The sequence below is a fragment of the Athene noctua genome, chromosome 29, assembly GCF_965140245.1.
Source record: "Athene noctua chromosome 29, bAthNoc1.hap1.1, whole genome shotgun sequence".
In the NCBI taxonomy this organism is placed as follows: Eukaryota; Metazoa; Chordata; class Aves; order Strigiformes; family Strigidae; genus Athene; species Athene noctua.
This window is the reverse complement of record NC_134065.1, coordinates 1,617,177-2,037,786: the sequence shown is the minus strand read 5'-3', so window position 1 is coordinate 2,037,786 and position 420,610 is coordinate 1,617,177. Positions and strand designations below refer to the sequence as shown.

Genomic DNA, 420,610 nt, shown 5'->3' with positions numbered 1-420,610 from the left:
AGGGATGCGGGCACTGCCGTGGCCGTCCTGGGAGAGCCTGTGCCCACCAACCCAGTGCTGGGAGCGTGTCCCCCGTCACAGAGTGGGTTTGGAGGGGGGGGGGTGTGTCTCTGTCTCACCATAGCTGCTCCCCGTCACCCCATTTCACTTGGCTGTGCCGGCAGGATCTGCGCCAGGGTCTTGCCTTGAGGCGTGCTTTATCAATAAAACAGGAATTTAGGCAAAATCCCCAAATAAAGTCACTGCTGGAGGTTCTTTCTCTCTCTGCCAGGGTCTTTCCTTGAGGGCAGGAGCTCTGCCAGCTCCGGCCCCACATCTCTGGGCACAGGGCACCATCCCCAAGCGATGAAGGGGGTGAGAGGTGAGGAGGAAGGTGTGACCCGGGCAAGGGGGGGTCTTGCTGGGGAAGCTGGAGGGGAGAGCTTGAAACTCAGGCTCAGAGGGGCAGGTCGGATCCTGCTGCCGTGGCACGGGGTGGGGGGAGCGTGGGGACACGGGAACCGGGCGCAGAAGTGGCTGCGCTGGGTGGGTGCCAGCCCCGTTTGGGTTGAAGTTGCCCCTTTTTTTTTTTTTCCACCTGACCGCGCAGCCACCCCGGCCCTGGCTCGAGCCACCCCGGTGCAGCGTGTCCCTGCACCTCATCCCCGCTCTGCCCCAGAGGCAGCCTCATCCCCCAGCTGCCCAGACCCATGCTTGGCCACCTCCTGTCCGTGTCTGACCACGGCTGGAGGCTGTCCCCAGGTGAGTGACAACTTCCACCCCCCCGGCCAGCCTCTGCCCCGCGCCCACACCAGCTGGGAGAGGCACGGCTCCATCAGACCAGCCCGAGAGCTGCCAAGTGCCACCCCCCTCCCGCACCACCATCTGCACGCACCGAAACCGGGTGCCAAGAGGTGATGTCAGCCCCGCCGGCGGGACGGGCGGGGGTGCGGGGGAAGATGCTGCCCCCGGCTCCCCAGAGGGACAGGGGTTGAGCCAAGCGTCCCTTCGGGCTCGCTGCCGTCAGACGCGCCATCCAGCCAGGCACCAGCACGGACACGCGGAACGATGAGCTCATTTAGGCCCATGGAGATGCTTTCAGGCTCAACACCTCAGTTTTGTTCCAGGTTTTCCAGTTTTCGGGCGATTTCTGCTGGAATGAAGCAGTGGGAAGGGTGAAATAAGACACAGGTTTGCACTCAGGATGCGGGACCTTGCTGCCTTCAGGCTGGGGAGCCGTGGCTGGTGCAGGGGAGCTGCCAGTCACAGAATCCAGAATCATTCCGGTTGGAAAAGCCCCTCGGGATCAGCGAGTCCAACCCTCAGCCCGACTCTACAAAGCTCTCCCCTACCCCACATCCCCCACAGCTCATCCCAACGGCCCTGAAACCCCCCCAGGGATGGGGACTCCCCCCTCCCTGGGCAGCCTGTTCCACTCTTTGATCACTCTTTCTGTCAAAATTTTTTTCCTACTGTCCAGTCTGACCCTCCCCTGTCGCAGTTTAAAGCTCTAATTAACCCTGAGAAGTGTTGCTAAAGGCAGGACAGACCTGCGAGGGGTGGGCGAAGGAGGTGACAGTCCCACCGCCCTCAGAGCTCAGCCCAGCTGGGGGCCCCGTTCCCAACCACCACTCCTGGGCCCCCTCCTAAAGCGTGAACAGACAGAAACCAAGAGCAGACACCAAGTTTCTTAAGTAATAATACTTTAATAAAATTAAGTTCTTAATGTAATTTAGCACATTTAATACATTAACCCTTTCCCTTCTTTGTTTTCTACAAGTTGTGCAACATCATTATTTTAATTTTTTATTTTATTTTAATTTTTTTCCTTCTCCCCTTATACTATATGCCTCAAAACTCAGACAACGAGCCTAACTCTACTTCTATGTTCGGTTATATCTCTCTCTCAGGCCTTTATTTTTGCGTAACGCCGGAGAGATGAAAATACCTGGATGGAACATGTGATCGGTTTCCAATAGTAACAATCCCGACTACAGGTTTCCTATGACGTTAAAAGAAAAGAGAAAAAAAAAAAAAAAAAAAAAAGCAAACACAACATAATAGGGAATGGACTTTAACTGGAAGGGCCACACAGTCAGGACGGCCAGGCTAACACCGGCAACTCTGTGGCTGGCTGGCTCAGCGCGAGGTTGGTAGTACCGTGGAGTAGGACCGTGTGATAGCACCCGGATCCGGAGGAAAGCGGATACACACAAACTTGTACAGCGGTTCTGAGCGAGGACGAGAGAAAGCGAACGTGGTACTGGTCAAACAAAAGCCATGAAGGGCTGGCGGGAGGGCTGGGCTCCCCTAGAAGCCGCTGCCGCCGCGTGGCTATCGCCGAGATCGGCGGCTGATGGGCCCCGGAGGCTTGGGGTTCGTTTTAGCTCACGTCTGACGTGGGAAATCCCACGGGAGCTGCGCTGCTGGAGTCCCAACGGCAGCAAGCGGGAGCCTGGGTCTCTTTGATACTGGGGCAGAGCTGGAGGAAATACTCCACAGCCCCAAAGGCTCCCGACCGTGCCCAGGGGCTGCTCTGGGCAGCCCTGGGGATTTCCCTGCCTCGCCTGGGGCTGGCATCAGCCTCAGCTCGGGGCTCTGCAGCGGCCACGGCTCCAACAGACCTGCTAGTCTGGGATTCACCAGCGCTCCTGCCCACGGCCTTTCATGTTTGCTTAACACTGCTTTTAACCCAGGAGCAAATCCTCAATTGCAAAACAGGATCTGGCTCCTGATTTTTTTTTTTTTCCTTTTTTTTTTTTTTACGATTATCTTGAACTGAATTTGTGAGGAAAAAGGAAAAAAAAAAAAAAAAAAAGCTGATCATTTCACAGACGAGCAAAGCAGCCTGTGACCGTGTCACTCTCTGTCCCAGCCCCTGGGAGCTGAGAGATCTCCACGGCCACGAAGTGCTGCTCTGCCTCGCCGCTGCAAGTTGTTTCAAAAGCATCATCGCAAGACCAGAAAACACATTCTGCCATCAGCTGCCTGGTAAACTGGTGCCACCGTCGGAGGGTGACTTCATTTTTTAATCCCTGCACAGACACCAGTGGAACAACTCCAGATTTTACATTAGTGTCACTTTACTGGGGGTGACTTTCAATTTGCTCCATTAGCAGCCCTGAAGCGATGCTGGAGCGGATCCAGCGGTAACGCCACAGCCTGCCAGGGCTGAAGAGACTTCAGATTCCAGTAGAGTAACCCCATTGTAACGGGTGAGTTACACGGGAGTAAAGGCAGGAGCTGCCTGACCTCCACCATCTCCAGCTGTCACAGCACAGGCAAAACTGACATCAGCCCAGCGCAGTTATGGCTGAATTTTCCACCGGGTCAACTGACAGCAGAATGTGACTTCGAGTTTCTACAGTATGTGAAAAGCCACAATAAAATACAGAGATTGCTCCCTAACATCCTAGAAAGGTTTTTGGAAGAACCAGCCCATCCCGGCTCTGCTCCTGCCGGCGCTGACACCAAGGAAACCTTGCTGCGGGCTCGGCAGAGGCAGGATGGGACTCCACTATCAGTATACAAGTTACTATAAAGTGCATCCACTCTCCAGTCCAGGGCATCACTGTACAATGTCAACCACTGACTCTTCTTCAAGTATCAAAACCAAAAAATGAGGTAAAACAAAAAATGAAAGAGCAAACAGGCCGCCTTGCCGCCCCTGCAGAGAAGGACCAGGCGCTTGATTCCACCAAGCACGAAGCCCTCCGAAAGCGCCGGAGACATCGTGCCCTGCTTTCCGAAACCTCCCCGGCGCGCCGGGCAGGCTCCCGTGGAGTGATCTCTGATTCACAGTGCTATACGCAGAAACCGAAATGAGAACTGTCATCGCTTCCTGTCCTAACCTATTGCATGGCTTTGCTGAGTGAATGCTGGTAAGCGGCTGCCTCGTCCCAGCCCAGAAGCAGGCGCCGGCCGCGGGCGAGGGAGCGAGGGGCAGCCGCTGTGTTTCTCGAAGGCTTTGGGATCCTTGTGGATGCTCCTGAACTGCAGGAGATCCCTGGGTTTGCTACGGCTGAGCCACGACACAGAGGATAGGAGCGAAAGCTAAACCCAGAAGTAACCACCTTTTCACAAGGGCTTTCTTTTGCAACACTCTGCTTCTCTAATAATAACAGAGTCATTTATTTTCGAGTTATATCGTGTAAACGGTGATTTCGGTGCAGCGAAAAGCAGTCGCCGACGCTCCGCAGAAAAGTGCTGGCCTGACTCTGAAACGTTAAGGACCAGGGTTTAACCAGCTGGCCGGGTGCACGGGGCACGTCCTGCCCCCCCGCCGGTGCCAGGGCTGCGCTCCCCTGCCAACACTCCCCCCCCCCGACCTGCCACAAGCAGATTTGTCATCAGCAGAAAAACTTCTCCCTGTGCCACCGGACCCGCCGCACCCGCACGCCGGTCCGCCAGCGCCGGGAGCTGTTTGCCGCAGAGCCCGACGCGTGGCACCGGCCAAGAACAGCCTCTGGCCTCCTCCCTTGTGTTCGCAGCCAAAAACCAGGCACTGGCCACCAACGTCACCCTCCCGAGGGCAGGACGGCGTGGGGCCGGCTGTCGGGGAGCAAAGCTGTGGGGTCAGGGGCGCCGTGGGCTGGCACGGCCGCGGGAAGGACTCCCAGGCCAGCAGTTTTTTTGCAAACGTTTCACCCGCAGCTCCAAGCACTCGAGGCCGATGATTTGAGGCTGAGCGACACCTCCCTGAAGGGAGCATCTGGCACAGAAAAAAACACCCAACAAGCCAAATCTGGCGTCCTGAAAGACGCCAGCTGCTAAACAAGCGAGCTCATCCCGAGGCGCGCATCGTCTCCCTGGCGCAACGCTTCCTCACTGGGTCGAGATATAACCAAAAAAAAACCAAAAACCAAAAACAAAAACGGGGGAACAAACCAACCCTAATGTCTTATGTCTACTGCCCGGCTCCAAGGGCAGAAAGCCTAATTCACGGCCCTGCAGCGGCCACCCAGAGGAGCCCCGCGCCTTCGCACCAGCACCTCGCTGCCTTCGAGCTCTGTCCGTCACGTTACAGAGGGGAGTTCATCCAATTTTTCTTTCCTTCGCCTTCCCACCCAGGAACGGTCCCACCCAGCCATCACGGGGACCTTCCAACACCTTCAGTGCTTGGAGAAGTTCAAAAAGCAAGAACAGCACAAGAAAAAGCAACTTTTAACATTTCTTTTTCTGAAATTTCATGCTCCAAGCCCAAGGCTGGAGGTCAGAATAAGGCAAAAATAATGGCCTAAAACTTTATTATTTTGCTCAGTGACTAGCCAAATCTTTATATTTTTATTAAAAAAGCAACATAAAAACCCAAACGTATCTTTTTAAAAAAATACATATTATTAGATCCCTTTTTTTTTTTTTTTTTTCCCCTCTATAAAAATAACTTCAGGACTTTGATTGACAGAAGGTACCAGTCGGTGGTCTGTTATTTTGTTAGGCTTTCGTTCGTTTATTTGTTTGCTTCAGAAAAATAGTACCAAAAAAAGATGGAATTTCTGGGGAAGTTAAAATGATAGCTGATCTTGTTTACAAGTTTATTTTACATTCTGCTCTGTCTGGGATCACTTGGATCTACTATAGATTAAACAATATGGATAGCATCTACTATTTGAACTAGTTAATTTTATTTTAATCTTTACTCTAGGATTATATGAAATAAATTTGAATGTTTATTATTATTAACTTTTTCTTAATACCCATCAACTCAAACTTTTTTTTTTTTTCTTCTCCTTTTTGGTTAAAAACAAACAAACAAACAAAAATCTTATTTTTAAAATGCTTCTTTGAAAGGCAACAGAGCAGAAGCATCCCTCACCTTCCTGCTGCTTTGGGAAGGGGAGCGGGCCAAGGGCTGGCTTGGCGGTGGAGGTACGGGACCCCCCCCGTGCTCCCCAGCCCACGGGGAGGTCGGGGCCGCTCAGCCCGTCAGCAAAGCAGCTCCTTGGGCCAAGATCCTGCAAAACACTCGGGGATGTGGCTGAAGCTAAGCGCATGCCTAAGTGCTTTTTCCTGGATTAAAGCGCGTGCTTCGCAAGCTCAAGAGCCTCACTGGCTAAAACGGGGGCAACTCCACTGGCTCCGGGCTGGCCTCCCCTGGGCTGTCTTGCACAAGACATGCCCACGCTGGCTTGGGGGGAGCACAAACGCTAACATTTACCTATCTAGGACGGGTCGAAGCTGGCCAAGGCTCTGCACAAGCTGTCTCAGAGCACCCGGTACAAGCCCGAAGCCGCTGCGCCAGGGCCCCGCTCCTGCACAAGCCCTTCGATCCGAAAGGACGACGGTGGATCTGTGCAAGATCAGGCCCGGCCTGAAGGCTGGGACAGAATAATCCTGTCCTTGCAACTCAGCTGCAGGAAGAAACGGGGCCAAAGCCTGAAGGGAGGCAAGGGATGGCAACCCCCAGTTCGCAGAGCAGCCCTGCGAGCACGCTCCTGTCCCGGGGAGGTCCGAGCCGGCACTGCCTGGCGGTCCCTCCCGTCACGACTGCGGGAAGGACCATAAATCCTCTCGCCTCTGACAAGAAGCAGTTTTAGACGGGGCTCTCCGAACCCCTGGTGCGAACCGAATCAGTGGCAGAACTCTCCCCCCGGCTCCCCGGGACGGGACAGGGCTCGTTGTAGCACAGGTAGGAAAAGGAGGGCGGAGGAGGTGAGAACACAAAACTTTGTTTTCCAAGAGCGCCCAGGCTCCCCCCAAGCCCCTGCCCTCCCGAAACCACGGCGAGAGCAAACCTCCACGCGCTGGGCGGCGGGTCGGAGCCGGGCCCCCGGGGAGCCCGCGGGTGCCAGTTGCTTCGTGGCGGCGGGGTCGGGGCGCGCCGGGGGCCAGCGCTGGGCGACGCGGCCAAAAGACCCCCCAAAAGCCAGCCCCGAGGGTCTCCACAGTCAAGGCCTGAACCCACAAAGACGTTTCAGCGCGCTCAGACCTCGACCCCCCGCAAAGGGATTCGCAAGACAGAGCAACCACAGGACGGGGGCTTCGAAACGACCGCACGGGCTTTGATTCATAGTGGTTTTTTTCTCCTCTACGTCTCTGGTTTTTAATTACCTTTTTTCCTCTTTTTTTTTTTTTTTTTTTTTTAAATACATCCAACTGTGTTAATTTCTTATTTCTGGAAAGGGCTATCTGCACCATAACTATCACCTTTTACATACACACACGCACACACAAAAAAGGAAACATATATTAAAAACACTTTTTAAGCAATACTCTGGATACAAATGTATTTTTTAACCTACATATATTCTAAACCTTCTAAACTTTTAAGGATCACTTTATCATAAAATAAAATATCCTTTTTTCTTATAATAAATTACCTAATAAAAAGTATTTTTATTAGCCCAGTTCCTTGCTACATTTACATGTAATAAATGCATTTATTAAAATAGAATATTAAATTATAAAGAAATGTTCTAATTTTAAAATCTTAGTCTTTTTTTCCCTCCTCTCTCTCTCTTTAAAAAACACCAGTAAATGCATCAAAATAAACCCTTCAAATACCAAATAAACAGGTTGGATCATTTTGATTTAAGAGGTTCACAATATTAACAGTCTGAGCCTTTGTATGTATGGAGATTATTTTTTTTTTAAGAAAGAAAGAAAAGAGAAAAAAATAATAGATATCCCTCCAGCTGAAAAATACTTTTGCAAATGGGAGCTAGGACAAGATATTTTTATAGTATCTCCTCATTAAATATAAATCCAATTTTGGTTCTTTTTTTTTCTTTTGTCATGTATTATAATACATACTATTCTCTATATAATTTATGTCGATGAGGATGACATCACAGCATATTACTTTATCCCGCCGTTTCCCTTTGTTACGTTTTGTCACCCTCTCCCCCGCACCGTCCCTTCTCCAGGAGTCCCTGTCCCCGACGGCCACCAGCCACAGGCGCAGCAGGTTTCGGGGGACACGGCATCACCCCGAATCTCCGCTGCCGAGCACCCCGCTGCCACCCGTCCACTTCCCGGTCAAGTCCGCCCGCTCTGCCAGGACCGGGGAGCCCTGCCACCGCCTCGGCCCTGCCCGCAAGGTCCCGTCCACAAGGAAAGTTGCAGGATGAGTCCCGCATGGAGCAAAGCACCGGAGCTCCCGCTCCTTGGTTTCAGCAAGCGCCGACCTGGCTGCGGTTTGGCAAAGCCCACGTGTAAACCCCAGCGGCGCGGTGAACCGGCGCGTGCGGCACCAAGTCGGTCCCATTTGCTTGGTCCAATCCGTCCCCCCACGGGCCTGGAAGACACAGCTCAGCACCTTCCAAGGCAGCTACGCTCCGAGTCCCCTGGGTTTTTGGGGACCTGCCCTCCGTCCCGCCACTCGCGCCTCACAAAAAGTGCCCCGCCGCAGCTCAGCCCCGCGGCAGGATGAGCGCCCAGAGGGGACACAGCCACCGGCACCCAGCCGGGCACGGCAAGTCCCATCTGGGTGCCCCCACCCTGGCTCCGCCATCCCCACGGGCAGATGGAAACGCTCGGGGCCACCCCGCTCCCCTGCCTGGCCAGCAGCGCCGAGGGGAAAGCGGCGGCGGCTGCGGGGCCACCCGCAAGGTCCCATCCTGCAAGCACACGCGTCGCCGCACCGCTGCGAGGAGCCGGCCCGCTTTTGCTGGGCCACCTGCTTCATTAACCCCCCCCGATTTTGCAAGATGGGGCGGTCTTGAGGACCAGGCTCCCCCCACAAAGGTTTTGCTGCTGTTAAACCAGAGGGAGAGGCGGGCGGCTGGGCGAGCCCTGGCTTCGGGTGCCAGGTCCCAGTGCCACGTGCCTCCCTCCTCCCCACCCGCGGTGCAAGTAGGGTGCCCCGTCTCAATTTAACACCCAAAATGGGTTATTTCAGACTCCTGGGAGGGATGTTTAGGGCAGGTGAAGCTAGTGAGGTTTAGCTTAGCTGGTTTAGGCCGCCGCTGCTCCTATTGCAAGGGGAGGGGGGGGGTCACCAAAGGTGGCCCCGCGGGGCGGGAGGGAAGGGGGACCCATGCGCAGCGAACCCCGCTTGGCCCTTGCTGCAGAGAAGGGCAGGGTGCAGGGAGGAGGGGTCTGTCTTTAGTTAACGTTATTGCTGGTGAATTAGACCAACAAGCCATTTTTAGTCACCTATCAAGGAAGATACAAGTCAGAGCAAATAGTTAAGGTCATGGGCATTTTTCTTGTTTTTTGTTTTTATTTTATTTTTTTTTTTAAGATTTTTATATATATACATATATTTAAAAAGAGAGAAAAAAAAAAAAAAAAAAGTTACGCAAATTTGTTGTTTAAGCCCCGCAACCGGGCTCCCCTAGGATGCTAACAGGCAGGGCCCGGGACTGCCCCTCTCGGGGTGCCCCCGACGGGCTGGGGAGCGGCAGGGGGGGGGCCGCAGCTCTCCCGCACTGCCCGAGCCCCCCGTGTAGCCCCCCCCTCGGGCCAGAGGTAGCTCTCGGTGCGTTTACAGCGCCTGTTTTTCTTTCTTCCAAAGTTGCTACATCAAAATATGGAGTTGATGGGAGGTACGGGGGAAAGCAGGGGAAAAGGAGAAATCAAAATAAAACAGGGGCCGAAATACTTCTATTCATTTTAAACTAGAACTGCTACATCAAGCTTTCTTTTAATATATATGTATATGTATATATATATGTATATATATATATATATAAAGGTTATTGGAACTGAAGATTTTATTAAAGGCCAACTTGGAGATTTGAGTAGGAACCTCGTCTGCAGAGAGGGGCAGACGTGCCGCTGCCAGGACAGACGGACAGCCCCCCCCCCTCCGGTTCCGATCAGCAAGCATGGACGTTTGTTTGGGTCATTATTCCTTTTTTTTTTTTTTTTTTTTCCTTTTTTTTTTAAAAAAAAGAAAGGTTTTTTTTTTTTCTCTAACATTTTTTCAGCATGCAGGAGGCTTTTACATCGTTTTCGCTTGTTAAGGTAAGGGAGGAGATAAAAGGAGCAGACAAGAGCCCCCCTTACCTTCCCCCCTCCCCACTCCCTAGGGTCAGTGCTAGAATAGGTCCCCCCCACCCCAGGTCCCCGACACGGGTGTCTCCTTCCCCCCTCCCCGCTCCCACCCACCTCTTCACAACCTGGCATCAAATAAAGACATTGATCAAAAACTTGCTCACATTACCACGAACAGACTTCACTCAGCCAAGAACGACTAGTCACTCAACTAACATATCGGCCCCGGGGGACTCAGCCAGGGAAGCATTTGCCGTTGCAGTTTCCACCTAAATCCCCTCCGTTACCAACACGAACATTTCCGAACGCCCCTTTGAAGGGTGGTTGGATTCCCCCCCCCCTCCCCAAACCCACCCCCCCTCCCCATCCCCACAACCCAGCTCTTGCCCCAACCACTCTCTCGACATCAGCGGGAGAATTTTGCACAATGAACGGTTAAAATACAACCCTGGGGTGGGGGGGGGGGGAACGGGACATGACGGAGGAGGTGGTACGCATGGGGAGGGGAGAGGCTACTGCCCGGAGAACAGAAATGTTCCCCCTCTCCCTCCCCTTCTCTTACTGGGACCGACCGAAGCCAGATTTTGAACAAGAACTGGGCCAGTTTTAGAAAGGACGTGGCCAGAGCTGGCTGGGGCTCTGAAGCCTTTGCCGAGGCCACGCTTCCACGGGGGGGGGGATGGCTCATACATCCGTGCCCTGGGACAGCACCGGGCCGTGGAGGTTTTGGGACATGGGCCGGAGCAGGGCTGGCCGGCACCCCCGGCCCTCCGTCGCCCCACGGCTCCCACCCCGGCGGGTCCAAAACGCGGCCCCTTCCCCCGGGAAGCGCTCCCACCCCGACCCAGTGCACACCGCAGGGCCGGGACAACCGAGCGGCCGGAGATTTCTTAAAGCTTTGGGGAGGAGGTGAGTACAAATTCGACCTGACAATGTCCCTTTAGCACAGCATTTCTTTTCTTTTTCCAAAACATCAGCATCCGCTATAGAGCCTAGGAACGTCGTCCACCCCTCCATCCACCTCTTGCCCCTACGTTATATTTTACCGTTGATGCAAAACGGTGGAGGTACATCATTTCACGCCCCTCCACCCGATATCTGAAGATCAAAAGTGGATCTTTATCGACGCAGAGCACCAGAGCAGCCTGCCCCGAGAGTGGCAAGCTCAGCCTCTCCTCCGGTGACCAAGGATGGCTCGAGCAGCCCATACCGGGGCGGAGGCAGCAACCGGGAGCAAGCGGCAGCAAACTGAGCAGAAGAGGGGATGTTCCCAGGAACATTATTACGATGAAAATAAAGTCTCCTGTAACTGAAGGGAAAAAAAAAATCTCAGGCGATTTTTTTTTTTTTTTTTTTTTTTTTTTCTGCTGTAGAACTGTCTCTGCCAAGTTGTGAAACTTGTTGGTTCAGTTCTAAATCAGGGTCCAGGATCTGTGAGCAGAAGTTGAGGGGTAGGAAACAGGGAAGCGGTGGTGGTGGGAGAAAAATTATATATATATGATTTTATATACACATATATATATATATAGGTGCTTGATGAGTGAAGTGCCTATATATATATATACACATATATTTATAGATAGGTATACTGGTACTTGATAGGTTAATCCAACACACATCTTTACCATCACAGCATTTTGGCATCCAGAGACTGGTTGAACAAACCTGATGATGTTAAGATGCTGGCTTGCATCTTGTGTGCATTGGCACAGAAGCCAGATTCGAAGCCCATCCTCTCCCACTTCCCAATGGTTTAAAAAGTATCTGATTTAACAAAACCAGGAGTCTTGAAATGATTAAAGGATGTTCAACAAGGCAATTTTTTTTTTGTTTTGTTTCGTTCTGAAAAAAATATAATATATAAAAGTGGCCAACCTCAGGAAGATCCAGGTAAAGGACAGCTGAAGAGGTTTTGGTCCATAAAGAAATACTTTTTCTTCTTTTTTTTTTTTTTTTTTTTCCCCCCACTCGGTTTTGGGTAACAAAAGTTTTGGTCCAGTTTAAAAACGACGACAACAAAATTATATATATAAACTCGGGGTTTTTTTTTTGCTTTCTGTTGGGATGCATGTTGGTTTTGTATGGGCTCATTGCCTGTATTGCATGATCGTCTTTCTTAGGTTTTGGTGTGATATATATATTTTTTAAGAAAAGAAAAGCACAATGTTGTGTTTGTGTGTGTGTGTGTGTGTGCGCGCGTGTGTGTTGTGTGTAGCTGCAGCTGGCATCACTTGGAAAAAAAGGATGAAGAGTGAACTACGGAAACACGGAAGTCGATACACTCCCCCCATGGATGGGAACTCAGGACTGCTTTTGAAATACCCTGTTAGTGACTCCTGATTCGTCTGATGAACAAATCCCTGCTCGGATAAGGAAAAAAGAACAAAGTTCCAGACTCCACGGTGGCTCAGAATAATAAAATAAATGCTAATCGCCCAGTGTGATTCCAATAGGTTCTTCCAAACCTTCTTCAGTTTCACCGGCGTCATTTTTATTTCTTCATCATCTTTTTTTGATTTTTTTTTTGTGTTTTTTTTTTGTTTGTTTTTTTTTAGAAAAAAAGGAAAACAATAAAAGTTCTTTAGCTGCTGTGGTTTTTTTTTTTGTTTATATCTTTGAGGTAATACAGTTGTGCCCTCGTTCTAACAGGTTCCCAGAGGTTGATGGTTTCTTTCTTGTTTTTCTAAATCCCCGTCATCCGTTTTCCTTTCTTTCTATTTGTTTCTTTCTGAGCTCCCAGTTGGGCTGACATCCCTGGGGGGGAGGAGAGTAGGGGCTTCAGACCAAGATGAAGATTGAACGTGGCTGGAGAAGAAAGGCTGGCAGGGCCCTCCCCGCGTCCCTGCTCCCTTCTCCGTCCGATCGAGATGGCCTGGCTTGGTCAATGCAGAGAAGTCCCAATCTCACCACCAAAAAAAACTGAACTAAACCGCTTTGCTTGCGAGATCCGAGTGTGCGTTCAGAGTACTTGTTTTAAAAAAGACATTGCAGGCTGGAGCATCGTTCGCCCTTCAAAATTTCTGGCTTTGCTATTCATTTTAATTTTATTATTCACTTTTTTTTTTTTAAAAAATAACATACATTGCTTGTAAAATAATTTCTTTTTTTTTTCTTCTTCCTCTTCTTTAAATTAATTTATTCTTTCATTCATTTGTTTGTTCTTCAGATGTCATTATTATTATTATTATTATTATCATTATTATTATTATTATTATTATCATCATTTTGCTTTCCTGGAACCCCCACCCCCCACGCTCCCTTCCTACCCCCACCCCCCACCCCCACCCCAAAGCCCTGCTCTGTCTCTTTAGGAAAATATTCTAATGGCCTGAGTGGCTGCAGCGTGGCAAACCGGGCACTCTGGATCAGTCCTCTCACAGATCCTCACGGCACACTCCATGCAGAAGAGGTTGTGGCCGCACGGCACCAGAGCTGCCGTAACTTCGCTTTCGAAACACACCATGCACTCGCGGCTGCTGGAGACAGACGTCCGGGCAGCGGCAGTCGTCCCCAGCTTGGAAAACCCTTGGAGTGGTTCCCCCTGGGACCGCCTGGGGAGACCGGAGAGATTGGGCTCTTGGATGGAGGAGGACGGGGAGCGATGTGAATTCGGGTGGATGGCGCCGGTGCTGCTGGACCGCTGCTGTTTCGAGAAGAGCACCGAGACGGGGTTGGTGTTCTCCTGCCCAGCCCACATCGGGGCACCCGACTCCGGCACCCCGTAATACAGATCTTGCTTGTTCACGCCATAGTTGGGGAAGAGGTAACCGTAATTGAAATCGTTTTGGTCATTCAGCCGGGGGGTCTCGTAGACCGGGTCGACAGAGCAGTCGCCGATGCACCCCAGGCTGTTCTGCCGGAAGGTGGAGAGGGGCTTGCAGCCCGGCGCCGGCGTATGGACTCGCCAGGCCTCCGAGTAGCGGTTCTCCATGCCGGAGTCGGGGCTGCTGGAGAGGAAGTCGTTCTCGTTGTTGTACTCCAGGATCTTGCCCGTCCTCACCGCGATGTGGGTCTCGATCTCCTCCCGGGCGCGTTCAACGTTGCCCGGCGCACCGGTGATTTCGAAGACGGGGTCCCGGTCCCGGCTGGGTGTGATGATGTAGGTGTTGGTCTGCTGCTGGATCCGCTTGATGGTGGCTCCTTTGGGTCCCACCACCAAGCCCACCACACGGTAGGGCACGCGCACCCGGATGGTCACTTGCCCCGGCAAGGTGGGTGCGCTGCCAAAAGTGGTGCCAGCCTTGTTGCGGGAGGCCCTGATCATGGAGAAGTGCTCGGCGGCGGAGATGATCTCCCGCCGGGCCATTGCCACGTCCTCCCGCCGTCCCGTCACCATGAAGACCGGCTCCTCGCCCCGCACTGGTGTCTTGATGTAGGTGTTGGTCTTTGCCCGAAGGGCTTTGATCTTGCAGCCTTGGGGAAGAGAGAGAAAACAAGGCAGGGAGGTTAGAGAGGCTGTCCCGCCGCCCTCCCCTCTTCCTCACGAAGCCAGGCTGAGCCGCCATGTTCTCAGCAGGCTCCGCACCACGCAGCAGCCACTGCCTGGGGACCTAAAATGAGGGAGAGGCCCTTTCCCCCCTAACCCTGACAGAAGAAATGCCAGGGGAAGGTTTCCCCCTCACCATCCCCAGAGATCTTCTCCCTCAGGAGCTCCCCACTCCCTCACCCTCAGGTGGGTGTCGCCATTTTGTGTGCTGCCCCCCACCACAATCCCCCTCAGCCACCTCCCCTCCAAAATCAGCAGTCACCCCTCAGACATCATCCCCCTTTCACATCCCCCCAAGCATCAGGGAGCTGGGGGCAGGATTCAAGGCCCCACCACGGACCAAGCGGTCCCTGTGCGGAAGCCCGTCCCTGCTGAGGCCCAGGCCCCGCCATGTTGCCCCTCAGAGAAGATGGCTGTCCTGGCTCCCCCTCCCGTCAGAGTGGCTCTCGGGACAGGAAGGATTTGGCTGACACACGGGGCCGTGAGAGAGGCTGGAGATGACAGAGAAAGTAAGGAGATGCTCAGTCCACAGCCAGGCCTCGTCGCCATCCCGCGCCAGCTCACAGGGAGCGCGAGGGGAGAGACGTCTGCCATAACTCAAGAGAGCAGAGCCCTCCGCAGGCACTTCTGTCCTACTGTGGAGATTTTGGGATGAATCCAGTGTGGCCCAGGTCACTTTTCAGGGGGCAAGCTTCGGGGGGAGTAGCAGAGACAGAGCAATTTGGTCTCTCCACCTCAGATATGGTAGGACCCCAAACATCAGCACTGCTAGAAGGCTGGGGGGTAGCAGGAAGCCAGCATTTGCTTTGGGGTGAAAACGGCACGAAACGGAGCAGAGCTGCCCTCCCGTGTCCACACAGAGCCCCGCCACAAGCTGTGTGTGACCCCTGCTCCTGGTGCTCCCCAGGAGCTGCAGCGAAGGCAGCGTGGTGGCCGCCCATCCAGCCAGGGGCTGCGTTTTGCCCTTGACTCTCCATCTGGTTTATCAAACGCTGATGGCCACAAGATTCCCCACCACAGCGGTCCGGGCGCTCGGAGCCTTTCCTGAGGTCACTTGCCATGCCAGTGCTTTTACATATCAGCATCCACCTCCCTGGAGCCCACCAGGCCTATTCCCCCTGCTTCTTACAGCTCAGAAAACATCCTCCTGCTTTTCCAAAAAAGGCAAGAGACTTCTCAGTGTGTTTTGGCTTCCAAATGTTTTTTTTAGAGGGCTTTAGAGCCAGCTGTGTGACTCCAGGTTCCTAGATGACACTAGGATGCCCATCAAGCAACTAAATATTTTTACAGATGTGGCACAGTTTTCTAAACTACTTCTGGAACCCCTCCCTGCTGCTGTCCCCTCCCACCCCTCTCTCCTACAGCCTTACTCAGTGCCTGAAGGCATTTTCAAAGCCTGGCACCAAGTTCCCATGCAGACTGGGGCTTCCTCTGCGGGGAGGTCTGCTCTTAGCTCAGGTCTCTAAGAAAAACTAAATGATGTGATTCTCCAGGCCACCACATTTCTACCGGTGCAAATGGAGCAAGGTGAGCATTTTGCCCTGGTTTCCCAAGGATTCAGCCGTCTGACTCTGGATGTGACACTGAAATCTCTGTGAGATGTCCCACCTCCTCCCCACCCCATCTTATCTACCTAAAAGGAGCCTCTTGTCCTCTCCTCTGACCACCTGACACCAAGTCTTCCTCAACATCCTATACCGACATCATACACGAGATGACCTGCAAACGATGCTTCTGCAACCAAGAAATTAAGATTCCTCAGCTCATGGGCTGGAACTTTATTATTTATCCAGATCCTAATAAATAACAACATCTCCCAGCTGGGAGTTCAGGGCTGCCACTCAGTGCTGCCACTTATCTGCAGCTTGTCTCGTGAGACACAGACTTGTGACATCGGGGTATTTACAGGAACGTAACGATCCCACCACCACGTATCATTAGCCAGAATTGAACCCCACACCTTTAGTGATAAAAACAGAGCCTCGTGCCACTACGGCTGACAAGAATAATTCCCCGCGCTCGCAGCGGTGGCAGGCGCCGCGCGCAGTACAACCAATAGTTTCAGCTGCACAAAGCATGCTCAGCCTGACAGGTCACACTCGCATCTCGCAACATCGCATGGGCACCGGGGTGCAGCCTCGTCAAACTGCAGGAGACTGCGCGAACACGAAACCTCCCGGCATAGCTTCGGAACCCCAGCGCCCGTCAGAGGGTCTTGGCATTGGCGTAGGACACGCGTCGGTAAATCCTGACTTCGCTGTCGACTCCCGATGCAGCTTCTAACTCCTCAGAGCTACTTGAGCTCTCCGAGCTTCAGTCCCCCCCCATTTGTGGAATGGGAATAGCTGTCTCTTGCCTTGTGTTACTGCAAAACTTCCTGTAATACTTAGCATTGCGATGCTGCTGCATTAAACCCATCTCTAAGCCACTAATTTCACATTCCTGGGGAATGGAAATGCTAGATCTGACCCACAGAAGGAGCTGGGCAAATCCCCAAAATCCAAACCAAATCCACCCCCTGCCAAGTCCAACGTAGCTCACATGTTACTCCCAACCGAGTTTGCACCCTGAAGTCTATTTGCAATGCTTTGTTCGGTAAAGTTTCTAAACAGCTGATGTGGACTGATGGTCATCTACAGTGCTGTGTAACTAGCACTCAGGAAACTCAAAGAACAGGACTTTACTGTGCCAGGCGCAACATAACTGTAGAATAAAACCAGGCAGACAAAATCGCAGAATAAAGGTTCACCCCAAGGAGCCTGTGGAAGGTGGGATAAGACCGTAAGGAGTCACCTACGTCCTCCCGCATCCCCAGGGCAGGGTCAGCTCTCCCTGCCCCATCCCTGGCAGACATTTCCCTGCCCCGCTCCTACGCCGCTCACTCCAAAGATGGAGATTCCATCTTAGGAAGATTAACCGAGATGCCACCATTTCCCCAGGGATATCACCGGAGCGTTGCATGGAAAGAAAGGGGGTGTTAGCTGCAAGCATCCGCGCTGAAAATGACTCCCATGCGTCACCCCAGACTGAAGGAGCGTTTGCTGAATTCCTCAGTGACCCACGTTCTGCCTCCCAGGAGCGCAAGGCTCTCGCTCTCGTTTGCAAAAGGACCTCAGGTAGGCGTTTGTCAGGGCTGGGCTTGGGTTCGGCGTTTTTCTAAGCCATGGGACAATGACTGCATGTGGGGGGAGAGGGATCTGAGCCCAGCACGACAGGAAACAATCAAGGAGACGACACGAAGGGTCATGCAAGCAGAGCGGTGACAAAGGACGGGGGCTCCATGCTGGGGACAGATGGAAGGAAACAGTGGCAAGGAATACACATGAATGAGGGCAAATGCAAGCGAGTTACACACGAGCTGGAGAGGGTGGGAGGGAGTTAGGGATGGAGGAAAGGTGATGGAAATTGAGGGAGAGGCACACCGAGATTCCTCCGAGGGAGGAGGAGAACGAGGGGTGTGGAGGGAAAGGAGAGACACCCCAAAACGGCAAAAGGGAGACGGGCAAGGAGAGAGCATGGCGAGAGGGGGAGGGAGGATCTAGAAACGGACAAAAGGACGCATGGTGCAGTCGATGGTGTGAGAAGCAGGGGGAGGAGGAGGGAGGGTCTCCGTGCAGGCCTGCAGACAGGAAAGCCAGCTTTGCAGAGACAGACAGATGGGGGATCCTGTGCTTAAAAACTGGAGAAAATAACCCCACAGGAAATTAGATCAACTCCATCAAGACCAGCAGCCCAGCAGGTTCAGTGGCCCAGATCTTTAGCAGCTCTAAATTGGTGCAGACAACAGGCCAAGCCATCAGCAGTATAAATCCAGATAACTCCACCAACTTTCAAGAGAGCTGCGCTGATTTACATCAGCTAAAATCAGGCTGGGCTTAAACCTGATTTACCCACTTAGTACCGAGGCTGCCAGCCCAGCTCAACCCTAACCCTGACCTTGCTTTGCGCAACTAAACGGGGGCTGAGCCTCCTCTGACATCGCTCCGTTTCTGACAGGGCACAGCCAGACCAGGTTGTGGCCCTTTACATCCTGGCCAGATGAGCAGCATGGTCCTATGTGGGTTTGTTTTTTTTTTTTTTCCAAATGAAATTTGTCCTGTATGGGATTTTTGGGGTGGGGTTTTTTTCGGTTTTTCTTTTTTTTTTTTAATGAAAGGTTTTCTTCGTGCGTAACTGAAATTTGAAAACAACATGCAACAAACTGCTTTACTCGGTGGATTATTAAAAGGGGAGAAAACTGCTTAGTAGGTGGTGTTAAAAATGTAAAACTATGAGGAGAACAGGACCTGTAGAAACTATAATAATATATAACTTTGCTGTAGTGTTCTACTCTTGAAGGCAGTGTGCAGACATCAGCTAATTGATCCCTGGCAGACTCCTGCCAGTTAGATTTTTATATTAGAGAGAGAATTAAGCCCTTTCTTGTTGTCTTTCCACTACCTAGCTTCTATTATTCTTTTTTTTTTTTTTTTTTTTTCCAATAACACAGATTCCAAAGCCTTTTGCAAAGGAGGCTTGTATGGTTATTTCCTCTCCCACCCCTTTTTCTTTTTAACTTCAGTTAACTGATTGCCAATTGACTCAAAGTAAATGTGTTTGCAAATTACCCTAGTAAGCCACAAATGTTAACATACAGGAACAAACCCTTGAGGACTGTCAAGCCTCGGGCACCCAGACCAGTTATCTAACTGGAATTAATCCGCAGAGCAGCTAGCTCTGGCTAAAAAACAAATGAATAAATCGAGTCTAGACATTGCCAAACCGGGGAGGGGTGGGGTGGGGAATCAGGGGGAGATTTGGATGCACAACCACATTCTCCTCTCTGTTTCCCCCTGCATCAGGGGTAAACAAATCCATCAAAACTAACAGAGAAGGCTTCAAGATCTTGGTCCACCTGCCCAGCTAAGGCCATCGCTCCCAAGGGCAACAAGAGGGGTAGGATGCATCTGCTCTGACCGCCAGTTACTTCGCAGGAACCCATCCCGAACCTTTGCTCACTCAGAGCGGCGTAAACCCAACGTGTTTCCGTGGGACTTCCCTGTGGGTTTACACCCAGGCTCCCGGGCATCGCTCTGGCAGCAGGAAAAGGCTCAGCGTGGATGTGCCCGCTGCACCACGGACGGTGTAAATGCCCCCGATGGAAAGGCACCCACACCTGAGGAGCAGTTCCATCGGGTATTTTACTTGGGTGTAAATTCAGAGTTAAACCCGCTGACAACCTTCTCCTTCCTGCTGCCAGAAGGCCAGATCCTGCACAGGCACATACTGCTACGGGTGCAGCCTAGAGGGTCTTGTCTGGCACAAACTGGCACACCTCCAGCACATCCCAGTTTGTGCCCACAAGTCAGGGCTTCACCTGAAAGCATCAGAGGTGCTGTACCAGTTTGCAGCAAACAGCCAAGGATCCAGCGCCGAGGTGGGGTGGTGGGTTTTTTTTGGTTGGTTGGGGGTTTTGTTTTGTTTTGTTTTAAAAAACACCACATAAATCACTCCAGGTCCTTGTATTCCTTGTGTTCATCAGATACAAAATTATCTCTACAGACAAAAGATTTTTAGCTCGCTTCTCATTTATACTCAGGCACCTTTACACTGCACCAGTATAAATTACACCTGTAAATACCCCACTTAGGACATTTTGACATTGCCGGTGTGGTATAAGAGAGCCTAAGGGCAAATTAGGATTTGGGTCTTTTTTCTGTTATAGTCATAAAATTAAAGAGGACCATAAAATAAACAACCCTCAAATATCTCTGGTAAGGTGGGGCATTCTTTTCCCATTTAAGATGAAAGCCATGTTAAAAGACAAGCACACAAAGAACATCACAAATAAACCCTCCTGAATATCTGTGGGGTAAGATTTTGCTGCATTGAAAATCTGATGAAAGTGGTGTCAAAAAAAACACAAACGCACACAAAAGGACCACAAACAAACAACTAAATCCCTTTGCATTGAGGTTTTATTGTACTGATGATGCAAGTTGTGTTTACAAGAAGGGGAAAAAAAAAAATAAAACACCACCACACCACGAAAATCAGCAACCACCTCGTTTCAGTGCAGCGATTTTAAGCTTTTTCACATAGCGATGAAAGTTGTTTATGAAAAAAAAAAAAAAAAAAAAAAAAAGGGGGGGGGGGAAGCAACACGACCCAGAAGCAACAACCCAGATGCCACAGACAATCGCTGCCTTGTTGTGTGGAAAGTTGGGAAGTGGGGCTGGAAGCCCCCGGCCCTGAGCAGCCGCTCTCCGCCAGCAATGCATCACCTCGGGGTGGGTGTGCCCGCAGCCCCCCGCACAGCACAATCCTGCGTGGCCCCGGCACACGCGCCGGACGGTGCGCGGGGGGACAGCGGGGGCAAGGCGAGGTGGCGGGGAAGGGGACACGCACACACAGACACGCACAGACACACACACACACACACGGACGCGGGAGGATGGGGCCGCCAGACAAAGGCAGGAACGGGGGGCGGGGGCCCCCACCCAACGCCAGCACGCTTTCCCACTGCCCTAGATTCCGGCCGGCTGCGCTGCGGCGCGGTTCACTCGGTCAGCACGGCATCCAGCAGCCCGATCCGATGCGCGGAGCGTGCGTGTCTCCCTAGAAAATTCCCTTTGTCTCTCTCCCAGACCCATTTTCTCCTCCCACCTCTAGTTCAAACCGCACAAAGTCGATCCCGTTCTGCACTTTTCCCTGGTGTAAATTCAAACGGATTCTCATTAACACTTTATAACAATCCGACACCGACTGCAATTTCTCTCTCCCTTTAAGGCCCATCTCAAGCTCCTCGAGCGGCGTAAGGAGGTTGGTTTTCGGGCCCCACCAGAGCGGGTGGCTTTAGCTCCAAGATTTACGTGAAGCAAGCAAACAGGATCTGACCCCCCTCGCTGCTTCTCGGATGCTGTACATCCACCTCCACATGGTGGGTGGGGGAGCTGCAATCATCAGACTTCCTCAATGAAAAAGGCTTCCTTGGACTATTTTTAAATGCTGAAAGCGTTAGAGCATGTTTGGAGCTACACAAAGAGCCCAATCACCTGGGGTTAGTGGGGCCTCTTGTTATTTGACTTCACCTTGCCAAGAAAGAGCAATTTATGTTAAGCTCCTCTCTCACATAATCTCATTCCTGTTGACAACAGGCTAGTTAGAGCAGGCTGGGAGATGCTTCATCAAAGGGTGTCTCTGGGTACCGGTGACAGTAGATGCTACTATTGATGATGAGAGCAGAAATACTCTTATAGGGAAGGTACCTGCTGGGAGCGGGCAGCTCGCGCTGTTGTGCTCCGCGCAGCTGGAAGCCAAACTGCCCCACCACCTTCTCCCCACGCCTGCACACACCAGGCACACAAAGAACCACAACCACGTCTCCGTTAACTACAAGATCCAGCCCTAAACGTGCCCCGCTTAGGAGTCCAGCAGCCTCTTCCCCACTGACAGCAGCCCGGGTTTTGTCAGCGGGAGCAGATTTAGCGCCGGCAGCAAAGTCAGATCCGCATCTTCATCAAGGCTGATCTACACCCACCTCAGGTGACTTTTAGGGAAGAACCTGGATGTCTGGGTGACTGAGGATTTCTGCCCCTTCCCAAGTTCACAGTCTGCACAGCCGAAGCACGACACCTCTTACACACTCTCTGCTCTTCCCAGCATCTCTCCCATCTCAACCCACACCCTTGGGTTGCAAGAACCTTCTCCTCTGCAACTCCCTTGGTGCCCCACCGTCTCCTCAAAACTCACCTGCAAACCACTTCGGTGCTTTGTCTTCACACCCTGGCAAATTTATCTGCTCTGAGAACACGCGCAGTCCCGGAAAGGGTGTAGCAGGGAAGATGCCCCCAACAAGAGCTGGCAGGTGAAATCCAAGAGCCACCAAGCACCCCAATGTGCCACGCAGGCCGCGATCAGCTCCAGAACCAGGGAGCACCGTGCTTGCCACGGCACGTGCCAGGAGGGTCAGCCACTCACACGCAGCACGGCCGGAGTTCACACTCTTGTCACACACCCAGGGAAGGGGGGAATGATCTGCGGGAGCCACGACACGGGCAGAGACATCCCCGCTCCTCACCCTAGCAGCAACGGGAGGGCACGCATGGAGGTCATGGCTCCACTTCCAGCCAGGGAGGGAAGTCATTGCCAACCATGGCCAGGGGCAGAGCGGAAGAGGTCATAAACGTCAGTCAAGGGGACGTTATGACTTTATCCCCTCATCCTTCCTTTTCTAGTTTCCTCTCCTTCAATTTGCAAAGCAGTCCTTGGCCACCCAGCTCTCCACCGCGGACCGTGGGGCATGGCAGTGGAGGGACAGCTCTCGGCACCCACCCGGCCCATTCCCCCAAAGTGCCCCTTTCAGCAGCCCACGACCTCATCCCAGTCAGTCCCAGCGAGCTGAAGAAGAGCTGCTCAAATTCAGCGCACAAACCGCCACCACCGCAAACTCGACCGAGGTTTCCAGCTCGCGATTGGCTCCGCGAGGGCACGTTAACAGTTCCCGGGGAAAGCAGGGAGCCACCAAACACAGGTTTAGCTCCTGCAGCATCTCTCATTCGAAGCGGAGCCACCCTCTCCGTCACAATTAAACCTCTTCGCAAATCACACTTACAAACAGTCCGATAAAAATATATGGGGCTTGAACCTTATTTATACGCAGGTGCCTTTACACTCCTCTGGCACAGTAAAGGGCAGTTGTACGGCAGGTGGAAATCCCATCGCCAGATGCACGTAAAAGGGCCCCCGCGCCCAGATCCAGGCCTCTCACATACACACGTCAGTTAAGGTACACTTTCAAAGATGGTAGATGTTATTTTAAAATACTATGAACAGCGTGGTTCGTCAGATCAGAAAATACTATGTCAAAGCTCAACCCTGTTCCTAATTAAAGCCCTGAAATCATTTTTATTTCACTATTACTTTTTTCCCCCCCCTCTCTTTTCCAAGATGCTCATCGCCCTATTCACAAGTACCCATAAACCACTCATTTCCTTAGAAAACCATCAGCCCCGTGAGCAGTATTACCCAGGGGGTGACAACCTGCAATTTCTGGGTTCCCTCAAGGATTCCTGGTCAGGTGCAGGATTTGGCCCCCCAGGGTGCCCCGCACCCAGCTCCATCTGAGAGCAGACCCTCGGAATGCTGCCTTCCACACAAAAACGAGACTCGGGGGACATTCCTATAGGCCTTTAAAAATAAGTGTGGGCCACAATCTCTGCTGGAGTAAAGAGCTGTGGCTGCACGGACGTGGCTGAAGCGGTCTTGCTTTCCACCAGCACAAGATTTGGCCCACTCGCCTCTTTAAAGGGGCACAGCTTACACTGTCTGACCCACTAACTGATGGAGCGCTGCCCAGTCTGCCTTGCCGGGGCTCTGGCCCACTGACATTTCCCAGTTTCCCAGATGTGGGAAAGCCCCTCACGCACACAGGCAAAAAAAAATGGTGGAAAAAAAATAAATAAATAAAAAAAATCCAGGTCTCCACGTTCCGCTCCATCACTCCGGCCACAACGGGCACGCCGCTGCATCGACACACCCCCCCCCTTCTCGGGAGTTTGGAGCAGCAGTGAGATCCAGGAAAAAAAAATCACCCGGGCACCTCCCGCATCGTCTAACGTTTCCCCTCGATTCTGCCTGCCGAATCCTCTCTCTTTTCTAACTTTATTAAACAAAGGGGGCCTGATTCTCCGGGCCTCGCACCCGCCAGCGCAGAGTTGGTGCAAAGCTCCGCTGTTTCTGGCCACGCTCGGCTCGTGGCGGTGTAAAAGCGTCACAGGGGGGATCAGGCCCGGGGAGGGGGGGGATCTGCTTGGTCAGACCCTCACCCCCCCTCTCCAGCCCCTGTTTCCCCAACTCCCCAGCGCAGGGGCCACGATCCCAGCGTGCTGGTGGGGTGGGGGGGAAGGCAGAGCGAGAGTCGTTCCCTCTGCTGCAGGCACCCGGAGTTTCGGGGGGCGGCACCCCCACACACTCTCCATCCCTGCACGGGGACGGGGGGGCTCTGCCTTCCCTGGTGGGAGAGAGCTGTGCCACCAGAGGCCCCATTGTTCCCGTAACACGCTCCGGCGTAACTACCAGAGCCATTAGCCCTCCGTAGCCCCCTCCCCGTGGCTTCTCCTTGCCCACCTCAGCCTCTACACATCCCCTCCTGGGAGCACCGGCCCCAAGAAGGCCCCCCACCCCCACTTCCCCCCCTCCCATATCAAACTGCAAACCCCCTGCTCGGGCGATTTGAATTCCCAACCCAAGAGGAAGCATCTGGATTTGGAGCCGCAGTCTCTGCCCGTCACACTTCCAGAGCGTCAAGTTACTTGCTTAGAGAAAGAAAAAAAAAAAAAAAAAGAAAAAAAAAAATCCCACTTAGCCACACTATTTTTTTTTTCTTTTTTTTTTTTTTTCTTTTTCTCCCCCTCTGTAAGCGACACAAAACTTCTCTCGCCAGCCCCATGTTTTAACCCTGCGACGGCTCCCGCAATGCCAAGGGGCGGCTCGGCGGAGCTGCCCTCCCCGCAGCGCACCTCGCCCCCACACGCACACCCGGGAGCCCGGAGCGGTGGGGGTGGGCGAGGGGTGACTTAAGAGTGGGTGTGGTGTATATATATATATATATAATTTTTTTTTTTTTTTAAAGCCCTCCTCCATTCCACCTCGCTCCGAACAGAGCCGTAAGGAGAACAAAAGCATCACTGTCGCGGAGCGTGGTCAGCGGCGGGGCCGGGCGGGAGAGGCGTGCGTGGGGCCCACGCGGGACGCCCGGGTGCCCGCTCCGGGGTCCCCCCGCCAGTCACATGGTTGCCCAAGGAGTTCAACTTCCATTAATCGGCAGTTTGGACCCGCGCTAGGCCCGGCAGCTCGCCCGCCCGGCCCCGGCACAACCACACCCCCTCGCTCCGCCGAACCCAACAAAGGGGATTTTTCTCCCCACCGCGCCGAGCCCGGCCGGGGCGCGGGGAAGCCGGGGACGGGCTCAGCCGGCTCTTTTCTTTCCTCCCCCCGCTTTATTTTCTTTTTTTATTTATTTATTATTTTTTTTAAAAAAAGGAGGAGGGCGGAGAGCGCGGTTCAGGAACAGCTCTTTCGCAGAACCGGAGCAGCGACGGGCTTGGGCTCCGGTGCAGACAACCGGACAAGCCCAAGCAGGCATTCCTATAGATGTCCCCCCCACCCTCTTCCCCCCCCCCCAAAAAAAAAAAAAAAAAAGAAACCCTGCCAGAAGAGTAGCGACCCGTGCGCAGCCCCGGGAGTCCCGCTCCGCCCGGGGACGCGGCCGGGGATGGGGGGGGGGGGGGGGAAGGCCCCCTCCGCTTTGTCCCCGGTAGGGCTGAGCCGGCCGGGGCGCCGGTGCCCGCCCGGCCCCGAACAATGGGAGGGAGGGGGCGGCGAGGGGCGACCCGCGGGGGAAGTTGGCGGGGCCCCCCGGTGGGGCGGTCCCCAGCCCTCCCGGCCGCGGGCAGAGGCGGGGGGGAAGTTTCCCGAGGAAGGGGCCCGGCCGGGCGTGGGGAGGGACGCGGTGGGGACACACAGACACACAGACGGGGACCGGCACCCACGGCGCTCACCTTGCCGGCCCACGATCTCGGCCACGTGCTCGGAGCTGGGCACCGGGACGCACTCGGTGGTGTTGGAGCTGCTCTTGAGCCGCAGCTCGGCCTCCTTGTACAACGCGCACAACTTGGGCTCCGCCGCCCCGGCGCTGGGCGCCGACGAGCCCTTCGGGGCCGGTGGAGGCGGCGGCGGCGGCGGCGGCGGCTGCTGCTGCGGCGGCGGCGGCGGCGGCGGGGGCTGCTGCGGCGGCGGCGGCGGCGGGTTATTGTTGTTGTTGTTGCTGTCCTCCACCAGCACCACGGCGGAGGAGGAGGAGGAGGAGGAAGGCTCGCCTAGCCCCAGCAGGCAGAGCTGGTCCAGGGCGAGCTGCAGCGCCCGGTCATCCTCCAGCAGCGCTCTGTCTTTGCCGCTCCCACCGAAACAGCCTAAATCGCCGAAACCCCCGTTCCTTTCCATTATCCCTGGTACTACCAGGCTAGGCATGGCTAACAAAGACTTGAGAGGGGGTTGGGTGGTGGTGGTTGGTTGGGGAGGGGGGGGGGTGTGAGAGCGAGAGGAGGGGAGTGGGGGGGGGACACAAAGAGCTCGGGAGGGAGAAGGGAAAAAAAAAAAGGCAGAGGGAGAGAAACAGACAGAGAAAAGGACCCTCCGCCCACCTCCCCTCTGCCTAGCCAAGCCCCTTTCTCTCTGTAACCCGAGCTCCCTCGCCCAGGCACTTCCAGCCCGCCGGGGTCCCCCCGCCGCCGCCTCCGCCCCCGGCTCCAGCCGCCGGCGGGGTGTGCGAGGGCCGGCGGGGCGCGGGGCGGCGCGGAGCCCCGCGGGGGGAAAACTCTTTTGTTTGAAGGCGGCTGGGCGCAGCGGGAGGCTGCCCCGGCCCGCGGCCTGCTGGGGGATGTAGTCCCCGGCCGCCGCGCACACCCCCCCACGGCAGCCGGCGGCGGCCCGCGGGGGGACCCGCTGGGTCACGGCGGGGGGGGGGGGGGATAACGGGGGACCCGCTGTGCGATGGATGGATGGAGGGGGCTGCGTGGGGACCCGCTGTGACATGGGCGGAGGGGGGATGCGGGGGGATGCGCTGGGTCACGGGTGGAGGGGGCTGCAGGGGGACCTGCCGTGGCAAGGTGGAGGGGGGCTCGGGGGGACCCCCTGGGTCACGGGGAGGGGCGATAAGGGGGGCCCCACTGTGCGGTGGATGGAGGGGGCTGCGTGGGGACCCGCTGTGACATGGGCGGGGGGGGGATGCGGGGGGTCACGGGTGGAGGGGGATGCAGGGGGACTTGCCGTGGCAAGGGTGGAGGGGGATAAGGGGGGAACCCCTGGGTCACGGGTGGAGTGGGATAAGGGGGACCTGCTGGGTCACAAGGGGGGGCGATAAGGGGGAACCCACTGTGCGATGGATGGAGGGGGCTGCGTGGGGACCCGCTGTGACATGGGTGGAGGGGGCTGCAGCGGGACCCCCTGGGTCACAGGTGGAGGGGGATAAGGGGGACCCGCTGTGACATGGGCGGGGAGGGATGAAGGGGGACCTGCTAGCTCATGGCTGGAGGGAGATAAGGGAGAACTCACTGTGCAGTGGATGGAGGGGGCTGTGTAGGGACCTGCTGTGACATGGGCGGAGGGGGGATGTGGGGGAACCCACCATGCCATGAGTGGGGGGGGCTGTGCAGATACTCACCGCGCATTCCCCAGGCGTGCAGGGGCCACAAGTGGAGGAGGAATACGTGGGGACGCAACAGCATCCCCCCTGTCACAGAGGAGCCACGGGTGGAAGGGGGGACCCACCCTGTGCACCCCAGCATGGGTGGGTCACGCGTGGACGGGGGACTGCGTGGGGACCTGTCAATGTGCCCCCCACTGAGGAGGGTCTGTGTGGGGCCTTGCCCCTGCCCACCCGTCAGGGGTGCTGTGGAGCGGTGAAGGAGCCTGGGGATCCACTGGGGTAGGGGGGACCTGTGGGAGAAGTGGTGGGTAGGCAGGGACACCCCAAGCAGTGGCACCAGGGTCAGTGGGGTGATCAGTGGGAAGGAGGGGGCTGGTCCTGGAGGGGGGAGCCCACCTCCCATGGGCAGGTAGCCCACTGGCTTCGGCCTTGCATGAAGGAGGACACGGCCTTTGAAGAGGTGCTGGGTTCCCCCCAAACATGGAGGCTTCGATCTTTTGATGGGAAGACCCCCAACCAAAATCACGAGCGCTTGAGGGCTGAAACCGTGTGCCCAGCAGCACTGGGAATCGTGGAAAGAGAGAAGGGGGAACCCCCCGGCACCCCGAGGCCTTGCCGTGGCTCCGGGCGCAGGAGCAGCCAGGCTTGGCGAGGCTGCTGGGGCTCAGCCTCCCCGCCCTTGGCTCCCTGCCCCAGCAAAGCCCCCTCTGCAAACTGGGGATGCTGGGGGAGAGCCATGGGACAGCCCTGCTCCCTCGGCTAGCTTTTCTCATTGAAATGAGGAGCGATTTAGCGCAGAGGGAAGCATTGAAAATAGCTTTCCAGCTCCCCGCCAGCAAGGCTGGGCTGTGTGTGTATGAGTGTGCGTTTCTCCCCTCTTCCCCTTTCTTCCCTTTGAATCAAACCAGATGTCTCTCCCATGAAATGAGATTGCCTGAGCTTACACTGGAGAGAGACAATGCAGAAAGATGCGAGGCTCCCATCGAGCCACATTGCACTGCAGCTCTGGCAGAGGCGACGTCTGCGGCTCTGGCTGGGGACGGAGCCGGGGGGATGGTGGCACTGATGCCTTGTCACCGAGGCAGGAATTTTCTACCCCCTACTGCATTTTCTATGATTTCCTCTCTCTGGCTCTCAGATCCTTGCAAGCAAGGTTTTTTTCTCTCTCTCTCTCTCTCCCCCCCCACCCCACCCCCCCACCCCCTTTCTGGGTCTACAAGCAGAAGATCTCAGCTTGCAGATGAACTAAGCAGATGGGGCACCCAGCACAAGGAAATGTCTCATCCACTGACTCAGACGGTAAGGTGTTGCTATAGCTTTCCCTGCAAGTTTTGCCCAGGCACTTTGGGAATGGGAATTTTGCTTTCGTTTTGTTTTGGCATCCAGGTTTCCTGATCCGTAGCACAAAGTCGGGGGAGATGCTGGGACACCGGCTGGCAGGGCTGGTGGCGGCAGGTTCCCTCTGCTGCAGGACCTGGAGCGGAGTGGCTGGGGGTTAGAGGTTTTGGTGTTGGTGTGTTGTGAGTGTTCAAAAAAAAAAAAAAGAAAAAAGAAAAAAGTCTCGCTAAGAACAGAAGAACCTACCTCATGGTGTTGCATTTCATGTGGCTCATTTTGGTCGTGATTGTAGAACACTGTCTTGAATTACTCGTAATCCTTTTTTTAACGTTTACATGGTGATGGGACTTGTGAAAGTCTGGCAGTTTGGGATGTTTTCCTTCATCTCAGAGGTGGCATCTGTTTGTATTGTGATATGATGGATTGAGGCTCTATAAGCACATACACATTCATCACACGGAGTGTTTGTTTAATACAGACACGCTCGGTCCCGTGTGCCACACGGGAGGTTATACGGACAAAAATGTGTCCATTTAATACGTGTGGGTGTTCACACACACTCTGCCTGTTCCTCTTGCACACACCTGCAGGCTGTGCCTCACTCACACGCTTAATATCATGTAAAAAGATTGGGTGTATCCATGTCAGCATACGTGTTACGGGCATGTTGCGTGCAAAAGGCAAACACACGAAGCAAGTGTGCAAGCAGTGAGCGTTTCCTCAAAATACGTGTGTGAACTGCCAGTGTGTTTTTGTACAAAGTATTTTATGTGCACATACGTCTACACGCAGGTGTGTTCCTAACGGGGGGGTGTATTCATGCGTGCATCCACGTGCGTGCAGTATGTTGTGGTATTGTTGGGAAGCGTTGGGTTTTTTTCTCCTGTAAATTATAGAGCAACATTTGCGCCTTGCCAAAGTTTGATCTCATTCACGCAGCCGGTAAAGATGCCTGGGTCTGTAGGTATCACGTCGTTTTAGGGACACGGTTTTGCTTCCAACCTCCATTTTACCTTCTGTCCTGGAGTTTTCAAGAGAAGAAAGTGCCCCTTGAAATCATAAAGTGAAAGGGAAAAAAAGAAAAAAAAAAAAAAAGAACTGCAGATCTCCAGCTCCAAGCTCTTAAACAACACAAGTCAGGCCCAGAAATCATAAAGCTAACTCAAAACTTTGCGTGACTCCACAAAAATAATGAGTATGGGTTTTCTTTTCATTTGCCTTCTCCTGGGGCTTTCAGATTTCACTCAAGTTACATCACCTCGCTTTTCTCCACAGCCACAAGGTTTAGAAACTTCCCTTAAAACATGAAAATTCCTACTCACACATATTCACATGACTCACGGAGCTGGGAATTTCAGGCAAACATGAATGCTCATAGAAAAATTGCAAGAATTGGCAACATGGGCCATGACTAATCCTGATGGGTCCCTGATAGCAACTTTTCTCAGTTCATACAATATTTTGGGGGCGTAGCTGGGCTCCAACCAAGACTTTGATCCTCCTCACAGTGATAGCAACTGCTCAGGAATGATCTTACCTACCGTCTGGCATTGTTGCCCTCTGGGGAAGCTGTATTTCAGTAGTAATTCAGGTTAAAGTTAGCGCTGCCAGGTGGCTTGAATTGACTTGATGAACTGGAATAGATCACCGGGGCTCATATCACGGGACTGTCAGGGGTTTGAATGTTTGCAGCTCCCTGGACTTGGGAGTAAAAGGTTATTTTTTGGTTCCAGGTAGCGCTGGTGGATTGTGAGCTGAGCGGTTGGCTGCGGGTGTAGACTGTGCACAGCTACATCCACTCTGCAAACGTCCCTACCAAGGTTTTGGCAGAAGCACAGTGTTTCTAGTTAAAAAGTTAGTATTTCCAAACGTTTTAAAATCCACATCCCTGAATTACTGTCAGGGAAAAAAAAAAAAAAAAAAAGGATTAATTAAAACCAGGGACGACGGAAGACTCTGCCAAGCAAAGAGGTTGGGATCATATAGCAGCGTCATGTGCTCCTCACCCCTTTCCTAGGCAATAGGTTGCAGAATGATCAAAGAAAAGGGAGAAACTGCAAACTGCAACTGCTGTCGATGCCAGAGCCATCGGGGAGGGGAGTCTGGGCACCACGGCTTGTAATAGAAAGCCCTGTCGAAGGCAAGAATAAAGCTGACATTGACTGAGGTGGTGCCAGCAGACTGTCCTTAGGCAAAACAGTAACTTACATTCATCATCAAGAGCAAACACAGGAAAGAAACTTTCTGGGTTAATTTGTGTCATCAATGCAAAGCAAAGTTTGGTACTTCCCGGCGCTGCATCCCTCTTCCCCCCCGAAGATCTAGGGGAAAGAGGTATTTGAAAAAAGGCAGCTGCCGGAAAAGCTTTAATGCTGGGTGAGCATCCCCGTTCCCACAAACTGCTGGGAAAAGCTGAGGGTGGGACGGGCAGCAGGGAGGCAAAAATGCTGCTTGTGAGCAGGACGCCTTTTCTAGGCTTTTCTTCATTTCTGTTTCACATGAGACTGGAGCTGGGATAACGCCGTGAGAGCTCCGAGGCATCGCATCCCCGCAGCTCATTTCACTATCTGCTGAGCCGCGGGTGAAACCGGAGCATCCCAAACACTCCGAAGCTGGGAGGGATCTCTCGCATCCTGCGGGTACGGTGGAGCTTTGAGCCCACCCGGCTCATCCAGCAGCCCCACGTGCTGCCTGTTTCCTGCGGCACGAGGTTCAGAAATTAATCTGCCCTCTGCGGTGGCCAAGCCACCCCAGGGTACGTCCCTGCAGCCCCATCTGCGGCTGCAACTGTCCCTGCAATTCATTTGCTGCGCGTTGATTTTAAACCTCTTTGCTTTGTTGATGGGACCGATAGCAAGAGGTATCTTGCTTTCCGTGCAGGGATCCTAAAGTGCTTTGCAAACATTTGTTAATTAAGCTCTTCTATGAGATAAGTAAATTACTGCAAAGCTTTGATCCAAAGCTCCTTGAAGTCCATTGGTTTCGGTGAGTCCAGGTCCATGGGATCAGGCCCAGGAGACCAGATTTAAAAACCCCTCAATTTTGTTAAGAGCTCAGCATATTGGCTGCAGATGGAGTGCTAAGCTACAGGCACAATCTGGCAGTGGGACTGGTGGTGCTCAGCGATTTGCAGACTTGATTGGGATTGTAAGTGTAGAGGGTTTGGACTTCTGGTCATGAGGTTTTTTTTCAAAAACTGCTCTAAGGTTGTCGAAGAAATTCCTTCGGCTCGAAATCAGGATGATTTGAGGTCTGGGATCGAAGGAGGTTTCATTTTCAGGGTCATACTCTCCCCTCATTCCTGCTGCTTGCACATGTAGTTCGTTTTCCAAGGAATACTTTTTCCTCCTGTTGAAATTCCATCTTCTGCAGGCAGATAATTCCTGATTTCAATTTATAGAAGGTCAGGATTACCATGTTTCCTTGAACATGTCCTCTCCTAAATTTTGTCTGGCGGGATGTTAGGGTTTTGGCCACTTGTCTGGTGTTTCTGAATCTCCATCAGCCTAGAAATCCCGGCGTGGCTGCTCTAGCACACGTGCGGATCCGCTCTTCGGGCATCGCACCGTCCTCTGCCGCGGTGCCAGCGGGGCAGATTTCCCGCGTCTGCTCCGGTCGGCTGCCGGCTCCATCCGCACTAAGTCAGCTGCTTCCTGGACGTGTCAAGCCTGAGGCCCATGTGCTGCCCAGATGGTCTGCGTGTGCCCAGCAAATCCAACACGTCCAGGATGTGTTGGATTCACCGCACGTTCCTTGTCAAGCTGTGCAGCGCATGTGCACGTATTTCTGTCCAGGAAATTTTGTACAGAAATATGGCAGCGCCATCCCAGGGTCTTACCTGTCCCCCATTACCCTGACAAACGAGCAATGTCTAAGAGGGAATGGCCTCAAGCTGCCCAGGGCAGGGTCAGGCTGGCTCTGAGGAAGGATTTCTGTGCAGAAGGGGCTGTTGGGCGTTGGAATGGGCTGCCCAGGGCAGGGGGGAGTCCCCGGGATCCCTGGGGGGGTTGAAGAGTCGGGCTGAGCCAGCGCTGAGGGATCTGGGGGAGTTGGGAAGGGTCAGGGGGAGGGTCATGGTTGGGCTGGAGGAGCTTCAGGGGCTTTTCTAACCCAGATGATTCTGGGATTCTGGAATTCTCTCTTTACGGGCCTGCCTGGGAGAGGGGGATGCGCCGTATTTCCAGTTTCAAGATGTCGACCTGAGTGGTGGAATAGAACCAACTTGCATAAGGTGCAACCAGAGGGGCAGATCTGTTTTCCCGAGCTACAAGCAACCTCTCTCAGCACTGTAACATCTTCCTGCTTGGAGGCTCGTTGTACCCACTGGTTTAGTGCTTTTTCCAATTATGGGTGATTTTAAATGAGAACAGGGAAGGTTTATAGCTAGGGGTGAGGTCCAATGAAATCCCATTGCCTTTCTGGAACATGGATGTGGGTGCTGGGGCTGGCTGCAGTCATATTTTTGGCCAAACAAGGCCAACAAAGAACTCCAAATTGTGGATTTGGATATCCTTGCATGGAGTGAAAGATCAATGCCTCATCCCCACTGACTGTGCTGGAAGACGATGACACTGATTATTCGCAAAGCACTCGCAACACACAAAGTTAAATGGATGTAAAGGAGATTTTTTTTTTTTTTCCCCCTTAATCTAGGTGTTTACTTGTAACCAAAGCAGTTTATAAATCACAGGTGGTGGAGTGATCCTGAATTTTTTCATGTCTTTATAAGCAATTTGACCACAGTCATACAGCGTGTCCGTGCCACAGTCCAACAGAGTCAAGGTCCTGGTTTTTCTCCTCTAGACAAGCACTATCACCCCAATTTTGTGCAGGAGCACCTTTCTCTTTCTCCCTTCCTTACCTTTCCTCATCGTATTCCACAACAGTTGTTGCACATTGTGCCAGAGATGAGGAAAGTCATTACGTTGCACGTGATGCCTCCTTTCCAAGGATGCTTTAATCATTCCGTCGTACACCGGAGCTCTTCCTGTTGCTACTAATTTTAGTCTTGTGGTGGAAGTTGCAGCACGGTGTGGCGGGGTGGGATGGAAGCTGAGCCACGCAGGTGTCTTGCAATCACTGTGATACACCTCGTTGCTCTTAATGCTGCTCCAGCATGGCACAGCAGCCTGGACATGGGGCCTGTTTGGGGAAAAGCCCAAAGAGCACATCTTGCAGCTTTTTTACAGAATCCCAGGACCAACTCGGTTGGAAAAGCCCCTGAAGCTCCTCCAGCCCAAGCACGACCCTCCCCCTGACCCCCCCTCAGCTCCCCCAGATCCCTCAGCGCTGGCTCAGCCCGACTCTTCAACCCCCCCAGGGATCCCGGGGACTCCCCCCCTGCCCTGGGCAGCCCATTCCAACGCCCAACAGCCCCTTCTGCACAGAAATCCTTCCTCAGAGCCAGCCTGACCCTGCCCTGGGCAGCTTGAGGCCATTCCCTCGGGGCCTGGCGCTGGGGCCTTGGCTCCAGAGACTCACCCCCCCTCTCTGCCCCCTCCTGGCAGGGAGTTGCAGAGGGCCAGGAGGTCTCCCCTCAGCCTCCTCTTCTCCAGACTGAACCCCCCCAGTTCCCCCAGCCGCTCCCCAGCAGACCTGTGCTCCAGACCCTGCCCCAGCTCCGTTGCCCTTCTCTGGCCACGCTCGAGTCATTCAATGGCCTTTTTGGGGTGAGGGACCCAAAACTGAACCCAGGAATCGAGGGGCGGCCTCCCCAGTGCCGAGCCCAGGGCTCAGATCCCTCCCCTGTCCCTGCTGGCCACGCCAGGGCTGGTACAAGCCAGGATGCCATTGCCCTCCTTGGCCCCCTGGGCACACTCTGGCTCATTCTCACCCCCCAAGTCCCTCTCTGACTGGCAGCTCTCCAGCCACCCCTCCCCAGGCCTGTAGCCCTGCTGGGGGTTGTTGTGGCCCAAGGGCAGCCCCCGGCATTTGCCCTCAGTGAAACTCCCCCAGTGGGGCTCAGCCCATGGCTCCAGCCTGGCCAGGTCTCTCTGCAGCCTCCCCACCCTCGAGAGATCAACACTCCCACCCAGCTGGGTGTCCTCTGCAAACTGACTGCGGGGGCACTCCATCCCCTCGTCCAGATCATCAATAAAGACGTTAAACAGGAGTGGCCCCAGGACTGTTTTAGATGACTTGAAGTTGCTTGTGTGAGCTTGGAGATGGACGATGCCTTGCCAGAGGCTCAGCAATGAGAGTGGGGACCTGCTTTTCCAAACAGCTCAGCTCTCATGCAGGTGCCTAAATCAAGGCCAGGTTCTCCTGGAGCATTCTCCTCCTGGATCAGCCTGTCCCGGCAGGCTCCTGCGGGAGCACTGAGCAATTCTGAGCGAGCTGGTCCTGGCTACTGCTGTGCAAAGAGTTGTCAGCTGGCTGCGGTCAGCAAGGGGACGCTTGGCACAAAAAAGTGGGTGACACTGTCAGATCTTTTCTTCTATTTGCTCTCTGCAATTCCAGATCCTTTTGGAAGCATCTCACAGCTTGAAGAGGGGGCATTTTAGCATATGGCTTCCCGAGGGAGGCAAAGTCACATCTGATCTGACAACTTGCCATGCTGGCCTGAACTTGTTGACCAGCCTCAACCAAGTTTGGCAGAGGGATGGAGGCCTCAGAGGTATTAAATTCCTCGAGTTTTGTGCAAAGGGATTTCTCCGTAGAGGAGAGAGCCCTGTAAGGCCAGGCTGCAGTATCCGCTTCACCAGACAGAGGATCCACGTGGGATTCCTGCTCCACTTCCAGCTCCCGCAGTAGCTCTGCTGCACGTGCAACTGATTCTTCACCTCAGCAAAGTCCCTCCGGGCTCAACCTTGCGCCAGTTAGCTCTGGATGCTGGTCGTGGTGGTGGTCAGGAGCAGCTCATGAAGGGCCGGTGTGTGCGAGGCAGAAAAGAGTAACCCAGCTGGGCTGGCTGGGGGAGACCACAGAGCCACAGGGACCTGCAAGTCCTCGAGATTCATCTTTGTGTTGGGAGCAGAAGCAGCAGGTGAGGGAGAAGGGGATGCAGGGGAGAAGATGCTCTTTTCATCTCTTTCTTCTCCTCCCCGGGCATTGCTCTTTAAAGGTCACCTGAGTTAGCAAGAGCTGTCTTTCTGCCCGGCCACTGTGAAGCCCGGGGTGTGTTTGTCCAGCTGAGTCCTGCGCGGTTCCAATCCAACGGCTCAGCCTAAAATCATCTCCCCCGCCACAGGCTTTGCCTTCCTTGCACAGGGCCGGGTTGCAGGATGGTGTCACAGGTGGCTGTGCCCACCTCTGAGGAGTTTGCTCCATGGGGAGCGGGGAGACAGCGGGGGTATACCTAAGGCAGGAAACCAAGAGCTCAGAAAAGCTGATTTGAGCATGTTAAAGGTTTCTTAGAGTTCTTCTCACCTCTCCCTTCCAGGGGTTAAGGATCCTGACAACACCTCTGATTGCTAGGTTTAAAAACTTAGAAGAACAAAGACTGTGTCCAGCGTGGGCATGGACACACGGCCTCAACCCATCTTGGTTTTGCCCACAAGTGACTCCCGGCAGCGCTGGAGTGTGCCAAGCTGTGTGAACCACCCGAGGAAGCAGCATCAGGCCCTGAGCCAATTCAACCCTTCTTCTTATCAGTCTAGACATCCTCATTATCCAGATAAATGTCTGATCCCTCACCGAATCCCGCTAAGCTCCTGCCTTTACAGTACTGAACGCAGAGGGCACTCGCCCTAACCTGGGACTCTCCTGCGGGTGGGAGATCCTGCCCCCGGCCCAGCTTCCTGCACCAGGAGCAGGTCGTGGAGCGAGCATGTATTATTAAGAGTGCTTTACCAATTACAAGTCATTACTAATGCCTTTATTACTATTATTTAATAGATCGTGTTAATTATTATTATTCACTTGCTTTAAAAGAAGTGTTTCCATAGCAACGGGGAGATGTGTGCTGCTTTTCAGGCACGTCAAGTGGACATGTTCCCGGCCTCCTCCGAAACGGGCTGACAGCCCACCGCAGGGCAGGTGGACTGGGAGGGAGCTGGGACTTCATCGTAGCTGTGCTGAGGTCCCCCTGCAGACTGGTACCAGCGGGGCCATCGGAGAAGGTGACAGCAGCGTCTCTGTCACTGAAAGGTCCCTTGTGCCATTAAAAAGTTCCTGCTGAATGCAGACTTTGCACCTAAACACCGAGGATCCTCTAAGAGAGCAGCAGCGCTGGTGCAATAACCGACCCTGAACATGTAGGAACCATATTCATACCTGTGTGTGTGGCCCAGAATGGAGGTACCCACTGTTAATTATTGCACTGATGAGTGCCCCGGACTCCAGAGCTTCCTGAGAAAGTGCCTTGTCTCCTTTTATATTTTCCAGTCAGCTGCAGAAGGATCAGAGTTTGGAAGTCAGGCAGCAATTCAGCAGATCTGGCATGACCTGGCTGCGGGATGCTGAATCCCTGGGCTGGTCCTGATGAGGTCTGTGGTGAGATGTGGAGCGGCTGACGGCCCAGGGAGGAGGCTCTGAGCCTCTGCCTCTGCTGCGACAGTTCCTCCAGGGCTGGGTTTTGGGGCCACTCCTGTTTAACACCTTTACTGATGTTCTGGATGAAGGAATCAAGTGCCCCCGCAGTCAGTTTGCAGAGGACACCCAGCTGGGTGGGAGTGTTGATCTCTCGAGGGTGGGGAGGCTGCAGAGAGACCTGGCCAGGCTGGAGCCATGGGCTGAGCCCAACTGGGGGAGTTTCACTGAGGGCAAATGCCGGGGGCTGCCCTTGGGCCACAACAACCCCCAGCAGGGCTACAGGCCTGGGGAGGGGTGGCTGGAGAGCTGCCGGTCAGAGAGGGACTGGGGGGGTGAGAATGAGCCAGAGTGTGCCCAGGGGGCCAAGGAGGGCAACGGCATCCTGGCTTGTACCAGCCCTGGCGTGGCCAGCAGGGACAGAGGAGGGATCTGAGCCCTGGGCTCGGCACTGGGGAGGCCGCCCCTCGATTCCTGGGTGCAGTTTTGGGCCCCTCACCCCAAAAAGGCCATTGAATGACTCGAGCGTGGCCAGAGAAGGGCAACGGAGCTGGGGCAGGGTCTGGAGCACAGGTCTGCTGGGGAGCGGCTGGGGGAACTGGGGGGGTTCCGTCTGGAGAAGAGGAGGCTGAGGGGAGACCTCCTGGCCCTCTGCAACTCCCTGCCAGGAGGGGGCAGAGAGGGGGGGTGAGTCTCTGGAGCCAAGGCCCCAGCGCCAGGCCCTGAGGGAATGGCCTCAAGCTGCCCAGGGCAGGGTCAGGCTGGCTCTGAGGAAGGATTTCTGTGCAGAAGGGGCTGTTGGGCGTTGGAATGGGCTGCCCAGGGCAGGGGGGAGTCCCCGGGATCCCTGGGGGGGTTGAAGAGTCGGGCTGAGCCAGCGCTGAGGGATCTGGGGGAGTTGGGAACAGTCAGGGGGAGGGTCATGCTTGGGCTGGAGGAGCTTCAGGGGCTTTTCCAACCTGAATGATCCTGGGATTCTCTGGTTCCTGGGGGTGAAGGGCCATCCGTGCAGCCGCTGCTTGGATGCCACCTCCCTGGCCCCAGGTGGTGGACGGGCTCTGGTACAGGTGAAGGGAGAACATGGGATGGTGCAGGCTTTTCAAGAGTGTATTCAAGGCATCACACCTTTGCCAAGGCTGGAAAGGGAACCCAGGCACGCTGCTTCCTCCTGGCCTTGTAGATGAGATTTAAACACCAAGACCAGGTTTAAAGTTAATCTCTGACTTGTCCAGTCCTGCTCATGCTGTACCCAGATGGTCTTCGCTCAACACTTTGCTGTGATTGTTCTTCTCGTGCCAAGCAAGATCATCCCAGGAAGGCTGTGCCTCACCCCACAGCTTCTGGGGGGCCAAGGGGCTGGAGGAGTGAGCAGGTGAGGGGTGTAGTTCACTGGGGAACAAGTACACCAGTAGTGGTGGAGGTAACACCGTGTTGGGGCTGTAAACTGTGTCCTCTGGAGCAGAGGAGATGCAAGTGGCTGAGAGGAGACTCAGCTGGGATTGGTAGGGCTGGGGCATGTCCTGAGCCCCCAGCGTTATTCAGGGAAAGGTCAATCCCAGCGATATCACAGAATTCCAGAAGCATCTGGGTTGGAAAAGCCCCTGAAGCTCCTCCAGCCCAAGCATGACCCTCCCCCTGACTGTTCCCAACTCCCCCAGATCCCTCAGCGCTGGCTCAGCCCGACTCTTCAACCCCCCCAGGGATCCCGGGGACTCCCCCCTGCCCTGGGCAGCCCATTCCAACGCCCAACAGCCCCTTCTGCACAGAAATCCTTCCTCAGAGCCAGCCTGACCCTGCCCTGGGCAGCTTGAGGCCATTCCCTCGGGGCCTGGTGCTGGGGCCTTGGCTCCAGAGACTCACCCCCCCTCTCTGCCCCCTCCTGGCAGGGAGTTGCAGAGGGCCAGGAGGTCTCCCCTCAGCCTCCTCTTCTCCAGACTGAACCCCCCCAGTTCCCCCAGCCGCTCCCCAGCAGACCTGTGCTCCAGACCCTGCCCCAGCTCCGTTGCCCTTCTCTGGCCACGCTCGAGTCATTCAATGGCCTTTTTGGGGTGAGGGGCCCAAAACTGCACCCAGGAATCGAGGGGCGGCCTCCCCAGTGCCGAGCCCAGGGCTCGGATCCGTCCCCTGTCCCTGCTGGCCACACCAGGGCTGATAAGATACAATAGCTCTGAAATGAGCTGATGCACTAATTGGCACCTTTGCTGGCAGCCTGAACACAGGGCCCAGTGCTGGGGAGCCTTTGGGGATTGTGACTCCCCTCTGCCCGAGCTCGAGGGGTCCCTGCGGGGCTGGAGCGAGACACGCTGTCGCCTTGTCCCCGCTGTGTGGAGGTGGCTGCAGCGAATGGGCGTCTGCTGGCCCCGGGGGTGGCACCGGGAGGCCCACAAGGGGCCCACACGTGCTTCCCCACGTTGACCGAGTCCTCAGCCTCTGCATCCTGCCGGCAGGGCATCACCAGTCGCCTTTCCCCACCACTTTCTATGTTGTCAGAGCAGTGGAAATCGGTCATCTTCACGGAGGTTACAGCCAGAGGCAGTCGCTCAATCCAGCGACTCCTAAACAGTGGCCTGAAAGCTGCAGCCTTAAGGGAAACCAGCAGCGATGGCCCAGGCGCGCAGCAACACTGAAAAGCACTTGCTGCAGCGCTTAAAAGCACTTGTTCAGCAGCAGCATGTCCTGCATCGCTCGGATTTACCCCGGCGCTTGCCTCTGCTCTCCTGGGACCGTGCGCTCCCGAGGTCTGGGGTGGGGGACAACCCTGCTCAGCCCTACGTGTCCCCCAGGGAAAGCAGCTCCCGGCAATGCTTCGGTTCTGGCTGCTGGGGGTCAGAAATGGGGATGGCAGGTGGCTGGGACAAAGCCCCGTGTCACCCCCCCTTGCCGGCCCGCAGTGTCCCCGCGGTTTGGGGGGCTCCGGCTGCCCCGTGCATGGGTAAGTCAGGTGCAGGCAATTATGTCTAGACGGGACCCGCTGGGAGTGCGGTGGCATAATGGTCCCACAGGGAGGCCCGTGCAGCTCCATGCCGCACAAAAGCTGCCTTAAGAGCCCGCGCCTCCTTCTGCTCCTCTGAGAAGTGGAGAAACACAAAAGAGAGAGGCAGGAGGGGCTGGGAGCGGGTGGGAGAGAGGGAGGGAGAATCCCCCCATGCCCGGCAGCTAATCCCAGCTCTGCTTGGAGAGGGATCTCGAATAACAAACGTCCGTGGTCAAGGCCAGATGGATTTGATTTAATAACAAAGCAGGGGGGCTTGGGATCATTTCAGAGCTTGCCAAGGGGCCGGATCCTCTGCAAGCAGCAAAGGGCCACCTGGTGTAAATCCAAGCTTGAGTTGCAGACAGCTCAGATGCTCCTCGAAATGCTGGGATTGCCTTGGCTGTGGGAGCATCCTCCTGCCCCCGGGGAGCTCAGGGGGTCCCAGCCGCCGGCGGGGCACGGGGCTGGGCTGTGCTGAACACACAGGGGCTGTGAGTTTCTCACGTGGATGTGGCCGGGAGGGAGAAGGTGCAGGGGAGTGGGAGGCAACGCCTGAGTTTTCCCCAGCCTCGGGTAGGGCTCAGACCCTGGGGGTGGGCAGCGAGAGGAGCAAGGGGCGACACTTGGCCCTGCTTTTGCAAAGCCCAAGAGACCCCATCGCATCTGACGGCGGCTGAAGCCTCCCACACCTGGGGTTCAGCATCTCGGAGGCAAGGAGGTGGCTCAGGGCGGTGTCATCCTGTCCCTTCAACATGCCAAAGGAGGAGGCAGCGGGTCAGGCGAGGGAGTAGCACCCAGGGTGGTGATGCTGATGCCAGGTTTTACCCTGCTCCTGCCTCAGACCTCACCCTGGCTTTGCCTTGGAGAGCATGGATGGACGGGCTTGGCTTCCCTGCCTGGTGGGTGATTGCACGGAGGTGTTTCCTGCATATGGCACAATTCAGCACTTTGGAAAAAAGCCACCCAGCTGGCTGAGCACCCCCCCCTGCCCTCACAGGACACGTGGGGCCCCGTCCTAGATCCCAGTGTCAGGAGATGCAGTGGTCTCCTTGGGCTGTGCCAGGCCCATCACCCTGCTTAGAGGAGCTGCAAAGGTCAGTGTCAGCGAGGTGGGTGCTGGGGCAGCCTGGGGGTACAGGGCTGGGGACCAGGCTGGCTGCGGGCACCACTAAAAAGTCTTTTACCGGGCGATGCTCCCGCGGCCGGCAGGGTCACAGCGCAGCAGAGCGGCACCTCGCTGCCAGGCCGTCCCCTCTACGGTGTTTGCCACGTCTGCCAGTTGGTGCCTGGGCCAGGCAGCCTCCCTGGAGATCTTGTTTCTGGAAACCAGAGAAGCCTTGGCGCTGCCCCCGCCACCTCCCCGAGCAGCGGGGAGGTGCCGCTGTCAGCCCAACACCTGCAGCTCAGCCCGGCTGTCAGCCTGCTCACTATTCCCGTCCAGATCGCTTGGCGCTCTGCCTTGGGAGCAACGAGATCCCGGCGCCAGCGATGTGCCGGCGAGAGCAGAGGAGTGGTTTGTGCTCGGGGGAGGATGCCGGGGCCGCGCAGCTGGGCTGGAAGAGCAGTGGGAGGCAGGAGGGGCCATGGGTCCGTCCCAGAAGTAGGGAGACAGGGAGCTCGGCTCCGCGTCCAGCACGGTCCGGGCTGAGAGGCTGGGATGTGGGAGCTATCGCTCGCATCCCGAGTCTCACAGAATCCCAGAATCATTCAGGTTGGAAAAGCCCCTCGGGACCAGCGAGTCCAACCCTCAGCCCGACTCTACAAAGTTCTCCCCTACCCCACATCCCCCCACAGCTCATCCCAACGGCCCTGAAACCCCCCCAGGGATGGGGACTCCCCCCTCCCTGGGCAGCCTGTTCCGCTCTCTGACCACTCTTGCTGGGAAACATTTTCTCCCCCTGCCCAGCCTCACCCTCCCCTGTGGCAGTTTCCAGCCGTTCCCTCTTGTCCTGTCCCTGATCCCCTGGGAGCAGAGCCCAGCCCCAGCCTCTCTGCAATGTCCCGTCAGGAGCTGCAGAGAGGGATGAGGGCTCCCCTCAGCCTCCTCCTCCTCACACTGAACACTCCCAGCTCCTTCCCTGCCTCCTCACAGGATTGATTCTCCAGCCCTTCCCCAGCCTCGTTGCCCTCCTCTGCCCTCGCTCCAGCCCCTCGAGATCTCTCTGAGATTGAGGTGCCCAAACCTGGACACAACCCTCCAGGTGTGGCCTCCCCAGGGCAGAGCACAGGGGGACTGTCACCTTCCTGCTCCTGCTGGTCACACTAGTGCTGATCCAAGCCAGGATGCCGTTGGCTTTCTTGGCCACCCGGGCACACTGCTGGCTCCTGTTCAGCTCCTGGTCAATTAGAACCCCCAAAAGGTCCATGTTAGTCCAGCACTGAGTTTTTCCCTGCACAGGGCACTGTGTTCATCTCTATCCCCATCCCACCCGCTCCTTGGTGGCACCCCATTAGCTTGGGCCGTGCAGGGGCTGCAGCTCCTTCCCAACTCCTGCCTTCACCCCACAGCCGTGTTGGCAGCTTGTCCTGTCTCCTGGCTGGCTCACCGGGACTATCTGCTGTCCGGGAGCCTTTTTCCCCCTCTCTCCTCCCTCTGCAGCATGCCGTTGGCAAACGGCCTGGAGGGAGAGAAAAACCCAGCGTAGGGTGATTGCTGCCCGGGGAGAGGGAGGTGAGCGCCGCCCGGGCTGCTGCCAGGGTCACAACAGGGTTGTTTCTCCCCAAACAGTTGGAAACAAGGGGGGGTGCTCCCCACAACTCCAAGCTGCACTGGGGGCACAGGGAGAAGCGCTGCAGGCAGTGCAGAGCCCGGTGGGGGATTTCTCCTCTCCCAGTCCCTTTTGCATCCCTTGGTAGCATGCCAGCCCATTATGGGGGCTCGGCACCGTTTATTACCAGGCTCTGCTGTTCTAATGAGAAGCAGTTTCTCAGCCCTGGCGCCGTGCCTGTAAAAATGAATCTGTGCCTGGCGCTTTCAGTGCCATGTGCTTCGCAGCAAGAGCAGGGATCTGCAGAGCGGGGTGGCATGGGGCAGCGAGGAGGTGGCATCCCCACGGGGGAGCACCCCGGCACCCTGAAAGCTCTGGACAGCAGCAGGAGGATCCCCATGTCACCCTGGGTCTGCAGGTTGGGGACTTTTCAGAGACGAATGATATCCCTGTGGTAAGTGCCGGCCTCCTCCAGGAGGCTCTGGGTGAGGATGGCTACAACGCTGGCAGCCCCCAGAGCCCACGCGCCTCAGGGGTGACAGGGGATGGGGACAGGAGCCACCGAGGACAGTGTTGTCCCAGGACTGGACTCGCCTCTTCCGTACTGCACAGATCAGACACGAGATGGTGCTGCCGTTCGCTCCTGGTCCCTGCCCGGGAAACCGGGCTGAGCTGGGCTGAGCTGAGCTGAGCTGAGCTGAGCTGGGCTGGGCTGGGCTGAGCCCCGGCCCTCGGCTGGCTGGGAGAGCACCACGCTGCCTCTCTTGGGGGACAGATCCAGGGTCACCCGTGGCCTGTGTGACCCCGAGATCCCTCCCTGGAGAGCTGGCAGCTCCTGGCCCCTGCCACGTCTGCGGGGTGCCGGCGAGCGGGTGCCCAGAGATTGGGGGTTGCGGGGTCCGTGCGGTGAGAGAGTTTTGTGCCGTGTCTTTGCCAACACGGAGCCCCACGGGGACGGCTGGGGGGGTGGGCAAGGAGAAGGGAACTGGGACAGACCCGGCCGTGTGTCTGCAAGATCATGAGACTGGTCAGACGCTGGGTGTTGGCACTTGCTTGACAGAGCTGATGACTGTGCAGAGCCTGTGGTGTGGATGATGCTGTAAAATCGTTAATAATACACGGCTTTATTTGTAATATGGTCGTTTCCAACATCCTCGGGCGAGAGGATGTGTTTCTTTGCAGAAGGGGCTGTTGGGCGTTGGAATGGGCTGCCCAGGGCAGGGGGGAGTCCCCGGGATCCCTGGGGGGGTTGAAGAGTCGGGCTGAGCCAGCGCTGAGGGGTCTGGGGGAGTTGGGAACGGTCAGGGGGAGGTTCGTGGTTGGGCTGGAGGAGCTTCAGGGGCTTTTCCAACCCAGATGAGTCTGGGGTTCTGTGTAACAGCCCCCTGCACTCATCCTGGGCCAGCTGGGGTGCCTGGCACTCGGTGCCCCAACAGCCCCACATCCTCCATCCTCGTGGCTCTTGGCAACAACTGGGGTCTCCACCGCTGCCAGCACGGCCAGCACAGACCCCTTTTCTGCCACCGCAGGCTCCATCCTGCCCGTCCAGCCCAAGCCTCTGGTTTCAGCTCTGCCACCAGCTCAAAGGCAGGGATCTCCCTGGCTTCCCCCATCCCAAACCCCCTCTGCAAGCTCAAAACAGCGGCTGAACCACAGGGCTGGCAAATCCCAACCCACAGCCACGGGGCACTTGGCAACAGGCAAACAAACAGCCCGTCGCTGAGCTCGGCCGCTGGGCTCTGTCACACCACAGCCCGTAATTAGGAGTGAGGGTGGAAAGGCCCATTCAGCTGCTTTGGCCTCTCCTGCCTGGGACAAAACCAAGACGAGGCACTTTTGCATCACATTTTTCCTTTGATGTTGATCTATTCATTTCCAGCCTCTGCTGCCTTTTACATCCAAACCCCATTAAGAAAACTCCCATTGCTCCTCCACCCACGTACCCAGAGATGCAGGATCAGCTCAGATTAGCAACTCCAACCAACCTCTGGCCGTGTGAGTGCTCCGGCTTTACACCGCCTCACCAGCCCGCGGCTCCCCTTGCAAATCACAGCCCAGGCACCCCCTGCTGCCATTTTGGGGGGGTCCAGCCCCTTCCCCAATACACAAAGCTTCCCCTCATGGGGCAGATTTCACTCTGCTTTGGGGAAAGACCTTTTTTCACTCATAGTGTAGGCAAGAGCAGCCTCGGGGTTGCTCTAACCCTGCAGGGTCTGGAGCAAGCAGGTAGTAAGTCCTGCATCCCCCTCGCTCGGGCGGTCTGTGCCACGCTCTGACCACGGCTTCGTGCAACGTCCTGCTCTCATTTCTGCAACCGAGCCTGTTTCTTTTTCTCCTTTAAGCTGCGGGACTACCCCAGCACTTCCGTTTTGCACTATTTTGAGTGCGATCTTTTTTTATTTCACTTTTTGCAGCACTAAAGCGTGGTAAAGCCAGCCAGCCCACATCTCTCTCCCACCCCAGCAGAAAAGCTGAGCAGGGCTGGGAGGGAGAATTGGTAGTAAATAGCAGGAAAACACCCCTGTTGCAGAAATCTCGGTAAAGGGAAATGAATGAAAAACAGCTGCTGACGCACCCGTCTGGGCTCACAGTGTTTGGCCGGTGTAGTTTCCCCCGTTGATGGGTTACGGGGAGCGATGGTGCGTCTCCAGGAAATACAGAGGGGTGCAGAGGCGGGAAGGTGCTGAGCAGAGCAGCTCCCATCACCCAGGCCCTGGCAACGGCTCGTGTCCCCTCTCGGTGCCCAGCGGTGCTGTGGAACAGCAGGTTCCCCCCGCAGGAGGGTGCAGCCCCAGCGCTGAGAATTTGGCTGCTCTGAGCCGCTCTCCGCTGCGGGAGGAACCCAGGGGACACTCAACATGCCAAGAGCACAGGGAGTGTGAGTCAGGCCTTGGGACCAGGAGATAAATTGCCATAAATGTTGTTTTTCCCTTCAGATCTTGCTCTCTGAGCTTTTCGGTGTGGCTCGGTCACACTTTAAATTGCCTCCGCAGCAGCAAGGGTTGGAGATTTGGGAGGAAAGAAGGGAAGAACTGAGATTTCAGTATCCCTGTGATGCAGAGACGAGAGAAGCAAACCTCAGTAGGAGAGAGATCTCGAGGGGCTGAAGCGAGGGCAGAGGAGGGCAACGAGGCTGGGGAAGGGCTGGAGAATCAATCCTGTGAGGAGGCAGGGCAGGAGCTGGGAGTGTTCAGTGTGAGGAGGAGGAGGCTGAGGGGAGCCCTCATCCCTCTCTGCAGCTCCTGACGGGACATTGCAGAGAGGCTGGGGCTGGGCTCTGCTCCCAGGGGATCAGGGACAGGACAAGAGGGAACGGCTGGAAACTGCCACAGGGGAGGGTCAGGCTGGGCAGGAGGAGAAAATGTTTCCCAGCAAGAGTGGTCAGAGAGCGGAACAGGCTGCCCAGGGAGGGGGGATCCCCATCCCTGGGGGGGTTTCAGGGCCGTTGGGATGAGCTGTGGGGGGATGTGGGGTAGGGGAGAACTTTGTAGAGTCGGGCTGAGGGTTGGACTCGCTGATCCCGAGGGGCTTTTCCAACCTGAATGGTTCTGGGATTCTGTGAAACACCCTATTTTGTATGAGAAAATGTCTGGGATGCTTCTTGCAGCACGTAATGAAACTGTGCAGTTCATCGCTGTTGGATCCAGGGTGGCCAAAATGACAAACAGGCTCAAGGAAAGGTTGAGATGGTGTTTTGAGGGGATTAGTGAGTTCATGAAACATCTCTGGCATAAGAAGACCTCAAGCTGCTGGTAGCTGGATGTGCTGGGGCGAGATTTCCTTCTGCCAGTGTGTGCGATGGGTCATCCACTCTGCTCCCGGCTTGTCCCAGATGCCGGCAGCTGGAGACGTGACCCCTTCTCCAGGGAGCTGCCAAGAAGTGACAGAAGGAGCCATCCCCGGCTGTGAGAGGGTGGCACCTGCCCAAGAGGAAAAAGCCCTGCACAGGGACGGGAGGATGCTCTTTGGAAACACGGGCTGTGTCCGCTCTGTCCCATCTGCGTGAGGATGCCAGGAGGGACATGCCGAGGCCGGTGTGTGCCGACGCTCATGGGCCATCCCTGGTTCTCCCTTTGAAAGGCAGGAAAAAGGGATGTGAATATCTGCACAGCGGGTGTGGGGCTCTGGGTGTTTGTCCTGGCACCCTCCCAGCTCTTGTACCTTGTCCCTGTCCCCATCCTTATCCCCATCCCTTCTCCAGGGCTGCAGGAGCGGGTGAGCGATGCTCGGAGGCTGCTCTCTGGTACAGGGCAGCCTGACCCTGCACAGCCTCCGATAAAAGGTGTTTTAATCCCTGTAGCTGCCCGCAGAGTGGGAACAAAGGTGCTGGGTTGGACGTTGTGTACATGGGCAAAATGTAAATGTAGGAGAGGTCACCTCAGCGGCAGAATTAGTTCACTCTGAAACCACCCCTGGAGATGTTTGTCTTGTGGGATGCTAAAAGCTCCAAGCAATAGAGACCTTGGGGCACGTGGCTGTTTTACCGTAGGAGCAGCAACAGCCCCTGGCTGCAATTTCTTGCACCCGCAGCTGTCCGTCCACCTCGGGGCTTCCTCGGGGACAAAGGGAAGGTGCCAGGAGCTGCCAGCCTGGGGACATCTGCCCTGAGGCCGGGTTTGTAGCTGGGCTGGAGTGATGGAGTGATGGAGGATGCTTGGGAAGCTCAGCAGGGCCGTGGTGATCCCTGAGGGCACATTGGCTTTTATCCACCTTTCCTGCGGGTCTTCAGCATGGGGAAGCCTGAGCACCGTGAATGTCCTGGATCTTTTCCAGCTCCATCCTGCACAAACATCCCCTTTGGCACCTCCACAGACCCATGAGGAAGCTGGTGAGCTGCCGCCCCGTTGACACAGCCAGGGATTTCTCTGGCCTGGGATGAGGGCAGGCAGATCCCCATCCTGCCCGCAGCGTTGGCTGCCGGACTTGCCAGGGCTTGGAGGCCAGGAGGTTTTCCCTGCTGGGCGAGCTGGCACAGCCCACATGGGAGGAAAACCCTGCAAACCACCTCCCTGCCCGTGCACCCCTGCCCGTGCCGCGGGCTGCCCATGGCTGGGCGAGAGGCAACACCACGGGACTATCCTCAGCCCAGCCCAGCTCGAGTCGTGGCTGGGGGGGGCTCAGGAGGGAGCCCCAGCCCCGTGCACTGACACCACAGCCTGGCTGCAACCAGCCCATCCCTGCCTGCGAGTACCGTAAGGGCCATGGCTGCTTTAAACCCTTTTGTAGCACAAATGGTGAGAGCAGCCAGGAATCACCACTTAGCAGCTCTGCTTTTTTACTCGCAAAACCTCAGGTCCCCCCCACTCTGCCCTGTCTTGAGGCACCACATGTCTACGGAGAGCACCCGCTGCGGGAGATCCCCCAGCTCCCCGCCGCCGCGGCAGAGATGACTCTGCTGCAGCCTGTATGGGAAGCAGATTCATTTCCAGCAGCCTAAGTTTCCTCTTAATTTGCCCCAGGTGTCTGGGCAAACCACGAAGGGATTTTTAACTCCTTTGAGCCGCCCACCCCGCTCCAGATCGATGGGGGTGAGACGGGCTCCCACCAGTCATCAGTGGGTATGGGTGTCATTCCTGAGGTGGCATTTAACGGGGCACATCCCTGGTGCCTGCCTCCGTCCTCTACCCCACGCTGGCCTGGGCTGGCGCCAGCCATTGTGTTCACTTTTCCTGAGCATGCCAAACTCGCTGCTTGGGGAAAAAAATGGTCATTAAAATGTGAGCCTGACCCCAGCCCGGCGGCACCAGGGGGTTGTGGGGAGCAGAAAACTGGCTTGCTCAGGATTTTACACTCAGAAACTTGCTCCTTGCCGTGAAACGGGATATTTTGGGTGGATGTATGCGGGTGGATGACTTTATAGAAAACAGGTTGATGTATAGGAACAACCCTTGGGAAAGGGGCAGGAGGGCTCAGCATCCCATCCAGCCCAATCCCCAAACGCGCGGGTCGGATAATGGGGCCACAAAGCAACGTGACACCAAAACAGCTTTTCCTTTAAAACCCTCCCCTGGTGGGGAAGCCATGAGATGCATTTTCCACTGGGCTGCCCGGAGTGGCCGCATTGGCCTCTTGGCAGCCCAGCTGCAGCGCCGGCACTCCTGGCTTGGGCCAGGGTCTGGGGGAGCTCAGAGCCCGCGGCGAACCCCGGCGCTCGCTGCCCTCTGCCCCGGCGCTTTGGGTGTGCTCCTGCCTTTGCTGCTGCACCCATGGCTTCCTGCACCCTTGGGTCCCTGCTGTCTTGCTAAAGGGGGAATCAGAGGGTGGATTTTAGGGATGCTTTTGCTTCCAAGAGCGAAGCACGTGACTTGAGGGGGGACACGGCCGTCCCCTCGGTTGTCACTGCGGGGCAGACCCAAGCAGGGCTGTTCCCATCTCCAGGAGCTCAAGCAGAGCAGAGGTGACTTGCTCCAGTGTCCCAGAGGGACACAGCGGGGACCCAGTGAGCCGAAGTCACACCCATGGAGCCCCATCCTCCTGTCTGGGCATCTGTCTGTCCATCCGCCCCGCTTTAACCCCTTGGCTGCTGGATCACAGGCACTCGTGGTTCCCAGGCTGGCTTGGGCACAGGGGCTTGGGCAGGATTCGTGCCAGTGTGGCTCCACAGCTGCTCTCATTCCTGCTGTTGGCACCTCAGAGCACACCCATCAGCACTGCCCTGGCTGCTGCTCGCTGCATCTTTCAGCTCTCTCAATAAATACAACTGGTAAATCTATTAATTTTACAGCTCTAATTGATGTATTGCTGTAATTACTTTTTATAACAAGGCAATTAAACGCTATTAAAGATTATTAGCTAATTAAAACTCCTCTATACACACACCCCAACCCCCTTATGTGCACAGATTGTTGTGGGGGGGAACTGGAAGCCCATCACATTCAGGGCCTTGCAGGTCAGCGCGGTGATGGCGTGATGTGATGGGTTGGGATGCGGGACAGGGAGACCCAGGTCCCATCCCTGCCTCCACCACCACATCCCTCTTCATCCTTGGGCTCGTTACTTACTGCCAGGGCTCTAAGGGAGGTGGGATGCTGCGTACGCCCAACACCGAGATTTGAAGCTCTCTGGGATCAGATGGGAAAAAACTTGGAGGCTGGGATCGTCTCGTCGTGGTAATAGGGTGGTTGGGGATGGAGGGTTAATGGTGCTATGTCTTGCTGGCCAGAAGAGAGGGTTGGAATGGGAAAATCTCCACTTGGAGGTGGGGTGTGTCTGCTTTGGAAAGGGAATTGCTGAGAAATGGCCCCGTGCTGGGGCCGGCAGCGAACGGAGTGCGTCTGTCTGGGACAGAGCTTGGAAGGTGTCTGGGGGATCGGGGTGGCTCAGCCCAGAGTGGCTCTGTGTCTGCAAAAGCAGGTGACAAAAGCCATGCACAGCCTGGGAAGTGAACCCCAGGGTCCTTGGAAAGAGCCGAAAAGAGCTGAAAAGGCATCCAGCAAGCAGTCCACGGGGCTCCCAGCCTGGCCCGGTGGCACGTCCCCTTCCCGCGTCCCTCCGTGCTGGAGCAGCCGTGTGCTGGGGGGGTCCCCGATGCTGCAGCTCCTCTCACCGCCCCCGACCCGCAGAGCAGCTGCGCTTCATCGCTGCCCACGCGTGCGCATCTAAAGTTTGCCTGGTGACATTTGCAGGCGCCCGATGTTTCCAGGCTTTTTTGCAGGCCAAAGAGCTTTGGAGGCTGAAATGGGTTTGAAATTCCAGGGATGTGACTGCTTTCTGCCTTCTGAGTCACGCCGAGGCAGATACAGTCCATGCTGAGAGCTTCTCCTGGAGCCACGCAGCCTCCCCGCCACCCACCGCCCCTCGCCCGTCCCCCTTGCTCTGCTCCAGCTCCCCGAGCGCTCGTGGAAACCACAGGAATTCACATTCTGGGGCTGAAGCCTCGTGCCATGTCCTGGCATGGGCCGTGCCGCGGCGGAGCTGGGAGGTGCAGAGCAGAGTCTGTCCTCCCCATCTTGCTTGTGGTGCAGCTCAGCTCGTCTGGTTTAAATTAAACCCCCTTCTGCCTCACACAAGGGACAAGCGGCTCTTTGCCCGTCATGAGCCAGCCAGACCCAGCAACCCCCTCACGGCGATGGGCTCCTCTGTCTTCCAGTGTGTGTGCTGGGTTGGGATCCTCCACCCTGGTCTGAAGTGGGGCCGAGGGCATCACCCCGGCATCGTGTTTGGGGCTGGTGAGGAAGAGGGAGCAGTGGGGGCTCTCTGCTCGCAGGAGAAAGGGTGCGGGATGGGGGGCATCACTGTCCCGTCCCAGAGGGGCTCTGCGTGGAGCAACTAGTGGGAAGGAGCCAGAGTCTGACCCTCCGTGGGGCCTCTTTACTCCTGGCTGCCAACGCCACCAAGGAGGATTACAAGGGCACCGTGGGCTCCCCAGCCAGCAGATTCCCTCCAGGTCCCTCACAGAATCCCCAAATCATCCGGGTTGGAAAAGCCCCTGAAGCTCCTCCAGCCCAACCATGACCCTCCCCCTGACCGTTCCCAACTCCCCCAGATCCCTCAGCGCTGGCTCAGCCCGACTCTTCAACCCCCCCAGGGATCCCGGGGACTCCCCCCTGCCCTGGGCAGCCCATTCCAACGCCCAACAGCCCCTTCTGCACAGAAATCCTTCCTCAGAGCCAGCCTGACCCTGCCCTGGGCAGCTTGAGGCCATTCCCTCGGGGCCTGGCGCTGGGGCCTTGGCTCCAGAGACTCACCCCCCCTCTCTGCCCCCTCCTGGCAGGGAGTTGCAGAGGGCCAGGAGGTCTCCCCTCAGCCTCCTCTGCTCCAGACTGAACCCCCCCAGTTCCCCCAGCCGCTCCCCAGCAGACCTGTGCTCCAGACCCTGCCCCAGCTCCGTTGCCCTTCTCTGGCCACGCTCGAGTCATTCAATGGCCTTTTTGGGGTGAGGGGCCCAGAACTGAACCCAGGAATCGAGGGGCGGCCTCCCCAGTGCCGAGCCCAGGGCTCAGATCCCTTCCCTCTTCCTGCTGCTCCCAGCCCAGGGCCGCCCTCAAACTCACTCCCCTGGGGCAGCCAGGGGGGACAACACGGAACCAAGTGCCAGGGTCCCAGCCACGGCAGGAGCTCCGTGGGGTGAGCAAGGAGCCAGGAGGTGCCCGGGGCTGGCGGAGCAGGGACAGGCTCCGCCGATGACCCTTAGCTGTGATTTTTAGCTATTGCCCAAGCTGGTCCCTCCCCACCTTTGCCCTGGCTGCTGTTTCCCACATTTAGGCAAGGAAGATTTAACCCTTCTGTTCCTGACCCGGGCAATGCTCTGGACCGCGGTGACCGTCGCCTGCTCGGGGAGCACCCGGAGGCAAAGGGCTCGAAGCACTTTCCTTCCCGCTCCGGGGTTACTTTTTAAAACAAAACAACGCTGTGGAGTGGAAGGAGGCTGTTTGCGTCCCACAGTGCCCCGCGGTTTGGCAGCCGCCGCGCCGGGGCCATCGGCCAGACCCCGCCTTCGGCAGCGAGACTGTATGGCACGGGTGTCTCGGGGGGCCACGGGTCCCCAGCCCGGCCCAGCGTGGTGCCAGGGCCACCATCACCATCCCTGTCCATGTCCCCGCACTGCGTGGCCAGGCCCCGGGGTCCTGCATGCGCGCACCTCCCTTGGGGATGTGACACGCCTGGGGGTCCCCAGGGCTGTGGTGTGTGTCCCCCCCCGGGGAAGGGGATATGTGCATGGGGGAACATGGGGGAGGAAAGGCAGCCCGGGACAGGCGAGGAGGCAGGAGGAGGGAGAAAAAGGCGAATTCAGCTGCAAATTCTAAGGAGGAAAAGGACTGAACAAAGGGTAAAAGAAAGTAGGTCCCCACCCCCACCCCTGGGCAGGGGGACCAGCACTGGGTGGGTGGTGGCACAGTCACCCCCTGCATGCAGCCCCCAAGGGTGCCTCTGGGTGCCAAGAGGGACCCCCCAGAGCAGAGATGAGGAAGGGGGTGCAATGAGGCCACGGGAGCTGAGCACCCCAAATACCCCCCCCCCCCAAACCTCTCCCCATCGCAGTGCCCAGAGGGCTGTGCCCAGGCTGCCCCCCCGCCCCTCCCCAGCTCCGCTGTGATGCTGGGGCGTCTTCCTGGAGTCGGGCTGTTGCTTTTTGAAAGTTGGACCCTGGGTTTTTGCTGCGGTCCCTCTCCCCACCCCGCTACCGGTCGCCGGCAGCAGTGACTCACGGGGCTGGGAGCCGAGCAGGGATTAATCATTCATAAAGCGCGCATGCACACGCACGTGTGCGACCGCGCATGTGTTTGCGTGTGTTGCTCTGGTTGCTGTGTGAGTCATTCCCGGCCTGCCCGGGGCTTTGCTGCACTTCAGTTATCTGGGAAAGGAATCGGGCTCCGTCGCAGCGCGAGCAGCGTGAGCTGGGGCCGGCGGCGCCGCGGGAAGAGGCGTTTTGGCCGTGCCTTTGGCCTTGGGTCTCTCCATCCCGATGAGGGACGGGCAGGTCGTGCTTTGGGGTGGATGCTGCTGCCCAGGCTCTCACCAGTGCCCCCAGACACGGAGTGCAGCTCCTTTTCCAGCTTGCCTTGCTGCAGAACCCAATTTTCCAAGCAGGGGATCACAAAGGGGGAAGCTGGAGCCCCCCATGGTCACCACCCGCTGCCGTCCTGGCTCAGCCCCTCGTTTCTGGGGTGCCAAAGGGTTGCTTGTCCATTCACCTTGCTGGTCCCAGTTCTCCCCGAGCTGTGCAGGAGGGTTTGGCTTTGTAGTGTAAAGCACAGGGGGGGGACAAAATCCAAGGAAGGGACAACTCCCCCCCCGTGGTAGCTCTGGGGGTGTCAGGCAGCGTGTGGCAGATCTGGAAGTCACAAGCCTCAGCAGCGCTTGGAGGGAGGAAGGGCACCCTGCACCCCATTCTGCCGCCGGATGGGAGCACTGGGAATCGCCTGCGCTGGGAACTGGAGATGCTGGAAGAATGGCTGAGTGCTGGCGGGACTGGGAATGGCTGGCACTGGGAGGTGGGTGACTGGGAAACAGCTGGTGGCAGAGAAGAGGGGCAGGGGAAACTGGAGTCAACTGGTGCTCAGAATTGGGGGTGTTGCTACAAACTGGGCATGGGAAACTGGGAGAAAGGATAAAAAGCTGCTACTGGGGGGAGCTTGGAAATAAGGACAGGCAGCGTCGAGAGAACTGGGCAAAGCTGGTGCTGGGAAAACTGGGGGGGTGGGGCGTGTCCTCTGGTGCCCCAAGGCTCTGTGTCTGTCATGCCTCGGGGTTCTGGGGTACCCCTAGGCTGTGGTGTTTGGGGTGACCTTGGACTCTGTATTTGGGTTCCCTGAGCCCAGAGTTTGGGGTGCTGCCGAGTTCTGTGCAGCCTGGGGGTCCTGCATTCAGGGTATGCCAGGACCCCCCAGCACCCTGGGGTCAGCTGCTGAGGTGCCCCCTGCCCTGTCCTGGGGGTGCCCAGCCGGGGGGTCCTGGGGGTGCCCTGGCTGCACCCCACTGCTGCAGCCCCTCTCAGGGTGCACTTTGCCTTTGACAAGTCCCCCCAGGCTGAAAACCAGGCTCAGCTGGGGGAATTACACCAGAAAAGGGGGAGCACGGGGGGTTTGCAAGGGGGTCACCGCGGGCTGGCCACCCCAGAGCCGCCCTCCCAAGGCCCCTTTTCCCAGCGATGCTTTTCCAGTTTTTCCCAAGCAAGGGCCTTGACTGATGCAAGTGGGTTTGTCTCCACCCAGGTTTCGGATAACTCCACCCGCCTCCTCCTCGCAGCTCCTCCTCCCAGTGCACAGCCCAGCTGGGATATAAGCAAGTCACTCAGACAACCAGGAGCAGCCGAGACAGCTGGGTGGGTGGCGTGGGACGCCGAGCTGTGACCTGTGCCGTGTCCTTCGCCTCGACGCCGGCCCCCATGGCGACGCCTTCGCAGAAGAGGAGCACCCGCAGCGGGACTTCGGGGACCCCCTTGTCCCCCACCCGCATCACTCGCTTGCAGGAGAAGGAGGACCTGCAGGAGCTCAATGACCGCTTGGCCGTCTACATCGACAAGGTGCGCTCGCTGGAGCTGGAGAACGCCGGCCTGCGGCTCCGCATCACCGAGTCGGAGGAGGTGGTGAGCCGCGAGGTCTCGGGCATCAAGGCTGCCTACGAGTCGGAGCTGGCGGATGCCCGCAAGACCTTGGATTCGGTGGCCAAGGAGAGAGCTCGGCTGCAGCTGGAGCTCAGCAAAGTCCGGGAGGAGCACAAGGAGCTGAAAGCCCGGTGAGTGCCTTGGGGATGGCGAGGAGGGGGGGGACGGGGACAGACTGCGGTGGGACGGTCACTGTCGTCACGCTTGGCGGGGAGCTGGGAAGGAGGAAGGAGCGACCTGGAGGAGGCAGGGAGAGGGGAAACCCGTGACCCGTCTGGGGCATGAGTGTCTGTGGCAGGGACCGAAAGAGGAGGGAAGCTGTCCCAGCATTCCTGCTCTCCCTCCAAGCGCCATCTTTGGCCGGGATGCCCTTGGCCGGGGGGGATCTGGGGACAGAACTGTGGAAACGCGGGGCTGGGGCTGAGGGGACAAGCCCCAGGCTCCTGGGGAGGGTCTGTGCGACGCGGGGCAGGAGCGCTGGGCTGGCGGCCCCTCCGCCTTCGTCATCCTGGAGCTATTCCTAAACACGCTCCGGCGCAGACCGGGAAGCGGTGCCAGCCAGCTGGCTCTGTCCTGCCCACAGATCTCGCCTGCTCGTCCTATTTTCCTCTGCTGTCTTTGGCACCAGTTAAAGAACCTGCTCGGGTTTTGTTTGCCTTAACTCTCCCTGTGCCGAGCTGTTCCTGCTCTGCGGGGTCCCCTGCTCTGGGGCGAGCAATGCTCGGGCAACGCCTGCATCCCCTTTCCCATCAGCTGGCTTTGGGTGATGTGCTCCAGGTCTGCTTTGAGGCTCAAATCCCCCCAACCCCTTCCCATCAGGTTTATATCTTTTCCTTTCCCGACATGCCCACCCCGTCACCACCTCCCTGCTGCTGTCGGGTGCCTCTGCCCTCCTCTCCTCAGGACTGGGGCAGGTCCCCTGGGGACACGGGTCCCTGGCCAGTGTCACGCCGCAGGGACGAGCCGCTCGGCTTCCCCGGGGCTCTGCCAGCCCGTGCAGTGTCGGGACCACAGCCCTGTCACACTCAGTTCCCCGAGTCCTGCTCCATGGAGTGAGCGAGCGGGTTCCTTTCCGTCATCAACTTTGGCTCGGGGCAGGATCTGGGCTGGGCGGTGGCAGGACAACCCCCTCTTCCTCCAGCTGATCTTTTGCCCCTTATTCTGGACGCCTTGTTTTGAGTCTGTACCAAATGAGGCTAAAATTAACTTCCTCAGAAGATGCCATAAATATTCTACCTACTGGGAAGGGAGTGAATGCGCAGCCTTTTACAGCTGTCTTTGAAAGCCGGGTGGTGTTTTATATTTAGCTTTCTATTTCCCGTGCGCTGCCGCGGCTCTGCCCTTAGATAAGGCGCCTTCGCTCGTCCCGCTCTCTGCAATCCCTCCTCGCCAGATCCCAAGGATCTGGGAGCTGGCAAGATGAGGAGCTGAGCTGTCTACAGGCTTTTGTTGGTTTATGCAATCCCAGAACTATCTATCTTGGCTGGGATTTTTCAAGGGCTGGAAAAAATGCCCGGCCTGCAGCCGTCCCTGGCTGAGAGCTGCTGCGTGCTCAGCCTGGAGCTGGCTGTGCTGCAGAGCAGTCCCTGCAAAAAAAATACGTGCTAAGCTTTTTCCTACAGCAGACTGCGCTCCTGGAGCACGTTGTGCTTGTTCCCTAGTGCTGACAGATCCCCTGAAAAAGTGCTTTGACTCGAGGGGATTCCCAAAAAGCAGGTATCGGTTTGGAGGTGGGTTTCAGCGGGGTTTCAGACTGCTGTTTTCTGAGAATGGGTGGTGAGCGGGGTTGCTGAAGGAGAGGGGTGTTTCGGTGTGTTGAGTCGTCTCTGAGTCACAGTTGGTGAGATGGAAGAGTGAGCTGGAAGAGCGGCTCTGCCGAGGGAAGCGGGTGCTGTTCCTTCCTTACCTCTGGCGTGTCCCTGCTTCCTTGGGCACCGGTATCGGAGCTGCTTTTCAACCCCCAAAATCCTTGCGAAGGGGCCGCAGCTCGTCTCGTGTCACTGGGGACCTTCTGGATGAGGCAGAATTGTTCAAAGAGGGGCACAAATCATCTGCCAAGCCACGATGTTGCTCGTAGGTCTCTGTTTGTCCAGGGTACCCCGAATCTTTCGGACATGGGGGAATAGGGCAGGATGGGTCAGAGCTGGTGGGGGGCTGGGAAGGACCCGTGTGCCGCTCTCGTGGCGGAGCCATCGGTGCGGGCGTTGCTCCGCTCTCCACCATCCGGCTGGGCAGGGAGGTAACCAGTCCTGCCGGCTCTGCCTGCCCACCCCGAGCCCCCGGGTCGATGCTTTGTCCCGGGCAGTTTCACTGACATTTTGGCCAGTAAATAACTCAGCAGGTCTCTGCTCCCCTCGCTCCCGCCATCAGCCCCGGGGGAAGCGGTGGGTATCTCCCGCGGGGCAGGCGGTGCTGGGGCCGCGTTATCAGCACCCGCAGCCGCAGCCGGGGTTGTCTCGCCTGTGCAGAAGGGAGGGTGGGGGGCTGCGGGTGTCTGGTTGTGGGCACGGTGCCCGGCGTTGGGCCCACCCTGGGAGGGAGAGGACCTGGGTGTTCCATCTGGGGTGTGGGAAGAGGTGCTGGCTAGAGGGGTGCAAACAGGGCACCAGTCTCACCAGCTGCTGACGCACGGGTTCAAGAGCTGTGTGGGTGGAGGAGGGTCAGCCTGGGGCAGAGCTGGGTCAAGGTGCAGGCAGCTGCCTGCCCTGTGCCTCCCACCACCCCTCTACTCCTGGCCGGCTGCCCTTCCCCTGGGGCTGGACCCTTCCCGAAGCGCCCACCCCAGCTCCCCACACCTGAGGACTCTCATCCCGGTGCAGCCTGGTGCTGGCTGTGCCCCAGGGCGAGTGACCCCCTCCGGGCACCGCTGTCTGGCCCCGTGCCATGCCTGTCCCCAGCCCCTGGACTTCCCCGTGGGCTCCCCAGCCCTGTGTGGCCACTGGCTGTGCCGGAGCCACGTTTGCGGCGAAGCAGAGGGTGCAGCGAGGGTGGCTGGTGACTCAGGGGTGCTGGCAGCACCGAGCATTGCCTCCTCCCAGACCCTGCGGAGAGCCAGGACCAGCCTGAGATGCTCCTGTCCCAGCTGTCCCTGACCTGCCGGCCCCAGTGAGGGGCAGGCGGGTGGTTTTGGGGGGCACAGGCTCCAGCACGGCTCTGGGCCCCTGCAGAGAGCTGCTCTGCACCCCGGTCCTGCCCATCGCCCCCTCTCCATGATCTGGCTCCTGACTCAACGGCGTGAAAACAGGAGCCATAGCCCTTGTCTTGCTCTGCTGAGGATTCACCTCATCCCAGATCCTCGAGGCAGAGCTGTTTGTCAGCGCGAGCCCCAGTTTGAGGGTGCAGGGTGTATAGATACGGCCCTCGGGCACCTTCATCCCCATGAGAGGAGCCCCGAGGGGGTTCCCAGTGCCCCACTCCCGTGGGCAAGGGGTGACTGTGCTGTGACCAGCTCCCTCCTCTGAAACAGGAACCAGGCCCTCGTTAGCAGCGCGGCTGATGAGCGATGGCTTCCTGAATTGCAGCCCCTAACCCAATTAAGCTGGTGCCTTGGCAGCGCCTCTTCCTCCCCAGGCCCACATCTCATCCCTCCCCTAATGACGAAAAAAATCTCCTGTTTTCCAAAGGTCGGTGTGGGTGTGTGGGGGGAGCGTCTCCAAGGGCAGAGCAAAGGAGTCATCAGTGAGGGTGCCAGGAAGGCTGGGGTGAACCCCACAGATCTTCCCCATCCCTGATCGATCTTGCCCTGTGCTGGGCTTGAGCAACGACCTTCCAGGAAGGAGCAAGCAAATGGGACTCATTTACTGAGAGAAATTTAAAAAAAAAAAAAAAGGGGGGGGGGAAAAAAGCGCCTCCTTGCCACGGGGCAGGGCGCTGCTTTTCTGCCGCCTTTAGCAGCAATGTGCTCGTGCTGGAACATTTGCGTGGGGGAGAAACCTCAGGCTCCTGGGCTCTTTCCCCTCCTCTGTCTTGTAGAAACCCTGCCAGGGAAGGAACGGTTTGGCTCTGCGGAGGCTTTGCCCTTTCGGAGCAAACAAAGAACAGCTTGTGCAGCCGGGTGCTGCTTTGGGGGAGCAGGCGCTGTGGAGCCAGGACCCCCCCATGCCCCTTGGGGACCCTCTTAAACACACTGCCCTGAGTCTCCAGCGCTCTGGACAGATTTATTTTCTGCTGACCCAGCAGCTCGAGGTGGCTGGACACGCCTGCCCTCCCTGCGCTGACAGGCCCTGTGGCAAAAACCCCGTTGCTTCGAGGCTGAGGTTTTTGTTAGCCCCTGGTTATTTCTGTGCGAACATTGAGCCCCCCCCTTTTTCCCCAGCTGCCCAAGCAGGACGACCTCAGGCTGGAGGAGAAAGCTCCAGCACTTTTGTTTCGTGGCTCGGCCGCGTTCGCTGGCATCTTCCAGACGTGAGCGTTACCCCGTCCCGCTGCAGGGCTGGGCCATCACCTCGCTGCCTCGTGTCTTCTCAGGGATGAGGGGAACAAGAGGAAATCCTGCTGCCTGAAACATTGTTTTTAGGATAGGATCCACCCTGGCAAATGAAGGACCTTACCCTCAGAGCTCAGGGATTAAAGAGAAGCGATTGCAACGGGAAACGGGGCTCGTTTCGGTGTGGGAGCGCATCCGTCCCCAAACGGTGCCTAGCACAGCGCGTCCCGGCCTGCCCCGGCCATGCTGGCTGCCACAAGTGTTTTTCAGCCTCACACACGCATCACTTCAGCTGTCTGAGCCCCATTAACACTTAAACTTCAGAGCGCAGCCGAAGCAAGAGCCATGCCCGGTGCGGCGCTCGGCAGAGGCATGCGAAGAAGGTGCCGTGGCTGGGGTGGGGCACGCCGAGCTGCTGCCAGCTCCTTATTTTGCTAAATTTGTGCCCTTTGGGAGCCGCAGTTTCCTTCCCTGCTGCTGGCAGCCGGGCTGGGAGGAAGCTACCAGAGATCTCCCCTTCGTCCTGGCCAAAATTAGGCCTGGAGGAGTCGCTGGGAAGCATCAGCCCAGCGGATACTGGCTGGGCTGCCCCGGGGCAGAGCTGGGAATCGCCTCCCACTCTCCTGCCACCAGCTGCTTTGCCCGTTTCCCCCTTCTGCCTATTTGTGTGACTTTGCTGAGCCTGTTCCCCTGCGACTGCCTTGGCCTGTTCCCCAACAGCCGAAGTCTGTGAAACCTCTCTCTGTCCGCAGCTGCCGTCCAGTCACCCGCAGCCCCTCACCGGGGTGTCGGGGCTGGGTGCCCACCTGTCTCCACTCCCTTCCCCTCCCTGCCGAGGGTTGAATAGCCCCAGTGTGAAGCTCAACAACTGCAAGGGGCTGGTGTGGCCCCCCCCCCCCCTCTCAGAGCGGTGGCAGCTGCAGCCCCGTGCACCCGGCTCCCGGCCACCCGCAGCAGCCCCGTTTCAGGATGTGAAGGGGGGTTGCAGCACGTCCGTGAGCCCCACGGTGCGAAGTGGGGCTGTGGGTATTCTGGAAAGCCAAAGGGAGTGGAACTTGCTGAAGGAAATGCATTGAGCCAAGCCCACAGACACGCCACAAAAACCAGACTGGGGTTAGGACATCTCCGTCCCTGAGCGGTGCAGAGTCACCGTCACCCGTTGTCGATCGTAAACCCAATTTCCTTTCCACGATGGAGGTGAGGGCGCCTGTGGCTGTGGTTACCCTCTCAGCTGTCACCAACCATGACGCTTTATTTCTACCTTCTCGTGTTTAGAGCCAGGAGATGCAATAGAAACAGGGACAAAGTTCCCCAACAGCCCGGGGTGTTTGCACGGTGAATGCCCGGCTGCCTGTACTTTACCCCACTTAATTACGGGGCTGCACCACCGCAGGTATTGGCGCCGTGTCCGTGCAAAGAGGTGATGGAGCCAGGGTTGGGAGCAAACAACAGCTCTTCTGAAGCTTTTGAATTTTTGCATCGGGGCTGCAAGTGGCTCAGAAGTGCCTCTGTAGGAGAGTTTCTGATAGCGGAGGTCTCTCAACCCTCTTGGACAAAAGCCAACTCCAGCCACTTGCTCTCTGGCTCCTGCTTCCAACATCCGTGTCCTCCTGCCACCCAGCTCCGTGCCCCCAGCCCTGGCTGAGCAAAGCTTGGCATCTCCCTGCCGCAGTGCCAATTTGTTAGGGGTTTAGTTAGTAACAGTTTAGCGATGTGCTTTCTCTGTTAAAGTCCCAGTTCTGAGTCACGTGAGCCCTCCAAAAAAAGTCCACGCTCTTGACATGGATGTGTAAGTAACACGTGGACTTCAAAGGAGGGAGCCCAAAGGATTCTTGGCCTTAGTGTTCACGGGCACCCGACTGTTTTCCAGCACTGGGGGTGGCCAGTTGCCCCATTGCAGCTCCCAGTTCCCCACTGGGAAGAGCCACTTGTCCCTCTCTCTGTGCAATACGGTGGCTCCGTGCTCGCTGGTGGCTTTGGGGAGGACTCTGGATCCAGCCCTGGCTGAGCTTGCAAAGCTTTTGCATCCCAGTGGTGAAAGCAGGACGTGAATGGTGGCAATAAAATCTCCGTGCCACTCTCCATGGGTATTTAACGCCTGTTCCCCTCCGTGGGGACAGGGGGGAGGTTGCTGTGGGGCAGGAGGAGGAGGATGGGAGACCTGCAGCGGAGCACGAGCAGGGAGATGAGTCACGCTCAGCTGCATGACTTGGGGCTGGAGCAGGGTGCGGCCATGGCAGGGCCATGCTTCAACACATCTTCGGGAGGCCCCCGCCGCTCCGGCAGCCACGCTCGCCTGCCCCTTCCTTCCTGGTGTGATGGGTGCTCCCAGATAACCCCGGCAGCATCTGTGGGGTGCAAGGATGCCCCCCCCACAGGGCACCGTGCCATGCTCGCTCCCCCAGTCATCTCCCCACAGCCCTGCTGGCACTAGGAAAAATTAGGGAGAGTTTTGTAAAGCTGAACCTTCCTGCCATGGGCTTTAGGGGGGAAGCAGAGCACTGGGGAGGGCAGGTTTGCTCCTTGGCATCGTGGTTTTGCAAAATGGGTTGCACCCAGAGCCCCCATTTCCAGGGCAGAGACCTGTGGCACATGTGTCCCAGCCAGCAAGTGGCACCACTTTTGGCAGCCGAGCGCAAAAAGCTGCCGGGCTGAGGCTTGCCCTGTGGTGAGCGGATAGACTAGATTTTAGGAAGTATTTTTATTGGATGTTAGGAAGGATTTCTTTGCAGAAGGGGCTGTTGGGCGTTGGAATGGGCTGCCCAGGGCAGGGGGGAGTCCCCGGGATCCCTGGGGGGGTTGAAGAGTCGGGCTGAGCCAGCGCTGAGGGATCTGGGGGAGTTGGGAACGGTCAGGGGGAGGGTCATGGTTGGGCTGGAGGAGCTTCAGGGGCTTTTCCAACCCAGATGATTCGGGGATTCAGTGAGTGCTGTGCAGGCACGTGGGGCTGAGCAGGAGGGAGGTAGTGAGGAGGCTGAAGGCTGTTGTGTGGCCTCGTTTGCAGGGCGATTCTGTGCATGCAGCGACTGGGGTTAAATTGCACTTTCTAGGGATGCCACGTCTGCAGCCCTCGCTGGTGGGGAAGTGGTTATTTCCTGCACGCGTGCCGAGACACTCTGGGCCTCATGCTGGCGCGGTACGTGCGGGCAGGGAGAGCAGGCAGAGGTGTGCTGGGAGCATCTGCTGCATCAGCAAAACACCGTCACTCATCTTCCCCACTGCCCATCCCTACAGCGAGCTGCATTTTCCCAACGGCGTCGCCTTCAGAGCCGGCCTGGCGGCCACCCTGACAGCACCAGTGCAGCCGGGACCTCATGGTGACTCACGCCGGCGGGCAAACAACCTGCGCCGGCCTCGCTGCCCGCTGCGTGCAAACAAACCTTGTGGCAGTGTAAACACCTCGCCTTGCCTTTATCTGCGCTCAGAGCCGGGATAGCAAACCCTTTTGTTCCCAGGAAGATGGGTGGCAGCTGCATCCAACAATCCCCTGCTTTGTTACTTAAGCAAATTTTGTTGCCTGTAGGTTTTGTGTACGCAGATTTATAAAAAATGGGGCGGGTTGGTGCTGCTGGAGAGGTAAGAGGAGACCTTGAGCTTGCTCCCTGTTTTGCCTCGCTTGGGTCACAGAATCCCAGAATCATTCAGGTTGGAAAAGCCCCTCGGGATCAGCGAGTCCAACTCTCAGCCCGACTCTACAAAGCTCTCCCCTACCCCACATCCCCCACAGCTCATCCCAACGGCCCTGAAACCCCCCCAGGGATGGGGACTCCCCCCTCCCTGGGCAGCCTGTTCTGCTCTCTGACCACTCTTGCTGGGAAACATTTTCTCCTCCTGCCCAGCCTGACCCTCCCCTGTGGCAGTTTCCAGCCGTTCCCTCTTGTCCTGTCCCTGATCCCCTGGGAGCAGAGCCCAGCCCCAGCCTCTCTGCAATGTCCCGTCAGGAGCTGCAGAGAGGGATGAGGGCTCCCCTCAGCCTCCTCCTCCTCACACTGAACACTCCCAGCTCCTGCCCTGCCTCCTCACAGGATTGATTCTCCAGCCCTTCCCCAGCCTCGTTGCCCTCCTCTGCCCTCGCTCCAGCCCCTCGAGATCTCTCTGGGATTGAGGTGCCCAAACCTGGACACAACCCTCCAGGTGTGGCCTCCCCAGGGCAGAGCACAGGGGGACTGTCACCTCCCTGTCCCTGCTGGTCACACTAGTGCTGATACAGGCCAGGATGCCGTTGGCTTTCTTGGCCACCCGGGCACACTGCCAGCTCATGGTCCTCCCTGCCTTGTCCCATCTTGCCCAGGGACCCCGTTCCCAGCCATAACACCACAGGCACTGCCCAGGCTGCAGCTTTCTCCCCGCAGCGTCGCCAGGACAGCGATGCCCCCGCAAGCAGAGCCACCCCCCCACTGCTTTCCATCACCCCACTTAGGGGCTGCAAAACTTTACATTGCGGGACGCCGTCAGACCGCACGTGTGTGCAGAGGGGAAGGAGGCCACCGCCACATTTGCATGGTGACAAAGTGTTCCCTTGCTCCTGGGGCTGGGATTTGCATCCCCGCTCCTTCCCTGCTGCCCCAAGTCCTGGCTGCATCGCCAGCTGCCAGGTCCCAGCGAAACACAACCTTAACGACTGTTTTTCCCCACCTGCCCCAGTGCTCCCAGTCCCAAAGACGTGATTAATACGAGTGACTCAGCTCGCTGTTTCTAACTGCTTTTGTAAGGCCACCCCCCCACCATGTCAAATCCCCCCAGAACCACTGGGAACCTGCCCTTTGGCTTCATCCTTTAAGGCGGTGTTTTATAGGCTTCGCCTTCATCAAGAGAAGGAGGCACTGAAGTCATTCTAATATTCTGGGATTTCTATGGAGATGCAACACTAGGAGTCATTTAAGGTAAAAAAAAAAAAAAAAACAAACCAAAACATACAAAACATCCCGTAAATTTGGAACTCAGTTATTGCAAAAACTGGAATTTACTCTGGCGGAGAAAGATAGTCAAGGCTGAACAAAATCCCTTAAATTTCATTCAGTCCAGAATTGTAGTTGTTGTGTGAATATTTGTCCATTATGTTAAAGATATGAAACCACATTTGTCACCACTGTGAACATTCACAGTATTGCAACAAATATTTTGAATTTCCTTAGTGTCTCCTCTTCCCAAAGGCAGGATGGAGGCTTTAGCTTTAAACAGGCTTTTATATTACCCACAACACTACAAAGTGTTCGGAAATTGTGGTTGGAAAAACAAGTTTTCTTCTTGTGCCTTTTCTACTGAAACCTTGTCCTCGGGAGGTGGAAAGTGAGCAATGTGGAAGGTGTATTCACATATTTGAGCTATGTTTAAAAAAATTTTCTTTCCAGCACGATTTCCAATTTTTAGAGAGTTACTTTTTCCTGATGAAGGACATTATTGCTTTAAACTATATTTAAGATGGTTTAAGCCCAGGCCATCAAGTATCTTGTAGATAACCTGATTCAAAATCTGTGGGAAGACACCGAAAGGCAGGCTGGCATGTTCATAATAAATTATTCTGGGTCAAGCCGAGCTTTGGCTGGTGAGTGGGGATTGATTGGTGTTTGATTGTGGTTTTTCAGGCAGTGGAGATGTTCAGGCTTTTAAAGTTTTGGGCGATTTTTTTTTTTTTTTTTTTTCCCCAACGGAAAATGTGGATTTTGGAAGCGAGGAATCAACCCTCCCTCTGGAAACTCCAGGATAAGCCAATCCCCTCGGCACGCGTGTAGACAAAAACATTGGCCAGGTTTTTTGCTGTGTGCCATGCAGACAAATTGCCAAGCTCTGGGGACAAACCTGGGGCTGGATCAATTTTGCTAAATCAAGTATCAACTGGTGGTATTTAATCCCAGCCTGGAGGCCTGGGTCTCTGCTCCTTCCAGGTAGCCCAGGGGTTTTGTGGCGAAGGGAATCCGTCAGGAAATTCCACCCTCGTTTTGCTCGTGCGTCCACACGGCTCAGCCACGAGCCCTGCTGGGCTCTGCCCACTCCTGGCACTGGTGGCTTCCAGCCGCCGATACTCACTTGCCCTTTCTCAGCTCTTTGCATCCTCTTTGCATCTGACTCCTGTGGCTTCCTGCACCCTGGAAAAATTCGAGGCCGCTGTGAGAGGGGGTTTTGCAGGCAGCAGGCATCAGCAGATCCGGTGGGAAGTTGTTCTGCCCGCTGCACGCCAGGGCACATGTCTGCGGAGAATAAATCCTGCCCCTTCTCGGTGCAGACACAGAGGTTTATGCCTGATGCAAACCTCACCCCCAAAAGCACAGCGTGGGCAGTGGAAAGCAAAATTCCATCCGTTCCCCCCTCGACTCCTACATGGGAGCTGGCAAACCCCTTTTCCAGCTATAAAACCCCTCTGGTAATACAGGATCCCAGAATCCCAGATTCATTCCGGTTGGAAAAGCCCCTCGGGATCAGCAAGTCCAACCCTCAGCCCGACTCTACAAAGCTCTCCCCTACCCCACATCCCCCCACAGCTCATCCCAACAGCCCTGAAACCCCCCCAGGGTTGGGGACTCCCCCCTCCCTGGGCAGCCTGTTCCACTCTCTGACCACTCTTGCTGGGAAACATTTTCTCCTCCTGCCCAGCCTGACCCTCCCCTGTGGCAGTTTCCAACCGTTCCCTCTTGTCCTGTCCCTGATCCCCTGGGAGCAGAGCCCAGCCCCAGCCTCTCTGCAATGTCCCGTCAGGAGCTGCAGAGAGGGATGAGGGCTCCCCTCAGCCTCCTCCTCCTCACACTGAACACTCCCAGCTCCTTCCCTGGCTCCTCACAGGATTGATTCTCCAGCCCTTCCCCAGCCTCGCTGCCCTCCTCTGCCCTCGCTCCAGCCCCTCGAGATCTCTCTGGGATTGAGGTGCCCAAACCTGGACACAACCCTCCGGGTGTGGCCTCCCCAGGGCAGAGCACAGGGGGACTGTCACCTTCCTGCTCCTGCTGGTCACACTAGTGCTGATACAGGTCAGGATGCCGTTGGCTTTCTTGGCCACCCGGGCACACTGCTGGCTCCTGGTCAGCTGCTTCTCACTGAGAACCCCCAGATCCTTTTCTTCCAGAAAGGAAGAAAATATACCATCTGCCCTTCAAAACCACAGAGCCCTCCTGTTACTAGGGGGGGACTCAACCCAAACAGCGACGTCACTTGGTGATTTGGGATTTCCATTTCGAGGCGCTGGCAAAGGCTGGGATGAGTCACCAGCACTGGCGTGACAGCCCGGGGATGGGGAGTGACACCGGGGCTCCCCAGCCAGCACGGGGTGCGTGAGGCTTTTTAATGTACTATTTATTCTCTAAAATCACTTTTCCGTGTTTTAAGCAGTGAGGGGGGGCCCGTCGCTCCGCACCATGGTCATGTGCATCGATCTGTTGCAGTGCTGGTGAAGCCTAATTTCTTTTCCCATCCGGATTGGCGAGGCTGCGGGGAGGCGGCGCGTGGGCGCGGGGCGCTTGCTCTGGCGTGTCCAGCGAAAGGAGAAAAGCTCCTTAAAGGCTTCGTGGGGGAATATTTGTAGCTGATTCCCGGTGGTACCTGCTCTGATCGGGTCCAGTCACGCTGGGCTTCGGACGTGCCCGTAACTCCCGGCGAGGCTCCTGGGGATGGGGTTTGTGGAGGGACGGGAATGACTGAAATTTTTGGAACGCCAGGCTGAGGTGTGCGTTTGCATCCCTGTGAAATGCTCGTTTCTGGTTCCCTGCCAGTTTTGGTTCGTTTTTAGGATGCAAGGAAAGGCCAGAACCCAATTCCAGGAGCGGGAAGCCCAGCTCTTGGGAGATGCCAACAAGCTGTTCTCGCTCCGCCAGGGCTCCGTGGAGCTAAACAAGCCCCCCAGCCCCAGGGACGAGCGTGCCAGGAGCGTGCGGCATGGCCGGCACCAACCCTGGCACCAGGAAGGGGCTTTGGCACAGGCGCTGCTGGAGGGTGGGGGCTGTTTCCGTGCATCCTTGAGCAGAGCCAGCACTGGCATCCCCTGGCTGCCATTTGGCAGCGGGTTTGGTGCCTAACAGGATGCTGGCTCCGTACAGATGTTGTCCTCGCTATACATCGGGCTGCCTATTTACAGCTCCCCTGCTAGGAGACGGGCCTGTGTTTATCCTGGTGATTTGGCAAAGGCGCAGCGGCACAGATGAGTCAGGAGCTGGGAGAAGCTGCTTTGCCACATTCCCATTGCCCCAGCGAGGAGGTTTTCTCAAGACCGCCCTTCCTCACGCTGCCCCTGCTGCTTGTCCTGGGGGGCCCTGGTCCCTGGGGCAGGGGAGTGATCCCTGGAATGGGGAGAGTGATCCCTGAGGTGGGGGAGCGATCCCTGGGATGAGGGAGTGATTCCTGGGATGGGGGAATGATCCCTGGGGTGAAGGAGTGATCCCTGAGATGGGGGAGTGATCCCTGGTATGAGGGAGTGATCCCTGGGTTGGGGGAGTGATCTCTGAAATGGGGGAGCGATCCCTGGGATGGGGGGAGCGATCCCTGGGATGGGGGGAATGATCCCTGGGATGGGGGGAGCGATCCCTAGGACTGATCCCTAGTGCTGGAGGCAGCGCAGCGCGGCCAAGGTGGGGCAGAGCAGGTTTTCTGGGTCCTCCCAGCAATCAGATCCCTCATAAACCTCCTTGGGCACATGATGCCTCTCTTACCTCAGTTTCCCAAGCTGTAAATATGTTGTAAGGTCTTTGCTGGGGTCGTGTTTCCCCAGTGGCAGGGTTGCGGGGGAGCAGGCTGGTGTGTCACCCGGCTCCCTGCCAGCCAGCTGAGAAAAACCCCGGGACCTGCAGACAGGCAGAAAGATTTAGAGATGGGGCGTGAGCCTGCGAGATCCCCTGACTTGGCACCTTCTCTGGGGTGTGGCGGCTGCGATTTGGGGGCTGGGAAGGAGGGAAACGCCTGTTTCTCCACTGGCTCTGCCACCCCATTGATCCCCTCCCAGCGCGCGAAGCTCGGCGCTGCCCAAGCGCGGTGGCGGCGGCTGCTCCATCCCTTGTGCTGCAGAAACGGCTCGTGGTGATTAGGGCGAAACCAAAAGGTGTTTCCTAAAATGCACCCAGTGGGTTTTGGCTTCTCGGAGAGGGTTGGCACCTTTCTGCCAGCCTGGCAGGGCACGTGCCCAAAGCTGCTCGTCTCCCGTCAGCTCCGATGGCTCTGGCCTGTCACAGCTTTTCCAGAGGGAGAGTCCAGAATCCGCCAGATCTCTGGGGTTTGGGGGCAGAGCGAAGGGAAGCAGGAGCAGATCCTGGGCGCTGCTCTGCGGGGCGGCCCCTGAACCTTCTGCAGCGTCTGTCCACCCTGGGGGTGGTCAGCCCTGGCCCTTTTTGGAACCATCGTGTCAGCTTTGCAGGCTCGTTTCTGTGTCTGTGCCGAGCACAGTCAGAGCAACTCCAACTTTCCATTAACATTTGGATTTTCTGGCAGCTCAGCTGCAATTTTCTTTTTTTTTTTTTCTCCTTCCTGCTTTTAAAAGCTAAAAATAAAACGTCTTGAGGCCCCTTTTCCCTCCATCTTTTCTCTTGAGACATTTATTTCTTGAGGATTTGGTGCCTCTGTTGTGTTTTCTCCTCTTGGCTTCGATAAATGCTTGTTTTTTACACCGGACGCTGCCAGCACAGGGGATCAAATCCTGTGGGATTCTGAGCCCTTGTCCCCTGGCTGCAGGCACGCAGCCCTTCGGTGTGGGTCTGTCCTTCCCCTTTGGCTGGCAGAGGATTTGGGATCTTTTAGGCTCTTAACGGGCAGGATGGAGAGACCAGCAAAACCCTCCAGGGAGGAGGAGGAAGGTCCCTGTTCGTCCCCTTGCTGAGGGAAGTGGGAGCAGCACAGCTGCCATGGAAGTTTTTATTTTTAGCCCAGCGCCAGATGGAGCCCAGGAGGCTGCAGGGGAAATAAAAGCAGGACCTAACGGGAGGCGAGGGGAAAACCCAAAGCCTGGCTGGGCTGGAACGGGGATCACAAGGGTCTGTGTGGACGGGTGGGCACAAGGGAGGGAGAGGACTTGCCTGTGTGCTGGAATCTGATCTGGAGGCTGCTGCGTTCGGGGTCGGGGCTGTGTTTTGAAGGCCCATGGGTGGAGATGCTCAGGAGCTGTGTAAGACCTCCAGACTTAATGAAGGAAAGGACAGGACAGGACAGGGTCTGTCTCACCCCCAGTCCTTCCAGCAAAACTGCTCCCAAGCTCAGCCCCGCAGCCGCCGCCGCTGCAGCCCAGGCGGAGAGCTCGGAGCTGCCGTCTCTGCTCCTCCCCGGTGTAACCCAGAGATCAGCACAGGAGGCTTTTAAGGAAAAGAGATTTATCCTTGAGTCTTCTGGGATGTACCATTTTCTAGTCATCAATGTGTTTTGCCTGGAGCCTGGATCCCTCCAGCCCCTGGAGAGGGCGACTCTGTCGCCACTGCGGAGACACAAGTGTGACCCTCTAGTCTCAGCCTTTCCCGCTCCGTATTTCACTTAGAAATGGCACTGGTGTCCCCTAAAGGGTCGGAGGCTCCAGGATGTGCCTGAACACTGCACGTGCCACAAACCCCATCCCAAAGAGCCAGTGACCCTCTCCCAGGGTGGTCCGGTCTTCTCGGAGTGGTTAACTCCGTCGAGGACAGCAGGATTGAACCCTGCCAGCAGTGCTGGGGTGGCCGCGCTGCTTGCAACTGCGAGTTGCTGTCAGATGGGAAAACTCAGCCTCAAATGTTGCTTGCAATGAGCCGAGGAGGCTCCGGATCAGCTCCCGGATGGCATTTTTGTCCAGTGAGTCACTGGCATGAAAGGAGCGTGTTGCACGGGAAGGACCCGCCAGCATAGCGGGTGGGGGACCGGGATTCCCCCCAAAAAGGGGGCAAATCGAGTCTGCCAGGGCCTGACGAGGTGTGAAAATCTCCGAACAATGTCTCTGTGCTGGCTCAGGTCAGAAAGCAGAAAGAAAAGCAGGAAAATCTGCCGTTGGCCAAGCAAGGAGCTTCCCACCTACGTGCAAGTCTGGGAATGCTGATCCCTGCCCGTCCTGGGGTCCCTGTGGGCAGGAGGAGCAGCAGCACCTCCTCGGCGTCTCGCTGCCGACGTTCCCCGTCCTGCCTCAGGGCTGGATCCTGCAGCTGGGACGGGCTGAGCGCCGTCTGTGCCCCGAGCCCCTCCCTGGTATTTTTTAGCCATGACCTAATGGCGCGGGTGCGCGCTCGACGCCCCAGGAATGTGCCCCACGCGCCGGCGTGCAGCCAGCGCTCGCCCACGGCCGAGGGGCCACCGCAGCTGGCGCCAGGCCCCGGGCGCATCCTGCCTCCACCAGTCCTACGCCCGATTTTGGGGGAGGTGGGGTGACAATCTGTGTCCTGACAGTGCAAACCAGCCCGGTGCTGACGGCCCCAGAAAGTGCATCGGGTCTTGTCTTTTTATAGGGCTTACCAAAATAGCATCAGGTTGTGTTTTGGTGGGTTTAGGGGGATCAGATTCCCTGGTCACACAGCGATGCGTCTCGGGTCTGCTGCTTCTAAGAAACGCCCTTGACCTGCTGTTGGAGGGTTTAAAGGCAAAGGGGGACTGGAGGCACGGAACGGCAGTGCTGGAGGCCGGGTCAGCCGCCCGCAGGCCTGTGCTGGGGCTGAGCCAGCCTGGGGCCGCAGCGGGCTCGGGGAGAGGCACCAGCCCCCCAGCGCTGGGAAAGGTGTGGGGGCTTTCTCCGCCCGGCTGCTGCCTTGGTTGGGCAGCTCTGGCCATGGGGCAGCTCTGGCTATGGGGCAGCTCTGGCTATGGGGCAACTCTGGCTATGGGGCAGCTTTGGCTATGGGGCAGCTCTGGCCATGGGGCAGCTCTGGCTATGGGGCAGCTTTGGCTATGGGGCAGCTCTGGCCATGGGGCAGCTCTGGCTATGGGGCAGCTTTGGCTATGGGGCAGCTCTGGCCATGGGGCAACTCTGGCTATGGGGCAACTCTGGCCATGGGGCAGCTTTGGCTATGGGGCAGCTCTGGCCATGGGGCAACTCTGGCTATGGGGCAGCTCTGGCCATGGGGCAGCTCTGGCCATGGGGCAGCTTTGGCTATGGGGCAGCTCTGGCCATGGGGCAGCTCTGGCTATGGGGCAGCTCTGGCCATAGGGCAGCTTTGGCTCTGGGGCTTCTGCACCCCCAGCACCCTCGCTCCTCCCCAGCTGTTACTGCCCCATACAGCCCCATGCCGCACCGTGCTGCACCGTGTCACACCATCCCGCGCTGTGCCACACCACACCATGATGTGCCCTGTCACACTACACTGCCACACGACACCGTGCTGCCCTGTGCCACACCACGCCATGTCACGCTGCGGTGTCATGCTGTGCCATGCCGTGCCACACTGGGCCACACCAGGCCGTGTCACACCAGGCCGTGTCACACCAAGTCGTGTCACACCAGGCCGTGTCACACCAGGCCGTGTCATGCCACACCACCCGCGCTGTGCCTCTGGCACGGGCTGGACTGTCCTGACCTCTAGCCGGGCTGTCACACATGGGCGTTACAGCCCCGAGATGCCTCCTGCTGACCCAGACCTTCCCAGTGCTTTCTGTTTCCCAGTATCAAACTGGTGCTGGACACGCCAGGGGGCCGGGACCTGCCAGTGCCTTATCGGGTGGGTGTTGGGTACCACCCTGCGGCACTTTCGGGCACTCAGAGAAGTGCGGACGTGGTGCTTGGGGTGGGGGTGAGGTGCATCGCGTGGTCTCATCCGCGCCATCCCGGTTGCAGGAATGCCAAGAAGGAAGGGGACCTGCTGACTGCCCAGGCGCGGCTCAAGGATGTGGAGGCTTTGCTTAACTCCAAAGAGGCTGCGCTCTCCACAGCCCTGGGCGAGAAGCGGAATCTGGAGACTGAAGTGCGGGACCTGAGGGCACAGGTGGCCAAGGTGAGTGGTGACAGCCCTGTCCCCAAATGCCCCAGGGACCCCCCAGGTCCCCGCTGTGCCAGGGGGCTGGGTGGTGGGTGCTGTGCCTGGAGCCTGCTGTGAGGGTCCTTCTTCATCCCCTGCAGCTGGAAAGCGCCTTGAACGAAGCCAAGAAGCAGCTGCAGGATGAGATGCTGCGCCGCGTGGACGCCGAGAACCGACTGCAGACGCTGAAAGAAGAGCTTGAATTCCAGAAAAACATTTACAGTGAGGTGAGGCGCGACGTGCCGCTGCGGTGCCGGGCTCGCCTGGGATTGCGTTGTGTCCCCATCCCCAAAGCCGATCCCACCTCGAGGTGACACTGTGTCCTCTGACCTGTCTCCAGGAGCTGCGGGAGACCAAGCGCCGCCACGAGACCCGGCTGGTGGAGATCGACAACGGGCGGCAGCGGGAGTTTGAGAGCAAACTCTCCGAAGCCTTGCAGGAGCTGCGGAGCCAGCACGAAGCCCAGATCCGGCTTTACAAGGAGGAACTGGAGAAGACCTACGGGGCAAAGGTGAGCGGCACCCGCACGCGACCGTCCCCTTCCCGCCTCGATGGGCAGAGGGTGCTGGGGACCTTAACCCACCCATCCTGTCCTCCAGCTGGAGAACGCCAAGCAGTCGGCCGAGAGAAACAGCAACATGGTGGGTGCTGCCCACGAGGAGCTCCAGCAAACCCGCATCCGCATCGACAACCTCTCCTCTGAGGTCAGCCAGCTGCAGAAGCAGGTGAGTCAGGACCAAGGGATTCCCCCTGGATGTCCACCCTGGGGGATGGTCCCCTCCTGGGGGTGGACCCAGGTGGAGCGGCCACCCCCACCTTCCCTCACAGATTCAGAGAATCATCTGGGTTGGAAAAGACCTTGGAGATCATCCAGTCCAACCATGAACCTCACCCTGACCGTTAGTCCAACCATTAACCTAACACTGACCTCTCCGCACAGTTGGCTGCCAAGGAGGCGAAGCTGCACGACTTGGAGGATATTTTGGCCAGGGAACGAGAGACCAACCGGCGCCTGCTCTCCGACAAGGAGCGGGAGATGGCCGAGATGCGGGCACGCATGCAGCAGCAGCTGGACGAGTACCAGGAGCTGCTGGACATCAAGTTGGCTCTGGACATGGAGATCAACGCCTACCGCAAGCTGCTGGAGGGCGAGGAGGAGCGGTGAGCACGGGGCGCCGCGCCCGAGGGGCTGTGTGGGTCCCAGCCCTTGTGTCCTCGCTGACTCCATCTCACTTTCTCCTCCTGCCCAGGCTGAGGCTGTCCCCCAGCCCTTCCTCCCACAGAGGTGCGTCCCGTAGCCACTTGTCCACCCCGGGCTCCTCCAAGAAGAGGAAGCTGGAGGACAGCGAGAGTCGGACCAGCTTCTCCCACCACGCCAGGACAAGCGGCCGCGTCGGCGTGGAGGAGGTGGACTTGGAGGGCAGATTCGTCCGTCTCAGGAACAAGTCCAACGAGGTGAGTTTGACTTCGGGAAGGATCCCTGGGATCCCTGGGGGTGGTGTAGCTCAGTCCCCCTTCACCCCACAGGCAGGAGGTGAACAGGGACAAGCTGGGGAGGAACGGGGGGATCTCAGGGGTGTTGTTCTCTCTCCTGCAGGACCAGGCGATGGGGAACTGGCAGATCAAGCGACAAAATGGAGATGACCCCCCCATCACCTATCGCTTCCCCCCAAAGTTCACTCTGAAGGCTGGCCAGGTGGTGACGGTGAGTCCCTGCCCGGGGAAGGATCCAAAACCCAGCCAGGCCATCGGTGACGCGGAGTGGTTGGAGCCTGGGGACAGACCCGCAGACCCGAAGCATTGCTTTTCTCTGTGCTTTTCTCCCTAGATCTGGGCCTCAGGGGCTGGGGCGACCCATAGCCCCCCCAGCAATGTGGTGTGGAAAGCCCAGAGCAGCTGGGGCTCCGGGGACAGCCTGCGCACTGCCCTCATCAACTCCAACGGGGAGGTGAGAGCCCGGCCGCAGCACCAGCTCGGGGCACGGGGGGGTTGGCAGACATCAACCCCCCCAACTCCTTTCCTGTTCCCCCGCAGGAGGTGGCCATGAGGAAACTGGTCCGCACCGTGATCATCAACGATGAGGATGAGGATGAGGACGATGATGAAGTTAACATCCACCACCGCCACCACCATGTGAGTACCGCGCTGGGGAAGGCGCTGGGCCCAGGGGGGAGCTCCCTGGGGGAGCTGGGGGTCGGTCCCAGTCAGGGCAGGGCGGCAGCTCAGCATCACACGGGATCAGGCCATGGGAGAGCCAGCAGTTGGGAGGCTGCTGTGGAAACAACTACATGGGAGAAGCCAACAGACCTGGAGATTTCTGCTTAGAAAAAAAGCTCTGGAGACCTTCACAGAACCGCAGAATCATCTCAGCTGGAAAAGACCTTGAAGATCACCTAGTCCAAGCATTAACCTAACATTGAGAGTTCTCAGCTACGCCTTGCTGGAAGTCATCTCCAACCCTGAGCAACCTTGACCTGCTGCGAAAAGGGCTGGAGGAGCCGGGCGGGAGGCTGAGCTGGTACCTCGCATCGCTTGGAGGTGGAGGACGGGATGGTGGGAAGTTGATGGACACTTCTCCGTGGCAGCTGCTCCATCCTCTTCACAAGGGTGAGGGAACAAATCCAGGGGTGACTTTGTCTTTCCTCTCAGCCCGTTGTTCCCCTCACAGAGCTGAAATATCACAGAACCCCAGACTCATCTTGGCTGGAAAAGCCCCTGAAGCTCCTCCAGCCCAGCCATGACCCTCCCCCTGACCCTTCCCAACTCCCCCAGATCCCTCAGCGCTGGCTCAGCCCGACTCTTCAACCCCCCCAGGGATCCCGGGGACTCCCCCCCTGCCCTGGGCAGCCCATTCCGACGCCCAACAGCCCCTTCTGGAAAAAAATGCTTCCTAATATCTAGTCTAAACCTCCCCAGGTGCAATTCAAGGCCATTGCCTGTCACTTACTACTTGGTTAAAGAGACTTATCCCCAATATGCACCAGGAAGAGCAGCGGGCAGAGAGCAGGCAGCGTGTCAGCAGCAGAGCTGCAACCACTTCTCCCCATATCAAAGAAAACATCCCCGTCTGCAGCCCAGGAACTCCCTCAGCCCATCCCACAAGGAGAGATCTGTCTTCCCCATGAGATGCCTGCAGGAATCATGTACGGAGAGACGCTGCCACTGCCACGCTGTGCCTCAACGCTGGCGAGAAATCTGCTGGATGCCTCTCCCCAGGGCTCTGTGTGACAGGAGCAGGATGGGGGTGTCCATCATCCACTTTCCTTTGAGTTCTCGGAATCTGAAGAGCCGCGCCGAGACGGATATCGACTGTCCCTGGACGGAGGAGCCAAGCTCCCGTGGGCCAGTGCTGCCCACTCAGCGGGGGGCTGAATCCTTTCCAAGAGTGATTTTCCTGCTGGAAAGCAGTCAGCTTCCTCTCTCCCAGGCAGCGAGGAAGAGGATGCTCTTAGATAAGCACAAGAGAAACACAATTAAGGTGTCTCTGATGTGCTGAGAGCCCCGGGTGCAAGGACAGGGCAGCAGGGCCAGTTCACCCATCTGCAGTGTGGCAGCCTCAGCAATTTGGGGTTATAAACATCACGATAATGTTTTATTATTTTTAAACCACGTGATAGAGAGGATGGGGGGAGCGTGGATCTTCTTTGAAGACTAACTTGAAGAGCCCTCCTGGGTCACACCGTGGTCCTCTGGGCAGGGTGCTCAAGGCAGAAGATGCTCGGGCAGGTGTTCAAGGTCACAGAATCATTCAGATTGGAAAAGCCCCTCGGGATCAGCGAGTCCAACCCTCAGCCCGACTCTACAAAGCTCTCCCCTACCCCACATCCCCCACAGCTCATCCCAACGGCCCTGAAACCCCCCCAGGGATGGGGACTCCCCCCTCCCTGGGCAGCCTGTTCCACTCTCTGACCACTCTTTCTGTCAAAAATTTTTTCCTTATGTCCAGTCTGACCCTCCCCTGTTGCAATTTAAAGCCGTTCCCTCGTTTGTTGTTTTGTTTCTTCCCTGCCCGCCCTCCCCCCTTTCCCCCATCTAGGGCAGCTGCGGTGCCTCTGGGGACCCCGGTGAATACAACCTCCGCTCGCGCACGGTGGTCTGTGGCACGTGTGGCCAGCCGGCCGACAAGTCGGGCAGCCAGAACGCCGGCGTCAACACCGTGTCCTCGGGCTCATCCACTTCCAGCGTGACCGTCACCCGCAGCTACCGCAGCATCGGTGACTCTGGCATCGGCCTTGGGGAGAGCCTGGTGACCAGGAACTACCTCCTGGGGAACTCCAGCCCCCGTAGGCAGGTCAGTGCCATTTCCAGACCCCAGGTCCAGGTGTCCCTGTGCTGCTGGGTCTCCACCCTCCCCCTGCTTCATCCTTTCCCAACAAGGGACCACTGCGGGGGTCCCTTCCCCTTTTTCACAGAACCCCAGACTCATCTGGGCTGGAAAAGCCCCTGAAGCTCCTCCAGCCCAACCATGACCCTCCCCCTGACCGTTCCCAACTCCCCCAGATCCCTCAGCGCTGGCTCAGCCCGACTCTTCAACCCCCCCAGGGATCCCGGGGACTCCCCCCTGCCCTGGGCAGCCCATTCCAACGCCCAACAGCCCCTTCTGCACAGAAATCCTTCCTCAGAGCCAGCCTGACCCTGCCCTGGGCAGCTTGAGGCCATTCCCTCGGGGCCTGGCGCTGGGGCCTTGGCTCCAGAGACTCACCCCCCCTCTCTGCCCCCTCCTGGCAGGGAGTTGCAGAGGGCCAGGAGGTCTCCCCTCAGCCTCCTCTTCTCCAGACTGAACCCCCCCAGTTCCCCCAGCCGCTCCCCAGCAGACCTGTGCTCCAGACCCTGCCCCAGCTCCGTTGCCCTTCTCTGGCCACGCTCGAGTCATTCAATGGCCTTTTTGGGGTGAGGGGCCCTCTCCTCTCCTCCTCTCTGCTTTTCCTCTTGCTGCGGGCACCTTCAGGCTTGCACAAGCCTCTCTGTGAGTTATCGTGGATTCTGAGAGGGGTTGGAGCAGAATGTGGCTGTAGCCTCTCCCCACCCATCCCACACTCAGCCCTTTTGGCAGCCCCAGAGCATCCCTCATCCTCTGCAGCTCTCCTTCCACCGCTGCCCACCATTATTCATGCTGGTAACTCGAATATTTCAGCACTTGAATATTAATACCCTCAATATTAGTCAGTATTATTACCCTCATATATTACCGCTAATTCTCAAATTCCTGACTTCGGTGCTATAAATACCCAAGCCAGGGGGCATTTATTATACCCCAGGGGCCAGGGCAGACGAGAGCCAGGGGCCCACACTGGGCATCCAGGGGGTCCCACTTGGACATCGCTGCCTCCTTCGCAGCCAGAGCAAATGGATGGTAACACTGGGTTGTATTAATTTTCTTCTTTTTCTTTCTTCCTCCCAGGCTCAGGCTGTGCAAAACTGCAGCATCATGTAACTCTGTGGCACCATTCCTGTGTTTCCTGGCCATCTCGAGCTAGTTTCTTCCCAAAGCAAAAGAAATCTTTTTTTCCTTTAAAAAGATGGTATCAAAAACCAAGGTTGGGTTTTTTGTTTTCTATAGCAGAAATTTTATATATATATATATATATATATATTAAAAATGCTAAAAGATGCTTTGATTTTTTTTTTTTGTAAAGAAAAAAAATCTATTTCTATAAAAAAAACCAAACAAAAAAAAAAAGCTTTTCAGCTTCAAAATTTTTTTAAAACTTCCAAAGCCAAAGACACCGAGGAATTATGTTTACCAAACAGCCATGCAGAAGGAGATTGTAGTTTAATAGCTCTTTAGATTATAACTTTTTTGCCAAAGCTTTTTATATAGGATCGGGAGAAGCAAAGCCATCCCCGTGGGAGCTGATCCGCAGCGGTGCTGGGGCCCAGGCTGAGCTGAGAGCCCCGATGCTGTTGCAGCTGGTGGGCACGTGCCGTGGAGGGTTGCTGTCTCAAGCACCTTTGCAACCCTTTTTTTTCTTTTTTTTTTTTTTGGATCCGAACCCCAAATTCCCTTTTCTTTGTGGTTTTTTTTTTTTTTAATTATTATTATTATTCTTATTCACTGCTGTGCTGGCGTGGGGGGCTCCTGGCAGCTTGTGGGCGATGCCCCATGTCTCTCCGCGGCCTTGCGGGCATTCCCCCCCTTCCCAGCCCCTTGCCCACGTGCGCTCCCATCGCTCCACGTACTGTATTTCCCAGCCAAGTCACCTCTTGCCCTTGGGGTTTTTTTTCTTTTTTTGTTGTTATTTTTTTAAGCAGCCGAGTTGTGCCTTAGCCGAGGCGGGGGCCGCTCCGGAGCAGGGCTGGGAGCCCCTCAGGACCCCCCGCACGGCACTGAGGGGAGATGGAGTAGGGGAAGTGAAAACCCACCGGAGCTGCATCCCGGGACCACGTGGATTTGGTGGATGGGGTGATGGACCTCACTCCCGCAGGCTCGGACCCAGCAGGACCCCCCCTTGCACCCCCTCTTTGGGGGCTGCTGCATCCAGTGGGGTTCACCCCTGTTTTTCTCGCCTGCGGTTGGTTGGGCTCTTCTCTGGTGGCAGGAGTCCAGGAGCCCGTTTCAGGGCAGGATGAGGCCAAGGATGCTTAGTCCAGGATAGGGCTGGTTTGCCAGGAAGGCAGTGAGGAAGATTTTTCATTTGAAGGAGGGAGATTTTGGGGTCTGGCACGGGCAGCTCCCCTCTCCGCAAGGGTCCATCCAGCCGTTGACGGATATTTCAGCTTTTTGCCTCGATCGGGGAATGCCCACAGCACCCCCTGCCTCGAGTGCAGCCCGGGGGCAGGATCAGGCCCCCAGGACAAGCCCCCCCGGTTCCGGCGGGATGTGGTGAGACTGCGTATGTATCTGTGCTTGCAAAGCTTCTGTATTACTGCCTGTATTTCCTTCCAGAATCAATACAGCCAAACCTTTCCCACCCCGTGTGCTGTTGTCATTCCTGTCCTGGGGTGGGGACTGGAGGGGGGCTTGGCTGCACCCCAGCTCGATGCTCGCTTTTGGCCTGGGAAGGGGAGGGGGAATGGAATCTCTTTTAGCCCCACAGCCGGGGCTGGGGCTCAGCACCCTGCCATGGGTGGGGAAAGTGGGGTGGGTCCCTGCACCCTGGCTCACCCAGGGGGGTGCCAGGGGTCCTTGCAGGGCCAGGAGCCCCCCGAAACTGGCAGTGATGCAAAGGGTGTCTGTCAGGGAGGGGATGGAATTTGGTGGGGAGAGTTCAGAGATTTCCCCCCCCTGAGTTTTTGGAGGAGCAGACATCCCCCTGGATGGGATGGACTGAGGGGATGCAGAACCTGAGTGAGCCCCTGAGTGCAGGTTTGCTCCTAGAACAGGGATGGCCCCGGCACTCCACCAAGGGGACCCCCCTTGTCCCCCCCGCGCCGGGCCCCGGGGCCGTGCCAGGCACTGGAGCGAGGCAGGAGGAGATGCCGGGGAGAAGGAGGGAGCCGCAAAGCCAGCGGGTAATCGGCTTTACCGGGCACAACGCTGGGGAGCCGCGATGTGAGGGAGCGCGGGCGGGCGGCCGGGGCACAGGTACAGCCAGGTAGGTGCCCGGGGTGCCCATTCTGGGAGGGTGTGTGTCCCCCCCCCGCAGTGCTTCGATGCTTGAGTCCCCCCAGCCGTATGGGGTGCCCTCGCCCTGGCCATGGGTGCAAGCAGGGCTGAGCCTTACGAGGGCAGCGGGTGCCGAGGGGTCTCCGGGGCATCGCTTCCACCTTCCAGCTTTGGGCTGGTTTGTGGGCACCCAGCGAGGTACCCAACGCCACCTCCCAGGAGGAGACGTCCCAGTGGGGGTGCTCACGAGGTGGCAGGGGACACACCAGCTCCAGTGTCACCCCCTCCCTGTACCCCATTTGCCCCCCCCATCTCTCTGCCAGCTCGGGGATGCCCCCCACAGCTGGGGATGCCAAGGAGCTGCAGCACCACGGCCCCCCCCTGCGCCGCGTCCGGCCCCGAGGGGGGGAACCCAGCCGCACCCCGAGCCTTGCCCCGCCGGGCCCCAAAATTCACGAGGTTGTGCCCAACATAGCGGGTTATGGTATGGCGGGGGGAAGCCAGGCGCGCTGCTGGGGCCTCGCGCTCCCGCCCAGCCCTGCTGCGGGGAGAAACGGGGTCAGGAGGCAAAGGGAAATGTCACGGGTTGTCCCCACGCCCCGCCACGGCGCCGGGCACGGCCGCGCTGTGTCACACCGGGAAGGGCTGAGCTGGCGGCGTGGCTCCGAGTCCCTTTGCCACCTTCGGTGCCCCCAAAGCTCACCCGACCTGTGGGATGCCTGCACGGCCCCGTGGGGACCTTGCACAGCACAAAGGGGGCTTGTATGGCCCACAGGGACCTTGCACACCCCTATGGGGACCTTGCACACCCCCATGGGGAGTGTATATGGCTCATAGGGACCTCGCACACCCCTATAGGGACCTTGCACACCCCTATAGGGACCTTGCACACCCCTATGGGGACCTTGTACAGCCCATAGGCAGCTTGTATGGCCCATGGGGACCTCGCACAGCCCATGGGGACCTCGCACACCCCTATAGGGACCTTGCACAGCCCACAGGGAGCTTGTATGGCCCACAGGGACCTTGCACACCCCTATGGGGACCTTGCACAGTCCATGGGGAGTGTATATGGCTCATGGGGACCTCGCACACCCCTATAGGGACCTTGCGCACCCCTATAGGGACCTTGCACACTCCCATGGGGACGTTGCACAGCCCATGGGGAGCGTGTATGGCCCACAGGGACCTCGCCCAGCCCCTGGGGCCCGAGCGCCTTCGGCAGAACCCCAGCCCTGCTCCAGCTGAAGCACCGAGTCAGGGCCGGGCTTCTCCAGCTCCTTCTGCAGCGCCACCGGGCTGAGCCCAGCTCCGGGCTCCCCCAGGAGGCAAACGGGAGCCCAGAGCAGGTGGCCATGACCCCACCTCGCTCACTTGTGCACTGAGCGTCGGGGTCTCTGCGGAGGCACCCTGGGCCACGTGGCTGGGTGGGAGCACCGGGGTTTGGGCACGGCAAACAAACCCGGGGGGACACACGTAGGGGAGCATTGGGGTTTTTTTGGGGAAAAAAATCTAAGACAAGGGAGTTTCGGAACACTCTGGGTAGAGCCAGGACTGACCCTGATGTCTGGCAGCCACCGAGGTGTATGAGGCCGGGACATGGCTGAGCGGGTGCTGGGGGCCCTGCGAGCCCCACACTGGCCCCCTCCAGGCCCCTGCGTGCCCAGGGGGATTAAGGTCAGGCTGCCCCGTTAATCCCAAGGGTGGTTTAAGATATGAGCTTGTGCTCGCTGCCATCCCCCCCCCCAAGGTTGCACCCCAAGGTGCTGCACATCGCGGGACACCCGCAGGGCACCATCTGGGGGACCAGGCAGGGGCGGGGGGCTACAGCTCAACCCTTGGGGTGGGAGGGGGCCGGTGCCGCTCTGCCTCCCTGCCACAGGCCTCAGCTAAGCCTCGGCACAGTCACAAGCTCCTTACGACTCCCCGGCAAAGGCTCCCAACATCCTGAGCCCCTTGGGAACCGGGGCAGCAGAAAGCGGGGAGCAGCTGAGGGGGGGGACTTCTCCCCAGTTCTGGGCACCCGTGAGGTGGAAAGGGGCCCCTGGATGCTTTTGGGGGTGCAGGTTCTGGCAGCTTGTGCTGGCACCTTCCCGGGGTGCAGGGTTGTGCAATTGCAGGCTGGGGACTAAGTGACTTGCCTGAGGCCGTGCAGGGAAGGCAGTTGCAGAGGGAGGAATCAGCGATGGTGGAGGATCCTGTTTCGGGGCTCAGGGCGCCCCACTCCCACGCGGCCGGGAAGGGGAAGGAGGGCAGTTTCCAAAGGAGAAGTGGGATCTGCTGGCGACAGTTGGGCCAGACTGCCCTGCAAGGGAAGTTTGGGGAGGGGAAGTGCTGTTAACCAAAACTGGGGGCTGCGGCTGCCGTGGCAGTGGGGGGATACGTGTGGCTTGGGACCAGACCCTGGCTGCACCCCGAACCCCCGCCTGGGACCCCCCAAAGCCGGGTAGTGCAGGGAGCCAGAGCCAGCACCGCTCATCTGGGATGGGTGAGCAGCGAGGGGGGGCTGAGATGGGGATGAAGAGGTGGGGGGAAGGGGTGCAGTGTGGCTATGGGGGTGCAGGGATGGGGCTGCAGGGGTGGGGGTGCAGGGATGAGGTGTGGATATGGGGGTGCAGAGATGGAGGTGAAATGATGGGGGTGCAGGCATGTGGTGTGGATATGGGGGTGCAGGGGTGGGGGTGCAGGGATGAGGTGTGGATAGGGGGGGGTGCAGAGATGGGGGTGCATGAACGCAGTGCAGATTCGGGGATGCCAAGATGGGGGTGCAGAGGTGGGGGTGCAAGGGTGTGGTGAGGATGTTGGGGTGCAGAGATGAGGATGAAGGGATGTGGTGAGGATATGGGGGTGCAGGGATGAGGGCGCAGGGATGTGGGTTCAGGGACTCAGTGTGGCTATTCGGGTGCAGGGATGGGGATGCAGGGATGGGGGTGCAGGGACGCAGTGTGACTATTAGGGTGCAGGGATGGTGCAGGGATGGGGGTGCAGGGGTGGGGGTGCAGAGGTGGAGGTTCAGGGACGCAGTGTGGCTATTGGGGTGCAGGGATGGGGGTGCAGGGACATGGTGCAAAGAGAGGGGGGGCAAAGCTGGGGTGAAGGGACACGCTGTAGTTCGGGGGGCACAGGGACGTGTCAGGAGAGGAGGTGGCCGGGACAGTGGGTGCGCCGGTGTGTGCGTGTGGGTGCTGAGGGGTGTCTGTGCACATCGGCGGGGACGGGGGGGGGTGTCTGTGCACACTCACGCGTGTGTGCGGGTCCGTGCGTGCCCGTGGCCGCGTTCCCGCCGCTGTGCGCCCCCCCGTGCCCGTGCACGAGCGCAGGGGCCGCGGGTCCGTCTGTCCGTGTGTGGCTGCGGGGGGCGAGGAGGGAGGGGAGGGGGCTGGGGGGGGGAGGCCAGCCGGAGCCGGCCGAGGTAAGCCGTAGCCATGGCGACGGGAGCAGGATCCGGTGGCCCCGCAGGGATGCTGGTCCCGCCAGGCCTCCCCGGCCGCCCGGGCGCGGGTGCTGCCACAGGTCGGTACCACCGCACCGGCACCGGGAGCGGGAGCGGGCACCGGGCGGGGGCCGGGCTGGGGCTGCCCCCTCGGGGGCGAGAGGCAGGGCCGGGGCTGGGGGCAGTCGCCATAGCGGGGACGGGCTTTGGGGACCCCCAGACAGCTCTGACGCTGCCAGGCAGTGACAAAGGGGCTGAGGTCCCAGCTGCATCCCCCCGCCCCCTCGCCCTTGCCCCCCTCCCATAGCCCCCTTCTTCCTCCCACAGCTCCTCTGCGCCCCCCCCATCTCCTCTACCCCCCAGTTCCCTCCTGCGCATCCTCCTGCCTCTTTCCTGCGCTACCCCCCATCTGTCACCACCCTTTGCATCCTGCCCTGTGCGTCCCCCACCTCGCAAATCCCTCCCCTATCTCCCCCCGCACCCCCAAGATGCTTCCCCTACCCCTACTGCATCCCCACACGCACCTCTTGCTTTCCATCTCCCCCACACCCCCTCCCACCCCGGCTCTGGGGGGGGGCGAAGGAGCCTCCCCAAGCCTGAGCCAGGCTGCCCCAGCCCCTGAGTCCCGCCCGGGTGTCGGAAGCATCCCTGCACTCCCCATGCCGTGGGGATGCTCCTGGAGGGGGGGGGCAACATGGGCAGGGGTTTGGGGTCAAGCAGCAGAGAAGGGCCACACTCCCCCCTGCTGCGGGGGGGACCCCAGTTCCCAGCTACTGTGGAAACTGAGGCCTGAGGAATGTCTTGGTGGCCAGCTCAGCGCTGATGTGGCCACCAGCTTCGCGTCTGCCCTGCACCATCGTGTCTCCCCTCGCTGAGCACCGTCCCGGGGGGGGGTTAAATTGCTCTTTGCAGGGAGGGTGTGTGTTTAGCGGCAGCGTAATATTCCCTGGCTTGGAGGGAACCTGGAGGCTGGGTGGGACAGGGGACCAAGTCCCACGGAGCCACAGCAAGGGTGAACCTGACAGCACCAGGGGAAACAAAACCACCCCAAATTTGAGAGGCCCTTGGTGACACTCGCTTCCAAATGCTATGCAAGGGGGGTGCAATGCCCCCCACCCCAAGCATGTTCCAACACCACTGTGGCCAGGGGACCGCAGAGAGGAGGAGGAGGGACAGAGCTTTCACGGAGCTTCGGCTGCCTGTGCTGCTGGAGCAGCCTTGAGGCTGCTCTTGCTTCACACCCTGACTCATGTGGAGGGAACGCTCTGGGGGCTTCTCCCAGCCCTGTCACGGTCCCCTTGAGCCTTCAGCCTCACCGAGGAGCCTCCACTCCCTTTCCCATCCCTCCTCCCCCTCCGCTGGCCCCGGTGGCTCTGGCCCAGGGCAGAACAATGCGGTCGGTCCAAGCCTCCGTGCAGCCCCGTTTCTCAGCCAACCCTTCGCCAAGTGGGAAATCCGGGGCAGAGTAACCTACTTTCTGTGCTTACAAGGAGCTTTCTGTCCCTGCCAGGCAAGGTGGCAGGGACAGCTCTGCCCTCTCGGGGCTTGGTGTCCCAGCGGGTGGATGGTGGCACTGGGGGAGGCAGGTAAGGAGGCCCTGACAGGGCAAGAAGATCCTCAGCCTTGTCTGGAGGGAGATATTGGGGTACCTCAGACGTGGCTATGGTGTTGGGGGGACCCCCAGGGCTTTGGCTTTGTTGGGTTTGTCACCCACAGCCATCCCAGAGCAGCCTGGGGTGGAGGATGGAGCCTGGTTGCTGGGACAGCCACGGGCTGGTTGTGGGGGTGATGCTCTGCCCCAGGGGGCTGTTTGTGGGGGTGATGCTCAGCTTCATGGGGCTGTTTGTGGGGGTGATGCTCGGCCCCAGGGGGCTGTTTGTGGGGGTGATGCTCAGCTTCATGGGGCTGTTTGTGGGGGTGATGCTCGGCCCCAGGGGGCTGTTTGTGGGGGTGATGCTCAGCCTCATGGGGCTGTTTGTGGGGGCAATGCTCGGCCCCAGGGGGCTGTTTGCGGGGGCAATGCTTGGCCGCATGAGGCTGTTTGTGGGGGCGATGTTCGGCCCCAGGGGTCTGTTTGTGGGGGCGATGCTCAGCCTCATGGGGCTGTTTGTGGGGAGCGCCGCTGAGACCCGCTGTCGATCCTCTCATTCAGCAGAAGAAATGACGTTGCTTTGCTCTCACCCCAAAGATTCCCCCAAAGCCAGGAAGGGAACCCAGGCATCCAGACACCCCATTTCCCCCCACGTCTGCCCCGGGGCACCCCAGTTGGAGGAGCAGAGCACCCCGGCTCCCATCCCAGCTCTCTCCGCCAGGCTTCGCTGCCTCCCACGGGGGTGCCACGCAGGCGAGGCGGGAGCAAGCACCCGCTGCCCCAACCTGCTGAGGCTCGTCCTCTTCCAGCAGGACTTTCTGGTTCCCGCAGTCCCCCGGCGGGGCCACGCTGGGCTGGGCTGGGCTGCAGCGAGCCCCGCCACGAGCTGGGCTGGGAGCCTGGCAGCGCGGCTGGACCTCGGCTGGGCATGGGCCCGTGGGGGGCTTCTGGCCACAGACCCCTGGGGCCAGGCGCCTGCCGGGTGCCGATACTCCAGGGGTGGAGGTGAGCCAGCTCCGTCCTCACCCGCCGGAGAGGTAATGCCACTCGCTGGGGACACGGTGGCCACCCGTGAGGGGTCCTGGGGACCACACGGTCCTCCAGACGTTGCTCTTTCCCTACTGCTTCTGGCAAGAGCTGCAAAAAGAGCTGCAAGAGGTGGGGGGGTTGTCCTGTCTCCCCTCCCCTAATTTTATGGACCCTCCAGCTACTGATGGAGCTGCATGGAGGAATCCTTGGTGGGGGGACGGGCACTGTGGGGCTTTACGGGGGCAAAGGCAGGAGCAGCTGGACACCCCTGTGCGGGGGGGGGAGTCCCGGTGCAGGGGGCTCAGCAGGGTGCGGGGACGTCTCTGCCTGTGCCGCGGTGACAGCGGGAAGCTCGCCCATACTCGAGCTTGGGGCCGCAGGATCTCCTTCCCCCCTCCCCGCCGCCACGCCGGGTACTGGCTTCCCCGCTTTCGTTTCCGCTCGGTGACACGTAGCCCTGGCAGTGTTTGCCCTAACCCTTGCCCTTCGCCCCAGGGATGGTGCTGGGACCTTCGAGGGGTGCAGCCCTGCCGCCCCCCGCCATGCCCACAGCTGCCCTCCGCCTGCTCTGCGGTGTGGTGATGCCGGCTGCCATGCTCTGCGCCGAGCCTCTGCCCCGCGTCGCCTTCCCCAGCGGTGAGTACGGCACCGAGAGACCCAAAGGGGGGGCACGGGGACAATCCGGGCTGGGGAGCGGGGACGACATCGGCTTCGGGAGAGCAGCAGTCCCCAGGGTTGAGCAGCCAGCGTCAGGAACCCACGGGCTGCTGCCATCCCAGCCTCCTCGCCTTGTTACCTCTCTGGTTACCCCTCTGGTTACCCCTCTGGTTACCCCTCTCATCACCCCTCTGGTTACCCCTCTGGTTACCCCTCTCATCACCCCTCTGCTTACCCCTCTCGTTACCCCTCTCGTTACCCCTCTGCTTACCTCTCTGCTTACCTCTCTGCTTACCCCTCTGGTTACCCCTCTGCTTACCCCTCTGGTTACCCCTCTCATCACCCCTCTGCTTACCCCTCTGCTTACCCCTCTCATCACCCCTCTGCTTACCCCTCTGCTTACCCCTCTCATTACACCTCTCTTTACCCCTCTGGTTACCCTCCCGTTAGCCCCGTGCAGGGCTGGCACTGTGGGAAGGCAGCTCCGGGGCTGGGGGGGGGTGCTGGTGGCAGCCGGGCGATGCCAAGGGCTACGGGGCCTCTGCGGGGACAGGTGTAATGAGCCTGGTTGGCACCCAAACACCTCTGGGAGTGGAAGCTGGGTGTGCCCCAGGGTGCCAGCTCTAGCAGAGTGGTTTTGCACCTGGGGATCTGCTCAGGACCACCCTGGATGGCAGAAAAAGCCGCCTCCTCGGGGCGACAGGGCACTGCATCCTGCCTGCGTGCCCAGCCAAACGGCAGGTGGTAGAGAAAGGGGTTTGGTGGTGCCGTGGGACGGCGGCGTTTGGGCAGGCAGGAGAGTCCTGTGCCCCATGACAGTGCTGTGTCCTCCCCAGGCCCACGCTGCCACTTCCCCTTCCCCATGCAGCCACTCCAGAATTGCAAAACCTTTATTTTTCCTTGTTTTGGTGACTGACACGGTCAAATGAGAAGCCTCTCCTCTCCCAGCTGTGCTCGAGGGCACTGGGGGGGCTTGTAACCCCCCTCAGGCACCTTGGGGTGATGCATCCCCCAAAGGGACCGTTGCCCTGTGGTTGTGGTCCCAGAGCATCACTGGCAGAGCTTGTGGCACAGGTCTGCTGGGGAGCGGCTGGGGGAACTGGGGGGGTTCAGTCTGGAGAAGAGGAGGCTGAGGGGAGACCTCCTGGCCCTCCGCAACTCCCTGCCAGGAGGGGGCAGAGAGGGGGGGTGAGTCTCTGGAGCCAAGGCCCCAGCGCCAGGCCCCGAGGGAATGGCCTCAAGCTGCCCAGGGCAGGGTCAGGCTGGCTCTGAGGAAGGATTTCTGTGCAGAAGGGGCTGTTGGGCGTTGGAATGGGCTGCCCAGGGCAGGGGGGAGTCCCCGGGATCCCTGGGGGGGTTGAAGAGTCGGGCTGAGCCAGCGCTGAGGGATCTGGGGGAGTTGGGAACGGTCAGGGGGAGGGTCGTGGTTGGGCTGGAGGAGCTTCAGGGGCTTTTCCAACCCGGATGAGTCTGGGGTTCTGTGAGAGGGAAAAACGCACTCTGCTTCTTACAGGACAGCAAAGCAGTGTCAGAGGACGAGGGGTGCACAGGCTTTGCAGCCTGGGGGTGTCCAGCTCTTGCAGCAGGACCCAGAGGGGATGGCAGTGGGTGGGGGGTGGGGGCCTGGAGGGGGAAGTGAAGATGACAACGTGTTGGGGAAGCAGCGCACCCCATTTCCTATGTGAGAGGTGGCACAAGCCACAGTGGCAGCTGCTGCTGCTGTATCCGCCTGGGGCTGATGGTGGTGAGATAGTGCTGGGGGGGGTGTGGGGAGGTGTGTGCGTGTGTGTGTGGTGTCCCTTGGCCCCCGTCACCCCCCTTTGTTCCTGCCAGGGGACCCCCGACGGACCCTGACGCATTTCAGCCAAGACAACGTGTCCCACTACGACATCTTCCTCCTGCACGAGAGCGAGGAGGAGCTGTACGTGGGGGCCCGTGACCGGGTGCTGGCCCTCACCGTCGGCACCCCGGGCACCATCCATGCCAAAGCCTCGGTGAGCAGCACCGTCACTTTTGAGGAGGCCGGGGGGGGGGGCGGGGGGGTGGCCCCCTCCACCCTGCCTCAGTTTCCCCACTGGGGCTGGGAGGTCATGGCCTGGCTCAGCACCTGGGGACCTTCTCCCTTCCCTCCACAGATTCTATGGGGACCCACGGCCGAGAAAACCTCTGAGTGTGCTTTTAAAAAGAAAAGCCAGGAGGTGAGACAGCACTACGGGGGGCTCGGGGGGGGGGGATGTCTTACAGAGCTGCTCAGCCCCCACCTCTGCTCTTTCCCCCCCCCAGACCGAGTGCTTCAACTTCATCCGGGTCCTCGTAGCCCTGAACCAGACCCACCTCTACGTCTGCGGGACCTACGCCTTCAGCCCCGCGTGCACCTACATTGTGAGTGTCTGTGTGTCCCCCCCCCGCCAAGGAAGGGGACGAGGGGGACTCTCCGGATGTGTTGTGGCACTGCCATGAGGAGCCACAAAATACTGGCCCAGTGGGATGGGGGATTGGAGTTAATTGCATCACGGGAAGTCCCCTGGGATGTGGGGTGCTGGGTGCCCCCCAGCACTGCGGCGCATCGCTGCGTTTCACGCACCGAAGGAGCCCGCGGCGCCAGGTCAGATGCAGGTGGGAAACCCCTGGTTTGGGGTCCCAGGTCCCTCAGGTGACCCCGGGCAGCCTGTTCTGCCTCAGTTTCCCCACTTGCTGAGCATGTGGGGAGCAGCCAGAGGGGAGTCCGCAGCCATTTCTTGCAGATTCGGGGTTTGGTTTAACTCCGTCGGCTGATTTTTCTCCCCTTTCCCCCAGCACCTGGAGAACTTCACCCTGATGACCAGCGGCAAAGGACAACCTTTCCTGGACGGGAAGGGCCAGTGCCCCTTTGACCCCCAGCACACCTACACGGCCCTGCTGGTGGGTGAGTATGAGGCCAGTGGCCCCCACGGGTGGGCACCCATCCCTGGGATGGAGTGGGGGGGTGACAGGGGGGCGGGGGGGAGTGCCCCTGCCGTGGCTCACCCCGACCCCGTCCTCAAGCAGACGGCGAGCTCTACGCCGGCACCATGAACAACTTCCAGGGCAACGAGCCCATCATCTCCCGCTCACTGGGCAGCCGGACCCTGCTCAAGACAGACGCCTTCCTCCGCTGGCTTTCGGGTGAGCAGGGAGGACCCTCCCGTGGCCCCCCCTCACTCTCCCCATGCTGAGGGGTCTCTGCAGCAGCTCCCCCCGCACCGCCTCGCTCCAGCTCCTCACCCCCCCACCCTGGCTGTACCCCACAGCCGACGCCGCCTTCGTGGCCTCCTTCAGCATCCCTGGAGATGACAAGGTCTACTTCTTCTTCGAGGAGACGGCCGACGAGTTTGATTTCTTCGAGCGGCTCCTGGTGCCGCGGGTGGCCCGTGTCTGCAAGGTGGGTGCAAAGACCATGACAGAGGATAACGATGGGGGTACCCAGCTCCTGTCACCCCAGGGCTGAGCATCCCCCCGGCTCCCGCAGAGCGATGTCGGGGGGGAGAAGGTGCTGCAGAAAAAGTGGACGACGTTCCTGAAGGCTCAGCTGCTCTGTTCGCAACCCGGCCACTTCCCCTTCAACGTCATCCATCACGCTTTCGCCCTGCCCCGCCAGGGTGGTGGTGCCGACTTCTACGCCGTCTTCACCTCGCAGTGGTGAGTCCCAGCACCCAGGGGTGCTGCGGGTACACCAGGGACCCACATCGTCCCCACACCCACCTTGCTGTCCCTGCAGGCAGGCGGGCAGGGCAGGCAGTGCGGCCGTCTGTGCCTACAGCCAGGAGGCTCTGGAAAAGGTCTTCGAGGGCAAGTACAAGGAGCTGAACAAGGAGAGCTCCCGCTGGACGGTCTATGGTGGCCCGGACATGAGTCCCCGACCCGGCAGCGTGAGTGCTGCCCACCCCCGGGGGACAAGACCCTCCTGGGATGTCTGTTCCAGTTTGCCCAGTGTGCTCGCACTGGGGTGAGATGGTGGTGGTGTGGCGAGCGTGCCTCAGTTTCCCCATGGCTCCTCTCTCCCTGCAGTGCTCCATGGGTCCCTCCTCTGACAAGGCCCTCACCTTCATGAAAGACCATTTCCTCATGGACGGGAAGGTGTCACCCACCCAGGGGCGGCCGCTGCTGGTGAAGACGGACGTCACGTACACGCGCATTGCGGTGGATGAGACTCAGGGCGTCTCGGGGGCCACCTACCGTGTCATGTTCCTGGCCACGGGTAGGTTTACGTGGGGGTACACACAGGGTACCTGGTTACCCCTCGGTCCCCTCAAAACACCAGTGATGTGCCCTGTGCCCCCACAGCGGAGGGTTTCCTGCACAAAGCGGTGGAGCTGCCTGGGGGTCCCCACATTGTGGAGAGCATCCAGCTCCTCGGGACACCGGAGCCGGTGAAGAACTTACTGCTGGCCCAGGAGAAGGTAGGGGGTGACCCAAGAGCCCACCCCAAGCGTGGCATGAAGGGGTGAGGGAGAGGTTCAGCCCTGCACCTCTCCCTCCCCAGGGCATCCTCTACGTGGGCTACTCCGGTGGCATCCTCCAAGTCCCGTTGGCCAACTGCAGCCTGCACCGGAGCTGCGCCGAGTGCGTGCTGGCGCGGGACCCCTACTGCGCTTGGCACAGCCTCGAGGGCTCCTGCCAGCCCCTCCGGGCTGCCCCCACCCAGGACACGTGAGCCCCAGGGGCAGCGGGATGAGGATGGGAAGGGGGATATCCAGAGGAGATGGGGTGCTGATGCCGCTCTCCCGACCGCAGGAGCACGTGGCTGCAGGACATCGAGATGGGGAGCCCGGCCACCGTGTGCCACCGTGGGAGGAGCGCGGCCATGCCCCGAGCTGGGGGGGCACAGGAGGATCCTGCCATAGAGAGTTGAGTATGGGGGTGCAGCGGGGTGGGGACACGGGGCACGTGGAGTGCACTGCATCACCCTGCTCTCCCCCTCCGCACCCCACAGGGCTCAGCCCCCCACTTAACGCCGTGGTCCGCCTGCCGTGCCCCCACCGCTCTGCCCTGGCCACCTACAGCTGGCAGAAGCCCGGGGGCCGGGGGGGCCGGGGGGACACGACGCTGCTGCCTGACCACACGCTGGTGGTCATCATGCAACGGGGGACAGCTGGCACCTACAAGTGCCAGGCCACCGAGAACGGCTACACCTGGACCGTGGCTCATTACCAGCTACAGGACCCCAGTGGGGCAGCCCCCCAGCCAGACGGGGTGGCTGAGGAGGGGTTGGCCTGGGGGTCCTCAGACCCTGGCTCCCCCCGGTCTTACTGGCCCCAGTTTGTCACCGTCACCGTGCTGCTGGCCGTGACGCTGGCCGCTGCCGCCTGCCTGGCCCTTCTCGCCTACCACGACCAGCTCAAAGCCAGGAGCAAGGTGCGGGGGTGCAGCACACCCCACAGCCCCCCGTCCCAGCGCAGGGAGAAGGTACCCCTCAATGGGGGAACCGCAGAGCCCTCAGCACCCGGAGTCCCCGCTGAGGAGGAGGAGGAGGAGGACGAAGGCTCCCGTGCTTGCTGCCTCCAGCTTGACGGGGATATAGATGCTGATAACAACAGGCTCCGCATCCCAGCGGGGGACGCGGTGTGACAGCACCACCGGGTCGAGGAGACCGTGGGGAAGGAGTGGGGTGTGGGGGTGATATGAATGTGAAGTTTTGTTTTGTTTTGTTTTGTTTTTAATTTAATACGCGTGTTTTAACATAAGGTAACATTTTGGGGTAGCGGCGAGGGGCAGCGGGGTGGGATGGGCCCCTGGGAGCAGTGGGGGAGGCAGCAAGGGGGTGGGATGTGACAAGGAAGTTGGACGTGGGGAAAGAGGGGACGAGGGAAGGACATGGGGACAGGGAAAGGACGTGGGCACAGAGGAGGGACATGGCCATGGGGCAAAGATATGGGGCTGAGGGCAGGATGTAGCCATGGGGCAAGGCTGTGGGGTGGGGACGGGTGGAGTTGGTGGATGCTGACACTGGTGCCACCCCAGGAAATACCCCTGGGATCCATAAAAGCTCCAAAATGGGGAAAGCCAGTCCCACGGGCACCCACCAGACCTCCCCACCCTGCTCCCCACCGCCCTGGGTGCTGGACGGGGGGGACACTGGTCACCCTGACCCACAGACAGCCATGGTGGTGGCCCCACCAACCCCTTCTCACCAGCTGGCCCCTGCTGCTTTTTTGATGATGTTGAGCCTTCTTTTTTTAAGACAAACCAGCTGTAAATTTTCCTGTTCTTTGTATATTTGATTTTTTTATTAAAAAGGAAAAGCTACTGCGTTGTGCTGCTGGGTCCAAGGAGCAGCCCCAGGAGGGCAGCGCCAGGCTGGGGGGTGTGGGGGGGATGTGCACATCTGTGCAACGTGGGGGTGTGCATGTGCGGGGTGAGGGAGAGACCCACCCACCCAGCAGAAGGGGGAAATGTCCCTCTTGCCCCCACCCATCACTCCCGTCCTTGCACAGAACCCCAGACTCATCTGGGCTGGAAAAGCCCCTGAAGCTCCTCCAGCCCAACCATGACCCTCCCCCTGACCGTTCCCAACTCCCCCAGATCCCTCAGCGCTGGCTCAGCCCGACTCTTCAACCCCCCCAGGGGTCCCGGGGACTCCCCCCTGCCCTGGGCAGCCCATTCCAACGCCCAACAGCCCCTTCTGCACAGAAATCCTTCCTCAGAGCCAGCCTGACCCTGCCCTGGGCAGCTTGAGGCCATTCCCTCGGGGCCTGGCGCTGGGGCCTTGGCTCCAGAGACTCACCCCCCTCTCTGCCCCCTCCTGGCAGGGAGTTGCAGAGGGCCAGGAGGTCTCCCCTCAGCCTCCTCTGCTCCAGACTGAACCCCCCCAGTTCCCTCAGCTGTTCCTCCTTTTTTTTCTTTTTTTTTCGTTTTAAAATTTTAAACAATTTCTAACCTCCCAGGAGACATCCACAAATCCATTCAACTCGAGACTTTTACACCAACTGAGAAGCCACATAAGTATCATCGAGGCAACATGTCCTGAACATCTCCTTTCAGCGCTGTTTTCCCCACCCCGCCGTGCCCTCTGCCCTTCCACCACCCAACACGTGAATTCTTCCCGTGGAAGAGAGGAGTCGCACCCAGCCGTTAAGGGGCCGCTGTCCCTTTAAGAGGTGTCACTCGGTGCTGTCCCTTTAAGGTGAGGGCGCAGGCCAGGCTTCCCGCTGTGCGCATGCGCACTCCGTTCCCTGCCCGTCCGCCCGGGGCCGAGGGGCCGCCGCCCTCTTTACTGAGGCCGGAAGTGGGCGAGATCGCTTCCGGAGCGGCGTCAGCCCTTTCCCAAGATGGCGCCGGCGCTCGGGCGCTGATTGGTCGGGTGGCGCGTGACGCCCCGACGTGCTGCCGCCGTTCACTTCCGGCCGGCGGCCACCGACGGGGGGGAGCGGCCATGGGGTGGCGGGACCGGCCGGCGGCGGGGCGGGGCGGGCCGGGGGCCTCCCGCCCGCCGGCTTGAGGTGAGGGGGCGGCGGCGGCGGCGGCGGCGGAGGCGGAGGCGGAGGCGGAGGAGGCCGGGCCCGGGGAGCGGGGCAGGAGGCTGCGGGGGGGGCTCCGAGGCCTGGCTTGGGCGAGTGGCGGCGGGGCAGGACGGTGGTGGCCCGGCTCGGGGCCGGTGCTGGCGGCGGCGGGATGGTGGAGGGCGGGCAGCTGGTGGGTGGGGTTAGGAAGCTGCTGGGGGGGTCGGGGTGCGGGGCTGGCTGCGGGGTGGGAGCGTGGTGGTCCGCGGCAGGTGGGTGATGGGGAGCACCCGGGACAGGCGGGGGCGGCTGGCGGGGGGAGCTCCGGGGCCCGCAGGGAAGCCGGGCTGAGGGGCAGCGCGGGGCCGGGCCGCGGGGAGAGGTCGGGGGAGGCGGTTTGGTGCAAGATCCCTTTGGGTGAGGAGGTGGGTGCTGCGCTACTGAGGAGCCCAGGGGCAGGCGGGATAAAGGGTGGCGGCGGGGAAGGGGATGGAGGCTCCCGGCGTCTTCGGGGGGGCTGCAGGACGCAGTGGGGGAGAGCGGGGGACACCCTGCGACATGAAACCGCGGCGCTGGGAAAGGCTTCGCGTCTGCACGACTGCTCATCCACACGGTGACCTTGAGCGGGTACTGTACCAAACTTTGCACGTGTTCGCCGCTTTTACAGCACATCGGGTTGTTTGTTTTGTTTTGGGTTGTTGGGTTTTTGTTTTTTTTTTTTGTCTGGCCAAACGTCAGCGCTGATGGCTTTATCTCTAAGGTGGGAGGGCGGGTGGCTGCGCCAGCTGCCCAGCTCCTGCTTACGGGAGGTTGTGGGTGTGCTGGGAAGCGCTGGCCTTCCAGTGTCTCCGCCTCATCGTTTACAGAGAGGCAGCGGCTCGCTGAGGGCCTGCAGATTATCACCCAGGCTGTTTTTATATCCACTTCAATCCCGGGGTAAATTTAAGGAGCGCCACGGTAAAGACAAAACGGAGCTGCCTCCTTAGACCGGGTTCGGCGTAGCGTGGCACAGATAAAAGGCTTCAAATTTGAGAGACTTGTAGTGGATTTGTTTGATCTCGTGTTTTCCCACTTGAGAGCATCTCCACAGGCAACCGTGTACGGCGGTTGGAGCTCGGAAGGGCGGCCTCACCGACTACTTCTGGATGGTTCCCAGGCCGTCGTGCGAAGGCATTAGTATGCTGAGCAGGAGACATCCTTGGCCAGGGGTACACAAAGGCCCTGTCTTTATTTGCCAAAGAATCATGTTTAGATACAGCTGCAGCAAAAACGGTTTGGAGAACAGATTGATAGGGCTGAATTAAAGAGGAGATAAGTTGGGGGGTTGTGATCTGTGTTAGAAGACTGAAGCTGTATCCTGTAGGTCAGGCAACAAACTAATGAGAGAGCAGAAGCAGGTGCAGTCTGCTTGGTAATCCTCTGCTTTAATTTCTAGGCAGAAACTCAAGAAATGCTTTTCTATTCATAGTGAGAAGTCACCATCTGTATAGATCTATTGGACTGTAGTTTTGGCGTGGAAGCTTCGAGTGTTGAAGTACAGAATGGCTCTGTGACCTGGGAGGGAAGCTGGTGTACTTGTATTTCATTTTGGAAGGCGGGTCAGTTCTTTTGAGATTTAGCAATTACTTTTATATCGATCTCCCCAAAAGATCATCAAATTGAAACTGGGCGCGACAGGATTGTTGCTCTGAGAAAGGCTCTGGATTTAATTTCTGGAAAGATAAATGCTCTGAGCAAAATTCTTATCTTGGCAGAGTGAGAATTGTGGCCGTGAAGCGTCCCTGGTGATGCCAGGGTGCCTTCCCTCCTCACCTCCCCACAGGAGGAACTTTGCTTGCGAGCCCTGGGATTAAACTGACATTGGATTTCTAGTTTAGATCCTCAAAGAAATCAGTAAGAGTCCAAAGAAGATACAGTTATTTCCTCAAGGAGGCTAAAATTTTAAAGACAAAGCACTGTAGCACATAAACCGAAATAAAAATCAGGGATGCTTTTTTATTATTATTTATTTGTTTCCCTTATTGCAACACTGAGGATTTTTCTTAGCAGGTACACCTTACCTTTGATGTGGGGAGCTCTGTTACATATGGTTCAGGTTTTGGGTGGCAGAGGAATTTGAAGTATGGACTAAACCCTCAGGCTTCACCAGGAAATTGCATTGGCTAGACTTTTTTTTTTTAAATATTAAGCTAGTGGGACTCCTAACAAGAACAAAATTATGTTTTCATAGGTGCTGTGTGCAGGTAATTCCTGTGTAGGAAGCTTTATGCTGTCTAATTATGCCTGTATTAGTGAACCAGTAATACTGTAATTATAATTAAAGCAATACAACTTTTGTTTAGACAAGCCATGGCATTTGTTATGCGTTATCTGACAAGCCAATTGACTGTAACAATGAAGTGTAGTTTTCTTTGTACTAGGTAAAACAGAGTTTCCCCCACCCTCTCTATTGGACCTGGATGCCCTTGGGTATTTTTTAACTTCACTGTCCATCAGCAGGAGCCATGGCAGCCTGTAACACTGTTTATTGATGTTAAGCAAATATTTTGTTGGCAGATAGGCAATGAAATGGGCTGTTAATAGCACACACCCCCTTAATTCCATAACTGTAATTTCTTCTCTGCGCCGGAGGTAGATAATTGCCATTGTTTTGTTACGGCATTTCTAACCAGATGGTTCTTGGCTCTTTGAGCTCTCTTCACGAAACCTGCAATTTGGAGACGTTTATGCTGTGGTCTTCCTGCATTACACTGATAACATAAAATAGCCCCCAAATCGGTCTGTGATGTCGAATGAATCTCATGTTAAATTTGAGTTCTCGCTCAGTCGACGCTGAAAGTGAATCTGTTTTCGGTTTCCTGGTTCGGGCACGCTTGTTCCAGTTTCTACATTTGCAAGTGGAGCTGCTTGGTCTGGCTCTGCTCTTTGACAGCTCAGCTCGTGCCTGTGCACAGACTTCAAATACCCGTTTGCCAGAGCCTCAAATGTAAGCTGTGATGCAGCAGCAGTCGAGCCCTTTCTAAAAATTTAGTATTCTGTTACTCCTGAAAACCTGGAGGCTTTTTCTGATACAGAAAGAAAATCCTTGTGGTCAGTGAAGGATTCGGTTTCATATTGAGGTGATTCTTTGAGATGCTCTTCTCTTTTTGCTTGTATATAACTTGCCCAGCAAGGAGATAAGCTTCTTTTCAAGCTTGGTTAATCATACACCAAGTTTGAGCAAATTCCAGCCAAAAGGGCAGCGGATGGAGCTGCTGAGAGTCTTGTCCTGGGGAAGCAGCTGTTGGTGGCTGCTGGGCGGGGATGAGCCGCAGCCGGAGCGCAGGGGGCAGGAGCCAGGGGCAGGGTCTGCTGGGGGAGGCTGAGCCAGGCCCTCCCCTCCTCACCCCTCCGCTCCTGGCACTCTGCGTGCTGCCAGGGCTGGGGGGATGGCAGCTTTGTCAGCGTTACCAGAAGTGATGGTGCGCTATCGGAAGTGAGGATGAACTTTGCTCACCTTAGCTGAAAATGCAGTTAGGCCCTGCTCAGCTGCGAGATCCCTGAGCAGGGACTGTTAACCCTTTCTTTTCAGGGTCTCAGTCATCAACGTGGAGACTCTACGTGGCTGTTTGCATTTGCCTCGTTCTCTCGTTGTTGCCCCCTCTTTTCACAACCTTCCCTTCCAATCCCTTCCCTGGCTTGCATTACCCTCCAGCTTTAGGACAGTCAAAATGGAAACACCCAGAAAAACATGTCTCATTTGTGCAGGGAATCTGGGAACACAAATGGAGACTTGTCGCTTCCTTCTTTGTACAGAGCCTGGGACTGACAAGTGACATCCTGACATCCAGGAGCATCCCAAACCCGGAATGACTGGGGAGAAGCTGCTTTGGTCCATGTTCCTGCGTGCTCCTTAAAAGGTAGTGCTTGCTTTTGGGACAAGGCTCTTCCTCTGTGGATCTCAAACCGCTTTGCGAAGTCTGGCAAGCTTGGATTTGCAGCAGAGTAGTCTAGACCATCGTGAGAACTGCTGCATGTGCTGTTAGAGTTTAACAACGAGCTACGGTGACATCAGAACGCGCCGTCAACTGCGTGATGAGGTCGTGGTCCCACCGCTCCGCCAGCGGAATGGTTTACACAAGGGCAGGAAAATCAGCAAAGTTAGGCGAGGTAGGGTGCTTTAGCTAACCGAGGTGCTTCGTCCTCTACTGAAAGTGTCTCTCGTTTCAGATGCCAGCACCTCAGCCTAGTCAGTCCAGACAGGAGGGCTGAGCCTGGATCCGTTCTGTACTTTTGAGGTAGATCTGGGACACGCCACCTCTCCTACCCCACTCCGAGGAGTCATGGAGGACAAACGCAACATCCCCATCATCGAGTGGGAGCACCTGGACAAAAGGAAATTCTACGTGTTTGGGATTTGCATGACTATGATGATCCGGGTGAGCGTTTACCCCTTCACGCTCATCCGGACACGGTTGCAGGTTCAGAAGGGCAAGAGCCTATACAACGGGACTTTTGATGCTTTTGTGAAAATCCTGCGGACAGAAGGGACAGCTGGGCTCTACCGTGGCTTTTTGGTCAACACTTTCACCCTGATCTCTGGACAGTGCTATGTGACAACGTATGAGCTCACCCGAAAGTATGTGTCACGGTACAACAACAACAACGCTGTGAAGTCTCTGGTGGCCGGTGGCTCAGCCTCTCTGGTGGCCCAGAGCATCACGGTGCCCATCGATGTCATCTCCCAGCATCTTATGATGCAGAGAAAAGGGGAAAGCATGGGCAGGTTTAAGGTGCAGAACCAAGATGGCAAGCGGATGTTGGTCTTTGGCCAAACCAAGGACATCATTGTACAGATTTTCAAGGCCGATGGCTTTCGAGGCTTCTACAGGGGCTACGTGGCCTCGCTGCTCACCTATATTCCCAACAGTGCAGTCTGGTGGCCCTTCTACCACTTCTATGCCGGTAAGTGAAAGGATCTTATCCCAGGAGACCTAAAAGCACCTCAGATCCACTCTGAAACTCTGGACACAGTGTGATTTGCTTTCTCTTTGGTTTGGGGTGGGTGCAGAACCCCCAGACAAAAAGCTGTATCCAATTTAGACGAATTCTGCGGATGTTGGGAGGGAGGTTGAGCAGAGCATTGTTTTAAATGCCAAATCAAAGAGTAGAGGTCTCAGTGCTAGAGGACTTAAAACTAGATAGCTCTAGGCAAGAGGGACTCGATATATCTACTTGAACTTTCCACTAATCCCAAACGATGCTGACTTTGCATGGAAGTGAGGAAGGATCTCGTCTGGCACTGGGCAGAGTTTTGAAGCCACCGTGTAAGTATAATTTGTCCTTCAGCTCACATCAACTTGGGAGTCTCGTATATGGCAAAATACTTCTAGAGCCACAAGTCTCAGAGCAAAACCAAATAACAGACTGGTTTGGGTTGGAAGAGACCTTAAATTTCATCCAGTTCCCACCCCTCTGCCATGGGCAGGGCCACCTTCCACTAGCTTAGGTTGCCCAAAGCCCCGTCCAACCTGGCCTTGAACCCTTCCAGGGAGGGGGCAGCCCCCGCTTCTCTGGGCAACCTGTGCCAGGGCCTCACCACTCTCACAGGGAAGAATTTAGATCTCATCTTAATCTCCCCTCATTCATTTTAAAACTGTTTCCCCTCAACCTATCCCTACCCCCTTGATCAAGAGTCCCTCCCCCCGATCCCGCAGCCCCTTTCAGCCCTGGGGGGCCGCTCTAAGGTCTCCCCGGAGCCTTCTCTCCTCCAGCTGAACCCCCCAACTCTCCCAGCCTGTCCTCACAGGGGGTGCTCCAGCCCCCCCAGCATCTCCGTGGCCTCCTCTGGCCCCGCTCAAGCAGGTCCGTGTCCTTCTGCTGTTGGTGCCCCAGAGCTGGACCCAGCCCTGCAGGGGGGTCTCCCAGAGCGGAGCAGAGGGGGAGAATCCCCCCCCGGCCCTGTGCCCACCCTGCTCTGGGTGCAGCCCAGCACACGGGGCCCTTTCTGGGCTGCCAGCACCCGTTGGTGGCTCACAGGCAGTTTACCACCCACCAACCCCCCCCAAGTCCTTCTCCTGGGGGCTGCTCTCCAGCCCCTCCTCGCCCAGCCTGGGTATGTGCTGGGGATTGCCCCGAGCCACGGGCAGGACCTTGCCCTTGGCCTTGTTGAACTCCATGAGGTTGACACAGCCCCACCTCTCCAGCCTGTCCAGGTCCCTTGGGGTAGCACATCCCTTCCCCCAGCGTGTCCCCCGCACCACACAGCTCGGTGTTGTCAGTGAACTTGCTGAGGGTGCGTCGATGCCACTGCCCACGTCCCCAGCAAAGCTGTTACACAGCACCAGCCCCACCACAGCCCCTGAGGATGCCACTTGTCACCGCTCTCCACCCAGACACAGAGCTGCTGACGGTGACTCTTCTGTGCTTTTGTGTCTTAAGATCATGGTTCAGTTTCCAGAGCTTTAAAACTGGCACCAAGCCTTGTGATATAAAACTACATTTAACAGTACGTTCTCTCCATAGCTCAGCTCTGGTAATCCTCAGGGTGTTCCCAAATACTAATGGTATTGTCCAGCTAAGATTTATGTATTTTCCCTTGATACTCCTTTAGATTTCTGTCGTGCAACTTTGCACGTGGTTTTTAGGCTAATATTTACCTAGTAGCAATCTGCCTAAAAGTGATGATAGTGAGAGGCTTAGATTTCACTGTATAAGGCTTAAAGTATATCTCAGAAATCACCTGCTCTTAAAAATACAGGTGTCTCAAATGCCCAGTTTGTTTATCAGAGTGGGCCCAGTCTGGTGACAGTGGGGACCATCAGTTACACATCAGTGCTGCGTTTAAATGGCAACAGCCGTTTGGGATGTTGATCCTGCCTGTGCTTTTTGAGAGTGGTCCCTTTGCTCTCCATGTCAAAAATTTTTAATACCGAATCCACTGTATCAATTGTAAGACTTTCATGGGGAAAAGGTTCAAAAGTGGCCATCTGAGAATACACAAGTTGATCTGGACTTGCCTCTTTCAGATGTTTGCTCTCTTTCCTGGTGTTCTGCAGTGAAAGAGTAGGTCTGATGGTAAATGTAGCCCTGGCTGTCAGTACATCTCGGCTTTGGCTGCATTTTCTAGTCCCTTTTCTCCATCCCTGGGTCATGTGCTGATCTCAGCCGGCAGCAGCCCGGGTCACTGGACCTTCCCAGGGCTCAAAGTACACTGCTGGCAGCGATTCCGATCGGCGTTCCGGGTTGCAAACAAAGCAGCTTCCTTCCCTCTCACCAGATAGACACAACCACCACATGCCCAAAGAAAGTGGGACTTTTGGACTGTCTTCCCTACAACTTGAATCAGTAAAAGTGTGGGAGTTTCCAGTCCTGGTTGCCAGGTAGCAGAGTGAGGAAATCCCTGGGATGAGCAGAGCCCAGCGTGTTTCTCCTCCGAGACACCCCAGCAGGATACCGTGGGGATATCTCTGAGACAGTGAGCTCTGTGGCAGTGACAGCTTTCTGGATCCACACAAATCTCCACAGACAACATGATAGCCTTGTCTAAAGGTTTCCCCCTCTGCTTTTTAAAGGGGGGGGTAAACGTTTCCATGCTCTGTTTTGGGGATGTACAAGCCTTTTCTGCCCAGTGGGTCTGAGAGCCTGTGTTTGAGCTGACCAGAGGCTGCATGATGGAGCTCTGAGCCACTTGCTCCCTGTGCTTTGCTAACTTTCTGGTGGGTGTGGAAAGCACCACTTGGACGTGCTGTGGGTGACTTCTGCCCTTGGGACACAACAACCCCCAGCAGGGCTACAGGCCTGGGGAGGGGTGGCTGGAGAGCTGCCGGTCAGAGAGGGACTGGGGGGTGAGAATGAGCCAGAGTGTGCCCAGGGGGCCAAGGAGGGCAACGGCATCCTGGCTTGTACCAGCCCTGGCGTGGCCAGCAGGGACAGGGGAGGGATCTGAGCCCTGGGCTCGGCACTGGGGAGGCCGCCCCTCGATTCCTGGGTTCAGTTTTGGGCCCCTCACCCCAAAAAGGCCATTGAATGACTCGAGCGTGGCCAGAGAAGGGCAACGGAGCTGGGGCAGGGTCTGGAGCACAGGTCTGCTGGGGAGCGGCTGGGGGAACTGGGGGGGTTCACTCTGGAGAAGAGGAGGCTGAGGGGAGACCTCCTGGCCCTCTGCAACTCCCTGCCAGGAGGGGGCAGAGAGGGGGGTGAGTCTCTGGAGCCAAGGCCCCAGCGCCAGGCCCCGAGGGAATGGCCTCAAGCTGCCCAGGGCAGGGTCAGGCTGGCTCTGAGGAAGGATTTCTGTGCAGAAGGGGCTGTTGGGCGTTGGAATGGGCTGCCCAGGGCAGGGGGGAGTCCCCGGGATCCCTGGGGGGGTTGAAGAGTCGGGCTGAGCCAGCGCTGAGGGATCTGGGGGAGTTGGGAACGGTCAGGGGGAGGGTCATGGCTGGGCTGGAGGAGCTTCAGGGGCTTTTCCAACCCAGATGAGTCTGGGGTTCTGTGACAGGTTGTAAATCAAGGATTCTGCCCCCAGCAAATCAGTCTCAATTAGCAGGTGGAGATAAGGATAAGCAGCCACTCGTCTGAAATTTTACACTCTCTCCTGTTCCCAGAACAGCTTTCGAGCTTGACTCCTAAAGACTGTCCCCATCTCCTCCTGCAAGCTATATCGGGGCCGCTCGCAGCTGCGACAGCTTCCACGCTCACCAACCCCATGGATGTCATCAGGGCTCGGGTTCAGGTAAGCTCAGCCTGCTCAGCACGTCTGTCTGCAACAGCAGCATGATGCAGGGGTGGGGTTTGGTCTCGGCTCTTTGATCTCTCTGGCTTCAGGTAAACTGCTTCCCTTTTCTCTCGGTTCGTAGGTTGTTCTGTCCTAGATACCGTGCTGCTTAGTTTGCAGTCAGCATTAATGGGAGGCGGCTCAGGTAGCGAGGCTGCCTTCACCTGCCTCAAATGAGGTTCCGCAGAAGATGTGGCATCCTTCAGAAAAGGAGAGGTGCTTGGAGCAGCGTCAGTTTTAGTGAGACTTGAACTGTTGTGTTGATCCAGCCCCTTCTAGATGGGAGGAAGGAGTTGACAGCTCTAATATCCCACTTACTGCTGCCTCTTTAGGACTTCTTACTTATTTTTTTTTTCCCCTCCCTCAGGGAGTTCTGGAGACTAGATCAAGGTTATTGGACAGGCTGATCTGTAGTCTCTAGAGTCTTCAATTGGAGCAGAACCCCAGAGCAGTTCAGCACGAAGTCTGGCAGCTCGGTGAATATTTCTTCTGGCTTTGCAGGTGGAAGGCAAGAGCTCCATCGTCCTCACCTTCAGACAGCTCATGGCGGAGGAAGGGCCCTGGGGCCTGACTAAAGGCCTCTCTGCTCGCATCATCTCGGCGACTCCTTCCACCATCGTCATCGTGGTGGGCTATGAAACTCTGAAGAAGCTGAGCCTCCGCCCGGAGCTGGTGGATTCGAGACACTGGTAGAGGCAGCTGCTGCAAGTGAAACCTTCCGTTGAACCCGCTGAATTTGGACCGTCACGGTTGAAAGCTCAGGAGAGGCAGCTGCCGTCTCCTTTGTCTCTAGCTGGTTTCACAGTATGAGGCAGAAGCAAGAGCAACTGCAATTCACCTCTTTAGATTTGATTGTGATACGATGGTCTGCTGCTGTTTCTGCTTAAAACCATCAAAATGTGACCTTTGGCAATGTTGTTTGCCTGTGACAGTTCATTCAGAAGCAGCCAGGTGTGTGAACGCATCCTGGCAAGTTCTTAATTCCTTTTTTTTTTTTTTTTAAATTAAAGACTTACTGGCTGAAGCAAAAAGCCAGTTTATTCTTTTAAGTTATTTTAATTTTTGCCAGACTTCCGAGGAGGGGAGTCTGACAGGCTGCAGCAGAGCCCTCTGGTGGGTTGGGTGCTGATTGCAGTTGTACTGTGGGAAACTGGAAAAATAGAGTAGGCGAGTAAACTTCTCCAATCACCCACATTTATTTCTAGAAGATGTGAGACGAGAGTAACCTGGAGCCACTTAAGACCTTATTTACTGCGTTTTGAATAGATCTGTACATACCTTTTTTGTATGTTCTTGGAAAATGTTTCCTATCTCTCATCCTTCAAACAGCAAGCTGCCTGGTAGGCAAGTTAGGAGTTGAGCTGGCTGTTTGTAACTAGCTGATGGCAATTTTGACACCTAACCTATGTTTTTAATCTGTTGTTATTTAATTTTTTTCTTATTTTAGGGAAGCTTATTCTGATTTCTGGGGGACTTGAGTGGTTGTTCTGTGGCCTTGTTCAATGTGAGTGTCAATACTGCATGTTCAGGGTGGCCGCTGCCACTTCCCACCTTTAGTTAGTTTAAGCACAAACAAAAGTGTTTGGAAGTGTCAGGTTGTTGTGCTGCCAGCAGCCGAGAGGAGAACCGAGTGTGATTAGAGCTCCAACTGGATGTGAGGTGGGGAAGAAGAAAAACGCTTGTACTGGCTTTTGATCCAGTTCAAACCTGATTGGCATGTTCATATTGAATAAGAAGTAAGGTTCACTAATACTTTGTAAGTTTAAATCCTGCTTATCCTGTTTGGGAAGGGCAAGGATGATTCTTTGCACACTCTTGCTGGATCAAAACCCCAAGCTGTGGTCTGTGCTTTTTACCAGATGCAAACTTGCAGTCGAGTGATGAAGCAAGAGGCTGCTTCTTGGGGAGGAGGAAGGAAGGAATAGTTTGACTTCCCTCTGCTGGTCTCGGTATTTGAGATTTGCCTCTCCTGGTGCCACGTGTGGTGCTCACCCCGGGTAGTCGTGTGTCCGAGAGACGCCTCCCAGTAACAGACGTATCAGCGCCTCTGTCCATCGAGGGATTCCTGGTTGTAGCCTCGATCCTGCCGAACTGTGGCTGCTGCCCATCGTCTTTTCCACCTGGGACTTGCTAAGCGTGGTTCTTACCTTCATCCCGACGTCTGCAGTTCAGCCCAGGCAGAGACTGGATGTGCCACAGTTTCTGCTGGAGGTGGAACAAGTACAGACAGATGCTGCTGAAGTTGGAGAGGGACTTTTATGTTTAAGGCACAGCTTGGTTACAAGACACAGTGCTCTTTAATGGGGTTGCAGCTGAGTCATCAAAGGCCTTTTAATCCCACCTTTGTTTTTCGCAGCGTTAAATGAGGTGATGTGTGCCTGAGCCACTGACAGAGCTGGTCAAGCAGCACATGCTGCAAGCGGCTCTTCTGTCACGATTTCCTTGTTTAAAAGACAAAACCAGTTGGCGGATTCTGCTCTAAAAAGTGGAACAGCAGCATTACAAGGTTGCGAGGAGGTATCCTGAGCATACGGTAGCCCCGTTCTCACACGAGGCCGGTAGTAATACCAATATTAAAAGAAACAATAATAACCAGCCTCTGCTGGTTACCAGCAGGGTAAGTCTTGGTGTGTGTCGCAGAAGTGGCAGACAGCACAAACGTAGGGAGACGCTCTCAAGCTTAATATTCCTCTCTTAACCAGCAAAGTTCTTGACAACTAATAAACTTCAGAGACCTTCAATTTGACGCCTGAGTTTAAAAACGCATTAGTCTGGGTGAGTGCATTTTCCAGGGGAGTCAGCCAGCTTCTGTCACTTCACAAGGCTGTGTTCTTGGTTTTAGCACTTCGCCTTCTGAGGAGCACTAGGAGGGACCTGACCAGCTGAGCCTGACTGAAAAACAGGGACAGTGACAGTGCGCAGAGCTGAACAAGCCAGAAAAAAACAGCCTAGAGCAGGTGTGGTACTGGAAACCATGGATTAGTTGCAAGTCCAGATCTTCCTTTACAAGCCGTGGTTAGTTCTGGTTAGCTGTTACAGTCAGCATCTTGACAAGGGGAGAATGTATGGGATTTACTGCTTTTCCCTCTCTTTTGGTGCTGAACATGGATTACTCTTCCCCTTTTGAATTCTTCAGGCTTGATCGTTTGATTTCATGAACTGGGAATATTAATTGTGCCTGGGAGCAGAGGTGGGTGGGAGTTAACCCCGGGATCTGGTTATCGTGCTGGTCGCCCTGCGCAGGGGCCAGCTCGCCCTTTCCTGCCCTGATGCAGCAGACGGAGCATTTCAGCCCCTGTGATTTTTATTATTTTGGGGTTTTTTATGCTTAAGCCGTTCTGCCCTGGTTCGGGGGTGGGCTGAGCTCTGCGTGGCCACGCCCTCTGCCGCACTTGGCCACGCCCCCACCCCAAAGGGCCCTTCCCGAGGGGGCGGGGGGAGCGCGGCGCTCCGGGCATGCGCAGTGGGCAGGGGCGGGCCCAGCGCACCCACCAATGGCAGCGGCGGTGGCCAATGGGCGAGGCCGTCGGGCGGTGGCGGCGGCCAATGGGCGGCGGTGGCGGGGCCGTCGGGCGGCTGGAAATGGCGGCGGCGCAGAGCGGCGCTGAGGAGGCGGCGGCGGGCGGCGGGAGCGGCCCGTCCGTACCGGCTGCGCCGGGCCGCGCCCAGGTGTTCGCCGCCGTGGTGGACACCTTCCTGGAGAAGCTGGTGGCTGCCGGGAGGTGAGGCTCTTCTCCGGGAGAAGCGGGGCCTGGGCCGGGCCCTGCCGCGGGGAGGCACCGGCCCCCTGCAGTGACCCCCCCCACCCCTCCCCTCCGGTTTTGCAGCTACCAGAGGTTTGCGAACTGCTACTGCTGCTTCTACAAACTGCAGCCCGAGATGACCAGGAGCATTTACGACCAGTTTATATCCCAGCTGCAGACGTCCATCAAGGTGAAGGAGGAGGCGGGGGCTCTCGGGGCTGTGCGTGCCTTCGGAGGGGCTTCGCGTCCTCGGTGTAAAACCACTGCGCTGCTTGAGAGTAAGGGTAGCAAACACATTTCTTGAACGGCAAAACCAGAAAGTTAAGATCGCTCCCCAGGGACCCTTCCAGACCTCTCTGTCTTCCCCACAAGGAGCTGTAGAATCATTTAGGTTGGAAACGGCCCTTAAGATCATCGAGTTTAGTTTAGTCTGGAGAAGAGGAGGCTGAGGGGAGACCTCCTGGCCCTCTACAACTCCCTGCCAGGAGGGGGCAGAGAGGGGGGATGAGTCTCTGGAGCCAAGGCCCCAGCGCCAGGCCCCGAGGGAATGGCCTCAAGCTGCCCAGGGCAGGGTCAGGCTGGCTCTGAGGAAGGATTTCTGTGCAGAAGGGGCTGTTGGGCGTTGGAATGGGCTGCCCAGGGCAGGGGGGAGTCCCCGGGATCCCTGGGGGGGTTGAAGAGTCGGGCTGAGCCAGCGCTGAGGGATCTGGGGGAGTTGGGAACGGTCAGGGGGAGGGTCATGGTTGGGCTGGAGGAGTTTCAGGGGCTTTTCCAACCTAGACGATTCTGTGAGTCCAACCTTAAACCTAACGCTGCCAATTCTACCACTAAACACTGTCCCCAAGCGCCTCGTCTACATGTCTTTTAAATGCCTCAAGGGATGGTGACTCCATAGCTGGTGATTCCCAGGACATAGCCTTCATCCAGGGAAAAGCGAGGGCTCACCAGCAGGATGATGGCTGTGTCAGTTTGGTTTGGGCCCTGCTGAAGCCCTGTGGTGTCCTTCCTTCCCAGGAGGAGATCCAGGAGATAAAGGATGAAGGGAATCTGGAGCAGCTCTTTAATTCCCTGGATAATATCGTGGAGGAGGCGAAGAACCGGGAAGAGCCTGCATGGTATGGGTAGTCTTGTGGAAGGCGGTCTGGGGGGCGTGTGTGCGGAGGCATGTTCCTTCAAGGGTGAAAGTCAGTTCCCGTGCAATGTGTGGGTCGTGTTGATGTGTCCTGTAGGCCTTTATGCGGCAAGGAAATTTAAAAAAAAAATTTAAAAACCTTAACAGCAACGTCATTTCATCGAAAACAAGTTTTGTCTGCGCTTCTCTGGGTCACATATCTGTGCTTCCTCAGCGCAGAGAGGTTAGTGCTGCTGAGGCCAGAGGGAGGTGAACTCAATTCTGAATAATTTCAAAGGCTGAAGGCGTCTTTTAGCCACGGCTGGTGTTCTAATAGCCAAGCACTTCTGGCTGGGCTGCCTTGCTCAGGGCCTCAGCACGCACTGGAAGTTGGACACGCCACCTTTTGCCCGCCCTAAAGCCAGGCTGGGTCTTTTAATCAAAAAGTATCATCCCGCTTCCTTGTTTCTGTGTTTGGGGAAGTTAATTACATCCTGCCTGCCTCCAGGCCTCACAGAGGGCAGAGTTTTGGGAAGGTCTCCCCCCGTTCCCTTCGTGTGTGGCGTCGGGAGGCTTTAGACACGTGTGTTCTAGCTGTCCTCGAGCATCCGGAGCTGGAGGAGCCGGTGAGCTGATACATTTCGGCAGCAGAACTTTCAGTTGAGGTGTTTGAGAGCAATTGTTGTGCAGGATTGTTGCTGGCTGGTGGCTTCACATCCCAGTTTGTTCCCAGGCGTCCCAGCGGAATCCCGGAAGAGGATATTTGCAGCGCCATGATGCCGTATCTCTGGAAGCACAGGGCATACCTGCAGAAAATCCTAAAGGAGAAGGAAGAAGAGAACAGGAAGGTAGCGGAGTCTGTGCTTGCGGGGAGGGACAGGATTGCGGAGCTGCAGCAGCTGATAGAAGCTCGCAAACGTGCCTGGCAGGTAAAAATAAACAAATAAAAAAACCTCTTTGCAGCATCAGCGAGCAAGAAACACAGTTCTGTGGCTTGACTAGCAAATGGCTGTGCTGTATTTAAGCTCTCCACTTCCCAAAGGCCTCACAAGGAGCCACAGAGTGCTGCTGGAATTGGCCTGGGCCTTTCACTGGAGGTCTTGGATGTTTTCCTCTGTGCGTGGGGTGGGATGTTTCTGGGGGTGGGATGAGGGGGTCATGTTCCTGACCGCTGGCATCTGTGCAGAAAAGCACTTTGCTGAGTCCAGTGGCGGTTGTTTTCCTTCCAGGCAATTAGTAAAGAGCAACAAGAACTCCTGGCGACACTCAAGGAGCCCCAGTGAGGATGGGGGGAAATCCTGTGTGTGGCGAGGGGGGGGGGTTTATCATCGTGGAAGCGGGACTCTGCGCGTGGCGGACGCAGCCTCATCTTGTCAGGCCAGAAGAAACCTGCAGCGGGACTGAAAAGCTGCCGGACTTGCACAATTTGATCAAAGTTTGTGAAGAAATAAAAAAGGAAGCCATCAGGATCTTTGGAAAGAGATGAGAATTTCCTATTCCCCACTCGGCTCAACAGGGAGAATCCTGACAGCCAGCGCCTGGCTGTGGGCTCGCACGCTGCTTTAGTGCGGTGATGGGCCTGATTCGGGCTGACTAAAGCCAAATTTGTGACCTTGATGGTATCTTAGATGTGTGTGGGAGAAGAATCAGAGCCTTCTGCACAGGAGTGAGGGGCCGGGGAGCTGTAGCACATGGAGCCTGCGGGTGGGGAAATGCTGCTGTAGCCCTTTGCTGCCACAATCGGACTTTTTTGCCGCGTTCGTTTTCAATATCCGTGATTTTAAATAATTATCTGCCCCTGGCCCCTCAGAAAAAACATGTCAGCAGCTGCTTTATTGCCTCAAGTTCCTCGTTGCTGTTTATTCTTTTTTTTTTTTTTTTCTAGTTATTTTCCAACCTGCCCCCTCCCAGCAGTGAGGGCGGTTCTCCGGGGACCACGGCGTGGGGGAGCCGGGGCCGGGCCCTTCGTGTGTGTTAGAACCGCCCTGCCTCCATGGCGTGGGCTCGTGGCGAGGGGGTTGAATAATTTTCCTGTGAAACCCCCGTGTTGACTCCTAGAACCAAACATTTGGGCTCAGTTTCACCCCACTGGAGCTGCTCTTCACGGCCTCGGCAGGGGTTCAACAGCCAGGGAAGTTGGGAGGAGGAAGTTGAGTTGAGGAATCCCTGCGAGGGAGGATTTTCTTCAAAATGAAGGAAAATGGATTGTACCAGCCCTGGCGTGGCCAGCAGGGACAGGGGAGGGATCTGAGCCCTGGGCTCGGCACTGGGGAGGCCGCCCCTCGATTCCTGGGTGCAGTTTTGGGCCCCTCACCCCAAAAAGGCCATTGAATGACTCGAGCGTGGCCAGAGAAGGGCAACGGAGCTGGGGCAGGGTCTGGAGCACAGGTCTGCTGGGGAGCGGCTGGGGGAACTGGGGGGGTTCAGTCTGCAGAAGAGGAGTCTGAGGGGAGACCTCCTGGCCCTCTGCAACTCCCTGCCAGGAGGGGGCAGAGAGGGGGGGTGAGTCTCTGGAGCCAAGGCCCCAGCGCCAGGCCCCGAGGGAATGGCCTCAAGCTGCCCAGGGCAGGGTCAGGCTGGCTCTGAGGAAGGATTTCTGTGCAGAAGGGGCTGTTGGGCGTTGGAATGGGCTGCCCAGGGCAGGGGGGAGTCCCCGGGATCCCTGGGGGGGTTGAAGAGTCGGGCTGAGCCAGCGCTGAGGGATCTGGGGGAGTTGGGGGGGGTCAGGGGGAGGGTCATGGCTGGGCTGGAGGAGCTTCAGGGGCTTTTCCAACCCGGATGAGTCTGCGAAAGATCTTTCCTCTGGGCTGGGTGGGTAATGAGGAGCATCCTCCTGAACCTGAGGAGGATTGTGAGCGTTCCCACACCACATCTGCTGAGGGCAGCGAGTTCTCTGCTCACCTGGGAGAGGCTGTGCCCCGCATGGTGGGGAAAACAAATTCTGAGAACAACAGTGACCATTTCCACCACGCACAACCCTCTGTTTTCAATTACAGGCAGCCAGAGCCTGCGATTGACTGACTTAGGCATATTTTCCTTCTGTCGTAAACAAGCCTTCCCTCGCTGCATTATAATCTAAATAAATTGGAGCTGTTGTTGCCCCGGTCTTGGCTCCCGCTGTGTGCGCTTGGCCCGCGTGCTCTGTATTTATGGGTTTGTTTGACAAAGGCTCTGGCTTCAGCATTTCTCTCCTCCTCCTCCGCCCCAAAGCCTCCGGTTCCGCTTTTCAAGACAGGGCTGGGATTTAGAGGATCTGAAAGTCGGGAAAGTGGTCAGGATCCCGAAGAGGAATGTCACCCCGGGCGGCCCTGGGAGCTCCTGCTGCTCGGAGCCTTCCTGGAGTTAAACGGGAGCAAACTGGGGGTGGGGGGAGCCCCCTGAGTGCTGCTGGGGGCTTGTGGAGAGCGGGAGGTGAAAGGATGGACGAACTAGAGATTCGGCTCCACTCCGCCTCCGCTCGGTGCCTGAACCGCACCAGCAAAACCCTTCTCGTTCTTACAAACCCCTGTTTGGGGGTGTTAAGGGGTGCTGGGTCTCTTCCCGAGGCCTCGTTTCTGGGAACCGGCGCTGCCCGGGTGAGATGTGGCACGGGAGAGCGTGTGGAGACCAAGGGCAAGGCCAAGGGGGCCTGCTTGGCCTCTCACGGGCACGGCCACCAGCCCTGGCCAGGGGCTACAAAGCCACAGGGAGGACGTGCTGGTCCCCGAAGGAAAAATTGGCCCCCGCGTGCCCGTCGGGCCTGTGTGGAGAGGAAATCCCCACAGGTTCTGTCGGGAAACTCTCCCAGCGTGGCAGGAACCCTGCTGGGATCCAGCGGTGGGAACTGGGCCAGAGCAGTCAGCCACTGGGGAGGGCAGTGAGGAGTCCCACCAGTGCCCCCCAGCTCCCGGCCCAGTTAGGGACTGGGAACTTCGTGCTAGGGTCCAGCCCCAGTTAGGGACTGGGGTGCTGCCAGGCCGGCAGGGCTGGGCCCAGCCACTGGCCCAGGGCCGCGTTTCCCTCCCTGCGGGCTCTGGCTGGTCACGGGGGGAACCGAGTTCACCCCAAAACCACAATTGCCGCCTGTGCTGGCGGCTCCGGCCGCGGCGGATGTGCTGGAAATAGCCCTGGCGGGGCCGCGGGTCCCTCCTCGCCCCATAAAAGCGGCCGGGGAGCAGCGAGCGCAGCGCCCGCGCGGAGCAGCACCATGAAGGCCCTGGCCCTGCTGACCCTCCTGGGCCTCCTCGCCCTCGGCCTCTGCCGCAGAGGTACAGGCTGGGGGGGCCGGGGGGGCGATGGGGACGGTGCCCCCCAGGAGCAGAGGGGCTTGGAGGGAGATTTGCGGAGCCTCGGTGAGGGGAGGGCGCGGGGCTGGAGCAGGGGGACAGAGCTGGGGGCTCCCGCTTGGGAGGGGGCTGGGTGAGGGGGCACAGCACAGGGGTGAGCAGGGGGTGGTGGTAGGGGGGTGTCGAGACCCCCCCCAAAAGGAGCAGCAGGGTGAGGGCAAAGCCTACGTGGGGTCTTCCCGAGTCACCCGCTTGTCCCTCAGCTGCCGACCGCTCCGTCAGCGCCGACGACTCGCCCAGCTCTGAAGGTGAGTGTCCACGGGGGGGGGAGGATTCATCCCTGCTGCCCCCGGGACAGGGATGGGGGTCCCCCAGCCCTCTCTGACCACCCCCTCCCCTACTGTGTCCCTGCAGCCTTCATCTCCAAACGCGCCAGCGCCGAGCTGGCGCGGAGACACAAGAGGAATTACGTCTATGACAGGTAGCGCTTGGCCCCCCTGTGCAGGGGAGCGTGTGTGTGTGTCCCCCAGGGTGACACTGGCGGGGCCACACGTTCCCCACCCATACGGTGAAATCCTGGAGCCGCCCCCACCCTCCTCCTCATCCCTCATCTGTCCCCAGCAGCGTTTACGGGGTCGTGCGGGACCCGCTGGAGGCCAAGCGAGAGGTGTGTGAGTTCAACCCCGCCTGCGATGAGCTGGCCGACCACATCGGCTTCCAGGAGGCTTATCGGCGCTTCTACGGCCCCGTCTGACCCCCCCCGGCCCCCCCAGCCGTGCTGCAGCCCCCCAGGGGCACCAACTCCCACCCCACAGCCCTGCTTTTACAGCCCTTTCTGTTAACTGTGGAAAGAAATAAACGCACAGATGGTGGAGCCAGATCGTTCCTGGGCTGAGGGTGCGGGAGGGAGGGGGGGGGGGCAGCGGGTGTACCCCACCTCATCCCCCCCGAGGCCCACGACCTCCCTCTTCTTCCTCTCCCAGCACCCAAAGGTGTCCAGCGCCCGGCCCTGGCAGTGATGAGCCCAGCGCTTGCACCGTTATTCCAGTTTGATTTAAAGAAGCAAAGATGCTTGGCCCAAGCGCAGGGTTACTGGGGGGCTGCTCCATGTGCCCCCCCCGGAGCCCTGAGCCCATCCCAGCGGGCGGGTTTCCGTAGCAAACCACCATTTCAGCAAGACTGGGGCTGCAGGGGGAGGTGGGAGGGGGAGCTTGAGACCCCCGAGACCACGGCCCGGGGAGCCCGGCCCTCCCTGCACACCCACCACACACACGGGGGGGGGCCTCGTGCTGGGGGCTGCAGGGCTCTGTCTCTCCTCTCCCCCCCCCTCAAAATCCCCTGCAATGCTACTGTGGGGTCCCTACCCAGGGGGATGAATCGCCTCTGCCCCAACTTGACCTTCAGCACAGGCACAGCCGCAGCTCCGGGGGGGGGGGTTCAGGGCAGGACCCCCAGCCCACGCTGCCTGGCTCAGCTGGGGCGCTGCGGCCACCATCCTGTCAGGCACTGAGCCCTGCCAGCCCCCTGCACCCTCACCTGAGCCCAAATCCCAGAACCCCAGACTCATCTGGGCTGGAAAAGCCCCTGAAGCTCCTCCAGCCCAACCATGACCCTCCCCCTGACCGTTCCCAACTCCCCCAGATCCCTCAGCGCTGGCTCAGCCCGACTCTTCAACCCCCCCAGGGATCCCGGGGACTCCCCCCTGCCCTGGGCAGCCCATTCCAACGCCCAACAGCCCCTTCTGCACAGAAATCCTTCCTCAGAGCCAGCCTGACCCTGCCCTGGGCAGCTTGAGGCCATTCCCTCGGGGCCTGGCGCTGGGGCCTTGGCTCCAGAGACTCATCCCCCCTCTCTGCCCCCTCCTGGCAGGGAGTTGCAGAGGGCCAGGAGGTCTCCCCTCAGCCTCCTCTTCTCCAGACTGAACCCCCCCAGTTCCCCCAGCCGCTCCCCAGCAGACCTGTGCTCCAGACCCTGCCCCAGCTCCGTTGCCCTTCTCTGGCCACGCTCGAGTCATTCAATGGCCTTTTTGGGGTGAGGGGCCCAGAACTGCACCCAGGAATCGAGGGGCGGCCTCCCCAGTGCCGAGCCCAGGGCTCACATCCCTGCCCTGTCCCTGCTGGCCACGCCAGGGCTGGTACAAGCCAGGATGCCATTGCCCTCCTTGGCCCCCTGGGCACACTCTGGCTCATTCTCACCCCCCCAGTCCCTCTCTGACTGGCAGCTCTCCAGCCACCCCTCCCCAGGCCTGTAGCCCTGCTGGGGGTTGTTGTGGCCCAAGGGCAGCCCCCGGCATTTGCCCTCAGTGAAACTCAATCCTCTCTGTCTCCAGCCCTGGGGCCCGGAGCCCTCAGCTGCCACCCAGCACCCAGCACTGGCCCCACCGCTGCACTGGGGCCACGAACGCCGCAGTGGGGTCCCCAATACTGCACCTCAGCCCTGCTGGGCTGTGACGCTCACACACACAGACAGACAGACAGACACGGATCCCCAGGGTGACTGTGTTGGACCTGCTGGGAAACAGGCCCGGGCAGGGGTCAGGGATTTGGGGGTCCCAGGCCTTGGCTGGGCACCTCCATGGGGGGCTGCTACACGGGTTAGTGCCCTCCCTGCAGTGATAAGAGTCATTGGCTGTATTTTAAAAGTGGGGAAACTGAGGCACGAAGAGGGAGGAGAGGGATGTGCAGCGTCGCTGGCTGCAGAGGGACCGGGGAGGGGGGGAGCACCTCATCTTATGACACCCCAAGACACCCAAGAGCAGGGCTGAGGCACCTGAGCCCCTCACCCTCTTCTCCCCACACTTGGAGCCGCAGAGGAGCTCTGGGGGTGCCAGGACGTCTGGGTGCCCCCAGCCCCGCCACTCACCCCGCAGTGTCACGGGTCCCTACGGCGCCCAGCCTCGGCGGGGACTCCCGGGGAGCCGCCAGGCGCCCGCGGCAAGGCGGCGGTGAAGGCGCCGATGATGGCGGCGTTGCCCAAAAGGGCCAGTCCGGCCGTGCCGAAGGTGCCAGGGAGCCCGGGGGGGGGCAGGAGGCCCCGCAGCCAGGCCCAGCGCGAGCACACGTCGCTGAGGACGGCTTCCAGCTGGAAGTGGGTGCCCAGCACGGCGCAGACGTGGAAGAGCTGGTGGCTGTGTCCTGTCAGGGTGAGAGGCCCAACGGCACCCCTGGGTGCTGGGATTCCTTGCCCAGCTCCCGCTGCAAGGGGTTGCTTTGGGGACAGGCGCTGTGGCACTGGGAGGCACTGGGAGGCACTGGGACCTGCTGCTCACCGATGTAGTCGAAGCGGCCGGGCGCGAGGCGCTCGGGCAGGTGGGATGCAAAGAGGAAGCCGGTGAGCAGAGCGAAGAGCAGGTGGTAGCAGTACCCGGCCACGGCCTCGTTCCAGGAGCAGCTACTCCAGAAGCAGAAGAGGAGCTGCGGGGAGGAGGGTGAGCAATGGTGGGGGGACACACACCCAGCCCACCCCACCCCTGGAAGCGCCCCGGGACCCCCATGGAGGTGGCACCCTGCCCCGGGACACCCCGACTCACCCGGTAGAAGAGCGGGATGTTGTCGTAGAGGAAGGGGTACACGAAAGCCGCCGTCCGCAGCACCTTGCTCAGCCGGGGACGCTCCAGCTCAGGGAAGCTGGGAAGGGGGAAAAGGGAGGAGGAACTGAGGAGGGGGAGTTGGGGAGGGGGGACACAGACTACTGTCAGCCCCCACAGCGAGCACCCTGCAAGCTTTGGGCCAGACCCGTTGTCTGCACAAGGGGATCCCCCCCCAGACACCCCAAAGGAGGAAACATCCAGCCCCAGTTTCCACCCAGCTGCAGCTCTGGTGCTTTTCTGGTGCTTTTTCCTCCAACAAAACATACCGGGAGTAGCAGGAGAGGCCAGTGCAGACAAAGGAGTTAAAAGCAGCCACGGGGACAAAGTAACGGTGCAAAACGCCGCTGACCCAGGGGTCTGGCATCGCGTAGGCACCGTAGGCAAACGCACAGCCTGCAAGAGAAAACAAGGTGGGCAGTGGCTGCCAGTCCCTGTCCCCATCCCTGCGCCGGGGCCCCCGCAGCGGCTCACCCAGGCTGTAGAGGCTGAGGGCTCCGTAGTCACAGAAGTAGCAGATGTGGCGGGCGCGCGCCGACATGGAGCTGAAGGTGTGGGCGCAGCTGGAGGCGAAGGGGTAGAGGCAGACGAGCAGCAGGTAGATGAGCAGGGGCCAGTGGTGGGGCTCCCGGCAGAAGTCCAGGGAGGAGGAGAGCACCAGGAAGCGCCACACGAAATACCTGCGGGCACAGGGGTGAGCTCCATCCCCGGCCCTATCCCCTGGCCCTGTCCCCATCCCTGTCCCCACTCCCACCCCCATCCCCTCCTCATCGCCACGCTTGGCTTCGTCCCTGCTCCCATCCCCACTCCTGTCTCTGTCCCACAGAATCCAGAATCATTCCGGTTGGAAAAGCCCCTCGGGATCAGCGAGTCCAACCCTCAGCCCGACTCTACAAAGCTCTCCCCTACCCCACATCCCCCACAGCTCATCCCAACGGCCCTGAAACCCCCCCAGGGATGGGGACTCCCCCCTCCCTGGGCAGCCTGTTCCGCTCTCTGACCACTCTTGCTGGGAAACATTTTCTCCCCCTGCCCAGCCTGACCCTCCCCTGGGGCAGTTTCCAGCCGTTCCCTCTTGTCCTGTCCCTGATCCCCTGGGAGCAGAGCCCAGCCCCAGCCTCTCTGCAATGTCCCGTCAGGAGCTGCAGAGAGGGATGAGGGCTCCCCTCAGCCTCCTCCTCCTCACACTGAACACTCCCAGCTCCTTCCCTGCCTCCTCACAGGATTGATTCTCCAGCCCCTCCCCAGCCTCGCTGCCCTCCTCTGCCCTCGCTCCAGCCCCTCGAGATCTCTCTCGGATTGAGGTGCCCAAACCTGGTCCCCCTTCCCATCTCCATCCTTTTGTCATTTCCTTGTCCCCGTCCCCTCCCCGTCTGTGTCCCCATTCCTGTCACTATCCCATATCCCCACGCCCATCACCATTCCTAGTCACGTCCTTCCTACCAGGTCGGTAAGAAGTGTGTCCAGATGTTGACTGTCTCATTCGTCATCTGGAAGGAGCTGAGGACACAGTCGAGGGCTGAGCTTGTGGGGTGTCGGTACCCTGACATGATCCCGTCCTCCCAGAAGATCTGTGGGGGCAGCGGGGCTGGTCAGAAGACACATGGGGGGGGGGGGGGGCAGCCCCATAGAGCTGCTCTGGCCTCGCTGTGGGTGGGGAAACTGAGGCAGGGTGGGCTGGGAGCGTCTCACCAGCTGGAGCAAGGCTGGGTGGGGACCCCCAGGTGATTTTTCCATCTTGGATGAGGGAACCAGAGGGGGGGAGGAAAACCTGGGGGCAGAGCCCCCCCCATCACACCCAGCCACACGTACCCGAGGCACCTGATGGACCCTGAAGATCTGCGGCAGCTTTATGGTCAGCATGGCGGGGCCGAGGCGCTCGGGGCTAGAGGTGTCGGGGCGCTGGGCCACAGCCCATGGCCTGCGGAGACGGGACAGGGACCACTGGGGGACGGGGCTGCAGGAGCCGGGACAGCCCCCCGCTCGACTCAGCGGCTTTTTCCAGGGATGCGACCGGCAAAGCTCCCCGCTTCACCCCTCCAGAGAGCCACGGGGAGGGTGAGGGGGCTGGGGGGGTGATCTGAGCAGGACTGGGCCCCCCAGGCCCAGGACAGGGGGGGCATGATGGGGTCACAGGTCCCAGCAGTCGGGGAGGGGCTGCAGCAAAGAGCCAAATCCTGCCCTCATCCCCTGCCCCACCACGTCCCAGCTCCCCGCGGAGGCTCCTGACCCCATTTACCTGCTCTGGGGTTGTCCTTGGTAGAACCAGGCTTAGGACCAGGCCACCACAGAGGGGGAAATGCCCTGCGGACACCCTGCAGACCCCCGAGCCCTGGCCCAGCCACAGAGGTTTACCCAGGGGCCAGAGTGAAGCTGGACACAGAACTTGGGGGTTGGGGGTTTCCTCAGTGGAGAAACTGAGGCACGGCATGGGGAAAGCAGCCCAGCAGCATCACAAGGGGAGTCCTGAGCATCCCCCAGCCCAAAACTCACCCAGTGGTTTAGAAAGGAAGAGAAAAAGGAAAAAAAAAAAAAGAAAACAACCCAAAAGGGTCCGGAGACACCTCCCATCACCCTGCGCGGAGCAGGAGCGGAGCTGGCGCGGAGCGCTGGTGGGACGGAGGGTGACACCGTGCTGGGCCTCTCCCCCTCGCCCCCACGGGCCAGGGATCTTGGCCCCACGGCTGCCACTTGCCACCTGCCTCCCCCAGCCGCATTCCCGGGCTGCGGCAGCAGAAAGCGGCCGGAGGGTCCCTCCCCGGCGGACGGGGCAACCGGGGCCTCTGCGGGGGCTCAGAGGGAACTTTTTGCTGGACACGCTGCTGCCTGTGGCTGAAATCCCCCCAGAGTGCAAGATCCCGCTGCTCCAACAGAGGAGGGACTACTGGAAAGTGGCTCTGGGCATCAGATTTTAAATGCCAACGAGCTCTTTAGCCAGGGGAGCCGAGTGCCAGGTCCACGCAGGGACCCACAGCAAACACCCACCCGGTTACACCATGGGGCCCCACGAGCGCTGCAGAGACCTGGGAGGTGGGAAAAGGTGAAGAAAGCAAAATTAAATTTGGGAAAAAATTCCCAGCTGACCTGAGAGCGTCCTGCTGGCACAGGGAGGGCTGGAGGTGGCTCAGGCTCAGTCCACGGAGCAAATGCCAGCAGAGGCGTCCGCGGCGCGGCGGGATGGAGCCGCCGTCCGGGAGGTGGAGGGCTGAACCGTGAGCAGGATCGGTGCTGTCCAAGCTCCCAGCGTTTGGGATTTATTTACTCCCCAGAAGGTTCATGTTCCTGGCTCAGCACCCCAGGACGTGCAGCTCAAATCCGCAGGCGCCGGGGCTGAGCTGCACCCAGGGCTCCGGGGCACCGGCCGAGGGGGGTTTCTCCGGCCGGTGTGAGGGTTTGGGGGTCCCGTGAGCCTGCCTGCAAAGGAACCTGCTGGATCTACACAGGGATGCAGGTCCCGGGGCTGAAAAGCCCCTCAAAATAACCCGTGTGAAGCGCAGCAAGCCCTGCGTGGGGACCTGCTCGGGGCAGAGAAATCACTTTTCTGTACAGGGAAAAGTGGGAAGCGGAGGCGCAGAGAGGGGAGGGAGCGGCCAGTGACATGGAGGCTCCCGGGGCTTTCCAAGGGCCTCTGGTCCCAGCTCATCAGCGCTTTAAGGTTTTAATCTGCTTCAATTTTACAAAAAACCCCTCAGTTCATGGCCCCAGCGAGGCAGCTCTTGCAGCAAGAAGCTGCCTGGAAACGGAGGCACCGAGTTTTTAAGGAGGCAGGTGGCGCGTCACAGCCCCCGCCGGGGCCATCGGCGCTGGGCAGCCTCTGGGCACGGCCCCCGCAAGCTGGCAGAGGCGTTTCCAGCCCCTTTGGAGGGGACAGAGCTGGCGGTGACAGGTCCCTTTTGTGCCACGGCAGGCAGCAGCGTTGGGACGCAGAGCACGTCTGGCCCTGCGGGAAGAAGTCGCCCACGGCTCATTCTCCCACTAGGAACTAAAAGGCGGATTCGCCTTTTCCCAACCTCCCTCTCCGACTTTCCTGCTGCTGGCAGCCTCCGAGGAACTGGAGGGAGAGAGTAAATTCTATTAGTGCCTGGCTCAAGGCTTTCCACCAGCAGAGCAAATAAAGGAGCTTTGGTGGGAATGAATGCAGGGAATGGAAGACTTTCCCCTTCCCATATAAAACACCACTCCTGGACCCACAGAGGCTCAGCTCTGCCCCCAAAACCAAGCCTCTTAAATCAACACTAAAAGTTCAAATTAAAAAAAAAATTGTCATTTCTAACCCCCCTGAGAAGACACCTAATAAACCACCGCGGTTCTTTTTGCTGATCACAATGTCGCTGGGGTTGGGGATGCTCCGGTGGGGCAGCAACGTGCAGAGCCCTGGCAAGAGGATGAGCTCGTCCCCACGCACCAAGGCAGCGAGCAAAGGAACAAAGGAAATCAGTCCTGTTAGAGGGACAAGGAAGGGACCCACCTACATTTCATCCCATCCGATCAAAAGCAAACCCAAGCGTTTCACTTTCTTCCTTCACCCGAGTCAAACAACGTTCAAAGGGGCTGGGAATGGCAACGCGCTTTTTTTTTTTCTGAAAAGCAGGAAGTTTGGTCAAAGTGCACATGACTCACATATCAAAAACGGGGCCGTGTAGGAGAAGCACGGGTTGGGAATCACCACAAAACAAGAGGTACAAACATCTTGTATTTTATTAAGCTAGTCAATGTGTTCGGATCACAGTCAAGACACATGCCGTGAGAGCCCCCAAGCTCCTCCTCGTCCCATCGGTCCCCCAGCCAGAGCTATCTAAGCACAAATCCACAGGCTGGGCTTTTTTTTTTGTGCTACAAAAGGAGGACTGAGGGAAGAGATGATTGTCCCTCGCCTCAAACCAAGCAACAGTCCTCTCCCTGCCAGCAGACAGAGGCAGGACCAGCAGCACAGGGATCCTGTGCCAACACTCCTGCCCTTCTCCATTCTCACAGCCGTCCCGTTTTCCCCACCCTGTTTTCTGCCCCAGCCAGACTGGGAAGCTCTGCTGGACGTCAAGAAGGAAAAAAAAAAAAATAAAAAAAATTGTAAGATGCAAGCGAAAATCCAAGGCATTGCAGGTGGCATCGAGCCGAGCAGGGATCAGAGCAGAAGGAAGAGGCGCTTGGCACAGCCCGTGAAACCACCGAGCACGAGTCCAACAAGCACCAGAGCGACTGCGGCCACCAGCCACGGCCTGGGGACAGCCCCCAGCCCCTGCACTGCCACCCTGGGAAACCCAGCAAGCCTCAGCCACCACAAACCCGTGCTCCCCCAGCTTGGGGTCACCCCATCAACTTCCAAGAGCTCAACATGGTGGTAGCAAAAAAGGAAAAAAAAAAAAAAAAAAAAAAATCAAACCCAAGAAACACACACCACATTAAAACCAACGCTTTCGGCCCACAAGATGGGGGTTTTTTTTGCTCTCCTCAGCACAGTGGGCGCTCTGGGACTAGCTTGGAGCTGGTTTTAGCAAGCTTTGAGTTGGTACAGAAATAGCACCAGGCCTGAGCTAGCTTTCCCAAGGCTCCATCGCTGTGTGACACGAGGCTGTGGCTCTCCCCCGGGCTGGCAGGGGCAGGCTGTGGGGAGCTCTGGGGAAAGCCCAGCTGCAGGGCTCAGGAGCCACGGGCAGAGCAGGGAGCCAGGATACACAGAGCCTCCCCAGTGACCTTCCAAGTTTTCTTCAGCCCTGGAGAACGGCTTCACATCAGCAACCAAGGTAACGGGCCAGGGAAAGCAGCCTCCTGCTTTGGGCTTTCTGGGGTGGGAATTGGAAGCGATGCCCCAAATCCTGTGTGGGGCAAACTGACACAGGCCCTTGGACAGAACAGATCTGCATCAATTTATACCCAGGGAGGAGACTCCAACTCATGAGTGCTGGGATTGGGGCCAAGAAGTGTCTTCCTTTACCCCAATCTTAAAGATGTCAAGTTGAGCCTCCAGTAGAAGGTGACAGAGCTTGACACCTTCCCCAAGGCCGCTTTGCTGCCACATTGCTCCAGAGCTTTGAAGTCTCCCACTTTTTGAGCTTCGTGTATCTCTGACTGGGGATGCACATCCAAAAAAAAAAAAAAAAAAAAAAAATCACCAGGTCCTCAAGCACAGTTGTATGTTCTGGGGAGGAAGCCCTGCACAGGGATCTTTCAGGTGCCTTTTTTAAAAGGTTACTATCCCTCCCCACTCAGCCCAGAGGTATGATGTACTGAAAGATGCCACTGGGTTGTTAAGAATCCCCATCGAAGGGCTAGGGCCTTTTCCTCCTCTCCAGGTGTGCAGAATCTCTGGATTAAGATTAAAACCCCCACTCAGGAGACCAGGGCACTTACTAAGGGATGGTTATGAGGAAAATAAGGCAACAACCTTGCTGCCCTTTTAGAAAGAAGCCCTCTGATTTCACCACATGGCCCTAAAGTGGGCTCACTGCAGCTCAGAAGCAACATATCTTGTCACAGAAACATCAAGTTTATTTATTTTCATTCTTAAACTGCCTTCTGTGTCCAGCCCAGACAGGCCCCCAGTCTGATTCAGGACATGGAAGGACTGTGTTAGTCTCCTGCACTGGACTGTGACCCCCTGCTCCCCGTCTGTGCAGGGACAGCACCAGCCTCATCTGCTGCCCTGAGCCCCCAGCACTGGGCTCCCAGCTCTCGTCCTGCACCCCCAGCAGCCTGGGAGCCCCCCGAGGGACCCAAGGCACAAGCCATGCCTGAGCAGCATGACAGGCATTCCCTGTTGGTTGCTGCTTTATTTGCATTGCTCTTTTCTGCCCTCAAGATCCAGCTGTGGCCAAGGGAATACCCAGCCCAGAGCAGAGCTGAGGAATGCCTCTAGCTCCTCGGGATTTTGATTTCAGCCCAGCAATTCTCTCACCTTGACCAACCCCAACTACACAGCCAGAAGGGAATGACAACTGGGCCTCCCCAGGCAGCAAACACAGCCAGGCTTCAGCTCGAGCAGACCTCCAGAAAGGAGCTGCTTCTGATGGGCTGTGCAGCAAGGCAGTGGATGGTTTCCTTTAAGCAGCAGAAAGAAAAAAAAAAAAACCCACAACACAGCCCACCAGCTATCCACCCCGCTATGCCAGGCTTCCACCATCACCACGCAGCGTTCTCGGCGTCAACTGAGGGGCAAAAGGGAAGGGGCCTGTGCTCTGGCTCATACCTTGAAGAGTAAGTCCCATAAGGTGATTCTCTTTTCTTTTCCCATCCCATCAAACAAAAATAATGAGCTGAACAAATGGCTTCAAATAAAAACATGGGTAGCACTGGAGGAAAAAGGGACTGACAAGCTTCACAGCCCATCTTCGATCTCTAAGAACCCCTAAAACAAGCCAGTCTTTGACCTGCCGTTCTTGCTTGTGTTGTTTCCTTGGCTTAGCCTAGAAAAGCACCACGAGTTTCAGGAGAAGCTGCAAAAGGAAAAAACCTGTAGGGAAATCCTGCCACTCCAGCCCCTCCACCTGCCTTTCAGACCCCGAGGTACAGACCTTGCAGGGCCAGCTCTAGCTCTAACTTAAAGCTCGGCATCTCTCCCTGCTGTGCTACAAGGCTGCATGCTGCAAAGAAACTGAAACTGGAATATAAATGAATCCTCTGGGACTTGTGCTGGTTTTTTCTTTTTTTTTAGGGTTTTTTTTTTTTTTTTTTAGTTTTTACCTGAAAACAAGGAACATCGTGCCACTCCAGTACAATGCATCATGCTAGGAAGTCTGCACAGATTGGAGTATGTTACTTGTCTGCATTATGCCCCTTTTGTAGCAGCTTCTGGCTGGCCCACGTGAAAAAACAGGCAAACGTAGAAGACTAGTGGTTTTTACTTGCATAGCTGCTGTTAGTTCATGTGGATGGAGACATCTGTTTCTTGAGTACACTGACACAGATGAACTACAAAGAGGCTGTTCCCACTGCTCTGCTGTCCCGGGAGCAACCCGTTTCTTCATTTCCAAGCATCGGCGTGTGACAGGATGTCAGACACAGGTTGCTTGAGATGCTGTCAGGATGGAGATCTGAAAGGTCCCTCACAGGGAAATTCACTTTTCCAGCATCTGTCCAGGTAGCATCATCCCTTCTTTTTTTTCGGGGGGGATGCTAAAAGCACTGAAGGGTTTGTGAGCTCAGTCCTCCTGGGCAGCGGCGGTCACTGCGCTGTCTCCGGAGGGACGCGAGGAGTGGGGACATAAAACACTCGAGTTCTGCCACCCTCTCTAGCATGGCATAGCAGCAGTGGTGTGTCAGAACAACCAGCAGAAGAGATAATGGCTTTGAGATCCTTCCTCCTCCACACCTCATTGCAAGATTTAGAAGGAAAAAAAAAAAAAAAAAAAAAAAATTAAAAAAAAGAAGAGGCATTGGGTCCTTTAGAGATGTCTGCTCCAACCCAGGGTCACAGCACTCGAGCCAGGTGGTTGAGCCTTAGAGGTGTTTAAATCCCACGTGGCTCTTCTCTCTCTTCCAGCAACTCTGCTGGATTCCACTCCTTTCCTCCAAGGTCTAACGCTGGAAGCAAAGAAGTGAGAGGGACTGGGGAAGGAGGAGCAGAGTCCTTTTCACCTCTCTCAAGCAGCCCAGCCAAACTCTTGTTGCTTGTGAAGCATGCAGCTTGTAAGGAGAGCAAGGATGTGCACTTCAGACTACTCTCTCCTTGCAGGCCAAAATCCCTTTGCACTGAGCCCGCTCCATGGGGGACAGGGAAAGGAAATAAATATGCTTGTTCAAAGAAAAAAAAAAAATTATATTAAGAGCTTTCCCCCCCTTTTAAATAGCATAATTGTTTCCTTTTCTCTCTGACATTGGAAGAGTATCCAGAACCCCAAAGGAACTCTACTTTTTTTTTTTTTTAATATTATTTATATATATAAAAACTAAGAATTAAAAGGAAAAAAACCCTTGAAAAATAATTCAAAGGAGGGGAGAAAAAAAAAAAAAAAAAAAAAAATCTGCTTTCCTGTCACCAGATTGCCAAGCAAGAGCTAAACACTCTTTGGATCTTCTTTTCCCAAGCTAGGAGGGCTCCATTTCTGCTGCGCTGGTTTGGTTTCACTGAAGTCAAGTCCACGCTTTCGAAGCTGCCTGCCCATTTCAGATGACCAAGCAAGCTTTGGGGAGGAATGAGGGGGAATGAATGACTGCCCGTCTCTCGCCCATCTCTGCCGACTGGGAGAAGGGCAGAGCTCTGCCCCGGCCGTGCCGAGGTGCCTCTCTCTTCTCAGAGCAGTTGGCGCCGTCGGAGATGTACAGCCGTCTGGTGGGGATACAGGTGGAGGGTGTCTGTGTGCGTGCCCAAATTGGATTTTTTGGTTTTTTTGGGTTTTTTTTTTTTTTTTGGTAGATATTTTTTGTTATTGTTGTTGCTGCTGCTGCTTCTTCGTTTCTAAGTATCGCCCGGATTTTTGTTTCCTTCGTTCAGACGCTGCACGTTCCGAGAGGGGGAGAGAAAGGTACACCAACCCGATGCCTTTCCAAACATCAGCCCATCTCTTTCCACTGCTTGTAGAACTCCAGAACATTTTTTATTTCTACACTGGCATTGGCGGCTGCCTGGATGGCAGACTGCAAACAAAGAGAGACAAAACATTTTCTTTTTTTTTTCTTGCCCTGACAAGAAGTCTGCCCCTTGCAACTTGGGAGATTCTCAGGCAGAGTTTGTCATGGCTAAAAGGCTCATTTTGCTTTCAGGCTGAAGTTGCTCTGGTGTGAGAGGCTGGCGCAGACACACAAGTTACTTCTCCCACCTCCCCCAGGATACTTTGCACCACAAAAGCATGAGAAATCAAAGGGCCTTCAAGGAAAGAGGAATCACAAAATCTGGGAAATCCAGGACAGTTATTATACAAGGCGGAAATATTAAAAAGTCAACCAGATTTTCACAGAATCATCTAGGTTGGAAAAGACCTTGGAGATCATCCAGTCCAACCATCATTAACAGTTCCCACCTCACCCAGATCCCTCAGCGCTGGCTCAGCCCGACTCTTCAACCCCCCCAGGGATCCCGGGGACTCCCCCCTGCCCTGGGCAGCCCATTCCAACGCCCAACAGCCCCTTCTGCACAGAAATCCTTCCTCAGAGCCAGCCTGACCCTGCCCTGGGCAGCTTGAGGCCATTCCCTCGGGGCCTGGCGCTGGGGCCTTGGCTCCAGAGACTCACCCCCCCTCTCTGCCCCCTCCTGGCAGGGAGTTGCAGAGGGCCAGGAGGTCTCCCCTCAGCCTCCTCTTCTCCAGACTGAACCCCCCCAGTTCCCCCAGCCGCTCCCCAGCAGACCTGTGCTCCAGACCCTGCCCCAGCTCTGTTGCCCTTCTCTGGCCACGCTCGAGTCATTCAATGGCCTTTTTGGGGTGAGGGGCCCAAAACTGAACCCAGGAATCGAGGGGCGGCCTCCCCAGTGCCGAGCCCAGGGCTCAGATCCCTCCCCTGTCCCTGCTGGCCACGCCAGGGCTGGTACAAGCCAGGATGCCCTCCTTGGCCCCCTGGGCACACTCTGGCTCATTCTCACCCCCCCAGTCCCTCTCTGACCGGCAGCTCTCCAGCCACCCCTCCCCAGGCCTGTAGCCCTGCTGGGGGTTGTTGTGGCCCAAGGGCAGCCCCCGGCATTTCCCTCAGTGAAACTCCCCCAGTTGGTTTGATCTTGCTAGGAAGCAGAAAGGCTCAGCGCAGCTGAAGAGCTACCGACCTGCATGGGCGCCGAGAACGTGCTTGGGTCCTCCAGCTGAAAGCCCGTGATGATGGTGACCATTCCTGTGGTGTCGTCCTCTCCACTTCCCTGGGACACTGTCAGTTGTTTGCAGCTGTCCAGTATTTTATAGAGATTCCTGCCAGATGCAAGAAAATAGAAATAGAGGGGGAAAATCAGGGGGAAGACCACTTGTTTGTGTAGTTTCATATGCTCAGGACACGGGGAGAGCAGAACTGTTTCTCTGTTGCCTGTTGAGGGCTTTTTTGAGACCCTTCTTAGCACTAAACACATGGTGCTATGCGAGATGCACAGATGGATGCCCTAACACTTTAAGAAATTTTATAATTACTAGAGCAACAAGCACGCTGCACAATGGGTCCCAGTGCTAACACCTCTCCCCAAAGCCACCTGCCTGCTGGGAATCAGGCTCAGGCATCTCCAGCTGTTGTAATCTTACCAGGCATCTAAATCTTGTCTCTTCAATTTATGCCTCTCGAAGCTCTTCCCAACATCTTTCTGGCAACGAATGTACCTGAGGAAAGATCAGTCACGGAGCTCAGAGAGGCCGTGTCACAGACTGGAGTCAATGCTCTATGGCACATCCACCTTTTTATCAACCAAAACACCACCCAAAGCCCTGCCCAAGGAATCCCTGAGATCACCTTCCCCCTTACCACCACAGCTGTGTGCAGGTCACACACCCTGAGTGTTTCAAAGCTCACCAGCCCCAACACAGGCCTTAAAGATGCAGTTTGTCTTCACAGAAACAGCCGTTTGTCCTTCTGCAGCTACCCCGGGGCAATAACGCCGTACAGCTCTTCCAGCATGCCCAGGGCATCATTAAGAGGCACTGATCAGTTTTATACTCTGATAAAGAGATGCGGCTCCCTCCGGTCCTCAGAAGCAGCTACATTTCATGGCTGAGCAGCAGCTACAAGCGCATCTGGAGAACCAGCTGCCAAATCTGTTACTTCACTGCTTTCCCTCCTGCCAAGCGCATTCCTGAGGCCTGGCTTTTCCTTGGCCCACTCCTCACTCTGCTCCAAGGGATGCAGCGCCTGCTCCCACCATTAACATTTTCTTCCACCCCAAAATACACCAAAAGCAAGGGCAAATCCCATCACTCCCCCATTCTCACCTGTTTCCCTTTTTAAATTCTGCCTCCAGATATCGGATGCTGTCCCGCGCACCTGCGTTCTCCTTTTTCAGGAAGTCTAAGCCATCAATCACTAATAGAAAAAGGGGAAAAAAAAAAAAAAGAACATCTGGTTTACAGCTATACTGCTGCCAACTCATCCAGATGTGTCAAGAATTCCTCATTGCCCTGAACCGTCTGTGATGCACAGCAGCAGTGGCTGCCGCAGGAGGCAGATGAAGCAGAGGGCGAACAGGGCCTCTCTCTTCCCAGATGTTCAGAGATACACTACGTTGGATTCTTCCCAGCACGGGCCACATAAAAGAGGCCCCAACGGTGACATGTGGCAACGGCGTTACAGCTGCTCCAGCTGAAGTAAAGGACAACAGCAGCAGGAGAGGAAGCCACCACCTTGGCCCAGGGGGCTCACTTCCTAGCAAGGAGGGAAGGGATCTGAGCCCTGGGGAGGCCGCCCCTCGATTCTTGGGTTCAGTTTTGGGCCCCTCACCCCAAAAAGGCCATTGAATGACTCGAGCGTGGCCAGAGAAGGGCAACGGAGCTGGGGCAGGGTCTGGAGCACAGGTCTGCTGGGGAGCGGCTGGGGGAACTGGGGGGGTTCAGTCTGGAGAAGAGGAGGCTGAGGGGAGACCTCCTGGCCCTCTGCAACTCCCTGCCAGGAGGGGGCAGAGAGGGGGGGTGAGTCTCTGGAGCCAAGGCCCCAGCGCCAGGCCCCGAGGGAATGGCCTCAAGCTGCCCAGGGCAGGGTCAGGCTGGCTCTGAGGAAGGATTTCTGTGCAGAAGGGGCTGTTGGGCGTTGGAATGGGCTGCCCAGGGCAGGGGGGAGTCCCCGGGATCCCTGGGGGGGTTGAAGAGTCGGGCTGAGCCAGCGCTGAGGGATCTGGGGGAGTTGGGAACGGTCAGGGGGAGGGTCATGGTTGGGCTGGAGGAGCTTCAGGGGCTTTTCCAACCCAGATGAGTCTGGGATTCTGGAATGAGGGGAAGGCGGGCTCAGTTTTTGCTGTGGAGTCCCCGTACCTGTTCGGGGGATGATGATTATGAATCTCCCGCTGGTTGCCAGCTGCTTGACAACAGCCAGGTGCTGGCAGAGGGCCTGGGTGTCCGGGACGAGGTACGGAGACATGGCTGACTGTGCTTTGGGCTGCTGGAGACTTCCCTCCAGCTGAGAAACCTCCAGCTGAAAAAACACACAGAGACACTCGCTTTGTATTTACACTAAAACAAACGATCTAACAGTGCAAGACTCACCCTGCAAAGCTCCATCAGGCCCTTAAAACCTCCCAGCACACGGAGAAGAGCTGGATGCAGCCAGGGGGTCAGAGGAAGGCGATTGTCTCACTCTGCACCGCACTGGTGTGGTCCGACCTCGAGTGCTGTGTGTGGTTTTGGGCACCTCAATATAAGGACATCAAACTACTACAGCGTGCCCAGAGGAGGGCAAACAAGAGGGTGAAAGGTCTAGAGGGCAAGATTTTGGAGGAGCAGCTGAAGGCACTCAGCTTGTTCAACTTGAAGAGAAACCTGAGGGGAGACCTCACCATGCTGAGGGGTGACTGCATCACAGTCTACAACTTCCTCAAGGGGGCAGTGGAGGGGGAGGTGCTGATCTCTCTGGTGACCAGTGGTAGGAGACAAGGAAAGGGAACAAAGCTGCAGCAGGGGAAGTTCAGGTTGGATATTAGGAAAAGATTTTTCACTGAGAGGGTGGTGGGTCAGTGGAACAGGCTCCCCAGGGAAGTGGTCAGAGCACCAAACCTGAGAGTTCAAGGAGCATCTGGATGACAATTTTAGGTGCATGGTTTAGTCTTAGGTAGCCCTACGAGGAGCAGGGACTTGGACTCGATGATCCTTATGGGTGTCTTCCAACTCAAGATACTCTATGAATCCATCTTTGCAGAACAGACTTACTGCCTCTGCATGGGATGGAAGCAGAGAGCTCTCCCTTCCCAGACTCAGCTGGACAGGGTGCTGGGCCATCTTGTTTAGGCTGTGCTTTTGCCAGAAAGGTTGGACCAGATGATCCTTGAGATCCCTTCCAAGGTGGTATTCTCTGATTCCTAGTTTTAGACATTTCAGCCACTGCCCTGCCAGTTTTCAGGCTGGAACCTGCATGTCCTACCTGCAGTCGAAGCTGAGCCATATCTCTCATTAGCCTGTTCCGACGAGCTTCTTCTGCAGCCTAGTTACAAAAACAAACTTCCATATCAGTTAGCAGGAAACACACAAGCTGACACTAGCACAAGCTTCCAGAAACAGGGTGAAAAGGGGACACCCAAGTAGTTTTATGGAACAAAACTTTTACCTCCCACTAAAGATCTGTGATTATAGTTACAACCTAATAGTAATCTACAGGAAATTGTGCCAAGTACAGAGAATTAGCCCACCTCTGCCAACTCACCATGTGAAACTGGGCTTGTGCCTGGTGCAGCAAATTGTCTTGCTCCGACTGTGCTATGCTGATGAAGATCCCAAGCTCCGAGTTGAACTGCAGGATGCTGCCTTGCAAGTGGGTAATGAAGTGGCCAAAGCTCCGAATGCAGCAAATCCGAACAACAGACTGCAAAGAAGCAGACAGGCAATCACCAGCCATGTCTCCCCATGGGGGTTGCAGCCTGAGCCAGCTCCGACCCTGCAGCTCACACTTTTGGAAAAGGCAGAAACTGCTATTAAAAAAAAAAAAATCCAGAGGAAACGTTTCTGGTTAAAGTGTGCTTCTGAAGACAGAGACTGCAGGAGAGCCTACAGCTGGACAGAAAGCTTAAAAGTGCTTACAGTCTGGGCTTCTCCAACTTGAGAAAACTGCAGAAAACATCAACAGGCTTTCCCCCACCAATCTCTGCTCAATCTCAGTGCTGGGAAAAGGAATCAGATAAAACAATCTATATCTGATCTGGGGGCAGGCACCACTCTCGGCTGGGCTGCTGTGTAACAGCAGCAAATGGTGAGCTCACGTGGGATGTGAAATGGCTGCACTTTGCTCCAGCTGCCCCAGCAGCTTGGGGTGACGTTCGAGAGCTCAACTCACTGCTGCGATTTAACAAACGTGGGTCCCACGTCACGTGTCAGAGCGGTGCCCTCAAACCGAGGCAGAAAATGTTAATGTATTCCCTGCTCCAAAGGAAGAGGATTGGTCTAGCAAGGCAAGGGAAGAGAAGAACCTTTTTCTGCACACCTCCGCTACCCAGAAACAATCGCCTTGGCCTTTTGTGCTTGGGAAAACAGACAGGAGTGGAGAAAACAGACAGAAGTGTTCTGTGAGGGCACAGTGTGGCACATGAAGTGAGATTTCACCCATTTTTGCATTTACTAGAGAAGGATCACAGGAAGTATCCTGCAGCTCCAACCAAACTCCCTTCACTCTGGGCAGGGCAGAGATAACCACTCTTCTGCCCAGGCAGGGAGGTCAGGAGCGAAGCTGTCAACATGTGACTCTGCTTCCTTTCCTAATGACTCTGGCAGGGAAGGGAAAGCAATTTTCTGAACGCTGATTTTTGGATAGACAGATGACTACAGCAACCACCAATAACACGAACCCATCCTCGTTTTTTTGGCAAGAAAGAACTGCATCATCTGCACAGCCAAGACAGGCTGTACCCCCAGAAAGGGAAATAAAGCTTGTGCCAAGATTCAGGATTTGCCCTGACTCACCTCCTCAACAGCTGAGAAAATGGGCCGGTCCTGCTCAAAGTTAAACCTCTTGTGTGCATTTTTCAGAGGGGGAAGATTCCGCAGGGCCACATCTTCTGGGAGCAGCAAGTTGGCTTTGAGGTCTGGGAGCTCAGCACCGCTCAGGATGTCCTTGACTTCATTACACAGGGCCAGCCCTGGAGAGGATGGAGGGGAAGCACAGCAATATATGGTGACTTAAACAAGAGGAGAACGGCTTTAAGGCACAAAATCTGTAACAATCAAGGGTGAGGGCTTTAAATTCCACGTGTATTCTGAGCATGTGTTGGAGGAACAAAAAGGCCACCCACAATATAAAGAGTAACTGTCCCAAACAGCCTGCTGAGGCACATCACTTCAAAAAACTGTAGTTTGGGGGATTAGCTTTCCCATTCCTTCCAACAGACAAACATCCCTGTTTAAACTATGCTTCTGATGAACCATGGGGATCTTTGGGCTGAGGTACAGGCCACATCATGAGCATTTGGAGCTTCAAAATAGTTTCTACAATTGCCATGACAAAAATCATACCCTTACTTATGGTCTTGAGAGTTAATTCCAATCACGTTGGCCACACAAAGACTTATGCACACAGGAGTGTTTCAGTGTATTGTCAGCTATATATAACACATTAATAGAGCTGAAGTCTACGGGACAGTATTTAACTGGAACGGTGTTTAAACACAAAACCACACACGTGATGTTGCTTCCCACTGTGCTTATAAGTAAAGTGCTACTGGCAAATCTCTCACCCCGGGATCTATCGCACACCATGAAATCACTGACGACTAGGCTTACTGAAACATTACACTGTCACTTCCTTCTCCAGTACCTGATTCCTGCAGGTCTGCAGCAGAAGGCAGAAGGTTCAGGAGCACAGACAGCCTGTTCCACAGGCTCTGAGAGCTCTGCAGAAACGAAACACAAGAGGCCACAGAAAATGTCAAGACAGATGTATGCAATAACCAGGCCACTTTGTTTTCCAGCATCTTTCAGAGACCTGAGAACGCTTTATGAAGAGTGAACTTCACTACGCTTCTTAGGTCAAGATTATCTTTTATTCAGCTGGTGGGGTTTTTACAGTCACCTTCTGTCCAGGACTGGGACAGCAGCTTCAGTATGCCCTTAGTGTCCCTGCCAGGGGAGCTGGACACCGAGCAGTTCCCACCTGAGCACACATGATGATGAGGTCCGTGTTTGTCCTCAGCCAGTCCAGGAACACCTTGACAGTGAGCAGCAGCCCTTCATTGGTGACGATCTCTAGTTTCTCCTGAAGGGATCGCTCATTCCTGCAGGATTTGCTACTTGAAATGCTTTCCTCAGAGTCAGACACATCATCTGGGAAACAAAGGGAAAAGCAGGATAGCAGGGATAAAACCCCTTGAGGAGCCAAGTGCTACTGGTATGAGAAGAGCACTGGGTTGGTACGAGCTGAACTTCTGGGTGCCTCCACACATCCCCATAAAATCAGCTCTCTGTCCCCTGTGCTGCTGATAAGAGCATATCACTGTTGCATTTTCTTCTTCATTGGGAGCAGATTTGCTAAAAATCTCCTTGTGAAAGTTTGGCAAATGCCTTAACCCCTGCAGCAGCCTCTGAGACACTCACTAACAGAGCAGGGGAAGCAGCATGTGCTGGCACAAGGACCGTTTCATTTACTGCAGAGAACAGAGCCAGCGATCCCTGGTTGTGTCAACGTGCACCGATCTCTGGGCTACGCAAGAGAAGGCAACTGCAGGGCTATTTTATGAGCCAGGGCCCAGGTGATTTTTTTTAAAATACTGAATATGCTTTGCAGTCTTGTAATTCTACAGACCCAAGGATCTCAGAGCCACTGCCAGTGAAATTGCATCCTGGCTACGTGAACGACCTGAGGTCAAGGTAGCAGCAATCCGGCAATCAACAACGCGTTTTGCTACAGTCCCTTATTTTAATTGCACAGTCATTTCTGCCTGTTAGCACAGCAATTATCATTCAATAAACCCTCAGAATAAAAAAGGGAGGAAGTAATTTATTCCCAAACTATCCCTGATAGATTGTTAAGACCATTAAATAGCTTGAGTTTTGAAACAGCACAGCTGAGGCAAGGAGAGCTCAAAGCTAAAAAGCACATGAGTTAATTCATTCAACCTGGCTCACTCAACCTCTCATTCTTTACATTTATAAAGGTATCATGGCCACACTATTCAAATAGGTTCGCGGAGCTGCAACATCTGTGTAACCCATTGAAGGAAAACGTTAAACAGACCAAAAATCATTTGTTTCTTCCTTCACCCCCATCTCTTTCAAGTGGCTAGGAAGCAGTGCCGGGAGCCAGTAAACATTAACATGATCTAATACTCCCCCTTCAAATCCTGGCCCAGGCAAAGCCTGAATCTTGCCAGTGCTGCAGGCCCACTGAATTTGGCAGCACGATGCAAAAATGTTTCCTTGCTCCAGGGAAGCTGGGAGGAATGACAAACAAGACCAAACAGGCCCATGTGGTTTTATCTGAAATACAAACAACTCCCTGTAGTGCATGAGATCTCCCTTTCAAGCTGTTTTTTTCCCAGAACATTACTCAGTTGTGTAAGTCGCATGGTAATAGAAACATTGCAGCTCCACCTGCTGTGCATCTGCAGTTTGGTTCAGTCCTGAGCACTCGGTGAGGCAGCGTTCAGAGGGTCACAGAGAGGCCCCCGACTCCTCTCACATGCACCCAGGTCACACAAGCTCCTACAAGAGCTTTGCAGAGCTGACAATCTAACACCTCGTGGAGAACCTCCTGGACTCCACCTGCACTCTCCATCACCAGAAGCACTAGTAAGTGTCTGATTACAGACATTTCACATGGGAAAAAGGAAGATAATCTGAATTTTTAATACCTGCTGGAATTATCCTCTATGTTATCAAAGCTGCTCGGCACCCACCCTGTTGAGCAGAGCAACAGATAACCCTGGCAGACTGCAGGTGTTTCCTTTGCTCAGTGCACATATTCCTGAATATCAGGCAGTAAACCTCCTCCTTCAGGAAACACCCAAGACCTGCCCAGTACTTGGGCAACCTGCTCCTCCAAACCTGGCCAAAGGAAAACTTGCACCACGGGAAAATGTGAATTTTAACAGACAGACTGCTACAGCTTGCAGTTTTCTACACAGAACTGCAACAATGAAGGTTTTGAACGAGGTCGCTGATCCTTACCTTGCTCTGCCAAGCTGGGCTTCTCCAGATCTCCGTTGACACAAGGCTTGCTTTCTATTCCATCCTTCAAGATGGTCGATTCGCTGTTCGGTTTCAGAAGGATGTTGCTGAAAGTAGGAGCCAAGCGAAAGCAGCGTTTCGTCTGAAAGAGCTGGGTGGACATGGCCTGGAGATTACTGGCTATGCTTGCGTCATTAGTGCTCAGGGAAGCTGGCCCATTCACTGCTGGATCTGGAGCCTCAGTTTTAGAGATGCTTGGGCTCTTGGAGTCCCCCAGGCCACTGCCATCTACACAGTTTTTTAAGGCCTCTTTGGGCCCGCTTTTGCCTCGGCCGCTTCCCTCCTCACCTGGCTCGTCCTCCATATCCTCCAAGTCGGACCGAGATTCTTGGCTGTTCATGTCAGAGTCCGTCTCCACATCAAAAGCAGCTTCTGCTTCCTCGTCGCTCTTCTCTGAGCCACTTTCTGAGCCATCGCTGCCCTTTATGGAGCCCTGACTGGAGTCAGAGTCAAAGCCCTCACTCAGGTCACTCTCATCCACCTTCTGCGGGTGACGGCGGCGGCGCAGACAGGAGAGGCGAGAGTATTTCTTGCTTTTCTTGCAGTCATTCTTCCGCTGTTCCTCGCTGGGCTGACGATTGGCCAAGTCAGCTTCAGCTTCCTTCTCAATCGAGTTCAACGGCTCTCGTGGTTCCTGGTCATCTGCAGGCATTTGAAACAAGACCACAAGTTAAGAAAATCCCAATGTGTCACACAAGCTGTGTGCCAGCCCTAAGCCCGGGGCACCACTACTGCAAATTTCAGCCATTGCTTCTATCAAGTGTCTCTAACCAGAAAACAAGTAATGGCAACCCCAGAAGAATGACTCGCTTTCTAAAAGGTGCCCAGAAAGACTCGGGAAGCCTGGACACCTCCTGCCCAAAATGTGCTGCCCCACTACCAGGCAGCCTCAGTGCTGAACACTGCTAGTCCAGCGTAAAATACACAGCTGAATCCCAGATCTTTCCCTCAGCTTTCTACAGCCTGAGAGCCAAGTGACCCACCAAGCAGGGCAAGGGCATGTGCCAGTCAGCTTGCTCAAACCAGCCACTCCAGCCTGTAACTAGACCTAGTCTACTAGAGCTGACCTAATCCCTTCCTTAACCAATATGCTCACAGTTTCCAGCAGCTCTAACAGCTTCAAAACCCATGCAGGGGAGGAGTCGTTCGTTGTTGCTTTTGACCAGGAAAACTCCAGTCTTGTGTGCTGTGAAATGTTACAAACCGACTGCTTGTAGAGGAAAGATTCAGCAGTTTTAGCTCAACAGGATCCCCCAGGAACTAAAGATATGGTTTTGTCTGAGCAGAGATGAGGTATGCTGAGCAGGCCCTGCCTCCCCCAGACACTGCTCTGCCCAGGTGTTTCACCTGAGATCATCTCCTCAGCGGAGGAGAAAAGAGTCCAGTAAATAACAGCAAATAGAGACAGAAAATAAGGAGCACAGATTGGGGTAAACAGATGATGAATGAGCTGCCAAGAGATAGAGAAAGGTAACTCCTTACAACAAGGAAAGTGACATTTTAATCCTGTGATAGAATTCTGATACTCACAGAGAGCATCAAAGCAGAAATTGTCTCAGCAGATCACCCATCTTTGGGGATTTCAGCCCAGCAGGCAAAGATCAAGATGCCTCTAACTCCACTCTGGCACTACACTATGAAACCCACGCCCAGGAGATTTAGGCAAGAAAAGTAAAAGCCAGCCCTATAGGTAGGCAACTGAGGAGACCCAGCTTATACTGTGTCTGCTCTTACCTGTGCCATCACTCTGAAAGGCTGGGACTGGATTTTCCCCTTCTTCTAGCTCTGCCTGCAGGCGAATATTGACGTGATTTATCAGGTGAGAGAAGAGGGCCAGTGTGAAAGCGATGGCTGCACTGTACTGCTTTGAACCTGCAACAAGACAGAGCAATGAGGTGGAGGAGACTGACTACTAGTCCAAAACATGAACGCCAGTTAAGACATCTTCAGCCTAACTAGACTGCTGAACGTTAATCACTACCTTTCTGAATAGCTGAATAAAGCACCAGTTACCTGCTCTCTTGAGGCTGTGAACGCTCATAAGGCAGATGATCACCATGCGAAAGATCAGGAGATCAGGCAGGAAGGAGTAGCCACTCTCATACTCTTCTTCATCTTCACTAGTTGAGCTCAGATTAGGAGGAGAAGGCAAGTAGAACAAGCACAGGTTGAAATCCTCCAGCACAGACTGGCACAGAGATGTCAGCTCAGAATCCAGAGAGCTTAGCGAGAGGGAAAAATAAACAAGAATTATTATTCAAGACTCAAGCTCTTGGCAATGTCTGCATGGAAACCAAACCAAAACTGGCAGTTAGGTCTTCCTTTAGCACTCGACAGGATGAAGCACCAGGGAATATACTGCAGGCAACAACAGCTATGGGAAGCAAGCAAGATGAATCAGAGTATGTTTTCCTCTCCACACTGCCAAACTAAAGACAAACAATAACTAGAGCACCTCTTTGCAAAGAGATGGGTGTCCAAAAAATACGACTTTTTCCCTGGGAGCTCGGGCAGGAGCCACTGAGATACACAGGGCACCCCAATGCTAAAAGCAGCCAACGTTTTGGATCCACTGCTCAGTGGAGCATTGCAGCACACAATCTGGGGACTCAACTTTTCTTCCTTCCATGGATCTAACTTATAGCCCTGTAAGAATGTTCCAAAATTCTCTGTTGCCATTAGCTACTTCAAAAGAAGCACCCACAGTGTAATGGGCTATGGGAGTCTCCTAGTTACAAAATAAACCCATCTGTAAAACATCCAGCAAATCCATTTCAGGGGGCAATGTGCTTGGGAAATTGAAGGAATTTCCAATTTTCTTAGGTGCTAGATATGTGTTAAGTAGATATTAAATAAGCCTTAAGTTCCACTCTGCTGTAAGTCAATATTTGAAAGTTAATCCCGTGCTGGGCTGCATTAGCAAGGGCACAGCCAGCAGATTGAGGAAAATTATTATCCCCCTCTCTTTGGCACTCATGAGATGGCATCTGGAGTACTGAGCCCAGTCTTGGGGCCCCCAATACCAAAAAAAGAAAAAAATTAAACAAAAAAAGCCCATACAACACTAAAACAAAACACTGACAAAGTGGACTTAGTCCAGCAGAGGACTGTTAAGGGGAACAGAGAACATGATGTATGAGAAGAGGCAAAGAGAACTGAGTTTGTTCAGCCTGAAAGAGAGAAAGCTCAGAGGGTATAACCTTCTGTTTTCGGATGCCCAACAGGTGGTTACAGAGGACCTGAGTAAGCCTCTTCTCAGTGGTGCACAGCAAAAGGAAGGGAAGCAATGGGTACAAGCTGCAGAAAAGGGAAATGAGACTAGATGTGCTGGAAGGGGGACCAGAGAGGTGTGAGGTGACTGTCCTTGGATCTACTCAAAACTCAGCTGGATAAGGCTCTGAGCAACTTCATCCAACTTCACATTTGAAGCCACCTTCACAGTGGACCCTACTCTGGGGGAGGACTGGACCTCTAGAAGGTCCCTTCCAACCTGAACTATTCCATGAGGAGTTTACCTGTAGTTCTGTGTATAAGCCCTTTAAAACACGTGCTCTATTTCAAGCAGTAAGAGGTTAATTTACAATCACCTGAAAACCTCCCAGCAGAGACAGGGAACATCCAAGAGAAAAAAAAAAAAAAAAAAAAAAAATCAGACAGCTGTACAAAGCTTTCCATTTATTCTAACATGAACAGGTTATGCTATTTGTTTCTTTGAACAAGGTATTTGGTTACAGATTTCCAAACCCCAAGAACAGCCCTGTACAGGTACAGACAGTGACTCTTTGCTGTCGTATCAGTCTAAATCCAGGTCTTGCCAGGAAAAAGCATTTGATGACTGAACAAGGCAAAAACCCACCAAAGGCAGTTGTACAGCACAGAGACGAGTTATGAGGCTCAGGAGTTCAACATCCACTCAGCTACTGGCTTGATTTAGCCAGAGTCACAAAGTATTTAACCCTTTGGTATTTCAGCCTCCCTTGGAAGACAATCTTCTCCACTCCAACCCTGCAAGGTTAGAAGACTGAAGTCATGGACCTTTTGGCAGAAACCCTCAGCACAGGCACTATTATCCTACAGGGAACAGCCTCTTCCAATTCTGAATGCCTGCTACTGCGAGTTATCAATAGAAGATATAATCTGCCGCAACCTTACCTGCTCTTTGGCTGCAAAAGACTCTGCAGGTACATAAAGCTCACCAGCAACCTCTTAATGTCTTTGCCTCTAAAAAGATTGAGAAGAAAACACTGTAAAGCAGGTACCCCGTCACAGAGATGGGCTAGACTAAAAGAGCTCTATTAATAGGTACATCAGGTCACAACTGAAAACTACATGCTGATGAAACTGGAGAAAAAAGATGGCTCACACACTTCTAACTTTCACCAATACACCTCAACCCTCATGAACAGCCACAAGCTCCAGGGGAGAGCGAGCAAATCTCTCACCTCAAACTCTACACCTAGCCAGCATTTCATTTTCTCCTGAAATTATGACCCAAGAGATGAAAAATGGGGTCTAGACTGCAGCTCTCAAAATTCTGGGGTCACTGTTTCCAATTGGCCACCTACCAGTTCCCCTTTCCCAGAAAAACACTCCTCTCAGCCCAGAGGATGACACTGGGGGCACTGCAAACCCTCAGCCTGTGCCCCTCTCCTTTTCTTTCCCCTCTTACCGTTTCTTGCTTGGAGACAGCTTCCTGGTTTCACATTTCTTCAACTGGTGATACATTTTGGCTGCTTTGTCATACAGCCGCTTCAGGTTCCCATAGGCACCTTCAAAGGACACTTCAGACTGGATACTGAGATACCGAAACACAACACACCAAAAAAGTTACTTTGCCACAAGGTTGCTCACATTTTATGGCTTTAATTCAATAAAAAGTTATGCAGGCATCTAAGCCTAAAGACAGGTACCTAGTGCTTTTGTCTGAACACGTTGAGCTACTTAACTCCCACTGATGTCTGCAAACCCCACTTCAAGCTGCACCACAGCTCCACCTGCGACGTTTACACACCTTTCCAAATCTGTGCCTTAAGGCCATGTTCAAATAACTGAATTCCTCCCACCTCACCATGCGGGGCGCCTCACTCTGCACCTCCACCCCCCTCCAAACCCTGGCTCTAGCACAGGCAGAGGGTCTCAGCTGAAAAACTGCCCTTCAAGTGCAGCCCTACGCATGGATTTTAATGACAAAGGCTCTTCCTTATTACTAGTCCTGCTCAAGGGTGAAATAAATCCATCTCTTCCCCCTCTCCTGAACGTCATCTACTGAAGAGTCACAAGCGAATAGGAAAGAAGAAAAGAATCTGGCACCAGCAACCACAGTCCACTGATTCTCTGTCCAGGAAGACAAGATCCTCACAGACACTCACCAGCGTAAGTAGCAATAGGTAGCTTCCACATTGTAGTATTTGCTCCCTGCCAGTGTCCCCAGTTGGTTAAAGGGCATGCCTGTCATGAGAGAGGGGCAAGTGAATTAATTTACAATTCTCCAACAACCCTGCTCAAAAGCAGATCCTTTCCTTCTCACTAAGTTTCCACACAGGAGGCAAGCCAGGAGACACAAGCAGTAAAGCAGCAATATCCTTTGGCCACCCAAGGTGGTTGTTTTTTTTGTTTTATAGTGCTTTTAGATCCTTCCTGCCAGTTATCTCTGTAAGAAAGCAGAGCAAACAATGCCTCCTCCTCTGTATTAATAATGCCACAGCCTTGACTCTGTATTCCTCTTGACACAGACATCATCTTATCAGCGTTCAAGAGTTCTGTACCACAGTGAGTTGGAACAGAGTTTTTGTCACTTTTTGGTATTTGGGATCAGCCTATCAAAAAAGTCAGTGAGAATTCTTCAAAGACAGCACAGAGAAAACATTTTTCTGGAATCACACACTTTTTAAGATAAAACAGGCCCTCAACTCTTGCTACAATGCGTTCTCATAAGGTAGTCACTTCTGAAGGAGAAAGCAGCACCTGAGATTATTTTGCAAGGGTAAAAAGAGGGAGATGACCAATAATGTTCTGCTTCTGGCAAGAGACGGCTGGATCTTCCCTTAGCCAGAAAGCACTTCACCACACTCACAGAAATCTGAGCTCCTCAGAGGTTATCAGACAAGTAAATGGAAGTCACTGGTGAAGAGGTCATTGTTTTAACTCCTCTCTTTGGCTTGCCAGCAGCAGAGATTCTCCGAGAGGGAAGCAATTTTAACCAGAGGATAAAACCACTCCTCGCTCAGCAGCAGGATATAAACCCGACCAGCACACTATCACAGATTATTGGGTTTAGGTTGCGGCAACACAATTTTAACAACACTAAAATTAACGGTAACTCACCAATTTGTGGTGCAACAGAAAGGGCTTGATAGTAAAACCGCTCAGCCAGTAACTCTGTGTCCACACCTGCCAGTTCATTCTGATAGCGAGCTGAAAGAAAACCATACACAGTGCATCAGAAACCAGAAGGCAGTGTCTTCTCTTCCCTTCTGCAGAGAAGCAGCGTTTCCCCAGATTAAAAATACCACAAAACTAGAAATACTGGCCAAGTCAACAACTCCTTCAAAGAAGAACTGCTCTTGGCAAAACATGGAAATGCAGAGAGTTTGCCAGCCCGTTCGAAGCACTTTTAACTGTTCTGCACAGCACATCCCCTGCCACTTCAAGCAAAGGGGATATCCCTCAACACTTGTGGCAGCATGTAAGCAAAAGGAAGAAATTCTTCTGCTCCATGTGTTAAGTGCTGATTCACTTAGCCTTGAAATAACTCAGAGTTGTGCTCCATTTTCCACTACCTCAGACCATATTTCTACTACAGCAGAGGGTGAAACCTAAAGCAAGCCAGCTGCCCTAATAAAATACCTGGCTGCGGCTAGACTGGACTTGATCAATTTATAATTATTTTTTTTTTTAGACGACAATAGGCATTTTGAAAACCTCAGGTGAAAGCATTGTGAAGAGGTGAGCTCATTTCTCTCCCGCCGGTCAGGTAAATCATTCCGACTCCCCCCATAAGACGTTTATCTGCAATGCCATTTTTAGGCCTATTCACACGCAACAATAATGCCAAACAGCTTTCAAGAGCTTGAAGGCTGCTGCATGTCAAGCACATTTACCCGCGCCACACTTCAAATAGCTGTTTTTCACACAGTTACATGTTTTCTCACTGCTTTCACTCCCACGTGTTCACAAGCAAGCAAGAAGCTGACACGCTTACCACACACACTTCAGCAGGTCGTGACTGTGGGATAGACACGTCTGCTTTAAAAAGGATGACACGGAGCCAGACACAATGACAAAGAACCTGGGGCTTTGCAGCGGCCTGGATTGATTCACAATATTGCTTAACAAATCTGATTTTCAGTCACACTTGTGCTGATGACAGTGGCTCTGTAAGGCAACCTTAAAGCAAGTCTGAACTGAGAAGTCAGCCCACTTTGAGTTTCCTTCACACTGTCCAAACAACATCAATAAAAGCAAAGGTTTCCCTTCTTACACAGCCATGGATACAGCTGCTTATCAATAGTGAACTCCTCATCTATTTGCTCAAAAACAAAACTCCTGCAATTTGTAGTGGTTCAGTTATCCACGAGGATTTCAGCTTATAGCAGTCATTGAGAAACATGTCTGAGGAAAACCAGTAAGTAACTACGGCTGGTGACTAACAACGATGGACTCAGCGCTGCACAGGAACCACCTTTTAATGTAGTAAAGATTGCCCTGAAAGGCAAGCTGTTCTTACCTAGATCTCCCAGATAAACCAGACATCTGTGACATGCCATCTGTGCCCACTCCATCTCCTTCTCCGATGCAGACACAGGTTTCTTGCAGCCTACATGAGAAATATGAAATCGAATACATGATGGGATAAAGGCTGCTGGAAAGACACACGAGCAGCCTACACCTCTGCCTGAGACACCCAACACTTCACCCGATGAAAACAAAGACCACATGGTCAGACCACACTGTTGGTTGCTGTCTGTGGCATCTTACAGACCAGCACTGGTTCACTCCTGTCGTCAAAATGTGAAAAATAAATGTAGAATATACATGTAGACACCAATGCTCACCCACTTTCCCCTTCAATTCCCTGCTGATTAGAGGCAGTGCATGTCACTGCGTCCCTAAGAGTCACTGAAGGGACTGTCACTCAGACTTTGTCTACAAGGTATGCCACAGAGAGCTGGCTCCATCTGCACTCAGATGAGAGGACAAAGGCCAATTCCTGCCTACAAGCCATGTGATCATGTTAACACAGCATTGAGCACAAGCTAATAAGGCCTGTCGAGAGGCTGATTTTGTTAGCATGGCTAATGAGACCTTTGGATAGGAGCCGGTGCAAATCCCTGGAAGCCAGAACAAAGTCTGAGCACACTTGCACCTGGGAGTAGCCTACAACATGGACGTACCCTCCCCAACATTAAAGATGGAAACAAATTCTCTGTCTCAAGACTGAAATCTAGCTTTAGGACTGGCCAACCAAAAAAGGGAGGAAGAGAATTAAAACAAGTTAAAATCAAGACAGCAAATCTGTGTTGTAGACAGGGCAGCTGCAGTTGGATTGGAAGAACTGCCTCTGGGCAAAACTGTCTTTGCATCCGGAGGAGGACAACACACAGCTGGTGCCAGGGCTGGAAGGCACGTCCTCTGAGGAGCAGCTGGGGACTTGGGCTTGTCCAGTTTGGAGAAAAAGAGGCTGAGGCATGACCTCATCACTCTGCAGCTTCCTGAGGAGGGGACGCAGAGAGGGAGGTGCTGAGCTCTTCTCCTCGGGATCCAGCGATAGGACGCATGGGAACGGTTCAAAGCTGCGTCAAGGGAGGTTTAGGCTGGACATCAGGAAGCGTTTCTTTACCAAGAGGGTGGTCAAACACTGGGACAAGCTTCCTAGAGAGGTGATCGATGCTCCAAGCTGGTCAAGTGTTTCAGAGGCACTTGGCAATTGCCCTTAATGACATGCTTCCAAATTCGGGTCAGCCCTGAACGGGTCGGGCATTTGGATTAGATGATCCTTGTAGGTCCCTTCCAACTGAAATAGTCTATTGTAGTCTACACTGAACTTACAAACAAACAAACAAAAAAAAAGCAATTCAAGCAGTGGAAAGTGTCAAAAACAAGAGGGGAAAGTTGCAGCCAGCTGATCTGAACTAACTTAAGCCATCAAACGTGACTCAGTTCCTGGGAGGGGTTGCTGCTGGCGAGACCATGGCCCCCACCTCACCATCAGCACCTTCTCCCCAGCCAGAGACCAGGCAGCAACGGCGACGGCGCTCACGCGGCCTCTCCAGAGAGCACCTGCTGCAGCCAGCGCCATGGTTCAGTCTTCCCGTGGCCAAGGACTTCCACCTTCTGGAGGAGAAAATTCCCTCAAGCAGGAATCTCGAAGGAAGATTTTTTTAAGACCAGTCTAGCCTGCAGTCTGAGTTGCTTCCCTCTTGGCTTAGTTTAAAAGAGTGGAAGTGAAATCTGGAGGCTGAAGTGACCAGTGAGGGATGGTTCTCACTCACTAGCAGGCCCTGTAGGAGTTACATGGTACAAATACAAGGCTTCTCCTTTCTTTTTTGCTTTGAATCCTCTTGCTCCCATTTACAACCATCAAGTCGTGTCCAACCTCATTTGTAGTTCATACAGGACTCTTCCACATCCATCGTTTCTGAGTATGCAAGGTGACATCTCTATTACCCAGTTACATACTCGCCTGCTGCGTTCTTTTCATTAAAGAGCCAAAACACCTTAAGGAACCTGAATGAGGGGAGCCTTTCAAATGCAATCACGCACCACGGGGTACAAACCCATCTGGAATGCGCATTTTGAGAATTTATTAATTCCGCAGTACTGAGATACATTTCTCAGAGCAACAGTTGCCAGGGACATCTGCCTTTTAAAGTGACATTTCAAAGCCAAGCATGATAAAACCATCTCCCAGAACCAAGAATAGGATACCAGCAACTAAAACATTCTATTGTTAAAGACATACTAACTTCTCTTATGCCAGTTTCTGCCATCCTCCCCCCTATCAGCCTTAAGAACGTCAATTAAACCCTTGCTAATACAGTTCACAAAACATACAGAGGCTCCATTTCTCACCTGGAGCCACCTGAACAGAAACAGGTGCCTGGAGGCCACTGAGCACAACAGAGGAGTGAATGTGAACAAACTATTACAAGGTAATGGAGGACGTGAATGCATACACAGCCTTGAGCTGTTTCAAGACTACGAACACTCTCATTCTTCCTCCCCTAATAGGTAAGACACCTCAAAACTACCCTGCATCTAGGGGCACGTACAGAGGCAGTTACCTGAGACAGCAAACACACCTTACTGCATTCCAGGAGCTGCCTCATGTTCTCAGTCCAAGATTCAATAGCTGTTTCAAAGCCACAACTAGGAAGTACATGAAGGGAGCACAGACAAAAGGGGCACCAAGAGGAGGAACAATATCTCACATCTAGTGAATAGCACATCCTGACAAAAATCTGTTGATTTCAAGAACTTCTTCCCCCAATGGCCTGTTTGCCTGCTTTAATTAAGCTTCTAAAAACACTCCGTACAGCCAGAAGTGCTCTTCAATTTTCCATAAAAATATACCGTCACCAAACACTTAATAAACCATTTTCTAGCAGCATTTTCTTCCTTCTTTCTTCCCTAGTTTAGTATTAAACAAACCAAAACCATGCCATGGAGAAGACAGAAGCTGTTCTAAACAAAAAAAATAATCCCTTGAATGCCGAAACAAAGATGGACTAGTACAAGGGGAAGCCACCAGCCTGGGGTTACACGGAGCACTGACCTATGAGAGGGTCTGTCACATGTGTCCAGTCAATGCAACACTGCAGCTCCAGCTGATAGTGAGACTGGATGTAGAGGAGAAGGTGCTGGTAAAATCCTATGCCAGCAACTAAGTGAGTGCGGTACGCACACTCCAGAGTGCTCCGGCTGTGAATGTGCTGGAGGGAAGAAAAATGAGATTATGTTAATAAAGTTCCTGGTAACATTTGAGGCTGGCCACCCAAGTTATACCAAGTATGAAGCAAGACAGCGGGTAGCTCAGCTGTAACTGGTATTGCACAGTTCTGTACCTCCTCTTGCTCAACGTGGTATCTAGTGGTATTTACTAAGGGTCAACATCAAGGAGAAACACTTGCCACACAACACATAAATAAAACCAAGGTGTCTGGTTAGAGCACCTTGAACACACTCAGACAACCAGATCAACAGGAGAGAGTTCACAGCATTAGAAAATACAAGTGTGAAAACTGAGTATTTTCCAGTGATAAACTCTAGTAAAAACAATCAGCACGGACAAAGCCTCTTATACCTCTATGTAGAACAACAGTCTTAAGTCTCTGGGAGATGGGAAGACAAAAATTAAGCAGATTATGTTGAATATCCTCTGCAATAGCAGCTCTCTCAGCAGATCATTACAGCTGACCTGCCTACAGCTAGACAGAAGGGGTATGTCAGCTCCAGGGTTCAAACTCAGGAGTGCCTGGCTTCCTGCCCCGGGTTCAGACCACAACGTCTCCAAGCAAATGAAAATTTTCACCTTGTCTTACCCACTGCACAGCCAGAGACTTTCTCATGCCAGAGCCATAGATACCTGCCTTTTTATTTGTTTTAATGAGCTGGATAACTTCATAGTAAACTTTTCTCCAGAGCAGTTCTTCTGCTTTTCTTCCATAATCCACTGGATGCAAGAACATCAGCTTCACACACAGCTCCCGCAGCCTGAGATCGACAGCAGAGAATTCATATTTAGCTACAGCAGCTTCAAATACAGCTGCTGCTGCATAAGCACAGAGAAGGAAGATCTGAATTCATTACGATGGATGAGCTAGGCCATCTGGTGATGGTACAGCTTGTATCACTCCCACACAAGAGTATCGGGAAAAGCTGTACGTACACCTAACCAGCTACCTCGGCTCAGCTGGCCATCAGGAACTTCCTAAATTGCAGTAATGTCAAGAATTGTCTTGACAGCTTAAAAAAAAATTAGTCAGAAAAATCATCCCTGCTAGGCACCCTCTGAACCTGATAAAAGACCCATACAAGAAGTTTCTTCACCAAGAGGGGTTTTTTTAAAAAATCATCACAAAGGAAGGCATTGGCCAACATGAAGACGATTTATTTGTATGACAGCTACACCCACGAGCGCCTCCAGCCATGGACTGTACGGTGAAGTGCTGTTCAAACACAGATCTGAAATCCAGCCTCTGCTTCAAAAACCTGGAGGGATCCCAGGTCAACAGGTGCTCTACAAATCAAATACACTGTGAAACTGCAGATTCAAAACCTCCACGTGTCACTTCACATGGATTTTCCCCGGCCAACCATAAAAAAACAAGCGCCCTGCCCAACTTACTTGTTTCTCAAGCTGATGTTTTCTGGCTTGAACACCTCTTGATACGCTGCTTTATTACCAAGGATGAGATCCAGACGGTGAACAGCCTCTACCACGGCTCTGCAGGGTGACACAGACAGAAGAGTTTCAGAACAGCAGGTTATCTGGGATTATTTCAGGAGATCTGGAATGTCTGCACAGACCACACTAGCCTGGTTAATTCCATTATTAGCAAGCTGCATTATACCCCCACACCATACCAATAGATTTCCTTTCTGCAGTTTATTTTGACAAATTTACGGAAAGAAGAAAAAAGCAGAGTTACATATACTGTAATGATTTTGGTGCAAATCAGCTGTTTAATCACCAGTTACCACTGCCTGTCTGGTCAGAAATGTCAATTATTTCTACATTAGCAACATCAGAAAGGTCTTTGGACACGCTAGCAACTTTTAGCCTCAGCAATTAAATCATGCTATACATACTCAGATTAATTTCAACATCTTAAACTCTATGAATTAAAAAAAATATCAATTTATTTCTAACAATTACTGTTTTGATAGGGTAAGAGTCAAACCTCCACCAACTCCTGTTTCCTTAACAACTTGTCTATAAAAGAAGGCAACTCATGTCACTCCCATTTGCCAAAACTTCCTGATGTTCATTACAGTGATTCACTGATTAAAGTCCTTAAAGATCTCTCAGTGATAAGTAACAGAGATATTCAAAACCAGCCTAAAATATGAAATTTTTTGGAGATTTTTCTCCTGAGAGCCAGCTAAAGGACAGGCCGAGCAACCTCCAGACCCCTGAGTCATGCAAAAATAAATACTTCTGTGAATCACTGCCCCAGACTCTCCTCCTGGAGGAGGAATACCACACCGTGTGTAAAATCTCAAGCACTTAAAAGTTTGTAGCTGTGAACAAATCAGACTACAATTCCAGAAGATTGCAGTGAAATAAAATTTACAGGAGCATTAGCGCTGACAGGAAGTACCCTCATCAATACCTCATGGACAGTTCAATAAATCAAAATTGACCAGCCATGTTAAACCCTTCCTACCAAGAGAGATCATCTCTAAACCTCTGCCTTTGTTAAGCCTGTATTTGAGGTCAATAAACTGACTCCTGAAAGGAACTTTTCCCAGCTGTTGACTCTACAAGTTCCTCTTTAAGAACTACATCCTCTGAGCCATCCCCAGCCATTAACTGTCAAACACCCCCTCATCCTCACGTCTATCTACCTGTCGTTCCTTGTTTGCTCTAATACCTTCCCTGCTCCTACAGCTGAGCCTGCTGCACACGGAGAGCTGTTCCAACAAGAAGCTGAAGACAAGCAAGATGCGTTGTAAATGCAGAATGAGACAGACCTGATCAGAGCAAATTTCTGCAAAGCAGAACTGTTAGATGTGGATACCAACCCGCTCCCTCTCCCCTAAACCTCCATCACCTGCAGAATGCAAACTCCCTCATCACACCCGCAGCACAACGCAATGACCGAACCTTCTTTCTGTGCCCATCCACAAATGGTTGCCAGATTGAATACAGGGCACTTGCAAACAAGAGCATGCAAAGCCATATGCTAAGGAGGTAGGCTGAAACCACCACCACTTCCTTGAAAACTACAGATACTACTGCAAAGCAAATGACTGTTTCATATACCAGCCCCTTACTAGCAAGGTAAATCTCCTTTCACAAACCAAAAGGAAAAAAAAAAATAAAATCAGAACGTTCAGAAGCTCGAAGCATGCCATCTCATGCTATGTCACGGGAAGCCTTTCATCCAAAGATAACTGGAAATCTCATCTGTTTTCAGTAAACCACAGAACCGGACAGAAGAAGAGGAGCATAGGCAATAGGACTGTCTTTACACAATGGCTTGGAAGGTCAAAACACCACAGAGTTTAACCAACTTCTTCCTAAATAATAATGAAAAAAATCAAGAATAGAGAAGAACCACATACAGAAGTCTGCTACTGACCTTGACATCCACAGCCACTTCTGCTCAAAAGCATCTTTCTCACATGGCCTGAAGGTCCTTTGCAAACTCTAACAACCCAATCCCCTCACCGGGAAGTCAGGCAAGCGAGTAAAATGCTTTTCACTTTACAGGTAAAAGGCATTTCTGAGCACACAGCATACCGAGGGGAGAAAAAAAAAAAACAACAAGCCCCCCCCCACCCCGGCCACGTTTAGTTTCCCCAAAAATAGATGTCCACAAAGCAGTAGGCAATAAACAAATCCTTACTGCAACCTGCGATTAATGTCCTGTCACTGTATCTCTCAAAGACCCTCTGCAGTGAGCGCTGCAGCAGGAAACAAACTGTGGCTCACAGGGAACCGATTGGTTTCCTATGCAGAAGGGTGACCAGAAGAAAGGGGAACTGCTGACTCATTTGATTCCCAGAGAGAAGTATAGGAAAACTATGATCCTCTATTCCCAAAATAGACAGCCTCTACATCTTCAAAATAGCTGGAAAAACGCGTTCGCTGGGCACCGAATCGGCAGCTGCTGTGTCTGACACAAGCTCACATGCCACCGACACCTCAAGGTGGGAAATGATTTTGCAGTGACTACAAGCAGTCGACACCTGCATCCAAGGTCACGGCCAGGCCTTAGGATGGGATGTCACACGTGCAGGTGTGAATTCGTGTGGCCAAATCCTCACGTGCAAGTCAACTGTACTCGAAGGCTCAACACCGACTCCTTCTCCTGCTACATAACCTATTCATATTCCTCTAGAGGCACATGGTTCAGGTTCTCTCAGTAGCTCACATGCCAAACAAGCCTCTACTTTTTTAATATCTGAAAAAAAAGGGGTCACAAAACCTCATCTAAGAATCCTCCTGAGTTCAGCAGTGACAGAAAGGCATCGTGATGCTGTGCAGCACGACACCCGTGAAATGACAGCAATTACTCCAAAAGCAGTTGCCAGAACCCACTTTCCAAGTTGCAAGCAAATGGACAGCTAAAATGTCGTCTTCTCAGCATGAGCTCCTGGTGCTGCTGGAGGAGGTGGAGGCAGGAGTAGCGAAGAATCTGTGACAGCCAGCGATGACCTGTAAGGATCCTGTGTCCGCAGCAGTGAGGAAAGGGGACACGGTGAGGACAAGAAGGTACAGGAGTCAGCCTCACTTCACAAACCTTAGGAAACATCAACACAGGCGCTACAGATCACACACTGGTTGAAATGCAATTTAGCATTTGTGCCTTGAGACCACGGGCTGAATTTTAGTCAGCAGTTAAGAGGCCAAATTTTGTCCCAGTACCCATTTTTATACCTGCTGGGCTTAAACATTGCTTTCAGACAGCACATCAGAACCACCGAGGAGGCAAATTAGATGCCAGCCTATTAAAAGAACCAAGTACAGCACATCATGCCAAGCAGGGTGGAAATAGTCCAATGTGAAGTCCTCTTCAGCCACACAGACACTCATCTATCACTTTCCTTCTGTGCCACCAGCATTCTGGGATGGGGCAAGACAGCAGGGAGGATTATTTGTCCTCTCTCTATTTTTTTATTTAATACATCACTAAGAGCCACAGTCTCTGAGGAGTAAGACATTTCTCGGGGAAAAAGTACTGCAGTCATTCATTTGTATTCTGGCATGTGTCAGTACACAAATAACACTGCCCAGAACAAGGCTGGCAGGCAAGAATAGTAACGCAAAGCCAATGAGCTAACGGTTACCCAGAATCCGGAAAAAAAGTAAAATAAATCCAGTCATCCTACACTAAAACACACACTGTAAAACAGCTCCCAGGATAATCCAGTTGCCACATTCTGAAGTGAAACTTGGGGATTATCAATCCAGGAAGAGTTAAATGGAAAAGATCAAAGAACGACCGTCCTACAAACAGTGATGGGCAACCTCATCTCCAAAAGGACGCTCCAATGGCCAACAGACTTGCCAAGGACTGCAGAGACCTGAGCTCAACTCCCAAGCAGACACAAAGCTGATCCCACGTGAGCACAGTTTATAGCTGGGATTGTGCCATTCAAACATCTGCAATTCAAAGGCACCGTTTAATCCGATGGCCAAAAGTTTCCAGAGACAGTCAGCCATCACACAAAGTACAACATGCTTCAGAGGGCAGGAAGTTACCGCTTCATCTAACTGAACTTCGGGCTGAAATAGAGAAGAATTGACAAGACTGTTAAGGTAGAAAGCTTGCTAAGAGAGCTATCAGCTACGTAGCAAGGAAATTTGTGGCCACTGCAGGTATTATAAATCCTGCACTAAAATCACAGTATTTACTTCCAGCGAAAAGAAGCGCCATCTCCACAGGAGAGTGGTTTTTCTTTTTCTGCTGTAAAAATACTATAAAGCAACCACACACCTTATTCTGCCCTAACAATTTAAACAGAACACAATCAATTCCTTGCCTTGACGACCATTCCCACGTCCCATCAAGGGACGTTCTCTTGCGAGCTCCAGAGGAACAGCGAGGTACCACTCACCAGGTGAGCCCAGTGGCACACACATCCCTGGTCCACTGCGACCACAAATCATGAAGAAGACGGTTTAAACAAAATGCATTCTATTGCAAGCAGGAGCACATACAAAATGCAAGCAGGAGCACATACACCTTCCCCAATCCTGTCCACCACACCTCAGGTGGCAGCGGGCAAGGCGTTCTGCTGCACTAGCAACCGTGGGAAACCACCCCAAAGATCAAATGGGGTATCTCAGGGTGACAGCAGATACAGAGATCCGCGGCCCCAGAGGCACGACAAGGCAGCCCACACCTCGGGTGATCCAAGCCACTGTGTTTTACCACTGACCTCGCAATAAGAAAAAAAAAAAACGCACCTAACAGAACTTCAAAGCGCAGGGAACGTGCTTGTATGAAGCACATCACGGAAACAAGCAGATTCTAGTAACTACCACTCAAACCTGCTATTACTGCTTTGGACTTTTGGGCGAGGATCTTGCCAGATCTCCGAGGGAGACAAGCCTTGCCCTGTTTTAGAGGAGGACACAAGATGAAAGGACATGCCCAATGTCACCAAGCAAGTCATCAAGACAAAAAGAAAATGGACCCCATCTCTTGCCTTCAGCATTTTGCTCATCTTTGAAACCACACTGTCACTGCTGAAACTCCACTATGAATCTGCTCTACTAATGAAGAAACTGAGACAGAAAGGGACAATTTCTGGGCCACGCTCACAAAACAGGTCATCAGCAGAGCAGAGGACAGGCACCTCAGTGCTGACAGCGTGGCATCTCGTCCCTGCTGGGTTGAGCTGACCAAGGCCATCATTATTTCCTGAATCCTGTCTTCTGACACTATTTCCAATGCACAGTGCTGAGACGTTAGTGGGAGTGGAGTCCCAGAGAGTGTTTTGTTGGGAAGATCTGCAGCTAAAGCAGTCTTGCGCTCCATACAGCCAAGAAGTGCCGTGGCTCAAAGCTCCTGCCCATCACACACTCTTCTCCAGCACTTTCCACGCAATCCCTGTCTGCCAATGCCAGAGACCCCCTCATCTTGCCCTTATCCCACTGCACCCCTACACCCTCCTTCACCCTCAGCCCCCATCATCTCCTACCCACCTCCCTGAATCCCACGTAACTCCCTCCTCCACCGCCCATGTCCTGACCCATCTCCACGGGTGCTCCGTGACCCCTTTCCCCTGACCCCATCCTTACCCTCCCACCTGCCGCCTTCTCCTCATTTCTCCACCGTTCTCCCATCTTGCCTGGATCCCCCACAGCTCCTTTCCCCACCACCCTTTGTTTTGACTCGTCTCCCCTGGACCCCCCATACCCTTTTTCACCAGTACCACCCCCCACACTGCATACTGCTCATCTCCTCGGGATGCCACACAACCCCCTTCCCCTTAACCTTCCCTAAATTTCCCCATTCTCCATTCGCTTAGCACTACCCACTTCCCCTGGATTCTCCCCATTTTTCTTCACATAATCTTCCCTAAATCCACCATCCCCTTCCCCTGTTTCCCCCAATCTTCCTTAAATCCTGACAACTCCTTCCCCCGTCTTTCCTGAACATCCCTCCAATCCCCTTTCCCCTGATCTCCCCCAGCCTCCCCAGGATTCCTCCCCTCTCCGGGTTCCCCTCCAATCTCCCGCGGATCCCACCCCCGTCACCTCTCGCCGTTAATCCCCAGTCTTTCCTCGATTCTGCCATCTCCTTCCCCAGCACCCCTAAATCTTCCCTGACTACTTCCCCCAACGCTTTCCCTTCCATCTTCCCTAAACCCCCCGCGACCCCATTCCCCTTGGTCCTCTCTAGTCTCCTCTGGCTCCCCGTCCTCCCTCCCGCTCCAGTCTCCTTCACCCTTATCACCCCCGTCTTCCTCTGGATCCCCCCCATCTCCTTTCCTCCCCCCTGGTCTCCCTAAACTCCCCAGCCCCTTTCTCCGGGCCCCCAAATCTCCCCCAGATCGCCCCCCCCAACCTCCTCTGGACCCCGCCCCATCTCCTTTCTTCCCCCTGGCCCCCCTAGTTTCCCCGGACACCCTCATCTCCTTTCCCCAGCCCCCTTCATCTCCCCTGACCCCCTTCATCTCTCCCGCGGCCCCTCACACTCCCCTCGCCCTCCCGTCCCTCGATGCCCCTCTCCTCACCGGTACAGCCGCTTAGTGTGCAGCACCTTGGCCTCCGGCTCGCCGCTCTCGCCGGTGGCCCCGCCGCCCTGGCTCATGGCGCCCGGCAAGGCCCAGGCCCAGCCCGTCCGGGCGCGGCCCACCGCCCCCTCAGCACCGGCCGCGCCGCCGCCGCCGCCGCCCCCGGCCCCGCTCGGCCGCCATGGCTGCGCGGCTGCCCCCTGCCCCGCGCCGTTCTCGCGAGACTTGCCGCGAGAGCGGCGGGCGAACATGGCGGCGGCGGGGCCGCTCGCACCACGCGAGAGGGGCGCCCGAGACGCGCCAGCACTTAGTGCTGGCAACATGGCGGCTGCGCGGCGTCACCTCGCGAGAGTTCCGCCATGCCCGCCGCGCCAGCACTTAGTGCTGGCAAACATGGCGGCCGCGCGGCGTCACCTCGCGAGAGTTCCGCCATGCCCGCCGCGCCAGCACTTAGTGCTGGCAACATGGCGGCTGCGCGGCGCCGGTGCTTGAGCTGTATGAGTCGCCCTGGGCGCTGGATGAGGGCAGCAGCGCTGGCAGCCGGGCCTGAGGGCTGCTGCGGGATCCCACTGGGGGCCTGCTGGGCCCTCACTGTGGCTGCCCCGCGCCACGGGCCCGGCAGAGCTGTGGGGTGGGCGTCCCTCTGCCTGGGCACCTCAGGGCCGCCTGCAGCCCTGCGGGCTCAGACAGGCACCGCCATCGCTGTGGGGGCCGTGAGCGGCCCAGCCGGACAGAAGGGCGGGAGGAATCCTTCCCTCCTCCCTCCGTCTCTCCCCAGTCCTGGGATTCCCTTCGTGCCGCCATGTAGCATGAAAACCAGGTGCTGCTGGCTGGGGCAGGGGCTCCCCAGGGCGCCCCATCGCTTTGGTGCTTCACCCCCTTGGCGTGGCCACGGCTCTCGCAGGAGCAGCCCAAGAGATCCCGGCCGGCCCTGGCTCTGTCATGGCAAACACTGGGGTGTCCCCACCAGGCCCCAGCCCTCCCAGGGCCCCGGGCAGGGGGACGCGCGGCCCAGTGCTTGCCCCTGCGTGGTGGCTGCCCCAGGCCACGGGCAGGGCTCGGGGCCAGCACAGGGCTGAGGGGCCGCCGGCGGGCTCAGCGCCGCGTCGGGCGAGGCTGCTGTGCCTGCCCCTTTCAGCCCAGCCCCACCTTAGCTGGTTAAACTGGTTTGAAGTCCAGACGGCGGCGGCGGGGAGAGACTGGAAGCGTTTTGCAGACTCCCAGCAGAGCTTCCGCCGCTGCGCGGCCCCCAGCCCTATGGCCCCCCACTTCTTTCCAAGTAAGTCTCGCAGCGAGGGGAGCCCGGTGCCAGCTTCGTCCCGTGTCCCGTGGGGCGATGAGCGAGCGGGGCGGGGAGCGGGGAGATGGAGGCGTGCGAGGCGCAGGAAGCTCCTTTAGCCGTACTCCCTTGTGTGGGCCTGGGAGGAAGCCCCGTGCCGCTCCGTGCCTCAGTTTCCCTACGCCTGTGGCCAGGCCAGGGGGTCATTCTGGGGGTGCAGGGATGAATGTGCCCAGAAGGGAGAGAGAAAGATTTTCATACCTGCAGCCAGCAACACCCGGGACGGGCTAAGAGACAGGGATCCCCTGCTAAGAGAGGAAAAATGGGAGATTTCTGCCTGGATTTCCTGCTCCCTCACAGCGAGTGGCGCTCAGCAGCCTCCTGTGCCCGCCCCAGATCAATCTCAGCCACAAAAAGCAGCAAATCTGGCTCATCCTGGTTTTAGTGGTTCCTAGATGTGGCCTGGCCGCCTCTCCCCAAGTATCTCCCCATGTATCTGATGTGGGACAGAGCCGCGGGCGGAGGCAGCTGCATCCGCGAAGCAGTGTCCAGCTGCCCCCTGTCCCAAGGGTCGTGCCTGGCCGAAAAGCCGGCGGTATTTGCCCGGGGGGGAAGCAATTCCCAGGCTGCTGCTGTTTTGCAGCCAGACCCGGGGCTCACCAGGCGCCCAGCTCTGGGCAACGGTGCCCACAGGCACTGGGTGCATGCTTGGATGTGTTTTCAGTCCTTGCTTTGCCTGGAAAGGCCAAGAGGAGACTGGCACTTGGTGTTTTATACATGGTCTTTGATGTCCAGCCCTGTTTCTCGATGACTCTGGAACTGTTAATGTTGGGTTAATGGTTGGACTGGATGATCATCAAGGTCTTTTCCAACCTAGACAATTCTGTTCCTTGTTGGTAGATGGCTGAACCTCACTGGTTGCATTTCTGGCGGATATTTCCAGGGACTGAAGTCTGAGATTCAACTGCTAACTGAACAAACTCCAAATAAACCAAGAGCATTCCTCTCAAAGTGTACTTTGTTTGTTTATTGTGACAACTCTAGTGTTTCTTTATTTATAACGCTTCATACTGTACTGGAGATTTTTTTGTAAAAATAAGGAGGTTTTAGTAGTATAGCATCTACGATCAGACCTGCAGGGGAAGGAGGAGATAAGCAGTCACTCCCTGATGTGAGCAGGAAGTAAAATGCAGGTTGAAAGCAAATTCCTAACTAACAAAAGTTTTCAAGCACCAAAGCAGAGAAGGCCAGACGTGCGAGACTGAGCGCTGTGGGTTAATTGGGGTGAGGATGACGTCCAGAAGAGCAGCTTCCTTCAGGAAATGGTCATTCAATAGAATCTAGATTTTTGCCCATTGTGTCTTCATCTCTGGAAGGATATCCATGGGGAATTAAGGTAGAGAAGGAAGCTATACTAGGCAAAATGGTCTGTGTTCCAGTAAGGTGCATACATTACTGCAGTTAGGTGAGAATGTTTTACCTGAAGCATCATCCTACATAAATTCCAGGACATCAGTGAGAAACACACGCCCTGATCCCGCTGCCATGGGGACACTGGGCTCTGCTTTCTCCTACCAGGGGAAGGGCAGGCAGGCAATGGGGACTCCAGGGGCAGCAGCTACCAGTTCGGAATCACAGAATCCCAGAATCATCTGGGCTGGAAAAGCCCCTGAAGCTCCTCCAGTCCAACCACGAACCTCACCCTGACCGTTCCCAACTCCACCAGATCCCTCAGCGCTATTCGTACCTCTTGTCGTAACCACGGCTGTGTTTATGACCCCAAACCTCTCGTTTCTGCTGTATTTTATCTGTCTTCTTTCTCCTGGCGCAGGGTGAAGCGGGAAGGACAGGAACCCAGTCCACTCTCAACACCCCAAAACGCAGGAGAGTTTCTTGCCAGCCCCCAGCTGCATCCCCAGCGCTCTCATGGCTGCTGCTGACCCCATCCTGCCCCCTGAGGAGGTGGCTTTGCTGGAGCTGGGGAAGGTAGCCCTGCCTGCCCCCCTGGACAAGGTGCCATCAGCCCTGGATGAACACCCAGGGGACCCTGATGCCACCCTGCCATGGGACCGGTCCCAGCACAGCACCCAGGGCCAGCCAGAGCCGGCAGAGACGAAGAGGCGCTCAAGTCCTGAAGGAGGCCGCGAAGCCCCTGAGGAGGCTGCTCTCACCTGCCCCCCAGCTGAGGCCGAAGACGAGGAAGCCCCCGGGCTCCCCGTGATGGCAGCCCACGTCTTTGTGCCCATCGACCCACAGTGCATTGAGCGGACACCCGGCAAACAGAAGAAACAACCTGCCCCGTGGCCCCGGGAGGAGGGCAAGGGGGGCTACGTCCCCCACGACAGAGCCGACTGCCTCCGCCAGAAGCAGGTCTTCCTCCCCCTCGGCCCCTCGCGCTACAGGGACCCACGGGGCTTCGAGGGGCGAGCGGCCAAGCCACCGACCGAGGGGCCACGGTGCCCGTGCGCCAGGGACTGCGGCACCGACAACCTCAAGGCCGTGGCCTCGGTGGTGGGGGCCCTGCTCCTCTGCCCCTGCCTCGTCTACGGGGCCTACGCCTTCCTGCCTTTTGACGCCCCGCTGCTGCCCACCGTCAGCGCCCGCCTGGTCTACACCCTGCGCTGCGCTGCCTTCGCCACCTTCCCCATCGTCCTGGGTGAGCCGCGGGGTTGGTGTAAAAAGCCCTTTGTCCCCATCGCTGGCCTGGGTGGGTGCGTAGAGCCGGCGCTGAGCTCTTTGCAGCTCCGTTGCTCCCACCAGGAGCAGCAGACTTGAGTTTTCCCCCACTGTTGCATCTCCCCCAGCCCCAGTGCAGTTTCACTCCCAGCCCCTCTCTCTGTCCCCGCCAGGGATGATCATCAGCGGCATCTCCCGCCTCTGCTCCTCGGCGCTGGAGCCCTTCGGGGAGCTGCAGCGGGAGGTGGAGATCCACCGCACCTACGTCTCCCAGTCTGTCCACCTCTTCATCCTCTACTTCTTCAACATGGCTGTGCTGGCCACCTACCTCCCCCAGGAGGTCCTCAAGCTCATCCCCCTGCTCACAGGGCTCTTCGCCATCTCCCGGTAAGTGGCTTCTTTACCCTCCCTGCCCTGCGGCAGCACCAGGGGTGCAAACACCACACCTTGGTGCAAACTCTGGCTCCGGTAGTGCCTCACCTGGCCAACAACCAGGAAAGCTGGCACAGGGCTGCTCCAACCCACTTCCACACCTGGCAAACCCTTGCTGGGGTGAGAACCCCTGGGCAAAGCTGGGTGCCGGCCCCAAGGCATCGCCCTCGCCGAGCCCGCACCTCTGTGCCCTCTCCAGGTTGATTTACTGGCTGTCGTACGCCATCGGGCGCTCCTTCCGCGCCTTCGGCTTCAGCATGACCTTCCTGCCCCTCCTGGCCATGCTACTCTGGAATCTTTACAGCATGCTTGTCCTGGAGCCCGAAAACCTCCTCGCTGTGGCGACGCCAAAGCCCGAGGACCGCTCCAAGGACAGCAGGGCCAAACTCCGCTACTGGGGGTGAGGGAGGCCCTGGGGAGATGGGGTGCCCGGACCCCACAGTGTAGAGGGGTTGAGCTCTCCTTGCTGCCTTGTCTTGTGAGCCCTAAAGGTGGAGGGGTGTGGGCAGACCTGGCTGGGCCCCTGCTCCCTGCCCAGACCCAGCAAGGGTTTGCTGGGCGCCCAGCGTTGATAGAGCCAAGGTGCAAACCCCTCTGCACTGGGAGTTTTCTGTGCAGGAGGGCGAACGGGGCCTGGAGCAAGACCCAGGGAGCCCCGTTCCATGAGGATGGGGTGGGGTGGGATTTGCCTGAGCTGCTGGAGCTGGCTTTGCCCAATAAAACCCTTCACCAAGTGGTTCTGTGGCTGGTTTGGGGAGGGTGGGTTAAATTCCCCTCAGAATCACTGCTGCCAGGACGGGTAGCTTCGCCCACAGTATGTCAACATCCAGCCCCAAAATGATGTTTCCAAGAGGGGAGAAAATGGTGTTTCCCCCAACTGTCCATCTCCCAGCGCCCACCAGCCCTGCACCCTGCTCCTGGCTGCCTGCAGGGTGGGGTGGCCAGTCCCGCCCAGCTGGACCCTCCTCTTGCTCCTGGTGGAGGTTCAGCACCTGGTTCACAAAGCAGCTGGCCGGGTAGGAGGGAGGGGGCCCTGCCCCAAGGAGGGAGGCGGGGAGAAGCCGGGATGGGGGAGATGGCACCAGGGTTGCTGCGGCTGGGGACGGCCAATCCTCCCACAGAACAGGCACCAGGCCTGCACCCCACCTCGGAGTCCTCTGCAGACATGAAGGGACCCCCGAGAGTTCAGCCCCATCCACGGCTTGTTGTCTCAGTTTTCCAATTCTCAGACATAAACCAAAACAGTTAAAAATCCACCCAAGAAAGGGGAAGCCCCTCCATCCCTAGATCTGCCGAGTGTTTGGCTTGTCCCATCTCCCATCCCCGAATGATGCATCACGGCTGCAGCTGCCCCACGGCAGTCAGAGAATGGGAACAGTAGAGACGTGGCCCATGGCCTGGGCTCACGCTGAGCCCACAGCTCAGAGTCAAAACCACCCCAGAGGCCCACATGCTGCTGCGGGGCACGAGTCACAGAACCCCAGACTCATCTGGGCTGGAAAAGCCCCTGAAGCTCCTCCAGCCCAACCATGACCCTCCCCCTGACCGTTCCCAACTCCCCCAGATCCCTCAGCGCTGGCTCAGCCCGACTCTTCAACCCCCCCAGGGATCCCGGGGACTCCCCCCTGCCCTGGGCAGCCCATTCCAACGCCCAACAGCCCCTTCTGCACAGAAATCCTTCCTCAGAGCCAGCCTGACCCTGCCCTGGGCAGCTTGAGGCCATTCCCTCGGGGCCTGGCGCTGGGGCCTTGGCTCCAGAGACTCACCCCCCCTCTCTGCCCCCTCCTGGCAGGGAGTTGCAGAGGGCCAGGAGGTCTCCCCTCAGCCTCCTCTTCTCCAGACTGAACCCCCCCAGTTCCCCCAGCCGCTCCCCAGCAGACCTGTGCTCCAGACCCTGCCCCAGCTCCGTTGCCCTTCTCTGGCCACGCTCGAGTCATTCAATGGCCTTTTTGGGGTGAGGGGCCCAGAACTGAACCCAGGAATCGAGGGGCGGCCTCCCCAGTGCCGAGCCCAGGGCTCAGATCCCTCCCCTGTCCCTGCTGGCCACGCCAGGGCTGGTACAAGCCAGGATGCCATTGCCCTCCTTGGCCCCCTGGGCACACTCTGGCTCATTCTCACCCCCCCAGTCCCTCTCTGACTGGCAATCCAGGGGCAGGGAGCCTCCCTCCTCTCAGAGGTGTTTTTACACTCTGGCTCCTGCTGAGCTTCTAGCACGCTCTAAAACCCCAGAGCTGCTCTCCTCGCGCTCACCTGTAGCGCAGTGTTACCACGAGAAACTGCTCTTAGAAATCCACTTTACTTGGTCGAAGAAAAGTCAGTGATGGAGAACGTGAAAACCCAGCACACCCCCAAGTGACAGGTACCTTTGCAAACACCCAGCAGCCACAGACCACACTTGCCCCATGGCTCCAAGCACCTGGAGAGCACCTCCGAGCCAGCCCTGCAGAGCCAACGGCCGAGAGCAAGGGCTGGATCAGCCCTTTATGGGCTGACAGGACATACCTGAGCTCAAGCAGCTGCCGCAAAGCAGCACTGGGTTTCCCTCTTGCACCAGCAGCCCTCAGCAAGGCCAGCACAGCAGAAAGTGCTTGTTGGGGATTGGGGAGTCTGTGAGGCCCAGCTGGGTTGAGGGGGGCTGTCCTGGGATGCCCCCAGCACAGCGAGAAGCAGCAAGGCACCCTGCACGCTGGCAGGAGCAGTAACTGGTCCCCAGCCCTGCCCTGCAGCCCTGCTCCTGGGTTGGAGGCACCCAAAGAACCCTGGAGCGTTCCGGAAGGCCCAGCCCCAGCTGCTGCAGACACAACAACAGTGGGTTTATCCCTTGGGAGGAGGAGGATCATCCCGCGGCTCAAGGCGACCCTGACCGACTCCCACTAGTCACTTCCCTTGGCTGGATGGGTCAGGGGAAAACAGAGGAAGAAGTGAAATTCGATGCAGGACCTGGGCAGTAAGAGGCAGCAGGACAGAGCGATATGCGACGTGGGCAACTGCTGCAAATGTCGCCCTGGTCCCCTCCGAGCCTGGGCTGCAGGGACAGAGGGAGGACAGAGAGGAGATTGCAGACACTGGAGCCCCTGCAGCAGCCACGGTCGTTTCCTGGCGACAAGAAGGATCCTGGGGGTCTCTCCAGAGAGCGTCCCACTCAGTTGATGGGGTCGTACTCGGAGTAACGTTTCCTCTGGGCCAGGAGAACCAGGCAGCTGCCCACCAGCAGCATCCCCACGGGGGTGCCCAGTGCCACCACCATGATGGAGATGACGAGGGGGGAGAAGGTGTCCTTGGGGGGCTGCCCGAAGCCCAGCAGCGCCGACCTGCAGGAGAGGAGGAGAGAAATCACCTGTGGGGCGGGGATCAGCCGTGGCCCACGGGGGGAATATCCGGGGCTTTTGGCCCTGACAGGGACAGATCAGGATTTCTTGGCAGAATCCCACGTGGGGCAGGAGAGGGGGAGGAGTGAGGGAGGGCATCAATAAACTGCAAACCCCCTGGCTACAGGAGTATAAGAAAACACACCCTTTTGAAAGGAGATAGTTATTAAACCGATAAACCCTCTAACCTCGCGTTGCCCCCAAGTTCTCAGTTGGGAGAGCAGCATTTCACACACAACAGACCCCACTCACCAGCTCAGGTAGCGCTTCTCCTGGTAAACCTTTCCATCCTCTCCCCCAAAAGAGATATTGATGGCACTGACGGTGTAGGTGCTGCCTACACCCTCCCCAAAGTAGGCACGGACAACGCTGGAGGCGGGCAGGGTCCAGTTGGCTGCCTGGAGGCCACGAGAGCGGCACTGGATGTTGTCCTCACGCCTGGGGGTCTGGGAGCCGTAGGCTGTCGCCTTCCACTGCAGGAAGCTGAGTGTGGAGCTGCCATTCTGGGACTCGGCGACCAGGGAGAGCATCTGGTGGGGGGAGAGCAACGGCGGTGGGGTGAGGGCAGGAGATCACAGAACCCCAGACTCATCCGGGTTGGAAAAGCCCCTGAAGCTCCTCCAGCCCAACCATGACCCTCCCCCTGACCCTTCCCAACTCCCCCAGATCCCTCAGCGCTGGCTCAGCCCGACTCTTCAACCCCCCCAGGGATCCCGGGGACTCCCCCCTGCCCTGGGCAGCCCATTCCAACGCCCAACAGCCCCTTCTGCACAGAAATCCTTCCTCAGAGCCAGCCTGACCCTGCCCTGGGCAGCTTGAGGCCATTCCCTCGGGGCCTGGCGCTGGGGCCTTGGCTCCAGAGACTCACCCCCCCTCTCTGCCCCCTCCTGGCAGGGAGTTGCAGAGGGCCAGGAGGTCTCCCCTCAGCCTCCTCTTCTCCAGACTGAACCCCCCCAGTTCCCCCAGCCGCTCCCCAGCAGACCTGTGCTCCAGACCCTGCCCCAGCTCCGTTGCCCTTCTCTGGCCACGCTCGAGTCATTCAATGGCCTTTTTGGGGTGAGGGGCCCAAAACTGCACCCAGGAATCGAGGGGCGGCCTCCCCAGTGCCGAGCCCAGGGCTCAGATCCCTCCCCTGTCCCTGCTGGCCACGCCAGGGCTGGTACAAGCCAGGATGCCATTGCCCTCCTTGGCCCCCTGGGCACACTCTGGCTCATTCTCACCCCCCCAGCCCCTCTCTGACCGGCAGCTCTCCAGCCACCCCTCCCCAGGCCTGTAGCCCTGCTGGGGGTTGTTGTGGCCCAAGTGCAGACGGTCTTCACGGCCATAGTGGGGAGCCACAAGTTGCCTGGGCTGCTCCACATCCCCCCCACCCTCGTTCCCGCAGCAGGGGACGTCCCCACGCTCACCTCGAAGATGGTGGGAGTGTACTCATCATCGATGGAGCGCGCTGAACGCAGCTTCTGCACCACCCCCGTCTCTTCCACTGTGGCCACCTCCAGCACAAATCGGGAGCTGTTGCCCCGTGGAGCCACCCCAGCCAGGACAAACTCCACTTTAGAGCTGTTTGCTGTGTGCAGGAGGCTGGGCAGGGGCCTGTCACGGCCACTGGCCTCATAGGCTGTCACCTGCAGGGGACACGGGTCAGAGGGACAAGAGTCACCCCACGGGACACCAAAGAGCAACGTTCCCTCTCCAGAAGGTGCTTTGGACGTGATATTCAGTGTGTTCACCTGCAGCATCGAGCCCCTCTCTGCCCCCGTGGCCTTACCCGAAACGCCAGGCTGCCGTTGGAGAAGCTGCCGCTGGGGTCGGTGGCCGGGACGCCCGTGAACTCGGCCATCAGGGCTGTGTGGTTCAGGGTGTGATTGACGCTGTCCCAGGAAAAGTCAGCCAGGTTGTACGTGGGGTAGAAGAATTCTTCCAGCGTTTGGGCCTGGCTGTACTCAAACACCTAGGGAGAAGGAAGGGGAGAGGGGCTGGGAGCCACTAGCAGGTGCTGTGGACACCACCGCTTCGTGCTACGGTCCATGGGCTGCCACTGCCACCAGAAAACAAACAGAAAACAAACGTCTCAAGGCACCATCACAGCTCAAGCCGGAGATAACCAGGGTAGAACACACAAGGGGCCGCTTTGCTGCAGCTGAGACCGACCTGCTCTGCCCCAAGCAACACCCCGCACCCCTTCCACCATGGGGCAGCTCTCCTGGGGCAGAGCCAACTTCCTCAGGGGTACCTTGGTGAAAACAACGGCTGTGGAGTAGATGACGCTGCTAGGAGGGTCGATCCAGATGGCACCCACTGGAGTGGGTGAGAGCAGCTGGGTCCAGTTGATGCCCAGGGAGCTGGTCCTGCTCTCCGTAGCCACCAGCAGCACCGCAGGGGCCCCGATACTGCTCCAGATGAAGTGCAGGGTGTCACTGGGCCCCACTGCCCGCACATGGAGCAGGTTGACGGAGGAGTTGTTCCAGCCGGGGTTGTACTGCATCGACACCTGGAGAATCCCAGAATCATCCGGGTTGGAAAAGCCCCTGAAGCTCCTCCAGCCCAACCATGACCCTCCCCCTGACCGTTCCCAACTCCCCCAGATCCCTCAGCGCTGGCTCAGCCCGACTCTTCAACCCCCCCAGGGATCCCGGGGACTCCCCCCTGCCCTGGGCAGCCCATTCCAACGCCCAACAGCCCCTTCTGCACAGAAATCCTTCCTCAGAGCCAGCCTGACCCTGCCCTGGGCAGCTTGAGGCCATTCCCTCGGGGCCTGGCGCTGGGGCCTTGGCTCCAGAGACTCACCCCCCTCTCTGCCCCCTCCTGGCAGGGAGTTGCAGAGGGCCAGGAGGTCTCCCCTCAGCCTCCTCTGCTCCAGACTGAACCCCCCCAGTTCCCCCAGCCGCTCCCCAGCAGACCTGTGCTCCAGACCCTGCCCCAGCTCCGTTGCCCTTCTCTGGCCACGCTCGAGTCATTCAATGGCCTTTTTGGGGTGAGGGGCCCAAAACTGCACCCAGGAATCGAGGGGCGGCCTCCCCAGTGCCGAGCCCAGGGCTCAGATCCCTCCCCTGTCCCTGCTGGCCACGCCAGGGCTGGTACAAGCCAGGATGCCGTTGCCCTCCTTGGCCCCCTGGGCACACTCTGGCTCCCGTTCAGCCGCTGACAATCAGGACCCCAGCGGAAGGTCTCAGCCGGGCTCGGTCCCACCCAGCGCGGGGTGATTCCGAACACGCAGGTCCCTGCTCAGAGGAGGGACATGAAACGCCTCGGCCTCATGGCGAGTTTTTGCGAGCGCCAAGTCCTGCCCCGGCCCGGGAGCTGCTCAACACGCTCGGTCAGCACTTCCCACCCGCTGCTTTCCGGCACTGAAGCCACTTCCCTGCCCGCAGCCACGGGGCCCCCAGCGCCCCCGGAGACAGCGGGGACACGAGGGACGGAGGCGGGTGGCACCGGGACCGGGGTGGGCAGCGCAGGGACCCCCCTCACGTGCAGGACGGACACAGGCGCCGGTTCCCTCCAGGCCCCGCGGCTGCGAGACCCGAGGAAGCCGCTCTCCTCCCCAGCCCCCCGGCTTTGAGCCGCGCATCGCCGCGATCGGGCAGGAGCCCCCCGGGGGCCCGGCCCGCTCCCCCCCGCCGGCCGAGCGCCCCAGCAGAGGCTGGAAGCCGCGGCGGGCCCCCCCCAACCCCGCCCGGACCCCCCCGAGCCGTCCCCCGCCGCTCACCCGGCGGCCGCCCGCAGCCCCGGCCCGGGCCGCGCCCGCCGCCGCCAGCAGCGCGCTCAGCAGCACCGTGCGCGCCGCCATGTTGCGATCGCCCCGCTCACGTGACCGCGCCGAGACCTCCGGCCCCCCCCCCCGCCTTAAAGGGGCCGCGCAGAACCCTCTTAAAGGAGCCGCCACCCTTCAAAAAAAAGATTTTGGGGGGTGGAGAGACGGTGTTAGCGGCCTCAAGGGGCAGCCCCCAGCCGGCCCCACGGCCCTGCACAGCCCATCGCCCTCCCTCCCCTCCTCACGCACAGGCAGACTGAAATGACGTGGTTTATTTTTGAGGCAAACAGTTAAGGAGAAGTTACAGTCCCACGACTTAAATTAGTTTCTCCACTCAAAGCAGGGGCACTCACATGATACATCAGCCCTTTCCCCACGGTTGTGGGCTTTCCCCCCCCCCCCAATCCCTCCCACAGACATTAGACAAACTTTTGCCCAGCTCAGCCTCAGCCCTGGGTCGCTCCCTCCAGCTCTCCTCCCGGCGGAGGCACCTGCTTCCTCCACGGGTGACGTGACCCCTCTTACTCCTGGGCTGCCTCGGGTGCTGCAGGCTGCTTGCTTTGATCATCACCCTTCTTTTTGTGCCCCGAAACAATGTCATCGATGCGGAGGAGGAGAACTGCCGTCTAGGGAGAAACCCCACACACAGATCTAGTCAGCTCATCACTAAGAAAAAAAAAAAAATCCGATCTACTCCGCTTTCACCGCTAAGAAGCATCTGCCTTTGATTAAATGATTCTCTCAGCACAGCACGTGGAAAGGACACGGGGCCTGGCCCAGGCAGGGGGGAGCAGGAAGGGGCTCGGGCACCTCAGGGGGTTACCCCGTGGAAAAAGGGACATGAATTATTTTTAGCTGACTGACAGAAGGACAGAACATCCCTTTAACCAACCACCTTTGATCCAACACGCTCAGAACGGGATCTCTTAACAGGGGGAGGGCAGCTTACACAAGGCCAAAGGGCAGAAGCTCCCAAAGGCCACCAGTTAAGAATCCAGCCCATTGCTGGCACTGAATTTCTCAGCCCATCCTCGTGAGGATTGTCTGAACAGGTTGTAGAAAACCATGGGATGGAACACAACAAATTTTAGCCACAGAATTAAAAATCTGCATCCCTTGGCAGCACAGCTCCTGTCAGCAAGAGACACCAGCACGCACCCCGCTGGGTTTGTGGTGGTACAGAGTCTCTTTTGTCCCCCCCCTGCCCTTCTCCTCACCTCTACGGCCGTTTTGTAGGTCTGCAATTTGACTGCTAAAGGCTCCCAGATCCCCAGGTCCTTCATATCAACTAAGGCTCCGGTCTCACCGTTCACTCCCCACGTCTGGCTGCCTTCTTGAGTGTGTTTTGCCTGTAAATAGAATGACACGTCACCATCAGAGTAAAAATTCACAGCAAATTCACCTTCTGGAAACTCAAACTGACTACAAGCTCAGGAAAACAGTAAAATCATCATTGGATTTTTCTGTTTTGGAGTTTATACAGCATGTTACTGAGCACCACTTGGAGATATTCTGTCCTGCACTATCCAAATGTGAACTCAAATATTTTAATTATGTTCAACCTTAGGGTTTTGTTGTTTTGTTTTTAAACTCTGGTACCTCAATCGAGCTATTTAATTACATTTTCATGCTTTCAAATTTGGTACAAAACCACAGTAAGTGTCTGCAGCCCAGGTAACGCAAAAGCAGCGACAATCTTTCAATCACCTTCAACGGCTTGGTTACTTCAACACAGGTTTCTTTTAATGTAAAACTCTTAATTACTAAAAAGCTGCTCCCAGAAGGGCATTAAGGGGTGGGACGTGGCAGGAAAGGGCTGTAGCGATGGGCTGAGGCTAAGTGGGAGAGTTTCACTGAGGGCAAATGCCGGGGGCTGCCCTTGGGCCACAACAACCCCCAGCAGGGCTACAGGCCTGGGGAGGGGTGGCTGGAGAGCTGCCGGTCAGAGAGGGACTGGGGGGGTGAGAATGAGCCAGAGTGTGCCCAGGGGGCCAAGGAGGGCAATGGCATCCTGGCTTGTACCAGCCCTGGCGTGGCCAGCAGGGACAGGGGAGGGATCTGAGCCCCGGGCTCGGCACTGGGGAGGCCGCCCCTCGATTCCTGGGTTCAGTTCTGGGCCCCTCACCCCAAAAAGGCCATTGAATGACTCGAGCGTGGCCAGAGAAGGGCAACGGAGCTGGGGCAGGGTCTGGAGCACAGGTCTGCTGGGGAGCGGCTGGGGGAACTGGGGGGGTTCAGTCTGGAGAAGAGGAGGCTGAGGGGAGACCTCCTGGCCCTCTGCAACTCCCTGCCAGGAGGGGGCAGAGAGGGGGGGTGAGTCTCTGGAGCCAAGGCCCCAGCGCCAGGCCCCGAGGGAATGGCCTCAAGCTGCCCAGGGCAGGGTCAGGCTGGCTCTGAGGAAGGATTTCTGTGCAGAAGGGGCTGTTGGGCGTTGGAATGGGCTGCCCAGGGCAGGGGGGAGTCCCCGGGATCCCTGGGGGGGTTGAAGAGTCGGGCTGAGCCAGCGCTGAGGGATCTGGGGGAGTTGGGAACTGTCAATGTTGGGTTAATGACTGGACTGGAGGATCTTCAAGGGCTTTTCCAACCCAGATGTTTCTGGGAATCTCTTCCGAGGAGCCCCTGGTGCCTTACCCTGAGCGAGGTCAGCACACGGATGGTACTAGCACCGCAGTTCTGGATCAGTGTCCGGGGAATGACTTCCAGAGCCTGGGCAACTGCTCGGTAGGGCCACTGCTCCACCCCTGTCATGCCTTTGGATTTTTCCGTCAGCGCATGGGAAACAGCCATTTCAGTTGCTCCCCCACCTGGCACCAGCTGCGGGTCGATGAGGACGTTGCGACACACCTGCATGGCGTCCTGGAGGTTGCGCTCCACCTCCTGAAACGGGCACAGAAGGAGATTTAAGGGTGTTGGGGATCTGTGGCACACCCCAGTCAGCAGGGCTGGCTCCAGCAGCACGCAGGTTTTGCCTCACTGTACAGTACAGCCCACGGGATGGGAATTCTTTGTCACTCCAGAACTCAGAGGAAACCCACACTTGCTTCATTTGCACCCAAAAGCCACTCAGGAGGAAGTGATGACTTACTGACAGACACCACGAAGGTGGCCAGGACAGGAGAGGGAAGCAGAACGTGTAATAACTTACTGCTAGGATTTCCTTGCTGGCTCCACGCAGAATGATAGTGCAAGCCTTGGGGTCTTTGCAATCAGTGATGAAGGCAAAATACTCATCTCCTATTTTTTTAACTTCAAAGAGCCTGGCTCCAGTTCCCACGTCCTCCTCCCGCAGCTCATCTGTGCGACTCACGATGCGAGCTCCACAGGCCCTAGAACCCCAACAACAGTCGGGTTAAATGCTCACAAATGGAAACTGGGAAGAAAGGGTGAGACAGGAATGAAAACTCAAAACCTGGGGGGAAAGGGTGAGATAAGAATGAAAACTCAAATGGAAACTGGGAGGAAAGGGTGAGACAGAAATGAAAACTCAAAAAAAACCTGTGGGGAAAGGGTGAGATAAGAATGAAAACTCAAATGGAAACTGGGAGGAAAGGGCGAGACAGGAATGAAAACTCAAAAACTGGGGAGAAAGGGCGAGATAAGAATGAAAACTCCAAACCATACACAGCGTTTACCTGGCGATCCTGTTGTTGTCTGTCTTCCTCACCCTGCGGATGGCGGTGATGTTGGCTCTCATCAGGTAGTGCTGGGCCAAGTCTGAAATCAGGTTTGTGCAGTTTTATTGATCAATCAGTGGTATGACAACAAACTTGATGTGTCTTTAAAGTAAAAAAGGGTTATGGCAAGAAAAACCTAAACGTAGCTTCTTAAAGCAAGCTGCAAGGCAAAAATCCCAGTGCAGCTTTCCAGTTTGCTGGACTCATCCTCACTTATACTTTGGTATCGTTTCCAAATGCTGGAAAAGCAAAATATTATTTTAAGTGTCCGTGTTCACAAGGAAACCTCAAGAACCAACTTGAATGCCTCCAATGTAGACCTATTTGCTAGAAAGCTAAAAAACAGGGTTGTGTTCAAAATCAGTTTTGTGGATTTTTTATTTTTTTTTCCATGGTTGGTGTGTTTTGATTTTGTTTTGGTTTTTTGGTTGGAACCTTTTTTTGGTTTTGTTTTTTTTTTTTTTAATTTACTAAACAGTGCATTTAACACAGCACGAACCTTATTAAGATAAATTCAACACAAAGAAGGATCAATGTGTTATTACCAGAAATTCCTTTTTCTGTGATGACCAGATCTGGCTTGACTCTCATCAGATCCTCACAAATCTGTTGAATGTACTCTTCCTCCATCTGCAGGATGCGGGCAAAGTCTTCTTCCCGTGTTATTTCAATATCAGTCTGTGCAAAAAAAGGTGGAAATATCTCACTTAATTCCTCCCAACCCTTCACCGAGTTACACAGACACCCCCTGGCTCGAGTGATCTTAACTCCTCCCATATCACCTGGGGAACAGGTTAAGAACTACACAGTGAAAAATACTGATCAAATTAATGGTGACACAGTGTCAGTTTAACATTAATGTTAATTAAAGCACAGAAATGTTTGACTCTTGACCATCGCTTACATACACCAAGCTCTGTAGCCTCAGTTACATTTTTCTCGAGGGTACTGACCCTGCTGCAGAATTAGCCTACGTGGAAAAAAGGTTTCTGAAAGGCAGAACATGAAGAGCCTTTTGCTACTCAGGCTTTTATCTACCTATCTATATTTTTTTACTTTATTAATCTTAAATGAAAAGCTCTGGACATCTCTAACAGGACTTGCTTTACCTGGCTCTCTCCTTTCTTGTACTCTAGCGAGCAATCCAGAAGGACAATGCGTGGATTCTTAATAAGGCGACGCATCCTGGGGTGAGTCACATCTTTATTCACCATGATTCCACGCAAAACACACGAGTCTTCACTAAAACCACCTGGAATCTGAGAGACACGAGAAAGGGGCAAAATGAGTCAGTCTAGTCTACAAAACCCTGTGTATCTGCTCCTGAAACTATCCATCCCATGTGCTAAAAAAGGAAAACTCTCCCAAGCAACCACGATGCATCCAGTTAATTTTAAGATGCATCTAATTTTAAGGGCATGCTGACTTAAAGAGCTATGAAAGGACTCGAGAAACTGGTCACATCCTACTGCCTGGCAACACGTTGTTTGGAAGATGGAAACCAAAACAACTTAAACCAACCTTTTTGACAAATATTCTGAAAGCGTTGAAATAACTGCCCCTGGTTTCACTGTAAACCAGCAAGGCTGAGAGCACTGACTGAAGTATCTTTAAGTGTTATGTCTGCAGACCCGTAGCAGAAAACTCTTCCCACTGCATCCTAGGAACAGCTTGTTCAGAATGTCAAAGGGGCACATAGATAAGAAATGGCTCACAACACACTCACCTTTTCTACTTTTGCGTATTTTTTAATATCGATTTCCTTTCTGCCATTTTCTTCAAATTCCACAGTCTTAACAGCATCAAGAGCAATGCTACAGGCCAAGTCAGACCAGCGGTTTATTGCCTTGGTGTTTATAGCACTCTTTATGATTTTAAGCATCATCTCTTTGTTGTTCACGTCCACTGAAGTGCTGACAGAAAGGAAAAACCAAACAGTAAACTGAGTATTACTCCAAACTACAATCTATTCATAATCCCATTGAGTCCCTCTCCAATTATCTTATTTATTTCACTAACATGATTCCCTGGAGAATCACCTTTAAGCAGGAGAGAAACCCCACATCCCTTCTAACTCCCAACAGCCCATACTTACCCAATTTTCTTTAGAATACTGATCATGTCATCCAGAGCCTTACGATAAGCCCCAATGATCACAGTCGGGTGCATCTGCTGTTCAAGGAAGTGTTCAGCAACGGAGAGCATCTCTCCAGCTAAGAAAAAAAAAAATAAAATAAAAACAACGAACAAACCCACCAAAATTCTTCAGGTAAGTTGTTATAACATCAAAAGTCAAGACACCAGAACAGCATACCAGGCACAAAGTATCTGCTACGCATACAGAGAGCTCTACTGTTATCTACACCTTTCTTTGTACTTAGTTGTGCTTATCTTAGGGAAAAAAACGACAATTTTCCAGTTGTGTTCTTTTCTGAGGTGATCACCTAAGGGTCTAATGAACCAAGCATTCTCTTCCATGGTAAAAAGAAAATAATAAAAATCAGATTTAATTACCAATTAAATTGGTAAATAAAAAGTATGTCTCATTAAGGCACATTTACTGGGCTCTGATGAGCAAAAATAGCAAACTTCAGCCATGACCCTTTATGAAAAACACGTCTTAATCACTCTCCTTACCCAGGATAATTACAGATGTGGTCCCATCTCCGACTTCCTCATCCTGAGTACGGCTGATCTCTATCATCGATTTTGCAGCTGGATGCTGGACTTGAATCTGTACAGAAGCAAGGGGTATGGTTCTGTTCATAATTTAAGAAGTTTCAGTGGAACAAATACCACACCTTTTAAACAATCAAAGGCATTCTGCCCAACTACAACAAAGACTCTTCTTTCTGAGACTGAAAATAAGCCCTTATATTTCACAATATTGTGTGTCTCCCACAGTTATTCAGGCATTATCATTTTTGTGATGTTATTTTAACAGCACTTGCACCTGAAAGACAACAATAATTTCTTGGTCTAATTATCTGGCATTGTAAAAACAAGCATCTACTCACAAGGTTTTGATGCAAGTGATTATGGCTACAAGTACCATAGAACTGATGTCCATTTTGTAAAACCTCCATGAAAATTCACCACCCTGGGACCAAACCTGCTTTTCTGAGGATGAAGAGCACTTGCTGGAAATATTTAATTCCTCCCCAGCAAGCACCTCTCTCAGTACTGCTGTTTAATACTTGCTGGCTCTCAAGATAGAAGACAAAATACCATCGTTCCAGTGGCAGCTACGTAACCGTATCCTGGAGGATTCCGGCTCACATGTTAAGCGTGACAATCCTTAAGGAGAAACTTACTTCTCTAAGAATAGCATTGCCATCGTTGGTCATCACAATCCCACCCATGGGGTCCAAAAGCATCTGCAACCAGAAAAGAAGTGATAGTTGTACCGACCTATAGCACGTGTAGTGTTTCTAGCCAGGATGCAGAGAAGTATTTCAGCAAAAGTTCTCACCTTCATCATAGCTCTTGGTCCTAAACACGTTCGGATAATGTCAGCAATAGTCTAGGACAAACAAAAGAAATGAGGCAATAAAGGAAGGCATGGAAAAGTCTAAAAAAACTCACAGTCTATATGACACAAGCAGCCACTGCAAAATTTAAGTGACCCAATGATCCTGGGCATGCTTAGATGCAGCAGGATTGCATGAGAGTGAGAACACCGGGGTTATAAGGGCACTGGCACCACGGTAATTATCCAAATCAGATGTCAGAAATTACACACTTTCAAAATTTGCAGAGAAAGAGGTTTTGGTGGGTTAAACCCCCGACATTCAGTTACATCGCACCTATTATTTTAACACTGAAAATTCATTTTCTATGCTGCTTCTACTCTGGATACATATACGCTATAGAAAACATGCTTCAGAGCCGGTTTGCCCTCTTAAATATAACACACATTAAAAAAAAAACCCCACACAATAAATATCTCACACACACACACAAAAAAAGAAGAATCAAAATAGCATGACATAAGAGTACAGTACCTTAGCAGCAGTGATGTTTCCAGTCTGGACTTTTCTTCCAGACTCACGTTTCATATTCTGACCTAAAGCAGACAGGAAAAAAAAATACAGAAGTACAAATAAACTTTAATCTGCTCTTACCAAGAACCCCAAGACTGAAACTGTGATACTGACAGTGCAAAGATAGCCTCTCATCACACACACTTGATATGTGACCAGTTCTAAATTAAGAGTTTACAATATACCACAGCCATTGTCAGAAAATGTATTCCTAGAGAAGTGTCAGTGAAAACAACATTCCTTATTATAACAGAATTTCTGATTAGCATCACAATTCAACGGAGACAAAACTTTGCAACCCTGAAATACAACCTATTCCCCCAAGAAAACCAAAAGGCAGTAACCACCAGAATGTGCAAGATCCCACACAGCCTAGGAATTGCTGCAGTTCCCAGTCAAAAAGAAGTTACAGATCTCACGTGAAGTACAATACACGTTTAAAATTAAGTTTTATACACTAGTGTTGCTCAGCCTGTGGCAGATTAGGGTGAGCAGCCATGGCTGTACCACTTGGGGAGTAACTGTCAAAAGGGTCTGCCCTGAAGAATCTCTAGTTTTGGTGCCGCTTTTCTTTTAATACAAGCCTAGGATGGAAGAGCACAGATTTACTTCAGGATTGGATCTTTGTGGTAATGGATTTATAAGACAGAAAAAATGGAAGCAACGGTAAAAGCAGCCCCAAGAAGAAGGTAAGGAGGCCTACTGCAAAGGGGACCTGCAGCAGCCCGCCTCGGGCTGCCGGCGAGCGGAGCAGATGGAGAGTGAGAATGAGAAACCCAAGCAGAAATAAACCCCCATGGCCAGCCCCGTGTTGGAGGGTGAACCACACAGTGCGAGGGGCTCAAAGGGGACAGCTCAAAGCAACGTGAGGAAAAACACGCGAGGAGAAATAAAAGCTGAGAGGAGTCAGGATCCGCCAGGAAAGGCGGAATGAGGAGCGGGGGCTGCGGTGCCCTGAGAGCTCCCGCGCACGGAGCAAAGCGGGCCCATGGGTGGAGCGGGGAGGGGGGCACGGCCCCTCCGGAGCGGGCAGTGGCTGTGGAGAGTCTGCGGGGAGCGAGAAGGGACAGCTCGGGGGGAGCTCGGGGCGTGCCGGGGCCCAGCGGAACCCCCGGGGGAGCCCCGGTAAGGGAGCGCCCGGCCGCGAGGGGGAACCCAACATGGCGGCGGGGAAGGCGAGAAGGGAGAGGGGAGCCCTGCCCTCAGCCCCCCTGCCCCGGGGGGCGGCCCGGGCGGCGGCGGCACTCACTGAGCACGAGGACGGGGCGCGGGCCCATCATCGCGGCGGCTGGAGCGCGGCAGCGGGCACGGAACCTTCTGGAGACAGCGACCGCGAGGCACCCGCGCCGAGAACTGCCGCTTCACCGGGCCGCGACCCTCCCGCCCCGCCTCCCGCCCGCAACCACCAATCCCTCCCCGCTCCGCCGGCACGGCGTCCAATGAGGAGGCGGCGCTCCGCCCCCGTCACCTCCCCGCCGCTCCCAGCAGGTTCGGTTGAGAAGTGACGCCCCAGCGCGTGGGGCCGTGCAGCGCTGGGCGGTGCCGCGTTGTGCTGCGCATGCGCGGGCCGCCGGCGCCCAGCGACGCGAAGGGGGCGAAGGAGCCGCCATGGGGCGGTGGCGGGGGGACCTTCTCCTGCCGCGCTCCCCGCTGCACCGGGAAGGCCCCGGGTGCGGGGTGTGACGGCTGCGCAGGCCGGTGGCGAGGCGGATCCGGGACTCAAAGCCCCGTGTGGAAGGGAAGGCCGCAACGCCCAACCCCCCTCCCCGGCAGCGCTGTGGCCTCGCCCGACGCGCGGTGCATCATGGGAGAGGCGCTCTGCCGCGAGGCACGCTGGGAGCGGTAGTTCCTGAGGCCGCGGCCCCGCCGCCCCTTCGGCGTCTCCGTGGAGCGGCCTGGTGCGACCTGAGAGCCTCCCGGTGCCGCGGAGGCTCTGGCGGCCCCGCGGAGCAGAGCTCCTCGCCCTGCAGCCCGGAGGCATCCCCACAGCAGCCATTTCTATCACCATGCACTTTTGGTCGGGCCCGCCCAGTCGTTCAGTGTTAGTGACAAGGAAAGAGGGCACAAACCCACTGTCGCTTGGCCTTTCACAGCCTGACTGCCTAGGAAAGTATCCAGCTTGTCTGATTCCCTTTCCCACAACATTCAACTGGCTTGGATGGGCACACGCTTCACTGGGTGAAAAACTGGCTGATGGCCGAGCCCAAAGAGTTGTGGTGAACGGAGTTAAATCCAGTTGGTGGCCGGTCACGAGTGGTGTCCCCAAGGGCTGGGTTTTGGGGCCCCTCCTGTTTAACATCTTTATTGATGTTCTGGATGAAGGAATCGAGTGCCCCCTCAGTCAGTTTGGAGAGGACACCCAGCTGGGTGGGAGTGTTGATCTCTCAAGGGTGGGGAGGCTGCAGAGAGACCTGGCCAGGCTGGAGCCATGGGCTGAGCCCAACTGGGGGAGTTTCACTGAGGGCAAATGCCGGGGGCTGCCCTTGGGCCACAACAACCCCCAGCAGGGCTACAGGCCTGGGGAGGGGTGGCTGGAGAGCTGCCAGTCAGAGAGGGACTGGGGGGGTTGATAATGAGCCAGAGTGTGCCCAGGGGGCCAAGGAGGCCAATGGCATCCTGGCTTGTGTCAGCCCTGGCGTGGCCAGCAGGGACAGGGAAGGGATCTGAGCCCTGGGCTCGGCACTGGGGAGGCCGCCCCTCGATTCCTGGGTTCAGTTTTGGGCCCCTCACCCCAAAAAGGCCATTGAATGACTCGAGCGTGACCAGAGAAGGGCAACGGAGCTGGGGCAGGGTCTGGAGCACAGGTCTGCTGGGGAGCGGCTGGGGGAACTGGGGGGGTTCAGTCTGGAGAAGAGGAGGCTGAGGGGAGACCTCCTGGCCCTCTGCAACTCCCTGCCAGGAGGGGGCAGAGAGGGGGGGTGAGTCTCTGGAGCCAAGGCCCCAGCGCCAGGCCCCGAGGGAATGGCCTCAAGCTGCCCAGGGCAGGGTCAGGCTGGCTCTGAGGAAGGATTTCTGTGCAGAAGGGGCTGTTGGGCGTTGGAATGGGCTGCCCAGGGCAGGGGGGAGTCCCCGGGATCCCTGGGGGGGTTGAAGAGTCGGGCTGAGCCAGCGCTGAGGGATCTGGGGGAGTTGGGAACGGTCAGGGGGAGGGTCATGGTCGGGCTGGAGGATCTTCAAGGGCTTTTCCAATCCAGATGATTCTGTGATTTTTTTCCCCTTAAATTGTTTAGCTCAGTAACAAGACTTTGTCTTCCCCTCTCATGGTTACCTGCTCACACTAACCCACCAACGGTTAGCCAGGAAGAAAAACATGTAGAAGTAAGTTGAATGCATTAATAGCCAGTAGCTGCCTGAGTAAGGTGCTTTGCAGTGAAATTCAAGCTTCTTTGTTAGAAGCTCTAAGCTTCTTAGGCCAAGGACAGGTGTTTTCTCAGCGATGGGGTCCTAGTCTATCCTGGCAGTGCAGCAAACCCTGCTGAGGTGTGGGAAAGACAAGCCCAGCCTATGGTCACACCGTTCAGTGTACGCTGATTTAAGCTCTGTGATGCTTTCCATAGTCTGCAGCTTGGATAAGCTGTGTGTGCTTCAGCAGGAAAGAAGAAAATGGGTGTATGGAGGACTCTTCACAGAGGTTGGGAGTGGAGAATTTTGATAAAGAATTGGTACATGGAGCCAGTGTCTGGGGTCCCGGAGAGGTGGATTCATGGGTTGTTCATTTGTGTGTGTGAGGAGGAATATGTGTTCCGAGATGGGGATTTGTGGCCCTTCTCCCACCAGAGATCTGCAGGCAACTGCCTGAGAAACATGGGAACAGGTCACCTCTCAAGGCTTCCTCCAGCACTGAAAATCAGGCCCCAGTGGCTTTCGGTTTTGTTACTGGTTTTGTAACAGGGAGGTCACGACATTTCTTAATCTGTGGGAAACAGAAGGGTGGAGCCTCTCTGGCGTGGGGCTGGGTAAACAGAGCATCCCTCATACATGAAGATGCAGTTTTGGGTCTGTGCATGAGGAGAGGTGTCCCATCTGATGTTTGAAGAATTTAACCCAAGTCCTGCTCCCTGCTCTCATCCTCTTCTCCCTTCACAGAGCCTCTATGGAGTTGGCAGCGCTGGTGAGCTGGGCAGAGCTGCTGGCCATCGTTGTCGTCGGTGTGCTGCTGCTCCTGGTTGAGGTGCTCCTGCGAGCCATGGTGGTCATCGGGCTTCTGCTCTACCTGCTTGTCACTAACTGAAGGCAAAGTGGGGACGCGCCTCTTTGTCCCTCTTGTTACCAAAGCTCTTCAGGAAGGAGATAAGAGGAGAATCCCACCAACCTCAAGAACAGATGGAGAGAAACGTGAGCAGTAGACAGAGGAGGGGAGGTATGGCCACCTTCTGGCTCCCTGCGTTACGCCCTTGCTTGGCAGCTTTGTTTTCTTTCCCAAAGCATTAACTTCAGCAGTGAGCCTCCTGAAAAGCCAAATCACAGTTTCAGGCCACTTGTCCCCTTCTCCCTAAGGGGAAACTGAGTCCTGGCAAGGAGAATTCCTTCAGCTGCACCTTCCTGGTGCAGGCCTGTCCCACCACGTGTCCCTGCCATGCTGGGGCCGGCTCCGCTGCAGGGCTTGGGGCCTTCCCCTGGGGCTGTGGGGTCTGGGGTAGTGCAGGGGCAGCAGTCTGTGTTCTCCTCATCCCAAAACCAGGGTTCTTCACCCAGTGTGCAAAGAGCCACCTAAAACACAGAGACAACAAATTCGTATTTATGACAGTTCTGCAGAGAAAAGGGTACTGGGCAGCCACAGTGGCAGCACACCAAGTTCCAAACACACACACAAATACACATCTCTACGCATAAGTATTTGTTAGTATTTTATCACAATATCATCTCTTTGCTAATTTTATTCCTTTAAAATCGCAGTATCTACCTATTAATGTATGTGTGCTCGGTGTGCTCGGAGTGGTGGAGGGCTTCCTGAAGAGGTGGGTAACTTAAGTTATAGAGGTGTGGTTTTGCTATTAAAATGAGCTAAGTTTACCTAAAGTACATGAAAATAGGTACTTTCTACAGCACAATTTCAGATCACCATTCTGTTGATCACAAATCTTAAAAATACAATAGTTCTACTCTAGAACTAAGCAACTGTAAATTTGTTTATAGCAATAGTTATATAGTTATAGCAATAGTAATCCTGGTCACCAAAACAAACTTAGATTCTGAGCTGAGATTGTATGGGAAACATTGCCTTTTTGTCTTGTGTTACGTTTTTGCTTCTTTATCCTTTTGCGACACCCCAGAGGGGCCGCCCCTCGATTCCTGGGTTCAGTTTTGGGCCCCTCACCCCAAAAAGGCCATTGAATGACTCGAGCGTGGCCAGAGAAGGGCAACGGAGCTGGGGCAGGGTCTGGAGCACAGGTCTGCTGGGGAGCGGCTGGGGGAACTGGGGGGGTTCAGTCTGGAGAAGAGGAGGCTGAGGGGAGACCTCCTGGCCCTCTGCAACTCCCTGCCAGGAGGGGGCAGAGAGGGGGGGTGAGTCTCTGGAGCCAAGGCCCCAGCGCCAGGCCCCGAGGGAATGGCCTCAAGCTGCCCAGGGCAGGGTCAGGCTGGCTCTGAGGAAGGATTTCTGTGCAGAAGGGGCTGTTGGGCGTTGGAATGGGCTGCCCAGGGCAGGGGGGAGTCCCCGGGATCCCTGGGGGGGTTGAAGAGTCGGGCTGAGCCAGCGCTGAGGGATCTGGGGGAGTTGGGAACGGTCAGGGTGAGGGTCATGGTTGGGCTGGAGGAGCTTCAGGGGCTTTTCCAACCCGGATGATTCCGTGTTTCTGCTCGCAGGTTCCCAGGACTCGGTTCAAGCCGCCTCCCCCCGCGGGCAGCCCCACAGCAGGCGATCGGGCAGCGGCCAGAGGCGCTCTGCGCATGCGCGGAGTCCCCCGCCCCCCCGTATGAGCGGGCCGAGACTACATTTCCCATCGTGCCGCGGGGCCCTCGCGGAGGCGCCATTTCCGGCTCGCGGTACTTCCGCGGTCTCTGCGCTGACTCGGCCTTCCGCGGGGCACCCACGGTGAGGGGCCCGCGGGCAGGCGCGGGGCTCCGTGGGGAGGGACTGGGCGCCGGGGGTGGCTTGTTCCCGGTTTCTGGCGGTGGCCTCGCCGTGGACTTGGAGGGGATGTGAGGGGCCCGGCAGGGGCTGCTCTGCAGGGTCGGTGTCCGGGTCTCCCGCGGGCAGCAGTCGGTAAAACCGGGGGTTCTGCTGCGTGGGACAGGATCTCTGAGCTTATCTTTGCGTCTCTGCGCTGTGTGTGGGGAACCGCGGGTGGAAATGCTGGTGTGAAGGCTGTGTCAGGGGAGGCCTGAGGGGAGGGAAGGGTCCGCTGCTATCAGGAGGGGCGGCTCTGACGCGTGAGCAGTTCTTGGGTTGAAAAGACTCTCAGGTTTCCTGCTGGGTTGTACATGCAGTGACCGTGTGGTCTCCTTGTCCTCTGGGCTTGGGGAAGTGGAGACGTGGCCTGAAGCAGGGACTTGTGGGCACCAAAAGGCCGCTGGAGGGAGTTGGTGGCTGGAAATAGGAAAGCGCAAATGTTGAAAATGCGGAGCTGGTATTCTCTGAGAATAGAGAATTTGATGGGGAGAAGTTGTGTAAGACAGTGCTGCGGTGCTCTGCAATGGCAATTAACTGTTAATTGCTAAAACTAGTGAAACTTAATTGCCAGAGCTTTTGCTCTGAAAGTTACTAGAAGAGCTTTTGTGATCTGAGACCTTTTCCAATCACTGTGATGTGATAAAGGGGAGTGGTACTGGCTGGGGCTTTGAAAAGGGAGAAAACGTTTGTCGTTTCTTCCATGCCTGCTGGTCTGGGACCCCGCTGTGCCGCTTCTTACCTCCTTGCAGAAAGTGTACAAGTATTTTCGGGGCAGTTGCAGACTTGTGGGGAGGGTAATTTTCTGCCAGTTTGTGATAATCCTTTATCGATGTTGCTGTGCAGTTGACAGTTGCTCACATCTTGCTACACTTGAATGTTTAGTTGTCCCGTTCATGTTCTTTTTGTAGTTAAATTGCCACTGACATTCCATTTTCTTTTGCATCTAGATGAAGCTCCTCGCTCTCGCTGTGTTTGCCCTGTTTTATGTGGCCCACTGCGAGGAAGGCGCCAGGCTCCTGGCCTCCAAATCTTTATTAAACAGATACGCAGTGGAGGGCAAGGACTTGACTTTGCAGTACAACATCTACAATGTTGGCTCCAGGTAAACCTTGTCCAGGCTTCTAGTACTGACCCGAAGCAAACATTATGTCTGTGTGTCTGCAGGGCTTGAGGCTGTTTTAGGCTCCATGACGTGCTGTTACTTTTGCTCTCCTTAACTCTGAGCTTACCAACAGTATTTGAAGGTTTGACCCTGCAATTGCCTTTTTCTTCTTGTTCTGGTGTCCCTGCTTTTGCTGTTTCCTGCTTTCACCTCGTGGCTGCTCTGGCTGTTGGTCCAGCTTGGTTTAGTTACTTTTGTGCTTTGTGACACTCTGCTCCCCATGCACGCAGCCTGGCTTTGTGAGCTATTTTTCACATCTGGTTTCCTATATTTTTTGTAGTTTCTCTCAGCTTTACCTTTCTCTTTCTGCAGTCTCCCTGTAATACACCTTGACTCTCCTCCCCATCTTCTATTGGTGATTTTTTAATGGTTCAAAAAATCAGTTCTTCCAGCTGCTGAACTGTCAGCGTGGAACTGTCGTCTCTCTTTGGTGCAGTCCCCTGTGAGTAGAATACCAAGTCTAAGACTCTCTTCTCACTCCTTTCTTTGTTGCATTTAGTGCTGCTTTAGATGTGGAGCTGTCGGATGATTCTTTCCCCCCGGAAGATTTTGGCATTGTCTCTGGGATGCTCAACGTCAAGTGGGACAGGATTGCTCCGTATCTTTTCATGTTGTGACATTTCTCCCATCACTCCTCCTTCCCCCTGAGCATCCTGTAGCTCTCCCGTCTTCCTTCGTTGTCACTGAAATTCCAGCGTGCCAGACCCTGAGCAGGGTGTTGAATGCAAATCTCTGGTCTCCTTGAAGATGCTGTTAAAATTTTAAAAAGTTCCTTGCAAACAGGGCCAGATCCTGGTGCAATTCATCTGCCTGTGAGGGAGGAGCAGCTGACGCAGCCTTGGATGGGTCTGGACGTCTGTAAGTGCAGAGGACTCGGATCTATCAGCAGGACTGACTCATCCACCTTTACTTATCTCCTCACTTTTCTTCCTTTGATGAAATGCAACTATTTTCCTTAACTCACAGCTCTCAGAGCGAGTAACGTGTCCCACACTGTGGTTCTGCGGCCTCTTAAAGCTGGTTACTTCAACTTCACCTCTGCTACCATCACATACCTGGCACAGGAGGGTGGACAGGTTGTGGTGAGTTGACTCTTCAAGCTGCTTGTTAGGGCAGGATGCATGGAAAGGTGGCAAATATAATCTTTTTCCCCTTACTTTTTTCAGGTTGGTTTCACTAGTGCTCCTGGGCAGGGAGGAATCTTGGCTCAGCGTGAGTTTGACAGGAGGTTCTCCCCTCACTTTGTAAGTACCTTTAATTGAAACTGCATCACAGCAACTCTGCAACCCAGCACGGTGGCTTTTTGCCGGTTTGTGGTGTGTTTTGTTTGCGCTGCAGTCACCTGGAAAACAACAACATGGATTGCAATTAACCTGTATCCGTTGTCCAGAAACTTACCACATAAAAAGTCTCTCTGAAGGAGCTGGCACTGTGGGATTTGAGCCAGAAGCTTTGAGAAGAGATCTGATGGCTGCAAGACTCATCTGTATGATTTGTTTTGACTTTTTTTTTTTAACAATTTCTCTTTCTAGCTGGATTGGGCAGCTTTTGGTGTGATGACCCTGCCCTCCATCGGGATCCCGCTGCTGCTGTGGTACTCAAGCAAGAGGAAGTATGACACCCCCAAGACCAAAAAGAACTGAGCAAAGTCAAATGCCACCAGCACCCCAGAGCTCAGGAAAGAACATCCCAGCACCCAGAACAGCAGGTGTGTTGGAATCAGCAAATCACCACCTGGGCTGCGCCCCAGCCCTGTTGGCAAGAGGGGATCGATCACTTCCATGGCAGTGAGGTGTTGCCTTCTACATCTTAAAAAAGAAACAAGTTAAAAAAAAAAAAACAACTGAAAATCCCAGACTCCCTTGTCTGCATATTTGGAGACACCTCGCTCCGTTGCAGACCCAGTGCCTCAGTGATACAAATGTGTGAACACGCAGAGGAGCTTGTTTGGGGGGCGCAGCTCTGCAGCGTTTGACATCTGTGCTGCATTCCAGCCTCCGCTCAGCCAAACGGCTCTTTGCCTCCTCCAATATCTTAAACCTCAGGGCCCCGCTCCTCCGAGCACGGCCTGCCTCACTGAAACGGCGCTGGGAAGGAGCTCTGGGGGCAAACAGACCTTCTGCGAGAGGCGTTATTGCTGCTGCTTTGCTAGCTGGGGCACGGGAGGTCCCTGTTGATGCTTGTTCTCTAGGAAGCCCCACTGTATTTTGGTGAGCAGTTTCTTGCTGTGTTTCTGTTCTTTCCGGTTGCTCTGTTAAGGGTTGAGGTGTGTTGAGGTACTGAGGCTTTTGTAATAAAATGAACACGGTGAAAGGAGCCTACCTTTCTTTTACCAGAAAGTCCTGGAGGCACCTGGCTGCCTTCAGGAGCTGCTGATGGGCCTACAGTCAGTCAAATAAATGGTTGTCAGTAAGATAAAGGCAAGAATCACAATCATCTGGGTTGGAAAAGCCCCTGAAGCTCCTCCAGCCCAACCATGACCCTCCCCCTGACCCTTCCCAACTCCCCCAGATCCCTCAGCGCTGGCTCAGCCCGACTCTTCAACCCCCCCAGGGATCCCGGGGACTCCCCCCTGCCCTGGGCAGCCCATTCCAACGCCCAACAGCCCCTTCTGCACAGAAATCCTTCCTCAGAGCCAGCCTGACCCTGCCCTGGGCAGCTTGAGGCCATTCCCTCGGGGCCTGGCGCTGGGGCCTTGGCTCCAGAGACTCACCCCCCCTCTCTGCCCCCTCCTGGCAGGGAGTTGCAGAGGGCCAGGAGGTCTCCCCTCAGCCTCCTCTTCTCCAGACTGAACCCCCCCAGTTCCCCCAGCCGCTCCCCAGCAGACCTGTGCTCCAGACCCTGCCCCAGCTCCGTTGCCCTTCTCTGGCCACGCTCGAGTCATTCAATGGCCTTTTTGGGGTGAGGGGCCCAAAACTGCACCCAGGAATCGAGGGGCGGCCTCCCCAGTGCCGAGCCCAGGGCTCAGATCCCTTCCCTGTCCCTGCTGGCCACACCAGGGCTGGTACAAGCCAGGATGCCATTGGCCTCCTTGGCCCCCTGGGCACACTCTGGCTCATTATCAACCCCCCCAGGTCCCTCTCTGTCTGGCAGCTTTCAGCCACTCCTCCCCAGAAGGCCCTTGTACCAGCTGTCCTGTGGGCTCTAAGCCCTACTAGAAGATTTCACAGCCATAAATCAATGCTGGTGTGGCTGCATGTTGGGCATCAATTTGTGCTTTTCCTGCAGGGGAGGTGGAGGCACAGTGAGTCCCTGCAAGCGGGCAGAGGTGGGTGATCTCTGCCCCTAACTTTGGGCAGGGAGCCAGCGGCTGTTCGCAGAGGGGGGCTGTGCCTGGGGCACTGTGTCACCTGCTCCGGCTGGTTGTTGGACACTTGGTAGGATGGGGGTGACAGCTGAGAAATCCTGGGCTGTGCTGCAGTGAACGCTGTGCCTCAGTTACCAGAACAACTGGGCTGCACCCAGAGCAGGTGGGCAGCAGGGAGAGGGGGGGGATTCTGCCCCTCTGCTCCGCTCTGTGAGACCCCCCCTGCAGGGCTGGGTCCAGCTCTGGGGCACCAACAGCAGAAGGACACGGACCTGCTGGAGCGGGGCCAGAGGAGGCCACGGAGATGCTGGGGGGGCTGGAGCACCCCCTGTGAGGACAGGCTGGGAGAGTTGGGGGGGTTCAGCTGGAGGAGAGAAGGCTCCAGGGAGACCTTAGAGCGGCCCCCCAGGGCTGAAAGGGGCTGAACTCTATGCTAAGAGCCATTGTGAGAAGACAGGAGCTCTTCAAAATGCTCCTTAGAGAAATGGTTATTGAGACTTATTCTCAGGTGCTGCAAACTGACAAAGATCACTGAAAGTTGTGTCTCCTTTCAAGGAAAACCCAGTGCCTTTACCACAAGCACTCACAGAATCGTGTGTTTCTGCAGAGGTTTGTGACATGGTAAGGAGAGGATGAAATGTGAACTGAAGTGTGTGTGTGTGAGAGACTGAAGTAACACCACAAGGGTTAATCTCCTTCTCTCTCTCGTTTCCTTATTAGTGCTAAATATCTTAGTGCTAACTATCTCTAACACAATTCATCATGGCACTCCCTTTGGCAGCCGCTCTTTGTTAACTAAACACATACTCACATCAGATAAATACACTTTAGTGTTGTCCATGTCATAAACTCCTGTCATGATCACCCAGGGATCACATACTCTCACTTCAGTTCCAGTATCCACCTGTCTCCTGGGTACAGTGAAACCTGAAATAAAACATGTGGTTTGCTCCTGAGAACCATCAACAGCAACTAATGGCGGTAACACAGTTTTCATTAAGAAACACAACTCTGTTATCAAAAGTTATTAATCTGTAGATTAATAACAAAAGCACTTGGCTCGGAAACCTGAAGTTTGCATTACGCTTTGTCCTAGAGCAATGAGAGTGCTGGTGGCGGTAATTTCTGTACCAGAGAGATGTTTCTGCTGCCAATAAACAGATTTCAGTGCAGAATGGAGGACAGCCAGGAGGCAGCCAGCACTTATGGTCACTGTGAAACTCCTCTGGATAGGAATTAGTGACTGAAGCAGAAAGGCTCTCATTATTCATCCTCCAAAGTATCCAGTATCATGTAAAAACTAATTCTAAAATCCAAACGCTCTCCAACAAAAATAGTTCAGCGAGCAGCACAAAAGTGGCACAAGGGCAATCATGACACATGCTTTCCAAGCTCTGAGGCCCACTCTCTGTTGTTAATCTTTAGTTTAGTTAATTACTCTGATTTAGAGAGCAGCCCATCAAACAGAGAAAAAGCCAATTTCAATTTTCAAATCAGTGCACTTGAAAAGACACGGTCTGCCTTTGCCTTAAGAGTTAGATGCCCACTGCCAACTTAATGGGTGCAATTATATTTTAAAGGAGCAGTATGATCCCGATCAAAAAAACCACCCCAAACAGAAATGTGCGAGTTTTACAATCAAGCTTTCATTTTCTTATTACCTAAAATTCCATCTTCCACAAGATATAGTACAATTACAAAGACCAGTTGCAGCTCACGTGTGAACATCTTTGTTCTTTTATAGGAATTCTTTCAAGATTTTCAATTTATTACAAGAGGATACGGATGTCCTCAGAGAGCCCAAGTGACTACTCTGAGAAGTTAAAGCATTTGCAGAAACTTGGACTCAGACTGCAAAACTCCTGTTTGCCTTTACAGTCTCTTTTACTACAAATCAGGTTGGTCATGGCTGGGAAAGAGCATGGGCACATACCGGGACACAGGATCTAGCTGGAAGGCTATTCAGAAGGACACTCTGGTGAGCTCTGACAGAGACAAGATTGCTCTGTCCCACCTGCTCTCAAAGTGGCCGTCTCCACCTCCAGACCACTGGAAGAAGGTCAGATCCACCAGGGGCCATAACTTGGTTGCAAACTTCAATCTTATAATATTCAAGGGACAGTTCTAATTCTGCAAAAATGCCACTTCGCAAATTACAGGAATCTGATAATCATCCACAGAAAGAAGAATTCACAGAGACTAAAACTCATGGATTCTTGCTAGCTGACAGCATAAAACCAAACCTCCTTTCCCTTTAAATATCAAGACAAGAAGCAGCGTTTCTTTCTCAGGAGAGAGTTACAACTTTGGGATTACAGCAGCAGAGTTTATCTCACATGTAAAACTCTGATGTGCAGAGCTCGCTCAGCCAAATCCAGGGGAGAATCATCCACACAGAGTTCTTGAGTTTGGGAGATAATTTCAATACTGTCTATCGTATCAACATCACACTGGAGTAAATGCCAGTCACTACAAGAGAATAAATAATCCTTAATTCAGCATCTACAAACTCATACTGGTTTATAAACTCGTGAAAAGCTAGTACTAGGGAAAATAATAAAGAACAAAGAGGTGGCTTCCCATCCTACAGAGGCTGAAAAATATGCTACCAGAAACCATAGATTTTTTTAAGCAAATGAATTGTTCTTTGTAAATATTAATATCTATGTATTCAATCCTCTGCTCTATGAATTTACTTTTCTACCTACCATCTTCCTCAGCCATCACAACATTGCTTAGTTTTCTGGCTTGTGAGGACTGATCAGACCCCAAAGCTTTTGGGGAACCAGTGGCACCGTTCCCATAAGTGGGCTCAATGGTGACTCTATCGTAATGTGAGAACGGCCCGAAAGAAAAACCTGAAGATGTTTTTCCCCCCCTCCACTCACAGGTGTGTCTTTAAATGGGCTTAAAACCATAAAGGGGCAGAGTGCTTAAATAAATGCAGGTTTATAGTGTCATTTAAACCTCCCTTTTTTAGTATTTATTCCTGTAATAACCTGCTTCAAAGCATTCTTCTCAGTGCTGGGTAGAGCTTGCTCCCAACAGCTCACCCATCAAGTTCCAAGGGTGCACAGGCCAACAGCTGACAGTCCCTCTTCCCCCAAGTTTTGATGTCGGCACTGGCCAGCAGTTAAGAGCCCAGAAAACAAACCAGCCCTCCTCTGACAACACAGACTGGTGCCCCACAGCCAAGCACAAGCAGATTGGACAACACACCCTCACCCTCCCACTCCCCGTCAGATCAGAGGCTCCTACGACTACGGTGCTTCTAAAGAAGGCAAGAGCCTTCTGTCTCACACACAGCACAGCCATGCCCATCACCCCAGAGGAAGATCCTGAGCTCAGAGTTTTGCTTTTTGATTTCAGAACAGCCCCTTGTGCTCTCCAAACCTTTCTCCAGCCCAGGAAAATAAGCCACTGACCCTTCCTCCATACATCCTCCCATAGGCCCTTCTTTCTTTACCACAGAACGTCTCTACCAGAGGGCTCCCACCTCCTCAACACTCCCCATAACCTTTTTTCTCCCCTCAAGAGCACTCCCTTCTTCAGGAGGAGCAATGAGCCCCTGCCCGCTCACCAGGAATAACAGCCCCGCTCAGCCTCCAGCCCACAGGGAACCCGGAGCTCCCAGCTGAAGGGCAGAAAAGCTTTGGGCACGTTTCGCTAAAAGGCGAAGACGGGCAGCACCAAGCAGAGGAGGAGGACAGGGAGAGCAGGCGGCCCCAGCCCGTCCGAACGGCGCCACAATGGCGGGTCCGGCCCCGCGCCCTTCCCGCCGCCGCGCTGCGCATGCGCCAAGCGGCCCCGCCCACCCGCTCCCGCCCGGGCCTCATGCGCATGCGCGGTGCCGCCGGGCCGTGCGCGGGAGCCACCGGCCCCCCCGCCAAAGGCTGAGGCAAAGGCGGGCGGGTTACACCTGCCACCGCCCGCCCAGGCCCGCTCTTGCCCCGCGAAGAAGCGAGCCTGGTCTTACCCCTCCTCCCCGCTCTTCTCCCTAGGGGACGGGCACAGACCCCGATCTTCAAACCCACCATCACCCCCCACAGGCCCCGAGGGAATGACCTCAAGCTGCCCAGGGCAGGGTCAGGCTGGCTCTGAGGAAGGATTTCTGTGCAGAAGGGGCTGTTGGGCGTTGGAATGGGCTGCCCAGGGCAGGGGGGAGTCCCCGGGATCCCTGGGGGGGTTGAAGAGTCGGGCTGAGCCAGCGCTGAGGGATCTGGGGGAGTTGGGAACAGTCAGGGTGAGGTTCACGGTTGGGCTGGAGGAGCTTCAAGGGCTTTTCCCATGATAATTCTGTGAACAGCTCACACATAGTAAAGCTCCGCAGCCAGACAGCAGCATGGAGGGATTGGTTTTTATTTTAAAAGACAGTAAGACAATTTTTAAATTTAGTATCAAAACACTTGATAGGGTTCTTCAGATTGGCCCCTAAAACTGCTACAACCAAGCAGCATGCTCAAACCACAAGCTACACGCCGCGAGCTTGACACATCTGCACACTCATGCCTTACAACTACACATCAGCAATGCACAGCAAGATGGCTTGTACCTTATTAAGACACTAAGAGCACTCCTGGCCAGGCGGGAAGGCCTCAGTTCCCTCCCTCAGGGTAGGTAAAAAAATCTTCTCCAAGAAAACAAGGCTGTTGTACTTATGATGTTAAGTGTAACCCAGCAATGAGCGATAAAGCTTGGTGCATCAGCACTTAGTGAAGGCAAATTCAACCCCTGTGTAGCAATGGGTTAGAGGGGCCGTGGCTTCTCTAAGCCTACCAGGAAAGGAAGTGGCCAGAGGGGGTGGGGGTGTGAAAATAACCCCTGTAAAGGTTCAGTTCAGATAACAGGCTTGGCTTTAAAAAAAAAAGTCCCCTTTTGCCTTAGTTGCTTCTCCACAACACAGAGTTACCTTAAAGCTGAGAAATTGAACTGGTCTTTTGGCAAACAGCTCCTGGAAAGCAACATTTCCCAACAAGCTTCCATCCCTAGCCCAGCCACTCTGATTCAGTGGCCCACAGCCAGAACCATCACACCCTCTTTCCTCCCCTGTCAAAGCAGGGTGGCCCAGAGCTGATTAACAGAAGGTTAATACCCAATTTTTAAGCCAAGAGCTTCAAAGTGTAGCTCACCAGCCTCACGAGTTATTTGGAATGTTTACAATGGTTGCTACAAAAAAAGGTAGTTACAAAATGTATACATCTCAAACATGCTCCCCAAACATTATTGCATTGTTTATTTCCCTTAATAATGCTGTTTGAAGCTCTGCCCAACCTGATGGCCTTTAACCCTGAGGCAAAGGAGATTCACGTTTGGTCAAGTTGGCAACAGAAAAGTAAACTCTGGTCCCCAAGGGTTAGAGGTCAGCAGCGGCTGGGCCGGCCGCCCTGGCATCGTGTGGCGGAGGCAGTGGCAGGGATCCATTACATCTCGTTCAGGTCTAGCAGGGTCTGGTCCAGCATTCTTTGCGTGCAGAGATGCTCCTCTTTGGTGGATTTCAGTTTATCTGGCAGGAAGCAAGAGTCAAAAGTTACAAGTCAGCTTCAGACAACCAAGACACCTTCGCCAAAGAAAGCTTGCGCTAGCCCCTTCCCAGCACGCTGCCGCAGCGAGTCCTCAGACCAGGGTGCCTGGCTGGGTGCAGCTAGAAGCTCTGAAGTTACCTGGCTCGTTTGTAGCCCTCGCCTCTCGCATTGCTGGTGCTCCCAGTTGGCACGGTCACAACGTACCTTTAGCCAGTGCTCTAGGCAGTGTTTTGCATGCAGGTGCCTCCGACTGTAGCTAGCTTTCCCCAGGGCTTCAACATTTCCAGACAGCAGACCCCCGTGGCCCAGCAAGGCACCCAAGAGCAACGCAGAGGTAACACACTCTTAGAAATCACCTCCTGGAATTACAGCTGGTTGTGCCCCCCCCCCCTCCCACCTTCCCCCCCCCCCAGCACAGGACAGAGATGCCAAGCTGGTCACCAAGACCACAACTACCTAGCAGCAGGGAGCAACCATGCCTCAAGGACAGCGGGGAAGAGGCTGTTTTCAGTGAAGGGAAGGCAGGGAACAAGTAGGAGCAAGGGTGCTGCAACTCTGCCCGAGACTACAGGCAGCTGCACAGTCAATTCTCACATGTTCCTTAAGCCAGGAGGAGAGCTCAGATCAGCAACTAGCGCTCTAGGTAGGCTTTACTCCAAAGCTGAGCCCACCCTTGTCACTGAAGAGATCCACACGCTGGGACACTGGACAGACAGGCTGTAGAAAGATGTCCTTTAGGTACAGGCAGTTTCTCAAAGCCTCTCCCCAACCTCCCCAGGGTCAGAAACTGTGCACAGAGCGAGAAGCAGCCTTCCTAGAGCACTAGAAACTGCAGCGTTTAAAAGATTCCCTGCAGGCACTCAAGGCACAGCTTCATGCTGTGGATTTAGGGACTTGCTTTCAAGACGTCTGTGAGCCTTCCCAACCCACTCCAGGGCTCTGCAGCTGCACTGGGGTGAGGCCCCGGGAACGACTGCTGCCCCCAAAGCTCCTAAGTCAGAACTTAACTATATAGGAAAGTACTACAGGTGTGCAGTGTCTTACAGACCATGAGGTCAGTCATTTATTGTTCGAAGCCATCATTCCATGCAGCAGGAAATCCTACAGTCGTTCAGCTAACAGTAAATTAAGTCGCAGCACTTGACAGGCATCTTTTAGCAAACATAAGCCTAACTCTTCTCTTGGTGGGTGCAGCCATTCTGGTTCCATGGAGGAGCCAGGCAGGACCCCCTGGATGAGTGAACAAGACTGCTCAAAAACCAGCCAGGTCTGAGGGTTATTCACCAAGAATAGAGGTTACTTTTATAAAAAACAAAACAAAACAAACCAACCACTCTTAAATAAATTAGAGAATAAATTCAGGTGCCCCGTTAAGTAGCAGCAATTGCATAAAATTTGCAAGTCTGCCAGTCTTAAGAATGATCAGATTTCACTGTGGTCCACAGCACTGGTGGTCGCAATAAGCTTGTTTAATGGTATTAGTGGGCCCCCTTCTCAGTCACACAGATCATGCAGCGTTAACTTCAGCTCGTTAGAGAGCAGGCGGTTTTTCTCAAGCTGGCTGTACAGGCGCTCTGCAGCAGCAACAGGATTAGGGGAAACAAGAGGAAGAGAGAAAAAGAGAGAAAGGGAAGGTTAGTAGAGTACCAAGATGAGCACATCAAATAAGCTGTCTCCATAACACGTGCCTCTGCGGATCAAGTCTAGGCTATTACAGAGACGAAGCTGGGGAGAACAGAGGTTTGTCTTACTCGAACTTGCATTTCGGCTCAGGAAGATCAGAGGAAACTGAGTTTAGGCAGAAATGATAGCGCTGCCAAGGGCTTGCAAAGGCAAAGAAAGGAAGAGGAGAACACCAGAAGAGGAGCCTGCAGGCTGGGCTGTACCCCGGTAAGAAGAGACTTGGGATGTGCTTTAAGCCTGTGGAGCACTTTGCAGGAAGTCGTCCTGCCAGAGCTGAACCAGAAGCACCTGCCAGAGTGAGCCACACCACAGGGCAGTGGGATCGATGGGGTTTAACAGCAGGCCAGGGGCACTGTAAGAACTGGGAACGACAGCATCTCACAGCTGACCTGAAGGACACGTCTTTGTGCCACACTAACAACCCACCACATCTAGACAAGGACCAAAGGCAGCATCTGCTTCAGGTACAGGACCGAGGAAGCTCTGGAACACAGGCTCCTATTTTACAACTGCCCCTGCGTCTGACAGCCTTCACCTCCCACCCAGCCCCTGTCGTGGGGCTCTAGCAGCCACGCACATCCCCAGGGCTGGTACCAAGCACAAGTGCCTGTCAGCAGCTCCTGGGAGAGGGAGAACCAGTCGGATCCTCTCCCAGCACAGGACACCTCTCGGGGCTGGATGGTCACTGTCCTGCCATGCAGCCTGTCAGCCACAACCAGCCACCGCCAAGAAACAGCATCGATCTCTGCCCATCTACCCAGGCAGGGTCCTCACAGCCCAACAACTCCCGAATTCCTGCATTTGGGGGAATCCCAGGCAGTGAAAAAATCATTATCTGACAGCTTTCAGCCTGGCAGAACTAATCATCATGAAGTGCAGTGATCCACACAGCGTGCTGCCTCTGCCTGATGAGCGAGCACAAAGCACAGCAGTTCTTGCTGGCTTTAGGCTTCTTCTCAAGCCCATGTACTACACAGTCCCTAAAAATCTAGGGCACCCTCTGAAGGGGATCTACACCATTGCTCATTACTTTCAACCTAGGAATATTTTGCTCTTGAACAAGACCTGGCCAAGTAAATTTCAGGACAATGAACTGTTCACTTGGAGCACCCAAAGCACACCCCCCCCTCCTCCAGTCCCAGCCCACACAAGCTCACCCTCACCCACCTACCCTCAGCTCCTGCTCTACCTGCACCTCGCTCTGCAGGACAGAGGGCAGTAATGTTGATTGACTGTTCTTTAAAGCCACCAAGGGACCAAGCAACAACCAGAGAAGCCAACAATTTGTCCCACCACAACCTAACTTGAAGGGAAGTTGTGGTATGGGGGGGACAGGTACACCCCATCCCGGCCTACACCAGATCCCACCCTTGCATCAGCCACTACCACAGCTCGGGACGTGCTCTCTGGCCTCCAGGCTGGCTCTGAGCAGCCTGATAGCAGTCTCCAGCCCCAGGTGATCAGGGCTGGTCCTGGGTCCCCAGAGTGGCAGAGGATGGGAGCAAACTGCGGTCAGAAGTACCGGTGACTGCGGGCCGGTGCAACAGCTCACAGCCTTCAAACAAGCGTTACTGCTTGTGGACAGGGACCTGAGGATCCACCCATGAGGGAGCAGAGTGACTGAAATAATTAGCGTGACCCTTCCTAGACCTCAGCTCCTCAACATGGAATGCCTGCCCAGGTCTGCTGGGGCTAGCTCCAGTGTTTGGCCTGCTCCTTTCTCCACCCAGCCCCCGGGGCAGCTTTACCAGCCATCATCCTCACAACCCAGAGAGCTCCGGGACATGTGTCTCCTGGTCAGTTAATCTGCATTTCCAGCACTCCTGAGTCAACAGTCCAGCTCCCAGTAACCAGCCTGCACAAGCCCAGCAATCCAGTCAGACCAAAAGCCTCCAAAACCTCCCAGGGCAGAAGTTGCATCACCCACCCATCCATCCATCTACCACCCAGTGTGAAGTTCCATCAGGAGGAGCAGGGAAAGGGCCTGCCACAGCCCAGCCTTCGATAACATCGCTTGCAACATCGCTGTGCAACCACGGAGCCACCCGCCCCGCACAGTGCGAGTCAGTAACAAACCCACAGCTGAGACCTCCCCGTGAGGAGAGAGGCCATTTCACATGGGCAGGGTGCCACCTCCTACCTGGTAAGAGCTGGCAACCAAACATTGGGCTGGAAGCCCCCACTCCCCAGGGGCTGGTGACGGTAGCCCTGCCCCTCCCATGGGATCTAGACCCCGTACTCCAGTTTGGTTACTAAGGAGTTACGGTTCTTGCTTTGCGCTTACAGGGCACAGAGTTATTGCCCCACACCCCAGGAGAGTCAGACCACCATCTGCCAGAGCTTTCCAAGCTACTACCCTTCAAAATTCCTTGTGGGAATGCTCGCTCCTTCCCCCCTTAGACCCAGCAGAGAGGGGACAGCCCTGACACAGAAGACAGAGTGAGAACAGGCTGGGGCAGTTCAGTGTGTCTGGACTATCCTTGCTGCTAGTGCCATCTGTGTGGAAAATGGAGCGACACAAACCTGAGGAAACCACGGGAGGTGTCCCATTTCATCAAAACTCTGCTCATGAAGGGCTCTTCGGGCACTGCAGCAGATGAACCAATCCAGAAAGGAAAAAATAGTTGACAAGCCACCACGAGGCAGCACGTCCAGTTATGAGAGGCTGATCAGTGTTTATGATACCAGAGCAACCAGTGACACTCAGAGCAGCGGTGAGGCACGCCAAGTGTTTGCAGCCTGCTGCCAGCTGCTGTGCTCAGTGTAAAGCTCCATGCCACACTCCCAGGAGGATCCCCTCACCCTCAGCCCCTGCCCGGGGAGGGGAGGATTCTGTAAAACACGCATTTCCTGGCTGGGATGGCCACAGCCCTGCTGTGGTGCTTTCTCATTCCTGAAGCAAGGGACCATATATCCCCCCACAGGCACAGGCAGCACCTCCCACCCAACCAGTCCTGTCCAACTGGAAACCAGCCAGAGCTCACTTGGTATTTATTAGCTTTCACACCCTGCCGGTGACCTAGTGACTATCAGATGTGGTGACTTCCCACTGTAAGCCAACATTGGGCCACCAACGCCCGTGAACGCTACAGAGCGGGCAGGTGTGGAGTGTCTTCAGCCAGGCTTAAGCAGGCACAGCTCAAGGACTTCCTGCTACAAACCCCAGCCTCCCGTTTGACCCTACGGAGCATGCTGTGTGCCGCAGCACCGTTTGCGGAGCTGCAATTCACATCTGTGAGCCAGTAAGACACCCAAAGGGAAAAAAATCCAGCACGTTAATGAAGTCTGTGTATTCCACCGAGGGTGATGAGGGTTACACTGGTTTGAAGGCAACACTGAAACAGTTACTCTAAAGCAGCAAGTGGTCACTAGAAGCCCATTTCTCAAAAGCACCAGCCGATCCATTCAGTTTATACAAGAATTGTTTTCCTTAAAAAAGGTGACATCATGCTCAAGCAAGAGGCAAGAGAAATACAAAAGGAGCTTTATGGCTCTACACAAGATATGCAGATGAGAACAACATACTCCCAGCTACACCCAGACATTGAAAGGGCAGCCCCTCAGAGCACAGCAGTGTCTGGCACGTCGGGTCAAACAGAGGGAGCTTTGTTTAGGAGCAAGTGCAGCATAACTGGGGGGCTGCTGCTGCTGTCAAGCTTCAGTGTCTTTACAGCACTCGTTCCCAGGGATGCCCTGTGCACAATAACTGGAAAAAGGTACTGGAATTCAGAGTGAGATGACAAGAGCGTGAATGTAGGGTGCAGATGCAGAAAAAGCCACCAAGCAGAGAGGCAAATCCAAAGTGGAGTTTGGAATCGCTAGACTTATCTGTGTGAGACAGAAGGAGACACTCATTTTAAGAGAAGCTTAAGTGTTTGTGCACAGCAAACTCTGCTCAAGGAGCTTTCGGACACTAGTGGTAAGGCTCTTCCTCTGCGGTGCAAGTACACGGCCTCTCCTTGGTTAGTGGTAAGGACTGTGCGGAGCAGCTGTTAGCAGAACCCACCGCAAATCTGAACAAAAAGCCGAGTAGCAAAGTTGCAGAAATGTACGAGTTCAGCTACTTCCACAGATCAGTTCGTGATCCAGCTCATCTCAAGCCTGTTAGAGCAATTCCTAAGGAATCCACTCGAGCGCTATCCACAGCCTCTTCCAGGAGGAATCCCGAGACCATGGCTCAGTGGCTCCAGCAGTCAACTAAGCCATGTTACCTTAGAAAGCCTTTCCCAGTGGGACTGGGAATTGCACTCAAGAGTTCAAGTCAGGACCCTTTCAGGCCAGCACAGCACTTCATGTTACACATGCAGATCACAAGGACCTTAGAGTTAGAGTACAGCATGCTGCAGGGAAGCCTCTGCAACCCTTGAGGCAGAGATCTGTAGAAGTAACCTAGACACAGTGCCATTGATTCTCCCACTATGAAAATCACAGCAAACCAAGCAAGCTCTGGCGGTCTAGCCTGCTGAAGCGAGAGGCAAACACCAGCCAGCTCATATTTACATGGAAGTCATGTCATTCAGGGCGTGGTCCAGTTCCTCACTAATTGCTTTGTACTTCAGTTTCTGGGCATAGAGCTCATCTAGAAGAGGTTTAGGAGGAGAACAAAAGGGAAACAATGAGGGAAGGCAGAGGATTTCTTCCAACACCCTGGGGCAGGAAAAGCAGCATGGGATTCATGAACAGAAGAAAATGAAGTTAGATGTGGAGCCACCAGGACTCTGTATTAGTTCCCAACAATGAACGGGAGGGTTCCAACAGCCTGAGGACGGTTTGACCAGCAAGTGCCTTCCAGGATTACAAGCTAACTCTGAGGGGAGCAGAGCCAAGAACTCAAACCACATCAGCTTGTGAGAACAAGCTGCCCAGCTAGGTCAGCAAGAACCACTGACAGGAGGAGTAGCAGGGAAGGGCAACTCCATCCACTTAGGGAGAAGCTTGCTACACCTAAGGAAGGCACAGATTAATTGAGGTGCTTTGTTCTCACCTTGTCTCAATACAACAAGAAACAGCTTGGGAGAAGTCAGTCACGTAATAGTCCTGGGCACCAGAGGGAATTCCCATTCTGTAGCACACAGCTGGGCAGGGTGAGCAGAACAGACAGGCCACACCTGTGTTCTCCATCAGATAATGGAGCAGACAGGCAGATCACCCACCTTTGGGGGAGGAGGCAGGCCTGAAACTCGCACTGATGTGCTCCTTGAGTGCTGCACAGAGCTGGTCCAGACCTCTCCCAGCTCCGGCTGCCTAGGCTACAGTACAGCTGGTAATGTTGTTAACAGCTTCACGGAGCCCAGAGAACTTTGTCAGTTGTCATAAACTAGGTCACTTCAGCAGCAAGGCAGGAGACCAGAGCCAACTCTCAGTCAACGTGTTTCAAGGGAAGCATGCAGGGATTTGGAGGAGTTTTTGCAGTTCCCAATAAAAGCTCGCCCTGGATCATGAGATGGCTCAAATTGCTGCTTGGCTGCAGTTCTGGAACAACTTAGCTGACACCATTGCTATTTCCAGATAAAAAAAACCTCCTGAGTAACTCCAGACAGTAGGATGCAGCTTTGAATCTCTCCAAGACCTGGCACTAAAAGGCATGCTGTGGCCAAAGTGGGAGGCCTGTAAGAGTTTTGGTTTACCAGCACCACCACCCCAGCCACAGCTATCCATGAAAAAAATCCAGCCACAGCCCCAGATTTAAGGCAGGCAGTTGGGACCTTCTCCTTCCACAGCTTAGGGAAAGTAGGGCTCTCTGACAGCTGGCCTCAGGAGTGCTCCTGAAGTACTGTGAAACCAGAAGAAGAGGAGGAAAGGAACCCATCCCCTGGCACAGGCTGACCACCACGCTGCACGGATGGGGCTTCTGGTGATTTCATCTTGAACCAGGACTGACACTGGGGAACCCGAGTCTTCATGGGGGCCTGTTTCAAGACTCACTGACTACGTGGTTGACTTGCAGCAACACTGACTGCAGCAGCCAGCCACACGCATGAGACTCTGCACACAGGTATGTTACTGTAACCAACTCCTGTTGAGTTCAGGCATTTTGCTTCCTATGCTGCTCCTTAAATTGGCTTAAGCTGGGGCACAGGAATCCAGTTACATTCCTGAGGACATCACAAACAAGATACACCAGCCACACTATCTGTCACTATCAGCCAGATACGGCAAGGTGTTTGCATCAAGAGCTTGAGATCTGCCGCAGCGCAGCCAGGGAACTGTTTTCAGAGTAGATACACAGGGCACTACTCAAGCCCAGAGGCGCTAAGCCTCACCTTGGAGGCAGACTTAGGTCATGCTCCAAGTATTGAGGAGCAGAGCAGTGTGTCTCCACTCTCCAGCTTATCCAGGAGACAGCCTTCCTCAGCTCCCCACTCCTTACCACATACTCTTTGGCTTCCCATCCCCAAAATGTACCTTCCAAATCATCAATGGTCTTCTCCAGCTTGGCTACAGACCGTTCAGCGAATTCAGCCCGGGTCTCTGCCTGCCAGACAGAAGTGAGGCTGTTAGTACAACAGCTCTGGGACACAAAGGACCACAGAGGTGCCCGCCCGAGGACATGAAGTCTCCCACCCTCAACATTTCTCCCCAGTCAAGCTGAGGGCAGGTCACCCAGCTGGGCTATCCCAACACAATCACTCACCTCTTTGAGTTTATCAGTCAGGATCTTGATCTCTTCTTCGTATTTATCCTCTTTTTGAGAGTACTGTGGGAAAGTATAGGAGTCAGCAGTCAGCCACCCTCAGCAGCCCCAGATACCTCCCACTCCAGAGAGCCCACGGCTACAGAGGGAGACGAACTCCTCACTCCAGAGCACATGCCCACAGAAACTTCCAACTGGGAGTTGTTCACATCCCTACCCTAATCCAACAGAACTGGGTCACACAGCAAGTCCCACATCATGCATGTCACAAACTTGGGCGCAGAAAAATTCTCATCCCAGCAGCATAAACATCTTGGCTTATCGAGTCTGCCCCAAGGCAGGGAAGGGCAGCCAGACTTCCCGCACTCCCAGCTTCTACAGCCAACATCAGCCCTGCACTGAAATCCGTTAGCTCTCCCGGGACAGCAAGCACAGCTCTCTCCTCGCCTGCTTAAGGCTGCGGTTGCATCATTTCCATCTCAGTGGGTGCTCTGCTGTCACACACCCTCCTAGCAAAACAGAAATGTTTCTGGCCCTTGGACAAGCAGCCCTACCTTCTCAGCCTGAGCCTCAAGAGACTTGAGATTGTTGGTGACATTCTTCAGCTCTTCTTCCAGCTCGGAACATTTACTGTGGGGTTTTGTAAAGAAAAAGGGGAAGAAAAAGGAAAAGAAGTGGGAAGGAAAGACAGGAGAGACAAGAAGTAAATCCGTGTGCAGGGAAGACCAGGGAGTTCTTTAGGAGACTGTCTGCAATCAGACTGGATGGGACCCTGCTTTGAGGCACTTGTGCAGAAAGCAAGTTCCCTTCCCACCTCCAAGTTCACAGTTTCAGTATTCTGCCAGCACACGCGCAGGGCACTGAGCTGAGCAGCTGAGATGTGGACACAGATTTCTGCCGGACCTGGAGTCTTCAAGTAGACACTGCATGTTTAGTTGGCTGAAAGGAGGAAAGCTGTTCTGACAGACAGATGGACAGCCACCACCACTCAGACAGGAATATTTATGGGCAGAGAGGACAGAACATTCCAGGAAAGAGAAAGATGCAGTTAAGCTGAGGGAAGGAGCGTGGCAAGACCACCACAGCAGTTCTGGTTTAATGGTTTGAGAAGGGAAAGGTTAGTACCTTTTCTTCGGCAATAGACAGACACTTCAAGTTCTGGTCCATCATTCTGATCTGCTCCCGCAGCTCCCGGCAACGACTGTTAGTGACGGTCACACGATGGCACAAGCCAGGTGGGGGCAAGGGTCAAAAGGAGCACCAATAACACAATACCGCAGAGCAAAAAAGGGGGTAGGGGAAAAACACAAAAAAGTCATGGTCACGACATGCATGTCTGGGCAGGAAGCACAGTGCTACTGCTGCACACACACCAACTTTGTTAGACAAGGCCCAGAGCACAGAAAGGCCCTGACCAGCTCCTCAGGGATCACCTAAAGGATCATGAAAGGAGCCCAAATGCCACAATTTGCGTGTCTGCTCCGAGTAGAGGAAGTCCAGCTTGCTGCTCAGCAGTGCAGAAGCCCACAGCGGTTACTGCAAATATTTTAAGAGGCCAGAGATCAACCTCAGCCACAGTTCTGCCCTTGGACATCCCACGTGCCACTTCAGCTCCTGGCCTGGGAGGCCTCTGCCGCTTTAGGACAAGCACTGTGCACTTTTGTGCCCCGTAGCAATGTGTGAGGATCTCGTGACCATACATACAAAGCAGTGCTGGTGAACACTGAGCAAAGAAGGATTCTCTGGCCTAACTCAGGAGCCCCTTCATGCAGAGAGGGGCAGAACATCTCCGCTACAAGGCAAATCACATCGTCGCCAACTCCACATCCTCAGTGGACCTAAGCCTGTTCCGAGCAGGAAAGTGCTTCCAACTCTTTCATCTGAGGATCTAAACCCACCCTGTGCTTCAGGCCTTGTGTAACAAGGTTAGAAATGCTGTGTTAGTTCCCATGCAAAGGTAGCCGTGCCAGTTACATGCGAGCAGATTACTCACGACTCTGCAAGCTCAGCTCTCTCCTCAGTGCGCTCCAGATCTCCTTCTATGATCACCAGTTTCCGAGCAACCTGGAAGGGAGAAGAGTTAAGAGGAAGGAAGATGATTTCGTACTTGTAGGCTTGCAAGGCAGTAAAGGGAACGTCTTGCAGGAGTCACTGGAGCTGCCAGAGTCTTTTGGCGAAGGGAAACACTGATGTAGCTCTGCTGAGAGCCAGGCTCTCCCCCCAGGTTTGCTGAGGAAGCCCTGCCAGCAGGAAGAGGAGCCACCTCTCCTGGCCAGGGCCAGCTGTGCTGGAACATCCAAGGGTCTCACCTCCTCATACTTCCTGTCCGCCTCCTCTGCGATGTGCTTGGCTTCCTTGAGCTGGATCTCCTGCAGTTCCATCTTCTCCTCATCCTTCAGAGCTCTGTTTTCAATGACTTTCATGCCTCTGCCCGAAAGAAAGCACAGGGAGGGGAGATGTATAAAGGAATCCCGTACGAGCCAGCAGTGTAATGACTTTCAGAGCATTAACTGTGCTCCCCCAGGACCATGTTGCTTCCTTAGGAGCCATGACACCTCCGAGCACTGAGGGTAGCACAGGAAGGCAGACACCACCAGGCTGATGCAAATACAGCAACCTCAATTGCTCAGAATTAACTGTTCCTTGGGGCGTTACTCCAGCAGCTCATTGGGCTCCTGGACCACAGGAAACATGGTGCTGCGGAGAAGAACAAGCCAGAATGTCTTAGGGACTCCACAGGGCTGAGCCAAGCCCTTCCCAGGCTGGAATACAGGAAGAGCCAAGTCTGTCTTTATGGCAGGACATCAGCTGGGTCAGGCTGCTCACTCCAGCATGCACACCAGTGAGGTACATCAGCCAACTGGAAGTGGACTGCTCCCCTCTGAATCACACTGCCAGGTCAGGGGACATCTGCCAGAAGGGAGGATGCTGGCAAAGGCAGCAGGAAGAGAGAGGCTTCCCCACCAGCAGCCACCTTTTACAAGTTAACAGTGTCCCAGAACCCACTGATTTCTCCTCCCTTGGAGGCGGGGATGCACGGTAACACACAGTACTTGCTCCTTAGCCTCAGGTTCCAAGATACTCACCCAAGGCCAGCAGCATTGTTTTAGTTGCTCTGCATAAGCGGGTACCCACTCCCACATCCCTCCTTGATGTGGTATCTACTTCCCACCCTCCAGGAAGCCCAGGAGGTTGGTGGCGCAGGCCCTCAGTCAGGAAGACGTCTGAAGTGTCTGACAGAGTGAGAGCAGCAGCCCTTGCTCACCTTTCACTTTCATCTGCAGCCTTCTCTGCCTCTTCCAGCTTCTGCAGAGCTGTGGCGAGGCGCTCCTGGGCTCGGTCTAACTCCTCCTCTACCAGCTGGATACGGCGGTTCAAAGATGCCACTTCTGCCTCAGCCTGGAGGGAGCAGACGAGGGTGACTCAGTCTGGGGCAGGTTCAGCAGTTGGTGCAGGGCAGCTGAGGTCTGTCCCCAGGTCAGCGGCAGCACACGGGAAGCCAAAACAAAGCCAGAGTGCTTTATCCACTTTCTTACAGAGGCTGTGCTCCCATGCACTTGCACTCACGTTAAGCTTCCCAACATTTCACACACACACGCTTTGTCCGTGTGACAGTCATCCTGCAGGTTTCCCGCCTGTCAGCTTGAGCTGACGTGACAGTTTAAGCCATAAACACTAAGTAGATGACTTATGCTAATGGATCTTCTCTGCAGCTGCTGTAATCCTGCCAGGCCATCAATCACAGTCCTATTTATCCACTACACCAGCTACCATTTAGCACAGTCAGTTTACTCATGTGATCCGGACATGAGCGTTGCTTGAAACAAGCCCTCTCATCAGCAACGTGAGAAAGATTTCACAGCTTCAGGTTCTGAGGGCTGCCAAGCTGTGGCAGGGCGGTCAGGCTGGGCTTTCTACAGATCACCGGCGTGCCCACGACCCCGGCGGCTCCAGCCCCAGCTGTGCTCCAGGCTTCCTTCCTCCCAGCGATTCACTGAGAACCCAAGGGAAGAGCAGAAGCCTCGACCAGTCTTGAGACAGGCTGAGGAGTCTGTTCCCCAGCAACAGCCCCAGGCAGGCAGCCCCCTCGGTCCAGCCCTACACGCCAGGAGCCGGTGACATCGCCGAGAGCCCGCAGGAGCCACACGCTTGCCAGAAGCGGGACCACAAAAAGCCACCGAGGTTTTAATGAATCAGCAGAGACCAGAAGCCACCACACTCCTCAACAAGGCCCGTTATAGCACTGCTATCGACCGCAATGGAGGGGTCTGCTTACAGCCCAGCCTGCCTCAACCCTGACGAGAGTCTGGGAGGAAACCGAACCACTTTGGGGACACTAACACTCCACCTGAGTCACCCCAGGGGAACCCCAAATCCTGCTCTCCAGCAGGATAACCGCCCAGGTACAAAGATGGACAGACCTGCAGCCATTTCAGGGCAGCACTGTGGCCTTCCCCAGAGACCCGTGCACAGACACAGGCTGGGCATATATGAAATATCCCAGCTACTTGTAACAAAGCAGCCTGCAAGTACCCACTGCTCCTAACCATGCCTAGGGAGGGAGCAGCAAGGCAATGAAAGAAGCCAGTGTTAGAGCAGGGCCTAACAAATCACTTCCAGCTCCCAGGAGAAGCTGTCCGAGCTCTTCCTCCTGGTTGGCAGCAAGGCACTCAGCTCCCCAACCCCCTCACAAGGGGTGTTTCAAGACCAGGTTGTGAGAACAGAAATTGAAAAGGAGCTCCCATGCTGGCACGCCCTGCTCTTCCGGGGAAACCCGCAACACTTTGATGCTCAAACAAGGCAGCGCTGCAGCAGGCTGCCCCAGAGCCAGCCCCACCAGCACGTTCCTCTGGAGCAGGAGGAGGAAGTGGTCTGCCCAAAAGAGGAACAAAACGATAAGCGAAACAGAACTGGAAAGAAGACTTCTTGAAAACGCATGTCTTTTGCCTATTTGAAGAGGCAATGAGCTGTCAAGGTGGAGAACCTCCTCCTTCTCCCAGGGGATGGAGACACACCAGCACAGGAGGCCTCCATTTCCTGACCTTCTGAACCACATCATTTAGCATCGACTTCCTGCAGGCAGCACTTAATCCACCCAAAAAACCCCTCCCTTGCTTTTAAGGAACTGACTCGCTCTGCAGAAGGGTCCTTATACCTCTCTTTCTGCTTCTCCTCACTGCATACCACTGAGGCTGTCAGACTTCCCTGCAGCACAGGGGTGATACTTCCAGGCAGCCCCGCTGCCAAGCCGCACATCCCCGTTACTCCGTGCTTCCTTCAGGAAGGCAGCCCTGAGTCAGGGAGCCATGAGGAGCCCTGAAAGCCAAGGGCAGAGCCAGCCTTGGCCTTTGAGGCCCACCAGCACTGCCTCAGGCCACGGAGATCCAACAGGGACATTCCTCAGGAGCCAAGGGCCAGGCTACGGAGTGAACACAAGACACCACTACACTGGGAGCACTGGTTCTCTGTCCTGTAAGCCACCGCTACGCTGGGAGCACTGGTGCTCTGCCCTGTAGCGAGACTCCAGCAAGCTGCGAGAAACACGCATGTTCCCATGACAACGCCGCTAGTGCAAGAGAATTCCTTATGTGGCTGCGAAGAAAGAGCCCAGCTGAGGTCTGGGAGTGGCCTCGTCCCACTGCACGGCAGAAGCTTCTGCCGTCACCCTCAGCGGCAAAGCCGGATCTGTCCCGCAGCAGCAGCACCACGCTGCTCGCCGCCGGCGCCGGACTCGGGCGCTGAGGGTGGAAAAGCCTCAGCTAGACGGTTTGAACGGAATCAACCGCAAAAATCACTGCGCAAATTTGCGGAGAGTCACGCCCTGATCCGAACTAGTCGCCCACGGGGACCTGCCCTGTGTCACCCCACACGCTGTCCCCACCTTTGCCCGGCTCAGCTGCGAGGGCAGGTGCTCGCCAGTTCGGATTCCGCCCTGGTTGCTCCTTCCTTCCCTCCAAACAACCCCAGCCCAGTCCCCGCCTGCCCCCAGCACGCTCTCACGCAGCTGCCGGTCCCGGGGGCAGCGGAGATCCCCGCTCGCCGGGATTTGGGCAGGATGTGGAGTTTGGGAGTTTTCCACCGGGTTCCTGCGCCGACAGCATCACGAGTGAAATCACTTCCATTTTATCAGCACACGCCAAGGCTGCTCACACCTTTGTGCTCGCAACTCGGGGCCAGACAAGATGGCCGGGTTCCTCCCCTTCCTCTCCAAGGGCTCGGAGCGAGCAGGCAGCCGGGGACCCCAACCGGGGACCGGGCGCCCTCCCCGGGTATCCCCACCAGCCTCGTGGCACACCCACCCCCCACCAACTACTTTCAGCTCCAGGAAACCGGTAACGATCAAACAACGATCCATCAGCTCCTTCCACTCCCCAGCACCGGCCGAGACATCGCGGTTGGGGTCCAGGGGACCCCGGCGGGAGCAGCCGCCGCAGCCACCCCGGGACACACAGCGGGGACGCTGGCTCAGAGGGGAGGGACCGCCCCGGCCCCAGCAGACCCCCTGGCGAGCAGCGGAGGGCCCGGATCGCTGCGAGCTGCGGCCGCGGAGACCCGGGCCGGGATCCCGCAGCTACTCCCGCAGCCCCACGGCACCACCCGGAGCCACCCTCGGCACCGCCACACCCGCTGAAACGCCGCCCGCCGCGGCCAAACCCCCCCCAACACCTCTCCCCACCCCGGGGGGCCACCACGGCCAGCTGCGCAGCACCCCCTCCCTGGGGACCGGCGGCGGGGCCGACCCACACGGCGGCACGGCCCGGGGGACCGGCGGTACCTGCTCGCGGTTGCGGCGCTCGGCCTCCACCTCCCGCTGCAGCCGGTCCGCCCGCTCCTCGGCGTCATCCGCCTGTTGCTGCAGCACCTGGATCTTGCGCTTCACCGCCTCGATGGTGGTGGCCCCCGCCATCCTCCCGGCCCGTCCCGCCGCTCCGCTCCGCGCCCGCCCCGCCCTGAAATACCGGAACCCGCCGCCCCGGCCCGGCCGCCCGGGAAGTGACGTCACTTCCGCCCCCCTTCCCGCCCGTGTTGCCTTGGAGATGGGGAGCCGCCGCCCGGCTCCGCGATGGCGGGACCGGGGGGACCGGGGGGGGGACGGGACCTGGCCCACGCGGGACAGGGGGCACCGGGTGCTGCCCCACGTGGGCTTGGGGACACGGGGACCTGCCCCACAGGGACTGGGGACACTGGGACGTGCCCCACATAGGTGTAGGGACACTGGGACGTGCCCCACATGGATGTAAGGACACTGGGACCTGCCCCACAGGGACCGGGGACACTGGGACCTGCCCCACATGGGTGTAGGGACACTGGGACCTGCCCCACAGGGACCGGGGACACTGGGACGTGCCCCACATGGATATAGGGACACTGGGACCTGCCCCACAGGGACCGGGGACACTGGGACGTGCCCCACGTGGTGACAGGACCAGACCCACGTGGGCCTGGGGGCACCAAGGGCCTGTTCCAAGTAGATGTGGGGATGTGAAGGCCCTGTTCCACGTGGGTGGGGGGACACAGGGACCTACCCCACGGGCACCTGAGGACACAGGGACCTGCCCCATGCAAGTGGGGGGACACTGGGACCTGCCCCACGTAGCACCAGGACCAGCCCCACGTGGGCCTGGGGGCACGGGGACCTGCCACACGTTGGTGTGAACACACCAGGTCCCACCCCACGTGAGTGTGGGGACACTGGGACCTGACCCACAGGGGCTGGGGACACCAGAATTGCCCTTTGTAGGTGTGAGGACACCAGGGCCTGACCCATGCGAGTAGGGGGACACTGGGGTCCCTCCCCACAGTACCAGGAGCAGCCCCACATGGACCTTGGGGCACAGGGACCTGCCCCACGTGGGTGTGAGGACACCAGGACCTGCCCCACGTGGGTGTGGGGACACAGGGACCTGCCCCACGCTGATGTGGGCACGTAGGGACCTGCCCCACAGGGACCTGAGGACCTGGGCCTCGCTCCACCCAGTTCTGGGAGCCTGCCCCACACGGGCCTCCGCGTCCTGCCCCATGTGGGTGCAAGCACCCCTCGGCCCCTACCCTGCCCCACGCAGCCCCCCACCCCTCGGGGTCCTGTGGCCCCACGGCTGAGACCCCAGAGCCACCTTGTCCCTCAGCCCCACGGGCCTTATACGGCCACGGCCGGGCCGCAGCGGCGCCGCATTCCGGGGGGCTGAGCTCACGCACCGCCTCCCCGCCAGCCCCCCAGGCCCTGGAGAGCCCCCGGCCCCCACCAGGCCGATCTCACTCCCCTCCTTCCGCCCCAGGACGGAGCTCGAGTGCTCGCTGGCGTTGCCGTGCCACGGTGCAGAGTGCAGCTGCCAGGCTCCCGCGCCGCCGCCGCGTGCCAAAATCTGCTGCTGCAAAAGCTTTTGCTGTTGCTAAAACTCTCCGGTCTCAGTTAGGGCAGAAAACGCTGCACGGAGCCCCCTGAAAGCTCAAAAAACACCCCCCAGACCTGCCACTGCCCTCGCTCTCCATGAAGACTCTTCGGCAGCGCTTCAGGCATGAAAATAAAAGGAAAAAGGGGGTGCCAGGCTGCTGCCCTTGTGTCACCTCTTAAAAACCTGGGCAGCCGGGCAGGCATATGCCCCAGGGGTGCATTTGCCAGGGCAGAGAGGGCTGGCACGCACTCAGCTGCCCAAACGGCTTGGCACGCCCCCAGAGATGAGCTGGTGACCGAAGGGGCCTGATCCTGCGCGCTCCCGCAGACTGGAAGGAACTTGGAAGGCAGCTCTGTCCATCCAACACTCTGGGGTGCAAAATCCCTCCTCCTGCCCCTCGGCTTCCCTGAGCTGGGGTGAAACGGGGGGGTGGGGGTTGTCCCAAGAGTCACCCTGGGGGGTGGCAGCCAGAAAAAGGGGTCTCCAGATTCACAGAAAGGGATTAAGGAGTTGTGAAGCAAGCAGGGATGTGGCTCTCAGCAGCGCAGTGAGGAGCAAAGGGAGGGAAGAAGGGCGCAAGGGAGGGAAAGGGCTCCCCAGAGCTCTGCAGTGCCACGCTCAGCATGTGCTGAGCTCCCGCGCAGGGCTGGCGCTGTGGCACGCTCAGCCGGGGCCGGGCCAGGAAGCCACGAGTGAAGCCGTGGGGTTGACAAACCCCCCAGGGCTCAGAGGGGGCTTGGGAGTCCCCCATGACACCCTGACCCCAGCTCCGAGCCAGGACGTGGCGGTAAGAGCCAGCCCAGGCGCTGTGTCGGGGCTTGGGGTGCTTCCCCACGGCCTGGCCCCAGCGGCGTAGCGGGAGGGGAAGGCTCCTGCCTCCAGGCTGGACACTAGAGCTGGGCCCATCGAGGGAGAGGAGCTTCCTCTGCATCTCCCCGCTGCTCTACCCCTGAGACGTAGAAGCCGGTGGGGTGACAGCTCCTCCGGCTGCCAGGTCCCAGCAGGTGATGAGCGGGGACAGACGCTGCGCCATGTGATGGCTGAGACAGCGGCCGGCCGGCGAAACCCTGCACCGCTCGCGCCATTGTTTTCCTGGAAACAGCGGCCAACAATAGCCTGGCTGTGCCCTTGTCACGCTGCCCATGCGGCCTTTGCCTGCCCGGGGAGACGAGGGCTCCCTCCTCCTCTGGAGCTCAGCTCCTCCGCTGGCAGCTGTGACGCCGTGTCCTTCCCGGGGTCACTCTCTGCTCCCAGACACCCCCACAGCTTCGCCTGCACTGCACCGAGGCCGACAGGGACCTTTCTCTGTCCCCAAGGCCACAGGGGAGGGCTGTGGTCCCACCGGGAGGGCCACGAGGGAAGGGCAGCCAGCCTAGCTCCCACCCTGCACCCCATACGTACATCCGCCGCCTTCTTCTCCGCCAGCTCCAGCTTCTCTTGGGCATCTTTCAGGGCCTCAGAGTATTTGTCCAGCTCATCCTCTGTCCCCTTCAGTTTCTTCTGCATGGCGGCGAGCTCGTCCTCCAGCTGGAAGGGCAGAGGCGGTCACCGCAGGTGGCTGCCCCTCTGGACCCCCACATGGCAGGAGAGCCCTGCCTACCCCATCGCAGGCTCCTCTCTGCCCCACCACATCCCTCCTGCCCCATCCCAGGGCCAGCTCTGCCCCACAGCATCTGTCCCTGTCCCACATGCCACCAACTGGCAGAGGCTGAGCCCCACGGCATCTCACCCTCGCCCCTGAGCTGTGGGACAGTGGCAGCTCTCCCCCCCTTGTACCCCTTGTCTGTGCTGGCTCTGGGCTCAGCGTGGTCCAGCTCAGGGAGAAGCCACCCCCCCCCCCCAAAAAAAAAACCATCCCTGGGCTGGGGGCTTCTGCCACCCACCCTACCTGCTTGCTCCGCTCCTCCGCCTGCTTCTGCTCAGCCTCCGCCTGCTCCGCCCTGTCCAGGGCGTTCTCCTTGTCCAGCTTCAGCATCTGCATCTTCTTCTTGATGGCCTCCATCCTCGGTGGGACACGGGTGCCGGCGGCGGGCAGCGGGACAGGCAAGGGGCAGGCAGGGGGGCAGTGCTGCCTGCCACCCCGCCGCCCGGTTTATCAACTCTGCCTTGCCCGCCGGTGCGGGGGCTTTGCCTTTCTTGGGCCGAGCCGCCTCCCCACCTTCCCAAAAAGTCTGTGCTCGGGACCCATTGTCTGCCTGGGGGGGCCCGGGTGGCCGCAGCCTTATTTGGGCTCCTGAGGACAGCTGGGGTGGTTATAAAAAGCAGCGTCAGGTCTGCAAGCGGGGGGTCCCACATTGTCCTGGCTGCCCACTCCCCCCGCGCAATGGGACACCCTGACCAGTGTCATGGGGACACTGTGCTCCCACCCGGCCACTCCCCTGGGACACGCTCGGGACACTGAGCTGGGTCCGGGCGGCACTGGCAGTGAAGCTCCCCAGTTTGCACCCCACTGGTGGGGCTCAGGAAGTTTTAGTGGCCCCCGGGTTGACATTTACCCACGTCTGGGGGCGGCGTGGAAAAGGGCAAGCTCAGTCGGATACTATTTTAAGAGAAGGGGCTTAGCAGCAGCCCCTGACCCGAATTGTTTGGCTCAGCAGGGAGCAGTGGGGGGACCTGAGCCCAACACCCAGAGCAGAGCCCACCGGGGAGCCCCCCGAGCCCCAAGCCCAGCTCTGGCCGAGCTGGTGCTTGGCAGTGAGGCAAAAGATGCTGTTGGCAGCTGGAGGAGCAAATTCCCCAGGCGCAGGGAGGAATTCTCAGGGCGAGCGGCAGCACTTCCTACGCAGCCAAGGAGATTAGCAGCCTCCTCGCGCCGGCCACAAGGTCCTGCTGGTCCGTGAGCCAGGTCGGATCTTCCACGGGGGTGACGCGCTGTTCCCACCCAGGGACAGATTTGGGGGCCTGAAGGGGTCAGCACCCAGGGACCCAGGAGACGGAGACCCCAGTGGCAGCTCCCCACACCCCGGCAGGGCACCAGGAGGGGACAGTGCCCACAAAGGGCCCTGAGAGCCATAAATAATCCCACGCATGGGGGCAAAGGAGCCAGCGGCGGGCACAGGGCCACGTGCCTTTGCCCTGGGATCATCCCAGGCATGAGCAGGGGGACAGGTGGCGAGCGCTGACCCCGCCACCATCCCAAACCTCCGCCGGCCCCCGCGGGTGGCAGCTCCTGGCTCCCTCTCCCCAGCCCCGCGGAGACGGGCACGCGGTGCGGGCAGACGGGGTTTAGTGCAGGGCGGGTGGGGGCTCAGAGGGACCCCCCATGCTCCCCTCTGCCCACGGGAGGCTGCAGGCAGTATCTTGCCGGGTCGGCGCTGGGCATCCCTGGCACTGTAAGAATATGTTTGATATTTAGTTGGTTTTCCAATAAAACAACCTAATATCAAACATATCAGACAGAGGCAGGGGCAGGCGGAGGCGGACAGGACCCGGGGCTCAGCTCCCTGCAAGAGAAGGAGAAAAGAACAGGGAGGGGGGTAACTCCTCGCTGTTTGCCCAGGCGGGACCCACCCGGGCACGGCGCGGGCAGCACCCCGGCCTCGCCTCGGTGTCTGGGATGCTCTGGGATCCCGTGGCCAAGCAGGAGGCATCCTGCAGCGGGGACGAAGCCGGAGCAGGGAGGTGCGGGCGCAGTCTCCTGGCACAGCCACGGCACAGCAGACAGCGCTGCCCACCCGTCCCGGTGCACGCAGGGCTGAGGGGACCCCGTGGCTGTCACCACCTTACCTGGGCCGGCTCGGGGGGCTCCTCGGCGCTCTGGCTCGGGGGCCGCCCAGCCGCCGTTTATAACCGCACTCAGCCGCACCCGGTGGGGGGACGTGGCCGGCGAGCGCCCTGGCCCCGTGCACATGGCCTCATTCCCACTAATTACCACCATCGACGTCCCCCTGCCCCCTCCGTGGACCCCCGCGCCCTTGTCGCTGAGCGCTGCCGGTCGATGCGGGTCGATGGTCCCCGCTCACGCTCCGCTGGCATTAGCGGGGCCGTCGATACCGGGGAGCTGGCCCCGTCCTGTCGGGCTCTGCACCGCTGAGGGGCTGCGTGTGACCCTGCCCAAGGACGAGCCCCGGCTGGCGCTGGGGGGCTGTACCTCATGTCCCCCCCTCTTGCATCCCCGTCTCGCTTTGGGGGAGCTGCTGGGACCCCCTGTCCACAGGAGTGTTCCCTCCACGTGGTGGCCGGAGGTCACGTTGCCCCGTCCCGCGTGAGGATGTGGCCCCCCCAGTGCTGGGCACAGCTGGGTGACAACGGCAGGACCCCTGACCCCCTCTGGGGGGGGCCACTGGGATGGGCCATGGCCTGTGGGGTTTCTCAGGGTGCTGGGGGCACGTCTCTCCCAAGGCCACACCAGTGCTTGGCCGCAGCAGGACACACTGACCTTGGGAACAGTGCCGGGGGCTTTGTGGGGGCCTCAACTTTGAGGGGCCGATGGGGCAGGACATGGGGCAGCATGAGCCATGGGGGGACAGGGGGGGTACAGCCCCTGCCCCGCTGCAGGCCTGGGCTGGGGGACCAGGGCTTCCAGCCCCACGGGGGTGGCAGTGGGGACAGCAGGGACACATGTGGCAGCAGCACAATGCCAGGAGCCGGGGGCACGCGTGCGGCAGCGGCTGATGTGATACAACCCGACAGCAGGGCTAATGAAGGGCCGAGGGCGGGGGGTGCTGGCCCGGTGGCCCCCAGCCCTGTCAATAAGCAGAGCCAGGGCGGGCGCTGATGGGCCCCGGGGCCAGGAGACGCCAAGGTCAGGTGCCAGCAGCAGGGACGGGAGGCGGGGGACAGGGCTCCCCACAGCTGGGGAGCAGATGGGGTTTCAAGGGGTGCCGGGTGGTGAGCAGGGCCAGGGAACGTCACAGCCAGCCCGGGCGGGCTCCTGGCTGCCGCAGGGCTGAGCCGCACGGCCGGGAGCATCGTGCCACGGGGGACGGGAGCGCGTGGCCGACGCTGGCGTGGCTCGGCGGGACCCGGGCGAGGAGCCGGCAGAGCTGGTGGAGCAGCGTTGGCCGTGCTGCCATCTCCTGGCGTGGCCTCGGCCGGGACCGCGTGTGCAGGGTCAAGGGCAACGTATGGCCTCAAGCTGCCCAGGGCAGGGTCAGGCTGGCTCTGAGGAAGGATTTCTGTGCAGAAGGGGCTGTTGGGCGTTGGAATGGGCTGCCCAGGGCAGGGGGGAGTCCCCGGGATCCCTGGGGGGGTTGAAGAGTCGGGCTGAGCCAGCGCTGAGGGATCTGGGGGAGTTGGGAACGGTCAAGGGGAGGTTCGTGGTTGGGCTGGAGGAGCTTCAGGGGCTTTTCCAACCCGGATGAGTCTGGGGTTCTGTTGCCAGATCCCAGCTGTGGGGATCGTGCTGGGCTGCATCTTCTCTCCACCCCTCCCCGGGCCGTCTCCCGTCCCAGCTCGCAGCCGCTGCAGCCCCCATTTTGCTCGAGGTGTTTTATTGTCCGCCAGCAAGCCGGCGTGCTGGGCCGGTGCCGGGCCGCCGGGTCGGGCTCTCACAGCCGCTCCACGGAAAATCCTCCCCCGAGCGGGCGCAGCTCCCGCTGCCGGTGCTCGTCCTCCAGCAGCCGGCGCAGGGCGGCTCGTGGGACCTGTGCGGGACGGGAGCGGGGGCTGGACCCCACCCACCGCCCCCCTGGGTGCTGGGAGACGTCGTCCCCCGGGATGTGGCACTGGAGCGGGATGGGGGGAGCGCCCAGCCCGGCCTCACCCCCAGCCGCTCCCGGCGCGGCACAGCTCCCCCAATCCCCTCCCGGCACCGCGGGTGCCCCCCGGCCACCTGCCCCCGGCTCTGGGGACAGGAGTGGGCGGGATAGGGCGTGGGGGGCTGCCAGCACCCACCCATCGCCCCTCACCCGCTGCCCCTCAGCGCGGGGGGGTTCAGCCCCTGGGGTCCCTCTCGCGGGGCTTCACACCTGCGCTGCCCTTCGCCAGGGCCCGCGACCGCGGCGACGCGCTGGGGGGGGAACCAGGGTTTAACCCCCCCCACGAGGGGGGACGCTGCCCCCCGCTGTCCCCCCAGGCCAGCCCCTTCCCAGCCCCCCCTCTGCCCACACAGGGACGGGCTCTGGCTGCTCCCCGCTGCCACGGCTGGAGCCGCAGGGACCCCAAACCGGCCCCGGCGCCTGCCCCACCGGTAACGGCAACGGCAACCGGGCTACCTAACGGCAACCTGGCTACTGAACGGCAACCTGGCTACCTAACGGCAACCTGGCTACCGAACGGCAACCCGGCTACCTGACGGCAACCTGACGGCAACCTGGCTACCGAACGGCAACCCGGCTACCGAACGGCAACCTGGCTACCTAACAGCAACCCGGCTACCTAACGGCAACCCGGCTACCTAACGGCAACCCGGCTACCTGACGGCAACCCGGCTACCTGACGGCAACCTGGCTACCTGACGGCAACCGGGCTACCTGACGGCAACCGGGCTACCTGACGGCAACCCGGCTACCGAACGGCAACCCGGCTACCGAACGGCAACCTGGCTACCTAACGGCAACCTGACGGCAACCTGGCTACCGAACGGCAACCCGGCTACCGAACGGCAACCTGGCTACCGAATGGCAACCGGGCTACCTAACAGCAACCGGGCTACTGAACGGCAACCCGGCTACCTGACGGCAACCTGGCTACCGAACGGCAACCCGGCTACCGAACGGCAACCTGGTTACATAACAATAATTTGGCTACTTAATGGCAACCCAGTTACCTAACAACAACCCGGCCACCTAACTACAACCTGGCTACCTAATGACAACCTGGTTACCTAACGACAACCAAGCTACTTAACAGCAACCCAGTTACCTAATGGCAACTTGGCTACTTAACAGCAACCCGGCTACCTAACAACAACCTGGCTACTTAGTGGCAACCTGGTTACCTAATGACAACTTGGCTACTGAATGGCAACCTGGTTACCTAACAATAACTTGGCTACTTAACAGCAGCCTGGTTACCTAACGACAACTTGGCTACTTAACAGTAACCTGGTTACCTAATGACAACTTGGCTACTGAACGGCAACCTGGTTACCTAACAATAACTTGGCTACTTAACAGCAGCCTGGTTACCTAACAACAACTTGGCTACTTAACAGTAACCTGGTTACCTAATGACAACTTGGCTACTGAATGGCAACCTGGTTACCTAACCACAACTTGGCTACTTAATGGCAACCCAGTTACCCACCCAATGGCAACCTGGACACTTAACAGCAACCCAGTTACCTAAGGACAACCTGGCTACTTAATAGCAACCCAGTTACTTGACAACCTGGTTACTTAATGATAACTTGGCTACTTAATGGCAACCTGGTTACCGCAGCAGGGCCCAGGGACAGACCCAGCCCCCAAGGTGGCTCCCGCAGTTAGAGGCCAAGGGCACGCATCCCGCTGGGGGTTAAGTGTCATTTATTAAACAGCAATTAAAAAGAGTGCAGAGGCCCAGGGGAGGGGCGGGGGCCCCCCCACGCGCTGCGGTGGCTTCTGGCCGCTGCCCTTGGCCTGGCAGGACCCAGACGGCCCGTCGGGGGCCACGAGTTTCTGCCCCCCCACGAGCGTGGCAGCTGCTGGCACACGAGGTGCTGGTGAGAGCGGGAGGAAACACCCCCTCGGCAGGACAGACAGGACGTTCCAAGCTGGTATTTGTCTGCCCGAGATGTCCCCAAATACCCAGTTGCAGGAGAAAAAGAGTAGAAACCGCAGCCCAAAGAGGCACCTCAGCTGAGAATTGGCCACCAAACTATTTACACTCCGTCCAGGCATCCTGGTGCACAGCCCGGGCACACGCACAGGCCCGGCTGAGAGCAGCCACGGTGCCACAGGGAAAAGAAAATTCACCCTTTGGAAAGAACAGACGAGCAGCTCCAGAGCCCGAGACCCACACAGACAGGACGGACAGACAGCATCAGCCCCCCGCCAGCCCTCACGGGGAAAGAGCTGGCTGGGATCGGTGTCTTTTATAAATAAGCTAAAGCTAATTAGTTTATTCACAGGGCCAAGGGCTTTAAGACGTTGCCGGACTCAAAAGCCTGAAGGGGGCCGCGCGGGCCGATCCCTGGCGCGCTGCTTTGAAACGGGCTCCTGGCGAGGGCCGAGCTCCACCGGCCGAAATGGAGCCTCCGCCGAGCACCGAGCTCCAACGTCGTGCAAAAGGGAGACCCGAGAGAGCAGCAGCTTCCTCCCAGCGCTGCCCAAACGCCGAACTGCAGCCAAAACCCGCTGGGGACACCAGCTGCACCCAGCAAGGGGCGCGGCTCGTGGCAGGTCCCCGGAGCAGGGCTCCCCGCGTGGCTCACAGGGTGCTCTCCAGCGTGTTGTAGTTGTCCTTGAAGCTCTTCAGCTCCAGGAAGTGTTTGGCACGTTTGCTCTTCTGGTTGGAAGGCAGGTAGGTGACCTGGATGGTGGCGGGGTTGGAGACTTCAGGGGAGAGGGTGAGGTCCTTGGCCGCCGACTGGTGCTGCCGCTGGCTGCTGCCTCCCCGGGCCTTGGTCCTGCAGAGAGGGGAGACACCGTCACAGCTGCCGCCCTCCCCGGGGAGCCGCTCGACCATGGAGTCTGACACGAGGCAGATCTGCCCTCAGGGTGACGGCGCTCGCTGCCACCGGTTTGAAAACCAACGTGGGGCTCCTGCAGGCCTGGAGCCCGAACGGGGTCCCTGGCTCAAAGCAGCCAGTGCAAGCAGGAACATGGACTGTGAGGAGGGGCTGATGGAACTGGGGGGGGTTCAGTCTGGAGAAGAGGAGGCTGAGGGGAGACCTCCTGGCCCTCTGCAACTCCCTGCCAGGAGGGGGCAGAGAGGGGGGGTGAGTCTCTGGAGCCAAGGCCCCAGCGCCAGGCCCCGAGGGAATGGCCTCAAGCTGCCCAGGGCAGGGTCAGGCTGGCTCTGAGGAAGGATTTCTGTGCAGAAGGGGCTGTTGGGCGTTGGAATGGGCTGCCCAGGGCAGGGGGGAGTCCCCGGGATCCCTGGGGGGGTTGAAGAGTCGGGCTGAGCCAGCGCTGAGGGATCTGGGGGAGTTGGGAACGGTCAGGGGGAGGGTCATGGTTGGGCTGGAGGAGCTTCAGGGGCTTTTCCAACCAAGAAGATTCTGGGATTCTGTAACCAACCCAAAAATGCACTAACAGAGAGGCTACAAGGAGTAATTAAATCTGGAAGGACAGACAGGCATAAACAGCCCATGTCTCAGAGGCTGGGATTTGCCCCAAAATCCATCTCTGTTCACAGCTCCACGATGGGCTGCGGGGGCCCAAGAAGCCACCACTGTACCCCAGCTCCACACTTACAAGTTTGCCAGCTCGTTCAGAGCATCCTGGTACTTCAGATATTCCATTTTCCCAAAGACCTGGATGCAAACAGAAAAGACTGTGGAAAATCCAGCTGAGGTTACAGCGTGACCTCAGTCCAGCCATCAAGACTGGAGCAGAGGAACCTCTCCCTGCGTTGCTGCAGGGGCCTGGCGACGCCGCGCCGGCGCTTACCCCGGTGCCGTAGCGGGCGCTCTCGTACCCATCCAGCAAGGTGTCGATCAAGGCTTTGCGGATGCCTTTGAAGGAGGTGCTGGAATTCCGCAGTTCCAGCAGGTAGGCACAGAAGTTCTTCCCTATTAAAGACTTCGGGTACCGGCCCTCTGTGTGAAACGGGATTTCTGGAAAATAAAAAGGCACAATACAACTGGCTGAAGTGCAGGTGAAAAAGGCCATTGAATGACTCGAGCATGGCCAGAGAAGGGCAACGGAGCTGGGGCAGGGTCTGGAGCACAGGTCTGCTGGGGAGCGGCTGGGGGAACTGGGGGGGTTCAGTCTGGAGAAGAGGAGGCTGAGGGGAGACCTCCTGGCCCTCTGCAACTCCCTGCCAGGAGGGGGCAGAGAGGGGGGGTGAGTCTCTGGAGCCAAGGCCCCAGCGCCAGGCCCCGAGGGAATGGCCTCAAGCTGCCCAGGGCAGGGTCAGGCTGGCTCTGAGGAAGGATTTCTGTGCAGAAGGGGCTGTTGGGCGTTGGAATGGGCTGCCCAGGGCAGGGGGGAGTCCCCGGGATCCCTGGGGGGGTTGAAGAGTCGGGCTGAGCCAGCGCTGAGGGATCTGGGGGAGTTGGGGGGGGTCAGGGGGAGGGTCATGGTTGGGCTGGAGGAGCTTCAGGGGCCTTTCCAGCCCAGACGAGTCTGGGGTTCTGTAAAAATGCTTGTGTTCACCCACAGATAGCATCAGAATTTGGTGGTTAATTAAACTTCCCACCACAGCTGGTGTTTCCATTGGCTGACCACTCCTGGTAGAGCTGACCCTCAGGCCCCCAGCCCTGGGTGGGATAAGTGACCACTCCTCAGAAACAAGGACCTTGAGCCTCATCAGGAGGCCGCTGGCCTTTGTGCCATACTCTTATTTCCTCCACACACCAGCTTTTCTCCACCCTTCCCCTCCCACTCCCGCCCTGAGCTCCCTTACCAGATGTTCTGATCGCATCCAGCGCCTTCATCCTGTACAGGTAGTTATAGCAGCCTGGCAAAGAGAAAACCAAACTGAAAGCTCTGCAAAACTTGGTAGCGGGAGGGAGGGGGGGGAAGTAGATAGGAGCAGAGTGCAGAGACACCATCTCATGTCAGCTCGCCAAACGCGACGTTGCGATGGGAGAGCCAACGAGAGGCCGGTGACACAACTTGGCCCTGGGTGAACAACGTGCTGCTGCCGAACAGGCACCGGACGGTGTCTCTGGTGGCCTCTGACTGATGGGCAGTGAGAGAAGGTACCTTGTGTCTCCAGCTGCAGAAGCCTGCTGTCATCCTCGGCTAACAGCCGGGGCTCGTACTTGATGTCTTGCACCCTCGACAGTCGAATGTCAATTTCTTCCTTTAAATCCTTCAGAGTGGGGGAAAAAAGATACATTTACAGCACACTCACTTTGTAGGATCATAAGGACGATAAAGAGTCAAGCCCTGGGGGCCCTCTGAACTAAACCTGCTACCCCTCCAACTGCCCATCACCACAGCGAGGTGGCTGCTCCTGGAAATGTCTGATTTTGAAGCAGACCCTGCCCGCTCCTCTGGACACGGACGGGTTCGTGGGCGCAGGGGAGGGAGGGCACGTCCCCACCGCGGGGCCACAGGCCACCCACCTTGGGTGCGTGCTGTCCGACGGGCACGTGGGGCCCACGGCGGGACTTCATGGCGAAGCGCATGATCTGGCGTTTCACGAAGATGAACAGCAGCACAAAGACCTGGAGGGCCACAGTGGGGATGGGGGTCAGGTGTGCTGAGCTGCACCCCGGGGGGCGGGGGGGGTCTCAAAACCAGCCTGGGCTCAGCCCCACTCTGGGGACACCCCAGGCTGAGCAACCACAGGCCCCCCCGCCAAGGCCAGCAAGCACAGGGGTGCCTGTTCAGCCCATCAAGAGCCCCGTGGACATCTGGGCTGGCCCCACAAACATATCAGCCTCCACAGAGGCTCCTAATCACGTCCTCTCTCTGCCCCACAGACACCAGGACCCCACGGGCAGTCTGGCCCAGCCCCACGAGGGCCCTGACTCTGGCTCAACGGGAGTTCCCCACGGACACTCTCACTGGAGCTTTATGGAGACCTCGGGTCCGGCTTCACGGGGGCCCTATGGATACCCCAGGATCGGCCTCACAGGGGCCTCATGGACGCTCCAGGCCCAGCCTCGCTGGAGCCCCACAGAAACCCCAGGATTGGGCTCCCAAGGGCCCCACTGACACCCCTGGATCGGCCTCAAAGGAGCCACACGGACACCCCAGGATCGAGCTCACAAAGGCCCCACGGACACCCCAGGATCAAGCTACACCCCAGGCCCAGCCCCACGGATACCACAGGATCTGGCTCACGAAGGCCCCATGGACACCCCAAGGCCGGCCCCACGGGAGCCCCATGGACACCCCGGGATCGAGCTCACAAGGGCCCCACGGACACCCCGGGATCGAGCTCACAAGGGCCCCACGGACACCCCAGGATCGGCCTCCCGGGAGCCACACGGACACCCCGGGCCCGGTTCCACAGAAGCCCGGGCCCCACGAAAACGTCAGGCCCGGCCCCCCGTCCGCCCGGCCCCGGCCCCGGCCCCCCGGCTCACCAGGCTGCCGTAGGCCATCACCAGCACCACGTTGACCCCGGAGAGCCAGTTGCTGCCGGCCCCCGCCATCCCCTGCCCGGCCCGGGGCCGCACAACATGGCGGCCGCCGAAGCCGCTCCGCTCCCCCACCACGTGACAGAGACAAGGCGCCGCCTTCACGTGGCGCGCGTCACACGCGCGTGCCGCCAGGAGAGCGCCCCCCGCGCATCACGTGGAGTGAAGCCGGGCTGTCCCCGCCCCGCGCCCTCGTCACGTGATGGGGGCGGGCGCCGCTGGTAGTTGTCAGTGTGGTGAGACCCAGGTAAAGTTGGCTGCGCGGAGGCGGCGGCGGCTCCGGTAACTGCGCGCGGCCCCTTTAAATCCCGCCCCCCCCCTCCCCTCCCCCCCTCCTCCGCCACCGCCGCGCACCCCTCGGCCCGCCCGGTCCCGCCGCCGCCCGCCCGACCCCGCCGCCTCGCTCCGGGGGCGGCCGCCGCGCCCCGCCGCCGCCGCCGGGCCCCGCGCGGCCTAGTGGGCCGGGCCGCAGCCGGGGGCTGGCGTAGCGCGCGGCCGCCGCAGGTGAGGGCGGGCGGACGGGCTGGGAGGCGGGCGGAGGACGGGGGGGGGGGGGCGGTATGGCGGCCGCGGCCATGAGGGCGGAAGCGGCCCGCGCTCGCCCGCCTCCCGGGTGCGGGCCCGGCCTGGCGCCGCGCCGCTGCGGGGGCTCCCGCCCGGCCCTGCGGGCCCCCCTCCGGCCCCCTGCGGTTCCCTCCGGCCGTTCCCCCGTATTGTGTGCTGCGGGCTGGGCCGCCGGGCCTGCTGGGCCGCGGGACTGGGCGGCTCCGGCCCTGCCGTGCTCCCGCGGCCCGCCCGGCCCCGCCGCTGCCGGCGGTAACAATGGGGGCCGCGCCTCCGCGCTGCCCCGCTACCGCCGTGCTCTCGGGGCTCCTCGCGTGCGACCGGGCCCGCCTCCGGCACCCTTTCTTCGGCAGCGCCCCGGGGGCCGTTGCTGGTGGCGGCCCCTCGGTGTGGGGCGGGCCCCGCCGCGGGTCCCAGCGGCCCACGTGAAATTCCCGGGCGATGCCGGGTTGGTGGCCCCGGGGCAATCCCGGCCCCGCTCCAGGTCCCGTGCGTGGCCTTTGCCTCCGTGCAAGTTTGGGGCGCTCTCCCTGTGTGCTCCCGGACGGCAGCACCGGCTGGTGAGTCTTCCCAATAAAACGCTGCACGTTGATGCCGAACTGGGGTCTCTGATGGTGTATCTGGGGGCATCTCCCCAGAATCTTGTACTCTGCACACATGGGAGTGATTTGGTTTGCAGCTGTAACGTGTTTGCTCTGGAGGAAAAAAAATCCTAACACTGATAAGCCAGCCCCCCACGTCGGGCTCCTTTGGGTGCTTGTAGAAAAAAAAAATCTTTCTGAATGCTTTGCCCTCTGTGGTCCTTTCCTTTGGAGCTTTGGAGTCTTTTCCATGTGTTAATCAAGGTTTGTCGGAGGGGGAAGGAAATACCTATTTTCTGTATTAACAGATATGGGAAACTGAGGCTGGGACGTGCTGGGATTCACCCAGCATCAGCCAGCAGGTCTGATACAGCTGGGGATAGTGGATGGGGCTGACAGATCCTTGTGCTAAAACTGTAACTTACCTGAAATTTCTAATAAAAATGAACAGTTTGTTACATTTTTGTATCATCTCTTTTTCTGGAGACTCCGCACGTCATGTTTTGCGTAGCCGAGACTCTCTCCTCTCTAGATGTGGAAGGCCGGTAGCGGCGTAGTCTGGGAAGGGAAAGGGGTAACGGCAAAGTGTGTCACGTTTACTTGCAGCTTCTTTGAAGAAAAGATGTAACCTGTGGCTGTGAAGCTTCTTGTTTTCCCTAAATCCTGTACGCATGCATCGATTTCCCCTTGTCTTGAAACGTAAGCGCTGGCCTGATTTAACGCTGTTTCTCTGGTGTGGATGAGCCACAACTTGGTTTGACTGGAGTTGCTCTTTATTTTTACATCCTTCTTGGTGAATATATATGGGTTTGCTCTTATTAAAAAAAAAAAAAAGTAAAATGCTTTTGATGAAGACTGCTTTGAACTGGTAAACTCACGTTATTGTTACTTCTGTGTGGGGCCAGTTCAAGTATCAGGATAACCAAGATTTTCAGTTAAATATTGCCTGTGAGCTGTACTGAAGTTACATGATTGAGGAATAAATTATCAGCAGCTGAGTCCTCTTCCTTCAGTGCAGGGCATGGGGATGCCTGATTACCTGATGGGCTCAGCAGGGTCAGGGCCTGGCTGATATTTCTATAATAGATGTTTTTCTTGTGGTTTTTTTGCATGTTAAAGAAAAAATAATCATGATTTAAATGTGGCAGAAATGCAGCTGGGCAGAGTGGAGCGTGGCAGCTGTTGAACAATGCCCAGCCACTGCACAAAGGTTCGGGGCAGCAGACTGCTGGAACTGTATCCTATTGAAATTGCAGATTAAGTTACTGCAAACGGGCAGGATTGCTTCCCTCTGGGCCTGCAGTTCTGCTGCCAAATTGGTTTAATATGACAACTTGTTTGTGCGTGAAACACTTAGAACTGGAAGAGACATAGCGGTGGAGAGCAAAAATAAATACCGTGGGGAAGAAGCCTGCGTGGAGTGTGGGAGGGATGGCTGCGTAGCCCAGGAGGCTTTGTCTGCTCTGCCTTGGGTGAAGCCCAGGCTTGGTGACTCTTCCTTGAATCTGCTCGGTGTCACATGCACCTCGGGGGCTCCTGGTGACTGGACAGGTAGCTTGGATTGTTTCCTGATAAGAAACCTGGGCACTGTGTAGCTGGAAAGCAGTGGTTTGAAATTGCTGCGAGGCATGGGTGGCCCCGAAGGATGAACTTTTGAGGTTTTGTGGGAAGATGCGGGAGCAATTGCACTTGAAAACTTGCCTACAGAGGAAGACTAGACACTGATGGGAGCAGGAGCAGTGGTGTGTGCGCGGAGCCAGGGTGAGGAGGTGACATTAGGGTCTCTGCTCTTGGGGAAGGATCTCTCAGACTAGTCAAGCACTCCACTCATGGACTTTGAGAAGAGACTCCCCAGTTCTTCCTGGGCTGTTTGCTAACGCTGCCTGAGCCTGGCCTTGCTCTGTGCTGCCGTGTTGGTGTTCGCAAGCAACGTTTCAGATCATATCCTGCAGGTCGGATTTTCTCACTCGGGTTTCTTCCCTGCTCTTACGCTCTGTCTGTGGCTCCTTCCCCTGTCCCAAGCGTCTGCCTGCAGCACCAGCACCTGGAGCAGACCCTGCTGCTTTGGAGGAAGGCGTCGCAGTCGTTGTTAACGAAATCCGAAAATGTGAAGTTTGTAATTATTGAGATTTCGGGGGGCTTGGAAGTAGCAAGTCCTGTCAAGTGGTGTAGGATGTCTGGCATCCCTCGTACCGGGGAGACAATAGGCAGGGCACAACTACTCAGTGCTGATCCCCTTCTAACCACCCAGGTTGGGCTCTTCCCCCAAAGCCCAGTGTGAGGTTATAAAATTCCACTTGCTTTGGATGCTCCATGGCCTGAACTCTTACTGGGATTTTTTTGCCTCGAGCAGTTACCTAACGACATTACTGACTGTTATTCATTGTTGGCATCTAGTTCGCTTTTTTGCTAGTTTTTTTAAAGCCAGAATACCTAATAGAAGAAAACTTAATATTTCTGGTTCTGGGGAGTAATTGAAGCAATCAAAACCAGGCAGTTCTACAAGGGCAGTATATTATTAAAACAATATCCCACAGACCTGTAGTACCCCTTATTACTGGAGTGTTTTTGCTTCCCTTTCCCTGCTTTGAAGGCAAGAAAGGAGAAGAGGAAGCAGTTGATGTGTCTCAGGCTCTGTGATGTCCTACTCTCCAAGTGCAATTTCTTTAGAGCTTTTTTCAAGCATTCCTTGCTCCAGCTGATCACTGCAGCCTCTTAGGGCCCTGGTCACGGCAGATCTGTGCCTGCTCACTCATGTTTTAGCAGCAAGTTCTCAAACCCTTTACCCCAAGTACTTCTGCTCCTGGGTCCTGATTGCTCCTGCCTGGGTGCAGGTGATGTTTCATTTGGAGCACTCTGCTGTGGTAGTGGTGGAGAAACCTCGAGAAGTACAAGTGGCCTTTTTGTTTTGGGGGCACACAGAAATGGTAGCCTGGCCCACTGACTTTCGGGGAAGCAGTGGGGAGGGTGGGGGCCCACGACGGCTTTAACTGGCTGCCTCACCCACGCGATTGTTCAGTCTCGGTCCTGCCTTTTGTTTTCGGTTTCTAACAGTCTGTTCTCTCTTCTCCCCGACCCACCACAGAGTTCTACCTTGTAAATACTGTTATTTGTATATACTGTAAATGATGACATCGGTGGGCACTAACCGAGCCCGGGGGAACTGGGAGCAGACACAGACACAGAGCCAGACACAGCACAAGCAGCGGCCGCAGGTAAGGGCAGCGTCCATGGAAACCAGTTAGCTTGGAGGTGGAGACCTGGCACTCCTGCCTGGCCTGGCGCTAACGGCCGGGCTTGGCCTAACGAACTTCCCGCGTGCTGCTCGCAGAGCCACGTTAATTGGGCGGCCACTGGCAGTCGGGTTTCCACATTGGTGTCTCCAAGCAGGAGCCGGGGCTGAGATTTTGTTTTTATTTCCATCTGACCATTCCCCGTTCACTTTAATGAATGCAAGTGGCTGAGAAGCTGCTTGAAGTGAGTCTTGATGTTCTGGTGGTGGTAAGGTCTGCCTTGAAGTGGACAAAGTTTAGGTGATTGTGGCTCACCCGGTGCCGCGAGGCCATCCAGTGCTATGTCCCTTTCTTCCAGACTCCCCTTGCTCACTTGCTCTTCCGTCTTTCTCTCTGAAGCTTTCTTCTTTCGGACCCTTGTTTGCACCTCGTCTTCATCATATTGATTCCTTTCCAGAGATCTCAGGAAAGCGATACTGCCTTTGGAGGAAGGTTTGCTGGAAATGTGCAGCTCTAACCGCTCTGTCTCTCTACATTTGATTTCTTTAGGCCACTGCGGAACAGATTCGACTTGCACAGATGATTTCGGACCACAACGACGCTGACTTTGAGGAGAAGGTGAAACAAGTGAGTGTGGAAAGTGGTGAGGGTGAACCCTGACAGGAAGGCAAGATTGATGTTGAGAGTATCGTGAATGCTGGGGGGGGGGTTGGGAGGGACGCAGCTGGCTGCTCCCTGAATTTCCTTGGACTGCTTGTTCCCCAGAACACAGGGAATGGTGTTATCCGAGAAAAGGAGGTTGTCAGTTGAGTTGTGATGAAACAACAGTAACTCAGAAATTTCCACTCTCAGTTACTTCTCACTGAAGGGCCATAACTAACCTGAGAAAGCTGGAGACGCTCCCAAACCCTGCCACTCTGTAGGATTTCTGGTTTGGGATTCAACTTGCTTGTCTTCTAAGACATCCACAAAGATTTTAGGGCTGCCTTGCTTTGGAACATGCTGACAGTGGTGTTGACTTCTCTACAGCTGATTGACATCACAGGCAAGAACCAGGACGAGTGCGTGATTGCTCTGCATGACTGCAACGGAGATGTTAACAGAGCCATCAACGTGCTGCTGGAGGGCAATCCGGACACGGTAGGATTGGGTCCTGTAAATCTGGTGAGGCCTAGTTCAGTGTAACTGCATATTTGGAGACAAGACGTACAGTAATGTCTAGATAACGAGAGCCAAAATGACTGGCTAGTTCCACAAGTAGCATGTACAGTGTGATTGTGTCCTGGCTTCTTAATACTGCTCTCTGTAGGCTCGCCCAGAATGTGAGCGTGGCCAGCAGGCCCAAAGGAATAGAGGGGAAAATGCAAGAAATCATTTACTTCCTATTCCTTTTTGAATCCAAGCACTTTGACAACAGTACAGTGGCATCTGTATAAGCTTTCACGCTGCTGTGAGTGTGAAGTAACTTATCTTTTCCTGCGAGGGCTGAGTGACCTGTGTTGAAAGGCAGGTGTGTGTCAGCTGTGGTTCCTTTCTGTTGGAGTAATGCAGTTTTGTGTCTCCAGCCCTAAACGTTTGTTTCTCGGTGATGCACTGACTGGCTTGTGTGCTGCTGCCCGTGCCACATGTTTGAGGGTCTTTTTGTTTGTTTTCTGTGGAGTTAGGCTCAACTGCTGTCGCTCACGCAGGTGCCTGTCTCAGGCAAGCCAAAGTCAGCTCTGAGACAAGAAAGCGCTTTCTTAGGAGGAACCCGCTGCCTGGTGTGCGGAGTGTCGTTCATTTTGTGACGAAGGCAGCAGAGATGCAAGTTCTGATACAGCCCAGTAGAAATCCTACGAATACCAGATCCTTCCAAACTGCAGCTGATCAAATATGTCTTCCCAGCACCCTGATTTGGCTGAAGCTGATGGAACTCTGTAGAGTTGAGGCTGTAAATATCACTTCAGAATATTACGTATTAGCTCATTTTTTTTCCTCATTAACCCCGAGTGTAGATGGATGAGCTGGACATCTCGGATTCTATTCTGTGTAACGTAGCTGCTCCCCAGTGTCAGGTGCTTTGGTGGCTTTGGCACCAGCCAAGTTCAGTACAGCACATGTAAGTGTTCTTCCTTGCCTTTAGAGAGCCCTTTCTATTGACAACTGAACAAAGTAGCTGTTGGAAAATCCTTTTAGAAAGGGGAATGATATGAATCGCTGAGGTAAAGCTTTGCCATGACTGTATTTTCCTCCACATCCCTTGTAACTGGTGCCTTCTAGTTAAATAACAAACCCCCTGCTATCACTGCAATTGCGTTTCCTAGATAAACACGTTGCTCGTGAAAATAGAATCCAGGATAGTGCGGAGCAACCCGCGTCACGTAGCAGCACCTCCTTTATTCGAGTAGCTGGAACACCCGGCGGTGCAAGATACGCAGGGCTGCTGCGGAAAATTTGTAGAGGCAGAAAGGGAGTTGCCAGAGCAGAGCCCTTGAGTCCTGCCACTGCTCCAGCCTGCAGTGCCATGGGGGGCCTGTGGGCCGGTACCCGCCTCGCTGAGCGCAGGCAGCGGCCGCACTGTAATTGGTCAAAGGTCTTGGAGCTGCTTCTGGCCTGGATTCAGCTTGTGCAGCAATCCCGTAAAGGGGATTTTCTGATAAGAAACAGACTTGCTAATTGCTCGGATACTCCTGTGCGGATGAACTGCTCACCTGCTGAACTGGTTACTCATAACCTACCGTATTTCGAACAGTAAAGGAGGTGGCGTGATCTTAGCATTGGCTTAGATTCGGCTTAAAATTAGAGTATTCAAAGTAAATATTTTCTAAATTTCCTTCTGAGCCAGATACCTACGGAGAGAGACTTCAGAAGCCTTGGGTTTGAAGGCAGTTTGTGCCTCTGTGTATGTTTTTTTGTCACTGTCCCTGCATGTTGCCATCCAAAAACTTGTCTGCCAGTTATGTTTTCAGGTGTTTGTCAACGACCTGTGACTATTTTTAATTGTTCTAACAGTGTGCAGCATCAGTTTAAGAGTATGAAATCACTGCAGACTGTCATAAAATAAACCGATGCGGGCCCACGGCAGTAAGCTGGAGGCGTGCTTAACTTCTTACACTTGAACTTGGGATGACTTGAACTTGCCTGTTGGATAAATTCTGTGATAACTCCTGTCTCTGTGAGCTGCTGTTTAGGGGAGGGGTTTTGTTAAATCACTCTGCATCTGAGAGAATAATTTAACCCAAAATGCTGACTGCAGAGCACTTGGGAACATTCACCTGGGTTATTCTGAGAGTTCCCCAAAACAGTGACCCTTAGGAAATGGCAGGGGTTTTTTTTCCCCTAAACAGGGTAAATTTATCCATGCTTTGAACTTGAGTAAGTATTATGCCCACTCTATTGAAGAAGTTTAGTAGATCTTTGCAGAAATAGAATAACTCATCTCCTGTTACCTCAAACAGCATGCCACTCAGCTGTAAGGAAGCTTTCCTGGAAGGAAGAAGCTATACTGTGTGTAGGCTGATAGACTTCTAAAAAAAAAATTGAGCTGGAAACAATTTTTCTGGAGACCCTTGTTATATTCTTTGTAGCATGTTTAAGTGTGTATTTGCATCTTGTTTTGATCAAACTACGATTAACTTCTTTCCCTTCTGCAAACCTTCAGCATTCCTGGGAAATGGTCGGGAAGAAGAAGGGTGTCTCAGGACAGAAGGAGAGTGGACAGGCAGAACCCAGTGAAGAAAGCAAAGAAAACCGGGAGAGGGATCGGGATTTCAGCAGACGACGTGGCGGGCCACCGAGGCGGGGGCGAGGTGCCAGCCGTGGAAGAGAGTGTATGGACCTGCCCTTTAATAACACCTCTAACTGCCACGGTGCACACCGAGGCACTTTGTGCTGCATAAAAGCTGTCAGTAAAGCTTCTTGAGCAGATGCATCTTTGAGGAAAGCCATCCTGGTGTGCGTGTGGTGATCTGTTTGATGCTCCCCTGCCTGAGATGATTCCTTGGGCGATACCCCGTAAATAAAAAGTTATGGGAGCGTTTGGTGGTGTGGTCTCTCGCACTGCCACTGTGCTTCGGTGCTTAAGGTTTGGTCTTGTATCTTTCTTAAAGCAGGATGAATCTTGAAGTTGTCTTTGCATTGTTCTGTCTTTCAGTTCGGGGCCAGGAGAATGGACTAGACGGTGGTAAGAGCGGAGGATCTTCTGGGAGAGGCACAGAAAGAGGCAGGCGGGGACGTGGCCGAGGCCGAGGTACACATGGGCTTTGAGGTCAGAGGGGGTGGGAGGTGAAGAACGACGCCAGCATATCTCTTCTGTGAGGGTTGAAAGCCTCTTTTATGGGACAAATTGCCAAACTGAAAATAAACACTTGACTTTTCCATTCTTATGCTTACAGTTTGTGCCTACATGTCGCTTCCCCATCTTAAGCGTGTGCTAGAAACAGTATCTAGTTCTTACATCCAGTCCATGGAGTTGGGAAAAATTAGGGCTTTGTTGTGTAGAGGTGGGAAGTTAAAAAGACCGGGGTGACTCTTTGGCAGGTGGGACAAACGCTTGTCAGCAACAGAATCTGAACCCTCCTTGTTCTTGCACGTGTGTCTCTGAGCACCGTTGCGGTGCAAGCGCTTGGCTTGTTTTTTAAATACTTTAAAATTCATTTTTCCATAAAATCCGTGCTGCTCAGGAATTGTTGCTGAGGACACACACTGCAGGCATCGGAACCTGGGGTCTGGTACTTATGGTTTGTGCCAGCTGGAAACCTCATTTGAGCCTGGAATCGTGCATTGCTAATTACACTGCCAGCCAGCTGAGGTCATTCCCATACATATAAAGACGCTGCTGGAAATCCCATCAACTTGGGAAGATCCTCACTGCTTTTATATCCTGGGCATCAAAACTCTGTTGTTCAGATGTTTCTTTTCTTGCTCAGCAGTGTGTCTGTGTCTTTTACAGGTGGCTCTGGAAGACGAGGGGGAAGATTTTCTGCCCAAGGCATGGGGTGAGTTTCGCTGGTACAAACCACAGCAAAAATCAAAGTCTTTGTGCATGAATAGTACTATTTGTGTTGGTCATTCGTGTTCTGATTTTCCTTTTTTTTTGTTAATAAAGCTAAAAGTGCATCATGCTAACTTAAATTTGGAACAGCTGGTGTAGCTGAGGCATCTGTCTGCTGAGAGCTGCCTTTTGGGCCTGTGAGATGTGTCATGGTCTGAATAAAATGAGTTGCTTTTAAAATGCTACGGGAGAGGGAGTAAAAGTTTCCATCCTTGTGTTTCTTACAGAACTTTCAACCCGGCTGACTACGCCGAGCCGGCCGGCACGGATGAGAACTACGGGAATAGCAACAACAACACGTGGAACAACACTGGCAGCTTTGAGCCGGATGACGGCACAAGTAAGTGCTCTTCGTGTGTCTTTGCTGCTTTGTCGTTAGAGGGTAAGTGGATTTTGTGTTGTCCAGTTGCACCGAGGAGGTTCTGGGTCTGTCTTTGGCTCGGGGGCAGAGGAACGGGTTGCTGGTTTAGAGATGGATTTCAGCGACCTCGTTTCTTGGCACCTGGAGGTGCCTTTTCCCTGTTAGGGTGAGCACGTTGGAAACTGGGAGCTGGATGATTGTTGTGGTGTGAGCTTGTGCTGTTGCCCAGCAGAGGCACAGGAACACTTCCCTCCGTGTTCCAGTAGAAACCATGCTGCTTCTTTGGAAAGGTCTTTTTTATAAACTGTAGTGAGACGAACACATGCAAGTCCTCGTGATATTTGGTGCATCCTCCAGAGAATATTACTCAGAGTTCAGATGTCTTGCTCTTGATTTCCATATGGGAGCTTTTTCTCTTTCATGGTCATCTTGCTCAAGCTGCTGTAGGGTGAGACCTTGTTACAGAAGCTTCATCACTTCTGTGCTTGAAAAAAAACCAAACAAAAAAACCACCAAAACATTTCTCCACTGGGCGCTTCGTGAATGCTGATCTGCCCTTGAACATTCTCTTGCATTGGAAAAATGGTACATTTTTTTGTTTCAAGTATTCACACTATTGTAAGGCACAAGTGAACTCAGATTTTGCGGTGTGATAACTGGACTGTTGCAAGGGACAATCCTTGATTGTAAGTAGTCTTATTTGTGTAGGGTTTTTTTAAAGTGTTTGTTTTATTTATGGAGTAATCTTGCACCACAGTGAAGTCAAAACTTTTTCCATGATTTCTGAGCATTCAGGTAAATACCACATCTTGGTTATAAGAAGCATTTACAACCATATTAATGTTGCTTTAGGCTGCTTCCATATTTCTTGTATTTGCTGGAAAACTGATAGCTTTGGAAAGAGAGAAATAAAGTATTATAAACTGCGATAGCTTTCACTACACGTTAGTGTAGGGTTGTTTTGGTTGGCTTCTGTTTTGGTGGTTGTTTTTTGTTGGGGTGTTTTGGGATTGGCTTTTTTTTTTTTTTTTAGAAAAGTGAGAGAAAAAAATAAGCATGGTTTTGTAAAACACTAGCAGATTGAGTGATCATTTTCTTGTTGACTGAGAAATGAAGTTTTAAATACTGGAGGGAGTAGTGTAGGCAAAGTGTTAAGGGCAACGGGTACGCTTGCTGCAGGAGAAAGGGATGGGGCTGGATGAGCTCTACATGCTGGGAGATTAACTCTAGTCTGAACAAGATCCTGTGTGGTGGTTTGGGTTTTTTTCTTCCTGTGTTGGTGTTTTGTGGAATTGTGGAACAAAGTGGGTTAGAGTGTGGTTGGAGGGAGTTGAAGATTTTTGATGGAACAACTCAGATTTACTGTAGTTCTACAACACAGCTGTAAAGTTTATTGTGTGACTGTGCTGTTCACCTGTGTTGTGCGTGGTTGTTTTGTTTCTATTTTAGTAGCTGCAGGCATCTCTTTAACAATATCCACAGGTACAATGTGGCTGGTGTACATGGGGGCAATGAAACTCACTTCACTTCTTTAAGTCAAAATTTCACTGGTTGTCTGTCTTTTCTTTTTTTTTGTTTCAGGACTTGATTTCATTGGGGGTGAGGGGTCAAATTATCCCCGAAAATTTGACACTGCTCCTGGTACGATACATCCAGGTGCACTAACTGCCCCGGATACCTTTACTTTAAGCTTTTTTTAAAAAAACCTGAAATATCTGTGGATATGTCATTCTTCTCTCTCTTAATTTATTCATTTTAATGAATATTTGACGTTTGTTCTGACTGCTTTTACTAATGCTGACACCTTGAATGTAAATGGGGAGAGGTTAACCCAAATTCTTCTGGGGATTATGTACATCTTAACTTCAGCCACTGCTTCTCGGTACCCAGAGCAGCTCCGTGTCCACAGCACTGATGACAGAGTATCCCACCCAAGGGGAGGAAGTATGAGGCAGCTTAGTCTTATTCTGCTTGTCTCACATCCAGAAAGCTGTGCCTTGTCCTTGTCCCCGTGCCCTTTCCTTGGCGCGGCGGCTTGGTTCCGCAGCGATCGCTGCACTGGCCTCCCCTGGCCTGTGCTTCTGCTTAGGGTCAGATCACTGCTGCAAGGGGAATTGTTCTGGCTAAACTGTCGTGGTGCTTTGCCTCTGCTTATGGCTGCCTCTGGGTGAGCAATGTGCTTGCTGCCTGCTTTGGCATGTTCTTGCTGCCCGCCTGCTCTTCTTCACCTGAGCAGAGCAACCCTGCAGTTGAAGATGACGGTGGATTTTGAGGTGACCCGGGATGTTTGGCAAAGTTGCTCAGTGCCTGGCCAATTATTTCTGGCTCTTACACCTTTATGCATTGTGAAGCCAATTATGACTCCGTGAAACGGTCCAGTTTGCCTTAAACCTACCAAATCCTGTTGGTGTCCATAATGAGGCCAAAATTGTGTTTGACTAACGTCTCCTCTGTCTAACCTGAGGTCTGGAAGTCGAGGCAAAGGGCCTTTCTGGAGGAATTTGCCACTTTGCTCTTGAAGGTCGGACAGGAGGAGGAGTGCTAAGACTGTAGAGTCTCTTGCAGGGGCCTGGAGGAGCTTCTCTTGCTTTAGAGCATCTCCTGGTTCTCACCTCTGGGTTAATATTTAACCCCCACAGGCAGCACAAGGCCGTTTGCTCCAGTGCTACCATTGTGTTTTTGCCACACTTTGGCTTTGTTTGCATTTACATTCCTTTGAGGTGCAGAGTCAGGGCTTTTGGGTCTGTCACCCTTCCAGACTGGGCATGGAGCATGTCTCCAGTCATTGAGATACCAGCAGACTGCCTGATGAGCTGTGTGAAAAGCAAACTGCTTGCTCATCTCCCGGTTTAAAATGAAGAGATTGTGTATTGGGGGGGCGGGGATCTTTCTTCAAGACACAATGGGATTTTTTTTTTTCTTTAGCATATTCTTATCTGCAAACACCTATTGACTTTTAATTTTTTCCCTTTTTCCTGGTTTGAGGAGCTTAAAGGCCAGCAGCTCTTTGAAGAGCTTTCTTAAAGCAGAGAGGAGGGATTGCCCTTCAGAAGACACTTCTGAAATGGTTTACAAGTGTCAGGGAGTCGCTTGCATTACAGCTCTCCCCTTGGAAGCACTTGGTGGAGAGCGATAAGCTTGGTTTCTTGAAAAAAAAAAAAAAAAAAAACAACAAAAAAACAAAACGTGCTCTGCTGGTTAGGAAACTTTCTGGAGCGTTTCTGGTGAATCACAGGTCTTTTGGTTTTCCATCTGTCCCTTTGTGTGCAAGGAGCACAAGCCATGCTCGGTAGGTGTCCAGTACTCGAGTAGACTTGCCAGAAAAGCCCCGTCAATGGTTGCTCTTCATCTGCAGGATTTCCTTCTGCTTTTTTTGCTGCTTTGCTTTTCTTCTCATTCCCCCAAGCAAGCAAAACAGAGCCCTGTGCTGCGTTCCTACATGCACAAACTCTGCTTGGAGCAACTCTCCTGGCTTTCTGCTCTCCCCTGCCAGCCACAGCTGACCAAGGTACCTCCAGCTCAGGCTTCACCTCTTGGGTAAGGGTTGAGCTGGTAGGATCTTTCTGATCCATGAAAATCTGGAAAGGAGCCTTCCTGCCCCTGCTGTCAGGGCACACAAAATCTAAGGAATGGTGGAATCCGGGGTTTTAAACCCCAGATGTGTTTTGCATTGGATGTGTTGAACTCCTGATGCCTCTGGCTAGGGAGGAAGGGGTAGTGTGCCTTGAGACTCCTGGCCCTCAAGGAAGTCACGTTGTATTAATATCTGTATTTCTAACTTCAATTTTAAAAAATAATAATCCAGGAAGGCTTCTTGAATTGGCTCAACTTCTCAGGCAAAACAAAACACCCAACAAAACAACAATGAAAAAATAATAATTCACTGATAATAAACTTAACTCATGCATTAAATCACACCCCCTCCTTCCAGACAAGCAGTAGTTTGGATGTTTTGGCCTCGTAATTAAAGCTTACATGGGAAGGTATAAATCTCATAAATCCTCAAAATCTCAACGAGCCTGGTTGTGTCCTGCAGAAGAACCCACAACATTCTCATTCCCCACGTGCTGTTTTTATGCTGTAAAAGTCTTTTGCCTTATAAAAGGGCTGATGCCAACTTGTTCTGTCCTTGTAAAAGTCTCCAGGATTAACCCTGTTGGTTGTGTTGGGTTTTGCTGATCTGAAAACAAGCTGCACAAAACGGGGCTGGTTTTACACTCTTGAGTGTTTTGGGGATGTAAAATGCTCCTGCTGTCCTCCCACACCGAATTTTATGTTGTCTAATGGATTCAGAAGTTGCTGCATAATATTTAAAGTACAGAGGTTAAAATGTGATGGAAGTGAAGGACGGAACAAGTTGAAGATGCGGCCAGGCGAAACTTATTTTTTTTTCCTGGTAAATTTTGCTTTCTTACAAATTGTGCTGTATTGCGGCTGAAATCTCATGCTTTTCTCCCTGAAATTTTAATCTACTCACTTTGAGCATATCTCTGAAATTGGTCGTGCAAAATGCAGGAATTGCTTAGTCCCTTGAATTTTCTTTTCTGATTCCCATTTGCCTATGCACAGGACGTCCTGGTGCAGTCAGGTTTCGTCATTTTTTGGGAGGGGGAGAGGGATGAGGGAAAGATGAACCATGTGAATGGTTCAGTTGTCCCTGGGATTTATAGAAACTTAAGGTTTAACTGGGTGGTGAGGTCCTGCCCGAGAGCTGGCAGGAAGCCCACAAAGGAGGTGCTCTGTCCGAGCTGCTGGGGTAACACTAGCTGCTCCTGGGTGCAGAAACTTGCAGCTACTGCAGTACGAGGGGAAATCAAGCAAATGGCCCAAGGAGGCTGGGGACGATGCCGGGGCTTCCTTGCCAAGCTCAGCTTCCCTGTTGGGTGCCGGGGTGTGTGCGTTGCCCTAGCTGCCAGCCCAGTGGCCCCTCTCTTTCAGCCTCACCTGGCTGAGCACGGCTGAGGCGATCCCTTCGCAGGTACCTTACCTGTGACTCGTGGGTTGGGATCGACTGCTTTAACTTGTCTGGTTGGCAACTAGAAATCCTCTCAGCTGCTTGCAAAGCTCCCCAGTGCTTCCCTGGCTCTTGGAGGTAGAGCTTTGATGCAAGCCTAACTCTTCTACCTGTTGTTATCCTTGTAGGTGCGTGGAGGGCAGCGACAGAAGAATGGGGCACGGAGGACTGGAATGAAGATGTAGGTACTCTCCAAACCCCTCTCCTCTGTGTGTCTGCTGGCAGGCTGCTGTCCTCTGTACCCTCACAGCTGCGAGAGGAGCACAAAGACCTTCCTCCCCAAACTGGGCATAGCCCAAGCCAGGCTCCCAATTCCAGGAGCTACGATGGATAAGTAAACATCGCTGCTTCTAAAGTACATGTGCAATCGAGCTTCTCATAGGAGCCCAAGAGAGGAAGGGATCCCCTGGGGCATCGTGTCTGGTCCTCACATTTCCTGCAGCTGCAGGACTGAATTCTTCCATAAACTGGCCTGACTCCACACAAGATTTCTTGCTCTGTTCCTCCGGTGGAGTGGCAGTTTGGGAAGGTTTGCCTTTGGTCCGTGCTGCGTGCTGTGGAGGAGGCAGTAGCAAGATTTTGCGTGTGTCATGTGCCTCTGCTGGTCCTTGTGATTTGGATTGATCAGAAGCTCTTGGTTTTTCCTTCTGACTTGCTCTTTGGTCTGTCTCACTGCTTTTTGTTCTCTGTGTGGCAGTTTCAGGAGAAAATGGACACTTGTTTTTACTTACTTTTAATGCCCCTGTATCAGTTTCTTCTGAAATGGGCCTCAGTCCCTCTCTGAATCAAGGGACAAATTCTGTCCTTGCAGATGGGAGCAGGGTTGGGCTTTTTTTAGTATTATTATTAGTTTTGCATGAAGGGAATGCTTTTGCTTTCCAGGCAGCATCTGAAGGAAGCGCTCCTGCTGTGTTTGGAGACGCAAGCAGCTTTTCTGTCTGTTCAGTCAGGTCTCTGCTTAAAGAGAGCCTTTGATAGCTGTTCTTGCCTTCGTTGTGTGAGATACGCTCCCAGGGGTTCCTGATTTCGGTTTTAAACTCTAGCAGGTCCTCAGTCTGGGATAAAAGCTGTTCATATTCGGATATGTTCTGAGCTAAATCACAGGTGGTCATTAAGCCTCCCCTTCATTTTTCAGAAATGTTATTTTCCCTTCCATAGAATCACAGGATGGGTTGGGTTGGAAGGGACCTTAAAGACCATCTATTCCTAACCCCCTGCCCTGGGCAGGGACACTTTCCACTAGCCCAGGTTGCCCAAAGCCCCATCCAACCCAGCCTTGAACCATTTCAGGGAGGGGGCAGCCACAGCTTCTCTGGGCAACCTGTGCCAGGGCCTCACCACCCTCATGGAGAATTTCCTACTTATATCTAATCTAAATCTCCCCTCTGTCAGTTGAAAACTGTTCCCCCTCATCCTATACCTACCCCCCTGATCAAGAGTCCCTCCCCCCTTTCCTGTAGCCCCTTTAAGGGGGGCTATAAGGTCTCCCCGGAGCCTTCTCTCCTCCAGCTGAACCCCCCAACTCTCCCAGCCTGTCCTCACAGGGGGGGCTCCAGCCCCCCCAGCATCTCCGTGGCTGCCTCTGGCCCCGCTCGAGCAGGTCCGTGTCCTTCTGCTGTTGGTGCCCCAGAGCTGGACCCACAGAGCAGAGGGGGAGAATCCCCCCCCCCCCTCGCCCTGCTGCCTACCTGCTCTGGGTGCAGCCCAGCACACAGGTGGCTTTCTGGGCTGCCAGCACCCATTGCTGGCTCACAGGCACCCACCAACCCCCCCAAGTCCTCCCTGGGGCTGCTCTCCAGTCAGTCTTCCCCCTTTACCCTTCTAGTTGAATCAGGTCATCCAGGTGAAGCCAGGATCATTGGAAGCTTAACTGTGGGTGTGAAGCTTTTTTCTTTGACTTCCCTAGCAATGCTTGCACCTACCTGTGCAGGGGGCTTTGCAGATCAGTGCTGCTTACCATCAGTTCAGAGCAGCTCTCGAAGACCGAGCAGCCCTAGGGGATTTGTGGACTGGGGGAAATCTGTAGAAAGATTTGTGTTCTTTTTCCCCTGGTACATGATTTGTGAGCTTGCACAAGTAGAAACACATGAAATAAAAGTTGATTCTGATGGGAGCCAAATGTTCGAGAAGTTTAAGTCTCAACACTTGACTTTCTTGAATCTTTCTATGGGTGTTTGTCTCCAACGGTTGTGTGTTTTATTTGGAGTCCCGAGACGCTGTTTTCACTTTTGGATTCTTTTTCCCTTTTTTTTTCATCTTTCAGCTGTCTGAGACAAAGATCTTCACTGCCTCCAATGTGTCTTCAGTGCCTCTGCCTGCCGAGAATGTGACAATCACAGCTGGACAGAGGTGATAGCCCATGGCAATGCTGTTTATTTGGAAGAAGTGACACGCAAGTCCCAGAGCTATTTGCCATCTCAGACTAAACTTTGCCAGCTGGCTAAAATGCCAGGAGCTCTGAATAAAATGAGATGGATTCAAATGGAAAAGTTAAGAGTTTCCGGGTCCTAGTCCTGGATTAGAGTTTTCCTAGGCTCTGCTGCTGGTTCTTCAGATTTGGGGGCGTTTTGCTGTGTTAAATTAATGGAAGGCATGCTTGAAAATACAAGGCCATGCAGCATCTTGCTTGGTTTCTGTCCTTTTGAGGTTGCTACTGGCAGTTGTGAGTTAATGTTCCGCAGATTCGTTCAATTTGTGAAGTTAAAAGCGTTAAGTTGTGAGTCTGGAAGTAGAATATCTCTGTAATGAAAGTGAGAGAGGTGCTGGAACTTGAGTTAACCTCTGGGTTATCTGCTTGCTTTCCCCAGAATCGATCTTGCGGTCCTGCTAGGGAAGACACCCTCTTCAATGGAGAATGAGTCAACAAACCTGGAGTCATCCCAGGCTCCTTCCCTGGCCCAGCCGCTGGTGTTCAGCAATTCCAAGCAGAGCGCGATAGCGCAGCCGGCCTCTGGGAACTCCTTCTCTCACCACAGCATGGTAAGGAACTGCTGGGCCCTGCCAGTGGGCAGGTGGCTTCCCCAATATTCTCTGTCTGCATTTGGGCAACACAGGACACACAGTTCTGTCACCTGCTCGCTTCTAGGGGGTGGCGGAGTCTCTGCGTGGGTGATTCGCCAGTCTGCTCTAAATACGGAGGCATAAAGTCTGTTGCTTAATTAGAAATAATTGGGATAATTCCTCCCCTGTTGCCCTTGTCAGACTTGTGACACATGCTGCTTTCCTGCTTAGAGGAAGGGAGAAACTCTTGCAGTCCAGGGCTTGGAAATTCAAGAGTTTGAGAAGTGGAAGTGGATGGGAGTTTGGTGTGGGATGAAATGTTGGCATCTACTGGCAGGTGAAGGAAGGAGGCGTTGAATCAGGCCTGTGCACGGACCTTGGCAGATGTTTCTTTGTGTAACTTCAATAACAGAAGTAAAATTTATGCACTTAGTGGTGAGAGAGGTCCAGAAGGATTTTCAAAACTGCCTTAACTGTAAAGCCAAGTTCTCCTGGTGGTTGTCGTCTTTAGTGCAACTGAATGCATGTGAACAATTTAGTACGTTTTTTAAGATCCTATCTGATGACTTTCTTTATAAGCCTCCATGACACTGTAAAATGCCCTGGGTTGGGCAACAGAGAAAATGTACCTGCACTCACATGTGATAAAAGCTGTGAGAGAAGTACAAGCTCTCCTTGCCAGAGGTGTCTGCATCTGGAGCTCTAATTAAGCTGAGGCACCCAGTGTACAGTGTGCTCAGGCTTATGTCAAGAGATATATCTGTCCTCTGAGCCGAGTTCTAAGCTAGGGGAGATGTTGACTTTGTTCTTTCATTGTTGAAATTGCAGGTGAGCATGCTGGGGAAAGGGTTTGGAGATGTCGGGGAGGCCAAAGGCAGCAGTACCACAGGTTCTCAGTTCCTGGAGCAGTTCAAGACAGCGCAGGCTCTGGCTCAGCTGGCTGCTCAGCACACCCAGCCTGCCGGGAGCACCACTGCTTCTTCCTGGGACATGCGATCCACTACGCAGACCTCGTCTCTCGTGCAGTATGGTAAGGAAAAGCAGCTTGGCTCCCCAAAGGGGACCATCTTCTCCCAGAACTGCAGAAACGTGCCACAAGCAGTGGCGTGGGGGATTGAGTGGAGGATCAGATCATGAGTTCACAACCAAGCCAACTGTGCTGGAGCAATTAAAAGAACTGTGGGTGCAAGTTTGTGAGAGTGAAATGTGATAGTGCGTGTGAGTCTGTCCCTGTTCCTTTTATACTTGGAGCAGTTGAATCCACCTGCCTCTCAGTCACTCCAGCCAGCTTCAGAGCCAGGGATCTGGTGTTCCTGAGACCCTCACAGAGTGCAGAACTAGTTCTGGTGTAAAGCCGTGTAGCAGAGAAGGGGTCTGAAGGTGGGCACTTCTGGAGAATAGTTCCTGAATACCAACACTTGTCAGTCTCATCTTGCTGCTGACCTGATGTTATCTTTTGAAGGAATGCAGTGCTGGTGTCTCTTTAATGCCAAGAAGTAACTCTACCTCTGGGCTGGCATGAGGGTATAAACAGTGATTAGGAGAGGCTCCTGCTTTTGAGATGAGATCCCAAGCCCTGCTGCGGTCGAATACTAGTGCCATTTCTTTCAGTTTGTGCATTTTATTTCTTACTATAGGGAAATGGCTCTGGTTCAAATCTAAACTGAAGAAAAATCAAGCCCTGTCCTAGTAACAGTCAGTGTTGGCAGCTCCTGTTTTTTTCAGACAAGGAGCCACAGAGGCGAGTCTGAGAGATAGGAGTTGTTTTTTAATAAGCTGTGGTAAGGCTTAGGCGAAGGAGGATGGTACAGTCGTGCAAAGACCTGAGGGTGGGCAGCTGCAGGCAGTGGTGGTGTTTGGAGGATAACCCAGTATTTCAGGGGAAAGTGCAGACAGTGAAATGCAGCGATGTTGGCAGAGAGGTGGAAGGAGCAGGCAGTGTCAGGCCTGTGCAGGACTCTTGACATGCAGTGCCTCCATGCAAGGGACTCCAAAGTCCAGCTTTTCTTGGAGGCTGGAGGATTTCACTCTGCAAGCTCGCTTTGTCCTTATAGATGGCAGAAGGAGCTGAGGGGAGAGGGGCTTAAAAGGCTCAGCACTGATGGTGGTGAGAGGCCAAGGTTGGGAATGGAGATGTTGAGGTTCTCTCCTCTCTGATATTAACAGGCTCCAGGAGGAGTCATATTGTGAAAAGACTTTCTTTTTCTTGATGCTAAGAACTGTCAGAACGTGATTTAGTTAGGAGACAAATCCTGCTAACTCAGCTCTCTCTCCCTGGTAGATCTCAAGAACCCAACGGATTCTTCTGTGCATAGTCCCTTCACCAAGCGTCAGGCCTTCACGTCAACTTCAACCATGATAGAAGTGTTCATGCAGGAGAAACAGACTGTGGTGACTGCCTCTGCAACTGTGCCGGCACCCTCTTCCTCACCCCTGCCCAGCAAAACCAATCCTGTTCCCCAGATGTCCCCAGGGTCCTCGGATAACCAGTCCTCCAGCCCCCAGCCTGCACAGCAGAAGCTGAAGCAACAAAAGAAAAAAGCATCGTTAACATCAAAGGTGTGGCTCGATGGTGGGGAAGGAGACGTTGTATTGTGTTAGAGCTGCAGAAAAATCTGTTTGGGCTGGTGAGGGGAAGGGCTGGGCTTGGTCTTCCTGCTGTTAGAGTTGGGTGTTTGTGGGGGTGACAGAGAAAAGCCTGCCTGGGTTCAGCAGTGTAACTCGGAGGATGCAAGCCAGTATTTGCTGGGACATGTGGACACTGAAGTCATTTTCTGTGCAGATCCCAGGGAGTGATTGACCCTTTTCTTGCTCCTCCCTTGCAGATTCCTGCGCTTGCAGTGGAAATGCCTGGCTCGGCGGATATCTCAGGGCTAAACCTGCAGTTTGGGGCGTTACAGTTTGGTTCGGAGCCTGTTCTCGCGGAGTACGAATCGACGCCCACAACAAGTGCCGCCGTTAGCCAGGCTCAAAGCAGCCTGTACACCAGCACGGCTAGGTGAGGAGCAGGGCCGAGGGAGGGAACAGTTAATCCAAGAAGGTGGCTTTGGAAGGGAGCTGGTCCCGTGGACTTTAGTTACGCTGCATACTAGTAGACCCTTTCTGACTGTGCCATGGTCATAAAGGGGGGACAAGGTATGCAACAGCAAAGTGTAAGTTGCCAGCAGATTCATTCAGGCAGCTCTGACTGATTGGCCTGTGGTACTTATACAGAAAGCACAGAATCAAAGAATCACCTCAGTTGGAAAAGCCCCTGAAGCTCCTCCAGCCCAACCATGACCCTCCCCCTGACCGTTCCCAACTCCCCCAGATCCCTCAGCGCTGGCTCAGCCCGACTCTTCAACCCCCCCAGGGATCCCGGGGACTCCCCCCTGCCCTGGGCAGCCCATTCCAACGCCCAACAGCCCCTTCTGCACAGAAATCCTTCCTCAGAGCCAGCCTGACCCTGCCCTGGGCAGCTTGAGGCCATTCCCTCGGGGCCTGGCGCTGGGGCCTTGGCTCCAGAGACTCACCCCCCTCTCTGCCCCCTCCTGGCAGGGAGTTGCAGAGGGCCAGGAGGTCTCCCCTCAGCCTCCTCCGAGGCAAGCAGACGCTTCCTGCTGCTGTTAAACTGCGTTACTGGAAATGCAGGAGGGAAATCCCAGTGCCACTGCTCCTTGTCTCTGGGGAACAGATTCTGCGGGTTTTGTCCTGCTTTTTCCTGGCAAACTGGGATGCAGTGGAGTAGGTGTATCTACAGTGATGGCACCTTGCCAGTGCCAAGTGTCTGTGTGTCCTGTTGGGCTGACCCTTACTATCTGCCCAGTCCCTTGAGCAGTGGCAGCTCATGAAGTGTCACCCAGCGCCCAGCAGTGCGTGAGGGGAGGCTGTGGCAGGTGCCAACACCCTCCCGGGGTCAGCCCAGCCCTTGCCCGGGTACATTTCTCTCCTTGCTTTGCTCGGCTGCTTTGTGTGGTGCCTTTATGCTGATGCTTGGGACTCTTTTATTTTGAAGATTTGAAATGAAGAGCCTCCAGTTTGGGTTGGCAGCTTACAGCGGGGATGTTTTGGAGGAAAACATCAACTCCTTTTCTTTCTTTTTTTTATCCTTTGTAGCGAATCTTCATCCACAATTTCGTCCAATCAAAGCCAGGAGTCTGGTTACCAGAGCGGCACAATACAGACAGCAACATTTACCTCCCAGAACAGCGCTCAGGGACCACTGTACGAACAGAGATCCACCCAGACGAGGCGATACCCAAATTCAATCTCCTCCTCGCCCCAGAAAGATCTGACCCAGGCCAAGGTAGGGAAATAGCACCCTTTGTGCTGAGTAAGCACAGTGTGTGAAGCACTGTCTCGTGAGAAAGCTAAGTGGTTTACCAAGTGTTTCTGTGATCCTCCAACCTCACCACGTGGCTTGTGGACTCTTGGGAGAGCTTTGTTCTGGCTGCTACCAGAGCTTTTAGTTACGCTGCTTACCTGGGGCCGGGCCAGTGGGGTTAACTGCGGTTAAGTTGATTGCAGGCCATGTGTCCTGTCACGCATAATTACCCTCTGCAGAGTGGCATTCAGGCAAAGGGTTTAGCGTTGTCTTAGGGATTCGATTCTTGCTGCGCGCAAGTTCAGTGACACCAGTTCTGGGTAATGAGCTTGGGTTGAGGATGGTGAGCCAGTCTTGACCACCAGCAGCAGAGAAACTTCTTGCACTGCTTCCTCCAGCACACGTGTGGGGGTCGTGCTGGCACTGGGCTTGGCTGAGCTTGGGACCAGGCTGAGCTCCTGACAAGCCTGGTGATCTGTGCTGGTAGCACGACTTCCACAACTGAGGAGGGGGTGTGGGAGGGGGCTGACAGTAGATCTGTCTCTGGAAATGAGCAGCTGTAATGCCCAGTATTCATTTTTCTCTTTTTCCTCAGAATGGTTTCAGTTCTGTACAACCCACGCCATTACAAACCACGCAGGCCGTTGAAGGTAAGAGTCTGTCAGTGCAGTGGGTGTCCTGAGTCTCTTGTACTGCTTGTATTTGCTTTGGAGGAAAAGCTTTATCTGTGCTAATAGCAAGTCCTTTCCCTGGTGGACTAATTGCTGCCACCAAGATTATTTGCTTGCCTTGGAACATTCAGTTTTCTGCTGAGGGATCCATGAGATTCTTGATGAGTCACTCCCTGATGACAATAATTTACTGATTTGTTTGTGAAAGTCACCTTATCTGTAGGTCTTGAAGCTCTTTGGAGAGCCAGTGTCAGCCAGTGTTGGAGTAAAGCGAGATGTAGAACACAATCATGCTGCCATAAATGTGTAACTTGGTTGGCAGCAGCAAGGGAAGCCCTGGACCTCCCTGCTGATCCTCACCACTGAATTGCCCTCCGCGAGCTGCCGGTAGCTGCCCCTAACCCAAAGCTTTTGTCCACAGGTGCTACAGGCCCCGCAGTGAAATCCGATTCCCCCTCTGCTCCCAGTATCACGCCTCTCAATGATGGGGTGTCTGCCTCGTCCTTGCTGACAACAGCCAGCCAACACTCGACAGCTCTGAGCAGCCTGAGCCACAGTGAGGAACTCCCCAGTACGACCACTGCCCAGCTCAGCAGGTGAGGAAAAAGAAAAGCAGAACTAGAAACAGGGATCTGCAGTGCATATCAAAGTCTGTATCACGCCCTGAAAGGACATTGTAGAGAGGTTGGTGCTGGTCTCTTCTCATGGGGATTTAGTGGTAGAACAAGAGGGAATGGCTTTAAACTGCAACAGGGGAGGTTTAGACTGGACATTAGGAAATTTAGACTGGACATTAAGACATACTGGGCCAAATCCTCCCTGTGGGGTGGGCTGGCTACAGCAGCAGAGCTGGGTCTGGTGACAGCTGAGGCTTTATGGAAAGAGATGCTGGATCTGTAGTTTATTATTTGGTGGGGTTTTTTTCTTTTTAAATAACTGGGTTGCCTAAGACCTACCTATTAAAAACAGCTACACTTTCTATGCTGTTAAGAGTAAGTCTCCCAACAATTTCACAAGCTAGCAATACAAGATAGGTATTGAAGAGATTGATGTAAGGATCCTTTCCGTTATGCAAAGGATGATTTTTCCTCTCCAGTTATTTGAGCTAACCTCCACAGAAAGAGTGGTCAGAGCGGAACAGGCTGCCCAGGGAGGGGGGAGTCCCCATCCCTGGGGGGGTTTCAGGGCCGTTGGGATGAGCTGGGGGGGATGTGGGGTAGGGAAGAGCTTTGTAGAGTCGGGCTGAGGGTTGGACTCGCTGATCCCGAGGGGCTTTTCCAACTGGAATGATTCTGTGTTTCCCTGACTCATCCCATCTGAGTAGATGGGAAATGGGATCTGGCCTGGTGCTCCCGATGGTGACTCGCACACCTCGGCTTGACAACCTTTTATTCCTCCTTTCGCAGTACATTACCCACCCAGCAGAACAGTCTGTCCTCATCCACGTCTTCTGGGCGAACGTCAACTTCAACTCTTCTGGTGAGTCTGGGTGTGCTCCAGCACTTTGTACCCCCATTCCAGCACGGCTGGGAGCCCTCCAGCCTGCCCCACCTCAGCTGCGTGGCCAGCAGGGCCTGCGGTTCTGACAGGAGCCATCGGGCTGCTGGTTGTGCTGCAGTTTGGGTGTTGCGTGGAGAGAGGACAGAGGGTTATGTCACAACTGTGCACCTCTGGCTCGGTGTTTGACACCTTGCCTGTTCTAGATACAGCGGTGGCTTCTGTAGCTGCCCTTGAAAGCGCTGCTGGATGTTGGGGCAAACTGGTGGCTGATGGAGTGGCCCTGTTCAGACGTGTGTGTACTGCTGGAGCTCCTGCAGTACAGACTCCCTGGGTGTTGGCTTCTGCAGCAGAATAAATCTCCCTGCCGCAAGCGCGGCGTTCAGCCCTGCTTCTCCCAGCAGACAGACGTGTTGGGACACAGCCACGCAAGAGGCTTGGAAGCATTAGGGGTTGGCTGCTATCAGGACTTTGGACTTGAGCCAGATGCAAAGCAGGTTTCTTTGTAGCCTGCAGCGGCCGAGTTCATTGCAGGCTCTCGGGAACGTCCGGGTGCAGACGGACCCACGCAATATTTTTTGCGTAGGCAGCATCCTGCAGTATTTCTGCGCTCGGTTACATCTGCCTGGTCCCCTAATTCTTTTCCCTTCCTTCCCTAGCACACAAGTGTGGAGAGTGAAGCAAGCCTCCATTCTTCTGCTAGCACTTTCTCCACCTCCTCCAGCACAGTGTCAGCCGCCCCGCCAGTCGTAAGTGTTTCATCCAGTCTCAGCAGCGTCAGCAGCCTGGGCCTCAGCCTCAGCAGTAACTCCACGGTGACGGCCTCGACTCGCAGCTCCGTTGCAACAACATCAGGTACTTTCCTGGGTACTGCTAAACAGGGGGAGGGTGTGGAGGCTAAGAGAGGCAGCTTCTGCTCTTTGCTTCACTGTGGAACTTTTCCTTTCTCTTCTTTTCTCAGGAAAAGCCCCTCCCAATCTCCCTCCTGGAGTCCCACCGTTGTTGCCTAATCCGTACATCATGGCTCCAGGGTTGCTACACGCCTATCCGGTGAGTGGGGTGTCCTGTCATGCCACTAGATCCCTCCTAGCTCTGTCTTCAGCGAGCAGGGAGGGGTGGAGTCTAGTAAAGGGACCAAAAGCTGTAACATCAGCCCAGCAGGACTGCTTTGGATGGGAAGAATTTGGACCTGCTGTTTTCCATAAAACAGTAGCAGAGGAAATCCACATGCCTGTGGGGCACATCTGTCATTCTGGTCACCCCAGAGCAGATTCTGTCTGCCTGTACTCCACAGCCTCCCCAAGCTTTGGGGAGCAACAGCCCTTGCTCAGAGCACAGCTTGTGAAAGTGCAGAGCTGGATTAGCTGGTATGACAGAGGCCAAACAGAACGTGGGTGGCGACTGCCACAAAGTCTAGGGGTGTGTCACAGTGCACTTCTGAAGGTGAGGGCAGATGTCAGTGTTGAAATAATTTCTAGAGGAAAATTGAGTGCCTTTTAGTGGTCTGGATCGGTGGTGCTAGACACTGGTGCTCACTCTTTGTTTCAGCAGCTGATAAAAACAACTCTTGGCAGTGTCAAGTCCTGCGGTAGCGACGGCTGGCTGCCTGTGCCGAGGTTATTGTGTAGCCTCTGATTGTCTGCTGCTGGCTTTCTCTCACATTTATCTAAATCTTTAATCTAAAAATAGGTAAGTATCTTTAGTCTGTGTCCCTGACATAATCTCCTCTTTTTCTAGCCACAGGTGTATGGATATGATGACTTGCAGATGCTCCAGACAAGATTCCCGTTGGTGAGTACCGAGGGCTGCCGGGGGCCCGCCGGTGCCCTGCTGCGGGCGTAGGACAGGGCAGGTGCTGAGGCTGTCCTGGAGAGCTGAAAACAGGCTGCTGGGCGGATGCACCTCCTCGTGGCAACAGTGAGGAGTTCATCCGTTGCTCCCTTGCGCTTGGGGAGTTGGGAGCACTAGTTATTCAGACAGTGGCATTAATGGCGGGGCTAAGGAACGTGAGAGCTACAGCAGGCAGAGCTGGTTTGCCCTGCAGTGGTGTTGGCGACCTGTTGGAGATACCTGTGATCCTTGAAAGAGGCAGTGACTAAATACTTTTTTGAGAATGGGTTTTATTTAGCGATATGACGTGTCCCTTGTGTTGTGGAGGGGAAAGTCCAGGCAGTTTAAGGACTGCATACCAGTAGACCTTATCTGGTTCTTCTCATAGCCAGGTGAGGGGGATGGTGCATGCTACAAAAACCTGGGGTTGCTGTAGGCTGTGATCAGCCGCGGCGTGGCTGGTTGGACTGCAATACTCCAACATACCTGTGGCTGCAGCCTAGAAATTCCTCTTTTTCTAAAAGGGTGCTGCTTGAGATCTTTGGACAGAGCTCATAAAACTACTTCTCCTTTTGTTTTTATCCTTCAGGATTACTACAGCATCCCATTCCCTACACCCACCACCCCGCTGACTGGAAGAGATGGCAGCCTGAGCAGCAATCCGTACTCTGGTAGGGAAAAAACCCGCTCTGACTCCATATCTCATCAGGTGTTTGTGCTGCTGCTTACCAGTTTCCTGTGCTGGAACTACGTCTGCACCAGCCTTTGGTCTGGGGAATGTTTCTCAGCAGCTAAATTCTTCCCTTTGATCGTCTGGTTGTGCCAAGGCGTGTTAGCAGGAAGATGTGGACAAGCAGGAGTTGACGTCGCAGTTGGAAGAGGAGTGAGGAAGGGCTGAAAGAATCTGTGAGGTGTAAAACTGCTCAGGTCATGGTGAGGCAGGGGTTAAGCAGTGCTTCTCAAGCACTTAAAAGTAAAAATGCAAAGAAACACAAAATCTGGAGAAATTGTTTCTTATCTATGTGACAACCTCATGGAGAAAGAAAACAGGGAGTTTAGGACCTGTCAAATTGAAACCAAATTCCCAGTGAGTGGCTTATCTCTCCCTGACCTTGGTAGGTGTGTTTACTCACACTGCTGATTCACAGTGGGCATCGGTGTGCTGAGCTTTCACGTGCTTTAGGAATAGTTGCATTTTGTAGATTGCTCTTTTTTTTTTTTTTTTTTTGCAGCACCACTTCTCTGCTTCAGCAGGAGCTTGTTTGTGCAGAACTGCTTTTGCCTAGCATGCCAAGGCTGAAATCCCAAGCTCAGAGTGCAGCACTGCTGCATGCCTAATTTGCCAAGTTAACATCGGTGATAATTAATGTTTGTGGCTATCCTGGACCCACTTGTGAGCTGGGGCAGCACTGAGAAAATTCACTGGCTTACTGTGTGAGCTCTGAATAGGGAGAGTGTTTGCATGGAAGTGCCAAGCAGGTGCTCAGAAAGAGCTGCAAAAGGAGCTTCCCCGAGCCCTGCAGCCAAACTCTCGCAGTGCCCAGGCTGGGGAGAGAGGAAGCGATGTCTGAGTGCTCTCTGCGAGCTCCTGGGCCTCTGCAGCAGCATTTGATTCCCTGCCCCAACTAGAGAGAGGGGAGGTGTGAGCCCTGCTGTAAAAAGGGCCCATTCACACATCCTCAACTGGAAGATATTTGACTCCCTTCTTCAATGAGGAGCTGTTTGCCAATAGGACAGGGCCCCCAGGCTGCTTCTTTGGCCTGGGGCCTGGCTCTGGAGGGACTCGAGTTGTGTTCTGACCTGCTGATGCTTAGAGGGACTTAAGGAGAGCTCTGGCATCTGCCGGGGGGGCACTCAGGGAGAGCTCTAGCATCAGGGAGGGGGACCCAGGGAGAGCGCTGGCATCTGCCGGGGGGGGCACTCAGGGAGAGCTCTGGCATCTGGGCTCTGTTGCTGTGCAGGCAGTGGCAGGTTTATCCAGGGCCAGACGGTAGGCTGACATCATGTAGTTTAGCTGCTGTGGGTTTCCCTTCCCCTCTGAAGTCCTCTTCTGAAATGAGGGGAGCAATTAACAGCTCAGCCCTTATCAGTGTGCAAGGGCCTGAGGGCTTGGGAGAGCTGCAGCCCTTAGGAGGGGGGTTGATTGAAGTCGCCGTTGATCAAAAGACTGGGTGACCTTCGGACTGAGCTCGAGTGGGCCAGAATTTGACACTGTCAGTTTTTCAGGCCCCTTTCATCTCCAGTATATGAGGAGCTCTGAGGGAACTGGGGGGGTTCAGTCTGGAGAAGAGGAGGCTGAGGGGAGACCTCCTGGCCCTCTGCAACTCCCTGCCAGGAGGGGGCAGAGAGGGGGGATGAGTCTCTGGAGCCAAGGCCCCAGCGCCAGGCCCCGAGGGAATGGCCTCAAGCTGCCCAGGGCAGGGTCAGGCTGGCTCTGAGGAAGGATTTCTGTGCAGAAGGGGCTGTTGGGCGTTGGAATGGGCTGCCCAGGGCAGGGGGGAGTCCCCGGGATCCCTGGGGGGGTTGAAGAGTCGGGCTGAGCCAGCGCTGAGGGATCTGGGGGAGTTGGGAACGGTCAGGGGGAGGGTCATGGTTGGGCTGGAGGAGCTTCAGGGTCTCTTCCAACTGAGATGATTCTCTGATTCCAGGTGACTTAACAAAATTTGGCCGAGGTGATGCCTCTTCCCCTGCTCCTGCAACGACTTTGGCCCAACCTCAGCAGAGCCAGACCCAGACTCACCACACCACGCAGCAGACGTTCCTGAACCCAGCGCTGCCTCCGGGCTACAGTTACACCAGTCTGCCGTACTACACAGGGGTACCAGGGCTCCCCAGCACCTTCCAATACGGGCCCGCCGTGTTCCCTGTGAGTGTCCCAGCAGCAGGGTGTGGGGCTGGGGCAACGCAGCGAAGCCTCTTCCTCACTCTGCTCCTCTCTTTTCTGTAGGTTGCTCCTACCTCTTCCAAGCAGCATGGTGTGAATGTCAGCGTCAACGCATCAGCAACCCCTTTTCAGCAGCCCAGCGGCTACGGCTCTCACGGATACAGCACTGGTAAGAGACCCGACACCACCTTTCTCAGCACCAGTTACTGACAGCGGCAGGGCTTGTTCACAGCCTCGCTGGCCATGTAAGGGGACTTCTGACTTACTGCCCCCACGGGAAGGAAGGAGTTTGTCCATGGTGCAACTTGCACGTTGTTAGATTCTCCTCGGAAAGGCCCAGGTTTGTTCTGCAGCCAGGTCTGGAGCAGTTTGAGGAGCACAGGGCCTTCACGCCCTCCTCTGTGCCCAGCAGTCGGATGGTCGGTGCCTTGGACTTACATCAGAGAGCTTAAGCTGCTCAATTGTTTGGGAGCTTTTTTTTTCTGCCTCTACATGATCAATAGAACAATAATTATTCCAGATTTGAGCCTGGGAATTTGTTTGACTCCGGTGTTTGGTGGGCACGTGCTTTCTAGAGAAGTGTCTTTGATTCAAAGGTGCAGGAAGGTTGTGAACCTGCCGCTTGTCTCAGTACTGGGTTTTTCTGGTTAATGTCTGGCTGACTTAGAGGGCCTGCCTTTGAGTCCTTCCAGCCTTTAAATTCCTGTTGTACCTTTTTTTTTTACTACATTAGAGCCCTTCAAGACACTATTTCCTCTTTGCAAAGATACTTAGGCTCTGTACCAGCTCACCCAGTACTGAGTTTTTCAAACCTCTTTCATTTCAATGCTTTTTCCAGGCCTTAAATGATTGTGAGGCTTTCCTCTGTACCACCACCTCTTAGGAACAAATGTGGGCTGTGTGCCAGTGTCACCAGTGATTGCACCACCCAGTCCAGCCCGCAGCTGAGCCGCCTTTACATGCAATTGCCAGTTTTACATCCACAGAGCTCTGGCTGTCCTTCTACCATGTCATGCTGGGAGTTTTTTTCCTTGTCTGCCTACTGCATCCTCCCAGCAGCTCTTCTCAGAGTTGCTATTTTTTGAGCTCTTCAAGAACATGTGTTTCTCTGGGTGGCTGCAGGCCCCTAAATTTGTTTCTGGAGCCGTTCAGAAATGGCTCGTGTCCAGAGCAAAAGCACTTTGCAGCTTGACCCTGCTCTCTCCGGTGATGTCTGTCTCCAAACCTTACCTGGCTGCCAGACATTGGCTCCTGCTGAGCCAGTGGCTGCTGCTTAACAACTTGCTTGCTTTTCCTTCTCCCCAGGTGTATCTGTGACATCCAGTAACACAGGAGTGCCGGACATCTCGGGCTCTGTCTACTCCAAAACTCAGGTCAGTGTCTGGGGTGTGCTCCAGGCAGACGCCGCTTTGCTGGGTAGCAGAAGCCCAGCTCTGAGACAGCCTCCCTGGACAGTGAGGCTTCTTCCCCTTGGAGCAGCCAGCCAGGGAGAAGTGAAATGCTCGACCTTTCCCAGCTTAGAGCAACTCGGAGCTCAGAAAGAGCCGTAGGCAGAGACTTTGTCCGTTCCCTGCACCGCCCACTGACTCCCAGACTTGTAGAGCTGGGTCGGGGCACGCTGCCAGCTCCCAGGCTCCCAGCCCTTACTCTGCCCTTGGTGTCTCCTCCTCAGCAATCCTTCGAGAAGCAGGGATTTCACACTGGAACCCCGGCAGCCTCCTTCAACCTGCCTTCAGCGCTGGGCAGCGGCGGCCCCATCAACCCCGCTACGGCAGCGGCGTACCCCCCCACCCCCTTCATGCACATCCTGACCCCGCATCAGCAGCCCCACTCGCAGATCCTGCACCACCACCTGCAGCAGGACGGGCAGGTAAGCAACCCCCCTCGCCCCCCCGGCCCTTGCTGGGGTATTTTCTAGGGCTCTCGCTAACCCCCCCCCGGCCCCCCCCTTCTCCCTCCCTCCCTCACGCCCTGCGGCGGACACACGTGGACGCGCGGTGACACGCACATGCTCACACCTGCACATACACACAGGGCTGATCAGAGGATGAGGTGAGGAAGGCCCGGGGTGTGCTCCGCTGGGGGGTCCTCGGCACAGCCCCCCCTCGCTGCCGGGCTGTACCAGGTACGCTCGGGTAGTGCCCCTTCACGCAGACACGCCTGGTACCCCCCCGCCTCCCCCCCTTCCTCGGAGGGGGCGGCTCCGCAGGCCAGCAGCGAAGGGGTTACTCGCCACAGCCACGACCCTGCCGTAGCTTTCAGGTCTAACCGTGGATTTCTATTGTCATAGTTTGTCCCTTTATTTTACATATCCTGGTACTGCAACAGCTTCCATATTTGCAGATGATACTGTGCTGCCAACGCCAGCAGGAAGACCAGGTAATGAACCTCTCTGATAATGCATTGCACTTGCCCTGGGGTCTCCCCCCGCCCCTAAGGCCCCCCAGGCTCACGTAGCCCCTTCCTTCTCCCCCCCCCTGTGGCCCCGCCAGGCGAGGAGAGAGGTCCTCAGTCAGTATGTGCGCACACACACACACCCGCGGGCACAGACACACACCCCCCTGCTCGACCCCTTTTCCCCCCCTTTTCCCCCCCCACCTCTCCCTGTCGCGCGGCAGAGCTGCCGGGGCCCTCGCTGCCTGCGGTCCTGGCACGGTGCTGGTCTGGAGGAAGGTGCAGAGCCGGAGGGAGGGTCCTGTGGCTGCTGGGGCAGCAGATGGCATGGCATGCGGGCCAGGGCCCGGCTGCTCGGTGCAGGAGGCAGCCCGTGCCCTGGTGCTGGTGGTCCTGGGGAGCTTGTGCTGGGCTGAGGCGGGTCAGTGAGCACCGAGGAGCCCGTAGCCCGCTGGAGCCGTCCTGTGGTGCCAGCGGTGCCCATGGCATCGCCCTGCAGAGCGGGCTGGGGTTGGGACCCCAGAGATGGCGGCAGCACCTGCTTCCCGTCCCGTAACCACCCGCTTCTCCTTCTCTCCCCCTTCCCGCAGAGCGGCTCCGGGCAGCGCAGCCAAGGCAGCTCCATCCCCCAGAAATCCCAGGCCAACAAGTCTGCCTACAACAGCTACAGCTGGGGGGCCAACTGAGGCCGGGGCGGCCCTCGCCCACCACTTGCTTCCGGAAGAGAATCCCACCGACCCCGACGCCGAAGGATCCTGGGGAGGAGAGTGTCCTGCTGCGGGGCAGCGCCCGGCCCCGCAGCCCCCGGGCAGGCCAGGCCGGCAGGCGGCTCTGCGTTGTCTGTCTTCAGCCACCTTTCCTGTTGTATGTAATATAGAATTTGTATTTTTTTCTTTTTTTCTTTTTTTTTTTTCTCTCCTCTCTCTGCATTCAGATTCTGAACCGTTTGCCGTAGGGGCCTTTTTTGGTTTTTACTCCTTTCTCCCCTCTCCCCCCACCTCCTGCTGCCCCAGAACCTCTCGGATCCAAAGGAGTGGAAGCTGCGAGTCGCCTACAGCAAACCCCCTTATTATTAGGAATAAGAACAGTAATTGATATGAACAGCATTGTAAGATTAATTAGTTGAAGTGTTTTTTTGTACCGTGTTCTAAATTTAATGGATAAATGTGTCTTGTATATAAAAACAAAAACCCCACCGCCGTCCTGTAGTTCTCTCATTTCCTCGCCCACCCTCCGCTGCTCTCTGCCCCTGGCCCAGAGGAGCCCTGGAGGGCACCCCCCTATTTTACGTTCTCCATCCGTGCCCCCTCCCTCCCCCCGGGCCCGAGCGCAGGTCCTGCCCCCTCCTTGCACGCTGTAAGTATCTTCTGCTTTTGGTTTTGGTTTTTTTTTTTGGTCTTTTTTTTTTCTATGCAGTCCAAATCTTGTATTTTTCAGTTCAAACTGGTCACTTCAACTGAACCCCCTGTGCGGGTGATTTACTAAAGAGAATAAAGATCACAAAGTGACGTGTGTATTTTTTAATACCTACTATCTCAGCCTGGTTCCCTATTTTTGGTGCAGGGTGCGGGAGGCCCCGGGCTTCTTTTTTTTTTTTCCCCCCCTTTTGTGGATTTTTCCTCTTCCCAGCTGTGGTGCTGGGCACCAGGAGGATCCCAGCACAGGGACATTATCACCATCCTTTTCCCTGTCCTTTCCCTGGGCCAGGGACCCCCACCCTCCATTTTTCTGCCTCCTGCTTGTGCTGTCCCAGTTGCCCCCCTGCTCTGGTGCTGCTGGTGCCCCCCATCTCTGCGTGAGGACTGGCTGTCACAGGAGGGGGGGTCCCAGTGTGAGGGAGGGGAATGGGCCACTTGCTGTGATGGCAGGAAGCCCTGGCAGTGGGTGCTGAGCTACCTTCCCCCTAAGCCCGTGTTCCCCATCACCCCCCTCAGAAGAGGAGCTGTAAGGTAAGGGGTTGGGGGGTGCAAACCTGGAGGTGACTCAAGCCCCTCGTTCTCTGGGGGCCCGGTGGAGGGTGGTGGGATGGGCTGAGGGAGCTCAGCTGGGGGCATGGACCACGGTGGGGCTGCAGGATAGAGCCCAGTCCCCATCTGCCCCCAAGTCCCCTCCTGGTGCTGTGCAGCCCCCCGAGCCCCCTGGAGCGGGGCTGGCCCAGCGCGTCCCGCACACGGGGGGACCCCCCTGGGGGCCAGGGCTGTGCCCTGGGGGCTGCGGGCGCGGGAGCCGGGCAAGCCCTGGGCCGGTGGGTGCTGCACGGGCCTGGCGGCCTGAGCGAGAGGCCCCGGAGCCGCCCCGGGCCTGCGGCGGTGAGACGGGGAAGGCTCCGGGCTGTGAAGAGCGCGGGGGGGACACGGCCCCCGGGGATCCGCATTCGGTCAAGGCCGCGGCGCCTCACGACACCCGGCGGCGCTTTGCGGCTCTGCGCGACCCCGGCGCTTTACGGCAGCGCGGCCCGGGCACGGTGAGCGGCGGCGGCGGCGCCCGGCGGGTGGAGCGCGATGAACTTTTACGACGCGTTTCGCGGCTTCTTCGGGTTCCCGGGGCGGCACAGGTACCGGGACCCCACCCCCGGCCACCCTCGACTCGGCGCCCCCGGTTCTTCCGGCTGCGCAGACCCCGCGCCGGCTCCCCCGGTTGCCCCCCGTGCCCCGGCCCTGTCCCGGTTCCCCCCCTCGTTTCCCCGCCGCCCCCAGCCCTCTGTCGCCCCGCGGGTCCTGGCCCGGCCCGGCCGCCGGTTGTCCTGCGGTGCCGGTTGCTCCAGGCCCGGGTGTCTCTCAGCGCCGCGGTCCCGCAGGCCCCGGGACCCGCTCTTCGGCGGGACGGCGTGGGACGAGGAGGAGGAGGAGGAGGAGGATGACGGCCCGTCCCTGGCGCAGCCGCCCCAAGACTTCGGCTTCATCCCCAGCGGGTCCCGCGGTGCCTTCGAGGAGCTGTTCCGGGACGTGGGCGAGCTCCTGGGCGTCTTCGGGGGAGCCTGGGTCGGGGCTCCACAGTCCATCGGTGGGGAGGGGAGGGGGCTGCCCCCGCCGGGGGCTGAGCGGGGCTGTGGGGGCCGCTGCGGAGCCCCTTGGGGCTGACCCCACCCCCCTTTTTGCTCCCCCAGAGCCCCCCCAGCCCGGCCCCGGCGAGGGCAGCGCAGGGCGGCCGCTGCGGGACTCTATGCTGAAGCACCCGGACAGCCCCGCTCCCAGCGCAGCCCCGCGAGGCCCTGAGGGCCCCGGCGACCCGGCCTGGCCCTGGCGACCCTTCCTGGGGGTGGGTGAGGGGGCTCTGCCTCCCGCGGCGCGGCTCTGGCGGCCACAGGGGGCTGCCGGCGCGGGGTCCCGCTTTGCCTCCCGTCACCGGCGCGTGGCTTTGCCTTGCAGCGGGAAGATGCTCACCCGGCTCCTCCTGGCCTTAAGGAAGACCAAGGTGGGTGCCGGGAGTGGGGCCACGGACTCTCTGCCTCCCCCGCTCCACCCTCCCACGTCCCCAGAGCTCTTGGGGCACGTCCCCACGCTGTTGTCACTGTCTCGCATCTCCCCCCACAGACCTGGACTCCCAGGTTTCCTCCGCGGGGCTGGGGACCATCCTGAGACCCGACGAGCCCAAGTCCCACTCGTACTTCCAGAGCGTGTCCGTCACCAAAGTGACTCTCCCTGACGGGGTGAGTGTCCCCTGGCCCGCGGGGCTGTGGGTGACTTGGGGACACCGTCCCCGGTGTGAGGAGTAGAGTGGTGGCATCTCTGAGGGCTCGGTGCTGTGTGCAGGCGGTGGAGGAGCGCCGGACCGTGCAGGACAGCCAGGGCCGCCGAGAGACGACGGTGACACGACGAAGAGGGGACCAGGCCTTCATCACCACCACCAAGGAGGACGGGCAGAGCAAGGACTACCGGGAGGAGGTGGTCAACATGGATGACCGTGAGTGGGGGGCTGAAGAGGGTGAGGGGAGCGGGCCGGGGCCCCTCTGAGCCACCTCTCCCTGCTGTCCCAGGGGAGCTGGCGCAGTTCGCAGGCACGTGGCCACGGCAGGACGAGCTCCGCGCTCCCAACCTGAGCGACCCCTCGGCCACGCTGGGCAGCTTCTTCCGACGCTGGTTCTCGAGCTGGTAGCTGTGCCCACCCCCCGCAGCTGAGCACCCCGTATGTGCAATGGGTGTGGTGTGCTGGGGGGGACCCCAGGGCTGTGGGGACAGATGCCAGTTTGGGGGCTGGGGCTGTCAGCTCTCTCCAGGGCGGGCGGTGGGCAGCAGCCTCTTCTCACTGCCTGTTTTTCTTGCAGATGGGGCAGATCCTGCAGGAAGCTGGTGGCCAGGCTGGGGGCTGCCTGCTTTCTGGGGCGCTGCGGAGCTGTGAGGACCCCCATGGGGGCTGAGCGTGTGCGTGTGTACAGAGCAATAAAGTCTATTTATGCTAACGGCTATCTGCCAGGCTCTTTTAGGCCAGAACCTCCCCAGTTCGGAGGCAGGGGCCTGCACGGCCACCAGCGTGGTTCCCGGGGCCTGCCCACAGGTGCAGGCAGGTGCTGGGCTCCTCCGCCCTGGCCCCGTGCCCGCGCTGCTCCCTGCCCACCTCCCTCTCCCGTTTCCCTGCCCGGTGCTGTGTTTACGCCTCCCCTGGGCCGCCCTCGAGGGCCCATCCCGGGAGCCTTTCCAAGGCCTCTTCATTAGTGCTGCCTGCAGCTGTGGTTTGGGCAGGGATCTGGCAGGGAAAAAGGGACTCCCCGGAGGGGAACGCCCGTGCCGGCTCACCTGATCGAGGTCTCGGTTCCCCACGGCCGCTCGGGGATCCTCGGGGGGGGCTCCTGCCTGGTCTAGTCCTACCAGGGGACACCGTTGTGACAAGGCGCTGCCGTCCCTGGCCCCACACGGGACTCTGGTCCGTGCCAGGCGTCTCCCTGCGATGTGGCCCTGATCGGTTTAAAGTCTGCGTGTTATCACCCACCCCAGCCCCGGGGTTCATAAAATCACGCCAGGACGGAGACACCGACGCCGCTGTCACTGCTGCCCGTGCCCAGCCGACCCCATGGGCTCTTCCTCCTTCTTGAAGAGGGCCCGGGCTCTGCTCCGTGTCCAGAACCAGCTGGTGCGGGAGTGCCTGGCTGAGCTGCTGGCCGTCTTCGTGCTCATCGTGAGCGGGGCACATGGGTGGGCCGTGGGGCGGTGGGGGGTCGCAGGGCTCCCCTGCCCATCCCCTGCTGTGAGCTGGGGGCCTTGGGGCTGCGCCACGTTCACCAAGTGACTCGGCACTGCCCGGGCCTCCCGCTCGGACCCTGTTCGTGGTGTGGCCTCTGCCACGGCAGCTCCGGCGCGGTGAGGTCACGGGTGCTGCTGCCACGTGGCACCTGAGGGAGCGGCTCTGGGCAGCGTGTGCCTTGACGCCTCCCGCCCTGGAGCAGGCAAAGGTTGGGGCTCCGGAGCCACCGGAGCCACGTTGGTGTTGGGGCTGCATCCTGCAACAGTGAACGGTGCTGCTGTGGCCGTGCTGGTGGCACCCCTTCCCCAGGGAAAACGACTACTTAATTGCTGATCATTTGTTTACTTCGCCATCAAAACTGCAAGCAAGATCAGTAACCGCCTCCCTGCCTGTCCCCGTCCAGCACCAAAAGCTCAGCCCAGGGGATGGGGGAGAAAAACCAGGGGGGCAGCGCAGGCAGGGACCCCAGGGCGGCCCTCGCATCGCTGCCCTCCTGCTGCTTGGGGTTGGCAGCGGCCTTGGGGAGCGGGATGGGGAGCAGGGGGGGGCACAGGTCTGCTGGGGAGCGGCTGGGGGAACTGGGGGGGTTCAGTCTGGAGAAGAGGAGGCTGAGGGGAGACCTCCTGGCCCTCTGCAACTCCCTGCCAGGAGGGGGCAGAGAGGGGGGATGAGTCTCTGGAGCCAAGGCCCCAGCGCCAGGCCCCGAGGGAATGGCCTCAAGCTGCCCAGGGCAGGGTCAGGCTGGCTCTGAGGAAGGATTTCTGTGCAGAAGGGGCTGTTGGGCGTTGGAATGGGCTGCCCAGGGCAGGGGGGAGTCCCCGGGATCCCTGGGGGGGTTGAAGAGTCGGGCTGAGCCAGCGCTGAGGGATCTGGGGGAGTTGGGAACGGTCAGGGGGAGGGTCATGGCTGGGCTGGAGGAGCTTCAGGGGCTTTTCCAGCCCAGATGAGTCTGGGGTTCTGTGGTGAGAGGGGGCTGTGCTGGAGCCACGTTCCCTCTTCTCCAGCTGATCACCCTGAGCGGCTCGGCACAGAAGGTCACCAGCTCCGGGACGAATGGGAACATCCTCACCGCCAACCTGGCGGGTGCCCTGGGTGTCATGGTGGCCATCTATACAGCAGGAGGAGTCTCTGGTGAGGCTGGGGAGGGGGTCCCAGCTCCCACTGTCCCCCAGCTCCCAATCCCCCGCTCCCAGCCCCTCTCCCCACTCCATTGCAGGGGCCCACCTGAACCCGGCGTTCTCCTTCGCCATGTGCCTGCTGGAGCAGCTTCCCTGGTGGAAGTTCCCCATCTTCGTGGCCGTGCAGACCTTGGCTGCTTTCATCTCCGCTGGAGCCGTCTACGCCCTTTATTATGGTATGGGGGGGGCGCGGGGTGTGCCCGGTGGGGGTTGACCGCTGCTGTGCTGGGGTTTGCCGGGGTCACCGACGGGCTCTGCCTCTGCTCCGCAGACGCCATCCAGCACTACAGCAACGGGACCCTCACCACCTCCGGCCCCCAGGAAACTGCCTCCATCTTTGCCACCTACCCTGCTGACTACCTCTCCCTCTCCAACGGCTTTTTGGATCAGGTGGGTGCTGGCGTCGGCTCCCCCGACCCCTCCGGTAACACTGGTCCCCGTGGCGCTGAGCTGCCGCGCCGGCCCCGCAGGTGATGGGCACGGCGCTGCTGATCGTGGGCATTCTGGCCATCGTGGACACCCGCAACAAAGCCGCCCCCAAGGGCCTGGAGCCGGTGGTCGTGGCTCTGCTGGTTTTCTCCATCGAGGTCTCCATGGGCTCCAACTGCGGCTGCCCCATCAACCCCGCGCGGGATTTTGGGCCCCGGCTCTTCACCTACGTGGCGGGCTGGGGCGCGGAGGTCTTCAGGTGGGTAGAGGGAAGGGGGGGGCAAAGTGGGAAGGTGCCAGGGGTGACCCCCTGCCCACCGTGCCCCGTCCCCAGCAGAGGCAATGGGTGGTGGTGGGTGCCGGTGGTGGCACCACTGCCGGGGGCCGCCGTGGGCTCGGCCCTTTACCAGCTGCTCGTGGCTTTCCACCACCCGCCGGAGGAGGGGGACCCCCCCCCCGCCAAGCACGGCGCCCTGGTCCTCGTCAACACCACCGTCCCCCCAGACATCGACATGGCACCCGGGGAGAAGGACGCCGGGGGGGGCGATGTCCCAGAAGTGACGCCGGGGACCCCTCCGCCACACCGAGCCAGGGGCACGGTCCCCCCCGCAGTCCCTGTCACACCATTAAAAGAGCCCTGAGGCCGTGGGGTGTCGTGTCTGGGCATGGGGGGAGCAGCTCAGGGGGCATGGAGGGGGGGGGAAGCACCCCCAGACCCCCTGGGGGGGAGCAGAGTCAGCCAGGCCTGGCTGCAGGGAGACCCCGGCCCGGGGGGGGGCATGTGCTGCCGTGGGGGGGTGGGGGCTGTCCCCGGGACCCCCCAGGCTGCCCCTGGTAGTACCTGAGCTGCCTCTGGCCCTCCAGGACCACCCCCCACCGCCCCCCCATCTCCCTGGAGCCCCTTGGGGCTGCCTCTGCCCCCTCCCGACACCCCCCCTGCTCCTCGGGACCCCTTGGGGCTGCTTCTGCCCCCTCCCGACCCCCCCCCCCTGCTCCTCGGGACCCCCTGGGGCTGCTTCTGCCCCCTCCCGACCCCCTCCCCTGCTCCTCGGGACCCCTTGGGGCTGCTTCTGCCCCCCTCCCGACACCCCCCGGCTCCTCGGGACCCCCTGAGCTGTCTCTGGCTCCCCAGGACCCTCCTCGGAACCCCCCGGGGCTGCCTCTCCCCCCCCCGACCCCCCCGCTGCTCCTCGGGACCCCCTGCCCCGCTGCCCAGGCCCCCCGGGGCTGAACTCTGGGACTCCCCGAGACCACGAGCCTGCGCCCGGTACCCCCGGAGGCGGCTCCCCGTGATCCCCCCGCCCCGGGCAGCCCCGTCCCCCCGGGGCAGCGTCGGGTCGCTCCCCCCCGCCGCTGCCCGCCCCCCCCATCACTTCCGCCGCCGACCGGCGCCGCCGCGGCCATGGGGCGCTGAGGCGGCGGCAGCGGCGCGGCAGCGGCAGCGGGGCCGCAGCGGCCCCCGGTACCGGGCACCGGCCCCCGGCCCCGGCCGCCCGCTCCCCATGGGCTGCGGGGCCGCGGGCCATGGAGCGGTGCGCGGCCCGCCGGGCCCCAGGTGAGCGGCGCGGGGCGGGGCCCCCGGTAGGCCCCGGTAGGCCCCGGTGGGCCCCGGTGCGGCCGTTGCCTCGGCAACGCGGCGGGGCGGGGCGGGAGGGCCCGGGCCGGGGCACCGGCAGCGCGGGATGGGGCCGCCGGGGCGCGCCGCGGCCCCGCAGCCATGACGGTGCCCCGGGAGATGCCCGAGAAGTGGGCGCGGGTCCGAGCCCCCGGCGGGGCGGGTGGGTGCGGGGCGGGCGGACCCGGGGGCCGGGCCGGGGGGCAGGAACTGGGGGTGCTGGGCTGGAGGGGGCTGGGGGTGCAGGGATCCAGGGCTGGAGGTTTGGGGGTGCAGGGATCCAGGGCTGGGGGTGCAGGGATCCAGGGCTGGAGGTTTGGGGGTGCAGGGATCCAGGGCTGGGGGGCAGGGATCCAGGGCTGGAGGTTTGGGGGTGCAGGGATCCAGGGCTGGGGGGCAGGGATCCAGGGCTGGAGGTTTGGGGGTGCAGGGATCCAGGGCTGGGGGGCCAGGGGTGCAGATAAGCAAAGCTGGGGGACTGGGGGTGCAGGTTAGAAGGCTGGGGGTGCAGGAACTGGGGGTGCTGAGCTGGAGGGGGCTGGGGGTGCAGCTATCCAGGACTGAGGGCCTGGGGGTGCAGAGAAGCAAATCTGAGGGTCTGGGAGTGCAGCTAAACAGGGCTGGAGTTCTTGGGGTGCAAACGAGGAGACTGGGGGTGCAGGAACTGGGGATTCTGGGGTAGGGGGCTGGGGGTGCAGATATCCAGAGCTGGGGGTCTGGGGGTCCAGGGCTGGAGGTCTGGAGGTGCAGGTATCCAGTTCTGAGGGTGCAGAGAAGCAAGGGTTGGGGTCTGGGGGTGCAGCTAAACAGGGCTGGGGGTCTGGGGGTGCAGATAGGAGCCAGGGGTTCTGGGATAGGGCTCTGGGGGTGCAGATATCCAGGGCTGGGGGTGCAGCTAAACAGGGCTGGGGGTCTTGGGTGCAAATGAGAAGACTGGGGGTGTAGGAACTGGAGGTGCTGGGGTTGGGGTCTGGGGGTGCAGATATCCAGGGCTGGGGGTGCAGGCTCTGCTGGTTCTGGGGCAGGGGGCTGGGGGTGCAGGACTGGGGATCTGGAGGTGTCTGTCAGTGAGGCTGGGGGTCAGGGGGTGCGGATAGGCAGTACCGGAGGGTCTGGGGGTGCAGAAGAAGAGGAGGGCTGGGGGTGCAACGCTGGGGCTCTGGGGGTGCAGATAAGTAGGTCTGGGGGTGCAGGGGTAGGGAGAGCACAGGGCCACACTACACAGCTGGGGGGCTTCCCTGTTCCCCTGGGGGGCTTTTGGGGTGCAGGAAGTGTGTCTGGGGGTGCAGGGGGGAGGTCTGGGTGTGCAGGCGGGGGTTTGGGGGCACAGGCAGGAGGTCTGAGGGTGCAGTAGGGAGGTCTAGGGGTGCAGGGGGAGGTCTGGGGGTGCAGTGGGAGGGTTTGGGGTGCAGTGGGGAGGTTTGGGGTGCAGGGGTGAGGTCTGGGGGTGCAGTAGGGAGGTCTGGGGGTGCAGTGGGGGGGTTTGGGGTGCAGTGGGGAGGTTTGGGGTGCAGGGGGGAGGTTTGGGGCGCGAGGCTGACGGGCCACGCGCTGTGTTGCAGAGGAGGAGAGGCGGGTGCGAGCCAACGCGCGGGAGTACAACGAGAAGTTCCAGTACGCGGTGAGTGGGGGGGTGAGTGGGGGGGCCGAGCCCCATCCCTCGCGGCCTCGTCCCACGGCTAGGGCAGATCTGGGGGGGCTGGGGCCTGCGTCACCCTCTGGGTCAGCGGAGGAGGGGGGGGCTTATGGCTAAAAATAGATGTTTGTCCCTGAGAGAATTGTGCTGACGAGCCATTAACACCAACAGAGCTCTGGGGCAGCTGGAGGGGGGGCACAGTGTGCTCACCAGCCCCCCCATCCTCTGCTGGGGCCCAAAACCCCCCAGCTCCGCCTCACCCCCGCCTGCTCCCCGATGTGGTTCTGTTTCTGGCTAATTAATGAGCTTCCGGAGCGCTGGGGGAGGGACAGCGCTCACCTTGGCCTCCCCCTCCATGCTGGAGGTTATTTGTGGCTGCTCCAGACGAGGCTCGGCCTTGCTGCGGGGTGGGGGGCCGGGGGTCTGTGTGTGGGGGGGGCGGGTGCTGCTGACCCGATGCTGCTGGTCCCTGGGGCGGAGGAATCCCCTCGGAGCAGGGGCAGGAGCCGGGGGGCCAGGCTGGTGTCCAGAGCTCCCAAATTAGGGGCGCAGTGAGCTGAAGCCCTGCCCCCAGAGCCGTGCTGGGGGGGCCACGGGGCCTCAACGATTTGTGACCCCCCCCTTCTCGCCCCAGAGCAACTGCATCAAGACCTCCAAGTACAACATTGTCACCTTCCTGCCCGTCAACCTCTTCGAGCAGTTCCAGGAAGTGGCCAACACCTATTTCCTCTTCCTCCTCATCCTGCAGGTGAGTGCTGGGGGGCCCGAGGAGGCAGATGCTCCCCCCCCCCTCCCCAAAGGTTGTTCTTCCCTGGCTGGGCAGCCGGGAGGGCTCAGGGCATGTCCCGCCCCGGGGGAGCGGTGGGTTTGGCACCCCCGAGCAGGGGTAGCGTGGGCCTGGGGCTGGCCTGGTCCCCTCTAACTGTCTCTCTCTGTCCCCAGCTGATCCCGCAGATCTCTTCGCTCTCCTGGTTCACCACCATCGTGCCTTTGGTTCTTGTCTTAACCATCACAGCTGTCAAAGATGCCACCGACGACTATGTGAGCGGTCTCCTGCGTACCTGGGCTGGCTGGGGGGGGGCTGTGACCCTGGTGCGGGCGTGTGGCACCCGGGGCTGTGGCGTTTGCAGGGGGAGGGACACAGGACCCCATCCCCAGAGGGGCTGACGCTGCCGTCTCTTCCCCTCCGCACCCAGTTCCGCCATAAAAGCGACAACCAGGTGAACAACCGGCAGTCTCAGGTGCTGATCAGCGGAGTGTGAGTGTCGTGGGGACAGGGTAGCTGGGGAGGGGACATGGGGCCCTGCGGGACAGGCAGGGGCAGGGCAGAAGCAACGCTGCCAACTCCTGCCTAACTCCCCTCCACTGTCCCTCTGCAGCCTCCGGCAGGAGCAATGGATGAACGTCCGTGTCGGGGACATCATCAAGTTGGAGAACAACCAGTTTGTGGCGGTGAGTGTGGCCCCGCCATGAGCGCGGTGCTGCGCCCGCTCTGCTCCCCTGCTCCTCCGTCACCTCCCAGGGGGAGACATCAGGGACTTTCCAGCTTGGACGTTGCATTGTGTCCAGGTTTGGGCACCTCAATCCGAGAGAGATCTCGAGGGGCTGGAGCGAGGGCAGAGGAGGGCAACGAGGCTGGGGAAGGGCTGGAGAATCAATCCTGTGAGGAGGCAGGGAAGGAGCTGGGAGTGTTCAGGGTGAGGAGGAGGAGGCTGAGGGGAGCCCTCATCCCTCTCTGCAGCTCCTGACGGGACATTGCAGAGAGGCTGGGGCTGGGCTCTGCTCCCAGGGGATCAGGGACAGGACAAGAGGGAACGGCTGGAAACTGCCACAGGGGAGGGTCAGGCTGGGCAGGGGGAGAAAATGTTTCACCAAAGAGTGGTCAGAGAGTGGAACAGGCTGCCCAGGGAGGGGGGAGTCCCCATCCCTGGGGGGGTTTCAGGGCCGTTGGGATGAGCTGTGGGGGGATGTGGGGTAGGGGAGAGCTCTGTAAAGTCGGGCTGAGGGTTGGACTCGCTGATCCCGAGGGGCTTTTCCAACCGGAATTATTCTGCGATTCTGTAAATCTCAGTTGGAAGAGACCCTGTAGATCCTCCTGTCCAACCATGAACCTCACCATGACCGTTCCCAACTCCACCAGATCCCTCAGTGCTGGGTCAACCTGACTGAGGTTGTAGTGTTTGAGCCGTTGTTTGAGCTCTGGGGATTTGGCTGCTGTGGGTGCTCCAGGTGATGGTGTCCAGGCCCAGGGTGCTGGCAGCACCCCGCTGAGGACACACAGCTCTGCAGAGCCAGGAGCTTCCCTGGGGAGGGTGTAAGGGAGCCCCAGTGTCAGTACAACCCTTCCTCTGTCTCTCCCGGCAGGCTGACCTCCTCCTCCTCTCCAGCAGCGAACCTCATGGGTTGTGCTACATAGAGACGGCGGAGCTGGACGGGTAGGTGCCCCCTGCCCGCCTCGCCTGGCAGGGGAAGGCAGGAGGGAGGAGTGAGAATGGGCAGGAGCTGCCAGGGGCCTGAAATCGGGGAGTATCTGTGAAGGCCCCTCCCTGCCCGGCCGTCTCCAACCCCACGCGTGGTCCCTTCTTGCCCGCAGAGAGACCAACATGAAGGTGCGACAGGCCATCCCCGTCACCTCGGAGCTGGGTGACACCAGCAAGCTGGCTCGGTTTGATGGTGAGTGCCTGCGACTGCTCCCCTACGATGGGGCAGACTCTGGGTTTCTTCCTCTGTCACCTGGTGTGGGTCCACCCTGGAGAGACCGGGACTGTCCACGCACTGATCCTGTGGCTTTAAGCAGAACTCTGGGGAGCTGGGGCTGGAGCTGGGAGTGCTGAATTGAGCTGGGAGCACTGGGCTTTGAGCCGGGAGCACTGGGCTGGAGCTGGGAGCACTGGGATGGATCTGAGAGCGCTGGGCTGGAGCTGGGAGCGCTGGGCTGGAGCTGGGAGCACTGGGCTGGAGCTGGGAGTGCTGATGGAGCTGGGAGTGCTGGGATGGAGCTGGGAGTGCTGAATTGAGCTGGGAGCACTGGGCTGGAGCTGGGAGCACTGGTATGGATCTGAGAGCACTGGAATGGAGCTGGGAGCGCTGGGCCGGAGCTGGGAGCGCTGGGCTGGAGCTGGGAGCACTGGGCTGGAGCTGGGAGTGCTGGGATGGAGCTGGGAGCGCTGATGGAGCTGGGAGTGCTGGGATGGGTCTGAGAACACTGGGATGGATCTGGGAGTGCTGGGATGGAGCTGGGAGCACTGGGATGGAGCTGAGAACACTGGGATGGAGCTGGCCACGTGGAGAAGGCACGTTACAGCCAAACCATCCCCTGCGCCCAGGCGAGGTGATCTGTGAACCCCCCAACAACAAACTGGACAAGTTTGGTGGGACGCTGTACTGGAAGGAGAACAAGTACCCCCTGAGCAACCAGAACATGCTGCTGCGGGGCTGCGTCCTGCGCAACACCGAGTGGTGCTTCGGCCTCGTCATCTTCGCAGGTGGGCTGGGGGCAGCTGCAGCCGCTGCCAGGAGGGGAGGGAGGGGAGGGACCCTGCTGATGCCCTTCCCTCTGCCCAGGGCCCGACACAAAACTGATGCAGAACAGCGGCCGGACCAAGTTCAAGCGGACGAGCATCGATCGGCTGATGAACACGCTGGTGCTCTGGGTACGCGGAAGGGAAATCCCGGGGAGCCCCGGCTCTGGCCCGGTTGGGGCTCTGATGTCCCCTCCTGTCCCCAGATCTTCGGGTTCCTGGTGTGCATGGGGGTGATCCTGGCCATCGGCAATGCCATCTGGGAGCACGAGGTGGGCGTCTGCTTCCAGATCTACCTGCCCTGGGACGAGGGGGTGCACAGTGCCTTCTTCTCCGGCTTCCTCTCCTTCTGGTCCTACATCATCATCCTCAACACTGTGGTGCCCATCTCGCTCTACGTGAGGTAGGGCAGGGGCCGAGGGGCTGGGCTGGGGGCGTGCGAGGGGCAGGCACCAGGAATTAGGGGTGTCCTCTGGGGTGGGGAGACGGGGATGGGGACCCAGGGGCAGCGCTGTGTGCGTGGGGTGGGCGCGGGCTGCTCTCTGGCGACGGGCCACGTCTGCCCTCGGGGATACCCCAAGACCTGAGACCCCACAGGTCCCTCGGGGCCCCCCCCCAGCTGTGTCTGTCTGGCTGCTCATCTCTCCCTGCCCTGGCTGCATGCTGGTTATTTTGCTCTGCTGTCCTGCAGCTCCCACGCTCCTGCACTGTCCCCTTCTCTCTCTCTTTTAATTTCTCTCTCTTTTCGTTCCCCAGCATGGGTTCTGTCACCCTTAGCCCCGAGGTAAGAACGTGTCGCCCCCACCCCTCCCACTAGCTCATTGCTGTCTGCCCTGGGGGCTGGGGAGGGGGTTCGGGGCGCGTAGATGTGAGAGATACCCGGGGAGCCCCGCGGGCTGCTCCCTCGGTGCCAGGCCCCACGTCCTCAGCCCTGGCTTGGCGGTGGCTGTCGGTAGGAGCCGGTGCGGGCCAGCCCTGGGAAAGGGCGCGGGAGCTGGCAAGCAGCGTGGGGGGCCCTGGGAGCCTTGGTGCCCCCCCTCCAGGCGCTTGGGGGTCTGGGGTTGGGCCTGTGTGTGTGCGTGTGCCCGTCGTCGCTGGCTCAGCGCAAGGTGTTGCCCTGCCCCGGTGACACCCGGCTGTCCCCTCCCCGCAGCGTGGAGGTGATCCGTCTCGGGCACAGCTACTTCATCAACTGGGACAAGAAGATGTACTGTGCCAAGCGCCGGACGCCAGCCGAGGCCCGGACCACCACCCTCAACGAGGAGCTGGGGCAGGTGGAGTACATCTTCTCCGACAAGACGGGCACCCTCACCCAGAACATCATGGTCTTCAGCAAGTGCTCCGTGAACGGGCACAGCTACGGTGAGCACAGGGTGCCCGGGGCGAGCCTGCTCCGGGGGGGTGGGTGCACCAGCTCCCTTCTTGCAGACCCTTCGGGGCCCTCGTGGCAGCTGGAGGGAGGAGGGGGCTCAGCAGTAGGGTTGTGGGGGGCTGCCGCTGCCCCGTGACCCTGGGTGGGGGTGTGGCTGGAGCAGCAGCGTTGGGTCCTTGTCCTGGTTAACTCCGTGCCCACAGGTGACGTGCAGGATGTGCTGGGTCACAAGGCGGAGCTGGGAGAGGTAAGGGTGCCGCGGGGCCGGGGCCGGGCTGTGCCGCGGGCCGCAGCGGGGTGACCCCGTCTCTGCCCCTGCCAGAGGCCGGAGCCCGTCGACTTCTCCTTCAACCCGCTGGCGGACCCTCGGTTCCAGTTCTGGGACCCCGGCCTGCTGGAAGCCGTCAAGCTGGGAGACCCCCACGTACACGAGTTCTTCCGCCTGCTCTCGCTCTGCCACACCGTCATGTCCGAGGAGAAGAGCGAAGGTGGGCACGGAGGGCAGGACCTGTGTCTGCGTGGCTCGGGGCACGGCGCTGGCCCTGACCCCCCCGTGCTGTCCCCAGGGGAGCTGTATTACAAAGCTCAGTCCCCGGATGAGGGAGCCCTGGTCACGGCTGCCAGAAACTTTGGTTTCGTGTTCCGGTCCCGCACGCCCAAGACTATCACGGTGCACGAGTTGGGTCGAGCCATCACCTACCAGCTGCTGGCCATCCTGGACTTCAACAACATCCGCAAGCGCATGTCTGTCATCGGTGAGGTCGTGGGGCGGGGAGGGCCGTGCTGGGGTCAGTGTGAGGTTCATGGTTGGACGAGATGATCTTCAAGGTTTTTTCCAACCGAGATGATTCTGTGGGCTGGGGTGTGGGGGCTCGGTGTTGAGGACCAGCCCCACGCTGACGTGACTTAGAGGCATCGTGGGGAGGGTGGCTGGGGGTTGGAGCGGGATTTTGCTCCTGCACCCCTGAACCAGGCAGCTTGTCCCCTGCTCCCCACAGTCCGCAGCCCCGAGGGCAAGATCCGCCTGTACTGCAAAGGTGCTGACACCATCCTGCTGGAACGCCTGCACCCTGTCAACCAGGACCTGACCAACGTCACCACCGACCACCTCAACGTGAGCGGGGCAGGGTCCTGCGGGCAGGGCCGGGAAGGGAGGAGGGGGCTGCCCAGAGCTCGTGCCCTGTCCTGGGTTGCGATCGGGGGATCTGGGGGCACCGCTGGGCTCTGCCTGGGCACCCAGCTCCGACTCCTCACAGGAATATGCTGGCGAGGGGCTGCGGACGCTGGTTTTGGCCTACAAAGACCTGGAGGAGAGCTACTACAAGGACTGGTCGGAGCGGCTGCACCGGGCCGGCAGCGCCGCCGAGGCCCGTGAGGATCGTCTGGCTCGGCTCTATGACGAGGTGGAGCACGATATGATGGTAGGTGGGCTGGGGGCACCGGGTGGGAGGCGTCTGGGGAGCAACCCCTGCTGATCTCCTGCCTGTTTGGGTCCTCCAGCTGCTCGGAGCCACGGCCATCGAGGACAAACTGCAGCAGGGGGTCCCTGAAACCATCGCCATCCTGACGCTGGCCAACATCAAGATCTGGGTGCTGACGGGGGACAAACAGGGTGAGGCATGGCGGGGGGGGGTCTGGGCTGGCTGGAGACGAGGCCGTTTGCGGGCAGGATCCCACCTGCCTGGGGGATGGTGGGACCTTGGCTCAGCCCCTGCTTTCCCATCCCTAGAAACGGCCGTGAACATCGGCTACTCCTGCAAGATGCTGACGGACGACATGACGGAGGTGTTTGTGGTCACCGGCCACACCGTGCTGGAGGTGCGGGAGGAGCTGAGGTGAGGGTCGGGGGGCAGGGCTGGGCGGGGGACGCTCACACAGCGCTGAGATGGGGCCCAGCTGCGCCTGGGGGAGCTGGAAGTGTCCTGAATCGGGGGCCCCTGACCCCTCTCCTCCTCCTCAGGAAAGCCCGGGAGAAGATGATGGATGCGTCGCGCTCCGTGGGCAACGGCTTCTCCTACCAGGAGAAACTCTCCTCCTCCAAGCTCACCTCCGTGCTGGAAGCCATCGCGGGTGAATACGCCCTGGTCATCAACGGACACAGCCTGGTAGGGAGCTGGGAGCGCCGGGCGGGACAGGGCACGGGGCCTGGCTGCGGGCCGGGCCCCCCACCCTCTCCCCGCTCTCCTCGCAGGCCCACGCGCTGGAGGCTGACATGGAGGTGGAGTTCCTGGAGACGGCGTGTGCCTGCAAGGCCGTCATCTGCTGCCGCGTCACGCCCTTGCAGAAAGCCCAGGTGGTGGAGCTGGTGAAGAAGTACAAGAAAGCTGTGACCTTGGCCATCGGGGACGGGGCCAACGACGTCAGCATGATCAAGAGTAAGTCCTGGGGAGCTGCAGGAGGGACAGGTCCCCGCTTGCAGCCTCTGTCCTTGCCCCTCTGTGCCTCTCGGGAACACAATCCCGCTTTGGGGGGCCACCCCCGGCCCCACTGTGCTCTCATCACTCCACGTGTCTCTTCCTTTCCCAGCTGCCCACATCGGGGTGGGCATCAGCGGGCAGGAGGGCATCCAGGCGGTGCTGGCCTCCGACTACTCCTTCTCCCAGTTCAAGTTCCTGCAGCGCCTGCTCCTGGTGCACGGGCGCTGGTCCTACCTACGCATGTGCAAGTTCCTCTGCTATTTCTTCTACAAGAACTTCGCCTTCACCATGGTCCACTTCTGGTTTGGTTTCTTCTGCGGCTTCTCGGCGCAGGTGCGTTGCTCGCTCCTCGCTTGCAGGAGGGTTTTGCCTGCGGGACCCCTCTACGTGCCCAGGGCTTCCTGGGGGGGCTTCATCCTGCACCGGCGGGCACAGCCTGGGATCCTTCCGGAGCACGGCAGCGTGTGGTGGGTGCGAGGGCACCCACGGGGTGGGGGCTGGTGGTGGCTCTCCCGTCTCCGCAGCTGTGGGGACGCGGGTGCCAGCTGGGGCACGGGGCAGGCAGGTCTGGTGTCCCCCTGAGCTCTCCATTCCCCGCAGACCGTGTACGACCAGTACTTCATCACGCTGTACAACATCGTCTACACGTCGCTGCCTGTGCTCGCCATGGGTGTCTTTGACCAGGTACGGTGGAGGAGGGGGGTTCCTGGGTGCTCAAGATGCTGGCCTGGCTCCGGTTTGGGAGAAGTGGCTGCTGGGTGCCCTTGTCCCTCTGCGGGAGGTGGCGGAGGACAGAGGTGCTCAGAGTGCCCCGTGTCCCCAGGACGTGCCGGAGCAGCGGAGCATGGAGTACCCCAAACTCTACGAGCCTGGGCAGCTGAACCTGCTCTTTAACAAGCGAGAGTTCTTCATCTGCATCGCTCAGGGCATCTACACCTCTGTCCTCATGTTCTTCATCCCCTACGGCGTGTTGGCCGACGCCACCCGTGACGATGGTGCCCAGCTGGCCGACTACCAGTCCTTCGCCGTCACCGTCGCCACCTCCCTCGTCATCGTGGTCAGCGTGCAGGTAGGGATGCGGCTGCTCGGCCCCTTGCCTCGTGCCAGGGCAGGGTCAGGCTGGCTCTGAGGAAGGATTTCTGTGCAGAAGGGGCTGTTGGGCGTTGGAATGGGCTGCCCAGGGCAGGGGGGAGTCCCCGGGATCCCTGGGGGGGTTGAAGAGTCGGGCTGAGCCAGCGCTGAGGGATCTGGGGGAGTTGGGAAGGGTCAGGGGGAGGGTCATGGTTGGGCTGGAGGAGCTTCAGGGGCTTTTCCAGCCCAGATGAGTCTGGGGTTCTAAACCCATCCTTTCACAAAGAGTGGGTGAAGGTTTGGGGCCCACCCTGCCCTCCGGCCGTGCTCAGAGCACCGCAGCCGCCCCTGAGCTCTGCCGCCTCTTTCCCCCTCTTCGCCAGATCGGGCTGGACACGGGTTTCTGGACGGCCATCAACCACTTCTTCATCTGGGGCAGCCTGGCCGCCTACTTCGCCATCCTCTTCACCATGCACAGCGACGGCCTCTTCCAGATGTTCCCCAACCAGTTCCGCTTCGTGGGTGAGTGCCGGGGGGGCTGAGCGATGCCCCCCCCCTACCCCAGCAGGCTGCTGCCCTGGCCGAGCCCTGCCTGAACTCGTGTTTCCCCCCACACCCCCCCCCCAGGTAACGCTCAGAACACGCTGGCCCAGCCCACGGTCTGGCTGACCATCGCCCTCACCACTGTGGTCTGTATCGTGCCCGTCGTGGCCTTTCGCTTCCTCAAACTGGACCTGAAACCTGAACTTTCGGACACGGTGAGAGCTCAAATGGCCCCCGGGGGGTTCCTCTTTCCTGCCAACGAGGCATTTCCGCAGGTTCCTGACGCTGTCCCCTTGTCCCCAGGTGCGCTACACTCAGCTGGTACGGAAGAAACAGAAAACCCAGCACCGGTGCATGCGACGCGTGGGGCGCGCGGGCTCGCGCCGCTCCGGCTACGCCTTCTCCCACCAGGAGGGTTTTGGGGAGCTCATCATGTCAGGGAAGAACATGCGGCTCAGCTCCCTGGCGCTGTCCGGCTTCAGCACCCGCCCCAGCGCCGGCTGGATCGAAACCCTGCGCAAGAAAAAAGGCAGCGAGGGCAGCACCGCCGGCAGCCCCAGCGCCGCGCCCGACAAAACGCTCAAGGTGTGAGGCTGGGGAGGGCGGGGAGGGAGGGGGGGTTGTGTCCCCTCTCAGGGCAGTTGGGGGCCTCCCCTTGCCCCCTTTTCTCTCGCCATGGCCCCGGGGAGGGCCCAAACCCCTCATGGGGAGGGGTCCCGGGGGGGGGGAGCAGAGGCCGTGTGGGCTGAGGTTTGGAGGAGTCTGGACTTGCAGTGTAACCAAAAAACAAAACAAAATCCTCTTCCCTGTCCCCGGGGTGGATGGACAGAAGGACGCTGTCCCCAGCAGTCCCCCCCCAGCCGCTCCTCCGTCAGTATTCACCCCCTCGGAGCGCAAATCCCCCATCACACGCGAATGTATCATGCCAGAGCCACCACCGCGGGCAGGCGTGGGGGCCCGGGGGGGGGGCCGTGACAGCGCCCTGCCTCCTCCTCCACTCCTCACCCACGTGTCTTCTTTTTATATAAAAAAACAAGAAAAAAAAAAAAAAAAACCCCAACACAAACCCCACAACAAATAGAAGGGAAAAAAAAAAAAAAAAAAAAAAAGGAAAAACCCTCCAAGTTTACAGAGCGACTTGTTTCTCTCGGTGTTGGCAGGGCTGGTTATGGAGAGAGCGTGGGGGGCAGGCGCTGGGGTTGAGGGGGGGGTCACTGTCCTCTGCTCCCCCCTCTCTGCTTTGGGGGGGCCGGGTGGGAAAGGGGAAGCGTTCCCCGGCTCCTTCCTGCTCTCTGCAGCAGCTCGGGCGTTTGCAGGCCGCCGTGATTCACTCCCACGCCAGGGTCTTGCACAACCCTCGGCCTCGGCTTCCTCCCTCCTCCTCCTCCTCCTCCCCGCCAGGCACCGGCCCCTCTTCCCCGGGGGGGTGCGGGTGGGCACCGTCCCCTCCCCGGCGGAGGGTCTCTGGGGGGTGTTGGGGTCCCGGGGCCGCTCTCTCCTTGATACCAAAGAGGAAACTGTTCAGGACGGGCTCTGGCGTGGGCCGGAGTCTATTTTTGGGGGTGTTTGGGGGTTATTTTGTGGTTTTGGGGGGGGTGGGTTGGGGGGGGCGCGCGGGGGCGAGGATCGGGGCGTCTAATTTATTACACGTTTCTATATTACGGAATTGTATCATTTTATGGGTCCACAGAGAAAAAAAAAACAAAAAACCCAAACCCAGCTTTTTTTATATATAAAAAGAAAAAAAAAAAAAAAGTTCTGAGCAGCTTGTGCCGTGTCTTGTGTCGTGGGCGGGGAAGGGGGGGGTGGCGCAGGTACGGGACACTGGGGCGACACCGGGGGGTGGAGGGGGTGGGGGCGGCTCCCCCCCCCCCCCCCCCGTCCTGGCTGGCCCCGCCCCCCGGGCGCACGTGCTGCCCCCCCCCCCCCCGTCCCGGTTTCACAACCGCGGGCACCGGCCGCGCCGCGGGCGGCTCCGCCGATGTTTTCCTGCCCGGGACCGGGCGCATGGCGCGGCCACCGGGGCCGTTCCTCCTCCTCCTCTCCTTCCTCCTCCTCCTCCTCCTCCTCCTCACCGCCGCCGCTACCGGGCGGCCCTGCGGTCCCGCGGGTGAGTGCGACCGGCACCGGGGAGGACCGCTCCCCCCCCCGTCCCCCTCCGTCACGGCGGGACCGTCCCCGGGAGCGGGCAGAGGGGGCGCGCACCTGTCCCGATACCGGGGACCCTCTCCCGGTACCGGGGTCCCGCGGATCTGACCCATAGAGGGGGGTGACGGACCGGTCCCTGCCCGCCCCGGCGGAGCTGTCGGCCCGGGGGGGGCCGGGCAGGGTGCGGGGACGGGGCGCCCCGGGTGGGTGCTGGGTGCTGGGGGGGTGCTGGGGGGTGCGGGGTGCTGGGGGGTGCTGGGTGCGTTCCCGGCAGCAGGAACCGACGGGAACCGACAGGTCCGTGCTGGCTGTTGACCTTTGCAGCGAGAGCCGGGAGAGCTGCCCCGGGCGGCCTCCCTGGCCCCGACCCAGGCCTGGCCGGGAGCCACCGACCGGCCCGGCCGCTTAACCCCTCCAGCACCGGGCCCCCCCCGAGCCCCCCCGGGCTTCCCCCCGCCCCAGCCCGTGGCTCTCCCGCAGCCCCGCTCTGCCCTCCCGGCTGGGTCCCACCACCGGACCCCCCCGGGGGCTGCAATCACCGTCCCCGTGGTGGTGTCGGGGGGTGTCCGTGTGTCGGGGGGTGTCCGTGTGTCGGGGGAGGGGTGCCCAGTGTCCAGCTTGGTGGGGAATCGCTGACTCAGCAGGAGCTGCCGCTCCATGCCTCCAGCAAATATTGACACTGAGAATCTGCTGGGCCCAGGGTGCAAATGACAGGATGTTCCCCCCCGCGGGGACACCCGTGGGGCCTGGGGTCTCGTCTCTATTCCTGACCCCCTCTCATGTGTTTGTGTCCCCCCCCAGGGCTCTCGCGGGACACAGTGTTGGGGCGCCCGGGTGCGAACGTCACCTTGACCTGCCGAGAGCAGGGGCTGGCGAACGTCACCGTGTCGTGGCAGATGGAGGAACGGGGGGCCGGGGGGGGCCCCAGGCGGCGGCTGGCGGAGGGCAACGCGCTGCTCCTGCGGCACCTTCGCTACGAGGACTCGGGGCGCTACGGCTGCTACGGGGGGGGCCGCCTGCTGCGCTCCCTGCGCCTGCTGGTGGAAGGTGGGTCCGCGCCGGGGCAGGGATTTCCCTGGTGGCATTGCCCGGTCCGGGGTGTCCCCCGTCCCCCAAGCAGCTCCCTGCTTTGCAGAGCCCCCCGAAACTCCTCGGGTCTCCTGCTACCGCCGGAGCCCCGACAAAGACATCCTGTGCGAGTGGCCGCTGCGGGTGAAGCCGTCCCCGGCGACGCGGGCGACGCTCTGGGTGAAGCGGAGGTGAGCTGGGGCCGGCACCCCCCGGCGGGGGGGCGCGGGGAATTTTCCGGTCCCTCTCCCCGAGGCCGGTGCCCGGTGGGTGCCGCAGCCCCAGCTGAGCCGCATCGCCGCAGGTTCGCGGCTGAGGACGCCACGGCGCAGCGGTGCCGTTACTTCTCCAAGGCGCGGAAGTTTGTGTGCCGGGTGAAGGTGCCGCCCGGCGCCGACACCGAATCCCTCGTCGTGTCCACGTGCGTCAGCAACGGCGCCGGCGGCTCGGCCGGTGAGGACAGGATCATCACCCTCAGCAGCGTCCGTGAGTGCCCTTGCCGGGGGCTAGGGCTGGCCAAGCGGGTGCAGGGCCGGGCCCTGAGCGCCCCCCCCGTTTCCCAGCAGTGAAGCCCGACCCCCCCGTTAACGTGACGGTGCAAGCGCTGGAGAAGGCGCCGCAGCGGCTGCGGGTCAACTGGTCCTACCCCTCCTCCTGGGACCCCCGTTTCTACTGGCTCCGCTTCCAGGTCCGCTACCGCCCCGAGCCCGCCCAGACCTTCACAGAGGTAAGAGTACCCCTCCGCGGCGTGGGGGTGTCCCCCAGCCCTGGCGAGGCTGTCCCCAACCCCCCGTGTCCCCTCCCAGGTGGACCAGGTGATGACGCCGTGGCTGGACATCCGCGACGCGCTGCGGGGGACGCGGCACGTGGTGCAGGTGCGGGCGCAGGAGGAGTTTGGCCACGGCACGTGGAGCGAGTGGAGCCGGGAGGTGGTGGGCACCCCCTGGACAGGTAGGAAAGTTGGGGTGGGGGAAAACCTGGTCCCAAGACTCGGGGCTCAGCCCAGGCTCCCCCAGACTCACACTCCCCCCCCCCACGCCTCACCTTGCAGACCCCTGGGACCTCACCTCTGAAATGGGACCCTTCAGCTCGCAGGTAGGGCACAGCCTCAGCCCCGGGGGGGACACGGCGTGTGTGGGACAAGGGGACACCAGGGTGGGGGGCTGCCCCGTCCCATCACCCCCCCCGCCGCCCCCCCGCCCCACCCCTTCTCTTGCAGTTCCCCATGGACGATGATGGCACCTACGGGGTCACGTTGCCCCCCGAGCTCTTCTGGGAAGATGCTGCCGATGGTGCTGGTGGTGAGGAGGGGTCCCTGGGTTGGCTGGGGGAGGGGGGCTTCCCCCCCCCGAGTCGCTCATCCCCACAACGAGCCCGTCCATCCCCCCCCCCCTCTCTGCCACAGGGGCTGTTGTGAAAGCCAGCGCCCGCTCTGTGGCATCCCCCTACGCGTTCCTGGTGGCCGGGGGGAGCCTCCTCCTGGGCATCGCCCTCTTCGTGGCCATCATGGTGAGGTGAGTGCCAGGGGGTGGTGGGCCAGGGGCGGGGGGGGCCCACCTGCCCCCCCTTAACCTGGGACCCCTCTCCCCTCCTGCAGGTACAGGCAGATGTGGCGGACGGGTGGGCAGCGGGGGGCCAAGCCGGAGGGTGAGGGGCAGCACGTGCTGGTGCCCCTGGGCCCCCCCAGCCCCCCGCTCAGTGACACCCCTCTGCTCTCACCCCCCAGCCCCCCCGATCCCAGGGGGCTCCACGTCACCAATTTGGACTATTTCTTCTCAGGACAGTAGCCAGGGGCTGGATGTGCTGGCAGGTGCCTGCGCATTGGGCGGGGGTCCCTGGCCCTGGGGGGGGGTCCCAGAGCTGGGATGTGACCCCGGGAACAGCCCCCACCCACACGCCCCCATTCGGGGGTGCCAAAAGCTGCCCCCAGGCCCTGTGGCTAGGAGGGGCATCAGGGGCTCTGAGGAGGGGAATCAGTGTTGCCCTCATGGAGAACCAGCCTGGGGGGTCCCCAAGATGGGTCCCGGGGGGGCGGGGGGCAGCTCCAGGGCCAGAGGTGAAGGTGCTGGAAGCAGATCCGTGCCAGAGCGGGGGTGCAGGGCTGGGCTCTGCCTGCAGGGCTGGGTTTGGGGGTCCCGTGTGGAAGGGCCCAATGTTGGGGAGGGGGGGGCCTGGCTGGATCAGCCCCTTCCCTCTGCCCTACGCCCCCTCCCCTAAATAAATGCCTTGGATTTGTAATGGAGTGGATGCTCGGGGGCGGGGGGGGGGAGTAATGGAGGGGTCTCTGCAGCCTCCCTTGCCTGGGAGTGACTCCAGGGGGTGGTGGTGAGAGGCTGGTCTGTGCCCCCCCAGCCCCCCCATCCATGCACCCTGTGCCCCCTAACCATGCCCTGTGCCCTGGCTGTGGGGACAAGTGCCCCCAGGTTGTGCCCCCCCTCCCATGCCACGTACCCCGGGCCGTGCCCCCCCGGCCAGGCTGTGCCCCCGGCAGCAGCCCACCCCCTGCAGGGTTGTGCAACACCCCGGGGAGCTGCAGCTGCACCCAGGCAGGAAACCGCAGGGTGAGGGGAGCAGGAGCCTGGGCACCCTGGGGACGCCGCGTTCCTCCCCCCCCAACCAGCCCCACTCTATAAAAAGCCTGGCAGGATGCAGATGTGTGTGTGGGGGGTGCCCCTGTCCCCCGAAACCGGGGTGGCTCCTACCATCACCCCCTTCCACCCTCCCGAGGTGGCCCCAGGGAGGGGCCAGATCCTGGGTTCTGCTCTGATGGGGGCCCCTGGCCCAAAACATCCTGCCCCGGTTTCGGGCAGAGCTGAGCCTGGGAGGGGATGGGGCTGGGGGGCTCGCTGCACCCCCTGCAGCACCCACAGCCTGGGCACCTGCACCCCTGCAGCCCCCCCAGGCTCACTCACACCCCCCCGTTCTCAGCCCCCAGACCCACCTCTGCGGACGCCAACACCCCTCCTTCCCCTTTCCAGCCCCCAAACCCCCCCATCCCTTCCCCTTTGCATCCCCCAGCCCCCCTCCCCAGCGCCATCCCTTCGCCATGGCAGCCCCTCCAGGACCACCCGCTTCCTCTCAGCCAACAAGTTTATTTTACTACTTCGTTACACATCCCAATCTCGCCGCGTCCCCCCACCCCGGGCGCCAGCAGCAGCCCCCGCAGCGGCTCAGCCCCGGCCCAGGGCGGGCAGGATCCGTCCCGGCAAAGGGGCAGCACAGCCCTGCCGGAGTCCAGCGGCGGGCAGCAGCCGCCAGGCAGGAGCGGGGTCCCCGCAGGGTGGGGGGGACGTGACCAAGGGGGTCCTCTGTGAGACCCCTGCCACAGCCCGCGGTGATCGGCGGGGTCAGACCCTGCCCCACGCCCCGGGGCCGGGGGTCATGAGCCAGTCTGGGGGGGCATTAGTGGGTGCTAATGCAGCTTGCAGTGGACGGGGTGCAGCAGGGCCATGTGCTCAGCCCCCTTGAAGGGCAGTTTCTCGGTGGAGTAGTAGTGCACGACCTCGGGGACGCTGGCGAAGACCCCGCTGGCCTGGCTGAGCGTGTACTTGTTGTCCTTGGTCTGGGCCACGATGATGTGGACGGGTCCCTGGCTGGTCCTGGGTGGCGGGTGGGCGTCAGCGGTGCCGCCAGCCCTCCGGCGCCCGCCCGCCCCGCGGCCACCGCCGCATCCACCCCTGTTTGTTCCCGTCCTGCTCCGATTGTTTCGGCTCCAGGGGCTCCGCTTCCTCAGGAAGGAAACGCCACCGGCGCTCCCGACAATGCGCCGGGGAGGGGGACGCACTGCCTGCACCCCCCCCCCCCCCCCTTCTTCACCACCCCCTCCCTGCCTCGGCCCAGTGCCGCGCCAGGACGCCGGGGTCCCGCTGCGGGTTGGGGGGTGCCATCCCCCGGGGACCTGGGTGCTCCCACCCCATCAGGGCTCTGCCGTCACCAACCAGCGAGCTCCTGCCACCGCACCCTCCAGGGTGGGACCCCCCAAGGGCTGGGACACCCCCTCCCTCTCTAGGGTTGGGATCCCCCCTCCCCAACTCCGTGGCCACTCACTTGAGTGCGATGGAGTACTTGCCGCTGCCGGTCTCGCTGGTGCGCACGAGGTAGCCGGCCTCCCGGCACGCCTGCAGCCGGCTCTCCGCCTCGGCCCGCGTGATGGCCCCGTGGTACCAGCTGAGGGATGGAGGGGGGGTGATGGTGAGCGGTGGCAAAGCCCCAGACCCACATTCCCCCCTCCATTTCCCACCCCGATCTGGCTTTGGGACTCACGGCTGCTTCTCCAGCGCCAGGGCGGGGTCCACCCGCTCCCCCTCGCCGTGTTCGCTGCCCGCTGGCTTCAGCATCTTGGGGGTCCAGCTCTTCTGACGTAGGTGCTGCCGTGGCATCTCCTCCTTGGGACGCTCCGAGCCCTCAAACTGGACTGGGACACACACACACACACACACACACACACAAAAGATGTGAGCCCCCAAAGCCCCCTTCCATACCACATCCCTTCCCACCTCTGGCTCTTTTCCTGTCCCCATCCCCTCCCTGTCCCCTTCTGTGTCTCTGTCCCCATCTACTCCAACCCCCCCCCCCCCCCCGAGCAGGGACATCTTCAACTAGATCAGGTTGCTCAGAGCCCTGTTCAACTTGACCTTGAATATTTCCAGGGATGGGTCATGTACCACCTCTCTGGGCGACCTGTGTCAGTGTCTCATCACCCTCAGCGTAAAAAATTCCACCCTTGCCTCTAATCTGAATCTCCCCTCTTTGAGTTTAAAGCCATTATGCATTGTCTTAGCCCTACAGGCTCTACTAAAATGTCTGTCCCTGTCCCCATCCCAATCCTCAGCCCCGTCCCTGTCCCCTACCTGACAGCGCTTTGACAATCTTCTCCTTCTTCCACTCCCAGGGCTGCTCGTACTCGCCCGCAGGACGCTCGTCGTTCTCAGGCAGGCGCCCGTCCCCAGCCCTCGCCCTGCGCTCCGGGGTCCCCCCAGCCACCCCCTCCCCAGGCTCATAGGGGGTGTCGTAGAGCTGTGGCCCCTTCCCCGCCGCCTCCTTGCCCCCCGGCCGCTTGGCTGGCTCTGGCTTGCCACCCCCCTCCCCGGCCTCGCCAGGACCGTCCAGCAGCAGGATGGCTTTGACCACGGGGTCCTTGGAGCCCCGACGGCGGATTTCTGCGGGGAAGAGGAACGGTGGGTCAGGGAGGGGGTTGTGTGTCCCTTGAAACACCCCCCACCCGCACCCCAAACACCTTTGGGGTGTGCACTGGGGACCCCAGTGTGCCTGGGACACCCCATTGGGAACGGGCTTGGGAGGAGCCGGAGCAGGAAGGGGCCCATCCTCGTGGCGCCTGGCCTGCTGTCGCAGCCCCGAGGCTACCGGCACCCGCCGTGGGCACAGAAACACCCCGGCGGGGCCAGCGGGGCTCCGTGGCAGCAGGATGCTACACCCCACGCTGAAGCTTGGCCCTGCAGGAGGTCACTCCAGGGCGGGGGGGGGGGGGGAGCTCACCCCATAAACCCCCTCCCTTCCTCCACATCCCCCCCCAGTTCGCCCCGCGGCGCCGGGCTCCACCAAACAGCCCGGGCTGCCCGGCATGGAAAAAAACCATCAGCAGCAAATCTTTTATTTGAGCTTCCGGCCGAGTCAGTTCCTGTTGTTCTGGCCAGCTGGGCGGCTGCCATGCCGGCCTGGGGGTCTCTGGCTGGGTGTCGGGGGGTGCAAGGCCATGGGGGACCCTTGGGGGTGCTGTATCCCGCCCCCGCCCCCCCCTCCAGCCCTCTCCCAGGACGGTTGGGTGACACTGAGGGCTTTGCACCGGCCCTGGGCACCCGCTGGGCGACGGCGGGAGGTGGTGGCACCGGGCGAGGGGCCGGCGGGCACGGGTCAGCGTCCGGCCTCGCACCCGCTTCTTATCTGGCCCCGCGCAGCCGCAGGAAGCGACGAGCAGCTTTCCTGTTCCCGGAGCCTCCCGCGCCGGGCGGCTCCAAGGGCGGCCGCGCACTCCCGGCTGGGGAGCGGTGTCAGCCACAGGAGCCAGAATCATTCGGGTTGGAAAAGCCCCTCGGGATCAGCGAGTCCGACCCTCAGCCCGACTCTACAGAGCTCTCCCCTACCCCACATCCCCCACAGCTCATCCCAACGGCCCTGAAACCCCCCCAGGGATGGGGACTCCCCCCTCCCTGGGCAGCCTGTTCCGCTCTCTGACCACTCTTGCTGGGAAACATTTTCTCCTCCTGCCCAGCCTGACCCTCCCCTGTGGCAGTTTCCAGCCGTTCCCTCTTGTCCTGTCCCTGACCCCCTGGGAGCAGAGCCCAGCCCCAGCCTCTCTGCAATGTCCCGTCAGGAGCTGCAGAGAGGGATGAGGGCTGCCCTCGGCCGCGCTCCCCCCGGCCCGTACCTGTGATCATCTGTTGGGCGTCGTAGGGCTCCATGTACCCGTCGTTCTCCCCCAGGCGCTCGGCCTCCCGCTGCCCCTTGGTGCGCTTGGCGTCGTAGGGGTCGGCGTAATCCTCCAGGATGATGACCTGGGGAGGGGACGGGCACCGCCGGCCTTAGGGGACTCTGCGGGGCTGGGGGGGGGGTGCCACCGGGGTGTGCTGGGGGTGGTGGGGATGCCACTGCCAGGCAGGGGATGGGGACACTGGGGAAGGATGGCAGCTCGTCTGGGGTAGCTGGAGCCAGGTCACCACCCCACGAGGGTGCAGCCGGGGGCACCTTTGGGTGGGGGCAGCGCCCACCCCTATGCACCCCAGCGGTGGGGAGGAGCCTGGGGCGGTGGGGAGGGGGGGCGTGTGGGGGTGTGTGTGGGGTGCTCAGGGACCCTTTTGGGTGATACCACCCCCCCTGACTGTCTGTGTCCCCCCTGCCCAGGCACCCCGGGGCTGTGTGGGGGTGAAAGTCCAGCTGCTCAGAAAAGCTTTACACCAGCCTTTGTTTAACCAGCGTCCGAGCGCTGGGGTCGGGGTGGGATGCGGCGAGGACTGGCGGGTGCTCCCCCCCCCACACCCCCCAGCAGATGAAGGGCAAATCGGGATGAAGGGAGCTTTGAGTGGGATTTGAAGGCAGCAGAGCCAGGCACGATGAAAGCCCGGGGTTAACGGGGCTAATGAGCCCGAGCCCAAAGCGATTAAAGCCGCCAGTGCCACAGACGCCCCCGATCCTGAGTGTCCCCCCCCCGTCCCCCCCCCCATGTCCCCTTACCGTCTCTGTCTTGAGGGTCTTCCCCTTGTCCTGCTCAGGGGCTGGCAGGCCGGCGGGCGGGGGGCTGGGGTACCCCTTCCCGTTCTTCTCGTGAGCCTCCACCTTGATGAGGCGGTTGATGTAGGTGCCGCAGGCTTTGGGGGGTCCCTCTGGCACCCCCCCCTCCACTCTTGAGTTCTTCCGCATCTTCCCAGTGGCAGCCTGGAGCAGACCCTGCAGGTTGTCCCGTGACAACCGGCCACCCCCTTCCTTGCCACCCCCCGGGCCGGCCCGGCAGCCCCCCAACTCGGCGGCCGAATTCTTGCGGCTCTTGCCCAGGCTACCGCTGCCCGGCCGGGCCCTCTCCGAAACCGTCTTCAGGTTGGAGGGGAACTCCTTGAACCACTTGGCCGCCATGGGGCCGGGGAGGGGCTGGGTGCTGCGGCCCACCTGGGGCTCCTCGACGCCCCACGGCCGCCCCGCCGGCTCACGGCCGGCTCAGCCGGGGGGCACGGGGCAGCCCGGCTCCCCCCAGCCCCCGGAGCGGGACCCTCGGTGGCCAGGGGCCAGCCCGGGAGGGGAGATGTGGGCAGGGGGTCCGGGGCCTTCGCCCCCGGTGTGGGTGGGGGGCTCCAGGCGTCCTTCGCCCCCGCGGGGACGGCTGGCGGGTCCCCAGGGGTGCCGGCTCCCGTGTCCCGAGGAGGGGACCGCGTGTCCCCAGGGGTCCCTGGCCCCGGGGAAGGCTCCCGGGGGGGGCAGGGGTCTCTGCTCCAGCGATGGGATGAGTCGGGGGGGGTCTCGCCGGGCGTCCGGGGTGTCCGGTTGGGGCAGCCCCGGGGCGGCTCCGAGGATCCTCTGCCCGCGGGGAAGGGGCTCGGGGGGGGGTCTCTCCGTGCTCCGAGGGGTCCGGCCGGGGCCGGGCAGCCGGGGGGTCCCGTCGCGGCTCCTCGGCGGGGCCCGTCTCCGGGGGCGGCGGGGCTGCAGGGGGGAGTCAGGCCGGCCCGGGGGGCCCCATGCGGCGGCGGCGGGACGGGACGGGACGCGACGCGACGGGACGGGACGGGACGGAGACGGAGGGGCCGGAGGGGGCGGCGGGGCCGGCAGCTCCCCGCCCAGATCCGGAGGAGGCGGCCCCGGGGGACGGCGCGGCACCGGCCGGGCGGGCGGCCACCGGCCCCGGCGGCCTCGGGGAGCCCCGGGCCGGGGTCTCTGTCCGGTGGCTACCGAGGGCTGCGTGGTCCCTGAGAGCGGAGGGGCCGGCGGGGCGGGGGGGGGCACCACAGGTTGGGCGGGGGGTCCCGTCCCGGCGGGGCCGGGAGACCTCGGGAGACCATCAGCTGATGGGACAAGGGGGCTTTGACCCTGCACCCCACGGACACCCCCTGCACAGGGTCTGTGTGTGGACCCCACATACAGGACCTGGGCACGGTCGCCCCCCACGCCGTGCAAGGACCCCCCATGTACGACCCCCCCGCACCCCGTGCACAGCCCGACGGGGCGAGGGCAGGTCCCGGTGCGCTCGCTGAGGCCGCAGCTCACATCACACCAGCGAAGACCTACTTCTGCTGGCTGCACCGAGACCTCACCGGAAAACCCCGGGCGAGCCCGGTGATTTGGCTTCCTGCCGGGCCAGCAGCTGGGACACAAGGTGTCGGGGGGGGGCCCTTGCCGACCTGTTTGCACCAGCACAGCGGAAAAGGATGGGGTTTTGCAGGTAGAGATGCTCCCCCCCCACAGTTCGGGGCAGGACTGTTCGCAGGGGCTGGAGAACGTCCCCAAGGACCAGCCAGGTCATGGAGGGGGTGTCCTGCTGCTGTGAGGGGGGGCACTGGGAGAACAGACCCTGGCTCTGAAGCAACGGCTGGTCCCCAGCGTTGTGCCCGGCCCTGTCGGGGTGCAGGGAGGTGCCGGGGCGCTGGGCAGCCTCGAGCAGCCGTGCAGGGTCGCCGGCAGCGCCGTAGGAAATGGTGGCAGTTTCCCTGCCGGTGCCGCTGGCAGGATGCGCCTCGCGGTGGCAAAGCGTCGCTGCGAGGCCAGTGCCCAAACTGGCAGCAGGATCCCGGGTGGCTTCAGCTTCATCTCCTCAAGGAAAACTCCATGTAAACCCGGCTGTTAACGTGAAAGGTGCTGGTTCGTTTTCCGTCTTTGACAGATTTAAATCCCCCCGTTCGTCTCTCCAGGAGCCCCAAGAGCAGGACAGGCGCACAGGCAGCTCCGTCTCGGTGGCTTCGTGCTGCGGCGGTGTTCCCTGCGACACGCCATCCCCACGCCTTTGGGAAGCGTCTCCCAGTCCCCATCCCCTGCCAGCTCCCGGCTGTGGGAGCGTCTGCGGCAGCGGGGACAGATGGCACCGCACGCCTGCATCCCCGAGAAGCCAAAACAAGTGCCGAGCCAGCGCCGCGGTGACGAGCTCTGAGCCCGACTCGGAGCAGGACGGATCCTGACACTGGGGAGGGGAGAACAGATGGGACAGACAGACACCTGCCAGACGCCAGCCCGCGCCGGTCCTGCCGCGCTTCCAGCACCGACGCCCGACAACGGAGGGTCCTGCAGGGCCCTGTGCAACGCTCCCGCTCATCCCGGCCCAGATTCCGGAGCGCTCACACCATGAGCTCTCCCAGCCAACTCAACGTGCCCAAACCCAACCCAGCACCGGGGCCAGTGGGCGCAGCATCCACTTCACCAAACAGCAACACCTCGAGCTTTTTAACTCTTCCTAGAATCCCCCCCCCCAGCAGGTTTCTTGGTGCTAACTGAGCTGGAGGGGAGCGGAGCGCGGCTGCCTCCATCCCCCCCAGCACCGGGACTGGGGAAAGCTCAGGCCCCCACGGGTGCTGATTCAGGGCTGAGGAGCAGAGCGCAGGGCAGAGTCTCTCAGTGTACCCAAACCCCTCCAGCCTTCAGCAAAGTGCTTAAAAATAGTCCCTGGGCGAGGCCGGAGCCACTCCTGCAGCGGGCACGGAGCAGCCATCAGTAATCCCTCTCCTACAGCATCTTTTTATTGCAAGGCTTAGAGCAGGACAACGCCAAAAGAGGGGAACAGCTGCTGGAGGAGATAATGGACTTCTGAGGCCCTTTGATTTTCTAATAACTTTTATTCAAACACAGTGAATTAATAGCGATGGTCAGCTTTGACGCTAATGAGTCAGCTATGCCCTCCAGCCGAGGACACCCTGGAACTCAGGAGCTCCAACACCCAAATCTCCTTCCAGCAGCCTCAGGATGGAGCAGAGGGACTGGAGCAAGGAACAGGGACTGAAGCAACGGGGCACCACTGCAGCAACACCCTCCACCGAGGGCTGGGGCCTGAGCCGAGCAGGAAGGAGGGTTTGAGGAGGTAAAATAAAACCCTACAGAACCAGGCCCCTGCTTTCATCCACAGCGCAGCGTTTACACAGCGTTTCCCCTCCACAACAGGAAAGGGCTCCAGCTCCACGTTTGTCACAGCCGAGCCTCCGTGTGTCTCAGTGCCTGGCGAGAGGGGACATGGAGAAGTTTGGGGTGCAAGCTGGCAGCCCTGGGGTGCAGCTACAACCCCCTCGTCCACAGCAGGAGCCAGGGAAGCGTTCCAGATCTTCCCCTCTCCCCTTCCAGCGGTGTAAGTTTGCAGTTTATAAAGAAAAAAGTCTGTTCTTGCTCTAGGGGAGAAGGGGGCAGAAACCCTGCTCCGTTGTTGCCAAAAGAAAAAGGGTTTTCTTCCTCCACAGTGGCTGTTTCAGACCTTCCAGCAGGGCTTTTGCATCCCGGTGCCCCCACCTCGGCTCCATCTGCTGCCCCACCATGGCCCCAGGGCTGAAGAGGCAGCATGGCACAGCCATGGGGAAGGGGGGGGGGGGTGCCCCCCACCGCTGCCAGCACAGGGTACGATCCACCCAGCAGCAGCTTGGGAAAACAAAAAAAATTAAGTCAGACCAGCATCTTCAAATTAACAAACTGTAATTTTTCTCCAAAGATACATTTTCCATACACATCCATCATACACTGTAACAAAAAAAAGCAGTGTACATGAAATAAGAAAATAAATTAAATCCATAGCATAGGTAAGGAGGACGCTCTAGACTGGAGTAGAGTCGAAAGCTTCCAGCGATACAAGAGGCTCAAAAGTTTGTTTTAACAAGAATGCCTGCTAGCAAGGGTCCAGCAAGTGTTTTAGGTCGGTCCGACTGCTTAAACAGTTTTTATTTAGAGTTTTTAACAGCCATTATTGTCCGGCAACAGGCAGAGCTATTACGTCCTGGGAGAAAGCCAAGAGGCATCATTAAGATCCAAGTAGAGCATCCAGAAGGTAACTGAGATTGGTCCTGTGGCACCCACGCTAGCCGTCCTCCTTGGGCGGTGTGTACCAGCCTGAAACCAGGAGAGAGATCTGTGAGGGGCAACATGAATAAACACCAGGAAAAGCTCCCAAAGGGCCACGTCTCCCCCATTCCCAGGAGCCTTTCTCTTGGGATTCCTTCCCAACAGCACCCAGACAGCGGCCCGCCGAGGGATGCTGCAGCCACGCGCCGCTGCCGTCTCACCGCAGGAAATTTTTGCACTTGGGGCAGAAAAAAACCCAACAAAACACCTCAAGCAGCTTGTCTGGACACTCGGCCTAAGGGAGCTCAGAGTAGCAAGGGGAAACACAGACCCTCTCCCTCAGCCCTTACCGTTCTTCTCGTGGATCTGAACCAGGGACTTGTAGGACTGCTGTGCTCTCGTCAGGCTGTACTGATTCTGCAAGGGAAGTGAAATAAATTAATTCACTCACCAGTCCAAATCCAGTATAACTATTACGCAGCTGTTCTTGATCAGCAGCGCTGGGGTCATCCTGCAGATTCTCCCCCAAACTAGCAAGGGACATCAGTTTACACACACACACCCCCCCCAGTTATACATATTCATTAGATTTCCTGGAAAGGGGTGTCTTATGATAACGAGTCCCTGGAATTCATTTACATAGACAGAGCATGCGCAGTGAAAACAGAGTGAGGGGCTTTGGTGGTCCAGGGAAGCGCCCACTGAGGGCTCTGACTCTGCCAGCAGTGAGTTATACAGGCAGCATTTTATTTTTGTCTAGACAAAGCAGGCACGGGAAAAGTTGAGATGTCATTGGGAAACAAACACAAGCAATCATGCATCAGTTTAGTCTTAGTCTGAAATTCATTTCTTTGAGCCCTTTCAGTAGCCAGAGCAACCCCTCAGCCCAGCCACCCCACACACCTCCCCGACCTGAACGGCGTTGCCAGAGCTGCTCATCTGCCTCCATCCCGCTACCAAGAGCCCCTCAAGTTCTCCTGCGCCCACCCGGCCCTACCTTGTTGGCTCCAAACTGGACTCGGGCTTTCCCTTTCACCAGAGTCGCGCTGATCTGCATAATGACCGACTCGATGGAGTAGGCGCTGCTCCAGCCCTGGGGGACAGAGAACCCGGTGAGGGCAGTGCCGGCAGAACCCCTGCCTGCAGGGCCATGCTTCCCCCCAGCAACAAAACGGCCTCCCCGAGCCCGGCACAGGCACCCCAAAGCCACTACAGGCAGCTGCCAGGCAGGGAACAGGCAGGATCTGGCTGCCAGCAGGCCCCAGCAGCGGGGACACAAAGCACGGCAGACAGCAGCAACGCCACGTCCACGTACTGTCACACCCACCTGTTTTGTAAGTAGCTCCATGCAGATGGCACCGCCACCCAGAACATACCTTGGGGGGGGAAGGGGGCAAAATTACACCAGGGACGGACACAGCCTCACCCACCCACTGCTCCAGAGAGGAACCATGCTCTGAGAGTAGATCTCAGAATCCCAGAATCATCCCGGTTGGAAAAGCCCTTGAGGCTCCTCCAGCCCAACCATGACCCTCCCCCTGACCGTTCCCAACTCCCCCAGATCCCTCAGCGCTGGCTCAGCCCGACTCTTCAACCCCCCCAGGGATCCCGGGGACTCCCCCCTGCCCTGGGCAGCCCATTCCAACGCCCAACAGCCCCTTCTGCACAGAAATCCTTCCTCAGAGCCAGCCTGACCCTGCCCTGGGCAGCTTGAGGCCATTCCCTCCGGGCCTGGCGCTGGGGCCTTGGCTCCAGAGACTCATCCCCCCTCTCTGCCCCCTCCTGGCAGGGAGTTGCAGAGGGCCAGGAGGTCTCCCCTCAGCCTCCTCTGCTCCAGACGGAACCCCCCCAGTTCCCCCAGCCGCTCCCCAGCAGACCTGTGCTCCAGACCCTGCCCCAGCTCCGTTGCCCTTCTCTGGCCACGCTCGAGTCATTCAATGGCCTTTTTGGGGTGAGGGGCCCAAAACTGAACCCAGGAATCGAGGGGCGGCCTCCCCAGTGCCGAGTCCAGGGCTCAGATCCCTCCCCTGTCCCTGCTGGCCACACTAGTGCTGTACAATGAATTGTGTCAGGGATGGACACAGCCTCACCCACCTGCTGCTCCAGAGAGGAACCATTTTCTCAGAGTAGATCTCAGATAGAAAAATGGACACAAAAAAAAAAAAATCCACCATCCCTGCCTGTGCTTCCCAGAACTACTGCAAACTCATGTTGGGGAGATTATGGGACTGGATAAACTCTTAGTGAAAGCTGCTGCAGGAAGCAGCGCTGGAGACCTCAGCGAGCAGAGACAGACAGTCACTTACCCCCCTGACAGCACCGGGGACACGACCCTTACGAACGGCGGATCAAAAGGGAAGTTATCCTGGAACAAGAGAAGGGAAGCAAAGCCACTGAGAAACATCTTCTCTGATGACTCACAGAGCCAGGCGTATCTCGAGGAGGGGGAGGAAGCCTTACTTTAAAGGAGAAGTTTAGGAGGATGAAATCTGTGCCTTCTTTCTCTTTGAGGATCTGGAGATCGTTGTGCAAAGCGCTGTCCTCGTCAACCCTGCCAAAGGCAAAGCCCAAGCGGGTCAGAGCCGAGGCTGCACAGCTCGGGCCGGCCACGCTCGCTGCCACCACACCCCAGAGCTACTGTACCTGCACAACCTGGCTGCCAGCGGGCCCGCGGGCGCTCACCCAGGGCAGCGACAGCACGGGCTGTCACCATTCTGCTCCTGGTTTGCAGAGAAGACCATCACACCCTTTTTGCATGCTGCCAGCTTAAAAATAAAGACTGCCTGGCCCAAGGAAAAGGCAGCAGTGGTGTCTGGAGGGTGTGAAAGTTCGGGGTTTTGTCTGATGCACCTCTTCCAGGACTCTAGGAACAGCAGACAGACTTGCAGAGCCCTCAGATTATCTCTGGAGATGTCACCTCCTTTCTGATGCGGAGACAGCAAGCAAGCTGCCCGAGAGAGGCTAAACCCAAGGTCTGCCCGGTGCTCCCCTGCCCTGCTCGCTTCCCCTCTGCTCCCCCCCCATCCACCACAGTTACACGATCCCGAGCTATGGCACCTACTTCAGGAGTTTGACGTTCCAATCGTACAGGCTGTCGTTCACTAGTTCAACTGCATAGTATCCTGGAAGGCAGAGAAGAGGCACGTCGCTACGGGGGGAGACTGAACAGGGGGTCGAGCATTTCAAATCCCCTTGGCCCTGCAGCACAACCTCAGCCTGGCACAGCCCGCCCTGAAAAGCAGCACTTATCCAGAGGGACCATCCTGAGGGCAGTAGTTTTCCTACGACTGCTCTCTCCGAGCCCTCAGGCTCAGGAAAGGGGTAGAAGCACCATCACCCTTGAAGCCTTGAATCCTCCCACCCACAGCACACTCACTCCCACCCAGCACTGGCAGGAACAGAAACTGCCAGGCAGTTTTGCTCCCTCTTGAGAGCACCACAGCCACCGAAGGCCGGAGATCCTCTGCCCAGCTGCGCGGAGCAGAACAACTCTGAGGCCCATAAGGTGCTACCCAGAACGAGGAGGAAAACCCTGGCATGAACAGCAGAGCAGCAGCCCCCTCCCTTGAGCTCCCCACAGCACTCACCGCCCTTGAAACTTGGTGATCGGTAAATATCCCTGAGCTCCTTCATTAGCCGGTCGGTGGCCTGCACAGACCCAGACACTGCACCCTGCGGGGAATTTGGGAAGGAAGTTGCATTGTTACACTGCACCCTCCACGGCTGTTGCTCTACGAGGCTAAAACCTGAGCTAGAACTCCCGTCCAGCCTCTAAACTAGACCTTACCATGTCCCCCACCTGTGTCTTCTCCTACAACTTCCCTCGCCCCGAAGAGGCCACCCCAGGCAGTGCAGCTGCAGCAGAAACGCCTCCGTGCGCTCTCCACTGTGCCAGAATCTCAGCCCGGGAGTACAAAAGCACAACCCACCAGCCACCTCCACGGCCCAAAGCGAGGTGCAGCTCCTGGGAGCAGAGGGGAAGCCCTGCAGGAAGGCTGCCCCACGTAGCACTGATGCCTGGGGGGCACCCCACTTCCCTGCGCGGCAGAGGCAGCTCACAACCTCCCTGCACCAGCCACGCCAGCCCCTGAAGCCGCTGCTGTACCTCGGCCAGGGATGCTCCCTTTGACTTAGGGCTTAGCAGGTGCCTCCACTGCCCTTGGGTCCCTCTGCTTCCCCAACCCGCCCGCCCGCCGGGCGACACGTACATTTAAGTAATCTTGCCTCTGGTTCTTTTTTATTTTCTCTAAAATGGCCAGGTTTTCCTTTCCAATGCCTTCATCCTCTGTCTTCTTCCCATCTGCCGGCTCTTCCTCTTTCATCTCATAGTGGTCCAAGTCCTCAGTGTCCTGGGAAGGGGAGAGGGGAGCTGCAGGAGATGTTTCTTCACTCCTCCCTGCTCCAAGTATTGTGGATGGAAGCTGTCCTGAACCAGGAATGATTCCCAGTGCAACTCTCCCTCCCCAGGAAGCCCCAATCCGAGGCACAAACACGGTGGAAGACACAAGGCCTGGGCACACTCAGTGAAGAAGTTACAGGCACTGAGCCCCCACTGCCCTCCCTTACCAGAGCCAGCAGGCAGAACGGCACACTTCCCTCTCCAGAATTCAACAGGGCTCATACAAGCTCTTTGTTTGCTGGATTCTTCCCTGCCAAGTCTCACGTCTGTTTATAATTAGTCATTAATCTTACATACGCTCCCCGCGAGCCCCGTGTAACCGAAGGGCACTTGCATCTCAGCACGTGCGCGGCACAAGCAGCCCCACACTGAGTTTCTGGGAGTGTGGAGCGAGGCTCAGGCTCAGCACAGCACTGCCAGGCCACGCTGTTCCCCCCTCATGAGCACAAACTCAACACAAGCACAGGCAGCACAAGAGACCCTCACACACAAACAGAAAATTCCAGTGGCACAGGACGTTCACCCCTCAAAAAGAGGTTTCACAGCGTGTCGAGGCTCAGCTCTCCAGCCCACAGCACACCCCCTAACCCTGGCAGAGGCTCTGCCCCTCATTAACAACATTCATCAGGCTGATGTGTGCGAGACCCTGATGTTAATAACCAGTAAAAACCAGTTGCAGCAATCAGGGGCCACTGCAGAGATCTCCCCCTCCCCACGCAGTGGCTCCCACACTGTGCCAGCACACAGGGTTCCGCTGACTGGACTGTGGGTGCTGGTGTTAAATCCTCCGAACAAGTGTTTACTTCGGCCTCTCCAGGCTGGCTGCTATTCTGGACGAGCAGCATTTTTGGAAAGGCTTTGACATTTTTAGACTGTCACACAGAGGGAAATAGATCCTCCTAGAAAATCCCTCGAGTGGATTAATCTGTGCAACACATCTCCGCACCAGGGCACGGCTCTGCTTTTCTGACACGGCCTAACAAATCCAACCGCTCGGCAAGAAACCTCTGCTCCAGGGCGAGAGCGTTGTCCCCGCACGGTGTTAGCGGAAAGCACGAGGGGGAACACTCAGTTCCCAAGGATTTCTTTTCCAGCCCACGGGAGCGTGAGGACTCGCACATCACAAATGTGCCATGAAGCAGCAAGTCTGGAAACACGCGAGGTTACGCTGGTACCGGTTTAAATCTCCTCGTTTTCTCCGGGGACGCTGGCAAAGGTCGGCCTTGATTTACCAAGTTATTCACTTTGCTAAAACCCCAATAACTGCCAGGCGTGCTGCTGCTAAGTGACCTGCCCCCGGGTTCTGCAGCGCTGCTGACTCGGTGCCCGTGCCTCTCACCCCCCAGAAGTGTGCGAGGCATTGCTAAACGTCACCATGGAGATTCAAGATTATTCCACCCACTTCTAGAGATCTCGAAACCGCAAACCAAACAACCGAAGCCTGTGGGTTTTGCAGCATGATATTCTCAGCCTGCAGTGAAGTATGGCTGCCTCTGCCGCTCCTGCCAATTAGCTCGCTCGCATACTCAGCCATCCTACCTAATCCTCTCTGCGGGAGTTCCATTTTCATGGTGTGATTTCCCCGCCAGCAATGGCAGCCCGGAAATCCCATCGCTTGCGAGTAAATTCCAGGCTCTAGAGCGCAGCAGCGTGAGCCGAAGAGAAACCATCCAAGGGGCTCCACTCTCAGCTCGTCTGGATGCCTTCAGGGGCCGCGGCCAAGCCTCGTGGCGGCTGCAGTCCCCTGTGGTTTGTGAACACGTCACTCCCACCCGTGGCTCAGGACGTGGGTCCCCAGCAGCAAAACGCTGAGAACAATCCAGCCTCTGAGCCAAACCGGGCTCTTCCCTGTCTGAACTCCACGAGCTCCTCCCAGACACAGTCCCTCTGCACCTTTCAGTGGGCATCTCCCTGCGCTCAGCTCTCCGGTGTACTTCCTCATACAGCGAGGCAGCACTTACCTCCGGCATCTCTTCATCTTCCTCTTCAGAGGACACCTCTTCCTGTGTGCTCTGCGGGGACAAAAAGACAGAGACGAAGATCGCACCGTCAGCTTCCTGGGGCAACGCTCTCCTGCCTTCTCAGACACTTCTGAGGCAAAGGTAAAAAAGGATTTATAAGCAAAACCAAGTTAAAAGCAGAGTGAAGCCAAGAACCTTTTCAGGAAACCACACCAGAGCAGCTCAACAGCACCAAGGGCCAACGGAGCAGGCTGGCATCCCCGAGGACAGGAATCCACCCCAGGGAGAGATCAGCACCTACCTCCTTTCATATCAGCGTTCCTCCTTCAGGGTTTGGAAGCCTCAGCCTCCAAAACGAACTCCAGAGAACTCATCTTATGAGCTTAGAAAGTCTCCTCCTGAGTTACTCACCTGTTCTGCCGGCAGAGGCTGGTCCAGCATTTCAACATCTGGATGTTGGGGGAGGTTGTAGAGTTTGCACAGGTCGGAGATTATTCGCTTCAGGTGCTGCAAAAGCTGTCCCAAGAGCAGACAAGGGTCAGAGAAGCACAGAGACCCACACGCCAAGCTAAGCCTCGGCTGTCTGCAGCGCTGCGACGCTTTTTGTCGCAAACAAGGGCTGCTCCCTCCTGCTCCAAGCAGTGATGGACACGGGGGGGGAAAAAAAAAAAAAAAATCACACCCCAATATCAAACTCGAGAGAAGACAGAGCTGCTCGTCCCAAATTTTCTGAAGGTTTATGAGACCAGGAGCGCCTCATGCAGCTGGAGGGATGCAGCAGGGATTTCACCCTCTCGAAGCAGTCACCCTCCCGTCACCTCTCCCCTTTCCCCAGGCAGCACCCGCTCACCAGCGTATTTCCTTTCCTGACTTCCACCAGCCTCTCCAGGATAGCTGCCAGGTTTGGATCGTCCGACTCCACAGACCAGATCGGGGGAACAGCTGGATAAGACTCCTGGAGAGAAGGAGAAGGTGGTGTTTGAGCTGCCACAACTGCCTCAGTCCCGCTGACACAGCCAGCGGGGAACGGAGCAACGAGCCGGGCAGGACGGGGAGCTGCAGCCCCACGTCTCCCACAAATGAATCCCTCCGGACCACGGAGCGACCACATCCACCCCCCAGACTAATCCTGGGGCCGAGGGCAAAACAAAGCCAGCTCTAACCGTGCTGATGCGGCTCAGCTCTGTGCTGCTCCCCCCAGCCTGGGGAGCGGGGTGGGACAGGGACACCGGTGACATTTTGGCCACCCTGTTGGTTGCCAGGACCTTTGGGGGTGGGAAAGTGGTTAAGGACATCGGGGGTGTCTGACGCTGCCCCACAGGCCTCTTGCCTCGCCAGCTCTGGGCCTGAAGCGCTGCAGGTGTGTGTGCACGACCCGGCAGCACCCGCGCAGGGGCAGAGGCCAAGGGCAAAGTCAGTGACAGATCCCAAGGAAAATCCCGAGCACCGGCGCCGTCCCGCACCGGGGGCTTTAAACACCCCGCTGCTGCTCGTCCGGAGCCGCAATAACGGCTCGAACCTGCCATGAGAGATGGGACCTGCACCCCAGAACTGGGATTCCCCTAAAAGCCAGGCTCAGATAAGCCGAAGCAGATGTGAAGAGCCCAGTGCTGATGCCGCGGATACCCCCCCGGCCCGCCTCGTCGGGGCCACCTGGGACCCCCCCTCAAAAAACCCGGGGCAAGGCCAGAAGAAGGGGGTGCAGAATCCTGTGCGGGGGACGAAGGGGCCATCAGGGCGGCGAGAGCACCCCGTGTCCCCCCAAGCCGCCGCCCCCCAGTCGAGGGGGCAGGCTCCGGGCTTTGCTCTGCTGGGAGACGCCTCCCGGTGCAGGGACCCCCGTGGAGCTCGGGGGCTGAGCACGGCTCGTACCGCGCTCCCGCGGGCTCCGGGAAGGCGCGGGACCAGAGGCAGTTCCCCCCCACGCGCCGAGCCGAGGGACGCCGGAGGGTCAGCGAATCCGGGCCCTGCTCGACCCAACCGCCGCAACGGCGCCGGGTTCCACCGGGGTCGGCAGCTCCGGCCCCCGCCTCCGACCGGTTCCCCGAAGCGGCCCAGGGTGGCTTCTCAGTCACAGGGTCACCCCTGCGGGTGCCCGCCCGGAGCCAGGGCCCGTCGCACCGGGCCAGCGTTCCCCCCCCCACCCGCCCCCGGGCCTCACCGTGATGTTGCAGTGGATGCGAACGGGCCCCGGCGGCGGGCCCCGGGAACCGGAGGCACCGGCGCGGGCCCCAGCTCCCGGGACGAACTCGCAGCTGATCTCATCGGGGCAGGCGCTGCCGATGCGGAACCGCTCGTGGCCCCGGTGGAAGATGGACTCGAGCAGCCGCAGCTCCCGCCTCAGGAGCCGCCCGGCGGAGGCCGCCGCCACCTCGGCCCCGCTCCGCCCGGGCCCCCCCGCCGCCGCCTGCGACCCCGCCGCCTCCTCCGCCCCCGCCCGCTGCATCTTCCCATGGAGGGACCCACTCCGCCGCCGCCGCCGCCGCAGCCCCCGGAGCCGGCCCAAGATGGCGGCGGGACGGCCCCGCTCTCCGGAAGTGACCCCTCCCGCCGCCAGCGGAAGGGGCGGGGCTTCAACCGCCGGAAGCGTCCGTGCAGCGGGGCGGGGGCGACGCCGAACCGGAAGTGACGCCAGAGAGGCTCCCCGGAAGGCGAGGGGGCGGGGCCAGCGGGTCGGGCGAGCCCCGCCCCTGGCCGGGAGGGGTCACGTGGGGTCACGTGGCGGCCCGGGGATGGGGGGAGGGCACCGGCGGGCGGGGGCTGGATCCCGGGGTGTCCCGGGGGTCTCTAAAGCCCGGGGGGGTCCCGGGGCCTGAGACTCCCCTCCCCCGTGTGTGGCGGCGCCGGGCGGGGCTCTGGGGCCTCGGGGGGCTCCGGGAGCTGCCCGGGAGCTTCCCCCCCCGCCTTCGCTCCCGCCTCAGTTCCCGTCCCCGGTACCCGGGGCTCCCCCGCCCCGCTGCGGCCGTGCAGGGACCGGGGGCGGCGGGGGCCGGACCTCGGCGGAGCGGAGGTTTGGGGGAGCTCGGTCCCATCTCCTCCCCCGCGGTGTCCCCTGCTCCCCCGGTGTCGCCGAGGCGCGGCGGGGCGGAGGCAGGGGCGGGGGCGGCCCCGGGGCCGCTGACGGCGGCGGTGACGGCGGCGGAGCGAGGAACGCGGGGTGGCCCCGGCGCAGCGCCCGGCACCGCCTCCCGCCCGGGGCCGCCCCGCCCGGGCCGCCGCCGCCGGCTCCAGCACCGCGGAGAGCGCGGGCAGCACCGGGGACAGCGCCCGGGCACCGGCAGCGGCAGCGGCAGCGGCAGCGGCACCGGCAGCGGGCCGCCCCCATGGCGCTGCTCCGCGTCCTCTGCCTCCTCGCCGCCCTCAGACGTAAGTGCCGGGAGTCGGGGGGGTGTTGGCGGGCACCGGCACCGGTGGGGAGGGAGCGGACCGGGCACCGGGGCTGCTCCTGTTGCACAGGACCGCCCGGCGCCGCCCCGGTACCGAACCCGCACAGACCCGGCGTGGACGCGGTACGGGCGCCGCTGCGTTGCCGGTGCCTCTCGCTGGCTCCCGGTACTCTCGGTGTTCTCCGGCCCCCTCCGGGGTTCTGCGGCCCCCGCGACACCGACGGGCTGCCCGAACCGCTCCACCGGGGCGGTGCCGGGGGGGTGCGTGGGGGGTGGGCAGAGGCAGGCAGGGACAGGCGGAGGGGGGGCAGAGCCCTCCCGAAGCTGCACCGCAGCCCCCCGCGTCCCCCCCCAGGCCCCCCCTGCCCTGAGAGCAGCCGGTGCCCGGCGGTGCCGCCCGCACACCCTCGCACCGTCACCCCCAGACACCCCCCCGGGGCAGGCACAGGCTCAGCCCTCCTGTGGGGGGGTCCGGACCCTTCCCGGGGTTGGGGGGGGGCCCTGCCCGCCGCCGTGGGGCTCAGCCTGCCCCCGCGCCCCAAGGGAGCCTGAGCACGGACACGGAGGAGCGGCTGGTCGAGTATCTGCTGGACCCCGCGCGCTACAACAAGCTGATCCGCCCGGCGACCAACGGCTCCGAGCTGGTGACCGTGCAGCTGATGGTGTCGCTGGCGCAGCTCATCAGCGTGGTGAGTTGGCCGGGGCTCTGCCCCCCACCGTCTCCTCGGGGGGGCTCTGCAGATTCTGCCCGCCCCGCCCCGGCACCCCGAGTAACCGGAGCCGCTCTCTCCGCAGCACGAGCGGGAGCAGATCATGACCACCAACGTCTGGCTGACCCAGGTGGGAGCCCCGGACTCTGCTGTGGCCCTGAGGCCCCCCCGTGTCCACTCTGTCCTGGGGACCCGCCATGTTCACCCTATCCTGGGTCCCCCTGAATTCTGTTCTGGGACTCCCCCCATGTCCACCCTGTTCTGGGACCCCCCCCTTGTCTACCCTGTCCTGGGACCCCCCATGTCCACCCTGACCCGAGGCCCCCCTGCCCCCTGCCCTGGACCCCCCTGTGTCCACCCTGTCCTGGGAACCCCCCTGCACCCTGTCCTGGCCCCCCCCCCCATGTCCACACTGTCCTGAGCCCCCCCTGCACCTTTCCCTGGACCCTCCCTGTGGCCACCCTGCCCCAATCCTCTCTGCACAGTGCCCCAGGACTCCCCGTACACCCTGTGTGGGACCCCCATGTCCACCCTGGCCTGCCCACCCCCCCGAGCCCCCCCTTCCCACGCCCTGAGCCTGCCTGCCTGCAGGAGTGGGAGGATTACCGCCTCACCTGGAAGCCGGAGGACTTTGACAACATGAAGAAGGTCCGGCTGCCCTCCAAGCACATCTGGCTGCCCGACGTGGTGCTCTACAACAAGTAGGTGGTTTGGTTGGGTTTTTTTTCGGGGCTGGGGGAGCTGTGCATACCCCAACCCCACCCGGGGCTCGGGGTGGTGCCGTTGCAGGGCTGACAACCCCTCCCTTCTCCCCAGCGCCGACGGGATGTACGAGGTCTCCTTCTACTCCAACGCGGTGATCTCCTACGATGGCAGCATCTTCTGGCTGCCCCCGGCCATCTACAAGAGCGCCTGCAAGATCGAGGTGAAGCATTTCCCCTTCGACCAGCAGAACTGCACCATGAAATTTCGCTCCTGGACCTACGACCGCACCGAGATCGACCTGGTGCTGAAGAGCGACGTGGCCAGCCTGGACGACTTCACACCCAGCGGCGAGTGGGACATCGTGGCGCTGCCGGGACGGCGCAACGAGAACCCTGACGACTCCACATACGTGGATATCACCTACGACTTCATCATCCGGCGCAAGCCGCTCTTCTACACCATCAACCTCATCATCCCCTGCATCCTCATCACCTCCTTGGCCATCCTCGTCTTCTACCTCCCGTCCGACTGCGGCGAGAAGATGACGCTCTGTATCTCCGTCCTGCTTGCCCTCACCGTCTTCCTGCTGCTCATCTCCAAGATCGTGCCCCCCACCTCGCTGGACGTGCCGCTGGTGGGCAAGTACCTCATGTTCACCATGGTGCTGGTGACCTTCTCCATCGTCACCAGCGTCTGCGTCCTCAACGTGCACCACCGCTCACCCACCACGCACACCATGCCGCCCTGGGTCCGCAGCCTCTTCCTCCGCAAGCTCCCGGCGCTGCTTTTCATGAAGCAGCCGCGGCAGAACTGCGCGCGCCAGCGCCTGCGCCAACGCCGACACACCCAGGAACGCGCCGCCGCGGCCACCCTCTTCCTCCGGGCCGGCGCCCGGGCCTGCGCCTGCTACACCAACCCTGGCGCTGCCAAAGCCGAGGGGCTCAACGGCTACCGGGAGCGGCAGGGGCAGGCGCCGGCCCCCGCAGCCGGTTGCGCCTGCGGGCTGGAGGAGGCGGTGGACGGCGTGCGCTTCATCGCCGACCACATGCGCAGCGAGGACGACGACCAGAGCGTGAGTCGGGGCTGGGTGCGGGCAGGGCTGCGAGGAGCAGGCAGGGCTGCGGGGTGCGGGCAGGGCCATGGAGTGTAGGTAAGGCTGCAGGGTGCAGGCAGAGCTGTGGGGTGCGGGCAGGGCTGTGGGGTGCAGGCAGGATTGTGGGGTGCGGGCAGGGCTGCGGGGTGCAGGCAGGATTGTGGGGTGCGGGCAGGATTGTGGGGTGCGGGCAGGGCTGCGGGGTGCGGGCAGGGCTGCAGGGTGCGGGCAGAGCATGTGCTGGTGCACAACTGCACCACAAGAAGGGACGTGCACAAGCACCAGGGGCGTCCCTGCCTGGACCCGTGCCCAGGGACACCCCCCCCCCCCCCCACCCCCTGCCCGGGGCGGGGGCTCAGCTCTGACCCCCGACCCGCCGCTGCAGCACTCCGGGACCCTGGGAGGCCTGACCCTGCGTGGCCCTGGGAAGCTTCAGGGTTCGCCAGATCCGAGCGCGGACGGAGCTGCGGGACCAGGGGCCCCCTCTCCCCCCATCACTGGGGAGATGAGCTTCCCGGGGCTCAGCAACACGGGTGGCAGTGGGGGGGAATGAGCCCCGCGGCGGGCTGGCAGGCGGCCCCGGGAGCTGCGGTGCTGAGGGAGCACATCTGGGGTTCACTGGAGCGGCCCCGGGTGATGCTGGAGGCCCCCAGCCTGACCCGGCCTCTCTCCCGGCCCCACACAGGTGAGCGAGGACTGGAAGTACGTGGCCATGGTCATCGACCGCCTCTTCTTGTGGATCTTCGTCTTCGTCTGCGTCTTCGGCACCGTTGGCATGTTCCTCCAGCCCCTCTTCCAGAATTACGCCACCAACTCCCTGCTGCAGCTCAGCCAGGGCCCCCCCACCTCCAAATAGCACCGGGGTGGCCACCCACTGCCCTCCGCCGGCCCCAGGGACAGCGAGGGAGCACGGGGGGGGCTCTGTGCCCCCTCCCCGCTGGGGAGCCGGGTGCTGGGCTCCAGGCAGCCACCCCAAACCAATAAATACTCACATAGGAGGGGGTTGGTTTAATTTAGTGTCATTTCATCCCATACTGCTCCCCGCGGGCAGGATACAGACCGGGCTGGGGGCAGGGGGGGGGTGGTGGTGTCTGGCTCCCCGTGACCAAAGTAAAGAGGCCGGGGAGGAACTGGCTCTGGAAGAGGAAAACCCTGATTGCCGAGGGAGGGAGCGCAGCAGCGGGAAACTGGCCCCACGGGGACATGTCCGGCTCCCTCCCACGCTCCACCGGCCACTCACCACATCTCCCACCGATGCGGGGCCATGTAGGGCCAAGGGCTAGTGGCCCAGCCCCTGTGGGTGGCCACTGCCAGACCCCTGCCATCATCCTGGGGCTCTCAGGAGCCATGTGGATGCGGCAGGAGTGGAGGCACGGGGAGGAGGAGGAGGAGGAGGCGGCAGCCGCTCTGCTTCGGCTCCTCGAGGTGAGCGCATGGACCAGGCAGGAGGAGGCTGTTTTAGGTCCGACCTGCAGGCAGGGCCAAGGCAGCGAGCGCCGGGGTCTGCTCCACGCTCCGGCAGTGCCACCGTGCCCTGCTAAACTCCCGGCTCAGCACACTGGAACCCAGCCGTGAGATAGCATGAGGAAAAAAAAAAACAAAACCCAACCATAAATCACTCACAACCGAAGCCGGGAAGCAGCCAGACCCCCGCCATGGGGCACACAGGGGAGTCGGGGTGCTGGGCTGGCAGCCCCGGGCGGTCCGGTAGCGTGTCTCACGCTCCCCCTCACAGGCAGGAATTGGCCTCATCGGGGAAGATTGTAAGGGAGCGTTTTCTATAAATACCACTAATCCATGCTGGGGGGGGGAGCGTGGTGCAGACGGCGACACGCAGCGCTGGGGGAAGCTGCACGCTGGAAATTAGTTTAAATCCCAGCACTTCACCCGGCCAGAGAAATTCTGGGTGCCTCCGGCTGATGCTTCGCCTCTCAGGGGTGCACCCCAATGTTTCAATGGCAAGAGCTTTGCCCCTAAAGCAGCCCATGCTGGGGGCTCGTCCCCCCCCCTGCTGGGGGAGCGCAGGGTGGAGGGGTCCTGCTGCGCCCCATCACGGCCCAGCAGGAGCATTCAGGGAGCGCAGTAGAAGCCCTGCTTGCCCTGGAGGGGGGCTACCTCAGAAAGAGGAGCCCCCCAGGTCTGTCCTTGTGGCATCAGTGCCCCCAGGGCCTGGCTCCATGTGCCAGAAGGATGCTGAGGTTGTTGCCACCCCTCGCAGGTCAGTAGCCACGGGCAGGTTGAACCCAGGCCAGCTGGCCTTTCGGCAAATGTTTAACCTGCTTGGCCACAGCGGGGCTGCTCCCTCCCAGAGGGGCCCTCGGTGCTGGGTGGGGGGATCGAGGCACAAGCCTGAGTGTGAGATCCCAGGGTCCTGCTCTAGGCTCTCCCAGCCGCAGGAATTTTGGGTTTGGGCTCCGCTTGCCCGTTAATGGCTTCATCTCTCTCTGAACGATCTCAGCAGCAGCACCTGCCCCAGCGGAGGCAGAGCCGGCAGGAAAGGGGCTGCTCCGAGCCCAGGCTGCTCTCTAACAGCTGAAAAAACTCGCTGTGGGATGGCAACAGCATCTTTACTTCACACCTTCTACAAGTGCGTCTGGCGCCTGGTTGAGCTCACAGGAATCACACGCCCCAGCCTGAAGCCACCCCCGGCCTCCAGAGTGACCCCCCGAGGCTGGAGGAGACACCCCAGCCCAGAGCCAAAGTGGGGGAAGAAGCCAGAAGCCTGCCCTGTTATTTTGGGGTACACTCCGAATCCCCAAATCATCCAGGTTGGAAAAGCTCCTCCAGCCCAACCATGACCCTCCCCCTGACCCCCCCCAACTTCCCCAGACCCCTCAGCGCTGGCTCAGCCCGACTCTTCAACCCCCCCAGGGATCCCGGGGACTCCCCCCTGCCCTGGGCAGCCCATTCCAACGCCCAACAGCCCCTTCTGCACAGAAATCCTTCCTCAGAGCCAGCCTGACCCTGCCCTGGGCAGCTTGAGGCCATTCCCTCGGGGCCTGGCGCTGGGGCCTTGGCTCCAGAGACTCACCCCCCCTCTCTGCCCCCTCCTGGCAGGGAGTTGCAGAGGGCCAGGAGGTCTCCCCTCAGCCTCCTCTTCTCCAGACTGAACCCCCCCAGTTCCCCCAGCCGCTCCCCAGCAGACCTGTGCTCCAGACCCTGCCCCAGCTCCGTTGCCCTTCTCTGGCCACGCTCGAGTCATTCAATGGCCTTTTTGGGGTGAGGGGCCCAGAACTGAACCCAGGAATCGAGGGGCGGCCTCCCCAGTGCCGAGCCCAGGGCTCAGATCCCTCCCCTGTCCCTGCTGGCCACGCCAGGGCTGGTACAAGCCAGGATGCCATTGCCCTCCTTGGCCCCCTGGGCACACTCTGGCTCATTCTCACCCCCCCCAGTCCCTCTCTGACTGGCAGCTCTCCAGCCACTCAAGACTGTTGACAACTCAAATTCTGTCCCTGGCTTAAGGCAAGAGGCTGAATCCACAACTGCTGCAGTTCCACACGGATCCATTTGCCACTGAGCAAACAATAAGTCACCTCGGTGCCCCCTCGAAGCCCCCTGTGCTCCACCCAGCGCCCTTCTTCCACCCCACAGGAATTAACACACCCATAGCACAGAGCCAGCAAATAATACAGAAATTTTCTTTTTTTATTATTAATGCGGAATGTAATGCTCGTCCTGCTGGCGTCTTGCAGAGATCAGTCCCAGTCCCGTGGCCCAGCTCAGAGGGGCTGCCAGCCACCTTCGGCTAGAGACACATAAAAGCAGCCAGTTAGCTGCTTTTTTTTTTTTTTTTTTTTTTTTCTGAAAAGAGAAAATTTGCCTGAAAACCTGCCAGAGGGATCTGTAGTGCACGGTCCAAAGGTTTTGAGCTTGCAGTCCGGTAATCCCTCTGATTTCTTGTGCCTTCTTTTAAAAAAATGAGACAAAACCATAAAAGCAAACAGGGGTGGAGCCTGCCCTAGCTTAAAAAAAAAAAAAGACAATCATTTTCATGCACATTTTAAAAAGAGAAAGGGCAGGATCTCAGAGTAACAAGAGCAGACAGAAGGCAGCCAGGCCTACAGGGGAAACTGCTGCACACTCCTCATTCCACTCCAAAAAGATGGTGGTGAAAGGAGGGCTCACCCCCCCGCCACGCACAGCATCTCGTTATGCATCAGGGAGAGAGAAATTATCTTCCTCTTGGGGTTTGCGGATCCAGCTGCCGTAGCCCATCTCTTCCAGCGTGCTGAAGAAGCACTGCTTGGCCTCTTGGTAGGCTGTGGCTGCCTCCTTGGCATCCGAGTACACCGAGAGGTTCTGCAGGTCTTTGCGGTTGTTCTTGGCACGTAACTGCTGGAACAGGGCGAACATTTTCCTCTTGGATACACGAGACACCTCCAGCTTCGGTCTGAGAAGGAAAAAAAAAAAAAAAAAAAAGGCAGCAATGAAGGACGTGGCATGCAGAGGAGCAAAGAAAAGCAGGGGGCTCAGGGAAAAACCTACAATGGGATGCCTGGGGGATTTCTTGGCTCAGGGGGCTCTGCTGTAAGGGCTGGGCAATATTTTGTTTTGCTTCAAGAGTGCTCACTCACACCCATTCGGAATTCCTCTCTCCAACCCTCCCCACACGCCCGGCACTAGAACGTCCGTGACTTCAGAGCTGTCCCCCCCTCCCCGTCCCCAAACAGAAAAGCAGCGTCAGGAAAGGCTCTTCTTACCCATCTACTTTCCCTTTTGTGCCATCCAAGACTTCAACTTCGCTTTCATCAGCAAGACACCAGTTCACCGAAGACTCCTTCATCTTGCCCATCTGTCTCCCCGAGTCGTAGACGCTGACTCGCCCGACCTGTGTGTGAGGGAGGAGGGTTCAGCTCATCCCAAACTCCCACGAGCAGCAAGAGCTGAGTTCTTAAAAAGCTGAAGCCTACAGGGGCAGCGACCTTGGCCTCCTTTTTCCCAGACTAAGGAACCCCCCAGACGCTGCGGGATGACACAAAGGGGCAGGTTTGCGGCCGTTAACCTCCCTGACCCTGCTGCAAAGCGCCTCAGCGAGGTGCTGGCCCCGGGGCAGAGGGGGACGAGGTGGGGACGAGGCTGCCTGTACCTCAGGGTGGTTCACACGATACGGAGCCTGGAGCCTTTCCTGCAGCACGTTCCCGTCTCTCGCCACGCGGCAGCAGATCGCGCGCGTTAAGTGGCCCTGACTGTACAAGTAACCTGCGGAGACAGACAGGGAGGAATGAGGGAACAGGGGGTGGAGAGGCCAAACCCCGAAAATCAGAGTGTTTCTGACGAGCTCCACGCGGCCGTGAGCTTTCTGCATCAGCTACGTGTACCCTGGATGTGTAAAATGAAGATTTATAGACTGCGACGTTTCTCAGCGAAGACACAAACTGGCAATTTCTGTCTCACCCTCCCAGATCACATGCGCCTTCTAAAAAATCAAGAACTTTGGAGAAAAACCCACTCCACCCACAGGGTAAAATCCACAAACTCCCTTTTCACTTCCAAACAGCGCAGCTCTGTCAAAAAAAGACGTTTCACGTCTGTTACTCCCACAAGATTTTCCACCGCTTGGGGAAGGGAGGTTTTGTCACCCAGTTCTAGGGAACGGGGCAGCACATCCAGCCCGGCCCAGCAGGTCTCGTACCGAGCGTAACAGAGCTGAGATAAACCGGTTCCATGAAGTGTGACAGCAACGCCCCTTGCAAGCCAAGTATATTCCAACGTAAGATTTTGTCACTGCAGGACATGGTTCGTAACCTCTCCCCATGCTGGATCCCATCCCACGTGGGCACAATGTCACTCGACTCCACAGGAATGGTACCTTCCCCTGCACAGGAGAATGAAAAAAAAAAAAAGCTTTTCTGTAGAGGCAGATATTCAATAAAACCAAACCCCATCAGCCAACTGCACAAGAAACTTCCGTGCACAGCTGTGGCGTGACCTCTGGAGTCGGTCTGTCACCGGGTTCTGGGAATGTTTTAGTATCACAAGAAAAAAGGAACTTGGCACTGATTACAGGAGTCATTTTTAACGTGGCTGAAGCAGAATGAAATAGTGCTTGAAAGGGAGGTCACAGACATAGAAGCTTTGCAGCAAGTTTCAGCTGTGCTCTCGCAGTCGAACAGGCAGAACTGGGAAGGAGAAGGGCCTCTCTAATCTCTCCACCCCTTTCACCCATCTCCTTTGCTTTTTGAACACTTCAAACCCCACAACAGCACCACGCAGAAAGGGGGAAGGAAACTGGAGCTCCAGGAAGGCTCAGAGGAGAGGGCTGGAGCCACCCCACCGTGCAGGGAGCGAACGCACTCACCATTCTCCACCTTGGTCCGCAGCTTGCCTTGCTTGGGGTTCTCAAAGAGAGGTTGATGCTGGGCTTGTCCCACCACGCTCGCCTGATCGCTGCAGGATTTATCAAAGAGCGCCCCGTCTCCACAAGGTGCTGTGCTAGAAAACAAATGCTGCCCAGGTTAGCACCGACTCCCAGAAAACAGCCAGGGCAAGGGGTGTGACAGCGGGACACCGCTCGCTCCCTGCACGGCTCCACACAAACCTGACGTAGAGGTGAAAGGTAACACCGCTCTTTATTTTGAGTCTCTTTCCTCCTGCTGGCTCAAAAATGCTCTCTTCTGCAGAGGAAGGATTGGACGGGTCATACTTCATCAGCTCACTGTAGAGAAACCTGAAAATAACAACATCACATCAAAAGGGCTGCTCTGCTCCTCACGCAAGGAGCATTTCAGTACAACCACTGCTCGTGCCAGGCAAGGTCCCAAGCTCTGCCTCTGTCACACCAAGTCACCTGCTCCTGTCACAGAACAACAGACTCATCCGGGTTGCAAAAGCCCTTGAAGCTCCTCCAGCCCGACCATGACCCTCCCCCTGACCGTTCCCAACTCCCCCAGATCCCTCAGCGCTGGCTCAGCCCGACTCTTCAACCCCCCCAGGGATCCCGGGGACTCCCCCCTGCCCTGGGCAGCCCATTCCAACGCCCAACAGCCCCTTCTGCACAGAAATCCTTCCTCAGAGCCAGCCTGACCCTGCCCTGGGCAGCTTGAGGCCATTCCCTCGGGGCCTGGCGCTGGGGCCTTGGCTCCAGAGACTCACCCCCCCTCTCTGCCCCCTCCTGGCAGGGAGTTGCAGAGGGCCAGGAGGTCTCCCCTCAGCCTCCTCTTCTCCAGACTGAACCCCCCCAGTTCCCCCAGCCGCTCCCCAGCAGACCTGTGCTCCAGACCCTGCCCCAGCTCCGTTGCCCTTCTCTGGCCACGCTCGAGTCATTCAATGGCCTTTTTGGGGTGAGGGGCCCAGAACTGAACCCAGGAATCGAGGGGCGGCCTCCCCAGTGCCGAGCCCAGGGCTCAGATCCCTGCCCTGTCCCTGCTGGCCACGCCAGGGCTGGTACAAGCCAGGATGCCATTGGCCACCTGGGCACAGTGCTGTTGCACAGGAGTGTGAAGACCAGGAGCCATGCCTGAGAATAGGTGGGAACCAAGGAATAGTCTTTGATGCTGCAGAGAAGGCATGAAATCAAGCAGATTTCCTGCCATGCAAAGGACATACAATAGAAAATAAGCGTTCTGTCAGGTGAGCAGAGGGAAGCACTGGCAGGAGACAGAAAGCAGCCTGGGTGGCTGCTGCCTGCGTGCATCTGATCCGAGTGTGAAGGAGACTTCAAGGTTGTTAGCCCAGCACCTTTAGTCAGCACCAAGTTTGCATTAAGACTGAACAGCCCCACAGGCAGCTGAACACAAGGGGTATTATTAACACAACCTCATGATCTGTTTACAATGACTGGGTCTTTTATGGCTGCTTCTGTCCAGGGACAGGGAAAACCTTGAGGTCTCCAACACAGTGTCAAGGACTCACAAAAAACTGCAGCTTCAAAGAGACTCCTCAAGCAGAGCCCATGCGAGGGACCTGATTTTGCAAGGAGAGGTGCAGTTCTTGTCTCTGACAGGCTCTGCTGTGCCAGAGCAGCCCAGCAGCCACAACTGCCCGGATTAACAGCCAAGACAGACAACAAACAAGAGCACAACCCTCAGACTTTACAGCTTTCCGGGGACCTGCCCTCAACACCTTGCGGTGCTGAGGAACACACAGAGCAGAAAAAAAAGCTTAAGAAAGCAGCTGGCTTTGCTGTTTGTAACTGGAAGTGCAGACATTAACAAGGCTGGTCCAACTTCATCTCACTTCGTTTGTTAGAAAATAAAAAAGTGCCACACTGAATGTTTATAGAGAGGAGAACAATTGTGCAGTTTAGTTGGGAAAACCCTTTCCAACCAATGAAAACGGGTTTCTGACTTATCAACGCAAACACATTCGATATGTTTTCCTGAAGCCTTCTACACCCAGATCCAGAGAGGCCAGAAGGGGACCTGGCCTGCAGATCTCCCAGCACCTTGGCTCAGAGAGAACCACGCGCCGGCCAAGCAGCCTCTGCAAGACGCTTTATTTTAAGTACATCAGATGTGGCCCTCAGGCTCTTGGCAAGTTTCCAGTTCGGTACTAATTTGGGCACCACTCAGGCACGGCCCCTTCTTATCAGAAATAACTTCCCTCTATTTAACAACACATGGGTAAACAGTAACGTCAGAGGATCGCAGCCTCCCTCAGCACAGCTACATCCCTCCCAAATGGGTCAGCACCTCCTGGCAGGCCCCTCTCCCTCTCTCACCTCACAAAGCCTCTTCGAGAAATGATTTCTGCATGACAGTCATTCACTGTCTCCCCCTTCAAGCTCAGCTCTTCTCCTCTGACACAACGATTACCTGAAATGAATTTAAAAAAAAAAAAAAAAAAAAAGGCAAGCATCAAAGTCAACACACAGCTTCACAGAAAGAGGGACGGTTTCATCTGGCTTCAAGTTTTACTTCTTGGGGGTCCCAAGCAGCAGCAGCACCCTATTAAATCATTGTTCTGATCCACGCAGTTAGGAGAATAAAGGGACAAAGAGCACACACACTACTTTAGGGACAGCAGAGACTTAAATTGCCACAAATTTAGGGGCAGGGTCCCTTCCCGAGTGCTTTTCAGCCCAGCACTCTGGGTGGAAATGTGGTTAGGAGGGAGCTGAGGTCCGTGCAGCCAAGAGAAGCTGGGGGATCCTGTGCTGTACAACGTGGGGAATCCATGCTCCGATGCACAGACCAGCACATTGCAACGCAAGCAAAGATTAAGGGCAGTATAGCTGCAGGCACATTAGCTTTGTTCTCTCTCTCTAACCAGATCACTTGTGACACCACGTGAGGCCTGGGAACATTCCTTGTCCTCTCCTACAGCAACAGCCATTCCCTGGCGGGTGCTGACAGGGAACCTAGTGGGAAAGTAAGAGTTCAGCTTTCACTGGAAGCTGTCCGTACCCGTTCCGATGCTGACCACCGCTCCCAGACCCTTATTTCCTTTCCGCATGATGATGGCAGCCAGGATCTTCCTCCCAAGCAGACTGTGCTGGATGCGAGCCGTGAGGGTGTTGAAGCGCTGGTGGCTCAGCATCGCCATCTGATCGTGGAGGGTGCTGCCGCTCACCGGGAGCTGCGACGGGGGCACAAGAGCAAGGTTGCTAAGAGATCACGAGCAGGTCGTGGAACAAAACAGCTCGAGGAGGAGCTAACTCGATGCACAGCTATCCAACAGGAAGGCAGAAAGCACGAGCTAGAGGCAGCATGGGTTTGGGTTGAGCGCATGGACTTTATTTTGCAAGGAGAGGTGGAGTCCCTGTCCTGACAGGCTCTGCTGTGCCAGAGCAGCCAGCAGCCACAACTGCCCAGATTAACAGCCAAGACAGACAGTGAACAAGAGCACAATCCTCAGACTTTACAGCTTTCCGGGGACCTGCCCTCAACACCTTGCAGTGCTGAGGAACACACAGAGCAAGGCAAAGGCTTTAAGAAAGCAGCTGGCTTTGCTGCTCGTACCTGGAAGGGCAGACATTAACAAGGCTGGGCCAATTTAATCTCATTTCAGTTATTTAAAAAAAAAAGTGCCACACTGAATGTTTGTAGAGGGAAGAGAACAATTGTGTCAAGGGGTGGGTGAAGTTTTTAGGTATTTCTGGGAAAACCTTGTCCAAGGCTTTGAGTTCAGCTTTGAGCACATCGTTAAGAGACAGCAGCAAGCTGTCTGCCTGGCAGCAAGCAAAGTGGGCTGAGGAATGGCCATTCCTCCCGAGACTGCCAGGGGAAACCCCCATCGCAAAGGGACAAAACCCATCTTGCCTGTTCCCGGAGACTCAGCCAAGGAAATCTGTCAGTGGCTTTGGAGGAATTCCTTCTCCGGCTGCCTGCGAGGAGACTGCACAGTCACTCAGACAGGCACTTGCCTCCTCTAGCACTGCTGACTGACAAATCCCCCCTGATGGCTTTTCTATTTAGAGCCACAGCTGCTGTGCTCAGCTGTGCAGCCTGGAACACGGCTTTTAAGAGATCACAAAACTCTAAGTGTGATTTAAAGCAGCACAGGTTTGGGACAGCCATCCTGACACAATCAGAGCTTTGCTCTTGTCTGATGTATGAGTTTTTGAGCTGACACACGATTTTTAATGCAGCATGAAGGAATCTGGAAGGCGGGGGGGGGGGAGTCACAGAATTAAAAATGAACATGTTCCTGCTCCACCACAGGAACACATTACAGCAGCTTGTGGAAGAATCTGATGGTAATTAAGCCCTAGAAGCAGAGGCCAGCAGGAGGGAAGAGTACGTCTGTGCCCTGAGGAAACATCTAACCCACTTCAGGAAAACTTAATCTACACCTTCAGAGAACAAAGATCTCACGGTTGATCTTAAAGGTGTTTTTCTGCTGGACTGAAAGGCACAGGACAGGCAGAGCTACAAAAGCAGTCCCAGCTTTAGAGGATTTACCTCGGTCATGTTCATCCATTCCATGCGTTCATTCTTCGCTGTTTCCCCGATGAGGACTCTGAGCGCCGCGTCAGCCGCCTCCTGCTTGCCCTGTTTTTTATTGTGTGCAGTCACAGCTGGGAACCAACGGCCTCCAACCTTCGCCTGGTAGACAAACCTATAAAGACAGCAGCACACCTCTGAGAAACCAAGAAACCTCGGGATTTCAGTCTGGTTTTTAAATTGTCTCAGCGGAGAGAGGAGGGGAGTGGAGGTAGCTGACTGTCATCCGGATATAAGGTCTGGCAGAGGCAGCGGCTTGGCCTGTTGCCATCTCAAACTGCACCAGGAATTCTGCGTTCTCTGCTCTTTCTCCAGGACACCAGCAACAGTGCAGAAGCTCCTCCTAGACAGATGCAGCTGTTTACCTGGGGTCATGGGGAGGTCCTGACAGGTCGATGAGTTTGAACTCTGCAGCAAACCCACTGGAGTGGGCGTATTCCAGCAGGCCACCAACAGGATTGACATGCAGGTATTTGATGAGCTCCCCGGCACCCTTTGTTTTCACCACCTTGGATCCATCCGGAGTGACAACCCACGGTCCACAGCTGTGCACGGACTGCTCACCGTGGGGCTTCACGGCAGGCTAGAGCAGAGTTAGACAGGAGAAGGCTGTTAAATACCGAGCAGCTGGTACTGCCGCAGGCCAAGAGCACCCAGCAAACCTCTGCCAGAGCCAGCACGTGACCTTGTGGGGTGAAATCCAGTAGAATATGAAATAAAGGAGGGGGGAAACCAACCCAAAACACTTGGGTCTTATAAAGAAGCTCTTTGTACCTGTTCAGGCAAGACATGAGGTACAGACTCTCCAGAAAGAATCTTCACAGCAACTTCTGCTGCCATTTGCTTTGCTCCCTTCTTGCTGTTTCCTACCACAGCAGGGAAAATTTGGTCACCCATTTTCACACAGTAGCTGAACCTGACAGGACATTATAGCACATGAAAAGTATTAAGCATAGGTGTCTCGATCTGTTTATTATCCCCTTCTCCCAGTCCAAGTTAAATCCTTCTGGGTTATCTCCAATTTAAATCTACCACAACAGCCCTAAATAATCCCAGTAGAGCACTACCAGGTAGGGTACAGGACTGGAACCTGTTCTTGCTCTGGTAGAAGGAACAGCATCCTTTCTCTGAGAAAGGGCACTGGTTTTGGTCTCTTTCTGGAGGCAGATGTCTTGGAGGAGCCATGCCCAGACTCCTGGGATAAGAGGAGCACTCAGCTAGGGAAGCGATGAGTCCGGGAATGCGGGCAGCGTGCTGAAGAGGACAGATATTAAAGAAAGGGTTTCTATCCTCCCCAAAGCCGACAGTGACAGGCCATACCTAGGATCATGAGGTGGGCCTTCCTGAGAGAGCAGCTGGAATTCGATCGTGTTCCCCGATTTTTGTCCGTACTCCATTAAGATGCTGATGGGGTGCTTCCCAGGAAGCAGGTTGAGATGAGCTGGCGCAGACGACGGCTCTGGCTCTGGCTGCAAAGGCTACAGCAGGAAAACGGAGGAAATCTGTTTGAGACCAAACACTGTTCGACCAGCCTCACAAGTAAAGAAAACGAGACTCACCAGTTCTGGTTCAGAGTTGTCAGAGAGAAACGACTCTTCGGATTTAATTCCACTGTGTCTTCCATTCTCTGCTTCGCTCATCAGGACCTTCATAGCGTTAGCTGCTGCCTCCTGCTTCGCGAGTTTTTTGCTCCCTGCTTCTGCTGGTGGGAATCGGCGCCCATTAATCACTGCCTGGAACTTAAATCTTTGAAAGAGAAAACCAAGGAGGTAAATCGAGAGGCAGAAGCGTGGTCTTTTCAGAGCTGCTTTTGGAATTCAAGTGAGAGGGAACAGCTTGCTCCCGGCTAGGAGAGCAAACCCAGGCTGCCGTGTGCAGAAGACAAAAATACCAAGGATGCCCCGACAGCTCTGCACCTGGGCATCGTTTCACCACGTTTCCAGAGCTGCTCATGACAGAGGAGCAGCTCCAGGTTTTGTTTGGGAGGAAGAGGATGAATCGCCTTGTTCCACAAGCACCAGAAACGCGTTATTGTCTGTACACAAAGAACCGTTGGGTTATGTCTCCTGCACGGGGATGAAGAAAGCTTAAAAGCAGGCTGCACTATTCCATCTGTACCTGGTCATCTGGGGTCACTCAGCCCTCTGGCATTTTTGCTGGCTAGCCAGTGCATTCACACCATCTCAGAGAGGTGCTGCCTCGCGTAAACCTTTTGCTTTTGATGTCTGTGTCTGTCTCCTCCCTGTGAACTCTAACAAACAAGGCTCCTCTTCTGTCCTCCAGCCCCACAGAGAGGAAACCGACATCCAACAAGAACGGGTCAAACCAGATCTGGGGAGGGGTTATGGGGCTAAGTCTGTTCAGATTCCTCCTTACAAAACAAAACCCCAAAACAAACCAAACAAAAACTGCCTGGGACTCCATCTTTAGAAAGTAGGCCAATTTTCCCGTCTAGCGGATCTATTGACATATTCCAGCGTGGCACATATGGCGCTTTTCACCGTCTCGCTGGTGCTCAGAACAGCCACGATGTCACAAGGGGAAGCAGGACTCCAGAGGGTGACTCTGCAAACCCCAGCGTCATGCTGCATGCTCTGCTTGGACCAGCTACACCACAGAAACATCCAGAGCGGGCTCACCTCGTCTAACCCAAGATACCTGCACCCAAGCACTTCGTTTGGGGCTCCCTTCACACCACCTCCAGGGTCAGAGCATCTTAAGAGGCAACAGAAAACACCAGTTTCCCACTATACAATCAAACTGAAAGCCAAGTGATTAAATCAGACAGGACCCAGCTGAAGAGACAAATCCCACCTTTGCTACTCAAGATGAGGTGCAGGGTTACCAAAACCAGGCTACCTGGGGTTAAATTTTACCCTTGTTTTGTTGTTGGTGTTTTGTTTTTTTTTTTTAAGCTGCTGCAAGGAATCAAGTAGGCTAATCCTTCTGAAATGAAGCAAATATTAATGAGTGGTCCTTCAGCACAAAATTGAGTGGATGAAGTTAATTAAAGTCAGATCATTTTAAGCAAAAAGACAGCTCAGGAAAGGTAGGACATTTTCTTACCGTGGCTCGTGAGAGGGTCCGCTCTGCTCCAGCATGGCAAACTCACAGTGCTGGTACGTGTACTGGGAATATTCAGTAAGGCCACTCACTGGGTTCTTCTCCTGACAAGCCATCAGTTTCTCTACGGGCGTACATGGGAAAGCAGTCTCAAACTGGGCAGCGTAACTGGGGGAAGACTGGGAATTCATGATGCATTCTGACTCATCGGGCTGCTTGTTGATAGTGTTCAGATTATCTGGGATATCATCCATGGCCCACTTGCCATCTTCAGAGTTATCATAATTACTCAAACCGGAGAATTCAGGTTTGGCGTCCTCGGACAGGGCTGCTTCCGTGTCACTGACATCACTCTGATCAGTTTGCCCCGAAGCCTGCTGCCCGTTTTCTATACTCTCTTCTTCCAATGCTGACACTGCTGGTGAAGCTCTGGCCACTTCCTGGGGACACAGAGGAACAGAGGAAGGTAGGAAACTTAGCTCAGGAGCGGGATCCACCACCTGCGTTATCGCAGAGGCCTTCAGCCTCATCTGCATCCGCTCGCGTTTCCTGTCCGTCAGGGACCACCGTGGGGGGTTCGTGTTCTGCTTGTGGACATCCCCCAGCTTTTCCAGCGCGCTAAGAAAGGCATTAACGTCCTTGGCCCTCGAAAAGCCAATGTTTTTGGCGAGGTTGAGCGCCGTTGTTTCTTCCACGCTGAACAAGTAGTTACAGATTTTGTCCTTTGTCTCAGCCATCATGGGATCGGTGTCTGCTGAGCCAGCTGTGCTCCTCTCTCCTCCTCTGCTCTCACAAGCTGGACCTGGGCGATCACTGCTGTGGTCTGTGGGGCTTCTTTCTCTCGCTGTGCTCGTGCTGGCAATCCTCCACAGTGGCGGCGTCTCTCCTCCTTTGTGCAACTTGCCTTCTCTAAAGAGTTTATACAATATCTGGTTGACCTCTTTCTTTTGAGTTTTAAGCTTACGTGTGAGATCATGAACTGTACAAGTCTTCCCCTCCCCAAGCTGCCTGAAAATATTCAGAATTTCTTGTTCACGGTCCTGTCTGGCAAGAGACAGTCTCTGGAAGTTCAGCCTGATGGTGTTAGAATCTCCCTCTGAGTTCTCTTGATGACGGTACTGAGGAGGGCAATAACGTGGCAAATTCTCTACCCTCGGGCGCTGGCTGGAGAATCTATGCCATCCTGCTCTGCTGCTGCTGGGTCGCCATCCCTCTGCAGGAGCCGGTCCCACAGCTTGCAATTCCTCGTGTGATCCCTGTCCCTGAAGCAAACAGACTTCAGTGTCCTGCTCTGTTAGGAACTGCTGGTGTAAAAAGTTAGTTTCTCGTAGGGTATGAGGGTGGTTAAAAAAACCTTGATTAGCGCAGTTATGTCTTGAGTGGGTAAAATACGAGCCTCTGCCTTGACCAGCGCCTCTGTTCATAGCGCAGTGCTGGGACAGGCGTGTGAATCCGGCTGCTTGTGCGCCAGGAGGGAGCTGCGATTCGCTCTGCACTCTCCCGTCCTAAACAGGGGCCTGCTAGGTGAAAAAAAAACCCAACACAATTCAGAATCTATTCATGCAACTCTAGGATTCCAGAAGTGCAGTTTAAACAGCTCCCCTGTTACTAAGGCATTTCAAGCATCTTCACCTATTCAAGCAATCCCATTTTCTACTGAGGCTAAAGTATTCATGTAAACACAAATAGCAAACTGTGTCTGTCCTGCACAGAACCCAGCAGTCAGGAATGGCAGGTGAAGTTAACCACGGGGAACAGCTTTAATAAGAGTGACCCTCTGTTCCCGTTGGACTGAATTTCAAACTAACTAAACTAGGGCGGTTTGTCTGTTCACGATGGCTCCTGTGGAAGCTCACCCTGCACTTCTGGAACACAAAACAAGTTCCACTTCCCTGCCCTGAGAGAGAGAAGTCTCTCTCTGCAGTCAGAGAAACGGGTTGCGGGGGGACAGGGAGGTGAAGCTGCTCCCACAGTCATACAGGACAGAGTTGCAACAGGTTTGCAACAATTTTCAGACTCATGGCCAAAAGAGTTTGAAACTCCAAATGTCCTTTGCTTCCTGGACGTTACGTGACCCGCAGATGTAAAGCATCACCCCACAGGGGAAGTAAAGTGATAACACACAGAGAAACCGGATAGGAGTGCAGCTGGCCATGATATAAAAAGTTTCTGAGGGCTGTAGCCCAAATTTCATTCTTATCACACACAGTTGTGCCACTCCTCTCACCTACAGGACATAAGTCGAAGCTTTTGATATGCTTTTTGAAAATAAATAACCTGGCACAGGATATGTTCCAGTTCTGGTTGTGAAACTGAGTGGATAAAACCATGCAACGGATACCTGCTGCTAGGTCCCTATCCTGCCTTCTTTGCAGTGACCTCTTTAAGCCACCGATCTTCACAAACACAGACTTCTGACACAGGTCTTACCTTCACTAAGCTCCCTAACTTCATCAAACACACCTCAAGGCCAACTTACATTTCTCTTTCATTAAATAAGGTCATTAACAGCCTCCAACTGCACCCAGCTGCCACCACCAGGACTTATTTTACCAACCCCGATAAACAGGGGCTTCATGTGCGGTGCTGGGGGGATCCCCCTTCCCAGCTCCGAGGCGGGTGGGGGGCACTGTCCTTCGTAATCCTTTTAAAACCGACCCCTGAGCCAAAGGCAGGACAATAATCCCGGCAGGCAGGAAGAGGGGTTTTAAAAAACGCTCTTACCTCTGTTTCATCCATACGCCAAATTCCCTTACTTTGAAAGAAAATAAACTGAAAAAAGAAACCCCGACCCGCAGAACATCTCCCGGCGAGGGGAGGCAGGGACCCGGTCACCCCGGCAAGATGGCTGCGAGCTCCGTTTCGGTTTCGTTTCCCGCTCCCGCAGCGCTCTCCCCGCCCCTCCCGGGGCCGCCCCCTTGCCCGGGAAGCTCGCAGCGGGGGAGGGGGACGCGGCTCTTTCCCCTACGGGACGCAGAATTTGGGGCTTTCCCGATTTGGAGAGGTGTTACGGGAACGGCTGTCACCTTAAACTACACCTAAAAAAAAAAAAAAAAAAAAATCCCAACGACCAAGGCAAGCTACGAGCTACCCCGCACCCATGTACCATCGCTTCCCCGAGCAGAACCGCGATGGGCCAGCGCAGGCACCGCGAGGGGCTCGGCCGGGCTCGGCCCCCGGGGGCACCGTGCGGGAAGGCGGGCAGGGCCGCGAACACCGCGCCCGGTCCCACGGGATTCAAGGAGAAGAGCGGCACCGACGAAAACACTTTATTGCACGCGTTCCGCTTGCAAAGCGCGCAGGGGAGGGGACACCCCGCCCTACCGAAACCCCGACCGGGCCCCGGGGCTGCTGGGACACGGTCACGCCGCGGCCTAGCGCGGCCCCATCCCGCCCGTGTCACTAGGCCCGGCGGGAGCCGCAGGACACTCACGGGCCGAGGAGGCGGCCCAGTTCCGCCCAGGAGGGCCATGAGCACCCCCGGCGCTGCTGAAGGCCCGGCCGGGGCCCAGGGTTTAGCGGCGAGGCGAAGCCTCGGTCCGGGCCGGCCGCCGCCCCCCCCGCACCCCCTTACCCCCTCCGCTGCCGCCGCCGGTGCCGCGGCCGGCGCAGGGTGATGACGTAAGCGAGCGCCCGCCCGCGCGGGATGCAGGGCAGCCGCGCAGCGGCCATCTTCCTTCAGGGCAAAACGCGGCGGCCATGTTTAGTCAGGGCCACGCGTGGCTGTGCCGCCGCCGCGGGCCAAGCGTGGCCCGGTTCGCTCGCTCCGCTGGGGCAGAGGCTGCGCAGGTCCCCCGCCTCCCCCGGTTGGGAGGCGGCAGCTTCCCCCGGTGCCGCCGTACCCCGGGGCACCGCCCGCCGCAGCGACAGCGGTCACCCGAGGCGGCGGCGGGCCCCGCCGGGCCGCGCATGCGTGTTGCGCGCCGCCCTCGGGGCGTCGGGACCCCTGTGGGGGGGATCGGGGGGGAGGGGAGGGTGTCCCCCAGTTCCACAGGCCCCCAATCCCCTATGCCCCTTCTGTCCCCAGTGGGCCTCCCCGTGCCCCGTGGGGCCCCCGCCGCCATGGAGGGGGCTCTGCTGTCTCCTGTGGGCCCCCCCCATTCCTCGTGGGCCTCGCCATGGCCCCCCCGCTTCCCCCATGGGGCTCCTCCTTCCTCCACGGGCTCCCCATTTTCCTCACCCCCATTTTAATACATATTTTTTAACGCCGGAGCTGCCCGTCCCGTCGAGGCCTGAGTCACGTCCCACCCTGTCCCACGGAAGGTGGAGACGTTCCCCTCCCCGGTCCCAAACCAGGCGCAGCCTCCGGTCCTGGCAGATCCTCCCTTTCACGGGCAAAACCCCTCCTAATTGTGTGAGTTAGAAAACTACCGGCAGAGAACAGATTGTTCCTGTCTGCTGCTTTGCTGCGTGCGTGTAAATAGTTGTGTGTCATTTACCATCTGGCAGAGGGATCCGAGTACCGAGGCGGCGGCGGTGCTGGGTGCCAGGCGGGAGGTACCGGCACCGCGAGCGGTTCCTACGGCTCGGAGGCTGCCAGCGGCGCGGGGCTCAAACAAATTAATTTCTGATCATTATTAAGACTAAACTGGTTTGCTTGTGCTTTGCTTCGTTTGTTTCTCAAGGACTCCTGACTCCTCAACTGTTTCCTTAGGTCTCTCTGTTTAGGTGAGATTAAAACGCCCGTCAGGCTCCCTACGGAAATCACCGGGAGGGGACTCAAGGCCTTCAGTGGACACTTGGGCAACTCCCAGAATGAGCTAAGGGGGAGTTTGAACGGAGACACAGAGACCCGGTTACAGGGAGGATGATTCTGCTGGTTTAGGAAGGAGGCACCTGGACTTTCCTTCACAGCGCACGCTCTGGAGAGAAGGTCAGTTAGTGAACGCTGTGAAGAAGACTGCTTACTTCCTCCCTCAACCACAGAAGCCCCTCACCCTATTTTCACTACACATGCTCAGTCTGTGTAAACGAATTCCAAGAACTCATTATCGTAAGACACCCCTTTTCTTAGAAATATAATGAAAATATATGATTTGTGTGTACGTAAACGGATGTCCCTTACTAACTCTCTTATGGTGGAGAATCCCCAACGTGACCTCAGCGCTGCTAATAAAGAATTCCTACTTAAGAGTAAAAAAACCCACTTCACCGTTGAACCAATTTCTTTGTTTCACCATCACACTGGGAGTCCCCAGCCCCTCTCCTGCCAGGGGGGTGGATGCAGAGGGTGAGGTGGGAGGGACGGGCTCCAGATGCGTTTTAGGGGACCATCTGCCTACACTTGTCCATGAATGAGCAAAACACATGAGGGTGAGCTCCCTGCCAGCACCTCTGCCTGTCTCAAAGAGGTCGTGGGTGCGTGTGCCCTCGGCTGGGGACCCTGTGCCCGCCGCGGCTGCTTCCCTGCAGCTTTGCGATGGCATTTCAGTGAGCCTGGAGTCACCGCAGGCAGGCAGAAACGGTGAGTCAGGCCCCAGAATTGCCAGGCTCGGCTGCTGCTCACGTTCAGTGACGTGGTTTTGAAGCTGAGGGCTGTTCAGCCTTTGGGTTGTTTTTTTTTTTTCAGATGATTTCTGGATGCAGAGATTTGGGGGGCTTGCGTTTCCCAGTTTGGTTTTGGGGTAATGGTAGTTATGGGAGAGACTAAATTTCTAAAAAAAAGACCCTTGGTGCCAGCTGAAATGGTCACATCTTCATTTCTTGGAGGGTTTGGGAGCACAAACTCCCCTGCCTGGGATGAGGCTCACGGCAGATGCCAGCGGTCAGTCACTACCCCTCCACATAAGCAGCGTCTCCCACCCACCGCCGAATCACGAATGACTCCACAGCACGTGGAGCAAACAACGATCAACTCCTCAATCTGTTCGTTCTTCTTTTTTTTTTTTTTTCTTCTCCCCCTTTTAATTGCTTGTGATCACTCTCAAGCTGTAACCCAGCCTCGGTGAATGTGATTCATCTTGGCTGCTGTTAAGGCAGAATGGGAAGGTTACAACGCTGCTCTTCGCTGCATCGTGATATACCCTGCCTGCGAAATAATCTATAGCTGGCATTATGGGGCCATATATCTTCTTGAATTGCAACACCCTAAATGCGACAAATAGCCACTTAATCGATAGGAGTTCATTCTCTGTTCTCCTTCTCTATGGAAAATTGGGCAGAGTCCCAACCTGTTTCCATAGGAACGGTTGGGAGACTGGTGGAAGCGCCGGCTGCCGAAGGCCCGGCATTAACGCAGCCACAGCGTCTGCTGCACGCTGGCAGAAGCTCCAGCAGCCTCCCGACATCGCGGCCGCGCAAAGCCGAGTCAATTTGTGCTGGAGATAAGGAGCTGCCGGCTGATAACCGGCTTACGCGCGGGTACCTGCGTTATCCCCGCAGATGTTGTCGGAGGATGGAGAGGGCTCCTTTGTTCACCCAGCACCAGCATCCCAGGGTGCCAAGGCTCATCCTGCCCCCCCCCCCCCCCCCTTTCTATCCCTGGGGGCTCCCCCAAAACCCGCTGCTTCCCCCGGGCTGAGCAAAGGCTTCCCCGCGCGATGGCAGCATTTGCTAAATCTCCAGCGCCAGCTGGAGATGCCTCAGGTGTCTGCTTTGTTTTGCTTCTCTCTTACGAAATGAAATGAGAGGAAATAAATTGTAGCACAGCTCCCCCGCCCGACTTTCTGTTCAAATGCCAGTTCTCAGCTATTGTTCTGCAGAGTTTCATTTTAAACTGCTTTATTAGACACTCTAAAATATCACTTCCTTGCTCTCGAAGGCAGCCTGTTCCTACAAGAGAGTTAAAAGCTGATGGCTTGATCGCAAAGGCAAAATTTTGTTGCTCTCCTAAATCAGCTGACTGCATTTTTTAATTGAAGGCAGCCCTGGGAGTGGCAGTGTATTATTAGCCGTGCCGGTGCCTGCTCCCCTCCACCCCAGAGGCAAGCTCTGCTTTTGCATTGCCGAGGCAAGAGGTTCAATTAGGTTTTGGCCTTCTCGCAGAAGCGCCCATCAAGCGCTTCAGGCTCCTTGTATGTGGAGCGAAGAATTGAGCCGAGTCAGTTCCCACGTCCTCCCAAATGTTGCTTTTCCTTGTGTCTGGCTGCAGATGCACAGCTGGGAACTGGCGTGGAAAATCTCCATAACTCCAGTGCCTTCTGTTCCCTCAGAGGGGAAAAAATACTTTCTTTTCTTTCAATAGATTTTTATTGTAGCTATAAGCACGGTGTAGGTAAGGCAGGGGAGATGCTGCCCCGACCTGAGCCTGGGGCCTCGGTCTGTGCACTGCAGAAAGGAGCTGGTTCCCAGAGAGTGATAATTTCACCCGCTTTGCCCCCTCCTGCTCCTGAGGCGCTGGTTCCTGGCTGGGGAAGCAGCAGAGCTCTCCAGGGCGTTGCACTAGCTTTTTCTCCCAAGGCTCCTCGCCGCTCAGCGAAGGAATGAACCTGAGCTTTGATACAGCCCCAGCAGCTGCCATGTCTGTGCTCTCAAGATGTCAGCAGCGATTACTCATCTCCAGAGCTCCCGGTGCGGAGCAGAGGGGAAGGGAGGACTCAGCCACGTCTCCTGGCACCTCTGTCCACGCGATACTTATTCCCCTCTGGCATCGGTGTGCTCCGGGGATGCGACAGCGTGCTCCCACAGCCTTCGTCCTTGGCTCTGAGCCGCCGTGGAGCCTGGCAGGGAAAGGCAGGTGGGGCTGGCACAGCTGCAGCGGGCGAAGGAGCCGGCGCGGTGACTCCCACGGCAGCTGCAGCGGTGGGAAGCAGCACGGTTTTATTCCGGCTGTTACAAAAGGTACCCTTGAAAAACAGGCAGGAGAAGGCAGACTGCGGCGCAGCCACCCGCGAGGCAGGGGCTGCCACGTGAGCACAGCCTTCACCTTCAGCTCTCGGGTGCTAAGGGGCTGATCCATCGTGGTTTTATACCCGTCACAACGTCTGCTTGGCGAGTCTGACCCTGTGGTGGTCTCCTCCAGCCCGGTGCCACGATGGCCAGTGGCTCCTCCAGCTCGGAGAGGGGATGTGGGAAGACCGGCCGCTCCCACCACGACAAAGCATGCTGGCGCTTCTCCTCGGCGTGGCTCCAGCCTGGTCAGCCTTCCCGAGCTGTCATCTCTTGGGTGATGGCCAAAGCATCGCTGCGAGGGTGTCAGACGGGGACCCCGGCAACCCTCGAGCCACCCAGCGCTTCTCAGAGCTTGTTCTTGGAGGGGGACCAGCGAGGAGAAGGGGGTTACCGTCGCTGCTCTGAATTAGCACACCTGATGTGGCGGTTCCCAGAGAGCGAATTAGTTAAATTAATGAATCCTCCCTAACGCCAGAATTCAAGGAGCTCCCTAATACGTGTCAGTCGACATGACATTAATACTCTTTTCTGTGACCTTTACATCGCCATCCAAGCCCAGGTTCCCCTTTTTGCCCTTTGCTGTTCCCTTTCATATTTAATATTAAATCTGATTTATCTGCCAGAGGGCTTTATCGTGCGCTTAGACAAATCGACAGGATTTCACAATCCCTCCCCGGGGCAGAGCTAGGGGTGGGAAAAGCTTCAGCCCGAGGGGTAAAAGGCATCTTTTTCAGCCCCGGGCAGAGCTCACGCCGCTGCTGCTCCCCTGCTGCTCCTCACCACGCCAGCATCTGATTTTCACCCGCATCATGGCTTGCGGTACTTGCCGCGGGGCTCCCTGCTGACCCCACCATTTTCTTCAAGGTCAGCACTCGGCAAACTCCGGGGGCCGCCCGGGGCGGGCAGCCGCTGCTTTCCACTCCTCTTGATTTATGTGTTATTGAGCACAGAGAGACTCTACAGGACCGTCTCGCAGGGGAAAGCCTAGCGCAGCCGGGTCTCCGAAGGGCTTCCTCGCATGTAGGACTCCTTTGTGCCTCCCACGGGATCCTATTACACCTCCTTTGCTGCTTTTTCTTTATTCGCTGCGGATTATTTTTTTCACGCAGCACAAACCAACTGCCAGAGCCAGCGACACGCGCTGATGGAGAGGCAGGGGGGTGGCTGGAGGCAGTGATGGATGGCACAGGAGATGCCGGTTGCAGATCTCAGGGACATGTACAGCACTTTAATTGGTCGGCCTGCACAGATTTCCTCACAAACAGCATTTTTTAATCTAAAAGAAAGCAAGAAACTGGAACATGTCTTGCTTCTTTCATGGCTTCCCTGGAGGCAGCAGCAGCACATTAAGGAAAAAGAGAAGGAGGAGGAAAAAATAGTCAGAAGCACCAGGTGGCTGAATATCTTGCAGCCTAATTGATTCCTCTTTAATTAGTACAAAACCTGTTGCTCTCAACAAACGTTCAGTGCCAGCTTTGGAGCAAGCAGCATCCTCCCCGGCCCCGTGCCAGCGCGGCTTGGCGTGGCGGAGGGAGGAGAGGAGCTGCAGGGAACGGTGTGGGGTTGATGGTTCCTCTTCCATACCTGGGAACAGGGGCCACCTCCAGCTCCTCCAACGTTCCTCGAGGCAGCGAGAGCAGGAAGGAGGAGAACAGGCCGTGTCACTGCCCGTTGCACACCGAGCCATGGCGAGGGGCTTGGATGGGACCATCTGGAGCAACTGAGACTTCACGGGGATTTCTGTGCCTGTGCCCGGCCTCACTTGGGAGCCACTTGCTGGTTTTCACCCAAATCCAGTTATTTTTCAAATGGAAACGAGCTCAGCTTCATTTCTGGTGAAGTGACTTCTCCGCTTTTCGCCTCCTGACTTCTGAAAGGGTGTCTAAGCCCTTGCACAGGTTTGAGACCAGGCTCTGCGCTGGCAAGGGCTGCTCTGGGTGAGGTTGGGTGAGGTGGGGACTTTGCCAAGTACATCGAAACTCCCCCCCCCCCCCCCGCAGCACCCAGCCACATCTCGAGTGCTTCTGGAAATGCCACCTTATGGTTTTAATTCTTCTGACCTGTGCAAAGGCTTCTGCTGGCGCAGGGGGGCTGTGGAGATTCTCCTGTCACCCAGCAGCTTCTCTCCACCAGACCTGGGAGTTGGACCCCGCTCCTGGCCCTGGGTCTCTGGTTCTGTCGAAATATCTTCGCAGACGAGGTGATAACTTGTCTGCAGGTTTTGTGGCAAAGCCCCCTCCACCGGCCAGCTCACGACAGTTGCTGTTGCTCCAGCACAGCGGCTGCTCCCCAGGAAACCCAGAAATACCCATTTAGGTAGAAAAGTGTCATTTACCATCGTGGTTTACAGCTGATCCCTGCTGAGAAACTCTTCTTGCTGTGTGAGCACCAGGCCAGCAGGCTCTGGGAAACAGAGATGGCTTCTTCCATCTCGGTAACCACGCAAAAGGACACAAATGCCATTAACGCCAGCCTGGCATCTTGTCGTGGCCGATGCATCCTCCGTGGGGGCTGGCGGGAATTGCGGGGAGCGCAGAGGAAGCTGCTGTGCAAACGCTGGGGCCTGAGCAGGAAGCTCAGGAGCTAAAATACACCCTGCCCGCCCTCAAATACACCCTGCCTGCCCTCACGCAGCCCCAGCCCCGTATGTCACCGCTGGGCAGGGGGACCGTGCAAAAGTGGCACCGTCACAGGCTCCGGTGACTAACAAATCCCAGCAGTACGGCCCCGGAGCAGGAGCTGGATCATCCCTCTCCGGGCTCCTGAGGTCTCAGGAGCAGTTTTCATGGTGCCGAGCTGTTTGGCTGATGTTACACAGACCTCTCCGAAGGCGCGATCCGGCCTGCAGACCTCACACCGCCGTGCGGATAATTAACAGTAACGAACGACCCCGTGGGTGCCTGGAATCCCAAGGCTGGGGTGATGAATTAGCAGCTGAGCAGGCTCGCTTTTACCTTGGAAAAGGAGCCCATCCAAGGTAGAAATAGCTGCAGGGCAGGCCCTCAGCTCGTTTTATTTCTGCAGCGAGTGCAGGAGGGTGTTTACAGGAGGATTTTCTGTCTGGGCTTGGGAGCCAGGGACCACAGGTTGCCCAGCTGGAAGCCACGGCTCTCCCTTGCTCACCGCCTGCCCCATCCCCTCAGGAGCTCTGCAGGCTCCCGGCTCATGAGCTGGGGAAACGCCAGCGTGGAGAAGCCGTAGCTCAGCTTTGGAGCTGTTTTCCTGCCTGTGTGCAAACATAGAGCCTGATCCAAAGACCCCGGTCCCCCCCTGCCCTTCCTTGTCCCCGGGAGCTGCCTCCCACAACCCGCTCGCTCCCAGCGCGCAGGTGCCAAACCAAACCCGTGCTTTGCAGAGCCATTTGCTTCTGGTTTTCTAATCCCTTGTGGAAGGCCAGCAGTTCCCTGCTGTTTATAAAAAGCTCTATCTGTAAGGAACCGTTGAGAAAAACAATCGCTTTTCTTTTTTTTTTTTTTCCTCTTTTCCTCCAAAATGCACTCCCCATCCTGTCACCGCACGCCCCGGTGCTGCTGCAGGCGTGTCGCACTGGGATGGGTGAAGATGCCCAGACCCTCACACGGACAGCAGCATCCTTCCTCCCTCCCTCCCTCCCTCCCTCCCTCCCCGGGCTGGGAAAGCAAAGGGCAAATGGCTGCAGGGAGGCGGAGATCCGCATTATGGACATGATTCTCTTTCTCCTTGGAGAAGCCTTAATCCCAAGCCATTAATAAAAACAGATTTCATGCCGCACATAAAGATTAAATGAATTTTGCCTTGTCTCCGTGGGCAGTATCAGAAATACAGCTGCCTTCATACATTAGGGCTCTGCTGTGCTAAGCCACTAATACTGGGAATGAAGCTCAAGGCTTTTAATCACCCATCAAAGAGTCCCCCAGACTACTGGAGATATTTTTAGGATTTACAGGTATTAGCTCAAAAAAAAAAAGCCCGATTTATCAATTCATCACAATTCAACTACGGCACATCACCCCTCTCCTCCTCCGCTGGCCCCACAGCACCCATAGCTGGGTTAGGCGGGGGGGCCGTGCCTGTTGGCACCCTCCTGGCCTGCATATGGGGAGGCATTTTGGGGCAGCCAGTCCCCTCAGGCTGCTGCCTTAGTGCCCACTCGCTGACAGAGCGAGCCAAAGCTCGCGGCGCAGCGTTGCCAGGCTCTGAGCAAGGCTTTTGACTCGTCGCCTGGATTTAGTGGTGCTCAGTGGGAAGGGATCCAGCTTCTCCTTCTCTCTACCAATGTGTTCCCTCTGTGAAAGTTGTTTTCATGCCCTTTGCATCCCAGCCAGCTTTTATCCTTGTTTCTTTGGAGGTGAAGGATGAACCGAGCTGGAGGGAGCAGCCCAGCTCTGATGTGCAGACAGAGCCAGGGAGAGCGGGAGGGAAATTCTCGGGGAGCCTTGGCACGGAGCTGGAGAAAAGAGCATCTGCCACACCACCGAGCTCCTCCCTGAGCCACAGCCTGAGCACAGGGGAACCCCGTTCCCCTTCAAAAAAGCCGTTTTGGGAGCAGGTGGCTGGAAAACACCTCACTGCTCGCGTAAAGCTGCCCAGGAGCCGGGGCCTCCCGAGAGGCAGCAATTAGCGCACATGGTTTTACAAAGCGCTCCCGGCGTGGGGGCTCCGGGGACGGTACCTCAGCACCAGCATCTCCCCGCACAAGGGAACGGAGATGCTTCCCCCTCACCAGGGTCTCCCCAAAGCGCCCAGACGGATCCCCAGGAGGCACAAAGCTGCTTCCTGGGGACGCGTGGGAGAGCTCAGCACCGTCGAGGGAACCCCCACGGCACGAGGCTTCCCCACGGCGACGTGTCCCCCCCCCAGCACCGCAACCAGAGCCCGACCCCAGCAGCAGAAAGAAGAGAGCTCCCAAGACCAGCAGAACAGAGGGATCTGAAGCATTTATAGATGTACGTATATATCATATATTTGTGTGTGTAACTATACATAGATAGCTGCATACTTACACACCCGCACAGGTAAATATTTATAGATACTGACCTCTTCAGATTAAAGTCCAAGGCACTTTTTACAGTGAACAGGTTAAAGCCATAGTTTAAAACATGCCTGTTTCTGGGTACAGCTTGGGTTTATGGCAATGCTGTGGGGACGGGCCAGTGTCCGCTCCCTTCCCCCTGGCCAAGAGATTGGACCAGAAGGAGGGATGTAAGCCCGGGGCCGGATCCTGACCACAGAGACACACAAGCGGCTCCCACTGGGACGTGTGTCAGCAGGTTGGGGTGTGCTGAGACCTCAGCGGGGGGGAAGAACACTTTGGGCAGAAGAAGGAGCAGAGCTGGGGGCACGTTTTACAGTGCCCAGAGCACCGGAGCCCCCGCTTGAGAGCACCCACTGGGCAGGCGGTGCCAGAGCCCTGCCCGGTGGCCCATGGGGCTCCGAGGTGGCTCATCCAACAGGTAAATAACTAATCCCACGGAGTGACTTTTTCTGTCCCCTGCAAAAGCCCCTCTCTGCCACCCCAAGCCCTCTGGGTGCCTTCTTGGCGGGAGCTCAGAGCAGGGAGAGGAGAAGCTGGGGCCAGCACAGAGCCTTGCAGCAGCATCTTCCCCTTCTCAAACTGCTGAGGAATCACCTTCCCGCCCAGCAAACCTACCTGGTGGCCATCACACGAGGCTCTGAGCTGGCTGGGAGATGCTGGGCAGGAGAAGCCTAAGGGAGAGTGGTGCAAGGGGGCCAAACACCCCAGAAATCCCCAGGCACCCCCAGACCCAGCTGGCAGCAGGGGAGGCTCAGCCCTGCCCTCCCAGGGGAACCAGCCCCTCTCCTCTGGCAGAGCTATAAACCCCCCGAGCTGGTCCTGGCCATGTCCCAAAAGCTGCCTCCAACAGCTGCCCCACAAGCGGGGGCAAATGTGTGGGGCAGGAACAGCCCCAGCTGGGCAATCCCAGGCAGCCACCATCTGGTTTCTGCGGGGGGGGATTTCAGGTCTAGGGGCCAGCAAGGAGCCACCAGAGCTCATGGCAGCTCATTGCTGCTGGGACTGGGCCCTACTGGCTTTAACTGGCCTGGGAGGGTCAGGCCAGCATAGCTGTGACAGTAATAACGGCACTAACGACAACAGCCCGGCAGTGACTGCGGCTCTGATGGGGAAGAGCCAGTGTAGAGGCTTTTAGGCTTTTCCTGGACAAAAGCAGCAGGAATTGGTCCCATAGGTGCTGCTCGTTCCCAGACCTGGTCATGCTCCATGTGGGAAGACTGGCCAGGAAGGAGCATTGGGGCTGCAAAAGAATATTTTAAGACTTATTTGACTTATATGATACAGTGGGGATCAGGTCCAGCAGCTCAGGGGCTGGCGGTAAGGACACGATGCTCTCTAAGGCTCGAGATGTGCCTCAGCTGGAAGGCTGGGATGGAACATCCCTGCAACCTCATCACGTTTCTCTCGTGCTCAGCACTTTGTCCTCCTTACGCCATCGCAGCCTGAGGTTGAAGGGAGCAAAAAAAGCTGCAGCTCCCCAGGACAGGGCGTGAAGCCCAAACCGGACACCTCCCAGGCACGGCGGCTGCGTTCCCTCGGATTCACCCCGGGAGAGCGGGATGGCTCCCGGGAACGCAGCAGTGCAGATCACCGGGGCAGGGCTGCCCTTACCCCCATCCCAGAAATTAGGTGTTGACCTGAGAAGAAAAAGTGAGCACACTATTGCTGCCTGCTTCCTTCTGAGCAAAGCCTGCACAGCCTGGCTCCACGTCTAAGGAGCCAAAGCAGGCAGGAACAGCGTGTTTCAGCAGCCAGCGTGGCACAGAGCAGCTTTGCCAGGGAGGAGGGTGTTTGCACCCTCAGCCTTTGCTAGTCACAAGTGATTCCCTGTCTGGATCCTGCCCCCGCTGAACCAAAACGTGCCGAAAGTCCAGCTGGAGGAAGGGAGCAGCACACCCCGAAACAATTCTTCCACGAGAGCCTCCATCCTGGGGGAAAGGGGGAATTTTGGCTCTTGCACAGCTTGTGCCCAGCGAGCTGAGTCTCTCCTTCAGCTGGAGGAGACAACCTCGGGGGGGGGGGGGGGAAATGGCTTTCCAGAAATTGCTGAGAAAAGGGGGGGCAGACCTTTTCCTTAGGGAGAAGCAAAGCTCTGGTGCTGTCGGGCTGCTGTTGGATCTGGACCTGCTAAAGGGCCAGTTTCCAGGTACTGGGAAGGAATACCTGGAGGGTAAAGGGTAAAGAGCATGGGGAGCCTTTCTGGCTGGGGGTCCTGCGCCCCTTCTCTGCCAGCCCTGGCCTCCGTCCTCACCGGGAGCAGCGGCTGTACTCAGAAACAGACATTTGTGGCAGCAGGCTGGCGTCGCTGCCTGCTGACAACCGGGTTGGGTACAAAACCATAATTGAAAGTTACAATAACCTTTATAATATAGCAATATATTTCATAGTTAAAATAAACTATTATGCTTTCCCCTATTGTTAAAAAAGAAGCGAGCAGTACAGAGGCAAGATGCAAACCCAGGTCGAAGCTCCTTAAGTCTGGACAGAAACGTCTGTGAGTCTGCAGAGAGGCCGTGGTATTTTTCTGGCGTTTCTAGGACGTTTCCTCGCAGGCAGCGCAGGGAGGAGGTTTGTGGAGCAAAAAAAAAACCCCCAAAAAAAACCCCCCAAACGAGGCTGTGCCAAAAATGAGACTGGCTGTGGCTAGGAGGGTCCTGGAGGGGCTTCGGGGTTCAGCCCCGTCGGTGCGTGGGGTCGGATGCTTCCCAGCTGCGGGAGGTCGGCATCTCTTTGGGATTATAACTCTGCGTCGCAGTTTTGTTCTTGTGCTTTTCCTCCACCTCGGTCGCTGGTCCCAGCTCTTCTCTCCACTTGTCCCCGATGCCCTTCGAGGCCGCAGGCTCCAGAATGACATTCTCAGGCGTGTAGACAAGCACCGGCTGGGGAGCATTTACCGGAGCTGTTGACCGGAGCTCTGCCAGCTGCTGCCATGAAGGGAAACTCCAGCTCGAGCTGCCACGTTCCCCTGGGCGTGAGCCGGGGGCTGCCGTTGGCACCGAGGCTGCTCCGCTGCCGGGGACCGAGAGCTGCTTGGAGGGAGCAGGGCGGCAGCTCCAGGCAGGCACCCCAGGCCCAGAGCCCCCCAGCACCGAGGGATGCTGTGGACTGGGCCATGCTGGGGTGCTGGGGGCTCCCCCCCATGCTTGTGGCACTGGGGTGGTTCCCCGGTCCCGGCAGCGGGGCTGGGTGGGGGTTAGTCCCGGTGCCGGCTTCGGTGGGGTCCGGTGAGACCGGTGCTCGGGGCAGTGGGGCTGGGCTACCGGCACCGGTGTTGAAGCACTGGCAGGGGTGTGGGTGGAATATGAGGGTGCGGGAGGAGGTGGGGTGTGGGGAGCAGGGTGGGGGCTGCAGGGTGCATGGGATGCAGGGGGTGGGATGGGGGGGGTGCAGGGGTGCGCAGGATGCAGGGGGTGGGATGGGGGGTGCAGGGGCACACAGGATGCAGGGTGAAAGGTGCAGAGCACAGGGTGCAGAGCCAGGACCGCGAGGTCTCGGGCAGAGGGGTTATTTGGGGTGCAGCCTGTGCAGGGGTGAGGCTGGAGGATGCAGGGGGTGGGGTGTGAGGTGCAGAGATCGCACCGCCCCAGCCCAGCTCCTGTCAGCCCTTGGTGAAATCCTGCTGAAGCAGCAGCTCTGCCCCAAAACAAACATCTCTTGCACCAGTTGCCATCCCGAAGCTCTCACCACTGGTCCTTCACGACCCTCCGGCGCCTCAGGGCCCGGCAAGCTGACAGTGCCTGGTCTCATCTTACTCAGTTTGATTTCCCAGATTTGATCATTAGCCCATAAGGCGACATCAATTCTCAAGCATCAACTCTTCCTCCGGCTCTCTGATGCTCTAGGATACAACTCTGCACCTCGCCCCCTGCACAGCCCCATCGCACGCAGCAGTTTGTTCCTGCCCGAACCCCAGGAGAGGCGTGGAAGGGTTTTTCTCCTCTGGCTGCCCGCAGGCCAGTGGAGTCACCACGTTGTTTCAGGCTTATTCTCAGCGTTTGCAACCTTTTCTCCATTGCCACGCTGGAAACCTCCTCTCTGAGGTGGGCAGAAGCTCGTCCTGCCGGGGAGGTAGGGCTGAGGGTCACCTGCAGGCACACAGGGAGCAGCAGCAGGGCTTAGAATAGACCTTGGGGGGCTGCCAAGGCAGCGACGCTCTCCCAGCCATCCTGCCCACCCTGCAATTACACTAATGACAAGAGCTTGGAAGAGGGGAAGAGCAGCTCGTTCCCAGAAGCCGAGTATCTCCTGCCGGCTGAGGACCAGAAAAGGCTGGCAGCGAGCGCCGTGCGTCTCCTTTCCTCCCTGAACGCGATGGGAACAACCGCGGCTCGCTACCCTGCTACCCATGGGCTCCACACAACCACCTCTGCAGCACCAGGAGCTCATTCTGCAGCACTCCTGCTGTCACCTTGCAGCCTTCCTCCTCCTCCTCCTCCTGCCACTGGCTGGGACCGGCAGGGGGGAGCGCTCCTCGCTAGCTACCGCTTGTTTTCTATGTACGTTTAATTGCAGGGCACAAGGAGTAAACCACCTACCACCAGCAGCAAGTGGAGTTTTGCACAGAAATTCCTCGGCATCGGGCTGATACGTCCCTGCCTACGTGCGCACGAAATCCAGCGTTATTTATGGAAGGGAAAGAGTTACAAAGGAGATTACAGGCTGAGTATACCTGGAGTAACACAGTGACTTTGATTACAATTACTGACACTGCTGGGTGAGGTGTAATTAATATCGCGGAGTAATTACATGGTTACTTCATCTGTTTAAAAATATATAAATAGCCTCTGCTGGGTTTTCATTAAAAGCAGCAAACACCAGCCCCAAAGCTGGAGCCCAGCAGCAGTGGGCAGGGCTCCAGGCAAGCACCCGGCAGAGCCTGAACATGACCCCCGGGCAGAACCGGGGAGGAAAAAAAGGGGGAAATGGTGAAAACAGAATAGAAAATGGCTGGTTCCAGAAGTAGCCAGGTGATGCAAGGGTACCTCAGGAAGCTGAACGCCGACAAAAAAAAAAAAGAAAAAAGAAGAAAAAGCACGAGGGGCTGCGCTTTGGCAGGCACAGGCGGCGGCTAATACCGAGCACCAGCACCGTTGCCGAGACGGCGCCGGCCGGTGCTGCTGATCCCCACCGAGCCCAGCAGAAGCGGCCCGAAGGCGACGGGCTTTGTTTTAAACAGATGAAGCGCCTGCCCCCGCTACCACCTCACTTGCCAGCGAGCTCCCGCTCGACCTCGGTGAATTTGGCGCTGCCGGCTGGGCTCGAGTGCGGACGTTCCCGCTGCGAGCGGAGGCGGTTGTAGCTGATGGAGTTTTTCATCCGGCAGTTTTGAGGCCGTTGCAAAGAGCCTGCTGGCTTCCCAAAATGCTGGGGATGTGAGCACCGGGAGACCACCCCCCCTGCGCCTGGGCTGGCCCGCCAGCCCCGTCACTGGCCATCACCGTGTTGGCTGGGGGCAGCTCTGCCCGGCCCCGCATCCCCGCACGCTTGAGGCACTGCTTTCCCGGCTCTGGCACGTGTCTCCAGGCAGAATATGACACCGAGGACCAGAAAGAAGAAGCATCTCTTGTTCTGCCCGGGCAGAAAACACTCACAGCTCCGGAGAACCCCCCACAGGGGAGGTTACGGCCAGACACTGTCACCCACCCGGCAATGCGAGGAGGGGGGGTTCGTGTGGGTCCTGGTAAGGAGATGGGATGGAGCGTGGGCAGCGTAGGTCAGAGCCTGTGCAAGAAACCACCACGCTGGCATCTGCCCAGGGGGGCTTTGCGATGGTGAGAGGGGCAGGGGGCGAGGGGAGCACCCCGGCCCCCGGCGGGGTCCACGCAGGGGAGGAAAACTCTCCTTCTGGTGTCTCCGTTGCTTCAGTGCTTCTGACTTGTTGGTTTTGTTTTCAAATGTGAAGACCTGAGATTGAGCGTGGGTTTTCCGTCCGCCACCGGACGCCGCGGCGCAGGCTCGCCCGAGGCGTCGCCTCCCGTCCCCTTCCTTCACCACGTGTAGAGGCACCTGAATGGGGATGCGATTCCCGATACCAAGGCGTTGGCAAAGCTCCGAGCATCGCTCGGCACTGCTGGTCCCACCAGCTCCGGCCGAAGGGTCCTGCGGTGGTTCGAGGACCAGAAGAAAGTCCGTGGAGACCTCGGGACCTACGTGGAAACGCTTCCCCTGTCCGTGGGGGACTGAGGGGCTGCGTTTTAGCAGCTGCTTGAGCTCGTGTAAGGGGTGGGGAAGGAGGTGGAGCTGACCCCGATGGGGCTCTCGGAGAGAGGAGTTTGGGGGGTGCCCACCGGCACGCTGACCCCCCGCGCCTCCAGGACGGCGGCGAGCAGGCGCTGCTGCTGCTGGCGCAGCATGTCGGCCATCAGCAGGGGCAGGGAGTTGAAGCTGGCGCTGAGCTGCTCCAGCTTGGACTCCAGGCTGCTGATCTGCTTCTCCAGGTCCTCGCTGCGGTCGTTGAGCTCGGTGATGAGGTCGTACATCACGTTCTGCATCTGAGGAGGGGACAGTGGAGGGGTTAGCGCCACTGCCGCTGGCAGAGCCGAGCCCTTTAACCCCTTTGTCTGAGCAAAGCCAAAGAGCTGCCCCATCTCAGCTCTCTCCGGGAGCTCACCCAGGGACATTAAAATGAGGAAATCCTGCCTCCACGCAGGCAGAGGGGAAAGGGGCGCCTGACTGGGGCTGCAAAAGGGGGTGCAGGGAGCCAAGAGCTTTCCTGGAAGCAGGATGACCCCCCACCAGCCCCTGGCTTGTGTCTGTGTTTCCCTCTCTGCCTTGCAAGGGCAGCCACCCCCCAGCAGCTATTCCCGGCTGACATCCACCGAGCCGGAGCATTCTGCGGTCAGCCAGGTCCACTTTAGTTTTTCCAAGTGAAGAGAAACACTCGGGCAGCCTGGCCGAACCGAGAGGTCGCCGCTGGGACTTGCCTTTGAGAGGTCAACCAGGGTGTTGGCTTGGTCGCTCAGCTTCCTCTGCTCCATCTTCACGCTCCGCAACCTGGGGAGAAGGAAAGAGCGAGGCTGCACCCCCTCCCCAATTACAAACCGCAGCCGGAGACCCGTCTGTGTCCCAGGCAATGGGAAATTGTCCCCACGCTTCTGCCAGGGGCAGGACCACGATTCCCCCAGGGCTGGGGCTCAGCATCCCCCCCGCCCCCAGCACCCCTGCCCAGTGCACAGCCCCTTACTGGTGAATGGCTTGTAGGAATTTCCTCTGATGCTTCCTGACTTTAGCGTGGTCAATCTTCTTCAGCAGCTTGGTGTGCTTATAGATGAGCCACGTTTCCCGCAGGACGTTGGCTGCTGCGTTCTTGATCTGTAGGAGGAGAGTTGGCTGCGGGTCACCAGCTGTGCCAGCACACGGGATTTCACGGAGACACCGGCCTGGCTCTACCGTGAGCTGACGGTTTGTGAGCTGGTGCTGCAAGAGCACTTGTCTCGCCCCAGCTGGAGCGAGGCGCTCGGCTCTGCTCCCACACGGTCTCTTGCACCTTTGCAAGGGATCACAGGCAGCTCGAACGGGAGGAAGGGCAGGCAGAGCTGCCCGCACCGAGCCGCGGGGCTCAGCTCCCGGTCCACCCGCATGCCCATCCTACCCTGCGCCAATGCTCCGCCACCGGGCTCCTCGCCCACACACGAAGCTGTACCCTAATCCTCAAAAAAAAAAAAAAAAAAAAGTGAAAATCCCAAAGTTTTTCTAGATTCCCGCATCCATCTGCTGCTCTTGGCAGGTCCCGGGGCTGGGCTGCCGGCACAAGGACATGGTTTCTGCAGGCTCCCCGGCTAAACCGCAGCTCTGCTGCTCACTCCAAGATGAATTGGCCGCTGTCTGCCTGGCACGGAGCCTGCGGATCCATATGCATGGCCAGAGAAGCGGGGCCGACCGGCTGTTTGCTTTCCTGGCCCGGCCACGCCAAGGGTCCCCCTGACCATCCCCGAGGCATCGGGGCTCCCGCCAGCACATGGCTCTGCTCCCTGGGGCGAAGCAGGGTGCTGGGAGGTCACCCCTCCACGGGCTGCACCGGCTGCCACCACCCCTGACATAAAATATCACTCCTGCTGCCGGGGTGCAGAGCCCGTTACTTCACGCGGCGCTATCGGATTGCTGACGCTTTGCCGTGATGAGGCTGCTGAGACCAGAGTCCTCCCCGCAGCCCCCGCATGTTGCTGGGGATGTGACACCAGATCCCAGCATGACCAGTGACCCCCCGGACCCCCACCACAGCCACGGCCTCCGGGTCCCTCTTCAGGGATGGGAACTGCAGGAGCCTCACAGCGCGGCTGTCGTCTGCAGCGAGGCACTGAATCACTGAAATCCAGTTGTCGTCCTGACACCGAGCTAAGTGAGATCACGCTCTGCAAGAGGAGGGAGTCTGTATCCTCCCAGGGGGGAAAAAAAAAACCCAGGCTTTTCCTCTTGGGGGTGTGGCTGAGCATCCCACATCACCTAAATCCCTGACACAGAGCTGGTCCTGTTTGCTTCTACCGTCCTGCGCCTGCACCCAAGGTGCTCACACACTGTCTGCCGCGGGATCCACACCCAGAGGTGCCAACACTTGGGCCACAACAACCCCCAGCAGGGCTACAGGCCTGGGGAGGGGTGGCTGGAGAGCTGCCAGTCAGAGAGGGACTGGGGGGTGAGAATGAGCCAGAGTGTGCCCAGGGGGCCAAGGAGGGCAATGGCATCCTGGCTTGTACCAGCCCTGGCGTGGCCAGCAGGGACAGGGGAGGGATCTGAGCCCTGGGCTCGGCACTGGGGAGGCCGCCCCTCGATTCCTGGGTGCAGTTCTGGGCCCCTCACCCCAAAAAGGCCATTGAATGACTCGAGCGTGGCCAGAGAAGGGCAACGGAGCTGGGGCAGGGTCTGGAGCACAGGTCTGCTGGGGAGCGGCTGGGGGAACTGGGGGGGTTCAGTCTGGAGCAGAGGAGGCTGAGGGGAGACCTCCTGGCCCTCTGCAACTCCCTGCCAGGAGGGGGCAGAGAGGGGGGGTGAGTCTCTGGAGCCAAGGCCCCAGCGCCAGGCCCCGAGGGAATGGCCTCAAGCTGCCCAGGGCAGGGTCAGGCTGGCTCTGAGGAAGGATTTCTGTGCAGAAGGGGCTGTTGGGCGTTGGAATGGGCTGCCCAGGGCAGGGGGGAGTCCCCGGGATCCCTGGGGGGGTTGAAGAGTCGGGCTGAGCCAGCGCTGAGGGATCTGGGGGAGTTGGGAACGGTCAGGGGGAGGGTCATGGTTGGGCTGGAGGAGCTTCAGGGGCTTTTCCAGCCCAGATGATTCGGGGATTCTGGTCACCTTCCTCCCACCGTGGAGCCCTGCATCCCCAGCTCCCGCCACGCAGCCCAGCCACCGGCAGCACCTTACCCGCTTCGTCAGCTGCGTGTCCATCATGAAGTTGTGGACGTGCTTCTCAGCTTTGGTGAGCTCCAGCTTCCTGGCCACCACAGCCACCACCAGCGCCGTGCAGCCGGCACCCTGCGTGGGGACATCCGTCAGGGGAACAGTTTGTCACCCTCCAGCAACGTCATACACCACCAGCACTCCCACCCTCACCGTTGCAACCTCGTAATTAACTAAAGCTCCTTAACCTCCACCCACATTATCCTAATGAGGCGATATCTCAGAGCCTGGGTGTCCTTGAGTGGCTGATGATGTTTTGGGTAATTAACAGGAGAGGCCTGGGCTGTTTTAAGAGGTCAGTGGTGTCTGATCCCCATTAGATCCCCAGCACCCATTAGACATGGCCAGGATAAGCCCCATGGCACCGGGAGCTCCCGAGAGGGGCCCAGGGTGGGAGATCAGTGGGGAAGCACCGGGCAATCCGGGGGAAAGCAGGGAAGGGGTTCCCTGAATCAGCACCCCCTGAACCGCCACGGCTCCCAGCAGCGACAGCTGGGAACTCGCTTATCCCAGCGATTAGGGCCGGATCCACGCGGTCACCGTCATCTCCAGCATGTATTTGTCTTTTGGAAAGCAAAGGTGCCAAGCCTCCGCTCCCTGTGGTGCTCCTGCACTCTGCCTGCTGCTGCCCGTACCAGATGAGCCGCTCCCCCCTCCCAGCACTCTGGCAGAGGCCCACGATCCTGGCAAACGATTCCTTAATTTATTAAAGAGTCATTAATTAACATCATGCTCTGAGCCGAATCCTTTAGCATCCCTGAAGGTCCCGCTGCGTGTGCTCTCGGCTCCCACCGCTCCTCTCTTCCCGGTGCTGTGGGGCTCAGGGAGCCCAGGGGAGCCCCCCACCATCCTGGGGGTCCCCATCCCTGGCACGGGAGGGGCTGTGCTGCCAGATGGATGCTGGGGGGGGGGGGGGGGGGGAGGGGGCACGCTTTGCTGGCTGGTGTCTCAGTTCAAAGTAACCGCTAGCTGGGGCGTGGGGGGGTGGTCTGGGAGCCCACGGCACCAGGGCCCCCTCAGCAAGCTGCTGGGAAATGCCGCAGTCCCCCCCAGTAAGGGATTTTCTCCCTTGCTTGGCTCCTACCAACAGCATCAGCCTCGCTGGCGCCCAACCTCATACAAGACAGATCAAAGACTTGCAGATAATATAAAATTAACACCCGCCAGCGGAGCCGCCTCGGCCGAGGGCTCTCGTGGGGCACAGAGCTGAGCCCGAATGCTGCTGCCAGGCAGCAGCTGGGAAGGGGGGACGGCTCCATCCCCATGGCCTGGGGCCGGGGGGTGCTGGGTGCTGGGGTGGATCCATGGAGGAGCCACGACCGCAGGGCCCCCGGCTGCTCCTTCGGCCGCCCCGGCGGGAGAACGCTGCAAGCTGGGACATGTCACGGGCGCCTTGGAGCAGGTACGGGGGGACAGTGACCTTTAAGCCACGAGGAAACGAAGCGGCGGCAGAGCGGTGATGCCGGCGGGAGCGTGGGGGGGTGGAGGGCTCCCAGCTGGTCCCGGCTCTCAGCGGGAGCATTTGGGATCGCTCCGGACGATGGAAGCCAGGTGGTGTGAATGGGGATGGCCAAGGGATGCTCGGGGGCCCCTCTGCTCCCTGGGGATACCCCTGATCCCGCCGAGGCCCAGCTCCCCCCTCCCTTGCTGAACGCGGATCCAAAGGCACCCAGAATTCCCCAGCGGGGACCGGCCGGTGTCCCACCCTGCGCCCCGCGGGACTGCAGCACCCCCCAGGAACACCCAGCCTGCACCATCCCCTCCTTCACCGCACCACCACGTCCTGCTAATTACTGCACTTACAATAACTGCAATCACAGCTCTATCAGCTTCCAGGCCGCGAGACCTCGGGGCTGAAGCCATTACGCTTCGTGCGTGGACAAACCAACCAGGAAGGGGATCCCCATAAAATCTGGTAGCCTGGTTGCCACAGTGGGGACGGACAGAGCCCACGGGACGGACAACCGGCTGGGCACGGCCCTTACCATGATGCCGGTGAGCAGGCAGACACCTTTCCCGCAGTAGGTGTGCGGGACCATGTCGCCGTAGCCGATGGAGAGGAAGGTGATGGAGATGAGCCACATGGCACCCAGGAAGTTGCTGGTTACGTCCTGCTGGTCGTGGTACCTGCCAAGGAGACACGGGCATCAGTGTCACGGCAGGGGATGGGGGTGGCCATGGGGAGCAGCGGGGGCTCCCCTGGCACGAGGCTGCGCTGGGCAACAGGGAATTGGGATTAATAACACGGCAGGATGCCCCATAGCAGCAGCGGTTGCGCAATTTCTGGCGCAGGAAAACCCACATGGACAAAATCAGAGCGAAAACTCAACGGAAAGGGCTTCTGCTTTCAGTCAGACCTGTCACCACATCCCGGTCCCGCCGCCTGCGTCCCCGGTGCCACGTGGCACGGCAGAGTGAGCCGGCTGATGGGAGAAACAGCTGCGGCTCTGCAAAGCCCCCGACCGCGCCAGCTCGCCACCGGCATCCTCCTCCGCATCCCCCCCGCTGCCGCAGCTCGGGCTGAGCCCGCTTCCCCCTGCGCCGCCCCGGGGACGGATCCTGCCAAGGCTCCGGCATGCGCTTGGCTCTCGGACAGCGCGGGGGAACGGCTCACACGCTCGAGATGAAGCACACGTGGAGCGGCCGCGGCTTCGGGGGGGTGCTGCAAAGTTTCTGTGGCCGTGTCCCTGCTGAGCTGCGAGGTCAGCGGCCGCGCTGGCCGGCCCGGCAGCCGGCTGTGGCTCTTCCGGCAAACACGCAACCGGAGGCCCCGGCTGCCTCGGGCTCCGCAGGGCCAGCGCGAGCCCGGCCGAGCCGCGCAGGGATGTGTCCGGGGGATACAGCTCTGGCTCCCGGTGATGGAGCAGGGACTGGCCCAGCCTGCAGTGGGACTCAGCCCTGAGCCCCGGGGTGGGCAGGAACAGGCAGCACCTTCGCCCCACCACAGGCAGGATGGTCACCCTCCTGCCGGCACGCATCCCTCTCCCCGGCAGGCTTCTCCCAGCCTCCTCGCGAAATCATTAAAGGGAAACCAGATGGAGCTTTTGGCAATCCCCCCCGGTTCATCTCAGCTCCTCGCTCCCTGAGCGGTTGGGTTTGCTCCTCTTCCAAAACGTTTTTCCCCCCAACTAACTAGAGACTCAGATGAGATTCCGGTGCATGAGAAAGTGCCCTTGGCCACGGCGAGAGCCGCTGCAGCACTCTGGGCAGGACCGGTCAGGGGAGCCAGAGCCCATCATAGCGGTCACAGCAGGGTTCCCCAAAATCCCGGCAGCCTCACGCACCCCCATCCCAGCCAGCGTGTTCCCCTGGGAAAGGCTGAGCCCGGCCCGTGCACAGGATCTGAGCTCTTGAGCCGCGGGGATGACCCTGGGAGCATCGTGCTGGGCGAGGGGGTTACGGCACCGCCGGACAGACGGATGTTTTCTACTCTGAGAATCACTTTGAGCAGAAGCAGCTGATAAACAGGAGGGGCTGGCACATGGCGCAGCTGGCGCAGGCAGGAAGAGGGGCTGTCGCAATCGCTTAGACCCCAGCGCCGGTTTCCATCGCCCCCTCGCTCGCCTGCCCCCCACCGCGGGTGGCCAGCGGGGCTGCTGCCAGCGTCACCCAGGTGCCACGCCAGCGCCGAGCGGAGCATCGCCACACCGGGGATGCTGGGCAGCACCGGCTGGACCAAACCCACCCCGCTTGGCATGGGCAGCGCTGCCAGGGAGCTCCAGGCCGGCTGCACCCTCACCCCGAGGAGCAGGGCTGGCTGCACGTGCCCCGACACGTGCGAGCACACGTGCGCGCCGTCGGCGGGCAGGGCCCGCACCGCAGGCAGCTCTGCGTGGCGGCCGGGCGAGCGGGCGAGGTTGCTAAGCGACTCGCTGCCTTCGGAGAGCTGCGGGCCCCCCCCATCCCACCCCCCGGGGTGGGCACCGGAGGACGCCCGGCAGCGATGCTCTGCACCTGCGGGCACCGGAGCAGCCCACGGTGCCACGGGGACGTGTCACGGTCATGTCACTCCAGCGTCGGGGTTTTGGTGTGGCACAACCATCCCCGAGCCATCCGGCCCCAGCAGGGATGGTCCCGCAAGCCACAACAAACTGGTTTCCAGCAATGGTGCAGCAACCACAGCCCCCCCCATCAGTGGGGACACATCCTGGGTGGCCCTTGCGGGAGCTGTGTGACACCCAGGGCCGGTGCATCCCTTGGGGACGGGGCATGTCCCAGGGGTCACGCACGCCCTGGGTCAGCACATCCCCACCCCACCCAGGACCCCCCCGCCCCGGGTTCCCATCTGCCGCTCTGTAGACAGGAGGTGGAGGCAGCTGCGGTGCCGGTGATCTGCAGCGCCTCGTCTGCGTCATTTCTTTTCTTTTTTTTTTTTTTTTTTTTTTTAATCGCTAATGGTTCTTTATTTACATCGTGTTTTCCAGCCTAAGCCCCCCCAGGTGCAGAATCAACCCCCTGCGCATCCCCTGGGAGCCTGTCCGCCTGCTCCCCGTTTAGGAGGCGCAAATAAAAATCTCCCAAACACAATTAAGCAGCGCACGACTATCCAGCACATCCTGAGAGCATCATTAAGGGAGGCAGGAAGGCAAACACAGCCTGTAAAAGCTCGTAAAATCTTAGCGCACCGCTCTGCTCCGCTGCCACGGTACTTAAAGCTGCTCTAATGCCCCTTCACGGGGTGACCAGTGTGATGGGCCCCACCCTGGGGAAGAGGAGGGGTGGCCTTCCTCCCGCCTCGCAAGCACTCAGAAGCATCTGGGTGAACCAGGGGACCCCGGTGATCCCTCACACCTCAGTTCTGAGAAGGGCACGGAACGGCCGCAACAACTTAAAAGGGATTTTGTGCGATTTCGCCCGCCCACGGACACCGAATCGTCTCGTTTCGGGCGCTTCCCTTCAGACCAGCCCAGGCTCCAAGAGCCTGCCGGGACAATCAGTCGTGTTTTGATGGCAACACGGCGCTGAGCTCGGCCTCCTGGGGACAGGGACGGCCCCGCGCTGGCACAGGACACAGGACACCCTGCGGGGACCTGCTCTCCCTGCCCTGGGATGGACGGGTGCTGTCCCCAGAGAAACCCCCCCAGCACAGCACTGGGATGGACTGGGGGTGCTCCACCACAGCCCCCCAGTTCCCCTCGGGGGTGCCGGCGTGTCCCTGAGAGACTGAGGCGCAGCCGTACCCACCGGGGCCGGTCGCCACAGCAACCCCCGTGCCAAGCACGCCGCTGCCGGTGTGATGCCATCCGGCAGCGGGTTTGTCACCACCGTGTTGTCATGGCAGTTGCTCGCAGCGACGCCAGAGCCGGAGCCAAGCACTGCCACTCGCCAGCCTCCGGCCTCTCCCCGTGCATGGCCCCCCCCTCCCTTCCCCTCCAGCTTCCGCTGCTCCCCGTGTCCCCCCCGACTCCCTCCCGGGGCTCCCGTGCCAGCTGGCACCGCACACCGACCCCTTGCGCGGGGACACTGCCTGTCCCTAAGCACTGCGAGGACAGGGCTGTCCCTGCCTCTACCTCCTGCCCAGGAGGTGACAGCCGAGCCCCCAGACCGCCACAATCCCTCCCACGACGCGCTGGGACAACCGCAGCTCCGCTGAGCGCCCCCGACCCGCCACCACAGCCCCAACCCCTCTCACCTCTCGCACACCCGGACCGTCCACGCCGCGATGATCCAGAGGGAAATGCTGAAGACCAGCAGCACCGTCCCGGGGCAGATGGTCATGAGAGTCTTCATGACGAAGCGGGTGTTGAAGTTGATCTTGTTGAGCGCCCCGATGCTGCGCGAGGAGGCGTCGGTGAAGAGCTTGCTGTGCAGCAGCATCACCCGAGCGATCAGGTAGAGGCGCAGGAACATGGGGATGGACAAGATGATGTCCACGTCCGCCTCTGCCCGAGAAGGCGTGTAGGAGAAAGCCAGGCGGGCTGTCCAGAAAAATTTGTACTCCCCAGGGATGGGGTGTATGGCACAAACCAGCATCTCCAGGCTGATGTAGAGGATGCGTTCATACGTCATCGCTATCCGCCAGTCGTCGGCTCCGTTGTCGATCACAAAGAGCTACCGGGAGGCAAAACCACAAAGTTACCGGTGGCCCCGTTCAATCCTGTCCCACCAGCACCCCGCCACGGGCAGTGGGGGGAACCCACAGCAGAGCCCTACGGAGCCGGGGATGGCTTCGGCCACGAGGGCTGGTTGGGTGGGGAAGGAAAAGGTGGGAATGAGCCTTCGCCATCCCCTCCGCTGCTCTGCCTGCGTGTTCAGGGGATGGTTACAGTGCTGGGGACACCCCTGACAGCTTTAGGGTGCTCGGCCTTGAGCACACGCCCAGGCACGGCACGGGGACAGTGGCTGGCAGGAGCCCATCTCCTAGCCCAGGGCACGGAGACGGATGAGCCGTGGTGCCGCCAAGCACCGGCATGAGCCCCCCCACCCCCTTCACTCCTGCCGGCGCTGCACCAGTGTCACCGACAGCCACCACGCCCCGAGTGCCAGCCGACTTTTGGTAAAGGAACACCACAGCCAGAGCACCCGGCCGCTGGCAGCGATGGGATCTGGTTGTCATAGCAACCGCCGGTTCATCCGGGGTACCAGCTCCTCTCCCACTGCCGGCGATGGAGTCGGGGTCTCTGCAGCAGCTGGGGGGACGCCAGCTCGGTCTGGCCAGACCCCTGGGGGTCACCTACCCCATCCTGCCTCGGCGGATCCCTCCCAAGGCCACCACCGGTGCAACGGGGACACCGGTGTCACCTACAGCAGCGGGGACGCCCTCGGGGCCTCTCCGCAAGCAGCTCTTGGCAAAGGCACCGCTGGGAAGGGATCCAAGGGGGACGTGGCAGCTGGCACTATTGTCACCAGCGTGTCCTCGACCCTGCAAAGTGCAGAGTGGCACCGGCTTGTCCGGGGGGACCAGGAGGTCTTGCGGCCGCTCCAGGCCGGGCGGGGGGTGGGAGCACGGCCCGGCTGGCGTCGTGCCTGGGAACGACCCTCCCGCCGTGCCGGAGGCCCCGGGGCACCTGCACGGCCGCCTCGCCGGCACGGCACGGCACACGGGGCTCTCCCCGGGGACGGCAAGAGCCGCCGGGACTGACTCACGGAGCGGCCGTCCCCGGCCACCTCCCTTTCTGTTTGGAAAGCTCCGCTCCTTTTAGCTGCTTTGTTTGAGAAATTGTTTATAAAAATGCTCCAAGCTGTCAAGGGAGATCCTCAGGCATTTAGCAAGCTGACAGCCCATTCCTTCCTGGAAAAGGGTGTTAAAAATAAACAAATTAGCAAGAGGAAAAAGGCAGGGAGCCTTTTGACTGCGTGTGGGGTGTTTGCAAAGGGCCAGGTCAGGGAAGGGAAGGAGCGAGGGGGGGGATTCAGGCAGGTTCCCCCTGCGCCAGCCCCTCTCAGCCCTGCACCTGCGGTGCATTGCTGCGGGTTTCCATGGAAACCCCAGCGCAGTCCAGCGGTACCCGACAGGGCATCCCCAGCATCCCCAGGACCGGTTCTGGCAGGGGAAGGAGCGAGCCTGTTGGTCACCCCAGCTCCAGACAAGCAAAGCACAATGAAAGCAGCTGAGAAGCTGCGTGGGGGGAAAGAAATCTTCACCTAATTAAATGCACAAAGAATCTGGGGCACCCCGAAGGCAGGGGGAGGCTGTGCCCCCCCCCAACCCTCCCCAGTTGCAGCTGGCAGCCTCGCCAGCACCGCACCCCGTCACCCGCCGTGGCCATAGACGTGGCGCTGGTGGGGGACCCCCTGTTCTGCACCACCCCGGGGCACCCGCAGACCCTGGCCCGGGCTGCACCGCAGAGACGTCACCGGGCACCGAGCCCCAGGTGCCACCGGCAGCGGGTCGGGCCCTGCCCGTGGGCGCAGGGAGGGCGAGGACCCGGCGGCGCTGCTGGCAGCTCCCTGCACTCGCTCAGCCTAACGAGTGACATGCAATTAGCAGCAGCTCGGGGCCTTGCAGCAGAAAGCAGAGCTGGGAGGCTGCGGGGGGGGACGGGGACGGGAGGATCTTGCTCACCTGCAGAGCTGGCTGGTGGGCAACGGGCACAGGGACACCACGGGGACCCGCCACGGTCCCAGCCCGCTGGGTGACAGCGGGTGTGGGCAGATGGGGAGGGGACAGGAGCTGGACCCAGGACCCCAGGCACAGCCATGCCCCAGCCCCGGAGAAACCGAGACACAGGGAGGGCTGCAAACGTCCTAAAGGACTTGGCAATTAACACAATTAATACTGAGGGAAGAAGCTGAAGCTGCTGTCGAGGCTTTCCCGGAGGCCGGGGAGGTCTGGCAGTGCCACGGCAGGGTGAGCGCAGCCCCCCCTTAGGCAGGAGGGACGAGGAGCTGGGGATTTCCAGCTCTGTCAGCCCCGCTTCCATCCCCGGCCGGATTATCAGCAATCCCTCCATAAGCACCAAGGAGATAATAGGGCGATCAGCGGCCAGCCCGGCTTTGTCTGGAGCAAATCAAGTCAAACCGATCTCATTTTCTTCCCTGCCAGCGGAACCAGCGCGGCCGGATCGTGGTGCGATTCGGCGCCCGCAGCGGCACGGCGCGTGCGCTCAGGGAGCGGGACCCACGGCAGGGATTGGGGGGGGGGGGGGGGAAGGGCCTCTGGAGTTTGGGTGGACGCAGCGTTTGCACAACCCAAGAACAACAAGTGGAGGAAGCCAGTGAGTGTCGGGGCACGGCCCGCCCAGCTGACCCCAACCGCTACCACCCCAGGGTAAATATTATTCTAGCAAAAATCAGAGCTCTCAAATATTTGCTTTGAGCAACCCACCGCTGGGCTCGGTCTCTGTGCAGGCAGGAGGGGGGGCTCCCGGGAAGGTCCCTTGCAGGCAGGAGCAGGCAGGGAGTGAGGTGCCTTCCTCCAGCCCCCGCAGCCAGCAAAGCTGCCCCGTCCCCCAGCCTTGAGCAGGACGAGGTGGGATTTTTGGGGCACCAAAACACCGGGTACTCAGGGCCGGGGGCTTCAGTGTCCCATCCTGAGATGCTCCTTCTCCTGCCCGGTGATTCATTCTTCCCATCCCCAAACCACGCCGGCATTGTGCCGAAGCCGGATCCCGTGGGGAAGCGCAGCCTTCCTGGAGCAAACTGGGAGCCCTTTCATTTCCCAGCAACGCCGGGGCAGTCAGGGAGGAAGAGAATGGGCAGCCCTGATTAGGAAAGGATTTTCACAGCTTTCCTTGGCACCTTCCCTGGTCCGAGCCCTTCCTGGTCCTGAGCTTCCCCCAGCTGCCAGCAGCTCTGCTGGGCACCCTGTGCCCCAGCAGACCCCTTGCTGCTCCCCGAGACCCCTCAGTGCCCCCCGAGACCCCAGCAAGGAGGGAGGTTGCGAGTTCAGGTACCGCATCGCACCAGGGTGCCTGGTGAACCCCGCAGCCTGCCCCAGCCGCCCGCCCTGGCAGCCCCGAGCTCGACGCCAGCGTCACCGGGACCTACCTGCACCTCCCGCGTGTGGTAGGCGATGATGAGGCCCAGGAGGATGACGGTGGAGAGGCTGATAAGGCATTTCAGGGCCAGGGAGAACATGGAGTCCTGCAAGGCGAGAGCAGGGCGGGGGTTAGGGGGGGACGTGGCCACAGGACCCTGCCCGTGCTGGCCACAACACTGGGGAGAACCTTCCCCTCCCCACGCCGGCACTTCGGTTGTCCCAGCTCCGAGGGCACCACCGGCACCGCGGGCCCTTTCTCCAAAATTTTTTTTTTAAATCTGATTCTGTCAAGTGTAACTACCAGCCTCCCCTCGCTGGGACGTGCGATGCCGGTGCCCTGGCCGCAGTATTGCGGCAGCCTAATGGATGGTCTGATTAGATCCTCCTGCTAATTCGCTGTGTGTAAATTAAACCAGCTCCTGATTCACTGGTGGCCAAAGCAGCCGCTCCCCAGGACCTCACCAGGCAGAGCAGGATTCACCATCCCCTCCCCACGGGCTCCTCCCCAGACCCCATTTCAGTCCCCAGCAAGTTCACGCTGCCACGGTCACAACCAGCCCCGCCGAGCACCAAGGTGTCACCTCCAAACCCACCTGTCCTGCCCCCGCACCCGTCCCGCACCTCCACCCCGCCCTCAGCGCGCAGAGACCTGGCACGCTCACGGCACCCTGAGAGAGGCCCAGCACGCTCAGGGCACGCTGAGACCCGGCGTGCTGACGGCGCACCCCGCCCATCCTTCGCTCCTCAGTGCCTTCAGCCTCGCTCCTCTCCCTCTCCCCAGCGTTCCCCATCCCTGCCGGGGTATTTAAACGTGGAGAAGGGACTATTTGCCGCGGAGGCGGTGGCGCATTGTTAACAACTTGGCTCCGGCCGCGCAATTGTGTGAATATAATGGCTGGTGCTGAGAGAAGTGCCGGGGACCAAACAACGGCTATTAATAGGCAAACTCCGGGGCAGGGCTCGTGCCAAGGCTGCTCCGGCCAGACCCTTCCCAGGGGCACTAATCCTGCCTGTCCAAAGCACCGGGACCCACCGGCCCTCCCGGCAAGCGTTACTGGCAAAGGTTGCCACACACTCACCGCGTTTACCGATGCATCCTGCCAGTGCTGGGTCCGGAGGGACCCGGCAGGAAGAGCCGCTGCTGGATCCCATGCTCGCAGCAAACAACGGCGGAGGGTTGGGGGGGTCTTGGCTGAACTGCGGCGACGCCTCGGCACCCCCAGCACGCACCTACCCCTCGCCACGCAGGTGGCAGGATGCTTCACCCCGGCCACGCCGCGCCGGCTGCTCGTGGCTCTGGGAAGCAGCCGTGGCATCCCAGAGGCAGGAGAGGCCCCGTCCTGCCCGCACTCGAGGGACAGGCAGCGAGCGGGCAAAACCCAGGCGCCGCATCCCCGCTTGCCGCCTCGGCCCCGGCACCCTCCGGCCTGGGGAGCACACGGCGGCGCGGCTGCTGGCCGCGGGGCCGAGCTGGAGCCAGGCCAGGGCCGGCAGCACCCACATCCCCGTCCGCACGACAGCTGCCGGCCCCGGCCCCAGGCGCTCCTTCGGTCACGGCCGCGTTCCTGCCGGCAAGCTCCGGTTTCCCACCAGGGGCTGCCGGGGGGGATTTATAAACCATCGTCCACTGCCGCAGCTCCGGCCAAGGGCCCTGGGGCGGGCAGGAGCCAGGGAGTCCCCCCGCACCCTGGGGCGGGCGGCAGGAGCATCGCGGCGAGCAGCAGGCGCCGGGGCAGGGGTTGGGGCGGCGGGCGGGCGGCTGCACGGCGGCAGCGCTGACTCACGGGGTCTTCCCCGGCTGACACAGCAGCTCGGCGTGCCGGGGCCGGCAAGCGTGGCAGCGGCGCTGCCGGCCACCCAGCGAGGGCCACAGGTCCTCCCCGGCACCAGGCAGGCGGGCCCAGGGAGCCCGGTGAGGGCGACCACGGCTCAACAGGTTGGGGTGCAGGCGGGGGATGGCGCTTCGGCCTTGCTCCTGCCCGAGGGCAGCGGGAACTGCCGGGGAAGAGGCTCCGGCACCGAAGCGAAGCGTCCTCCTCCCTCGGCAGGGGAGCCAGGGAGGTGGCTCGGCACCAAAGCACGCCCTGGCCAGAGCAGAGGGAACTGCTGTTGGCAGCCCCCGTGCTCCAACCGATGCCGGCAGCTGCGGGCAGCCGGGGCTTGGGAGCCCCCCGCTGCCAGCTGGGCACCTCTGTGGGGAGGCGGTGGGGTCCCCTGCATCCATGGGACCCCCAGCTGTGTCCCTCCCTCCCTCCCGCCCTCCCTCCCTCCACCTGCTCCAGCTCCGTCGCCTCCTCCACCCGCGCCGCCCTCCTCACCGCCTGCGCCGGATAATGGCAGGAAGCAACGAGCAGCCCCTTCCCACCCCGCTCCTTCCCCTGCGCCAGGGGCACCGTGGCACAGGGACCCCCGCCGGCTGCCCCCCAGCCCCCCCGGCAGCGCTGTCCCGCTGACGCCCATGGGTGCCATGCACGCCCTTGTCGGCGCGGGTGCCGATGCCTTCCCCTCTCTGGATAAGTATAAATAACATGACAGATGTCTATACAAAGAGTTATTCATATCGCTGCCAACCAGCGCAGCCCAGGAGCAGGAGCTGGAAGGGGCGTGGGGGGAGAATTATAAATAAAAGACACCGTCCTGCAAAAAAAAAAGAAAAAAAAAAAGGAAGAAAGGGGTGTGGAGGAGGAGGAGGACGGAGTGGGGACTCCGCCGCACCGGTGAGGGCACGGCACCTCGAGGAGCACCCGCGACGGGCACCGCAGACCCCGGTGGGTCGGTCCCGGGCACCGCCGGCACACGGGGCAGCTCCGCTGGGACCAGGCGCGACGCCCGCCCCGGCACACGCCGCCGCGGCGCCCCCCAGCCCGGCGCTCGCCCCGTCCGACACCTGCGGCCGCAGCGTCCCCCCTGTAAGGCCCCGGGGGCCGCCCCGTCGGTCCCCAACCAGCTTGGACGGCCCCATCCCACACCAGATGGGGCAAACGGCTCCGTGTTTATCCCGTGGGACGTTATCTGGGGCAAAGGGCTCCGCGCTCGCCCCACCGGGCACCGTCGGCGCGGCTGGGCCCCCCGCCCGCCCCCCGGCCCCGCGGGTACCTTGGAGTAGAGCCCCCAGGAGAGCTCGGTCTCGATGACCATGACGACGATGCCGAACATGCCGAAGATGAGCGCATAGTCGCTGAGGCGCTTCCTCTTCTCGAAGAGCGCCCGGCGGTGCCCCAGCCGGTAGCCGATGTTCTGCGCCTTGCGCTTGGGCCCCTTGGCGAAGGCGGCGGGGGCCGGGCGAGCGGGCGGGCGGTCGGGGCGACGAGCGGCGGGCGCGTGGTTGTCCTCGCGTGAGACGACGATCTCGGGGGGTCCACCGGCCCCGAAAAGCTGTAAGGGCTGAGCCTCCGGCTCGGCCTCGATGAGGTTCCGGCGGGATGCGCTGAGGCGGCTGAGGGGCTTCATCACCCCCCCGCTGTACTTGCAGGAGCTCATGGCGATCTCGGTGAAGGGGTTGCTGTCCCGCCGGTGAACCAACGGGCTGGGCTGCCGGTGTTTGCCGCTCCCCGCCCCGGAGCCCGCCGGGTGGTCGCCGAGGTTGAGCTGGCTGCCGTGGCGGGAGGAAGGGTGGAGGGCGGCGGGGGCGGCGGGAGGAGGAGGAGGGGCCCGTAACGACCCGGGCGAGGAGTGCAACAGGCTGTGCTGGAGCGGCGGCAACGCGGCGGGAGGCGGCGGTGACCGTTCATCCCCCGGTAAGGGGCAGGGACACCGACCGTCCTCCTCCAGGTCCCCCACGCCCGAATCGTGGAGATGCCCCGATGTTTCCATAACGGCGGGACCGGCGCCGCTTTACCGGGCACCGGTTCCGCTTTACCGGCCACCGGCCCCGCACGCTGGATCATGAATGGGCGCCGCCGCGCTCGCCGCCGCTGCTGCCGAGCGCTCGCCGCCGCCGCCGCCGCCCCCGCCGCCGCCGCCGCCGCCGCCGCCGCCGCCGCTGGCCCGGCCCCGCCGCGCCATTGGCCGCGCCGGGGCTCCCCGCAGGCTGACATCATCCCCGCCCGCTCCCCGCTTCGTATCTCCCCCCCCCCCCTACACACACACACGCCCCGCGCCCCCGGTTTCTGCGTCTTTGCGGGGTCGCTCGGGACTTGTAGTCCGCCGGGGTGCACCGGCGCCGGTACCGGCGCCGGTGCACCCCGGCGGACTACAAGTCCCGAGCGACCCCGCAACGGTTCACCCCCCCCGCCCCGGGTTTCCCCCCTCGACAGCTGCGGCTCCCACCCCGGGACACACACACACACACAGGGCATCCCCCCCCCTTATATAAAACCCCATAATCCCCTTATGGAAACTGGAGATTATGGGCAGAAACTGGAGCTGGGTCACCCCATGTGTGTGTGTGTGTGTCCCCCCCCGCGGCCACAACACCCCAGGGATGTCCCCAAGACGGGATCAGGGATGGCAACGATGGGGTGTGGAGGGATAAAAACCTGAATCTCCCTCCCCAAACTCACATCCCCAATCTCAAAACACACCCCCCCCAGGACTCCCCCCCCCTTCCAGCTGTGCCCAGCTGCTGTGGGAGACGAGCGGGTATTAGGGCAGGAGCTTGGGAAGCGGATAATCCGCAGGGAATTGACCGCTGGAAGCCTATTAAAATCCACCACGAAACACCCAGCTGGTGACCCCCACCCCTGCCTGGGTGGTGGGAATTAAACTGCACCTCTGCTCCCCCCCCCCCCCCTTCCTGCCCCTAAAGCTGGGGAGCTACCACAGGGAGTGGGGGCGCAGCCGGAGGGGCATCACCTGTGTCCCCCAGCCCCACATGAACGTCCGTCCCCGTCCACCCGGAGGGAAATGAGACACAGACCCGGGGTGGCCTCGTTTCTCCGTGTCGGAGCTTTATTTGCAGGCCGGCACGAGGCAGGAATGGGGGTGCCGTTGGGCCAGTGGGGGGGACACAGTCCCCAAACCCCGTCAGAGGGTCACTGGGCTATAGCTGGCCACGGAGCCACCGCAGCAGCGTCTCCAGCTGCTCATCCAGGGCCACCTCGTCCCCGTCGTTGGTGATCACCCAGTCGAAGGCCACTCCCTGGTCCAGGCCGCACTCGGACTCGGCGTCGTCCACCCCTGGGTGAGGCCCCCGAGAGGGGTCAGGATCTGTCTGTCCGTCTGTCCCCCCCCACTGAGTCCCCCTTCTGGAGTCGGGGGGTTTTAGCTAAAACCTCCAGCCCCCACAGCCCAGGGACGGCGGCAGAGCCGTGCCCGTGGGGCAGCCGCGGTGCCGGGGAAGCAGCGGTCGTCCCCTCACCCACCAGCGACGAAGACCCAGTTCCTCCTCTTCCTCGTCTCCTCAGTGGCCACCACCCGCACGGTCTGAACCGCATCCCCGTAGACGTCCCGGAACCACTCGACGTCCGAGAGGCGCCGCGTGTCGCTCACCACCTGCGCGGAGGCTCCGTCAGCGCCCGCCCCGCGCCCCCCACGCCCCCCCAGCTCCCCCCCGGCCGCTCACCCACACCGGCTGCGCCGCTCCCTGCACCGCCGTCCTGCAGAAGAAACCGGGGTCGGCGCGGCGCTTCTCCTCGCCCCAGCGGATCATGTCCTGCCGGTACGTCTCCTTGTAGGAGCTGGCGTCCAGGAGCCGCTGGAAATCCAGACCGTGTTCCTGCGGGGAGAGGGGGGTCAGCGGGCACAGCCCGTGCCAGGGGGACGGCGCGGCACAGCACGGCTTGGGGCAACACGCCACGGCTCAGCACAGCACGGTTCAGCACGGCATGGCGTGGCATGAGGTGGCACAGTGTGGTGCAGCGTGGCAGAGCTCGGCAAGGTGCGGCACAGCATGGCACGGCACAGCGCGGCACGGCACGAAACAGCATGGTGCAGCACGGCACAGCTCGGCACAGTGTGGCGCAGCACAGCACAGCGTGGTGTGAGGCGGTGCTGTGTGGCACAGCACGGTATGGCACGGTGTGGCATGGCACAACGTGGTGCAGTGTGGCAGAGCTTGGCACAGTGTGGCACGGCACGGTGTGGCACAGCGTGATGCAGCATGGCACAGCTCAGCACGATGTGGCACGGCACGGCACAGTGTGGCATGGCAAAGCACGGTGCAGCACGGCACGGTGTGGCACAGCATGGCATGAAACCACGTGGTGCAGCATGGCACAGCTCGGCACGGTGTGGCACAGCATGGCATGGCTCAGCGTGGCAGCGCTCGGCACGGCGTGGCACAGTGTGGCCCAGTTTGGCACACTGTGGCGCAGCGTGGCAGAACTCAGCATGGTACGGCACAGCATGACACGGCACGGTGTGGCACGGCGTGGCAGAGTTTGGCACAGCATGGCACGGCAGAGCTCGGCACGGCGTGGCACAGCACGGCACAGCGGGGCGTGGCAAAGCGCGGTGCGGCCCGGCCCGGCCCGGTGCGGCCCGGCGGGGCGCGGCGTACCTCGGCGTACCGCTCCTTGAGGGGCCCGGAGAGGCGCAGGACGACGCAGACGTCGGGGCCCAGCCTGCGGGAGAGCGCTCAGCGAGACGGGCACCGGCACCGGCTCCTCCCAGCCCGGTGTCCCGCCGCCGGCCCCGCCCCTCCCGGTACCGGCTCCGCAGCTCCTCGGCCACGAAGTCCTTCCCCGACTTCCTCTTCCCGCTCAGCAGCAGAACCGCGCGCGGCGCCGCCATCCGCCCGCCGGGACACGCCCCCGGACACGCCCCCCCGCACCGGAGGCCCCGCCCACCCCACCCCCCCCGGCAGAGGCAGAGTGGTACGGCCCGAGCAGGGGGCGGGGCCCGGCGCCGCTGACTCCGCCTCCGCCGCGGGGCTCCCGCCTCACAGCGCCCCCTGCAGGGCGGGGCCGGCACAGCGCGGGGGGGTCCCCAAAACCCCGCTGGGACACGGCGGGGCCCCGGCCCCCCCCCAGCACCTTTGGCCACCCCCAGCACCCCCGGTTCCCTCCGCAGCACCCGGGTGTCTCCCTTTCCCGCCAGCACCCCCAATTCGCCCCAGCACCCCGCTCCCCCTCTGAAGCCCCTTTCCCCCAGCCCTGTCCCCCCCAGCACCCCCCTTCCCTCCACAGCACCCCATCACCCCCTCCCCCCACCATCATCCCCATTCCCCCAGCACCCCCTGCCCCCTCCACAGCACCCCATTACCCCCCTGCACCCCCTGTTCCCCCAAGCACCCTGCTCCTCCTCTGAACCCCCTTTCCCTCAACACTCGTTTCCCCCCCAGTACCCCCGCTCCCCCCAGCACCCCCCTTCCCGCTATCACCCCATTCCCTCCAAAGCACCCTATTACCCCCCTTTCCCCCCCAGCAGCCACCGTCCCCCCCATCACCCCCCTTTCCTCCCAGCACCCCGCTCCTCCTCTGAACCCCCCTTTCCCTCAACACTCGTTTCCACCCTGCAGCCCCCTTTCCCCCATAGCACCCCACTTTCCTCCCAGCACCCCCCATTCCCCCCATAGCACCCCTCTTTCCCCCCAGCACCCCATCCCTCCTCTGAACCCCCCTTTCTCCCAGCGCTCTTTTCCACCCCAGCACCCCCCATTCCTCCCAGCACCCCCTCTTCTCCCCAGCGACTCCCCCTTTTCCCCAGCCCCCTTTACCCCCCAACACCCCCTGTTCCCCCCCTGCACCCCCTTTCTCCCCACACCCGGCACAGCTCTGCCCAGCGGTGACTTTTATTGCGTGGTAGCAGCACAAATCACACAGTGCATCTGATCGGGGGACCCCAGCCCTGGGGGGGTGCAATGAGCAGCCCCTGGCCCCCCCAAAAACAGCCCGTGGGGAGCCCCAAATGAAGGCTCATGGTGGGGCGGCCGCCCCTGCACGCTACAGCGCTGCCGCCCGCCTCTACCCCCCCGTGCCATGCTGCCGCGCAGCCCTTCGGCCCGGCTCCTTCCCGGCAGCGCTGCAAGAAAATGGGGGGGTGGGTGTCACAATGGGGTGCTGGGGGTCAGGCCCGTCCCGCCCCGAGGCCCCCCCCGTCCCGGCTCACCCGCCGTAGTGCCGCAGCACGTATTCCTCGAAGCCGTCGGCCGCCTCCTCGTCGCCCCGCTCCCGCCGCGCCACCTCCTCCAGCAGCTCCTCCACGTCATCCACGAAGTCGACGAAGCGCAGGCGGTCGTGGGCGAAGGTGCCATCGGCCCCAAAGGCTCCGTCCAGCTGCGCCGACAACCCCCCAAAATATCCCCCCCAGCCCAGACGCTCCATGAAACCCTCCAACAGCCGCAGGAATTCCGCCTTCTGCACCGGCTCCAGCGCAGCCCCCAGCACCTCCCGGCCCTCCTTGCGGGCGCAGTCGGCCACCCCCGAGCAGCCCTGGGGTGCCCGGTACCGGTTGAGCCGGGGCAACTCGCGGGGGCTGTGCTGGGGTGAGCTGTGAGACGATTTCCCCCAGGTTTTTCCCGGCTTGTGCTCCCGGGGGGGCCGGGAATCCTTCCCGTGCCCGTGGGGTTTTCCCTGCTCCCTCTTTTCCCACTGGTGCCCCCCCCCCCCGGCGTTGTGTCGCTTTTGCCGCTTGTTTTCCTTCTTTTCTGCCTTGAACGTTTTTTTCCAGGGTCCAGGGAAGGGCTTGACCCCCTCCGCCTCCAGCTCCCGGCCCAGGCGCTGCTCCAGGGCGCTCAGCTCCTCCACCAGCCCCTTGAGCCCCCCAGGGCCCCGCGCCCGTTCCAGGGCACCGGCCAGCTCCTGCCGCACGGACGCCAGCCAGCCGTGCCGCCTCGCCACGTCCTCACCGTGACCTGGAGCGCCCGTACTGGGGGGCTGCTCTGCTACCGGTTCCCCGAGCCCAGGGCCGCCCGGTGTCCCCGCAGCCCGCAGGCGCTGCAGCTCGGCCCGGGCGTCGCGGAGGGCAGCGGCCTCCTGCTCCAGGGCCACGCGTAGCCGCGCGTTCTCCGCAGCCAGGCTCTGCCGCTGCGCCCCGGCCGCCGCCGCTTCGCCCTCGCTCTTCTGCAGCAGAACCTGTAGCTCTTCCTTGTGGGTCTGGGGCAGGGGGAAGACGTGGGGGCGGGGGGGCGTGAGGTGGGAGGGGGAGAACAGCACTGGAACGTGGCACTCAGTGGCACCAGGCCTGGCTGAGCTCACCCACCTGCAGCTCGGCCTGCATGAGCCGGATCTCCTGGTTCTCCTTGGCCAGTTTGTCCAGGAGGAGGCTCACGGACTGGACGCTCTGGGGGTCCCCGGTGTCTGATGGGGGGAGCTTCTGCTGTGAGTCCTGGGGGAGAAGAAGGATGTGGAGCGCCCTAGGGGGCTGGGGATGCCCCTGCGCCTTGGCCAGGTCACAGAATCCCAGACTCATCTGGGCTGGAAAAGCCCCTGAAGCTCCTCCAGCCCAACCATGACCCTCCCCCTGACCGTTCCCAACTCCCCCAGATCCCTCAGCGCTGGCTCAGCCCGACTCTTCAACCCCCCCAGGGATCCCGGGGACTCCCCCCCTGCCCTGGGCAGCCCATTCCAACGCCCAACAGCCCCTTCTGCACAGAAATCCTTCCTCAGAGCCAGCCTGACCCTGCCCTGGGCAGCTTGAGGCCATTCCCTCGGGGCCTGGCGCTGGGGCCTTGGCTCCAGAGACTCACCCCCCCTCTCTGCCCCCTCCTGGCAGGGAGTTGCAGAGGGCCAGGAGGTCTCCCCTCAGCCTCCTCTTCTCCAGACTGAACCCCCCCAGTTCCCCCAGCGGCTCCCCAGCAGACCTGTGCTCCAGACCCTGCCCCAGCTCCGTTGCCCTTCTCTGGCCACGCTCGAGTCATTCAATGGCCTTTTTGGGGTGAGGGGCCCAAAACTGCACCCAGGAATCGAGGGGCGGCCTCCCCAGTGCCGAGCCCAGGGCTCAGATCCCTCCCCTGTCCCTGCTGGCCACGCCAGGGCTGGTACAAGCCAGGATGCCATTGCCCTCCTTGGCCCCCTGGGCACACTCTGGCTCGTTATCAACCCCCCAGTCCCTCCCTGACTGGCTCCGGGGTGGTGCTGAGCCCCACTGCAGACCCCTCCTTACGTTGTCGGCAGGAGGCAGCGCTGCCTCCTGCTCCCCGGCCGCCATGTCCCGGCTCACCACGCTCTTCACGGGGTCTGGGGAGGAACCGGACAGGAACGTTCCAAACCACGGCCCGTCTGTGCTGCCGCGGGTCTGCACCCTGCCCGGGCAGGACAGGCCCCCATACTCACCATCCACCAGGTCATAGATGCCACCTGGGGAGAAAAAGAAGACAATGAGGGGGACACCAGGACCCCCACCCTGCCCATGCAACCCCCTCCCTGTGCATGAAAGCCCCACCCTTGCCCCTGGGACCCCCACCCTGCCCCTGGGACCCCCCTCACCGGAGATAATCAGCATCCCCACGGCCAGCAGCGCCAGGACAGCCAGCAGGTACTTGCTCATGCTCAGCCCGTCCTTGTCACCGGTGTCCGGTGGCCCCCGATGTGGGGCAGATGCAGAACGGGGGGGCCCAGAACGGGGCTCGTGGCCCTGCTGTTGCCACAGCCTCTCCGTGTCATCGTCACTGCTGGTGCAACTCCCCTCCTCCGTTGGTGGCCCTGGAGAGAGACGGGGGGGGCACCTCCAGGGAGGGTCTGCACCCCAGCACAGATGGACCCCCCCCACTGGGGCGACCCCCTGGGAGGGCCTGACCTGCTTTGGGGGTGTCAGGGCAGGGCCCCAGCTCAGCCTCGGGCTCCTCCTGCTCGTCGCCCTCCGGCACGGCGGGTTTCGCAGAGCCATCCGGGGGGGGCACTGCCCCAGCTGTGGGGTGCCAGCGCTCCTCCGAGTCCTGCGGACACAGGCACTGGGGTGTCACGTGTCCCCACGGGGCGAGCGGGACCCCCAGTCCCCCCCCCTCACCCCCCAGGCTCACCCCCAGTTCGCTGCTCTCGGGGTGCTGGGCCAGGTCGGGGCCGGCGGCTGCGCCGTTGGTGGCCGCGGCTGGGGAGAGGCAGAGAGCGGCGGTGAGGCGGTGGCACGGGGGGGCCACCGGGTCTGTCCCGTCCCTGCGGCTGCCACCTGCCTGTGACAGTGTCCTGGGGGCCTTCCTCCTCCCCTGGCTCCTCATCCCCGGTGCTGTGGGAGGCCGAATCCTGCTCTGGACCCACCGTGTCGATGGGCAAACCCTGGGAGAGGCAGGAGGAGGGTGAGGGTGGCACCTTCAGCCGCAACACCCCCCCCCCGCCGCCTCCCTCTGCCTGCAGCTCCGGGCAGGCTGCGGGGTGCTCCCCGGGAAGGCGGGGGGGGATCCCCAGCCCTCACCTCGCTGCCCGCCAGCACCCAGCTGCCATCCGGGTCCCGGGAGGGCGATTTCTCCGCCATGGGGACAGCCCAGAGCCACCTGCAAGAAGACGGAGGGACGTAACCCGGCTCCCGGTACCACCGGGACCGGACCGGGGGAGCCGCCGTCCCCGTGACAGCCGGTCCCCAAACCCTACCCGCAGTTGAGGACTTCCCCGGCAGCCCCGGGATGACCGGACCCCCCCGCCGACGCCAGCTGCTGCCGCGGGGTATTTTTAGCCCGGTGATGCCGCCCGGCAGGTGGACGGGGGATGCGGGGCCCGGGCTGGGGACAGCAGAGCCCGGCAGGAAGGCGACGGTACCGGGAAGGGGATCTCAAGCAGCGCCCCCCCCCCCCCCCCATTCTCCGGGGACCCACAAGCGCTGCGGAGGGGGGTGGGGGGTGACGGCCCCCGCCGGTGACACCCCGAACCGTCGCACCGGGCAAGGGCCGTGCCCGCCGCTCCGCTGCGCAACCCGTCCCGGGGCCGGCAGCCCCGGAACCGGCCCGGTCCCGGCCGCAGCCCCGCCCGGGGAAGCGCCCCCCGCCGCGGCGGTCCCCAGGGCCGGGCGGTACCTGGTGCCGCCGCCGAGGCCCCTCCGGTAACTTTCTCCCGGTCCCTCCGGTAACTTTCTCCCGATGCCGGTCACCGCCCTCGGGAAGGGGCGCGCACGTGACGCGAACAGCCAATGGGGTGGGCGGCGGCCGCGACGGACCAATGGGATGAGCCGGGGCGGGGGAGGCACGTGGGGTGACCCCCCCGGTACCGGATACCCCCCCACCCCCTTAATCCCCGGCGGGAGCGCGGAGTGAGACACGGACACGAGTGTTTCAGAGTTTTATAGTGACGGTACAAAAGTTTCCATTAACGATCGGCTAAAATGGGGGAAGGGGGGTGGGCGGGGGGGGCACCGGGGCTGTCCCGAGCACCGAGGAAGGGGGTGGGTGGCACCGGGAGTGTCCCCAGCACGTGGAGGGGGGGTACCGGGACCACTGCAGGGCTCCGGGATGGTGGTGGGGAGCAGATCGCTCCCCCCAGAAACAGCACTGACCCCACGGGGAGAGCTGGGGGGGGGATGCACCGGGGAGCCTCAGCCCCCGAGGGGCCGGTGCATCGGAACTGGAGCCTCCCCCGCAGCAAAGGGCCGGTGACGGTGCGGGCAGCACCGGCCCAGAGCCCGCGGCGAGTCCCAACAGCAGCCGGTGCCTGGTGAGGAGCCGCAGCCGGAGTCTCTCTGGCTGGTGAGGTGGGGGCAATGGCTACAAAAAAAAGGGAGTTTGGTCCTAAATCGTCAGGGGAAGCTGTACACGGCCGCGGGGAGCGGCTCAACCGTCGTTGGCGGCCACCAGCTGTCCCATGCCCTCGCGGACATAGACCGACTGGATCTCCTTCGTCTTCAGGCAGAAGTCGCAGGCCCAGACGGCGGAGGCCTCGGTGGTGAGCAGCCCATAGGCGTTCTCCGTCATCCCCGTGCACTCCCGGTGGAACCACTTCTGGCAGGAGGCCTCGCACAAAATGGCGTCCTGGTCGTCGTTCACCTCGTTGCGACAAGCCCCGCAGGGGTAAACCAGCCCCGGGGGTGGTTGGTGACCCGACCCGCCGGCTGCCTTGCCGGGGGGGGGAGGCGGGAGGCTGTTGGTTTCCGGGGTGCCGGTGCCGCGGCTGGCATTGTTGGGGGCGAAACCAGGCTGCGCCCCATTGACGGCGGCGGGGGAGCCCGAGTGCTGCTCCTGGGCAAAGGTACTGGGCGGGGGGTTGAGGTTCTTGCCCCCCTCCTCGCCGCTGGCAGGGAAGCTGGGGTCAGCCCCGGGGAAGGGGCTGGCGGTGGGGGGCAGAGGGGGCATGTTCTGCCCCGGGCGCGGCATGGGCGACTGTCCAAAGAGGTTGCCGGGTTGGCTGAAGCGTTGAGCCACTGCTGGTCCCCCGGAGGGGTTGAGGGCCGGCCCGGGGCCCATGTCCCCCCGGGGGGGCTGCCCCATGGTTGGGGAGATCATGGGCCCAAAGCCCCCGACGGGCCCCTGCATGAGCTGCCCCGTGGGGGGGCTGAAGTTCTGTCCGAGGGGTTGGCTGAAGGGCTGCCCGGGGAAACTCATCCCCCCGGGCTGGACGTAGTTGGGGTTCTGGGGGGGCATGCTGAAGGCCGGGCCCATCTGCCCGGGGGCGAAGGGGGGGGGCTGCCTCCGCAGGGGCTGCGGGCCCCCGCCGTAACCGGGGGGCACCTGCGGTGACATCCCCCCCTGGACGCGGAAGCCGCCGAAGGGGACGGGGCTGCCCAGAAAGGGGGCGGGGGCCGCCCCCACCTTGGGGGCCCCGAAATCATCCTCGAATGGGTTGGAGGCGACCAGGTGATCCACCATGGGGGTGGGCGGCGGGGCGAACTCCGAGAGGTGGGAGTAGGCGGGGCCCTGCGGGGAGAAAGCGGCGGTCAGGGCTGCGGCGCCCCCCCCGGTCCCGGTCCCGGTGCCGCCCAGCCCTACCTGTGTGTTGGACTTGCGCCGTTTCTTCTCGGGGCTCTTCATCTGCAGCCCTGCGGGGACAAGCGGGGCCGCGTCAGGCGGGACCAGTGTCGCCCCCCCCCCCCGCCGGCCCGGCCCGGCCCGGCCGCCCGCGCTCACCTGCCTTCCCCTGCTTCCGGCCGGGCCCACCGGCTGCGGCGCTGCCCGCGGGGTGCGGGGGCCCCGGCGGGGGCGGCGGGGCCGGGACGCCTCCCTCCAGCTTCTCTGCGTGCGGGGCCGCCATGGCCCTCACAGCCGGCGCGGCGCCATGGCCCCGCCGCCGCTCCTCCGCACGGCGCGCGGCGGCCCCGACCGGAACCGGAAGCAGAACCCGCGCGGGGCCAATGGCGGGGTGTGGGGCGGGGCCGATTGCAGGGCGCGGCCAATCGCTGGGAGCGACCAATTACGGAGCGCGGAGGGGTACGGATGTCGGGGCGCGACCAATCACGGTTCGCGGGGCGGTACCAATCGCGGAGCGAGACCAATCACAGCGCGCGAGGCGGGGCCGACACAGGCTAAGTGCAGCGCGCGGGGCGGGATACCGGGGGGTGGGAACGGGGCGACCCCCGTGCAGCGGCCACAGGGGAGAGCGGGAGGGACCACGGGCCAGGCCGGGGGGGCAAAGCGAAGGAAGGACCCGTGTGTCGGTGGAGGGGGCGACGCCGACGCCAGGGACGGGAGGGGCCGTGCGCCCGGTGCTCGCCCCCCCCCCCGTGTTCCCCCCGCCCCTCACACCAGGCAGGGCCTAGAGAAATACCAACTTTAATACCAACCGCCGGTTCCTTTGGTATAGCAGGGCCCTGGGGGCCGGGGCTGCGAGGGGCAGGGCTGCACTTTGGCTTGGGGGGAGTAACACCGTGCATGCAAGGAGTGGGGACACCCCCCCCCTCCCACTGCCCCCCCGGGGCTGCCAGAGCCGGCCGTGCCCAGCTGGGACCCCCAGGAGGACGGGCAGGGAGGGGGTGCGAGGGAGCACGTCCTGGGAAGGGGCACGGCAGGGGCTGAGAGCGTGGAGGGGGGGTTCTGCCCCCAGCCCCCCCCCCCAGCATTGCATAAGAATGTGGGACCTGCGGGGTCAAGGCACAGAGTTAACACGTAAAGTGATCGGGTACAGCGGGCGTGGGGCCGGCCGGGCCTTGTGCTTGGGGGAGTGGAGCCCCCTGCAGCGCACCCCCCCGCCCCCTCCACAGCCCAGGGGATGAGGCCGGGCTGCCCCCCAACTCCAACAGTAGAGGGGGGGAGCTCAGCTCCACCAGCCCTGAGCCTGCACCCAGGCTGGTGAGCGGGAGAGCGGCCGCAGCACGGCAGCAGGGCCGGGTTTTGGCAGGAGCTGAGCTGCTGTGCAAAGGCTGGAGCTGGGAGGAGGCAACGACTTTGGCAAGAACAGCCCCCACCCTGCAGGCAGCTCACACCACGCTGCCCGGGCCCCCCCGCACCGCCGTGGCAGAGGGGGACGATGGCCCCAGCCCCGGCCAAGTCCACACTCAGTCCCGGGCAGAGAACCCGGCTGAGAGTCCGAGGGCTCCCTGGGGCAGGGAGCAGGGTGGGGAGGGGAGGGGGCTGCGCACCGGGGCCCCCCGGGCGCTCACAGTCTCCTCTCCACCGGCTGCTGCAGGCACATCTCGCTGCCGGCCGAGATGATGGGCAGGTGATTGTCCATGTGGTAGCTGATGAGGTGGCTGACGCTCTCGAAGCGGTGATCTTTCGTCCTCACCTGGGGGGGCCAGGGAAGGGGCACTCAGGAGGCTGCCGAGGCCCACAGGAGGCCAAAACAACCTGGGGGAAGGACCCCTCACCCCCACATTCCACCATGCCCTTTCCATCCCCCAGATCAGCCCAGAGGAGTCCCCCAGGGAACTGGGGGGGGGAAAGCCCAATGCCTTGGCAGCTCTTTTAACCCCCAGGGCCTCCCCCAAAGCTGTGCCAAGCTCCGTCCCCAGGGCGCTATGGACTCACCACTCCCTCCGGATCCACGAGCAGCAGATGCTTGGGCTGCCCCCCCTGCAAGCCGGTCAGCACGTACTGGCCAGGGGTGGTGGTGCTCTCCCGCACCAGAAAGTCTCCGTTCACCTTCAGCAGCTTCTCGGCCTCTTTACGGTTCATCTTCCCGTGGTACCAGGGCTCCCGTCGCAGCTGCTCCTCCATGGAGGCCACTACCTGGGCAGGGGGAAGCCCCACAGCCACGGCCGGGGGCACACGCAGGGCATCTTCAAAGGGCTCTGCAGGGAGAAAGGAGCCATGGGGGGAGGTCTGGGACTGACCCCACAACTGCCCGGGCACAGCTGCAGCCTCCGTCCCACTCACTCATGTCGAAGAGGTCCCTCTGGGCGCTGCCGTTGGCTGTGGCGGGGGGGCCGGCGGCCGACGCTTGGCGCGTCTTGTCCATGTTCTGCACGTTGACGTACGACGGGTCATCGAACAGATCCGTGCGGCCGGACGCACCCACCGGAGCTGGGTATTTCTCTCTCCCTGCTACCAAGAGCACCAGGGGTCAGCAGGGCTCCAGCCTGCCTCAGCCCCACCACCAGTGCCCGCTGCTGGAGCGCTGGGGCTCTGGGAGAGCAGATGGGGAGCGGCCACATCCCTCCCGTTACCTTGGGCAGGAGCGTGCTGCTTCCGGGGGTCGTAGTCCCCGCCCGACGTCTGGCCCACGGGCTGCAGGGAGAGGTGGGTGCTGAGCCCCGCTGTGCTCCCCACCCCTTCCCACTCGCCACCCCCTGCTAGAGGTGCTGGGGAGAGACGTGATGTGGCTCTCGTGGTGGAATAACCCCAAGTAAAGAGCCCACGGCCCGGTCAGGGTCTCTGCACCTCCCGTGTAAGACTGAGCCTCCCCACAAGGATGTGCCCAGAACCTTACCAGCGTGGCCCCCAAGTGATTGGGGGTCTGAGCAGCCCCATCCCGCAGCCGCATGTCCACGACCCCCCCAATGGGAGGCTCCTTGCCGGGGAAGTCGTTGTAGTACTGGTGATCCGGGGCTGGTTCCTCCTCTTCCTCATCCCAGGCAGAGCCATCAAACCCTGCCATCCTAGGAGGGCACGGCACAGCTGAGCAGCTCAGGCCGCATCCTCTCTCCAAAACCAAATGATCTCAGACACCCTCCCACCTTCCCACGCAGCCCTGCCCGTACCTGTCATGGGGTGTCACCAGCTTTGGGGGGTTTTTCAGGTACTGCTTGAACCGCAGCTCGAAGGCCTGCCCGATGGTACTGATCACGTCCTGCGCCAAGCCCTCGGGGCACTCCAGGATATGGCAGGCTGGGGAGGGAATGTGGAACCCCGACATTAAATTCTCCACCCCTCAAGCCTGCTCTGTGTACCCCAGAGTTTCCTTACAGGGGTCCCAGTGTCTCCCCACCAAACTGAGCTGTGCTTAAATATCCACCAAAGGGGGTTCTGGCATTGAGGACCCTCAGCAGCAGCCTCACCTCTCTGATTGACGGGGTCTTTGGCAACATAAGCGACGTACTCGGCTGTGTCCTGTGGGTGAGACACCAGCGTGAGACGGGGCTGCCGGGGAGCACAGTGCCCGAGACTCTGGGGAGAGGGCAGGAGAAGCACTGATCCCCATCCCGGGGCAGGGCACGGACGCACGGGGACCCTGTGTACTCACCGGGTCTCCCCCAGAAGCGAAGGAGATGGACTGCATGTGGTGGTTGGCAATGATCTGCAAGGCAGAGAGTCTGTTGGACACAGCCAGGAGCTCCTCTGTGCCCAGCTAAAGGCAGCACCTTCCACCTGCCACGATCCTCCCAGATCCCCTCCCAGGCTCCCTCCTGGCCTGACACAGAGGCTTACAAGCCCTGGTTACAAGCCACAGGCCATCAGGAAAAGGACTGGGACACCAACAGAGTCACTGGGAGTGGGGTCAAAACCAGAAGACCTCGCCCCAGGCCTGGGGACTTGGGTCTCGCTGTTTCCAGGCCAGATGCTTCAAAGCATGTGGGGTATCGCTCCAACCCCTTCACCCCCAGGGACTGGGACACTCAGCAGGTCACAAAACCCACCCAGATATCCCTTAGGGAAGCTGGGGACATCCCCTGCCCCACCGGGGCACGGGCTGGGGGACACGAGGGGTCCTCCTCGCCTAAAGCCACCCACCCGGCTCCCAGCACCTCCCCACTTTCACCTGCTTGCAGTCAGAAGCCATGAGGTTGAGGCTGCTGGTGGAGATGGTCAAGGTGATGGGCATGCCGGCGAACTTCAGGTTGCTCTTGCCCAGGATGGAGTTCAGGGAGCGGCCACAGGGCTGGGGGCAAACGGCAGCGTGGGGAAAGGGGCTCCCCGGGCCGGACGGAGCCCAGTTGCGGCGGGGACGGGGCACATCCTGCCGTCCTCCACAGAGGAAACAGGCACCTCGTCCTCGCCACCGCTCTGGCCCAGCTCCACCGGCCCGAGCCACGGGGGGAGATCAGAGCAGCCCGGGCACGGCCAGTTGGGCTGGGAGCTGCCCCTCGGCCCCGTGCCCAGGCGGCCGAACATGCTCCCCCCGGCAGCTGCCCAGCCCAGCCTCACCTTCCTCCTCCGCACGGCTCCCTTGGCCCCGGGCACAGCCTCGCACACCAGCCCAATGGCCTCCCTGCGGGGAGCACAGCGGGATGTCAGTCCCCCTCCCAGCGCCTGTTCCCCTGTAACCCCCCAACCACGGGACTGAGGACAGGGTGACAAAGAGGAACCCCTCGGGTAGCGCTGGCTGGGGCTCTTCGAGGCAGGGGAAGCACACCAGCATTAATATCTGATGGGGCTGCAGGCAGCCTGGCCCCCACATGCTACCAGGGGCTTGTGCAGGGCTTGGACCCACCCCCCCAAAAGCGGCAGCCCCTGGGGAGAGGCAGAGCTCACCTGGTGACCTGTGTCCTGGTGTTGAAATCCAAAGCCCTCATGGACTGGAGAACTTCCACGCAGCCCATGTACTGGGGGAGAGAGCAGGGTCAGCCCAGCCAGCCCCGGGGTTCACTCCCCACGCAGCCAGGGAAGGGGGCCAGGGCCCCAATCCCACCCACCTCCCCCCCGGCTCCATAGTGATGCCCTCCCTGCAAATCCCCCTGCCCACCTGCCACCTCCAAGGAGCACTCCAGAAGGCTCCCAAATTCTCATCGTGACCCTTCCCACGCCCCAGCCCCCAGCACTCACCCGGACGTGGTAGGAGACCCCGGGGCCCATGACCTTGTCATCGGGGTGCAGCCAGCCGCGGGTGGGCTTATTGACGAAGCTGCCGTGGCGGGTCCATTCGTCACCCCCCAGCTGGCCGCCTTCCACCCGCGTCTTCTTCCCGCAGCTCAACTTGTTCATATCCTGGGAACAGACAGCGACAGGTCCCGCTGAGTCAGGGCCAGTAGCCCCCCTCGGTGCCGGTGCCAGCGTCCCGGCAGGGCCGGGGTCCCCTGGGCTACTGCCGGCCGAGGAGCCCCGCAGGCTGAGCAGGTTGGCGGGATTCGAGAGCTTCAGGTTGGCCATTTTGGGGAAGAAGGAGCAGAGGGTGGTGGGGCTGTCCTCCGACTCGGGTGAGAGCTCCCCGAGAGGCGCCGCGGAGCAGAGGGAGGAGGAGGAGAGGGAGGCAGGCAGAGACCGCGCGCCTGCAAGGGACTCCACGGGGGAGGCCGGGACCCCCAGGCCCCCCACGGCCTCCTCCAGAGAGGAGACGGACTCATTCCGCAGGTGGCTGTATTTGCTCTTCTGCAGCAGATCCATGCTGGAGAGAGGCGAGAAGGGCCGGCGCTGGCCCGTCCTACGTGGCAGCAGGGTGGAAGCAGCCACCCAGGTCTCACGGAGGCCCCATGGAGAGTCCAAGTGCCTGAAGCCGCCGGGAAGCCACCCCCAAGCTGAAGCTCGGGCCGAGCTCCGTGCCAGGTCCACGCCAGCCCAGCATGGCTGGCAGGGAGAGCCGGCCCTGGGACGCCAGGCAACAGGGCCGGGGGCTGCCCGGCTCCACGCCGTTGCAGCCGATCGATGGCGATCGGCGTCAGCAGGGATGCGCAGATCCGGCCAGACGTGGGGGAGAGACCCCCGTGCTCCCACCGAGGCGGGGAGGAAACGGGGCCGCGGCGACGCCCCAGAGAGCCGCCGGCACAGAGAGCAGAGGGCGGGGGGCTCAGCACACTCGACCCCCAGCCTGGAGGTCCTCAAGCCCTACAGTCCCGCACTGCTCCTGCACCGGGACGGCAACAAATCCCATTGTCTTCAGCCGGGGCCGGATCCGGCCCCTTCTGCCCCGCCGCTGGGTCCGGCACGGCTTCCCTCCCCCCCAGCCCCTGCGTTGCCCCACAGCCGCTAAGAGGAAATCAAAAGCATGAATATTTAAAGCCCTGAGACAAGGCAGCCACAGAACGCATCCAAGCTCAGCCCAGCCCCGTTCCCAGCACCGTCCAGGAGCGAACAAGGTCCTTCTGTGGCAGCCAGCACTACGCAACCCACGTGCCAGCGGCGGGCAGCCGCCGTTGGCTCCCCGGGCTCTGCCGGGAGGAGCAGCACCCGAAGCCGGGGGGGCCGCGACGCTGAGATGCCGCCGGTGCTCGCAGCTGCAGGGACATCCAGCCCTTTGAGAGCACAGATCTGGTGGGAGGAAGAGGAGGATGCCCAGGAGCAGGGTACAGGTGGGCTTGTCCGGCGGGGTGAGGCAGGGCTCAGCGCGGGACCCCGGCCGTGGCGGGGAGCCGGCAGAAGAGGCGGCTGCTCTTAATTGCTGCTGTTGCTGCTTCCCGCATCCCGGCCGGCGCTGAGCGACGGCTCCTCCCGGGAGAGGAGAAGAAGGGGGCTGCTGCTAATCGGAAGGGCCGTGCTGACTCACGGGCGACGGGGCAGGCTCTGCCCGCGGCAGGGGCTGCGCGCGGGCTGGGGCGCAGCGCAGGAGGGGCTCCCAGCGAGGGGTGGGGACCCAGCGCCTATCTGGAGCAGAAAAATCAAGGTCACAGGCGGAGCTAGTGGGAGCGAGCCACGAGAGCATGGCAGGGGGCTAACCTTGGCTCCTTCTACTGTGGGGAGCCAGGTAGAGACCCCCACCTGCGGGCAGGGGGTGTCGGGGCAAGTCTCCCCTGCTCCCCCTCCCTCAACGAACCGGCGTGACCTCGGGCCAGTCCACCCGCACCACCCACAGCCGCGCTGCTCTCCGCAGCCTCGTCCACACCAGCCTCCCCAGGGGGGCAAGAGCTCTCCCCGCTTCCACCCACTGTGGGCTGAAGCAGGGATTTCAGCTAGCTCCACAGTGCCCAACCCCTCTGACCCGCCGTGGGCCAGCACCTTCCCGGGCACCAGGCGTTCTGTAAAACCAGCCACCGAGCCAAAACCGGGTAAATCCAGGCCAAGGGAAGGGCTCTCCATGCTTGGACCCACAGTCACGCACTGCTCGGTGCTGGCAGCTGCCTGCCCCGCTTCCCAACCGCTGGCACACCGCCACACAGGGACAGGGAAATGGAAGCTAGGACGGAGCTGGAAATAGCCTCCTGCATGGCGCGAGGGGCTGCGGCTCACGCCGGCGGGTCCGTCACCCGCCTCCTCCTGCTGCCAGAACATCGCCTCGGCCGCGCACGCTGCCTCCGCGAGCATCAGCCCCCACCTCAACCGCCGCCGCCAGCGGTGGTGGTCCCCCAGGCGTGGGGAGCCCGCGCCAGCCGTCCCGCGAAGCGTTTGTCCCCGCCAGGGGCCCCCCGGCCGCTCGGCGCTGTGACCTTCCCGTGGCCAGCAGTGCTGCTGCTCTAAAGAAAAGCAGGAAGCCCGGGGCCAGGGAGCCAGGAAGCCGCCAGCCCCGTGAGGGGCCAGCCACAGCCCCCGGCTGCCGGGGGGAGCCCAGCTGGGCGGCGTCGAATGGGTGCAGGGCAGTGGGGTTTGCCCACGAGGGCTGAGATGTGGGGTTGGGGTCCCCCAGCACAGGCTCTGTGAGCCCGACACCTCTCCAGGGCCCTGCCGGAATAAGAGCAGGAGGCAATTGCACAGGGGGAGGGGTGGGGGGGGGTCTCCTCAGCCCCTTCCCACCACGCCAGGGCCTGGCTGTTGCCCAGACAGGAGACAGGGCTCAGAGCAGCCGTCCCCAACATGCACCGAGGGGCTGGCACGCCCCAGGAGCCACAGCCCCCTGCTCAGACAGGCCTCTGCTTTTATAACATGGAACAATTTCTGATTTTATCAGAACCTCCTGAGGCCAGCCGGCCCACGTCACCCTGCCAGCCTGCACCGGCTGGTGACAAGACACATTGCTGCTCCCAGCCCTCAGAGACCAGAGGTGCCACTGCCACGGCTCCCCCAGCTCCAGAGCCCACCCCAGGGGATCAGAGACCCCTTCCCAGCGGGCTCAGAGCACGGAATCCAAACCAAAACGCGTGCAGAACCAAGGAACAACAGCCCTGCCTGAACAGGCAGCCCTTGAGCCCCATCCAGCAGGCAGCAGACCTTCCCCTTGCCAGAGAGGCCGGCAGCGAGCTCCAACAGCGGAGCAGCCAGAACAACCGCCCCCGAGCTCCAGGGACACGTCCCGGCCCAGCCGCTCCTCATGCCCCAGCAGCAAGGAGAGGCGCCGGATCCTCCCCACGCGTGGGAGAGGCAGAGGGACGTGGGCTACTTTTGGATGCCTGGGGTTGGGACTTCACGCACGGCCCAAGGAGAGAAAGAGGAGCGGAGAGGGGACGCTCGGGGCCCTGCTACCGGGCCAGAGCCCGACATCCTCCCAGGAAACACAAACTGGGAGCTGAGTCAGAGACCTGGAACATGCCAGTGGTTTGGCAAGAAATCACAGCGAGGAGCAGGCGCGCCGGCCGCTGCCGCACGTACACGTCTTGCCTGGGGCAGGAGACCCCCTCAGTCCGACAGAGGCTGCAGTGGAGCCAACCCCAAGCCTCCAGGGCAGGGGGGAAAGTGAAGAAAAACACTCAAATGCGACCAACTGTTGCTTTTTTTTTTCCCAAAAAACATCACAATAGCATCACACAGCATCTACCTGGATCCTGCACGCGACCTCTCCACCGCTCAGAAGAGGGGCTGGGAAATGCCAGCAGAGACCTGGGGAGGAAGCTGGGGCCCTGCCAGCAGGGAGAGAGGGGAGGCAGGATCCACCACCGAAGCCAGCTAGCCCTCCACCGAAGTCCTTACCACGTACTCCATCGCCGGCGGAGGGCAGGGCAGGCCCCGGGCAGGGAACAGAAGCGCACAGCCCCTCTCGTCTGGCACTCCGACCTACGGTTCGGGGACAAACAGGGAGTTAGCCAGCCCTGCCCCGGACCGCCGAGGCGGTGGCCCTGGCACCAAGAGGCAGACCCTGCTCCTCCTCGCTGACCGCAGGCAGACGGGGCCATAGCAGCCGCACAACGTGCTGCCGATACACAGGGTGAGAGAGCCAGGGAAGCCTCCTGCTTCCCATCCAAGGATGGAGCTGGCGTGTGCTGGGGCAGAAGCATGAGGCCAAGCCTGGCTCTGCTCAGACCTTGCCCACACCAGCAAACGGTTGTCAGGTGCCAAGAGTCACTCCATGACCCAAGACACATGTCGGAGCTGATCCCTGCCCAGCCCCAAAACCAGCACCAAGAGGCCACACGCAAGAGGGGAGAGTGGAGAAAGCCCGGGGAGGGGGCAGAGTTGCCCCCTCCTGCCACCCCCTTGGCTGACACCCTGACATAGAAGGGCAGGCAGAGCCCCCTCCTCCCCAGGGGAGCAGTGAAGAAGGGAGTTGTGGAAAGAGGCTACGAGAGGGGAGTCAGGAGGGGCAGGAAGCTCTGCAAGGGGAAAACAAGGCAAGTGAAGCATGAGCAGCCCTTCCCACTCCCACCCCCACTGCCCAGCCGATGCAGTCGGTGATGGGCCAGCCGAGCAGCGCAAAGCAGCAAACACAATTTACTTCCTCGCAGCAATCATGCCCTTATCTGGGGCCTGCAAAGCCTGCGCCGGAGCCCAGGCAGGCGCTAACGTGATTAGCTCTGGAGGCAGTGAGATAAGGAAGGCCCCACTTGGCAAGCACAGCGGTGCAGATCGGCCCTGGGCAGGGCCTGGCAGCACAGTGCCAGGTCACTCACTGCCGAGCAAAGGTGGCGACAAGGCCCTCTGGATGCCAGGGATCAAGGTTGGCGGCAGGGAATGAGGATCAGGACCCCAACTTGGGGCGCTTAGCCTTGCCAAAGCCTCCTTGGGACCAAGTTGTGTCCCCTCTGAGGGGGGATTGCCCTGCACAGCTCCTGGGGGCAGAGGCGGCCCAGCCACAGTGCTCCCCACCACAGGGCTGTGGGTGGATCCTCAGGCCCTACTCAGCTGGGAAGAGATGGTGCCTTTGACCCCTCTGGAACAGGACGAGGCCAGGGGAGCACCGCCGAGAGCTGCCCTTTGCCCGCAGGCTTCCACAGCACCAACCCAGCGGGCCGGACCTGGGTCACATTTCCTTGGAACCTGCATCCACGGTCTCCCCAGGCCAGCACAGCGTGTAGGTGACCCCATCTGAGATTCAATCGGAGAAGCAGGGACAAGCCTGCAACGAACAGACACAATGCATGGCCGGGGGGGGAAGGCAAAGACCTGCAAGGGGGAATATCTACCCCTGTCTGCAATAGCCGGGTCTGCTCTGGATCCTCACCCCCTGCCTTCCTCCAAAGCATCGAAGCACAGGCAGGGCTGAAGGCAGGGTGGCAGGAGGGCACACCCAGGTACTGTGGGGGCCAAAGATCCCTCCAAACGCAGCCGGTGACCCATCCCTGCTAGGGGTCACACTACCTGGGACCAGACAGCGTCCCTCGAGCCGGCCTCCCTCCCGTGTACCGCACTGGCACACATCCCTGAGCGCCCGGGAAGGGGTGACGCGAGCTGGAGCCAACCAAACGGCCCTGGGCACGCACAGCGGCCGCCACACCGGCGGGGTCCTGGGCATCGGCCTCACCCCGAGACCTGGAAGCAACCGAGCGGCTGGCGCAGCCCCAGGGGAGGGAACCGGGCCCGACCCGCGAGCCCCAGACTCCCGCTCTCGGTTCCCCCGCGCAGGGCACGCAGAGGAAGCGGGGGAGGGCGGCCCGGACCCCGCAGCGCCGGAGGAGGCAGCGCCGTGCCCCGGGGGCGGCTGCGGCGGGACGCCCCGCTCGCTAGTAGTCGCTCGTAGCGGCGGCGAGCGGTGCGCGCCGGCGAGCGGGGAGGACTCAGTCCCAGCGGCACCACCGCCGCAGGGGCTCCCCGGGACACGGCCCGGCCTCGCCCGCCCCGGGAGCTTCGGGGCCTACACAGCCGCCGGGTGCCCCCGCACGGCCCAGCCGCTCCCGCGGGGCTGCGCAGGCCGCACCGACCCCGCCACGGCCTCCAGGCGCGGCCCCCCCGCCCCGGGCCGGCCCACGCGCTCACCGGGGCACCATGGGTCTCGCGCCGGTCTCCTCCGGTCCCGGCGGCCGCGGCGCCCGCACCGCCCGCCGCCCCCCCCCCTCCGCACAGCCACTCACTTCCGGCCCACACCCTCCAGCGCGGCCTCACCGCGCCCCCGTCACGTGACGAGCGGACCAATAACAGACCGCGGCCGACCCGCGAGGAAACGGCGCCGCGGTTCCTCCCCCTCGCTCAGGCGCCGACCAATAGGGCCTCGCCCCGCCCCGTGACGGACGTCCCGCTCTGCGGCGCTGACCAATGAGCGCGCGGGGCGGTGGCGTTTGAAAGCGCTGTGGGCGGGGTGGCGGCCGCCAACGGCTCGGCGGGGCGCTGAGGCGAGGGGCGCGGCGGGGGCTGCCGGGAAGGGGGCGGCCCGCCGGCATGGCGCACAAGCAGATCTACTACTCGGACAAGTACGATGACGAGGAGTTTGAGTACCGGTGAGGCGGGGGACGGGGACCCGGTAATGGCTCCCGGGCGGGTGTTGTCGTGGTAACGGATACCTGAGGGGAAGGGGTGTCCCGGTAATGGCTGCGTGATAAAGGAGAGGTGTCCCCGGGGGGGGGGGGGGGGCAGCAACGGTTCCCCGGTGGGGCGGGAGGGAAGTTGTCTGGGTACCGGTTCACTGGTGGGGAAGAGGAGCGTTATCCCAGTAACGGTTCCCCGGTGGGTGAGGGGGGGAAGTATCCCAGTAACGGCTCCATATTGGGGCAGGGGGGCTGGTCCCGTTAACAGTGGGTGGGGGGGAATCTCCAGCCCGGGGCAGGGATGGGGGGTGTCCCGGGGCGGGGGGTGCCGCTCCCTGGAGCGCCCCGCTGCCGGCTGAGGGGTGCGGGGGTGCAGGCACGTGATGCTGCCCAAGGACATCGCCAAGCTGGTGCCCAAGACCCACCTGCTGTCCGAGTCGGAGTGGCGGAACCTGGGGGTGCAGCAGAGCCAGGGCTGGGTCCACTACATGATCCACGAGCCAGGTGAGCCCTGCGGGGGTGCAGGCGGCAGCGGGGGGGACCCTGCTCTGACACCCCTGCCCACCCCCCCGGTGCGTGTCCCCCCTCAGAGCCCCACATCCTGCTCTTCCGCCGGCCGCTGCCCAAGAAGCCGGAGAAGTGAGCAGCCGCCGGCCCGCCAAAGCCCCTGCCGCCTGGGCTGAGACAGCACCTTCCTCCTCCTCGGCGTTCCCGCGGGGCTTTGTCCCACGTTGTACCAGCAGGTGCCTGTGACCCTCGGTGCCATCTGGGCGCCGCTGCGGCGGCTCAGTCTCGGTGCCGGGGGTCCTCCCTTCCCGGGGCGAGGCCTGAGCGTGCTCTGAAGCTTCAATAAATGGATGTTTGCGAGTTTGTGTCTGCTCTGCTGGGGGGCTACGAGGCCGGCGTGGAGGCTGAGGCCCTCCTGGTACCTCAAGAGTGTCCCGCCGGGGCGGTGCAGGCTTGCTCCCGGTGACCGGGGGAGCAGGGGATAGCTTCCCCGGGTCAGTCCCTCCTCCTCCTCTCGGTGGTTTGGGGGGTTTCCCGGTGCCGTGGGGGGGTGGTGCGCCCGGTGCACTGGGGCAACTTACAGGTGGGGATGGGAAAAGATTCAGGAGGTTCCCGGGGAGGCGGGAGGGCCCCGGGGCCGGGTGGGCGGAGCTGCCGGTGCCGCGGGCCGGCGCACGTGCCACCGCCCCCGGGCGGGCCCACGCTCCCAACGGGGTACCGGGCGCCATCCCCGCCCGCCGCGATAGTTCGGTCGCCGCGGGTTCCGCCTCCTCACCCCAGCTCTGCCAATCCGTGCTGGTAGCACGTCCTGACGGGCATGCGGCCCGGCCAATGAGTGCGGGGCGGTGTTGCGGCCTGGCCAGGTGGTGACGGGCGTGCGGCCCGGCCAATGAGGGTGCGGGGCGGTGTCGCGGCCTGGCCGGGCAGGGGTGGCCGGTCGGGCCCATGCGGGGGGCGCTGCGGGTCGCCGGGGCCCTCCGCGCCGCCGCCGCCTCCCGCCCCATGGCGGCCTCCAGCCCCACGGCGTCCCGGAGCTCCGCCACCACCGCCGGTATCATCGTCATCGGCGACGAGATCCTCAAGGTGCGGCCGGGGGCGAGGCGGGGCTGGCTCTGGGGCCGGGGCCCGCTCCTGTGCTGGGGCCTGGCGGGCCCGAGGTGCCCCCGCCGCCACGGGTGTCTCCTTCCCCCCAGGGCCACACGCAGGACACGAACTCCTTCTTCATGTGCCGGCGGCTGCGCGCTCTGGGCGTGAGGGTGGCCCAGATCTCGGTGGTGCCCGACGAGGTGGACACCATCGCCAACGAGGTGGCCGCCTTCGCCGCACGCTTCACCTACGTCCTGACCTCGGGGGGCATCGGCCCCACGCACGACGACGTGACCTTCGAGGCTGTGGCCAGGGCCTTCGGGGAGAGGGTCACCCTCCACCCTGAGCTGGTGGCCCTGGTGCACAAGTTCTTCGGCAAGACGGACGCGCGGTGCCCCGAGATGAAGCTGGCTCGCGTCCCCGAGTCCTCCCGCCTCAACTACGGCACGGACGAGCGCACGGGCAGCACCTTCAAGTACCCTCTGGTCAGCGTGCGCAACGTCTACATCTTCCCGGGCATCCCGGCGCTGATGGAGCGTGCCCTGGATGGCCTCGCCCACCTCTTCCGCAGCGAGCAGACCCGATTCCACTCCCGCACCATTTACGTGGCGGCTGACGAGATCCTCATCGCGCCCATACTGGACCAGGCCGATGCCACCTTCCAGGGCCGCGTCAGCCTGGGTTCCTACCCAGACTGGGCCAACAATTACTACCGTGTGAAGCTGACGTTGGACTCGGAGTCGGAGCAGGACCTGGAGGAAGCGTATCGCTTCTTGACAGAGAAGCTGCCGCCGGGCGTTGTGGTGCCGTTGGTGATGGACTGTGTCTCGCCAGCGGCCACGGAGGTTTATAGCCTGGCCAAATCAGGTACAGGGAAGCGGAGCAGCAGCACAGCTCAGCGCCTCTGTGCTGCTCCAGTGCAGACGCCGCAGCCCAGCAGGGCCAGGGCAGTGGGAAGACCAGCGCAGGGCTTGTATGCTGGGGGGCCTGATGGGTGCTGAGGCTTTGCTGATGCTGGAGCTGCTGTGGGCTTCGTGAGTGGGACCCCAGTTACTGCGGTGCAGGTCCTTGAGAGCACAGTGTGTGTTAGGGGGAGCAGTACTGCAGTTCCCTCGTGAGGGTGGGATCCCTGTGCCATCCTTGTCCCATCCCTCTGGGTTGCGCAAACTCTTGGCTCCAGACAGATGCGTCTGGAGACCAAGACTGTGCCGAGAGGCCTTGGGGCAACGCCAAGGCAGTGTAGCCCTGGGCAGGCACCAACCGTCTTCTCCTCCTCTTCCTCACAGGCTCGGCCCTGGGGCAGAAGGTGGCAGCAGCACTGCGGACCATCGAGGAGGCTTTGGACCGGTACAGCCTGGCCCAGCTCTGCGTGGGCTTCAATGGGGGCAAGGACTGCACGGCCCTGCTGCACCTCGTCCACGCCGCCGTGGAGAGGTACCTGGCCGCGGGGCTGCACCAGCCCGGCCTGGGGCAGGGGTGAAGGGGTCCCACAGACCCCGGGCTGGGGCTCTGGGGCTCTCCCCTGCCCCATGCTGGGGGAATGAGCGCGTTCCTGGAGCCCAGTTGGCGGGGACTGGGCGGCTGCCCTGCCTCCGGTCTCTCCCCAGGCAGTACCCAGCGAGGCAGGAGAAGCTGCAGGTGCTCTACATCCGCATAGTGTCCCCTTTCCCCGAAATGGAGCAGTTCATCCAGGCGACCGTCCGGAGGTACAGGGGGCAGAGAGGGGTGGGCTGCCAGGCAGGGGGTGAGCAGTGTTCCCCCCACAGCCCAGCAGGCAGCTGCCCATCCTTGCCTGTGCAGGTACAAGGTCCAGCTCTGCACAGTGGAGGGTTCCATCCGGGAGGCCCTGGCTCACCTGAAGGAGCAGCAGCCGCAGCTGGAAGCCGTCCTGATGGGGACGCGGCGGACGGACCCCTACTCACGCACCCTGACGCCCATGTGCATGACGGACCCCGACTGGCCCCCTTACATGCGGGTGAACCCTCTGTTGGTACGTGGCCTCCCTGCGCTGGGGACGGGGATGGGACTGGCCCCGCTGGGCCGGGGAGCGAGCCTGGCAGGTTAAAGTGATGCGGCAGGAAGCCGGCGCTAATCCACACCCATCCTGGGGGCTTCCCTCCCAATTCCCGCTCTCCCCAGAACATCTCCTGCACCGTTGCGTGGCTGTGGGTGCCCCTCATGCAGCCGAGCTGCTTGGTGCTGTCAGGCCAGGCTCATTCCTGCTCGCCGGGGGCTTTTCCTGTGTTTGGGGAGGGACGGATGTCCCGTGTGGTCTTGGGGGGAGGGAGGCAGCTTCTTTCCCTGGGAGCAAGGAGGCAGCCTGCCTGCCTCTGCAGCAATCCCAGCTTAATTTTGCCCTCAGGACTGGACCTACCGGGACATCTGGGAGTTTCTGCGCAAGCTCTTTGTCCCTTACTGCGTCCTCTACGACAAGGGGTGAGTGTCCGGTGCTGCCCTCCCTGCTTGGCACGGCCGATGCCCCCAAGCGCAGCCTCGTAGCCCCCTTCTCCCTCCGCAGCTACACCTCCCTGGGGAGCATGGCCAACACGCTGAAGAACCCATCACTGCGCTACACGGATGCCAGGGGCCGGGAGAGCTACCGACCTGCCTACGAGCTGGAAAATGAGGAAGATGAGCGCACTTCCCGCCAGTGAAGGCCCGCGGGCCGCACTCGGGGATGCTCTACTGGGATGCTGCCAGCAACCAGCTCCCCCGTGGATGTCACTGGCACAGCTGGGGATGACACTGAATAAATCTGCTGCGTGCTAGCACTGAATAAACCTGCTGCGGTCTGCACTGTGCTCACGCTTGGCCATACCGGTCTCTTCAGGCCCCGCGGGGCTCTGACGGGAGCGGGATGGGGGGAGTGGGGGGGGGTGAGGGCAGTTTTACCTGAACAAAAGGGTCCCCGGGCAGTGCCCCCTCCCTGCGCCCGCTATTGTGGAGCTTTTGAAGCGCAGAGAATGGAGCAGGTTCCAGGCACCCGCGTGTCGGCACGGCTGCTTCCCCGGCAGCGTCAGAGCCCCGCTGATCCCCGTCAGCCATGCGCTTGCTCCGGACGGCGGCGGCGGCCTGTCCGCCGGGCTCTGCGAGGCGAACGCCACGGGCCATGGCACTGCCAGCCCCCGCCAACACCCCCCTGGGGCTGCGCCTGGGCTCCTGGCTGCTGCGCCTGCTGCGGGAGTGCGTCTACCTCCTGCTCTGCAGCTGGTGCATCCGTGTGCTGCTGGACTAGGGAATGGGGGGCTCCCTCCCCCCCCCCCGCCTCCCTGATGCTGCAGGACCCCCCCTGCCCGCCCCTGTGTGATAGGTGAGTGTCCTCCTTGGCGCGGTGCTTGGGGGAGTGATGGGGGGTTCAACTGGGGGTGACAAGGGCCCAGCCATGGTGTTCTGGGGGGGTGGCAGGGGCTTGGCTCTGGGGTTTGGGGGTGATGGGGTACAGCTTTGGTGCTGCTAAGGAGGGTCCTCACCCTCTGTGCCTCTCTCCCCTCCCCAGGACTGCTTGTTGCCTTGTGTCGATGGAGCTGATGGACTCCCAGCGCTGGGACCCCGCTCCAGCCTGCATTCCCCCCTCCCCCGATCATGAAGACCCCAATAAACCTGAGCAGCACCTGCCCTTCTGGCTGTGTTTGGGGAAGTGCAGCCCCCTGCCCCCCCAAACCCTCCACCTCTCGCCCTGGGGTAGGATCCAGGCACTCCAGTGCACACATCGCCCCTGCCTGGGGCTGAGGGACTGGAGTGGGCAGCGTGGCTCTGCCCGTCCCTCCTGCCTGTCCCTCCACGGGGTTTATCCCCTCCCGTGACTCAGCCCCTTGTTTAAAGCGTTTGTCCCCGCTCCAGGCCGTTTCCTGCCCCAGCCCCAAGCGCCCGACCGGCACCGGCGCTGCCAAGAGCCAGCGGGAAGTGACCAGAGCAGAATGTCCCCAAAGGGCCCAGCCTGGCCGGAGCCGCGCCAGAGGTTGCGGCCAGGGGGACGCGCGTGGGGCACTGGGGTCCTGCCGCAGCCGTGACCGGGGGTCCCCCTCCGGCACGCCGAGCCCCCGCCGTGCCCCGGTGCTGCCCGTGCCGGTTCAGTGCCGGTGCCTGGCCCCGGCGCAGGGGAAGCTCCGTGTGTCGCAGTCGCGGCGGCAGCGCCTGGCGCCAGCGCGGCCTCCCTTATCTCGGCGGGAAGTCGGGAGCAGGAAGCGCGGCCCAGCGCGGGATAAGGGTCCCGTTTACATTAGCTGCTTTGTTGTGGAGCCGACTCCCACCCTTGCCCAGCGCCTGTTGGGGAGGGGGGGGCTCTGGCTGCGGGGAGGGCTGAGGGGCTGCAGGGACCCCCACCTGGGGTACCCCGGGGGGCTCGGGGGCTCCTTGCAAACCCTTTGTGGACGCAGGCAGGGATGGGGGCTGCCAGGATGGTGCCCTGCTGCTCCACCCTCCCCTTGCCCAGGTCGGCTCCTGCGGCCGGACCCTGTGCCGTGGGCCGTGGTGCCGTCCCGGCTGTGCCCAGCTGCCCAGGGAAGCCAGGTCGGCTCCGGCAGCCCCGGTCGCGTGGTGCCGGCCATCCCTGCCCGCCAGAGCCCACGCAGCTGGCGCCTGCCCGGCTGTTGGTGTGTCCTGGCCCCGGCTCGGCCCCGGGGCTGGCCAGAACAGGGCGAATCAATGAATTCCCCAAACGGGGAGGTCCGGGGGAGGGGAGAGCGTCCCAGCACAGGAAAAAGTCTTGGCAGCAGCACGACCCGGGCAGAGCGGTGCCGGCCGCCCCGAGAGCACGACCCCATGCGCAGCCCCGGCTCCTCGCCCCCAGCTCCGCCGCCCGCCGTGAGTGACCCCCCCCTTCCCCAGGGACCCCTCGCCCAGCCCCACGCCGGGGGGTGGTGGCAGGGAGGTGGGGGGGTGCTGCAGGCAGGGGCGCACGGACCGCTGCTCTCGCTGTCTCAGCACAGGCAGGTTCTGCGCTGGGGGTTGGTTCTGGGGTCACGTTCCCACCCGACCTTGGGGACCCCCGTCCCACGGGGAGCAGCGCCGTGTCCTCACGTGTCCACGGGGACAGGCAGCCACAGGCAGCAGCAAACCCGGGCAGGGGCCGCGGTGGGGAAGGGGAGTGTGGTTCTACAAGCTCAGGACGAGGCACCGGGGACCCCCGCGGCCGCAGCACGCTCCCGGTACGGGGGGGTGAGGCCTGTCCCCGTCCCGCAGGTCATCACCGCCGCTGCCCCATGTTCCGCTCGCGGCGTGCGGGGCTGGTGAGGCGGCTGTGGCGGCAGCGCTGCGCGGCAGCCAGCCCCGAGGACGGCCCCGGCGCCCTCAAACCGGCGGCGCACGCCCTCTTCAAGAAGCTGAAGGACGAGGAGCTGGAGCTGCTGGTGCAGGCGGTGGAGAGCCGGGGCGCCTGCGAGTCCGGCTGCGTCTGGGCACCGCGCGGGGAGCCGCGGGGGGCCAAGCAGGCGTTGCCCCCCCAGGTCCTGCTCTGCCGCCTCTACCGCTGGCCCGACCTCCGCCAGCCCCACGAGCTCAAGCACCTCTGCTACTGCGCGGGGGGCCGGGGGGGCTGTGGCGAGGCGGCCACGCTCTGCTGCAACCCCCACCACTTCAGCCGCCTGGCTGCGCCCGGTGAGTGCCGGAGCCTCTCCTCACCCACCCACCCACCCACCCTCTGACCTCTGGTCCCGGGGGCTGGCTCAGGGCTCCGGGGGGGGCTCGAGTTGGGGGGCAGGATACATGTCGCAGCCCCTCATCCTCCTCTCTCCCCCGGCCCAGAGACCCCACCACCCCCCTACTCGAAGGCTTCCTGCAGTCCCTCCTGGCCGGACAAGCCCCAGCACCCCAGCACCCAACTTCTGGAGTTCAGCTACAACGGCGGGGACTGGCGCGGTAAGGGGGCTCTGCCAAGGCCGAGGGCTGCTTGACTCCCCCCTTACCCAGTGGGCAGGGGGGTATCGGGCAGGACTGACTCCCCCGGGCAGCTCTGCCCTCACCCTGCTGCTGGTCAGGGCAGAACTGGGGGACACAGAGCCTGAAAACTGGGGAGCGGAGCCGCAGCCAGTCCCGGCAGGACGAGGGGTTCCTGCCGGGGGACCAGTGCGGGTCCGGCCCCCCCGCCCCGTGGCTCCTGTTATTTTTGGCGGCGCCGGACTCCCCGCCGGAGGAAACGCTGCCCACGGGGACACACACAATGTGCCTTGACGCACACGGCCGCGGCTCCAGCCTGGCTGCTGGCCACCAGGCCGCTAGCCGCCGAGGCCCCACCTTCCCCCCCCCCAGGGACACCCCCCCCCCCTCACTGTGGTCCTCAGGGACAGTGGCCGGGGACAGCCAGTGACTCACACCCCGTGCCGGAGCCAGTGCTGGGACATCCCTGGGGCACCGTGTCCACCGATCTGCCCACTCCGACGGTCCCTGCATGAACTGGGGGGCATGGACACCCCCCCCATGCCCACTCCCTCCCCATCACCTCTCCCCCCGGGCTGCACGGCTCGGCCATGCCCGGCAGTGACAACTCTGCTCTCCCCCACCAGACACCAGCCTCTCACGGAGCTCCATTAAGGATGGCTACTGGTGCAAACTGGCTTACTGGGAGCACCGGACACGCGTGGGCCGCCTCTACGCCGTACACGAGGCCTCGGTGAACATCTTCTGCGAGCTGCCACGAGGCAGCGGGTTCTGCCTGGGCCAGTTGCCGGCCGCCCACCGTAGCCGCGCCGTCCGGCGAGCGCGTGGCAAGATCGGCCGGGGGCTGCTGCTGAGCCGGGAGCTGGGGGGCGTGTGGGCTTACAACCGCAGCGAGCACCCCATCTTCGTCAGCTCGTCCACTCTGGGCCCCCCCGGTGCCCGTGGGCTCACTGTCCTCAAGGTGCTGCCTGGTTACTCGGCGAAGGTGTTTGATTACGAGCGGGTGGGGGGCGCGGGGGGCCGGCAGCTCCCCGGGGAGGGCCCCTGTGACCCCCACAGCGTCCGCATCAGCTTTGCCAAGGGCTGGGGGCCCTGTTACTCCCGGCAGTTCATCACCTCCTGCCCTTGCTGGCTGGAGGTGCTGCTGAACCAGCCGCGCTGAGGGGATGGGGATGGGGGGGGGGGGTGTGCCAGGGAGCCCCCCTCTCCTGCCAAAGTGGCTGAAAGGGGGGTATGAGCTGGGGAGGGGGCCTCAGTCACCCCCCAGCCTCTCTCTTCCAGGGCTGCGCTGCAGTGGGGCCATCCTGGCCCAGGGGACCCTCGCTGGGATGCTCTGCACCAGCCCTGGGGGGGGGTCCAGTGCCCCCCTGTGCCTGGCTCACCGCCCTGCCAGCACCCACCACTCCTGGCCACAGGTCTCTTGCTGACACAGGGCACTATTTAATCTCTTTCTCTCTCTCTCTTTTTTTTTTTAATTTTTATTTTAATGGTTAAATTTATTTTAATTTATCTTATTTTTGTAAAAAAAGAAAAGCACTATGCAGGAGCCCCCCCCCCCCCCCGTGCTGTAGCCAGACCCAGCCAGGCCGGGGTGTGCAGGAGCTGGGCAGGTCTGGGGGAGGCCCGGGGGGGGCACAGGAGGGGAGAGATGTGGGGCAGATCCCCAGAGCAGTGGAGGGGGGAACTGTGGGCCTGGGGGTCATGGCAGGTATGGGGGGAACTGGAGGCAGTGAGCACAGCTGGAATATGGGGCAGGTGAGCACAGCTGGAGTGTGGAGCGGGTTAGAACAGCTGGACAAGTGGGGGGCAGGATCTGGGGCAGGCGAGCACAGCTGGATGAGCGAGGGGCAGGTTCTGAGTTGGGGAGCACAGCTAGATGGGACAGGTGAGCACAGCTGGATGAGGGACAAAGGAGCACAGCTGGATTAGTGAAGGGCAGGTTCTGAGTCGGGGAGCACAGCTGGATGAGGCAGGGGAGCACAGCTGGATGAGCGGGGGCAGGTTCTGGGGCAGGTGAGCACAGCTGGATGGGGACAGGGGAGCACAGCTGGATGAGTAGGGGCAAGTTCTGGGGCAGGTGAGCACAACTGGATGGGGACGGGGAGCACATCTGGATGAGTAGGGGCAGGTTCTGGGGCAGGCGAGCACAGCTGGATGCAGCAGGGGAGCACAGCTGGATGGGGACAGGGGAGCACAGCTGGATGAGTAGGGGCAGGTTCTGGGGCAGGCGAGCACAGCTGGATGGGGACAGGGGAGCACATCTGGATGAATGAGGGGCAGGTTCTGGGGCAGGTGAGCACAGCTGGATGAGGCAGGGGAGCACAGCTGGATGGGGACAGGGGAGCACAGCTGGATGAGCGGGGGCAGGTTCTGGAGCCGGCGAGCACAGCTGGATGGCGCATGGGCACAGCTGGATGGAGCAGGCGAGCACCCCTCGGGCGGGCGCTGGCCCAGCCGGGCCAGAGGTGCCGAGCTCGGGGCCGGCCCAGGGCGAGCGCTGGGGCCGGTGCAGGGTCTCCCGCGGGCGGTGCCTGTGGCGAGGGACCCCCGGGCCCCCCCGGCCCCCGTGGCAGCACAGGAAGCGCCCCCCCCCCCCCCATCCGGGGGGGGTAAAGCGCAGCCTTGGAGGTCCCGGGGTGCCCGGGGCTGCGTCTGGTATTTGTAACCCCAATAAACGGTGCCACCGGCACCAAAGGACCCCCCCGCTCCGTGTCCCCGCACGCGTGTCGGTACCGCGCGGGGACGGCGCGCTCGTCGCCCGCGGGGCTCGGCTCCGGGGACCGGCAGTGCCCTCTGCAGGCGGCCGCGGCCGGGCCGCGATGACCGCCCGGTCCTTCCTGCCACGCCGCCGGCCCGGCTGAGACGGGCCTGGCGGCTCCGCGGCCCCCGCCCGGCCCCGGCCCCGCCGCGTCCCCGCGGGCAGGAGGTGAGTGCGGGACGCGCCGTCGGGGCCGCCCCCCCCACCGTGCCACGGGGGAGCGGGCGGGTGGGGACCGGGAGAGCAGCCGCGGGCACCGAGGGCTCCGGCACCGGCAGAGCGCAGCGGCTACGGATAGCGGCGGCCCGTGGGGGCGGGCGGGGGCTCCGCGGGGAGCGGCGGGGCCGTGGGAGGCCGGTTTCGGGCCGGTGGGCGGCGGGGCCGGCGGCGGCAGCGGCGCGGAGGGGATTTTCTGCGGATTTCCCCCCCCCCTCCCCGTTCACACCCCCCCCCTTCCCCTCCGCCGCCCCCGCCGGAGCCCCGCGCCCGGTGGGTCGGTGCCCGCGGCGTGGGGGGGGGGCAGCGGGCAGGCGGACGGAGGTGATGCAGGTGCACGGACAGACGGACGGTGTGCGGGCGAGGGGGGGGGTGATGGAGGTGCGGCCGTGAGGGGGGGGCCGAGGCAGGTGGACGGACGGACGGACGGAGAGGAGGGAAGCGGAGTTCGAGGCCCGCGGAAGGAGCGGACGGGCCGGGCGAGGCGCAGCGGCAGGTGCCCGGTACCGGGACGCGGCGGGGGGAGGTGGGGGGGCCCGGCGCTGGAGCGGTGCCCCCCGGCGTGGCCCCCCCCGCCCGGCTGACATAACGTCTGCGCGGGGCGGTGTTTGCCTTGGCAGCCCGCGGCGGCGGCGGCGGCTCCTCACACTTTCCGCCGGGCAGCGGCCGGGCTCTGAGTCAGGAGCCGCCGGGGGGGGGGGGGGGAGGACGGGCGGGGGGGGCCGGGGTGAGGCGAGGTGAACCCCGGGCCGGGCCGGGCCGCGCCGCCGCTGCCTCCCGGGGGCCGGCGGCGGCCAAACAGGTTGCGCGGGGTCCCCGCCCAGGCACCTGCGGAGGGGCCGCTCCGGGGGGGCCCCGCCGCCGCGCCCTGCCCCAGCGCCGCCGGCGGCGGGGGGGGGTGGGGGGCTGCCCCGCCGCGCCCCTCGGCACCCGGCTCTCCGTCCCCCCCCCCCCCCCCGCCCGTTCCCCGTGCCAGGCTCTCCAACCCCCCACCCCCATCGGTTCTCCATCCCCCCCCTCGGTGCCCGGTCTCCCGGTTCTCCATCTCCCCCCGGTTCTCGGTGCCCGGTTCTCCACCCCCTCCGTGCCCGGTTCCCCCGCCTCCTCCCCCCCCTCCCCTCCATGCCCGCGGGGCGGAGCGGGGCGGGCTGGCCTCGGGGCTCGGCGGCCGCAGCGGGCGGGGCGCGCTCGGCGCCTGGCACCGGGCGAGGCGCCGGCGGGGCCGCACCGGGCTGCTGCCCACCCCCCCCCGCCGACCCCAGTCCCGGGGGGCCGGTCCCTGCGCGGCCCCGTTAATCGCCGCCGTCCCGCGCCTCTGACTCAGCTCTTCCCTACCCCCCACCGCACCCCGGTCCCGGGGGGGGGCCCCGCATGGCCCCCGCCCTCCCGGGGGGGGGTGTGGCGGGGCGGATGGGCGGGCCCCCTCGCCAATAGGAGGCCGGACCGCCGGCGCGCTGCCCAATGAGCGGGGCGGGGGCGGGCGCTTCCTGGAGCCCCGGCGGCGGCGGCGGCGGCGGCGGTGGGGGGGTGGGGGGGGCGGGCGGGGCGCGGCGGCGGCAGGTGAAGGCGGAGGCGGGGCCGCGGCCCCGGGACCGGCCCGTAGCTCGGGCGGGGCGCGCAGGTGAGCGGCGGCGGGTGGGAGCGGACGGACCCACCGACGGGGTCTGCGCGGAGGGACCGACCGACCGACCGGTAGCGGTGCCGGTGCGGCGACCGCTTTTGCAGCCCGGTTGCGGTGAGTCGCGTGGATCCGGGATGTTACCGGCTTACCGGCGGGCACGGTCGGGGCGCGGAGCACCGCCCGCTCCCGGCGCACGGCCCCGGTGCCCGCCCGCCGCTGCTCCGCGCTGGAGCCGGCGGACACGTCGCCCATGGGGTAGGGGGCGGTCACGCGTGGGCTGTTCCCGGTCCCTCCGCACGGGGCTGTGGGAAGCCGGAGATACCGGCAGGTCCCCGCCGCCTCCCGGGGGCGGCCGCCAAACCTCCGGCCGGGGTCCGGTTGTGGTGCTGACCCCCAGCCCGGGGTCCCCCGTGGGCTCACACCACGCGTGATAAGGGTGCTCCTGCCGTCCCACCGCCCTTCCCGCCCCGATGAGCAGCTCGGCCACATCCCCGGCGGTGCGGGACGGCACCGTCACGGCGGGGAGCATCTCGGGACCCCCCCCAGCTGCGCCGGTGCCGGTAGGGGCGGGAGCCAGAGGGTGGGTGCCCCCGTGTTGCCCGTGACCTGCCGGGCCTGGCACGCTGGCAGCGGCGGCGGCTGCCTGGTCGCTGGCCACCGGCGAGGGGCCGCACGGGTGGCCACCAGGCCCGGTGGCTCGGTAGCACCCGCCAAGCACCGGTGGACTCTGCCCCCCGCGCACCCAGCCCTGCTGTACCTGTTCCCCCCTGGCCGGCTGCCCCCAGCCGGCTGTTTGCCCGGGGCGGGGTGCGGTATTTACCCTCCCGCCGCGGCCCACGCCGGAGGAGAGCCACCGTCTTGGGCCGCGGCCGCCCTTGACCCCGGGGCCGCTTTCATCGGGCGAGGGGACGCGGTGCCGGGTTCGGCGTGGCGTGAGGCTCGGTGTGCCTCGGTTTCCCCCGGCACAGCCGAGCGGGGAGCAGGTGGGGGTCCCCCCCCGGCACTGGCAGAGGCACGCGGCAGCTGCCGGTGACTCGAGGCCGCGGTGGCGATGCCGGGTGCTGGGAGCGGAGGGAGGGGCTGGGCTCAGGAACTTGAAGCGAGTGTGTGGAGAAGGGGAAGCTGTGGGGCAGGGGAGGGTGTGGGGCTGGGGGCTGGCTGGGGCTGGGGGTACCCTTACCGGGGACTGGGGTGCAGAGCGGGTGAAGCCCCTGGGCACGGGGAGGTGACCGGCGGGGGGGGGGGGGGGGGGGATGGTGGCGTTGGGTCCTGGGGACTCTCTGAGACCCCCCGCCCGGGCATGGGCTGGCCCAGACCCCCCCTCGCCGGCAGCACCGCGGTGCTGAGCCCGAGGCCGTGGCAGCGCGGCTCTGCCAGCTGGTGCCGGGCACCCTCGGTGCACACGTGGCACGAGCGCGACGGGCCTGAGCGCGGTGGGGGCGGGCAGTGGGCGCAGCGGGGGTGAGGGGCCAGCACAGCCCCCGCTGTGCCCCGGCCCTCGAGGGGTGGCTGCTGCCCCGTGCGCGGAGCAGGAACTTCTCCTTCGGGGCGGGCGGCAGATGATGAAACCACGGAGAAATCTCTCCTGGCAGCGCGCGGGCTGCTGGCGGGAGCCCCCGGGAGCCCGTGCTCCCCCTGCGCTGCCGCCACCGCCTTTCCATGGTAACCCCACCGCGGGAGCCGGCGGGGTGCTGGCGGGAGAGGCCGCCCTGTCTGGGGGGTTGGCGCCCGCCTGGCTCCCCGCGGCAGCGCTGGCGTCCCCGACATGCCCCGGGAGCTGCGTGTCCACACCCCAGTGAGCCCCGGGGCGTCTGGAGGACCCGGCGAGGGGCTGGGCTGAGACCCGTCAAACTCGCTTCATGCCAGGGAGGTGACGCTTGGGTGGCCGTGCAGGTGGCGGGGGAGGCGGCCGGGGCCGGTGACCTTCAGCGCACCCGGTGCCTGGCCACGCTCCGTGTCCGGGGATGAGTGGCCAGTTCACGTGCACGCCGGTGCGGCGGGAGCTGCGGGGCCCGGGGCAGCCCGTGGCCCCGGAGCCGGTGGCGTGACTCGGCGGGACCGTGGGCGGGCGGGGGGACCGAGCCATGGCGAGGGAAAATGAAAGCAGGTGATGCGGAAGGAGAAGTAGGTCAGGCGAGCGCTGGCCTCTCCCGGCAGCCTCGGCTGCGCTGCGTGCTCTGCTCTGCCCCGGCTGTCCCCGCCGTGTCTCCGGGCCCCATGGGCAGCGGCTGGAGGGGGCGGTGAGTACGGGGGTGCTGCTGCCGGGTGCTGGGTCCCGGGCAAGGTGGGTGCCAGATGCTGCCTGACCTGGACGCCAGCAGGCTGGGGAGCGCGGCCAGGCTGGCAGGCACGCGGCGGGCACGGCAGCACCCCGGTAATTTTGCTGCGGTTCACCTCCCGCGGGTATCCCCGGGGCCACGGGGCTGGGGGCCGCGGTGAGGACGAGCAGGAGGATGCTCCGCGTTTGTCCCACTGCGGGGCCGAGGCGGGGAGGGGAAGGGGATTCCCGTCCCGCTCGGGCTGTGCTGAGCCAGCCGGTGCCGCGGGGACATCCCGGCGGGGCTCGGGGCTGGGGACGGCTCGGGGACGGCCCCGTGTGCCACCGCCGGGCTCCACGGCCGGCTGTCCCCGGCCCGGCTGCGGGGCTGGGGCCGTCGCCCTCCCCACGGCGCGGGGCCGGCCGGGGTCTCCCTCGCAGTGCCTGCGGGGGTCGGGGAGGCTGCGGTGGGCATGGCCCTGGTGGCAGCGCTACGTGGGCTCAGGGGGGATTAGAACCGCTTGCCCCCCCTTCCCTCCCCCGGGATCAGCCGTGGGCAGCAGGGAGCTGGCAGCAGGCAGCTGCCGTGGGGGCGGAAGCTGGGCTATTTCGGGGGGTGTGGAGGGGGGGCCGTGGGCTGACACTGTCCTTGCCGGGTGACCCCAATGGGACCAACCCCGCCCCGGTGCTGGGATGGAGCATCGGGGCCTGTCCTGCGCCGGCTGGCGGTGCTCAGCCCCTGGGGTGCCGTGAGGACAGGGACCCCACGTCGGGGACGAGATGCCACCAGCCTGGGGGGCCCCCCGGGGCCGTGTGGTGCGGCAGGACCTGGGGGGTCTGGCTGCCCTCCAAGGGGCTCCCGTGACTGTGCTGCAGGGCGAGCGGCACCGAAACCAGCTTGCCCTGCGGCTGGCAAGTGGGACCAGCCGCGGGCAAGCCTGCCTGTCCCAGGCCGAGGGCTGGTAGAGCCTCATCCTGCTGCCACCAGCACCCCTGTGCCCAGGCTCAGGCTGTCAGGGTGCCTGCGGGCAACCGAGTCTTGCTCCATCCCAGCAGGGTCCTGGCCAGGCTGGGCCGTGCAAGCTGGGGTGTAGCGGGATGCCCGGCTCTGCCGTGTCCCTCAGCACTGGCAGGGGGGTGGCCTGGGCACCAGCTGGGCTCGGAGCCCTCTCTTGGCCGAAGCCTTGACCCCTCAGCTGCTGCGGGACCTGCGGGTGTGTTTCACCCTGTGCTGAGGTGATCAAACGTGGGGTTTGCTGTTGACCATTTCCTTCCTGTTGCCCCCCCTCCGTGAGCTCCATTTCGGCAACCCCTTCCTTCCTTCCTACCTTCCTTCCCTCTGCCTGCTCCTGCCTGCACGTGGCCCCGCTCCTCGGGCTGCGCTGGCAGGGAGCAGCCGGGGACAGCCCGTGTCCGGCCTCGCGTGGCCACTCCCCGGCACTGGGGATGGCGACACTCGCAGCGGGGAGCCCAGGCGTGACCCACAGAGGCCACGCACCCTTGGCCACATCTGTCCTGGCCACCCATGAGTGAGGAGGTGGCCGTGGGACCCCCTGTCCTGGCAGGTTGGGGTCCCCCGTGTCGGGAGGCGGGGATGCCTGTGGCGCCCGTCCTGCCGTCGGGAGAGGGGCCGGTGCCATGCGGGAGCTGGGATGCTGCCGGAGCCCCGTCCCAGCTGTGTGCGGGATGGGGCCGTGTCCCATCACTGGTGACACTGGTCAGGGTGCCACTGGCCAAGGCAAGGGCGGGGCGTGGAGGAGGATGGATGAAGGTCAGCCCATCCTCCCCAAAGACCAGCGCCTCCACCGCTTTGGTCCCCCTCTCTGGGTGGGCACCCCCGGTGCCCCCGGCCGGGGCAAGCAGCAGTTTGCGGCCGGCGCGTGGGTGGTTGCGACACCCCCAGGGTGGGGGGGACATGGTGACTCACCCCAGTGGGGCCTGGCCACCAGCGGGAACCCTGAGTCAGGGCTGCGTGCCCATGCCGTGCCCCTCCCTGCCCGCCTCGCCCACCTTATCTCCCGCCCTTAGCACCTGGCACACCTGGGCCAGGGGGGGCTGGCGCCGTTCCCCTCCTTTATGGGGAGCAAAGGGCAGGCAGAGGGTTGGCAGGCAGGTGCCGCGTCCCTCCCTCCCTCCCTCCCTCCCGGGGATGCTGGCCCGGGGCCGTGCCCCCCGCTGGGGTGACTGGCCAGGCCGGAGCATCATGGCAGCGTGGTGGCAAGGCTGGCTGCGCCGCCGCTGCCTCCCGGCCGCGCGCTGCCGGCACTCTGGGCATCGGGCTGACCCGTGGCGGCACGGCCGGGCCCTGCCCGGCACGCGGTCCCCAGCGATGGGGGAGGCGGGATGCCATGCCAGGGACCACCGGCCCTTATGGGCGAGATGCCGGGGCAGCTGCTGCCCCTCTGCCCGCCTGCCGTCCCTGCTGCCCGCCCGTGTGGTCGGGTTCTTGCACAACCCGGCTCTTTCCGCGAACGTTGCTGAGGCCAGAGGTCCCCTCCCTGCCAGCTGCGCGGCCGCGCTGGCACAGGGCTCTTCCCCTTTCTGCCCGGCCTCATGCTGCTGGCAGCACCGGCACGGCTGCCCGGAGCCTGGCCAGGGCCGTGCCAGGGCCCCCCCAAAGCCGAGGGGGGGCCCAGCCCCGCCGCAGCACCCTGGCACGGCCCTGGCCAGGCTGGTGTGGGCGGCCGGGGCGGATGCTGGGTGCCGGCGGTGGGGTGTGGGGAGCGCTCCCCGGGCTGCTAATTGCTGTTTAGCTGGGGACGCAGAGGGTGTAATTACAGGGGGGATTGCGCGAACCTGCAGCCGGCCCCAGGGGGCTGCGGGGGCACGGCGGGGGGGGCCATGGCCTGTGGTTGCCCCTGCGCAGGGAGCAGAAGGGACCAGGCAACACGGTCTGTCCAGGGGCGTCCTCAAGCCCCCTCCTCAAGTCACGGCGTCCCGCATCCCCCGTGGGACCTCGGGGACCCGCTCTGGGGGCAGAGCGGGACGTGTATTTGCAGGGTTGGGGGGCGGCTCCGGGGCTGGCCGGGCAGGCCACAGCACGCCACACCGAGCCCAGCCCTGCGGTGGCAGCCCCGCTCCCGCCGAGCGCAGGCGCCCTCCCGGCTCGGCCAGGCCCGGCCGCGGCCAGCGGCGAGCACCCAGCGCCCTGCCTTGGGGCGGCGGGAGGGCGAGGGCCCGTCCGACGCCTCGGTACGGAGGGCCGGGGCGGGCGGCGGGGAGGCGATGCCGGTGGCGGGGAGGGGATGCCCGCGGCACGGGGCGCCCGTCCTACCGGCGCTGGGAATTTCCTCCCACGGGAGGGGGGCCAGGGGATGCCCCCCCGCCCGGTTCCGGGTTGGCGCCCCACGGCACGGTGCCGGCCGCGAAGGGTTAATGCCGTGTGTGTTCTGGGAAGCGGGGCTGGGAGGTGCGTGACCCGGGGTGTGGGCGTCGACTCCTTTTGAGGTGGGATCCTGCGCTCAAGTGCAGCGGGGAGCGGGGCCAAGTTCACACAGCACCCTGCCTTCCCCTCCCTGCCGCTCGCGGGCCGCCGACCCGGCCGCGGCGCAGCGCCGAGCCACCCCGGGACACGTACCAGGTGAGCCGCGCGCCCACCCCGCTGCCACCCGCCGTCGTGGCGGAGAAGGTGCCGGGGCAGTGGGGACTTGGCGTGGTACAGCCGGGCACGGGGAGGGCCGGGCACGGCTGCTCCGGCACCAACCGGAGGCTGCCGGGATGCTGGTGTCGGCCGAGCCCTGCGTCGCCCTCGCTGCCGGTGGGGTGAGATGGGATGGGAGGGGACGGGCGGTGAGGTCCGGGTCACCGGGGCCTGGCAGAGCCGGGCCCGCGCCCTGCGGCGCCAGTGCCAGGCAGCCGGACGCGCCTCTGCCTGGCCCAGGCGGCGGGGAAGGTTTTGGCAGCAGCCCGGGGGCCGCGATGCCAGCACGGGGCTGGCGGCAGGCAGGGGGCTGGCGCGGGGGCTCAGCCAGGGCCGGCATCTGCTTGGCCCTGCTGCAGGTGCTGGAGTTGGCGCTGAGGACGCCGCCGGTCCCGCAGCCGCCTGCTCGGCCGTGGCGGGGCTGCCCGTGCCCAGCCTCCAGCCTGGCTACCGTGCCGGGCTGGCACCGGGCCCCAGGAGCTGCACCGGGCGCAGAGGCAGGGCTGAGCCGCCGCGCTCAGACCCCCTTCCCCGGCGCCGATGGCCGAGGCACACGGCCGTGCCCGCGAGGCTCTCGAGGTGCTGGGGACTGGGAGCTTTCCAGGTGGCACCACCGCGGGCACAAGGAACCGGGTGGCAGCAGGGGGTCGGGGTGGGTGCCGTGGGGCTTGCTCCCTGGCACCGTGGGGTGGGGGGGCTCTATTTATCACTTTCCCTCTTCAAACCATTTCCTTTCGTCTCTGCTCGCTGTTTTTCTTCTTTCAAAGAGCGGGACCACTTCCCCCCCCCGCCCCTCCAGCACAGGGACCACTGGCACACCTCTGGCACGTGCCCACTTCAGGACTAGTGCCCCCCAAGCCCACCGCCTTCCCCGTGGGGTGGGCAGAGGGGCTGAGCGGCCCCGTGGCCCACAGCCACGTCGCCCCCCCCCCTCACCGCAGCAGCCGGTGCTGGAGCCACCACAGCCTTCGGGCAGGGTGATGATGGGGTGCCGGGGGGATGCACAGCCCGGACCCCCAGTCCCCTTCCCGGCTCCTGAAGGACGAGGGGCCCCGGCGGGGCGAGGGGCCGGGGCCGGGTCGCTGCCTGGTGCCGCGCTCCCCTTCCTGGGTGACTCATTCTCCCCAGTGCGGCTGTGAAGTCCCTCGACAGCGTTTGTGACTCTTGTGATCGAAAGCAGCAACACTTGGCAGCAGCCTGAGGTGGGGGCTGTGCTCCCCAGGGGACCCCAGCACACTCTTCCCTATGGGGGAGCAGGTGGGGGGACCCTCCAGGCACCCCCACCCACCCCACATGTCCCCCGGTCCCCAAGCTGGGGCCTGGCACAGGCTGGCACCGTACAGGGTGCCATCCTGGCTCGGCGGCACGGGACACAGCCCGTCCCTGTGCAGAGTGGGTGCTGCAGGGCTGGACCCCCACCCTGCTGCGTGCGGCTGTGCCAGGGCACCCAGACACCCCCCCAGGGCGGGGTGGGGGGGCTGGCAGATGAATGGGGCCTGGCCACGGTTGCGCCAGGCGGCCCGGGCCGGCGGCGGGATGTCAGGGTGACCTGGGCAGGCATTGTTCCTGCTGCCACCCGCCCTGGTGTGGGAGCCAGCTCAGCGTGGGGAGCGACCCCCCCTCTTTCCCCGGCTCCGTGTGGCTGCTGCAGCCGAAATGGGGCCCGGCCGCAGGCATTGACGTAACCGAGAAAGCCCCGGTGCGGCAGGAGCGGGGGCATCACTGCTGGCCCCCTTCCTGGCCCGTGCCCCCCTGCGCCATCGTCACCGGTGCCAGCCAGGGAACGCCGGGGGGCTGGGGGTGGCTCTGACACCCTCACACCTTGTCCCCCCCCCATTTCCTTATCACGGCTGCAATCTCTTCGATGGCAGCACCCGCTCAGCATGTGACTTCGCTCCAGCGGGGAGGATGCGCGGGGGGGTGGGGGTGTCGGGGAAGAAGCCGTAACGGGCGGTTTGGTGCGATGGAAAATCCCCCTCCTGCCGCCACCTCGCCCCCGCCCTGCCCCGGCCCCGCGGGCTCGTCCGCAGGCATCCGGCCCCACGGCCGCTCACGGGGGTCCGGCTCCCTCACCGGGCTGGGCCGGGCCTCCGCCGGTGAGTTCCGTGGCACTGGCAGCACCGAGGCGGCTCCCACCCGCACCATGACGACACGGCGCGGCCGTCGGCCGTGCCCGTTCCTCTCGGAGCTCCCCACCACCCGCCAGGGTACGGTGGGGCCTCGACCGCTGCCCTGGGCCCGGGCACCCCCGGTGCATGAGCCCCGATACACGGGCACGTGCCGGTGGGTGCCAGCCCCGGCCCTGCAGGCAGGAAGAGCCCTGCGAGCACCCAGTGCCCGGGTGTGTCGTGGGGCTGGGGGTGCTGTGGGCACCAGGGGACAGGGAGGCTCTGTCCTGCTGCTGTCAGGGTTTAGCTGGGCGAGGCAGCGATGGAGGATACTGGTGCCACCCGCCTGTGTCAGCCCTGGGCGTCCGCAGGGCTCCGGGTTGCCCTCGGTGGGTGCCACATCTCCATCGTCCCCCTCCAGCCCCCCGAGCCGCGGCGTGGGGCGCTCGCCTCCCCTAATCCTGCCCCTGCTGCTAATCCGGCCTAATCCCACCGGGGGCTGTCGCTGCCTGTTGGCTCCCAGGGCCATGATGGTTTAATCACCCCTAATCCGCTTGCCCCCACCCGGGCGGGCAGCGGGGACCCCGGCCGGTGGCGGGACGGGCTCCTGGCAAGATGGGGGGTGGCGGAGCGGGGAGGGGGGGGTTGGCCATGGGCGCTTGGCGCCGGCGCCGGCATCCCGGGCGGTCGGCACTGCCCGGCTCCCAGTTTCAGGGGCGGCTGCCGCCTGCCATGCCGGTCGGGCCTGCTCGGCAGCGGCTGGGGCGGCTCCACAGCCGGTTGCTCCGGGGCCGTTCCCAGCCGCCTGCCGAGGCAGCCCCAGCTGGCGGCCGCCCAAGCGCAGGGAGCGGCCGGCACGGGGATGGGCCCCTGTGCCGGGGGCCGCCGGCCGCGCCGCCCCTCCACGGGCAAGAGGGGGCACGTCCCCCGCGCCCGCCGACGGCACAGTGTGGCTTGGCACGGGCCGGCGTGGCGTGGCCGGGGTTCAGTTCGGATGGGCCTGGCACAGCTCGGCGTGGCCTGGTGCAGCTCAGCGATGGCCGGTGCTGTGTGCCACCCTCTGCCGTGGCTTGGCGAGGCTCGGTGTGGCACGGCGCTGGCAGCACCGAGAGCCTGGATGTGGTGGTACTGCGTGCCCACCCCTGCCTTCCCCAGGGTGGTGGCAACTAGAGGGACATCCCGCCCCCGCTGTCACCCAGCAGCCCCGGTGTCACCCAGCAGCACTGGGCGAGCGTTAACCCATGGCCAGGCATGGGGTTGTGGGCTGGGCTGCTGCAATCAGAGCTGCTGCTGCTGCCTGTGCCCTGCCTGTGGGTCCGGAGGGCTGCGGGTTTCCTCTTCCCACAGGCTCCATCACCTGCCCACACCAGCTCCAGGGGACACGCGGGTCCACGGTGCAGCACCGTGAGGACCCCGGGTGCCAGGGCCAGGTTTAGGGCTGAGGCCAAGCCCAGCCAGCCGCAGCGTGGGAAAGGCCCGGCTCACTCAGGCAGGGCTTGGCTGGGCGAGGAGCGGCCCCAGGCTGGGGCAAAGGGAGAGGGAGGGGGCCGGGCCCCCACCGGGAGCGGGGGCAGGAACCGGCGGCGCGGGTGCTGATCCTAATCTGCGGTGGCAGGAAGCGTGGCCCCCGTTCCCAGCCCGGCTGGGCTCTGCGGGGCGGCCCCCGGCCCTCGGGGCCCTCTTCCCGGCACTCGCCCGCCCACCCGTGCCCGCCGCCGGCGAGGCCCGTGTGTTCCCAGGATGGGGCTGCTGGGAGCCGGCGGCTGCGCCCCGGCCGTGCCGGGAGGCCGGGGGGCCGGGGGGTGGGTGGGCTGGCGCAGGAAGCGCCGCACCTCGGCACCGTTCAAAGGCACCACGCCGAGATTTCCCCCTTTGCTGTGGTGGCACGGAGGGCGGCGCGGGCGGCGGGGTGCTGGCAGCGGAGGAAGCGAGGGGGGCTGTGGCGGGGGGCCTGCCGCCCGCCAACCTTGGCATTGAGGACGGCGGGGGGAGTTGAGGGCAGCCCCTGGGCCCCCCAGCCAGCCCTGGTTCGGTGTCCCACCGAAACCCCGGTCTCTGGTGCCACCGCCACCGAGCCCCGTGCGACAGAGGTTTCCTCGCAGCCCGGTTTCGCGGCAGAGCTGATGCTTCAGCCGCGGCGTTTCCTCCGAGTGCCGCCGTCTTTCGGCTGGTTCCCGTGCCAGTCGGTGAGCGTCCCGTCCTTCCCGCAGGTGAGGACGATGGCCAGCCCGGAGGACGACCTCATCGGCATCCCCTTCCCCGAGCACAGCAGCGAGCTGCTGAGCTGCCTGAACGAGCAGCGGCAGCTCGGGCTGCTCTGCGACGTCACCATCAAGACGCAGGGGCTGGAGTATCGCACCCACCGCGCCGTCCTGGCCGCTTCCAGCCGCTACTTCAAGAAGCTTTTTGCTGGGCCGGGGCCAGGGCAGGAGGTCTGCGAGCTGGACTTTGTGGGGCCGGAGGCGTTGGGTGCGTTGCTGGAGTTTGCCTACACGGCCACGCTCACCATCAGCAGCGCCAACATGGGCGAGGTGCTGCGAGCCGCCCGGCTGCTGGAGATCCCCTGCGTGATCGCCGCCTGCGTGGAGATCCTGCAAGGCAGCGGCATGGAAGCCCCCGGCCCTGACGACGGCGACTGCGAACGCGCCCGCCGCTACCTGGAAGCTTTCGCCGCCATCCCTGAGGGCGAGGCGCCCGCCCCACCGCCCCCCCGCCCCGCCGCTCGCCGCAGTAAGAAGACCCGCAAGTTCCTGCAAGCCCGCGGTGCCCGGCTCAACAACCACACCGAGGAACCGCCCGCTGAGGCCGAGAGCTGCGGCAGCCCCCCGCCGCCTCCCCGGCCGCCCTCACCCCCCCTACCCGAGGGGCTGCCCCTGCCCTACGAGAGCTTCGAGCTGCCCGAGGAGGAGGAGCTGCCCCCGCACCCCTTCCCCTTCCCCTACCAGCCCCCCCTGTCCCCCGAGGAGGCCGGCTCTGATGAGGACGCCATCGACCCCGACCTGATGGCGTACCTGAGCTCGCTGCACCACGAGTCGCTGGCGCCCGGGCTGGATACACCCGACAAGCTGGTGCGCAAGCGCCGCTCGCAGATGCCCCAGGAGTGCCCCGTTTGCCACAAGGTCATCCACGGGGCCGGCAAGCTGCCCCGCCACATGCGCACGCACACGGGCGAGAAGCCCTTCGCCTGCCAGGTCTGCGGGGTCCGTTTCACACGGTGAGTGCTGCCAGACGGGCCCTCCCTGCCTAACGGGTACCTGATGGCAGCCCTGTGGCACCTCTGCCAGCCCAGCCAGTGCCTGGGCACATCCCTGGTGCTGTGCAGGTCCATGGGCTCTCTGACCCCCTGAGTGCAGCCGGACAGGCCCTCCCTGCCTGACAGGTGCCCGACGGCAGCCCCGTGGCACCTCTGCCAGCCCCACCGGTGCCTGGCCGCACCCTGGCGTGGTGCTGTGCATGTCCGTGGGCTCTCTGCACCCCCCGAGTTCTGCCGGACTCAGGGTACGGGCAGCGTCCCCCACCACACCTCCCCTTCCAACACCGGCTGCATCCCTGGTGCGGTACAACCCATATCCCCCCAGTGCCGGTGCCACAGCAGCCCCCACGTACCCCCCTCACAACCCCACCGGAGCACCGAGGCTCCCAGCGCCCTGCGGAGCATCCCTAACCGTGGGGCTGCTGGGTGCCGGCCGCCCCGTGGTGACGCCTGCCTGCGTGTGTGTGTCTGTGTCTGTGTGTCTGTGTGTCTGTGCGTCCCCAATTTTAGGAACGACAAGCTGAAGATCCACATGCGCAAGCACACGGGCGAGCGGCCTTACTCCTGCCAGCACTGCAGCGCCCGCTTCCTGCACAGCTACGACCTGAAGAACCACATGCACCTGCACACGGGCGCGCGGCCCTACGAGTGCTACCTCTGCCACAAGGCCTTCGCCAAGGACGACCACCTCCAGCGGCACCTCAAGGGCCAGAACTGCCTGGAGGTGCGGACCCGCCGCCGCCGCCGCGACGAGCCGCCCCCGCCGCCCGCCGGCCCCCCAGGCCTCGACCTCTCCAACGGGCGGTTGGAGGGGCTGCGCCTTTCCATCACCCGCTACTGGGGGCCGGGACAGCCCGAGGAGGAGGAAGAAGAGCCGGAGGGCGAGGAAGGGCCGCAACCCGATGACGCGGTGCCGGTGGAGACGGCGTAGGGGCCGCTGCGACGGCGGGCGCCGTGCTGGGCCGTGCGAGCCGTGCCGTGCCCGCCGGGGTTTCTGTTCCCGTTTTTCCCGTCACGGTTCGTTCCCAGTTATGCAAAGGGGGAAATTCCCCCCTGGCCGATTTGCACAATGGGGTGGGGGGGGTGGGGGGGGGAGGAGGTGTCCCCACTGCCCCCCACCGTGCCTGGGCGGTGGAGCCCCGGCAGGAGGGGGGTGGGAAATGGGATCGGGGGTGGGGGGGTGTTCCCCCCAACCCCCCCTCTCCGTGGATGCCCCCCACACACACAGCGGGGCTGGGACCGGGTGGGGGCACCCACAGACCAAGCCCCCCCCACCCCCCCTCCCCACCAACCTGTTGGCAGGGGGCGGGGGGGGGGCGCCGCCCCGCACTGTACATAGCTTGTGTTCTCCCCCCGCCCCGTCCCCGTCCCAAGCAGCCCCTCCCCGGCGAGCCCCCCTCGCCCCTGCACTCCCGGCTGCTTTCTCTTGGTTGCACTATTCGGGTGAGCCCAACCGGGTGCGGGGCAGCCCCGGCCCCCACCCGACCCCCCCCCAAGCCCCTCCACCCCCTCCAACCCACCCCGGCCCTGTGGGACCCCCCTCCCCGGGGTGGCCGGGCCCCAGCGGTCACCCCTCTGCCCTTTGCACATGCCCCCCCCCAGGGCGCAGCCCTCCCCGGGGGAGCAGGGGACCGGCACTATTTGCCTAAAATAAGAGTTTATCTATATTTAAAAAGATGATGTAATATATTCCCCCCCCCGGCCCCTCCGCTGCTGCCCGCCAGCGCTGCCCGGCCCCTGCGCGTCTGTCCCTTGCCACGGGGTGCCGGGAGGGGTGATGGGGACGAGGGGCTCGGCTCCCGTCATGGCTTTAAAGTGCCTTATGGTGAACTTGAAATTTTCGGCTACTTGAACCTCTCTGGTGTCAGGAACCAAACGAATAATCGGCGGGCGGCCGCCCCCCGCCCCGCCGGGTCGCCTCTGTCTGTCTGTCTGTCTGTTTGTGTTTGTTTTTTTTTTAAACGAAGGCTGCTTGGTAATAAACGGAGAAGCAGGGACCCCCCCCGCGCCAGTCTGTCTGTCTGCCCTGTGCCCCCTCCCTGGAGCAGCCCTGCTCAGGCCTGGGGGAGTGAGTGGGGCTGGGGGCACTGTGGGGTGAGGGCACCACAAGGACACGGCTGGGAGCACTATGGGGATGGAGAGGGGGGCACCGTGGGGCTGGGGGCACTGTGGGGCTGGGGGCACCATGGGGACAGGGACAGGGCTGGGGGCACTGTGGGGTTGGGGATGGGGGCATGAGGGACTGGGGGCACCATGGGGATGGAGAGGAGGTCACCATGGGATTGGGGGCATCACGGGGATGGGGGCATGGTGAGGCTGTGGGCAGCACGGGGACAGGGACAGGGCTAGGGACACCACGGGGATGGGGCTGGGGGCACCATGGGGTTGGGGTCACCACAGGGACACAGCTGGGGGTACTACAGGGATGGGGACACCATAGGGATGGGGATGGGGGCACCATGGGGATGGGGGCACTGTGGGGGCAGGGACTGGTCTGGGGGCACCACAGGGATGAGGATGGGGGCACCACGAGTCTTGGAGGCACCACAGGGACATGGCTGGGGGTACCACAGACATGGGGATGAGGGCATGAAAGGCTGGGGACACCATGGGGATGGGGACACTGCAGGGACAGGAACAGGGCTGGGGGCACCATGGGGATGAGGATGAGGGCATGAGGGGCTGGGGACACCACAGGAACCTGGCTGGGGGCACCATGAGTCTGGGGGCACCATGGGGATGGGGATGGGGTCGTGAAGGGCTGAGAGTACTGTGGGGACAGGGCCAGGGCTGGGGGCACCATGAAGATGGAGATGAGGGCACGAGTCTGGGGGCACCACAGGGACATGGCTGGGGACACCACAAGGGTGAGGATGGGGGCATGAGGGGCTGGGGACACCACAGGAATGGGGCTGGGGGCACCACAAGGGCAGGACCACCATGAGGTGCCAGATGCCAACTCAGGACACCGGGACTGGTGCCTCGAGGACTAAGTGCTTTATTCATCAGCCCCTCCCCACCCACCCCAGCGGCTCCCGGCTTCCACCGCGCTGCTCGGGCTCCAGCCACGTCCCTGGAGCCTGGCCCCATGTCCTCGCTGCCGCGTGGCACCGTCCTGCCGTCACTGGGCCCTGCCCTTGCTGCTGGGCGGCTGCAGGACCGTCACCTCCTCCAGCTCGCTGCCACTGCTCTCAGGTCGCTCCTGGTAGCTGAAGTCCAGGCTGGGGTGGATGGAGGGGGGCGGGGGGCAGACCAGTGTTGGGGACCAGCACCCGCAGTGCCACGGGATGTCAGGGCCATCGCCCTCACCGGCCCTCACCTGGAGAGCGAGCTGTCCTCGCTGTCCCCCCCGCTGCTGTCCCCGTCGCTCTCCTCACTCTCCTCCTCCTTCAGCCGGGCTCGCAGCCGGGTTACCAGCTCCCGGGACAGCCGTCGGCTGCCCCCCCGGCCCCCCGCCACCTCCTTGATGCGCTGCCGCAGCAGCCGCCCTTGCTCCTGGCCCCGCAGCACCCGCACAGCACCCAGCCACAGCTCCACCGTCTCCTCGTCGCTGGAGTCTCTGCGGGGACGGAGCAGGGGGATTAGGCTGCAGCCCACCCTCCCCCTCCAAAGCTCCTGTGGGCCCCCTGCACCCCCTACTCACATCTCCTCATCCCCGCAGTCCGGGTAGCTCAGGGGGCCCATGCAGACGGAGCAGATGTTGCGCAGGGTTTGGTAGCACTCGCTGCAATACAGCCCTGGGGGAAAAGGGGCCGTGAGACAGGTGGGAGATTTTGGGGGGGGGGTGTGGGGGGTGTTATGTCCCCATTCTAGAAAAGGGACGGGGCGGGGGGGTCCTACCTTTGCAGTTGGGCGTGATGCACTTGATGAAATCCGGCTGCTCAGCCATCCCGCAGGCCAGGCAGCGTTTCTGCTGGACGCCCAAGAACCGAAACAGCCGGGCAACAGCGGGCAGCCTGCAGGCAGGGAAATGATGCTCCATGGGGCAATGCCACACCCCGGGGGGGGGTCCGCGGCAAGGGCAAAGCCCTTGCCGCGGACCCCCCCCGGGGGATGGCATTGCCCTTTGGCAATGCCCAACAAGCTGCTTACCTGGAGGTGAGGAAGAGGAGCATGTTGCCTTTGCTGGCATCACCCGTGTGCCGCATGGTAGCTTGGCGCAGGGCACGGAACAACCCGGCCCGCCGTGCCAGGATGGTGCTGTGGAGGAAGGTCGTGCGCTCCTGGCAAGGCGGGGGATGAGGTGAGGACAAGTGGTTGCCAAAGGAAAGTGTGGGTAGGTCTGGGGGGGGGTGGGGGGGGGGCACGGGGGGGCTTCTAACCTGCTCGCGGGCCGGGTAGTAGGCAGCACACACCACTCGGCGCAGCCGTGCCACGTGGCTGCCGAAAACGGCGATGAAGAGGCAGATGCCGTACAGGATTCCTGGTGGGAAGAGGATGAGACACACAGGGGTGACCCCCCACACACTCCTGTACTCCCCCCCCCTACCCCAACCTGGCATGCTGAGGGTGCAGCCCCCCTCACTCACCCATGTTGATGTAGGTGCTGTAGTCGGGCTCCACGGGCTGGAGGAGGCAGCGTGGGGAGAGCACAGAGATGTTGCCCTCCTGCAGCGCGTCGAAGGCAGAGACAACGTCCCGGAAGATGTCGCTGGCATAGCCCTTCCCGCTGACACTGACGCCCAGAACTGCTGGTGCTGTGGGACGAGTGGCTCAGTCCTGGGGAATAGGGATTTGGCCACCCACAGAACCCCAGAATCATCCGGGTTGGAAAAGCCCCTGAAGCTCCTCCAGCCCAACCATGACCCTCCCCCTGACCGTTCCCAACTCCCCCAGATCCCTCAGCGCTGGCTCAGCCCGACTCTTCAACCCCCCCAGGGATCCCGGGGACTCCCCCCTGCCCTGGGCAGCCCATTCCAACGCCCAACAGCCCCTTCTGCACAGAAATCCTTCCTCAGAGCCAGCCTGACCCTGCCCTGGGCAGCTTGAGGCCATTCCCTCGGGGCCTGGCGCTGGGGCCTTGGCTCCAGAGACTCACCCCCCCTCTCTGCCCCCTCCTGGCAGGGAGTTGCAGAGGGCCAGGAGGTCTCCCCTCAGCCTCCTCTTCTCCAGACTGAACCCCCCCAGTTCCCCCAGCTGCTCCCCAGCAGACCTGTGCTCCAGACCCTGCCCCAGCTCCGTTGCCCTTCTCTGGCCACGCTCACGTCACTCACCCGTTGCCCCAAAGCCCCAGCCGTGGCTAGCAAAGCACCTAAGGGTGCTGCCCCAGCACGGTGGGTGCCACTCACCCCTGGCGACGATCTCCCCCTGCAGCTGGTGCCGGACCAGGTCAAGTAGCCAGAAGAGGCTGTAGTCGGCCAGGATGATGCTGAGCCCCAGCAGCACGTGGCGCAGGACCCCCACCAGCTGCAGCCCGTACCGTCGCCGCTCCTTCCGCGACAGCCACAGCGCGGCTGGACAGGCATGGCAGCACCGTGAGGACACGCAGTGTGCTGGGGACACCCCCTCCAACCCCCCCATACGATTCCCCGCTGTGGGGTTCATCTGGGGGCGTGGGACTGACCTGGGGGGATGTAGCGGCCCCTCTCGCGGGCTGACAGGGGCAGCACGGTGGGTCTGCCCTTCTCTGCTCGCTGCAGGTCCAGCTCCACGAAGCGCCACGTGATGTAAACGTTGTCGAAGGTGTCATCCTTCAGGTACCGGCGAAGGTACCGCAGTGCCCTGGGGACACAGAGGGGATGCTGGGCACCGGCACGCTGGGTCCCTGTCCTCACAGAGGGGGGAAAAGGGGACCCCAGCCTGCTCACTGGAAGTAAATGTAGAGGATGGCGCAGAAGGAGATGTGCGTGAAGAGCCCCAGGACCCGGCGTGTGGGCTCTATGTGCTCCCGCACCGCCTCCATGATGTCCAGGGCCACCTCCCCCAGGCTCTTGCTGGCGCTGAGGTTGATGTTGAAGCGGTGCACAGCTGAGATATTGAACTCAAACTCCCGGCGGACACGATCCAGAGCGTCCGTGAGGGCTGTGGGGGTGACAAGGTGCTTACATGGTGCTTGGGGTTGGAGTGAGAGCTGGGAGGCGGCAGAGGGGAGGTACAGAAGGACCCCTGAGCCCCCCCCCAGCACCGGGATACTCACGGGCTGTGATTTGCCTCCTGACGAAGTACTGGATATAGTGTGGGATGACGCAGAACATGGCGGTCACTGCGGGAGAAGGGGTGTCTGTGCCAGGGCGGGGCCCCCACCGCGGGCAGGCGTCCACCCTGCCGCCCCCCACCCCTCTGCAGCTGTCCCCCACTCACAGCCGGCCAGGCCACAGAGCGGCTTGAAGGCGACGATGATGTAGCAGAGGAAGAAGAGGAGGGGGATGGTGCGCTCGCAGTTGCTCTTGGCGTCGTCGAAGAGGCGCATGCAGCGCTGGAACGGCGTGCCCATCTCCCTGTTGCACACCCTGCTCATGTTCGCCAGCCACAGCCAGACGTTGCGCAGGACCCGGGCTGCGGGCGGGGGGAAAGGCCGTTGGGGGACGACAGTGGGGACAGGGATGGGCCGAAAGCAGGTGGGGGGCTGCTGGAGACAGCTCTGCTCACCAACATGGCTGACGGAGTCCATGATGGAGCGGAAGAACTTCCGGGCGTGGTCACCCACCACTTTGGCTTTCTGGGAAATGTCCTTGATTTTGGTCAGCATGTCTGCGGAGGAAGGGCACCCCTGACTGCACCCCGAGGGGCGAGGGCAGGCCAGGGCCCGCCAGCACTGCCCCCGGGAGGGAAGGGACGGGGCCCTCCCGCCCTCCCGTGGCCCCCAGCCCTTTCCCTCACTCAGCAGCGGCTCCTGGGCGCGTTGCAGCCGCTCGGCCGTCTGGTTGAGGGCGAGCTCGGCCCCACACGACAGCGACTCGGCGGTCTGGGAGAAGTTGTGCAGGATGTTGGTGCAGGGGCCCTGCACGGCCATGCCCAGCGCCAGCAGCAGCATCAGCATCTTCCCCTCCCCTGCCGGGACAGCACAGCCCTGGGGGTGAGCTGGGACCCAGCACGCCCCCAGCACCGCCCCCCCCCCGGCTCCCGGCAGTGGGACCGACCGCCTGCTTACTGGTGAAGATGTGGGGCAGTGCCAGCAGCACGCTGACCCGCACCCTGAAGGAGAAGGCCATGCCCAGCCCCAGCCCCGCGCCCAGGGTGACGGTGGTGACCACGCAGTACCAAATATTGTGGCCCTGCGCCAGCAGCACCACAGCCCCATACATGCTGGCCAGTGCCATGCCCATCACGAAGCCACCGGTGCTGTGGGCCAATTCTCGCGCCTTGCTCGTCTCCTTCAGCCCAGGAGGAACTTGCTGAGGTTGCCTGTTCTCAGACTGTGGTGCCGGGCTCTTCTTCTGGCCCCTCAGCCGTGAGAGCAGCCCCATGCCGGGCCGAGCTCTCCCAGGCTCCTGGTGCTCTCTGAGGGATACAACAGGCAGAACAGGCCGCTCACAGCAGGCCGGGTCCCAGAGAGTATCTCACTCTGCCTGGTCCCGGGGAGAACCTCACCGTTGCCAGGGAGCGTCTCACAGCTGCCGGGTCCCAGGGACCAGCCCACTGTTGCCAGGGACTATCTCACAGCTGTCGGGTCCCAGGGACCAGCTCACCACTGCCAGGATGAGGCACAGAGCCATGGAGCCAGCGATGGCGCCTGGGCCAGAGTGCTCAGCCGGGACAGAGGCACCCAGGAAGGAGAAGCCACCCAACACAAGTGAGATTCCCCTCTCAGGCCGTCCCTGGCGCACGGGCAGCGGGTGAGGGCAGGGCTGACGCCTCCCTCCCCACGCAGCCCTGAAGCGAGTGGTGGTCTCACTGCTGCCTGCCCCCTGCAGCCGGTTCCTCTGGAGCCAGCCAGACCAATATCGCTGCAGCAAGTTCTTCCTGGGCGCTGGTGTTGGGACCCTCCTCGGCCTTGGTGAGTGTGTCCCAGTACTGGGCACAGTGAGGGGCTGGTGGCACTGGGAGCTCAGGGCACATTTGTGGGTCTTTCAGGGCTGTGTCAGCTCCTCATCATGCCCATGAACACCACGGAGATGCGCAAGCTGCAGATCTCCTGCGTGCTGACAGGTGAGGATGGGCCTGGGAGGGGACTGGGGTGACGGAGGCCGTTGGGGGCCCCGGGGGGGTTCTCTGTGGGACTGCAGGGACAGCTCTCTTCTCCCGCAGGGCTGACTGCCTTGGGCTGGGCCACGTCCCCCCACTTTCGCTGTGCCAGCCTGCTCATGGGCCCCAAATTCCTGGGCAAGGAGGGCCGAGTCTACATTCTCTCCTTTGTCCTTGCTGCCATCTACAACGGTAGGGTCCCCCCGCTGTGTCCCCGTCCCCCTCAGCAGAGTTCTGGGGCCTGGCAGGGCCTAAGCCAACCCCTGCCTACACCAGGGCCCGTGGCCAACGTCTGGCACAACCTGGAGGAGGTGACGCGCTCGCTGGGCTGCGTGGCGGAGCTGCAGGTCAACCACAGCCGCCAGCTCTGGCGGGTGTCGATGGCCCCCATGCGCGGGGTGATGGAGGACATGGTGGTGAGGCAGGAGGGGTCCTGGGGGGGTGCGGGGTGGGGGGGGGACACAGGGGGAACGGAGCTAAACCTCTGTGTGTCCTCCCACCCCTGGCAGCGGAGCGGGCAGACGCTGAACACGGAGATGCAGAACGTCTCACGCGCCTTCGTAGGGCTGAACGAGGAGGTGGCCAGCGAGGCGGGGTACGACCTGCGGCAGCAGCCGGAGCTGAACCCCCGCTCGGCCACCAGCACCCAGCAGCTGTACGAGAGGAAAACTAAACTGCGCTGCAACTGTGAGCGGGGCGGGCGGGAGGCTGGCAGCTGCGGGGCAGGGGACGGGGCTGCTGCAGCCCCCCCGCTGCCGGCCTGGCAGGGCGCCCGGAGGGTGCCGGGGCCCGCGGGGCTGGGGGTGTCCGGGCAGCTGAGGGCTCCTGCTCCCCCCAGATGTGATCAAGCTGGGAATGAAGCGCTGCTGGGACTGGTTCAGCGAGAAGCACCACGCTTGCATGTCCCAAGTGCGCGTGCCCATCGTCAGCCACTTCCTCTGCCTGCCCATGAAGTTCACCTTGCTCTGCAACATCGCCCAGGGTGGGTGACATGGGACTCAGGGGACGCCGGCTCTGCCGCCTGCCCCCCCGGGACGGCGGCTGCAGCCCGTGCTGGGGCGATGCGGGGGGGTCACAGCTCTGCTGGCATTGTCCCTGCTCTGTCCCCTATCTGTCCCACTTTGTCCCTGCTCTGTCCTCACTCTGTCCCTGCTCTGTCCCCACTCTATCCCCACTTTGTCCCCACTTTATCCCTTCTCTGTCCCCACTCTGTCCCTGCTCTGTCCCCACTCTGTCCTACTTTGTCCCTGCTCTGTACTCACTGTCCCCACTCTGTCCTCACTCTGTCCCTGCTCTGTCCCCACTCTGTCCTACTTTGTCCCTGCTCTGTCCCCACTCTGTCCCTGCTCTGTCCCCACTCTGTCCTCACTCTGTCCCTGCTCTGTCCTCACTCTGTCCCACTTTGTCCCTGGTGTCCCCACTCTGTCCCCAATCTGTCCCCACTCTGTCCTCACTCTGTCCCCAATCTGTCCCCACTCTGTCCTCACGCTGTCCCTGCTCTGTCCTCACTTTGTCCCTGCTCTGTCCTCACTCTGTCCCCACTCTGTCCCCTGTCTGTCCCGCTCTGTCCCCACTCTGTCCCCACTCTGTCCCCAATCTGTCCCCGCTCTGTCCTCACTCTGTCCCTGCTCTGTCCCACTTTGTCCCTGCTCTGTCCCCACTCTGTCCCTACTCTGTCCCCACTCTGTCCCACTTTGTCCCTGCTCTGTCCCCACTCTGTCCTCGCTCTGTCCCTGCTCTGTCCCCACTCTGTCCCACTTTGTCCTGCTCTGTCCTCACTGTCCCCACTCTGTCCTCACTCTGTCCCACTTTGTCCCTGCTCGGTCCTCACTGTCCCCACTCTGTCCCCACTCTGTCCTCGCTCTGTCCCTGCTCTGTCCCCACTCTGTCCCACTTTGTCCCTGCTCTGTCCCCTCTCTGTCCCTGCTCTGTCCCCTCTCTGTCCCACTTTGTCCCTGCTCTGTCCTCACTGTCCCCTCTCTGTCCTCACCCTGTCCCTGCTCTGTCCCACTTTGTCCCTGCTCTGTCCTCACTGTCCCCTCTCTGTCCTCACTCTGTCCCTGCTCTGTCCCACTTTGTCCCTGCTCTGTCCCCACTCTGTCCCTACTCTGTCCCCACTCTGTCCCACTTTGTCCCTGCTCTGTCCTCACTGTCCCCTCTCTGTCCTCACTCTGTCCCTGCTCTGTCCCCTCTGTCCCACTTTGTCCCTGCTCTGTCCCTACTCTGTCCCCAATCTGTCCCCGCTCTGTCCTCACTCTGTCCCTGCTCTGTCCCACTTTGTCCCTGCTCTGTCCTCACTCTGTCCCTGCTCTGTCCCCACTCTGTCCCACTTTGTCCCTGCTCTGTCCCCACTCTGTCCCAACTCTGTCCTCACTCTGTCCCTGCTCTGTCCTCGCTCTGTCCCACTTTGTCCTCACTCTGTCCCTGCTCTGTCCCTACTCTGTCCCCACTCTGTTCCACTCTGTCCCTACTCTGTCCCCACTCTGTCCCCACTCTGTCCCTGCTCTGTCCCCACTCTGTCCCTGCTCTGTCCTCACTCTGTCCCACTTTGTCCTCACTCTGTCCCTGCTCTGTCCCCACTCTGTCCCACTCTGTCCCTACTCTGTCCCCACTCTGTCCCATTTTGTCCCTGCTCTGTCCCCACTCTGTCCTCGCTCTGTCCCTACTCTGTCCCTTCGCTGTCCCCTCTTTGTCCCTGCTCTGTCCCTGCTCTGTCCCCACTCTGTCCCGCTCTGTCCCGCTCTGTCCCTGCTCTGTCCCCTCAGTCATGCGCAGCTGGTGCCAGGAGAGGATCCCCGTGGATGGCAACTTCGGGCAGATGTACGACATGCTGAACAACTCCGTCAGCAACCTCAGCCAGGAATTCCACGCCGATGTCGTTTTACAGGTGGGTGCCCCGTCCCCTCCGCCCAGGGCCCGCGGTGGGGGCTGGGGGGCTGGATCCTGCTCAGCCCCGTGGCCCCTCTGCCGCAGGAGGAGCACCGCGAGATGATGTCGGGCATCAGCGTCTCTGCGGAGCAGCTGATGGAGGAGGTGACCTCGCACATGCGGCAGCACGGTGACCACCTGAACCGGGCCGTCTCCTTCTTCCGCCTGCTGCTCTCCTACACCTTCCTCCTCGTCTTCATCTCGTGAGCTCTGGGGTGGGGAGGGCAGAGGGAGCACCCCTGTGCCAGCCACAGGGCATGGAGGGGTGAGGGTCTCCTTTGGCAGCAGGTCTTGGGGGGGGCACAAAGACAAGGAGGAGGGTCCTGAGGGGCTGCAACCGGCCCTTCACGCCCCCCAGACCCCCTTCCCCCTCTTGCCAGGGCTTTCTCCTACACCAAGAAGTACTGCCACGACATCTGCTTCGACAACCTCTACATCACCACCTACTTCCACCAAATCGATGCCCGCCGCAGAAAGCAGGTGAGGGTGGAGAAGGGGCAGAAGGCGGCCCCCACCCCCAGTGGGGGGTTTTGGGGGGCTGTGCTGAGCTGCCCCGCTCCCCCCTCCCGCAGCACAAGCGGACGCTGCTGCCCCTGCGCCCGTCAGAGCTCTCGGCCATCATCTTCCCGTGTCGCCTGACCGTGCAGCCGCCCGAGCTGCGGAATGTGGTGAGGGGCTGGTAGGGGGCTGGGGGGGGGGGCGGGGGGGGCTTTCGGGCTGACCTAGCACTGAGGGATCTGGGGGAGTTGGGAACGGTCAGGGTGAGGTTCATGGTTGGGCTGGAGGAGCTTCAGGGGCTTTTCCAACCCAGATGATTCTGGGGTTCTGTGACGGGGGGACAGGCTGTGGCAGACCCCACTCTTTGCAGGTGCTGGAGCTGCTGGAGTGCATCCCACCGCTGCTCCTCCTCCTCCTCTCCTGCGGCCTGGACCACGTGCTCTTCACCATGCTCAGCATCATCCAGCAGCACTCCTTCGTGCAGTACTCCTTCCACAGTGAGCCCCCGGCCCCCCCCCCGTGCCCTGCAAGGCTCACCCCCTCCCCTCCGCCCACCTCTCCAGCCCCACAGCCCCCCCAACACATGCTCCCATCCTGCAGGCAGCCACCACTTGTCCGTGCAGGTGACAGGGACGTCCCTGATGGCTCGGCTCCTGAGAAGCACCGTTGGGGCCCTCAACACCACCTCCGACACCCAGCTGGAGACGTCCAACTTAGGTGACACACCCCATCCTCCCCTCCCCAAGCTCCATGGCCTGGCCACCCCTGCCTGCGAGAGGGGCTGGGGGGACTATATCCTGGGGGGGGGGGGGTTCAGCGCTGTCACTTTGTCCCCAGCCTGCCTGCCGCAGCCGCAGGCCATGAGGATGCAGCAGTACGTGGACAGCGGCCTGCCCCTGGTCGTGCTGGTGCTGTTCTGCCTGGCCCAGGCCTACACGTACCGCCTGCGCCGCGCCATCGCCGCCTTCTACTTCCCCAAGGTGAGTGGCAGCCTAGGGGGGCAGTTTTTGGGGTGGCCTCGGTGCCCCCCAGGCCACCCTTCACGGTCTTTGCCACTGCAGAGGGAGAAGAGCCGTGTGCTTTACCTCTACAACAAGCTGCTGCGGCAGCGGCACAACTTCGTCCAGAGACAGCAGAAACGCATCGCCCAGCGCAAATGGCACCGCCCGGGATGGGTGAGCGGGGGGACGGGGACACAGGGCTGGGGGGGGTCCGCTGTGCCCCTGCTCCCGCTCAGACTGAGCGCCCCCCCCTCCTGCCGCAGGGGAAGTCGCTGCTGCAGCGTTGGCCGTGGCTGCGCTGCTGGATGCGCCAGAGCTGCACCGTGTGCGGGACCCCCGAGACCCCCCGGGACCGGGTTTGCCCCGCGGTGGCCTGCAGAGCCCGGTACTGCAGGTGGTGCTGGAGGGAGGCGGGGGGCATGTGCCTCGCCTGCACCCCCGCGGAGCACAGCCTCTCCCAGGACAGCAGCGAGGAGGACTCGGGGTACGCGGCCTGAGGGCACCCCGCAATAAAGGCTGCGACACCCCCCGCCCTGTGTGCAGCGTGAAGTGGGGTCTGGGGGGGTCATCGGTGGGGGTGGGGGACTCTGGGGTACGGAGAAAGGGGGTGTAAGGGTGACCAAAGTGGGGGGGATGGGAGCGTGGATGATATGTGTGTTGGGGAAGGGGGGGTTCACGTGGGGGGCGTGATGGTGGGGGTTCTCTGCTGTGTGAGGTGATGAGGGTGGGGGCTCCAGTGTATGGGGCAGTAAAGGGGGGGGGGGGGTCTCTGCTGCACGGGGTGGGAAGAGTGGGGGTCTCACTGTACCGGGTGATGGAGGTGGGGGTCTCGGGAGCTCGGGATGGGGAGGGTGGGGGTCCTGCTCCGCATCAGCAGTGGCGGGGGCTCCGCCGCAGCGCCCCGGGCAGTGCAGCCGGTCCCAGCGCAGCCGCCGCTGCGCGGAGCCCCGGAGCCGCCCCCGGGGGCGCGGCCGTCCAGACCCCCCCGCGCCGGCCGGGCTGGGCGTCGCCGTCGGAGCGGCGGCGGGGCGGCGGGCGGAGCCGGGCGGGGGCCGGGCAGGAAGTTCCTCCTCCCGGGCCGGACCGGGCCCGGTGGCGGCGGCGGTGCCATGCGCGGCGGGGGCGCCGGCGGGGGTGGCCGCGGCGGGTCAGCTCGGGAGCCGCTTGCCCGGGGCCACCGGGCCCCGCTCGGGCTGCGGGAGGGCGATGGGGACGCGGGCACTGCGGCTGCTCCTCCTCGCCGCGGGGCTGCTCCTCGCCACCGGCACCGGGGACACCGGGAGCGGCGCAGGTGAGCGGGGACGGTGGGTCCCGGGGCGGGAGGGGGGGGTCGGCTCCTCCGGGGCATCGCGCGGGGACCGGCAGCAGCCGGGGAGGGGCTGGGGGTGTTCGTGCTTGGCGGCGGGGGTCGGGACGAGAGCGGGGGTCGCCGTCCCGGGGGATGCTCTGTGCCCCCCCCCCCGGGGGACCGCGGCTTGGTGCAGCCGCCGAGCCGTGGGGACCGGCGCTCCCCGGGCTGGCGGGGCCGTGGGGAGCGGGGTCTGCGGGGGACCCCCGTCCCTCCAGCATCCTCCGGGCCCCAGCAGGGCGGGGGTGCCCTGGAGAGCCGGGGGCGGGGGGGGGCTGCGGGACTCTGAGGCAGCCGGGCCGGTCCTCCCAGCCCTGCCCCCAGTCCCCGAGCTGGTTGTACTGGGCAGCCGGGCCGGGGCTGACGCAAGGCCTGGCAGGGGGCCCCGGGAAGCCCCTCCCGAGGCAGGGCCCTGCGCTCCCCATGTCCCCGCCACGTCCCCCCGCGGGGGTCACCTCCAGGTGTCCCCCGGGCTCCGCTGGGACCCGGCGCCCTGGGTAGCGCCGCCGGGCGATGCTTGGGGCTTCGCCCCGGGGGCACCCCAGGAGCTGCTGGGGGGAGCGTGGGAGCCCCCCCCCCCGTTCCTGCTCCCCACTCCGAGCCCCCTGCCCTGGCCCTGGGGGGCCCTGCTGTGATGGGGGGCTGCGGGGTGCGGGCTGTGCCGGAGCTGTTCTGGGCCCCGCGCAGGTGACAGCTGGCGCCAGCGCCGCGCAGAATTGGGACACTTCTGGCATGTGACCCCGCGGGTCCTGCGGGACAACCGAACACTCAGCCTGGCAGAGGCGACCCAGGTGACCCCCCGCCCGCGTCCTTGGGGTGCTCGTGCCGCGTGGGGGGCTGCCTGCACCCCACCACCTCCCCCTGCCCCCTGCCCGGCGCAGCAAACTCGGGCCCCTGCGGGTCTGAGCGCCCAGAGCCCCTGGGACCCCCCAACAGATCCCCCTTCCCCTCCTGATGCCGAGAGGGACCTTGGGGGGTCGGGGCACCCACCCTGCGCCCCGCGTTCCTCCCCCCGGGGGCGGAAGGGCCCAGCCCGCCCCGTAGCCGTTGGGAGTCTCTCCGGCGTTTCCGCCGCGCTGCACCGGGCAGGAAGTGCGGGGGGCGGTGGGGGGGCCCCGGCTCTGTCCCACTCCCCCCCCCACCCCGTTGCCCAGCACAATGAGCCGGGGAGGGAGGGACGCTTCCTGCGGGGGCCGGGGCGGGCAGGGGATCCCTTCCGCCCCTCCCTCCAGGCACACGCCGGGGCCAGGCGGGTCCCCTGGCCCCCCGCCGACACCCCGCTGAGGTCACGGCGTTTCGGAGGGTGTGTGGGGATGGGAGGGGACCCGCAGCTTGGGGCAGCGCGGGGGGGTCCTTCTGTAACTGCTGCCTGTGGCAGGGGGGGTTCCCAGCCCGGCTGCGGGTCCTGCTGGAGCTGGAGGGGTTGCGGCTGGTGCTGGAGCTGGAGCAAAACTGGTGAGTTGATGGCTGGCTGGGGCAGAGAAGAGGTGGGAGTGGGGAGGCGGTCCCGGGGTTCCTGTATCCTTGAAGGGTGTGTGCAGGGTGGGGGCCCCATGGGCTCCATCTCCATCCATGGTGCACAAGGGGTGGGGGTTTTGGGGACCCTCTCTCTTTCCGTGGTGCACATGGAGTGTGGGGGGTCCCTTGTTCCCCTTCTCCACCCGTGGTACATGTGGGGTGGGGGTCCCAGGGACCCTGTCTCCATCCATGGTGCAGCCACAGCAGGTGGGGGAGGTACCAGGGTCCCCCTTTTCAATGGGGGGGTGAGCGGGGGGTCCCTGCTGTGGGGGTGACACGTTCCTCTGGCAGGGAGCTGGTGCTGGGCACCGGGGCGCTGCTCTACTACCTGCCCAGCGGCACGCAGGTGACACGGGAGGCCAGCGAGCAGGTAGAATCCAGGCACATCATGTCCCCAGCAGCGTCCCCAAGCCATCCCCATGCCCCTTGGGGACCCCAGTACAGGGGTGGCTCCTGAGTCCCCCCCCATTCTCTGCTGCAGGAGCACTGCTGCTACCGGGGGACAGTGCGGGGCTTCCCCGGCTCCTGGGCCAGCCTCTGCGCCTGTGCTGGACTCAGGTGAGCCCCCGGCCCCCCACAGTCCCCGAGCCCAGCTCCCACCGTGCCGCTGATGTCTCCTCTCCCCTTCCCCAGTGGCCACCTGCGGCTGTCGGAGACCAGGAGCTACGGGCTGGAGCCGGCGGCCGGCGGCCCCCCGGGGCAGCACGTCGCGTACCGGCCGCGGGAGGTCCGGCTGGCGCCGCGGGCCTGCGGGCAGGGCCCCCTGGACCCTCCCCAGGCGGCAGCAGAAGCGACAGACCCCCCCTGGCCACAGAGGGTAGGTCACCCGTGGGTGTTAGCCCCACCGGAGAGGGTCCCCTCGGCCACCCCCTGACCCCCTCTCCTCCCCAGGGCAAGCGGGCGGTGGCGGAGCAGCGGTTCGTGGAGCTGGTGATGGTGGTGGACCACGCTGCGGTGAGTGCTGGGCAGGTGTCCCCAGTGCAGGGGCTGCCCTGCACCCCCGCAGCCCCCCTGACACCTCTCCCTGCACCCCCAGTTCCAGAATTACCCTGACCTGCAACGCATCCGCACCCGCACCCTGGAAATCGCCAACCAGGTTGATGTGGTGAGTTGCTGCCGTGACCTGTCGGGCACCGTCCCAGCCCGGTGCTGGGCTCGGCTGCGCTCTCACTGCCGTGGTGCTTGGGGGGGTCTCTGACACCCGTCCCCTGTCCCCCCCCCAGTTCTTCCAGCCGCTGGGAGTGCGGGTGGCCTTGCTGGCGGTGGAGGTCTGGAGCGAGGGCGACCAGTTTGCGGTGGGCGCCAGCGGCAAGGCCGTGCTGGAGCGGTTCCTGCGCTGGCGCCAGGAGGAGCTGCTGCCCCGGCTGCCCCACGACAACGCCCAGCTCCTGACGTGAGTGGGGGACAGGGACGGGGATGGGGGGACAAGGGGCGCAGGCAGCCCTCCCCCACCCCTGCGCTGTCTCCCCAGGGGCGCCCGCTTCGAAGACGTCTCGGTGGGGACATCTGCTCAAGCCTCCATGTGCTCCCCCGTGCGCTCCGGGGGGGTCAGCATGGTCAGTACCCCCCATCCCCGCCACTGTCCCCCCGCTTCCCACCCACCCTGACCCTCCCCGCTGTCCCACAGGACCACTCGGTCAGCGTCCTCGTCGTCGCCTCCACGGTGGCTCATCAGCTGGGGCACAACCTGGGCATGCGGCACGACAGCGCCGGGCGCTTCTGCCACTGCAGCGACGTCCGGCAGGACCGCGGCTGCATCATGGCGTCACCCACGGGGTGAGGGCAGCGGGCAGGGCCGTGGGGGACCGGGGTCGAGCCCCCTCCCCGCCTTCATTGACCCCTCTCCGGCTCCGCAGGCTGACGCCCGGCTTGAGCTTCAGCAACTGCAGCCGGCAGGACCTGGAGCGCAGCCTGCGGCGGGGACAGGGCTGGTGCCTCTCCAACGTCCCCGAGCCGCGGCGCCTGGCCGGGAGCCCCCGCTGCGGGAACCGCTTCCTGGAGCCGGGCGAGGGCTGCGATTGCGGCCTCAGCGTGGTACGGGATGGGGGGGCTTTGGGTGGGTTGGGGTTCCCCCCTGCGGCCACTCCCCCTGCTTTTCCTGAGGCTGGGGCTGCCCGGGGCCGCCGTGGCCCGGCCCGGCTGCGGAGCTGGCAGGGGGTTGCTGGTGCCACGCGCTCACGGCGACCCCCGTGCCGGCAGGAATGCACCGATCCCTGCTGCAACAGCAGCATCTGCCAGCTGGTGCCCGGGGCCGAGTGTGCCACGGGGGACGCCTGCTGCCAGGACTGCCGGGTACGTGGAGACAGGCAGGCAGCGGTGCTGGCACTCCAGCTGCTCCCCGGGGTGGGTTTCTTGGGGGTCCCTGTTCATCTGACTGTACACACACCCCCCCGCTCCCCCACCAGCTGCGTCGCGCCGGACACCCGTGCCGGGAGCCTCTGGGCGAGTGCGACCTGCCCGAGTTCTGTGACGGGGTCTCTCCGCGCTGCCCACCCGACACCTTCCTGCAGGACGGGCAGCCCTGCGCCGGCGGGCGGGCGCTCTGCTACGGTGGCGCCTGTGCCACCTACGAGGGGCAGTGCCAGCAGCTGCTGGGGGCAGGTACGGTGGGGCTGCGGCGGGGGTCAGGGGCTGGGTGGGGGTGCTGAGGCTTGCTGCCGCCCCCCCGCTGCAGGCGCCGGCCCTGTCTCCAGCTCCTGCATGGCCTCCCTGAACGCGAGAGGGGATGAACGTGGGCACTGCGGGCGGCTGCCCAACGGCTCCTACGTCGCCTGCGCCCAGCGGTGAGTGCCGGCTCTGGCTCGCTGTCCCCCTGCCCTGTGCTGTGCCCCCCCACCCCTGACCCCTCCTTGTCTCCGCAGGGACGCCAGCTGCGGGATGCTGCAGTGCCAGCGTGGCAGCGCCCACGGGGACAGACCAGAAGGGTCCTGCCAGGGGACCCTCCTGCCCAGGGATGAGGATGTGAGCGACGCAGCCATGGTGCTGCCCGGCACCGCCTGCGGCCCCGGGAAGGTGAGTGCCAGGGTGGTGGGAAAGGGCCCAGGGAGCTGGGGGGGCTTCCCCAGTGCTGACACCCCATCCCCCTGCAGATGTGCCTCCAGCGCCGGTGCCAGGACGTTTCCACACTGGGTGACCAGCAGTGCCGGAGCAAGTGCCACGGGCATGGGGTGAGTGTGAGGCTGGGGGGGTGGGTGCTGGAGATGGGGGCCTGCTGGGGGCTGAGGCTCGGTGTCACCCCCTTCAGGTGTGCAACAACCACGGGCACTGCCACTGTGAGCAGGGCTGGGCCCCCCGGACCTGCGAGAGCCCCGGCGCGGGGGGCAGCCAGGACAGCGGCCCCGCTGCGCTGGAGCGAGGTGAGGGCAGAGGCTGGCAGCCGCCGCGCAGAGAATGAGGCTTTGTGCGGCCGGAGCTGGTGTGGGGTGCAGCGACGGCGGGGGGGGGCTGATGTGCCAATCTCCGCAGGGGGGAGCGCCCTGCCCACCGCCCTGCTGCTGAGCGCGCTGCTGGGGCTGGCCCTGGCGCTGGGGCTCTGCTACGCCCGCCGCGCCGGGCTGCACAAGCACCTCTGCCAGCTCGGCAAGGGGACGTCCTGCCAGTACAGGTAACGGACAGCGGGGGCTCGGGGAGGGGGACACACACACACACACACGGGTTGTCGTGCGCGCCGCGTGCACCGTGGCAGGGAGCGGAGCTGCATGTGGGCGCGCACACGCGTGTGGCGGGGCAGCAGGGCGCGGGCACGTGCGTGTGCACACGCGTGTCCCGCGGCGGCTGAGCGAGCGCTGTGCATGCGTGTGCCCCCGGTGAGTCTGTGTGCGTGTGCATCCCCCCCCGCCCCTCCCCGGCACAGGTAGCAGACCTTGTCATGCAGCGTCACTCCGTGTCACCGCGGTTCTTCCCTCTGTGTCACCACAAGCTCCCCCCCACGGCTGCCTGCCCCCACCTGTCCCCCAGCCCCGCGCTGAGCCCCCCCACTCTTCTCCCCACAGCGCTGAGACCCGGGTGCGATTCCTGGGTCCAGAAGCCCCAGACGGCTGGAGCGGGTAACGTCACTGCCGGAGCCTGGGCGTGGGGCTGTCCCTGAGCCATCCTGCTTCGCAAGGCCTCCGGTGCTGCGATCTTCCCCTGGCAGTGCCCGGGGGGTGTGGGGCAGCCCCGGGGTGCAGGGTGTCGCATCTTCCGGTGCTGAGGGGTTCGTTTCTCTTGGGCTTCTGCTGGTGTCGGTGTCTCTTCGGTTGCCGTGTGGGCTCCTCCGACCGCCCGGAGCGAGCGGGGCCTGATCCTGCCTCTTCCCTGCAGGATCTCGCAGCCGGAGCCCCGGGCAGGCAGCCAGGGCCCCCCTGAACGCCCCCGGCCCCCGCAGTGGCGTCAGGCCACGGAGCTGCAGGTCATGCACAGCAGCAAGGTGAGAGCCGGGCTGGGGATGGAGGGGGGCCGCTGGCGAGGGTGATGCTGTCACCGTGGTAACAGGCTGTGGTTGCCGTGGGTACCGGGGTTCGGGCTGGTGGTTGCCGAGGAGGCAGCCCCGGGTCCCGGCTCTGAGCGTCCCCCCGTGCCGGGGCTGCGTGGTTGGACTCCGCGGCACCCCGGGACGGGAGCAGCCTGGCACGGCCCGACCGTGCTGCCCCAGCGCCCTGCGCTGGGCTCGGTGCCCGGCCAGGGCCCGCGGTGGCCACTCAGGGCTTGGTGACGTGGGGCTGAGCCCCTCTGTGGCGTGGCGGGGGGGTGTCTCTGCTTGGCGGTGGGAGGGGGGTCTCCGCATGCTGCACGGCTTGCCCCGCTCCGGGGCTGCATGGCGCCTGCCCCCTCTCCCTCTCTCCGCAGCCCTCGGCTCGGCCCGATCCGCCCTCCCGGCCCCTCCCGCCGGACCCTCCTCCCAAGGTAACGCCCGGGCCGGGGTGGGGGTCCCGGCCAGCACCTCCCTGGCCACCGCTGCATGCCTGGCTGCACACCAGCTCTCGGGGATCTCCGTGCCACGGCTCCCGGTGCCCACCACACGGGACAGCCCTGGCCACCCCCCCACCCCCCCCCACCCCCCCAAAAAAAAACCTGCCTGGTGGGAGGCTCATCCCCGCCACCGCTGCTCCCTGAGCTGTCTCGCTGTCCGCCGCTGTCTCACTGCCCCCGCTCTCTCTGCCCAGGCCCCCCCCTCGGACAGGCCGCCCCCCCCCACACGCCCGCTGCCCGCGGACCCCGTGGCGCCAGGCACTCAGGTAACGGCAGCACGGCGGCGGCACCAGCAGCGTGTGGGGCAGGACGGCGTGTGCCTGGGCCGGGGGGACCCCTCCCCGGGGTAAGGGAGGTGGTTTGAGGCCCCCCCCCCAAGCCCAGCAGGGGGTGGGGGGGGACTTGGCTCATGCTGGAGCTTTGACACCCCCGTTCCCCTGCAGCCCCCAGGCCCGGCCAAGCCTCCCCCACCTCAGCGGCCGCTGCCCTTGGACCCCCCGGGGCCATCGCTCCCCCACAGCGAGACTCCCCCCGGTCACCCCTACGTCACGGTGATTCCCTCCAGGTGAGCGGGGTCGGGGGGGCAGGACCGGGCTGGAGGGGGGCTGCAAGGGGGCAGAGCAGGGTGCCAGCTTGGGGGGGGGGGGGCCTACATGCCACCAGAGTGGGGTGCTAAGGGCTGGCGGGGGGGTCCGGGATGGGGGCTACAGAGGCCCAGAGTGGGGTGCAACTGGGGGTTCTGTAGGGGACAAAGTGGGGGGGCTGTGGGCTACTAGGTGGGGGGGCGTCTACATGCCACCAGAGTGGGGTGCTAAGAGGGGAGGGGGCGGGCAGGATGGGGGGCTGCGGGGACCCAGAGTAGGGGGCAACTCGGGGCTGTAGGGGACAGAGGGGGGGGCTGTGGGGTGCCAGGTTGGGGGGGGGCGCTACACGCCACCAGAGTGGGGGGCTGGGTGGGGGCTGGTCAGAGCGGGAGGCCAGGATGGGGGGGCTGCGGGGAGGGGGGGGTCGGGGGCCGCAGGGGAGGCTGCGGGGGGCCCGAGCAGGGGCCCGGGCCGTGGCCCCGGCCCCATCGCCGCCCGCTCTCTCCCCCAGGCCGGCCCCCCCGCCGCCCGCCGGCGCCCAGCGGGAGGCCTGAGCCGCGGGCCGGGACGGCCGCAGCGCTGGAGCCGCGGGGAAGGGCCTGAGCGCGGGGCCTCGCCGCCCGCTTGTCCCCCGCCGACGCCAATAAAGGGGCTGTGAGCTGCCTCCGCGCTGCCTCCGCCGGACCGGGGCCACCGGGGCAGGGCGGGGGGGGAGGGAAGGGGACCGGGCGCGGCGCCCCCCGCCGAACTACAGCTCCCGGCAGCCCCCGCGGCCGACGCCGGAAGTTCCGCCGCCTGCAGCGGAAGTGGCTCCGCCCCCCAGCGCCCCCTGGCGGCCGGGCGCGCGCGGGGGGCGGGGCGGCCTCGGAGCCACGTGGGCGCGGGCACGCGCGGGAACCGCCCGGCGGGGGGGGCGGGAACACACGTGTGTGTGTGTGTGTGTGTGTGTGTGTGTGCGCGTGCAGGGACACACGTGTGTGCGTGTGCGTGCGTGTGCGTGCGTGTGCGTGTGCGTGCGTGTGTGTGCGTGTGCGTGCAGGGACACGCGTGTGTGTGCGTGCGGGGACACGCGTGTGTGCGTGTGTGTGTGCGGGGACACGCGTGTGTGCGGGGACACCTGTGTGCAGGGACACGTGTGTGTGTGTGCAGGGACACGTGTGTGTGTGTGCAGGGACACGCGTGTGTGTGCGGGGACACGCGTCTGCACGGACATGTGTGTGGACACACATTTGTGCACGGTGACACGTGTGTGCAGGGACACCTGTGTGTGCATGGATGTGTGTGTGGAGTCACGTGTGTGCGAGGACATGTGTATGCCTGTGCATGGGGCTGTGTGGGACACATGCGTGTGCATGGATGTGTGTGCAGGGACACGCATGTGCACAGACGTGTGTGCAGGGACACGTGTGCACACAGACTGGGGACACGCACGTGTGCATGTATGGTAGCAGGGATACATGTGTGCACACAGACACTGGGTGGGGACACGTGTGCACGGACAGCTGTGGAGACACGTGTGCAGACGTGTGTGCAGGGACACATGTGCACAGACACATGTTTTGTGGGGACACACGTGTGTGCAGGAGCTGCCCTCTGCACAGGGGCAGGCGTGTGCAGGGACACATGTATGTGCGCAGACACCTGGGCAAGAGCCACCCCATGTGTGTGGACACGTGTGTCTGCATAGACATGTGTGCAGGAGCTGTACTGTGTGCAGGGACATGTGTGTGCAGGGACCCCGCGGTGGGCATAATCACATGCATGTGCAGGGCCATGTGTGCAGAAGCTGTGCTGTGTGCATGTACACATGTGTCCAGGGACACACGTGTGTGCAGGAGCCCCATGTCTGCCACGTACACACATGTGTGTGCAGGAGCCGCCCTGTCTGCACATACACATGCGTGTGCAGGAACCTGCATGTGCAGGAGCTGCCCGGTGGGCACACACGCGTGTGCAAGGACACACATATGTGCACGGACACGCATATGTGCACGGACACGCGTGTGCAGGAGCCACCCCCCATGCACAGACACGTGTGTGCAGGGACACACGTATGTGCACGGACACGCGTGTGCACGAGCCACCCCCTGTGCACAGATACATGCGTGTGCAGGAACACATGTATGTGCACGGACACGCATGTGCAGGAGCCACCCCCTGTGCACAGACACGTGTGTGCAGGGACACATGTATGTGCAGGGACACACGTATGTGCACGGACACGCGTGTGCAGGAGCCACCCCCTGTGCACAGACACATGCGTGTGCAGGGACACATGTATGTGCAGGGACACACGTATGTGCACGGACACGCGTGTGCAGGAGCCGCCCCCCATGCACAGACACATGTATGTGCACGGACACACGTGTGTGCAGGGACACACGTATGTGCACGGACACACGTATGTGCAGGCACACGCGTATGTGCAGGCACACGCGTATGTGCAGGGACACGCGTGTGCAGGAGCCGCCCCCCGTGCACAGACACATGTATGTGCACGGACACACGTATGTGCAGGCACACGCGTATGTGCACGGACACGCGTGTGCAGGAGCCGCCCCGTGTGCACCGCCCGGCCGCGTCTCCCCCCGGGGCCGGTGCCGGTGCCCGGCCGGGGGAGGGGCGGTCGCGGGGCCCCCCGGTGCCGCCGGTGCCGGCTGCCCGCGCGGTGCCGGTGCCGGTCCGTGTCCGCGGTGCCGCGCCGGGGTGCGGCCGCCGGGCGGATCCCGGCGGTGCCGGTGGCGGCGGGGCGGGGGGTGCCCGGTGCCGGGGGCGCCCGGTGCCGCCCCCCAAGGGTTAATGGCACTCGGGGAAGTTGCCGGGCGGCGGCCGCGGCGCGGATTGGCCCGAAGTTGTCGGGGCGGGCCGGGCCGTGCCGAGCCCCGCCGGGCCGGGCCGCCCCCGCCCCCCGCCGGCCCCGGCCCCGCCGCCCCCCGCCGCCGCCGGCGGAGCCATGCGCCCCGCGCCGCTGCTCGGGCTCCTGCTCTGGGCTCCGCTGCTCTGGGCGCCGCCGCCGCCGGTGCGCGGCTTCCGCCACGGCATCCACTGGAACGGCAGCAACCCCAGGTAGCGCCGCCGCCCCCGCCGGCCCCGCCGCTCTTTGTGCGTCCCGGGCCCCGCCGAGCCCGGGCCCGCGCCGCCGGGAGGGTCGGGGCGGAGGGCGGTGGGCTCCCGGGAGGGGCGGAGCTGGTGGGCACCGAGCCACCGGGCAGCGCTGGCAGCACCGAGCCCCGGGTGGCAGCCAGCAGGTGAGTGTCCCCCCGGTGTTACCGAGCCACCGGGCACCCCTGGGCGTTACCGAGCCTGTGAGTACCCCCGGCGGTGCCGAGCGGCACCGGGCGTCCCCGTCGGTCCCGAGCCCCAAGGTGGTCCCGAGCCGGTGAGTACCCCCAGGTGGCACCGAGCCCCTGGGTGGCACCGAGCCCGGTGAATAGCCCCGGTGGTACCGAGCCACCGGGCATCCCCAGGCGGTCCCGAGCCGCCGAGAACGCCCGGGTGGTGCTGAGCCCCGGGCATCCCCCGTGGCACCGAGCCAGCGGGCACTGCCGGTGGCACCGAGCCCCGGGTGGCACCGAGCCCCTGGTGGACAGCGCCGCCGGTGCCACGTCCCCGGTGGCACCGACCTGCCCCGGGCGCGGGTGCCCTCGACGGTCCCGAGCTTTTGGGCATCCTCAGGTGGCACCGAGCCCGGGCACAGCTCGCTGGGCAGCCCCGGGCCACTTGTGGCCGGTGGGCACCGAGCCTGGGGTCACCCTGGGGGGCATCGAGCCGGTGGGCGGCACTGCCAGGCCTGCGGGTGCCCCCGCCGGTGGGGGCCACCGGGCAACGGGCCCAGCCCCTGCCGGGCCAGGGGGGCTCCCGCAGGCTCTGCCGTCACCGCCGGTGGCCCCGGGCCTGGCCCCAGCCCCCGCCTGGCCTCCCCCCTCCATTTCAGGCATCTCCCAGCTCGGGGGGGGCCGGGGGCTCGTGGCCTGGTCCCGCAGGGCTGGGGCAGGGGGGCACGGGCTGGGCAGGGCTGGGGGCACCCCCCACACCCCCAGGAGCGGGGACCTGTGGGTGGGAGACGCGGGAACCCCCCACCCGTGGGTGTCCTGGGAATGGGGGGGCGCTGCGAGCCCCCTCGGAGGGGTCAGGGCAGGTCCCCGGCCCCCGGCGGCCCTCGGCCCTGCCTGGGCTCGTCCCGGCCAGCGTCGCCCGGCAGGATGCTCTGAGTCAGCGGGGAGCCCGCGCCCGGCCCCGGCCTCCACGAGCCCCCGGCCTCAGGGGGGGGCGTGGGGGGGGGGCCGGGTCCCGAGCCCCCCCCGGCCTGGCAGCGCTGCCGGCCCCGTGACGAACACACCGGCCCCCGCAGGACTCCGTGCCCGGTGTAACCGCTGCCCGTGCCCGCACCGGGGCAGGAGGAGGGGGCTGGAGTCGGCCGGGGGGGGGTCTCCCAGGCAGGCCCCCCCCCCGGGACGGGGTGACCCTGCCCGCACAGGAGCCCCAGCCCTGCCAGGGCGCTGCCAGGCCGGGACGTGCCCAGGCCGCGGCAGGATGCGGCCGGTGGGGAGACGCGGGTGCAGGTTACCGGGGGGGGGTGTGTGCGTGCAGAGGGGCTCCTGCTCCATCGCTGTCCCCGGGGACAGGCAGGACCAAGCGTGTGCACACGTGTGTGTGTGTGCGCATACATGTGTGTGCACAAGTGTGCACGCGTGTGTGTGCCTGCAGAGGTGTCTGCTCCACCCCGGCCTGGCCGCTGTTCGCGGGCGTGAGCTCATGCCGCTGCCTGCCCGCGCAGGGACCCGCCTGGGCCCCCTCCCCTGCCTGCCGGCCACCAGACCCCCCCCACAACCCCGTACCCCCTTGCCCCGGCCAGCTGCCCCCCCGCCAGCAGCGTTACCGGTGCAGGCGGCCTCACGCGGGGGTGGCCCCCCTGGCCCCCCGCCGGGGTGTCAGCGCCGATCAGCGCCAGGGGCGATGAGGCGGGTGCCTGGGGCGAGGGGCTTTGTGCCCCGGCTGGCGTGGCTGGGGTCCCCCCCGCCGGCCACAGCGGCCGAGCCCATTCAGCTCCAGCGGCCTGCGGCTAATCCAAGCTGATGCCTGGTTGTGTGGGGCGGGCGGGTGGCCGGGAGCTGGTTTTTGGCAAAAGCCCGGCTACCTGCCTTGCCAAGGCCGGGGCGGGGAGGGGGGCAGTGGGGCATCCCTCGGGGGGGGCACAGCGGGGTGCTCCCCGGCTCGCCCTGCCCGGCAGGTTCCTGCAGGACGACTACACCATCCAGGTGGCCATCAATGACTACCTGGACATCTACTGCCCGCACTACGAGGGGGCCGTGCCCGCCGGCCGGGCAGAGACCTTCACGCTCTTCATGGTGGACCGGGAGGGCTACCGGGGCTGCTACGAGACCCCCGGGGCCTTCAAACGCTGGGAGTGCAACCGGCCCCACGCGCCCTTCGGGCCCGTCCGCTTCTCCGAGAAGATCCAACGCTTCACCCCTTTTCCACTCGGTTTCCAGTTCGAGCCGGGGGAGAGCTACTACTACATCTGTGAGTGAATTCGGGGTGCGGTGGGGGGGTGCCTGGGGGGCGGGTCCCACCGGGGTTCAGGCGCGTGGGAGGGTGGGGGTGCACCCAGGGTCTGGGGGTTGGGGTGCTCGGGAGGGTCCGGCTGCGCTGGGCTCTGGGTGCAGCCGGAGTTGGGGAGTCCGGGTGCCCTCGGGGGGGGGGGATGCAGCCAGGGTTGGGGTGCGGGAGGGGGGTCCGGCTGCACCCGGGGATTCGGGATGCAACACGGGTTAGCTTACGTGGGGGAGGGTGGGGGTGCGCGGGGGGGTCTCTAGAGGCTGCGGGGGGGGGGGGGTGTGACACCCCCAAAATCCGCCGGGAGGGGGCGCCCCAGGCCCGGCTCTGGCCCGTCCCGGCCGTCGGGGGGGTCCCAGTTCGGGCTGGGGAGGAGACGGGGGGGCCGTGCCGGGGGGACACACCCCCCCCCCCGATGTGTCCCCTCTGCCCAGCTGTCCCCAGCCCCGAGAGCGCCGGGCGCTGCCTGAAGCTGCGCGTCTCCGTCTGCTGCAGAGGCACCAGTGAGTGGCTGGGGGGGGGTGTGGGGTGTGACTGCGCCCCAAAAGTCCGGGGTTCCCCCTCCCCTGCCTCTGGGGCAGCCTGGACCCCGCTGGGGGCTACCGGGGCCTCGGGGGTGACACCGCGTGCCCCAGGGGTGACACCTTCGGGGTTTATTTCAGCACCGGAGCCGGTAACGGAGGTTCCCAACTCGCAGCCCCGTGGGCGCGGGGGGCCGGAGGGTGAGTACGGGGGGGGCGGGGGATCTGGGGGGCTGGCGCGGGTGGGCTGTGACTCTCCCTGACCTCTGCTCCTGCTCTGGCAGACGCGGTGCCCGCCCGGGGGATCGTGGCCCCGCTGCAGCCCCGCGCCCCGTGCCTGGCGCTCACGCTCCTGGCCCTGCTCTGGATCTGACCCCTGGTGCTGCCCATGGCGGGGAGACGGGCTCCTCTGCCCCACCGCCTGCTTCCAGACTCTTCCTCCAACCATCCTCCTCCTCCCCCTCCCCGCCAAGCCCGTGGGGCAGCCCCGGGTCACGACTCACCCGCCGGACCTCCACAGAGCCGAGCCGGGGCCAGGAGCTCTGGCCTGGAAGGTGAGGGAGGAGAGAGCGGGGGGCTCTGGGGCGGTGGGGGGGGACTGGTCCCCCCCCGGCCGCACCGCAGCACCCCCTGACAGGGCTCTCTCCCTCCCTCCTCCTCCTCTCCCAGGGACCTCGCGCCCACCGGCCCCGCCGCCCGCCCTGCCCCGGCGCTGGGCTCCCCGCAGCTCGGCGGGCGCCTGCTCTGCCCCAGGGCCGCCGCCTCTTCTTGTGCCTTCCCCCATGGACCCCCCCCCAGCCCCAGGGGAATGGGGACCCCCGTCCTCAGGCCCTGGAGCGGGGCAGCAGGCGCCCAGCCCCGCTGTTGCCTTGTCCTCCGGCGAGGACACACCGATCTGTCTTCTGGGAAGACGCCCTCCTCCTCCGTGCCGTCACCGGCCCCTACGGTTTGGTTTTAACCCCTGGTAGTGACTGAGCCGAGCAATACAGTGTTTGCAAGTTCGCAGCCCCCACCCCTGGCCTCGCGTCGCCCACGGTCCCCTCCTGCCCGTGGGGTCCCCTCCTGCCCGAGCCCACGGTCCCCATCGCCCCCAGGGGTGCAGGGACACAGGCCGGGGCGGGGGGGAGCTGCTCCCCGGGGTGGGGGGGTGCTTGTGCCTCTCCTCACAACCTTTAAGGCCGGGGGTTTAATTGCAGCGATTTGATATTGAGATGTCAGCTCATGTCACGGGGAGAGCTTTAATTACAGACGAGCTGCCTGCAATTAGCGCCTGGCAGCGGGACCCAGCGGCGGCTCCTGGCGCCTAGGATGGGATGGGGGGCAAAGGGGTGGTGGGGTTGGGGGGGGGGGATCGCTTGCCCAGAGCCCCCAGCCTTAGTCCCACTTGCTGCCCTCGCCGGGGCTTGGGCTGCCCCCAGGGCACTTGTCCTTCGTCCATCTGTCCGTCCGCCCGGTGCAACCCCCCCTAGGATGCACCACGAAGCGGGGGGCTGTGGGGGGCATGGTTGGGATTTCACCCTTTGCTGACAGGACCCCCGGGTCTCTGCGGGGGCCGATCTGGTGGCACCGCCGGGTGGGTCCGTGCTGGGGGGGTCACAGCTCTGGGCAGCCGCGGGATGGAGCCGGCAGTGGCAGGCCCCAGGCTTGCCCGCTGGCCGGAGGGTTGCTCAGAGCTCCTGCAGCGGCTCCCGTCCCCAACCCCCCCGTGGGTGCAGCCCCACTGCCCTCTTTGGGGGGGCCCAGCTGGGGCTGAGCTCCCCATGGGGCCGCCAGCAGCTGGGCCCCCGCAGCCCCCTCCCCGCGCAGGCGTTGCCGGCCGCCTGCCGCAGTGGTGCTGGGCACGTCAGACAGGTTTTATGGCTTCTCGGAGAAACTGCTTGGCAAGAGGCTGAGCAAAAGCATCGACCGCGCCGTGCCCCTCCCCCCCCACCCCCCCCCGCGCCACTGCCTGCCCCTCCCCCCACCGCACCCCATCCTCGCACCCCCTCCTTGACCGGGCAAGGACACCCCGTCCCCGGGGGGACAGCGGGGCCTGGACCTGACACGGGGCCTGCAGCAGAGCCCAGAGGCGGCCGGGGGCAGTGGAGGGGGGGTCATGCTTTTGTGGGACCCCCCCCATGGGGGATGCTGGGGAGACTGTGCCGTATGGGACCCCCTCTGTGTGGGGGTGACACCATCCTGGGGGGGACCGTACCCCACGTGAGGTGCTGGGAGCAACCATGTCACAGGGGACCCTCATATAGGGATGCTGGGTGGGGGCATCCCCCAAGGACCCCCATGAGGGGGTATAAGGGGTGATGGTGACCTGTGGGACCCCCGTGCAGGGGTGCTGGGGAGGCTGTGCCCTGCGGGACCCCTGTACAGGGGTGCTAGGGGGGTGCCCATCTCTCTGACCCAGCCCCTTGGGGCTTTCCCAGGGTGAGGCCGAGGGGTCCCTGTGGGGACCCGCGGGTGGGTGCAGGGTCCAGAAGCAGGAGGGGGGGGTCCCTGTCCTTGAGCGGGGTTGCTTGGTATGCGGGAGCCGCTGCCGGCTTCAAATCCCATCGACTTCCAATGAGCAATGCCATCAATAAAAGCTAATTGATGGCACGGCCGCTCCAAATCAGATTCCCCGTCCCCTGAATCGAATTGATGGCTCCGCGCCCCGCAGCCAGCCGCGGCAGAAATTGAATCTATTAAAGGAATAGGCTCCATTAGCCCGTCCCTTCTGTCTCGCAATCTCCCCATCTCGGGGCTCACCCCACAACGATGCCAGCCCGCCCCCCCCGCCCCGATTCCCCGCTGCCACCCCCACCAGGCAGGATGCTGGGGTGCCAGGACACCCGGGTCCCACTGGGGAAGGGGAGGGTGCCCGGGTGCCCTCAGCCAGTGGGTCCGTGCCCCACGGGGCAGCCCCAGGCACTGTGGGCGGGTGGGAGTTAAACCTTTGGAAATGGGGAAGAAAAATTTATCGCCAGGAACAGAAAATGATGCGAAATGGTAATAGGCAGCACGGAGATGAAGAGGGGGATAAAGAGCCGGCGGGGCTGTGCTGACAGCCTGGGAGATACGGCGGCATGGTGGGAGGTGAGATGGAGGCACAGCACGGCCATGCCCAGCCCTGTGGCACTGGGACGAGCCTGGACACAAGCCCTTGGCTCGCGGCAGCACGCAGGGAATGTCCTGGCTCACGCTGCCAGGCTCCCCCCACCCAGCCATGCCGGGACAGGGGCTCTGGCACGCCCCAACACCCCTCCCCATGCCACGGTGGGGAGGAGGTCAAGCACTAGGGCCATGCTGGGGGCAGCCCCAGGACACACAGGGTGGGATGTGGGGCTCAGCGGCCCCCCCAGAGGGCTGGAAGGGAGGAGCATGGGACCCCCCCAGGGCAATGGGCCCATCCCTGATTGTCTCCCATGGGCACAGGGCAGCGACTGCAGCCCCCACCCAAGAGCTGCCGAGAGCATCCCGGAGATGGGAAATGGCTCCGTGTCACCATGGAAACGGGGCCACCGGCTCGCCATGCCGAGGGGACACACCGAGCCGAGGGGACACGTGTGCCGAGCCCCGAGGAGCACGGCACCGGGTGAGCCGGGCCCGATGCACCAGACACCAGGTGCTGGCCACAGGCCCCCCAGCACACTGGGGCCACACCACAGAGCCCGTCACCCGCCCCAGACCTCGCCCCCACATCACCCGGCAGCTGTGGCTGCGTGGCAGGGTGCCCCCCTCACCCCTTCCTGTGTGATGCCACCCTGGTGCGTTGCCACCCCGGGCGGGCAGCCCTGCACCACCGCAGCGGTGCTCAGCGCTGGGTGCGCGGGGCTGGAGCCGGCTCTTCCCCGAGCAGCCGCCTGCGAATGCGCATCATCAAGGTTATAATTTAGCAAAACACTCAGCAGGGGCTTTGGAGGGAGCTGGCCCGCGCCGGCTAATTAGCCAGAGCTGCACGCACCGAGCCCGCACCTGCCATAGCAATGAGGGCTCGTGCGCTGGGCACACCGCCTCGCACATGGGTGCCGGGGCCGGCGCATCCCGCAGGACCGGGGCTGGGTGCCGGGCAGGCAGCTGCCTGTCCACTGGCCTGTTCCCGCTGCCGGGTCGGAGCAGAGGTCACCGTCGCTTCTCTCCGCTGGCCCGGGGCCACGGCGGCAGCTGGCGCAGCGGGGAGGGCGTGCGGGAGCGTGGGGTGCGTGCTTCCCACCCCGGGCACCGGTGGGTTTGTGCACCCTGGGTGCAGGCAGCCGCTGCCTGCAGGCATCACCGTCCTGTGCTGGGGTGTCTGGCCATCCCTGCCTGCCTTCTGCCTGCGCCCTTGCACGTGCCGGGGTGCCGGCAGCAGCTTGGCAGAGCTGCCCACCCCCCCCGCCCCGAGCCCGCTGTAATCCTGACGGACAATAATCCTGCTGTGCTGGAGCTGGGATGGGCAGGAGCTGCCCTTGCAGCGGCAGCGCGATTCAGCTGCCGGCTCTGGCGGTGCTGCC

The 420,610-nt window shown here is 59.8% G+C and overlaps 36 protein-coding genes, 1 long non-coding RNA gene and 1 other non-coding gene across 108 annotated transcripts; 21 read left to right on the top strand and 17 right to left on the bottom strand.

Annotated features, from left to right (window-relative positions):
• Window positions 1–13,225: 13,225 nt before the first annotated feature.
• MEX3A (mex-3 RNA binding family member A) lies at window positions 13,226–26,413 on the bottom strand. Its single transcript, XM_074929355.1, has 2 exons — window positions 25,945–26,413; window positions 13,226–14,331 (listed from the first exon to the last, which is right to left on the bottom strand). Exons 1-2 carry the CDS (start codon window positions 26,411–26,413, stop codon window positions 13,226–13,228), a joined length of 1,575 nt encoding a protein of 524 aa, XP_074785456.1.
• A 27,584-nt stretch (window positions 26,414–53,997) lies between these two features.
• Window positions 53,998–79,329, top strand: LMNA (lamin A/C). The gene is made up of 13 exons (XM_074929026.1): window positions 53,998–54,013; window positions 54,734–55,256; window positions 72,243–72,399; window positions 72,525–72,650; window positions 72,764–72,934; window positions 73,023–73,148; window positions 73,364–73,584; window positions 73,674–73,878; window positions 74,021–74,128; window positions 74,252–74,371; window positions 74,458–74,556; window positions 76,460–76,714; window positions 77,825–79,329. The coding sequence occupies exons 2-13, from the start codon at window positions 54,907–54,909 to the stop codon at window positions 77,855–77,857; spliced, it is 1,971 nt and encodes a 656-aa protein (XP_074785127.1). The 5' UTR covers window positions 53,998–54,013; window positions 54,734–54,906; the 3' UTR covers window positions 77,858–79,329.
• A 580-nt stretch (window positions 79,330–79,909) lies between these two features.
• SEMA4A (semaphorin 4A) lies at window positions 79,910–92,404 on the top strand. Of its 4 annotated transcripts, none has more exons than XM_074929348.1 (15): window positions 79,910–79,958; window positions 86,518–86,658; window positions 88,513–88,673; window positions 88,815–88,877; window positions 88,963–89,061; window positions 89,476–89,584; window positions 89,707–89,823; window positions 89,949–90,079; window positions 90,167–90,336; window positions 90,416–90,566; window positions 90,706–90,895; window positions 90,982–91,097; window positions 91,181–91,347; window positions 91,432–91,544; window positions 91,631–92,404. In XM_074929348.1, the coding sequence occupies exons 2-15, from the start codon at window positions 86,520–86,522 to the stop codon at window positions 92,263–92,265; spliced, it is 2,361 nt and encodes a 786-aa protein (XP_074785449.1). In that variant the 5' UTR covers window positions 79,910–79,958; window positions 86,518–86,519; the 3' UTR covers window positions 92,266–92,404. The 4 variants fall into 4 exon arrangements, with proteins under 4 accessions (XP_074785449.1, XP_074785447.1, XP_074785448.1 ...); XM_074929346.1 differs by lacking the exon at window positions 79,910–79,958 and adding an exon at window positions 83,403–83,482; XM_074929347.1 differs by lacking the exon at window positions 79,910–79,958 and adding an exon at window positions 84,903–84,988.
• A 1,619-nt stretch (window positions 92,405–94,023) lies between these two features.
• On the top strand, window positions 94,024–105,629 carry SLC25A44 (solute carrier family 25 member 44). 4 transcript variants are annotated; one of them, XM_074929209.1, is made up of 5 exons: window positions 94,024–94,136; window positions 97,932–98,035; window positions 98,346–99,080; window positions 102,719–102,846; window positions 103,390–105,629. In XM_074929209.1, the coding sequence occupies exons 3-5, from the start codon at window positions 98,459–98,461 to the stop codon at window positions 103,579–103,581; spliced, it is 942 nt and encodes a 313-aa protein (XP_074785310.1). In that variant the 5' UTR covers window positions 94,024–94,136; window positions 97,932–98,035; window positions 98,346–98,458; the 3' UTR covers window positions 103,582–105,629. The 4 variants fall into 4 exon arrangements, with proteins under 4 accessions (XP_074785310.1, XP_074785312.1, XP_074785313.1 ...); XM_074929211.1 differs by having other exon boundaries at window positions 97,932–98,285; window positions 98,418–99,080; XM_074929212.1 differs by lacking the exon at window positions 97,932–98,035 and having other exon boundaries at window positions 94,041–94,136.
• An 807-nt stretch (window positions 105,630–106,436) lies between these two features.
• PMF1 (polyamine modulated factor 1) lies at window positions 106,437–109,586 on the top strand. The gene is made up of 5 exons (XM_074928861.1): window positions 106,437–106,610; window positions 106,716–106,821; window positions 107,646–107,746; window positions 108,476–108,671; window positions 108,972–109,586. The coding sequence occupies exons 1-5, from the start codon at window positions 106,471–106,473 to the stop codon at window positions 109,023–109,025; spliced, it is 597 nt and encodes a 198-aa protein (XP_074784962.1). The 5' UTR covers window positions 106,437–106,470; the 3' UTR covers window positions 109,026–109,586.
• Window positions 109,587–109,692: 106 nt separating this feature from the next.
• Window positions 109,693–118,772, bottom strand: PAQR6 (progestin and adipoQ receptor family member 6). 3 transcript variants are annotated; one of them, XM_074928854.1, is made up of 8 exons: window positions 118,678–118,772; window positions 117,406–117,514; window positions 117,037–117,164; window positions 115,863–116,273; window positions 115,537–115,633; window positions 115,276–115,420; window positions 114,870–115,141; window positions 109,693–109,908 (listed from the first exon to the last, which is right to left on the bottom strand). In XM_074928854.1, exons 2-7 carry the CDS (start codon window positions 117,454–117,456, stop codon window positions 114,879–114,881), a joined length of 1,095 nt encoding a protein of 364 aa, XP_074784955.1. In that variant the 5' UTR covers window positions 117,457–117,514; window positions 118,678–118,772; the 3' UTR covers window positions 109,693–109,908; window positions 114,870–114,878. The 3 variants fall into 3 exon arrangements, with proteins under 3 accessions (XP_074784955.1, XP_074784956.1, XP_074784954.1); XM_074928855.1 differs by lacking the exon at window positions 109,693–109,908 and having other exon boundaries at window positions 114,473–115,141; window positions 115,863–115,989; window positions 116,068–116,273; XM_074928853.1 differs by lacking the exon at window positions 109,693–109,908 and having other exon boundaries at window positions 114,473–115,141.
• Window positions 111,897–112,874, top strand: BGLAP (bone gamma-carboxyglutamate protein). 2 transcript variants are annotated; one of them, XM_074929236.1, is made up of 4 exons: window positions 111,897–111,989; window positions 112,271–112,315; window positions 112,422–112,488; window positions 112,632–112,874. In XM_074929236.1, exons 1-4 carry the CDS (start codon window positions 111,929–111,931, stop codon window positions 112,759–112,761), a joined length of 303 nt encoding a protein of 100 aa, XP_074785337.1. In that variant the 5' UTR covers window positions 111,897–111,928; the 3' UTR covers window positions 112,762–112,874. The 2 variants fall into 2 exon arrangements, with proteins under 2 accessions (XP_074785337.1, XP_074785336.1); XM_074929235.1 differs by having other exon boundaries at window positions 112,629–112,874.
• A 1,509-nt stretch (window positions 118,773–120,281) lies between the features above and the next one.
• SMG5 (SMG5 nonsense mediated mRNA decay factor) lies at window positions 120,282–153,417 on the bottom strand. 6 transcript variants are annotated; one of them, XR_012635282.1, is made up of 23 exons: window positions 153,258–153,417; window positions 146,689–146,787; window positions 145,931–146,054; window positions 145,117–145,273; window positions 142,069–142,158; window positions 140,667–140,756; window positions 139,712–139,790; window positions 139,012–139,137; window positions 138,495–138,563; window positions 136,356–136,564; window positions 136,077–136,214; window positions 134,283–134,984; window positions 132,271–132,440; window positions 131,935–132,010; window positions 131,085–131,260; window positions 129,835–129,993; window positions 129,556–129,615; window positions 128,454–128,613; window positions 127,422–127,512; window positions 126,741–126,815; window positions 126,281–126,419; window positions 123,271–125,163; window positions 120,282–121,659 (listed from the first exon to the last, which is right to left on the bottom strand). XR_012635282.1 is itself a non-coding variant. In XM_074928820.1 (23 exons), exons 1-23 carry the CDS (start codon window positions 153,332–153,334, stop codon window positions 125,080–125,082), a joined length of 3,072 nt encoding a protein of 1,023 aa, XP_074784921.1. In that variant the 5' UTR covers window positions 153,335–153,417; the 3' UTR covers window positions 120,282–125,079. The 6 variants fall into 6 exon arrangements, 5 of the variants coding, with proteins under 5 accessions (XP_074784921.1, XP_074784922.1, XP_074784920.1 ...); XM_074928820.1 differs by having other exon boundaries at window positions 120,282–125,163; window positions 134,283–134,551; window positions 134,630–134,984; XM_074928821.1 differs by adding an exon at window positions 149,611–149,738 and having other exon boundaries at window positions 120,282–125,163; window positions 153,258–153,393.
• A 643-nt stretch (window positions 153,418–154,060) lies between these two features.
• TMEM79 (transmembrane protein 79) lies at window positions 154,061–158,341 on the top strand. Of its 2 annotated transcripts, none has more exons than XM_074928852.1 (4): window positions 154,061–154,536; window positions 156,368–157,192; window positions 157,386–157,599; window positions 157,949–158,341. In XM_074928852.1, exons 2-4 carry the CDS (start codon window positions 156,463–156,465, stop codon window positions 158,046–158,048), a joined length of 1,044 nt encoding a protein of 347 aa, XP_074784953.1. In that variant the 5' UTR covers window positions 154,061–154,536; window positions 156,368–156,462; the 3' UTR covers window positions 158,049–158,341. The 2 variants fall into 2 exon arrangements, with proteins under 2 accessions (XP_074784953.1, XP_074784952.1); XM_074928851.1 differs by having other exon boundaries at window positions 157,844–158,341.
• A 1,590-nt stretch (window positions 158,342–159,931) lies between these two features.
• Window positions 159,932–164,821, bottom strand: GLMP (glycosylated lysosomal membrane protein). The gene is made up of 6 exons (XM_074928850.1): window positions 164,719–164,821; window positions 163,246–163,503; window positions 162,781–162,963; window positions 162,419–162,637; window positions 161,265–161,542; window positions 159,932–160,955 (listed from the first exon to the last, which is right to left on the bottom strand). The coding sequence occupies exons 1-6, from the start codon at window positions 164,797–164,799 to the stop codon at window positions 160,787–160,789; spliced, it is 1,188 nt and encodes a 395-aa protein (XP_074784951.1). The 5' UTR covers window positions 164,800–164,821; the 3' UTR covers window positions 159,932–160,786.
• A 326-nt stretch (window positions 164,822–165,147) lies between these two features.
• Window positions 165,148–173,859, bottom strand: CCT3 (chaperonin containing TCP1 subunit 3). 2 transcript variants are annotated; one of them, XM_074928825.1, is made up of 14 exons: window positions 173,730–173,775; window positions 172,442–172,503; window positions 171,910–171,960; window positions 171,752–171,814; window positions 171,075–171,171; window positions 170,533–170,650; window positions 170,164–170,350; window positions 169,547–169,696; window positions 168,983–169,115; window positions 168,396–168,477; window positions 167,909–168,089; window positions 167,395–167,640; window positions 165,981–166,112; window positions 165,148–165,389 (listed from the first exon to the last, which is right to left on the bottom strand). In XM_074928825.1, exons 1-14 carry the CDS (start codon window positions 173,758–173,760, stop codon window positions 165,285–165,287), a joined length of 1,638 nt encoding a protein of 545 aa, XP_074784926.1. In that variant the 5' UTR covers window positions 173,761–173,775; the 3' UTR covers window positions 165,148–165,284. The 2 variants fall into 2 exon arrangements, with proteins under 2 accessions (XP_074784926.1, XP_074784925.1); XM_074928824.1 differs by lacking the exons at window positions 171,752–171,814; window positions 171,910–171,960 and having other exon boundaries at window positions 165,149–165,389; window positions 173,730–173,859.
• Window positions 173,860–178,408: 4,549 nt separating this feature from the next.
• Window positions 178,409–182,067, top strand: SSR2 (signal sequence receptor subunit 2). Of its 2 annotated transcripts, none has more exons than XM_074928862.1 (6): window positions 178,409–178,514; window positions 179,540–179,694; window positions 180,254–180,352; window positions 180,728–180,836; window positions 180,921–180,998; window positions 181,287–182,067. In XM_074928862.1, the coding sequence occupies exons 2-6, from the start codon at window positions 179,540–179,542 to the stop codon at window positions 181,395–181,397; spliced, it is 552 nt and encodes a 183-aa protein (XP_074784963.1). In that variant the 5' UTR covers window positions 178,409–178,514; the 3' UTR covers window positions 181,398–182,067. The 2 variants fall into 2 exon arrangements, with proteins under 2 accessions (XP_074784963.1, XP_074784964.1); XM_074928863.1 differs by lacking the exon at window positions 178,409–178,514 and adding an exon at window positions 178,559–178,652.
• Window positions 180,991–186,799, bottom strand: LOC141971485 (uncharacterized). Its single transcript, XR_012635285.1, has 4 exons — window positions 186,642–186,799; window positions 185,398–185,530; window positions 183,873–183,988; window positions 180,991–181,096 (listed from the first exon to the last, which is right to left on the bottom strand). It is a non-coding gene; the product is annotated as an uncharacterized LOC141971485 (long non-coding RNA).
• A 605-nt stretch (window positions 186,800–187,404) lies between these two features.
• TPM3 (tropomyosin 3) lies at window positions 187,405–208,629 on the bottom strand. 22 transcript variants are annotated; one of them, XM_074928843.1, is made up of 12 exons: window positions 207,182–208,629; window positions 206,695–206,820; window positions 200,166–200,299; window positions 199,210–199,327; window positions 198,894–198,964; window positions 198,026–198,101; window positions 196,901–196,963; window positions 196,672–196,741; window positions 194,767–194,845; window positions 192,790–192,853; window positions 189,178–189,300; window positions 187,405–188,564 (listed from the first exon to the last, which is right to left on the bottom strand). In XM_074928843.1, the coding sequence occupies exons 1-11, from the start codon at window positions 207,293–207,295 to the stop codon at window positions 189,223–189,225; spliced, it is 993 nt and encodes a 330-aa protein (XP_074784944.1). In that variant the 5' UTR covers window positions 207,296–208,629; the 3' UTR covers window positions 187,405–188,564; window positions 189,178–189,222. The 22 variants fall into 22 exon arrangements, 21 of the variants coding, with proteins under 21 accessions (XP_074784944.1, XP_074784943.1, XP_074784929.1 ...); XM_074928842.1 differs by lacking the exon at window positions 198,026–198,101 and adding an exon at window positions 197,455–197,530 and having other exon boundaries at window positions 207,182–208,621; XM_074928828.1 differs by lacking the exons at window positions 206,695–206,820; window positions 207,182–208,629 and adding an exon at window positions 203,676–204,896.
• Window positions 208,630–213,436: 4,807 nt separating this feature from the next.
• On the bottom strand, window positions 213,437–217,490 carry LTAP1 (lipid transport auxiliary protein 1). 4 transcript variants are annotated; one of them, XM_074928857.1, is made up of 7 exons: window positions 217,364–217,490; window positions 216,395–216,496; window positions 216,030–216,138; window positions 215,728–215,781; window positions 214,770–214,936; window positions 214,575–214,633; window positions 213,437–213,784 (listed from the first exon to the last, which is right to left on the bottom strand). In XM_074928857.1, the coding sequence occupies exons 1-7, from the start codon at window positions 217,430–217,432 to the stop codon at window positions 213,586–213,588; spliced, it is 759 nt and encodes a 252-aa protein (XP_074784958.1). In that variant the 5' UTR covers window positions 217,433–217,490; the 3' UTR covers window positions 213,437–213,585. The 4 variants fall into 4 exon arrangements, with proteins under 4 accessions (XP_074784958.1, XP_074784959.1, XP_074784960.1 ...); XM_074928858.1 differs by lacking the exon at window positions 215,728–215,781 and adding an exon at window positions 215,660–215,668; XM_074928859.1 differs by lacking the exon at window positions 216,395–216,496 and having other exon boundaries at window positions 217,364–217,478.
• A 102-nt stretch (window positions 217,491–217,592) lies between these two features.
• Window positions 217,593–250,297, top strand: UBAP2L (ubiquitin associated protein 2 like). 6 transcript variants are annotated; one of them, XM_074928813.1, is made up of 29 exons: window positions 217,593–217,664; window positions 221,648–221,777; window positions 222,345–222,422; window positions 222,825–222,935; window positions 225,436–225,604; window positions 225,928–226,023; window positions 226,726–226,771; window positions 227,055–227,167; window positions 228,770–228,829; window positions 232,331–232,383; window positions 234,466–234,551; window positions 235,010–235,181; window positions 236,031–236,232; window positions 237,484–237,761; window positions 238,028–238,200; window positions 239,298–239,487; window positions 240,101–240,155; window positions 240,598–240,772; window positions 241,583–241,655; window positions 242,333–242,528; window positions 242,635–242,723; window positions 243,417–243,464; window positions 244,093–244,174; window positions 246,152–246,369; window positions 246,451–246,556; window positions 247,693–247,760; window positions 248,060–248,257; window positions 248,716–248,766; window positions 249,372–250,297. In XM_074928813.1, exons 2-29 carry the CDS (start codon window positions 221,688–221,690, stop codon window positions 249,465–249,467), a joined length of 3,372 nt encoding a protein of 1,123 aa, XP_074784914.1. In that variant the 5' UTR covers window positions 217,593–217,664; window positions 221,648–221,687; the 3' UTR covers window positions 249,468–250,297. The 6 variants fall into 6 exon arrangements, with proteins under 6 accessions (XP_074784914.1, XP_074784913.1, XP_074784916.1 ...); XM_074928812.1 differs by having other exon boundaries at window positions 243,411–243,464; XM_074928815.1 differs by lacking the exon at window positions 228,770–228,829 and having other exon boundaries at window positions 243,411–243,464.
• On the top strand, window positions 243,855–243,989 carry LOC141971795 (small nucleolar RNA SNORA58). The gene has a single exon (XR_012635322.1). It is a non-coding gene; the product is annotated as a small nucleolar RNA SNORA58 (small nucleolar RNA).
• A 924-nt stretch (window positions 250,298–251,221) lies between the features above and the next one.
• Window positions 251,222–253,184, top strand: HAX1 (HCLS1 associated protein X-1). The gene is made up of 8 exons (XM_074928856.1): window positions 251,222–251,335; window positions 251,579–251,784; window positions 251,888–252,039; window positions 252,150–252,195; window positions 252,315–252,430; window positions 252,534–252,684; window positions 252,758–252,906; window positions 253,046–253,184. Exons 1-7 carry the CDS (start codon window positions 251,283–251,285, stop codon window positions 252,874–252,876), a joined length of 843 nt encoding a protein of 280 aa, XP_074784957.1. The 5' UTR covers window positions 251,222–251,282; the 3' UTR covers window positions 252,877–252,906; window positions 253,046–253,184.
• A 604-nt stretch (window positions 253,185–253,788) lies between these two features.
• AQP10 (aquaporin 10) lies at window positions 253,789–256,207 on the top strand. Its single transcript, XM_074928773.1, has 6 exons — window positions 253,789–253,893; window positions 254,964–255,090; window positions 255,176–255,313; window positions 255,409–255,527; window positions 255,608–255,825; window positions 255,901–256,207. The coding sequence occupies exons 1-6, from the start codon at window positions 253,789–253,791 to the stop codon at window positions 256,205–256,207; spliced, it is 1,014 nt and encodes a 337-aa protein (XP_074784874.1).
• A 791-nt stretch (window positions 256,208–256,998) lies between these two features.
• On the top strand, window positions 256,999–269,306 carry ATP8B2 (ATPase phospholipid transporting 8B2). 2 transcript variants are annotated; one of them, XM_074928810.1, is made up of 28 exons: window positions 257,284–257,350; window positions 257,642–257,665; window positions 258,744–258,802; window positions 259,452–259,565; window positions 259,760–259,858; window positions 260,014–260,075; window positions 260,197–260,269; window positions 261,182–261,252; window positions 261,411–261,490; window positions 262,144–262,302; window positions 262,382–262,470; window positions 262,545–262,741; window positions 263,492–263,700; window positions 263,914–263,957; window positions 264,033–264,198; window positions 264,277–264,465; window positions 264,709–264,824; window positions 264,967–265,131; window positions 265,211–265,322; window positions 265,440–265,545; window positions 265,671–265,815; window positions 265,902–266,085; window positions 266,237–266,460; window positions 266,728–266,811; window positions 266,951–267,196; window positions 267,582–267,720; window positions 267,826–267,956; window positions 268,045–269,306. In XM_074928810.1, exons 1-28 carry the CDS (start codon window positions 257,284–257,286, stop codon window positions 268,330–268,332), a joined length of 3,642 nt encoding a protein of 1,213 aa, XP_074784911.1. In that variant the 3' UTR covers window positions 268,333–269,306. The 2 variants fall into 2 exon arrangements, with proteins under 2 accessions (XP_074784912.1, XP_074784911.1); XM_074928811.1 differs by lacking the exons at window positions 257,284–257,350; window positions 257,642–257,665 and adding an exon at window positions 256,999–257,121 and having other exon boundaries at window positions 264,967–265,120; window positions 265,197–265,322.
• A 374-nt stretch (window positions 269,307–269,680) lies between these two features.
• Window positions 269,681–273,177, top strand: IL6R (interleukin 6 receptor). 4 transcript variants are annotated; one of them, XM_074928995.1, is made up of 10 exons: window positions 269,681–269,851; window positions 270,691–270,936; window positions 271,025–271,148; window positions 271,262–271,410; window positions 271,524–271,684; window positions 271,764–271,908; window positions 272,009–272,052; window positions 272,177–272,258; window positions 272,363–272,471; window positions 272,555–273,177. In XM_074928995.1, exons 1-10 carry the CDS (start codon window positions 269,749–269,751, stop codon window positions 272,742–272,744), a joined length of 1,353 nt encoding a protein of 450 aa, XP_074785096.1. In that variant the 5' UTR covers window positions 269,681–269,748; the 3' UTR covers window positions 272,745–273,177. The 4 variants fall into 4 exon arrangements, with proteins under 4 accessions (XP_074785096.1, XP_074785095.1, XP_074785094.1 ...); XM_074928994.1 differs by having other exon boundaries at window positions 271,521–271,684; XM_074928993.1 differs by having other exon boundaries at window positions 271,262–271,443.
• An 860-nt stretch (window positions 273,178–274,037) lies between these two features.
• Window positions 274,038–279,180, bottom strand: SHE (Src homology 2 domain containing E). The gene is made up of 6 exons (XM_074928983.1): window positions 278,146–279,180; window positions 277,343–277,469; window positions 275,808–276,116; window positions 275,221–275,371; window positions 275,005–275,124; window positions 274,038–274,556 (listed from the first exon to the last, which is right to left on the bottom strand). The coding sequence occupies exons 1-6, from the start codon at window positions 278,539–278,541 to the stop codon at window positions 274,370–274,372; spliced, it is 1,290 nt and encodes a 429-aa protein (XP_074785084.1). The 5' UTR covers window positions 278,542–279,180; the 3' UTR covers window positions 274,038–274,369.
• A 3,119-nt stretch (window positions 279,181–282,299) lies between these two features.
• On the bottom strand, window positions 282,300–291,304 carry UBE2Q1 (ubiquitin conjugating enzyme E2 Q1). Of its 2 annotated transcripts, XM_074929179.1 has the most exons (13): window positions 290,945–291,259; window positions 289,634–289,738; window positions 289,195–289,299; window positions 288,784–288,834; window positions 286,632–286,772; window positions 286,011–286,095; window positions 285,485–285,545; window positions 284,884–284,974; window positions 284,730–284,788; window positions 283,751–283,799; window positions 283,421–283,516; window positions 282,774–282,840; window positions 282,300–282,471 (listed from the first exon to the last, which is right to left on the bottom strand). In XM_074929179.1, the coding sequence occupies exons 1-13, from the start codon at window positions 291,227–291,229 to the stop codon at window positions 282,440–282,442; spliced, it is 1,227 nt and encodes a 408-aa protein (XP_074785280.1). In that variant the 5' UTR covers window positions 291,230–291,259; the 3' UTR covers window positions 282,300–282,439. The 2 variants fall into 2 exon arrangements, with proteins under 2 accessions (XP_074785280.1, XP_074785281.1); XM_074929180.1 differs by lacking the exon at window positions 289,195–289,299 and having other exon boundaries at window positions 288,784–288,832; window positions 289,626–289,738; window positions 290,945–291,304.
• A 240-nt stretch (window positions 291,305–291,544) lies between these two features.
• Window positions 291,545–295,675, top strand: CHRNB2 (cholinergic receptor nicotinic beta 2 subunit). Its single transcript, XM_074929137.1, has 6 exons — window positions 291,545–292,149; window positions 292,713–292,858; window positions 292,965–293,009; window positions 293,471–293,580; window positions 293,696–294,656; window positions 295,363–295,675. The coding sequence occupies exons 1-6, from the start codon at window positions 292,107–292,109 to the stop codon at window positions 295,531–295,533; spliced, it is 1,476 nt and encodes a 491-aa protein (XP_074785238.1). The 5' UTR covers window positions 291,545–292,106; the 3' UTR covers window positions 295,534–295,675.
• A 2,637-nt stretch (window positions 295,676–298,312) lies between these two features.
• ADAR (adenosine deaminase RNA specific) lies at window positions 298,313–312,218 on the bottom strand. 5 transcript variants are annotated; one of them, XM_074929127.1, is made up of 15 exons: window positions 312,198–312,218; window positions 308,627–310,143; window positions 307,120–307,306; window positions 306,881–307,038; window positions 306,335–306,476; window positions 305,926–306,143; window positions 305,519–305,675; window positions 304,022–304,193; window positions 303,337–303,430; window positions 301,216–301,344; window positions 300,976–301,109; window positions 300,310–300,492; window positions 299,764–299,876; window positions 299,378–299,505; window positions 298,313–299,067 (listed from the first exon to the last, which is right to left on the bottom strand). In XM_074929127.1, exons 2-15 carry the CDS (start codon window positions 310,045–310,047, stop codon window positions 298,827–298,829), a joined length of 3,477 nt encoding a protein of 1,158 aa, XP_074785228.1. In that variant the 5' UTR covers window positions 310,048–310,143; window positions 312,198–312,218; the 3' UTR covers window positions 298,313–298,826. The 5 variants fall into 5 exon arrangements, with proteins under 5 accessions (XP_074785228.1, XP_074785229.1, XP_074785231.1 ...); XM_074929128.1 differs by lacking the exon at window positions 312,198–312,218 and adding an exon at window positions 312,057–312,151 and having other exon boundaries at window positions 308,627–310,140; XM_074929130.1 differs by lacking the exon at window positions 312,198–312,218 and adding an exon at window positions 312,057–312,074.
• Window positions 312,219–321,387: 9,169 nt separating this feature from the next.
• Window positions 321,388–344,176, bottom strand: KCNN3 (potassium calcium-activated channel subfamily N member 3). Its single transcript, XM_074928987.1, has 8 exons — window positions 343,372–344,176; window positions 340,284–340,379; window positions 336,487–336,905; window positions 332,840–332,981; window positions 330,819–330,929; window positions 328,651–328,778; window positions 328,391–328,460; window positions 321,388–327,958 (listed from the first exon to the last, which is right to left on the bottom strand). Exons 1-8 carry the CDS (start codon window positions 344,086–344,088, stop codon window positions 327,662–327,664), a joined length of 1,980 nt encoding a protein of 659 aa, XP_074785088.1. The 5' UTR covers window positions 344,089–344,176; the 3' UTR covers window positions 321,388–327,661.
• A 963-nt stretch (window positions 344,177–345,139) lies between these two features.
• PMVK (phosphomevalonate kinase) lies at window positions 345,140–346,965 on the bottom strand. Of its 2 annotated transcripts, none has more exons than XM_074929123.1 (5): window positions 346,865–346,965; window positions 346,715–346,778; window positions 345,779–345,931; window positions 345,579–345,708; window positions 345,140–345,393 (listed from the first exon to the last, which is right to left on the bottom strand). In XM_074929123.1, exons 1-5 carry the CDS (start codon window positions 346,945–346,947, stop codon window positions 345,257–345,259), a joined length of 567 nt encoding a protein of 188 aa, XP_074785224.1. In that variant the 5' UTR covers window positions 346,948–346,965; the 3' UTR covers window positions 345,140–345,256. The 2 variants fall into 2 exon arrangements, with proteins under 2 accessions (XP_074785224.1, XP_074785225.1); XM_074929124.1 differs by having other exon boundaries at window positions 345,779–345,910.
• Window positions 346,966–347,939: 974 nt separating this feature from the next.
• Window positions 347,940–352,174, bottom strand: PBXIP1 (PBX homeobox interacting protein 1). The gene is made up of 11 exons (XM_074929031.1): window positions 352,100–352,174; window positions 351,505–351,583; window positions 351,266–351,368; window positions 351,116–351,183; window positions 350,893–351,031; window positions 350,583–350,798; window positions 350,430–350,453; window positions 350,260–350,333; window positions 349,357–349,482; window positions 348,265–349,250; window positions 347,940–348,177 (listed from the first exon to the last, which is right to left on the bottom strand). The coding sequence occupies exons 2-11, from the start codon at window positions 351,562–351,564 to the stop codon at window positions 348,120–348,122; spliced, it is 1,854 nt and encodes a 617-aa protein (XP_074785132.1). The 5' UTR covers window positions 351,565–351,583; window positions 352,100–352,174; the 3' UTR covers window positions 347,940–348,119.
• A 181-nt stretch (window positions 352,175–352,355) lies between these two features.
• On the bottom strand, window positions 352,356–354,326 carry PYGO2 (pygopus family PHD finger 2). Its single transcript, XM_074929008.1, has 3 exons — window positions 354,140–354,326; window positions 354,002–354,051; window positions 352,356–353,929 (listed from the first exon to the last, which is right to left on the bottom strand). The coding sequence occupies exons 1-3, from the start codon at window positions 354,261–354,263 to the stop codon at window positions 352,850–352,852; spliced, it is 1,254 nt and encodes a 417-aa protein (XP_074785109.1). The 5' UTR covers window positions 354,264–354,326; the 3' UTR covers window positions 352,356–352,849.
• Window positions 354,327–354,765: 439 nt separating this feature from the next.
• On the bottom strand, window positions 354,766–363,172 carry SHC1 (SHC adaptor protein 1). Of its 5 annotated transcripts, none has more exons than XM_074929385.1 (13): window positions 363,095–363,172; window positions 359,150–359,311; window positions 358,859–358,929; window positions 358,532–358,595; window positions 358,146–358,265; window positions 357,630–357,683; window positions 357,445–357,496; window positions 357,148–357,274; window positions 356,877–357,045; window positions 356,614–356,674; window positions 356,324–356,491; window positions 355,976–356,238; window positions 354,766–355,733 (listed from the first exon to the last, which is right to left on the bottom strand). In XM_074929385.1, the coding sequence occupies exons 1-13, from the start codon at window positions 363,104–363,106 to the stop codon at window positions 355,605–355,607; spliced, it is 1,452 nt and encodes a 483-aa protein (XP_074785486.1). In that variant the 5' UTR covers window positions 363,107–363,172; the 3' UTR covers window positions 354,766–355,604. The 5 variants fall into 5 exon arrangements, with proteins under 5 accessions (XP_074785486.1, XP_074785485.1, XP_074785484.1 ...); XM_074929384.1 differs by having other exon boundaries at window positions 356,324–356,488; window positions 363,095–363,154; XM_074929383.1 differs by lacking the exon at window positions 363,095–363,172 and having other exon boundaries at window positions 356,324–356,488; window positions 359,150–360,136.
• Window positions 363,173–365,615: 2,443 nt separating this feature from the next.
• Window positions 365,616–366,666, top strand: CKS1B (CDC28 protein kinase regulatory subunit 1B). Its single transcript, XM_074929386.1, has 3 exons — window positions 365,616–365,772; window positions 366,176–366,303; window positions 366,390–366,666. The coding sequence occupies exons 1-3, from the start codon at window positions 365,714–365,716 to the stop codon at window positions 366,440–366,442; spliced, it is 240 nt and encodes a 79-aa protein (XP_074785487.1). The 5' UTR covers window positions 365,616–365,713; the 3' UTR covers window positions 366,443–366,666.
• A 546-nt stretch (window positions 366,667–367,212) lies between these two features.
• On the top strand, window positions 367,213–370,188 carry FLAD1 (flavin adenine dinucleotide synthetase 1). The gene is made up of 7 exons (XM_074928985.1): window positions 367,213–367,389; window positions 367,500–368,259; window positions 368,679–368,826; window positions 369,000–369,098; window positions 369,193–369,382; window positions 369,755–369,828; window positions 369,911–370,188. Exons 1-7 carry the CDS (start codon window positions 367,252–367,254, stop codon window positions 370,044–370,046), a joined length of 1,545 nt encoding a protein of 514 aa, XP_074785086.1. The 5' UTR covers window positions 367,213–367,251; the 3' UTR covers window positions 370,047–370,188.
• A 1,924-nt stretch (window positions 370,189–372,112) lies between these two features.
• On the top strand, window positions 372,113–375,956 carry LOC141971529 (mothers against decapentaplegic homolog 6-like). The gene is made up of 5 exons (XM_074928932.1): window positions 372,113–372,195; window positions 372,574–372,987; window positions 373,135–373,248; window positions 373,893–375,267; window positions 375,634–375,956. Exons 2-4 carry the CDS (start codon window positions 372,594–372,596, stop codon window positions 374,426–374,428), a joined length of 1,044 nt encoding a protein of 347 aa, XP_074785033.1. The 5' UTR covers window positions 372,113–372,195; window positions 372,574–372,593; the 3' UTR covers window positions 374,429–375,267; window positions 375,634–375,956.
• A 142-nt stretch (window positions 375,957–376,098) lies between these two features.
• ZBTB7B (zinc finger and BTB domain containing 7B) lies at window positions 376,099–391,116 on the top strand. Of its 5 annotated transcripts, none has more exons than XM_074929276.1 (3): window positions 376,099–376,192; window positions 388,077–389,080; window positions 389,630–391,116. In XM_074929276.1, exons 2-3 carry the CDS (start codon window positions 388,086–388,088, stop codon window positions 390,048–390,050), a joined length of 1,416 nt encoding a protein of 471 aa, XP_074785377.1. In that variant the 5' UTR covers window positions 376,099–376,192; window positions 388,077–388,085; the 3' UTR covers window positions 390,051–391,116. The 5 variants fall into 5 exon arrangements, with proteins under 5 accessions (XP_074785377.1, XP_074785378.1, XP_074785375.1 ...); XM_074929277.1 differs by lacking the exon at window positions 376,099–376,192 and adding an exon at window positions 377,778–377,861; XM_074929274.1 differs by lacking the exon at window positions 376,099–376,192 and adding an exon at window positions 377,870–377,975.
• Window positions 391,117–392,211: 1,095 nt separating this feature from the next.
• On the bottom strand, window positions 392,212–396,774 carry DCST2 (DC-STAMP domain containing 2). Its single transcript, XM_074928772.1, has 16 exons — window positions 396,671–396,774; window positions 396,210–396,559; window positions 395,939–396,109; window positions 395,708–395,809; window positions 395,420–395,614; window positions 395,256–395,321; window positions 394,927–395,140; window positions 394,683–394,840; window positions 394,408–394,572; window positions 393,649–393,816; window positions 393,442–393,542; window positions 393,212–393,342; window positions 392,960–393,075; window positions 392,763–392,856; window positions 392,439–392,678; window positions 392,212–392,340 (listed from the first exon to the last, which is right to left on the bottom strand). Exons 1-16 carry the CDS (start codon window positions 396,772–396,774, stop codon window positions 392,241–392,243), a joined length of 2,475 nt encoding a protein of 824 aa, XP_074784873.1. The 3' UTR covers window positions 392,212–392,240.
• A 10-nt stretch (window positions 396,775–396,784) lies between these two features.
• Window positions 396,785–402,170, top strand: DCST1 (DC-STAMP domain containing 1). Its single transcript, XM_074928771.1, has 16 exons — window positions 396,785–396,851; window positions 396,930–397,055; window positions 397,133–397,207; window positions 397,307–397,435; window positions 397,520–397,659; window positions 397,753–397,930; window positions 398,082–398,225; window positions 400,009–400,130; window positions 400,217–400,374; window positions 400,552–400,651; window positions 400,744–400,839; window positions 401,040–401,166; window positions 401,270–401,386; window positions 401,507–401,649; window positions 401,731–401,844; window positions 401,934–402,170. The coding sequence occupies exons 1-16, from the start codon at window positions 396,785–396,787 to the stop codon at window positions 402,165–402,167; spliced, it is 2,070 nt and encodes a 689-aa protein (XP_074784872.1). The 3' UTR covers window positions 402,168–402,170.
• A 583-nt stretch (window positions 402,171–402,753) lies between these two features.
• ADAM15 (ADAM metallopeptidase domain 15) lies at window positions 402,754–410,728 on the top strand. 7 transcript variants are annotated; one of them, XM_074929087.1, is made up of 25 exons: window positions 402,754–402,961; window positions 403,706–403,809; window positions 404,397–404,473; window positions 404,828–404,906; window positions 405,018–405,094; window positions 405,170–405,353; window positions 405,428–405,490; window positions 405,573–405,641; window positions 405,760–405,929; window positions 406,008–406,092; window positions 406,164–406,312; window positions 406,393–406,570; window positions 406,736–406,828; window positions 406,942–407,137; window positions 407,211–407,319; window positions 407,398–407,548; window positions 407,626–407,703; window positions 407,781–407,892; window positions 408,002–408,140; window positions 408,529–408,582; window positions 408,839–408,944; window positions 409,364–409,420; window positions 409,681–409,752; window positions 409,930–410,051; window positions 410,582–410,728. In XM_074929087.1, the coding sequence occupies exons 1-25, from the start codon at window positions 402,877–402,879 to the stop codon at window positions 410,622–410,624; spliced, it is 2,652 nt and encodes an 883-aa protein (XP_074785188.1). In that variant the 5' UTR covers window positions 402,754–402,876; the 3' UTR covers window positions 410,625–410,728. The 7 variants fall into 7 exon arrangements, 6 of the variants coding, with proteins under 6 accessions (XP_074785188.1, XP_074785189.1, XP_074785190.1 ...); XM_074929088.1 differs by lacking the exon at window positions 408,529–408,582; XM_074929089.1 differs by lacking the exon at window positions 409,364–409,420.
• A 2,295-nt stretch (window positions 410,729–413,023) lies between these two features.
• EFNA4 (ephrin A4) lies at window positions 413,024–417,151 on the top strand. The gene is made up of 6 exons (XM_074929093.1): window positions 413,024–413,136; window positions 415,301–415,593; window positions 416,061–416,129; window positions 416,289–416,348; window positions 416,432–416,701; window positions 416,817–417,151. Exons 1-5 carry the CDS (start codon window positions 413,024–413,026, stop codon window positions 416,518–416,520), a joined length of 624 nt encoding a protein of 207 aa, XP_074785194.1. The 3' UTR covers window positions 416,521–416,701; window positions 416,817–417,151.
• Window positions 417,152–420,610: the final 3,459 nt, after the last annotated feature.

Coding starts and splice junctions, on each gene's coding strand:
- UBE2Q1 (XM_074929179.1), bottom strand. CDS start 291,229: ATGCAGCGGGCGGGGGCGGAGGAGGCGGCGGGGTCGCAGGCGGCGGCG. Junction 288,835..289,194: donor AGCCTCTGCCGGCAGAACAG/GTGAGTAACTCA, acceptor TTGTCCCCGCAG/AGCACACAGGAAGAGGTGTC. Junction 282,841..283,420: donor TCCAGTTTGGAGCCAACAAG/GTAGGGCCGGGT, acceptor CTTCCCTTGCAG/AATCAGTACAGCCTGACGAG.
- SMG5 (XM_074928819.1), bottom strand. CDS start 153,334: ATGAGCCAGGGCGGCGGGGCCACCGGCGAGAGCGGCGAGCCGGAGGCC. Junction 139,791..140,666: donor TTCTGTTGCACCACAAATTG/GTGAGTTACCGT, acceptor CTCTCATGACAG/GCATGCCCTTTAACCAACTG. Junction 129,616..129,834: donor CACAAGCCCAGTTTCACATG/GTGAGTTGGCAG, acceptor TTTTGTAACTAG/GCTGCAGAAGAAGCTCGTCG.
- SEMA4A (XM_074929346.1), top strand. CDS start 83,431: ATGCTGGTCCCGCCAGGCCTCCCCGGCCGCCCGGGCGCGGGTGCTGCC. Junction 89,585..89,706: donor CTACACGGCCCTGCTGGTGG/GTGAGTATGAGG, acceptor GTCCTCAAGCAG/ACGGCGAGCTCTACGCCGGC. Junction 89,824..89,948: donor CTTCCTCCGCTGGCTTTCGG/GTGAGCAGGGAG, acceptor TGTACCCCACAG/CCGACGCCGCCTTCGTGGCC.
- DCST1 (XM_074928771.1), top strand. CDS start 396,785: ATGGCGCCTGGGCCAGAGTGCTCAGCCGGGACAGAGGCACCCAGGAAG. Junction 400,131..400,216: donor ACGCCGATGTCGTTTTACAG/GTGGGTGCCCCG, acceptor CCTCTGCCGCAG/GAGGAGCACCGCGAGATGAT. Junction 401,167..401,269: donor CGTGCAGTACTCCTTCCACA/GTGAGCCCCCGG, acceptor CCCATCCTGCAG/GCAGCCACCACTTGTCCGTG.
- CHRNB2 (XM_074929137.1), top strand. CDS start 292,107: ATGGCGCTGCTCCGCGTCCTCTGCCTCCTCGCCGCCCTCAGAC. Junction 292,859..292,964: donor TGGCGCAGCTCATCAGCGTG/GTGAGTTGGCCG, acceptor CTCTCTCCGCAG/CACGAGCGGGAGCAGATCAT. Junction 293,581..293,695: donor GACGTGGTGCTCTACAACAA/GTAGGTGGTTTG, acceptor CCTTCTCCCCAG/CGCCGACGGGATGTACGAGG.
- CKS1B (XM_074929386.1), top strand. CDS start 365,714: ATGGCGCACAAGCAGATCTACTACTCGGACAAGTACGATGACGAGGAG. Junction 365,773..366,175: donor GACGAGGAGTTTGAGTACCG/GTGAGGCGGGGG, acceptor GCGGGGGTGCAG/GCACGTGATGCTGCCCAAGG. Junction 366,304..366,389: donor CTACATGATCCACGAGCCAG/GTGAGCCCTGCG, acceptor GTCCCCCCTCAG/AGCCCCACATCCTGCTCTTC.
- LTAP1 (XM_074928857.1), bottom strand. CDS start 217,432: ATGGCGGGGGCCGGCAGCAACTGGCTCTCCGGGGTCAACGTGGTGCTG. Junction 214,937..215,727: donor GGATGCGATCAGAACATCTG/GTAAGGGAGCTC, acceptor TTTATTTTCCAG/AAATCCCGTTTCACACAGAG. Junction 213,785..214,574: donor CTGAACGAGCTGGCAAACTT/GTAAGTGTGGAG, acceptor CCCTCTCTGCAG/GACCAAGGCCCGGGGAGGCA.
- LOC141971529 (XM_074928932.1), top strand. CDS start 372,594: ATGTTCCGCTCGCGGCGTGCGGGGCTGGTGAGGCGGCTGTGGCGGCAG. Junction 372,988..373,134: donor CAGCCGCCTGGCTGCGCCCG/GTGAGTGCCGGA, acceptor CCCCCGGCCCAG/AGACCCCACCACCCCCCTAC. Junction 373,249..373,892: donor CAACGGCGGGGACTGGCGCG/GTAAGGGGGCTC, acceptor CTCCCCCACCAG/ACACCAGCCTCTCACGGAGC.
- GLMP (XM_074928850.1), bottom strand. CDS start 164,799: ATGGCGGCGCGCACGGTGCTGCTGAGCGCGCTGCTGGCGGCGGCGGGC. Junction 162,964..163,245: donor CAGCCGTTGTTTTCACCAAG/GTACCCCTGAGG, acceptor CCTTCTCCCTAG/GTGTTTGAGTACAGCCAGGC. Junction 162,638..162,780: donor ACGGCAGCCTGGCGTTTCGG/GTAAGGCCACGG, acceptor TGTCCCCTGCAG/GTGACAGCCTATGAGGCCAG.
- CCT3 (XM_074928825.1), bottom strand. CDS start 173,760: ATGATGGGCCCGCGCCCCGTCCTCGTGCTCA. Junction 169,697..170,163: donor AATACGCAAAAGTAGAAAAG/GTGAGTGTGTTG, acceptor CGTGTCTCTCAG/ATTCCAGGTGGTTTTAGTGA. Junction 165,390..165,980: donor CCTACAAAACGGCCGTAGAG/GTGAGGAGAAGG, acceptor GTTTCTCCCTAG/ACGGCAGTTCTCCTCCTCCG.
- HAX1 (XM_074928856.1), top strand. CDS start 251,283: ATGAACTTTTACGACGCGTTTCGCGGCTTCTTCGGGTTCCCGGGGCGG. Junction 252,196..252,314: donor TGGCCTTAAGGAAGACCAAG/GTGGGTGCCGGG, acceptor CTCCCCCCACAG/ACCTGGACTCCCAGGTTTCC. Junction 252,685..252,757: donor GGTGGTCAACATGGATGACC/GTGAGTGGGGGG, acceptor CTGCTGTCCCAG/GGGAGCTGGCGCAGTTCGCA.
- SHC1 (XM_074929381.1), bottom strand. CDS start 359,707: ATGGATCTGCTGCAGAAGAGCAAATACAGCCACCTGCGGAATGAGTCC. Junction 358,930..359,149: donor GGGTCTCCTACCACGTCCGG/GTGAGTGCTGGG, acceptor TCTCTCCCCCAG/TACATGGGCTGCGTGGAAGT. Junction 357,684..358,145: donor TGGCTTCTGACTGCAAGCAG/GTGAAAGTGGGG, acceptor TCTGCCTTGCAG/ATCATTGCCAACCACCACAT.
- KCNN3 (XM_074928987.1), bottom strand. CDS start 344,088: ATGGAAACATCGGGGCATCTCCACGATTCGGGCGTGGGGGACCTGGAG. Junction 330,930..332,839: donor GCCTGCTCACCGGCATCATG/GTAAGGGCCGTG, acceptor GTCCCCACGCAG/GGTGCCGGCTGCACGGCGCT. Junction 327,959..328,390: donor CCCTGGTTGACCTCTCAAAG/GCAAGTCCCAGC, acceptor TCCCCTCCTCAG/ATGCAGAACGTGATGTACGA.
- MEX3A (XM_074929355.1), bottom strand. CDS start 26,413: ATGCCTAGCCTGGTAGTACCAGGGATAATGGAAAGGAACGGGGGTTTC. Junction 14,332..25,944: donor CGAGATCGTGGGCCGGCAAG/GTGAGCGCCGTG, acceptor CTCTTCCCCAAG/GCTGCAAGATCAAAGCCCTT.
- PAQR6 (XM_074928854.1), bottom strand. CDS start 117,456: ATGCTGACCATAAAGCTGCCGCAGATCTTCAGGGTCCATCAGGTGCCT. Junction 117,165..117,405: donor GGGTCCATCAGGTGCCTCGG/GTACGTGTGGCT, acceptor CTGCCCCCACAG/ATCTTCTGGGAGGACGGGAT. Junction 115,421..115,536: donor ACATCCCGCTCTTCTACCGG/GTGAGTCGGGGT, acceptor TCCTCCCCGCAG/CTCCTCTTCTGCTTCTGGAG.
- PYGO2 (XM_074929008.1), bottom strand. CDS start 354,263: ATGGCGGCCCCGCACGCAGAGAAGCTGGAGGGAGGCGTCCCGGCCCCG. Junction 354,052..354,139: donor CCGGAAGCAGGGGAAGGCAG/GTGAGCGCGGGC, acceptor TTGTCCCCGCAG/GGCTGCAGATGAAGAGCCCC. Junction 353,930..354,001: donor GGCGCAAGTCCAACACACAG/GTAGGGCTGGGC, acceptor TTCTCCCCGCAG/GGCCCCGCCTACTCCCACCT.
- PMVK (XM_074929123.1), bottom strand. CDS start 346,947: ATGGCGGCGCCGCGCGCGGTTCTGCTGCTGAGCGGGAAGAGGAAGTCG. Junction 346,779..346,864: donor GCCGAGGAGCTGCGGAGCCG/GTACCGGGAGGG, acceptor GCTCTCCCGCAG/GCTGGGCCCCGACGTCTGCG. Junction 345,709..345,778: donor GAGCGGCGCAGCCGGTGTGG/GTGAGCGGCCGG, acceptor GCCTCCGCGCAG/GTGGTGAGCGACACGCGGCG.
- TMEM79 (XM_074928851.1), top strand. CDS start 156,463: ATGGCTGCTGCTGACCCCATCCTGCCCCCTGAGGAGGTGGCTTTGCTG. Junction 157,193..157,385: donor CACCTTCCCCATCGTCCTGG/GTGAGCCGCGGG, acceptor TGTCCCCGCCAG/GGATGATCATCAGCGGCATC. Junction 157,600..157,843: donor GGGCTCTTCGCCATCTCCCG/GTAAGTGGCTTC, acceptor TGCCCTCTCCAG/GTTGATTTACTGGCTGTCGT.
- ADAR (XM_074929127.1), bottom strand. CDS start 310,047: ATGAACAGAGGCGCTGGTCAAGGCAGAGGCTCGTATTTTACCCACTCA. Junction 305,676..305,925: donor GGACCTCCCCATGACCCCAG/GTAAACAGCTGC, acceptor CTGTCTTTATAG/GTTTGTCTACCAGGCGAAGG. Junction 299,877..300,309: donor TCTCAGCTCTGTTACGCTCG/GTACGAGACCTG, acceptor CTGTCTCCGCAG/GTTACTTGTACAGTCAGGGC.
- LMNA (XM_074929026.1), top strand. CDS start 54,907: ATGGCGACGCCTTCGCAGAAGAGGAGCACCCGCAGCGGGACTTCGGGG. Junction 72,935..73,022: donor AGAAGACCTACGGGGCAAAG/GTGAGCGGCACC, acceptor CCTGTCCTCCAG/CTGGAGAACGCCAAGCAGTC. Junction 74,372..74,457: donor TCATCAACTCCAACGGGGAG/GTGAGAGCCCGG, acceptor GTTCCCCCGCAG/GAGGTGGCCATGAGGAAACT.
- UBAP2L (XM_074928812.1), top strand. CDS start 221,688: ATGATGACATCGGTGGGCACTAACCGAGCCCGGGGGAACTGGGAGCAG. Junction 242,724..243,410: donor GGTTGCTACACGCCTATCCG/GTGAGTGGGGTG, acceptor CTCTTTTTCTAG/CCACAGGTGTATGGATATGA. Junction 248,258..248,715: donor ACCTGCAGCAGGACGGGCAG/GTAAGCAACCCC, acceptor GTACTGCAACAG/CTTCCATATTTGCAGATGAT.
- DCST2 (XM_074928772.1), bottom strand. CDS start 396,774: ATGGCTCTGTGCCTCATCCTGGCAGTGGTGAGCTGGTCCCTGGGACCC. Junction 394,573..394,682: donor GGGCCGCTACATCCCCCCAG/GTCAGTCCCACG, acceptor ATGCCTGTCCAG/CCGCGCTGTGGCTGTCGCGG. Junction 393,543..393,648: donor CAGCACCTACATCAACATGG/GTGAGTGAGGGG, acceptor TCTTCCCACCAG/GAATCCTGTACGGCATCTGC.
- PBXIP1 (XM_074929031.1), bottom strand. CDS start 351,564: ATGGCGGAGAAATCGCCCTCCCGGGACCCGGATGGCAGCTGGGTGCTG. Junction 351,369..351,504: donor GGGTGCTGGCGGGCAGCGAG/GTGAGGGCTGGG, acceptor TGCCTCTCCCAG/GGTTTGCCCATCGACACGGT. Junction 351,184..351,265: donor CCCCCAGGACACTGTCACAG/GCAGGTGGCAGC, acceptor GCCTCTCCCCAG/CCGCGGCCACCAACGGCGCA.
- TPM3 (XM_074928828.1), bottom strand. CDS start 204,194: ATGTGGGGCAGGTCCCAGTGTCCCCGGTCCCTGTGGGGCAGGTCCCAG. Junction 198,102..198,893: donor AGAGCTGAGCTTGCAGAGTC/GTGAGTAATCTG, acceptor CGTCACTAACAG/TCGTTGCCGGGAGCTGCGGG. Junction 189,301..192,789: donor ACCTCCCGTGGTTTCCTCAG/GTTTGTGTCGCT, acceptor ATCTTTCTACAG/CCTGTCTGTCCAGTGTCCCA.
- FLAD1 (XM_074928985.1), top strand. CDS start 367,252: ATGCGGGGGGCGCTGCGGGTCGCCGGGGCCCTCCGCGCCGCCGCCGCC. Junction 368,260..368,678: donor TTATAGCCTGGCCAAATCAG/GTACAGGGAAGC, acceptor TCTTCCTCACAG/GCTCGGCCCTGGGGCAGAAG. Junction 369,829..369,910: donor TGCGTCCTCTACGACAAGGG/GTGAGTGTCCGG, acceptor CTCCCTCCGCAG/CTACACCTCCCTGGGGAGCA.
- EFNA4 (XM_074929093.1), top strand. CDS start 413,024: ATGCGCCCCGCGCCGCTGCTCGGGCTCCTGCTCTGGGCTCCGCTGCTC. Junction 413,137..415,300: donor TGGAACGGCAGCAACCCCAG/GTAGCGCCGCCG, acceptor CCTGCCCGGCAG/GTTCCTGCAGGACGACTACA. Junction 416,349..416,431: donor TGGGCGCGGGGGGCCGGAGG/GTGAGTACGGGG, acceptor CTGCTCTGGCAG/ACGCGGTGCCCGCCCGGGGG.
- SLC25A44 (XM_074929209.1), top strand. CDS start 98,459: ATGGAGGACAAACGCAACATCCCCATCATCGAGTGGGAGCACCTGGAC. Junction 99,081..102,718: donor CTTCTACCACTTCTATGCCG/GTAAGTGAAAGG, acceptor TCCTGTTCCCAG/AACAGCTTTCGAGCTTGACT. Junction 102,847..103,389: donor TCATCAGGGCTCGGGTTCAG/GTAAGCTCAGCC, acceptor CTGGCTTTGCAG/GTGGAAGGCAAGAGCTCCAT.
- ADAM15 (XM_074929087.1), top strand. CDS start 402,877: ATGGGGACGCGGGCACTGCGGCTGCTCCTCCTCGCCGCGGGGCTGCTC. Junction 405,642..405,759: donor TCGCCAACCAGGTTGATGTG/GTGAGTTGCTGC, acceptor TCCCCCCCCCAG/TTCTTCCAGCCGCTGGGAGT. Junction 407,893..408,001: donor CCCCGCTGCGCTGGAGCGAG/GTGAGGGCAGAG, acceptor CAATCTCCGCAG/GGGGGAGCGCCCTGCCCACC.
- ATP8B2 (XM_074928810.1), top strand. CDS start 257,284: ATGACGGTGCCCCGGGAGATGCCCGAGAAGTGGGCGCGGGTCCGAGCC. Junction 262,742..263,491: donor CCCATCTCGCTCTACGTGAG/GTAGGGCAGGGG, acceptor CCCTCCCCGCAG/CGTGGAGGTGATCCGTCTCG. Junction 265,132..265,210: donor AGGTGGAGCACGATATGATG/GTAGGTGGGCTG, acceptor TGGGTCCTCCAG/CTGCTCGGAGCCACGGCCAT.
- BGLAP (XM_074929235.1), top strand. CDS start 111,929: ATGAAGGCCCTGGCCCTGCTGACCCTCCTGGGCCTCCTCGCCCTCGGC. Junction 111,990..112,270: donor CCTCGGCCTCTGCCGCAGAG/GTACAGGCTGGG, acceptor CTTGTCCCTCAG/CTGCCGACCGCTCCGTCAGC. Junction 112,489..112,628: donor AGGAATTACGTCTATGACAG/GTAGCGCTTGGC, acceptor ATCTGTCCCCAG/CAGCGTTTACGGGGTCGTGC.
- ZBTB7B (XM_074929273.1), top strand. CDS start 387,990: ATGCTTCAGCCGCGGCGTTTCCTCCGAGTGCCGCCGTCTTTCGGCTGG. Junction 389,081..389,629: donor TGCGGGGTCCGTTTCACACG/GTGAGTGCTGCC, acceptor CCCCAATTTTAG/GAACGACAAGCTGAAGATCC.
- PMF1 (XM_074928861.1), top strand. CDS start 106,471: ATGGCGGCGGCGCAGAGCGGCGCTGAGGAGGCGGCGGCGGGCGGCGGG. Junction 106,611..106,715: donor AAGCTGGTGGCTGCCGGGAG/GTGAGGCTCTTC, acceptor CCGGTTTTGCAG/CTACCAGAGGTTTGCGAACT. Junction 106,822..107,645: donor AGCTGCAGACGTCCATCAAG/GTGAAGGAGGAG, acceptor CTTCCTTCCCAG/GAGGAGATCCAGGAGATAAA.
- AQP10 (XM_074928773.1), top strand. CDS start 253,789: ATGGGCTCTTCCTCCTTCTTGAAGAGGGCCCGGGCTCTGCTCCGTGTC. Junction 253,894..254,963: donor TGGCCGTCTTCGTGCTCATC/GTGAGCGGGGCA, acceptor CCTCTTCTCCAG/CTGATCACCCTGAGCGGCTC. Junction 255,528..255,607: donor CCAACGGCTTTTTGGATCAG/GTGGGTGCTGGC, acceptor CCGGCCCCGCAG/GTGATGGGCACGGCGCTGCT.
- SSR2 (XM_074928862.1), top strand. CDS start 179,540: ATGAAGCTCCTCGCTCTCGCTGTGTTTGCCCTGTTTTATGTGGCCCAC. Junction 180,353..180,727: donor AAGTGGGACAGGATTGCTCC/GTATCTTTTCAT, acceptor CACAGCTCTCAG/AGCGAGTAACGTGTCCCACA. Junction 180,999..181,286: donor GGAGGTTCTCCCCTCACTTT/GTAAGTACCTTT, acceptor TTCTCTTTCTAG/CTGGATTGGGCAGCTTTTGG.
- SHE (XM_074928983.1), bottom strand. CDS start 278,541: ATGGCGGCCAAGTGGTTCAAGGAGTTCCCCTCCAACCTGAAGACGGTT. Junction 277,470..278,145: donor AGACCCTCAAGACAGAGACG/GTAAGGGGACAT, acceptor TCCCCTCCCCAG/GTCATCATCCTGGAGGATTA. Junction 275,125..275,220: donor CTGGCGCTGGAGAAGCAGCC/GTGAGTCCCAAA, acceptor TCCATCCCTCAG/CTGGTACCACGGGGCCATCA.
- IL6R (XM_074928992.1), top strand. CDS start 269,749: ATGGCGCGGCCACCGGGGCCGTTCCTCCTCCTCCTCTCCTTCCTCCTC. Junction 272,053..272,176: donor TGGGACCCTTCAGCTCGCAG/GTAGGGCACAGC, acceptor CTTCTCTTGCAG/TTCCCCATGGACGATGATGG. Junction 272,472..272,554: donor TTCGTGGCCATCATGGTGAG/GTGAGTGCCAGG, acceptor CCCCTCCTGCAG/GTACAGGCAGATGTGGCGGA.